The 471,672-nt window shown below is 41.6% G+C and overlaps 2 protein-coding genes across 8 annotated transcripts; one reads left to right on the top strand and one right to left on the bottom strand.

Annotated features, from left to right (window-relative positions):
• Positions 1–306: 306 nt before the first annotated feature.
• Positions 307–110,913, top strand: Cep83 (centrosomal protein 83). Of its 6 annotated transcripts, XM_074084128.1 has the most exons (17): positions 308–758; positions 26,279–26,355; positions 26,632–26,901; positions 27,605–27,755; positions 39,226–39,318; positions 41,134–41,265; positions 61,117–61,368; positions 63,947–64,078; positions 72,770–72,884; positions 74,599–74,743; positions 74,857–75,006; positions 87,144–87,219; positions 89,196–89,353; positions 91,052–91,181; positions 106,394–106,497; positions 109,168–109,357; positions 110,218–110,913. In XM_074084128.1, the coding sequence occupies exons 3-17, from the start codon at positions 26,732–26,734 to the stop codon at positions 110,320–110,322; spliced, it is 2,103 nt and encodes a 700-aa protein (XP_073940229.1). In that variant the 5' UTR covers positions 308–758; positions 26,279–26,355; positions 26,632–26,731; the 3' UTR covers positions 110,323–110,913. The 6 variants fall into 6 exon arrangements, 5 of the variants coding, with proteins under 5 accessions (XP_073940230.1, XP_073940232.1, XP_073940233.1 ...); XM_074084129.1 differs by lacking the exons at positions 26,279–26,355; positions 110,218–110,913 and adding an exon at positions 109,964–110,195 and having other exon boundaries at positions 307–758; XM_074084127.1 differs by lacking the exon at positions 26,279–26,355.
• Positions 110,914–111,494: 581 nt separating this feature from the next.
• On the bottom strand, positions 111,495–254,083 carry Plxnc1 (plexin C1). 2 transcript variants are annotated; one of them, XM_074084126.1, is made up of 32 exons: positions 253,022–254,083; positions 234,849–234,989; positions 223,153–223,287; positions 219,873–219,973; positions 199,039–199,153; positions 190,701–190,845; positions 186,845–186,932; positions 184,729–184,831; positions 184,498–184,587; positions 173,902–174,041; positions 171,021–171,200; positions 168,366–168,453; positions 164,945–165,148; positions 164,653–164,838; positions 162,441–162,543; positions 159,535–159,636; positions 159,135–159,238; positions 155,746–155,784; positions 155,384–155,508; positions 154,456–154,654; positions 149,783–149,929; positions 135,867–136,044; positions 133,364–133,467; positions 123,681–123,735; positions 121,308–121,339; positions 121,103–121,210; positions 119,736–119,899; positions 117,975–118,122; positions 115,308–115,448; positions 115,151–115,225; positions 114,540–114,624; positions 111,495–114,022 (listed from the first exon to the last, which is right to left on the bottom strand). In XM_074084126.1, exons 1-31 carry the CDS (start codon positions 254,081–254,083, stop codon positions 114,541–114,543), a joined length of 4,686 nt encoding a protein of 1,561 aa, XP_073940227.1. In that variant the 3' UTR covers positions 111,495–114,022; position 114,540. The 2 variants fall into 2 exon arrangements, with proteins under 2 accessions (XP_073940227.1, XP_073940226.1); XM_074084125.1 differs by lacking the exon at positions 114,540–114,624.
• Between the last annotated feature and the right edge of the window lie 217,589 nt (positions 254,084–471,672).

The raw sequence follows: 471,672 nt of genomic DNA, 5'->3' as shown, positions 1-471,672 counted from the left end.
AAGGGGCGCAGAGGCATGAGAAGCGGAAACCCCCCGGAGACTGCTTCCCGCGCTCCGACGCGCGGCACTACCGCTCCTTGAGACGAGTGCCCGTGCTCCACTTTCCATTTTTTCGGACTCGGGAAATTGCTATAGCCCCAGGACCCTCGGGGAACAGAGCGCCATAGGGTCCAGCGACTGCGGCTGGGATGCCACCCGCCCCCGCAACGGTTTGCACGCCTGCTTCTTCCAACCGCTCTAGGCGCGTCCGGTGCGCGCGGCGTTGGTGACGTCACGGCGGGGGCGGGACTTCCTGCTTGGCGCGCCGCGCACGCTCGGGACCTAGTTGGCTCCTCAGTGTTCTGGAGAGCGGTGGGCGGTCAGGTCTGCGGCTAAGGTGGCGTGTGTGCTGCAAGTCCGCGACGGGGCTGGCCCGGCACCCCTGAGAAGGCCGGTCCACCGAGGAGGAGTGCGGCTTGCCGCCGTGCTCCACCCCGGGACTTTCCTGGGACGCCTCAGATTCCCCTAGGCTTGGGAGCCTGAGGGTCCCGCTCGGCCCTCCTCTGCATCCTGCGGCGAGAGCGGCCGCGGGGACGTCGCTAGGCGTGGCGGGCCGGCCTGACACCACCGCGGCGGGACGGCCTCCCCGGCTCCAATGCCTCCGCGAGCCGCGTGGAGCAGGAGCCGGCGGTCACAGCTGTGCAGGAGTCCCCTGGGTCAGAACACCCGTCACTGCCGAGCGTCCTGGGCGCGCGTTGTACGGGCCGGGTGTGCGTGGGGTAAGTAACCTCGCTTTCCGGGGACAGTGTCGAGTTCGAATGGTGGAATCCTCGGTTCCTCCTCCCCCCCGCATCCTGCTCTTGAAGCCTTTCTAGCTTTTTCCTTGTATAGCACTCGGAGCGCGTGTTAGAAACACGGGCTGGGGGCCGAGTGCCGCAGCCGTTGAGGTAGACGCACGTGAAGCTCCGGGCTCAGCTTTTTGGTGCACCGGGCATGGTAGCTGTGTAGCCAAGTGAGCGATCGGATTGACGTGTAGCAATGTACCTCGGGTTTCTCAGGTGACGGAAAAGCTGTGCTCCCATCCCTCTAGGCCTGGAGCAAGTTGAGCAGTGATTATTACTGAGGTCCAGTTTAAACTATGTTAGAGTGGTTTGAGCTTGAATGGATGCTTTGGTAAATCCTGAGTGTCCACCTTTTGACCATGATAATCACTTTGCTCTTGACAGTGCCCTCTGCTGCGTATTTTAAAAGTCTTTGGGTCATGTACCTTGTAATGATGAAACTACCTCAAATCTCAGAGATGTCTAGGGTCAGGAGAACCTTGTTCTGAATTTTTTATGTATGATCCGATCATATATAAAATATAGAATACTTGAGTAGGTCTAGAACTGAGTATGTGTTGAAGCAGTGCTTCTGTTACTAAGCAACATCACGGTAAACAAGTGTAGTATTCAACTAGAACATAATGAAATGGAGTGTAGGAAACTACATAATTAAGTGTAGGATGCTACACTTATGTGGGCTCAGAATTCTCTAAATTCCCGAGTTTAGCCTGTGGGTGGGTAGAGTTAATAACTCACCTTTATAGTCACGTTTGATTCCCAACACACTTTGTTTAGAATTACCAGAATGCTTTAAGTTTCATTGTCAAACAGGACTCTCCTGAGAGCTGCAAATGGATTTGAATTGTTCTTTCATTATTTAGGACAGAGTGTGCTGGGTGTTTCTCTTTGAGTAGTTTCTTTTCTAACCAGGTGACATATGCAGACTATATTAGGAGTATTCTCAGCTAACAGCAAAATAGCAGTTAGAGGTACATGCAGCATTTGAGAGAGTGAAACACTGATTATTTACAAGTTTTTAAGCCTTGGTCTAGGAGTAACCTCACTCTCCATTCATTAAACCCTGGCAAGTTAAGTTTTCAAAGCACCTTTAAAAGGATTTTTGTGTGTGTTTGTGTGGTGCTGGGGTTTGAACTCAGGGCCTCACTTGCTAGGCAGGTGCTTTAGCACTTGAGCCACTCCATCAGCCCTAAGACGATTTTTTGAATGCAATAGCCTTTCAAGTATGTGAAAAGATTTTAGACATAGCGAGACAGCTGACCTCTTTGAAATCAAACTATTAGTAATGGGAATTGGAACCTCAAGTTTACATTATATCCTTACTGTATTGCTAAAATCCGTATACTTTATTTTAACCATTCCCCTCATATGCTGATGTTGAAATAATGAAATATTCAGAAATTGGGCAAGACAAAGAAGGAAAAAAAAATGGTTCATATTGTATAATAAAAGTCCTAAGTAATTAGAAACTAGTGTTGTCATGGAAAGTTGTAATTCAAGAAGCTTAGAATAATGATTTCTTAACAGAAAGATTAGTGAATTGTCAAAACTCCCCCCCCACTAATTTTTTGCCTAAAGTAAATAAATTTGATTTTAATTTTGTTATACATATTAGTCTGTTTTGGTGATACTTGGTTTGAACTCCGGGCCTCCTGCCTGCTGGGCTCTCTACCTACCACTTGAGCCGCATCCTTTATTCCTTTAGTTATTTTTTGGATAGGCTCTTGCATTTTTGCCTGGGACCAGCCTGTGATTTCAGTTCTACTTCTGACTTTTTGTGTAACTGGGACCCCCAGGAGCTCACCATTACTTCTGGCTTTTTGGTTGCAATGGGATCTCTAACTTTTTGCCTAGGCTGGCTTTGAACTGTTAACCTTTTGATATCTACCTCGCAAGTAGCTGAGATTACAAGTGGAAGTCACTGTACTACACCCTTCAGTAAATAATTTTTTTACATTGTTTAGCCTGTGTGTACGTCTAGGAAATGTTTGTATATAGTTGTGTAAAAAATGCCCTCCCAACTGAAGTTCTTGACACCAGTCATAATCTTTTCCTGCTTTTTCAGACTCATTTTCTTTATTGAAAAGATACCTTTGCCCAGACTGGTTTCTTCATTGTGTTCTAAACCTGCCATGTGCTTTTTCTTCCTGTATCACTCTTAATGTCTTCTAAAGGCTAGCAGAGTGGCTCAAGTGGTAGAGCGCTTGCTTTGCAAGTGTAAGGCCCTGAGTTCACACCCTTAATACCACCAAAAAAAATTTTTTAAAGTGTGTTAAAATTTTGCACTGGCAGAGTGGCTTAAGTGGTAGGGTGCCTGTTCAGCAAACATGAGGCCCTGAGTTCAAACCCGAATATGGCAAAAAAAAAAAAAAAAAAGAAAGAGAAAGAACTGGAAGTATGGTTCAAGTGGTAGAACACCTGTTTTGCAAGTGTGAAGCTCTGAGTTCAAACACTAGTCTCACCAAAAAAAAGCCTTCTTAATGTCTTCTACCTATCTGATCTGATTTCTTCCCTTCATTTTTAAAACCCAAATTGTACTTTTCCTGTAAGGTTGAACTCCTTATAGGAAGTTCTCTGAAATCCTATAGTATGTATTTGTATCTATAATACTTGGGCTTTATGTTATATTGTTAATTTATTTATTTTTTGGTCTTTACTATATTGTAAGCTCTTTAAGAGCATAACACCAGCTCTTAAAGGATACATAACTGCTTAAAGATAACAAATACGCAATTCTACTTTTCTCCTCACCTCTGTAGTATAGTAAAAGTAATTAGAAAGGGGAGTGACTGATGTGGCAAGGGCAACAGTAAACCATAAGAAAGGGGAATAAAGAGTGGGGGTTCATTGGAATCAAAAGGAAAGCTGCTGTTCCTTGAAAGTGTGAATATTTGAGAATTTCCCATGATAACACCAGCAGTTAGAACTCCCTCAGGAATCCTGGCACTATTCCCATGAGGACTTGGAGAGTTTGGTCAATTTCCTGATTCTTCTTAGAAGAATCTTAGTTTTAAAAATGTGTCTCTCCAGACTTTTCCTCCTCCCCTACTTTACGCCTTCCTTCCATCCCTTTCTCCCTATCTCATTTTACTCCTTTCCATCTTACTTGTCCTGATCAAGACTTAATTTATGAAATTATGTAAATATTTTCATCCGGTCCTCATAAATTGGCAATTTTCTGAAGCTTATTAACATGTATTTGCTATCATGACTACCCTGTGAATCATGAAGAGATCACTGTTGGGTCTAGTACTGTTTCTTTGGAATTTGAGCTGTAATCCAGGAGGAAAGAAACTAGGAAAGTCAGAAAGTACCCAGTTATTTGCTTTCTATAGATTGTGACTTCAAAATGCTTTTGAATTAAAAGTTTACAGTTAAGAGGAACCAACTCTATTCATTCTCTTTTGGAAAGCATTATCATTCTCAAAATGGGTTTGAAATTTCCAGGTAATTTTTGTAATCTTGCCATAAATCCTATATCTGTTGTTTATGACACATAGTTTCTTCAGTTGCAGGAATAAAAAGGTGAAGTTGAGTCTTGGAGTACTTTCATAAATCTTGGTTTGATTCAATTGTTTCTTGAGTGAGCTTGGCAGCCTGGCTTCTGAGTTGTTGCCCAGTAACACAGTTGCAGTATAACATAGCAACCATTGAAAACGGTAGCATTGGGACTATGGGGATTTTCCTGATAAATTGCAGTGCCTATATCTACTGTTTGCATTTAATCTCTCTCACTTCAATTACATTTTGGTTTAAGGCATATATTTCAGATACTGTTAAGTAGCATTTTTTGGAGTGCTGACAAATTATAACTTCTTGCATATTATTTTTCACAAATATATGATAAATAGATATTAAATTACAGTGTTTGTGAAGGACATGTGAAAAGACTGGTTCAACTAAAAGTTATTCTGTGCAGAAAAGCTGTTAAGTAATAATTCACATTAGAGTTCGCTACAGCTGACAAAGCCAGCCAGAGCTGGAGTGGATGAAGTTGAAATGAATTTCTTTGTGTTACTTCTGGAGCTTCTTGGAAAACTTAGATCAGTAAACATAATTTAGTAGACACTGATTTTTGTGGGAAGAAAATTGTGATTCAGGAGACCAATCCTTGACTAGGTGAGTCACTTAGCCTTTCTTGGCCCATTTGAAAAACAAAAAGTCTCTGGAGACCTTTTTCAGAAATTGTATTTTCTGAACTGGGGGACTAAGTTGAGGAAAAGTTTCTTGGAGTGAGAAACAGAATAAGGAGTCATGAGCAATAGTGGTAGTTGAGGTCCTGGATGTAGATGGCATTCATAAAGAGAATGGAGACTTAGGAAAAGGTGAATATCAGAATGTAATGGTTGGAAGAAGAGTAGGGAGAAAACCAGAGAAGGATGATGTCTTAGAAGCCATGAGAACTGTGTATATCACATTTAGTTTGTTGATTGAAATTGTTGCTCAAGGAACTTTGACACTGTAGCACTATCACTGTAAAACCATCTATAGAAAGATGTCTTTTACAAAGATGTGAAATTGTAAATGGCAGATAAAGCATTTGGTTAGCAGGAAAACAGAGGAAAGAGTTTGGAGCCTGAAAGCTGAGTCAAAGATTAAAATCTTGGCTGTAAAAATTTACTAGCTACTTGACTTTTCAGTTACTTAATTTTTTGTTCATCATTATCTTTGTATGTGAAATACTTTTCTTTTCACTAGAGTTGCATAGAGTCAAAGTTTAAATGCCTGACTCAGTCATAGTGGACATTCTTTAAATGATTTTCATCCATTCAGTTGTTACAGATTCTTCTACTGAACTGCATACCTTTCTTTTCCTCCCCTTCTCTCCCCCTACTTACATATTTATGTACATAATTTGGTGGTACTGGGGATTAAAATCATCCTCTTGTGCTCTTCTTAAAGACTTCTTTAAGACCCACCATAACTCCTGCCTTTGATACTTCCTACATGAATGATATTCCAAATTTTCTACAATAAAAACATGTTCTTGTATTCCTCAGAATTGTTGATACTTTTTTTATGAGGATAGTGTGTGTGTGTGTGTGTGTGTGTGTGTGAGTGTGAGTGTGTGTGTGTGTGTGTGTGTGTGTGTGTGTGTGATGTTGGGAATGGAATCTAGGCCCTTGTACATACTAAGCTGTGTCCTTGGCCCAGGACATTTTTATGAAGTCCTGCACTTAATACCTAGCACCTCTGCAAATAAGTAAATAAATAAAATTTCCTGGTTATTTATTTATCATTTCACCCACAGGTAGTTTGGAAATAGGTGGTTCTAGGATTGTCAATTCAGTTGGCTCAGTAACATCATCTTTTAGAGCATTGATCCTTTTTTTTGTTTGGTTGGTGTTTTTTGGTGGTACTAAGGTTTGAGCTCATGACTTTGCACTTGAGGGGCAGGAGCTCTATTGCTTGAGTCTTTGGCCGTTTTTCTCTAGTTATTTTGGAGATAGGGTTTTGCTTTTTGCCCAGGGTGGCCTGGACCTCTGTCCTCCTATTTTAAGCTTCCCACTGTAACTGGGATGAGCTTGCTTGCACCACCACACCCAGCTGTTTGTTGAGATAAGGTCACATGAACTTATTACCTGGCTGGCCTTGAACTCTGATCCCCCTGATCTCAGTCTCCCAAAACTAGGATTACAGGTATAAACCACCAGTGCCTGCCTGGCTAAGAGCCTAGATTCTTGTTGCTTGCCCATCACTTGAACTCTGCCTTAATTACAGTAATCTAATCACATTTCAGTAGCTTTATTTAGTTATAATTTACATATTATAAAATCACTCATTGTAATTGAGTGGTTATTAGTAAATTTATAGAGTTACACATTCCTTATAAAACAGTTTCAGAACATTTTTGTTAACTCCCACTGGTCTGTTTTCTGTCGTAAATGTGTCATTTCTAGACATTTCATGTAAGTGGAATCAGACATCATAGTAGTCTTACATCTGACTTCCACATAATGATTTTTAGGCTTATCCATGCAGTATGTATCCGTTTTTTGTTCTATATACATATGACACATTTTTGTTTTAGTGTTCATCAGATGATAGGCGTTTATATTGTTTCCAGTTTTTGTCTGTTACGAGTAATGCTGCAATAAAGATTTGTCAGGCTGGAAGTGTGACTCAAGCAGTAAAGTGCCTGTCCACAAGCACAAAGCCTTGAGTTCAAACCCCAGTACCACCACCACCAAAAAAAAGATTTGCCTAATAAGTCTTTGTATGAACATATGTATTCGTTTTTCTTGCATGGATTCCCAGGAGTGGAATTTTGAGTTGTATGGTAATATTGAACTTTTTTATTTTAGAAGTGCTAGTGGTTTGAACTCAGGGCCTCACACTTGCTAGATGCAGGTGTTCTACTACTTGGATCATTCCACCAGCCCTTTGTGTGTTGGTTATTTTTTAGATACGGTCTTGCTTTATGCTGGGGCTAGCCTGGTCTGTAATCCTCCTATTTGTGCTTACCCATGTAGCAAGGATGACAGGTGCCTGCCACTGTGCATAGCCAGGGCTGGCCTCAAGCTGCTGTCTTTCTTTCTTTCTTTCTTTTAAAAAAAATTTTTTTTATTAGGATATATTCATTATGGAGGGGAATTCATAGTGACAGTTAAGCTGCAATCTTTCTGATCGCTACCTCTCAACGAACTAGGATTATAGGCATGATCCTACCATGCCAGACTGCTAAAGTGTTTCAAAAGGGAATTCTTTATATGTCTGGATAAAAGTTTACTTTTGTTTTTTTACGTCAGATACATAATTTGCAGATTTCTCTCCTAGTTTGTGACCTGACTTTCTGTATTTTTTGTAGTGTTTTTGAAGTACAAAAATTTTTGATGAAGTCTGTTTGCTTTTGTTTTTTTGAGACTTATGCTTTTGATATTACACGTAAGAACTTTTTGCCTAATCCAAGGTCACCATAATTCCTTTGTGTGTGTGTGTGGTTAGTTCTAGATCCAGGATCTGTATTGAATTAACTCTGTGTGTGTAAACTAAGGGTCTAAATTTATTTTTAAATATGCTGCCGAATTGTCCAAACACTTTGTTGAAAGACTCTTGCCTTGAATTATATTGGTATCTTTGTAAAAAATTTGTTGACTGTAGCAGTGTATAAGTTTATTTTCAGACTTTTAATTCTGTTTCATACATCTGTATGTTTATTATCCCTATGTCATATGTCTTGATTATTTCTGTTTTATAACGAATTTCAAAATGGATAATATAAATTGTCCACTTTTTCTTTTTAAAAATCAATTTTAGGTACTTTACATTTCCATATAGAACTTAAGGATCCACCTGTCAATTTTTACAAAAAATCCTTAGATTTATTAAGATTTGGGGGAGAAATTGGTTCCAACTATGAACAGCGTTTCTACATTTATTTAGATATTTGATTTCTCACAGTGTTTCCTAGTTTTCAGCATACAAATCTTGCACTTTTATTAAAGATTAAATTTATTCCAATTAAATTAAATTAAATTTATTCCAAAAGAATTTTATAATTGTTGATGCTGTTGGCAATTGAGTTTTCATAATAACTTATTTCAAGTCGTTCATTGCTCATATAAAAATGTTGCAGACTTTTACATAATACATATAGATGGACCATGTCTCTAAATAAAAGAATTCTACTTCCTTCTTTCTATTCCTTTACTCGTTCACTCATTTTTGCCATAATTTGTGACCTACACTCTCTAGTAAGATGTTGCATAGACATGCTGTGCATTGTTCCCCATCGGAGGAAAGCGTGTAGGTTTTCACCTTCAGTATGGTAACTATAGCTCCATAGGTGCCCTTTATTAGATTACAGAAATTTTCTTCTGTTCTTAGTTGGTTGAGAGTCTGTAATCATGAGTGGGTGTTAAATTTTGACAATTTTTTTCTATATCTAATGAGATGATCACATAGATTATTTATTTTAGGTTCTGGGGATCAAACCTAGGACCTTGAGCATGCTAGGCAGGTGCTCTACCACTGAGCTACATCTCTGTCCAGCTTTTTATTCTATTAATACGGTATATTAATTAACTTTGGAACTTAAACCATTATTTCTGAGATAAATTTAATTTGGTGATGTATAATCTATTTGTTGTTGAATATAGTTTGCTTACATTTTGTTAGGGGATTTTGCATCTGTGTATGTCTGTTGGTTTCTTTGCTCGAGATGCTTTTATTTGTCTTTAATATCATAGCAATATTGCCCTTAGAGAATGAAATGCATACTTTTTCTTCCTTTACTATTTTTCTGAAATAGTTTCCAAAGGAGTACTAGTACTTCTTTAACTATTTGAATTCATTTATCAGTGAAGCTATGTGGGCTTTTCTTTGTGGGAAGGTTTAAAATTACTAATTTAATTTCTTTGCTTGATTTAGGTCTAAGCAGAGTTTCTATTTTTGAGTTTTGATAATTCTGCTTTAAGAATTAGTTCATTTCATTTTTCACTTAAGTTCTCTAATTCGTTGATTTATGTAATGTTAAGTTCTTTTTCTTTATGGCAGTACTGGGGTTTGAATTCAGGGCCTTGTCCTTGCTAGGCAGATCCTTTACCACTTGAGCTATTCTGTCAGTCCAATGCTTTTTATATATATGTCTTTTAAAGTACTGTAAGGTTGGTATAATAGTTCTTTTTTGATTTTTAAATTGATACATTTTATTGGGTATTCTAGTTAAGGCTATGTCAATTTTGTTGCTCTTTCAAAGAACCAACTTTTTATTTCACTTTTTACTACTTTTTCTGTTTTCTAATTCATTGATTTTTATTGATAGTATTTTTTCTTTCTGAGCTGTACTTGTATCCGTGGCTTTGGTTTAATGTGATCTTTTCATTTACTTTCCTAAGCTTAGATTTATCTTATACAAAAGTTTAAAGCTACAAATTTCTTTCTAAGCACTGTAGGCTGTGTTCTATACATTTTGAAATATGTTATGCTTTGTATTAATTCAAAATATATTTAGCAGTTTTCTATGTGACTTTTTAAAATTTGATCATGGATTACTTGGAAATGTGGGGTTTACCAGCAATTGATGTGTTTCCGGATTTCTTTCTCTTGCAGAACACTGAATCCATTGTGATCAGACAGCGTACTTTTTATAGTTTCAAACTTCTTTTGTGGCCCAGGGTGTGGTATAACCTGGAGACAGACTGGGAGGATTACGTTTTGAGAGCAGCCTGGGCAAAAAGTTCTTAAGAACCCATCTCAACCAATAAAAGCTGAGTGTGGTGGTGTGTCAACCCAGTTATGTAAATAGGAAGGATCTCCCTAGGAAGTGTAAATAGGAGGATCTCCAGGCCGACTAGAGGGTAAATGCAAGACCCTGTTTGAAAAATAAGTAAAGCAAAAGGTACTGAAGGAGGCCCTGACTTCAAACCTCAGCACCACTACCAATGAATGAATGAATAAATGAACAATGTACTCAGTAAGCACTTACTGAATAATAAAGAAGATCCATGCTGAACATAATTGTGTGTATCTCTGATTAGTCTCTTAGGATTTATTCCTAATAATGAAATTTCTATGTTGAAGGATGCGTTCATTTTGGAAGTTTTTGATTTTCAGACTGTTGCCTAGAATTTTTTATATCTAGGAAGACATTTTTTGATGACTATTATAAAGCACGTGTAATTGGTTGCCAAACAGTGTTCTTGGTGACATCCTCTTCCAGACTTTCTCAGGAATTATATTATAAACCTTTGGGAAAGTAGAACTCATATCACAGAGATTTTTTTGGGTAACTTTTCTGTTATTAACAAGATTTACAGGAGTTTGGAAGATAAAGAGTTGACTACAAAAGTGGGATTGTAGGTTTTCCTTTGAGAAACTCATGGTTTCTTGGAAAGATAGCTTATATTAGCTCTACAGCAGTTAGAGGAGAAAAGTGATAGAATGCAGGATAAATATCTTCTCACTATTAGCCCAGGCTAGCCTCAAACTCATGATCCTCCTGTCTCTGCCTCCCTAGGATAAATAAGTATGTTGAAGTAAACACAAGGAGGGCAAAAATCTGTGAAGTACAAAGGCAAAAGTTGTTCTTTACTGAGACTTTTAGAGTAACTAAAACTCTGAATATAGTTTCATGATTCTTCAGACTGTAGGATTTTAGGGTTGACTCTCATCTCGATCTGAGGATTAATTGAAAAGATTTGAGAAATTATTTCATTTTGGCATAACTATAAAGTCATAAAAATAAACAAAAATGAGTGTGAGGGACTATAAAAGTAAATAAACACAGCTGATTCCAGCAAAGGGGCCATGTGGGGCAGCAAAGTGAAATGTTTGCATTTGTGTAGGTTAATTTGTGTATTTGACCTAGAAATTTAAATGTGACGAAATAGAGGAGAGGGTTGTTAAGAGATTTTGTACACAAAGCATGGGGATAGGTAGTCTCTTTGGTTATCTTTCTGCATCATGCTAAAAAGTACTAGTGATGTCATTTGTACCATAATCCACTAAAAATAATTTTTGTAAATATGTTTCAAAATTTAAAAAAACTTAATGTTGTAAGAGTCTTAAAAAAGGATACGCAGAGAAAATGCTTTTTACAACATATATGGGATTCTGTCTCTAAAAAAAAAAAAATGAAAACCCCAAACTAACAAAGGTTAGTCTCACATCGAAGGTTCTAAAACGTGTCACAAAGGCAATTCTTAGAATATTACCTTCATCTTACTGGAAGACTGCTCCCTTAAATCCAACAACCATTTCCATTTTTTAATAAGCACTTTTTGAATACATTGCCACTCAACAAAAAATAGTCGTACTACCGTGTTTTCTGCTAGGTACTGGGAGGGTGACCATAAAAATTATTCAACTGAAGAGACCTCTGGGAAGTGAAAGGGAGTGCTAATAAATAAAAATTTATATATATTTAAAAAATTTTGACCATAAGTGGTTTAATTATATTAAATACTATAAAAATCCATTTAAAAACTATTGTTAATAAAATTCTAATAACACTGTTAGAAAATAAAGTAACGAGGACACAAGCTAAGAGGGGCAGGATGCCAGTCTCACCATCATAAGTGAGAACAATGGTTACCCCAGAATTCTTTTTGGCAGCTTGCATAAGACAGAGGTGGCATCTAACTTCTTTTTTTATTTTGGTGGTACTAGGGTTTAAACTCAGGGTCTTGCTAGGCAGACACTGTACCACTTGTGCCACTCCATCAGCCCTGTTTGTGCATTGGGTTTTTCTGAGATAGGGTCTCTTGAACTATTTGCCTGGGCTGGCTTTGATGGGTGATCTTCCTGATCTTTGCCTCCTAAATAGTTAAGATTACAGATGTGAGCCACTGGTGCCCAGCTTTTATTTCAAACAGAATCTTTGGTCAACTGAGCTTCATTCCTACCTCTTACATAGGTGTACCTTCCTATGAGGCTGGTTTGTTTTTTAGGAACTAGAACACAGAGGTTAAAAGCACCAGCTCTGGGCTGGGCTGCCTGGCTCCATTTCCTATCTGTGTGACGTTAGTCAGGTTACCTAACATCTCAGAGTTTCACTTCCTGCATATGGAAACAAAGGGTGGTAATACCTGTCTCCCATGGTTGCCGTGAGGATTAAAAGCATTAATGCATGTAATGTGTCTGGAACAGTGCTTGGCATACAGGGCTGCTTGTACAACTTTATTGCTATTAGTACTTAACAGGTACCAGACTTGTGAGCTGGATACAGATCAGGGATTTGTGGTGTTCCTATAAAAATCCAGATTGTCTGGCTTTCCTAGATAAATCAGAGTGCATAGGAGATAATCAGCTGTTCATAGCAGCCTTCAGCTGGTCAGTCCCAATCACTCCCTACTGCTTCAGTTGCCAACTGCTTTCGTTTTTCCACCCAGTAACTTCATTGGCTTATGGTTTTTAGCTGCCTGTACATATCTGAGCTTGCTGTCTTGGTATTCAGTGACTAATGAAATAGACATGGCCGGTCCCTGACCTCATAGGGCTTATAGGCTACCATATGTTAAGAATTTTTATGGTGAAAATAGTATGTGAGAAGACTGCACTATTGAGTATTTGCAGGCCATCTAGGAATGAGCAAAGACTGAAATCTGGGAAAACCTTGTGGTTTGGCACTAGAGCATGATGGCTCTAGATATGGAAAAGTTTGATTCAAATCAACAGATGAGGGAGAATCAGCAGGATAATTTATTGCAAATAAATCGGGATGAATGTGTACTAAAAAATAAGGGAAATAGTGGTAACTGACTTTTTTTTTTTAAAGGAAACATAGAAAATTTGAAGCTATTGAGTTTATTATGTTGAGTTGGGGGAGAAAAAGTATCTTTTCCTCATCCATCCTAGATTTATGGCTGAAACCCTCTTATAACAACAAAAAAGTCATCAAGAGAAAAGCATACAAATTTATTTAATCAATTTACATCATCTGGAACCTTCAGAAATGAAAGTCAGATAATTCTTTTATCAGGAGAATGATCAGAGCGATCTTGCTTCTACTGTTTCTCAATTGCCAAGATACCACATTGTAGGGTCCTGTGTCATTGAGGTTCCCATCATTGAGCTTCCATTGTAGATAGGATATGTGAACACAGCTGAAGTTATGAGGTAGGAGAGAAGTTAGGAACAAGGGTTTAATATTTGTGTGTCATTCAGGAAGAAGAGAAAACAGAAGCTGTGAGAGGAGCAGTGTGACTTTTTTTTTTTTTTTTACAGGCCTTCTCATGGTGAATAGGGGAAATGGAACAGGTAAAGGAGAGTAAGAAGGGTCAGAGAGATGGCAAGGATTATGATATTGTAGCTGTTGAGAAGAATATTTCAAAAAGATTCATAAGATGATTGTATACAAAAATTAAAACATTAACTTTTGTTTCTTAGTATTTAGCAAATCATAATAAATCCTGGATGAAAGATCATTATAAATTACTCTCTGAATTATTAGTTTAATCAAGATTGAAATGTTTACAGTCATTTTATTAATTGGCTAGAAAGGAATGATGACATAGTTATTTTCACAGTTTATAAACCATGTGTTAGTAGTCTCATGTGAAGGAATCAACAATGTAAAATTTGCCTGGGTTACACGTGATTTCTTTTTGTCTCATTTACAGTTTATAAGGTATTTTTACTTACATAATATTATGACTTTTTTAAGGTTTGAATTTTTGCCTTTAAGTTTCCAAATGGATTATTGTATATCTTCATATCTCCCCAGTATTGTGGTCTTGATCTTTCCTATTTTGAAACCAGTTTTCTTGTGTCTCTGCTGTAAAAATATGTTTCAAGGTAGTTTGTATAATTGAAAAGTGTTGCCACAAGGTGTCATTGCAATCTATAAAAAGAATTTCCATGTAAACACATGAACCCTAAGTTGTACAATTTTTACATTTCCTTGATGTTTCAAATCTTTTTTTTTCAGTTGTCTTTTAAGATATATTATGTCTTTTGTATTAAAGTGAAAAATAAAGTAGTTCATGTTCTTGAATTCTCATATTTTTACACAAACATATGCTTTCTACACATAAATTTCTTGACTGTGTTGCTATAGAAATGAGTTGTTTGAAGAAAAGAATAAGGAGGAGAAGCAGCAGGTGGACATTTAAGGAATAAAATCCTCGTTTTATGTCTTTGTTCCTTACAGAGCAATTTTTAGATTTACCTTCTGCTTATGAAATCCCTGTGGAAGAAAGATGGATATTCTGAATATTTTACCATGATGGTGTTTACAATTTACTAAGATGCTTTTCCAAAAGTTGTTCTTGATTTTTCATTCTTGTAGAGGGTTAGTTCTTGAAGTAATTGTAATCTTTGAAAGAGTCTTTTCCACTTTAATTGCATTACATTTTTGTGTTTTGTTTTTTAAGTGTCCTGATTTCCTGTTTAGCTTTTTAACTAAAGACATTTAGCTGATTTGTTTTTTGGGGAGCATGGGGAATCAATAGCTGTTAACTCTTCCCTTCTGCCTCCCAATTCAAGACTATTTCTTCCTTTGAATACCCGTTGCCACTGTCTTAGTTCAGGTCCTCATTGCTCCCCCCGCCCCCCGCTCTTCCCCCGCAACGCCTCTCTTTTTCTTGCAGTTCTGGGGATAGAATCCAGGGTCTTGCATCCTTTACTCTTTCTCACTGTCTTAGTCTTTCTTCCCCCCAAATCTTTTATCCATATCTTGGATTAACCAGTTATTTTTCTGAAGTACAAATTTGACACTGCACCCTGGTCTGTCCTCCACTCGCAGTTTTAAAATCTTTGATCAGGTTTCTTACTTCCAAAAATAAACTCTGTTCTTCAAGGCCCTGCTTTACCTCTTTAGGCTGCACTCCTAATCTTCTGAACTTCTGTCTCCATGCCCTTGTACTCAATGTTTCTTCCCTGTATTTCCTCCTTAGTTTTATTTTAGGATTACCTTCATTGTGAAGTCTTTGACAACTTCTCTAATAGAATTAGGGCTTTCTTCTTTCTGCTTCCATAACCTTTTGCAATGTTTATTAAACTTTCTGAATTTTTTTTATCATTTTGAAAAGGTAAGCATATGCAAGTGATAGAAATTATAACAGTCCAAAAATGATTTAATAGTACATTTTCTCTCATCCTTGTTCAGTCAGCAGTTGTTGGTTGATATGTGTATTTGTTAGCTTTCCAGCATAACTTATTATTTTGGTTCCCAGTTTTGGAGGTTCTAGACTATGATTGGGTAGATCTGTTGCTTTGGGACTTTGTTGGATAGTGTGTGATGTAGCAAACTGGTCTCCTCATGCCCAAGAAACCAAAGAAAGAAAAGAAAGGTTCCGAGGGGAGTCCCACATTCCCCCTTGGGGGCATGCCCTTAATGACCTAAGGCAACTCCTAGTAGTGACATCCTAGGAACCAATCCTTTAACATACGGACCTTTGGATGATATTCACCATCCAAACTATAGCAATATATATGTTCCATGGACCATTATTAACTCCTTGAGGACAAAGATTTTCTTATTCTTATCTCTATCCCTGTACCTAACAAAATGTCTGGCATGTAATAGGCTTTTTGAAAATATCCGTATTACTGTGAATATGTGCAAGCTGTTTCTTGATGAGAAATCTGCTTGACTTGATTGTGTGTCTATTTCTTTATATCCATGATGCCCTCTTGTTATAGAGGACCATTCAGTAAATATGGTTAGTAGCTGCTTGGTAAGTACTAGTTTAATCAGTTTTTTAGAAAGATATATTTAAAAAATTACCTGTGTGTCTTGGGAGTCACTTTTATTTATCTATTTCTGGCTATGAAAAATTTTAGTTTCTTTCAACAAATTCTTTTTTTGTTGGTGGAGTAGTTCTGGATTTTGAACTCGCGGCCTCATACTTAGTAGGCTGGCGCTTTACCACTTGAGTCATACCAGCAGCCCTTTTCTGACAGATGTAAGGGTCACCTACAGTAAAAATACTTAATTTTCCTTATGATGTTTTCAGACTGAGGTTTATAGCTCATGGGGATAAAATTAAGTGAGGATTTATTTAAAAATTTTTCAGGATATATGGTTGGATCAGTAGATTTTCTAATGTATTATACATGTGTATGGGACTGAATAAAACATTTAGCGCATCTCATACAGTGCATGTTGAATGTCCTCCAGAGGTGCTCAGTGCTCATGTTTTATGTACTAGAGCCTACGCTAAGAAACGCTGAAATGAAGTTAAAGTCATTTTCACCTTTCAGATCACAACTTTTCAAAGACTTTCATAATTTATTGCAACTAAGCATTTGAAGTTGACTGATTACTGTATATTACTTTCCAGAATTCTTTTGTGAGAATTAAGCTGTATAGAGGCAGACATTATATTTATAACATTTTATAGAATAACAATTTAATTCAGAGTGCTTGGTGGTTGATTGCTAACCACTCTAATACATATCTTCTTCTGTTTTCTTTCTTTCTTCTTCTTTTGCCCCCCCCCCACCCTCTTTTTTCCCCCTAAATCACAATTATGGGGCCTGGCAAATTACCAGAGCTTTGAAGGGTCTACTCCCAGCTACACTTCAGGTTCTGGCAGAGTGTCAAGATGTGACTTGTTTTTGTACACAAGATATCCTGGAAAGACCATGGAAAATCCTGTTGGATGATGAGTGTAGGATTTTCTCTGTGTTTTGAAGCAGTTAATTTCTAATGTTTATAAGTGAAGTAAATGCCTGATGCAGGTTATCACTAGATTTTTTTATTTTTTATTTTTTTAAAGAAACTGCACTCATTTTGGGGGGGATGTAGCATTTAAAGCATTGTTTTGAAATGCTCAAAGGCATAACATGAGCTTTTTGATGAAATGTGTTTTGGAAGCTTTCCATGAGTTCAGCAGCTGTGCTTTTTTAGTATTTTGAATTACCATACTTTTTGGGCAGACATTGTGCCATTCAGTGCTCAAGAAATTCAGTGCCTATACAGAAGAAAATGTCATATGTAGAACTGGTATTGGTCAAAAGTGGTAGGAAGGACATGTGGGTGTGACTGTTGGATCCGAATAGTTGCAAAGAAGGGAAGAGAAAGAATTTGAATTAGGGTTGTGCTGGTGCTTTTAAAGTTGCTTTTCAGAGGCACTCTGCTTACTGATAAAGAAGCTGACCAAGATAATGTTTCACTTTTTTTTCTTCTTATGGTTTGAATTATGTGCTTAATTTAAAAAAATTGCATTATAAATATGTTTATTTGGTAAACTCTGCATAATAGGATTTTTAAAATATTGTGTATTTCATGTGTCCAGTATATGTTTAGGTATCTATCTGATTAACTGATAGCTATATATTGACTGATACTGATTTTAAATTGTAGTACAGATTTTGAATTTGGGTAAAATTCATTATCAGTAATAAATAGGAGAGAAACTCCAGTGTATTAATGACCTTGACTGCTCTAACAAATTATGTACTTAAAAAAAAGCAAACACCCAAATTTTACTCCCTCACAGTTTTAGAGATTAGAAGTCTGAGATCAAGTTGTTGGCATTGCCACATTCCGTCCAAAAGGCTCTAGGGGAGAAATCCTTTCCTTGCGTCCTCTAGCTTCTTGTGACTCCAGGCATTTCTTGTTTTATGGTTACGTTTCCACACTCTGCCTCCTCTTCAGTCTCAAAACTCTCTCTTCCTCCTCACTTACAAAGATATATGTGATTGCATTTAGGGCTCACCCTTAACAATCCAGGGTGTCTCCTCTTAGGATTCTTAATCACATCTTTTATTGTATAAGGTAATATTCATAGCATCCAGGGATTAGAAAGTGGTACATATTTTGGTGGGTGGCATTTAGCTCACAATAGTCTGGAAACCTCATTTTCTGAATACAGATAGATAGGAAAAAAATTGAGACCAAAATGGCATTAAATGGTGACCCATATCTCTGCATTCTGGTCTAGTGAGTTCCTGTTCAGCCCTGAAAGCACTGTTCAAGTCTGCAGTAGTGTGCATCTGTAATCCTTGCACTCAGCAGCTGAGATGGGAGGATCAGTTGAGTCCAGGAGTTCAGAGACCAGTCTGGACAACATAGTGAGACTTTGTCTCACAAAAAAACCAAAACAGCTAAATAATACATTACTTCCTCTGTGAAGTACTGATTCTCCCAAACACATAATTAATTTTCTTTTTTGTCTTACATTGTAGTGCATGTAACACATGTAGAGTAACTTTCTCCATGGCAAGAAATATACCTTATATCTTTATAACATCCACACCTTAAACAGCCATGAACACATATTAGGAGCTCAGAAATATGAAGTGAACAGATATGATATGACCAAAGACATAAATGGTCTAAAAGCCTAAAGTATTTACTTTCTTTTTAATTCTTTATAATAAAAGTCTCCAAAATCCTTCTCTAGGAAGGATTTAACTTCTCTAGGAAGTTTTAGACTCTAGTTAAATTGATTAAAAAGTACTGAGGGTTCCCATATATTCTGTCTCTGTACACACATAACTTCCCCTATTATCAGTATCCCATACCAGAGTGGTACATTGGTTACAACTGATGGGTCTGCATTACACATTATTATTAACCAAAGTCTGCAATTTACATTTAGTTTCACTGTTGATGTTATACATGCTGTAGGGTTTGACAGTTGCTTATAGGTATATATCTACCATTATAATGTTATATGGAATAGTTTCACTCCTCTAAAAATCCTCTGTTGTCTCCAGTTCACTGATCTTTTTATTGTCTTCTTAGTTTTATTTTTGTCCTGAATGTCATATAGTTGGAATCTTTTCAGTCTTTTCAGGCTGGCTTCACTTAGCATGTATGTAAGGTTCCTTCATGTCTTTTCATGGCTCTAAAACTTATTACTTTTCCTCCATATCTTTCATGGCTTGATAGCTTATTCCTTTTTAATGCTGAATATTCTGCTATATGGGCATACTATGGAGAGTATTCTCATTCACTTTTGGAGAGAATCCTCATTTGCTTCCAAATTTTGGCAATTAGGAATAAAGGTGGTATAAACGTTAGTGCAGCTTTTTATGTGGATGTAAGTTTTCAGCTCATTTGGCTAAAGACCAGTGAGTGTGATTGCTAGATCTTTACAGTAAGAGTATGTTTAATTTTTGTAAGAAATCGCCAAACTATTTGCCAAAGTGATTATACCATTTTGCATTCCCACCAGTAATGAGAGTTCATTTTGCCCCACATCCTTACCAGCACTTCTTGTTGTCAGTGTTTTAGATTTTCCTCCTTCTAATACATGTACTGGTTTGCAGTTCGCTAGTGACATGATGTTGAGCATCTTCTCATATGCTTATTTGCCACCTATGCATGGCCAAGTGTCTGTTCAGGTCTTTTGCCCATTTTAATTGGGCTTTTGTTATTACTGCATATTTGAGGTGGTACTGGGATTTAACCTCAGGGCTTCATGCTTGCTAGACAGGCACTCTACTACTTGAACCATACCCCCAGCCCTTTTTTCTGTAGTTAATTTTTGAATAGGGTATCATGTTTTTGCCTGGTGCCATCTTCAGACTGTGATCCTCATATATGCCTCCCAAATAGCACACATCACCACACTTGGCTTATTGGTTGAGTTGGGGCAGGAGGAGTGCTTGTTAACCCACCCCTCAACCTGGGTTGTCCTCAATCTGCTCATCCTGATCTCTGCCTCCTGAGTAGCTGGAATTATAGTCACATACCACCATGCGTGGCCCTTATTGGTGAATTTGAAGAGTTCTTTATTTTGGATGGTAGACCTATATCAGATGTGTCTTTTTCAAATATTTTCCCATAGTCTATGACTCACCTTCCCGTTCTCTTACCTATCTTTCACAGAACTTTTCACTTTAATGAAATCCAGTTTATTTATTTCTTCCTGGATCATACTTTTGTTGTATGTGAAGAGTTATTACCATATCTAAGGCTGTCTAGATTTTTTTCCTGTGTTATCATCTAGGAGTTTTATATTCATAGTTTTACATTTAGATTTTTAGATGTGCATGTTCATTGGTTCTAGCACCATTTGTTAACGTCTTCTTGGAGATTTGACTTTTTTTTATAATTTAGTGTCACTTTTATCCCCAAGACTTTACCTTGCTCAGAAGTACGCTCTGTTCAAAATTGTCTTAATCCAGTGAGCGTTGTAGCAGCTTAGATTAGTCAGCCTAAAAGGAATTGGAAGATGGGTTACAGGAAAATATCCAAGATAAAGTAGAAAGAGAACAAGGACAAAGAAAAGAAAAGGCAATTCAGAGAATAAAGTAAACATGCCATTCTAACAGACATGCAATTGGAGTCCCAGAAGGAAAGAGAGAATACAGCAAATACAGCAGAATATCTGAATGAAAAAAAAAGTCAGTATTTCCAAACTGATAAAAGATATTGAATCTCAGATTTAAAGTTCTGCAAACCTTAAACAAATAAAAAGAAATCCACATCTAAGCACCTCACATTATGACGGCTATAAAACAAAAACAAAGAAAGATGTTAAAAATCAACCAATAGAAGAGAAAGTATCTTCAAATAAGTACAAAATGACAGAGAACTGGTATAAACAAAGCTAGAACACATTATAATACTATCCTTAAAGTGATGAAAGAAAGTAACAGAAAAAAAATTTTAAGAGTGATGGTAAAATAAAACCTACTTCATTCCAGAAGACACACACTTTGTACATAAGAGTTTTGCAAACACAAAGACATAAATGATTGATTGATTGTGGTGCTGGGCAACAAATCCAGTCTTGTGCCTGCTCAGCAAGTGTTCTACTACCGCACTAGATCCTCAACCCAAACTCTTAATTGTGATTATTTTGTTTTAGAATTTCCTTTCTTCTTACTTTTTTTTTCTTTCTTCCTATTTTTGATGGTAGTGGGGTTTAAACTCAGACCTCATGCTTGCTAAGCAAGCGCTCTACTACTTGAGCCATACCCCCAGCCCTTTTTTTGCTTTTAGTTATTTTTTGGATAGGGTCTTTTTTTTTTTTCGCTCAGGGTTGGCCTCAAACTGCAGTTCTCCTACCTATGTCTCCCATGTAGCTGGTATTACAGACATGAGTCACAATGCCTGACTTATTGGTTGAGATGGGGGGGTCTTGCTAACTTTTTGCCCAGGCTGGCTTTCAACCTCAGTTTCTGCCTGTTGAGTAGCCGGAATTACAGGCGTGCACCTTCATGTCCGGCCTTGTTTTGGGGTTTCTATTTCTTTCTTTCTGTGGTTTCAGAATTCTCAACCTTGCTTAATATTTCCATGAGCAAATATCAAAACATTTCTTTTAGAATATCCAGACTTTTGTATGTCTGTTGTTACTTGATGTTAATTCGTATTGTTTTATCTTCTCATGGACCTGATTATTTTTTATTTTCGTACACACTTACATATATTTACATATATATGCATACTTTTTTTAGTGCTGGCTATTAAACTTTGGGTCTTGTGCATGCCAGACAAATGCTGTACTGCTGAACTACCTGCCAGATCATTAAAAACTGTTTTTTTTTTTTAATAGCAATTTGAGGCCTAGTCAAATATCTTTCCTCTGAATTGCCCTTATTCCTAAGAGGTAGTCCTTAAAGTCTCTACTAAAAATAAAGGATGCTCACCAGGGTGGTTCTACTCCTTGCTGAAGTAGTCTGTCTTTGAATTTGAAGGCTGTCAGAAGGCATTCAATCTCCCAGTTACTGCTCTGGCCTGGTAGGTGCCTCCAGGGGAAGTGGTCCCAAATGCCAGTCTCATCTTCCTGTATCTCTATCCTTGCCTGAAACCCTCTCAGTAAATATTTACTGTCTAGTTAATTTTCCACTACCTTCAAGGTGATGTTTAAAATATGTATCTGGCTTTTTTTTTTTGTCCTCACCAAGAGGCGTGATCCAAGTTACCTAATCCTCCATTGTTGGAAATAGAAAACTGTCTCTAGAGTTCTTGGTAGAAAGGATTGGTAGTCCATTTTCCTTAGTATTTAAGTTAATTTAGTTAAGGTTCTGCTTTCATGGGAAAATCCCATATAATTGGTATAAGAAGCGGTTCTTTGTAACCCTTAATATGTGATGGTAGAACTGCTTGTGAAGGCCAGAGAAAGGATTGTGTTTATGAGGCCTGTTTGTTTATGACACTGGATATTTGGAGGACTACTGTAACTACTTTCTTAGATTATCATTGATAAATATGAAACTGGAGAACTGAATATATCATATGTAGTTTATTTTGCATAATATTACATATCAGTTACAAAATTCATTCTGACCATGATAAGATTTGCACAAATAGACAAATGGTTTCTGTGATTCTTAAATCCCATAGAGGAGGAAGTTCCGGAAAAGGATATTGGCAAATGCAACCCAGGGGCTCATAATTTGAGTTAGAAAGTTCTTTCAGTATCTAATACATTATATTTAAGCCTATTCATATTCAGTCATCCTAGAAATAGAAAACAGTTAATGGGTCATAGTATGGTTTCATTACAGTGTAGGATTCAGCAAAGGTGATTTGTGTATTTGTTCAGTAGGTAGTGAGTAGGCCCTATTGGCAGGATATTCTTGATATCTGGTAGGAAATGAGACTAAACAAGGTAGATTGGAGCTGATTGTGTAACACCTTAATAAGTTGGAATGTTTTGACTTTGTCTTGTATAGGAGCTTTTGAGTGAGAGTGAGAAGTCACATTTAAAAAAAAATTTATCTGGTAATAACTTTGTGAGCTGGCCAAGAGAGAAAAAATATTGGAAGCAGGGGTAGGAAAAGCTCTAATAATTTTCTATTTAGAGGTGGTAAAAGCCTGACTTTTTATGGTGAGTAGGAATGAAGAGAATGGGTAGGTTTTAAAGGAATGGTATTGATGTTTATAAATAGGAACTTGAGAGAGAGACCAGAGAAGGCTTTGAGGTTCTTAGTATGGATGAATGGCATTATGATACTGGTATTAATTCTGGAAGCTGGAAAGTCAAAATGTTGAAAACAAAGATGAGGGGCTGGAGGTGTGGCTCAAACAGTAACGCTCCTGCTGTTCAAGTGTGAAGTCCTGAGTTCAAACCCTGATCACCCCCACCTCCGAAAAACCAGAACAAAACCCTAGGATGATGAATTTGTTTTAAGATAATTTGAATATAGGTTGATGATAGACCTGTTTAATATAATGACAGATAAGGGGCTAGAAAATGAGAACTGAATTATTTTAGGAATGTGCTGATTTGATTATCTAAACAATTTTTTGTATTTTTTTAAAAGAAAATTTAACAATAAGGTATATGTTGTCCTGTGGTTGGGACTACATATTGCTTCTCCAGAATTTATACTACTTATAGTTTATTTTTTGACTCTAGGCATATGTAAACATATCTGTGTAATATATTATTCATTTTGCAAGGGGAGTGGACTTACTTTATCCTTTCTGGTTTATATTAGAGAGTTTACTCATGGATGTTTAGCCTAGTTCTGATTTTTTCACTTTTTATTAAAGATGATGTTATGTAGTTATGTTTGGATATATGATAAACATTTTTGGTGGAATAAATTCCTATAATTGGGTAAGGGAATAAGCAGATTTATTGTTTTAATATGAATAACTTTCCAAAAAGAGTAGTATTGAGTTTTATGTGCAAATTATCAATGTGATTGTTTTTTTTTTCAAATTCAGATTTGAATTTGGGGCCTTGTGCTTGCTAGGCAAGTGCTCTTATCACTTGAGCCGTAATCCCAGTTCTACAATGTGATTTTTTTTTTTTAGGAGAAAGTATATCATGTACTTTGAGTGTGGTATCTGTTAGTAGTGTATAATAAGCTAGCTTTATTAGTTACCCAGATTAACATACAAAAAGGCAGTGAAATTGTAGTTGTTGTCTCTGAACTGGAAAAATTCTCTTAGCTTGGGAAAATATAAAATCTGTCTTAGTCCTTTTGGGAGGTCATAACCAGATACTGTAGAGTAGGTGGCTTAAAGAACAGAAATATGTTTCTCACAGTTCTGAAGGCTATGAAGTCTAAGATCAGGATACCAGCAAATTGGTGTCTGGTGAGGCACCACTTCTGGGTTGCAGACAGTTGTTTTGTATCTTCACATGGTAAAGAGGGCAAGCTCTAGTTTCTTGCTCTTAGGGACACTAACTCTGTTATGGGGGCTCTACCCTCTAGACACCATCAGAGGCCCTAGCTCCTGATAACCATCCTGTCGGGGCCTTAGGGCTTTAACATTTGAATTTTAGGGAGGACTATGTATGTGTGCAATTCATAAGAACTAGAATTGAAGATGAGGTTGGTGTTTGAGAAAGGGATATTTTGAAATTGGCTAAAGTTCTGGAGAGTACTTCTAGTAGATTTCAGTGCCAAAAGGGAAAGAAAGCATTCTAATTTTACTTTCCAGAAATATTCAGGTCTTACTAAATTTCATTTCCAAAGGGACTAATTCTCATTTTAAAGTGGGAATCAATGGGAAAATTTACTTCACTGTATACTTAACTGAATGAAAAAAAAATTCAGTTCTGAAATCTTCTTTTACTGTAGTAGAATTTAAAGGGTAATTTTTTACTATCCTAAATAAAAACCCGTGCTTCAGGCTTTCAGCAAATTAAAACCAAAACCATATAATACTTTTTGTTGCTGTTATTGAAAAGTATGAGATAGGTTTATTGTATGTTTCTATCTTAGAAGTTAATTTGAGTCAAGGAGCAGAATGAAAAGTACATGGCAGTTTTATGATCCAGTTCTTAATTCTGTTGTAAATTTTCTTATTGTGCTGGGGTACATTGTAGAATTTACAGAGTTCTTACAATGTATCAAATATATCATACTTGAATTTACCCCCTCCATTATTCTCCTTTAACTCCCCTCCTCCCATTCTTGGAATAGTTTCAACAGGTCTCATTTTTCCATCTACATTCAGGTATACACAGTATTTGCACCATGTTCACCCTCCTACACCCTTTCCTCACATCATCCCCCTCCCACTGGTACCAGCCCCTAAGACAGGACCTGTTCTGCCCTCCTGATTTCCAGTTTTGTGAAAGAAAAAGATTTTTCTTTACTTAAGGTAGCTAGCTATACAGGCAGTTTCCTTGTGACATTTCCATGTATATATGTATTATAATCCACATTAGTTCATCTCCTCTATTTTTCTTCTACTTTAGTCCTCTTCTTATGGGAATATGGACCTAATACAAATATAACAATATTATGAAAAAGCTTACACTAAGGGGAAGTCACTAGGAGAGGGGGAGGGTAAAAGAAGGAAATTAAGGTGAATATCATTAATGTACTCTCTATACAAGAATGAATTTTTAAACCTGTAAACGTATATCTTAACAGATATTTTGCCCTCTGTACTTACAGATGTTGAATCCTAGTGCATGTTTAAAATGAGAGTAAGGAATGAAGTTTCCTTGAAGGACTTTCCTCTTCCTTAGAGTATAATTTCACAGGAAGCCAAAGCAATCCCAAGTTTAGCTTAAAGGTCTTCTTATGTAATATGTAGACATTTTTCATTTATCAGAGATGATATATTTCAAGCAAGACTGGTTAATTTAATGAATGCTTTGCATAGGCCAAAGATCTTCTTATAAGAGAATGTAGTTAATGATACCCTATGACTAAGCAAGAATGCTATGAGTGGGGATATAGCGGTAAAAATAGAGAAGATACCCATCTGTCTATCTGTGTCTATAGTTATGGTGGTCTAGAGAAAGGTAAGGGATGTTAAAGGCAATAGAACTGTTTTTGTTAAGATGTTTGTTTTTATAATGTCATGTTTTCATAATTTTTTGCTTCTAGAAGCAATAAACATTTAGTTAACATAATATGGGGTCAGTGCTTTGAGGGATGGGTGAGGTAATTTAGTTTCCTGTTCTTAGCTCCTATGTGCATAACACATAGGAGGTGATCAATATTTATGTGTTGATTGATTCCTCATCTGCATCTGCCACCTGAGTGCAGTTTGCCTTATGTCAGATAAAAGACCTTTCATAGCATTAATCACTGTAGCATTAATCACAGACTTAGTAGTTCCCGAAGGTCATCTTTGTGAAGACTGTGATTCTCTTTATCCACTTAGCAAGTTTCAAATGCCTTTTCCTTTGATTTAGGAGTATGCATTTGACCAGTCCACCCTTGAAGTTTCACACAGTAGCTTCAGAAAACGTGCCTGGTTTATGAATCCAAGGTAACTAAACTGGAAAACTCTAGACTTATCATGTAGTAAGGTTAGTACTAGAAGATGTGATTGATGGTCGTAGCATCTCTGCATGGTAGTAAAGAAAAAATCTGAAGCTATGATTACTACCTTCGTTCTTGCATTTTGTTTTATGAACAATTAGAAATTAAAAACAGGACTTTGTAATAAAAATGCTGAGGAGAATAATAAATGATTAAAAATTTCGGTAACACCAAAAGAAACTTCAGTTTACTGTTCATTAATTATGTGTATTTTTCTATGCAGGTATAATTTGGCATCCTGAGAGTCTGCCTTAGCAAGAAAGACGTGGGAAATAATCCTGAAAAGAAAACTGAAACAATAAGAAAGACACAACTTATTTTTTATGGTTGTCAGCTTCCTTACAAATATGGACACTTTTCCCAACATTTTTCCACCTGGTGGAGACAGTATGTTAAATGCTGAATCTGAACTGCAGCAAGTGTTAATTGATGAAAGGGTACGATGTGAACATCATAAAACGAATTATCAGACTCTGAAAATTGAACATACAAGGTAATTGCTTAAATTTAAAAACAAGGCAAGAGGTTGGGTGATTTAAAGAGTTATTGGATCTGTCTTGACTGTTTGCTCTAAAACATACTAGAACTGTTACTTTGCAGTAATTCATTTAACACTTTTCTTCTTTTTTAAGTTGTACTGGAGTTTGAAATCAGGACCTTGAGTTTACTAGGCAGGCAGCTTATTATTTGAGCCACGCCTTTAGGTATTTTTCAAATAGACTCTGGCATATATTCCCTGCTGGCCTGACTGTGATCCTATTTTCACTTTGTCGTAGCTGGGATGACAGACTCATGCCACCATGCCCAGCTTTTTCATTGTTTGAGATGGTCTCTTTTTGCTTGAGTTTGGCATCAACCCAGAATCCTCCCAATTAGCACTTTTAATACATTAAATTTTTTGCTTTAAAATTACTTTGTCTATTAAATCAAGTAGATTGTGAATTTATAAGGTCTTATATTAAAAATGGCAAGGTATATAATATTAAATATATTCAAGTGGCTAAGTGTGTTTTTTCCCTTAAAGTAAAATATCATTTAGGAACTACTGTGCTAATAATTAAATGGAATTTTCTAGAGAAAAGATATTTACAAGTTTAATGGAATTTCTAATGTTAGTCTTGTTTTTCTGTAATATTGCAATTAGAAAGCAAAGGATACACTTAAAATTAAATTTTTCTTTTTTAAAAAAAAATTAGGTTGCAGGAGGAGTACAAAAAATCACAAAATGAACTTAAACAACTGTTAAATGAAAGGCAAAGTAACCAGGAAAACTTCCAGTTGCTATTGGAAGACATAAGAAGGGACTTAGTAGAAAAAACTAAAGACTTGGAAGAAGCGAAATTGCAGGTGAGAAAATATGTTTGAGTTTGTATAAAAATAGTCAGATGGCTAGTACAAATAAGTAGCTTTGATAAATATGTTGAATTCTTTCTGTATGCTTACTGATTATTTTACTGTATTTCTAGTTGATATAATCAAATCTTTTGTATATTTTAGAACATTTGCTATCATGTAAGGTGGGCATGTAACCACTTTATGTAAATTGATATTATATTACCTACTCTGAAATATTTCACCATTCAGAATAGTAAAGGAAAAGGCCAGTTTGAATTGATTAAAATTCAAGATTAAAGAATTTTAAAAAAATGTTCTAATACTGGTATATGTATTGCCACTTAAACTATTAGAAAAGGTTGATAGCTATTTTTTAAGGAGCTTCTTGAAGGAGACTGAAACCAATATGAACACATACTTTATGTGCACATTGTAAATGAGTTTCTAAAGCAAAAGTCAGTTGCTATGAAAGAGGTAAACTGCTGTTTCTTTAGATGCCTTTCAGTGTTCATTTGCTGAAAAGTAGAGAAAGGCTAAACTTCAGCTTGTCAAATTTTATATAAATTTCAAATTTCTTTTTTTTTTTCTGGTACTGGGATTTGAACTCAGGGCCTACACCTTGAGCCGCTCCACCATCCTTTTTTGTGTTAGCTATTTTTAAGATAGGGTCTTGTGGAATTAATTGCCCGGGGCTGGCTTCAAACCGCGATCCTCCTTATCTGTGCCTCCTGAGTAGCTAGGATCACAGGCTTGAGTCACTGGCGCCCGGCTTGCTTCGTATTAATGAATAATGTTTTTAATGTTCCTTTGTACTCTCAGTAGCATCAGATACAGAATGTGCTTAGTGCAAATAATAAGGTATTTAAGTCTAAGTTCATAGAGTAAGAAGGCATTTTTCAAGTTATGTAGTTAGGCATGTCACGTAACTTACAGATTTCCTTTGACTGGCAGCCTGAGAAGCTTGTCACGTACATATCTTCCTGAAGTCTTTCATTGTTCTAAGCCTGTGTTGGAACTTCCACTATGCTTATTGTTTCATCCCTCGGTAGATTTTAGACATTTAAGCAAATGAGAAAACTTAAGAACTATTACTTGTAGAGGGAAATGTAAACTTAATCTTATAGAATCAGTGGATTAATTTGTTTTATAAAAATTGAGAGGACTATATGAATGGAAGCAGTGCTAAACCAGAGGCATTTGAGACGTTCTTTAGGCATTTAATTTTTCTTATCTCTTGAGAGTAACATCTAAACATGTTTAATTGTTCCAAGCACATACAGAAATAAGCTTAAGAAGTCTGAAATGGCTGTGTTAGTATCAGATAAAATAGATTTTCAAAACAGAGTTTATCACTAATTGTAAAAGGAGATTGTTAATGAAAAAGGATCAATTTATCAAGAAGATGATGACCTTCAACAAGTGACCTACTCTCTATGCCTTAGGTTTCTCATGTGGTAAAGATCACAGTGTTTCTACCTAACTGGTTGTTGTGAGAACTAGTGATCACATGCACATTTTTACACTTGTACCTTGCATATAGTAGATGCTCATAAATGATGTCATCTTATTTCTACTTGAATGCAGGCTCCATAAGGGCAGGTACTTGTTTTCAGTGTGACTGCAGTGTTTAGGACAGTGCCTAGAAAATACATATTTGTTGAATGAACAAATAAATGGAATAAATAATGAAATTGATTTTGATATGCTATCTTTATATAATATAATATTGGACTCACTGTTTCATACATGCCTAGAGCCTCAGGATCTTAGTGATGATAGCCGTCTAGTTTTCTTTCATAGCTCTTTGGGGTTGAGTTGTGCCCAGAAGGATATGTTGAAGTTCTAACTCCTAGGGCCTCAGAATGTGATTATATTCGGAAGTAGGGTCATTTCAGATATAATTAGCTGTTGATGAAGTCATATTGGAATATGGTGAACCTTTAGCTTAATATGACTGGTGTTCTTACATGAGAAGAAATGAGACATGTAGAAAGACACAAGAGCTTCCAGGGAATGCTGTGATGTGTGGAGGCAGCTGCTTGCCAGCGTACCTCCTAAGAAGTGGCAAGGAAGGATCTTCTAGGTTTCAAAGGGAGAAAGGCCTTGCCTAGTACCTTGATGTCAGACTTTGAGCTTCCAGAACTCTGTGAGACAATAAATTTTTTCTTGGTTTTAGTCACTTAGTTTTTCTAGTTTTCTTCTGGCAGCCTGAGAAAACTAATACACTGTCCATCATTTTCAACCCAAGACTCTTCATTTGCTGTCTTCAGTGCTAGAGAATTTAGTTAAATTTTTTTCTTTGTTTTGAGAAGGGACCTAAAGAGGTGGGGCAGGGGGGCCTTGAGGATCACTGTGTTGCCCTAGCTGAACTTGAACTAGATTTCATTCTGCCTCCACCTCCAGAGTAGCCAGGATTATAGGTGTGAACCACCACACCTGGCTATCTAGTGAACTTTTAAAAGTAACACATTTCCATTTATGGATTGGAGTATGTTAAATATTTTCTCTGTTATATTGAGATGAAATAACATCTACCCTTTTTCCTCTGTGTTCTTACACTGTTTCTAAAAGAACTTTGGATGTTCCTGCGTGTTATAACCTCCCAAATGTTCACTGACAAATGTATTATATATAGTAAAGTTTTTGGGTTTTGATATAAACATATCTGGTTTCCGATATTTTTTTGGTGGTGCTGGGGTTTGAACTCAGGCCCTTGTGCTTACAAGGCAGGTGCTCTGCCACTTGAGCCACTTTGCCAGCCCTTCTATCTGAAATTTATCTGGCAAGAAATGTGCTAAAGAAACATCATGTATACACAAAGCAATTTAGCTGTTTGCTTAATGGATGGTTGCAATTTGTACAAATTGTAAGTTAAGAAAACTTCAGTAAATTTAACAGTAAGATCAAATATTTCAGTGGAGGTTTATGAAAGATGCTTATTTTTAAAGTACAAAAGACATTTGCGTAAGGAATATTTTTGCATCAATACTGAGTGAGTAGGAATAATAGTATGCTAGCTCATAGGATTATTATAAAGATATAATGAGATCTTGCATAGACAGTGTTAGTATAATACTTTGACATACTAGTGAACAGTTCACATTAGCTATTATTATTACAGATCGAGAATTCCTTATCAGAAGTGCTTGGAACCAGAAGTGTTCAGATTTTGGAGTTCATTGATTGAGCATACCTAATCTGAAAATCTGAAATCTGGGGCTGGATGTGATTGTGCATGCCTATAATCTCAGCTATTTGGAGGCAGAGATGGGGAAGATTGAGGTTCAAGGCCAGCCTGGGCAAAAAATGAGGTATTTCCCATCTCTGCAAACAAGTTGGATATGATTGTGTGCACCACTTGTTTTAGCATCTTGAGGTATAGGTGTGACGATCATGAGGCCCTTGGCAAAAATATGAGACCCTATCTGAAAAATAACTGAAGCAAGAAAGGGCTGCGGGCATGCTTTGAGTGGTAGAGTACCTGTCTACCCAAGTGTGAGGCCCTGAGTTCAAACCCTAATACCACCACATAAGTAAGTAAGTAAGTAAATAAGTAAATAAATGAAAATTTGAAATCCAATATGCTCTAAAGTATGAAGCTTTCTCAGCATCATGATACTCAAAAGTTTTGGATATTTGAGCATTTCAGATTTCAGATTATTTAATTGGTTTTAACCTAATAAAAAATGTGTCTGATCAAATAAACCCTTTAAAAGTCTCTAGGAATAAGAAATAAGCAGCAAAGAAGCTCTTGACCTTGAAGAAGCAAACTACCATGTGAAGTCAGCCATGTGACAGATTGATGGACAGTTTGTAAGAGCTGAAGGCCTCAGTCCTAATGTAAAGAACTGAATTCTGCTAACAACCAGTAAGCTAGGAAAAGTTGCAGATGAGATTAATGTTTTAGGTGCGTTCCTATGACATTGAACAGAGAACATAGCTAAACTGTGCTCCGTATCCTAACCCATAGATTCTATGAGATAATAAATGTGTATTGTTTTAAGCTTCTAAATGTAGGCCATTATGTTACTTAGATTCTGGTACTTGAAAGTAGGCCACAAATATCTAAAGTGGTGGAGCAGTTTTGGAACTGGAAAGTGAAGAGATAGAAAGAATGTTGAGGATCATGTAAAGTCTAAAGCACTTTCGGAAGGTCTAAGTCATCTTCATCAGATGACGAGTCATTACCTAGACTCTTAAGGATGCTGTCACTGAAGGTTTAGAAGGAAGTAAGGAGTGTTATTGGAAGCTGGAAGAAAAGATTTACTTGTTATATAGTACAGAAAGCTTAGTGAAGTATCTTGCAGTTATGTAGAAAGCAGAATTTGTTAAGTGAGGAACCTGGTTATATAGCTAATGAGATTTACAAGTATGACAGTGAAAGTGCCACCTGTTTTCTTCTTGCTATTTATATTAAAATGTGAGACAGAAGAGATAAATTGAAGGAAGAACTATTAAACAAAATGGATGCGGACTGGATAATTTTGAAAGTTCTCTAACTCTTCAAATGATAAAAATGTTAAACACCAGAAATGCCTATCAAAATTGTAGTATAAAGGACTGAATATGTGACTATGATCTTCTCTTAAAACTTTAATCAAAAAAAAAAAAAAAAACCAAAACAAGATAGTCATGGAAAGGGAAGTTTTCAAGAGATTGTGTACTTCAGAGATCTATTTACTCAAGCCAGTAGGATGCTTGAGAGTATTGTCCCTCAGCTATTTCAGCCAAAGCCCAAGATATAGGCAGGATTATCTCAAAAAAAAAGTCAGCATATGTGGCTTTGTCTAATAGAGTGAAACCCATGGAAACACCCACAAGAGCCACAAAGATTTTGAGAAATTTATTTCAGCAGAAACGCTGCTGAATTGGACTGAAATAAACTAAGCAAGTACAAAATAATAGATGCTTTTGGACCTACAGAAACTACTGACAGGAAGAAGGCTGATAAAAGTACTGAGATGTAAATATCTACTACCTTTTATGAAAAAGGAAGGATGACTCAGAGGGCACAGCCAAGAGCCCAGAAAATTGAGCCAAAAGCCACAGTTACCAGGCATTGAAATTTAATCAAGGGGGAAGCCAACACTTGTCCACTAGATTTCAGAACTGTTTTGGACCAGTGACTTCTTACTTACTTCCCTTATGGAGTGAAATATCTGTAACTGCTATCCACCTTTCTCCTTATTGTTGGGAGGTTTGGGATCAGATCATTTGGAAGGGATAGATAGAGGGAGAGCACCAGATTTTTAGATTAAGGACGTTCAACCTGTATATTGTTATTATGAAACATGGGCGAACCTTATTATTTTTTTTAAATAATGAGAGGTCATTGATACATTTTTTGATAAAATTTAAAAAAATTATTAAGAAAATGTGATATCTATACACAATGGAATTTTATGCAGCCATGAAGAAGAATGAAATGTTATCATTCGCTGGTAAATGGATGGAATTGGAGAACATCATTCTGAGTGAGGTTAGCCTGGCCCAAAAGACCAAATATCGTATGTTCTCTCTCATATGTGGACATTAGATCAAGGGCAAACACAACAAGGGGATTGGACTTTGAGCACATGATAAAAGGAAGAGCACACAAGGGAGGGGTGAGGGTAGGTAAGACACCTAAAAAACTAGCTAGCATTTGTTGCCCTCAACGCAGAGAAACTAAAGCAGATACCTTAAAAGCAACTGAGGCCAATAGGAAAAGGAGACCAGGAACTAGAGGAAAGGTTAGATCAAAAAGAATTAACCTAGAAGGTAACACACACGCACAGGAAATTAAAGTGAGCCAACTCCCTGTATAGCTATCCTTATCTCAACCAGGAACACTGTTCCTTCCTATTATTGCCTATACTCTCTCTTCAACAAAATTAGAGATAAGGGCAAAATAGTTTATGCTGGGTATTGAGGGGGTGGGGGAAGAGGGAAGGGGTGGAGTAGGTGGTACGGGAGGGGGTGGAGGCAAGGGGGAGAAATGACCCAAGCATTGTATGTACATATGAATAATAAAACAATTAAAAAATTGCCAATTTTTGTGCTAGGCAATAATTTGTATTTTATTTTGGCTGCTAGAAAGATCATGTCAAAAATTATTACCTAGTGTCACTAATTAATTAAGTGACACTATTGGCACGATATTTGTTCTCGAGGATTTTCTTGAAAAAGATTGGCCTATTTTAATTATTGAGACTAAGTATAACATTTACAGTACATACAACTACAGATGTAGAAGACACAGGCAATTGTAATGCATCTTTAACTTTTAGAACATGCCCTATTGATAATATAAAAAAATCAATTATGTGAGCTTAATTAAAAATTATTTTGTGCATCTGGATTATTCATTGATCTGATGTTCTAAATAGTTGAGTTTGATACCAAAGTATGCCTGTAGATCTTTAATTTATTAATTTTTAGTTTTACTTTTAGTGTTTTAGTTGTACTTGTTTTTGAACTTTAGAGCGTTGTGTTTGCTAGGCAGGTGCTCTACCATTTGTGCCATGCCTCTAGCTCTTTTTGCTTTAGTTATTCTTTGGGTGGAGTCTTGTGTTTTTGCCTTGGACCACGATCCTCCTACCTAAGGCAGGGCCTCCTGCACGGTTGTGACCACAGATGTGTACCAACCACACTCAGCTTACTGAGACGGAGTGTTACTAACTTTTGGCCTGATGTGGCTTCACACTGTGATCCTCCCAATAATCTCCAGAGTAGCTGAGATTATACTCACACCTGGCCTTGATTTTTATTTAATTTTTAGTTTTTGCTCAGGACTTATGGAAGCAATAATTTATTGTCAGCTTATAGACATTAAGTTTACTTTAATATTTAAAAAAACAGATTGTATATATACTTTAATATTTTAAAACAACAGATTGTATATTTTCTGCCATTTATTCTAGCAATTTATGCCTTTTAGTTGGTTTGTTTAGGCCTTTTTCCATTTACTGTGGTTATTGATGTAGTTAGATTTGAAACTACCATCTCACTATTTGCTTTGTTTGGTCCATGTATTCTTTGTCTCCCTTTTCATTTTTCCTTAGTCTTTTTTGATGGTTTTATGACTCCAGTTTATCCCCTTTGTTGGCTTATTAGCTTAGTTCTTTGTGTTACTTTGAATATTGTGGTGGGCTTTATCATCTACATCTTTTACTTTAGGATTTAAATTTCTCTCTGCACACCCCAGCCATAAATTCCACACTAGATGATCATTATTATGTTTAAGATGTTAGAAGAATCTTGTACATTTACTCATGTAGTTAACAGTTTCCAGTTTCAGTGCTCGCCCATATTTCTATTTCCAGCTGGTTCTTTTTGAATTTTCCTCTGCCTAATGACTTCTTTTGACATTTCTTATAGCATGAGTTTGCTGGTCAGAAATTTTTTTTCAGCGTTCATATGTCTGAAAATGTTTTTATAAAGATATTTTCACTGAATATTAAATTCCTAGTTGACAGTTTTTCCTCAGTACCTTAAAGATGTTGCTCTATGGTCTCATCTGTGTTGTTTCATGTAAGAAATGGGGCGTCATCCTTATATTTGTTTTGTGTATGCAGTATGGCTTTTTTTCTTGGCTACTTGTAATATTTCCTTTTTTGCTGGCTTTGAGCAATTTGACACATCTTTGCAGTTTTCTTCATGTTTCTGGTGCTTTGGATTTATAGAGCTTCATAGATGTGTGTGTAGTTTTTATCAAACAGAAAGTTTTGGGGCATTATGGTAGGGTTTTTTTTCCCTCCTCTTTTATCTCTTTTGAAGATTCCATTTACACTCTAATATTAGCCACTTAAAGTTCTCCCATAGCTTACTGAGGTTTTGTCTGTTAACTTACTTTTCATCCTTTTTTCCTCTGTGTTATATTTTAGATAATTTCTGTGACTACGTTTCCAAGTTCATTGATATTTTTTCTGCAGTGTCTGATCTGAAATTAGTCCTATGCAGTGTGTTTTTTTCTCAGAAATTGCAGTTTTCATATCTAGAGGTTCAGTTTTGGTCTTTTTATATCTTTATTTCTACTAACATGTTTAGTCTTTCCTCTAGGTTTTTGAACATTTGGGAGTTAGTTATGGTAGCTTTATAATAACTGCTTTAATGTTTTCCCCAGCTAATTCTAACATTTGTATTGACTCTTGGGAGTGTTTTAGGTTGATTTTTTTTTTTAAACCCTCTTATTTAGCATAGGTAGCATTTTCCTGCATCTTTTCATGTGTGGTAAATTTTTATTGGATTCTAGACATTGTGAATTTTTCCTTGTTGAATGCTAGATATTTTTGTATTCCTATAAATATTCTTGAGTTTCATTCTGTGACACAGTCAGGTTACTTAGAAACATTTTCATCTCTCTGGGCTTCGATTTTTAGATTTGTTAAATGAGAGCAGTGTAGCATTTGGTAGTGCTAATGATTTCCTACTGCTGAGGCAGGACACACCTGATTACCCACTTCTCTGTGAAATGAGGTTTTTCATTCTGGCTTTTAGAAATAAATTGCTTGTTTGAGCTTTGGGTACTCATCCCTCTAACTTTCAGATGGTTCTTTTCTTGGCCTTAGGTAGTTTCCTTAACACATGTGCTAATTAACCAGTACGCTGCAGAATAAATCAAGACCTTTTGCAGATCTTCATTATTGTTTTTCTGTGTGCTCTACTCTCTGCTACCTTGTCTCATGGCTAACCACTCTGGTCTCCTCTCAGTTCTGTCTTCTCAAGTCAAGGAGTTCATTAGAAGACTCTGCTTGGGTAGCCCTTCTGGTACCAAATCCTGGACCCTGTCAAATCTCACCTTTCTTTTCCCTCTGTTGGGAATCTGTTTTTTGCTTTCTTGTATCTACTGTGTCTTCCTGTATCTTGAAAACCATTGTTTAATTTTTGTCAGTATATTGTGTCTCATATTTGATCTTAGCTAAAAGTGGAGGCCCTTTTATTTTTAATTAGCTTTCAATTATGGAAATCTCAAATATATACAGAAATACAGAGAGTGGTGTAATGCATCCTCATGCATTCATCATCCAGCATTGATAATTATTGTCTCTGAGCCTGTCTTGTTTCTACCTCTCCTTTCAGTCGTTGTGAATTAATTTAAATGGAATTGTATTATTTCAGTCCTATTTATGTAGTCTGTGTCTCTATTACATACCAAGGCTACCCTTCTTTTAAAAGAAAAACCATTTCCTTTACCATATTAAAGTGCTTAGGCCATAATATCTTTTAATAGTTAAGATTTCATTAATTTTCCAATTTTGCTTGCTTATTTTATTGTTTGATTTTAAGTCTACTTGTTTGAAATAGGATCTCATGAATTTCTTCCTTTTAATTACCATATCTTCTTAGTTGGATTCTTACTGTCACCCAGAGTTGACCATAAACCAGATTATGACATGAGCTTTCTGTCTGGTTCTCTAACCTGTTTATTGCCTCCCTTCCCATAGCTACCACTTTCTCACCAAGCTTTTGTTTCATCTTGAAGATGAAATACAGATATAGTAGTGTCATTTTTTAAACTTAAAATCTTCAGTGAGTAAGCAGTGCACAGAAAAATGTGTATAATATGCCCTTCTTATTTGGTTTGGTTTTGGTGTTGGTTTTTTTGAGATGCGGTCTTATTGTGTGGTCCAGGCTGACTTCCAACTCACAATCCCCCTGAATGCTGGGATTATAGGTATGACCACCATACCTAGCTAATATGCCTTTCTTGATGTAAAAAATAAAACCTGGTTTATATGAACACAAACACACACACATACCATATATATAATATGCTTGAATAACTATAGATTGTCTTAGAAGTATGTGTGAGAAATTACTAAAAATAATGATTGCTTCTATAGAGGGAAGCTGTATGACTAAAGTGAGAAGACTTAAGTTTTGTATTTTGTTTGAATTATTGATGTAGTTGCATTAATTTCAAATATAATAATTTTAATGTAAATACTTTTGAATACTGAATACATTATAGAAGTCTAACCTAGTTATTCAGGAACCATCTACTCTTTGGCTTCAGCTTTTTTCTCTTTTATTCTCAGCTAGTTTTTAGCCCTTCTGAACTAGTCAATATGGTGTTGGTTGTCCTAGTGTCTATAGATTCCTACTAGCATTAATGTGGAATCGCCCAGGGTTTTAACTTTCCTCTAGTGTTTAGTGTGGTCCCATACAAAATGTCTTTAACTCACCTTTAAGTGTCACTTTTCTCCCATATTCCTGCCACCACATTAAAATTAATATTTTATCTGTTGTTTGGGTTTGAGTTTGTACCTAAGCTTTTGCTTTCCCATTCCTTGACTTTTCTCTTTGTCTTTACCTGTTGGTATGCTTTTACTGCATGTGTGAGTTATTTTTCATGCCAGAGATTAACTCCTCATGGAAAGTTAGGTGCTTCTTGTGAGTCTGTGACCTTTAAAAAAATGTTAAACTCTTTATATGCCTCAGTCTGACTGACTTGTGGGATTGTTGAAGGGATTAGCTAAATTAACGCATAGAAGATGCTTAGAACAGTATGGTATATAGATTGTAGTACTTTACACAATGCTTTATATTTAGTAAACTTTCAGTAAAATGTAGTATTTTGGATATCATACAGAATATTGATGAATAAATTAATTAAACTGAACATTCTTATTTTCATAGAAATTCTTATAAACTAGATTCTTTTTACAACCAATTATTTGTTCATTTGTTGATTCATTGATACATGAAGTAAGAATTGAGTGGTTCCTGTGTGTTAGGCAGTGGTAGAAGGTGTTAAGAAAACAATGAGTGAATAAAGACAAACTGTGTCTGCCCATACATAAACACTTAATTATTAATATATGAGCTCTATAAGAGAGTAATGACAGGGAGGAGCTGAAATTAGTTTTGGTGGTTACATTTTGATTCTTCATATAAGTGTGTACAATTCTCCTTGGTATAACAAATCATTACACCTTTATTTTGTTTGTTTTAGAAAATAACTAGGCCATCAGGCATTATGTCCAACATGATAAGGTTATCATAGCTAAAAACATAATCAAGCTTAGATCTTAATTATGCTGAGGTCTGGGAGTGTGACTCAAGTAGTAGAGTGCCTGCTTACGAAGCATGAGGCTCCCAATTCAAACCCCAGTTCCAAAAGAAAAAATCACACTAGTAATTAATGATTGTCTTTATTTTCATTAATGGAATTTTTAACATCTCTGAAAGCTTGAAGTTGAGATTCTTAAAATATTGCTTGAAATGATGGGTTCTATTTATATTACTTTTAGTATAATTAGGTATATTGTAAAAATTATTCTCTGAATTAGGCTATGAAACTTGGAGGTTTTTGTTGCTTTTGTTTTCTGAGGCAGGGTCTTGCTATGTAGCCTAGACTGTCCTCAAATTTATGGTCCTCCAGCCTCCTGAGTGCTGGAATTGCAGGTATCTGTAACTAGACCTGGCACATTCGGAAAATACTTGATTTTAGTATTTGTGATTTCATATTTCAAATTGTTTGTATTTCTCTACATGTTAGCTAATAACTCCACAAAGAATGGAATTATTAAGAGCTGAAATTCGACAAGAATTAGAAACTCCAATGCAAGAACGTTTTCGGAATCTGGATGAAGTAAGTAATTATGTAGAACAGCTATGCATTTAGCCTTATGTAACTATAAAAGTCTTGATGAAAAGCATCCTTCCTTTACTGGAAAGCTCTGCAGTGGCTTCCCTTTTTAACCCAGAGTCCTTAGAGTGGACTGTAAGACTTCACAGGATGGGACTCCATTACGTCTCTGACCTCTTTTTCTCCATCCTCGTTAGTCTCTTGATGTTTCTTTTGACACTCAAGAAATGATATAGTTCAGGGGCCTTTGCTTTAACTTTATTTCTGCCTTAAATATTCTTCCTCCTGGTATCTCTGGACTAACTTTTTAATGCCTTACAAATCTTTGCCTAAAACGTTAATTTCTCATTGAGCCCTGCTTTGGTCTCTAGCCTCTACTCCCATTTCCCCATTTAATAGTTCAACCTGCTTTTTCCATCACTGCTTAAACCTTTACATCCCACTTACCTTGTAGTTTTAATTTTTTTCTCTAGTATATCGTTTTCTAATTGCTAGTTTATCTACTGTGTTTATTTTCTGTTTTAGCACTTCTAGAGTAGAAGTTTGCATGAGGGGAAGAACCTTCCCTGTTTTGTTCACTGTTATATTCCAAGTTCCTAGGACATTTCTTAGACATACAGTAAATGTTCTGTTAATATTTGTTGAATGAAAAAGTGAATTTCATGCTATATCAGAAAGAAAATATTTGTTAGTTTTTCTTCAGGTTAACACCAGTCTTCTTTTATGAAGCATTGGTTCATATGAATAAATGTTAAATAAAGGGAAAGGGAAAGACTGCAGAGAAGTATATTAGGTACTGTGCTAAATAGACACTTACTTTTTCAAAGAAATATTCCAGACCTTCCACATGCAAGTTATTGTTGTCCCCTTCAGAATGGATCCCTTTGGGAAGTTGTAGTCTACTGGTACTGTCATTGCACAAAACACGCATGTAATCCTTTTATAATGGTTTATGACTTGATACTATGATCTTTCAAACATTATTACTCCTGGTGGTAAAGTGTTGTGATTTGTGAGTAGATTTGATTTTTGGAAATAAAATCACTCAGACCTTTGATTAAGTAAAAGCAGGCTTTTAAAAATCAAAGTATATCTCTGGTAACATCATAAAACATACTTTCTTTTTTTGTAAACTAAAGCAAGAAATAGTCAGCTAAAGATTACTAAGCTTAGTAATCTTAGTACTTAGTTTTTAAGTACTTGTTAAAATAGTCTCCTGCATCCTTCTGCTCCATTGCCTGTTTCTTGTTGATTATTTAAAATGCTAGCAGCCGTTGGAGGTTGTTAGGACACAATTCCCTAGGGAATTCGGGTGAGCCAGGGAGATGGCACTACTTATATTCTTCAGGTTTATAAGTAGAACTATCATGTGATTGAACTTCATATTACTATACTAAATAAAATAATCTTTTATCTACTTGAACTCATTCTGTCTGACATTTAGGGGGTATTTTAGTCTTCATTATGCTTTTAAAAATCTAGCTATATTTTGAAAGGTGCATTCCAAAATATTATTTATTAAGTCTAGAGGTAAAATCTTTTGAAATGCTATACATGTTTATTATAGTGAGAATCAGTGAAGAAATAACATTAATTGAATGGTAATTTGCTTTAGTGGTACCTTCTCAGGAGTACTAATTTTGTGTATAGGGTACTTAGGGTACAAATTTCATTTGTATTTCTGTTAAATTTATTTTTTACTTTTATAATGACCCTCAAAATGTTATAACTAAAAATTACATTTTCAAAAGTGAATATTTGGAGTGAATACAAATTCCATTTATATTTGTCAGAAATTGCAATCTCCTTTTAATTTAGGAAGTGGAAAAGTATAGAGCAGAATATAATAAACTTCGCTATGAGCATACATTTCTGAAGTCAGAATTTGAACACCAGAAAGAAGAGTTTGCACGTATTTCAGAAGAAGAAAAACTGAAGCATGAATCAGAGGTAAGTGATTAGTTATACTAGTTTATTCACATTGTTCTAGTGGTAAAATTTTATGGTAATATGTTTATAATTTTATGATTATATAGTTTTGTAAATCTCAAATTTGAGTTGATTGAATAATTATGCTTTATTAATTAATGGCAAAGTAATTGTCATGATTTTCACTTTTTCTGTATCAATACTTTTCTTGTGAATGTTCCATTTTAGTTTCTTTTCTCTTTTATTTTCACTAGCCAGTGGAGATAGATACTTGAGGGATTGCCACCATGCAAAGTGGCTTGTTTCCCATAGCCCTGGAGATAGATTTCTCTATATAAATATAGTTATGTGAGTCCTTATTTAATGCTCTACCCTCTGTGCTTGGAACCAAACCAGTTCCTGGTAGCCCTCACTGTCAGCCCTCTACCTTGTTTCTATTGACATAAACAACAGGCTTACCCTTTGATGTGTGCCCATCATGTTCAGGAGGTGTCCTTTGTTTTTACTGACATTTATAGCTGCAGCATTCTCTTTCTGCTACCTGCAGTGTGCACTCCTATTCCATTTCCATTGCTTTTCGCAGCCTTTCTACTCAGTTTATGGTTTGTCTCCTAGTTTTATTAAAAATGGGGTTTCTGTTTTTTATTCTTCATGTTAGGCTTTTAGATAATTTTTCAGGATGGAAGGAAAGAAGTACCAATTTTATTCTGAACCACATTCATCAAAAATATCTTGGTATAGTAATATGATAAATTCTGTGTAGAAACACATCTGTCTTATTTCATTGTCTTTATTTGGAATTAAGTGTTAAAATATTCTTACCTTTCTTTACCGTTACTAAATATTTATAGTGTTCCAGGTGTCTAATAAAAACCAAAACTACTATTTGGAGCAGACTGACTCTTGTCAGTAAGCAAACTGTTCCATGAAGGTATCTGAACTTTAGATTATTTGTGTCAGTTAACATTATACTACTTGAACACTACATTTTTTTTAAATTTTTTTATTTTATTATTCATATGTGCATACAAGGCTTGGGTCATTTCTCCCCCCTGCCCCCACCCACTCCCTTACCACCCACTCCACCCCTTCCCTCTCCCCCCCACCACCTCAATACCCAGCAGAAACTATTTTGCCCTTATCTCTAATTTTGTTGAAGAGAGAGTATAAGCCATAATAGGAAGGAACAAGGGTTTTTGCTGGTTGAGATAAGGATAGCTATACAGGGAGTTGACTCACATTAATTTCCTGTGCATGTGTGTTACCTTCTAGGTTAATTCTTTTTTTTTTTTTTTTTTATTTATCAAGGATCAAGCCTTTATTAATTGTAGTATTTGTTTTATCAGCCTTTATTACTCATATCCCCAACACTAAGAATAAATATCACATTGCTTCATCTTTTCCCATTCAAATTTTTCCTATTCCTTTTTTTTTTTTAATTTTATTATTCATATGTGCATACAAGGCTTGGGTCATTTCTCCACTCTGCCCCCACCCCCTCCCTTACCACCCACTCCGCCCCCTCCCTCTCCCCCCCACCCCCTCAATACCCAGCAGAAACTATTTTGCCCTTATTTCTAATTTTGTTGAAGAGAGATTATAAACAATCATAGGAAGGAACAAGGGTTTTTGCTGGTTGAGATAAGGATAGCTATACAGGGCATTGACTCACATTGATTTCCTGTGCGTGTGTGTTATCTTGTAGGTTAATTCTTTTTGATCTAACCTTTTCTCTAGTTCCTGGTCCCCTTTTCCTGTTGGCCTCAGTTGCTTTTAAGGTATCTGCTTTAGTTTCTCTGCGTTAAGGGCAACAAATGCTAGCTAATTTTTTAGGTGTCTTACCTATCCTCACCCCTCCCTTGTGTGCTCTCGCTTTTATCATGTGCTCATAGTCCAATCCCATTGTTGTGTTTGCCCTTGATCTGATGTCCACATATGAGGGAGAACGTACGATTTTTGGTCTTTTGGGCCAGGCTAACCTCACTCAGAATGATGTTCTCCAATTCCATCCATTTACCAGCGAATGATAACATTTCGTTCTTCTTCATGGCTGCATAAAATTCCATTGTGTATAGATACCACATTTTCTTAATCCATTCGTCGGTGGTGGGGCATCTTGGCTGTTTCCACAACTTGGCTATTGTGAATAGTGCCGCAATAAACATGGGTGTGCAGGTGCCTCTGGAGTAACCTGTGTCATAGTCTTTTGGGTATATCCCCAAGAGTGGTATTGCTGGATCAAATGGTAGATCAATGTCTAGCTTTTTAAGTAGCCTCCAAATTTTTTTCCAGAGTGGTTGTACTAGTTTACATTCCCACCAACAGTGTAAGAGGGTTCCCTTTTCCCCACATCCTCGCCAACACCTGTCGTTGGTGGTGTTTCTAATGATGGCTATTCTAACAGGGGTGAGGTGGAATCTTGGCGTGGTTTTAATTTGCATTTCTTTTATTGCTAGAAATGGTGAGCATTTTTTCATGTTTTTTGGCCATTTGAACTTCTTTTGAGAAAATTCTGTTTAGTTCACTTGCCCATTTCTTTATTGGTTCATTAGTTTTGGGAGAATTTAGTTTTTAAAGTTCCCTGTATATTCTGGTTATCAGTCCTTTGTCTGATGTGTAGCTGGCAAATATTTTCTCCCACTCTGTGGATGTTCTCTTCAGTTTAGAGACCATTTCTTTTGTTGAGCAGGAGCTTTTTAGTTTTATGAAGTCCCATTTATCTATGCTATGTCTTAGTTGCTGTGCTGCTGGGGTTCCATTGAGAAAGTTCTTACCTATACCTACTAATTTCAGAGTATTTCCTACTCTTTCCTGTACCAACTTTAGAGTTTGGGGTCTGATATTAAGATCCTTATCCATTTTGAGTTAATATTGGTATAGGGTGATATACATAGATCTAGTTTCAGTTTTTTGCAGACTGCTAACCAGTTTTCCCAGCAGCTTTTGTTGAAGTGGCTGCTATTTCTCCATTGTATATTTTTAGCTCTTTTGTCAAAGACAAGTTGGTTATAGTTGTGTGGCTTCATACCTGGATCCTCTGTTCTGTTCCACTGGTTCATGTCTGTTTTTGTGCCAGTACCTTGCTGTTTTTATTGTTATTGCTTTGTAATATAGTTTGAAGTCAGGTATTGTGATACCTCCTGCATTGTTCTTTTGACTGAGTATTGCCTTGGCTATTCGTGGCCTCTTGTGTTTCCATATAAATTTCACAGTAGATTTTTCAATCTCTTTAATGAATGTCATTGGAATTTTGATGGGAATTGCATTAAACATGTAGATTACTTTTGGGAGTATAGACATTTTTACTGTGTTGATTCTACCAATCCATGAGCATGGGAGATCTCTCCACTTTCTATAGTCTTCCTCAATCTCTTCAGAAGTTTATAGTTTTCCTTGTAGAGGTCTTTCACATCTTTTGTTAGGTTTACACCTAGGTATTTGATTTTTTTTGAGGCTATTGTAAATGGAATTGTTTTCATATATTCTTTCTTAGTGTGCTCATTATTAGTGTATAGAAATGCTAATGATTTTTCTATGTTGATTTTATATCCTGCTACCTTGCTATAGCTATTGATGATGTCTAGAAGCTTCTGAGTAGAGTTTTTTGGGTCTTTAAGGTACAGAATAATAGTTTTTTTTTTTTTGCTTTAAAAGTTATTTTTATAGTTGTAAGCATTTTATTCACTTCTGTTATAATAGTGGGATTGGGCAGGGCTCTCTGCATTTTAAAATGGGACACTATGGCACAGGATAAGTGAATTATCCAAAGTCTTACAGAAAATCAGCAGCCAGCTTAACAGTAGAATGTAACCCATCTTGGGTATCTCATCTCCCAACCCAGAATCTTAATTTTGAAATTACCAGTGCTTTGAAGTTGCAATTCTGATTAGTAGCCATCTAACAACTGCAATTTTGAGAGGTCAGTTGATTTATACTGTGTGGGATCTATTATAAAAAGTTTTGAATCAATAAGTATGACACAGTTAAAAGAACTGCATGAAAATAGTGTCAAAGCCTCAGTTGGCCAGGCGCCAGTGGCTGTAATCCTAGCTATTTGGGAGGCTGAGATTGGGAGGATTGTGTTTTGGGGTCATCCTGAGCAAATGGTTGGTGAGATCCCCATCTCCAAAATAACCAGGGCAAAATGGAGGTATGGCTCAAGCTGTAGAGCACCTGCTTTGTAAACATGAAGAGGGGCTGGCAGAGTGGCTCAGGTGGTAGAGTGCCTGTCTAGCAAGCATGAGGCTCTGAGTTCAAACCTCAGTGCTGCAAAAAAAAAAAAAAAAAAACCCAAAACCCAAAAAAAAAAGTCCATATCTCACACTGTAAATGCAAAGGCCTGAGTTCAAATGCCAATCTCACACACACAAAAAAAAGTTGGAGAGGGGGCTTTGAAGTGACCCCTACCCTTCCCAGCTCCCATTTATAATTTAAATTAGCCTAAAATATATCAGTTTATATAATAAAAGTTCAGGCATATCTTATTTTATTGTGCTTCACTTTATTGAATTTTGTAGTTATTACATGTTTTACAAATTGATGATTTGTGGTAACCTTGCATTAAACAAGACTATTGGTACCATTTTCCCAGTGGCATGTGCTTACTTCATGTTTCTGTAACTGGTAATATTGTCATAATTCTCAGCAAATTTCAAACCTTTTCACTATTATTATATCTGCCATTGTGATCTGTAATCAGTCACCCTTAATATTACTATATAATTGTTTTGGAGTGCCATGAATTTTGCCCATGTCAGGCAGTGAACTTGAGAATATACCCCTGAGTGGCTGTTCCTTGCATCTCTATCTCTATCTGTCAGTCTCTCCCCACACCCTTGGGTCTTCTGATTTCCTGAGATACAAAAACAATAAAATTAGGCCATTTAATAACCTTATAGTGTCCTCTGAGTGTTCAAGTAAAAGAGTCACACATCTTCATTTTAAACCAAAAGCTAAAAATGATCAAGTTTAGTGAGGAAGGCATATTGAAAGCCAAGATGGTCCTAAAGCTAGGCCTCTTGTGCCAAATGGTTAGCTAGGTTGTGAATGCAAAGGAAAAGGGGTTTTTGGTGGTGGGGTGTAAATGGGGGGTTGAATTCTGAGCCTCAAACTTGCTATGCAAGTGCTCTGCCACTTGTGACACGGCCCTATTCCCCAAGAAGGTTCTTGAAGGAAATGAAAAGTGCTGTCCAGTGACTACACAAATGATAAAAAAGCAAAATAGTTGATGGAGAGAAAGTTTTAGTGGTCTGGATAGGAGTTCAAAATGACCACAACATTCTCATAAGCCAAAGCCTAATTCAGAGTGAGACCCTAACTCTCTTCAGTTGTGCGAAGGCTGAGAAAGGTATCTGTGAGTTAGTTTTCCATTACTGTAATAAATACCTGAGATAAACAACTTATAAAGAGAAATGATTTATTTTGGCTCACAGTTTTAGAAGTTTCATTTCATAATGAGTTGACCCCAATTGCTTTGGGCCTGTGACTGTTCATTATTGTGGGGGCGCTTGGCAGACCAACCAGGTCATCTTATGGTTGGGAATGGAAAAGAGAGAAAAGGAGGGACTGAGGTCCCACTCTCCCTTTCAATGGTAAACTCCCATTCACTGGCCCTATCTCTTAAAGTTTCTGCTCTCTCCCAGTAGCAACAAGGTGGGGAATACACCTTTAATACTTTGCACTTTTGGGGGACATTCTGTTCTAAAAGATAATAATGAGAAAGCTGCAGAAGAAAAGTTTGAAGCAGAAGTTCATTCATGAGGTTTAAGGAAAGAAACTGTCTTCGTAACCTAAAAGTACAAGGTGAAGCAGCAGGTGCTGATGAAGAAGTCACTGCAAGTTATCCAGACGCTCTAGCTAATATAATGATGGAGATGATTACACTAAATAACAGGTTTTCAATGTTGATGATAAAGCCTTCTCTTGGAAGACAATTCCACTTAGGACTTGAATAGCTAGAGAGAAGAAGGACAAAGAACAAGCCAACTCTCTAGTTACAGGTTATTGCAGCTGGTATATTTACGTTAAAGCAAATGCTCATTTGCCATTCTGAAAATCCATAGGGCCCTTAAGAATCTACTTGCCTATATTCTGTAAATGGAACAACAATGCCTGGATAAAATGTGTCATTGCAGCATAGTTTACATGTTGAGAGTGACTTCTCAGATGAAAGGATTCCTTTCCAAATATTACTGTTCTTTGACAATGAACCTCATCACCCAATAAGCCTCATCACCTAATAGATATAGATGTACAGTGAAATTAATGTTGTTTTCATCCATTCTGTAGCCCATGGATCAAGGAGTGATTTTTAGCTTTTAAGATTCATTATTTAAGAAAAACATTTTCTAAGACTTATAGCTATGATAGGTAATAATTCCTCTGATGGATCTGGGCAGAATAAATTGGAAACCTGGGAAGGAGTCATTATTTAAGTGCCATTAAGAATATTTGTGATTCGTGGGAGGAGGTCAAAATAAGAACATTTACAAAAGTTTGGGGGAAATTGATTCCAACCCTCATAAATGACTGAGTGATTCATGACTTCAGTGGAGGTAGTAACTGCAGATTTGGTGGAACTAGCAAAAGTACTAGAAGAAGAAGTAGAGCCTGAAAATGTGACTTCCCTTTCCTCTTCCTTTCCCTTCTCCTTTCCCTTTCTCTTTCTTTTTCATAGTGGTTGTTGAACCCAGGGTTTCATGTATGCTAGGCAAGTACTCGCCACTTAGCCACACCCTCATGAGGTGGAATCTACTACTCTTGGTGAAGATGCTGTGAACATTATTGAAATGACAACAAAGGATTTACAATATTCTGTCAGCTCAGTTGATGAAGCAGTGGCAGAGTTTTAGAGGATTGACTCCAATTTTGAAAGAAGTTCTACCATGGGTGAGATGTTAGCCAACAGCACAACATGCTACAAAGAAGCTTTTCATGAAAGGAAGAGCCAAATGATGCAGCAAACTTCATTATTGTCTTATTTTAAGAAATTGCCATAGCCCCTGTCTTTTAGCAACCACCACCCTAATCAGCCAATAGCCAGTAACATTGAAGCAAGACCCTCCATCTGAAGGCTCAGATGGTTGTTAGTAATTTTTAGCAATAAACTTTTTTTTTTTATATACTGGGGTTTGAACTCAGTAGGTAGCTAGGCAGGTGCTCTCTCGTTTGAACCACCCCCCAGCCCAACAATAAAGTATTTTTTTAATTAAAAAATGTGCATTTTAAAATGATATGCTATTAAACATTTTATAGACAGTACTATAATGGAAACATAACTTTTATATGCATTGAGAAACAAAAAAATTCATGTGACTCACTTTAATGGGATAATTTGACTTACTGTGGTGGTCTGGACTGAATTCCTAATATTTCCAAGATTTGCCTGTAATTGGATTTTCTTGCATTAATTAAAGCTGCTATGCAATACTTGTGTAATATACAAACATAAGTAACTGAATATTCATGTGTTAGTTCTTTGAAGAATTCTTCAGGAAGTTTTAAAAAGTTTTTGAGAAGGACTTCAGGAATTCACGTCTCTCATGATGCTCTAAACTAAGAAGAGCATATGAAGTATATGAAAGAATATAACTTCATTTTATGAAAAGATGTTATGCTTTCTCAATGCATTTGTCTGTAAGAATGTATTAAATCTGAGACTTCATACAAATGAAATGTTGAAGTTGCATATGCAATACAAGGTTGTCGGTACAGGTGATTATACTAGTAGATTGAGTGAAACAACCAAAAATAATTTAGAGGGAAAATACTAAAATCTCAGGAGAGAGGGGCAGGGAGTACTACATCATATGAATAACCAGTACAGTGACAATACATAGTGACAAGTTACAGATTCTTCCATCATTCTCTTTTTTAAACTAGCTGAGTTCTTGGATCTGTGGGTCAGATGAGAAGCCCAAGTTCCTGTGACAAAAAGAAATACCTTCTTGGATTCTGAGAATGCTGTTTTTTCCCCGTATAGTACTAGTAGCACAAAACTGATAATGTATTTCTGGTTCTTGTCTTTATCCTGATCATCATGAAATCTTTCAAAATGCTTCATTTTTGTTGCAGTAAGTTCTGAAGTTCTCAGTGGGAGTCCTGCTTTAGTACCATATAGCTCCTTTTTCTAAAATATTTGATATTCTTGGACTTCTCAGATTACTCTGAATCACACCAAACTAGACAGAAGTCTCCCAAATTTAAATGAAATTATCTAACGGTGGACATTCTGAGGGATTGATTTTCATAGCCTTTTGGAAGGGCTTTGTGGAATTTAACAAAGACTTTTTGTTCTAAAATGAAGTTTAGAATACCTTAAAACCCCAATTTTTTCCATGTAAAATTTTCAAATGTTTTAAATATTAGTGTGACGTTGTTAACTGACTTGGTGTCTGTGTTCATCAGGGTTCTCATCTATAAAATGCTGTCAGTACCTATCTCATAAAGGTTTGATGATTTAATAAATTAAAATGAAATGGTACATAAACATTTTGTACCTAGCACATTGTAGATACTCTCAGGAGTTTAAACGCATCCCATGACCGTGTCTTCCCAGCTCCATCTTGCTCCCAGCATTTGGATTGCTTGACTTCAGCTCTGTTTCCCTGGCTTTTTAAAAACGAGTCATAGTTGACTTTCTTTTATCACCTGTACAATGAAGGGTACTTCTTGTAGCCTGAGGAAGGAATTTGTTTTATTATCTTTATTCTCTTTTGTTCAGTCTGAGTAAAATTCTTTTGAAGACACCGAATATCATCTTATTTCCCAACAATTCTTGTATCCCATCTCCTCATCTTTCTGTAACTATTCTGGGAGCAGACATTTAGTTCTAAGAAGGCTTTTTGCCCATAACTATCTTTTCCTTACTAGGAGAAATGGAGAGAGAGAAGGAAAGGAAATGGCATTTTCCAAAATTAGATTAAAATATAAACTTTAAATATATAATTTAAGTGATATCTTGTCAGTATAAATAAATGATAAAATGTTTTTAATTCTGGGGTGGACACTGTTGTGCATGCCTGTACTCCTATCCACTTGGGAGGCAGAGGTAGGAGGATGTCAGGCCAGCCTGGGCAAAGTTAGCTAAAGTTCCTATCTCAAAAACAAACTAGAAACAGAAAGGACTGGGGGTTGGTTCAAGTGGTAGAGAGGCCCCCGAGTTCATTCTGCAGTACTGCAAAATGAAATAAAACAGAAAACAACCAAAACCCCCAAACATATCTGCCATTAATTTAGGTAAAGGCAGTTTTAGTATATAAAAGGGGAGAAACAGTTTAATGGTGGTCATGTTGCTTTTTTAGGACTATAAAAAGTTAGTATAAGGCTAGACATTGCGGTGCATATCCATAATGCCAGCACTCAGGAGGTGGAGGCAGGAGGAGCAAAAGTTTAAGGCCAATCTGGGCTGTATAGCAAGACCCTGTCTCAAAAAAATAAAATAAAAAATTAATCTAGTAATTTTTAAAACCCTAAAATCTGGGAACTTAAAACTACAGTGTTTGCCATAATGCCTGACACATAGCAAGTGCTCAGTTAATGGTATCACTACCATTGGTGCCTGATAGTATTAATAATAGTACTAATTTATGTACTATCTTGAATCCTTTTAACAACCCTAAGGGTTAGATAATCATTCCCACTTTATAAATTTGAAAGTGGAAGCACTGAGAGACTGGTCAAGATCACGCAGTTAGTAGGTGGTAGAACCAGAATTCAAATGTAGGTAGTCTGGATTTCTTCTCTGGCCATAATTGAGTAATAGGGACTGGATTTAAGTCCCCAGTTAAAAATTGAAATAAAATTTAGGAAACAGTGGTTTTCAGGTATTGGAAGATACCTGCACGGAGCAGTGATCTTTGAAAGAAGGAAAACAAAAGAGGTGAGCTCTCTACATTTGTCTCATCTTTTGTTCTAGAGAGAATTTCCAGATGACTGCAGAGAGTAAAAGCTCAAATTCAGCCTCCCTGTGATCACTGAATTGAGTTGGAGAATTGGAGTTTAGAATTCAAGAGGCCAGGGGACCTAGAATTTGAAGGACAGAATGTTGGAAATTTTTGGAGTTGTGTAGGGAGTAACTCCCGAGTTTTCAATTGAGTAGTAATGTATATATGTATGAGGAAACTATACAAAGGCCTAAGAAAAAAATGGGTCAGACCTGACAATCCTTAGAACTCACATAGGACTAGGCAAAATTTATGTTTTCATCAGCCAGAGTAGAAAGACAGTATAATGATTTCAACATCAAATTAGCTTTAGACTAAAGGCTTCTGATTCTAACAAGTATACAAGCAAGATTTGAAAGGGTCAGAATGTTTCAGAGTATCTTAACTATATCGCAGAACAAAGATTCAAAAGTATGTAAAGGAAAACAAAGAAACTAGCACTAAAAATTAACATCTTGCAGCCAATCATTGGGTTCATTGGTAAATTCTATCATATATTTAAGGAGGATACCAGTTCCCTATGATATTTTCTAGAAAATAGAAGGAATACTTCCTAACCATTCTTGGAGGCTAGCATTATCTTAATACCAAAATTAAACAAACACATCTGGGGATTAACAAATGCCATAATGGTACTGGAGATAATGCGGGGAGCTTGGGTTTCCTCCCTCATCTGGCAATAATGAGGTGTCCTGCCTCTGCCCTGCATGGGTTATGCTAGAGGAGGCCTACTATAATGTCAGGACATTGATCAAATTTCAAACCTGTGGTGTCAATAGAAGCCATGTGAGGAACAGTGAGAAGCCATGTGAGGAACAGTGAGAAGTCATTTCTGTTCCTTCTATGCAGAGCATTATTCCAGGTAACTGGAATTCCTACCTCTGTTCAGCATGGGGGTCATAAGGAACCTCCCTACCTTGAGTGTACACAAAAGTAGAATGAGGAATTTGGGTTGCTGCCTTCATCTGATAGTAGTGAGGTAGCAACAGTATCCCTTGCAATAGTGGTATCATAAAAAGTCAGCTAAAACAAATTTTATGTAAGATCCAGTTTCACATAATTTCTAAAATATCCCAAGTTTTAATTGAAAATTAGTTGTCATAACCAAAACAAAGGAAGATCTGAAACTAAATGTAAAAGACACCAGTAGATGCCAACACTGAGATGACAGAGATGTTAGAAGTTTCTGACAAAGATCTTAAGGTAGCCATGTGAGGATGCTTCAGTGAGCAATCACAAATAGGGTTGAAGCACTAAAAAAGAAAAAAATTGACTCAGCAATAAAGGAGTAGTAAATTGGAAATTTTAGAATCAAGAAATACAATGATTAGTATGAAAAAATTCTTTGTTGCTGCAGAATGAAAATGATAGAAGAGAAAAAAACAGTGAAGATAAAATACTAGAAATTACTCAGTCTGAGAGAACCAGAGAAAATACATTTTTGGGAAGAAGCATTACTGGGGTTTGAACTCAGGGCCTCATGCTTATTAGACAGTAAAGTACTGCCTGAACCACTCCACTCACCTGAGAAAATACATTTGAAAAGTAAACAGTGAAACTCATTGACCTATGGAACTATAACAAAAGATCTATGATTTCTGTTCTTGAGAAAGAGGGCAGGACTGGAAAAATACTGAAATAATGTCTGAAAACTTCCTGAATTCCATAAAGGCACAGACATTCAGGTTTAAGAAGCTGACACCATCCCAATCAAGGTAAGTTCAAAGAAATCCACACTAAGAGACGCTGTAGTGAGGCTTTAAAAACAAACTAGAGGGAAAAAGTTCAGAAGCAGCAAGGTAAATAGTACCTTACCTGTGAGGGTGACAGTTGGAAAACTTGCAGATTTTTCATCAGAATTCAGAAGGAAGTAGCATGACATTATCAAGGGCTATTAGAAAATAATTGCTAACTCATAATCCTATATCCAGCAAAAAATTGAAGGGGAGGATGTGAGTATGATCTGGCTGTGTCATCTGTCACCACACTGATCTCCAGTGTTGATTCAGCTGATCTAGTTGGCTAGATGCATGTCACCTTCCTCCCTCAACTGCTCCATGTGCATCCCTCCCAAGACTGCATGCTTGTTCAAAGAGGACAACTTTCCCTGATAGAGGAGGACCATTCTTAAGCCAGACTTTCAAGAATGAAAGGGAAATTAAGAGAATTGTTTTCAGTAGAACTATCCAAAAGAGTGTCTAAGAGAAGTCTAAATAGAAAATAGTAAAAGAAGGAACCTCAAGAACATGGTAAACAAAACTATGGGTATATGTAAAAGACTTTACTTAATTCATGAATTTTGTAAATTGTGTTTGATGAATTGAAGTACAAATTAGTCTAATGTTCTAAACATATATAGAGGGAATATTTAAGACAATTATAAACAAGAAAGGGCAAAAGGATATAAAGGGGGGTAAGGTTTCTACACATTGCTCACACTGGCAGTTAGCCACTAAACTGTGATTAATTATGTGTTCCTAATGTAATACTTAGAGCAACCACTGAGAAAGCTATAAACATTCAAAACATACATTGAAATGAAATACTGAAAAATGTTCAAGTAACCACAGGAAGGCCGGAAAAAGAAAGCAGAGAAACCACAAAACATAATTTAAAAAGGGGCAGACATACCATAGTAATAGTATGTGTAAGTGGCTTATATAATAAAACTATATAGGTGGTTTGTTAGCACAAGAATGAAAAAAATTTATCTGTAACAATTAACTAAAAGAAAGGAGGTACTTAATTAACATGAAATAGAGTAGACTTCACAACAAAGAAAAATATTTAATTATTATGTATTAAGAGAGGACAGAGAGAGGTAAACAGAGATGAAAATTTGTACACATCACTCAGACTGGTAAAGTGAACCCGATCACTGTGGGTTCCTTTATTTCCACTTTAAATACATATGTAATGACAAGGTTAATCTGCATAGGAATATTAGGTAAGTATGCATCAAATAAACTGCAAAATATGGAAGCTAAAATTGAAAGAAATGCTAGGTGCTAGTGGCTCACACATGTAATCTTAGCTACTTAGGAGGCAGAGATCAGGAGGATCATGATTCAAAGCCAGCCCAGGTATGTAGTTTACAAGACCCTATCTTGAAACAAACCCATCACAAAAAAGGGCTGGTGGAGTGGCTCAAGATGTAGGCTCGAGTTCAAACCTCAGTACTACAAAAAGAAAAAAAGAGAACTATAAAGAGAAATAGATACCTATAATTATAGTTGGTAGCTTCACACTACTGTCTCAACAGTTTATAGGACAATTAGAAAATCAGCATGGATATGGAAGAATTAAACACTACTATCAATTAATAGAATCTAACTAGCATTTATAGAATGTTCCACCTAATGAGCATGCAGACACATTCTTTGAAAGTGCCTGCTGAACATATACAAGATAGACCATATCCTGGACTGTAAAATAAACCTAAACAAAATTATGAAACTTGAAACCCTACAGAATGAGTTTTCCAACTACAGTAGAATCAAACTTGAAATTAGTAGGAGAAGGGGAATAGAAATCTTCAAACACTCGGAAATAACATGATACATTCAAATAAGTAGTGAGTCAAGGAGTTTTCAATGCATAAAATTTGATGATACCACATTTCAAGATATAGATTGATTGAATAAAAATGAAAGTGCAACATAATACAGGACACAACTAAGGCCATGCTCCAAGGAAAATTTATAGCACTAAAATAGCAACAATAAACTAAACTCCTACTTAATCAGCCTAGAAAAAGATAATCAGAATAAAACCAAAGCAAGTAGAAGGAAGGAAGTAATAAAGATTTGAACAGGAGTCAGTAAAATTGAAAACAGAAAAACAATAGAGAAAATCAGTGAAACAAAAAGCTGGTTCTTTGTAAAGATTAATAAAATTGACAAACCTTTAGGAAGACTGACATAATAAGATGGGAGGCATAAATTATATCAGGAATGTAATAGGAAGTATCATTCATGACCATGCATACATTGAAAGGGTAATAAGATACTCCTGTGAAGAACTGTACTCATAAAAATTCAACAGTGTTTTGCAGACTGCTAACCAGTTTTCCCAGCAGTTTTTGTTGAAGAGGCTGCTATTTCTCCATCGTATATTTTTAGCTCCTTTGTCAAAGATAAGTTGCTCATAGTTGTGTGGCTTCATATCTGGATCCTCTATTCTGTTCCACTGGTCTTCATGTCTGTTTTTGTGCCAGTACAATGCTGTTTTTATTGTTATTGCTTTGTAATATAGTTTGAAGTCAGGTATTGTGATACCTCCTGCATTGTTCTTTTGACTGAGTATTGCCTTGGCTATTCGTGGCCTCTTGTGTTTCCATATAAATTTCACAGTAGATTTTTCAATCTCTTTAATGAATGTCTTTGGAATTTTGATGGGAATTGCATTAAACATGTAGATTACTTTGGGGAGTATGGACATTTTTACTATGTTGATTCTACCAATCCATGAGCATGGGAGATCTCTCCACTTTCTATAGTCTTCCTCAATCTCTTTCTTCAGAAGTGTATAGTTTTCCTTGTAGAGGTCTTTCACATCTTTTGTTAGGTTTACACCTAGGTATTTGATTTTTTTTGAGGCTATTGTAAATGGAATTGTTTTCATACATTCTTTTTCCGTTTGCTCATTGTTAGTGTATAGAAATGCTAATGATTTTTCTATGTTGATTTTATATCCTGCTACCTTGCTATAGCTATTGATGATGTCTAGAAGCTTCTGAGTAGAGTTTTTTGGGTCTTTAAGGTATAGGATCATGTCGTCTGCAAATAGGGATATTTTGACAGTTTCTTTACCTATTTGTATTCCTTTTATTCCTTCTTCTTGCCTAACTGCAAAAAACTGAAACTAGATCCATGTATATCACCCTATACCAAGATTAACTCAAAATGGATCAAGGATCTTAATATCAGACCCCAAACTCTTAAGTTGATACAAGAAAGAGTAGGAAATACTCTGGAGTTAGTAGGTATAGGTAAGAACTTTCTCAATGAAACCCCAGCAGCACAGCAACTAAGAGATAGCATAGATAAATGGGACCTCATAAAACTAAAAAGCTTCTGTTCATCAAAAGAAATGGTCTCTAAACTGAAGAGAACACCCACAGAGTGGGAGAAAATATTTGCCAACTATACATCAGACAAAGGACTGATAACCAGAATATACAGGGAACTTAAAAAACTAAATTCTCCCAAAACTAATGAACCAATAAAGAAATGGGCATGTGAACTAAACAGAACTTTCTCAAAAGAAGAAATTCAAATGGCCAGAAAACACATGAAAAAATGCTCACCATCTCTAGCAATAAAGGAAATGCAAATTAAAACCACACTAAGATTCCACCTCACCCCTGTTAGAATAGCCATCATCAGCAACACCACCAACAACAGGTGTTGGCGAGGATGCGGGGAAAAAGGAACCCTCTTACACTGTTGGTGGGAATGTAGACTAGTACAACCACTCTGGAAAAAAATTTGGAGGCTACTTAAAAAGCTGGACATCGATCTACCATTTGATCCAGCAATACCACTCTTGGGGATATACCCAAAAGACTGTTACTCCAGAGGCACCTGCACATCCATGTTTATTGCAGCACTATTCACAATAGCCAAGTTATGGAAACAGCCAAGATGCCCCAGCACTGACGAATGGATTAAGAAAATGTGGTATCTATACACAATGGAATTTTATGCAGCCATGAAGAAGAACGAAATGTTATCATTCGCTGGTAAATGGATGGAATTGGAGAACATCATTCTGAGTGAGGTTAGCCTGGCTCAAAAGACCAAAAATCGTATGTTCTCCCTCATATGTGGACATTAGATCAAGGGCAAACACAACAAGGGGATTGGACTATGAGCACATGATAAAAGCGAGAGCACACAAGGGAGGGGTGAGGATAGGTAAGACACCTAAAAAACTAGCTAGCATTTGTTGCCCTTAATGCAGAGAAACTAAAGCAGATACCTTAAAAGCAACTGAGGCCAATAGGAAAAGGGGACCAGGAACTAGAGAAAAGGTTAGATCAAAAAGAATTAACCTAGAAGGTAACACCCACGCACAGGAAATCAATGTGAGTCAATGCCCTGTATAGCTATCCTTATCTCAACCAGCAAAACCCCTTGTTCCTTCCTATTATTGCTTATACTCTCTCTACAACAAAATTAGAGATAAGGGCAAAATACTTTCTGCTGGGTATTGAGGTGGGGAGCGGGAGGGGGTGGAGTGGGTGGTAAGGGAGGGGGTGGGGGCAGGGGGGAGAAATGAACCAATCCTTGTATGCACATATGAATAATAAAAGAAAAATGAAAAAAAAAATAAAAAAAAAATAAAAATTCAACAGTGTAGATGAATTGGATCAAGTCCTTAAAAGACAAAGTACCCCAACTCACCCATTATGAAGTAAGTAACTTGAATAGGCCTATCTCTCTTTCTCTCTCTCTCGCTCTCTCTCTCTCTCTCTCTCTCTCTCTCTCACACACACACACACACACACACACACACACACACACACACACACACACACACACACACACGATTGAACCCAGGGCGTTTTGCATGCTAGCCGTGTTGTTTACCACTGAACTATACCCTCAACATCTTGAACTTATAATTTAAAAATTTCCAGAATGGCATCATTAGAGAGTTCTACCAAGTGGTTAAAGAAAAAATAAGACCAAGTCTATACGATGTCTTTTAAAAACTTGAAGAGGGTTGTTACCATTGGAGGAAATTGAATCAAGGGGACACAGGATCTCTGTAATGATAGCAATAATAACAATAATAGGGTCTCATAATAATTTCTTGCATGTGAACCTGTTGTTATCTGAAGATAAAAGTTTAGATAAAAAATAAGTGATCAAGCCAGGCATTTTGGTGGATACCTATAATACCAGCATTTAGGAGGCTTAGGCAGGTGGGAAGAGCAAAGATGAGAACAATACAAGCCAGAAGAAACGTACAGCATTATATTTAAAATACTTAAAGAAAAGACTAGGCAGTTTTATTCCAGATCCTATTTGCTTATCCATTTCTCTGTGCTGCGTCATAAGGGCAATAAGACCAAAGATGGATGGAGCACTTAGATCTACCTTTCCCTTGGAGTGTCTTGGGGAACTGCATTGGTACTATCATCCTTTAAAAAGGAAATCAACCACTCTTTCTAATCTCTGGTCTGTTTCTGTCCATTTCCTCTGCTTCAACAACTTTTGGGAAGGTAAAATTGGTTAATACATTGTTTTTTCTGCCAAGCAAGTTTTTATTCTAGAAGAGAATAAAGTAAATGTACAGGTAACTGCAATGCAGGTAGATTTGGATAAATGTCATAAAAGAGAAATTCAGAGGAAAAATCGAGAATAAAACAAACGGAGGACATCGAAGAAAATGACGTGAATCTGATTAAGAGTGGGGAAAAAAGAAAGAGCCGAGGATGTGTCTAAGGTCTGTGCCCAAATGAATGAGACAAGAGTGGTGGGATGGCAGTGATTGAATATAATAGGACCCTTAACTGCAGAGGCTTTGTGTTTACTTGCCTGCTGGGTTGCATGCAGCCTTACTACCTAAAACAGTCCAAGTACATAGTAGGTACACAATAAATGTTTATTGTGAGTGAGTGAAATTAGAAAGCATTGATTATCAGTTTTGGTAAGAGTGATTTGATAGTAATTTCTGGTTTAGGAATTATAAATGTGGAGACTTTGCTGTCAGGTGGCTGCCACTACTTCAGCTATCACTTTGTCACACAGATGCCTCTTAATACTGTGAAGAAAACAATAATATAGGAAGCATTCTGGTGGAGAGCATTAACTGTGTAACCCTATCTGTAAAATGGGAATTGCAAGAGAAGTTGTTGTTACTATTGATTTTATATGTAGAGCACCTATCTTAGCACTTACCGATAATACCTACTCCTGACATAGATGAGCTGCCATAACTCTAACAGTTTCACATTTAAGTATGGAGGCCAGCCTGGGCTATTGTTCAGTGACAGAGAGTTAACCTAGATGTGGAAGACCCTGAATCCAATCCCTACCACTGCCAAACAACAAAACAAAAGCTGTTTTTGAGTTGCCTCATGTAAAAACTAAACAGTATCTTAAAGATCTTCTGACCCAAGTCCTTCTTTTAAACTGAGGCCGGCGGTGGATGCTAGTGGCTCATGTTTATAATCCTAGCTACTTGGGAGGTGAGATCGAAAGGATCATGGTTCGAGGCCAGCCCAGGCAAATAGTTCTCAAGACCCCATCTCCAAAATGGACTGGAGCCAGGGCTTCATGCAGTAAAGCTCCTGCTTTGAAAACATGAAGCCCTGAGTTCAAATCCTGGTCTCAAAAAATGAAATAAATAAGATAAGCTGGGCCAGAATGAAAATGTGACTTGCACAATATCATACAAGTAGCTGAAGGATAAAAGTAGTAAGGACCAAACCTAAGGGTAATGGTTCTGTGTAAAGTGTGGGAGGAAAAATAGGAGAGAGATACCAATTAGTTGGACTTTCTGTTTTTGGGGAAGGATGCTGGGGATTAGACCCAGGGTTTTGTGTATGCTAGACAGTCATTCTCCCACTGAGCTACATCCCAGCCCTTAGTTGGGCTTGTGAGGACTTAGCTGTGAGTGCTCCAGGTACCGTCTTCTGAAGAAAATGTATTTGCCTGCTGTATAGCTCTGCTTATATTTTCTGTTGACACCTTGAACTTACCATGTCAAAACAAACTTGGAATCACTACATTGTAAGACTAAGTAAGTTCTCAGAGTGCCTCCAGTTCAGTCTGCTAGTCTGCAGATGAGGAGAACATACCGCCCTGGGATGGAGGTCTCACCTTAGGCTCATTGATAGTTCTGCTAGCAATCAGTTATATCTTGGACCACATTTGCACAGGTCCCAGAACATTTTGTGAGGGTCCTTTTGGCTTTGAGTGAGCCTTCAAAGTTCATCCTGGCTACAAACAGCCACTGGTCTTGTTTAGAGCAGTGGTTTCCTTAAAAAACAAAAACAAAACAGTAATACACAGAACAACCAGCTGAATCCTCCGCTTATGTTGAAGAGAGCTAATGGAACCAGGGGTGTAGCTCAGTGGTGGAGTGCTTGCCAAGCATGTGCAAGACCCTGGGTTCCATCCCCAGCACTACAAAACAAAAACAAACAAAACGGAGCTAATGAGTAACAATAGAGATGAGAGGTGATGAGAGACAAGGAGCCTCACAAGTGCCTCAGACATTATGAAGCCATTTGAAACCTACTGATTTAGGGGCCCCTGGTGTCTGGCAGTGACAATTGTCTTGAAGGACAAGATCACTGGCACCTCAGCACTGCAAGCCCCAGTGACTTTAACATATACCCTGGAGCAGAGTATGTAAGAACCAAGAACCAGGCCATTATTTCAACTAAGACTTTAATCAACTCAGCTATCATTTAAAAACTTTCATTGGTTACATTTGTATTTTCTTGCACAAAAAGCAGCTTTTGTGTGAATTAGTTGACTCAAAATTGATAATTTTATTATTACTAGACACAGCCCTTACTGTCATGTGAGGAAAAGCTTAGGAGTAGTCAGTGTATTGCATAAATCTCTGTCTTGTTCCAGTGAATCTTAAAATACTTGGTGTATTTTTAATAATTATTTTTGTAGTATTATTTATAATTTTGAATTTTGGTCAGCAGATAATTAACCCCCGTACTAGACACCATGGGGAGAGAGGAAAAATCGGACAGAGTCCTTGCCCTCATGTTTGAGTCGTGCTGAGTACAGAATGAAAAACGTGACATTTTAGAATTTTTCTTTTTTACTTCATTTCTCCACCAGAGCTTTCAGGTTGTGCAATTTTTTATTTTAATTTACTGATTTGTAAAGCATGTTCATGACTGGAAATTCAATAATTTAAGCTTGTGTGCTTTATTTCAAATTATTATTAGGTTGCAAGACTGGAGAATGAGAAAGAAGAACTACATAAGCAGCTGCTTGGTATTGATCCCACAAGAGACAGCAAACGAGTGGATCAGCTTGTTCGAGAAAAAGCCCATTTGTGTCAGAAATTAAAAGGTTTAGAGGCTGAAGTAGCAGAATTAAGAGCTGAAAAAGAGAATTCTGGTGCTCAGGTAGAAAATGTCCAAAGAATACAGGTGCGACAATTGGCTGAGATGCAGGCTACAGTCAGATCCCTGGAGGTAAGGTTTTAATTGTTTCCCAATTGTTTAAAAAATGCAGTTGACAAACCTTTGATTTTTAGAGCGTAAATGTATGCTCACCAATCTAGTGCTGATGCATTTGTGGAATCCCAAGAGTATGTATTCTTTCTGTAAAGAAGAAAGGTATTGATTCATAAACAGTAGCTATGCAACCACATTTATAAAGGGATGTTTATTCTTCGGGAGTCAAGTCACTTATATGAGATAACTTCACTCTTATAATGTCACAGACTAGGATATGTAACATCCCTCCAAATTAATTTGAATTTCTCAAGACTAAGGCCATCTCAAACCAGAAATAACTTATTTTAAGATTGTAAATTCCTTACACTGGAATTTAAAATCTTAAAATCATAAGCCCTATTTGAATAGAAATAATATGCTTAACATTTAGGGTGGCTTCTTGCCAGGGTAATAAAATTAAGCTTGACTGTTAATGCATACAAGCCTTTACTGAATTGTTTCCCTGAGTTCATTAGAGAAAGATAATTGTTGGCAGAGCCATGCTGGGACTTAGAGGTATTACTTTTTGAAAACTGTTGGTTTCCTTCTTATTCAGATATATTTATGCCTACTAGTACTAGGTACCTACCATGTAGCAAATGTACCACTTTAATTTTTTTTGTTTATTCTGTTCAGTTAAAAGTGTTTCTCCCCTTCCCCCCTTTTGTAACATTTGTAAAACAGTTTGGTTTGGGCAGAAATTATTGGGCACCTACTTCATAGTTAAAATCCAATATCCAAATCCAACATGATTTTTTTTTTTCTAGCCAGCAAGCTGACACAGGAGTACATTGCTATGTTTTGAAGAATAGAAGTCCCTTTTTTAATTTTTTGGTTGAAGCCTTTGTCAGTATTGGCTGATTTCCTGAATTAAACTTGTCATTGGATTTTAGACATGAGGTAGTTCAGAGTGAGATTGTTTCTGTGCCATTCTTCTGTCCTTAATGTATTTGCACAGTGACAGAGTAAGTGGGATGATTGCAGTTGAATGTAGTATATGGTCCCAGTATGAAACTCTTCATTGGGGTCATCTGGAGTCATTATTTTCAGGGCAAGTTGGATAATGACAAAAGATGGATGGTTCATTTGTGACATTTTCAAAATCGTCTGTATTTAATCTTATCATTTGTCAGATGAAATGAAAATAAGCACATGACAGCAAATGCTTATTTTTTTAACTTTCTTGGTTGTCCTTGTTTCCAGAGAATATTATATTTGACAAAAAATAGTTTTTGTTTTCTGAATTATTCTTTTAATACTATCCTTAATATATTTAACATACATAGGAAACGAGATATTCTAAAACTGAGATTTATCCTTTAAATGCCAAAACATTTTCATTTTAATTATCTTGAATAGAAATATTTTTCAAAAGTTTTCAGTTTTCCCTCCCTAAAATGAAAGACTACCTTGAGTATTACCAATGAGAAAAATTTTGACAACTTACAGACTTCATTAAAAATCTCAATTATGGCTGGAGGCATAGCTCAGGTGTAGAACACTTGCCCAGCAAATGCAGGGCTCTGAGTTCAAATTTGAGTACCATAAAAAAAAATTATGTGAGCACATGATAAAAGCGAGAGCACACAGGGAGGGGTGAGGATAGGTAAGACACCTAAAAAACTAGCTAGCATTTGTTGCCCTTAATGCAGAGAAACTAAAGCAGATACCTTAAAGCAACTGAGGCCAATAGGAAAAGGGGACCAGGAACTAGAGAAAAGGTTAGATTAAAAAGAATTAACCTAGAAGGTAACACCCATGCACAGGAAATCAATGTGAGTCAATGCCCTGTATAGCTATCCTTATCTCAACCAGCAAAACCCCTTGTTCCTTCCTATTATTGCTTATACTCTCTCTACAACAAAATTAGAGATAAGGGCAAAATAGTTTCTGCTGGGTATTGAGGTGGGGAGCGGGAGGGGGTGGAGTGGGTGGTAAGGGAGGGGGTGGGGGCAGGGGGGAGAAATAAACCAAGCCTTGTATGCACATATGAATAATAAAAGAAAAATGAAAAAAAAAAAATTAAAAGAACATGTGATGAGGTCAAGAACGTCTCTGCCCATACTTCAACATGCTTCAAATTAGTTGAGAAGTTTGAATTTTTGTCTCTATCTCTCCCTTTCAAAAAAAAAAAAAAGCATTGATTTTATATTTTCAACTTTACTTCTGTTAGCGGGCCTTCTCATATGCTTTTTCATAATTGCTATGGCCTGAAAATTCCCAAATATTAGTTTGAATTATGTCAGAATAAGTAGATATCAAATACTGAATACTTTCTCTCAAGAAAGAAGTGTATGAGCTTTATTTTGTTGGTGACTGTTGATAGATTGTCCAGATACTTTTGTTGTATATTTCATGGAATAAATATCTTTCATTTGAATTCTACCAGTTGTTTTGAGAAATCTCTTGTTTCTTTGGTACATGTTAATGTTGTTATTGAGGTTTTGAATGATTTTTTGTATAGTTACAGTTGAGTTATAAATAATGGTTATTTTATTTTGATGTAATGTGAAAAATTATGGACAAATTTTAAAATACTTTCTTTTAATGAAAGGCTGAAAAACAGTCGGCTAAGCTACAGGCTGAACGCTTAGAAAAAGAACTGCAATCAAGCAATGAACAAAATACCTGTTTAATCAGTAAATTGCATAAAGCTGACCGAGAAATAAATACATTGACTAGTAAAGTAAGTTCTTTTTTGCTTTTGTTTCATTCTTTAGAAAGCTTGATACTGTACAATGACAAAGAAATTTTGTGTTTAATTTCTTCTCTTTTGGGATCTTTTTATTCTATCATCCAAACACATGCCGAATCTGAACAGTGCTTACCACCTCCATTGTGACCACTCTAGTCCAAGCCATGCTTTCTCTCAGCTCAGTTTTTATAAGCCATTTAATCTCTGCGCATTCAGAGCTCTGTATGATCTGGTTCCTGCAGTCTTTCCACAGCCGTCAGCATCCATTTCCTGTTCACTTTGCTCCTGCTTTACTGGGCTTTTCACTCTTCTTTAAAAAAGCTCACTTCTACTTCAGAGCCCTTGTGCTTTTTTGCCTGGCCTGGTCTTCCTTCACATATCTGCAGACCTTGCTTCCTTCACATCTTCGGATGTCACCTAATTTGTAAGCATCCTCCTCCTTCTGCCCTATTCTGTGTCTGCCTAACCTACTTTGTTTCTTCATAGCTGTTAATGCCATCTGATATATTTATTTAGGGAGATACATATTTGAAAATAGTGAGTTTGAACTCGGCCTCGCTCTTGCTAGCCAGTGCTCATTACTGCGTGAGCCATGTCCCCAGCCCATTTTTGCTTTAGTTATTTTTCAGATAGGGTCTTGGCATTTTTGCCTAGGCCTGGCCTCAGACCATGATCCTCTTGATCTCTGCCTCCTGAGTTGCTGGAATTACAGGTGTGAGCCATTGTGCCCAGTTGTTTGGGGTTTTCTGTTTGTTTTTGAGACAGAATGTCACTATGTAGCTCAGACTGGCCTGGAATTCGCTAAGTAGGCCAGGCTGCTCTCTAACTCAGAATTCTCCTGCCATTGTCTCCTGAGTGCTGGGATTTAAAGCCATGTATTACCATACCTGACTGTTACTTGTTTATTTTTTATTTCTTCTTTTCCACCACCCCTTCAACCACATGTCCCTGCTTCAAGACAGCAGGGACATTGTTTTTATCACTTCTGTATCTCCAGTTCGTAGGACAGTGCTGGCACATAGTAGGTACTCAATACATAAATATTTCTTTAGTGAGTAAATTAATTTTAGCAAGTGATGCGCACTTATATTGTCTTTGAAGAATATAGCTATTTGGATATTTTCCCCAAAACGTCTTTTAGATATAAAGATCTCTCTCAGTAACTTAAAATTTCCCCCCTCAAATATAGTACATATAAAGAATTTATACCTATAAATAAGATCACAATGATAAAAGTATTTTATAGACTGTTAGCTCTAGAGTCAGACAAAGTTTAAATTTGAATTTTTCCCCTTAGTAGTTGTTACTTTGAGAAATTTACTTTTTCCTCTGCAACTTTGATATCATCCTCTATAAAATGGAATACTTACCATAAAAAGCTGTGTTAAAAATTAAATGAGATATTATGCATAAAGTACTTAGCATAATCAAATAATCATTATTTTCAGGTCTTGGGGCATTTTTAAGAAGTTGTAAATAAGATTGGTTTTTGCATCAGTGAAATAATTTTATTTTCTATTAGGGCAGAGTTAATATAAAATCACGTTAGAAAGCAAGATGGCTCCCAGGCCAAAAGGCATTTACTGTAGCATGGCAGACATATATAAATTTAACGAATGGGATAATATATTCATAAACTCTTTGGTCGTGAATTTCTCAAGAGGGGCATGTATATAACTGAGGGGAGAAAGAATTTTAGTCAGCAGAATTTGAATATTCTGGTCCCATTGAAAAAAAAAATCATTCTTATTGGGGAGATAAATAAAGCATTCTGCTCCAACCTGTAGCCGTGAAGCAAACCGTTCACCTCAGTCTCTTTTTCTAATCACCAAGCAACTATTACTTGACTGCCCATGTAATTTTGTCTATAGAGGAAAAATGTGCTAGCCCCTTAGACTTAGAATCTTCTAGTGTAGTTTTTCTTATAATTAAACTGGCATTCTGATTACCATTTATATACTGTATTAATATAAGTTTAACCTTAAGAACCTTTTTTTTTCTTTGGGGGGTAGGACTGGGGTTTGAACTTGGGGCTTCATGCTTGCAAAGCAGGTGCTCTAAGAGTCTTTTCTAAGTGTGGTGACACAGTTGCATTTCTGTGTCTGAGAGACTTAAAACATAATTTTAGATGTATTAGATGCCAGTCTTGGAATATAAAACACAAAGAAGTAAATTGAATTCTCATGTTTTTCTTCCAGTTCTTATATAAATTATTTTCAGTTCTGAAAACTAATATTGAGTAGCCAGACTGGGCTGTTCTGGAACCATAAATGTAGCAACAGGACATCAGATATGCTGGGCTTCTCTGGTGCCTTCTAACTCTCTTTGGGGGCACCTTTCATGCAGCACAATTGACCTGAGCTGGCTCACCTGGGAGCTGACCCTGATTTCTTTTCTTTTTTTCTGTACATACATCCTTCTCTTTTGCTCTTTTCATTTTATAGTTAGAACAGATGATTTAGCCTACTCTACTGAAGGGAAGCAGCAGTTTAGTGTTACCTCTTTCTCTCTGCTTGTTTATTAACACATATTGCTAAGAGTTCTCTGTCTTTTTTAAAGGCACATTTGCATTATTTTGCATATAAATGGAGTATTAAGTACATCCTCCAACTTTAGGCAAAGCAACTTTCATTTGAAATTTTATATGTAAAAAGATCCCATGGAAGGACAAATTTTAAAATGTTATTTAAAACAGGACTGTCACAGTTTTCTTTGCAACTTGAAGTTTTCATCAACATTTTACACTTCTAGCAAATGGTTGTTTGCAATGCAAAGGAACACCTGGGATGTGTTTCTCTAAATTATTCAAATTTGTAAATGTTTGTTAGGTTTTAAAACAAAGTTATGTCGGTATCGGTGGCTTAGATTGAAAGGTATTTCCATAGATGGCCTGAAAATTATGGCCGTCAGGATATTTCACATTCATTGAGATAACATTCTTCTAGTTACCTCAAGAGGTTTTTAATCTTTGACTATAATAAGATACCCTTGGAAAGCCATCCTACAGAGTTATGCTTATTAGCTAAGTTAAGGAGGTCATAACGTCTTAGAACTTTGAAAAAAAATCACAATTTAAGTACCATCTCTTTGGAATTTGTATCCAAAGCTTCTTGGGTAATTTACTTTTTTATTCATTCTCATTCTCTCTCTCTCTGTCTCTCTCTCTCTCTCTCGACAAGGTCTCACATTAGCCCAGGTTGGCCTTGAATTTATGATTCTCCTGCCTTAGCCTCCCAAGTGCTGGGATTATAAATGTGTACCACCACACCAGGCACATTTTTTACAACTCACAGAGTATCTTCTTGTGTGTATTATTTTGTAAGTATATGTACTTAACAGATTCTGATCCCCTATAAATGGTCTAGTACTGCCATTTTTAACATTCATTACAGTTTTATTAGTAGTTGTTTCTCATGTCAGAAGCATAAAGCAAATCACAATGTAAAGGCCGGACTCTACCTAGGAAACATTTGTGAAAAACAGAGTGGCTTGGACCAGCAGAAATTCAGGAGACCATAAATCTCTCTAAAATTATGCACAATTTTAAAAACTTTTATGCAACTTTAAAATTTTAATATTGTGCATTTCCATTTTATGAAGCCAGTATTAACTTATCCCAAAACCAGGCAAAGACACCTCCAAAAAGAACTATAGGCCAATCTCTTTAATGAACATTGATGCAAAAATCCTCAACAAAATAATGCAAACCGAATTCAACAACACATCAAAAAGATCATTCACAACGACCAAGTAGGTTTCATCCCAGGAATTCAGGGGTGGTTCAACATATGAAAATCAATAAATGTAATACACCACATTAACAGAAACAAAGACAAAACCACTTGGTCATCTCAATAGATGCAGAAAAAGCCTTTGATAAGATCCAACACCATTTCATGATAAAAGCTCTAAGAAAACTAGGAATAGAAGGAAAGTACCTCAGCATTATAAAAGCTATATATGACAAACCTACAGCCAGCATTATACTTAATGGTAAGACACTGAAACCATTCCCTCTAAAATCAGGAATGAGACAAGGATGCCCACTATCCCCACTCCTATGCAACATAGTACTGGAATTCCTAGCAGGAGCAATTAGGCAAGAAGGAATAAAAGGAATACAAATAGGTAAAGAAACTGTCTATTTGCAGATGATATTATCCTGTACCTTAAAGACTCAAAAAACTCTACTCAGAAGCTTCTAGACACCATCAACAGCTATAGCAAGGTAGCAGGATATAAAATCAACCTAGAAAAATCATTAGCATTTCTATATACTAATCATGAACAAACTGAGAAAGAATATATGAAAATAATTCCATTTACAATAGCCTCAAAAAAAATCAAATACCTAGGAGTAAACTTAACAAAGAATGTGAATGACCTCTACAGGAAAACTATAAACTTCTGAAGAAAGAGATTGAGGAAGACTATAGAAAGTGGAGAGCTTTCCTATGCTCATGGATTGGTAGAATCAACATAGTAAAAATGGCTGTACTCCCAAAAGTAATCTACATATTTAAGCAATTCCCATCAAAATCCCAATGACATTAATCAAAGAGGTTGAAAAATCTACCGTTAAATGTATTTGGAAACACACGAGACCATGAATAGCCAAGGCAGTGCTCAGCAAAAAGAACAATGCTGGAGGTATCACGATACCTGACTTCAAACTATATTACAAAGCAATAGCAATAAAAACAGCATGGTACTGGCACAAAAACAGACATGAAAACCAGTGGAACAGAGTAGAGGACCCGAATATGAAGCCACACAACTATAACTATAACTATAATGGGACTTCATAAAACTAAAACACTTCTGCTGCATGAAAGAAATGGTCTCTAAACTGAAGAGAACACCCACAGAGTGGGAGAAAATATTTGCCAGCTACACATAGACAAAGGACTGATAACCAGAATATATAGGGAACTCAAAAAACTAAACTTGCCCAAAATTAATGAACCAATAAAGAAATGGGCAAGTGAACTAAACAGAAATTTCTCAAAAGAAGTTCAAATGGCCAAAAAACACATGAAAAAATGCTCACCATCTCTAGCAATAAAGGAAATGCAAATCAAAACCACACTAAGATTCTACCTCACCCCTGTTAGAATAGCCATCATTAGCAACACCACCAACGACAGGTGTTGGCGAGGATGTGGGGAAAAAGGAACCCTCTTACACTGTTGGTGGGAATGTAAACTAGTACAACCACTCTGGAAAAAAATTTGGAGGCTACTTAAAAAGCTAGACATTGATCTACCATTTGATCCAGCAGTACCACTCTTGGGGATATACCCAAAAGACTGTGACACAGGTTACTCCAGAGGCACCTACCTGCACACCCATGTTTATTGCAGCACTATTCACAATAGCCAAGTTATGGAAACAGCCAAGATGCCCCACCACCGACGAATGGATCAAGAAAATGTGGTATCTATACACAATGGAATTTTATGCAGCCATGAAGAAGAACGAAATGTTATCATTTGCAGGTAAATGGATGGAATTGGAGAACATCATTCTGAGGGAGGTTAGCCTGGCCCAAAAGACCAAATATCATATGTTCGCCCTCATATGTGGACTTTAGATCAAGGGCAAACACAACAAGGGGATTGGACTTTGATCACATGATGAGGCGAGAGCATACAAGGGAGGTATGAGGATAGGCAAGAAACCCAAAAAAAAAAAAGTATTTGATGTCCTCAGTGGAAAGGAACTGATGCAGAAACTTTAAAGTGACGGAGGCCAATAGGATAAGGGGACCAGGAACTAAAGAAAAGGTTAGTTCAAGAAGAATTAATTTAGAAGGTAACACATACGTGCAGGAAAGCAATGTGAGTCAACTCCCTGTATAGCTCTCCTTATCTCAAGCAGCAGAAACCCTTGGTCCTTCCTATTATTGCTTATACTGTCTCTTCAACAAAATTAGAGAGAAGGGCAAAATAGTTTCTGCCTGGTAGCAAGGGGGTAGGGAGGGAGAGGGAGGGGGCGGAGGAAGGGGGGAGAAATGACTCAAACACTATGCACATATGAATAAAAAAAAATAAAGTGAAAAAAATAAAAATTTAATATTGTGCACTTCATTTAGAAAAGTTTGCTAGCTATCTTAGGATTTGGGGGGCCTGATCACAAGGGAGATAAAGAGCCAGGGGTCTAGAAGCAGATATGGCTATTTGGGATTTGGTTCAAGTTAATGAAAAGCAGTACAACTTGTCATTATTGGACAATAAATTTTCATGAGTTACTTATTTTTAATAAACAATATAGTTCCCTTTAATAGATATCTTAGGAAGTTAACAATTACTGGTAATATAAGTACATAGGATTATAGAAATATGGGACTAAAGAAAAACTTAAAATCCAAAAATGTGTAAATTTGCATGCAGAGAGGACAAGTATCTGGCTGGAGCATGTGACATATACCATCGTATAGTTGAAAATGTTTCCTTTTTTCTGTAAATCTCAAGGTGAACTAGATTTTCATTTCATAGTTCTTCTTGAAGTTTCTATGAAATGAATCAATGTTCTACTAAATAAGAAGGCTCTAGTTTTCCATCCCATGTTAAAAGCAGCTTTGGTGTGGTTTGTTAGTGAACTGCTGTGTCGTTCTCAACCTTTTACAGTTAGTATATAATAGCTGGTTATAATTTTATTTGTCATATGGTTGTATTTTCATTTTTCAAATTTAAAGCATTTATAATGTAAATTGTCCATGAAAATGTTAACATATAAAACCTAATTTTTACAAAGTTTAAGAATTAAATATAATTTTTTAGCTGTTTTCACATAATTACGAGACTTGCTTTTATAGAATAGAACTTCAGAAAGGAGATTTAAAAATGCAAAAGTGATGTCAGCACAAGGTAGTCATTTTATGTAGAGTCATTGAAAAGTATACAGATTAGTTTGAAGGGATATGTTATTGTGATTAGCAGCATAAAGATAGTATACTACTTGCTATATGGATTTTACATGAAAACATTCCTTGAAATGTTCTCAGGACCTTTTGTAGATAGTCTCTGAGACTATTTCTTGTCTTTGTCCTCTTTAGCTCTAGGATCTCCTCTTGATTTGTATGTCATTCCCAACTCCAGTTGTTACTGGGTTTTATTGGGCTCTAAGTAAATTATCTTTTTCCTAACATGTCATCCTCCTCCTCCTTGCCTCCTGTGAGACTGGGGTTTGAACTCAGTGCTTTGGTCTTGCAAAGCAGTTGCTCTACTGCTTGAGCCATACCTCCAGTCCATTTTGCTTTGGTTATTTTGGAGGTGGGGGGGGGGTCTCAGGATCTATTTGCTTGGGCTGGTGTTGAACTGTGATCCCCTCTCCCTAATTCTCAGCCTCCCAAGTAGCTGGGATTACAGTCATGAGCCACCAACACCTAGTGCCTGGCCCATCTCACATTTTATGTATTTGTAGTTTTCTACTCTTGATTTCTTAGCTTTTAAACATTACTTTGTCCAAATACAGATTTATCTGTATTGGTTAAATTCTTGTACCACTATACCTAATTTTACAAGTAATTTACCAAAGGGAAAGACTATGCAAAATGTTAATAGCGCTGATGATTGGAGAGACAAAACTTTATTTGCTGCTTTATTCCAGCTCCTAAAATACTGCCAGGCACATAATAGATGCTCAATAAGTATTCACTGAATGGGTGACAGAATACATATGGACTAGAATTATTCAGCCTTCAAAAGGAATATGCAAGGGCTGATGGAGTGACTCAACTGGTACGGCACCTGCCTAGCAAACGTGAGGCCCTGAGTTCAAACCTTAGTACAGCCAAAAAAAAAAAAAAAGAATATCTAGTGAAGACTGAAAAATGGTATGAGATGGATTAATTATATGGAAAAAATTAGGTTTTGGCCAAAAAGGATTCAAAAATTTATATGATTTATACTTTTTCCTCCCCTGCCCTCAAACACACACACACACACACACACACACACACACACACACACACACACACACACACACACACAAACACAAAAACATATATTACTTAGTCAACAAATTCAGTTGATTCTTTCTTGCCCCCTTTATTAGTTCCTTGCCTCTTAATTGATTTCTTTACCTCCAATTTCTTAATTTAACACATTTGCAATTAGAGTTAACTTTCTAAAACAAAGTCTAATTATGTTTCCTTCAATAGCTAAGAGGATAAACAACTATTTTGTCTGGCATATAAAGTTTATTTCTTGCCATTCCTCCACAGATGCCATGCCTTCTCCTGCTCTGCCTGTAAAGCATAGCTTATTATTTACAGGGCAGAACATGAGATGTTATACCTATTTAGGCATTCTACCTAGAATGCCTTTTTTGCCCCTAACATCTTTTTTAAAAGGAAAGTGCCAATGTTTTTCCTTGAAGTAGTCTCAATATTGACTATTGGACTTTATATACATGAAGTTAAGACTTTTAAGACATGATTGAGTCCAACACCTGGACTTAATCATACTTGTGGAGGCAGTGTCTGAGGTCCATTAGAAGACAATATTAGCTTGGTGTCATCTTATGGCACGTACTACTCCAGGCACTGGAATAGCTTCCTTTCTGAAAGACACTTGCACTGTTAGATCAAAGCATTTTCTCATGTCCACTCATGTTGTGGGTAAGTACTGAATGTCAGGAAAATGACCAATAATAATTTCAATTTTTAATTACCAACAGGTAAAAGAGCTTAAACATTCAAACAAACTAGAAATAACAGACATCAAACTGGAGGCAGCAAGAGCTAAAAGTGAGCTAGAAAGAGAAAGGAATAAGATTCAAAGTGAACTGGATGGTAATATGATTTCCCATGCTTTTTAAAAATTATTATTTTCAGGTATAAATAAATTATTAAAATAGATAAATCTGAATTTTTATTTCTAGATTCTCACCTTAAGTTAAATTTTAATCTTGGAGTTTATGTGGAATGTTTTTGTTCGTGTGTTGAATGTTTTGTTCAATCTGGTTTTCTTTTTTAAAAAATCAATCTTATGCTTATGTAATAGTTATTTGATTAATATGCAAATTAAATGAAACCTTAAAAGTGGGATTCCATCCTTCCTGTGTTTATAATTTTAAATCTATTTAGATCTGTGGTTATTGTTCTAGGACATTTTAAATACAAAAAAATATGAAGGGGATAGGTGGATTCCAGGTCTAAAATTCTAGGCTAGATAATGGAGCCTAGTTTGGTATAGGTTTTTTAAAGCTCCATTTTAGTCCTAGGATATCTGATTAAGACACCTTAGATTTTTTTTTTCTTTATATTGACAGTGCTGGGATTTGAACTCAGGGCTTCATACTTGCTAGTCAGGTGCTCCACTAATTGAACTACATTTCAAACTTTTTGCTCTGGTTATTTTGGAGATAGGGTGTTTTTGCCCAGGCAGGCCTGGACTGAAATCTACTATTTTAATGCTTCCTGCCATAGTTAGGATGACAGGCGTGCTCCACTATGCCCAACTTTTTTCCATGGAGTCGGGGAGGGAGGGAAGGGTCTGGCAAATATTTTTACCTGGGCTGATCTGAAACCACAATCCTTTCGATCTCAGCCTTCTGTGTACTTTGGGATGACAGGCTCGTCCAGCTATCAGTTGAGATGAGTCTCACAAACTTTTTGCATAGGCTGGTTTCAAACTGTGATTCTTCAGGTCTCAGCATCGCAAGTAGCTAGAATTACAGGTATGAGCCACCAGTGCCTGATTTAGAATTTATTTTCTTTCTAACTTTCTTAAGTACTTAATAAGCTGCCCTTGGGCTACAACTGTGATTGAGTTGTTCTATCTTTGATCTGGCCTTTGCAGTTGCAGATAGAACTTGTGTTGAATGATTGTTTGCATTATTAATTTCTGCTTAATATTGATTCATGAATTTCCACAGAGTTAAGGAGTAAATTTTCTTAGAAACTCAAAGATTTTGGATTTATTGCTGCATTGTGTTTTTACTTTGAATTAGATACAGATTGGCTTTAGTTATTCAATATGCAAAAGCACTTGTCACCTCATCACAAGAAAGATTTGGGGATTCGTTGGACAAACTTGAAAATTTCCTTGTATTTGTGCTGGACATGTAGCAGTTCTGCTAAAATCACAGGTTTTGAAGGATTTTGTTTTTATTCACTCTTTTACCAGCCAGTTTTGTTATGATGCTGTCTTGGGATGTAGGCCACAGAACCCTTTTGGAGGTGAAGTAATAGGCAGACCTCTTGTATGACCATCCAGATGGATTTCTACCTCTTGAGAGGCAAATGAATAAATGTGTATATCTTTTGGAAAGTTTTTGTCTATGTATATGATAAAAATTATTATAGAGAAATTAACTGAGTTTTAGCCTATTTCATTTTCATTTTAAGAAAGCGTATCAATGTATGGATCTTTAAAAATACATATCCAAAGAGACTTGTACATTCTTTTAATTATCTTGTTGGCTTATGAGTGCTTGCTGTTAGTTGTGACTTTTCACCCTAATATATTAAATATAGTACATTTTTCTCCTTAAAAATACACTAGGATTACAGTCAGACAATGAAATTCTCAAATCAGCTGTTGAACACCACAAAGTGCTCTTAGTGGAAAAGGATCGTGAGTTAATACGTAAAGTACAAGCTGCCAAGGAAGAAGGTTATCAAAAACTTGTGGTATTACAAGATGAGAAGTAAGTACTTAATTACGTTAACTTGTGTTGAATCTCTTTGCACATGAAAACATTTTACTGTCATATCATCTTTATTGTAGTTCTTGTAACATAATTATCATCTGTTGTTTTAGGCTAGAACTTGAGAACAGATTAGCAGACTTAGAGAAAATGAAAGTGGAACATGATGTCTGGAGGCAGTCTGAAAAGGATCAGTGTGAAGAGAAATTGCGGGCTGCACAGATGGCGGAAGAGTCAGCCAGAAGGGAACTTCAGAGTATTAGGTTATATAAGCATATATACTTCTAATTTTTTATTTTGAAACAGCTTCAGAGGTAACAAAATAATACAAAACTAGCAAATGGCATTTCCATATACTGTACACCCTGATTCCTCAAGTATTATCTTCTTACATAACCACATTACACTAATCAAGGTTAAGAAATTAACAATATGCAATTCCAGTTATTCAGGAATTAGAGATCATCTCGAATCAAGGCCAGCCCAGGCAAAAAAGTTAGACCGCATCTCAACCAATAAGCTGGGTGTAGTGGCAAGAACTTGGGGTGACAGTAGGATTGTGGTATGAGACCACCCCAGGCAAAAACTCAAGACCCTATGGGAGAGAGGGGCATAACAAGCAAAAAGGACTGGCAGAGTGGCTCAAGTGGAAGAGCACCTGCCTAGCAAGTATGAGGCCCTGAGTTCAAACCCCAGTACCACCAAAAATCTACAACAAAAAAGAAATTAACAATAAAGAAATATTACTGTTATCAAACCTATTAACTTCATTCAAATTTTGCCAGCTTTTCCACCTAGATCCTTTTTCTGGTCTGAGATCTAATCACATAATTTGCTTTTATGTAGTTCCCTTTAATCTGGAACATGTTAATCCTTGAAGAGTGCTGGTTAGTTTTTTTGTAAAATACCTCACAATTTGGATTCCTAATACATTGAATAAATTCAGGCTATGCATATTTAGCAAAAATAACCCCAGAGTCCTGTGTGCTCAAATGCCTCACATCAGGAAACTCATCATTTATCCCCTTGACTGGTTATGTTAACCATGATTACTTGATTAAGATATTGTCTGCCAGATTTTTCCACTATAAAACTACTATAGTATAGAAATACTCTTAAGGCTTCCCACATGATACCTGAGATTATGTCAATATTCTCAACAGATATTCTTCTAATTTTAGCATCCATTGACAGTTCTTGCCTAAAACTAGTGTTTGCCAAATTGTAATTTTCTTATCTTTTCCTTATTCCTTCTACATGTACTAGTTACAATTCTGAAGAGCTTTCTTTTCTCCTGTAATTATATTTATATCAGTGTAACTAACTGATTATTATTTTCTTACGTGGGTTATAATATTGTAATTTGCTGCTTGAACTATCTCATTTAGCCATTGGAAGCTCTCTTTTCTTTTTGGTGGCACTAGGTTTGAACTCAGTGCCTCACGCTTGCCAGGCAGGTGCTCTTACTGCTTGAGCCACTCCACCAGCCCTAGCTATTAAAAGCTCTTTGAAGTTTAATCCTGTATGTTTTTATGGCTGTTTGTTTTACATAATCCCTCCATTTTTTAATTTTCTGGTATCACACTAAGTTTTAAGCTTCCTTTTTACTTTTCTTGCTCCAGCCATGTAAATAGCTATTTCTCTATGGTGCTTTGGATTCTTTTTAATTGGAGAATCATATAAGAAAATAAAAATCTCAGGTCTAGGAGTGTTGATGGCACTAGGGGGACATCGCTTTTAGGCCCTCCCCTGAGCTGGGCAAGCAACTATAAATATATACAAATATCCATTTAGATTTGTTTCTTTATCCTGCTCCTGTTTCCTTTTGTTCATATTTAAAAAATTTTTTTTTCTCTGGCAGCACTGGGGTTTGAACTCAGGGCCTCATGCTTGCTAGACCGGTGCTTTTACAGCTAGAACCCTTTGTGCATATTTTATAGCTAGTTTCTTTTTTTTTTGCAATACTAGGATTTGAACTCAGGGCCTTCTACTTGCTAGGCTTTACCACTTGAACCATACTCCCAGTCCTTTTTTCTTCATTTATTTTTCTGCCTGGTGCCATCCTCCAATTGCTATCCTCCTTTCTACAGAGCCTCCCAGAACACAGGCACAACCATGGTGCCCAGTTGTTGGTGAGATAGGATCTCCCTTATGTTTTGCCTAGTGTGTCCTCAAACTAGGGTGGCCTGATCTCTGTCTCCAGTAGCTAGGATTACAGGTGCCAAGCTATAGCTGTTTTCCTTGTGGTTACCAAGCGGATTACATTTCACATCATACAGTTATAACACTTTAATTTGAATTTATGTCACTTTAACTTCAAAGACATACAAAAATTCTGTTCCTTTTCAGCTCTGTCCCTACCTCTCTTTCTGTTGTCACACACAAAAAAATCATGCCCCCATGCAAATTAATCATTTGGTGGGGCTGGGGTTTGAACTCAGATCTTCATGATTCACAAAGCAGGCACTTTGCTGCTTGAGCCATACCTGTGGTCCATTTTGCTCTGGTTATTTTGGATATGGGGTCTCATGAACTGGTCTCAAACCTCAATCTTCCTGATCTCAGCCTCTCAAGTAGCTAGGATTACAGGCATGAGCTGTCTGTGCCCAGCTATAAATTAATCATTTTTTTCAATTAAATACATTCCTAAATTATGTAGAAAGCAAAATGTGGAGTTATAAATTAAAGTTACAATACCACTAGTTTTTGGAATGTTTTTAAATACATTGGTCTTCTAAATCAGGTAGAAAACAATCATTGGAGTTTTAAACTGTTGTTAGCTTTTTTTTGTAGTACTGAGGTTTGAACTCAGGGTCTCACAGTTGCTAGGCAGATGGTGTACCACTTGAGCTATTCTACCATCCCTAACATTTAGCTTTTATAATTGCCCTTGTATCTACTTTCACTGAGATCTGTGTTTTGTCATACGGATTTGAGTTACTGTCTAGCATCCTTTCATTTTACCCCTTGGACGCCTTTGGCATTTCTTGTAGCATAAGTGTAGTGCATACAAACTTTCTTAGCTTTTGTGTATCTGGAGTGTTTTCTCACTTTATTTTAAAGCATGGTTTTGTCAGATACTGATGGGGTTGAAAATTTCTTTTTGCACTTTGAATTATCTACCTGTTGCCTTAATGTCTCTAAAGTTTTTGATTAGAAACCTTATCCCTTGAATGTAGTAAGCTACTTGTCTTTATCTGCTTTCAAGATTGTCGTTTTTGGCTTTGGTTTGATTATAATGTCTCCCAGTGTAGATCTTTCACTAAACTTCTATATGTTTATTCAGATCTTGTAGCCAGTTTGCAAAGTATTTAGCTATTATTTCTTCAGCTTTTCCCTTTGCCTCTTTCTCTGTTTCTCCACAGTGTATATGTTGGCCTGCCTAATGGTGACTCTCAAGTCCCTCAGCTCTGTTTACTTTAGTCTTTTTTATCTTTGTTCTTCAAACTTGATACTTTCCATCGTCTTGTCTCCAAGTTTGCTGATTCTTCTGCCTGTTCAAACTTCCTTTGAATCCTTCTAGTGAAATTTTTATGTCAGTTATTATACTTTTCAACTCCAGAATTGATTTTTAGTTTTTTTAGACTTTCTTTCACTTTATTCATTTATCATTTTCTTGACTTTGACATCTTTTTTTCCATCCTTTGATCATCCTTGTGAAAGTTGTTTTAATATCTTTGTCTAGTAGTGCTGCCAGTTGTTCTTTTTCCTGGACAGTTTTTGTTTATTATTTTTCTCTTTGAATGGGACATACTTTCTTACTTCTTTGTGTACCTGAGCATTTGGATCTAATAATGTGTTAACTAGTAATCAGATTCTTCCCCCTTCTCCCGGGATTGCTATTTTGGGGATTTTTATTTTTTGTTTTTTGGCTTTTTTGAGACAGGGTCTTACTATGTAGCCCAGGTTGGCCTCAACCTCACAATCCTCCTGTCTCAGTGTCTGAATTCTGGAATTAAAGGTGTGTACCACCATGCCTGGGGGCTCTATATTTACTTTTGAATGTCCTAGTCTTTGATGTCTGGCTCCCAAAATAGAAAAACAGTGAAATGAACAGGTGGAAGGGAAGGGCACTGTTCCTTAAAATCCAATTGAAGTTGCTTCAGCCAGAGGGGAAGGAATTTGTAGCAGCTGGGGGAGGTGCAACAGCACCTCCTTTTTGTCTGCTTCTTTTGGATCACAGGAGCAGTCAGGGTGTAGATCCCCAATGTTTGGAGGACAAAGTGCTTTTTACCCATCCTGGCTCCCACCTTGTATGCAAGCTACTCTTGGGACAATGTACAAAGGTGCCTGCCTCGAGACAGGGGGTGTGGAATGAACAGCTGCTACTGTCGTAAAAGCTCCAGTTTAATGAAATTAGCCACTATTTCCAGTCTAAACCTTGCCCTGGAAGCTGCAAGCCTTCAGTAAACTCCAGATTTACAAGTAATTATATCATCAGACAGACACTGTACAGTGCTGTTGTTGCCTAGGTGGGGAGACAGATTCTTGGTGGGTTCCTACTCCCACCATCTTCCTAGAATCCTCTGTGCTAAATAGTGATGACAGTCATTATAATTATAAGTAAAATTATTATTTTGGTGGTATTGAGAAGTTGAACTCAGGACTTTGCACTTGCTAAGCAGATGCTTTACTACTTGAGCCACTTCTCTAGCCCTTTTTGCTCTGGTTACTTTGAGATCGCGTGTCACTTTTTGCCCAAGGTAGCCTGGACCTCAGTTGTCCTTTATGCTTCCTGCTGATTCTCCTGTTTTATGCTTCCCACTGCATCTGGTATGGCAGGCATACCCAGCTCTTGATTGAGATTGCCCAAGCCAGGCTGGACCATGCCTCCTGGTTTGGGATGCCTCCTATGTAACTGGGATGATGGGGGTATACCACCATGCCGATTATTGGTTGACATGGAGTGTCATTAACTTTTTGCCTGAACTGGCCTTGAACCATGAGTCTCCTGACCTTGACCTCCAAAGTAGCTGGGATTATAGGCGTGAACCATTGTACCCACCTCTGTCACTTCTGATGGCTGTGTAGTAATATTGTTGTGTTCTTAGTTTGATTTTTTCTGATGACTAGTGATGTTGAACTTGTTTTCATGTAGGCTACTTCACTTTTGTGAAGTGTCTGTTCAAATATTTTGCCCTATTTTTCTATGGGAAGTTATCTTAATGAGTTATAACAGTTTTTTATGTCTTCTGCCTATAAGCCCTTTGTTGATAGTTTACAGATATTTGATATTTTCTCCCAGTCTATGTTTACTTAATTGTATCTATTGAAACAGACTTGTTTTTTTTTTTTTTTTTATAAGCACTGGGGTTTGAACTTGGGCTGGTGCTTACTAGGCAGGTTGAGCCATGCTCCCTGCCCAAAAGTTGTTTTATTTTGATGGAATCCCATGTTATCAATTTCTTCTTTCATAGTTTGGATCCCCACCCACCGTGGTACTGAGGTTTGTACTCGGGACTTAGTGCTTGCTAGGCAGGTGCTCTGCTGCTTGAGCCTCATCTCCAGCTCTTTTTGCTCTGGTTATTTTAGAGATAGGGCTTCACTCTCTAACCTGGACTGGTCTCAAATCACAATCCTCCTGATCTCAGCCTCCCAAGTAACTAGGATTACAGGTGTGAGCTATTAGCATTGACTTTATGTTCTTTTGTCTAATCTACCTTATAAATATATCTCTTATATTTTCTTCTGAAACATTTATATTTAGGGGCCATGCATGGTGGCACATGTCTGTAATCCCAGCTGCTCCTGAGGTAGAAATTGGGAGGACTGCAGTTCAAGGCTAGCTCTGGGAAAAAGAGACCCTCATGTCAATCAGCAAGCTTAGTGTAGTGGCTATAATCTAAGCTGCACAGTAGGCATAGGTACATGGTTGGAGACCTGTCCCAGGCAAAAGAGGAATGGGGGTATTACTCACGTGGCAGAGTGCTTTCTTAGGAAGATTGAGGCCTTGAGGTTCTTGCATTTGGGTTTTAGACCCTTTTCGTGTTAATTTTTACATGGCATAAAGTAATTATAGATAGCAGTTTTAATTTTCATGTAGATATGTAGTTGTTCTAGCACCATTTCTCGACCACTGTCTTTTCTTCCTTGAATTACCTTGGTACGTTTGTTGCAAATGAATAGGCCACAGAAGTGTGGATCTGACTGTGGACTGCGTTCTGTCCCATTGATATGTATGTCTTGGTTATCATAGCTTTATAGTACATTTGATTCAGATAGTGCAAGTCTTCTGTCTTTATTTTTTGTCAAGATTCTTTTGGTCTTGTAAGTCTTGTGGGTTTTCCATATAAATTTCAAAATCATCTTGTCAATTTTTGTTAAAAACCAAAATGATCTTGGTTGGGATTGCATTGAATTCATAGGTTAATTTGAGAATTGTTATCCTAACAATACTATCTTCCAATCTATGAATATCACACATCACTCCTAAATAGATGGAGATTTATTTAGGTCACCTTTCATTTCTGTCATTATAGTTTTGTGTTCTCACTGTATATATTGAATTTTATTCCTAAAATTGCTAATACCAGTAAAGGTATTTTTAAATTTGTGTTTTTCAATCACTGCTAGCAGTGGAAGCACAGTCAGTTGACTTATATATTGACCTTGAATTCTGTGCTTTTCTAAAAGTCACATATATTCTAATATATATTCGAATACATTAGTCATATATTCTAATAATTCCTTTGTTGGTTTCTTAGCATTTTCTAAGATCATGTTGTATGTATTGTGTTTTTACTTTGTTCATTTTGTTGCTTTTGAGTTGAGAATTTTATTCTTTTGTTTTTGTTGTTGATTTAGTGCTGAGAATTTTCTTTTCATCAGTGCTTTGACTGTATCTAATAGAGTATGGTAGTGTTTTATTCATCATATATTTTAGAGAATTCTCTAGCTTCAATTTATGTTTTCCTTTTGATCCAAAAAAGTTGTTTAGCAGGAGAAATACTAGTTTTCTAAGTGTGCTCTAACAGATTACCACATAATAATAATTAATAATTTAATAATTTAAACAACAGAATTTTATTTTCTCACAATCCTGGAGGCTAGCGGTCTAAGATAAAATCTGTGTGGCAGATTGGCTAGCTCATTATGCCCTCATGTGGCCCTTGAGTCATATTGAGCTAGGATCCAATAGCACCTTAGTGAATCTTAATTACTTCTTTTATAGCCTTGTTCTACAATATTGGGGGTTAGAACTTCAACATGAAAATTTCAGAGGATCATGCGTCTCTGTAACACAAGTTAAATTTTCTTGATGGGAGAGAATCTTTTAGTTTTTGTTATTAATTTCTAATTTCATTACATTGTGGTTAGAGAGTATTGCTTGTATTATTCCTACTTGATGGAATATACACTTTTTTTTTTGGCAGTACTGGGGTTTGAACTCAAGGCCTTAGACTTGGTAGGCAGATGCTCTTCCACTTGAGTCAGTCCACCAGCCCTGCAGATTATATTTTGAGAGAAGGTTCTTAATCCACATTACTTAGGAAAGAACTGATTTAGACAGGTACAGGTATTGCTTACTGTGTCAGGATTTATGAACTATTAAATTGTTAGTGACTATAATTCTAAAATCATAAGCTGTAATGGATTTTAAGAGCCAGTATTGTTCATCTTTTTAACTTTTAGGTGGTTATATTTAAGTATTCAATACAGGTAGATTTTTAATCTTTATCTTCCTTAGCTATCCTACTCTATTATTTCACCTGTCATGGTCCTACAGTTTGCCCAGTTAGAATCTTTTCTGTTGAAATTTAAGCCTGTTTCTCCTGTTGGAGTTCTGTTGCCATAGTGATAAAATGTTCAGCAATCTGAAATTACTTAGAGACAACAATGAAATTGACACAGCGTTTTTATTGTTCGGCTTTTTGAAAAATACATAAACAATTTTGATTCCTTAACTTTTCCTTAATATAAATCATTTCCTATACCAGTAGTCACTTTGACAATTTATCTTTGATTCCTCTTCAGTTTCTCTAGATCATTTATAATGTATAATCAACCGCAACTTATTTTAAAAGACACAGTAACCATTATGAAATCTTACAGAAAGAGCAAGTCACATGATTTGCATGAATCTTTTTTGAGTAGTCTACAATTATGGCATTTTTTCCATGGCATTTCTGATTTACTGATTTATGAATCCAGCTATATTAGTCAGGTCTATTTTTGTCATTCACTAAAATAATAATTGGAACTTCTCTTATTTAGAGACTGTGATAGGTCAGAGACTATCTGTGGAAGAAAGGTCTTAGTAAAATGAAAAGTGTAAACTAGAAAAAGCAGAAAGTATCTTTATTTAAAACAATATAGTAGGTATTAATCTGCTGGATATACATCTCTACTTTGGAGGTGCTTTAAATTATTTATTATCTGCTAGTTTTTTCTTTTCCTTAAAGTAGTTTCTTCACCACTAGCCTGTCAAAGTGCCACCAGTAAGGAGATTATTTTTATAAAAGCATAACTATTTAAATCTAAATTTAAATTAGTTAAAATTTTAAGAAATTAAAAATTCAGTCCCTTAATCATACTAACCACATTTCAAATGCTCAATAGCAACATATAGCTAGTGTCAATCATATTAAACTACAGATTACAGAACATTTTTATCTTCAGAGAGCTCTGTCATGCAGCATAGCTGGACTGTTCAGGGGAGGAATTCTCTTTGTTATTTCCCAATGTGTCCACAACACTTGGAGCAGGACCAGTGTTTACAGGCACTCAGCAAAATACCTGCTCAATGTTGAAATAGCACATATGAGCTGTGTGCCATAGGAAATCTACACTGCAGGTGTCAGAGTTGGCTAACCTATACTTTGAAAGGAACTTGGAACAAGTCCATCTGAATATTATTCCAAAATTCTCATTTAAACTTTCCATAGCTATATTCTCTGGTATACCCTGACCTTCCATTTTATCTTTTATTTCTACTTCCACAGTTACTTTTATTATTTCTTAACTTACTCATGATTTCTCCTTATCACCTACTCATTAAAGCTCCCCTCCCCTTCCTGTTCTCCCGCTCTCTCCCTCTTTCTCTCTAGATGCTGCGAATCAAACCCAAGGCCTTGTACATGATGATAGGCAGGCATTCCATCACCACTGAGCTACACCCCCAGAAAAGATCTCCTTTTAACAACAATCTCTACTGTTGTAGCCTTCAGAATCTCTGTTCCTATTTTATTACCAAGAAATGTTTTGCAGTTCCACATTTAAAAAAAATTCTGTGTGAAACCTGACTTTTCTGTTTTCCTATAACCTAGCAAAATTATTTTTCCTCTTTTCCTGCGATAAGAGCCCAAAAAGAAAATCAGCATTTCTAAATTCTACTCTTGCTTTCTGACTATTGTTTCACCAACTTTGGCAAAAATTATTTTTTTCCTTTGGTAGTTACTGCATCCAGTTTATCACTATCTCTTTTTTTTCAGTTGTTGATTCATAGATTCCTAAGCAGTCACTGAGGTCTTTGATATCCAGTTGAACTTTTCTCAATTTTTTATCCTGTGTCATTACTCTTAGGAACCACCCATCCATATTGTTGAATTGTTCGATGCTTTTAGCCTTACACTTAATCATATCTTCACTTTGGCATTCTTTATCTTTCTTCTACTTTATTATCCCATACACCTAGCCACATCCAGGACCTTGTCATCTCCTGGAAGGATTTATTTCTAAATAAATATCTTCTCTTTCTCTTAGCCACTCTGCTCTCACTGAAGATACTAAACCTGGTAGTTCTTACATTTCTTTGCCACCTTTTTAGCTTAGAAACTTTGCTGCTCAGCTGTGTTCTCACTTGTACGTAAGCAGACACTATTGGATATGAATTCTTTTATCCTCTTGGTGTCTAAGAATGAATTTCTCTATTTTCATCCTATTTTATTCTTACCTCCCTTTGTATTATAGTGAAAATATTCTTTCCTTCTTCTAAAATGAACAATGCTGTTAATTCTGTTTAATTCTCTTTGTTTCTTCTAACAAATTGTTTCATCATTCACACTTTTCTTCACTTACAGTGTATCTTTAATTTCTCTTATCTCAGACCTCTATTTTGCCTTCAGGGTCTAGTTCAAATTTCATCTCTTTAACATAGTCTTTAAAACTGATCCACTAATGAAAATGAATTGCGTTTTTTTCTGCACATCATACTACTATTATGAGGCTTATTTTCTTTGACTTGTTTTGTTGTGATATACCCTAAGTATCTTTTGAAAGAATGTCTACTTTCTTGAGCTCTTGATTCTAGGATTTAAAACCATTGGTGTTGTGTTGTTCCTAAAATGTGTGTGTGTGTGTGTGTGTGTGTATGTTTTATTTATGTTAAAGTCCATTATCTCTTAAAATCTTGCATGTAATGATCTTAAATCATGGACTTATTCTTCTGAAAATACCTCATACCAGTTTTAGATTCTAACCCAGTATTGCTTCTGCAAAGTGAACTAAAGAAGGGTCTATTGTATATAGCATCTCCTGTAATCTACCAAATGGTATTCTTATTCTTTTCATGTTTTATGTTTCATGTTTTTGGATACTCTTTATCATTGGTTTCTTTGACTTCAACTTCTGTATGTAGGGCACTGTTGTTTGTCTTTGTATCTATGTAATTTAGGTATAAAGCATTTAGGCCTTTACCTCACAGATTTTGTTTCTTATTGATTGCCCAAGTATATCTGAATTCTTGACCTTAACCAGGATATACTGAACGTCAAAGTTTTCTAAGGCTAACCCTAGACCAGGACCCATAGTATTTTAAACGCCTGTAGAAAGAAACTCTTATATACTCAGTAACAAAAACACCAGCTTAATAACATCCATAAACATTTAGTGGAAGAAATGCACAAAAAGCTTGAGAAAGTAATAATGTAGGTAGAATTATGAACACATGACTGGACCTTACAAAGGAACAAGAGGGGAAGCAGGGCTGATCCTCTGTCTTTACATCATTGTTTCTGGCATTTATAGGTAAACATCTCAGAAGCAATGGATCATATCTTCAGGTTTCTTCCATGTCATAAAATGTGTTCATCTTACACACTTAATGTCTAACTCAGGATTTTGGTTGGTTCAGTCTTATCAACAAATACTGAAATCTTTTTGTATTTATAATTGTAGGCTCTTGAGAATAAACATATTCTAATTGGGAAGATAAAATATGCTACTACTGGCAAGCTATAATAGCAAGTGTCAAATGAATTGCATCTGAGATAAGAGTTTGAAGAATTTTAAAAGAAGGAGGTTGAAGGGCCCATGCTATCATAAAGTGTTCTTATGAGATTAGTCATTTGGTCACTAGACCTGCTCTGCATTTTAAGGCTGTGGCTGAGCATGTATCATTCCTTCAGAAGAGAATGCAAATTGTATATTCAAATGTTCAATTAGCACATGGATAAAAAGTTAATGTGGTACTTTATAGGGCAGGATATGGTGATGCATGCCCGTATTCCTAGCTACTAAGGAAGTGGAGATAGGAGGATCTCAGCTTGGGACCAGCTGGGAAAAAAATAGTTAGTGAGAACCATTTCAACAAAACAGCTGGGTGTGGTTTATGCCTTATCATTCCAGCTTTGTGGGAGATATATGGGGAGGATCAAGTCCATGGCAGGCCTGGGCTAAAACTGTGATCCCCTACTTTAAAAATAATTGGAATATGTCTCAAGTAGTAAAGCACCTGCCTAGCAAAAGTGAGACCTGAGTTCAAACTCTATTACCGCACCCCCCAAATTTTTTACATAGTACAGTGTGGCACTTTGCATTATTTTCTTTTAAAATTTTAACCATATTGAGTGAAAACAAAGTAGCGTTGTGTCTGATAGCATTTTACAAGTTGTAAAATTTGTAAGATATATAGGCTCAGGTGGTTTCTCCTAAATTGAACTACTTTCTGACGCCTTAACAGTACATTATTCTTGTTGGGCGTGGTGGTATACACCTGTAATCCTATAGCACTTGGGAGGTGGAGGCAGGAGGATTCCAAGTTCAATGCCAGCCTGGGCTGCATAGTGAGACCCTATCTCAAAAAAACAAAAAAATAGACAAAACCAAACAGTACATTCTATACTTTCCCACTGAAGGTCAGTCGGTTCATGCTGTTCCCTACATTTATTAAAATTTTACTTATCAAATTTTTGTTGCTACGTAGTAGTCTCTGGTACCCCTGGATAGAATTGACATTTCATCCTTTGTATACTCACAGTTATCTGTTACAAAAGAAGTAATTGGTGGTGTTTTAGTTACATGTGACTGCAACTCAGATGCCTAAAGTGTAAATCTTTATAATTGTACCTACCACTTTGCATTGTACAGTGACTGGTGTCAAAAAGGTTTTCAGTAGAATGACTGTCTAATTCAGAAATGAACTGTGGGTCTGTAATGTCTTTTGTTGGCTTGTGGTTCTTAGGTTAAAACTTCAACAACAAATTGTAAATAGTGAAAATGCAGAGAAAGAAAAAAATGAAAATTCTGATCTGAAGCAGGTAAGACTAGTAAACATTTTGCTTTTTTTTTTAAATGCTTATTTACATTTGTGTTTTGTGTAGTTATTGGAATGTCTCATCAGATTCTGGTAACTTAATCACCACAGTTAATAACATAATGAGGAGGCTGATAGGTAAAGATAAAATGTTTCAACTTCTTTGCTATAATATAGTAAACTTGTTTAGCTAACTGCTGTTTATATTAATATATTTATATTCTGTAGTCCATGACAAATTTGATAATAATTATAGTTAAAAGGACAGTATTTTGATATTCTGAATTTTAAATTTAAATTTTAATCAGTTTGTAAATTGATTAAATGTCCATGTTTTATTGAGTAAATTGGCTTATGACTTTATAAAATCTAATAGTTATGCTTGTGGAAAGAAGTTTTTATTTTAATTAAAGAAAAAATTTATCTAAGGTCAGGCACAGTACAGAGATTTTTCTTTTCTGAACTTTTTTGTTTAAAAGTTTTTCCTGTGGATTATGAAGTAGTAAGGATTCCATTTTTAGGATTTTAGGTTGCATGTCAGCTGGTGCTGCTTTGCATGTGGAGTTCTGGTTTCTAAGTATGAGCTAGGAGGGCAGAATGTTTGGGTCTCTGAGAGGAATTATCTAGTATGTTTGGCATTGGAGTTTCTGTCATCCTGTGGGTACAGAGAGGCATTAAACTCTTTGAAGACTGCTTACTCAGGAAACTATAATACAAATTTAATGCTTGCTCTTCCAGTTTAAGATGAAGAATAGTTCTACATGAAGAAATTCATTCCAAAATAAAAATCTGAAATAAACCATTTTACTTGATTCTGCTAACAGTTCTTCTATGGACATACATAGTCCCATCTTCTTTGACTTTGGTAACATCAGGAAGTAATGGTATTATTTCCCATTTACTTAATTTATTACATCAAGAATCTTGTTTCTTGCTAGGTATAGTGCTATATGCCTGTAGTCCCAGCAGTTGGGAGACTCAGGCAGAAGGATTGTGAGTTTAAGGCCAGGCTGGGCTACTTAGTGAAACCCTGTCTCCAAAAAAAAAAAGAGAGAAAGAATATTTCTTTTGACGCTTGAATCTCAGGATGACTTCCTTTGATCCCTTTTAGCTCTGTTTGTTCTGAAATGTCTCAGAGAATGGCTAAAGAGAAGTAAAAGAAACATGGGGACTTTTATTGCTTGTTAGTTGATAAAATGACTTAGAGGGTATGAGGAAACAACTGTACCCAATGAAGATATTTAGATATAACTCAGAGGTAGTGTGACTCTTTATAGCCTGTCAGTATATAACTTCATAATTACTCACTTTTTTATGAGAAAGAGCTCCCATTAGGATGAAGTTAAAGCTCTGAGTGACATGTGGTTTAATAAATGGCTCTAGAAGCCAAGGAATCCCTAGCATACATTAGATTTCTCAGAACACCTTTCTTCTGGCCAACACTGGATATGTAGAATGCTTGGAATCCTTTTAAAAACAAGATGAGAGTAATCCTTCCTGTATTTATCCCCAACAATTCCTGACTGCTCAGAGAACAGACCTGGAAAGATAGCTTATTGCAACTATGTGGGAGAAGGAACAGGTTTCTAAAGCTGTTCTCACATCTGACTTGCTTTTAAAACCCCTTCTTTCCTAGAAGGCTGAGGGAAAGCCTGAGTGATGAGAGACTCGCCCTAGTTGTAAGGTTCTTTTTCATCTCCGCGTTCTCCTAATAACTCTTTTTTCCATTCCCAGTACTTCTTTTGCCATACTTATTTGGGGAAGAAAAAGTGGGACTCTGTGACTGAGGCATGTGCTTGTCCACAGTCTCTGGCTAGTATAAGAAAGGATCCCAGCTGCTGCTATGTACAATTTTATTTAAGGGGCATCCTCAGGGCACACCAGCTGGGTGGGGCACTTGGGAGGGACGGTGGCTAGTGTCCTTGTTACTCACATACCTTACTGCATGTGCTTAGTGGCCTTATGTTTCTCTCTTTTAAGCAAATCAGTCGTTTGCAGATCCAAGTGACCTCACTGACACAGTCAGAGAATGACCTGTTGAATTCCAACGAAATGCTGAAGGAAATGGCAGAGAGATTAAAACAAGAATGCCGAAGTTTAAGAAGCCAAGCTGAAAAAGTGCAACTGGAAGTTGAAAAGTAGAGTTTGCTCTTTTTATGTGCAAACTGTGGTGGTTTTTTTTTTTGGTTACCTAATGTGTAAATGTAATTGTTTTAGTGATGATTCTAAAAATGAACGTGCTTGTGTTTGTTACAAAACCCTTTGATAATATGCAGTACTTAGGTAATGCACTTTCTATTTCCATAAAATGAGCTTTATGGACTCTTGAATTGCTTTTTTTTAGAATTTAGACATGTAGGAAAGAAGGCCTTTTAAAATTCTATCTGAGCACAGTATTCTGAAAACTCTCAAAGTAAAACTCTTCATTAAGCAAGCCAAAACATTTGTTCAGAAATCCTTTTTTCTGAATACCAGAGAACAGAATGATTTTAGTGTGGGGCTGCTTTTTGGGGTGTGTGTGTGTGTGTGTTTGTGTAACTTCTTAGAATTAGAACTAGCCTTTGAGATTTTTCCTTTGAAAAGGTAATTTATTTGTTTATATTCTTTTGGTCTGGAAATTTGTTAGTGATAGACAACAACAATATAGTAAGCTGGTAGGGAAACATTTGTATTTTGGTTACATTCACAATCTTATGTTCTTTGAGAAATTTTGTTTAGATACAGTAGAATGGGAATGACAGTGCAGTTCAGTGATAACACAGCATGCATGAGGCCCTGAAATTGCTCCACATAGATAAATAAGTAAATAAATTAATATGGTAGAACATATTGCTATTTTGTATTTGCTTTGTCTTTATAGCATGTTGTTAAAAGTTTTATTTCTACCTATGTTTTTCTTCCCAGGTTTGTTCCTAAATCGGTCATAAAACTTTTTTCCTTCAGTTTTTTCTGTTAATTTCTTATTTTAAGGCTTGTCCATGGTTTCATATATTTGTTGGGTTGAATTTCATGAAAAGGCAGTAAGAAAGGTGTATATTTATGTGTTGTGACATTTCAGAGGGTTTATGGGTTTTTTTTCCAAAATAATAGAAATTTGTAGTTTGTAATCCTCAAGTATTTGATTAAAATGACACCATACATAACAAATTTACCTAATTGTTAGTTTATGAATATTATTCATAGGGTTAAATAGAAGAAAAAAACTGGGCTAGAAGTAAACAATATAACATATACTTTAACATATACTTTAAATTTGTATGACCTTACACAAATAACCTTACTTATCAGGGTTTGTTATTTTCACTTGTACTGCTCATAGCAAGGATATTAAAAATCACATAAAGTATAGCTTTAATATTAAATTATAATGTCACCTTAAAAATTGAATTTATAAATTTTACTTTTGCCAGAAAATATACTGCATTAAGACTTGATACCTGACTTGATTCTTTTAGCCACCTTTATTAGGCCCAATTTTCAGAACTTGATGGTTATCATAGTTTAGACATACTTATCAAGTGTTTGTCCTGCCGTTAACTGACCGTGAGTCCTAATCCACTTAGCTAAGTGTTCTAAGCCTCAGTTTCCTCATTCATAAAAAAAAGAAGTGACAGTAGTACCTAATTCAGAGGGCTTTTGTGAGAACAGTACACATACTGTTCTGAGTTCAGCATCTGATTCACAAAAGATCCTCTGCACTAGTAGTGATAGCAGATATGTGGCCGTATGAGAGTGTCTACAGTTGGAAAAGTAAGGATATGTGAACTTGTGATCGTATCTGTTTGATCCCAAGAATTTACATTAGCTTCCACATTTTGCATATATTCTTCTGACAGGACATTGGAAGAAAAACAGATACAGTGGTTGGAAGAAAAGCATAAGCTTCATGAGCGTATCACAGACAGAGAAGAAAAGTATAATCAAGCTAAAGAGAAGCTACAGCGAGCTGCAGTTGCTCAGAAAAAGGCAAGTGGTTCTTAGTAAACTGATTTCTGCAGGGTAAAACAATTATTTTAGGAGAATAAAATGCATAATTGAATCTGAAATTTTGGTGATATGTTTAATTTGATATTTGAACATTACATTTACTGTCAACCTTGCAAGATAAATTTGGAAAATCTAAACAACTATATGTGTAAATTTTGTTTAGGGCTGATAGCATTTTTCAGAGTGATAAAGTTTCCAGACCAACCTATACAGGTCTTATTTAACTCATTCTTCACTTGAGTTATAGTGTGATTAGGCCTGTTTCAACTATACCTACCATCTATAAGGTTACATTTATGGTTAAAAGGCTTTTTTGTTTCCAACTCAGATATACAGGAGCAAGTAAGTATCTCCTTGACCCAACAGTAGGGTCTGGGACTCTTCGTGGCTTCTGAAACAACCAAGCCAGTTTCTGCCTTGATTGTATTTTAAAGTTTTACTTCTATAGATATACCTCTGGAACCTAAGTGCTTTGGTTTCTTGAAAATAATCCAAGGCATCATGGAAATTATGTAGTCAGATGATTCATTTTAGTGGTTTGCAACTTTTTTTCTAATTTAACAAATCCAAGGAATATAGTAGGGCCTATCAGTGACAATGACTCACTGTGGCAGTGATTTAGCAGTTCTATTCAGCAGAATTGGAGGGTAGTGTGTGTGTATTTGATATGTGTCTCCATTTGATAAGTTCTCTTCATAGTGGCATTGGCTGTGAGGAGCAGAGAAGAGCTGAGATGAGAGAAGCATGCACCTAGAAACAGGCACCAGTGTCTTAATAGCTGTATGTTTATTGGAAAGGTGACTTGTTCACATTTGTGTAAGAGAAAATAACTTTTAAATTATTCACATGTTCTGAATTTGTAAGCCTGGGATGCTGTTCCTAGCCATTATTTTATGTTATTGGATATAACTGCTGAATGTGATTTACATGGAGTGACATGAGTTGTCTAAAAATTAGAACTTCCTGGCTTCTGAATATTTTCTTTTCAGAATGCTAAAAATAATATAATAATTGAGATTAGAAAATAACATTTATTATATGGGAAGGGAATATTATATGGGAATACCCTAATATAAGCACTCGTTTAGTTCCCCACCCCCTTGTGTATGCTACTTTTCTTCCTTTCTATCCTTTCACTGAAAAGTATATAGGTATTGATGGGATTTCAGTGAATTTTTTTATGGCTTGTGATGATCTCAGAAATTGTACTTATGCTTCCTCGAACTGTGTTTGAAGCCTAGAAGCATGTGAAACTAGATTTCAGGTAGGAAGTATAAGAGCTTATTTTTTTTTTTCACAAGTGAACTTTTATGTTGAGATTTTAGGGTTAAATTCTTAGAGATCAGATACTAATTGTTGAAGTTAGTTTGGGTTGACTTCTTTTTGAGCAAAAGTGACATCCAGTGGTGAGAGAGATTATCATCTAATCATAGATATATCAGAAAGAGGGAAGACAATGATATTTTGAAAACCTGTAAAGTAACATTTCATCAGTATTGTGACCTAGGATGGATTTTTTTCCCTACTAAAATACCTACCAAATGATGGATGATAACATAGTAAGTAGTCATCTCACTTTAATATGTAGTCTGTGGATTATGATTTGAGTCATAGGGAATGGCTAAGTTCAAGTCAGTGAATAGTAGCAAGCTAGAGCTATTATTGCACCATATGGGACATTGCCTTAGGAGCTTGCAATTTTATATCAATTAAAGTAGAAAAACACTGTAGGTGACATACAGATACTACTAAAAAGTATTTAAGTATATGTAATTTTAGGACTGAAAGGAACCTGGCATTCAAATAGCTTTTACAAATTAGGAAACTGAAGTTGTAGGTACCCAAAGATCACTCGATTACTAAGAATCAAAACTTTGACTAAAATCCTACTCTTACTCCAGTGCTCTTTCCACTGCATTGTCACTCATTTCCATTTTATTTGATTCCAGGTATTTTGTCGCTTCTCTGTTTAGAGTCATGGTCCATATAATCCTTATCAGAATAATTAGTGTAAATAAATTTAATGCATTCTTTCCCTCACTTGAGTTAAAAGCATTACTTTTGTATAACATTTTGGGCTGTAAGATTACATAAATATAGTCTGTAAGAGTGCAACAGACTTCTTAGGTTCTTTATTTAAATGATAGATACCACAACTTTCTTATGCAGTAAGATTTAAAACAAATCACAAAATAGAAACTCTAGAGCAGAAATGATAATCCTTTAGAATTTCTTTGCTGTGAATAGTTCTTATTACTCACAAAAATAGCAAGCAACTTTAGTTTTTTCCTCAGACTAGATAAGATGGCTCATTGCCATCTATCTGAATATGTTTATTTAGAACTCTAAGCTTCTAAGCACAAGGCGTATGTTATTTCTGATAAGTGTTTTTAGATAGGGTCTTTGGTGTAAATGATATTTTGATGTGTTGATTTGTTTAGAAAAGCTTGACCAGGGATCTTGAGTTGGGATACCCTTCTATGATTGATGCCTTCTCTACTTATCCTGCACTCTCCTTCCTCATTGTTGAAGTGTGAGTATGAAGAGAGATCTCTTGGAGTGAGCACAATGAATTGTTTGCTCTTTTGAGGTACTTGAAATGACAACTTGTTATTTTTGTTCTAGTATTTATCTCTGTGAAATAATTCTTGCTTAGATACTGTTGTAGCAATAGGCTACATATACTGGGGGGGGGTAAGGAAGAATAGAAGTCATCATTACACCCTGTGCTAGATGACTATATAATGTAGTTAAATGAGATAAGATGTAAGAAATATCTGAATAATACTCACGGGTGATTTATACAGACTCTATAAAGTTCAAGAACCACTGTACCTGTCTCAAAAAAAAAAAAATTGAAGACAGAGATGCCAGATATGGAACAGTTAACAGTAAACTTTAAGTAAGATAAGATCTTGGAGCCTAGGAATGAAAGTGAAGGGTAACTCCCAAAGGTATTCTGAAGGGGAGAAAAGAATTACAGAATGTAGCCATGTGCAGTCCCAGCTGTTCCGGAGGATTGCTTGTGCCCAGGAACTTGTGACAAGCTTGGCACCATAGCAAGACCATGTCACAAAACAAATAAATATGCAAGCAAGCAAAGAAAAAAAGAACATAGTGGTAAATAAGAAAGAAAAATATAAAGTATTTTAGCTACAAGAAGATATAAGAGGAATTATTATAATGGAATGAAGAATGTGTATCAGTTGAGGAGTAGAAAGAATAGATTTGATCAAACACATGTCAGATATATAATGTGATGGCCATGCTTCCATGTAGACATGACCTAGACTCTTAAGTGCAGCCATTGTGTAGATAACTGGAAATAATAGAATGAAAGATGTGAGGATGAGTAAATCCAAATGGAGAACAACTTGCTTACTGTAATCTCAAAAAGAAACAAACCTAGTAAAAACCTAACCAAACAGGTGAAAGACCTCTATGATGAAAACTATAAAATACTGAAGAAAGAAACTGAAGAAGGAAAGACTCCCATGTTCATGGATCAGCAGAATTAATACTGTGAAAATGGCACAAAGTCCTTAGTTTTAGTTTAAACCCCAGTGCTGGAAAAAAAAAAATTCAAAGTAACTGTATTCCTGGAAGTGATTGACAGATTCAATACAATCCCTATCAAAATTGCAGACAGTCTTTACAGAAAAAAGAAAAAAACTACCCTAAAATTCATATGAAAGCACAAAATCCCTGAATGAGCAATGTTGGAGATTTCAAATTACACTACAGAGTCATACTAACAAAAACAGCATGGTACTGGCACAAAAACAAACATGTAGGCCAATGAAATAGAGTAGAGGACCCAGAAATAAGCCCATATAGCTATAGCCATTTGAGTCTGCACAGAAGAACCCAAAATATATATTGCAGAAATGGTTTTGAGAAAGCTGGGAATACCCATGTAGAGGAGTGAAACTAGATCCCTGTCTCTCACCCTGTACAAAAATCAATACAAAATGGATCCAAGGCCTTAATGTAAGACCTGAAATTTTGAAACTACTATAGGAAAAGCACTTGAAGATACAGACATAGGCAACAACTTTCTGAATAGGACTCCATTAAGTTAGGAAATAAAAGCAAGAATTGGCAAATGGGTTTGCATCATATTAGGAAAGCTTTTGAATACCAAAGGAAGCAATTGCCAGAGTGAAGAAAAAGCCTGCCTGCAGAATAGGAGACAGTCTTTGTCACCTATTCATCTGACAAGGAATTAATATCCAGACTATGAAAAGCATTCGAAAAACTAAACACCAAAAGAATGAACAATCCAGTTAATAAATGAGGAAATGAAATTCTCCAAAGTGCACATGCCAGTATATACTGATGTTATCAGCATCATGTGGAACTGCATGCTAAGAAGAAAAATAACAGGAATAGGAAGTGAGTACTGTTTGATATAAGTAGTCAGGTAAGGCTTCTCTGATAAGGAAACATTTGAAGAGAGACTTGATGGAAAGAGGATGCCTTGTTACACAGGAGAAGAGTGTTCTACACAGGGAATAGCAAGTACGAGAGTGTTCAGGAATCTGCTTGATATGTTGAAAAAGCACGGGTGGCTAGGATGGAAAAAGGTAGTAAGAAGCCAGATGATGTAGAAATGTTGACTTTTATTCTGAACGAGATAGGAGCATATTGTACATTTTTTAATTGAGAGACTATATAATCTGAATTACATTTTAGAAGAATCTGGTTATTGTGTAGGGGAGCAAAAGGAAACAACTTTTTATTCATTTAAATTCATGATAACTTAGATTAGAGATCTGATAGAGTTCCAGTGGTCACAGTCTGTGTATATACAGATATATTTTTATTGATGTGTATTAAATTATACACAATATGAGCCTTCATCAGGTTATTTCCATACATGCATATAATGTGCTTTGCTCATATTAACCCCCTCTAGTATTGTTATCCCCCTTCTCTGCACTTTTCCCTTCCACTTCTTCACCCTATTAGTACCCCTTTTACTTTCATGGCTTTGATTTTTTTTCTCCCCCCGACTTCCACAAATGAGAGAAAACTTGTGATACTTGTCTTTTGGGGACTAGCTTATTTTATTTAATGTGATGATCTCTAGTTCCATCCATTTTCCACTTCATTATTCTTAATGGCTCAGTAAGCTCCATTGTGTATATGTATATTTTCTTTATCCATTCATCCATTGATGGGCACCTAGGCTGATTACGTAACTTTGTGGCGATTGTGAATAGTGCCACAATAAATGAGGGTGAGTAGGTATCTCTATAGTAAGCTGACTTTGTTTCTTTTGAGTATGTGCCCAGAAATGGTATGACTGGATCATTTAATTTTTTGAAGAGCGTCCATACTGATTTCCATAGTGGCGGGACTAATTTATATTTTCCCCTCCACACACCCTCCATGGAGAGAGATTCATACACATAAACATGCACACACAGAGTAGATCCTTGGTATCCATGGGTTCCAAGGAGACTAACGTTTAGGAAAAACTGCAAATGCTTAGGATGCATAGAATTCAATACTGTATTACGAATATTTGATTCATTTTTTCCTCATAATGCTGCCCAGCTTTCATTAAAGACATGTCGCCTTTCAGCACATCTTAAATTTCCCCTTTATCATTTAAATTAAGTACATTCACTTTTACCTTGATTTTTAGGCACCATTTGCTTTTTAGGAGGCATATTTTCACAAAATTAAGAGCAGGGAAACATTCAACAGATCACGCAACAATTTAAATACAGCTGACAGTAACATGGGCCTGATAAAGATCTCTGTATCAACTGAACTGAGTAATGTATGCATGGGAATTAAAAAAATTTTTTTGAAATTTCTTTTGATTTTTAAAATTAATTTCTTTGACCACACTTGGTCAAAACTGCGTGTAATAAATCTGCATGTAAGGTGGGCTTACTGTATATGTATTTTTAACGATATAACATTGCAATGGTTTTAGGGTCTGAAAAAGAGATGAACCCAAGAAGATTAAGATTTTGGACTTGGGCAAACGGTAAAACAGCATTGTCATTTACTGACATGAGAAAGACCATGGAAGGAACAGGATTTAGGGTAAAAAATAAAGATGCATTTTTGAACATGCTCGCTTTTTGAGATCCTGTTCTTGTTGGATAGTGTCCTGCAAAAGTCCCTATGTGTTAAAAGCAAGCTCTCCAGGGTAGCAAGTTGGGAGGTGTTATGGACCTTTAAAAGGCTAAACCTAGTGAAAGATCCTTGGTCGTTGTGGGTATGACTTTGAAGGGGATTATGGGACCCTAGTCTCTCAGTTTCTCTCTGCTTCCTAGTTTGAGATGTAAGTGGTTTGTTTGCTCCACTTCATGCTCTTGCCACCGTGTGCCACCCTCACCAGAGGCCCAAAGTAATGGGCTTGCCTCATGTTAGACTGAAAGCTTCAGAACTATGATCAAAATAGTTCTTTTCTCTAAGTTAATTGCCTCAAGTATTTTCTTAGAGTAATATAAAGTTGACTAGTACGGATGCTCACTAGACTTCCATGTGGAGATGTTAAATAGTCAGCTACATGAATCTGAAATTCAGGGGAGAGGACTGGGCTAGAGATAGAGTTGGGAATCAGAATACAAATGGTATTTATAGCCGTAGGATTAGGTGAGAAAAGAAAAAATCTGAGTATTAAACTTTAAAAGAATTCTTAAGTTTAGCAGTTGAGAAAGAAGAGACAGAGAAGTATCCAGTATGGATAAGAGGAGGACCAAGAAAGTGCTGGGTGGTAGATGAAAAAGAAAATGCCCCCCAAAAGATTGCCTTTAGGTCAATTGCCATTGACAGGTAAAATGGCAAGACAGTATATGAAGACCAAGAATAGAGTTGGCAAGTGGTGATTGTAGGTGACCTTTGCAAAGGTTGTTTCCATGGAGTAGTGAGTACACAGCTTGATTAAAGTAGAACCAAGGGGAACTAGTTATGTGGAGAAATTTTTCTTTTGTTTCAAAAGAGTGCAGAGAAGTGGGATTGGTAGCTAGGAAGGGTTGTGGGAATCAAATTATTTAAAAAAAAAAAGGAAAAATTACCAGACACTGGTGGTAATTACCAGACACCTGTAACCCTAGCTACTCAGGAGGCAGAGATCAGGAGGATTGTAGTTCCAAGCCAGCCCTGGGCAGATAGTTTGTGAGACCCTATCTCGAGGAAACCCAACATGGAAAAAAGGCTGGTGGAGTAGCTCACATGGTCAAAGTACCTGCCTAGCAAGCATGAAGCCCTGAGTTCAAATTCCAGTTCTGCCCAAAAACGGGGGCAAGAGAGGATTTTAGAATGGTTCTGTAGCACAGGGAAAATGATGGAGAAGAGGGGACACATGCAGGAATGATAGCCTTCAGTAGATGATGTGCATGAGATTGAGTTTAGAAGTAGAAGGGATTAGTGGCTTAGTCTGTTAGGTCTGCTATAATAAAATAGTAAAATATAGGTAGCTCATGCACAACAGAAACTTACTATTTTTTTTTAATTTTATTATACATATGTGCATACAAGGCTTGGGTCATTTCTCCACCCTGCCCCCACCCCCTCCCTTACCACCCACTCCGCCCCCTCCCTCTCCCCGCTACCCCCTCAATACCCAGCAGAAACTATTTTGCCCTTATTTCTAATTTTGTTGTAGAGAGAGTATAAGCAATCATAGGAAGGAACAAGGGTTTTTGCTGGTTGAGATAAGGATAGCTATACAGGGCATTGACTCACATTGATTTCCTGTGCGTGTGTGTTACCTTCTAGGTTAATTCTTTTTGATCTAACCTTTTCTGTAGTTCCTGGTCCCCTTTTCCTATTGGCCTCAGTTGCTTTTAAGGTATCTGCTTTAGTTTCTCTGCGTTAAGGGCAACAAATGCTACCTAGTTTTTTAGGTGTCTTGCCTATCCTCACCCCTCCCTTGTGTGCTCTCACTTTTATCATGTGCTCATAGTCCAATATCCTTGTTGTGTTTGCCCTTGATCGAATGTCCACATATGAGGGAGAACATACGATTTTTGGTCTTTTGGGCCAGGCTAACCTCACTCAGAATGATGTTCTCCAATTCCATCCATTTACCAGCGAATGATAACATTTCGTTCTTCTTCATAGCTACATAAAATTCCATTGTGTATAGATACCACATTTTCTTAATCCATTTGTCAGTGGTGGGGCATCTTGGCTGAGAAACTTACTATTGTTCAGTGTTGTGGAAATGATCTATTTTTTATAACTGAAAGAAGATAATCTGTGATTATGAATTTCTGGTAAATCAATAGATAGAGTGGAGATGTGAAGAAATTTACTGATTGCTATATAATTTTAATACAGAAAGGATTATCTTTTCATAGTGTGAATATTGAAAGTATTAAAGATTTGAGGAGACAGAGAAGGTATTAAGAAATAAAGTAGGAGTTTGGGAGATGAACAGATTAGGGAAATTTAGTAGGGTTGCTAGGGAATCACTAGGGCCCATTTAAGTTATTCACTTAAGGTGAGATTAATCAGCACAGTTCTGTTTGCCACCTGTGTTCAGTGGGGCCAGGCATACAGTATTGTGAGACAATTGCACTTAACCAAGGTCAGAGTTTTTCAGGCAAGTTTGAAGAATTAAGAGTTGTGTTAAGGTAAAGTGTCTGCAAAAATAAGATCATAATGATGGAGTCTAAACATTCATTGGTTCAACTAACTAATATATATTGAGTTTTTATTCTAGCTCAGTTCCTAATAAATTTAGTAAATAGTTGTTTGCTTTTATAATGGTGGATGTAGACACCACTGTCATGAATCTCCTCTTCAGGAAGTTCACTTCCAGCTTTGTGTCTCAGGATCGATCCTGTACACTGATAATATGATGCTATATTTAAGCTATATATTGCCTAAACCAATGGTTTTTACTCCCCAATCCCCTGCTGGAAAACCTTCAGATGGATGCATACCCCTATTCAATTACAGAGTAATGAAGCCTAATTCTTACCTTATACTCCATAGAACGACTTTTTGCATGATTTTTTGCTTATAGACTGCAATTTCCTACAGAAATCCCTGTATCTATGTATTACCTATAGTTAATATAGGGCCCAGTTAAGTCTATATGGTGTGTGTGTGTGTGTGTGTGTGTGTGTGCGCGCGCGCGTGTGCGCGTGTGTGTAACAAACATGCTTAATTAAGATTTGATGATGATGTAAAAATTTTTATAGTTTACTGCAGTTTAAATGACTGATACATATAGAGAAATGCCACTAGGTTTTAAGATTGCATTTTTATATGATCATACAATAATGAAGTTAAATATTTCTTTCAAATATCTACTATTAGTTGAACTAAAATATCTAGAAGAAGCATATGCTTTTGGTAATGACTAATTAGAAAATAATGTGGACCATCTCTATGCATGTGCTATGGCTTGAATGTTTTTGTTCCCTCAAAATTCACATGAATTTCTGACCTGCCAGGTAATAGTGTTAGGAGGTGCAACTTGTGGTATGGTTTGGTCACAAGGACAGAGCCTTCACGATTAACCTTGTTTCTCTTTGAAAGGAACTAGCAAGAAGGCACCATCTGAGTATGCAGGCCCTCACCAGACACCACCATCAGGGAAACCACAGGGCTTGGAAAACAAAAATTGGAATTCAAAATCTGCCACCGTTGGGTGCTGGTGACTCACTTCTCAATCCTAGCTACTTGGGAGGCTGAGATTGGGAGAATCATGATTTGAGACCAGCTGGACAAATAGAGAGACTCCTATCCCCAAAATAACCAGAGCAAAATGGACTGGAGGTCTGGTTCAAGTGGTAGAGTACCTGCTTTGCAGGTGCAAAGCCCTGAGTTCAAACCTCAGTACCATCAAAAAAAAAAAAAAACAGAATCTCACAAAGCAGGAGGTTTGATAACTCTACTAGTCTTTGGGTTGGGATCTTGAAGAGATTCACCTGTAGACTAAGATGAACTGAAAAAAAACATGGCCCTTAGAAGTATTAAAGCATAATTCCAGGTGTCAGTCCTCACAACTGGATTAAATTTACCCATATTGTTAGTGTTCCTAACTGCCTGCCAGAAACAAATGTAAATCTACTATAAAGGAAGATAACAACATAGGTTTGAAGTTATTTCTTCAAATTTTAATAGATAATGCCCAGTTATCAGTGGAAATGCAAAATGGTACTACAACTTGAGAAGACACTTCTTTTAAAGTAGTTTCTTACAAAGCAAAATATATGCTTACCATATGATCCAGCTGTCATGTTCTAAGGCATTTAAATGAGTTGAAAACTTATGTCTACACAAAGAAACTACATATGGATAAAACTGTGGTATATCCACATCCACACAAGTTAATACTCATCAAAACACATAAAGACATGAAAGAACCTTAAATGTATATTGTGAGATGAGAGAAGCTGGTCTCAAAAAGACTACATACTATGATTTCAAGTATATGGTGTTCTAGATAAGGCAAAACTGTGGAGGTAGTGAAAAGATCAGTAGTTGATAGGGGTTGGGGGTGAAAGAGGATAGGAAAAGCATAGGGAATTTTTAGAGGGCAATCAAAACATGATGTGTTTGGCAAAAACCCAGAGAAACATACACTACCGAGAATGAGCCCTAACACAAACTACAGACTTTAGTTAGTAAAATGCACCAGTCTTGGTCCATCAACTTTAATAAACGTACCACAATAATACAAGATGTTAATAGTGTAAACTGGATGGATGAGGCAATGTGTGGGAATCTACTTTCTCTTCAGTTCTGTAAGCCTAAAAGTTTTCTAAAAATAGTCCATTAATTAAAAAAAATACAAAAACAGGCACATGAGGAAATAACAAACTAAAAAAATACAAAAACCAAACTGTTAACTCAATGGATAGATTTACCAACAGACATCATCAGCATCTTCAGGATAAGAGCAGAAATCGATGAAACAGCAAATGTGGTAAACTGAAAATGCCAAAGGCTGGCTTTTTAAAAGATTGATAAAATCAATAAAACCTAGTGGGACCGATTCTCATCAGACAATCCAGAAGATTAGATAAACACAAGTGAATGATATCATTAATGGAAAAGGGGATATTAATGCATAGTGTATAGATAGCAAAATAAAAAGGTATTATAAAAATAATTGTGCTAATTAATTATGCAATTTAGATTAAACAAATACATTCCTTGAAGAACAAAACAAATACAAGAATAATTAAGAAATCTGAAGAGTCTTATATCTATTAAGAAAATGGGATCTTTAATTAAAAACCCTCCACAAAGAAAATGCCTCATTTGGCTTCATTGGTAAATTCTCCAAATACTTAAGGAAGAAATAATACCAATCTTAACACAAGCTCTCCAAGATAATACAAAAGTAGGGAAAACATCCCCATTTATTTTATGAGGTTCAAAGCTGATACAATCATTATAAGAAAAGAAAAATTAACCAGATGCTGATGGCTCATGCCTGTAAATCCTAGCTACTCAGGAGGCAGAGATCTGGAGGATCACAGTTTGAAGCCAGCCCAGGCAAATAGAACTCGAGATCCTATCTTGAAAAAACCCAACATAAAAACAGGACTGGCAGAGTGGCTCAAGTGGTTGAACACCTGCCTAGCAAGTTCAAACCCCAGTACCATAAACAAAAAGAAAGAAAAATAATAAACACAGATGTAAAAATCTTAAAGATTAGCAAATGAATCAAGTGATACTTTAAAATAATATCATGAACATGTAGGGTTCGTTCTATGAATAAAGGTGGGTTTAACATGCAAAATTGATCAGGCTATATGTAATTGATCAGTATAATTCAACACCCTACAGAAAAAGAGAAAACTATTGTGATCATCTTAATAGATGCAGAAAAATGATTTGACAAAACTCAAAACTTCGTGATAAAAACTTTAATCAAATTTGGAATAAAAGGAAATTTTCAATAAATCCTGTAGTTAGCATCCTGTTTACTATCCTGAAATATCAAATATTTTCCTCCATTCACCCAAATTCAGGAACAAGGCGAGTAAGCCCATTACCACCATTTTGTTCACTGTATTGTTAGAGGTTCTAGTTTATATAATTAGCTAGAAATATCTAGCAAGAAAAAAGAAATGAATAGCAGTTGAAGAGGAGGAAGTAAAAGTGTTGTTCAAAGACATGATTGTATATACATCAAATATAAGCAAATCTATAAAGTATTAAAATATGTGGGTTTTGAAAGTTGCTGGATACAAAAATCAACCAACAAACATTAGTTGTCTGCACAATTAGAAAATAAAATACTTAAATGCCATTTACAGTAGTATAAAACCATGTTACCTAGGAATAAATCTAATGATCTATGTGCAAAATTTCTGTATTAGAAAATGCAGATATGCTTAGAAAAATTAAAGAATGCTTAAAGGATAAAACTATACTATGTTCATGAATTGCAAAGTTTGATATTATTAAGAAGTATTAAGAAGTCAGTTCTTCCCAAATTGATCTGTAAATTTAATACAGTCTTATTGAAAATCTTAGCATGTTTTTTTTGTGGAAACTGGAAAGTAGATTCTAAAATTTGTGTGAGACTGTAAAATAAGGCAATCTTGAAGAACAATAAGGTTACAGGAGTTATAGTATGAGATACTAGTATTTTGTGTAAGCTATAGTAGTTCAAACAGTGTGGTATTGGCATAAGAGCAGATAAATAGACAAGTGGAACAGAATAGAGTCTACAAGTAGACCCTTAATGTATATGAACACCTGACTTTCTACAACGGTACACTGCATTTCAATAAGAAAATGAGAATCTTTTAAGTAAAAGGTACTTTACCAATTGATTATCCTTAACCCAACATTGCAGCATAAAAACACCTAATCATTAAAGGTAAATGCAAATAAAGCTTTTAGAAGAAAACTTGGGAGAAAACCTTAGTATCAATACTTATCCTAAAGCAAAGATTTCTTAAATAGGACACAGAAAGCACTGACTATAAAAGATGAGATTGGGGCGGTAGGCATGGCTCAAATGGTAGAACACCTGTCTAGCAAGTGCTAAACCCTAAATGCAAACTCCAGTACTGCTCTGTGTGTGTGTGTGTGTGTGTGTGTGTGTGTGTGTGTATGATTGGTCATTTGGATTTTATTAAAACTAAGAACTTTTTATCAAAGGGCACAACACTTAAGAGAAAAATACCACCGTAGGTTGGGAGAAGATCAATCTGCAATATATACGAATATATATATATATATATATATATATATATATATATATATATATATATATATTTTACATATATAATCTACAAAGGGTTCATATCCTGAATATATAAAGAACTACAAATCAGTTTAAAAAAAAAGAAAAAAGATTACCGAAAAACATTTTCTTTAAGTAGAGTAAAATACTAGGATCAGCTCTTCACAGAAAAGGACATGCAGATGTCTAAGGAAAGGTACTCAACATCTTTAGCTAAGTATCAGAAAAATACAAGTGAAAGCTACAGTGAAATACCACCATACTCCACCAGAATAGTGGAACTTTAAAAGACTGACCATACCAAGTATTACCAAGGATGCAGAACAAGTAGAACCCTCCTGTCTTACTGATGGGCATGTAACTGGAAGAATCACATTAAAAAAAAACAAACAAACTGGGATCCTATGTAAGAAGTTGAAACATGACTATCCCAATGACCTAGTCCTAGGCGAATGAGGACATACACCCATCAAAAATGTTTTGATTAAAAGTTTATTTGTAAAATGTCTCCAAACTGGATGCAGTTCAAATTTTCATCAGCAGAAAAATGAATAAAATGTTTTACATTTGTACAGTGGATGTCATGACAATGAAAAAGAACTACTGTGGCATATAATAACATGACTTGGTCATATACATAAAATGTTGAGGAAAAAAATCCCTGATGCAAAGAAGTGTATTCTGTATGATTTCTTTTATATGGTGGATAGAACAGGTGGGTGCCTTAATTACCCAGACTATACATAAATAAGTACTACTTGTGGTGATAAAGGTCAGAACAGTGGTTCTTTTGCTAGCGTAGACAGGTGGAAAATGAGGAGGCCTTTTGGAGAACTGGGGGATGTTGAGCAATGGGAAGGATGAAGAAGAATGCCCATAGCATTGATAGTAATAGGAGTTCCAACTGGAAACAATCCAGATGACCCTTAGTAGTGGGTCAGGTGATTATAATCATGAACCATGTAATAGTTGTAAGTGGAGAATAATAGTATGTGGCAGTGAGTGAACTATACCTGCAAGTAGTAACATGAATAAATCTCACAAACAAATACAATGTTGGGTAAAGAAGTCATTTGCAAAAGAATGCACTTTATAACTCCCTTCACGTGAAGTTGAAAAATAGAACTGTGCGCTTTGGAAATAAACAAGTGGAGGGGCTCATGATCAGAAGGGGGAAAGGTAAGGACATTTCTGTCATGGTAACGCTCTTGACAAGTGAGGTAGTCTTGCCGGCATTTGCTTTGTAGTCTTTCAATGAATTTTACATTTATGTTCTGTTTTTTGGGTTTTTTTTCCCCCATAAGCTTGTTACACTTCAATAAAATGAATTGGGAAACGTATTTAAAAGGTTTGCAGCTAGCTACCAAATGAGTTCTGACATTATAGATGTCATTCTATTTTAAAAACCTGCCTATAAAAGCAAAAAATACTACTTTTGTTCATAGGATTCTTTTTGCATTGTACTAGGCCTTTTCCATTTAATTTAATGAAATCATAGAATGGTTACTTTTAAAAAACTTTTTTTCCTTTTAATACTTTTTTGTTAATACTTAACACTTCCTTTAATACATACATGTGTGTGTGCATATATACATATAAATATGTTTCTTTTTTCTTGGTTTTGCATTCCTGGGGTTTTGAACTTTGGGCCTCATGCTTGTTAGGCAGATGCTTTACCACTTGAGCATTTTTTGTTCAGAGCCATTCTTACTCAGACAGTGCTTCTGCCTACAGCCTCTCACATAGCTGGGATCACAGACACATCTCACCACTTGTAGCTTATTGGTTGAGATAGAATTTTGTTACATTGAGGACATGAGGTAGATTTGTGATTTATTATCTTTGCAGTTTTCAGTAAGAGTCATATTTACTAGTCTTTTTTCCTGATATTCACTGAAAACAATCATTTATAAATTAAAGTGCTGTGTAAAATATTCACCATATAGTTTTATTCAAGTAGAAATTATGTATTAACATACTTGTTCTTATTAATCTTCTCTAGAGAAAATCTCTTCATGAAAACAAATTGAAGAGACTACAGGAGAAAGTAGAAGTCTTGGAGGCAAAGATAGAAGAATTGGAAACAGAAAATCAGGTGTTGAATAGGTAATGTGTTTGTGTGTGTGTGTATATATATATACAGATGTATACGGAATATATATAATCAGGATGTATATATTCCATGATTATTTTGATGTAAAGTTTTGTTTCTTAATATAATGTACTTTATGTTTTCTTTTAAAATACATATTTAAAAGCTTCCTAAAAGTATTTGATAGCCTCCTAATGCATTATCTTTTTTCTTTCTAACTGTGTTTTATCACCTGTCAGGTATTTATGTTATGGTTGAGATTGACAACAAAGGTCAGTCACTGCCTTTGGTATCTAGGGGTAGTATGAATTCTTGATGTTAAGGTAACAAAGTTGTGGCTATTGCATAGTTCTGGAAATTGTGGCAGATCTTTGAATTAGTGGTTCGTTTTTGGTTTCCTGGTGTGGAAAAATTACTGGGCTACAGTTTTTCGTTTTGCTGTATGCTCTATCTTTAGCATTTTTGAGCAGAGAAGATTTACCATATTAAGCTGGTGGTGATGGCATTGTATAACCCATTTCATTCAAGTTAACGAAAGTCTTTTTAAATTCAGCTAATAAGTGGTAGCCTTTAGTACTTTAATCAAGTATTAAGCTTTTCTATAATGGAAATTGTTTACAGTATCAGGCAATGATGTTTTATGATGTTCAGTGGTATTCTTGGTTGTATTTCTTACCAGAATGTAAACAGTGTTTTTAGAATACCCAAGAGGTTTCTGGACTGCGGAATTCATGCTTACTTTACAATACTGTATCTCAAAGTAGTAGACCACTAATTTCAATCTAAAACCAAATTCAACTTACTACCTTTTCTATACCCATTAATACTGAAATATGATCAAGTCAAGATTGGGCAGGTGGGGCACATATCACATATAACTTCAGGTGGCTTTGAAACTATATTTGATTACTGGTGTGACTGATGATCAGGAAAGTCATGTCCAAAAAGATGATGGTCTATGAAGAGATGAAAGTTAGATTCCTTGTCTTTTTTTACTTTAAAGTTTGGGTAGCTTCACCTTTGTGATTGACTACTATAAGAGATAAGAAAAAGCAAAGTAGTTTTCCTCTTCTCACAAAGTCAACACAACACCCTGACCCCAGATGTGTGGAGATTTTCCCCATACATCGAGAAATCAGTTCTCCAAGAGATACCACCTGGGTGTCCTATATAATTCAGTTCTGACACTACCATGGATTGAGGACTCAATTCTGTAAGACTACCTCCACTTTAGGTTGGGCATGGTAGCTCACATCTCTAATCCCTCAGAAGTCATTGGTCATAGAGCTGGAGGTGTGACTTGCTGCCTAGCAAGTGCAAAGCCCAGTACTACCAAAAAAAAGTTTCCATTTTAAATGCCAATCACATAGCCCCCACATTGTGACCTTTACGTCCTACCAACGACATAATTCCAGGGCCTTGTACATGCTAGGGAAGTGCTCTACCATTGAGCTCCAGCCCTAGCTCTGTGACCAACACATGTAAATTGGGGTTCCCAAGCCCTTCTCATTGGGTTCCATTAATTTATTTGAGTGGCTCTCAGAACTCAGGGAAACGCCTTATACTTGCAGTTTATTATACCAGATATTACCTGTTCAGATGCGTCACCCTCCTGGCACCTCCATGTATTCAGCAACCCAAAAGCTTCCAAACCCTGTCCTTTTGGATTTGACAGTAATCTCATTACACTGGCAGGATTGATTATATTATTGGTCATTGGTGATCACCTAAACTTCCAGTTCCTCTCCCCTCCCCCAGAAGTGGAGGTTAGTTGTGGCTGAAGAGTTTCAGCCTTCTAATCATGTCTTCGTCTTTCTGATGACCCCTTTCTGAAGCTTTCTAGGGTTCCCCCACCACAAATTATGTCATTCCCATATAAAAAAAAGTTCTGTTCAGGCTGGTGGAGTGGCTTAAGCAGAACACCTGTCTAACAATCATGAGACCCTAAGTTCAAATGCCAGTACTGAAGTGGGGAAGAAAAAAACGAAATCCATTCTTTTCACTCCCAAGATTTCAAGGGTTTGGAGGTATGTGCCAGGAACCAGGTACGCACAATGAATATGTACATTTATCAGGTATCATACCTACATTTTAAAAATTAGGTTGAACAGTATGAAATTCTTTATATTTGAAGGACTGGCAGAATGGCTCAAAGTGCTAGAGTGCCTACCTAGCAAATGTGAGGCCTTGAGTTCAAGCCCCAGTACTGCCAAAAAAAATAAAATAAAATAAAAACCAAGGAAAGAAAAGTGAAATTCTTTATATTTTATCACATTTTGCCTACAAAAATGGTAATTGGTAATTTCATAGTATTCAACCCAGCATATTCTCAGTTTTATTTGATTACTTTTGTAAGATAAGGGAGTCTTGTGGTTTAAAGAGTTTCCCTTTAATTTCAGGATTCGTGAACAGTGGAAATGAAAGTAATGTTTAACCATTGATTAATTGGCAAATAAAACTTTATAATGAGTTGATAGTCTGCAATGCTAGTAATCACGTGATTAAGCTATAATATGTTTCTTTTTATCTTTCTAGGCAATTATATTTTTTTAGATTTTTATTCATATATTATATATAACCTTATAATTTAGAAATCCTCTTCCAATTTAAAATTATATTCTGTGAATCATAACTTCTTCAATAGGGTATAACTATTAAAGAACAGAAATATTTTTCTTTTTAAGACAAAATGTTCCATTTGAAGAATATACAAGACTTCAAAAAAGACTAAAGGATATACAGAGAAGACATAATGAATTTCGAAGTCTAATTTTGGTTCCTAGCATGCCTCCAACAGCATGTATCAATCCTGCTAGCTTTCAGTCACCAGCCATGGTTTCAGGCGTGGAGCTGTCTTTTCCTCCTCAAATGCAGGTATGAGCATTTATCTTAGGGAAAAAAAGCCAAAACATTTCTGTAGGCTTTTACCAACTTAAATAGAAAGTTAAAACTCAAATTGTAAATGTAATAACCTTAGCCACAGGGAGTAGATTCTATTGGGCAATAGATTATTATGCCCATTATTATGGGCAATTATTATGAAGCATTAACTAATTCAGTGCACTGTATATTTTCCATACAGTATTTTGTTTAATAGTAATTAAAAATGTGTTGAGGGCAGGTTTTATTATTCCCAATTCATAGATGAGGGAACCAAGTCAGAGTAGTGAAGTGACTGGCCTAAGTTTAATAAAAGACAGAGCTAACTTTTAAACCTAAATCTGTCTCATTCCAAAACCTGGGCTCTTTCTGCTATATCAGGCCCCTGAGATATTAAAGGAATCAAATTGAATGGTTTTCAGAAGGTAGACTATTAATAAGTCATTATGTTTTATAATATAAGCACAGAAGATTTGAGTCACTGAAGTGAATCTCAGACCAAGTGCTTCTTTATAGTAAATGCTGTTAGACTCCAGTCTTGAAAGTTACCATGTAAGTATACCTGTGCCCTGCCTTAGCATTTTCTGATTTACTCCCTAGTGAATTTTATACCTATGGAAGAACAGACTGCGTTTTGCTTAAGGCTAGAGCCTGAGGCAGGAGAGAAGCAGGACTACTTAGTAGCTTCACCATGCTACTCTGCTTTTAGACTGCTACCATGGACATCATTTCCCTGCCAGATTATTGCAGGTCTGTGTAAGAAAGAAAGACAGGGGCTGCTACCTGGCAGTCACATTTTTAGTTTTTCTAACAGTTTTGTTTTTTCTTCTGGGCTTTCTTACATCATTTTTAAGGAAGAACAGCATCAAAGGGAACTCTCTCTACTTCGCAAAAGACTAGAAGAACTAGAAACAACACAAAGAAAACAACTAGAGGAACTTGGATCTCCTGGGGAGTGATATTCTTGGAGAAAAGGCAGATAGATCAAAAGGGGTGAAATCAGAGACCCAATAAAGCATGAAGTTTAACATATGTGGCATTGAGATACTTTATTACTGTTTGCCAAAATGCATGAGTGTGCCTCAAGAAAAGGTACCAGCTACATGTTACATTCATGAGTATCAGGATTTTAGGATTATACTAATGACCAGTGATACTGGTCATTTCTTTTAATGTTAAAAGAAACATTTAGAAACTATATTGACAACCCTTGAGAATATAAAAATAAAAGGAACGAATTAAGGAATCAAGTTTTGGAATTATTAATTTTACTTTGTTGAATTTTTTTGGGCCTGAAATATGCCCATCTCAGATTCCCTTTTCCTCATCTTTGGGATGCTTAAACATAAAAGTAAACATCTTTTGGTTTGCTATACACAAGAATTACAAACCTCTAGTTTTTGGGAAAAAGATGATTTGAAAGACAGCATAAAAAAATTTAAAGATATATATAACTTAAAGATATATATATGTTCATTACAAAAGGCTACCTTTTAAAAAAGCTGTATACATAATTTATTAAAGAGCTTAATAAATATTTTTTTATCTAACTATTGTTTTGTGCTTGATTTCATTTTGACCACAGAGTGTATATTTAATAATTTAACAGATTTCACTAATTTTGGCTTTAAGTTGGAATTTGTAAAAAATTTAATCCTGTGGCTGTTTTTTTTAAAAAGAACCCAGTGGGTTCCCTCTAGAAGTATTGTTGATATTTAACCTTGTTTCTCACTATTGGCATCTAACCAAATACTTGCTTCATTTATGTGTGTCCCTAAGAATGCCATTGTTTGCTTTTGCACTGTGCACCCTTTGGAAGCTTCTTAATGTAGCAACTTTTAGAGGAATTCTGCTGGAATAACCTCATGTCAACAAAACGAAGCTAGGTGGATTGTTCGTTATCCAGAAGTCTTCACAGTCAAAAGCCCAAGTTGATAATGACAACAAAAATATAATTGAGCAGCCCTTAGCAGCAAGAAACTGGGTTTACTTAATGGAGTTGCTTAGTCTCAAAGAGTGTACAGTGATACCTTGTTTCTGAAAATTAATTTCCAGAGCCACTTAGAATAAAAAGCCTATTATAACTACATAATGGAGGAGGGGGGAAGAAAAGACAAAAACAGTCCACAGGTACATCAAAATGTTTATTTTTGGATATAGACATTTAAAACATTCATCTCCAAGAACAGCTTCAATCAGGTATACAATAAGAAATAGACTTCAAATCCTAATACAGAAAAGGTAACAGAACTATGTTTTTAAATGCTGCTGTAGACACTAGTGTTAGAAAAAAAGTTTATAAATGAATTGTTTGCACCAAAAAATATGCGAAGAAACTTGAAAATAGATACTGTTTGCCATTTGTTTCTCTAGTTGCTGTTTAATGTAGACCCAGTGACTGATTGTCTTCAGCACACATCTAATTTGGCCATTTACTGCTTTTGGCTAATGTGATCCAAAATGTGATCTAGACAGTGCTTCTCACTGGAGGATTGACAAACACGCTACATACATTAGTGAATATTCATACCACCTCAGTGAGGTAGGTTAGAAATATACAGAAATTGAGGCACAAAGAGGTAAGTGACTTGCCCAAAGTTCCTAACAGCACAGTCCCTGGAAGAGGAGGTAACTCTCCACACAGGACTCGTGTCAGAGAGCTGGACAGGGACACCCTCATGTAGCATTGAGTAAATACTTAGATAAAGCTGTAACTGATCCTTTGAGTTTTATGTACCCCACAAGAAGGGGAAGTCTTTTGGGCAACTCTCCTACCCTTGGCTCTCAACTGTCCTACAACTCTTCTTTAATGAATGCCTTCACTTCTTTGAAGACTGTAGCAGCTTTAGATGGGGACCAGATCTCTCACCTCTACACTTAAAAGTAACCTATTTGGTAGTATTTTTGAGATGTGTCCATTGAACAGACAATGGTCAAAAGCAACAGAATTGGGAAGGTGCCTACCAGGGCAGTAACTGTTTATTACTCTGAACCGTTAAGATGTCACCTCTCTCACACTTTACCAGATATTAAGGAGCAAAAAAGAATTGTATTTTCCTAAGACAAATTCACATTTCAATCCTGATGTTCCATACAGTGTTGGTAAATGGGGTTTTTTTTAATGTTATATTTTCATTATCATTTAATTCTTTAATAGTTTTGGGAAATGGTAAATGGTTTTAAGGAATCTGTGATCAGTGTTTTATTTGAAAAATTTCCTTCCTTGATTGGGGATTTGAAGCACCAAGGATAAAAGGTGCCTCACAAAAGGAAGGCTTAGAGTCGCCAATCACTTCTGGTTTAATAGAAGGAAAACACAGTGGTATTAAAAGTGGTCATGAGCAGCAAAAATTCAGGAATAAAAAATCAGCAATAAAAAGACTACAGTATAACGATAGGGTCTTCTTTAAAAAGAAAGGTATGAATAAAATGGGTATTTTAAATTCTCCTGTAAGGAATACTTTCAAAAAGTACATAATAAGACTAAGATACCAAGTTGTATACTAATATTTTTTAGGCCTTGGGCCTCAAATATATATATTTATATATAATACTCCAGTGTGAACAACAATTTGATGAAATGTAAAATGTACTTTTTTTTAAAATCACACACAAGTATTTATAACCACAGGGTTCACCAGAAATCTAAAGCAAGGAGACACTAGTATAGAAATGTAGAATTACAGGAGTGACTTACACTTCACAGATAGTTCTGATCAAGGATTTTTAAACAGAAAGAAAACAATGATTTTTTTTTTTTCTTTTTACAATACCCAATGCGTCCACTACCAAATACATTTAGAATGAAAAGATAAATAAAGGGAACACACATTAGGACAAAGTGGGTAAAACGCTGTTGCATTTCAGTAAAGCTCACTCACTCTCCTTGCTTTAGAGCTCCTTGATGAAATGGAGGTGAGTTTGATGAGTGCAGTTGGAGACCACTGAAAAACACGAGCCCTTTCAACAATGTTGCAACACTGTTAGTTTTTGGTTTAAACACACACACTCACAAATGCTAAGTGTACACACTACCAAATTCTGCGGTCAGCTTTTCCAAGAACTACTGGGGAAAGTTTCATTGCTGCAGATCCTCGAGGTTGCCCTAACGCCCCCACCTTGTTTCCGAATGACTCATTTCACATTTTGTTTTGAGCATTGGCAATATTCCTTTTCTGCAGAGGTGCAGTGTAGTCACAAGTGCTTTTGCTGTAGTTTTCCAACAAAACCACTTAGATATCATTGTGCTTAAGTGGAGACTAGTAACAATACTGACACTTGCTTACTGGCCCTGTATTCTCTGTAAACAAGGAGGCTGTTTGCAACAACCACTTCAACTCTATTTACAGAAGGGTTCCCATGGTATACACACAGGCACAGTGGTTGATACGCTTTTTAAAAAGCTGTGCATGTGCCCTGGTCTCTTAAAAGACAGTGCTCAAAGTGAAACCCATGTGCAAACTTAAAAATTAACGACACAGAGTAGCTCAAGCAGCCATTTTGCTCCCAAGTCGTCTGAAGAACTTTGCCAGATTAAGCCAGGCCCCAGAGTGCTTACATCCACTTGCATTTCTTCTTTTCATCAAATAAGACTTTTACATGCAAGAGTTGTTTCTGAGCTTCTTCCAGCCCTCGTTCTCTTTCTAGTTTATTTAGAATCTGTTGACAATTAGAACAGTTATTTTAGATATTGTGGTTTTAGCATTACAATTCTGGGGGCTTTTTGCATTCCTGATGCTGTGAGTGGTAAAGTCTGTATGAAACAGATGCCATCCTTTTATTCGATCATTTACATACTCACTTTGCAAGTTGTTTTGCTAAGTCATTATCACAGGATCAACAACACTTTGGCTTAAAATAGAAGCCCACAAGAAATACCAACTATTTGCTTACAAATACGGGGCCAGACTTCCAAGGCCCTGATTTATGCATTATGTCACAGCCATTCCAAGCACAGCAAGCATTCCTGGGCAGCCAACATGCAGGCAAGTATTTCTCCTTAAATGCAGCAGGCAAGGGCATCCTGGTCAAAGATGAATTCGTCCCTCCCTTTCCCTCCCCTTCTGGGCAGTGTAGACCCCTCCTCTCCCCTCCCCAGTGCTTCCCTTCTCACCCCTGGCCCCTGGACAGAGAGGGATGCTTATCATGTTTAAGGAGCTCATTGCCTCTACCCTACCTTAGCGCTTCACTTGATCTTCAAGTAGCAAATGGAATTGGTGAGCTATTCTCACCATTGACATGGATAGCCTGTCCCAGCATGACTGAGTGGGGGGAATCAGGGAAGGGGGAATTAACATATATTTGGAAACAATGCATCCAGACTAAGGAGAATTAATCATAAAGGAGAATGGTAGTTCGTTAATAATGGTCGTTAAAAATGTCTGAATTAAAACGTTTGTTACTGAAATAGTTGCTAGGTTAGAAATACGTCATAATTTCATATAACGAATACAGAATCTAGGTGATTTAACAGGCTTAGCTTTTATTTCTAGCACACTGTCAAGCGTAAGCTGGCCCCATTTAACAGGGCCACAACATACTTATCAAAGTTGACTTGAGTCAGTATGGTCGTAGGTCCCATAAATTCAGATGTAAATTGAGGCTGGTCCAAGGTGGGCAGCCATGTGCAGGGTCTGGCCCAGGGCCAGGATTCCCCATCCCACACAGGCTTCCTGGCCTCCTTTTCTGCCTGTTTGGGATGCCTGAACTGTCCTGAGACCTACAGAATGCTGTAACCAAATCCTTGTGACTGACTCAAGGTTCAAAAGATGTTACATAAAATCTTACCTCATCGAAATATTTTACGATGTATTTGTAGATTTCTGTCAAGGCCACTTCTTCATTAAATTCATTTTCGTGTTTCTAAAAGAAGAAAGGTTTATTGAGAGGCTCTGACATGACTTTTTTTTAAGTAGCAAATATTATTTCTGCTTTTTAATGATACCTTAGATTCCTGAGTTAAGAATTCTTCCATTTCTAAAGATGACAATGGAGGCAAATCCCTGATTGCTTTGTAATAAGATTTTACTTCCTCTTTGTAGGTTGGTATATCCTTGGCATAGAGAAGTTTATTAGTTGGTGCTTCCTGAAAAAAAGCAACCACCACCAAGAGTAAAAAAACATGGGGAATTTATAAAAGTACAATGTAGCTGGACCTCCACCACCAGTATTACCTCCTGCTCACAAAGGCTTCTGTGCAACAGGCCTCAATAAATGTTGACTGAATGACTGACTGACTGCCATCTAGATAGTTCTGGTGAGTCACTGTTATTTTCAGGCAGATTAAATGCTAATATATTCAGCCTTCCTCTCATAAAAGGACTAAAATTATTATTTTTGCATGATTTTGAGTTACTATAACAATGGAACTTATTTCAATCATCGTTCATTACTAATGGCCGCAAAAAGCCTGAATTAAAACATTTGCTCTCATCCTCACCCACCAGTGAATTTTGGCATTTATAAAAGACTTGATTGTAGGTCTGATTGAGCCCTTTATATAACTATGAAAGTGGTAAGTAATTGGCAGCGTCAGATTTTCCAGCTTGTCCCCCCTCATTTCATTAGATTATGACGACCTTCCAGCCTCTTCAGGAAAGCACATGGTCATTGCTACAGGCCGTGCTGAGGTCCAGCTTCGCAAAGGCTCCCTGGCAGTTTGAATGGTTTTTATGTAATTATAATAGTGATAATATTTAAAAATCAAATAAGTGAAGATTTTATTGTAAAAAGTCATTTCTCACAAAAGATGGGAAGATGAGCAAGTTAATGATAGAGCTAATGTCCCAGTACATTTTATACAGTCCAAAGGCTGAATCAACGGCTTGATGAATTACTACAAAGTCTGCTTTCATTGAGGTATTACTGAGGTTTGCTTTATCATATTTAAGTAGAACCCATAAGTCACATGATCACTCATTCATTCAATATTTAGCCAGCCACTGCTGGCTAAATCTTTGTACATCTTTGATGTACAAAGATGAAGATGACTGTATCTGCCCTTGGGAAGCTTTCAATGTAATTTGAAAGACAAATTTACAGTGGTAACTGTGATATAAATAATTAGTAGCAGAGTAAAGGACTATGGAGTTGGACAAGTCAGAGTTTATAATTCTGCTACTTGTAACCTCTCAGAACATAAGTTTCTTCATCTATACCATTAGGGTCACAGTAACTACCCAGGAGGATGTACCAAGAATCAGCTGGTTTTACTATGGATCAGCATTTGAAGTCTTTCAGCATGCTAAGATGAACTTTATTAGTTGAATGAAGAAAGCCTTGTAGGAAATGTGTTGGCAAGTTCATATAGGAGGTTTTAGTAAGGCTGATCAGAATTTCTGATCAGACTCTGGGATGCATTGGAAATCATGCTTGTGTAATGAATGAAAATGTTGGTGAATGAGTGAAGAAGTAAGATTTTACTAAACACGGGTGGTGAGACAGGAAATATGTGAGCAAAGCAATGTGGGAATGATTTCTGATGTTTAGGGAAAGAAAGCCTGGAGTATGGGAAAAAACAAAAGAGGACAGAAGAGAGGTCTGAGGCCAGTGAGTGAGGGCCATACTGCACTGTGAAGATTTCAGCTACTTGGATGTTAGAAATAATTTCCATTTTTTAAGCAGGAGACTAAAGAGATCAAATTTATGTTTTAGACAGATAACCTGAGACAGTGAAAAGGAAGAGTTTAGAGGAATTGGTGGGCAGCACAGGCATGGGGTTGAAGGGATAACAAATGAAAAGGGACAGGGACATTTTAGGGAGAGAGGGAGGTTAGAAGGAGGAAGAAGTAAGGGTCAAAGATAATGAAATCAGGCACCATGGAGGGAGGACAAAAGAAAAAATGGATGTTTTTGCAGGAAGAACGGTGACAGAGAGTTGAAGTTATGACTAGGGCTCTGAACCTTCCATCACTGTTCATTCGAGGTACTCTGAAAATTTTCCTACCAAAGAGCCATTTACCAGTGTTCAAAGATTTTCTGAAATCCATTAGGCTCAGATATTGCTTAGTTTAGTATGTTTTGGAGTGCTCAGAAAAGACCAACATATTTCTGTCAAAGTTTGCTCTGTATTTTCATCTTCCTTTGCTTTCTTGGGGCTTTTGATCAGCAAAGAAAACCAGAGGAAAGCAAATATAATCAAAGCAATATTCATGCTTTGATTATAAATTGGCGAACTGGTATTATTATAAGTCTCGGGAAAGATTTTCTTCCCTATAAGCAATTTGTTCTATGCAAATAAGATTTTTTATATATTCAGATGGAATTAACTTGGGGCAACTATTAATAGTTTCATACTTTGGGTTAATAGTTTATCAGTGTCCACTGAATGTTTTACTAGGAAACAAAGAAAATGTATACTTTGTGGTAAAGTTTTTAGAGAGGCAAAATTCTGTAATAGGGTGGAGCTAATTCGTTTGGTTTTCACCTTAAGAACAACTAGATTAAAAATAAAAGCAAATGAGATATATTTTAAAGAAAAGCAAATTTACAGTGACCTGATTATTTCTTTTCAGCTGGTGTGGTTTAGACTACCTGTTCATTATTTGAATGCTTACACGAGTGCTTTAGGGCCATTGCAGTATGTATAAGAAATAGAAAAACTGGGCCTTACCTTCCCAAGTTGCTGCTCTGTGAGAGAAAAGGCATCCATGAATGCCTGAGCAATCACTGACAAACAGCCATCTATGTGTGGAGTCTTCTTAATGTCAAAGACAAACTGGGGGTTCTTCAGGATGTTTACCCAGAAGCGAAGAGGAAGGCTGTTCAAAGAGAATAATCTCTTCTCAAACAGGACCATTCATACCAGGGTTGGTCTGTTTATTACAGTTTGTAAACGGATGCTTATGCCCTTGTTATTGAAGTACACAAATCTGCTTAGCCAAACTACCAAGCAACAAGTACACAAGAAAGGGTTAAATTGATAGCTACTAAAATTCCAGCTAGAGGAGAACAAGTCAAGAATTTTCTCCAGATAGTGCTAGGTTATATGAGATGATGGTCACCAGTGAGAACACCTAACTCAGATCTCCTGGACCTCACCTCTTCCCACCCCCTCTAAGTGTGGTACTCTGGTCTAAGCTACCACCCTCTCTCACCCAGGTTATTTGCCCCCATCCTGACTGTTTGTTCTTACTCAACTACAGATGATCCTCTTAAAGAAGAACCAGATCTTATCACTCCTGTACTCAAACCCTCTGTGGCCCTTGGTATCCTTGGATTAGCTTGTGCCACCATTCTTCACCTCATCATTCCACTTCCACTGGACTCCTTGCTGTTCTTCACTATCCCAGCTTCCCACTTTCTCCACTGCACTCACCACCTTCTAGTGTACTTCAGTGGACACATTCCACCTTCTGTTAGTACCTATTAGAATTCAAGCTCTGTGAAGACCCAGGTTCATGTCTGATTTGTTCATTACTGTACTCCAGCACCCAACAGTGCTGTCATGTCATAGATACTCAAATATTCGATATGAACTTGGGAATCATTCACAGTCCTTCCATTATGTCTTTTCCAAACTCTGGCGTAGCTTACTACCCTGCATCCAGCACATAGCTGCTCGGCTCTCAATGGCTCTACTGTTGTAGTTGGCGACCTACATCACCTGTGTTGGGTGTGTGAGTCTCGGGTTAGGGCCATGAAGTTGGGACACAGGACAGAAGGAGACCAGGAATAGACCCAGATGAATGGAAGAGGACCTGACCTGAGCTCTGAAACTTCAGCTTTTAACACTTATTTAAAATGGCTTGACTGACCTAGGGCTTAAATGTGCATGAGAAATTCCATTATATCATAAATGACTCTTCTTTCAGCTCTGGCTCAAAGTAATTCAAATAGAGGTAATGAGCTATGTTTCTCATCTGAGGACACATTTAGAATAAATCTGGATGTCTTGCTTTTTCTTAAAGTAAAATGTTAAAAATGCAAAAACAACACAAATCTTTGGCTAATTTGCATGGTGTCTGAGTACTATGTTTCATAATAAAAGCATGAATTTCTATACAGAATTGGTACATATAGACACATAGCTTGAAAATTGCAAAGTAATTGATTATTTTGTCTTATGGTATGATAAAAATCACAAAATATTAATTTCTCATCTTTTGCTGATCTAACATTCTAGACAAAGTCTTTTTATGCATTAAATATAACAGTTTGTTTATTTTATCCTAAAGAATAAGATTCTTGGCAAAGGAATGGTTTCATGTATTGTTTAAAAATATAAACAGCAAGAAACTACTTTGGCATGATAGTTTACTAAACCCAAATATTCTGACAGATAAATGGATACTGTAACTACCTTTGCCCTCTTTTTTAGTTAATATTCTGTCCCAGATTCTTGAAAACAGTCAATAATCACCTACATTCCCACCTGTTTGTTTTCCAAATATGTACGACATCAGGATCTGTGATTTTTTTGTTTTCAGCCTGGGCATCCAAGAAATCAAAGAAGTATTTTATAGCAAATGGGGCTCTGCTGTTGGGTAAACTCCAAATACTTCTGAAAAGTTTTTCAAGCACAGAGTGAATTGCCACCTGAAAGACAAAAAGCATGCGATTTAGGAGACAAAAAATTGTTGTGGTTTTAAAAACATAACAGAAAATCAAATCTAAATTCAGAGGAAATGCTGTGCCAACCAGAGAAAAAACAAGCTGAAGAAGAACATGTGAAAATCGTCACACGAGGCCAACACTCACAGTATGGGACAAAGGTCTTGAAAATCTATGCCCAGGTACAGATCTGGTTCAGAAGCTTCTTGCTGATAACAATGTTGTTTAGTCAACAGGGAGGATATCTTAAGAAATCTCTAGCAGTTGGAACATCAGTTGCAGGGTTGTATACATAAACCAAGATGCTCAGATGTTTGGCTTTTGGTTATGTTCAGCCTGGAAAACCTTAAGCAACACTGCTCTGTTCCCAGAATTTTTTCTGTTGCCTGCATTTCTGTCATAGGGTTTCACTGTGCACTCTCCAAAGCACTTGAGTATTGTACAGAAAGCAAATAGGCTGAGCTCTCTGGGAAAGCTGAGAAAATCAAGAGGCTCTGGCTGTCCTCCCTCCACTAAACAAATCTCCTAATCTCTAAGCAGATTCTCTGCCATCCGTGACCTGAAGGATTGTGCCCATCAAGTTACTAGAGTCATGTATAGATAGTCGCATTTACATTGCTAGCCATTTCAGGGGGCAAAAATCACCACAGACTTCTGCTAATCCCACTAAAAGCCAGATAAAGTAAAATTTGTTCCTGATTTGGTATTCTACTGGCTTTTACATCTGACACTTTTATATGTGGACAGAATTCCTAATTTCAAAATGGAAAAAAAATCAACAAGATTTACTATGTTTATAGTCACTGACCCACCTCTCCTTCATTTTATTTGCAATTCAAAGAAGGAATTTTATTGCTTATCTATAATAAGAAGTAAACATAAAGGAGTAATTATGCTGTCAACCTAAAAAAATAACAATAGTGAAATGGTGGGTAAAGGAATAAGAAACAATATTAAAATCCCTGACTGAAGATGCACAGTAGAAATCTGTAAAGTGCTGTTATCTTTCCAGTTTCTATATAAAAAGAAAACGGGCATAGGATGTGTTTATGATTTAAACTTTCATTTTGCTTTGCTAGAAGGCACAAGGGATTTGTAACATTTTCACACTTCATCGGAAATTAAGTCAAACACATCATATACCCCCCCAAGGTAGCCGTAAAAGCTTTCCCAGAACAGTAAGTGTACCTTGGTCGACAGCAGCTTTGTCAGATACATTTCTTTTACTTTGAACTTGTGTTTCCCTCGATGTCTCTTTCCTTGCACATCTTGGAATGCTTCCGAATCTGGTAAAATCTAAAGAGAAGACAGAGCAGAAGTGTTACCCAAAGAGACCATTCATGCCACTGAAGGCATGCAATTCAGCAGCGAACACAAGAGAGCCTGAACTCACCAAATGGCAGTGGTCATCCGAGTATTCCACATCTGAACACCAGAGGAAGAAGGAGAGAAGACAGTGCATTAAAAAACCAACCACGGCTAACTGGTATTTTCATAAAAAGCCCCATTTGTGCTGTAAACCCAAGAGCTCTTCTCCTTGAGCTCTTCGTTGCTATTTTCCCCTACTGCACCTTAAGAGCAGTGTGAAAGCAGGATGGGCTGAGTACTGGAGGGAGAAGCAGCTTCCCCTCCCTAGAAGTGTTAAAAAGGAGGCTGAGTGGCCTTTTGCCGGGGACATGGTAGGAGGGCTCGAGCCTGATGTTTAACAAACAGACCTGAAACACTTCCCATGTGCCAGGTGCCGCTGGGCATTGAGCGAGGAGTGAGCCAATGAGGATTCTGGCGTAAGTAAGACATCAAGCACAATTAATTACTTAGTTACTTAATCGTGGGAAGGAACACAAGGGAGAACTACGTGGGAAGAAGCATCTCACAAGGTATCAATCCAAGTCTAGGAGGTTTCTTTGAGGAAGGGATCTTAAAGATGAACCTAAATGAATAGTTAGGAAAATGGCAGAGGCTTCAAGGTGGGAAGAAGTGCCATCCCTTGTAGGATCTGAAAAAAGGGCAATGAGGTGGAGCTCACAGAGCAAGCCAATAGTGGCACTGAGTGAGGGACTACTTGGAGAAAAATGGAAGAGGGGAAACAGGAGATTAAGTAAGTCTCTTGGATTTTCGTTGTGAAGTTGAAAGAGACTTCTTGAAATGCTAATGGGGAAAAATGCAGGAAGAGGGGAAGAAGAACAGTCCATTAAAGAACAACCACAGGTTACTTGGTGCCAGAAGAGACTGCTTGTGGTGTGAGGATGCTCAGAAGGTCAGAAAGCCCAGGGGACCTGAAGCATGGATGAGAGACTGGCCTTGGAGGGAAGGGGAAGGACAGAGGTAGATACAGTAGGTCGGTAGCATCTTTGGTGCTGGATGTTGAGGAAGTTCTAATTTCAGCTTTCTCTGGGAAGCACAGGGTGAAGCCATCTGCTGACAGTGGGGAGCACTGTGTGGTCAGAGCTTTGAGGAGAGAGGGTGGACCTTCTGAACACAGTGTTGAGTTCCTGAAGAAACCCAGTAACAGTAAGCTGTATTGAGGATTGGGCACCATTAACTTACAGTGAACCCAACTGTGCTGTTAAGTGCCTTTCTCCTGTGGCTGCCTGACTGTAGGTTCAGAAAAAGCTACTAGCCAGGTTCATCCAGGGCTAGGATCTTGACAAAGGGGCTGATGATAGGACAGAGGGACAGGGGATTTGGAGTACAACCAGGATAGTAATCAAGGTGATGATTCTCAGCCTCATTGGACAGAGAGGAAGCACAGGTATGGATTAACTAGAGTCCTATGAAGAGATCCAACCCTTAGACTCTACTAGTCAGTCCTCAAACAGCAGGCTTTTCTGAAGGCCCAATCTCTGAAATTATAACTCTTCTTTCTATAACACAAGGACATCATCCCCTCTGAGCCACAATGACAGTCACTCTGCAAGATTGATTCACCATAGCTTAATATAGTAATAGAAGGTGGGGGTCCCCAAAGCAATGTCCTGAAAGCTACCAAATTATCTTGCCTATTTCATCAGGAACTGTGCAATTGCCTTGTTTACAACAACCAGCTGCTGGGACCTCCTAAACTCCTACTACTGAATCCAGGAATCAGGAAGCCCTACCTGGCGTGGTGTGTGTTTCTGTGAGGATCCTGCTGGTGAGAGTGCCAGAGCCTTCTGGGGCTGAGGCCTGAGCATCTTGACTAGGGTGTAATTTCTCAGAAGACAAACATGGAACAGGACCTAGGGATTTCCTCAAGTCATTACCATAGTGCTTTTCTCTGAGGGCGTCAGGGAGATGGAAGATTTGACTATGGACTTTCCCATCAGAGCTCCCTCTGGTTTCTCTCTGCTTCCTGGGAAGTTTTTGCAAAGGCGATCACACTGATATCTGAACTTTCTAAATGGATTGTCTTGCTTTCAGCATGTGGAAAGCTGTGTGATTATCTGTAAGCTTCCCTCTCAGTTTGCCAGGGGGATCTCTGTACTCATGAGGAGTTGGAAAAGAGCTGGGAGGGCTGGGATTCTACCCTGAGTTTAGAACTGTCAAGAGGCAGGAACTTCCTTTGTGTTGGGCGATCTGGGCCAACCACAGTTTACAGTTTCCTTTCCTTCTCGCAGGCTCATATTCTTAGTACTAGAAACAGATCGAAACAGCTTTTCTCAGCTTTCAGAGAATTACATAGCAACAACTCAATCTCACCTTTGTGACAATACTTCTGAAAGAAACATAAAGCAACACTTGATACAGCTGGTTGGAAACAAAAGGTTAACAATATTATATTGGTTACCTGAAGTAAAATTTGCTATCTTCTTAAAGACTTTTATAGTGGATCCATTTGATATCTGAAAGCAAAGATAAAAAATATATGAGTTTTCAAAATTTAATGTATTTCTCAACTTCACCCAGGAATTAGATGGCTGGATGGATCTTATGTTCTTTCACTTATTGGATTAAATATTTATCAAGAACCGTTAGGTTCTGGGCACTGTGCTGTAGCCTGGGGCTAGCTACATTGCGATCAGGACATTGTCTGTGCCCTCAAGGGGCACATGGTCCTGTGAAGAATCAATGAGATGAGGTAAGGTAAATGCTGAGAAGGTGGTGATCAGGACCCTGTGGTACAGACAGGATGGGGGCCCAGTCGTGGGAGAAGGACAGACTAAGCCAGGTTAGGCCACTCCCCTACCTTTCAGAAGTCAGGAGAGAACTGGGCCAATTTCATCTTTTAAGGTTCCTCCTTTTTTATGGGCTGAATGTTTGCATCCCCTCCAAATCTACATGCTGAAATCCTAATCCCAATATGGTGGTATTGGAGGTGGGGCCTTTGGGAGGTATTGAAATTCTGCCGGTGGCACCCACATGAATTTCTAACAAAATTTACCACAGCTTGCGCTCTCTCTCTCTCTCTCTCTCTCTGTCTCTCTCTGTCTCTTTCTCTCTCTCTCTCCCTGCTGTCTACCAGATGAGGTACAGAGGTACAGAGATCCTCTGTAACCAGGAAAAGGGCCTTCACCAGACTCCAGATCTACAGGTACCATGACCTTGACTTCCAGGTCCCAGAATTGTGAGAAATAAATGCTTGTGGCATAAGCCACCTAGTTAATGGTATTCCATTATGGCAATCCAAACTGATGAAATCATTAGTATACTAGGAAACAGAAAAATGCTAAGGCAGGTTTTCAAAACCTGGTATGTAAAGCTGGTATCTATATCTGTCCTATGACAGAGCAGTTTTGTATTTAGTTCTATATCCAACATAAGTAAGTACAAACCTTCACAATAAGCTATCTGTAACTGCTCCATATTAGACAACCATGTTAGAAAGAGTAAATAATGTAGTGTCTGTTCACGCAACAAATTACGAAACAACGGAAATGAGCGAACTACTACTACATGCCATGTGAATGCGAACTACTACTACATGCCATGTGGATGAGTCTTTTCATACTGAGCAAATTGACGTGAAAGAGAGCTTGCCATATGATTCTGGTTATACAAAGCTAACAACAACAAAAACAAAAAGCCCATGATCAAAACCAGTATCAACTATTTGGAGAACAAAGTGGGTTTTGCGATAAGGAGGGAACAGAAAGGAGCTTCTATTCCTTGACGTGGGTGCTATCTACAGGATATGCTCACTTGGTGATAACTAGTCCAGAAGAACTCTTAGGGTGTGTTCTTTTTTCTGTAGGTGGTAGTATTTTTTAAAAAAAGGTTAAAAAGCATAAAAATTGTGAATGCTTTTAACAAAAATGTTTGAATGTAAGTACAGCACACAGGTGAGTGCTCAATGAACACCCATGGAAGTTCTCTGTGTCTGTGTAGGCACCACCCACATCATGGTATGAAACATTTCCAGATCTAAGAACTGCTGCATCCCATCTTCATGCAGAGGTAATCACTTCTCTGACTTCTTCAGACTGACTAGTTTTACCTGTTCTGGAGCTTCATGTAAATGGAATAATACAGTATGGACTCTTGCCTCTGGCTTCCTAGGGTCTGCCATGTTAATTCATGTTGTGCTTCACAGTAGTCCATCCTTTTTTATTGCTGTGTATTAATCCATTTTATGAATATGCTACAAAAATTATCATACAATAAAGGAAGTGTCAATACATGCTATGATGTGGATGAACTTCAAAACCATCATGCTAAGTGAAAGAAGCCTGTCACAAAAGACTAATGTTGTATGATCTCACATACATGCAATGCCCAGGCTACAAAACATTGTTGAGATAGAAAGTAGACTGCTAGGTGCCTAAAGCAGGGATGGGGAAAAGGAGTGAATGCTAATGAGTCAAGGTTTCTTTGAGGGGGTGATGAAAATATTCTAAAATTAGATTGTGGTGATGGTTGCATACCTACCTAAAGCCACTGAATTCTATACTTTACACAGGTGAGCTTTAAAGTTTATAAATTGCATCTCAGTAGAGCTATTTAAAAATTGCTACAGATTTCAGGGCTGGAGGTATGGTTCAAGCAGTAGTGCAACTGCCTAGAAGGCATGAGTTTCTGAGTTCAAAACCCCAGTACTGCCAAAGGAAAAAAAACTGCAGCAGATTTTAAATGTGTACATTAACAAATAAGTACTTTCACCTCAGGGACCTGGTAATGCCATGCCTAAGAATCGCCTCTTCTGGAGATTAAGTCAAGGGATCTCACCTGAGGACAGTGTTGCCCAGGGCCAAATGGCCCTGCATTCTCTCTCTCCCTCTCCCTGATGGGCCCTGGGAAATAACCAGGTGCAGAACCTGGTGACCTTCAGGCAGAGGGAAACAGAGGTGCTAAGATGAGAGGGCAGGCCTGGCTCCTGGGGAGAAGTAAATGGTTCTGAGCAAGTGTCTGGTCCACAACAGAAGACAAAGAGGCCTCCCAGGCAGAGGAGGCAGGTCAGGGATACACAAAGCCCCACCTCTCTTGGAGATTGTGGCTGGAAGATTACCTCTTCAATCTTCTCAGCTAAGTGGGTTTCCCTGCCACTCAATAGCTCCAAGGCTGTTCTGAATTTTAATACTAATTTGGACCTGGCCTTCCCCAGCTTGGTAAAAAGGAGAGACTTTAAGAATTTCTCTTCTGGCCTGCTACACTCAGTTATCAAAATGTAAGAGGCTACTCAGCAAGCACCACAGGATTAAAACCTAATCTCCTTCAGGCCGCACCCACACAGGGAAGAGCACAGAGCAAGAGCCAGCTCTCAAGAGGCCCCTAACACAGCTGTCCAGCCAGCTGTGTCCAGCCAGCTGCTAAGTTTAAGCCAGGGGCCTCCCACTGCCAGTGTTCAGAACATCTTGTGGGACGAGGGGACAAGGCCATCGGGCCTCTGCAAAGTGTCTCCATTGAGGATGCTTACTAACTCTTACTGAGCTCTTTGACTCTGCTGTTATTACCAAACATCCTCTTCTTTCCCTTGAGCCATTTGTTGTTTTCTGGCTGAATTTTTTCAATTCTCCTCCATATTTGATGCAATTAAAGTAACTGCTGTGGGCAGACACCCCCCTTGGCAATACTCAGACACCACTCTTATGAGAATGTTTGAACATAGTTACAAAATTCCTCCCCACCAAGAGCTGGATGTGCTGTTTCTAGGCCAATAAATATCTTTTTATAAAAGGAAGCTGGTGATTCATTCTGGGTAATTGTCAAAGAATGAATCCCAAATGGGTCCTGTTGAGTGTTGAGCCAATACTCCGCTACTGTCAGACGTTTTGTTTTGCCAAAAGCGAGCACCCTTCCTCTGTAATCACAAACACCACGGATGGGCCTTCCGATAAGGAGTGCTGCCAAAAGTTCAAATGTCTTTTCAAGAGCTGGCAGCGACTTGCTGCTGGCACCGTGCACAGGCATTAAGATAGCGTAGACGCAGCTCGTACCAAGGAAATTTTACTCTGAAATTATCTTCCAAGAGCCAGTGGTAAAAGCATTTTATTAGTGGATGAGCTGTGTGTGTGAGAGCATATTTCTAGCTTTCACAGCTGCTCTAGGGCTGGAACATTTCTACCCCATGGGTCGCTTGAACACTATGATAAGGACAGAAAAATAATTTACAGATGTTTGGGGCGGGGGGTGGGGGAAGGGAAAAAATTTCTGCTGTCTCTTTTGCACAAGTCAGCTGCTATCGAGTTAAGGACAGAAATGCTTTGTTGAAAAGTACCACCAAATCCAAAGGGTTAAACATAGGATGTTGTTTGTTCCATCTGAGGCACTCCAACTGCTTCCCTAAGAGTGACTCAGTCATCGTCCCATCCTCCAGTGAGGCAGGGAGCATCCTCTGGGCCCATACTTTAGGGATAAGAACGAAATTAAATCAAGGAGAATTAATGTCACAAATGGATATGCAGCAAGAATGCTTCTCCAGCTCAGAGCACAATGTTGCACAAGGCAATTTTAGATCAACCTGTTTGCAGGCTCACAGCCTTCAAAGCTTGCTGAGATGACAAGATGGTACCCTCCAATGACGCCAGCCCAGCCAAGAATATGCTAGAGACGACTGTAAACTTTCTCATCACCAGAACCTAAGTGGTGACCACACAGGGAAGAAATGAACCTGGGTCAACGATTTAAAGTCACCTCTAAGATAAATCTGCACGTGAGAGTGAGATATCTTGATGGCAAGCCACTGTCTTCATGGCATAAATTGGAGATTACCCTATAAAAGTAGATTTTCTAGAATACAGGTTAAACTCAGATTCAACCTTATAAAGCTATTATTTCTGTAGGTAAAAATGATAAACAACTGACAATTTCATATGGTTCAGCCTAAGAGAACTAATGAAATTTTAGCTACGAGTTTTATGGAAAATGATGACTATGGTTTGAATATTATGACACTTTTTCCTTATTTGAGCGAAAAAATAGCTGAAAACATAGTAATCAATAGAAATTACCACGGGGAAGCCCTTGTTGATTCTCTCCTTCCTGAAAGTGACTTTCTGTTAAAATGGTATTACATGAAAACAGAATTCCATCCAGCAGCATTGTCTGGAAGCCACCTGCCAATATTGCTCTCCTTCTGTCAACACCATCTTCTTCCTCCCCTCCCCCTCCCCCTCCCTTCCCCCTTCCTCTCCCTTTCTCCTGGATGCTTTCCCTGAGGAAAGCAAAAAGGGCATCTGTTTGGCAGAGCCAAGGGGATAACCTTACTCAATGCTTCAGCAAAGAGGGCTCAGGGCTCCACAGACACACAACTCTCCCAGATCAGACCTCTAATGGACTCCTGAAACTATAGGAAAGGCTCAGAGGGCTCCCAGTTTGCCACTGTTTACTTAAAACTAACCCTGGGGCCAGAAGCCAACTCCCTGTGAGGACTGTTAGAGCTAAACCTGAGGTAGTCTTCCTTCCTGCGGGAGTTGGCCTCTGGGAGCGTATGTGAAATTAGGAATCTAAGTTTTCTGGGTGCCCTGTGGGCTGACATTGTTGATTCTAGGATGCCTGAAAGAGGTCTCACTCTGGTTAAGGTAACTGCCATCTTCAAGGATGGCTGGCCACAAAGAATGTCAAAATAGGATTAGAAGCAGGAAAGCATTCTGATAACTCACAGCCACAAGATTCACCATGGGATTGAATTTGACATCAGAGGCCATTAACTACCAGGATATTTATTTCAGAAATTAAACCCAGCTCCCAACCAGGCTGCTTGGAGGTTAGCATGAGCTGAAAGTCTGGCTCTTAGCAAGCTTATCCCTCTGGCGTGAGCACAGCCACAGTTAAGGTGAGTTCTATTTCACCTGTTTCCAGCGTGGGTTGGCAGTGAGAGTCATTGTATGACCATGGCTGAGTTTCTGAGCCTTTTTAGGCCCTGGAATGGGAATAATGACAGTATTCACCTCATGGGATGCTAAGGAGGACCAAAGGAGTTGCTATAGGAGAAGGACCTGTGTTGGTTAAATAAATGAGCATTTAAGACATTTAGGATGCAAGAGACCTTCAGAGATGATGTAGTCCTTTCATTTTAGGATCAGAGATGACACCTGACTAGTACTGTTGACCTTACCAACAGACTCTTTGGGACATTCCTAGCAGCTTTAAATGTCCTTTGAATGGCAAATTTGGTGTTGGCAGTGAGCCTCTTCTGCATGAACATACCCCAGTGATGTGCAATAGTCTTTAATCACATGGCAATTCACTATTTTTTTTTTAATGCTTCCCCAAACTTCACAGCCCAAAATGAGAGGTGCGATCTATGGAGAAAATTTCCTGCCCCCAAACACCTGTCCTGCACCCTCAGTGCCACCCCAAGGTGTGGGTGGGATAACATAGTCCAGCAAAAGGTCACACAGGGTACAAGGGAAAGAAAGGAAGCCTGGACCGCAGAGCAACCAGCCAGTCACTAGGACAAGGGGCCACTGCCCTGACATACTCTTATCCTATGGACTCTAAGACATAAGTGTGATCCCCTCCAGAGAAATGCCCAGAGCCACAGCCAATTAAGGAGGCTTAATTATAGGAAGAAAGATGCTTCTGGCTCAATGTGTTTGTAAAAAATCGGCTCACTTAACCCTTGTCTGTACAAGACAGAATTAGACTGGAGCAGAAAGTCACCCTCCTCTGCATTCATCTGATGGGAAGTGGGAGGAATAATAGCAGCAGCCTAAAAGAACAGGGATGTGGTGAGCATTAATGGAGCCAGTGCACAGGAAAGATGCCAGATGCCCACTGTTACCATCTTGGAAAGCATTCATACAATGCTGATGCCATTCAGGAGCTGACAGGGCACTGCCAGCAGTTTAGGGCTTAGGGGGCCATGTCTGGTCCATGAGATGCTATATCTTTGCTGTGTCCCCAGATCCTTCTAGAAACCAGTTTCAAATATCTAGAGAATAAATCGGCCAGCAGAGAAACCTTCTCCCCTCTATTAGCCTTAAGGACAGAAGACAAGAAGACACAGGCTCACACTCCAGCACTAGGGACTATGTTTAGACAGGAGGAGGAACTGGCCGTCACTAAAGATTAACTTGAAAACCTAACTAATTTGGACTAATTGGAGGGAGGTAAGTCTGAATCACTTAGAACTCTGAATTAGACCCTATTTTTAAATGAAATAGTTTTTTGCTTTCAAGCGCATACAGTGACTCAAACTAGGGCACTTTAGTAAATGAATAAGAGTGATAATTAGCATCTTGTCTCTTTGGAGGGAAAAGCAAGTGCTTGAGGAGAACCTTTTTTATTTAAAGAAAGGGCAAACGCAAACTTCAGCCCAGCCCGCTCACATTAGTCCCCATTTTGAATCTACAGTAAATCAAGTGCAAGTTCAGGCGGCTACGAGGGTTGGGGGAATGCTTTTCTTCCATTGGTCTTCAGGAAACAGGGCATTGGGTAAGGTCCAGACTTAGAGGGCTCAGCCCAATGACCTCCCTGGTTCCCTTCAAGCTCTCTGCACTTATTTGCCTCACAGCTTAGCTTTTTAAACATAAGGAGAAACCTTTAAGCCCTGGTGTCCTCGTCTTGTCATTTATTTTACCATCATGCAGCTACAATGGGGTATGAGGCCAATAAATCATTGGGACAGGAAGTGACTGCAGGCCAGATTAATTTCATTATCATCCCTACACAGATAGGTGTCTAGCACAGTGATGTCTCTGTGAAGAGTGATGTTCTCTCTCCCAACAGACCTCGTGTGCCTCTGTTTTCCCTGCTGGTGTAACCTATTCTAACTGTTCCAATTAATGACAGTGACTGGCCTCCCCTGTCCTTAAGGGCCCACTCCATACCACATGGTTGTGTGGGGGAGAAGTAGGGGTGCAGCAATGGGACAGGAGGCTCAGTTGAGCTAGGCAGACATTCCAGCCAAGAGCACCAAAAGGAGGTGTTGGTGGCTGGGTCCCTTCTGAATGCCAGATGAGTTTGAGCCCCCCAGGAGTTAGCTTGCAGGTCTGGCACCCTGGAGCACACAGTGACACCCTCTTAAGCCCCTTGAAGCACTTCTGACCAGCAAGGCAGCCCCTCCCACTCGGCGGCCTTCCTCCCTTTTGGTCTCCTAGGAGCAGCCTATCAACATCCAAGCTCACTTGCTGTGGCATGATGATTCCAATAGGGGAAGTCTGAGCTGTGGCGGGGGGCTGAGCACAGGCAGGAACAGGTTATGGCTCTGCAGCCCTCTGCAAGGTCTCCCCCACCAAAAGCCCAGGGACAGCATCCACTGAGGTCACCAAAATGGTTCTGAAACCCACTCAGCCAAAGGGCCCAAGGATAGGCTGCTTTCTGGTCCCAGCCATTGTCCGGGCTCAGTAACAGCTTCAGCTTCTTGCTGGCTGAGGGCAGACCTGTCTCCCGGGGGGCTTTGAACCATGAAAGACAGTTGCTCCTTCCTCCAGTTTTCTCCATCTCTGGAAAAGCACCTTCCACTCCCAAGTGCCACCTCACCCCCCTCACCCACCATGTGCCATGCAGGCGGCCCAAGCCCCTCAGTGTCCACTCGCATGTCTCCACCTCTAGAGATGTGGCATTGCTCCTCATCTGAAATTCTTCAACAGCTTCCAGTGGGTCTCCTCAGGTCCAGGCCCCATGCCCACCACTTCTTTTTTTGGTTTTGGTGGTAATGGATTTTGAACTCAGGGCCTCAAGCTTTCTAGGCAGGCACTCTAACACTGGAGTCACACTTCTTTTTGTTTTAGGTTATTTTTCAGATAGTGTTTTAAGCTTTTGCCCATGCCAGCCTCAGACCACAATCCATCTCCACCTCCTGCCTAGCTGGGATTACACACCTGGCCTTACAATCATTTTTTTGAAACACAAATCTCCCTCACTTAATACCCTCTAGTAGCTTCCCATGACCTTGGAATAAAATGCAAACACCTAAGAAGCTGACCAGGCCCCGTGGGATCTGCATTTCCCTTTCTTGCCTCCTTCTTCCCAGTTCTAGACCCCTAGCCTCATCTATAAAGTGGGAGGAACAATAGCTCCTACCTCACAGGACTGCCTTGGGATGGAATGATCCAAAGTAAAGGGAATGCTGACATTAGCACCTGGCCCAGAGTAAGTGCTCCCCCTGCTTTGGCTGGCATTTGTTCTCACTGCCATCTGAGCTCTTCCTCAAGTTGTGGCCAGTCTGAAAGTCCTCTGTTGCACACATACATTCTCCCTTCTCACCCAGCCCCAGCCTAAGTCCTTATTCTTTAGTCTCAGTACAGCCATAGCTTCCTCCAGGGAGCATTCTCAGCTGCTCCAAGCCCTATCACCATTGGGTCATAAAAGCTTCATTGCTTGTCTCTATCCCTCCATCCCCTCTCAGGGTTCCATGAAGCAGAGGCCTAGTCTTTGCTTCTCTCCCACGCAGCCCCAGCTCTTAGCACAAAACAGACATTCAACGAAGATTTGGACAGTGCTGCTGGGTGAATCCCAGTATCCCCATGTGTTCAGAAACCTCCCCTGATTCCTGCTTTGTCAAGTGCAGGCCTTTCTGGCACACATGTCTCTGAGAGATCATGTGCACCCTTCACTGACCTCAGCATTCACCCAGCATGCAGGTCTAAAGGGTTAGAGGAAGTACCCCCAACACTGCAAATACACAGGAAGTTTAGAATGTCTTTAGCACAATAACCCCGCACAAAGGTTTCAAGGTCCACTGTGGACACTGGAGCGAGGTGAGGCATAGGACGTTTACAGACTTTGTTCGGCATCGATGCACTTGGCGCACAGCAGTCCTGTGGATTTCCTAGGAACACACATTGTGCAAGGCCAGACTCTCTGGTCAAGGTGAAACTTCCAATCTGAACTGTGGATGGAGTGTTCAGGCAGCATAAAACCTGAAACCTTCTAAAAGGGAACATGTGACAAGTACACCACAAGAGACAGTAATTCCCCAGCTCTTCTGAGGAAGAAAAACTGCCCTGGCAACAAGCCATCTGCAGACTGCCAGAAAATAAGAGGGAGTCTTGGGTTCTTTTTGAAGACTTTACCTAGTACTGGAGATTATCTGATCCAGTTAGGACTGGGGATGAGGAAGGAGATGTTGAAGTCAAGTCTTGGTCTTACCTCATAGTGGCCGATGGTATTTAGCTTGGTTATTCCATCTTCAAGAATCACAGAGGAACTGTCAATATCCAGAAGTTCTTTTTGTCGTGTGCCTACTTGAAGCTCTGGAAAAAAAAAAAAAAAAAAAAAAAAGAGGAGGAGGCATTTTGTTCCCTGCTAAAATCACAAAGAAAAAATTTTAAGTGCAATGCTGTTACTTTCACAAATATTACTGGTAAATAAATAAAACTTGAGTAAAGGGGAAAGGCATTGTTTGAAGGTGTGCAGAGCCATTGGCCAGATGAGAACCTTAGTGTTGCTTTGGTTTGTATTTAGACATTGACATTTTAGATCGCTTTTCCCAGAAGCTTTCAGGGTGAGGCTAGGCCTAGAAGTAACGACACTGCATTCTCTGAGGGACTTCAAAAATATCCCCACTGCTTACATGCACGGGTACAAGTGTTCACCACTATGAATGCCTCTGAACTCCATTGAGAAGCGAGGCACCGTACTAATGTTCCAGCAGAACAGGAAGCAAATTCGCCACAGAGGTGATCACCTTGTGCCCTTGGGTCAGAAAATGGCCACAAATGTCTGTTTTCTTTCTTTTTTTGGACAGCGCTAAGGTTTGAACTCAGGGCTTCACACTTGGTCGGCTGGAGCGCTAACACTTGAGCCACATGTCCAGATCTTTTTGCTTTTTTTAAGTTACTTTTCAGATAGGGTCTTGTGTTTTTTTCAGGGCTTGCTGTGGATTGTGATTCTCCTAACTATGCATCCCAAGTAGCTGGGATTACAGCCACAAACCACCACACCCTGCTCAGTTTGTTGAGATGTTGTCTTGGTAACTTTTTGCCCAGGCTGGCCTCAAACTATAATCTTTCAGATCTCTGCTTCCTGTTTTCTTAAACCTTGATGTTTTATGGAATTATGTTAATATCAACTCAATACCAACAATTTAAAGATTAAGAGATCACAAAAAAAAAATTGGACTTTTGATTTTCTCTTTTTAAAAGTCTGGTAATACCAACCCTGTAGCCTGCACAGAATCCTGTGCTGAAGCCAAGTGGCTCTGACCCCCTAGCTGGCAAGGGCCCCAACATTTCCTGTTGGCCTAGGCACTGATACTATGTACTTTCTGCCCCTTTGGACATCTGAGTTACAAGCCTCTGCTGTAAGAGGTTGGACACGGTTGTTTAGGGTTAGATTTCAGTACAGTTTATGGCTGGTTTCAAAGGCTTTGCTGTTTCCTGAGATCAGCAGGCACACAGAACTGTGACATGGTTGAAAGACTGTGTCCCATTTACTCCCGCCTTCCAGCTTTAGGAGCTGAGGGACGCCTGATGGGCACACACCCAGGAAGCACATGAAGACACATCTATCAGCTCATCAGTGGCAGAGCTGAGGCTGCCAGGCTCTTTTCGCTGTGGTTGCTTTCTGGGCCTGCCATGTCCTTTGTGGTCAGAACCACACACTGCAAGACAAAGTTCAAGGCAAGGAAGCTGGTAATCTGGGTCAGGTCCTGGTTTCCTGGCTAGGGCTGCCCCTCTGACCCTGCATCTAACCAAATGAGTTAAACCTTCTTCCAGCTGCCCAGTGGAAGGAAACAGAACAGAGGTGGCGAGAGGCCCCTAAGTACCTGTTTTCTTTGAAGCAAGTTAGGAAGCTGCTCCACATCTGCCTGGCCTCCCTCGGGCCTCCCAGGCCTTGCCTTGAGGCTTTTCTCAATGGCATTAGCAGAAGGTTTGATTGGAGGAGGAGGATTTTAATTGCCTACTTAGTGGAGGCCTACAACTGTACACGGGAAGGGAGATGAACCTTGTTACGCTGTCTGTCACTGCGCGATTTTCCTCTTCTTTCCTGTCCCATTATCTGCTCTAAAATCCCACAGCAGTCTCCTGGGAGGGCTGCGCAGAGCTCAACTTTAAAATGTTGATGAACATTTGAGTGCAGCGGGGCCCCGTTAGGCTGCTCACGCATATGCTCTCCTTTGCAGGGTAGCAGTAGAGCCCGCAAATGAATTCACAGCAGATGCTGCTTTGCGCTGAGGGAGGACGGAGGGTACACTTAATGCAGGATGTGATGAGCACAGGGGAACATGACCTTTCCAGCATGCTGGAGTTAACACTTGGCGGCCGAGCCACCCACTAATGACACGCTCGATATCACAACAAACAAATCAAATGCCAATGTGAAAGGCAACACACATGGAGGGCACCGGTTTGCACCTTTTTGTACTTCTCAACGCAAGGTGATTCCATACGGTCTCAGGGTCGCCAATCTCATGAATCTGATTTACAAATATAATATTTTTTAAAATGACATCTTTGAAGGATGATGCTTCAAGGAGCATCATGATGCTTGTGAGGGAGCAAAGCAGTCCCTTGGCCTCTAGACATGCCCTCTGGGGACAGCTCAGGCCATGTAAGTGTCACCAAGCAGAAGCTGCTGGACAGGGAGGGAAGAAAAACAGGGAGGGTGCTCATTAGGGGACTGAGACAAAGTAGCTCCCGCCTTGTCTTACCAAGACCAATTTCATTGAGCTGAAGTCCATAAGGAGAGCCGTTTTTGCTTAAGAATGCTTGGAAAATCTTTTCTTTGGCTTGGCCTATGGTATCACAGTCGAGAACATTGACTGAAATATTCCGACAGACATCTGCACTCTCGTTTTCTGGGATTTTTTCAAAGATGACGTTTAATGCCTGCAAGAATACAAACAGGTTTCCAGGTCTGTTAGGTAATTGCAATCCAAAAGGCATTCGTAAAAGAGACAAACTTGTCGAGTTCCACTAATAACCCGACAGCACATTAGCAAACACAGATTACATACTATTTTAGTCTTTTCTCCATAATCCATTCTTTTAAGGGATAATGGAAAAGAAAACAGAAAGTTAAAACTCTCATTATAGGGCAAACATTGAACACATATATCAGAGAGGAAATATATATATACACGTAAATATTCTAAAATGGGGATATCTAATTTCATCCTCATAGGAAGACCTGGAAAGCTTCCCCAGTAAATGAGGGCAGACTGGTAATTATCTTTTTTGTTAACAGATCCACAGAGTCCCAGAAGTGAGTTCCAGGTGACAAGAAAGGTTACAAGGTCCCTGTATTGATCACACCAAAGAGGGGTCACTCTTTAGTATGCAGCATTCATTACAGTAACATTCACCTCCCCTTCCACTGTCAACATCCTCAGTCAGATGTTTCTGAGCCCTCATTAAAATACCGAGATCCCCGCCCTGTACGATTATTCTTCCATTAATTACATTTTGCTGCCATTACTTAACGTTTTGTCAGTTAACATTCCTGCATGTGGCAGAACCTCAGGATCAGCAACGGGAAGCCAGGTCTTTGTGTATGTGTGAAAACACAGAGTGACAGAATATTATAAAATGAGTCTGAAAGCAATTTCAGGTTTACTTTAAGAACAAATACACAGCTCTACAAGAACAAAGTTTTACCTACTACAGATGGGGGAAGGAGGGGAAGACTGATCCAGGGAAGAGCCGAGAACATTCTATAAATAGCAATTTTCAGGTACCTTGGCTACCCACCGAGTCAGAAGGACTTGGGTATGGTGTGAGAAGCATAGTTATTTCAAGTTTTTAAACCTGGCTAAATAAGGGAACAAAAAATGATCAAGGAGTGAGAATGTTAAGAAATGAAAACAAATTATATGGAAACTGGGATTCTTACCATTACCTCAAGTTTAAGATGCATAAGGAGTGGGGGTGTAGCTCAGCTCAGTGGGAGAGTGCTTGCCTGGATGCATGAGGTGCTGGGTTTCATCCCCAGCATGGCAAAAAAATTAAAAAATAAAAAATATAATAACACCTGCCTCCCAGCATTGTTATGGAGGTTAAGTGAGCTAAGACTCAATGATGATAATAATAGTAAGTCGATACAATCATTACCGTTGTGCTGTATTAGGACCAGCCTTCATTCGGAAGCAGACTCAGCCCACCACTAACCAGCTGTGTCTCAATTTCTCACCTGCAAAGTGGGAATAATACCTGACTCCTGAGTCTCCTATAATGATGAACCAAACTGGCCGCAAAGCACTTAGCATCGTGTCCGGGTAAGGAGCGCTTAGGACGCACGGCTTACAGACCCCTACCATGTTCATGAGGCCTCTGGAATTCTCGACAGTTTCTCAAGGCCTTGTCTCTTGGCAGCTCTGACCCTGGGGAAAGTTACTTAGTTCCTCTCGGCCTCATTATAGGGCACAGCAGCTCTCTGAGGCCTCTTTAGTAAGGGCACCAATCCCACTATTGAGGCCTCAGTGCTTACCACCTTGTCACCTCCCCCCAAATCCTAATTCTCTTACCATCACCTTCAGGGTTAGGATATCAACACAGGCATTTGGAGGGGACACAAACATTCAGACCATGGCACCATAAAAGAGAAGACGTGGTCCTGGGAACTGGCCCACAGTTCTAGGGACCGTGTCTGTGTGGTAGAATATAAGCCATATGTCCTGAGTGCTCATCAGCCAGACAGTTTCAAATGCTACTTTCTCAACTCAGTTCAGGGTCACAGGAGCCTTAGGAGTTAGTAACTGTGCTGTAGCTACTTCACAGGGACTTCCAAAGACACAGAATAAAGGCGCCGTCTGTGTGAGAGCGACCCTCACCTGACACTGAATCTGAAAGGGATCCAGACATTTCTGTGGTTGATAAGCCACCCAGTTTATGGTAGTTTGCTGTAACAGACCGAAAGGACTAATCTTGCCCTATGATCCCATCATCAACCAAATAAGTAAGCAGTGGCATCTGAGCAGGGGTTGACCAGTGATCTCGGTCTGGCCCAGTAAGTCTCCATCCTGGAACAGAGGCTCTCAGAGAACATCTGTGTTCTGGGCCAGTCAACTCCTAGGCAAGGGACTCAAAAGCCTCTCTGCTCACAAACAAAAACAATACAACACCAGACAGAAGAAGGTGGAAGTGCTCAGCAGGAAGAAATGCTCCATGGACCATCTAGAAGGATCTGGCATGGTTAAGACCTCACACCCAGGTCCTTTCCCTCATTTGTCTTTTTTTACTGACACTTACTGAGGGCTCTGAGGCCAGTCATGCTGGATGTGTATCTGTGTGGTGACAGGGATCATGCCTGTGTGCTTAGCGTGTGCTCTACGACTGAGCTACACCACCAGCCCCAAGACACACCTCTTTGAATCCTTCCAACATCCTGGCAAAGGAGGTTGTATTATTATTACCATCCGGTTTCAGAGTAAGAAAACTGAGGCACAGAGGGGCTAAGCAACTTGCTCCGGAACACAGGTAAGCGGCAGAGCTAGGAGACAAGGCCCGGTTTGCCTAACTGTGGAGTTGGCGCCATGACAGACTAAGCTACAGTGTCTCCTCCTGGTGCTCACCCATCCTGAAAGGCCCAGCTTCAGCTCAGCACCCACAGTACTGCAGGCGGGACATGAGGGTAAATGCTGTGTCTGGATCTCCCCATTTCTCCACCTGCAGGTCCCTCATGGGGGAAGGGACTGCAGTGAAGCCACTTCACAAGGGCTTCCAGGTAAAGATGAATAGGAAGTGCCTTAATCAGCACCCCAGCCACCCCAGCTGTGTAATCGTTTTATAGGTATTTGTGAAATAACATTCTGTTACTACCTAAAGGGCACTATTGTCTTTAACAAAACACTTCTTTATAGGCAATAAATGTTCTTAAAAACATAACCAAAAGGAAAAAAAAAATCTTAACTGCATGTAAAATAGTGTAAATCTGCTATGCCTCTACAGCTAGCCGGGTAGAAAAGAGGTAAAATGGCATTTTACAGAGTCCACGGGGAATTCCGAGAGTAAATTCAGACACAAATTGATTTGAGCTCATTTTTTATGCTGCTAACACTTAGTGCTCAAACAGCAGTTTCCTACAGCACGAGCATCATGGGGCTCCCAAGTGTCTCCTGCCTCTTAACACTCCCCACTCCAGCTTCCCACCCAGGCCTGGGGACACCCCTGGACCTTCCTCTGTGTGGGGAGCAGAAATCCATGCCACCTTGGAGCGCGGACATCTTTGGGACTGTCTTCAGCCACTGCCCCATGGGGAAGATCCCCCATGCAAGCACCACCTCTGCAGCTTCCCTGCCCATCAAAGGCCACAAACCCAGGCCTCTGTGCCCTGCTTAGTGTCTGCAGTGCAGGAGGACACAGTCTCTGTTCACAGATCATCCACAGTATATTTGGGAGACACCCGTGAAACTGCACATCTCTAGCACCTCGATAAATGTTCACAGTGACAAATGAGTAGGCAGGACAAAAGGGCTGAGGGCTGAGCACCAGCCACCACCCCCTCCCATCAGTCCCATGTGCCCTCAGCAGCCTCAGGAGTTTAGGAATGACATTCGAATTCTCTGAGCCTTCACATTTTCATTGTTCCCATCCCAAAGGAGTGACAGGATCACTGAATGATAACAGCAAACTAAGCAGTGCGTTGTGCGAGCCACGCTGTTTTCAATGGTGCATATTACTATGCATAAATTAATCTCAGGAAAAGCCCCAGGAGGCAGATTCCAGTATTGTTCTCATTTTACAGATGAGAGACTAGTGCACAGAGAGGTTAAATCAGTCATACAAGGTTGTCCAGCAAGAGAACCAGGCACTGTAGCTCCATGTTCTCAAACACTCAGTGATTCTGCTTTTCAGAATATGCAAATGTGCTGGCAGAGTGGCTTGAGTGGTAAGAGCACCTGCTTAGCAAGCATGAGGCCCTGAGTTCAAACCCCAGTGCTTCCAAACCAAACCAAACAAAATATGCAAACGTTTTATGAAAATAAGCGTGGTCCCAATCTATAGGATGGCAATTCATTTGTGATACTCACAAAAGGCTAAGTGCTCCAGCTGGGCTCGGTGGCTTAAGCCTGTAATCCTAGCTACTTGGGAGGATCACAGTTCCAAACCAGCCCCAGCAAAAAAAAGTTTTCAAGAGACCCATCTCAACCAATAGCTGCATATGGTGGGACGTGCCTGTCATCCCAGCTACCTCAGGAGGCACAAAATAGAAAGCTCTCACAGTCCAGGATGACCCACGCAAAAAGCGAGACCCTGTCTCCAAAACAATCAGGGCAAAAAGCACTGGAGGCGTGGCTCAAGCAGTAGAGCCACCTTCCTAGCAAGTGCAAAGCCCCAAGTTCAAACCCCAGTACCTCAAAAAAAAAAAAAAGCTAAGTGCTCTAAAACGTACACTAGTCTCTTCCCCAGAAGCGTGTCTCTGTGATGGGAGAAACTGCCCTGGACCTCCCTAGTTCCCTGGCATCAAAGTGTTAGCAAAGCTAAGGTGACACAGGGTTGGTGTCCAACCCACAGCCACCCCTCCTCTTTTGCTAACAAACAGCAGTGGGCCCAACTACATCAGGAAGCATCTTTGGTGGCAGCCTTTCTCCTTTTCCTCCACCAAGGACTGGCCATGCATGTGACCGAGTTCTGGCCAATGACAAGGAAAAGGAAAGGTTTTTCTACCCCCACAATGGGGGCAGTAGTGCTTGGGGCTGTGGCTGCCATTCTGTGAGTAGGAGGGCAGGATCAAGAAGAGCACAGAGATGGTGACCCAGAACTCAGACCATGCACAGCTGAGTTTCTGGCCACAGAGCTGCTTACCTGCAGACTGCTCTAAGATGTAATACTGTGCTTTTACAGTTTTAAGCACCATTAGCTGGATCTTCTCTTACAACAGAGCTCACTTTATTGATGCTGAGGTAGCGAAATTCATTCACTGACACTCGTTTATTTTGTGCTGACTGTGTGCAGAACATTACAGGTGACACCAAGTACATCCTGGCACTAATCCTGCTAAGAAGTACTGGCAGACCAGTAGAACTGTGGGACAAACAAGACAAGTCTTAAGACCAGGCTGAGGATGGTATGGGTGAAGGGGTATTTTAGGGGTTCCGAGAGATAGCACCTCTAGCTTGGAGGGAGAGAATTCAAGGAAAGCTGCATGGAGGAGGGGGGCACTTGGATTGGAGCTAGAAAGGAGCTACAGGGCCTGAGGGAGGCCTCAGGACATGGAGACACTTGGATACCAGTCCTAATTAGACTGCTGAGAAACAAGCTTCAGTCTTTCACTCTGGTTACCAGGTCAGGAAGTCTAGAGAAAGAATTCCACTTCCTTAGGGTAGAATGAAGAATGGAACACTTGTAGTCCTCACTTGGCCTCCCCAAAACACTACCTGGTATCCAAGGGAGAAGCCTTGTGCTGTTTCCAGGAGGAAAGGATGGATGGTGAAGAAGAGAAGGCAGATCTAGGTTTCTAATGACAATGACCAGCACTTATTGAACTTTTATCATGTTCTCCAAATGAATCTGCTGATTTCATCGACTCATTATTATTAGCCTCATTTAACAGATGGAGAAATTGACACACAGAGAGGTTTAAAAACATGTCCAAGTTCACAGAGCTGGTGGGAGTCACACCAAAGGACATGTCTAGACTCTTAACTGAAAAGTCAGAAAGCCAGGCAAGACCTTGCCAAGGGCAGTCAGCCCCACTCTGCTGAGGTTCTGGGTCAATGCCACCAGAGGAGACAGTAGGACACAGACAACAGGGTAGAGGACGCTCAATCTCATGAGCCTGGCCTGCCATTGAAACTCACAGAACCCACTGATCTGGAGACCCTGAGGCTCAGGTACCACCACCGATAAGTTTGCAGAATGCATGCTCATTTCCCTGTCTGGTCTTTGCTTCTGGCTGTGATCACATGATAAAGTTCTGGCCAATGACATTAAGCAGATGTATTCTGTGGTAGCCCCTGGGAAATTTCCTTCAAAGACAGTTGGTGACCATCTGTCCCTTTCTTATATCTCTGCTGACGCCCTGCTGTGGGAATAAGGAAAGAACAGTGGGTAAGGGGAGTTTGGATAGGCACCTTAAACCAAGAGAAGACCTGAGATCACAAGAGAGAAAGAGCCTGGGGCTGTGAGGGCATCCTAGAGCAGAGGTACCTGCCGGCCCTGGGATGCCCATCCCAGAACCTCACGCAGGAGAGAAATTGGCCCCTCTGTTGCCTGAGCCTCAGGCCTCTCAGCCTCTGCCCTGTGCAGCTGCATTGCATCTTAATGACTGGGAATTAGGCCTGTAGCTCAGAGGGCCGTGAGGAGGGCAAAGCCATCTGGAGATGCCAGGTCAGCGTGCACAGGGCAAGGCCCAGATGGGAAGGGCCTGGTACTTTTGCAGCATGTCCCAAACTAGCCTCTTTTGGATAATTGTTCAGGCTTATTATTGTCATCTATCCACACCTGTCCATGGGATATTACCTGTCACTGTATGTCTACACCCAGATATAGGAGTTATATGTATCATTTTAAGTAATAGCACAAACATACAGAGGTTTAAGAAATGCTTTCCAAGACAGTGGAACCAACCAGCTCCCCTGCATCTCCACCATCAAACTTCCTGCTTTGCAGACCTTAACAGCTCTGGCCAGAAAAACTGTTATGAAGAATGAGTATGGCCCATCACTGGTGGCTCACCCCTGTAAACCTTAACTGTTTGGGAGGTAGAGATCAGGAGGATTGCAGTTCGAGGCCAATCCAGGCAAGTAATTTTCAAGACCCCCATCTCCAAAATAACCAGAGCAAAATGCACTGGAGGTATGGCTAAAGTGATAGAGCACCTGCTTTGCAAGTGTGAAACCCTGAGTTCAAACCCTAGTCCCACCACAAAAAAAAAAAAAAAAAAAAAAAGAGTGTTTCCTCTTGTGCCAGGCAAGGTGGATAGATGTGTTATATAACAGATGAACAAGAGTCTTTACCACTGACATTTATGGATGAAGAAATGAGAGAGTGACTTGTCTAAGGTCACACAGCCAGTCAGTAAAGCGGCTGAGTCCAGACTGAAATCCCGGACTGTCACAATACATGGAACCACATTCTGGCTTCACACAATTTGGCAGCCTCTGGTACTGAGGAGGCAGAGAAAATGATGCTTCTGGGCCAGGAGGATGAACTCAAGGTGGGGGTGGGGGAGGGGTGAGTCCCCAGGAGAGCCGATGGATCACTTCATTGACTCTTTTACTACATTCTTGGCTAATGAGAGCAGGGATGCTGCTGCATCCTGGCTGGACACCTTCTAATGCCTAGAAAGTAATTGTAAAGGAATTTATTATGAACCAGCAACTCCATCGTAAAAGGCCTCACAGCAATAATTGCTTTCATTAAATAAAACCTATAAAATATATTTCTAATTTCATTTCAGGGCCAAATGAAAGTCAAGAGAAAAGTCTGGTTCTTATACCAAACTCAGAAAAGCTTCTAGGTTTTCCCAAGCTGGAGTTGGTGACCCTGGGCATCCTTGCAGCTGTTCCCTGGGTACTGTGCTCACTCCCCTCCTTTCTTTACTGCCCACAAAAACTGGACTGTCCCAAACTTCCTGGATCTAGGGACTCTGCTCCCTTAAAAGCACAACAGGGACAGAGGAGAGTGTAAAGGACCCTTTTCCATTAGGAAGAGGCATTGATGGAATTTCCTCAAACTTAAGTTGCTCTCATCAATTCTTTTATGCTTGGTAGGTTTGCTAACATTTGTCCATCCTAGAGAGCTTGTTGGATTTAGTTCAAAAAATTGATTTCAGTATTTTCATTTATTTTTTGTTTATTTTTTGGGCAAAGAGCCCATGGGTTTCAGAATTGTGGACAGTGACAAGGCTTTGCCATTGCTGTGTCACCAGGAAAGTAGAGACCAAGTCTTTTGGGGTTGCTGGGAGGGAGGATTCTAGTTCTTTTTCTCTGTTATGGCAAGCACTATATTAAGGGCTGGCAAACTTTCTATGAAGAGCCAGGTAGTCATATTTAAGGGTTTGAGGCTCATAATGGTCTCTTTTGCAACCACTCAACTCTACCACGATAGCAGGAAAGCAACTGGAGATAATAAGGAAATGAGTGGGCTTGCTGTGTTCCAATAAAACTTTATTTATAAAAATAGTCAGGGGCCACAATTTACCCATCAATTGTTGTTTGCTGCTCCACACTGTAAATAAAGGAACTTGAAATAGAAGGCTGACTTTGACAATGCCAAAAAGCAAAATCTAGAAAATGTTATCTCCACCCCAATTTACGATAAAAGTTACCAGCATTCTCTGAAAAGTACTAATATAAATAAGGATCCTAACAATGAGATAATAAGTTACATTTCAGCCACAGAGAAGAAAATTAAATACTTTTGTACTTAGATAAGTAAATTATTTTCTAATTCCAAGATTATAGGCCTAAGAAGAAAGAATATGAAGAGGAAAGCCATTTTTAAGCACTCATTTAAAGTTAATTTTTCATTTTCTACAGGTTGCCATCAACAAGGGAATGACTTACTTAACTTGATTATAGAAAATGGTCTCACTCTGTGATCAGGAAACTCAGAACACTAACTATGAAGTCAGTAATGGTTTGAGGATTATTGCAAGTCATAATGGAAATAATTTGCACTATAGTTGAAAGGAAAAGGGGGAAAAAAGAGCTCAAGAATTGTTAATTAACTTCACTGTTTCTCCACAAATGCTCCAAGTATTAAAAACAGGATTGCTGAAGTGCAAACACCAAGATTTAATGAACAATGGGATGTAAATGAAGTAACAGAGAATGACTTAATCAGGACAGTGGGTTGTTTAATTGTGGGAATAATGGATCTTTGGCAAGGACAAACTAAATGGAACCAAAGGATTTGGGAGAGGTACCGTGCTGAAGAACACGGACTGAGAAACTCCTGCTAAGGGTATCCAGCACTGTATTATATATGCAATATTTTATTAAACATGAATGTCCCCAAATGGTAACCTCTGGGGAAAAAGACAGACTAGTGTAGGCTGGCATATATCTTGAATAAATCATAATGAAGGCATTAAAATTTCTGCAGGCACGTCCCTGTGCTTTTTCAGGAATTTCCTGAGCTGCTGGGCAACAATGGCTCACACCTGTAATCCTAGCTACTCAGGAGGCAGAGATCAGGAGGGTTGTGATTTGAAACAGGCCCGGGCAAATAGTTTGTGAGACCCTATCTTGAAAAAAAAAAAAAATCACAAAAAATGTTCGGTGGAGGGACTCAAGGAGCGGCCCTGAGTTCAAACCCCACTATCACAAAAAAAAAAAAAAAGAAAAATTCTAATAAGCTTCAAGACTTGCTTATTGGTAGGTGAATGAATGCAGTACTGGGTTTGTCAGAACATTGTTTCCCTGGGTACCAAGATGCTCGTTCTCTCAGAGACAGCGGGCTGGCAAGCTCATTTCCTGGATTTAAGAGTTCAGAAAACCATTTCTCACTTCACTTTGATTACAAGTCAACCTTCTCTTGCTAATTCAGCATGCTTGCTACGAGTTATTGGTTTTTCTCATCTCCTCTTGAAAGTGAGGCAAATGTCCTTTCTCCCATGTGGCACATGTTCCTGGAACTGAAATCCTCAAGCCTTCACGAGTTCCTCTGAAGCTTGCCTACTCTGCTTGAAACACAGAGCAAGGTGAGTGAGGGCCTGAGATGCACCAGCAACAAAATCCAGCACACCTACAGTTTTGCAGTAGGGAGGAAAACAGCAGAACCATGCGTCTTCTTCCCCTCCTGGCTGTCAAATCTGAATTCCTGGATGTTAAAGGAAGCCTAGGTGCTGTGTGTAGACAAGACCTCCCCTGAGGGAGCTGATATTAGGGCGTTTGACTTGCTGAGTGCCCGTCTGGAGTGCTGGACAACTGGTGGCTTATGAATGAGAGGTGGTATGAGAGGGAGGGAGGGAGGCAGGGGTTTTAGATTTTGCTTAGACTGTGGAAGTCAGAGGAATTGTCCTCTGCATGGAACAGAGTATGAACTGCACAGGGCTAATTGTTACTACAATGATTTCATGTATCGGAAATTGGCAGGGTGTCTTTATGTTCTAGAAAACACCCCATACCTCAGGGACACATTCTAATCTTAGAGGTGTGAAACCTAACTTTTCGGTTGTTATACAAGGTGCTGTGTTTCTGAGCATGCAGCTAAACAGGGGGTTGGGGGGGCTTTTCTCAAATGTGTCCTTCTTGCCACCACGGGACTGAGCTCGGTCACTTCAAGTTGCTCCTGTGGCTGCTCTAGATACTTTCTGACTTGCCGTTCCTTGAAAGAATTTACACAGACAGAAGACAGACATACACAGAAGGGAGAAAGAGAGAGAGAGAGAGAAAGAGAGAGAGAGAGAGTGAGAGAGAGAGAGGGAGAAAGAGAGGGAGAGGGAGAGAAAGAGAGGGAAAGGGAGAGAGAGAGAGAGAGAGAGAGAGAGAGAGAGAGAGAGAGAGAGACCTGTGTTTGCTCCCCACACCTTGTTTTTCAATTATATAAACCACCTCAGGCAAATTTTAGCAAAGCAAGACTCTAAACCGGCTGAGTGTACAGCCTGGGAGGGTGGGGGGCAGTGAAGTGGGAAAGGGGGAGAAGGGAGGGGAGGAAGGGAGAAAATTAGAAAGGCAGGTTGGAGGAACTTGCCAGCAAGGGAATGAAAAACCTTAAATTTTTTATATTGACCTTCTGCTAACATTTTGTCACACAAGCTTAGACGGGATCATGTGCCTTCTCTCTGAGCTTCTAGTATAATCAGACACCATGAAAGAGAATTTGGGACAGGTCCAATAAGAGGCATTAAAAAATCATTCTTAAAGGCCAGGGCCCTAGAAACAAAGTGCCCCACCCTTTACCGGTCTCAACTCTGTCCACCCGCAAAGCCCATTTTGAAAAGAAAGACAGAGTTAATTTTCCATTTGCCTTTTCCCCAGGGTTAGAAAGGGCAAAAAAATTTTCAAGAGTTGACAGGAATTTCTTCAACATCAAGTAACATTTTGATGATGAGTGGAGTGCTAACAAATCAGAAACACATGGTCTTAATTGACTGTGAAATAAATGTTTCAAAATGAAAGGGAGAAAACGCATTAGGATGTAAAGCATCAAAAAGGACTCAGCCCTCAGATGTTGCCTGAGGCAGGTGCCTCTCCCCTCATCCCACCTCCTCTCCTCTCCTCTCCTTCCTGTCTAGGGGCTGTGCTGTCACAAAGCTGCAATGCTGCCTGCTCCCCGACCTACATCACTGGCCAGCATTGCTCTTTGGGGACTGTCTGAGGCTGTCTTCTGTTGTTAAACAAAGTACCAGCCTCACCTGTGGCTGGGTGATTGCTAAAGGAAAGAGGTGGACTGAGTTCTCAGTTCTGGAAGTCAAGAGCTCTCACCTCATGCTGCCCTGTGCAGAGTAAGCAAGCCAGGGAAAAGGCAGTGTGGGAGAGACCACAGGAAAGAGAGGAACAGGGGGAAAGCCAGGGAAGCCCACTGAGGAAAATGAATTCCTATAACCTAATTAATTCTTTTTTTCTTTTGAAGCAGTACTAGATTTTGAACTCAGGGCTTTGTACTTGCTAGGCAGGCACTCTACCACTTGAGCCAGGCCTCCAGCCCTTTTTTGCTTTATTTTTCAGGTAGGGTCTCGTATTTTTGCCCAAGGCCAGTGTTAGACTGAGATCCTCCTACTTATGCCTCTCATTGAAGCTGGGATTACAGGCTCTGCCACCATGTCCTCCTCTCCCAATTAATTCTTAAAGGCCCCACCAACTCACAGTAAGGTTACACTGATAATTAAATTTCACCATGACTTTGGTGGGGACAAGTCATATGCAAACCATAGCAGAGACTTTTGGGGAATCTAAAGGGCTTCAAAAGTAACAGCAATGGTGTTCTCCGTGGTGGATACGCATCAGAACAACCTGGAAAGTTGAAAAGTACAACCATGCCAGGGCTCCGCCCCAAGATCCTGATTTAATCAGTCCCACGCGAAGGCCTCCTGTGGGTCCATCTACAACTACATCTGCACCTCTAACAAGTGTTCCATGAGATCTGAATTAAGCTGAGACAAGTTTTACCTAGCACTCAAGAGCCTGGCAATGTGCTAAGTGCTTTATGTAATAAGGGCTCTTTTCATCTTTGTAATGTCCCATGAGATGGGCGGGTGCCAGGCCCACCATCCTCATGTTACATGTGGGCAGAGGCACAGAGAGGTATAGAGTGTTGCCCAGCATCACATGGTTAGCCTGTGGCAGAGGCAGGATTCGAACCTGCCTGGCTCCAGAGCTCAGGTTCTTAACCCTTATACTAGCAGTTCTCAAGCAGCCTCCAGGAAATGTGTTAGAAATGCAAAATCTTGGATTGCACCCCAGGTTCACCGAAGCAGAAACTGGGGTGCCAGCTGGCGATTGATGTCTAAGAAGCTCTCTGGGAAATTGGGATGCATGGTGAAGTTTGAGAACCCTGGCCCGGTCTCTCAGCCGCAGAAGGGTGTGTGCGCAGAAGTCAGGACTGTGAGAAAGCTGACTTTCAGCTCAGTTCCTGCCTCTTAGCTGGCTGCTGAGCCCAGACCACTTTAATGGAGGGGTGGGCTATGTCTGCATGGCAGAGAGCTGAAACAGCTGATCTACGGACTATTCCTCACCAGTGGACAAACCCCAACATGGCCCCCGGCAATGCGGTGCCTTGTGCAATTAGGGACTGAATTCTTCCAGGATGACACCGCAGGACTCGCCATCCACAGCGAAGCCACAGGAGCCTGAGGTCCTTAGTGAGCAATACCCAAACCCCTCTGGAATCCTTCCCCCCCACTTCCCTAGTGAGATTGTGAATCAGAGACTCTGAAGAGCTAAGGATCAAATCAAAACACAGCAATCTCTTCCCCAAGCGGAAGTCACAGAAAAGCTTAGAACACTCCTAAGTGATTCTGAGATACTTTCCATGCAGGGGTACCTCTCTGAAATTCCTGAGCTGGTCCTAAATTGGTTTATTTAGAGGGGGCCGTGGGTGGGTGGAGTGGGAAAGGGTTAAAAGGAAGTTCTCCAGTGAGCGAAACCTTCTAGCAGCAGGGCAGTCATCTTCCTGTAGTGATTTAGAGCGTTTCTCTAAAAATATCTATGAGATCACAGTACATTAAGTGCATGACACCAACATTTGTAACTAATCCATGAAAATAAAGTAAGGGCGTCATGTTGCATGGGGAAACGCGGTGGAATTTGTCTTGTGTTACCGTTCTAAAAAAAGACGGCCTCAATTTGGTTGAAATATATCTTCACACATTGTCTTCCCAGAGCAGAGCCATTTGAGAAATTCTGATTGCAATTATAAGCACTGAATAGGGAGTACTTTGCATTTCCTTTGACGATGCTGAAAGCTATAAGCAATCCTGATATTAAAATCTTTGGAAATTGATGAGCACCCCAGGCATCATTACAATGCTTTCTCCCCCAATCGGAGTAATTAAAATCTATTATGTGAACACGTGTTAATATTTTATCAGCCACTGCTTTTAATTAACTAAATGTATGTGGTGCCTCCCACAGGAGGAAGGATGCCAGTTCACTTGAAGTGACCTACCCTTACCCTCACCCTCTAATCCCCAGCCAGACGTCTCTCTGGGTCTGGATAGGATGCTTTAGAGCGAACATACCACGGTACTGAATTCAGGAACCTGCCACAGTAGCCAGTCTTCATTAAGGGTGTACAGCGCTTTGCAGGTGATTACGTCTACAGGACCCTTATTTATTTTCTGGTTCAAAGTTGTCACCAGTAAGTAGAACGGCTCTCCAACAGTCTCCTTGGAAAAGATGCAAAAGCGACAGTTAGCTTTCAGCAGAAGCCATTGCACTTTCTAAAGAATTCAAGTTTCAGTTTATGGCAGGATGACAGGAGACAGGAGGCAGTGTTTTCTAACAATCAGCATGCAATTCCCAAGAAGATACATACTGCTCCACTTGGGATTGGGAGCAAAACCCAGGAACTACTTTCTTTCTTGAGCGCACGTGCACGCACACAGGCACGTGGCACAATCACAGTGCTCCATAGGGTACACACGGTAGTGCGCTGTCATTTCACATTCAAGTTCTTTGATGACAGCCCAAGGCTCACCGCTGGGCTATGCTTATGAACTGTTCATAGAAATGGAGATTGAAACTTTGTTTACATTCCTATTTCATTGCTTTTAGCAAACCAAAAATAAATGACATTTTTTAAAAAAATGTGTAACAATTAGCTTTGGTAGCAGGGATGAATGTAAGCATACTTGAAACATCTGTCAACAAGGATGCTTTTTGGTGTTTGCAGCTTTTCAAGAGGGAAGTAGTTATTTGCAGCTTCTCTCCTCCCCCATGTGCCAGGCCTGTCCCTTGTCTTTCTCCTAGTTTCTTCCTAGTCTGGACCAGAGCTAGTTCCATGTCCACTAAGGCTCTGCCCAAACACTCAGGCCCATACTGCTGGCTTCTATCTCCAAACCTGCCACGTGCACCTTTCCCTGGGTGCAGGGTAGGATGGGCTGTCTCCATTGCTGTTACTGAAATGCCTCAAAGGACGTAAGCGGGCAGCTGTGTGTTCTGCTTTTGCTGCATCTTGCAAGGCACGTAGCTCTGGGCCGGCTTTAGAGCACTGGCTAAATAATAAGCTTCTTATGGTCCACAGACATTAGTCCCACAGGTGGGGGGAGGAAGACCTGCAACCAGGATTGGGGAGTCCAAATGCCTTCGTGAGGATGAAGAGCAGCCCCATGGCATGGGCTGGAAGCAGCAGTTATGAAGTCAAGCTTCCCATCCAAAGTGTCTAGCTTTCAAAGGAGTCCTCTGGCTCTCTTGCCTTCTTTCCCCAGAACAGGTAAATTACCGACAAGCTGTGTTTCGTCTCTCACCCCCACCTTGTCCCTTCCTTTGTACTTACTGTAAGCACATTTGGTCTCCCCAGTCTGATGGCTTCCTCAGAAGGGGTATGACCCCTTCTGTCATCCCTCACCACACATGTTCCACCTTCCCCTTCATTGAGTCTCTTCTTTGGTGCTGGACAGAGGGGGATGTTCAAATTTTTCCAAGGAGGGGAGGCCAAGGGGACCGTCCATGACATTTAATTCTCAGAAGAAACTTCCTTTATTTGGTGGTCATAAGCTCACCACTCTCTGCTCTTTCCCTCCACCCACTTGGGTAATGTCCTGACCACTAACCTAGAGCCACTTTGTCTTCCTTCCTCCAGCACAGATCAGATACTCTGCTGAGTGCCTTTGTGTGGGGGCTGAATGTGCCTGAAGAGGTTGAATTGGGGGCAAGTGGACTCTCCTGGGCTGTGTGGAGGGACAGCCACTGACTCAAGGGCCTTCTAGTCAGGATTCTCCAGAACTCCTCAATGTAGGGCCTGACTGAGATGGTGACCATCTGGCCTTATACCCCCACCTGTGCCCATCGTTCTAATCACCCCAGAATCCTTCAGGACTCTCCTTAAAACTTCCCATGCCTAGGCCCTTCTGGGTCCCCCAGTGTACCTACCCGACTGGAATCTCTGGAGAACAGGCCTAGGCATGACAGTTTTGAAACCTTCCCAAAGGCATTCTGGACCACAGGGGTATTAAGTTTCTTTATCACCACTGAACACAAGGTGTAGGTGAGCACACCTGCTGAGGACGTGCCTCCCCTCCCCCAGGGGCTGGACTTAGGCACTTGGTAGCAGACGACGGCTGATTCTATCTTCTTAGCACACAGAGAGGTGGCTAAGAGCAATCAGAGCAAGTTCTATCTATTCTATATGCCTTGATTACCCTAAATACAAAATGGCCAGCCCTCAGGACTATTAAGGGGATTGAATGAGATAGGTAAGCAAAGATCTTGGCATAATGTCTGGAACATCCTAGAAGAGGCAGGCCTCAATGAATGGCAGTTATTATTATTTTCCCACCAGGCCTGGGAGTCTTGACCTGGAGGTCATGGAGCTAATGTCACCCACTCATCATCCGTGGGACAGGGCAAGAGGACTGGGGCAGTCAGCATCTCCATCATGGGGCACCTGGGTGAGGGTGCCAGGCCCTCCCTCCACTGCAGAGGGAATTATTCCCCTAAAAGTGAAAGTATTGCCAGCTGGCTGGATGTCACTTCCTCCTGGGTGCTGCGCCGCCCCCTCGCCCCCCGAGTGCTCAACACACTCTTGAATCAGCACTGAGAAATCCTGACCCAGAATGCATTGCTCAAGGAGGCTGCTTGGGCTTGGAGCCCAGATTTTCTGAATACCTCACCCCTCTCATGCCCAAGAAAGCCCTTGAGAGCTCAGAGGCAGAATCACAAGATCCTGGTAGAAAGAGCTAGAAAGGAATTTAAAACTAACGGCCACACCCCTCATTTGATGGATGGAAATCAGATGCTCAGCGGGGAAGGGCCATGGCCAGAGACACGCAGTCAGCTGAGTTGACCTTGGAGCCCGATCTTTTTTTTCTTTTTTTTTCATTTTTCTTTTATTATTCATCTGTGCATACAAGGCTTGGTTCATTTCTCCCCCCTGCCCCCACCCCCTCCCTTACCACCCACTCCGCCCCCTCCCTCTCCCCCCCCTCAATACCCAGCAGAAACTATTTTGCCCTTATTTCTAATTTTGTTGTAGAGAGAGTATAAGCAATAATAGGAAGGAACAAGGGGTTTTGCTGGTTGAGATAAGGATAGCTATACAGGGCATTGACTCACATTAGTTTCCTGTGCATGGGTGTTACCTTCTAGGTTAATTCTTTTTGATCTAACCTTTTCTCTAGTACCTGTTCCCCTTTTCCTATTGGCCTCAGTTGCTTTTAAGGTATCTGCTTTAGTTTCTCTGCGTTAAGGGCAACAAATGCTAGCTAGTTTTTTAGGTGTCTTACCTATCCTCACCCCTCCCTTGTGTGCTCTCGCTTTTATCATGTTAGAGCCCGATCTTGTAAGACTCCTGGGCCACACTCTTTCTGCTGCCTCCAGAGCTGGCAAATTTTAGGCTTACCAGACTCCTCCCAAGAAAAGCAGGTGATAAACACTGTCTCAGCAGGACCTGAATGGGGCAGGAGTCAGCCATTGAGGGCCAAGACCTGGGACCTGGGTGAGAATCTTGCCATTTCTGCTTAGCATCAGTTGTGGCTGAGATTGCAACTGTGGGAAAAAAAGATGCTTGCCCCAGAAATAACCACTCCCTTCCTCCCCAAAGCCTAGCATGATGGATACCAAATAAACAGAAAAGCAGGCAGATTTCATTAATCTTAATAAACAGGCATTGCCTTGGGAGAGGAGAGAGTCAGTAAAATTTTTTAAAAAAAATTATTGTGCATCTACTTGTAACATTGCATTAAACATTAAGCCCAGCCTATTTAAAGTGCTGTGTTTGAATCTCAACTTAAGTAATGCTGTTAAAACCTGTGGCAGAGCAGTGTATCTTATTCAGAGTTTAATTAGATTTTGAAACTAGCTGCAAATACACAATTATGCTGTTTTGCTACAATCTGGATGGCTGGTGAAATTAAAGAAGGAAAAGAACCTTCTGTACCGAGGGCCGCATGGGGCCAAACAAAAACTGTGTTCCAGAGAACACCCTTATTCTCATATTAATATTTTATCATAATGGCCAACATTTATGGAGTGCTTACTGAATGTTAAGCAATCGCATACATTTTCTCATCTGTGCCTTAAAACAGTCCTAAAATATTCTTCTTTTGTTGATTTTACAGGTTAGACACTTTAGTAAGTGGCCAAGTCTACGCTGGGACCAAGCTGTGGGTGCCAAAGGTAGCTCTGTTAATTGTGGAATCAGCAAAACTTGCATTTGAAAGATTGTAAGGTTTAATTAAATTATACCCACACTCATTACAATCACCCCAAGAAAGTGAAATCGGAGGACAGGAGGCTCTTTGGGGATTTGCTTTCACATGGAACGGCTGGTAAGAATCGACTGCTGTTAGCTTTTAGCATACTGGTGGGTAATGGGTATTCATTTCTAAAATGTTTCAGAAGACTTGAAAACAGTTTGTTCTGGTTGGTGTTTGAAATATTCCCTCATCTCACTACATTTTCTTAAATGGACTGCTGAGGCCCTGGGCCTTAAGTAATGGCAAGGGTGATGAGGTAGGCTCACTCGAAAAATCTTACCTGAGGAAATTCTAAATGGGTGACCCTTGCATAGGCCAGTTCCCATCAAGACAGTTATTATTTCCCCTCTGTCTGCTCCCAGTAAGACCAGGATCAAATGTAGTTAAATGCTGACACCATTGAGCATTCTGGACTTATCTGGCAAAGACACCAGTGTCTGCTAAAAATAACCCCCTATTGTCTTACCTCTGACACTGCCCAGGCATTCAACACCTACCCGAAGAAAACCAGACAGGCAGACGGACATCCAGTTTGTGAGCAGTTTTTCGACCACAGACTCAGTACGCCTTAGCATGAGTTTGGGCTGCATATTGCTGGACTGTTCCATCAGGTCCCTGGTCAGCACCTCCAGGATGCTGGTCAGGTAGACCAGCTTGGTTTGCAGTGCGATGGTCAAGAAGGAGGCAAACAGACACCTGTTTGAAAATAGAGCCTCAGTTAAGCATTGGCTCTGGGAATGTCCTAGAGAAGCTCACTGGGAAAGGGGCTGCTGTCTTTTACTTTGTTTGCTTTTTGTTTAGATTCTAATCTCTTCTTTCCTTAAGTCATCATAACACACACCAACGTTTTTAACTTCAGGACATTTTCTGGTTTACAGTGCTTAAACTAGAGTGATAACAAGAAGTGAGTCTTTTCCCCAAAATTTTTAGGGTGTTTTAAAAATTAAAAATAACACTTCTGCTTTTTTTGATTAAGAATTTGTTTTTTCTTGGTGTCGGGGTTTTTCAGGGGTTTTGGAAGGGGTTGTTGTATGCATGTGTGTCTTCAAGACAGAGTTTGTGTTGGGGTCATTTGATCTGACGTGCAAATGGCCTGTCCTTAAAGAAACCTCATCAAGCCAGGCTGGGCCTGTGGCTCATACCTGTAACCCCAACTACTTGGGAGAAAGAGATCAGGAGGACTGCATGCAGTTTGAAGCCAGCATGGGACAACAGTTTGTGAGACCCTATATTAAGAATACCCAACACAAAAAAGGGCTAGTGGAGTGACTCAAATGATAGAGAGGCTGCCTAGCAAGCATGAGGCTATGAATCCCAACTCCAATACTGCAGGAAAAAAAAAAAGAAACCTAGTCAAATACCTCTGGGAAAATGCGTGCTCTGTGTCTGCTTAGGACTTTCAAAGTATAAAAGCATCAAGAATACCTGTCCTTCACAGAGAAGTTCTTTTGTTTTTCAAGGGTATGGATGACAGTAACCAGGAAACTTTTATTGCAGATTAGGGCATCCAAAGCTGTGAGACTTTCATTCTTGTCATTGGCATCTCTGTTCTAGAAAAAAACAAATGAACATAACATAACATAGCATAATAAATATAATATAAAAGTTTTAAGTTAGAAAGATCCACAATGGGTTTTCCAAGACAATGAATTATTTAATATTGAATTCATGATCCAAAAAACCCACAATAACAATTCCAAGTAATCATAATGGCGATGATAATGATGGTGATAACACTATGAAAATCAGGCAGTCACTGAGCTAAAAATGAAAACGTAGAGACTTACATGCATATCTTCAGTGAAGATGTGTGTGAAGCCACCTGACTGAGAGGAAGGAGACACTTTTATTATTCATAACATCCAAAGGAAATGAATAGTGTATTTTTGTTATAAAACCCAAGTCTGTTTTAATAAAGTAGAGACACTATTTGCTAATCTGAAGAGCCCCTGGGCTGTGCTTGCTGCATATCCTCCAATACATAATAAATAATTATTCAGCGCTCAAAAAACACCAGCGAATTCTGAAAGCCTCTAAGAATAATTATCATCACACATCAGTCCCATTTTTGATAGGTGAAGGTATCACTGTGCACTTTAAAAAGAACTGACTCAAAAGTTAAAGGAGTGGTGGTTGAAGATTACGCAAATGTCAAACCACTCCTGGAGCAACTTGCCTTGTAAGGATAAACCCTAAACTGTGCTGATACATCTTCACAAATCTGAGCCAAGCAGCATCTGCTGTCTCAATATGCACGTTAAAAAAGGGTAGAATGGGGTGCAGGCCTGGTTTTTTCACAGACTGGACACATGACTTTGGACAAGTGATTTAACCTCTCTGTGAGTAAAATAGGAGCAATAATAATTCTGACTTCAGAGGCTTAGGGTGAAAATGAAAGGAAGGCATGCTGAGTGCATCGTAAGTGCTCCACATCACGATTACTTTTTAAAATTCCTAACTTGTGGCAACTAAACCCCAATGCTATTACCCCCACTGGTTTTGAAAAATATTTTTATGCATTATGCTATGTGGCTCCTAAACATAAACTTTGAAATTTGAGTTTTTAAAAATGCATCATAACTCTTATTGGAACTAATGAGTACATTTTAAAAGCATATTGGGTAATGCTTTGAATCAACTTGAATGAAAACATAGACTCAAATATTCAGGGCTTTTTTTCTCTCTTTTTTACAGTAATTGAAACTTTGGGCTATTTTTATAACATAATAAATTTCTTCTGCAGAAATCTTGTTTCATACTTTCTAATTTGTTAGCCCAAACAGAAGATCTCAAACTATTTTGGTCATACTCTCCCCCAGAGAAAAAGTAAAAAACAAGAACCTGGGTTTGCATGTTCTAGTCCTTAATATTTTCCTACTGAATCAACTTCATATAAATGACCAGTCTAACACTGTTGATTCTTGATTTTAAACAGTGAGGTGCTTCTCTGCCTTCTGTATTCTAAGACTTTTTTCCTCCTTTCATTCAAAATTTCCTGTTCCAGGAGCTTAGATTCTCTGCTTGCCCTTAGTTTTTTATTTTCTTCTCTTACTTTCAGAAAAAAAAAAAAAAAAAAGGAGCCAATCTAATGAAAAGCAAAGCTTTAAAAGCCAAAACCATCAGGCAGGGCAGAGAACCAGGTTGCTGGTGATCCCTTGGTCGCCTTTGAGAACCTACAACCCCTCTGCGTTCTGCCTACTGCTGTCTGGTAGGGGCTGATCAGAGAAACCCTCCTCCAACACCCAGGTTCCAGGTCCAAAGACTTGGCTCCTGATCAATAAGTAAAGCGCTTAATTAATACGAGGACTTATCTGCATCCTGTCACGCATTTTAAATGGAATTGTCCTAACGGAAAGTTGCTGTTCTCTCTTTTCCTAATTATTACAAATTCAATTTTGACTTAGCTTTTCTTGATAGGGTTCTGACAAATTTACACTTGTTTCTCCTTAGGGCCTCTCTTTTAATGGCTCCTTCTGATTTCAATTTTTATGACTTTCCAGTTGCCTTTCAAGATTACATGTAACTCTGAGTTAAATCAGTTTGATTCCTTACAACTTTTTCTCTTTTCCTAAAAAATGCAACATTGTTGCTGGCTTCTTTTTTTTTTTTTTTTTGAGACATTCAACTTGCGACAGTGTTTCTTGACACTCATCAGTCTGTCTTGCTCTTGATTACTGAATTTAGAAGATAGGAAATTTTCTTTTTTTAGGCCACAGATTACTCCATTCAGCTCTCAAGGGTAATCATGAACTGTAAAAGCCTACACAGTACTCATGTTGATGGCTGAAATTTCTGTTATTTTATTGCCACTAAATTCTTAATGGGAATGTCAGAGAGAGCTGGGAACTAGCACTCATGACGTAATGCTTGTGGAGGCCCTGTGTCATCCTGACCTAGGGATTTGAACTCCCTTCTCCAGGCAGAGCTGCCATAGAAATGGATGAGGCAAATCTTAGTGTCTGGTATTCTTGGAGGATAAGTTAAAAAAAATACAAGAACAAAAAGTTGAAGTCTTATTTACAGCCTTCTTGATTTACAATACCAGGGCTTATACTTGGTCCAAGATATATGGCAGGTGTTTTTGGAGGTATCCCAACCTCTAGACACAGCCTCACATATCATGGTGACCACTTCTAGAATTGTGAGAAGCTAAAAATTGCTTATTGCATGTGTCTGGGTTTCTGAACTTTAGGCTTCTGGCCAAATGTAGCTGAGAAGCTTCTGGTAAGATGATACAAACTCTCTCCCTTGGCCTGGAAAGATTTCAGGCTTTGCTTAAAAGTCTAGATTTAAATGTAGCATTCAGTGTTGATATATTCCAGAGGTTGGGATCTCTCTGTGGTCATAAGTTCAGGACCAAAAAAAGAAAAAAATCAATATGGTGGAGCTGGGATATCGGGATGTGGAGGTGATGGGACAGAGAATGAGTGAGTGAGTACCTCACCAAAAGGCTTGGGAGGGTAAATGAAGAAGGCTGAGTGAGTGAGAGGGTGGGTGAGAAAATGGAGGTGTCAGAACAGAGGCAAGACCCCAACCCAAAGGGCTCCGTAAACTACTCCTCAGAGTGCTAGAACAATTAGTCAACCATTTTGTACAGCTATTTCTACTAAATGAGGCCAATACAAACTGACCAGCTAAAGAAAAACTGTCAAACGGAACCATAAAATCTCTATATTGCCAAAACTGCCCGTTACCAACTCAAATTCCATGTCTGTACATGGAAAGCAGTAAAGGTCTACTTTCCTCCCTTTCAGCTGGTCCTACTTTTCATTTCCAATTGAGAAGTAATAGTGAATAATCTAGAAGCTACAATGTAAGTCAGGCAGATAAACACAACAAATTGGCCAGCCCACAATTTATTGATTTTTAAATGAATTAGCTCACTTCCCAGCTACAAATTCAGTTCTACCCTGGTAGTAAAATAAAGCAAAAAATCATCACTCTGAACTTCTGTCCCTCTTAGGTTTTTGTTACTGGACAAAGAGTAATCACCAGAGACCCTTTGATGGTTTATACCCTAATCAATGCAATTAATAATTATCCTCCTCCCTGTTCAGCTCAACCTTAAGGCTGTGTTTTGTACCAAGTGTATTATCTGCCATCCCTTTAGAAGTAAACACCTTCATTATTATTCAAGACTCAACCTTACGAAAATGATCAATGAACGCTCTTTTACCTCAGGGAAGAAAGTTCTCAGAGCAAAATGTTTATAGTCCAGGAAGGGAATGGTTCCAAAACTATCAACCACATCCAATTTATCCATCTGCAGCTCGGCAAAGCCTGAAAAACAGAATCCCAAGAGCAATATTTTAACTCCACAAACAATGGATAAGATCTGCTGCTGTTTTGTCTAACGTGGAGTATGACCTTGGTTTTCATTAAAGAAGAAACAATAGATAATTACTTGGCTGGCTGCAGAGAAGAGCTGAAATAAAACACAGCCAGGCCAGGTCCTGCTGTTCAGTTGTCTTTTGTTACACAAACAGCTCTCATTACATGGTCCTCTCTAAGTAAGGGTGAAAATTTTAAAAAGTGAAATAGGCTTGTTTTTCTACAAATAAGATTTTAGAGCCTACCATCACGTATCTCCTTCCTGAGTTCACTCTCCAGAAGCTCCAACTGTTGGCTCTGTTTGCGACTTAGCTCCTTCGATTTATGCCTGGTCACCCCCACGGCCGCTAGGGAGACAGAGATGCTGGGTCAGATAGATGCATTAACTTAAAAACAAAAATGAAAAGGAGGAAAAGAAGCAGAGGTAGAGAGACTGAGGGAGCATGAGAACAGAAAATACCATTTAAGAGCTGGATTTTATAAAAGGAAAATTTCCCAGTGAGCATCATTCTAAGGTGAAGCATACTAAAAGGCAACAGAAAAAAAAAATTAGCTCATCTTCAAAGTGAAAACTAAATCAAATAACCTTTGCTTGTAACCAAAGATCCCAGTTGACCAGAAAGCAATGAAAGAAGTCGTTTCCCTACAGCCACAGGCCACTTATGTTATTGTTTCATTCTTTTTTCAATGTTTCTAAATATCCCTGAAGAAATCAAGTTGTGTGGCAAATGCAGAAGGAAACCACAGGTGCAGGGCTGGCTACACCAGCCAAACTTGCAGAGTCTTAACAGGTGACATAATGGGTGAGCCACAAGGAGCCCCATCATGGGGACATTGCTTCCTTTTCTACCTCATCTTACTTCAAATCATGCTGTCAGGGAAGTAAACTCAATGGATTCTATAGCATGGGCTTAGGTCCCTGCTTTGTCATTTACTAGCTATGTGACCTTGGCTAACTTCCTTAGCATCTCTGTGTCTGCCTATTCTATGATGGTGAAAGGATTGTGAGAAGTAGCTAGCAGCCAGGTGCCGGTGGCTCATGCCTGTAATCCTAGCTACTCAGGAGGCAGAGGTCAGGAGGACTGAGGTTTGAAGTCAGCCGGGCAAATAGTTTGAGCCTCAGTACTGCAAAAAAAAAAAAAAAAAAAAAGCTCACAGAAAACATATAGAACTTAATCTTTAAAAAGAATAAGTACTCAACAACTGTCAACTATCATTATTATTCTAGAAAGTCACTCTTTTTTAAATATAAATTACCCAATAGAAGGGCTCCACTCCCAGTAGATGTAAATGATGCTGCAGGAAAAAAATTAAATACAGTCCCTTACTGGACTTACTTAACAAGTCAACGGTCCTAACCATGATATGCATTGCACATCTCCAAGAAGGACTGAATGGACAGTGACTACCCAATTTACTTGACTAGGAAATCCCTTCTCCAGGCCTAATCACTGGGACCATGGTTTCCCTGGCTGCACTGTGAACAACACTGGGGGAGGCGTGTACAGGGAGCTGGCAGGCCCCGTCTACACAGCAAAAGCTTTTCCTGGCAGAAGGTAGCAGGCTTAGGCCAGGTGTGGGTAGTGTTTTCCCTGATCGATGGACTAAAGCATATATTTAACCTACTGATGACACATGCCTTCTGGAATGTGTAAGAAGGGGATGAGAATTTTTAAAGAGCTCTGCAGATACAAACAAAGCAATGTGTCACATTTAGCCCAGTTTACTTAAGGTAAAGTAACAAGCTACCAAACAAAGTGAAGGGAGAGCCATACATCAGTCAGGAAAAGACCAGAGCTTTCTAGTCAGTTATAAAGAGGTGAAGCTGTGGTTTGTGACACAGATTACACTTCACAGTGGATTCTCGAAACAGGGCCCAACATTTGTACTTTATATAGAACTTTCTTAGATGAAGCCAAATTCAGGCAGGACTTTATGAAACTATCAAGCCCAATTTTTAGATCCCAAATACAAGAGGGTGGGAGGGGAGGGCAGCAACTTAGGGAGAACATAAAAAGTACCTAAGTAATCACCAACAGGGCAAAAGAGGATCCTGGAAAAGTGACTATACTTCATAGGGTCAGTTATTCACTCATACAAATCTTTCCCTTACTGGATTGGGAATTACCCCACAGAAAGAACCAGACCTTAAGTTATCTCTCAATCCAGAGATTTTCCCAGTCATCAGCACCATGATGGATGCTCAATAAAAATGAGGTAAATGGACAGAGATGAATGAATGAATGTGGGAGGGAGAGAGCAAGGAGATGGAAGGAGACACTGGCACCTGCCTCTGTTAGCCTAGAATGTTAGAATGTATTAACTCAACAAGTAAAAGGGCTCCATTAGTTGGTGAAGAAGAGCTCTTTGTCAAAGGAGGAGAGGAAATAGAATAAAAAGCAGCTCAGAACCAGAGGTCACAAACTAGATGGCTTCATAGATACACAGGGGGGTTGAGAAGTCTAGATGGAGACAACAGGGAGTGGTAGAGAGTTTGGTAAAAACCCAGAGGAGCACAGGTCCTCTCTCAAGGGGATAGCTGTTACAAAGCTCTATCTAGTAAATGAACACTATGGAAAGACTGGGCTGCAATAATTCAGGTCTTTCAAACTTTCTGAAAAAAAAATTAAACCATGAGCTACTTAATTTTTAAGTGTTGTCAATCTCTTCAAAGTTTAAAAAAGTGCTGTGGGGATCAACAACACCCACTGATGTCCACACTACCAAAGTCCAGTTCTGCCAAGAAATGCAGGGCCAGGAAGGAGTGGGAAGTGGAGTTCAGTGGGGTTAGGAGGAAGGATGAGGTGACCAAATGTAGGACTTGAATCCTAGAAGAATTCAAGTTCCAATCCTAGAAGGATTCTAGGGTAGAAGGTGATGGATAATTCACCACTATTCAAAGAACTAGGGAGCAGTGGATGACATTTCTAAAATGCCAACACATCTTCTTTGTAATCTGACCTTTTATTGATGAGACATCCTAAAAAATCTTCAGAAAGTCCTCAACATGCAGCTATTATTCCTTTCCCAAAGTTATGACCTGGGTTTTAACCCATTAATACTTAATGGAAGCAAATGGCCCCGAAAGCTGCCTGCCTAAGGAGAGGCTCCAGGGAATAATTTCTCGGACCAAATTAAACAGGGCACTTACCAAAAATGACAACCGCTAGCAAGACAGGAAGCACAATCAGAAAATACCAAGTAGAAGGAACCGATTCCTGCTCAACATAGAGCTCCAAGTTTCCCAGTTTGACCTGATGGGACAAAGGCACCATTAGACCCAGTGGTGCTGAGTATCAGATTTATGTTGTAAAGTACTCCTAAAGGGTTTCCTCCAACAATAGAAAAAGAAGTGATGGGCTAGGTAGGACACCTGAGTTCAAATCCCATCTCTGGAGCAGATGAGCTCTGTATCCTTGGGCAGAGGAAGAGGAGTCATTGTGCCTTAGTTTCTTGATGTCTGTTGAGGTGTGCTGGACTGGACCTGGACATTGAAAATGTTGGCTCTCGTTGTCCTGAGGTTTTAAATTACAGGAGTGGGCCAATAAAGAGATAGAAGTCTTCTTCCTTTTATTCTATGGGGGCAATTAGACTTTTAGCTCTTCTATAGCTTGTGCTTTGCTGTCCTGAGCAAAGCATTCAGAGGTGAAGGCCAGTTTGGCAATGCTCACCAGATAATCTCAAGGGTCTTTTCCAGTTTTAGCATTTTTTTAAACCTATTTCTTATTAGCATACATTAATAATACTCCAAAGTTTCATTGAGATAATGCCATAGAGGTGCACAGTGTACTTTGAACAAGTTCACCCCTCTATTATAACCCCTCTAGCTCCCCTCCTTTTTCAAACAGTATTTGGTGGATTGCATTATGCTTATTTCATCCTCTTCACATTTTTTTTTTTTGCTACTAGAAATTTCATAAAACTTGAAAAGGGAAAAACTGTACAGCTGGCCTTCTTTTCCCATTGATGTGCATACAATCATTCAGGCGTGTATGCATCTTGGAACCACGGCTGCCCAGGGAGGAATGCAGCAACGTGGCTGGGGCAGATGGTGGACCCAGGCAGCCCAGGCTCTCACCCTATACTGCTGCCTGTGCTCCTCACCAGTGCAGGATTTTGACTTAGCTCACCATTCCATCCTCATTCCCCCATCTCTGAAATGGGATGTGAAGGGTTGGTGGACCCACCTAATGCATCACCCCCCCCCCAAACCACCTGCTTCATTTTCCTCTCAAAAGATTGGCCCATCTATCATCTTGTTCTCTTATTTTCTTAGGTAAGCTGCATGCAGACAGATATTTGTGCTTGTTTTCTTCTGTGCTGTGTCCTAGCCTAGCAGAGGTGCTCAGGACTATGTAGTGAATGATGAAGAGCGCTAGCATGAAAGGTGGAACACTGGCGTGTCCAGTTGCTATTTTTGATTTCATTATATTATTACAGTTATTATTATTACCTCTTTTACCATACAGGTGAACAAAAGGAGACTCAAGGAAGTCAAGTAACTTACTTAAGGCCACACACCTATTAACCAATGCAGTTGGGACATGAATACATACGTGTTTTCCCTTCCAATCTGATATGCTCTTTTTTCTTGCTGTTTTTTTTATCCAATTATTAATGACTATCAATCATACAAGCTTTTTTTTTTTTGTGGTGCTGAGAAATGAACCTTGGGCCCTATGAATGCTAGGCAAGTGCTCTACCACTGAGCTACACTGCAGGCCCACAAAACATTTTTTATATGGACTGTGCAGAGTCTCATACACCACAAACACTAGTAAGGGTGAGTCCTAATATGTTTTCCTTCTGGTGGGCGGGTCTCACATGTTTATTGTGGGATATAAATACACCAGTGATGGGTCTGCCAAACATGTCTGGGAAAAGATGAATTGCAGAAAGGGTGACTTCATAGTGAAGAAAGCAGCTGTGACCCATTGATTATTTGGTCTCCATAAGACTAAAGTGCTACCCTGGTTGTGCCAAAGAGACCTCTGTTTTGGGTCTCTGCTAAGATATGTCACCTTTCTATTTGGGAAAAAGAATGACAGCTCCATCATTAATGGGTCTGGATGCTGCTTTGCAGATGCTACAGTCTAAATGTATGTCTAGAACAAAAGCTATCAAGACTCATTAGGCGTATAGACAATGGTGTGTTCAACGCTTTGACATTCAAACAGGCACATGGATGGATTCCGCTGCTATTTTGGAAGAATTGTGCTTCGGCTTGCAGTACCAGCTTTGTTTATCTTCTATTTAAAGTGAAGAGCTAAAGATCCACGAAAGGTTCCATTCTGGTCTCAGGGTGAGCTGGGAACTAGCAAAATTCAGGTAAAGATAGCAGATGGGACTCCCAGATGACTTACTCGAACTTTCTTGGAAGAGGCTGCAATGCTGTTTGCATTCTTGATGCCTTTAATTTTGCAAAGGATGGTGGTGAGATCTTGGTTTCTAGTAATATTTTCAAAACTGCAATTTAATTGCTTATTTTCTCCATGGAAGAGAGTAATTTCAATGTCTTTCTTAGAAATGTTGAAGTTGTCATTTTCTTTCTGTGAAGAATAAAATGAAGAAGAACAAATCAGGGCACATGTGCATAAGAACACCTTTCCAGCCCAGGGGTGGGGAACATCCTACCCAGAAAAAAAGCTAACATACTTGAATTTTCACTTCCAATTCGGTGTCACCCTCGGGTTCTACTCGATACCCGGTAAATCTGGGGTCCTCAAGATACTTCAGGGTTCCACAATCCAAGTAGGTATCTTGTACTTTTAGCTTCACAGCAACATTCGTGCGTACCTTCGGACTCTTTAAATTGGGGGCTAAAAACCCACAGAAAGTTGCCATACAATATACAGAGACCTGTGAGAGAAGAACAGAGCATTTTAATAACTGAAGGATTTCAGTTCTGGTCTCTAAGAGCTAAACAGCCCAGACAACTAAGCTGCTTGGTAGTTCTGTTTTCCCATCTGTAAAATAGGGTAGCAACACTACCAACCTCACAGGATTAAATTAACTCTAAATTAAATTAAATGAGATAAAGGCTCATTTAACTAAATGAGGGCCACACTGAATGAGATTATACCTGTAAAAGTGCTAAGAACATTGTCTGGTGGACAATAAGCAAGATTCCACATGTGCCCTGATGTGTTTATCTTGTTATTAATATTATTAGTAAAAATGAAAGCTGTTAAAAGTTTAGGCAATGGGAAAAAAGGCTATGCAGAGAGCAGCAGGCTAGAGAAAGGGGAAGACATTGACCCCTAGGGCTTACGTGTCCCCTAAGTCAGCCCAGTGGACTCCCAGGAGACTTCAGGAAGGGACAAAAGAGCCCTGCAGCTCCTGACCTGCTTGCGGCTGCTGAGCTGAGTCACTCTGTGTTGGGGAACCTCCTGCACAGCGTTAGCAGAAGTCCCGAACCACAACAAGGAAAAGGCTTTTCAGGTGGAACAGAACATAGGAGAAAACAAAAGTCAGAGGGCCAGTAAGTCCTCCATCAAATGAAGAGCATGGAAATGGGAAACAATGCAAAAAACATGGCCCAACGTATAGGTTTATTGACCAAAAAAAAAAAAACCAAACCATAAATATATTGTCGTTTTCAGGTACAGCCAGACACAGAGAAAGCTTCTGAGTAAGTAGAGGCTGATTGACAGTGTTTAAAGAAGAGTGGGCTGGCAGTGTTGCTTAGTAGTAGAGCACTTGCCTAGCATGCACGAGACCTGAATTTGATCCCCAAACTGCAGGGAGAATAAAAGAAAGAATAGCAATTAAAACTCATGAAAAGAAATTTTTCAGGTGGAAGAACTGTTCCTTCTTTTTGTTTTCTCTCATACCAGAGTATAAGAAAGAGGGAAGGAAGGGACACAGGTGGGAAAACCTGATACAGACGGGTGACATTTGGACAAGTCCACCCTCCCTCACACCTGAGTACTCTTCCAAACTCCAGCCCTGTATCTTGCTTTTGCCTTTTTGTGATTGGATGAAAACCACCATCGCTACTGCCTATGCCTCCTCAGCAGCTATAACTCCAAGCAGGTTGGCTTTTTACTGCCTTCAGAAAGATAACCAGAAACAGGGTGATCCCAACTCCTTACCCCAAGACCCCACATCCCCATGTTAGGTACCAACTCCCACAATTCCAAATGCTTCTTTTCTCTGATGTTCAAGCAACTTCTCAGCCACCTTCCCGGACCATCCTGTTTTCTTTCACTCCTAAGGGTGAAGCTGTCCTACCAGATTCTATCCTAGATGCTCTTTACCTCATCCTTAGGCTCTTGTCACTTCCATGAGCCTGTCCCCACCCTCCCTTTAACAAGATGCTACAAAGTGAACCTGTTCATCTCTGCTTTACCACTTCTGGACCTGTCCTGCTGATAACAACCTGATGGAGAGCTTGACTGGGGTCTGTTGACATCTCAGCCACACCTGGATATTGGCATGAGCATCCTCATTGCCCCCCTCCCTTTGTCCAGTCACTGCCTCTCCAAACACCACTGCCCAAACAATATCCATACTCATGGCATTCCCTGATCAAAGACCTTTACAGAAGTAGTTCTGTAGGGTGATGGGGAGCTATTGCAGAATTAAAGGCAAAGTTTTCAATAGGACACTCTCTTGCATGGCCCCAATGTAGTTTTCTCCCATCCTTTTTGTATTTTCCTGACCCATTCTCTAGGTTCCAGTTGAGCAGGACTAAGTGACTGAGGACAGGGAGGAACCTGTCCTGTATACCTGCAAGGACCTTCCTCCCCCACCCCAGTCCTGCCCATCCTGCTCTTCTATGCACAGCCTCAATTCCATTCATATGTTATTTGTTTTTCACATGATAACACATAGTACCTTCTTGGATTCATGGGGCTTCTGAGCTGGAAAGGACCAGAGGATCCAGTACTTGATGTCACTCTGTGCTTCCAACTTTCAATTCCAGTGTAGACATGTCATCTCCCTCCCACCAGGGCAGTGCAGTTATCTCACTTATCTTTTGTCTTTGCACAGAGCAAAATATTTTGCCCACACTAGGTGTTCAATCACCTGTACTTGATTTGAGAACAGTATTTGGGAAGAAAGCAAGTCCACTGATGCGTTGAGGCCATGCCTCCAGTCAGAGGGTTAATTACATAACTGGATGTGTTTGTATCATGGAGACATGGCCTGGAATCAGACAGTGTGAGGCTGAGAACTGGCTCTGAAGTGTGTCAGTGGTGGATGTGTGTTTGACAGACTGTAAGGATGACAGATCTGGAGGCCTCCTGCATCTAGGCCTGAACCCACACTGTTCTCAAGTGGGACAAAGTCTGAGGTCACCCTTAAATTTGCCAGCCTTAGTAGGAAGTGGTCAGGTGGGACCCAGACAGGCTGCTCCCTTCATATCTCTCATTGAGGAAAGGGAAAAAGGGGAAGAGAGAAGGGGAAGAACATTCAGGAAGCACTTAGCAGTGTACTCGGAGGCACCAAGCTGTATCTGAAGTCCCTTGTTGCCCCCCTTAATCCTGGCACCAGCAGCTTCAACCTGCAGGCTCTCAAAAGAATCACAAGCTCCTTCAAGAGAATTAAGCAATGGGTGAGGACGAGACCCTTCTTACTGCTCACTGTGGAGAGATGGAAAGTGAGAGCCAGTGGAAGACACCAAATGGGCCCCAAGAGACAATGGCAAGAGGAGGAGCATATGACAGGAACTTTGGGACTTCAGTAAGTCACCTCATCTCTCTGCATCTACCACCTCCGCTTCATAGCAGTGCTGTTCTTTGCATCACATCTCAGCCATCCAGGAAGCATTTTCACACATATTCATAAGCATTGTCTCATTAAAGTGACTTGCCACAAATCACACAAGGAGAAAATGGCAGGTCTTGTTATACCAAGTTCATTCCTCTTCCCTCTGTGTGGCAACGTGAAATATTCAACCATGGGTGTGAGGTCTTATTATTTCTGCTAGAGCACAGTGTATCTCATGCAATACATCAAAGCTTGTAATACCAAAGTCATTGAGACAAAACCTAGCCACCCAACACAGTTTAGTGTGAGAAAGACAAAATTATTGAAAATAACTATTATTCCCAAGGAGCTGAAGACTCACATTTATGTTTCCTTTCAATTCATGTGAAATGATTAAGTTATCAATCACGTCGAAATTTCTGCCCATGACGGTTATATTTTGCCCACCGCTGCAAGGAGAAAAGTCATGGTGAGGGTTAAATGCACAGGTGTTTTACATCTACGAACAACACTGTCAATTCCCATTTACTATTAAACCCAGTAATAGTTGGAGAAAATTAATTAATTTCAAATGCAACACAATTTCAGAAACCTTTCAAGGATCCTGGTCACAAATTCATGGCTTTAAAGACACACAAACATAAAAATTCAGGTCAGATTCTATTTTAATTGTGGGAAAATGTCCAAATTTTACAGAAAAAAAAGAATTTGAGTTTTATCGTACTATTTTGCTACATATAATCAAATTGTCAGCTGTAGCTTGAAAAAGTTTCACGGGACAGAATTTTGTTTGATTGTTGTTAAATCTATATGAGGATTCTTCAATCAATCTAACAATTTTCAAATCAAACGTCCAACCTTCCGATTATATTTTATTTAGGGAGACAGGTTGCATTTTGGACAAGGTAAAATTATAAATGACATTAGAAGTACAAATTCCTATTTGGAAAACCAAATCTCAGTGTGAGGGGAGGCTACAGTTATTACCACGTCAACTGACTTCACCTATTCTTGTGCATTATCAGCTATAAGCAAAGTGTTCGTTGGGTATGAAATAAATAGCTCTCCATACTCTGGCTGTCCCGGTGTCTCACAGGTCACCAAACACTTGCTCTAGAAGACAGGAGCCTGGGTATGACAGGTCCAACAGCTGGCTGAGCCCCTGATGATAAGACCAGGAAGTGGGAGTTCCTCCAACTTTTGCCTTTGTCTCCTGCGTCCCATCTGGCTCTCACTTTCCATCTCTCCACAGTGGGAGCAGTAAGAAGGGTCTCGTCCTCACCCACTGCCTAGTTCTCCTGAAGGAGCTTGTGATTCTTGGCTAGGGCAGAGAGAAGACACTGGGCCCTGAACGCCCCAGTCACAAGGCTACAGGACCCAAGTTCCACCAACCTATTGCAATTACTAGAAAACCAAACCAAGATGTTCTGCTGAGCCCAAGTTACAGTGCCCCCTTCTTGCTCAAAGCTCAAAGAACAGGAGCAAGGAAGATACACAGACTCAACATGTCTCCGTGACAGGACAACAAGGAGCCTTACATCACAGCAAAGCAGAACACTGTGGTGGAGCAGTATGACATCCTGGGTCCAACCATGGGGAAGCTGGTCATGTCATCTGAACTCTCTCTATACCTTAGTTTGCTTTTTGCCTAAAGGACAACTCATGTAGGTCTGTCACGCTTGTCCTCAGGATCAACACACTAGGCACATGGTGAGTGCCACATGCCTGTCTGCTTTTATACCTAGGACAGAATTAGTCCTGGAGTGGGGGAGTGCCATGCAAAAGCCTCGCTTTGGAAATTTTAATTTTTCTTATGTCACTCTAATGGGCTGCAAATGTTGAAGCCCAAACTGCTAGTCACTAAGAATGAGGCTGTATATGGAGAAAATTTTTCTTTTTCTTTTTCTTTTTTTTTCGGTAGTGCTGGGATTGAACCCAGACCCTTGGGCATTCTAGGCAGGTCCTGTACAACTGAGCCTCATCCCCTGAGTCTTTAAAGATGTAATTAAGGCTAAATGAAGTCCTGGGGTGGGCCCAAATCCAGCATGTCTGCTGTCCTTACAAAAAAGAGAAAATCAGGAGACGGAGACAGGTGGAAGGAAGGCCATGTAAAGGCATAGGGAAAAGATGACCGTCTACAAGCCAAGGGAAGAGGTCTCAGAAGAGACCAACACCCTGACTTCAGACTTCAGTTCTGCCTCCAGAACTAGGAGGAAAAAGATTTCTGTTGCCTAAGCCATGTAGCCTGTGGTGTTTGTTGTATCAGCCCTAGCAAACTAACCCAGCCACCTCTCGCTTAACCTAAAATAAGAATTTCAGAGGTGAGCTCTTTTTTATTTTCTTTTTTTCCCTCCAAAACTTTGTTCATAGTTTTATCTAGATAGTACTTTGAAAATTAACTTCATGCTGTGTTAAATGAAGAAAATCTCTTTAGGGTAATATTCCCAAATCTGAACGTGAATTTAAATTTGATTGGGGCTGGGGTGGGGAGACCCTTTTCCCCTATATATTGGATTCATCTTGCAGAGGTTATTTTGGAATTTCCATCTCTCACTTTAGGGTATTTTTGAAATGTAGATACTGCTTTTCCTCCCCATAGCTCCCAATATTCCTCCTAAAGCATTCAAAAACAGCTGATTCTAAAAGCTTTTATAAAATGACAGATATGAGACAGGAGCCTTTTATCATGAGTAAGAGTGATGCATCAGGAAAAAGGTCATAGATCTGTAGCAGAAACCTGGGCTAAGAATAGTTATCTGTGGTTGAACAAACATTTCAGCTGTGAGTTTCCTGGCAGCCATGGCTAAGAGAAAAACAGGATGTGCTCCGGTGCTCATGTGACAACGGGAAAGACCAGCTTGTCAGGTATGCATTTTTCTAGGAATAAATCCTAAGCTCTACATGAGGAATTTAGGTATGGCTACCATGTCTGAATTGATTTACATGAAACCCAGGATCTTCATGCATATGACGCTTAACCACAAGGAAGGAAACACAAGATGATTCTAGAAGGTACCTGATCCAGGTGGTCCCAGGAACAGTGAGGGAACACTGTGGCAGAGCAATGTAGGATAAGGCTCCTGCAGAAGAGCAGGCCCTGTCATCAAACTGGATACACACATCCTTCATTTCTTTTCGGCTTGATGGAAGAGAGAACTTCATATGGGTGTCGTTGAGTACATGGCTAACCTGTATCCTAGAAGAGGAAGAAGAGGGACTCTTACGTGACACAGACACTTAGCCCAGCTGGTTGCTCATGACGACAGTGTATTCACTTCATTTCAACTACACCACCATCAGGACAGCTGATCAATCAAGGGCTGCCTACCCAGTTGGGGTATGAATCTGGGTTTGGGCTCCTGTTTCTTTTGGGCATTTTTCTTTTTGTTTGCATTTCCCTTAGAAGTGGGGAAGGAAGAAGTAACCATTGTTGTTCAGAAGCTCTAACAGAAAGTGGACATGGAGTGGGTAATAACTTGTATAAAGAAATTATGGTAAATTTTGTGGAGTATGATAATGATACTACTCTTATCTGTCACCAAAGCATTCATGAATGAAGGGACATAGTGTCTGGGATATGCTTTTAAGAAACTCCAGATGCTACACTGGAATTTTTTGTGCCCCCCCCCCCAATCTCCCCTAGCAAATAGCAGATGAGGTAGATGAAACCAGATTAGAAAAATGTTGATGAATTTTGAAACGTTGTAAAAAGATTCATTATATTCATCCCTCTTTTATATGTTTGGCCATCTTCATAATACAAAGCTTTCAAAGAAAGAAAGAAGTCCCAGTCAAGCATAGGGAGGGTAGAACCCAACACTGGAAGACAGGGGAACTCTGTCATCCAAGAGCAGAGAGCCCATGCTAGGAACCCAGGACCTCAGAATCAATGGGCATCAGGACTGAGCTGCCTCCTTTGCAATGTCCAGCCTGGGAACTGACTGGGACTGTCCTGGGTGCCCCTGGTGTTCTTCAGGAGTCAAACCTTCTACAAGGTTTGCTCTGTAACCTTCAGCATCGTATGCATGTGTGGGATGACCTCTACAGTACACCTCATCAAGACTGGGTTGTGTCTCAGTCATGTTCAAAGCTACAGAGACTCTATTGTTACCACTGAAGAGGGTGTATGCATGGTTACTAACCTTAATACTACGTCTAAATCTTATTAAAAGGAAAACTGGAAAAACACTTGAGTCAGTTTGTACTTACCCTACCACAGATAGACATTTTAAGGGTTTCTGTTAAGAGCAAAGCTCTAGTAAGTTTATTGTGGAATGAACATTAAAATCCAGGCTCGTTTATAAATTTTGGAAGAAGACAGGTGGAAATGTAGGTTATTCTGCTACTATACTTGTACTCTCTTCTCTTCAAAACAATTACTCACTTTTAAAAACACCATATTAAAAGAGTTTAGGATTATTGCATGGGATTAGGGCTCAGGTACAGGTTTAACTGGGTATTACGTCGACTGCTCGTGAACTTGGGTTGGCTACACAGATGGGTTACTGAAATGCTACATGCAAAAAAGGTCTCTTAGTCATTTAATTTAATAACGGTGGTATCTAAGACACATTCAGAATGGAAATGAGAGCATAAAGAGTCAGAAACAGGGTAATGCTCTGAAAACGACTTATTTTCCAGTCAAGCTGATTGCCTTTCAGTGAACACACAGGTGTCTAACATCATAGATTTCACCATACAAAATGAAGGATTTTTGCGATAAGGTATTTAGCCAGGATAAATGGCACAAAAAATATCTAGGCTGCATAGATACAGCCTCTAATCTGTACTGGGTAATTCTGGTACAGAGTGGAACAGAGGAAAGTCACTGACGGGTGCTTTTCTCATCAAGATCATAGATTTTCCAGATTTACTGCTAGAAGGGGAAGGGAATGGCAGTGATGTGAAGCAAGTGAATTAAAACAGACTATTCAGTAAATAAGCATGGCAGATGAGAATGCTGTACTAATCTGTTTTAGTAGTTAAAAACCAAAACATCACACTTCAGCAGATTGTCTTAAATGTATTTCCATGATGAATATGAGCACGGTATTATACTTCCTATAGCCTGTAACATCTTTTACTTCAAATTATCCTGACTTATAAAAGTTAACAAGCAGAAAACTCAAATTATCTGTTATGTTGTAATTATTACATCTCTGCTTTTTGGGGGTCTTTGGGGTGACAACTTACCCTGGGACATGAGTGAGAAACTGGATTTTTTTCCTCAAAGTTTTATTGCTAGTATGAGTCAGGGGGAAAGAAGTCAAATAAATCATGACGTTCTAGAAGTATGATGACAGATATTTATATCTGGGGTATTCTGTTCTTTTTTTTTTTTTTTACTATGAATGTATGTACTAGTAATTTAATTATTTAAGATGAAAACCAAATCAGTAAAGGGAAGAAGGCTACAAGGTATGAAATTTCCATATGCAATGGGTCCAAAATCTTTGTTTTCCAACTTTGTGTAGCATATTGGAAGAGTTACTACACAAAATTCTCCATAAAATTCCAAGGTATGCAACTATTTTTCTAAGTGGATCATCATAATAATGTTTGCTACTCTCTATGCTTGATTAGGTTTTGAGTATGAATCAAGACCCCAAATAGGCAACACCCTGAAATGATTGTATACTGAGATATTTTTTTTGAGGGGGGGAACAGAGTAACATGGGACACAATCTTCCACAATGAACTTCAAATTCACTGCTAAAATTATTTTACCTACTGGAATTATATTATATCAAATACTCAGACTAGGGTCCACTGTGCAGTGTGTGACCACTATTTGACTATAGAAATGTTCTAATCACACTGATATTCTTCTGGCATAGGTTTTAGCTTCCATTACGAAGGATCAATTATTAGCAGTAATTATTATTATTTCAACTCACACATCCTTATCACAAGTACTGGTTCCTTTCAGGATCATTGTGATGTTTGATGCCTGGGTGAAGTTTGCTCCCGTAACTATCACATTCCTTTTCCCTAAGGTCGATATTTTCTGTGGTTCAATGGCCTTAATGTGGAAGATCTATTGGAAGTAAAAGATTAAAACACGAGATCAAAGCTCAGAAATGGCATTGTTCCAAAAAAAATCTGTTGATGCACTGTGGTTTGAAGAAATCACTGGGAAATTACAACATTTTGCAAACACAAGCAGACAGTGTTTAATGAAATCAATGAATTCAAGGAAGAGGGCTGAAGATTCGTGCCCCTCCACATGTGACAGCATGAGGTCAAACCAATTAGTCTTTGTCTCACAAGACAGTTGAAAATGCAGTTGAAGAGTCTGACATTCCGTCTGAGGAGTGAGGTATCACTCGAGTTTAGGAAATGCTTGCTGCCTTACAGCTTCCCGAGGTTCACAATGTAAGCAAAACGAAGAAAAAAAGGAGTCCATTGACTGTAGCCAACAACAGACTCATCATTAAGTTGACATAAATGTCATTCCAGATTAATCTGATTCCCTAGAAAGTAGTTTGTATTTTTTGTTTGTCTTAGTTAAGCTACTTGAATAAAGGAATATATTAGAAGGAAAAGACTCAAGCAATCCACCAGTTCTGTCACCCAATATCAAGTAGTTAATGCCTCAACCATGGTTGTGGGTAACCATGTCTTCTCTGTGATTTACAGATATCATGATCACCTGGCTATTCAGTCATGGGCTTTGTCAGACCTATAATCAAGGATGTGTGCCTTGCAGTCACCTGATACCTAAATTCCTGTCTGTAGGCACAGGCACCTTACTTCTCCTTTTGAAATGTCTCATCAAATTCCCCTAAAATATAAAACAAAAACAAAGCCCTTTATTTGGTGGCAAAAATCCTTTTCCCTTTCCAAGACAATTCAGTTGTGAAGCTTTCACTTCTCTCCTATAGGTGCTACCATCTTCCATTTTGAATGGTTTGCTGTTCTTTTGCAGGCCATTTCCAGAAAGTCTATATTCTTCTACAGTGTAGTGACCAAAATAGAACAGAAGATGCTAAGATTCTAGCCAATATGAAATACAGTAGATCTTCCCATGAGTGAACTTCACGTATACACTTTTGGTATTTGAAAATGACCCCAAGGTCCAAAGATGCATAATCACGTGATCTGTGGCTAAGCCATAAATGCTGAGAGCATTCACTTGGAGGATATAAAGTCAGTCAGAAGATACTAAGCCACCAGGAGAGCTTTCATAATGTCCAGCACATGTCTGACACCTGCCTAACACTGACTTCTTGAGGCAACTGAGCGTGCCCTGCTGCTTTGTGTGTCTAACACTCATCAGGATGGCCTCATGGACTGCTGGGGCTGCCCATCCTGCTGAAACGAACATTCTCGTTTCACTCTTTGGCAAACACAGGTGCTGTATGGTATCTCGATCACCATCACTCATTATCACTATGGATTGGCTTTGTAGATTGCAGTAAATTTATCATTAATGTCATCACAGCAATGATGTAATGTGACAGAGAATTGATTTTGGTGGCAGAATTTATTTTAATCACTTTGTAAAGGACTTTAGCCCTGATTTATTGACTCATTAAGGGCCTGAAAGGGTCACTTTAATTATTCTGTTATACTTGATTGCATTTTATGGGGGAAATTATCACCTAGAGTGGTACTTGGAATGGAGGGATTAGTAACCACTTCGAGATAAATCCCTTGCAAATGTCTGGTGTGTAGTATAGCAAAAGGCTTACTCTGTACTCTTGCATGGTGACAGCAAAGTGAACAAGTATTTATTGAGCACCTACTGGGTTCTCAGGACAGCACTAGATGTTGTCAGGGACACAGGATATACATGTGTACATACACAATGACAGCCTGTGTGGCAATTCCTGTCTACTACCTGTTTTTGTATGGCCTGTGAAACAATGTCAAAAAGAGAATAATACTTCACGGTAGATGAAAACACATGCAAGTTCAAATGTCAGTGTCCATATTACTTGTTTGTCTGTGGTCTTTCACGCCAGTGCTAGAGGCAAGTAGCTTCAACAGAGACTCTACAGCCTGCAAAGCCTGAAGTATTTACTCCCTGATTCTTTGTAGAAAAAAATTATAACCTTTGCTCTAGAGAAGTTCACTGTCTTCTTAGAGGGACAAGATAGGAATTTTTTAATGTCAACTTTATTTCAGATTGCATTTGTATCTAAGTCAACTATGATTCTCAGGTTTCTTTTCTTTCTAGATGGTTTTCTATGCTTCTCATATTTCTACTGTGGATTCTATGGAAGCAAAAATTGTAAACACATCAGGTACATACTACTTCCATGCTCTCTGCAGAGGATAAAGAGACCCTTATAACTAATGAAAAAAAGATTTTAAGGGAGTTCTATTTTGCCCTTTTAATGGCTCTACAAACACCATCAGAAGACTTGCCACGTTGTCTTATTACCTTTTTTTTCCTCTTGAGTGGAGACAGACTTGCTACTTCAAAAGGATTTCTTTTTAAAACCTTATTGTTTAGAGAAGTTTCCCTTGGCTGTCTAGGACAGAATCTAGCCCTGGCCTATCTTGTTAAAGCAGATGCTGCAGTCTGCCTTCAAAGGCAGTCAGATTAGCTGTCCTTTGTTTGCTGTGAGAACTCGTAATCTGAATGAGTGGGCTCCAAGAGCTGTTATCAGGAGGGTTCCCTAACCTAACTAAACAGTGCAGGTATACAAGAAGATGTAAAAAAAAAAAAAGATTGTACAGCTATATGGCTGTACTTTATGGCTACAATTCCTAGAAATAAGAAATTTTCTATATTTTCTGATGAAGATTTAAAAAAATCCTGTAAACACAAAAAGGCAAAGAATGACCACCCTGTAAATGTTCCACTAAGCTCAATAGTTTAGTTTTATTTATTTATTTAGACCAGGTCTCTTTATGTAGATCAGGCTGGCTTCAAATTTGCAATCCTCCAGTTTAGACTTCTGGAGTGCTGGGATTACAGGCATGAGTCAAATCTGGCTTCTGTTTCTGTATTTTAATCAAACAGTGAATTTACAACCTGACACGAAGTGGTCAGCTCTATGTTTACTCATAGATGGGTCACCCATAAGTGCACTGGATCCAAAGAGAATTTCTTAGAGCTTCACAGTGAGAGCCCTCCTCCCTTGCCCTAGGTCCAAGAATTTCCATACATCAAATCAAAACATCATTGACTATAACCATCACAGCCCTATGTTTTCCAGCAGTTAACCTCAGAAAAGCTTGTTTCCTGTCAGAAGTTCCATTTTAAAAACAAGAGTTACTTTTAGGTAGAGACACAATTTTAAATTACTTACTGAAATACTATGAGTTATGGTATCTTGTGAGTTGAAATTATTCCCTGTTTTATAAAAGAAGGCACATCGGAAACTGGTTAATTAGATGATTTATAAAATATCCACTTATTTTTATTTTTTAAAAAAAACTAAGTCATTGTAAGATCTTGAAAATAGCACAACCTCTAAGAAACAGTTATCTTTGAAAAGGTCTGAGAGAATTACTCCTGGCAGCAAGAATACCTTTTGTGAAGTCTGACGTCAACACAATTCAAGTTACCATGACATTAATGGAGAAAATGCCTCTAGGATTGAAAAGAATACTAGAAAGAGGTGCGTTAGGAAGGCTTGGTTTATTAAGACCAAATTTTACTCTATTAATCTGCTTTACAAAAAAATCTGAATACCGTAAAGCTCTCTGTAGGCCTGGCCCTGTATCAACACTTGGTAAAATGTCTCTCAGATTTTCACTCATGAAATTAGTTCAAACAGGACTGGATAAAAAGTCACTTGGATTCAAAACCAGCTGGAAATCTGAAACCAAAGGACATAAGAGAGATGAAAGGTAGCACAACTAATTAAAAGAAAGTGTCCTGTAGGGCCCTACAGGGGTGAGTATTCAGTTCAGAATTATTTAACATCTTTATTAATGACAGAAAAGAGGATGGAAGTAATATGTTAATGAAATGTATAAACTGGGCAGAGTGGTAACCAACAGAGGAGATGGGTAAAAGGAGGTAGAATATGGAGAGCTCAATGGAACCAAAAGGTGATATATTTGATACTCAACCCCCCTGGGCAAATGCCTTCATAGAACCCTGGTACAGACCCCAGGGAATTTCAGATGTAACCTCTAGTTGGTTCTGGGAACTCTCAACAGTCATCACCGCATTGGGACATAGAGCTGGAGACTTCCGAGAGGGTGACAGCTCCATGCTCTATGCTGAGAGATGGAAACTCACCTCTCTGACTCTAAGGCAAGGGTTGACATAGCCCGGGGCGGGGGGGGGGCTACCAAAATCATGCTCTAAATTACTCTTGGTCATTGATCCTGAGTGTGGCTACACAGAACTCATGTGGGTGACCAGAATGACAGGACTAGTTAGGGAAATTCTTGTTCTGATTCCAACTTATCACCAGCTGCTCAAAATGTACCCTTCTGTAAGGATTCAACTTGAACAGGAGATTTCTGCTGCTCCACTCTCTTTAGGGTCATTTTTCCCCATCTCAGATCTCTTCTGCTCTCCGTGTCTTGGAGAAGAAGCCTAGCCTTGCTTGGGTCTCACTCCTTCCCTCCTACCACACCACAACCTGCTCCTCTCCTCCTGTGCCCTCAGTGCTCATAAATTCCTCTCCCAGCCTGGTCAGGAGTATCTCTGGCAGAAATGGGAAAGACTGTAACAACCTAATGCCTTCTGTCTTCCAGATGGACCTTTAGCATCAATATTATGTGGTTTAACTTGTATCATGTAATGTAGGGGAGTAATTAAAACTGCAAATCCTTGAATTGGACTGCCCGGGTTCAAATCTCCTGCCTACCATTTAGTACTTTCTTCTTCCTTCTGAGCCAAAATTTCTGTCTATAAAGTGGGGAATGTAGTTGTTTTTGAAGCTTAAATAAAGAAACCCAGGATGCAGCAAGGACTCAACAAATACTAGCCACCGCTATTCAAATTAGAGTACTCTGGCATTCTTTCTAGTATCTTTTTTGGTTGTGCACATTCAACTTTTTCATGAAAAGGAATCTCACTTCCTCCATTTTATTCTAGGTTCTGCAACATAAGTTTCCTGAGGGCACACATTCTGCCTGCATATCTAGTGCCTACTAGTTGCTCAACAAATACATTTTTGAATGAGTGAATAGATGAAAAACTGAAAGTGAATCCTACGGCCCTCAGCACAGTGCTAGGCCTATAGAAGCTACTCAAAAAGATGTTTGTTCAATTAAATTTCCCTTCTGAACGTGAGGTTCCTGAAAGAGTCTATTGGGATTGTTGGTAAAAAATTAAAATGCACACTCAAAAGTGATGGAGAGAGATGGAGGCAATAACTCAAGAGTAGAGCACTTGCCTAGCACGGGCAAGGCCCTGGTTCAATTCCCAGTACTGGGAAGGAAGGAGGGAAGGAAGGATAAAGAAGAGAGACTGGTCTTTACAGCTGACAGTAGTCCTCATCCTAAGGTAAGATATGATTTTGAACTCCCTTCCCTATTTTGGTCATGTTTTTTCTTAATGCAGTCTTCCCTGTGCCCCATAAATGACAGGTTTCTGGTCAGGGTACAGAGCTGGGCCTTATGGTCATGATTGTAAGGGCAACTGGCCCAGCTGGATTGAACCAGGAGCCCTACCTCAACAAAACCACATCCTGGATAAGCAAATTCACACATTAAAAACAATCTTGAAGCCAGACAAAATGATTCTGCCTGTAATCTTAGCTACTCTGGAGGTGAAGTCCAGGAGGATCAAAGTTTGAGGCCAGTCCAGGCACAAAGTTAGCGAGACTCATCTCCACTTATTAAAGCTGGGCATGGTCTGATATCCAAGCTATGTGGGAAGCTTACATAGAAGGAACACGCCGAGGCTAGAACCAGCATAAGCATGAAACCGTATTTAACAAACAACTAAATAAAAAAGGGCTGGGGGAGTGACTCAAGTGGTAAAGTGCCTGCCTTAAAGCATGAGGCCCTGAGTTCAAACCCCAGTACTAACAAAAAATAAAAATCTTGACTAGAATTCCATTGCCACTGAACAATCAAGTCAAAACTTCCAGATAGCCTGCACGTGAGGCCCATACAAGTGGGCTCCAGGGCCGTTTCAACCATGACTGCCATCCTCTGTTCCACCCAAATTGAATTACTGAAGGTTTTCAGTAAGGGATGGTCTGGAGTTTTCTGTCTCCTCCCATACTTTTGCTTATGCTGGTCCCTCTGCTTCGAGTACCTGCTCTTCTGAGTCCACAGGTCTGGATACTTCTAGCCCATCAAAGGTGAGTGGAAATGCCATCTCTACCAATTGATCCATCCATCAATCAAAGACTTAAACAACCACACTGATTAAGTGTGTTTAACTGCCCGACACTGTGCTTAAACACACAGGAAGGACTAAGACAAGGCCCTAGGCATGGCTAGGCTCTCTAGGTTTATAACCTTTATTGATATTTTTATTTTATAATATTACATATGTCCTCATGGATAATATTCTTGAGACTTATGGCCAGAGAGGTGCCTGTGTCATTTGTGTCTTCCACACAGTATCTGTGGAGCTCATTATAATGAAAGAGAACAGATGCTTGATAAATGCCTGCAGGAAGAATCAAGCCAAGTTCGGGATGAAGGGGCCTAGGATGGGGCCTGCATCCTTCCCAGTGCCTGGTGCACAGGAAGCACTCGGTACCCATGTGATGTGGGCAGATGTATAGAAGGAAAGCTCTCAACAGCTTCTCGGCTAGGAAGAGTTGCAAAGAGGCTGGGTGTTCTGTTCAGGGCAACCTGAGGACCCACAGTTGAAACCAGAATGTTACACAGTCCATGTGTTAATGAAAGATAGTAGTGTTTCACAAAGCATGAGAAATTTCTCCTGTGATGAGTGGCACTCTACTCCCTATCAACCCAAATTGAGATTCTGTTCTGAGTCATGTATTTAAAGAAAACATTTCAGTATCAACAAAATGTCTTTTTCCAAACTTAGAAGGGTAATCTACAGAGAAACTGAAGACAGATCTGGGCTTTGGCTCATCTTCAGCCTCTTCCTTCTGTCTTGGTGACCCTGCTGTTAACCACCCAGTGTCAGAGTTCAAAAGGTACAGGAAGCACAGTACAGGAAGCCAGGATGCAACGACTGCATTAATTCTTTTTTCTCTCAAATAAGAGATGCAGAAAAAGCTACCGCCTGGACCATTACTCAGCAATAAAAAGGAATGAATTATTGATCCCTAAAAAAACTTGGATGAATTTCCAGAGAATTACACATTAATACGTACAAGTTTCATGTCTTAAAGTACCAGTTAGAAATAAATTTAATTTTTAAAAAAGGCAATCCCCTAAAAGGTACATCTGGATGATTCTATCTACATAAAATTCTTGAAATGACAAAACTATAGATATAAAGAAGAAATCAATAGTTGCCAGGTGCCAGAGCTGGGGAGTTGGAGGGAGAAGGAAGTAGGTGGGGCTATAAAAAGGAAACACAGACAGCCCTGTGGTAATGGGCTGTTCTGTGCTGTGGGATGAACTCAGGGTTTCCACCCCTTGAGCCGCTCTCCTAGTCTGATGTGTATCTTGACTACTGACAATGTTAATAAGCTGACTGTGATCCTGTGCTATCATTTTGCAAGATGTTAGTATTAGAGAAACTAGGCAAAAGCTTTATGTGTTATTTTCTTATAACTACATGTAAATCTATAATTATTTCAAAATTAAAAGTTTAAATTTTTCTCTAAAACAACCTTAAAAAACAGGATCAAAGTTGTAGGATTCACACTTCCTGATTTCAAAACTTATTACAAACCTGCAAGAATCAAATAATGCAGTACTAACACAAAGACACCATACAGAGCAAAGGAACAGTACAGAGCACCCAGAAATAAAACCTCATATATGGTCAAGTGAATCTCAGCAAGGGTGTCTTCATCATTGGATGGGGAAAAGGGCATTCTTTTCCACAAATGGTGCTGGAAAAGTTGGATGTGCATGTGCAACAGAAGGAACAGGATCTTACTGTACTCTGAATACAAAAGTTAACTCGCAATGGATCAAAGACCTATGCAAACAAGTTAAAACTGTAAAAGTCAAAGATGAAAACATAACCTTTGAAAAGCTCCATGATAATGGATTTGACAATGATTTCTTGGGCCTGACCTCCAAAGCACAGGAAACAAAATAAAAAATGGATAAATTGGTTTTCATCAAAATTAAAATTTTCTGTGCATCTAAGTACACAACTAGGTTGGGGGTATAGCTCAGTGGCGTTTGCCTAGCATGGGCAAAGCCTTGAGTTTGATCTCCAGCACCACCCCCCTCAAAAAAAAAAGATATAGTCAACAGAGTGAAAAGGCAACCTGTGGAATGGGAGGAAAAATATTTGCAAATGACATATCTGAGGAAAAACTAAAACCCAGAATATAACTCAATGACAAAAATCAAACCACCCAATTAAAACTTGAATTAACAGGCTGGGGTGTGTGTGGCTCCAGAGGTTGAGTCCTGAATTCAAACCCCAGTACCACCAAGAAAAACTGAGCAAAGGACTTGAATAGACATTTCTCCAAAGAAGATAAACAAAAGGTCCGCAAGCATATTAGAGATCCTCTGTATCACTAGTCATTGGCAACAGCAAATTGAAATCACGTGAGGTATGATCTCATCCCTGTTAGGACAGCTACTATTCAAAAACAAAACAAAACAAATGAAATCAAAACAAAAATGTTGGTGAAGATGTGAGAAACCAGTGTGCTGTTGGTGGGAGTGTAACGCAGTAAACTACCATGGAAAACATAAGTATTAGTTCCTTAGGAAAATTAAAAATAGAATTACGGTATGATCCCACAATTTATCTTTTGGGTTTAGTACAAAAGACTTGAAAAAAGCATATAAAAAAGGTAACTGTACACCTGTGCTCATAGCAGTATTATTCATGATAGCTAAAATGCCAAAGCAACGCAAGCACCCATGAGTGGATGAATGGAAAAACAAAATGAAATATATATACACGGTGGAGTATAATTTAGCCTTAAAAAGAAAAAATTCTGACCGATGCTGCATGAGTGAGCCTTATGGACACTACACTAAACTAAGTGAAACAAGCCAGTCACAAAAAGACAAATATGTGTGTGATTCCACTTATAGAAGGTACCTTTTGTAGGCAAGTCATGGAGACAGAAAATGGAATGGTGGTTACCAGGGGCCGGGGAAAGAAGTCTGATGAGTTTTTTTAATGAGTATAGAGTTTTAGTTTTGCAAGATACAAAGTGTTGGGGAGACTGGGTGTACAACAGTGTGAAAGTACTCAGCACTGCTCAGCTGTACACTAAAAATAGTAGCAATAGTACATTTTATGTTTGTGCATTTTACCGAAATTAAAAACAACAAAGTTTAATGATAAGAAAAAAAGCCACCATCTCCTTACTCCAAGTCCCTGTCACTACATCTTACTTTTACAAACCAATGAGAAGAGAAAAGTAGCCCAATCACTTAATTAAACTTCAAAGACTTTCAAAGTCCAGAGATATTGGCACGCTGAGCTTTTCTGATGCTTTAATTAACTGTATAATCCATTTGGATTCACATTCCCTTCGCTGTTACTTAATTCACCTAAAGTTACTATCAACTTCTCAGTAATGATTAGCAATCTGCTTCTTATTTATATTGGCACTTGACCTTAAATAGCTGCAAATTGATACGTGAAAGCCACCGATTCTTCATGAAATAGAAAACTGAGCCTTTTGTTTCTTTTCAGTGCTGTTGTTTTTCACGCGTTTGCTCCTGCCAGCCTCCAAGGTTAATGAGAGCAGGAACTTGTCCTCTTTTTGTTTGGTGTGCACCTCCAATAGCTGCTCCATAAGCTTGTGTGGACTGAGTAAAGTGAGCACTTAGCTGTGCTCTAAGCCGAGCAATGTAAGTGCTGCCAGAAAAGGTTCACGTGGTCAAGGCCCCTCTTACCACACACGACACACATGCTAAGCCTGACGATCAACCATGAAGAAAGTAAGAATTTCTAAGAAACTTCCTGAGAAAAATCACCCCTTTGAGAAGAGGCGAGACATCTACAGTCTATAACAACTCTATTTGGGCACCATTAACTACTAATTCAATTATCTCTACAAAGTGAAAAAAAACAACCAAAAAACCCAAAACAATCAAGGTTAGTTTTCATACTTTGCATAGGCCCCAAGCTGCACACATACTTCCAGAAATGCAATGACAGCATCTGGTTGGAATTGAAGTACCCTCTGGCTGTGTGCTATATACTTCCTTCTCACTCTCCTCAAGTGAGCCACAAAGTCACCTTTTACAATTTTTACTCCTCCTGGAACAGCATCATTTTTCATAATTATGGAGTTTTAATTTCCTGTACGTGAGTGTGCAGTCTTTGATGTATTGAGCCAATTAAGTGAAAGTTGCTTAAAAAACAAAGAAAAAAGGGAAGTTTTGGCAGTAAGCAAAATAGGGAATTTTTTTAAAGGAACCCAAAGTAGTAGGAGTCATTGTCATCAAAGGGGGATTTTCCCATCATCAACATGAAAGTAGGGTCTGACCTGGCCGCCCTTGTTGGTCCTGTTGTTTTTATTCTCTTTCAGTCTTCCCCCTCCTGAGGCCTTGGGTGATTTCTCAACTTGACAGAGTTCCTGAAATGGAGAACATTCCCTCAACATCCAAGTGGGCAGGAAACTCCAAGTATGGAACAAACACAGAAGATGGTGTGGGACTGGGTAGGTACAAACCTTTATTTCTAGTTAAACCTTATAATACCAAAAATGTCACTTTACCTGGTTTCTCTCATAATCAGAAGGGTCACAAGAGGTGAAGGGGTGGATACACTTTCTCTCACGTTTACACCATGCACAGCCAGGTCCAATACATGCCAAGCATCTGCCAACATGGAAAACCAACTTAATTCCTACAATTTTTAGGAAAAATGTTTGTACCCTAGAATTTCCCTCAGTGAGGTGGCATGCAAGCATTTAAAATAATCACGATCTAATAATAAATCCCTGGGCAGACTGAGATGGGGGGGAGGGGGAGAGGACAGTCCTCTGAGGGTGGGCACAGAGTACAACTTAGTGCCCTTCTCTGTGAAGCCCTTGGAGTTGATGAATTGTCATCACACTTGCACAGCTGTTGCCATGGAAACCTGAAGCTGGGGTCACCTGCTGGTCTGTAGATAACAGGAAACCACTGAATCTGTCTCAGAATTCAGTTCTGCTATTTGTCTACCCTCAGGTAAATCCCCCTGAGGCAGCTCCCTCTCTTCCTGCTGCCACCTCCTTGCAGATCAGCAAAACCCACTCACTAGAGCAGCCAGTTGCCTGGAAGATGTGAGACACCCAATGTTACCTGGCAGGAAGAGGGAACGGGGTGCCAGTGTTTGCTTTATAATCAAATTAAGGAAGAACTGTGTCTACTAATCAAATAATCTACCATGCATGGATACCCATGGAGGACTTGAAAAGCATGTCTTAGAATGATCTGAGTTAGAGAAGTAATGGTTTTTTAAAAAAATGGAGCTGGTCTGGAAACATGGCCAAGGGAACCAGAGGAGGACTTGGCAGAGGACAGTATGGGGGACTAGGGCAGAGGGAAGACACATAGGCTGTGGTTTACACTTTCCAAGGAATCCTGAAGTATTCTTAGATTCTGATCTGCAGAAACTACCATTTCCTGGAGGTTGGGGGAGGGGTCAGAGACATCTCTTCATCAAAGAGCAGGTTTATGACTTGCAACCTTCTGCCACCTCAGGCAGGTTTCCTAGCAGGAAGCAGCTACCTATAGAAAGGGCTCTCACCTCTGGGCGACCTGGGTCTTGTTCCTGGGACCTGGGGCAAGTCACTTCCCTTAACCTGGCCTCTTAATCTGTGGACCAGCAGAACTGTCTTGTCTTTTAACTCACCTTGAGCTCTGAAATTCTTCCTTCTTTTTCCTATTTTCTGGACTTCTGAGGCTTTTGTGTTTTTCTTCCCTAAATTCATTCTGTTTCTTAGAAACCATTGACCCTGGCCTGGTGCTGTCTCCTTTCCAAAGTGTCTCAGCAGGAAAGATGAGTTTTAGAACAGCCTTCACCCCTGTGTCAGTGTAAATTCACTCTCCCCACAGTGGGTCCCAGGCCAGGCTGAAAGCAGCTCACATTTTCTGCTCACAGAGTTGGTCAATCACCCCATGCAGAACAAACTACAGAATCCCTAATGATACACGTCCCACTGTTCCCATGGGAACCTCATCCCAACTTCCAACTGGAAGGTCAAGATTCTGAGGTGCATATTTTCTCTGTCTTCTCTGCTTTAGAAGCCAGGAGAGGGGTGTGGCCATACTTCAGGGGGAGGACATAGCTGAATAGGGCCAACAAGTGGTAAAAAGAGGGCAGAGGACAGGGATGTAGCTCAGTGGTAGGGCACTTGCATGGCATGCTCAAGGCCCTGGGTTCGATCCCCAGCATGCCATTAAAAAAAAAAAAAGGAGGGAAAGAAAATTGAACATGTTCTTTGGCAAAGAAGACTTTAGCTCATCTGACTCCCTTTATCTGATACTCAGGCCTTCTAAGGCTATCTAAATTCCCAAAGCCATTCTCATCATGGGGTGCCTGGCAATGCCCCCTCTTCCGTCCTTATTTCAAGGTTCCTCTCCCCACGTCTGGAGAAAACACATTTCCCTGTCAATAGTGATCCTTGGGTGCATGCTCCCTCCTCAGCTGCTCCGGTTTACTTGTTAGGGCTTGAATGAGTGAGCTGAGTTTATTAGCTCAGGGGTTCTCTTAGCTCCTGTTAGGCCACGCTCCAAAAGGCACTTTGGAAAGTTCGACTCAACAAAAGAGTTCTTTAGGAAATTGAGGAGTAAAACAAATAAATTAAAACCAATGAGAGAATATTTAAATTTCAAATAAAATCTTACTCTCTTAATGATGCACAGTTGGTAAAGTTGAATCTTTCTGATAAATTCCAAGAAGGGAAGGAGAACGTCACATTGACAACTAAGACATCTGGAGGAAAGAAGGGAGAAAAGTCATTTACAGTGGATTCCTGCCATTGTCAAGCATAGCTGTACATGCAAAAATAAATAAAGAAATGGTTCGCCTTCTCTGCATAGAGGGCATGGGTGTGCCAGCTGTTCCCAACATTTCAATCAGTATGGGGCTCCTTCCCCACGGGCCGTTCACAACAGGCAACCACAGTGCACAGCACAAGCCTCCAAACAGACTGAGCCCAACACTAGCTCCAAGACTCCCATGGATAATCACCAGGAAAAGCCATTTTACAGCCCATTTACATCTCATCTCTCCCTGGGATCACTATCTTAGCTTGTAATTGGCTAAGGCGTGAGAATAAAACAAGTCACCGAGCAAGAAGTGCCTAGAATATGAAAACTCGCACTTTGGAAAGAAATCCTGTACCTTCCAAAAAATCCATACTCTGCCAATATTTACCCAGCAAACCCTTATGTGTGGCTTGAGCAGTTGTCAAATCTATGGGTAAAAGTTTTCTTCCTTGCTTTGGAAAACCTATCCATTGGTTAAGAAACCCCAAAAGAATGAAATAAAGATGAAAACTGTGCTGAGTCAGCATTAGAGGAACATGCTGTTATCTTTATCTCCTTAAACACTGAAACTCTATCAAGGCAGTGATGACTAACCCATCTGTTTACCAGAATCACTTGAGAAGAGTAGAATATAGATTCTAGGGCAGTGCACTAGATATCATGATTTGAGTGTATTCAGGAATCTGTGGGTCACATAGAACCAGGTTTGGGTGCTGTGGTCCACAGCAGTGTCACCTTTCAAATCCTATACTGTCCCAGGGACCAGTGCTAATGAGGTTTTAATATCTATTTACTTATATGATTTAATGAAGATAGTAGATGGTACTTTTTTTTTTTGTCTTCATGGTACTGAAGCTTGAACTCAGGGCCTGGCACTTGCTAGGCAAGCACTCTACCACTTAAGCCACATCTCCAGCCCTGGATGGCACTTTTCAAATTAAAGTCTTGATAAGAAATTAGTCTGACTTTGTTGGCACCCCTAATTTTCTTACTGAAATTTTATTAGGGTGTGGTTTCCAAAGTCTAAGAGTCCTTATGGTCAGGACTGTCTTCCCAGCAGTCCTGATGGCCAGAATTTCACATCACATTCTGCTCACACAAAGTGGGCTTCTGTGAAATGATATTCTTCTGTTCTATAGACAAGGAGGCTTGGAGGGCTGACACGACTTCCCGTCAGGAGCATTTGAACGGACATTTGATGAGTGTCAGTGGAATGGACATATGGACGCTAAGCATCGAGGGACTCCATTGAAAATACATTTCCATTGAATTGATGAGAGTCCAGTCCAAATGATGATGCCTGCAGAAGTCATTCTTTGATGAGCATCAACTATGCACAAAACACTGGAAATATCACAAGACAATGAATATTCATGATCTTTGCTTTGAGAACATTTATAGTTATTCTGGAAGAGAAAAAATACTGTAGGTGAGGAAAATATAACCTTAACAGCAGAGTCAAGTGAACACTATAATAACACCTGGGTAGGAGATAGGTGTGCCTGGGCAGGGCCATGAGTGTGACAGAAAGATCAGGACAGTGAGAGCTGAATCTGGCAAGGCTATATGGGAGAGGTGACTTTCCCCCATTGTTTCAAAGCATAAGAGAAACAGGACTTGGTGGAAGAGGTGAGGCCACTCCAGGAAGATCAGGGGCAAAGTTTTGGCAATGGTCTCTGGCTGGCTGAGTACAACAGGTGGGAGCAGAACTTGTCTGCTTTCTTAAGAATATGCAGGATATTTGGCAAAGGACAGGCAAAGAGTTGTGAGTAACTGATGGAGGCTCTAAAGGCAACCAATTAGATTTAAAAGTCAGTCTCAAATCTTTAGAATCATATAGGCAAGCAAGTTCTGCATTTTAATTATCCAAACTAACCAGAATTGCATTATAAAGGCTGCATAGTGTGGACAAAGTGGGAAACTGAGGTAATTTTCCAAGCAATTTTGAGCCACACAGCCACCATGAGCCCAGTGGCTGGGAGGCATTTTAAAGCTCGGGTGCATTACGTTCCCTTTGAGGGGTGAAGTGTCAGCTGAGTGCGATGGTCTGAGTACTGGTGTCTCCTCAAAATTTGTATGTTAGAACCTAATACCCTATTTCATCATCTGGGATTTGTGTCCTTAGAAGAGAGGCTAGAGGGAGCTTCCTTGCCCCTTCTGTCCTGCAGTAACAAGGTGCCATCTATGAAGCAGAGGGTGCCCCTAACCAGATGCTGAATCTGCTGGTAGCTTAATCTTGGATTCCTCAGCCTCCAGATCTGTAAACAATAATTTCCTACTGTCTACAAATCACCCAGTCTATGACATTTTGTTATAGCAGCTGGCATGACTAAGGCATTGGGTGACTCCAGCTCTCACCCCACAACTAACTCAGCTCCATTCTTGATCACCACCCATTCTAGAAGGCCCCCACCATAAACTTAACTATACTAGTCTTTCTCATCAGAAGTGACATGAATCCTCTGTCAAGCCTCCTAACCACCTCTTAAATCCACTTGCTTCTCTCCAACCCCATCTTCCCCTACTCCAGCTCTCACACTCTGTCACCTGGACCACCACCATAGCTTTCCTGCTAACTGATCCTAAGGGACTCTCTTTCCCTCCTCTGGTCCATTATTTATCTACATTCATCCACCCACCCATCCATTCATTCACTCACCCAAACTTATTGATTATAAATAACTACTTTGTACCAGACACTGCTCTAAGCACAATAGGGAAAATGTCTTCCCAAAGTTCTTGCCTCCATGGGCTTACATTCCAGTAGGAAAGACAGATAATACACAGTTGTACCTTTCCACAATATAAATCTGATTGTGCCAATATCCAGCTTAGACCTTTCAGAGTCTCATCATAGCTCTTGGGATGATGCCTGGGGTTGACCTGGTCTTCTACAGTCTTCTTTGGTATATATTTTCCTCCCATCCCTATAATACTTGCCTTACCCCTAAAGAACCTTTGTGGTTCTTCAAACATAACTTTTTCTCTTTTGTCCATCACACTAGTTGGCCCTGACTGGAATAGTCTTCTCATCCTGGCTCAACTCTGCTCATCCTCCAGTCTTAGTTAGCGTGATACCACTTCCTTCAGGAAGCTTTCCTTGACACCTCCCCTAACCCCCCATCTAGTTTGGTGTCTTTGTCATGTGTTTCCCATAGCGCACTTGGGTTCATTCACTTACACACTGCATTGTAATAAGCTGCTTGCCTATCTCCACCCTAATAGGCTATAAATAACTCTGACCAAGGGTCAGCTCAGTCTTTTTTTTTTTTTTGTCTCTGTATCCCTAGCACCTAGCATAATTCCTGCACATAGCACATGTTCAACAAATACTTCCTGCATGAATGGAGGAATGCAATGAACTTAAACAGACAGAGGACTGGCTGTAATGTCTCCCACCTCATGTAGGCCATTCCCTGGTTTTCAGATTTCTGAATTATCTGAGCCATTTGGGTAGATAGTGTCTGGCTTTACTGTCATCTCCTATCCTATGCACCTGCCTCTGTCACTCTCCAGTCACATCTGATGGTGGGGGTGCTAAAGTCAAAGAATGAGGTAGAGTAGAGGTGGAGACCCAGGTGGGAACCAGCAGGCAGAGAGAGAGTGAATACAGCTGGGAAACGATTCAGATTCCCAGGTGCTTAAAACTTGCTTCCTTAGGCAATCGGAATGTTTCTTGACCTTATAAGCAAACCCAGAGGCACCCACGTACTGTAGCTTGGCCTGGTTGGAATGCTGCAGGCGCAGGTCCGGTTCTGCTGAGATTTCCCCTGGCAGAGCACCTTGCCGGTGTCCACATTCCTCACCACGCACTCTGAGTCTGCAGGAGAGAAGCTGCCCGCAATGGTCACTGTGGTCTGTGCAAGTGAAAAGACACAGGAATGCATGACTAGTTTTGCACCATTGCCATCCCTCCTAGAGCCCTTATGTACTCACCCTTTGTACTGCAAGGGGAAGGAGAGCTTCTCAGAAGAGCTGAGGAAAGGACAGAGGTTTCACCGGCTATTTGATCTGATTGCTTGTAAATCACATATTCTATTCTTTGACCACATTTCTGCTCTGTGTGTTTTTCTTATCAATTTTTAAGAGCCCTCTGCATAGTATAGATATTAATCCTTATCTGTCATATTTCTGACACATATTCTCTCCTAATCTACTGTTTGTCTCATAACTTTTGTTTGTGGAATTTCTTACCCTTACACAATGTCTTTTTATGCAATCAAATACAGGATTTCTTATCTTGACTATGAAGTGCTTCCCAAACTCTAGCTTATAAACAAACATAAAATTATTCCATTATCTTTATTGTTTCTTTTGAAAACATGTATCTTCGATCCATCTGGAATTTATTTGTATATATAGTGTAAGATAAGAGTCCAATTGTATTTTTTATCCAGATGGTTAATCAACTATGTCATAGCCACTTACTTAAAAAACAAAAACCCTCCTTTTTCCCTCTGGACCAAGACACTACCTTTGCCATATATTACCATATATTTGGAATCCATTTCTAAATGCTGCTCTCTTCCAAAATCTATTGATCTACTTCTATTTCATTGTCACCAAGTTTTTATTACTGTGGCTTTGAATACATTTAACATCTGATAAGATAAATCTTTATTTATCCTTATTTTCATAATCATAGGATTTCCTAGACATTATTCATCCATATGCATTTTAAAATCATTTTATCCAATGGGGAGACTGAGTCTAACTGGAATTGTTCTAAATATATGTGTTCATTTAAGAAACAGCTATATGTTTATGATATTAAGTATTCCCATCCAAACACAAGATTCACTTTCATTTATTTCTCTTTGATCCAGGGTTTATTTAAGAGGGTATTCCTTGATCTCCCAGGTATTAAGAGACATTTGCCACCTCTTTATTACTTACTGTGAATGTGATTAGATAATAGTTAAAGAAGGTGGCCTGTGAAATCTACTTTTAAAATTGGTTACAGTTTGGTGTATAGGAAAATCATGGTGAGATTTGAAAGAAGGGTTTCGTGTGTGTGTGTGTGCGCGCGCGCGCGCATGCATATAGGTATCCAGGTATATGTGTGTGTGCACAAGCATGAGTCAGTGTATACAGAAGGGACACGGAAAGAAAATCTTGAAACCTCAAATTCATAAAGCAAATTTTCCCAAATAAGTTATTTAAACAGAACAAGGCAGCCAGTTTTCCTTCTCAGATGGAATAGTAAAGGGATTATAAGTATGCCAGTGGTGGATGCGTTGGTATCAGAAAGGAGCTCTGGTGGGAAGATGGTGGAAAGCTAGAGTGGAGAAGAGGTGATCCTGTCACCTGAGATGGACAGTGATGGTCTCAACAACCTGAGCTATGTCTCTCTCTTGTTATACTTGACCTCTGTGCAGACTTTCTGCACTGCCCACCTAAGCCTCTGCTAGTACCCTTGTAAACTTGTCGAGTTTATTCCTGTCCCTGGGGCTCATCTCCATCTTTCCATTTTTCAAAACAATTTCATTTCTGGGCCATAAAACATGCTGGAAGAAGGCAAGTTCTTTCAGTCCAACTTCATCTGGGCTGACCTTCAACCATCTCTAAGAGGCTTAATCATAGGAAATGACCCCAGACCACTCCTACTGACTCATCTTCACAGGTGGCTGAACTCTCATTCATGCTGACTTCTTCAACCGACATTTTTGTTTTAGTGGCACTGGGGTTTGAACTCAGGGACTCATGCTTGCTAGGCAGGTGCTTTTATCGCTTGAGCCACTCTGCCAGTCCTCAACCTGTATTTACATCTGCATTCCTAGCCCACAACTTCACATTATCTCACCTATGTATAGATCATAAACTGAATTCGTTGCTTGCACATTTTAACAAGATATCAGAAAGTTTTCAAAAATCTTTTCCCCAACTCTTGATTTTTCCTCATTTTCTTCCAGTTCTCACAGTTATAGTTTAATATAACTGTAATTATTCAATTTATTTATTTCATAATAAGCTCCTAACAAGGCCAAGGGCTACACAAGGTACTAATTAATCATTGAGCCAAACCACTACAATCCTTGCCCTTAAAGAGCATAGACTAGTAGAAATATAGATACTAGAACTAGAGGCCACATGATCCCTCTAGGTATCAAATGATCATCAAGAGATGACAAAATCTGGGCACAGTGGCAATAGAAAGCCCTGGACAGATTCAAGGAAACTTTTAGAGGGAGCATGGGCAAGATTAGCAGTGGAATGTGGATATGGAGCATTCTGGCGGGCAGATGGATGGATGGAGGTACTCCAGGCACCATATACTGAGATGGGACACACTTCAGGAATATGGGTCTAGAGCTCAGAGGAACAATGTGGACTGGAGAGATAGGAGATATGAACATACAAAGGATATATAAAGTCATGGGAGTGGGTAAGATAGACTGTGGGCAGAGTAAAAAGAAAGGAAGAGCCTAAACTGGGCCTTACAAAGCTCCACTACTTAGAGTCAAGGACAGAAAGAGACAGAAAGGGATGCTGAGGCATGACCAGAGAGGAGCAAGAGAGCATGGAGAAGGGTGTAAGGAAGGCAATGGAAGAGCCAGCTTCAAGAACACTACTAATCAACCCAATTAAATAAGGCCTTTCCATATCTGCTGACATGGCTATATGGAGCTTACCAGTGACTTTAGCAAGAACAGGTTCAAGGGAAAAGTGAAGCAGAAGCCAGGCTGGAGTTAGTCTGAAAATAGGAGACAGTATATTGACTCTATCAGTACCTATTTTACTTAACCTTTTTGCTTATTGCCGACAGTTTGGTGATTTTCAGGTTTCTAATTCTATAGATGCTACTGCAATAACATCTTCATGCTTAGGGTTTTTTCTTCTTTCAAGTTACTTCCTTAATTTCTATGCCTGGAACTAGTGCTTCAAACAGAATGAATATATTTATGACTTTTGAAGCACGCTGCCAAATTGCTTTCCAAAAAGGTTGTGCTAATTGGCGTCACCAATACTGGGTGTTAGCATAACTTATTATTGCTTTAATTTGTATTTATTTCATAACTAGTGAGGAGTGAGGTTGAACAGATTTCCATATTTATATCTACTTTTCTGAATATCCTCCTGTGAAAATATATGCTTTTGCCCACTTACTTTTTGGTCTCTTGATACTTTTCTCTTTTTTTTCTAGCTTAATTATCTATAATTAATATTTTGTCTGTGGAAAGTATTTTCCTGAAGTATATGCTTTAATTAACTTATTTTTTCTTGCATAGATTTTTTTTTAAAAAAGGAAGTCAACAACTGAGGGCATAGCTCAAGTGGTAGAGCTCTTGCCTAGTATGCATGAGACCCTAGGCTCAATCCCCAGTATGATACATACACACACACACACACGCACATGCACAAATGTGCACACACACAAAGGAAGTCAACTACATGACTTCTTTTATTATTAAATACTATATTGCATCAGAGCTAAAAAAATTACCATATTTTCAAATTATCTGATGTTCATTTCCATTTTCTGTGAGTTATCTTTTCCTATAAGTTCCTTAATTAGCCTAAATTTTATTTTTATATTTAATGTGAAACATGAATTGAATTATGTTTGCATGAGATAAGCCAGTTATCTCAACACTTTTTATACAATAATTCTTTTGTTTCTTCTTATTTTATAATATCTGATCTTGAAAATACTTACATTTACTTCTGAACTACCTTCTAGGGGTCGTTATTAGCATTTGAAAATCAGAACATGGACTGAATTGCTGTTGACATATATTATCAACAATGTGTACACACACAACATAGGATATACACTTAAAACATATATGTTTACAATGCAATAGGAGTATTGCATTTGTTCAAAATGTGTTTTGGATATTCTCAATCAGTTCACATTATTTTAATTTTAAGAAAATGCCTATCAAAGTTCATTGGAATTACATGGAATCTAGGGAATAAGTTGGGAAAGAAGTGACATTTTAATGGTGTTTTTTTCACCAAGAAATGTGGAATGTTTCTGGCTGTATTCAAGACATTTTCCATATCTTCCAAGAAAATATGTTGTATATATTTATTTACTTATGCTTACATTTTAATTGATAAGGTTCCACTATGACAAATTATAAATAGCTTCAAAAGACTACTTTTCTGCTTTCTAATCATATTAAAAAGAATGGTTTAATGTAAGCTATTGCAAAATCCAAATCACTATTTTTGTAGCTGTCTCCAACAAACATCTCCCAGTAAAAATCACCTTGAAACATAGGATGTATACATTGGAATATATACATTGTTCTTTAAATTTGTGTGTGAATATTAGTTTTGGGGGGATTTAGTTTTGTTTTTTGGATTTTTGAGGGGGGCAATACTGGAGTTTGAACTCAGGGCCTCACACTTGCTAGGCAGGAGCTCTACTACTTGAGCCACTTCACCAGCCCTGGTATGTGTGTGTTTTCGAGATAGGGTCTCATGAACTATTTGCCTGAGCTGGCTTTGAACTGAGATCCTCCTGATCTCTGCCTCCTGAGTAGCTAGGATTATAGGCACGAGCCACCAGTGCCCAACTCTGTTGTTTTTATGAATGGTATTTTTTTATGAATTTAAGTTAAAAGTTTTACCCAACACATAGTATGGTTATTGATATTTGTGTATTTATTGAATTCAGCACTTCACTTAAATTTATTCATTTGGATAGCTTTTATTCTTATTTTTCATTTTTTGAAGTGTTGAAAATCAAACCAAAGGTCCGTGCATGTTGTGCTCTACCGCTGACTTACGGCTCTCAACCCTATAATAGTTTTTAAAGTGACTACATGCAGGTTTTACAAATACACAGTTTAATATTACTATATGACATTTTTCTATATTTTATCCCAATAGTTATTTTTGTTGTTTCTTGTAATTATTTCACTGGACTGAACTTTAAAAACAGTTCCTTCAAGAGCATTAGAAGGCAAAAAGGTCCTGGCTGGGGTGCTGGTAGCAGCGGGAGGGCGGAGGATACAAGGAAAGGGTGTAGGAGGTGAATATGGTGAAATACTATGCACTCATGTACGAAAATGGAAAAATGAGACCAGTTGAAACTCTTCCAGGAATAGGGGGAGGAGGGATAGAGGAGAATGATGGAGGGGTGAATTCAACTATGATATATTGTAAGAACTTTTGTAAACATCACAATGTACCCCAGTACAACAACAATAAAAAAAAAAAGAGAAAGAAGTGGGATGAATGGTTAAAAAAAAATTCTTTCAGCTCTGACTTGTAAAAGTGTGTTTCTAGTGTCTCTCCTTTAGTGAACACATTGTTTTGTGATAAATGCTTTTATTCGTTTATCTTTTATATATTTATTGTTATGAACCATTTTTACTTAATGTTAAAAGCTCTTTATAATTACACAAACATGTATAATACAAAAATGGAATCATGTCAACCCGATGACACACGTTAGGCTGTCACTTGTATTCTTTTTTCACTCGTCTCTGCCCTCCACCCCTTCCACCATATCAGTCACTCCACCAGGAGACCCTATGCTCACACCGTGGTCTGAATCCCTCCCTACTATTCTCCTTGCTCGAGTAATGATATAGAAACACAGGTGCACAAACATACCTAGAGGCATTCTTGATCAGTATCAGATCAGGCTCTGCATACTTTTCTGCTTTTTTTTTTTTTTTTTCTGATAGCACTGGAGTTTGAACTCAGGGCCTCACACTTGCTAGGCAGGCTCTATTACCATTTAAGTCACTCCACCTGGCCTTTTTTTGACAGGTTTTTTTCAAGATAGGGTCTTGAGAACTATTTGCCTGGGGCTGGCTTTGAACTGCAATCCTCCTGATTTCTGCCTCCTGAGAAGCTAGGATTACAGACTGAGCCACCAGTGCCTGGCACTTTCCTGCTTCTTGCTGTTTCTACTCAACAAACCTTCAGAGAAATTCCTCCTAGACTAAGTGGAATTGCTCTAATTATCTCTTTTTATTGTGGATTCCATAGTGAGAATGAAGATATATGGTTTTGTACTTGTTCTATGGAAAGTAACAAAGCTTCTGGTGAACAGAGATTCTGTGTTATATGGCAGAGGGAGGTTTGTGAAGCTACTTGGTTGTTACTTGGCACATGATGGGCAGTAGGAGATACTCTGGAACTTGACCAAGATGGAAGTAGGGACAACCACGGACTGTCATCTCTGTAGGTCAGGGTCAGGTATTATTTAAACAAATTCCTGAGACTTCCAGGTAAGTCATAGGGTGACCATAAAGATATAAAGTATTTTGAAATAATATGATCAAAATAGACTAAGATAAGACTAATATAACATTATTAAAAGAACCAGTCTAGAGCTGGGGATGTAGCTCCATGGAAGAGCCTAGTGTGAATGAGGCCCTGGGTTCAATCCCCAGCACCACCACCAAAAAAAAAAAAAATCAATCCAATGTTGGTGTCAAAGAAGAGCTTCCATCAAACTACTAAGTTCCTCTCTCCTTCACCTTGATGGTGGTGGTGAGCTGGAGAGAGTGAGGTAACAGCTGTGTGGGAAGGCTCTGAGAGGTCTAGCGTCCCAGCCACAGTGGGACTCCTGTTGGAAAGAAAGCATAAGTGATGTTTGGGTGGTGAGCATTTGCTGAAATATTGCAGACAAGATTTAGATGGTGATTAAGTGACAGTATGAACCCAGAGATAGGAGAGCAAATTACATAAAAAGTACTTCCTAGCTATGTCCTCCCACTGCACTGCGCTCAAGTACTGCCCTTAAGCTTTTTTTATGACAAAGGAAAAAAAAAAATCTTGTGTAATCTTAACGACCTCTCAGAGTCTTGAGTATATTCAAGGATCATGACACTTTCAACGATTCTCTCTTAGCACCAAAGACAGCTGTTCTTCAAACTAATAAATGAAATAAAAATTTGACCATGGACAGCTAAGCATCTTTTACACCCAATCTGATCCTTGTGATATGGCACTAAGATGGTTTCTGTAGGGATTTTTGGAATCCTGCCCGCCAACACCAGGAAGATAACAGAAAATGGCAACCATCAATACCTTTAAATCCATGAGTTCTGACCAGTTCTGACTTGAAAGCTGGCTTCCTTTATTATTTATCAGTCATTAAATGTTCTGACTCTCCTTTATTAAATGTTAAATCATCTTAAGTGGTATGGTTCTTGCTATTTGAAATGGCAAAGTGTAAGGGAAAAGAAAAAGTGGCCCATTTCCTTCTTAATTTGACATTCAAATAAAATACAGGGAGCACAACAGACAGGTCAACTGGCTGCTGACGGGGACTCTGTACAATTATTCATAATACAAGAGCTGTAATTAGGGAGAAATGTCTCCTTACAGCACCACTGAGATTTTCCGGTAGAGAGAATATTCTCTTGCTGTGTAGGTGAGAAGATGCTGGAATGTGCTCATTGCTTCCTTTCTCTCATCCAATGGCAAGAGTCCACTTGTAATAGTCACTATCCCAGCAGTCATCTCTCCCTCTCTACAACGTTGCTTGAAGTTATGCTCATAGGATAGGTGTTAGAACAAACAACCATAAAACTAAACATAATTATATAACTCAGTCACATTCAAGGATTGTGACTAGATTTGAACTCTGGGCCTTATGCTTGCTAGGCAAGTGCTCTACCACTTGAGTCACACTCCCAGCTGTTTTTTTTTGCTGTATTTTTTGGATAGGGCCTTATACATTTTACCTAGTCTGGAGTCAGGCTGTGATCTTCCCAATCTGTGCCTCTCAAGTAGCTGGGATTACAGATATGAGCCACCACACCTGGCCTCATTTAGGAATATTGTTGATCAAAAGTTTGAACCTATTTTTTTCCTTTTTTTTTAAATTGAGATGTATTTCTACTATATGGAAAGTCCACCTTCTCTTTAAATTCAACTACTTAGCTCATTACAATGACAAACTTCATGATGTGACTTGGTTTCTACAGCCTCCCCCATACCTTACTAACAAAACAAATGAATACCCAGAACTAAGCCTATTTCATTTCTGAAAGACATTATCCATCCAGAACGAAGTTAACATCAGTCGTGCCAAAGGGGACAATACCATAGAGACAAACAAAGATCTTTTTTCTTACCTTATCTCTGCTGTTTCGAATTATCTGAATTTTAGGGCACTTTTTTGCTCCAGATGAAATATCCAGCCAGTTTTCTAATTTCTTTCCTTGCCCACACGTTCCTTGAAAAGTGCACCTAAAAAAACAAACAAACAAACAACAACAACAACAATAAAACAAAGGCAACAGATGAACAGTCCCACACCGGAATTATCAACAACTTTGTCATATTTGGCTGAAGTACAAAATTCTTTGTAGAGTGGATTATTGATTTAGAGCAAGGATCAGAGCTTGATGCTAAAACCATGAAAAGCAACGAGAAGACAGCAAGGTTTTCTTCCCTCATCATGTATAGAAGCAGAGAACAAATGTTGACAACATGTTGAACTTGGACTCCTGAACCATCTCTCAAAATAATGTCAAGAAACACATGGAAAGTACATTCTCTCATGGATTCCAAAATAAAGAACTCCTTTGTAGAAACACCTATCAGAGAACAGTCCATGAGTAGTTTACACATTGTATAAATCTGAATTCATTCGTAGAATATCAACTTCTTGTATAATTTGTTTTGTGTTTAAAAAAATAATAAAACTATTATTTTGTGCTTTGCAGTGTGATGATTAAATAGAAATATTTCAAGGGCAGAGTCTGCTCAAGAATTTGATAAGCCATTCCATAACCATCTGCTACAGAATATTTATTTAGACAGATTCCAAATTGTATCAAAAGACAAAGGTGAAAGAGTTTTCAGGGCCACTTTCCCAGGTCAGCCAGCTCAGAGGATGCCCCAAATAAGTTTTAAGTTGTGGTCAGGGGTCAATTACTTTGATAAACAGATGCACCGAAGCTGAGAAATTGAGATCCCTGGCTTTCTTCATGTGTCGGTCGCTCTAGGTCACACTAAGTGGGGAACCTTTGTCTAACCAGATGGGCCACCAACCCAACAGGAAGAATGAACACCAAGTACCACATTATCTTCAAATGGCATAGGACTCCATTGACATTCTTCTGAATAGTATCAAGGGAAGCCCCAAATAAATCTGGTACTTATGCCTCCTCAAGGGCAAAGGTTAAAATGGAGGAGTGGTGAACCAGTGACAGCAAGTTTTAAAAGAAACTAAAAACACGTGAATGATGACATGGAACAGCCACCAAATGGTGACCACAGTCAACTGTGGGATGTCCCTGGCTGGATCCCAGTGGAATGAGGCATGGATGGGCCCAAAGAGTGTATTTGACTTCAAAAAGATTTTATTTCTTCTTCCTCTTCTCTCTCTTTTTGATTCTGAAGAACTTTGTGGCTTCGTCTTTTAGCTCTATGCTAATTTGAATATGACAAAAATAGAACAGGAAGTCATTGAGTTTCACTAAACATCATCTCCAAGCACATACTCTTAGCATGTCATTCACTGGAGAACCCCACTCCCCGTGAGCACATCTGTGTCTCGACTCCCCGTACATCTGTGTTAGTTCCTTCCCCAATATAACCAAAAGGATTTTCATTAACAATTTTCCAAAGCCATAAATTGATCTGACCCTTGATGGCTTGCTCGCTCGTCATGGACATTAAATTCAAATTAAACCGTGTCTCAATGTCAGGGAGAGTTTGCAATGGAAGGACAAGTGCTACTGCACTGAACACAGAGAATGATATGGGCAGGTTCCTGGTTTCTATCTGAAAGAGATCATGACTGGTGAAACTGCCTCTCCTGGACACTCTGGTTTGGATAAGGCACTTCCTCTGCCTATAAGAAAGAAAAAAAAAATTCAGGCAATTCTAGGGAGATGGGAGTACAAATATTTTTGTAGGCTCTTAATGCTGCCTGCGAGTCAAGGCCTAAGGCTGCCAAAAAAACAAGTGTAAAATATTTCATACAAATAGTGCGAGGACTTGCCAATTTGTAGGCAGAAAACAGGAGTGCCACTGAGTTATCACTCCCCTTGCTGAACTCCTATAGCATGTCTTGTCAGAACCACACGTTTCAGTATTTAATCTTATGCTGCCTTGAATTACAACTCAACTGTTCCATACGTCTCTGTCATTCCCCCCAAGTAAGTGTTAAGCTTCTCGGAGGATTGGAGAACATCTTTAATATTTCTTTAGCAAATCCCTTAGTGTCTGGCAGCATGAGATGCGAATACTAGGGTTTCAATAAATATTTTTGAATGAATGGATGAAATATGAAATCTCTATAGGTCCTTTCTATTGGTGATTTTTCTTCCTAGAGTTTTGATTTATGTCTGACTCCTTTGGATGGTAAAAAGACTATTTTTAAACATAAGCTAAAAGTTTGAATCTGAAGATCAAATGAGGTGTTGTGGTTAGTTTATTTTTTGAAAAAAGACAATATATATGACTCCTTCATTTCTTATTCTGCATAAAAACAAAAATCTAACTATGTTAAGTGCTGGCACATAAATTCTCTTGTTTTTTAAAAAGCCATCTCTGAAATCTCTAAACAAATCTTCCTTGCTGCTCACCAGTTTAAAAAAATTTTTTAAAAATAAAAAGCAAACTGTGACACCAAGAATGTATAACCAGATGGTCAACCAACAACAGTATCTTATTACTTCTCAAATATTACAGATTGTAAAATCTTCACGACAGCATACTACCCACACATTCAAGTTTCTCAAGGAGGGGGAAGATCTTGGAGCATCCACATTTTAGTAAACAAAACTAGTTGCTTTGAGATAATTCTTTTTGTAAGCTGTCACTCTTACTCCTGTGTATTCATAAAAACCATGGTCAAGTACAGAAATACCTAAGCCAACGCCCAGATGACATTCAAATCTCATTTTCAGACATGGGTCTTGGTGAGGCTGAGCCCTCCAGTGAGCCACTCTCAGATGGGTGGACTTCTTAACTGGCTTCATTTCAATTTCTTTAGGCCACACATACGAGGGAAATTGGAGTCGGATTAACATGGGTGTTTTCTGGAGAAAATGGCAGAGATATATTTGTTTTCTTTGCTTCTGCTATTGCTTTTGACCCATCCCCTTCTGAGGATTTCTCTTAGTCCATTTGTCCTGTTGTCACAGAATACCTATGACTGTATAATTTATAAAGAATAGAGATCTAATTCTTACAGTTCTGGAAGCTGGGAGATCCAAGATAAAGGACCTGGTGCAAGCCTTCAGGCTGTGTCATCCCAAGGCGGAGGATGGAAGGGCAGAAGATAATGAGAGCCAGACACTGAATTTTAGTCTCAAGTCCTTTCCTTTCCTAACTGTCCTGAATCTATTCATGAGAGTGGAGCCCTCACTTCCCCCTAGGCCTCACCTTTCAACGTTATTACCCTGGGGTAAGTTGCTAACATGCTTTTGGGGGAACACATTCAAACCTTAGCATTCCACCTCTAGCCCAAAAAATTCATGTCCCTCTCACATGAAATATACATTGATCCCATGTCAATATCCTCAAAATCTTAACTGCTCCAATGCTAACTCAAAGGTCCAAAGTCCCAAGTCTGTGGGTGAAACCCAAGGCATGATTCATCCTGAGGCAAACTTCCCTCTGTTATAAGATCATGAAATTGAATAAGCTATGTGCTTCCAAATTATTCCCAAATACAATGGTGAGACAGATAGATATAAGATAGATGCTCCCATTGTAAAACAGAGAAATAGGCAAGAGGAAAGAGATGACTGATCCTATGTAAGTCCAAAACCCAACAATGTACACAACACACTAAATCTTCAGGCCCCAGAATAATTTCCTTTGACTCCATGTGTCACAGCCACATCCTGGGCACACTGGGGTGGGGCTGGGCCCCCAACGCGTTAGGCAGCTCTGCCCCCGTGGCTCTGATAGGCTCAGTCCACTCAGCAGCAGTCACGCGTTAGTCTCATGCCCACAGCTTTCTAGGCTGAAGTTGCATAGTGGTGGTTCTACAAGTCTAAGGTCTCAGAAGCTGCCCCATTCCCATGGCTTCCCTAGGTACTGCCCTAGTAGGGACTCTCTGGGAACTCTCCTTGTCCCTGTGGAAAGTCTCTGCATGGACCACCAGCTGTCTGTGGTAGCCTTTGAAATCTCGGTGGAAGCCACCACGGCCCCCCAGTTCATGAACTCTGTGTGCCTACACAATTAGTACCAAGTGGGATGGCCCACTACTCATACTCTCCAGAATGGTGGCCCAAGCTGTACCTAGGTCTGCATGAACCATAGCAGGGGTGGCTAGGAAGCACTAAGTCAGAATGCAATGAGCAGGGTCCTGAGGTGGATACCTATATGCATGCGCGCGCGCGCGCACACACACACGAAACCCTTCTTTCAAATCTCACCATGATTTTCCTTTCTAGAAACCTTGCCTAACCTCCCAGCTGATCTTGAAGACCTCTCAAATGCCTTTGAGGTCATCTTGAAGCCTAAAACTTCAAGTAATCTGTTTAGCGAGTAGTCCTTGGTCACACCTCTGATTTGATCTCCTAAAAATGTCTTTTCTCTTTTTTTGTGTCCAGGCTGCATATTTTCCAAAATTTATCCCTCTGCTTCCCTTTTAATTATAAACTCTGTCTTTAAATTATTTTCCACATCTTACATTTTATTATATGCAATTAAGAGGAACCACACAACTCCTTCAATATTTTGATTAGAAAAGTCTTCCACCATCCTCTTAACGTCAGCCTTCCACAAAGTCCTATGACATGGACACAGTTCCACCAAGTTATTTGCATCCGACAAGGATGGCATTATTCTCATTTTCAAAACCATGTTCCTCGTTTCCTTTAGAGACCTCATCAGAATGGCCTTTGCTATCCATACTTCTACCAATATTTGGATCAGAACCACTTAAGTAATCTCTAAGACATTTCGGACTTTCCCTGCATTTCTGATCTTCTGAGCCCTCCCCAGAATCACCCTCACCACCCCATTCACAGCAACGGAGGCTTTTTCTAGCATATTTCCAAATTCTTCCAGCTTCTACCCATTACCAGTTCCAAAGCCACTTCATGTTTTCAAGTGTTTGTTATAGCAACAGTATCAATTTTCTTAGTCCACTTTGTGCTGCCATGACAGAATATGGGAGACTTTGCCTTCAAGTTCCCACCTTGTAATTTATGAAGAACAGAGATTTATGTATTACAGTTCTGGAGGCTAGGAGGTCCAAGGTTGAAGGACCCACACCTGGCAAAGGTTTTCTTCCTGAGTCATCCATGGTGGATGGTAGAGAGCAAGAGAGGGGAGCGGGGAGAGATTGAACTCCCTTATAATTGAATTCATCCATTCATGAGTGCAGAGCCTTCCTAGCCTAAACACCTCCCATTAGACCCCGCCTCCCAACACTGCTGCATTGAATTAAGTTTCCAACACATGCTTTGTGGGGGGAACATTCAAATCACAGCAGAACATATCCAAAAGTCCTAAGATTCCAGTCATTATTCTATTTTCTACTTATTTCCAGTTATTCCTCATGCCCACATGATAAAGTTGATAAGTAGACATAAGCCTATTCACAAGTTAGAAAATAAAATCTGCCCAAATGCAAAGAAAAGATCACCTGGAAAAAAAATAACCAAAATTTAATAAAAAATACTTTCCAGCTGGGGCTGTGGCACAAAGTGGTAGACTGCCTGACTAGCAAGCATGAGATCCTGAATACAAATTCCAGTGCTGCCAAAAAAAGCCAAAACTTTCTTTTGGTGAAAAACACTATATATAGAAACAATTAAGTGCACAAAATTATTTAAGAAGGGTTGTTCTTATTAGTTTACTATAAATATGCTATAGAGCTTAATTTATTCAAAATAGTAATAGAGTTTGATAGTGTCACTCAACTATATAAAGACATGGACCACCCCTCCCCCACCCCCAACTCAGGAAAAGTATGTTCCAAATATATCACAGTGGATAGACAGGAGCCTCCAAACACTTGTAAGTTTGCTGTTTGATATTTGGACAGTGTTTTCATACAGTGAGTTTGCTTCCTGAGTAAGTGCAAATCCGTGTATCTCATGATGTCCCCAAATAGCTACCCCAACAAACAGTGACATGGAGGGAACATTACTCTGTGCCAGGTGCAGATCTGAGTGTTGACAGTTAGTTCTCACAACCACCTCACACTATAGGGCTGAAACAGAGGCTCAAGGGTGTGCAGTGCCGTGCCCAGACCACACAGCTGCCAAGAAGCAGAAGGCTGTCTTCTACATATAGCAACCTAGCTGTATGGCTTCCTGTGGATCCTAGCCACCACTTAATAAAGTCCACAGGAATTAAGACTCCGAATTCCTCAACAGTGATGAGAGGGTGGGGCTGGAACTGGACAGGGCAGGGATGGGGAATCTGGGACCAGAAAAGGCAAGGAGGAAGAGCCTCTAGGACAAAGAGAATAGCAAGGATTTGGGAGGGAGGAACAGAGGAAGGAATTCTAAGAGACCTCAAATTTTCAGTTATCAGTAGTAAATGCAAAGTATCCAGCTAGAGATTAAAATTTCAGATGGCCCCAGATGTACAAATCTACTGTGCTCCAAAAAATTGCTTGCAAACCATCTGTTTGTTATATGGAATGCATTTCCCCCATAGAAATTATGCTATAAACAGTGATAAGGTTTCTGGTTAGGCCACAAAACCTATTTATCCATAAAGTAACTTCAATACTATATATTTGCAATAAAAGAGTAGCAGAAAACAAGGAAATTTCAGCCATTTGCATTATGTGGCAGTTTTTCTTCTTCTTTACATATTTGTGTTTCTGCTCAGCTGGTAGTCTGGGAACAGTGCCCAGCTGGATCTACTTTTAAATTTATTATTAAGTATTGTATTTGTACAGCATTTCTATTTTTTAAAATGGGCATGGCTTAAATTATTAATTGTTTTCATGCCAACATAAAGGGTAGGGAGACCCACCTCTGAAAAGGGGGCTGAGGTTTCTCAAGCAGGTGAAATATCCGCAAGCTGGGGACCTTGAGGATCTGACTCTATTAGCCTACAATCTCAGTAAAAATTTACCACTTACTCAACCTTGAAATAGAAACTCTGAACTCAGAAATTTGACTTCTACTTCCTGCCACCAGAACTTCATCAGCATCCTCTAATTTAATTGTTCACGAAAAGCAGACAGTCTCTGAAGGAATCTGATAACTAAATATCAGGTAATTGGCTAGAATGTCGGGTGAGTGTGACCTGTTCCAAAGATTCTACACTGATATAATATCAGAAAACTTTTAACAAGCAAATGATCCAGCTTTTCTCTTTCTCTTCTCTTTCTCTCTCTCTCTCTCTCTCTCTCTCTCACACACACACACACACATACACACACAGGGAACTGCATCCATGCTTGGGATGTTTTTGCTCCAAGAGCATCTCAAGGTCTTTTGCTAAGTGATTTGAAACAGATGTCTGCATCTTTAGGAAAGGCACAGAGCCCAAAGAAGGAACCAGGTGGTCTCCAGAATCAGGGAACTTTCATTACAATGAGTAGTCTATGAGCTGTAGAAACCAAACCCCACTAAATGAAAGAGAGTAGGATGTCACTCTGACAAACTAAACTCTGAATTAAAGACTCCCAGAGTCAGGAAAGGGGAATGCCAAAATACAAGACCAAAATAACTTGTTAAGAAAGCTGAAAAATTGGATCTTCATCACTGGAGCTGCAAGTCAGTCTACACGATGAAACTATGCTAATAACAGAGACAGTTTAGGATATTTTTTTAAAGCAAAAACATCTAATATGCTAGGCAACCTCTTCACATTATTTGATTTATTTATTCTTCACAACAAACCTATGAAGTAGCTACAATAAATTGTCCCTGCTTTACAAACAAGGGAAACTAAAACACAGAAAACTATATAAGGCTTTCTTAAGGTCAAAGTTAGCAAATGGTAAAGCTGAGATCCAAAACCAGCTAGTGTAGCTTCAAAGTCCATCTTCTCATTGACTTACTTGATATTTCCTCTCTGAGTAGGTAACACTGACTAACCCTTTCATCTAGTCCATTTTGTGCCACTGGACAGAATTCCATAAACTGGAAAAGAAATTTATTTCTTTAGCTCTAGAGGTTAAGAAGCCCGACGTCAAAGGACGGGAATTTGGTGAGGGTCATCTTGTTGCATCATCCCATGGTAGAAGGCAGAAAGGCGAGAAAGGGCACATGTGTATGAGAAAACAAAGAAATCAGAACTGCAACCTGAATTCCCTTTATAATTGACATTAATCCATTAGTGAAGATAGAGTCCTTATGATCTCAACACCTCCCATTAGACGCCACCTCCCAACACTGTTGTATTGGGAATTAGGTTTCCAACAGATGCTTTTTTGAGGGGAGGTGGGCAACGCACTCAAATGGTAGTACCTTCTTAGTGCCGAGGGTCTGACAATATTCCTGGAGCTTTCTGGAAAAACTCATTAACCTTCCCAGTCTCTTCAAGAAATATGCCTCATTGTTATGCACTCCATGTCAGAGACAGGACATAATAGCACAGAGAGGTTGGGGGCCTCCTCTGGTCTCCACGCCTACTACATCACACTGTGCAAAAAGCTTATAGACTTCCAGGGCAGCAACATCGCAAATGCCAAGGGGGCAGTCAGTAAGTTCTCCCAGGACACAGCCATATAGGAAAATAGAGATTCCTCTGTGTTTCTCAAAGTGTGTTTCTTGAATTGTTTTGGGTATTTATGTTAGAGTAGGGTTCCATTGCCAAGAAGTTTGGGAAACACAAAAATTACGCAACTTTCTAGATCTTCTGAGAGCCTAGAATATGCCACTGTGCTGGGTAACTTTCCAAGACAAGAATAATGAGGTATCATCTTTGAACTTTTTGCTGATGGTTGTCCTGGGGGATTAGAAATTCTAGTCACACACCTTAGGAAGCAGTACTACCCAACCTGTTTAATAAGCAATAGTCCACATGGCAGAAAAAGTTAGAAAACTTTGTGCCTTTTGGGCTACATTGGGTAACTCTCATATCCATCTGACCAACCCAATCAATAGCCTCCTTCTAAGCCATCCTCTGCATTCCGTCCCACTCATCACCTCTCACTAGGGGACAGTGTTTCTTCTGCCTGAGGTCTCCCCCCATGCCCCTAGAGTCTCAAGCACTAGAGTATCTCAAGCACACAGTTGATCATATCACCCCATGCTCAGTGATCTCCAAAGCACACTTTCACTTGCCCCTCCCCCACCCCAGTGCCTTCCACGACTCAGAGCCTACAGCATGCACTTCCGTGTGCATCCCACTAGGCTTGGGCTCTGGCCTCCATCTCCAAACTCAACCCACCGATGCTCCCACTGCCAGGAAGGCTCTAGGGCCTGCAATACTTGGGAGAAATAGCTCAGTGTCACCTCCCCAGTGATGTCTTCCCAGTCTCCAGGCAAAGCAGCTGCTCCCTCCTCTGGTCTCTACAGCACTTCACAAGTCCTCCTAGGTAAATGCAGCACACTGCACTAGCAGAGCATTGTTTGTGCCTTCCACTAGACTGTAAGTCCTCCAGAGAAAGGCCCAAGTTATTCACCGTGGCACCCAGAGGCCCAGCACCTTACTTCTCCTTCATTCTGCAAATATTTACTGAGTGCCTGATGCTGTATCAGGCACTGGGAATACATACAGAAGCAGTGAAGGCTTATGAGCTTCCATTCCAGCGTGGCACACAGACAAAACCTAATAAGCAACATTTACAATAATTTCAAATTAAGCTCACTCTTTATCAGAAACCAAAGATATAGTAAGAAGGAGCCTACTTTAGACAGCTTGGTCAAGAAAGACATCATTTCATCTTAGAGTTCAAGGGTGAGAGTCATGTAATCACATCAAGAGTAGTGGGAAGGGCATTCCACACAGAAGGAACTGCATGCACAAAGCCTCTGAACTCCTTTATGTATGGGCTCTGCAAGGAACTGACTAAATAGGCCAGCCTGGATAGAGCTTCATGAAGGCAGGAGAGAGTGATCCTGCCACTTAAAAGCTGGTGACCTAGAGCAAGCCACATGCTCTGCCTAGGTTTCAGGCTCTCCATCTGTAGAAATGTAAATAACGGTCTCCTACTTATGGAGTTGTTATAGTAATGCCTCAATAAATATTACTACTTGTTATAATATGGGCAAGTGAAAGAGAATTTAGACAATTATTTAGTATATACATACATATATACACTAAACATATATAATGTGTATTAAACATATATATATAATGTGTATTAAATATATATATATAATGTGTATTAAATATATATATATATATATATATATATATATATATATATATATATATATATATAATGGTAGTAACAAGAAAGGGATTTGGGCAATAAGGTTGACCAGATGTCCACTTGTGCTGCTAAGACATACACATAACAGCAACAACCAATATGTTTTTCTATGTGAAAGGCAGGCATGGCTCAAGACTTCTTAGCCACACTCTCCTTCCTCCTAAGACTAAAGGGCTCTCAGGGGTCTCCTCAAGCTTGAATAGCCAGCTATTAGAACATGTATTTGTTGGCTGCCTACCTCCCACACTAACCTCTGAGCTTCTCCAGGGGAGAGCCTCATTCATCTCTGTTTCCCCCAGGGCCCAGCACAGAGCCTGGCCCATAGCTGGTTTGCAACAAAGGTTAGCTGAATTGGATTAAGAATTAAATTTTAAAGTGGCTAAATTCGTGTCTACGTCTTCATGATACCAGCATAAGTTGTTTCATTGATTTTTGTGCTCTAGCTTGGCCTGTTAACTGGCATGGTGGAAAATCAGACTTTGTCTTGAATCTTGGAGCTATTTAGCACACATAAAACACATCTGCATACCGAAACACTCACACAAAAGGGATTTGTGGCCTTTGCCCCATGTGGTTCTTTAGTGGGTGATGAAGGTACTAAAAGTTGGCATTTTAATTTCCAAATGCAGACCATTTACTGAAAAATTTAGGGAAGGCATTAAAAAAAAATACTTTGGGAAAATGAAGCCTCTTGAATCAAGAAGGTCTGGGCTCCATTACTCTCCCACATGTTCCCTGTGTCACTGGTGCACATATCTGAGTCCTTGTGGGCCTCAGTTTCCCCAAAATGAACAGGTGGCAGTGATAACATAATCCACCCTCTTGAGAGCAGTATAGAATCCACCCTTAGCCTACCAGAAATGTGCTCTATATAGAACAATAAAAATACGGAAAGATGACGAAATGTTACAATAGCAAAAAACAAGACCGCGGGTGGCCCCAGGATGCTAATCTGAACAATTGTGTTTGAAAATGAGAAGTTGCTGGGAAGAGGACAAATACTAGGTCACAAAGACAAGCAAAAACATTTGAGGAATTTTAAAAAGCCAATCAATACATACTTATGAAAGTGCATGCTGCCTGAGATAAGGTCATTTCAAAAAAATCTATTCCATTAAAATATATATTTACTAAAAGGGGTGTCCTTAATGGGGCTTGTTGGAAGTCAGTCAGCATCATTAAAGAAATGATGCAAGTAAGTACTAGAGTTGGGATGTTGAGGTCTGAAAGCCTCATTTGCCAGCTCTACGAAACCAAGATGGCCTGAAGCAAGGTGAGCATCCCTGCCTCCGTGCCAACCATTACCAAGTGTGTGGGATGCCAATGGTGGAGCTGTACCCCTTAATAGTTTTATCTCCTCCTCACCTCTGCTTTGCAATAACATAGCATTAAGTCACAGCTCCTGTATTAGCTGATGAAGTCCCTGGGGGACTCAGTGTGACCCCAAACCTCTTTACAGTGTTAGGAGGTTCCCCAAGTCCCTTCCAGCATTCGCAATAACCTGGATGCACAGGTTTGGCCTGCATGGGGTAATTCAGTAACGCCCCAAGGCCCCATAACACATTCCTCTCTGCTCCCCACTGCTTCCACCCCACAGACACTTGTCCTATTTGCTTCTACACAATTAGTTGGCACAATGGGGTCCTCACACAAGAAGGAGGGGCCGCCCCCAAATCCCATTATTGTCATTATCTCTGTCATTAGAGCTGCATTGGACCATAAAGAAGTGTCACCACACCGACTTCAAGCCCGAGATCTGCACAAGGACGCCTCCTGGATTGGAAAGAAAGAGGACTGATCTTCTGTCCCTATCTGTCTTCATGTCCACTCTGCTAAACACTGCTGTAGACTTTGAAAGGGAAAATTCCCACAGCTGAAAGGGACCAGAATGAAGTCTTGGCTCAGATGTCCCCTTCCCAGTGAGACCTTCCAGGACCCCCAGTTTAAAATTATAACCTCCTTAGTTTCCAAACGGCACTCTTTCTTGACTTTATTTTCTTTGTAACACCCACTGCCATCAGACACTCTCTCTGCTTCCTTATTGATTTTTACCCAGTCTACCTTCCCTCAGACAGTGTTCCCCCAAATATATGCCTGCCTAAAATCTCAGAATGTCACCCTATTTGGAAATAGGTCTTTACAGATGCAATTAGTTAAGAATCACAAGGTGAAATCATCCTGGACTTGGAGTGGACCATGACTATGGTCTTTCTAAATGGAAGGAGAGAAAGATTTGGACACACACAGGGAAGGAGGTCTCATGGGACTGAGGCAGAGATAGCATTACCCTGCCACAGGCATCAACATAGTGGCCACCAGAAGCCGGGACAGGTAAGGACAGATCCTCCCCTGGAGCCTTCAGAGGGAGCCTGGCCCTGTTAATACCTTGATTTCAGCCCTCTGACCTCCAGAACGGTGAGATCAGAACGGTGAGATACATTTGTGTTGTTCTAAGTAACCAACTTTGTGGCCATTTGTTATGGCAGCCCCCAGAAACTAAAATACTTCACTACAAGGACCTCCATGGAGGCAAGGAGTTGTCTGCACTGTTCACTGTGAGTGCTGAGAATCCTAGAACTCACGACAGTGTCTGACCCGTCGTAGGTACCCAATAAATACCCAAAAATGAATGTGCAGATGTTTAAGCTTTCAAGGAGAGGGTTTCTGTTCCATGGTCTATCTTACATATATCGGTTCTTACGAAAGGTCCATTTAGGCTGTTGGATCCAGGCCATGTGGGATAATATCTGTCCTATCTCTCTTCTCCTTCTCTGCAATAGTAGATAAAGGAATAGCTTGGGAATTAGAGCTAAGCGCAGATTTCAGCATTAGTTCCTCTACTTGCCTAATCTGTGGTAGGTGAATAATGGCTCCCAAAACGTCTACATCCCAATCCCTGGGGCCTGTGACGATGTTACCTTACATGGAAAAGGCACTTGGCAGATATGAATAAATTAAGGATCTTAGGTGGGGATTGGGGACGATCTCTGTGGCCCAGTGTAATCACAGGGGCCCTCAGAAGAGCAAGCAGCCAAGTCTGAGTCAGAGATGGAAGGACAGAACTGGAGTTCAGAGTCAGAAGTATTTGGAGATGCCAAACTACTGGCTTTGAGGCTGCAGGAAAGTGCTACAAGCCAAGGAATGCAGGCTGCCTCTGGAAGCTGGAAAAGGCAAGGAAATGATTCTCTCTACAGCTCCCAGATGAAACACAGCTTCTGTCAACACCTCAATTTTAGCCCAGCAGCGAAACCCATTTCAGACTCGTAACCTCCAGAACTGTAAGATAATAAATTCATGCTCTTTGAAGCACGTGATAATTTGTTACAGCAGCAATAGGAAGTCAGGCACAGGCTACACCAGCCAGTCTTCTCATCTATAAGGAGGGGAAGTTACAGTGCTGCCATCGGCCTGATATTAGGCCAATAGCAGCTGAACACCTCAGACAGCTGCCTGTCTCCCATAGTCACCATGGAAGAAACACTTAGAAGAATAAAGACTGAATATTAAAATTACACAAATAATTGAGGGGAGCATCCTGACACCCCATAGTTAGTACGCCTGGGAGCTTTGTCTCCACCTAGGGTGCGGGGTAGAACGTTAAGGGATGGGTAGAAGAAGAGCGTGGGCTTTTCTGTGCGACTCATGTTCTGAAGAGGAGCCGGCCCTCATTCCTTTACATCACTGAGACCCATGTGGAATTTGTGGAGTCCCACGGTGGTGGTGTGAGGAGTGGAGAAGATGAAATTTGGAGAAAGGGCCACCAAGAAGACGACTCATCCTTTACAAAACACACCTGAGGGAAGCGATGTGCAAGAGCACAGCTGACGCTTAAATGAATGTGGTTCATCTTCTCCGTGGCCATTGGGATAATCTTTTTAAGACACAAATCTTTTAAAGACACATCCCTTTCCTTTACTCCCTGTAATGAGTTCCCAGAACACATTAATTAAGTCTAAACTCAGAGCCCTTCACATCCTGGACCCACCCAGCAGCCTTATCTCCTTCCTGCCTTCTAGAGCCTGTGTCCTAAGGACAAAAGCCAACCTGCCGCTCCCTAACCAGACCTCACACTGTGCTTCTTCTGCCTGAAATTCTCCCCACCCTCTCAGCCCTTGGTGAAAATCTACTCTGTGACGCCTTTCCCAACCTCAGGGGCAATCCAAGGGCTCCTTCATTGGCTGTCACTGTTGGCTAACACTACTTCAGTGATTCCTTTGACCCAGGTCCTGCACCTGGGGACTTCTCTGACAGTATTTGATTTGATCCTCTCTGCAACCCTGCAGGATAGGTATCACTTTACAGACAGGGGATTTGGCACAGAGATGGTAAGAAACTTGCAGGTCCCACAGATGCCTGAACTCCATCCGAAGAAAGCTGCCTTCAGGACCATTATTTTGTCCACCTCTGCTGTACCACTCAAGCTGCCAGTGTCCCAAACAAGCCTCTCCTCCCACATCACAGTCAGTAAAGGACACCTCTATCCATTTGGTCACCAAGCCAGATACCTGCACTAGCTCACCTGTAATCTCAACATGGAAATTCCTGTATTGCTGGTCAAACAGCGATAACTCTTCCATGGCAAATTCTGAGACTCAGCTCTGGAACCTCTCCGCAGCCCTTCCCTATCTCACCTGGGCTTCAACCTAGCACCTGGCCCAGTGCCCGGCCACAGGAAGAATCCGGTATATGCTTGGGTGTCACTTCTTTATTGTCTTTGTGTCTTTGTGAGGTCTTGGATCAAGGAAGAAAGAATACATCTTCCAGAAAGACAGTGGCCACCTTGATATTTTATTTTTCATTTTTATGGTCCTATTTTTAGTGTGTCAGACTCAAGGGGGAATCCAATTACTCACCAAGTCCTGTCAATGCTAGCTTCCAAACAGCTCTCAGATCTACCTACTCCTTCTCACTCTTGCTCTAATGCAGCCCCCAGTCTCTTGTACATCTACAGCCACCTGCCGACTGATCTGTCGGCATTCATTGGCACCTCCCCAAGTTTGTCTTGCACTGCAGAGTGCTGGCTCGAAACCATGCCTCACCTTTTAATGCAAGCTCTGCAATAGCTCCTCAAGGTCCTTCCAACAAAGTCCAAGTTCTTTTTTTCTTTTTTGGAGGCACTGGGGTTTGAACTCAGGGCCTCATGATTGCTAGGCAGGCACTCTTACCATTTGAGGCACTCTACCAGCCTTTTTTTGTGATGGATTTTTCAAGATAGGGTCTCGTGAATTATTTGCTTCTAACCTCGATTCTCCTGATCTTTGCCTCCAGAGTAGCCAGGATTAGGGGTGTGAACCACCAGGGGCCCAGCAAGGGAGGCTTACAACACCCTCCCTCATCTGCCTCTGTTGACCACGCCTGGCTTCATCTCCCACCACGCCCCTCTATACTGTGTGCTTATCCATACAGAGTTTTGGGCCAGGCTCCTCCAGAGCCTGTCCCCAGGCATTACCGCTTTACCCAGATAGTATGTGTCAATGCTTCAGGCTCAGCTGAGGTAGCCCTTCCTCCAGGAAGCCTTCCTGACCTTTAGGTTTGGGTAGAAGTTCTTTATGTGCCTGCACAGATTCTACATCTCCTCTGTGCTCTTGGCTATACTCTATTTCGTCCACGTCCTTTACTCACTGATTTATTAGATCACTATTCCCAATGAAGCCCCTCCTGTACTAGGACTATGCATCCACATTGCCCTTCGCCACGCCACTGCATGTCTCCTACTGGGACAGGGCTAGTGGATTTCCCGATCCCACTGATGTTGGGCTCAGCTAGGTGGTGTGGTTTAGCAAGGACATTGCACTAAACATGGTGCACTAAACACCATGCATGACATTGCACTAAACATAGAGGCTTAGTGCTTTTGCTATGTCTTAACAAGAGTAGGTACAGAAGGGGAGACATGTAAACAGACCTGAATTCAACCTGCAGCTTGACACAGTCCCCGTGCAGCGTGACTGAAGCAGAAACTGATTGATAAACTTATCTACATCTTTTACTCGACTGTTAACTACTTACAGACAAGAAAGAACTGTCTCTCTAGCTCTGAGCATCAGGCCTAGCACACTGTAGGTGCTTCACAAATACTGGTGATTGGGTGCACAATTGAATGTCGGCCATTGACAGGTCTGCCTCCCTTGTTAGCATGTGAATACCTTACAGCCAAGAATGGCATCAGGTTGCTCTCTCACTTGGGCTCTTGGTACTTTTCAACAAATATTTGTTGAAATTAAATAAACTGAATTTTGTGGGCTGGCTGGGGAATCAATCCTTAATTTATGACATTGTTTCTATGGGAAAATGCACTCTGCGTGCCAAACAAACTTGCAAATGAACTTTTGGAACCTCACCCTTATTGGTTCAGGATTGCCAGTTTTGTGGAAATCCACAACTGAACACATGTGCTAAGCTTTGCAATATGGGAGAAACTGAGAAACAGCTTCCAAACCCAAGAAATTCAGCCTATAAAAATTCACTTTCCACCCACACAGATGAATTCAGCACAGGTTGGATTTGAGGTTCCGACAATAAAATACTAGACTTTTTAGAGCTCATTGTTTATCTAATTGCTTTTTATCTGCTTAGCCTGATGCCTATTCTTAACATCTGATCAAAAGGAAAGGAAGAGAGTTTTCTCATTCCCCCCTCACCCCAAATCCACTTGCTAGACACGTATACAAGAAAGTTCAACCTTCTCAACAGAAAAAATAAAATTATTTTTCTAAATAAATCTGTGACATTTAAAATAAACACAGTGGGATGCTCTAGTTATAAGAAAACACCCACCTTTAGAATTCCTGATTTTGAATGGTACCGGTAGCTTAACATGAGTCACAGATCTGAGGCTCAGCTTCATTGCATCTTAGGCCACAGCCAAACCATCTGGAAGCCAAGTGACATGACCTGGCTGTGAAGGGCCATCTCTTACGACTTCAGAATGTCTGCTAATACTTAAGGCACAAGTGTCAACCTGTCATTGGTACAACCTACCAATCGCTCAACCGACCTCACTCATTTGACATGTGTCTTTTGAGTATACTACTTATCTTCCTATAACTGAGCATAAAGGGAAAAGTAGAGAAATACATTTCAATAAAGGGAGAGGAAGAGAAATAAGGGCATCATGATGGGTCATGAAGAAAACAAAACAGTAATGTATCGTACAAAAGGACACAAGGATAGGATATGTAAGACTGGGTAGTTAGATGGGGACAGGACCAGATGGTGAAGAAAAGCCAGCTTTGAAAAGATCTGGCTTTTCAATATTCTGGGAGGAATATGCTAGAACAAGGAAATAGCAAATGCAAAGGCCCTGGGGCTGGAAGATGCTTTGAAGAGAATGGCATGAGAGGTCCGAGAAGCAGTGAAGGACCAGATAAAGTCTTGTCTGCAGTAAGGGAGTCAGGCTGAGTTCTAAGATGGAAAGCTGATGGAGGTTATTAAACTTGGGAATGATAAAATCATGATTTTTAAAGGCTTGCTGTTCTTGGAGAGTAGTGGAGGGGTGAGAGAGCAAGAGCAGAAGGAGGAAAAGCAAGTTGCAGGCTTTTATAGAAACTGGAACTCACAGCCCACCAGCCAGTCTTGAAGAACAGCCCACAGCCTGAGGTCCTCATTGTTCATCTAATTGCCCCTTTCACCTGGATCTGACTGAAAGCCACTCTCCCCTGGGGACACAGCTTCCCCATGTCCTACTTAAGGGCTGGCTGCTACCTCTCCCTAGTCATAAGTGGCCTACTTGGGCCCTACTGCTTGTTCTAGACAGTTCTTCTCTCTCTTTAACCACCCCTGGCTTTGAGGCCATCAGTACACACTACCTCACTCCTTGCTGTGACCATCTATAGAACACCCTCTGTCACTGGCCACTTCCCTTCATTTCTCGATCATTTCCCTCCTCGCTCTAACATTGGGCCTAACTTTGTTCTTGGTGACTGCAATTTCCACAAGCTGGCGGATCTATACAACACCCTGGTGACCACCTCAATTCCTTGATCCTTCTCTGCTGCTGATCTTGCCCTCCATCCCTCCCCCCACTTCAGTGACATAATTATCCCCCACACCTTGTCATTACCAGTAATCCCACTCTTCCATGACCTCAACTTTGAGCCCCTCACCGTCCAACCACCACTCCCTTCCCAAGTCTCCAACTACAACCTCCAATGCACAGATCCTATGGCCTTCCCACAGTCCTCACTCCCAGTGGGTCCTTACAGCCCTCCTTCACACCCTGGGGTCCTCCATCATGTCAGCCAGCACCATCATCCATCCCATAGGTGCCCTCAGCTCCCTGGCCCCTGATCTTCCTCATTCACTTACCCAACTCTGGCTAACTTGAACTCTCCCCAGCTCTCCAACTATACCTCCAGAGCTGGATGTGGCTTGAGTAAAGCAAAACCATGCTTTCTGTGCTGCTGCAAAGACAAGACCACCTGCCTCAAGCGGGGTTGATGCTGCTTGGCAACCATGCATTTTCCTGCTCTGTGCTCTGCCCCATCCCGTTTTGCTCCTGCTTTCTCTTCTCTCCTCAGATCTCCAGGGCTTCCTACCCTGCCCCACTCCTCTCACTGGTCTAAGGGCATGGGGATGATGGATGTGATATGAAAAGGTACTATACAAGCTTCCGCCTCTATCTGCCCAGACTCCTCACCTTCCCCCCATTGCTAGGTAGGAACTGCCTGTGTCCTGTCTGAGGCTGGCCTCCTCACTGGTGCACTAAGTCGTATTTTCTGTCAACACCCCCAGCACTGTCTCTTTTCTCCCTGCATCATCAGTTTCTCTCTACTGGAATTTTCCCAACAGCACCAAAATGCCCTGCTGTTTAGTGCATCTTCAAAACCAAAGCTCTTTGGACTCTACTTTCTTCTCTGGTGGCTACTCCATTTTTCTGCTGCCTTTTTCAAGAAAGCTCCTCTAAGGAGGTATACCCACTCACTGTCCTCTTCTCTCCCTTTTATATTTTTCAGCTTTAATATCACTCCCAATACACAGCTCTGTCACAGTCCCCAATCATCACTAGCAGGAGCTGGCACAGCGGACTGCTCCCTCCTTCCTCTCTGTGGCTTACAGGAGACCACCCCCCTTGGAGTTTTTCCTCTTCCCTTTCTTTTCCCTCCTCATCTCTTTTTCTGTTTCTCTTCCTTCTCCCTGACCCCTTAACCCTCCAGTACCTCCACACTCAGCTCTCAAACTTCTCTCCTCAACCCACACTCCCTCCCTGATCTGATCTTCAGGCTTCTGTGAAGACCATCTCTATACAATCAAGTCCCAAATTCCTATCACCAGCTTGGGCATCTCCTGTCAACTCCAGACCTGGGTTTGTTGAATGAGTAGTGACTAAGCTACATGTGGTCATTTAATCACAACCACCCTCACCACCATCATGGAATCAACTCCCCCATCTAGCTCCCAATACAGAAAGAGAAGCTCACTGAATAGAATAAATCTCAAAGATTACTGAAAGGCTGCTTAGTGGGTGTGAACCAATGAAATGCTGGCCACGATCAGTTAATTTCTTAAACTCTAGTCTTGAGCAAACGACAAGAAGAAAAGGTTCCTACCCAATTACAATTATTCATGAGAATTTTCCCGGGCCTGCTTCTTTTGTCTGCCGGGGACGCTGTCAGAAACAGCCCAGTAAGGAGGTACAGCAAGAGTCGAGGACAGTCACTCGTCTTGCAACAGCTTAGATTGTGACTTCCTCCACGAACTCTTAATTAATTCCATCCCCATATTTTTAGTTTGTTTCTCAAACCTCTTACTTATATTATATTCCCCCTCATACCCTTCATTTCTCTTGGCATCCTCCCCCAGAAGCCCCAGTCTGTTTCCTGGTCCTCTTTTCTTTCCCTGACTGCCCCCTTGCTCAGCCCTCTCCCGCTTCCCTCTTCCCTCTTCACCTTTAAAAACTGAAAGCACTAAACTGACAGACACTGTTATGTGGTTTATTTTTTTCCTGTTCCTGCCTGAGCTGCAGGAAGGCTCTCTCCTCCTTGCTTCTATAGCAAGAGCCTGAGTACTGGGTTGCCATGGCAACAGCGAATCCAACCAGGCCGGTCCCAGCGATGCTAAGAACTGCCATGGTGAGGAAGCTGCTACAAGTCGCCCCTGAGTCTAGATGGGTCGGGTACATCGTAATTCAAGACCAGGCTGGGCAGAATCTGCCTGGAGCCCAAGATGGGACATGAGGCCCACGGCTGCATGGCGCGCGGGGAGACAGCACCATCAATAACAAGGCTTCTGCAGAGCGAGCAGAATTCCCACCATGATGTGGATTCATTTGAAAATTTTCAAACATCCCTATTCCTTTATCTTCTCCAAGGGAGAACCTTTTGCCTCTTTTTCGAGTCTTGGAGAACTCTGAAGAAAGTAAGAACCAATCTACCTGTTCTGGCCTCTCCCCTGTAATGTCACCTATCTGCCCATTCCTGTCCCAGACTGGGTGGCCCTGTGTGGTCCAGGTAAAAAGATCTGGCAGTTCTGACATGGCTGGAAACACCTTTGAGAGTTAATTAGTGGTATACCAAGGTATTTCAGCCGTGGAAGATATCTAGGCCCCCCTGGCTGTTGGAATGGATCGTTCAAGTAGGGCAACAGGTGCTATGTTGCATGACACTTTCTCGAAAATGTGAGTTGGTGAGAAAAAAATTCAGGAAATACCTTTGTAGCGAGAGGCACCATCCGCAGTGGGGATCTGCTGCTGCTAAGCACTCCGAACAGGATTTGTGTTTACTGCAGTTTGCAACACGAATTCTCCTCACCTAAAAATAAAGACACCAGTGGTTCAGATTGAATTATAAGCAACACCAGAAGGAAGAAAAAAAACCCCACTCTAACACCTTATCTGATGAAGGGCCACAAGGAGTGTATTTGTCAACTTGAACTCCAACTGTCTCCACAATGGCAGCAGGCAGCAGGTTTCAAGTTCTAGGATATGACGTGGTCGTATAAGAATCACCTGGGGAGCTGTGGAAACCACACAAGGTCGGCCCTGCCCCTCCCCCACCTCAGGCTGTGCAGCCACAAATCTGACCAAATGCACATCCAAAATAGTCGGAAAAAAACTGTAGCTGTGCTTGAGCAGTACTTTTTTTTTCTCGTCAGTATTCCCTACATGATACAGAATAACGACGACTTAGTTCTTTAAATATAGCACTGACATTGTATCAGACATTCTAAGTGATCTGAAGATGATTTAAAGTATATGGGGCTGTGCAAATTTCATATGAGGGACTTAAGCGTCATGAATTTTGGTATCCCAGGGGGTTCCTGAAACCATCCCAGCAGACACTGAAGGTCCACTGTATTCCCAGACCCCTCTGCCCCTGCGACTGTTGCAGAGTCTGGGGGTGGGACCCAGGATCTCAGGTGACTCTGACCTGTAGCTGGGATAGTGATCTTCGAATAATGATTTCCACAGGGATCAAAGAATCAGGTCACCTGATTTTCATACAGGAACCTCAGTGTGGTTGGTAGCACGTTGGAAATGAATTTTTGGGAACAGCAAATGGCTCTGCCCCCTGGGAGGGTCCTGGTAAGGCTGGCACTGAACATGAAACTCCAGAGGCAGGACTAGGTCTCCCGCTGCCTGTCAGGGCAGCTCCTGTGTTGCTTGCTCAGGTCCCCTCTGCTGGAGTTGGAAATAAAAGAAACAAGGAGTATTCAAATCACTGCCCTGCCCCTAGAGCTGCATCTGCCAGTGTCAGGAAACAAGAGCTCACAGAGCAGCCATGCTGGGCAGAGCCTGGCGGCAACTGAGGCGACTGTCAGAGTCTTGGAGTCACTAAGGGTAGTATGGCACATTTTCTGAAGGAAAGGTAGTAAGGAAACTTGTGGAACTCATTATGCTGGAAGATGTACACACTAGAAAGTATAAGCAGAGAAATGAAGAGTTCTACAAGGCGTTTTCAAGGTACACAGGGAATATCCTGAGGAGGACTCCTGAGTTCTAGGTTGACTTCATGAAGAATAATTGCGTCCTTCCATTTCTCAGCCTTCCATGCTGCCGACAGATGCAGCTGGCAGACCACGAGTCAGAGTCAGAATTAACCAGAATGTGGATATTTATTTCCTTGTAGCTCACAAAACATCTTTGATTCTGAGGGATTTTAATAAGTGTCATGTAATCTCTCTAACTTTGTTTCCTAATCTATGAATGGCACTGGTACCACTGACTTCATGAGGTTATTATGAACACTAACACATACTAAATAATATGTATCATAAATATCAGACTGTGGAAAAGGCTTCCACTAGAAAATTCTTCCCGGGACTTCAGGCTTTGAGTGACCAGAGACTAGAACTCTTTTGTTTCAGAAAGGGAGGACCTGTCAACTACCGGGGGGCTTTCATTGTGGTTTTTAGCCTCGAGTCCTGGGTTTTGGGGTTCTGCAGCTATCCATGAGGTAAGTAATGGGAACTCATGAACTAGTTGCAATATTTCAAAAAGCCAAATGGAAAAACACACACAGATTAAGCCAGACTTCAGTATCTTTGCTTTGAGAGTTGGAATTTTCTCAGCTCTGTGTGGTAGCACAGTCAGTACTCTAGCTGGCAGTTTTGAGATGTCCTTGATAAATAAAACCTGGAGATGGGAACGGTTACTTAATACACAGTTTTTCTGAGAAGACAAAAGTCTTTCAAATATGGGATGCCAGGGAGGAAATGTGATAAAAAGTGTTTGAACAGTGCTGCAAGCCAGCGTAGAAGATTCTGTGTGTTGAAAAACTGGTTTACAGAGCTGTGGGAGTGACAGATCTGACCATCTCAATGTGGTTATTTTGATATAACTGACTTTTCAACACGCAAAGAGCAACCTGGCCTTTTTAAGAATACCAGAAACTCTGAAGTGCTGGCACCCTTACCCTGTGACTCAAAAAGTACCTGTAGACCAGTCATTGCATCCTCCTTTCAATGACCGAAAGGAAAAAAATGGAAAATGTGGGTGGGCTGAGGGCATCTGTGACACCCATTATGTAATGATCTAAGTAAGCTCCAGTTACCTCCTCTGCACTCGGTGTGTTCAAACGGCCATAGGTAAACAGCACTAGACAAGAACATTTCCTTTAGTCTTCATAAATTTGGAACTTGATCACATTTAGGATCAGGGCTGAGTTTCAGTCCTAGATCTTCAACGATTAATACACACACACACACACACACATCCTTGATATAATCATTTAACCTCTCCAAGTCTTAGATTCTTCATATATAAAACAAGGGTAACTTTATATCATTCAGTTACTAACACACCTCATTAGCATTCTTTGTGTGTGTGTGTGTGTGTGTGTGTGTGTGTGTGTGTGTGTACAACTCTATACATCCAGAGAGACCATACAGTGATGAGCACATTCTCAGTTGGGACTCCATAAAAATTAGTTTTCTCTCTTCTTCCCTTGGTGAAAGCATTTTGCAAAAATGAAGAAAATGTTTAAAAGGTATTATTTTTATTTCAGTAAGCGGGAGAAGAAAAACTAAAACACCCAGATAACTAAGAGAAGGAGGGTAGGTGATGTATATTTCCTGACTCATGAATGTGTATGAGGCTGTGGCCTGATCTTAACCTCAAATTCCAAAGTCATTCCCATTGGGTATACTCATAAATGCACGTACGCGTTCGGTGCCCACACAATAAATGCATAAATTCAGTTACCTGCTGATTATACGTCCATTTGCAAGCACACACAACCTCCTCTGAAAAACTTGGCACTGGAAATATAGCCAATAATAAAATTGTCTAAATAGGTAATATTTTTTGCTTACTTACTGACGATCAGGATGCTTTTTAATTCCAGGCCTGTGACCCACTGCAGGTCTTCTCAAAGCTTGCAGCAGTTTTTAAACTCAGTAGTTCAAAGTAAAAGCTTTGCCACTAGATAACGACACCAATTAAGTAATTTTTATTCATAAGTCAGAACCAATAATTGGTATTTCTACCTACCTCTTTTCCAGCTGTCAGATAGATGTAGATATCCATCAGAGGATGAGGAACCAGCTTGTAGAAAACAGGTGTTTCTTCTTTAATTTCATAGATAACCTCTGGACAATTTGAAGTCAAATTCTCCCCAAGAATAACCTATTTTTTTTTTTCAAAAAGAGAAGTACAATTTCTATTAGGTGTTTTGAATGGCATGGTGGCAAACCTTGGGGCTTAGTCCTGAAGTGACATCCTTTCTTGGTTACTACATAGACTGGCTAAGGTAGGTCATCCCTTAATCCTCCTAGCCATGTCTTGGTCTTCGATATCAAGTACAGCACATCTGTGTTTGCAGGAGACAAAGTCACTAAAAACTGACAAACAGTAAAGCCACTCCTCAGTGCTGGGGCACTGTTCTCATGTGTGGAAGCTTGTTGTCTACAACGTCTCATCACATTTGGCCCTCTCAGAAGCCCAAGTGACAGCTTCATTAGTATTGTCCAAGAGTGATCTTGAGCCTCAAGGCAGAAGCTCCTCAATATACATTTGCCTGGGTTACTCGGGTGTCCCTACCTGATTCTACAGTCATGTGTTTTAAAGTAACCCCGATGACTGTCGTAATAGACAAGTAGGTATGTATTTGCATATAAAACATAAGCAGGTGTGAATCAGTACTCAGTGTCTTTGAAATTGGACACCTGAGCATCACACTCCTTCAGTCAACAAACATCTACTAAACACCCAGTGTGTATCAGGCACTATTCTCATTGTTTCGAAAATGGCACAGAAAAAAAAAATAGGGCAGGGGGAGAGAGCCTGCCCTCAAAGAACATATATTCATGTGTGTGTGGGGTGTGGGGACGGAGTAGTGGCCGACAACCGTGAACGAGTAGATTATGAAATGTCACAGAAGGTGTTAAGTGAAATAGTTTAAAATCAAGTGGATAAAGAACAGGAGAAACGAGCTCAGGTTAAGTCTCATGGAGAAGGTGACATTTATTTAGAAAGTTGAAGGAGATAAGTCATTTAGACTTCTGGATGAAACGTTTTTCAAAGGGACCCTGCCATGAGAGGAGGCTGATCTGGCTCGAGTGGAGTGAGGTGGGAGGAGTGGCAATGAGGCAGTGAGGAAACAGGTGGGTAATGTAGATTCTGGTAGGCCTATGTAAAATCTTCCCTTTTACTCTCACAGGAGAGAGGAAGCCATGGACCTGAACAGAGAAGGGTGTGGCACAGGGGCTGAACATGGTCTAAAGGCCATTTGGAAGCGATGACCGTAATCCTGGATGGACATGATAGCTTGGGGTCAGACTTGCGTCCTGACTCTACCTTTGAGTAGCTGTGCTAGGTTGAACTAGTAATTTACTTACCCTCCCTGGGCCTCAGTTTCCTCATCTCAAAAATGGGACTAAGGATGCTTTCTTTATTAGGCTCTACAACAATCAATTAAGAGCCATGAAAGCTGCTCAACACATAACCTACACTTAATAACCTATGCGTGGATTGCAGGCTCCTCTTGGGTACAGACCATATCTTCATTATCCTTATACTTTTCCCTTCACCCAGTACAATGCATTTTGGCAGCTGGAACACATTCAGATTGTTGGTAGTCACATTTCCACCATTGTGGGCATCAGTTACATGGGGCATGTAACTTGGAAAGAAAAACTTGGTACCTGGGATGCTTTTTTGGGCAAAACAACTTTTTACACATCTACTGATCAATAATATGCCTATCCCTACATATCCTGGTGGCAACTAGGCACGTGCTATTTAATCACAGGCTTCTTACCAATCGGGCACATGGCACATACCCTGCACCCCACCCGCTTCCAGCCTCTGCACCTGAGCCTGGTTTGCTCTGTGATCCATGACTTTGTTCCATGCGCTTGGGTCAAGCCCAGGTGGATTGGGTACAGCTAATCCCCTGGACTGCTCACCAAATTCAGTAGCAGCTCTGCAAAAGTCAATCTCACTAACCAAATATATTAAATATGGCTTTAAAAAAATCTCTTTTTTAAACAGAAGCAGTTGGTCTAAAGGGAGGTGAGAGGTCTGTCCTGTTTTTAAATGACTTCATAGCTGTGCCGTACAATGTGGCAGCACTAACCACAGAGGACCATTTAAATTAAACATTCAGTCCCTCAGGCACACCAGTCATAGTTCAAGTGCTCACTTGCCACTCATAACTAGTGGCTACCATATTGGAGAGTATGGATAAGAAACAGAAGGTCCTGATGGACACTGCTACTCTACAAAAAACTTTAAATAGCAGGAGCAAAGGGCAGGCAGGCACTGACCAGGGTGTGGGCTTGCCAGGATTTGCCACCTTGATTTCAGTAAACTCTTACTTAACTCAGACTCAGATGGCTCACCTGGTTCCAGAAAGTGATGGTTTAGGGGAGAAACTGGAAGCCAGGTTAAAAGAAAAATTCACTGGAAATATTGTCAAGTGAGACTCAGCGGAAGAAAGGCTGCTGCCCTGGTACCTCTTCAGGAAGTATCACCTCCAAAGTCTCACTCGGCAGCACAGCCTGAGCCAAATTGTCACCAATAAACTTGAGCCTGCATTCAATAGGGTCTTCAGTGCTCACTTCCACTTAGCATTAGGAAAGCAGAAAGAGTGGAGGAACAAGCTAAATGACACTAGGAGGAAGCAAAGCCTCAAACCACACTCTATAGGACAAAGAACCTGGTTTTTTTTTTAGGAAATCAAGGTAGGGAATAAAAACGAGGGTGGAGATTGTTCTAAATAAGAGAGAGATGGAACAAACAAGGTGGTTCTGAGCAAGAACAACTGATTTTTAATCAATTGGGAAATTTTAGTTGTATGGATGGACAGAAGCTCCTCCTCAGTAATTGTAGGTGGCTTGGTTAGTTGTGACAATAGCATTGTTGTTGCAGTTATTTAAGACCATTTTTGTCATTTTTTTAGACAGGTGAATGATACAGTGTCTGAGAACGTAAAGAAAGTAAAAACAGAATTTAGGAACCACCACCACCTGTCCATTGTGAGTGAATTAGGGGTTCCCTGCAGTTTTATTGGGGGCTCATGTTATTTACATGAGCATAGCTGATGGAGATGGTGGGGGCGGTTGAGAGGTCTAGTTTGATGTAAATGATCTACTTAATTCACAGCTTGGAGAGGGAAGCCTTTCTTTCTTACATTCTTTTGGTACCAGGTACACCGTGTGCCAGTTTGTTTAACAAGCCTGGCCTGCACTGAAGCTTGCCTCACTAGATACGGATGCTGGGTGTGAATGGCGGGTTTTATGGATGAGGAAGTCAAAGCCATCTGGAAAGCAATCTGGCATTATCTATAAAATTATAAGGTACATGTCCTTGGGCCCTGCAGCCCCTCGTATATCTATAAAATGACCCATGCTCATTGAAGCACCATATCTTATAAATGAAAGATTGAAACAACCTAAATGTCCAATAAGGAATAGGTTAGTAAACTGTAAACAATGGAATACTATTCAGTCATAAAAATAACTAGAAACTTCTTTATGTATCACATACATATGCTCAACATGTTATATTAAATATACACATATAAATATAAAATATTTATATGTAGGTATATGTAATATATGTCTATTTAATATGTTAGATGTTTATTAAAAGTGGGAGAGAGGAAATAATATCTCCTCCCCTTTCAGATATGGACATATATACACTCATGCTGGAAAGATCCCCACAAAACTGCTCTACCCGGTTGCTGGGAAGTCAGGAATGGGTGATTTTCAATGGACATTTTTTTGGTTCTTTTGAGTTTTGAACAGTGCTAATGTATTACCTTCAAAAAACAAAGAAGTAAAATTAAAATTTAAAAAATGTTTGCGAGTGCATGGTTAAAAGTGCTTTTCTTTTTGCTAGGCAATGCAAAGAATCATCTCCATAATCCAGAGGATAGAACAAGAGGAAGTTTTCATTTTCCTCCCAAGGGTCCCCTAGGCATGGGGGCCTCTACTTTTGTGATGCTCAGTCTCATGTCTCAAGTGAGTAGGACAGGGTTCTACTAACATCATCTCCCACCCCATCCAGCCCAGCCCAGCCCAACCCAGGGGCACCAACACTACAAAACACCCAAGGACATCCACACAGAGAAGAAGGCTCACAAGACTAGAGTGAGAGAAACGGTTCCTTCCTCAGTTGGATTTAGCTGGGCGACCTCAGAAACAGAATAGGATCAGTGAAGCAGTGCAGGAAGGAACCATGAGTCACAGAAACCCAAAATGGGCTGAATTTTGCATAAGAGAAATCTTGTCCAATTCACACACTGCTTGGGCATGAAGTGGATTTTTATTCCTTCCAGCATTCAACCCTAATATAGATCTATTCTGAAGTCACTTCGAGCCTCCTCTGTGTATGTTTTTATTTATTTACTTACTTATTTATCTATGTATCTATTTATTTATTTGTGGTACTGGAGTTTGAACTCAGGACCTCACACTTATTAGGTAGGCACTCTACCTCTTGAGCCGTGCCTCCAGCCCTTTTTTGCTTTTTTAGTTATTTTTGGTTTTTTTATTGTTTTTGTTCTTTTGTTTTGGTGGTACTGGGGTTTGAACTCAGGGCCTCATGCTTGCCAGGCAAGCAAATGAGGCTCTACCAAGTGAGTAGTTCTACCACTTGAGCCACTTCGCCTGCTCTTTTTTAGTTATTTTTCAAGCAGGGTCTCGTGCTTTTGCCTGGATCTCAATCTTCCTACCTCAGATCTCAATCTTCCTACCTATGCTTCCCGAGTAGCTGGGATCCTAGATGCCCACCCACCATGCCTGGCTTCAAGATGGGTGGGTCTTGCTAACATTTTATTGGGGCTAGCTTTGAACCTTGATCTTCCAGAAGTCCACTTCCTGAATAGCTGGGATTACAGGCATGAGTCAGCACACTTGGCTCCAGGTAGATTCTTACATCTTCCTTCATCCTTCCAACATCATCTCCCCTCAGCTTTCCCTGGCTGCCTCTCCAGTACACCAGTGTCCCTCTCTTCCCACCACTCTGCATTCTCCCATCACCATCTGAAATGATGTTATCACTGGATAATTAATTGACTTATTTTCCATCCTTTTCTCCCCGGCCCCAGGAGGGAGAGCTTGCCTATTTTGTTCGCCTTTGTATCTTCAGTACCCAGAACAGTGTCTGGTACAGAAAAGGTGCTCAATAAATATTTATTAAATGAGAAACCACTCAATTAGCATTCAAGATTTTAGAAGGCTCTTTACATTCTTCCAGCTGGAGCCTGTGTAGAAAACAAATTTTCCCCGGTGGAGAATTTCAGTTCATGTCAACATATTGTTTCTGTTGACATCTTTCTGAAGCCTCATGGAAGGCTATTAACTAGCCTTGGGATTTGGATTGCATACAAAAATCTCCCAAGTCTGCCACTGAAATTAAGCAAGTGAAGACTTCCACGCCATGAGGTCGCTGAACAGCCCTGCACGACACGTGGAAAGAAACCCACAGCGAGAAAGATGGGGGAAAAAATTAGACAAATCACGGTTTCTTTCTTTATGACCACCATGACATAGAAACGCTATGGGTGTAAAAAAGCTAAAACATCTTAGGGCAAATTTCTTTTCTTATGCCTTATTTTGTGGAGCTGATCAGTGGAAGGGCAAACAAGCCAATCCTCATTTATTTTTCCATAAACAGTTTCTGAGAAATGCTGGGAATGGGACTTCACACACACACACACACACACACACACACACACACGAAAAAGTAATTATCTAATAGTGTTTTATATGCCTTAGTAGTAAAGAATAATAAGGATAAAATGCAAAGATAAAGGCGAATTTTTCTTTTGTTTTCCAATCTATTTATTTCTGACTAAGTAATAAGAGAAGCATACAGCCTGACCCACGAATTCTAGATTTGTGGGTAACATGGGAGTAAATGTTCCAAACCGGAGAGTCCCCAAACTCACAAGTCGGAATGACTGAGTGGACTAAATATGCAATAAGCTCCATATGACATTCAAAACAGCCAACCATGAAACCCACTTCCAAGTTTTGACACTTCCTGCTGTTCCCACTTTTTGGTCCATTACTGCCCCTCAGTTATCCCCACCACCCCCACTTCCAAGTCCAGGTTTTGTCTGAGTCCCCCAAAACTTCCTTTCCCTTATTTTTACATTCTGTAGGAGTACCATACAATATTTCATTTTTGTATTTTCCCTTATGTTCACTTGAAAACTTCAAAAACTTGAAGTTAGACTCCAGGTGTTTTGTAGTTTGGCTTTGAGTTGGAATTCAGGAAGAAATTTCTAGAACTGGTTTAATTTCACTCCATAGTTTGGGAAAATAAAGTCCATTCACAGAAGTAGAGTTTTGATGGCCACACAGGTAGGTGACTCTAAGCACATGAGAAGTTCCCCTCTGTGGGACGGGCTCTGCTGAGCCCTACTTCACCAAGATACTGGGAAAACACTAGCCTCCTATCACTGGGGCCATTCAAAAAATTCAGCCTGATCACAGAATTCATACCTTTCTCAAAAGGGCATTCTGAGAAAAAGTTGGGCCTGAGTGGGGGTTCAGAGGCCTGCCTGAGAAGAGGGAGCTCAGCCCTCTATCTGCTGCTAGAAGGCCATCCCGAAATAGGAGCAAGCTAAAACCACAGAAGCCATGCCCCATCTCAGGAAACTTTAAACAACTGCATCTTGGGAATCAATTCAGCTATCCCAATCTTAGAAAGAAAACTTTTAAAACCAATTCTAGGAACTTTTTAGCATGTTCTCCAGATTACATCCCCACCTCCCCCAGCTGGGGTTTAAATTCAGGACCTCACACCCTCAGGACAGGTGCTCTATCATTTGAGCCACTCTGCCAGCCCACCAGACTGCATTTTAACTGTTCATGCTGTTCCATTGGGGGATAAAAAGTTGGGCTCTGGGGACAGATCATTTCAGTTCAAATCACCTTGAGCCAAAGGCCCAAGCTCCCTAAGCGTCAGGATTTTTCCTTGATAAAGTAGGGGTGGTAACAGTGTAGACTCGTGAGGATTAAATCAGTTAACCCGTGCAGATGCTGGTTCTCATGCCTGGCACATCCTCAGAGCTCAGTTCTGTTACCTATTATCATTCTTCACCTGCTGCCTTCTTATCTTTTATGCTTACAAGAAAGGTTAATGGGCCTGCATAAAGTTACAAATTTCAAATTTCATGCATATTCCCTTATTACTTATCTTACCACCTGGAAAAGCTCAAAAATATTGCACTCTGCCCTTGGGTTAAGGACAATGTTCTATATACAACAGAGTCAGGTCAAAGGAATCCAAACCACACCATCAGCCGTACCACAATCTGGAGAAAGATACAGCAGTGTGTGTTCCTAAAACGGCATGCCCTGGGTGACACGTGCAATGTGCATTTCCAAAAGCTGAGCTGAAAGCGGGCATACTTTTCAGCTGATCTCGGTGGAGATGCTGACAACTGAAAAAAATTATTGCATGCAACCACCTTCAGAAAGGAAGTAAAATGGGGAAATGACTGGGGTTGGTGGGGTGGGGGAGAGAAGTGATATGCCTTATGACCACAAGGACCACCTACTGGTAAATTTAGGAGGCAGGGCCCTTTGGGTCCTAAATTTCTTCGATTTCCTCAAAATCTTATAAAGGGACTTAAGAAAAAAGGGCAGAAGGAGGCAGCAAAGGTATTAGCATGCCAGAAAAGTCAAATTTTTCTGTGGACTATCACTAAACTCTTACCTTTGGAGGCAGTGTTGTCTTCCTTGGAAAAAGTGCATTTTTACCAACACTTTAAACGTGATCCACTAGCTCAGCTCAAGTTCAAAGTGATTTTCCCACATAACAGAACACGATACAGCTTTTTAAAAATACTGTTTACAAAGCATTTGCAGTGGCATTTTAATATAAGCCTCTTCCCTCATTAGCTGAAGAAAAGAAGGAGGCGAAATTGGATAGAGTCTGACCTCAACTATGTAAAAAAAGAATCCAAAATGCTGACAGCGGTTGCCTCTACATGACGCAATTAGGATCATTTTTTTTCTGTGCCTTCCTCTCATCCCCCGCCACTCTGCAACTCTCCACGTGAGCCTACAGTACTTTCACAAGCAGGAAAAATTATTTCAATAGCGTGAAGTTTAAAATGGCAGCAAATTATATTAAAACTCCATGAGCTTTGCAGAGACTTAAGAATTTCAGGCTTTCATTTGGTGATGATAAAAACAAAAACAAAAAACCAAAACCCAGCAACCAGCTTCCAGTCACTGTCTCCTGCCTCTCATTCAGCCAGGCACATACTACAGTGCCTGGTGCATGTCAAAATGCTGTCGCCTCTTGATCACTGGGAAACTGATGAGTCAGGCTGTGGGTGATCCAAGCCCTCTTTTCTTCTCCTCCTCCCACTGTCTGCATCAGGCTGGGTTTTGTTTTGTGCCGCTCATTAGTACCTCCACGCTGCAGCTTAGAAGCCAAGCTTGTGTCTATCAATGTTCGTCTTTTCTAACAGTTCTGGTGACAAGTCTGGCAAGGGAGAAGCGTGGAGTTTTTGAATAAAGGGATTTGGGGATTATCTGTGGATTCCAAGCCTTCTGGGCAATCCTGAGTCTTCAGGTCTCCGGGGAATTTCAGGCAAATCTGCACATGGGATACAGGAGGAATCTGTGGAGTTACTGGGCTGTCCTGGGGAACCTAGGGGTCAAGCCTGCACACTTTCGTCCCTTACCACCTCCTACTGTAGGAGTGAACCACCTAAAGGAAGCTGTCTCTTGGGGGAGGAGGTTAGATAGTTCCCATGAAGTGATCATGCCAGTATGGGGTTCCCTTAGTCACACTGTCTGCCTCCTCTCCAAACGTGATTCTTCCCTGAGCCTCTAGAAACCCTGATCCACCCCAGGAGCCCTGGGACGCCTGTCAGCATAGCCTCCCACCTTCCCCCCAGATCCCTCAGGGGGAGGCAGTTGGGCTCTGGAGCAGAGGTTACAAAGTCCAGGAAGCATGGGGACATTAGTCCAGACTCAGGTTTTCCCAGGTTCAAATCCCTGCTCCGTCCCTGTGTGACCTTGAGCCAATCACCCAACATCTCTGGACCCTGATTCCCTCATCTGTGAAATGGGAATGGCAGACCTCCCTCATGGAGGGTGTGGAGAGGGCTGAATTAATGAGTAATTGTGGTGTTAGTGCCCTATAGCAAGCACTATATAAAGTCAGTCACAAAACAAATGGACAGCAAGTCAACAAGTCAACCTGCCTTGTGATTTTTTTTTTCTGCCTTGTGATTTAAACCCTAAAAATGAGGCCATAGTCCTGGCTTCTGAAGGGGTGCCCTATCCAGATCTCCACAGCAAGACCACTCAGCCACCAACTTGCAGCAGTGTGTGGTCAAAGCTTGGTCCCACCCTCTGGTTCCCTGACATGGCTGAAACCTGGCCAGCTGCACATGAATGACTGGGGTGAACCCACAGGACAGGGAAACCAGGCTGTCCCATGGGGACCTATTTATAGCCAAGTGTTCTTTCACCTCTAATTCACCATGTAACAGTCTGGTTGGCTCAGCTTGAGGGAAACAGTGTTCTTGTCAAAACACCCTCAACGCAGAGAAACTAAAGCAGATACCTTAAAAGCAACTGAGGCCAATAGGAGAAGGGGACCAGGAACTAGAGAAAAGGTTAGATCAAAAAGAATTAACCTAGAAGGTAACACACACGCACAGGAAATCAATGTGAGTCAACTCCCTGTATAGCTATCCTTATCTCAACCAGCAAAAACCCTTGTTCCTTCCTATTATTGCTTATACTCTCTCTTCAACAAAATTAGAGATAAGGGCAAAATAGTTTCTGCTGGGTATTGAGGGGGGGGAGAGGGAGGGGGTGGAGTGGGTGGTAAGGGAGGGGGTGGGGGCAGGGAGGAGAAATGAACCAAGCCTTGTATGCACATATGAATAATAAAAGAAAAAGGAAAAAAAATAGTAACCAAAAGTCTGAATAAATGAATGATATAAAACACTTTTATAAAGTCAGTAAAACAATAGAAATTTTATCAATTGCCTTTCTTTACCCATGATGAGCTTTAGACAATAACCTCTGTGTTTTTTTTTAATCTTAACATCTTTCTTTCTAAAGTAACCAGAAATTAAATAAAGACACATGAGATACTCAAAAAAAAAAAAAAATCCCAAATCTGAAGAGATAATTGGTGAGGAGGCCCAGGAAGGATGGATGGAAGCTTCTTCTGCCAGGCTAATGGATCCAATCAGCCTGACCACGTTCACGTGGCTGTAGGTGTCACTGAGGGATGAATGTGGAATGACTGATGAGTATTTACCTTTCCCCAGGAAATGAAACTAGCACAACATAAAAGATGATCAATGTATATTTTAAAAGAATGCACACACAAACAAACTCCCACCCATATGTTACTGGGTTTCCTCCAAAGGAAACTGATTAAATCAAATGCCTACCAGGCACTCAGCTATGGGAATTCATGGCCCCTTCTCAGAAAGCTTAAGTTCAAGTTGAGAAAGATAAGGCAAGCATGAGGGAAGAGGGCAGGGATCAAAGGAAGACATTTGCAATGAGGGGAGAAAATAAGGCAGGCCCTGAGCATGTCAGGAGATGAGGGGCAGCAAGATGACTTTGGACTTAGACATCAACCAAGAGGAGGTGGGGTTTAAGCTGAGGCAAAACACAAATACAGAGGATGCAGGAGAGCAAAGGAAAAAAAAAAAAAGGAAACATTCCAGGCTGGGAATAGTTTGTCTAGAGCGGGGATGTGTGTGCAGGAAACAGAACTGGAGAGTGAGGGAAGAGGAAAGGTGTTTTCTAGGTTGTCAAGCATAGCATCACCTCTTTTTACTGAAGAGAAAACGGAGCCTCAGAGAGGTTAAGTGAGTCCACCTGCTAGTTGTTAGTGGGAAATCAGTCAGGAAAACAGAATCTGTCAGTATTCAATTAAGAATCTGAGCTGAGAGTTGACTGACTGGCTGCAGGAGGCCAAGGACTGTCATTAATCTAAGAGGACCAAAATAGAGCAGTTTCCAGCCATGAATGTTATTGGAGGACATGGGAGATGTGACACTGAGAACGTGACCATCAGATAATTTCACATGAGGTACTTGGCAGCTCTGATTTTAGTTTTTTTCTCCTCCCCGCCATCCCTCCCCCAAAGTGAATAAAAATCTCAACTTGACCAGGGTATATCCAGACAGTAGGGAAAAAATAGTCCTGTGAGATAAAAGTCAGGGGGAGTCTCAAAGCACGTCAGATCTCTAACCTCTCCGTGGTGCATGTGGATACAAAGGGCAGAAAACAAGCCCCCTCTGTGGGTGGCGAGTGGGCTGGAGGGAAGGAACACCTGTTTCTTCTTCTTTTTAAGCCCTATAATCTCTTGCCTCTTTGAAGCTGTGGGAAATCAGGTGCTTTGTACATTTCCAGTGTAAAGGAGAGCGAACTGAAAGGTTAAATGTCTCAGGAAGGTGAGTCAGGGATGGGGTGGGGCCAGACCCCTGTTCACCTCACCCAGAAGCCATGAGTAAGGAAAGGGTCATATCGTGACACATTCCCAGAGAGCAAGGTGGCTGGTGCTTCATGACATGCTGGGGGGCAAAAGGTCACTGTCACATACAAGATTTCCAAAATTCCTTCCAGGCCACTTCTGGGAGTCTCTAAGGTATTCACAGAGCAAATGGTAGAACTCAGGAGCATCAGAAACAACAACTATTACACAGGCACAAAATGGGTCACCCACAGAAAACCAACCTTAAGTAACTGGCCATCTCCAGTCCCCAAGAACAAAACAGTCCTGTTCATTACCACGGTGCCATAAACTGACGTCAGGTCGGAATGGATCAAGGTAGATGATGCAATTGGCTGCACTCTTTCAGGTTGATCTCCTTCTTTCTGAACATGTACACAAACGCACAAATAAAAAAAAAGATACTTTTTAGCAGTGATACTTCTCATACTGATAAAATATCACTCCATGACCTCTTAGGAGGGTCCCCACTTCCAGACACCAACTACATTTTCAAGGTCCCCATGAGCAACTCTCATTGCCTTTACCATGCCAGATCACCCAACCCACAGAAAGCGATGTGTTTACTATGCATTAGCTTGAATTGATCGCCAGCAGCGAGATGACCATCCACTTAACACTCCCCATGGCTGATATATGAAGCCGAGTTCCACTTTATTGCCAAGACAGAGCCCACTACTGATTTGGGAGGGAGACAATTGTACACTTGGCTTGTTTGCAGAATCATCTGAGTTAAGCATTGGCTTTTGTGACGTTCCACACAAACCTTTCCCAAGATGTGACTCAGACGATCCTATTGGGTGGGAGGGCAGAGAGGAGGGACTCTGGAATGACAAGAACTCTCTGTGAAGCCCAAAGGCAGGGTAACTGATTCAGAAGGCAAAGAGGATGGTGGGTAAGACACAGCGACCCAGCTAAAGAGGAACCAAGCAGAAAAGCTGGTGCTTTATAAAGAGGAAACGAAAAAGCCCCACTCCCCACCCAAATGCATTCAAGTTGTCTGGAGCTTTGAGTACATGTAATCACACGCTTGCTTCTGATCACTAAGTAAAGCCCCTCTTTAAATCCAGAGCGGAGAGAGTGCCGACCAAAATGTCTTTTTCCTTTTTGTTTAAAAGGAATGAAGTGCCTCATGCTGCTTCCTGCCTCCAACGACAGGAAACTGAGTTTGTTACACAAATCTAGGAAGATATGGAGCTAGAAAGAGCCGTTGCCGTCTGTAGCTACTGAACACAGTGTGATAGCACACTTTATCTGCCAGAGCTGCCTTCCCAACTGCACTGAGGTTTGTAAAGGCACATTTAAGTTTCAGCCAATAGGAGAGCAGGCCAGCCCCACCAAGCATCATAGCAACTCCTGAAATCGTCCTGTTTGGGGAATAGGGGTGGGTGGGCAGGGGGAGGCCAAGACTTACTAACTTCATTTTATTATTGCCAACAGTGTTTATGTCTTTCAATTTATGTCTTATTAAGTATTCATTATTTTTGAACCCACCAAGTTTCATTAACAGTTAAACTAAATGGATTCATGGACTAAATTGATTTCTGAAGCCTTTAAAATGCCATCAATATTTCTTTGTTGAAGTTGCACTGTGAGGAAAAGATAAGCTAGCAAGGTTTCCCCTGGTCACTTTTCAAGGGAAAGATGTCAGAACCTAAGAAAAAGTGACTCATTTGCATAAAATATTCTATAGTAAACACGCTTTAAGAATTTTTGGAAAGCCCATTAGAGATTTTCTTTGCTTTGCAAAGATAGTACTTCTTGTGCCACTGGAAAAGATGAGGGACTGTCCTGTTAACATTGAAGCTAAGGAAAAAAATCTCTGTGGGTCTAAGAATTGGAACAATAGATCACTGTTTAGATAAGGAAGCCTCATGACTATGAGCAAAATCGGATGACCTTTAAATAAAAAAAGAAAATCACACATCTTGCTTTAAAGTAAAACCAGAATTGTTCAAACGTAAGCCTGGCTGACCATGCCTATTATTTTTATTAAATATTTGAGTATCACAGAGAGGCTAACTCAAGGAAATAGGCATCATCTCTGGGCTTCTAGAATGTTCTCAAGCCACTAGGTTTGGCCAGGGAACACCATTTCCTGTCAACTCACAACACAGAAACGGTAAAGGCTGCAGGTTGTGGATTGATTACCTACAAGTCCCAAATGGGACTGTACTCCCAGGTCCGGTACACAAGAGGTACTTAAACACTGTACCTATGCTAGTTAGCCAAGAAAAATAATGCCATGGATGGTCTTTGCTGAGGTGAGATATCCTGTTTGTGAAAGACTGGCTCCAAATCACAGAGGCAGCTCAAAAGCTAAAAGGGAGCATGGATAAAAATTGTTCCAAAATTACCATCTGCCCCATTCCTAACATCCTCCCTCAACTTCTGACTTCTGCTTGCCAACTGTGGTTTTCCAAATTGGGTCCTAGGCCAATAGCAGGGGTAAGCAGTACAGCCACTCCGTGTTCTCACACTTGAGAGACTGGTGTAACAGGACTACTTAATCTTTGACCTTGGGTCTCCACCACTGGGTGACCTGGGTGACTTATTTAACCCCTAGTGGGAGTTGGCCTTCTCATTGTGTGGTGACAAACTACTGTATTTTATGGGTAACTAGGTATGAAGAGAAGATAATCGTTCAAGTGCTAGTAGTAATAATCCCAGTTAACATGTATTGCTGCTCACAGTGCACTACTTGGAATGTATTTCTCATCTTACCTGGGAGAGGCAGTATAGGGCAGTGAGCCCGACACCTACATTTGAACCCTGGCCCTGTCACTTTCCACCTAAGTAAGTTTGAGCACATTAGCTACCTCTCTGTTGCTCAGTTTCCTCTTGTATACTGAGGAGGGTTGATAATGCATTTCTTCCAAATGCTGTTATGACAGCTGGATGAGTGAGCACACGAACCTCGATAACGCTTAGGAGAATGGCACATGGTAACATGCAATTCACGCTTGCTATCACTACCTTATTTAAAAACATCAAACAGTTGCTGCCACACCCCTGGCATGGCAGTTGTTTCTTCTTTGCCAAAAGAACCCTAATTTTCTTCAGATAGCTATAAACCCAAGCCTAGTGGAAACCATGTTGACCCAAGTCAAACAGCAACTCCACTCCCCACTGCCAGAGACTGACCTTCCTACCCCACACAGCTGAGGGTGGCCCTGTGACCCAGTAAGATGTCAGATGTTCACTGGACGAATTTCTTGGAATAAGCTTCCTTCTTGATCAGAAAAGGCTTTTGAGGACAGCCCATTGTCTCTTCCCTCACTTGCTCCCTTGGAATACAGTTGTGTGAGGCCATCAGGTACAGACTGGTTGCAGCCATTTTGGGTCCATAAAATTCAAGATGGAGGATGAAAATCAACAAGCTAAGACTGATACAGGGGAGAGCCAAGAGATCCTAGGTTCTTGAGGACTAGAATACAGTTGTGTGAGGCCATCAGGTTGGAATACAGTTGTGTGAGGCCATCAGGTACAGACTGGTTGCAGCCATTTTGGGTCCATAAAATTCAAGATGGAGGATGAAAATCAACAAGCTAAGACTGATACAGGGGAGAGCCAAGAGATCCTAGGTTCTTGAGGACACCAATGAGCCACAGGTCTCCAACCTTTACATATTTTTTTTCTAAGTTAACAGTAGATGGCATGGTTTAGGCCATGGTTGATTGGGTTTTCTGTCACTTTTTGGAACCAAAAGTGAGTCATTATTTAAGAAATGAGAATCATGAGTTGTTGGACCAGGCACTGCCCAGGCTGGTTCACCCTAGCCACAGTCAGGATTCCACAGTCAGTTATGAGGGAACCTGGAAGAAAACAGGAATGAGGAGGCTTGGCCCTTGGGAAAACTCTGGGGGGCTGCTCTGGCTGAATGGAAATGGATTCTTTTGTGTTGGAAACACATAGAAATGGACAGGTCCCTGTGAATGGGAAAAAAAAAAAAAAAGCCCTCTGAATGGCCTTCTGTTCATTTCAGCAAATGAAAACAAAAGGACAGGCTCCAGAGAAACCTCCTCACCAAAATGAAGTTAGTACCTAGGGAGCCTAGCAGGAAAAAGGGGGAAATTGTGCAGTCGGCCCCCTGTGTCCAGAAATTATTCTTCCTTTTTTCCCCCCATCCTGGCCTATTTTCTATCTTGCCCTTCTCTCCCCTTAGGCCATAATCGCTAATGTTGCTCTCAGCCTATTCTGTCTAGTTTATTAGGTGTAATTTATTTCTGAATCCCAGCCTCTGCTTGTTCGTCTGTGTGTAACAAGGTTAATACCTTGTAATGATGCTTTTGCCAGTTCTGCCTTTCATGACAAAATCCAATCTTGATTTAGCTCTAAACCTTGTCTCCCCTTTGGGCTTTCTTGGTGCCCTCAGAGTTGTCATTCTGCTTCTCCTTCCTGCCATATCTCACCACAGTGGCACGCCTACACTTCAACCACCCAGAGAGAAACTGTTCTCAGCTGGGGAAAAAAGTGCCCTTGTCTTAATGATGCTGAGGCTGAAGCAAAAGCTTTGAGCCAAACAGAGCAAACTGGCCCCAAGGCTACTGAGAGGGCATATGGAAGGGACGTACATGCATGTGTGTGTGTGCGTGTATGTACACATATGTGCATGTGTGTGTCTCTGTGTGCGTATACACAAGTAGTGGGGTTCAGTTTATCACAGGGGAAACAGCTTAACATCCTTATAGTTCCTTCACACTGTTCTTCACTAACAATAAACAGTCCCCTGTTGTATCCCACATGTTGTGCACTGCACAACTCAAGGGGGCACCAGCCATGATTTCTGGGGTGTGAAAAGCGCCCTCTGGCATTGAGCAGCACCACAGCCCTGCCCCACCTTGTTAATGGCTCAACTCAGGGAAGTTCAGACAAGGGTGTTCATGGCCAGTTGCAGCTGTGTAGCAAGACCCACAGGAAATGTGCACAAAGCAGGGCCTCCAGTGCTGGGGACTTGGGGAAGGTACAGCCTCTAGTCTGCCTGGTGCTAGAAGGACTTCTGTATGTTGGGTTTCCTTAAGACAAGAGCAAATACCAGCTGGGTGCGTATCAATTTCTTACACCTTCATAAAATGTCCTTCTTGGGCACTAATTTTGTGCTCTGTTCCCACAGGATGCACTTGTTTTGAAGTGGTTTCTGCATCATTCACTATTTATTACTCACCCAGTAAGGAAAACTCTGCAGCCAAGTTCTGGTCCCCACTCTTGTCCCTTACAGGTTGCATGGTTTTGGCAAGGTTAGTCCCTGAATGAACCTCAATGACCATCTGAGAGAAGAACTTACATGGGGGACTCATGATCGAGAGGAAAAGTCCAAAGTGTGCAGAGGCAGGCGGCAAGGGACAGAGCAGGTGGCCTCTTACCAGCCCGTGTGACAGGTGAAGGGGGTGTGCCCTTCATCCCCACCCGCCTCTTCCCCCTCCTGCCTCTTAGCCCTAAAGTTCACTCCCAAGATCTCCCAAGATCCTAGACCCTCCTCCTTCCTGCTACTGTCTGAAGCTCCCTCCCCTCCCTTGGCTCCTTTCGTCAATTACTTACAAAATGTTAACTTCACTCAAGTCACAAAAAACTATGAACAGTGGACACTGTGAAAGCCACACAATCCTAGATTCTTAGAATGGAGAGAGCCTCAGTGCACCAGGGTCTGTTCACGAGGAAGCTATTGGTGTCCCCGAGGGATGGTTCCATTGTGGGGTGTCTATGGCATGCAGGACATCTAGCATCCCTGACTCTGTCCTCCAAATGCTAGTAGAGCCCCCCCCACCCACAGCACTCTAGCTACTGTCAAATCCCCTCCCACCTTTCCCAATGCCCTCTAGTGTCACCCTTGCCATGTAAGAACCCCTGGGATCCACTACGTGGCTTCTGAATTGCTGAAAACACTGATGCCCTCTTCCTATCACGGCCCCTGTCCAGTACATGAAAAATTGCAGCCAAATTTCCCAACAACCTCAACTTCATCTTCTCCATCTCAATGGGCTCTACCCAGTCCAGGCCTCCATCATCAGTCTTCTGATCTACTGCCTTATAACCATTAGCCTACTTTCACCCTACAGTCAAGGGTGGCCTTTAAAACATAAAGCAAGAAATCCAAGCAATTTTCCCTTGCATAAAATTCTTCAGGGCTTCCCACTGCACTTAGAATGAAATCCACAGGCCTCCCCAGACACCACCTGAGCTACTTCTTCAAACTCTTTCCTTGCCATTCTTTTCCTCCTTCACTCTGCTTCTTTTCCCATGGTGGTTTCTTTCAGAACCATATTTCATTAACATATTGCCATCTTTCCGCTCAGGGCCTTTGCACATACTACTTCTTCAATCCTTTGTGGGTTGGCTGTCTTTAATCTTTCAAGTTTCAAGTTAATTTTTACCTCTACATAGCACAGTTCTCCCCATTCCTACCATGGTTGTCTTTTTGAATCAGAGCACTCCATTTATTTCCTTTAGAATACTTATTATAAATATTGTTTAAATTTTTTATTTATTTTCTGTCTCCCAGTAGACTCCAAGCTCTGCAGATAGTTTATCTTATAATATACTTTGAAGGCAGCATTCACCTCAGCATCTAGAATGTAGTAGATTGTCAATAAATGTTTATTGAATAAATAAATAATACATGGATCGATGTTTGAATACTTTCAAATCAATATCTCATCAGGCAACTATGGTACATTGTTAAATAGGCTTAGTCATTATAGAGTCTGTCAACTGAGCCAAGGTCTGTTCCTTGTAAACACTGGGCCTGTCACCACAGATCTTGGCCTCCCTAAATTTCATATCTATAGTTCATTGACAGCTTGAAAGAGTCAGCTTCTGGATCTTTCACCTCCTCAGTCCATAGGCAATCTACAGATTCAGTATGTTAAAATGTGGCTCTAAAAAGTAAATAAGGCTCTTGACATGTGCTCTGACTACAGCAAAGACTAGGACTGTTCTTTCCCATGGCTAGAATAAAATAAGTTTATGAAAATGCTCTAGCATTATTTTAACTCTTTAAAGTAAAAACTGCTGTTTTTATGCATGGTGGGCATAGTAGAACATACCTATAATCCCGGCTACTGGAGGGGCAAAGATAGGAGGGTCATCGTTCCAGGCCAGCTGGGCAAGAGTTAGCAAGAACCTGTCTCAAAAATAAGGGGGCATGGTGGTCACAGCTACTCAGGAGACAGAGGTAGGAGGATCGTGGTCCAAGGCTGACCCAAGCCAAAGCCCAATACCCTATCTGAAAAACAAACTGAAAGCAAAAGGGCTGAGGGCTTGGTGTAAGTGGCAGAGCACCTGCCTGGCAAGTACAAGGCTCTGACTTCATCCACTTCAATTCCTAAATCCCCAGTACTGAAAAACAACAACAAAAACAACTGCATTCATAGCATGGAAAGAAGAAAGAGCAAAAGACTTAGAGGAAAAATGCTGTGGATTCAAGTTCAAGTTCTATTACTGATGACTTGTAAGTCATCAGTTATTTGTACTGTCTGAGTTTTCTTTATCCATCTGTCCATCCATCCATCCATCCATCCACCCACTATCCATGAAGCACTCACTGTTGACCAAACACTTAATCTATAAAACACACATGGGAATAAACCCTCTATTGTCAAAATAAACAAATCAAGTGAGTTTTGAAATAAAATGAAACACTTTACACTTCAGCTGTGGTAACTAAAATGAATGGTCAGAGCAGGGGTCGGGGGGCTCCATTCATATTCACAGTTCAGGAACAGAATTCAGGGATTCCATGACTTAGGATGAAGGAAAAAAAAAAACCCACAGGTGCACATCTTTATTTTAGCAAGCTCTAACTGAAACTTAGCATTTCCCTTCATTTCAGATTCAGGCCACCGTGCCATTAACTGAACCTGTGACTTTGTCACGAAGGAAATCAGATATTTCCCTATCATTTTATAGCTGTTGTACATATCTCCAAATATCATTTGTGTTCATCTCTACTTTGAAATTGCGGTAGTTCCCGTGGCTAGAATGTGTTAGGATATATTACTATATCTCAAGTTGAAAAAAAAAAGATATATTTGGATGTCAGCATAATTTGTTTATTTTGCGGGCCTGTGGGTTTTTTAAAATTTTATTTACTGTATTAAAAATATGGCCAGTTTCATCAGAGGCCCCCAGCACAAGAGCTCTGTTGGGGTTAGGAAAAGAAAGACTGTGAAGACAGGAGGTTGACTTTAGAAGACACCATGGCTGCCAGCTGCCCTGGGCTCCCTCTCCCATTGCCTCTGAGAAGCCAGGGTCAGCACTCAGAATCCAATTTTTGAAAGGGGTCAGTGATGGAGAAAGAAGTCTCAAGAGGAGGCCAACAAGCAATGATCAGGAACAGCTGGCGTGTTAGAGAACACGCTTCTTCAACCAGGTTGGTGAGGGGTTGGGGGGTGGGCGAGGAATCCCTGGGAAGGGAGTCCCAGGAAACATTCTGGCTTTTACTCTTCCTATAAGCCCAGTTCCAGGGCATTGCCTCTTAGAAGCTCTTATCTCACTGTGCTGTAACCACTGTCTCCTCCACTGGAGGAAGGGAGCCTCTTCTCACTTCCACAATCGCACACTGCATGTTACACAGCCTTGTGAATGCCTGGGAAACAGAAATGAGCCCACCTGGCCACTTCCCTTGCTGTGGCTGAACGTGTCTTCATCCCCTCATTCATGTATTAATGGACTTAAAGGTGGGACCTTTGGGAGGTAATTAGTATTAGATGAGGTCAAAGGGGTGGGGGCCCCTTCATGGAATTAGTGGCTTCATAAGAAGAGGAAAAGAGACTTGAATTAACACACTTGTTCTGTCTTCCCATGTCATGCCCTCTGCCATGTTAGGACAGAAGAAGGCCCTTACCAGGTGCCAGTTACATAAACTTAGACTTCCCAGCTTCTAGAACCATGAGCCAAATAAACTTCTATTCCTTATAAATTACCTAGTTTCAGGTACTTTATCATAGCAGCAGAAAACTAAGATTCCCTTCCAAGCACATATAGCCCAGCAAAGGGCTGGGTGGACTCAACATAGAGCCTGACCCACTCCAATCCTTATGAAGTAACTCCCTACTTCCTGCCTGTATTGCCACCTGCCTACTCAGTAGTTCTTTCTGGGTGTCCCAAAGTCATCCAAGCACTAATCACAATTAAACTCGTCTTCTAATGGGTTTACCAGCACTTCTCAATGCTATGTCTTAAAAAGCTGTTGCATTCCACACACTGCCACGACCTCAGTTTGGGTCTTCAGTATCCCTCAGTTGGATGACGGCAATAAGCAGAATCTATGTGCGTCCCTCTTTGTCACTACTTTCAACCAAGGCAACATTATTTCTTGCCTGGATGACTGCAAGAGCCTCCTGCAGGCTTTCCTGCTTCCACTGGGGCCAGCCTCATCCATTTCCCACGGCGGCCATTACTTAGGAATTCAAATCCAATTATTTCACTTTCCTTCAAAAGCTCTATGCTTTGAGAACAAAATCTAATCTCCTTGCCAAAGCCTAGGGGGCCTGTACGATCCTGCTGCTGCCTCCCCTTCTCCAGCTTCCTCCACTAATTCTCTGCCCACTGCCTCCCTAGCCCCAACCACACTGACCATCAGCCCCCGTGAGCCCTTGTGCTTGCCCTGCAGCCTGCTAGGAGCTGACTCCCAAGACTCCACGGGGGCCTACACCCATCCCCTCTCATCTCCCTGGTATGAGAGGACTCTCCCCAACACCCCATCTAAAAGCACTTTCTCCTCACCTGTTTAGTGATGTGCCTCAGTTTTTTCATTTGTAAAACAGGAGCAGTAACAGTCCTCACCTTGTAAAGTTACAGTGAGAACTAAATGAGTTAATATCGGGAAAAATGTTTAGAATAATGCGCTTTAAGTTTTTGCTATCATTTTAATATGAAATTAACTCTTTGCTAAATGTTTATTGTCTACCCCATTTACTGTTGATATAAATATTTTCCCACACTGCTGGACACAGAATAGAAAGTCCAGGCGCTATGGGTTTGAACCAATGGTTGTCCTTCCCATCAGCTGCATTGCATCTAGTTTTGCCTCACCCACTTTATCTTCTGAATGATCTTTCTAGAACACATTCACTCAGGTTGTCTATGCTGTATAACTGCTGGAACCCCTAACAGTAATAGCCATGGTTTTCACACCCTGCTCAGAAGTTCCTTTGAGGTGATCCAGGGACAAGCCAGGGTGGGGGTGGCATGGGGTTGGAAATCTTTTGCTCTGCTTCCCCCTGGGTCCCTGCACTTGGAACTGTTCTCATCCAGAGCAGCAGGTCAGATGATTTGCTGTTCTTTTGCACATATGGAGTTTCTGGTTCTGTGTTAATTTTAAAGGCAAGACTTGGAAAGCCTGAAAGTACCCAGCCATCAGGATCCAATCTTACCACCTTTGCCCGTCTCATTACACCCTCACCATCTGGACCAAACACACCTTTCTGGACACTCCCCAGCTAGGGTGAGTGACCATCCTACCCCATGCACACACTGGAGCACTTTCCAGAACTCTCTTCTCTACCTTTTACGCTCAGTCTCAACACACAGCTCATGTGCTGCTCTGGAGCCTCTCATGTTCTCCCGGGTGAAGGCGAGGCCTGTCCGGGTGGTGGGGGGGTGGGAGGGGTGGGTGTTGCAATGTTAGATCCTCCTCCTGCATGGTGAAGTTTGTTTTCTTCTCACTTTTCCCACGAGAACAGGAGTCAGCAAGCCACCACCTGTGGGTCACATCTGGCCTGCTGTCTTTGCTTTGAGTGGTCCATGAACTAGGAATAGTTTTTACATTTTTAAATGATTGGGAAAAAATTTAAAAAGAAAAAGAAATTTGGGCCAGGCATATTGATTTATGCCTGGAATCCCAGCTACCAGAGAGTCTGGCCTGGGCAAAAAGTTGGCAAGACCCCCTATTTCAACCAATAAGTTGGAGGGGGTGGTTCACATCTATAATCCCAGCTGTGTGAGAGGCACAGATAGGAAGATCATAATCCAGACTGGCTTGAGATGTTATTTGAAAAATAACTAAATCAAAAGTCATGGCTCAAGGGGTAGACCATCTGCCTAGCAAAAGGGATGAGGCCCTTTGAGCTCAAATCCCAGTTCTGCCAAAACCATAAATAAATAAAAGAAAATAATTCATGTCAAGTGAAAGTTATCAGGAATATGGGTTTCAGTGTCCACAAAGTTTTCTTGGAATTTTTGGAATTACTGGAACCCTACAGGGTCATTTACCTCTGGTGTAATGGCTCTGTTCAGAGGTAAATGCAGAGTTCTGTAACTTTGACAAGGTTGCACACGGTTCGCAAACACCAAAATACTGATGATCTGGCTCTGTCCAGAAAAGTTTGAGGAACTCTACGTAACAGCCTTGGTTAGGATGTTGGCACAGGAATGGAGCCAAAGTCCCCAAACAACTTCTCTGAAGAAAACATCACATGGACCCATTGAGTGGACAGTCAAGCCAGTATGAGAACCAACTATAGGAACTCTGAAACATAGGTCACAGTTCTATTTATTTTGGTGACCATATACAAATTGGTATTTCTGCCAGAGAGAAAGATAAAACTAATAAAAACCATGAGCACATTTACTTTTTTTTTTTAAAACCCAACCAATGTCCCTAGCTGCCACTCTCATGTCCCTGCTCTGATGAACAGGTAGCCCCATGATGCTAACAAACTGTCCTCATGGTGACTTCAAGGCTGCTCAGTCTTCATCACCTATGTGCCAACACATGTTCCAGGAAGGAGTGGTCATCAGGAAACTTCCAGAGAGGCAGAGACACCACTATGCTATTGTAGTCAAGGTCACAGTTTGGCTCTTCTTGCTCTCATAGTGCCTGCTGGGGCTGTCATGTGTTGGACCCCTTCTGATTGGAGCAAAAGTTAGTACCTGCCCCAAGGGCAGCAACCCTCTACATTGAACAAGGGCTCAAAAAGGTGAAATGGAACCATTTCCATCTCTTTCCTGGTAATTTGGACTAAAAAAAAAAAAAAGCCATTACCCCATGAGTAGTTGAAGCTGAAGACAGGGGACCAAGGCAGGCTGAGGCCTACTGAAATGGAGGCAGAAGGGGCAGATGTTTGAGGGAGCAGAAAAAGTATCAGAACAGAGACAGGCTAAGTTGTGAAAATAACAAAATCTTGGACTGATTATCAATCATTTCCTGATCAGACCTCCTTTGAGCTGTCTTGAACTCAAAACTACCCACCAATTCCTTATCACAGAGCCCAACCTGTAACTATTATGATTCACTATGGTAGCAACTGTCAACACAAACTTAGCATTTACTCTGGTCCAGTAGTGCTCACTCTCTTCATGTGAACTCATGAATCCAGATAATAATCCTATGCAGCAAATAAGATCCTTATGTATAGATGAGGAAACTGAGGCACAGAACGGTTCAATAATTTGTCCAAGGTTACACAACTGGTGAGGAGCAGCTTTAGTCGCAGTTGACCTGGTTGTAGGGACTGTGCATGTAAGCATTACACACAGTACTGCTCCTATTCCTAGATTACCAAGTAACTCCATATGTTTCTGTCCACAAAATTTCCTCATTTCCTTCTTCAAGTTTATTCAAAGTAGAGCTTTGCAACTGTGCCTGACTACGATGGAAACTGGTATCAGGACTGATACTATAAGGAATAAACTCTTAGAGAAAGTGTCTGGGAGAATTGGTCTTGGTGTACAGCAGAGTAGAAGACTCTAGAAATTGCAGAGTAGAAGACTCTAGAAATTGCCTCACATCCTAAAAGCAAATGCAAATAAACTCTTGCAAATGCAAGAGTGAAAGAGCTAGCTAAACTATGACCTACAGGGTTTTTTGGTGTTTTTTTTTTTTTGAGACTCAGACTACATACCAAGAATGGTAAGGCTTTAGAAATCTTTGTAGGTACTTCCTTTGAGCAATTCAGAGGGAACAAGGGTAATGGAATGAGTGGGTTACTTTTTATGGCACTTTATGATAAAATACAATGGAAAACTGCAACAAGTACCCATTCCAGGTGTCTCAAAATACAAGGAAAATTGTTTTATGCTACTTGAGCATGAATTCGAATCACTTTGAGGCCTTGCTATACACAGATTTCAGTGCCGCCTGCACCTTCAGAGTTTCTGATTTAGGAAGTCTGATGTGAGGCCCAAGAATTTACATTTTTAGCAAGTTCCTCAGCAATGTTAACGGTGCTGGTCCAGACACCACATTTAAGAACCACTGTCCTACAGCATAAAGGCCTTTCCTCTCGTATTTGAAAGACAAGATGGTACACATTACTAAATTAACCATAGAAATTCCAATCCTACCATTCTGGCTATATATGGTCCAAGTTAACTCCTAGACTGGCAACACCAGAAGCCTGGCTATTCCAGTGAACAGAAATATCTGGGAAGAGCCATATAACCTAGGGCTAGGGGAGAAAGGGATCCTGGAACATCAGATGTTAAGGAAGAAAAAAATAAAAGAAGGATTAAGGGTATATAAGGTGAGTAGGCTCAGGAAAGGGTTGCTGCTAAGTACAGAAAACATTATTTCTAACATGATTCTCCAAAGTCCTTTATTTTTACATTCAACAGGTATTTCTTCAGCCCCAACTACTAGATACTATTCTAAGTATTGGAGGTTCAACAGAGAACATCCTATTAGGTCATTTGTAGGCCTAAGGGCAAAAAACACCTACACTGTCAGAACTTCACCAGAACTTCACATGGTCACAAGTGCAACCCTAGGAACTCTGTTCACAGCCAAGTTTTCTCTCAGCATGTCACATGTCCACAAACAGCTGGTCCTAGCATAGCAGTTTCAGGGGCTTAGCTTACTTCATGCAGGAGAAGATGGACTCCAGAACTCGATGTCTGTGCAGACATACTGTTCATGGTGGTGATTAAAAGCTCAGGTCATAGAATTGGACCACCCCTGTTCTCAATCCTTTGCTATTTACCAGCTAGGAACCTAACCGAATCTCTTTGGGTTTCAATTTTTCTCATCTACAATCATCATAATAACTGCAGTCCTTGCCTCATAGGATGAATGAGATCAACAGAAAAGAAGGCAGGTAAATTGCTTTGCACAAACTCTGACCATAATAACTACTCAGTAGATAGTAACTGTGATTGCTTTTTCCCTCTTTTTAAGTGGGTACTGTCATCACACTTGTCCCTTCTGAATCTACCCTTGCATGTCAGACATGTGTGTGAAGGCAAAATCCATCATCTACTCTACCTACAGATGCCAAAATGGCTTGACGAAATCATAACAGAAACTAGAAGACGATTAAACACCGCAGGAAGACTGCATTTTTAGGTCAGCAGGTCACATTGCCAAGTGGAACCAGATACCATTTCCACACACACTTGCTCCATGCGCCTTGAGCTGCTGTTGGTGGAAAGCATGTGAGCGTTTCCTGGTTGTCTGAGGGACAGTTAAATTGCATCAGGCTTTTGAATTAGGTGAGTGTGGAAAAACAGGTGTGTCCTCCTGGAAGGGGTAGAATGAACTAGAAGAGTGAGTTCAGTGGGCCAGAGTCAGTTATGTGGAACAAACTCCAAGAAAACACACAACCTGCAGAAGCTACACAGTGGGTAGCTACCATATTTAAACCACTGGCAACCCCAAGGCCCAATTATGGCAGCCAAACAAGTCTGGAACAATCCAAATTCACAACTCAAACACAAGTGTGTTTCTCCACCCTGTACAGCTATCTTAAATAAACAAAAAATGCCTTTCATTCAAAAATGGAAAACAGCAAAGTAAAACAGGTCCTGTCTAGGAGGTTGTATGGGGGAGAGGGGATATAGGAAAAGGTGAAGGAGGACGAATACGGTGGGAATATTATGTACTCATGTATGGAGACCTGTTGAAACTATTCCAGGAATGGAGCTGGGAGGGTAAAGGAGAATGATGGAGGGGTGAATTCAACTACGATACATTGTAAGAACTTTTGTAAATGTCACAATGTACCCCCAGTACAATGATAATATGATTTTTAAAAACCATACAAGTGTATTTCTCTGGGTTATGTTGGTGTGCCAGGGATAGTGGGAGGAAGTTAAATTAATGTGTACATAATTTAAAACATTCATTTTTATATTCATCCAAGCCCAGGCACGTATGTAATGGAACAGAATGAAAAAAAGACAACAAACCATATGAAACCCAAAGTTTTAAAACACAACTGGAAATTGGAGGCATTACCTTCAGGGGGCACCCTCTACCCTCAACACCACCTCCTAGGAGACATTCTGTGCTGCCTTTTTCGTTAGGGGACCTTTAAGAGAAAGTTCGAGAAGCATCAAACTGACAAAAAAGAATACAGAAGGAGACACTGGAAGACCTGGGTTTAAGCTCAAGGGCTCTGGAACTAACTTTGTTATCGTGAACAAGTTGCTTCACCAAACTTGAGTTTCCTCATCTGAAAAAGTGGGTGCAACTGACAGAATCAGCATCAGACTGGATGGAAGACTCTAAGAAATGGTATCTGAGGAAGTGTCCCACAAATCATCAGGAGGGTCTGCGTAGATAGGCTGCCTTGGCACACTAGGGGGCTGCAGTTCACCTGCTTTAGCTATGAAACTATATGCAAAGAAGGTGGCAAGGCAGAAAAGGTGAGAGCCCAGTGTGTAAATGGCGCAGAACACACTCACTGCACACACTCCTCAGAAAAGCAGGACACACTAAGGAAGGAAAATCAGCTGATGGGAGATAACAAGAGAACCAAGCGATGGGAAAACATAGCTCCGCCAGTTCTGTCACTACCCGTGACTGATTGAAGCGGGAGTAGGAGGAGAGGGAAGCAAGTCCAGCCACTTGCACCTGGCTGCCTGTGGATTAAGGTAAAATGACCGTGTTTGCTCAGAAGGAATTGCTGTTAGGAACTATTGAGGCTCTCCCTCCAGTGTTTCAGGTCTGACGCCTGTTTTAGGCACCTATAATTCAGCATGCCTTTCAAAAACCCATTCAAAACCTGAAAAGAAAATGCAGAACAAATGCAACCAAATGGCATCATTCTTCTGAGCGACAACCGAGGGCACACTGATCCCATGACCCCATTAAACAGGGTTGCAACCTGCTATTGTCCCTTCTGTGGCAAAATTGGTGGCACCCTGCACAGAGCATAGCTTACACTAGCAGGCATCCAACCAAGATTTGTTGAATTTAGTATCTTATCTGCCTATTTAATAGCTTAGAAAATTGTCAGCTTTTTCATCAAAACTACCACCTCTCTTTTTTTTCATTCAAACTCCTCTTAAAATTCAATTCCATTAAGGCTTTTTAATGCATACTAGCAGCAAGGAATTTACTTAAATGAAAAAAAAAAAAAAACCACGCAAAACTCCCTGTTCCCACCTGTGTAGCCATGGCAAGCTATTGTTTGAACCAGAGTATATTATTTAACTTGGATGACAAAAGCTCAGGGGGGTAGTGACCCCATCTTTCAGAAACACAGCTCTGAGCTCACTGGGAGTTCCCCATAAATAACAGCAGCAAGAAATGCTGTTCAGGGACTCAATTTAATTATTAATTTTTCCCATTCCAGATTTTGACTGTATGGGTTTATCACTTGCTTGATTTCCAAGGGGCATCTCTCTCCCAGAAGCTCTGGTGAAGATGATTAAACAGCTCTTCGACTTCCCCTGTCCCCTCCCCATCCTAGCCCAAGTAGGAACACCTGATTGAGCCAAAACGTAGATTCTGAGTGCAGTCAGGATGTCTGCTGGGTTTGGAAGGGAACTGAGTCCTCCAGGGCCCAAGAGTTAGATGCAGTCAAGAGAAATGTTTTGGCTCTACACATCAACACAGCTGTCAGACAGCAAAGCTTGGACCTCCACCATTATTACCTGCTGTGGGCCTCCTAACTGTCTTGTCATTAACCCCAGAAACCAAGTGTGACTAAAGCTTGACACAAAGTAATATTTGGAGGATACTTTCAAGTCTTTCAGCAGAAAAGCAGAACACAGTGATCTCCCAAACTTGAACCCTTTGATCATAAAGATGTATAAAGATAGATGTTAAACATGAAATTATATGTGTACAGCAAAACTAAGTCATTTATGGGGCAATGTCTGTTATTTATATATTTTTAAAAATTATACCAGTAATGAAATGAAGATGTTATGTGCTTTCCCTAGCACACAGCTGACAGGCAGAGGAAGAAGTGACCATTCTTTTTCCTAATACTTGGTAAGAAGTGCTTTGCAGAGAAAGAAGTGGGTGGGGGTGCCGTTTACCTACATATTAATGTGCCTTACAGCCAGTACTTCAGAGACCTTGGTACACAACTGGACAAACACAACCCATTTTCCAAGTGGAGACTTTTCCCCTTCCTCTCTGACTCATTTTATACCAAAACAATGGCAACACCTGTAGCAGTTAATTTCTGCTCTTTGATTTCTGCCCAGTTATAAAGGAGGCTCTCAGCAGGCTCTCCTCTCAGGAGCCATATGTGGAGCTGATGTGCCAACAGCCTTGGAAGGGAACCGGCCTCCGGAGAAGTGCACAATGGCTCCATAATCCCCATCAACTGGACCCTCTTGAACTGACGCTTTATTTGCCACTCAAAGAGCTGCCAGTCTCAAGATTCAAGCCGTGGCTGCCCAGCGCGCCCAGGGGAAACCTGTGTCCTTTGCCTGGTTCAGCCACAGCCCAAGGGTGGTGCCAATGACCCCGCGATCTAGAACAGTAACCAGGAGTCCAGAAACTGCCTAGAGCACCCCAACACTGTCCCTTGCTCTCCCCTCCAGGGTGACGCTTTCCATCCACAAAGCCACCTCGCTCCTGGCAGTCTCTTCCCTGGGTTAGAGACCACAGCAACCCTTAGCTGAGCCACAGCCCCGCCCCCCTGTGCTGGGTCTCGCTGGGGTTTCTGTGAGCGGCTTTTGCAGGCTGGCATTGATTTACCCATGTTGAGCAGGCTACCAACTCTTCAGACAACATCACATGTGTTGCCGCTGGGGGTAGGGGTGGGGGCACAAAGGCTGGGGTGTGGCAGTGCGCCCTTTAGGTTCAATGGCTTCTCTGCCAAAGGCACTGTTTGAGAACTGTGTTGACCAAGAGGGTCCAACCCGCACGCCCACTGATAGCATACGAAGCGAGGAGTCTGGAGAAGCGATTAGGGACACAGGGGCTATGTAGGGAGACTCAGCCCCAAACAAGCGTCCACATTTGCACAGAAAACGATGCCACTGGGAGGCAGCCACTAGAGTTTTGAGCCTACCTCCAATCCTGCCCGCCGCCCTCCCTTTACACTCTCCCTTTGGGGGCAGCAGACTGTGCCCGAGGTCTCAGATGACCAGTGGCTATGTGAACCTGAGACTTGGTAAATGTCACCCGCGTCCCCCTCCCCCTCCCTCTGCCTTCTCTGCCTCGGCTGCGACATCCTGGTGGCAGCGCTCTCCGAGGGGCCCAGGGGACAGGACTTACGCAGTTGTGCTGGGTCGTCTCGAAGTCCCAGCTGCAGCTCTTGGCGCGCGCCTGGATCTCACTCATCCTGAAGAGGCAGAGCGCGGTGGTGGCGGGGGAGCGTTTCTCCTGGCCCTCTCCCGTGGCCGCGCTGAACACGCCGGCCCAGATGTCCAGGGCCTCCACCAGGCTGGAGGAAAGGAGCAGGCGGCGACCGTCGGGGTGGCCGTGGCCGCAGTCGAGGGCCGCCTGGCCCTGGAACAGCACCTCGGTGCTCTGTGCGATGCGCGCCATGCTGGGCCAGCCGGTGGCGGCGCCGCTCGTGTAGTTGTAGGGGTAGTAGGGGAAGTAGACGCTGCCGTTCCAGAGAAAGGCGTCCACGAAGTGCAGGCTGCCCGCACCATAGCGCAGTTTAAGGCGGCCCAGCTCCTGCGTGGGCAGGCTGCGCGACTCGGTGTTCTTGAGTGCGATGGCAGTGCCGCGATCGGATGCCGCAGGGTTGCAGCGGCTCGCGGTCTCGGGCTCGGGCAACACGTACGTGGCGGCCACGGCCAGGTACCAGAGGTGGTTGTCGCCCGCACGGTACACTACGCCGGCCGTCGAGCCTTGCGGGTGACAAGACACCACCTCGGTGCCGTTGCGCAGGGAGCCGCGGCTCAGGTTGCCCAGGGGCCGCACCTCGCAAGCGCCCCGATCGAAGGTCCAACCCGTGAGCAGCAGCCCCTCGAGGCCGGCCGCCCCCTCGCGGTAGGGCAACAGCAGCTTGCTGAAGCTGCTCCCGGGCCGGGGCCGCGCGGGGGGCGCCAACGAGACGGGCTCCGTGCAGTTGCCGGCTTGGTCCCGGTACAGGCGGGAGAGCCTGTGCTTCAGGCTGTAGTCCAGCTGGTCCAGGCAGCTGCCGCTGGCCACGAACACGCCGTTCTCCCGGCTCGCCGCGATGGCTCCGATGGCTTGCTCCGATCGCCACACCGGCTCGTCCGCGCCCCGGGCGGGCGCCGCCAGCGCCAACAGATAGGCGAGCAGGGGCAGCGGCGCGGCGGGGCGCGGGGGGCGCGGCGGCGCCTTCCTCCCGGAGACCTCCATGGGGCTGGGGGGGCCGCCCCCGGGTAGGGCGCGCGGCGGCGACGGCGGCTCAGGCGCGCGGCGACGGAGACGCGGGCGGCGGCAGCGGCGGCGGCTCCTGCGCGCGCTCGGGCTCCCGCGGCCGCCTCATCCCCGCGGCTCGCCCGGGAAGGAGAGCAGGGAGGACGGCGCGCGGCGGGCTCGCTCCGGCAGCCTGTGCAGCAGCAGCAGCAGCGGCGGCGACAAGCCCTGCGCGCTCCGGCACCGCTTCCTCCTCGCCCTCCTTCGCCTGAGAGTTCCTCTGTGCCGCGCGGGCGCTCGCGGGGAGGCGCGGAGGGGAAGGGAGGGGACGGGCGGAGGGGAGCGCGGCGGGCGGGGAGGGCTGGAGAGGTTGGGTGCGCTTGTGCGTTTCACTTTCCCATTGTGAAAGTGGGATGCAACTGGCCCCCTTCCTCATCCTCTTCCTCCCCCGCCCTCCGCCTCCTGCCCGCCCGCCCAGCCTCCCTCCACGCCCAAGTCCCCTCCCCTCTTGATTCGGTGAGATCGGGAGGAGGGAGGTCTCGTAATTTGGGTTACTGTGTAGGTGGCCTCTTTCATCTATTCATAACAAAGCTGAGCCGCCTGCCACTGCCGCCGCGGCCGCCACCCTAGCCCCTTGGCTCGTCCTGGGTTCCTGGGGCGCGCTAACGGTGCACAGAGCGGGCTCCCGCGCTCGCCTGCCTGCGGGGCTGCTCCAACGCCCGGGTTTTGTTTACGAGAGTAGCTGGCGGGGGGGGGGGGGGTACGCCAGGCGCGAGGATGGAGGAGCCAGGGTCGAAGAGGTTGCAGCGGAGGCCCAGGGCTGCGAGGGCGGCTGACAGGTGTGGAAGCCGCGGGAGGGAGGCTCCAGGGAAGCGGGCGGGAGACGCGGCCAAGCAGGAGGCTCTGGGGACTCAAGGCGCCCCTGTGACAGGAGGTGGGTTTCCCCGGGTCAGAGTGAGATGGAGGAAAGACAGGCGCCACACTCTCGTTCTGGACAATCCCCGGGGCTCGGCGGCCCGAAGCTCCCATATTTGTAAAGGTTCTCTAATCTCCCTTGGCAACGGAGTCCCAGGCTCTCCAATCTAGCTCTTAGAAAGTTCTGCCCACTATCCAACCCTAATGATCACGGCTAGCATTTTTTGTGCACTTACTACCTGCCGGGAGCTGTTCTAAGAACATCATATAGATTAAATTCATTTAATACTCAAAACAACCGTATTAATTAGCGACAATTACCATCCCTTCTTAGCCATCAGGAAGAATGACCAGGGAGAGGCTATGGTATGGAACTTGCCAGGGTTCTACAGCTGGTTAACAGCAGAGATTGGAATCCATATCTAGTTCCAGGTCCTCTTTCACGTGCCATGCAAGTCAAGTGCCACCTGTGGCCATTACAACAGTCTCCAGAGATCATTCTTTGAGGCGGAACTGGAAAGTTCCCCAAATTAAATGCACCAACCTGCCCCCACCCTGCACAGCCAGCCTCGCTATTTTAGAACTAGGTACTTATGTCCCTACAGGCTCTCCCTCTGTCTCATCATTTCCCACTTCTTTCCTTTGGACCCCCGTGAGATCTCACCACCTTCCCCAGCCAGCAACTATCAGCTGGGTTGCCCCCAAGCCACCAAGAATTTCCGGAACACAGCAAATCATGGAGCACTGGGGAGCGGATGATTTCTCAGAAGGGGGCGTCCCAGAGGCACACCCAGGAAGTATGGCAGATGGGGAGGGGACTGAGGACCCCTCCCATAGATCCTTGGGAAATGATCGTTTTTTCTCAGGCTTTCTTCCAGGCCAGAGTGGTGGGGGGAGAGGGGACTGGTTGCTGTCCTCTTCCTTCCTTCCCCAGAGCCCCCCCCCAGCTCTTGGTGGGAGCTTAGGAAATGGCAGAGGCCGAGCTCTGAGGAAGGAGGCACCTGTTGAGGTTTCACACTTCTACAGCAGTGATTCGGATTCTCCCCAGAGCTGAGGTTTGAGGCAGGGATTCTGGAAGGCAGAGGAAGGAAAGTGAGGTGGAGAGACAGCATGAGTGTGCAGTTGAAGGATCACACATGACTGGGGGTGTAGAGAGCTTGCCTAGCATGAGCAAGGCCCTTGGTTCGATCCCCAGAGTGCGCACACACACACACACACACACACACACACACACACACACGGATAATATCACTTTAGCAGTGAATGTGGAATACTGAGTTCAGAGTGGTCATCTTACAATTCCTAAATCCTCCTTTGAACCTGGATAACATTGTCATTGCTTGCCTGCCGGAAGGAAGCAAATACTGTCCCCAAGATACAAGGTGGCCCCTTTTGCTGTGGCGATGTCAGTTGGAGAAGAGTGGAGAAAGGGGGGAAAAACTGGGGTTCGGGTTGATGCTAATCAAGAGATCTTAGGCAAGGCAAATTAGATGCTTTCTTTGCTCCAAAATAATCAGGACTTAACTCCCCCTCCCCCCCAATTTCCTACCCACTAGGAAAGTCTTAAGAATTTTTGCACTGCTGAAAACAGAAAAATAGTATCTAAAAGTCCTGTAGCAAACCTCACAAACCCCCGCCCCCTCCCCCCGCACAGCCAAATGGGGAATTTATGCACTGGCCTTTTGACAGTTTTCCCTGTGAGCTATGGAGAGCACCGTGGTCTTCAGCGGCTCTATGAACGGTCTGTGGCCGTGCTGTTATGATAGCACCGAGAAGCAGCATTCAATTCCATTTCAGAGATAGTTTTACTTCACCGGTAACCAAGTCATTTCTCTAAGTCCCAGAGAGTTCGTACAATCAGACACAGACCATCTTGGGAGCTATTTGGATTAAACATACTCCATGATGCGGCATTTTGATCACTACTCAATTCATTGCTGCCTCGTTTGGAAAAAGAAACATCTTAAAAATACTACCAAGCCAGAAGTATAACTGGCTGTGATGGCTACAGTTTCTCTTCATTCTACTGAGACCATAAGCCCTACTCTTGCAAGCAGGCTTCTTTTTGCTCCCATTTAATCATATGCAGAGATTTCTTCCTACAGTGGAAGAAATCAGAATCCGTGCTAACTTTTTGGCATGAAAAATGTAGGCAAGTAAGAAGCAAGGAAACAAACGCATTCTTTCCTGATTCTATCCCATTTTGAACTAATGCCTTTGCCCCTTCCCAGTTTTCTTGTGTACTGAAGCTCCACCTTCAGGATACAAGTTCACATTTGAAAAGTGTGGGAAATTGGAACGATGCAAAGAAATATTTGGGCATGTGGGTCCCATATCTCTTTGATTGCTTTTTCTTGGACACTGCCGTCTGGCCCCAGGGTCCACATCCCATCTGTGACAAAGCTTTCCTCTCCAACTGGCCAATCCCATCTTGTTAGGTGTCACAGCACATTTCAGGACTCCTTGTAACACAACTGGCTGAAACCCAAACAAAAGATCATGTGGATCTGTCCTCCAGACAGGCCTGCTACCACGGAAACAGGCACTTCCCACTGATCCTCTTCATGGAGTGTGCCACGTGCACTCCATGGGGGAGTCTTCAAATGAGAAAATATCCCCTCCCTGAGGCACCAAAGGCAATCTGGGTTAACCAGGCCATCCACAATCAGACTCATTTCTGCTGGACAGGACTTTATAGATTCAGTGGTTTCCTGCTGAGGCTCAAGACATTAAGAAGTATTCAGTAGGCAATTGGTCACAGTCACAAGATGGTTATCATTGGTGCTTTACTTTTCTGACCTTTTTTTTAAATCTCACCATGGTTGGTAGGGCTGACTGGGCTGGCAGAGACTGAAAGCAACTAAGAATATTAGTTGCTGTGTATACACCTTGTCTGTGGAGCTACAACCCCACCACCTCCGGGGGGCAGAATTTGGGAAATGTCACCCAGTAGGTTGATCAGTATCTATGTTGTCCTTCTAGGATTTAAGACAGGCCACTTTCCCCTCTGCAGCTTTGTTCATATCTATGTGATCTTCCACATTGAGGACCTTATCATAGCTCCCAGCCCCTTTTGGTGACTGACAGGAAAAAGAAATGAGCCAGCCTCCCCGCTAGTCTGCTGATAAGTAGATAGTACAAAATAGATTAGAGGAAGCTCTGTTTAATAATCTTGAATTGATGCTCAGAGAGAAGTTGAAGCCAGTTCTGTCAACAGAAAAGTCAGCTAAATCCAATGTAGTTAAGACGTAGCTGAGGGAGCCCAGGGCCTCATCCTCTTAGCCCATCCAGCATAGCCCCTGATAGGCCATGAGCACCCTTGTCTTTGGTGATGGGGCCCCGTGCCTTGGGTAACAGGAAGGAAGGCTTGGTGGTGTCCCTTCAGTTGGAGCAACTTGGGTTCACCTCCAACATTGCATTTGTCATCTTTGCCTGCATCATGACTTAGCAGTTCATGGTCATTCACTGGCAGAGTTGCAATTATAAATGACAGAATGGGGTGTCACATACCAGGAAACAATTCTTCACTCTAGGTTCCACCAATGGCTTTCCTTAAGCTACATCAGGGCCTTCATTTGGATTTAGGGATGGAAAAGCTGTTGCCTATGGAAAAAATGTAAAATGTCAGATGCTTTTCAGAGACTATGGAGTCCAAGACATCAACCTGGCTCTCAGTACCCCACTTCTCAAGTAGCAAACTCAGGGTCGTAAAGCTTCCCTTGAGTCCTTCCCCAGAACATTCACTAAAACCATCAGTGGTTAAGAATCTGAGACCTATCAGCAAAATACAGTAAGTCAGCCATCACAGTGCTTTCCAGACTGGCTGGAGCTCAACCCTGCAGGAAGTAGGCAAACTCATCAGGTAATTACTTCTTCAGATTTGGGGAGTCTCTGTAACTTGAGCAGTCTCTTGAAAAATCAAGCTTTTCTCTGATTTTGACAAGATTAGAGTCTCTCCTTGCTCACATTTTTTCTTGTTGCTCCTATGAAATAAGGAGCCAAAAGGGCATCAGAGACAAGACACATAATGCTGATCCCTCCTTCATCTGCTGTCATTTTCCATCCCTTCTCTGAGACTCCCCGTCAGCGTAATCCTAGGCCTGAGTCCCTTGATAACTGGCAGCTTGGCACAAACCCATTCAAAGAGAAGAGCTGCCAGAATGCAGGCCTTCACATTAATAATAACTCAAACTCTTAAAATGAATAGCAGAAGATAAGATTAACATGGAGATAACTCCACAGTCACTTGTACTTCTGCTTCCTTGAGATTCTGGTGGGGAGATGCTCTCAGCTGCCAATGAACTCGCTGGACTTCACAGCGAGCAGTCTAGTACTCTCTGACGATCTGTCACTGCTCCTTATTCTGACACCCTTGTCCTCCCTAGAAAACATTTCCACCAAGGTGGGCAGGAAGCAAATTCTGAGCATGGGCAGCTCAGCCTGTAGTCTCAGCAAGAGGATAACCGCTCCACTCACCCAAACTGGGGAGGGGGCTGAGAACCCAGTGGTCCCACCAGCATCTCTCAGCCCAGAGTCCCACATGCAAAGCCCACAAAAGGCAGCATTTGCCTCACATTTTTTGATGTATCAAAAGTTGTACCTATTTGATGTACACAACTTGATGAGTTTGCAGATAAGTATGCATCCATAAGGCATCAGGACAGCTTATTCTTCCCCTTTTCCAACCCTTCCTACTTATTTCTTCTTCCCCATCTGTGCTGAATACTCCCCATTTTTTATGCAGACATTTTTTTTTTTTACTCTTCCCATCCTGCTCTACACTTAGAAGATCGACATTTGTGGACATAATTCTTGCTTTTTGACTTCTTGTTGGCTTTGGCCAATGGGAGGCCCAACAGGAGATCCAGGGGTGGATAGATAGGACGAGGTTCAGATGTTTATTTCCCTTTCTCCCTCCATGCTAGTCTGTGTGTTGGCTGTGGCTGTGTCTCTCCCAAAGGCCACAAGTCCTATGAGGCAGTCTTCTCTAATAGCTACAGCTACAGCTAGAAGTACAGCCACAGCCTGTTCTGAGTTTAATCGCCACTCCCTTGCCCCACTCCTCAGGTCTGTGGCATTCAGTGGTTCCTGTTGTCACTAGCCTTAGCAGGTCTCCCGTCATCTTTCCCACACCTCAGCTGTGGCTCCTTCATTGACGTTTCTGTTTTGTGTGTCCCTTGTTTTCTGCCAGAATCATAACTAATAAACCAATCTGCCTCCAAACATGGATCCAGACATGATGCAAGATGACAGTTAAACCTGTACCCTTGCTTTGTCCATTATGGAAAGCATGAGAGATTATTAGACAAAATGAACTCTTTTATTTCCACATGGTTGGCTTCCCAGATCTGGCAGAGGAAAGGCTACATTTTTATTCACTTTGTACAGGCTTTTCTAAACTAAATTCAGCCCGTTGATAGAAACAAATGGAAACCCTACTGGGTAAGATTATTTTTTTGCCAGTTAAAGCATAAAACTAAAAGGACTTTAAAAGTAAACCAGAACTACTGGGGGCTGAGGGTTCATAAGGTGGTGTGGCATAGGGTGGTTATGTCTCTAAAAAACTGCTAAACGTTTGAAGTATATTTTCAAACAAGATACAAACTGAACAGACTGTCTTTTCTTTTTTAGACATTTCTCCTTAAGTTGGAGCACCAGCAGTCACCTCTATAAAGTCTAGAAATTCCACTTTTATTCATTATTACCAAAGCAGGATTATGAAGTGATTGTTACACCTCCTCACCTCCAGGACTCACCCTGTCCCACCCCTCACTAATGTTTAAAAAATAAATTGGGTATTCTTGGTTCCTTCCTTGCTCAAGGGAGACTTCCATGGTAGAACTAAAAACCATCTCAAGTCCTAAAGATGGAACTTCTTAAGAAGACACTGTGTTTCACCCTGCTATGGCTTCTGTACTTTAATCATCTGAGCTGGCCAATCTGAAATGCAACTCCCCTCCTTTATTGGACATCTTAATGGAGATTAAATATTTATGCTGTCAGAGACCTTTTCATCTCCATCAGGAAGCCTGCAAATTTGGAACATTCAGGAGGTCCAATTGTGAGGAAAGGCACACTTAGGTTCATATTCAGATAGTCAGAGATGGGTGGCTTAGGGTTTGTTTGTTTTTTTTATTTAGTAGGGGGTAGGGTAGAGGAAAGGACGGGGTTGATGGCTGAAGGACAGATGGACCATCCAAGGAGTATGATTCTGAAGTTGCTGACTAGACTGGAGAGGTCACAGCTGTGCTGAGGCTAGTGAGCTAGGCTGAATAAGGACCTCCCTTGGTCCCCCTATAAGAACATCTGGGACTTAGATGGCTCCTGCATGCCTTGTCCCCAACTGTGCACTAGGTGACCACCTGCCCCAACCTTGGTGCTACTACTTCCAGACACTTCGCCCCCTGGGCAGTGCTGTATAGTGATTAAGGACCTAGGCTACTGTGAAGGGTGGGGCTTGCCCAAGGGAACAAGTTGTAAGCAGCAAGTGAGACTAAAGACCAGCCAACCCTCTGCCCAGTAGGCCCTGCACCCTGGCATGGGGCTGGCTGTGCCCAAAGGAAGAAGCACCTTTTTCCTTGTTTCCAAGATTCTGTACAACAGCAGTGGCCCTAGTCAGGCCCAAGTTCCAGTCTTAATGCTGGATAACCAGGTAGCCTTGGGCTCTCTGTGCCTCAGCATCCTTATTGTAGATGGGAAACACTGACGACGTGCATCTCACAGGGTGTTCATGCATATTAAATGAGGTAGCATGTGTGAAGTATTTAGCACAAGTCTGACACACAAAACCTGGTCAATAAATAATAGCATTATTATTATTACCATTATTTGATGCCAGGACTCTCATTCTGTGTTAAGTCACTCTATTAGTTTGCTAGAACTTCCATAACAAAGTACCACAGCCTGGGTGGCAGAGACAATAGGAATTTATTTCCTCCCTGCTCCAGAGACTAACAACTCCACAATCACATTGTAGTTGGGGTTAGTTTCTTTTGAGGACTCTTAGCTCTTTTTTTTTGTACCTTGCCATGGTATTATTTATCTTTTCAGGAATGTGTATTATCATTTCAACTGGACTGTAAGCCTCTGGAAGCAGACTCTGTGTTATTAACAATATTAGGACCATGAGCTCACTTGATTAAGAATGGAGGGTTTTCAAAGATATCACTGGCTATGTGTGAATGAGAGTGATTGAGCTAAACTGAGACCTAAACCACAAAACCTACTTGATGAAACCACATCTTAACCAGTCCCAGGGAACTCAAATGACTGCAGGAGAGGTTTGCTTAGCCTCAAGGCATGGGAAGCGGGGGTCTCAATGAAATAAGATAGTATAATAATAAACAGATGGTAATGACCCTGAGCACAACACTTTCCAAGTTGTTTTGCCATTAAATAGACTGTGTAGGAGCTAGCAGAGTGGCTTACCTACTCAGGACCTCATGAGTTCAAACCCCAGGACCACCACCATCATCATAAAAAAAAAATAGACTGTGTAGATGAAATAAACAGCCCATGGCAACGTGCTGGAGGTAGAGGGCCATCGAGCTGGTAGGAAGGAGTCCGTGGCCTCTGCGCACAAAACCCAAGAGGTTGACTATACCTGACCCCAATGAACGGATTCTTTCTCAGATAACTCCTGCAGCTTCAGACGTGCCAGCACTTAAGACTTATGCTCATCTGACCACCATTATTATTGAAAACAACAAATATATTGGAAGGGCCTTCCATATGTAGGGCTAAGAGCTCTTAGGAAGGAGCTATGGATACCGTTGGTTCTGTCTTCCATTTCAGCAGAGGGATGTTCACATCTCCTCAAACAAGCAAGATCCCTTCACATCTCTGTGCGCTTACATTTGCTGTATTTTTCACCTAAGACACCCTTCCTTCTTCTCCACTTTACAAACTCCTTTTCATCTGTCAAGGATGAAAATCCCAGTTTAAAACCCACTTTCTCCTGGGATACTTTCTTGAAATTGTACCAGAAGTTCCCTACTAAACTATAAGCTCCTTTAAAAAATAAATAAATCAAGATAAAAGTAGCTTAGTGGTAGAGCATTTTCCTAGCATGTGTGAGACCTTGAGTTTGATCCCTAGGACTGCAGAAATAAATATAAATAAATAAATAAATAGCTATATAGATAGACAAATAGTTAAAAAGTACAGGTGCTTTTCCATCGTACCGTTAATTTCTTTGCATTTATCCCTATCATTCCCTGTATGCCTCAATCTGTTTGCTCATTTGCTTGCTGATAACTTTAGCAAGTGTTCCCTACCATGTGCTAGGCAGGTGCTGAGGGCTGAGGATATGACAAGGAGCAATGATGACATCATCCCTGTGCAGCTCATTGGGCCTTGCACAGGATCGATGTTGAACAGACATTGTTTGAATTGTTCCACAGATTGGTCACTCCCCAGGGGCAGGTGTCATTCTTTCAGGTACCCACAGCTCCAAATACAATGACTCGGCATATGCACAATACCTGTTTCCAGTTCGTGAGTTGACTGTCTTGGCAGAGAGAGAATATAAAAGGGAAAAGGCAACACTCAGCCACAACACACAAAAAAATAGTCAGGACAACATGGAGGCGTAACCACTGAATGCAAGTCTGAGTGTAGCATTTGGATTATTTGTTAATTTACGGCACCTTTCAAACTTTGTTTGAGAATGGCTTTGTGTTGAAAAGGGAAGAGCCTTATACTGTAATTATGTTAGACAAGCTTATAATAATTACAATAATTATCAACTGAGTGCCAATAATACTTTAAGAACTCCGCTGAGCATAAGATCATACTAGTGTCTAACAGGTATTTAAAATTAAGCTCTTTAAAATTGAAAGGGCACAGATTCAACATTTTTTATTTTTTAATAAGCAAAGATTCTGACAATTAATTACCCTCCTTTTTCCTGGTAGAAGCTTCCATTTGCAATAAAAACTTTCATTAAGATGGGTAGTGGATCCCCCTTTTAAGTCCCCTGAGAATTTAAGTAATTTATTTGCCTTAACATACCCTCAATGATGCTCTCTCATCAGCTTGAAAAATATCGCATCCTGCCAAATTGTTGAGCCCTTACAGAGTAGAGCACATACCCAACCAGCAACGCAAGCAAGTTTTCATGGTTTATCACTGTATTACACACAGAAAAAGCCAAGCTTTGGCTCACACTAGGATTCCCCCTAGTGGATGTGAAAGGGACTTGATAAGAAAAACACTCCCTACCTGAGGGGAGTTAGTGGGTACTGTGGTTTACAAGACTTCATTCCTCCTTAGCATCTGTTCCTGAAAGTTGGAAGTATGTCACCGATTAATGAAGGTTTGATTAGCATTCCTCTTTCTATCTGGCATCCGTAGTAATTAAGGTGTCTCCCTGCAGGCTTGCAAATGCAGCATGAAATTATAGTCAGCCATAGAACAGAGAAACGAACACTCTTTAAAAAACACCACTACTTAATTTTCGTAAGACGCTGCCCAAATCACATTCTCATCTGGAACTATTTTGACCCAAACTGCTATGGTGCCTTCATCCAAATCCTGAAAAAGATGGGCTTTTTTTAGAGAATCTATTAATACCTGTGTCAGTGGTGGCCAGCTACTGAAAAATGTGCTTTTGTATATTGTCCAAATCAGATTTCTGGACGTTAGTCTTTGCTATATCTTTTGACAAATCTCACTTCTTACCATGTCTAGTGTCTATGAGTTCATCTCACACACTTGTTGATTACAGGCACAGCACCAGCTATTAGCTGGTGGAAGATGGAGGAAACACAGGAACACAACACAGATCCTAGCTTCCAAATAGCTGATATTCTACTCTGACATGTCAACTTTCTGTCTTTTAAAATGTTGATGTGGGGTTCACGGTAACTCTTTTTCTCTGCCCAGAAAGCTTTACCATCATCTCTTTCTTCTGCTAATAGAACCTGCACCCAACCGGATATGAGCAGGTGACCCAGGCCTGGTCAAACCATCTGCCCCAGATCTGGTAACAGTTGGTTTGTTTAAGTATAGATCGTGTGAGCCAAACCACATCAATCTGAGTTTTACCCAGGAATTGTTGTATGAGTAGTAGGGGAAATAAAGTCTTTTACTGAGCTGGGTGTGACAGTATACATTTATTTTTTCCTTTTTTGTTTTCGGTGCTGGGGACCGAACTCAGGGCCTTGCACTTGCCAGGCAAGCGCTCTTCCATTGAGCTAAATCCCCAACCCCAGTGTATATCTATGTTCTCAGCACTCGGGAGGCTGAGCCTGGAAGACTGAGAGTTCAAGGGAACTAAATGGCGGTTACTGGTGACATTGCCCTCTGCTTAGTACAAAAGTTGTGTCTAATATAGGCAACAATGAGGCAAATGCTCAAAAAGCAGCAGAGATAGACAGATAGACAGATATATCTACACACACCCAGCCTGGTTAAAGCCCACCAGGACTGAGTCCTTAGTCCTGATCCATTGACTTGACTTGCTTACTCTGTCTTTGACACCTTCTTGTTACTGCTATATTCTACCTGGCTAATATCACCAATGCCTATCATCACTGCCTACCGATGTCTCTAAAACCTCCCCACCAAAGTTTCCTTTACTAGATCTATATAACTAAATGCATCCTGGTTATTTCCCTTAGTCATTCCACAGGCACCTCAACTCAATTTTCTTCCATGCCTTTTCCCCGTGTGTTCCCAGCCTCCTTGGATTATTACCATGTTATTCCCAGGGTCTAAAATCAGAAGGTGGAAGAAGTCATCCCAATGTCTAACCAACGACAAGCCCATTGATTTGTATCTTGGTCCCTGTCTGGCTCTCTTTGCCATGTTTTGTTCTTCCTTCCTGTAGGTATGTGTGCATGTACTCAGAGAGTAGGTGCATTGGGGCAGCAAACCTGAACTCTAAGGAATCTGTTAGCATGGGGTGACAGGCCTGGGAGCTTTGGTTGCTATTTTGTTGTTCTCTTTAAGGGAGGAGGTTGGTGCTGGGCTTCTATGGAAAAATCACAAAGAAAACTAGATAAAAGTAGTGGAGGAAGTGAGGAGGTAGCATGTGTACTTTAACCAAACACGTGACAGTCAAGAAATTTGTGCCATCCTGGGGGCTGATGACAGCAAAACACAGTCAAGAGAAGGCCTTTTCCCCTATCTTTACATCAAAAGGGAAGAGAGAGAGAGAGAGAGAGAGAGAGAGAGAGAGAGAGAGAGAGAGAGAGAGAGAGAGAGAATGTGTATTCTCAAAGACATTCCCCTAGGAACTTCCCAGGATAACTGGAGAAATTGAGGAAAGAGGGTTGACACTCTTGGGGATATACCCAAAAGACTGTTACTCCAGAGGCACCTGCACATCCATGTTTATTGCGGCACTATTCACAATAGCCAAGTTATGGAAACAGCCAAGATGCCCCACCACTGACGAATGGATTAAGAAAATGTGGTATCTATACACAATGGAATTTTATGCAGCCATGAAGAAGAACGAAATGTTATCATTCGCTGGTAAATGGATGGAATTGGAGAACATCATTCTGAGTGAGGTTAGCCTGGCCCAAAAGACCAAAAATCATATGTCCTCCCTCATATGTGGACATTAGATCAAGGGCAAACACAAAAAGGGGATTGGACTTTGAGCACATGATAAAAGCGAGAGCACACAAGGGAGGGGTGAGGATAGGTAAGACACCTAAAAAATTAGCTAGCATTTGTTGCCCTCAATGCAGAGAAACTAAATAAGATACCTTAAAAGCAACTGAGGCCAATAGGAAAAGGGGAACAGGTACTAGAGAAAAGGTTAGTTCAAGAAGAATTAACCTAGAAGGTAACACCCATGCACAGGAAATCAATGTGAGTCAATGCCCTGTATAGCTATCCTTATCTCAACCAGCAAAAACCCTTGTTCCTTCCTATTATTGCTTATACTCTCTCTACAACAAAATTAGAAATAAGGGAAAAATAGTTTCTGCTGGGTATTGAGGGGGTGGGGGGAGAAGGAGGGGGCGGAGTGGGTGGTAAGGGAGGGGGTGGGGGCAGGGGGGAGAAATGAACCAAGCCTTGTATGCACATATGAATAATAAAAGAAAAAGGAAAAAAAAAAAAGAAAGAGGGTTGAGTCCTAGAGTTATTGGGGGGTGGGGAGGCTGAGGATAATCAAACAGTAAAATTCAGGGGTGTTAGTTGTGATCTCATTGGTACCCACTGGAATAATAGTTTTCGGGACACTACAGAAGTCAATTACGATGTGTTAGCTATTAGGAAGGAAATCTAAGTGCTTATAGGCAAGTAGAGGTTAATATTTTTCTTGTACAAGGAGTCCAGTTGCCAGTATGGGTTGCTATTCAGTGTTACTATCCAAGAGCCCCCCAGGCTCTTATTATCTTTCTGCTGTCACAAGATAGCTGCCACAGCTGCAAGCATCATATGAATTTTCAGACAAGAAGGGGAAGGCTAGCTTTCTCCTAGCAAGATTCTGTCTTTTTATGTTTGAAAGGAAGTCTTGGTGTAGACTTCCCCTTATATGTCATCCACCAGAACATGGTCACATGCCCACCTGGCGTCATTAACTGGCAAAGAATAAAGGACTGACCATAATTGGCTCCTAAGCCTGGGTTTAGGGGAAGAGCCTGCATTCCTTGGCATCAACCCAGATATAATACTAGGGTTCTCTTAGCAGGCAAGAAGGAAAGAAGGGGGAGAAACAAGTGTTGGGTACGTAAAGAACCCTGCGTACTGCTCTAATGCTGACAGATTTGAGGCTCTCTGGTTCTAGAAGGTTTCTACGTCCCTCTTCCTAATTGGCTAAGTCCTGCTCATTCTTTGGTACCCTCTTCTAGCATCTTCCCTGAAACTCATCTTCATGTGTTGACCAATCCTTCTTTGGAGTCTCCAGCATAGTTTGCTTTTATTATATTCCATTGCAATATTTACTTGTCTGGTGTTCCTGTGACCTGAGGACTCCTTGAAGGAAATGATTATATACTTAATCTCTAATGGCTAACACGATGCTTGGCTCACGGTAAGTGGTCAGTATTGTGGAATAGATGTTGCATAAGCAAATCCAAGATGGAAAATGATGTGTTTCACTGGTATCTTCAAGCACAAAGGCCCATCAAATATGCATGGTACAGAGCTATTCGGTTCAGCCCCACCTGTTTATAGAGGAGGTATTATCTGCCAGGCACCAGGGGCAACACAAGAGAAGGACAATTCAGGTTCAGTGGGAAGAACAGACATTTGCACCACAAAGATAACTAACAATACAAAATAGCATCTGATAAGTGTCTCCTCAGAGCAATGGGAGTGCGGCAGCAGGGAGGAGTCAGAGGACTTTGGGACCCAGATGGAATGACAATTGAAAGCCATAGGTAATGCAGATCTTAATTTAATCAACGCTTTCAACCTCTACCCATCCCTAACTTGTCAGTGATGTAGGAAAATGATCAGATTTGAGTCTGATCCATTTCCTCAGGATGCCCTGCCTACCTGTCAGTGCACCTGTGGCCCGGTAGTAAAAGAGTCACATGGTAGACAGCCAAAGAGAACCCAGGAAGAAAAAGGGACCCTGATAATTCACAGCTCAGATATTCAGCTCTTGCAGAGCTGAAAGCTGATGCCATATTAACCAGCCAGCTGAAGATCAAGTGACTCCATATTTCACAACTGAATGGCATTTAAGGTTTTTGTTAAGGTGTGGTACTGGAAAAGAGGTGTTTGAAGTCACAGGAGGGACACAGTGAAATGCACGAAATGAACAAGTGTTCAGGCTCTTCGCTGCACACCGGGGACAGCCCCGAGAGTCTCCTAAGGACTACCCAGCATTCAGAGTGGTGTGTAGACCCCTTTGACATTCTGCAGAATTCTGTGTTCTTCTCATAAGGTTTCATTTATTTTTTTATTTCCATAGATGCACAATGTACTTTGATCAAATTCACTCCCTCTATTCCACTCCCTGAACCTTCCTCTGTCCTCTCCCCGAATTTACTGAGTTTCACTAGGGTATCTTTGTGTATTTATAAAATCATGCTCATCCCCAGCACCCTCTTTTCTCCCTCCCCCTTCAGCAAGTTCCCCTGCCAGGAAGTCTCCCTCTTACACTCATGTCCCATCATTGTGATTACTCATGTTTTAAAATGTGCAAAATAAAATATATAAGATTGCAAAGGAAACCTGCGATGTTGAAACACAGTTACAAAAGGAATTTGAGTAACTACATGGTAACATACGGGCTCCTTTTGTAACAGTGGAAATAACAAGAAGCACTGGCTAGTGTTAAACCCAATCTGAAGTAGCACCAGGTATCCATCAAGACATCTGCAACAAGTGTCATATGACATGAAAGGATCTGTGGTTTCTCTTGGTGACAAAGTCACAGACGCTACCATTACTATTCCAGTTCATTGCTTATATTTGTAATCTTAAGAAATGCTAAATTTCAGTTAGAGGTTAGAGAGAATGAAGATTTAATTTCCTTTTACCATCCAGGTTCCCAGAGCCACTGCTGTTCTGAGGTTCTGCTAGCACACAATAACCTGGGTTAGCCTGGGTTTCAGGCCACTGATTGGCACAGACCCAGGATGTCATATCCCACTGATTCAAGTAATTATATCACAACTTATATTCTGCTCCTTAAAACAAACAAATGTGTTCTGTGTGGTATATCCCTGTAATCCCAGCACTGGGGAGGTGGAGGTAGGAGGACCACGAGTTTGAGGCCAGCCTGGGATATGTAGTGAGACGCTTCCTATCTCAAAAGCAAAACAAAACAAAAACATATCTCAAAGAAGTGTTCTAAGATAAATATGTTCAACCCTACCAGGCTGTGGTCGGAAAGCCCTTTATTGGATTAAGCCCCATGCACTCAGTTTGGCATGTGGTTCTCTGACACCAGCAGGATCAGGATTGCCACTGAATTACCAGTTGCTGTATCCTTCACTTCCTCTGGGGTCTTACCTCCTCAGATGTGAAGTTCACAGAGAAGAAATGACTCAGGAAAAAGAATTCAAACTCTGTACCTGGAGGTTCTGTTGGCTAGTTGCATGAAGTGCTCCCTGGCAATACATGAGGGACACAGACCAATTCTCTCCAAGGGGAATTTGTTTCCAATCGAATTCAAATAAGAAACCTGGCATGGTGGTACGTACCTGTACTCTCAGGAGAGGGAGGAGAGAAGGCAGGAAGACTGTGAGTTCAAGGCCAGCCTGGACTGCATAGCTAGACCCTGTCTCAAAACACCAAAAAAAAAAAAAAAATCACATAAGGAACTCCTATAATTTCTCTTTTTAAAAAAAAAAAAAGAAAGAAACAAGATGGGTACCAGTGGCTCACGCCTGTAATCCTACTCAGCTAGTCACTCAGGAGGCAGAGGTCAGGAGGATCAAGGTTTTAACCCAACCCCAGGCAAATAGTTCGCAAGACCCTATTTTGAAAAAACCCATCACAAGAAAGGCCTGGTGGAGTGGCTCAAGAGTTAAGAGCACTTGCAAGTGTGAGACTCTGAGTTCAAACTCCTGTGCCGCCAAAACCAAATGAATAAAAAATAGAGTGCTTGCCTAGCAAGTGCAAGGCCCTGAGTTCAAACCCAGTACTGCCAAAAAAACCACAAAACTGTAATTGCAAGGAGCCTAGGGGACACTGCATTGCACATATCTCTCCTTTCTTGTTTATTTTAGTGTCTCCCTAAATGAGAAGGGGAGGACGGGACAAGGGGAAGTGTCCTGTTGGGGCAAGTGCAGGTCACTATTTCACTACTGCAAAAACTCAGTTCCTTTTCAATTAAGAATGAAGCACACCAGGCACTAATTCCTTCTGTTACTATTCTATTTCTTAGGCATATCTAATAAACATTTAAAACATTTTTTATTTTTTGTGGTACTGGGACTTGAACTCAGGGCCTACACCTTGAGCCACTCTATCAGCCCTTTTTTTGTGTTAAGTATTTTCGAGATAGGGTCTCACAAAGTTATTTTCCTGGGCTGGCTTCGAACTGTGATCCTCCTGATCTCTGCCTCTTGAGTAGCTTAGGATTACAGGTATAAGCCACTGGCGCCCAGCTCATTTAAAACATTTCTAAAAGGTAAAAACCTATTGGGCAATCGAAAAATCTACATCTAAACACTAGGAAATTAGGAACAAAGTTATTTGGGAAAAAAAATCTCAGACAAATAAGATTCATAAGAGCCAGAAATAAAAAAACTATGGAGTTGTAACATCTCCATGATGCAAAGGTTTTTGAGCAGTTATACATTTAATACTTCAAAAAACAAAAAGTGACCTAAAATTAAGAACATACATTCTGGGTAGTTGTTTGCTTGACTAAAGATCTTATTTTTCTAATCAGCGTTTGTTACTTGATTTTTTATCAAATTTCCCCACATATTTGTATTTTAGCTATAGCAGAGTGTATATTTGATCACAGCTGTTTGTGTGTTTATTTTCCCTGTTTTTGTTTTGTTCTTGTTGTTTGGTGGTACTGGGGTTTGAACTCAGGCCCTCACTGTTTCAAGGCAGGTGCTCTACCACTTCAGCCATGCCACCAGCCCTTCCCTTGATTTTGAAATTCTGGAGTTTGGCATCGCTAGGCTCAGCTGGGCCATTAGTAAGGCCTCAATAAACACTCACTGAATGAATTCAAAGAAGTGTTGCTGGCTAGCAAAGACAGCAATTGATTTTGCTGTACGATCTGATCAGTGGTGTTAGAAGTTTTTTCTTTTCCCGTTCAATAATATAAACAACAGATTAAACAACTAACCTTTAAACTTTACAAATTTTACAAAAGAGGGTCTAGCAAGAAGGCTCTAAATGGTTGGAAATGAACAAAAGCAAGTGTGCCAGAAACCTGAAAATGCTCAAGATGCTGTTTTTGAATAAATGGCTAATTTTACTGGTCATGATAACTCACCCCTCACATCCAGCTACTCTGGAAGCAGAGATCAGGAGAATGGCAGTTCAAGGCCAGCTTGGGCAAAAAGTTAGCATGACCCCATCTCAACAAACAAGCTGGGTGGGGTGGTTTGTGCCTATTATCTCAGCTATATAGGAAGCATAGGTAGGAGGATTGTGGTCCCAGGCTGGTCCAGGCAAAAATGTGAGACCCTATTAGAAAAATAACAAAGCAAAAAACTGCTGTGGGCATGGCTCAAAGAGCACCTGCCAAGCAAGCAATAAGGCCCTGAGTTCAGACTCTAGAAATGCCAAAAACAAAATAGCTAATTTCAATAACAAGACTGACCATGGTTGAATACTGGCGTGGGTGGTTTCCTCATCTGCAGAATGGTAATGTGAACAGTGTAAATACAAGATGGAGAAGCACTTTCAGTGTTTATGCTGATCTGCAGTAGCACTCTGCAGCTGTCAAGACATCTACAATAACTGTCATGCGATCTGGTTATGTGGATTACATGAACCAACACAGAGAAAAAACACACTTAACCAACATCCTAGCCAGGTGTCATGCTCACATTTTGCCAGTGGACATGACAAGACAGGATGAAGAGAAACCTTACAAGGTGGGAAAAAGGAGAAGGGTAGAAAGTTATATTCTAGAGTTTTCAGCTCCCAGGCTTTGTATAACTTTCTGATTCCCCCACCCAGGTGGAAATGTCACCAAGGTACAGAATCCCAGTTATATAGGTGACTTTTCAATGTTGTTTTACACACACTGTCATGCTTAAAACTCATAAAAGTTGGATAGGCCTCAGCTCTTGCTTTTTTTTTTCTTTTTTAAGTAGGAGGGGCTCAGGGAGTCCCCTCGTGGGAAAAGTCTATAAGCTAGCACCAACTTATGGTGTTGGGGGCAGAGACTACTAGCCTACCCTGGAGGATGGAGGGGCTCCTGGGCGGTGCCAACCTTGGATACTCACTCAATTATTTCTCCACGAGAGACTTTTCCCCAGGCCAGGAGTAATCAGAGAAGAGATCGGTGGACAGGAACCAGAACAGAGCTACAGCTAGCCCAAACTGCACTTGTGAGTGAAATACAAAAGGGCACTCTCACCCCTTCTTCAAGATGCTTTGCTTACATCTTTTGGAAAATCATTGTCATGGGTTGATTTGTTGGAATATGACACATTTCTGCCATCTGCCAGAAAACTGTCATAATAAATACACAAATAGACTGTGTTTATTCTAAACGATGGATCTCTCGAGAAGTGATATCTTTACACAGTGCTCAACTCACACAGCTGTACTGGGCGGGCCAGCCAGAAACCCAAAGTTCTAATGTGCTTCAATGTCATCCAACCTATAACCTATCAGGAAGACAAAGAAATGATCTCTGGATCCTCTTCAAGATTTTTTTTATGCATAAAGAGTTTCATTGGTATTTATGGTGGCAATTACAGTTTTCATGGCTGGTTCACTCAACTGCACTCTGATATTCTGACCAGCTCCCCACAGGCACCCACTTCTTAGGACATTTAAAATGCAGATGAGCCTGCATCACCCAAGGTTTCTAGTTCTCCAGTCCTGGGACAAGACTCTTTTGCTGACTTCAGATGATAATTTTAGAAGGAGCTACAGTTTGAGATTGTTTTAGGGGGAGAAATTTGAATTGCTGCATAAGAAGATTGAAATAGTTGGATCAGAGCCATCAAAAGCTTAACTCACTTGCTCCTGCATCCTCATACATATCTTGCAATGATCCTTCATGCATTTTTTTTTCCTGCTGTGGCCAATTTGTGACACATCGGATGGACAAAGTGTAATGAACAGCAATGAAACAGATCTGTTTGTCAGAGACGAAACCATTGTATTTTAGAAGAAAGATTTGTCTGCATATCTTGGAGGATTTAGGTAAATCTGTAATTTGTATATAACAAGGGTTTCATAGTAGACAAATTCTAGGTACTTAACTGGTGTGAGTGTGTGCATGCGTGCATGTATGTGCATACATGTGTTTTACTTAAAATTAAAAGTAAGATAGTACCTTTCCTGCATTTGATCTCCCAATTAAAATATTCTAATATCAAGTGACTGTCAGTTTATCCCAATATTATCTCTGAGGTTAGAAAAAATAACTTGGGTACTTTCATCTCCTGATTCCAGCCTGGGGTTTTGTGATCCCATGGCCTAAAGACCTCAAAACAGGTAAAACTAAAAATGTGTGCTCTACATTTTCTGGAGGATCTCACCAGTTATTTTGGAAATAAATATAGCTGCTTGCAGACAAGCTTCTCTTTGTCCAGAATTACCTAGCTAAGTGGAGGCTGCCCACACCATTACACTGGAGTTGAAGTATTTTGAGCTCCGCCCACTCTCTTCCCCTTTTTAGCGCACTGGGACGCAGGCGAGCTGGCCATGTGCACCCATGTGGAAGTGTCACCGAAGCCTGTTTGCAGGTGGGGCTTGACTCCCTCCTGCCGTAAATACACGGTTACTTTTCAAAATTCCTTCACAATGCTCTACTGCTTAAAACTCACGAAAGTAGGGCAGGCCTCATGTTTCTCCGTCTTACAGGATGGGGAACAGACCAGGGAGTCCAGTAAGTGAGAAAGTCAGGAAGGAGAATATGCGTGGGTGGGTTTCTTGATCCTGCGAATCTCAACTCTGAATGTTGCAACCATCTGGGGGTGGGGATGGGACTGGTAACACTGCAGGTGCTCAGCCCAGCTTCTCAAAGCATTGAACCTGGAATGCATACTTTTTTTTATGTGTCACTAATTTAGATAAACGGCCACGGTTGAGAACTCCTAGCTGATGTGTAACTTATCAGCAAATCCCCCAAAATAATATGAAAACAAATTTAAAGCATAATGGAAGAAACCTAACTTGTTCAACTAATAAATGAGGTCTGTTACAGTGATACCACTGTGTCACATGTTGTATAAGAAAGGGCCTTTGGAGCTGTAAGATCCCAGGTAGAATGCAAGAAGGGTCAGAATGGGCCATACGCAAAAAACACATGAAAAAATGCTCACCATCTCTAGCCATTAAGGAAATGCAAATCAAAACCACACTAAGATTCCACCTCACTACTGTCAGAATACCATCATTAGAAATACCACCAACAACAGGTGTTGGCAAGGTTGTGGGGGAAAAAGGAACCCTTATACACTGCTGGTATTTATTGCAGCACTATTCACAATAGCCAAGTTATGGAAACAGCCAAGATGCCCCACTATCGATGAATGGATTAAGAAAATGTGGTATTTATTCACAATGGAATTTTATGCAGCCATGAAGAAGAACGAAAGGTTATCATTTGCAGGTGAATGGACAGAACTGGAGAACATCATCCTGAGCGAGGTTAGCCAGGCCCAGAAGAGCAAAAATCATATGTTCTCCCTCATATGCGGACATTAAATCAAGGGCAAACACAACAAGGGGATTGAACTTTGATCACATGATGAGGTGAGAGCACACAACGGAGGTATGGGGATAGGTAAGACACCTAAAGAACTAGATAGCATTTGTTGCCCTTAATGCAGAGAAACTAATGCAGACACTTTAAAGTGACAGAGGACAATAGGAGAAGGGGACCAGGAACTACAGAAAAAGTTAGTTGGAGAAGAATTAATTTAGAAGGTAACACATGTACAGGAAAGCAATGCAAGTCAACTCCCTGTATAGCTATCCTTATCTCAACCAGCAAAAACCCTTGGTCCTTCCTATTATTGCTTATACTCTCTCTACAACAAAATTAGAGATAAGGGCAAAATGGTTTCTGCCTGGTAGTGAGGGGGTGGGGGGGAGAGGATAGGGGGGAAGGGGGGAGAAATGACCCAAACATTGTGTGCACATATGAATAAAAGAAATTTAAAAAAAAAGAATGGGCCATACATGCTCTGGAAGGTCAATATTATCTAAACTCTCTTACCCCATCTCTACAACAACAGAGAGTGAAAGGGTACGATATATCCAGGTGGCTCTTTGCAGGTCTGAAAGAAGAGACTCATTAAAGTCCTGGTCAATCTGCTGGGGTTGTCATGGTCCCTCTCTTCTCCTGTCAGTTTACCTCTCTAATCAGGGCTGAGCAGATATTCCAGAGATGAGGAGTTGGGGGTCAGAACACCTGGTTCTGGTCTCAGTGCTGTCCTTACCTGCTGTGTGATTCTATCAGCTAAACTGACCTTTGATTTTCTTATCTTTGGAATGGGGTGTTTAGCCAGGTGTGGTAGTCTATGCCTATAATCTCAGCACTTGAGAGGATGAAGAAGGAGGATTGCAAATTTGAGGCCAGCTTGGGCTACACACATGACCCTGTCCCAAAATAAATTAGAATAATAAGGTAAAATAAAGTGAAATATAAAATGAGGGGTCTAATTCTTGTTCTACTTCCTTTCCATGCAGGATGTGTTGTGATACTGTGTCTATTACCATTGCTGGATTACATTAGTTCCAAAGGCTTTTTCCATATTAGTCTCTAATTCTGAGTCCATATATTGTTAAATACCCCTTTTCCTGGTGGCCTAAGCTCTTGCCCTTCCCTGCTGGGGGAATGGTTGAGCAACCCTGCTTCCCCTTCCCTTTGCCTTAGCTAGAACATTCTACAGAGTTGAAGAAAGGAGAGTGAACCAGGTGACTCAGGTCAGAGAGGCGGGAGGAGAGACAGGCTCACAATAAATCAAAGAGCTTCAGAATCAAGAGCTGGTCCTGAGGGACAGAGGGAGAGGCCAGGCTGCAGGCCTGTGCTGTTTCAGACACTAATCATTAAACACTTGTGGCTACTTAGATTAATTAAAATGAAATTCAATGTAAAATTCAGCTCCTCCTTCACGTGTCACATTTCAAAGGAATGATAGCCACGTGTGGCAGGTGGCTACCATATTGGTCATCGCCAGAAGAGAACATGTCTGTCATTGCAGAAAGTTCTTCTGCACAGACCTTCTTGGGGGTGGGCAGGTTGGTTTTTCCCAAGATACTTCCAAGTTGCCATCAAAGAACGCCTGTGATGTCAGCGTCCCTCGGGGCTAGGCGAGCCAGGCTACTTTCGTCTTGTTTCAGGCCTGTTATCCACCGCAGGCCCAGCTCTTCCTTCTCACTCAGCCCAAGGTAGGCTGGGAGGCTTAGGATGGGAGGGAAAGCTGGGCTGTGGAAGTCTGATGAGAATTTTTGGTGGTAATTAGGATAGTGAGGACTTCCTTGGACCCTTGGGAACTGCCAGGGTCAAAAGGAAAACATTTCAAAACCAACTTAAAACCAAGGAGAGCTTTCCTTCATATCCCAGCCCTCAGGCACCAGCCAGCCTCTGCCACCTGCTGTCATATCTGAGATGCCCATTAGGATCTGCCCATTATGGCTAAGTGGGAAGAGAGGTATCTGAGAATCAGGCCAGACCCTGGAGCCAGGAAGTCCTGCCCCTCCTTGGGACCCAACCTAGGATGAGTTGATCATGCACTATCCCATTTGGGTTCCTTTTTGGAGAGCATCAGCAACCAGTAGAAAGTCTGAAGGAGTGAGAGTTCTCTCTGCCCCCAACCTCAAGTTCAAGCCAAACTCTGCCACAATTTCTAGCTGTAGGTAGAAATTCCTTAGCCACATGGCATAAATCAGCAGTGTACACTCACTGGAGGCAAGTGTTGTGAGCCAGGGTTTCAGGCACCCCCCCTGGCACCATGCAAGTAAAAATCTCCTGAGCCAATGGCTAGAAACTGATGAGGGATCAAGTGTCAGGTGCCACCCCCCAGGTGCTTGGCTTGATTCTTAAACCTTGTTCGTTCTAGGGGTGTGTGAGTGTGTGTGTGTGTGTGTGTGTGTTGGGGACAGGGTATCACTGAACCATTTTAGACATTCCACGCATCTTGACTATCTTTTAATGAGAGTCATTTTCTAACATGTGGCATGCTAATTGACAAGTCATTAATTTCAGGAATAAAAAACAAACGTTGATGCTTATTTGAGAGTTAAGAAACCATTGGTTATTGATTGACCTATCCATAGCAGAAGGACCTGCAGCCTGGAGTTGGCCCTCTGACAGAGTGCTGGCTGACCTTTTTCCAATGCACCTTCCTCATGGTGACCACACATCAGCCTGAGTTTGCTAAAGTACTCAAGAGGAAGTTACAGAAGTAGAATGTGTATTAGGAAGACATAGCTAGAATGAGCACAGTGACTTAATGTGTTGGGGTCCAAGGTTGACCACGCCTCAGAGGAACAAAAAGACACTCACGATAATGTAAGCCACAAATCGAGGTTTATTTCCAGCCAGCTGGGGTCCGGGTATCCGCCCGACGCAGTGGGTTTCAACACGGACCCCGAATACAAAATTCAGGCTGCTTTTATATTTTTTTAGACATTAGTCACGGTCACACAGCAATTTTTATGGTCCCTGGGGGTCACATATTTCTGATATCACCCACATCTTGGTGGTGGGGCAAGATTACTTGAAGATTATTTATCAGGAATTTGGTAAACACCAGGTGTCTCAACTCATTGACTCACATACCGTTCTAGCAAGATTAACCAGAAACAGTCCCTGTTCCCAGAAACCGTCCCACTTCCCTTAGTTCCAGTAAGTGGTGGCTTGGGTCATGTTAGCCATGGCCGGTTTTAGGCTGAGTGGGCTGCAAGCCTCAAAGGTACCCTAACATTTGTACCCTAGCATTCCCCCCTTTAGATGTCCATAATGAGGAATCATGCTCATCTGGGCGACGAGCGTAACCATCCTCAGGGCTAGGTAACTGTTCGTATTGCTGCCTCAGGACCATTAGTTGGACTGTACTAACTCGATCTTTCACGAAGGTCACTAGCTTATTCAGAATACAAGGACCGAAGGTTAAGATAAGCAGTAGTATGACCAGAGGGCCCACCAGGGTAGACCAAGGTAGTGAACCAGGAGGACCTATTGAACCAAGCTTCGAACCAATTTTCTTGGGCTTCCCTTTCCCGTTTCCTTTTTGCCAGTCCTTCCCTCACTTTAGACATAGACTCCCTAACTACCCCTGAATGGTCAGCATAAAAACAACATTCCTCCCCTAAGGCGGCACATATTCCCCCCTGCTGAAGGAACAATAAGTCTAGGCCCGTCGGTTCTGAAGCACTACCTTAGCTAGAGAGGTAAGGGATTTTTTCCAGGTGACTAATGGAGGCTTCTATCCTCTCTATATCCTCATCTATGGCCGCGCGCAGCGAGGACATCCCTTTATGTTGAGTAGCCAGGGAGGCTATGCCAGTTCCTGCCCCAGCCACCCCTAGGCTAAGTAGGGTAGCAATCGTTAATGCAGAAATAGGCTCTCTCTTCTTTCTCTCACCTGTTCCTGTATTCCACTATGAATATAGGCTCTCCTCAGAATGATAGATGATGCGGGGCAGCACAGCCACTAGAACACAGAATTCTTTAGAGCCATTAAACACATTAGTTGATAGGCAAGGGGTGAGCCCGGACTGTGAGCATATCCACCATCCATTGCCTTTTGGAATTACCCACTTAATACCATCGCCCCAGGTGGGGTTGTTTTTTACAACAGCACATAGGTCCTGTTTTCCCACTGGCACCTTCCCTAAGCAGGTTCCTTGGCTGCTCACTTGTTGTATGGTCAGACCTCTCTTACGGTCTCCCCAGGAACACTGGGTGGGGTTTTCACTAGTCGAGATATCGTAGGTGACATTTAGCCCTATTGCCTCATAGAATGGGGGCCTCACATCATAGCACAGCCAGCAGGAGGTAGTCATATTAGGGTTGGTGTGGTTCAATGTTAGGAATGCAGCATTTACCAGATTCCAGAGGGGGTCTGTGGACCCGGTCATGAGACTGGGCTTCACCAAGGGAGGGCCAGTGCCTAATGGTCCTGGAGTTTTAATACTAGCCTTTGTGTGAGGCCGGGTAGGGACTGGGGTTGTGCGAGGTCGGAGAGGTGGCTGTACATAGGGCGGCTTAAGTACTTTGTTGGGGCCTACCATTTTGGACGGTGGCCCCATGGGCTCAACTTTTAATCTGATTACTACGGTGGAACCAGAATGTCCACCATATTTATAAAACACAAGTCCCCACACCTTACCTTGTATCCACCCGGGGGTGTCCTCTTTGCCACTGTCGGTGAAGGTGACCTTGATTCTATCTGCATCTGTGGGCTGGCATTTATGGGTGGGTGACAGAATTCTGCGCCCCCAGGATACCCCATTTGCAAAGGCAAATTTGACTAGGTCTGGTTTTGATACCCCCCACTTCCATTCACCATGATTGGATGTGACATATGCCCATGACTTACAGAAGGAGTGTTGTATCCCCCCACAGTCCTTGTTCTTTTTGTGGCCGGGGCAAGCATAAAAACCATAACGTCGGGCTGACTCCGGGGCAGTAGACTTGTAGGCAGGATTGATGTCTCTGAAGCAGAATTGAAGCTCCGGCCACCAAGTTCCTATGGGGGCAGTGCGAGTAGTCTCGTTAAGGGTGGTATGAGTCTCCCCATCGGTGAGTATCCAGGTTTGCTTATAGGGCTGGTGAGGGTTGGTTTCTGCGAGGCTCCTGCTCTGGGCATTGAGCAAGATCAGAGCGACCAGCCAACCCATCCGTGGCTGCTCCTGAAGACTCTGCATGTTCCCAGGGTCGCAAAAGCTTCAGCTCCACTGGGTTATCTGGGTGCCGCCATGTGGTCCACTCTCTAGCCTCTTTCTGTTCCTGATGATTGGCTTGACACACGTGGGAGTGATGGACCCAAGGCCCGATGCCGTCAACCTTAAGAGCAGTGGGGGTAACCAGAATGACCAGGTAAGGGCCTTTCCATCTTTCTTCCAGAGTGCGGGCTCTGTGCCTCTTTACCCATCCCCAATCCCCTGGGACAATGCCATGTTCCGGGTTCGATGTGTCCTTTGTCTCATACAAGGCGCGCACTATGGGCCAGATTTCACGTTGGACCTCCTGTAGGGCTTTTAAGCTGGCCAAGTAATTTGGGGCCGTACTGGGGTCTTGGTCCGGTAGGGTTCGGACAATAATGGGGGGGGGGCGAAGCCCCGTATAGAATTTCAAAAGGTGTCAATCCATGTACATATGGTGAATTTCGAACCTGGAAGATGGCATAGGGTAGGAGGGCCACCCAGTCACCCCCAGTCTCGATGGCTAATTTAGATAAGGTCTCCTTTAGGGTCCGATTCATTCTTTCTACCTGCCCTGAGCTCTGGGGGTTATATTCACAATGCAGTTTCCAATTAGTCCCCACTGCCTGGGCCAGCCCTTGTAGGATGTTACTGATGAAAGCTGGACCGTTATCAGAGCCTAGAGTTTCGGGGATACCATATCTGGGTATGATTTCCTCCAGCAAAACCTTAGCTACAACCTGAGCAGTCTCTCGTTTTGTAGGAAAGGCTTCCACCCAGCCTGAGAAAGTGTCTATCAGAACCAAGAAATACCTATACCCATACCTTCCTGGCTTCACCTCAGTGAAATCCACTTCCCAGCTCCGTCCTGGTGCCCTCCCCCGTACCCGTGTACCTGTATGTAGGAGTCCCCTTTTGCTGGGTTTCATAGCCTGGCACCCAGCACATTGGTCCACAATCTTTTGAATCTGGGCTGTTTGATGCGGGAACCGGAGGCGGGCCAACTCAAGAAGGGCGAGTAGTTTCTTCTTGCCTAAATGGTTGGCTCGATGTAAATTGGAGAGAAGAAACAGTCCTAACTTTTCAGGAAGGGTCAGCCGCCCTTCGATATCATGATACCAGCCTTGCTGATTGGGCTCTGGGCATTGGTGATCTTGGATCCACTGTTTGTCTTCCAGGGTGTACTCGGGTCATGGTGGCAAGCGTGGAAGCTTGGGCACGGGTAAGGTCAGCACTAGGGTCGTGGAGGCCAAAGCAGCATTTCGGGCCGCTATGTCCGCATGCCGGTTCCCCGTAGCTTCTGGAGTCTGGGCAGATTGGTGACCAGGAACATGTACTACCGCCACAGCTTGGGGCTTCTGCACCGCAGTCAGTAGTCTCTGGATCTCCGGGAGGTTACGTAACTCCTTTCCTTCCGCTGTAATGAAACCCCTTTCCCTCCGCTGTAATGAAACCCCTTTCCCGGTAGATGGTGCCATGTACATGGACGGTGCCGAAAGCATAACGGCTGTCGGTATAAACAGTCACTCATTTTCCCTCAGCCCGCTTGAGTGCCTCTGCCAGTGTGATCAGTTCGGCCTTCTGGGCTGAGGTCCCCGGGGGCAGCAGGGCACTCCAAATTATGTTCCCACCTTGGTCCACCACCGCTGCGCCTGCCTTACGCACCCCATCTGAGACGCCATACCAGCTCACTGTTGGGTAGGGTTGAGTCCTGGAGATCGGGGCACACTTGGGTGATTTCAGCTATAATCTCCTGACAGTCATATAGAGGGGCTTCCAGGTCCGGATTTGGCAGCAAGGTGGCCGGATTTAGAGAAACCGGGTCAGAGAAGAGGATTCGGGGAGCATCCAGCAAGAGCCCTTGGTAATGAGTCAGTCGGACGTTGGTCATCCATCTACCTGGAGGGTGCTTTAGGACTCCCTCTATTGCATGGGGGTTTACCACCTTCAGATGTTGCCCAAAAGGGAGCTTATCTGCGTCCTTTACCATTAGGGCAACTGCTGCTATGATCCGCAGGCATGGGGGCCAGCCTGCTGCAACTGGGTCTAACCTTTTGGATAGATAAGCAACTGGCCACTTCCAGGGCCCTAGGCGCTGCATTAGTACCCCTTTCGCTATCCCCCTTCTTTCCTCTACAAAGAGGGTGAAGGGCTTTAGAGGGTCTGGCAGGGCCAGGGCCAGGGCTCTCAAGAGGGCGGTCTTGAGCTCCTCAAAGGCCTTTTGTTGATCTGGCCCCCAGGCCCAAGGGGTCTTGTCCTTAGTTGCCTTGTATAAGGGTTTTGCCAGTTCAGCATATCCCAATATCCACAGCCGGCAGTAGCCCGCCGTCCCCAGGAACTCACGGACTTCTCGAGCCGAGGTGGGGACGGGGAGTCTGAGAATAGTTTCTTTCATAGCATTTGTTAACCATCTGGTTCCCTCTTTTAGCTCATACCCCAGGTAGGTGACTGTTTGTCTACAAATCTGAGCCTTCTTTGCACTGGCCCGATAGCCCAACTTCCCCAGCTCCTGGAGGAGGTCTCCAGTGGCTTGCCGGCACTCAGCTTCAGATGCAGCTGCTAGAAGCAAGTCATCTACATACTGCAAAAGTGTGACAGAACTGTGGCTCTGGCGATATGAGTCCAGATCCTGATTAAGAGCCTCATTGAACAGAATAGGGGAGTTTTTGAAACCTTGTGGAAGTCTAGTCCATGTTAACTGTCCGGGGGTTCCCGTATTTTCATCATGCCATTTGAAGGCAAAAATGTGTTGACTATTGGGTGCCAGGGCTATGCTAAAAAAAGCATCTTTCAAGTCCAAAGTGGTATACCAAACATGGGAGGGGGGAAAATGGCTCAGCAAGGTATAGGGGTTGGGGACTGTGGGGTGGATGTCCTCAACCCTCTTGTTTACTTCCCTTAAATCTTGGAGTGGCCTATAGTCTTTTCCCCCAGGTTTCTTAACAGGGAGAAGTGGAGTGTTCCAAGCAGAACGGCAGGGCCGTAATATTCCAGCCTCCAGGAGACGGTTTATGTGAGGGGCAATCCCCCTCCGTGCCTCGGAAGACATGGGATACTGACGGACTCGGATGGGCTGAGCCGAAGCCTTGATCTCTACTATTACTGGGGCTTGATGTTCCGCCAGCCCCATACCTGCTATTTCTGCTCAAGCCTGGGGGTAGGTTTGAATCCAATAAGCCATTTCAGGGGACCACTCAATAGGTTTCAGGGGAGGGTCCCGCAAGGAGAACAAGCAATGTTCATCCTCGAGAGACATGGTCAAGACTGGAGCGGCTGTCCTTGTCCATCTGTCACTTTGATACCATCCGGTTCAAAGTGAATGTGAGCCCTCACCTTAGTTAGCAGATCGCATCCCAAAATGGGGGCAGGGCACTCAGGAATGACCAGAAAGGAATGGGTCACCTGATGTCGGCCCAAATCCACCTGACGTTTGCTAGTCCATTGATATGCCTTGGATCCAGTGGCTCCCTGCACAAGGCTAATTCTCTGGGACAGTGGCTCAGTAGGTTTATTAAGGACTGAATATTGGGCCCCTGTGTCCACCATGCATCTCACGGGCTTCCCCTCCACATATATGGTTACCCAAGACTTGGGGAGGGGGTCCGAGTCCCATGCCCTCTGTCACTGTCCATTCCAGCTAACAGGACTCGGGCATCATTATTAGGGCTGCTATTTGGTCCCAGGCGACCCTGGAGTTTGGGACATTCCTTCTTCCAGTGTCCATATTCCTTACAATAGGCACATTGTCCCTGGTCTAGCCTGGGTCGATCTCTTCGGGGACGTGTGGGGCCGGTCCATCCAGAACTCGGTCCAGCCAGACCCTGGACTCCTGCTAGCAATATCTTAGCCATCTCTTTTTGCTGTTTCTTGTTTTCCTTACTCTGGTGTTCCCTGTCCTCCTTCCGAATCCTTTCTTGTAGTTCCTGATTCTCCTTCCTGATTCTATCCTCTCGTTCTTCCGGGGTTTCTCGGGTGTTAAAAACCCTTTCAGCTACTTTCATCAGATCCTGGGTAGTCATCTCCCCAAGCCCTTCTTGCTTATATAGTTTCTTCCTAATATCAGGGGCAGCCTGGTTTATGAAGGACATTATCACAGCTGACTGATTCACCTCCGCTAGTGGGTCTAGGGGGGTATACTGTCTGTATGCATTGTAAAGACGCTCAAGGAACGCGGCCGGGCTTCCATTTTCCCCCTGCATTATTGCCTTTACCTTAGCCAAATTGGTAGGGCAGCGGGCTGCCGCCCGGAGGCCTGCCATAAGAGTCTGGCGGTAGACCCAGAGATGCTCCCTACCTTCTGCGGTCCCATAGTCCCAGTTGGGTCTGTTTAAAGGAAAACGATCATCAATCAGGTTTGGCAGGGTGGTCCGTCGCCCACTGTCGCCAGGGACATTCTTTCTGGCTTCAGTGAGAATCCGCTCCCGTTCCTCGGTGGTGAATAGGGTCCTAAGGAGCTGCTGACAGTCATCCCATGTGGGACTGTGAGTATGCAAAATGGACTTGAACAGATCAGTCAGGCCTCTAGGGTCCTCAGAAAAAGGAGGATTCTGGGCTTTCCAGTTGTACAGGTCACTACTTGAAAAAGGCCAATACTGATAGGTGCATCCCCCATCGGGACCAGCACCACCCAGGGCCCGCACCGGGAGGATGGGGGGCCCGGTGGAAGTGGAGGAGGGCTCCTCCTCTGGGGTTTCTTCTTGCTGCCTACGGGGCCTGAGTCCCCTCGCCGGTCCGGAGACCAGGGCAGGGGGTGAAGACGGGGAGGCTGATGAGTAGGGAGGCTCAGAGGAGCCATCTGCCTCTGGCTGGAGTGGCGCGGCAGTGGCATATGGCGGGGGATTTACTTCACAATCTAAGTCTATCAAGGATGGATGGAGAGTTGGGTCTTCCTGCAGAATAGGCTTCTTAGGGGAATTAACGGGAGTGGGGGTGTTCCCCGACACGGCCAGTATTGCGGGCCGGTCTGTAGGTGCTCCATGGATAAATGGCCACAGCCAGGAAGGGGGGTCTTCTACTAAAGTCTGCCACATAAGGACGTAGGGATATTGATCAGGGTGGACATGAAGACCGGGTCTACTAATGACATCTCGGACCTTCTTAATCGTGTCCAAGGAGAAGGTACCTTGAGGAGGCCAGCCTACATTAAAGGTTGGCCATTCCGCTGAGCAAAGGGTGTCGAACTTACCTTTCTTAATTTTCATGCCATAATTGTGTCCCTTAGCATGGATTTCTGAAAAATGACTCAGAAGAAGGGTCTTAGGAGTTACCTGAGCCTGTCCCATGATGATCAGGAGAGATGGACAGAGGAGACAGCAAAGAACAAGAGACAATTCCAGCAGACAAACAAATTCGCACAGGACTCTCTAACATACACAAGTACCGGCCGGTCAACCAGACTACTCTCACAGGCGCAATTCCATTCACACCAGATTTAGGATCCTTACCCAAAGACCGCCCAAACGGCGTCCACTGAGGATGCCGGCGCGGCTCCTGACCGTCGGGGATGTCTCCCACGACTTCCAATAGTGGAGCCTCCAGGGCTGTAACCCCTTCCTTCCACTCAATGAAAATTCTCAACCAAATTCAGACGGGGACTCTAAGTCCCTCCAAACGGAGGTAGCCAATCCTCCTTCCGCGGTCTTTCCCAATTAAACCTCGGTATCAGAGGCCGTTTGTTCCTCTCAGGGAGGGGCTGAGATCTCGGTGGGACCTCCAGATGTTGGGGTCCAAGGTTGACCACCCCTCAGAGGAACAAAAAGACACTCACGATAATGTAAGCCACAAAGCGAGGTTTATTTCCAGCCAGCTGGGGTCCGGGTATCCGCCCGATGCAGTGGGTTTCAACACGGACCCTGAATACAAAATTCAGGCTGCTTTTATATTTTTTTAGACATTAGTCACGGTCACACAGCAATTTTTGTGGTCCCTGGGGTCACATATTTCTGATATCACCCACATCTTGGTGGTGGGGCCAGATTACTTGAAGATTATTTATCAGGAATTTGGTAAACACCAGGTGTCTCAACTCATTGACTCACATACCGTTCTAGCAAGATTAACCAGAAACAGTCCCTGTTCCCAGAAACCGTCCCACCCCCTTAGTTCCAGTAAGTGGTGGCTTGGGTCATGTTAGCCATGGCCGGTTTCAGGCTGAGTGGGCTGCAAGCCTCAAAGGTACCCTAACATTTGTACCCTAACAAATGTTACACAGAGAGAGCCAAACAGACTCTACCTGTGTGTTCTGAAGCCTAGAGTGATTTTCCTAGTCCCATCTATGGTGTGTGTGTGTGTGTGTGTGTGCACGTGTGTGTATCTCCCATGCCCTTGGTCATTTCCTCCTGAGAGCTTCCTCCAGCTCCTCTGGCTTCCCTTCTTCTGGTTTAAGTTCAGACACCTGTGCCTCACTGGGGCTTCTTTCCAAATCTCAGTTGTCTCTGACTGGGACACTGAAGTTGGTACACTGAATCTGGAATTATTCTAATTCTTTGTTCTCCATAAGGCTCTTATTTTTTTCAATAATTCTCTTACAGGTTTTGCTTCATTTAACCTTATCTTTATTTAAAGAATTGTCATATGGTGTTTGCTTAATTTTACTTCAAATTTCAAATCAACTAAGAATAGGAAACTTCTTTCTAGTTTTTTCACAGTGTTGGGCCTGGAACCTAGAGTCTTGCTTATGCTAGGCAAGGGGTCTACCACTGAACTACAAACCCGAGTTCTTGAAGAGAAAAGACATTTTATTTATTTATTTATTGTATTTCCAGAACTTAATGCAATGCCTGGCACTTATTTGTGAGCATTAAATGGTTGCTAGATAAAAGAAATATGGCTACTTTAGTCATGTCTGGGTGCAGAGTTTTTTTAATTCCAGTGGTGAAGACTATTGTCATGCATTAAGTCAAAATTTTACAACCTTTACTAAGGGCCAGAGTCTACTGAGAGCACTTTATATAAATGCATTAAATTTTTTCTGACAATTCTACACAACAGATATTACAATCCCCACTTTACAGATGAAGCTGAAGTACAGAAAAGTTAAATGACTTGTCTAAGTCATTAACCCGGGAAAGGAGGATTTAATCTCAAACATTCTGGCTCTAAAATATGTGTGTCTTCCCTCCACAGTATGCTATGCCCTTATGATGTGCCAAGTAGGCGGAAATGGAATCTTCATCCCTACCTCACACCCTACACAAAAATCACTCATTAAGTGACTTCAAATGATCTTCTGCCAGTAAAATGGCTAGAAGGCAAAAAATAGTGAACCTAGTAATTGTCAGTGAATTTGGACCACCTCTCAGGCATGGAGAGCCACTGGAAGCAATAGGAAGGACAGAACTTTGACTCTCTCAGTGACCTCCCAGTGCTATTTACAAGTTTATGAGGGTGTAGGTATGTGTGTGGGAGGTGAGGGGTTGCCAAGGAAGATAGAAGAAAAAGAAGATTGATAAGGAGAGAAAGAAGTGAGGGAAGAGGAACCTTCCTTCCACCCCAGTTACAGAAGTGCCTGAGTAGAGTCTGTGTCAGAGAAGAGCAACTCCAGGCCCTGAGGTCACCTGAGGATGTAGACCCAGTCTACCAGAATGCCCAGTTTTCAAAGGGAACAAGAAACTGCATTTTTGTATGAAATTTCCTGACTTTTAGAACAAAACACTTCTCCCTGCTGGAGGCAAAGTCTATGAGACTTTGAGAACTCAGATCTAAGAAGGTTCCAGAATTCAGAATTGCAATGATTTATTGATGATCCAGAATTAAAGTCTACATCCAAGTTGCTGCAATGAACCAACTGATTTTTCTGGCCCTTCCCCAGGAGCTGAGTTGGATTTGTTGTAGAATTTTTACTTATGTTTTCCAAACATGGTATATGCATCCACCACTTTTCAGTTTTAAAATCACATTTACATACCAAGCATAGCGGGGCTTACTTAATATTTTTCTCTTTTTTGGCTCTACATAAACTCACATTTACATTGCAGGCTGCTGTGGCCAATAATAAAAATCATGGCTTGGCGATGCACTCTATAAGCCTATTCAGAATTGTCACAATGAGTCCCCCTGTACAACGAATATATCCGAATTTTTAAAAAAATGTAAAGAAATCATGGTTTGGATGAGGTAGACTTTGCTTCCTCTAAGTACATTAAAATAGACAGCTATAGAATTAGTATTGTTCATTCTGTCCACCACTTAAAATCATCCTCAGGTTAAAACTCTTTTCATCTGCAGAACAGAAACAGACATTGATTGTGCTGGGCTGGCAGAGGAGGAGGAGGGGCCTCAGTGCAGATAAATTCTATTCCACTTGATAAGAAATATGGGAATTTTGTAGTTTTCCTGTTAAAGACATGCTGAGGTTTTATTAAAGAGCTCCCCGCCCCCACCATTGGTTTAGAAAAATCTCTGCCTATCTCCCATATTTCATTTACCTGTTATCTCCCTACTACTAAAAACAATTTGCGTGAAAACAATCACTTTTGGCTCACAGGAGGCCTTGGCTCCTGCTGCTTTCTGGCTGGCTCAGGCTGAGGCTTTGTCTGCGGTTTAATCTCAAATCCCCGTGTAGGGTGCAGTTAGGAACTGACAAGCCAGGCTTCAGGTGTGGGGAGGTGGTGTTTCCAACTGGAATCCTTGAGGGTGGATTCCCAGGAAAGAAACTCCTTGGAAATGTACCCACAGGAGGGCTGCAAATGAAAGAAACAGGCAGGGAGAATTGGATTTATGAAGTGAATGGTACAAGAGATTTCCGCTCCAGAGCAATAGAGGCTGGGAGTTTTGGGTAGCTGACAGCAAATGAGTTCTTGTTCTGAGCATCTTGCCTTGGGCAGAAATGACAAATGGACTTTCACCATGGTCCATGGTTCAGTCTTTGGCATCCTTAGGTGGGTGCTATTTAGATGCTGCTGGATGGATGCTGACAGGAGAGAGCATTTTTGGAATTATTTTCCAGGAGTGATGATAGCTGTTTCCCTGCCCCCCATCTTATTTTATTGTGTTTTTTTGGTTGTTGTTGTTTGCAGTACTGGAGCTTGAACTCAAGGCCTCCTGCTGGCCAAGTAAATGCTCCACCACACGAACCACACCCTCAGTCCTTTTGCTTTTGTTTTCCAGATAATATGGTCTCATACTTTTGCCCAGGTCTGCCTCAGACTAAGATCCTCCTACCTCTGCCTCCCAAGTAGCTGGAACCACAGGTAGCCACCACCCCTAGTCTCTATCTTGTTTTTTAAAACAAGATAACGTTAAAAAAATTATAAAAGCATTTCAGAACGGAGACCCAAGTTTGTATTCTGCCCACCATTGAGTGGCCTGAATATAAGTTCAAATAAATCAACTCATTTAAATAATTAATTAATCCAATTAGTTAACACATTTGAGGGAAAGTGAAGTAGGATGAAGATGGAAATAAAAATTTCCAATAATGTCACCATCAAGGATAGCTTGTTAATATTTTGATGAATTTGCTTTTAGTCTTTTTCTTTGCATATACATTTTCCACATGAAATTGAAATCGTGCCTTATGATGAATTTTGTATTCGGCTTTTAAAAATGAATACTATGCCATGAGAAATTTTTTGAAAAACATCACTTTTAACGACACTCCCAATATGTGCACACACCATGGCTTTTTAACCACTCCATACCTGGCATTCAGCACAATTTCATGTTCCTAACCGGGACTCTAAACAGTAAATACTCATTGCTTCATGGTGCTCCTCGGTGGCAGCCTCTGTATCTGACACGAGGGCACACAGAGAGAAGCCAGCTCTAGGTCACTGCCATAGTGAAAGGGCAGCAGTGGAGGAGCCTGGGACAGTAGAAACCTTTGGGAGGTGGAGGAGGGCCAGCCCTGAGCAGGTCTCAGACTCCAAAGGACGGTAGAATGTCAGAAAGGAGAATGAGGGCAGATGTCAAAGGGGACAGAGAAGCTCTGAGTCTCGTTTGTATACCGTGCTGGGGCCCTCAACTTTCTTCTAGGTTCTCTACCAGGGGGCCTGCTCTGTACTGCTGTGGACCAACTTCACTGTGTTGCCAACCTCCTTTTATTATTCACTCTCAAAATTGCTGCTTTTCTTTGTAAGCACGTTATAGTTCTAAATTCTTAATTGCTGTAAGCCTCTGGCACTAGAAGCCTCACAAATAATAAAGATATGTTGAATGGATGAGTGAAGGTATGGGGCTGAAAGATTTTTTTTTCTTTTGCTTTTTTGTTGATTTATTAAAAAAAAAATCAAGCTACAATAGATGTGAACACAAAGAAGAAAAAGAGCAGGTAGAGCCTTTGCACAGTTTCCCCTCCACTTTTAGCCTATGCCCAAGGAACAGCATTTTTCTGGGCAGGCATTTGGGAACAGAGCATGGCTGACTGGCCTTGGGGAGGGGAGGGCAGTCATGAACTTGCCATTGACAGCCCAGGAGCCACAGTACTACTCCTCTGACACAGGCAAAAATTAAAAGGAAGGAAGGGAGAGAGCACCTCTTCTTCTACCCAGCATCTTACCATCAAGGAAGAAGCAGGGATGGGATGTCTTTAGGTTTTTTGCACATGGCAGACAGCCAGAGCTCATCAGGAGAGGCGGGAGAACTGTTCGAGCTGCACATGAATGATGGGTGAGGATTGGTGGACTTGTCTGGTGGCGAGATCGCCAGCCATGGAAGAATACATTTCTAATAGCTCCTTCTTATACACTAGTCAGGAAACCAGGAAGATATAGATGGTAACATCAGAACGATGTTGCTCTCCAGCAAACTCAATGACTGTAGCATGGAAAAAAATTACTTTTGTCAATTTGAGGTCCAGAAGGGTTAGAAAGTAAACTGACATTCAAAAGAGCTGGTGGGAGTTTCCTTTGGAAGAAGATGTGGCCTTCCAGCAATGACATCTTTTGTGCGGCGTCTGGTCCTCCCACCCTCTCTCTCATGTCTTAGCATCTAAAGGAGGAGCTCATGCTGCTCTCATTAAACAGCTGTAGATTTTCAAATCAGTCTCTATTTTCATACCTGTCAGTCAAAAGGCAGGACAGGAAATAGGACTTTGTGGATTTCAATATAAATTATTAGCTTCTAATCTCTTCTAGCCTAAGGAACAAGTGCTTTTTAAACAGCAGCTTGTTTGCTGCAGCTGAAATCTGATGTTTTTCCTCCAATTTCTGATTCATTACAACTGCAAGATTCATTCCACCCTGAGCCCACTTCCAAAATGCCATCAAAAAAACAAGGAGGTTAGTTTGTGGAAGAGGGGAGAGAAACCAGGAGGAGAGGCTGTGCCACTTATCCCAGGGGCAGAGGTGGGAAGAGGGAGAAGGCAACTCTGGTCTGAACTTGCTATTTTGTTTTCAATTTTTTTTTTCTTTTGAGACAGGATCTTACTATGTAGCCCAGGCTGGCCTGGAACTCACCATTCTCCTGCCTCAGCCTCCCGAGTGCTGGGATTACAGGCATGCACTACTGCAATTCTCCATTTGCTATTTTCTGTCCTTCCTGTAGAATGTCTGGCTGCTTAAACATCAGTTGACACTTTCAGCCCACAGTTATGGAAGGCGGATAGCTTGTGAAGATGCTTATAAACTGCTTAAAAACTGTTAAAAAAACTGTTTAAAAACCAGGTGTTGCTGTCTGCCCTCGGGCAGCTTACAACCTGTGTGGGTAGATGGACGCACAGTGAAGACATGCCTATGACAGGGTTTCCACAGGTGTGATGGGAGAGGAAACAATGGAGGGGGTGTCCTCGGATAACCAGGTTTTATTTAAATAGTGATATATCTGATTTTCATCTGTACTATATAACTAGTCCTTCCAGTCTGTAAATGAGAGTGCCCAGGAGACTGGTAAAGTTGATTTAGAGAAAATGTTAATAATAGAGCAAGTGGTGTGAGATGGGGCAAAAATCATAAATCTGATAAATAAGAATTAAAATAATAGCCAGCACTTATAGAGTGTTTTGCATGGGCCAGGTCCTTTTTCAGTGCTTTTTATACATTTGCAGAATCTTTACAGCTACCTAGGATACTATAATTATTCCTGTTTTGCCAATAAAGAAACTGAGCCCAGAGTTAAAGTAACTTGCTCAAGGTCACGCAGGGACTGGATTTGAATCTAGGAAGCTGTCTTACATGTGTATCAAAGGACAAGGTTTGGGATCACAGGAAGCTAGGGGCCAGGCAGCAGTTGGGGGTAAGAATCAGAAAGGGTTCAAGGCAGAGGTGATGTTCAAAGTAGCTCCAGAGAGACAGGAAGGTGTTCACTGGATGGACAGGGTGGGGGTGTTTCAGATGTAGGGACGGAGGTCCATGGTGTGTTTGGGGCTGTAAGTGGTTTGTGGGGGCTTCAGGGTAGGAGGTAGAATGTGGGGTGGCAAGGGGTATATGACATGGGAGATGAAACAAGACCTGTGTCACGAAAGGCCTTGTGTGTCTGGCTGGACTTTCCCCCGGGGGACATGGATTAAGTGTCTACTTTGGAAAGATACCTTGATGGCCATCTGGAGGGCTAATCATTGGGGCCTGGATGACACTGGAGGAGCTGGATGGTACCTTTCCTCTATCATTTGCATTGAGTCAGAAGGAGCATCTGTCCAGTGACCACCTCCACTGAGTTGGTGGGACTGAGGGCACATAGCCTGCTCCCTCCTTCCTCCCACATTATGCAAAGCTCTGACCTCCTAGAGGAACCTGGGCTGCCTGCCTCAGCTGAGGCTCCTCTCCTCTCCTAATTCAGGGGCCCCAGAGGCCCATCTCATCCTGTCACCAATGTGGAAGCTAGCCCCCCCCTGAGGCTGCCTGAGTGTTGGTCTGCAGATCCAGCCCTAGGCCTGGCTGGGGTGCTGGTGGCGGCTCTAGGCCAGGGGAAGGTACACACAGGAAGCCCCATTCTAGCCTAGGTCCCTACTCACCAATCCTGCTTATTCACCAACCCAGCTGTGCCAGTTACTGTACTTCAATCTCCATCCAGTCAGTTCTTGATCTAGTTGGGGCTGCAAGGTGGAAGGGAAGCAGGCAATCAACTCACAACAGCAGTCATTCATCTCCCCACATCCCCATTTGGACTTGGTGCAGATCTCAGCTAGGGAATAACAAAGCCAGCCTTCTCTTACATTAAAAAAAAAAAAAAAAAAGGATTTCAGGTAGCTTGGCTGGCCTTCAAAAATCTCTAGTATGCTAGTATAATATAACTGTTAGAAATCACAAAGTTTAATGATAAGACTTTAAAGTCTTACAAATGAAACAATTGTGTGAATGATTAAGTTATAATTATGACAGAGGGGTGGCTGCCTATTTGGATAGACTTAAACATTTTCTAGAACGCAGTGCTAACATTGGCCAATTTTTTCTCCCTTGTTTCTTTTCTGAATTTCAATGAATTTTTTCATCAGCTTATTAATTAGTACAAATCTTGGCTTGCCCTTTGTAATTAAGGTCTTATGTGTTCCTCCAGATCTTACATTTGAGTTAAATGTTAATTTTTCTAAGAGAAAAATTAGGAATTTGACAACAGCCTTCCTTCCTGGCAATAGAATACACATGCAGCCTGTCAACAAAGATTGAGTGGCTGAATTTCTAAGATATGGGGTGATAGATTATTCATCATGAAATTGCACACTCATTTGCCCAATATTATAATCGACTGCTGACAGCAGTTCTTCTGGAAACCCATTTGTGAAACACACTTGGTAGTCTAGTCACTGAACAGTAACTCAAATTCCTTGACTTGCCATTAGTCTTTGTAACTTCTCTTTAGGCCACGTTCTGATTTCTAGCAATTTCAGAGTCACTCAAAGAAATGTTCCATAGGTCCATTTTTTCCACAGTAGTGATAATGTTCTTCCCATGAGCTGTTGGGATTCAGTTCTCCCTGGATCTCTTGATTTCAGCACATCTTATAAGCAGGGTTATGGACTATCTGTCTTCTAGATTTTCAAAGAAGTTTCTTAGTGAACATCCTTAAAAGAGGGAGACAGCGCTTCTTTCTGGGGAACAGGGAAAGCTTACTGCCCATTATAAAAGATGTGGGTTTCTTATGTTCTGGGTTTCTCCTGTAACACAGTCCCCTATATGTGCAGGTGATATCCTTATGTCACTCTGTGGGGACTGAGCTCAGGAAACTGACACAAACTACCGACACTCTGGCTACTGCTCCCGCTGTGTGTAATAAAATCTTTTGCCTCCACCAGCAGCTGGCTGACTGGTGAGCTTCCGTGTAAGGTAAAAATCTCAGACCTTTCACAGTTTTGGACATATGGTGGGCACCACTACAGACATCTAGACACACGCCTCTCCTCCTAACAGTCCTATCAGGTAGATATTCCTACCGCCGTCATTGTATAGGTGAGGAAGCTCAGCACAGAGGCCTCATCCCAGTAGGTATTGGAGGCAGGGTTTAGAACAGGCAGTGTGCTTCTGGCATCCATCTGTTTCCTCCCTCTCCTGAGCAGAGGGCTCCAGACCTTGCCTTGGCTACTGAATTTCACTTACAAATGAGGAACTACCATACACATCCAGGAATACACCGAACAGATGTGTAGGCCTCCCAAAGTCCCAGGAGGTTCCTATAGATTCACCACACAAGCACCGACTGCAAGAAAAGTCCCTGTGTCTGCCTGTGTGTAGTCCACAGGTGCTTTTGGTGTCTGGTCCAGGCTGGGAGTAGGAGGAGGTAATTATTCTTGTTCCCTCTTGTAGCTTCCACTGGGCAATCCATTTAGGATTACTCTCCACTTTCTGCAGAACAACTGCTGCCCCTCTGTGTTCTAATACCACAATAACTAGAAATAGTAAGTAATGATGATGACACAGTCACTCAACAAATAGGCATCATGTGCCCCTCTTATACCTGGTGTCATTATAGGCACTTGGGAGACACCAGTGAACTAAGTGGAGCCCTTGCTGTCTTTTATCTTGGTAGACAAAATTAGCAAAAAGGCAAATATATAATCCATGGTATAGATAAGTTCTATGAGTAAAAGCAGAGCAGAGTGAGAGCAGAGAGAGTGATGGGGGGCTACTTTAGGAAGACTGACAAGTGGGGCTCTCTGATGAGGTGACATTTGAGCGTGCTAGATTGGCTAAGTGCCAACTATATGCACTGTCAGAGCTCTGGGAATGATGCAAGGAGAGATTAGACAAATAAACCCAGAGTCCAATTACTGTGGGAGATGCTGAGGAAAGAATAAAGCAGACAGGAGCTGTGGGGGTGGGGCAAGGGCAGGGCCAGCTGCAATGGGAGAAATGAAGGCAAGTCTCCCTAGAAGCTGACACTGGAGCAATGTCCTGAAGGAGGGAGGGAATGAACCACGAGGCTGACCAGGGTTAAGAGTACTGCAGGCTGGGTGTGGAGGCTCAAGCCTGTCACCCTAGCTACTGGGGAGGTAGAGATTGGGAGGATCATGTTTCCAGGCTAGCCCAGGCAAAATGTTCAGGAGACCTCATCTCGCTCAATGGCAACCTGCAGTGGCATGTGCCTGTCTTCCCCAGCTACACTAGCTGGGGAAGCACAAATGAGAGGATCTCAGGCAGGCCAGCCTAGGCACAAAGCAAGACCCTCTTTCAAAAATAACCAACCCCAAATGGGCTGAGGAAGTGGCTCAAGTGGTAGGGTGCCTGTCTAGGAAGTGTGAGGCCCTGTGTTCAAACCCCAGGACTGCCTCAGCTGCAGATCAAGGTAAGTAAGGGCAAAGCCTGGCATGTTTGATGAGCTGCACCAGGACGGGACAGGTGTGGCTGCTGCAGTGCCAACCTAGGGAGAGCGAGGTAAGGTCAGGACAAGTTATTTATGACCTCATGTCACAGGGGAGGACTCTGGCTTTCTTGGTATATGAGATGGGAAGCAATCAGAGGGCTATGAACAGAGATGTGCCATTATCTGACTTATAAAATAATAATCCTCATGTCAGCTGTCACTTATCAGCACTTTCTGTGCACCAGTCACTGTGGGTGCCATCTCAGGGAATGTTCTTTGGTAGGCATGACTGTTACTCCCACGATATAGATAAGCTACTGAGGTGAAGACTAACCAAGGAACTTCCCCCAAAATTTACAATTTGTGTTCTTTAATCCCTGCTGAGTCCTCTACACAGCTCAACCCTGCTTTTGGCCTGCTAGCCTCAGCATTTTCATGACTAGGTCCTTACAGATCACAGAGATGAGCCCTTGCCTCCCCCATCCCTGTCCATCTTCTTTCTTGCCTTACGAGTCCAGCTACACACTTTCTTTTTGGTTGTGCTGGGCCTTGAACCTAGAGCCTCACATTTGCTAGACAGGTATTCTGCTGCTTGGGCCACACCTCTTTTTGATTATTTTTGAGCTAGAGTCTTGTATTTGCCCAGGGCAGCCTGGAGTGGGATCCTCCTATTTTATGCTTCCTATTGAAGCTGGGATGATAGGCACCACCACACACAGCTTTTTTCCATTGGGATGGAAACTTTTTTGCCCGGACTGGCCTGAAACCATGATCCTCCCTATCACAGCCTCTCAAATAGCCAGGGTTATAGTTATGGCCACAGGTGCCCGGCTTCAGCCATACAGTTTTGAATGTACCTGCTCCCTTGCCCTGGCATCCAAGTTCCCCTTATTTCTTTGAGAACTTCACCTCTGTCCCCTTCCCCTACATAGTCCAGGGTTGGCAGGCACTTGGTGCCCAGTCAAGGCCATATGTTTCAGTTGTGTGTCTAGGTTCACACCGGTCTTGTTTAGCCCAGTTTCTCTCCTCTACAGAGTCATGTTTCTGAAAAATGATCCTCAATTTCCACCTCCCATTCCTTCTCAAGCTGCATTCCAGCCTGTTTCTTCACCCACTGGACAAGCCCTGCTGATCCCTTCACTCATCAGCTAGGTCTCGGGCTGTGTTCAGACTTTCTCCATTTGGATTGCTCCCAGGCTGGGGACACTGATGATGGTCACCTCCTTGGACCCCTCTCTATCCATCACCCAGCACATTTTTCTGATGGCTCTTTCTCAGTTTCCTATACTTCCCAACCCCAGCACTGGGACATTGTAAATTCTGTTCTTAACATCATCCCGTGACTTCACGTACTCATGGACAGTCAAAATTGTTTTGCCAGCCCCAGTATAGCTCCTGAATTTTAGCCTTTCTGTTTATATGGCTTTCCAGATGGATGCCCCACAGGTGCCTGGACACTCAGGACCCAGCCTGAGTCAATGCACCCATCCCCACCCACCTCCTCAAAATGACCCCAGCCCATCCTCTGACCCCTCCTCATCACCATCCTTGTCTGATAGCTGTTCCCACCTATAGATTCGTACCCCAGTCTGCCATACCTCCTCCTTGTTCTCATTGTCCCTGCCCTGGTTTATCCCAACAGCCACTCTAGCCTGACCACTACGGGTGACCCAGTTTTAGCCTTCTCCCCTTGTACTTGGGGGTTCTCATAAAGACCACAGTGGAAACTTCTTCCACAGTGCAGATTCTCTGGCCCTCACACAGTGTAATTTGCCAGGCCTGGGAGTTGAGGCTTCATCCTTTTAAATAAACTTCTCAGGTGATAGCAGAGCAGGTGATCCCCAGGCTACTCTGCAAAACCACATCCCTGGGCTGGGGGCGTGGCTCCAAATCGGAGTGTGATTGCCTAGCAAGTGTGGGGCCCTAGGTTCATTCCCCAGTACTGCAAACAAACCAAAACAAAGCCCACACCACCGAGCCTCTCCTTTTGCCATTTCAGTCTCTGTGTGGGTAATTGGAACAGTTATTATCGTCTAACAATTTAGATCACAACCTGCCCCCAAACTCTGTAGAATCCTTTCTATATCCCATTAACCCAGCTCTGTGCTTCATTTGCCCCATTTTACCCTAGAGAAAACCAAGGTACAGAGAGCCATCAACTAGCCCACGTGCACAGTCTCTCCCGTCCAAAGCCAAGTCCTCAACATTGTATTTTACCATCTCATTTGCTCCTGTGTCCAGCTGTACTGAATGGCTTAGTTCTCTAAATGTGCCTTGCTTCTATTTTATATGACTCCGAGTCTTTGTTGTCCAGGTCCCCTCTTTCAAATGACTGTCTGTATCAGTTTTCTATGGCTTCTTAACAAATTACAAAGGTAGCAGCTTAAATCAACACCAATTTTTTTTTTTTTGTGATACTACTAGGGTTTGAGCATCCATTTATTAATCACAGTTTTGTAGGTCAGAATCTGGGCAGAGTGTTACTGGGTCCTTTATTCATAGTCCACAAAGCTAAAATCAGCTGTCAGCTTGTACCGTTCTCATACAGAGCTCTTCCGAGCTCACTGGTTCTTGGCACAATTCAGTTTTCTTGCATTTGCAGGGATGAAGTCCTGCTTCCTTACTGCTGTCCCCCAGGGTTGTTCTCAGAGGTTACTGGCTGCCCACTTTCCTTGCCATATGGCTCCCTTCATCTCTAAAGCTAGCAGAGAGAAAAATCTCACCTGTGATGAGTCCTTTGCACTCTCCAAATACCACTTGCCAGGAAAAGTCCAGAACCTTTTAAATGTACATCAGATTAGGTGAGTCCCACCTAGGATAATCTCCAGATTCTAAGGTCAACTGGCCTGGAAATTTTAACTACACCTGCAGATACTCTTCACAGCACCACCTAAATTCATTGTTTGATTGGCTAACTGGGAGGTGTGTGCACACGGAGAGTTGAGAATCTTGAGGGTCAATTTATTATTCTGTTCACCACACCATCTGATTTTCAGTACCCAGCTCAAGGGTGACCGCATGCCTCTGGGCAGCACCCCACAGCACGGAAAACACACGCTTAACCTTTTTCCAGTGCAGTACAATAGTTTGTACTTGTCCCATTCCCCCAACTGGGCTGTGGGTTTCTTGAGAGGAGGAGCCGTACCTGGGTCATTTTTGTGTCCCCAGCGCCCAGCTCAATACGTATTTGCTGGCAGAGTGAGTGCACACTTCCATTACGGTTACACACACCTCACGGAAAGAGCCGCCCACAGGTGACCAGCACGTCCTCCCCGAAGTCCCCGAAAATGTGGGCGGTACCCTGGGTTCCCAGGGCTTCCACTGGAGGGTAAGTACCAAGGGCCGGAAAGGGACTTCTGGAAACCCCAGTGCGCCCCAGCATCGCCGTGAAGGTGAGGCGGACGGGCCACTAGGTGTCACTCAAGATTCAGTAAAGAGACCCGGGACCTTGGAAAGCTGGTACCGCCTTTCTTGGGGGGAAGTCCCCACCCATTGTTTCCTAATGGCACCCTCCCTGCGCTGACACAACCGGGTCTAAAGCACGATCGCAGAGTCAAGGGTTGGACCTTGGAATTCAGTCTCGGGATTTCCTAGACAAGCAACCCGAATGGGAGGCTCCGGCTCCCTCCCTACAGCCCGGCAGCCGCGGGGTGGGGTGCGGCTAGGTCCCGACTCCAGGGGCGTCTTGGGCCTTCGGGGAGGGGCTGCTCCGCAGGGAGGCACTAGGACCTGCAGGCCCTTTCCTATGCTCCAGAGCTTAGCCCAGGGAAGGTGACATGGTCAACGGACTCAAACTCTTTCTTTGAACTTAGGGATGGGAAGTGGGGGGCGCACCCGTCTTCCTGGTAGATCAGCCTCTGCTGGCCTGCCCCTAGTGCCACGGGCAAGTCCGGGACTGCAGGGAAGGAGATCAGAAAGTGCGTGTGAGGAACACCTCCTTGGTGGGACAGTCGGTTTTCCTGCCCCGCCACCTTCCCCCTGCAGGAAGTGGACGTCTAGGTTCAAGGTTCTTCGAGGACTGCAGGGCAGATGCGGCGCGCGGGCGCAAGCGTTTTCCGTCACTGCCGGCAGAGGGCGCCCTTCCCACGCGCCAGCTCCCCGCGGGGCGAACTCGGGGCCTCGCAGCCCAGCCCTGGGCCCGGCCTCCTGCAAGGCTGGGCCTCCAGCGCCTCCTGCAGTCTGGGCCTCCTGAGCCCTACACTGGGATAATTCCAAACTAACCTCTGTCTGACCTTGGGCACAGATTTTGATTGTCCTGTTTCCTTTGCACCCAGCTGATTTACCTCTCATTTTATTTTCTTAAGTGAATATTGAATGTATTTACATTTCTTGGCGCTCCTGGTAAGACAGCTTATCTGGAGGAATGAGACTCTAGCTATAGAGCTGACTCAGGTATAGAGTCCTGCCAGGCCTCATCTACAAAGTGAAGAATGGAATGTATCAATGGAACAATTTCCTCCCAAACTTGCAGAGGGTTTGTTTGTTTGTTTGTTCCATGCAAAACATGCCAAATTCTATTTGTTAATCTTTTTCCTCCTTAGAGGAAAAGGTTGATTCCCTTCAGTTATTTTTCCAGGCTGCATTTTATGGAGCACTTTCTGTTTGCCGGGTACCAGGTGATAAAAGCAGGCATGGTTGCTGTTTTGGTGGAGTTAACAGTCCAGTAAGGAAGATACATTGAATAAACATGGTGAGTTTATTACACAAAGGAACCACAGAGGTTTCCGGGGGAGGGTGTGACAGGGAACCAGTGAAGCTCTCACCTGGATTTGCTCCCTGATTCTTTTGTTCTCTTGTGCTGTTGCAAACTGATGGACTCCATGGCCTCCCAGAAGCCTGGGTCAGTGCTTTTATGGCTGCACATCCCCAGGTGAGGCAACCAGAGGCAGAGTCTGCTGGGACTCACCTCCCTACCCCTTCACACACCAGGGCTGAGGGTCACTTGGCGAGGCATTGGCCATTTTGTCTGATGAAATTCACATCACCAATTGTTTCTGAGGCCTGATGACCAACAAGGTCTGAGAACAAGAAGACAGCTCTGGGTATTGAACCCTCCTCTCCTCCTCAGTGTTTACTGAGCACCTATGGGGGATGGGGCCTGGTGTTCACGGTCAAGGACACAAGGAAGACATTGTAGACAAAAGACCAAAGGCCAAAGTGTGGAGCAGACTGACGGCTGCCAGTGTCTGGGATTTTTATGAACAGTTGAAAATGTTTATTAGCTGAGATTAGGTCCAGTGAATTAGGTAAAAGGATAAAAGAGGTCTAATACACCATTAGCCTAAACAAGATAGAACAGCCAGGTGTGCTGGCACATGCCAGCAATCCTAGCACTCAGGAGGCAGAGGTAGGAGGTAGGGTAGGAGGCTCATAAGTTCAAAGCCAGCCTGGGATATACAGCAAAACCCTGTCTAGAAAAAAGAGGAGAGACAATAGAAGTTTATCTCCACTATATGCAGTTCCGCAGAATAAGGGACAGGTGACCCAAAGACAGAAGGGAGGAGGACACTCACATAACCCACTTTTCGCTCCACGCCTGCGCTGCAGCCTGAGTGCTCTTTGAAATATGTAATTCAGATCATTGATCCCACTTGTCATTTCCCTGTGGCACCCTTCCCATGGCCTGCACCACTACTCTGCTCTCCTCAGCCATCTGCTCCCTGCTCAATCCACGCCGACTACTGCCTCCTGCCTTCTCTGTGCTCCTGGATCACACCACAGATGTAAATCTGCCTCTCTGCACCCTGACAGGGTCTCTCTGCAGCTCTTCCATTGCCTGCTCATCTCTGCCGAAGGCCCCAGCTCAAGCCTCACCTCCTCAGAAGCATTGCTCCCTCCCTCAGGTCCTCATGGGTAATGGCTCTCCCACCCTGTTCCTGTGGCCACGCTGCTCTACATCTCCCTGGATATGCCCTCAAGCAGACTTATCACACCCGAACTGAATCAGTCTGTGAATAACCCTGTGAATTCCATGGCCTTCTCTGTCTGCTCACCTCAGGAGCCCCAGGAACTGGAAAGATGTCTGGAACTCGCATGGTAGAAGTTTCACAAATTTGCCATGAGTGAAGTGAGTGGGAATGAGCCAGAAACTCATCCGAACTTGAGAGGTGCTATTCACCGACCCAGTGGTTGTTTGGGTCGTGAAAGCCTTTCTCAGACTTAGCTAAGTCTAGGATGGTTGTAAGGTGACCTGGTGTGACACAGATCAGCCACAGTTCAAGGTATTTGTGTTGCCGCTTGTAGCTCACATGCACCATCTTTTCCAGTGTGAAAAGAAGGTTTTTCCTCCCCGAGTAAGAAGCTCAGAACCTCCCCTGCCTGAGTCAGCTTCACTGCAAACCTGGATTTGGGGCTTGTTTTGGTGACGCAGGAATGATCTCCGGGAATGTAGGGTCTGGATACGAAACTTCCACATCTATGTCTTTTTCATGAGGCTAGTGTTCCCACTGGTTGTGTAGGTGCCAGACATTAAGAGATGTCACTTAATAAATCCAGGGTTAACCAAAGATGTACCTATGGAGAGGCCATCCTTCCCACCTCCTTCCTGTGGCGTTCTCCTGTGATCACAAAAGACCCCCAGGGCTGTGCAGGAAAGAGAGGCCACTGGAGTGCTGGTGCTGAGAGAAATTAGCTCCCATATCGAAAAGACGTCATGTTGCTGGGTACCAGTGGCTCACGCCTGTAATCCTAGTTATTTGGGAGGCAGAGATCAGGAGGATCTCTGTTCGAAGCCAGCCTGGGCAAATAGTTCGCAAGACCCTACCTCAAAAAAACTCAATACAAACGGCTGGTGGAGTGGCTCAAGTGGTAGAGTGCCAGCTTTGTGAGGCCCTAAGTTGAAACACTAGTAATGCCCCTTCCTCCAAAAAAGACTTCATGTTGTATATTGTAAAGTTGAAAACTCCCAGAGAAAACTGTGTGTCCCTATCGTTAATATGTATGGAGTTAAGTATAGTGGTGCACGTCTGTAATGCCAGCACTCAGGAGGTAGAGACAAGAGGATCTCACATTCAAATCTAGCCTGAGCTACATAGTGAGAGACCTTTCTCAAAAAACCGTGTGTGTGTGTGTGTGTGTGTGTGTGTGTGTGTGTGTGCGCGTGTGTGTGTATGAAACAACACAAATGTCTATCAAGAATTTGTGGTTAAACAGAACGTGCTGTACACATACAGTGGACTATTATTCAGTCTTAAAAAGAAATGAAATCTGGGAAGTGTGCATGCATTTGAATACGTAATGCTAGGTGAAACAAGGTGGACACAAAAGGACAATATTTCACTTATGCGTGACACCTGGAACAGTCAACTTTGTTGGGACAGAAAGTAAAATGGTGGATCCCCAGGGTGGGAAGGAGAGAGCAGCAGGGTGTTACTGGTTAGCGGGTACAGGTTTTATTTGGGGATGATGGAAAGTTCTGAACATGGTGATGTTGCTCTCAGCATCTCATACAAATGGGACCATATGGTATTTGTCCTTGTGTGACTTATTTCATGTAACACACTGTCCTCTAGGTTTGCCTGTATCATGGCGTGTGTCAGACATTCCTTCCTTTCTAAGGCTGAGTAATGATCCATTGTACTCCACAGCACAGGGAAATTTCCCCTCTGCCCTCTGAAGGTTTGAGGGAATGAACTGACAAAGATTAAACAAGAGAAAAGGCACAGCAATGTGTTAATGAGCAAAAGGGGGAAATCACCAGGAGAGGGGACATCACAGGTGTGTGATTTCCGCAGCCTGCCATCACTCAGAAGTGTAGATACCCCTGCTACTGGAGGAGAGGGGGAGCTGGGGAATGTTGATAATTATGGGGGTGGGAAATAATTGGGGGGGTGGTAAATGGTCTCTGGAGACAGATTAGCTTATACAAAGAACCTTTGGGAATTTGAATGAGCTCAAGGGACAGACACCATCTTGCAAGGGATGTCTGCCCAGGTGTGGTCACAGCTCTCAGTCTTCTTTTCTGAGATGGATAATGGGGTATCAGGGTGGGTTTGGGGCTTTGTGGTCTGGTCTTAATGCAGATAAGGAATTCCAAAGAATCTCTCCCCACCCTTGGATGGGCAGACGCTGTACAAACTTGTCTTTTCGGTGAAAGGCTTAAAAATTATCCTATTTTTTTTCTGGCACTCTTCTTGAAGCCCCAACTGTAAGGATATGCCAGTTTGATTATCCGTTCATCCCTTGATGGACACTTGGCACGTGGTTGCTTCTGCCTTTCGTCTGTTGTGAGGAGTATTGCTATGAGCACAGGTGTACAGAGGTCTCTCTGTGTCTCTGCTTTCAATTTTTTGCGTATCTACCCAGAAGTGGAATTGCTGGATCAAATGGTGGTTCTGTTTTTAGCTTTTTGAAGGATGCTCCATGTTCCTTTCCATGGTGGCTGCACCATTCTACATTCTCACCAGCCATGCACAGCGGTTCAACCTTCCCACAGCCTCAATACCATGTGTCGCTTTCTGCTGTCCTGTGATGGTAGCTTGCTCATTTATCTGACATGATATCTCATCATGGTTTTATTTGCATTTCTCTAATGACTTAGTGATGTTGAGAATTCTTTCCCGAGCACGTGGCTACCTGTACAGCCTCTTTGGAGAAAGAGCTATTCTAGTAAAATGGTAAATTAAATATGAGCTATATGTTTACCACAGTAAAAAAGATCCTGAATCTCTTTTTAAATGTTTCTTTTACTTATCTACTGTTACTTCACCATTTTTTTCAGAAATTGTGCTTGAATTGCTTTTTTAATAACTCACAGCTTTGGCAGCACAGAGTGAGATTTCATGACATCACTCAGAATGGAGCACAATTTAAAACATTAATTGCTTATTTCTGAAATTTTCCATTTAAGATTTTTGACTTTTGCTTGACCTCAGGTAACCAAAACCACCGAAAGAGAAACCAAGAGTAAGGAGGCACAACCAACCGTACCACTTCTCCCTGATTACAGTGAATCTCACTTACCCTTTAACGTATATATTGAACGTCTGTCTAAAGCACTGTTCAACAAATGTCCTTGTGTGCTAATCTCCTCATTCAATCAAATTGCAATCTTGCCATACTCAATTTTTGGATCCCCAACTCTGTGACATGCCCCTTTCCTCCATAATATGCTGGGTCATACAGGTTTTTAACACACACTTATGAAAAGCTTAGCCTTTGATTGTGAAGTGAAAGGTTTATAGGGTAAGGTGATGATGGAGACAGATTTTCTCTGGGAAGATGATAATGAGAACTATAACTTATCTACTATGTGCGAGGCCCTGAAGTAGGTGCTAATTTAATGCTCATAACTGAATTTGTAAGACAGTTGGGTTTGTTTCCATCACATAGGTAGCCAGGGATGGAACAGGTTCTCAAACCCAATTCCAAAGCCTTTGAAGTATTCCTAGGTTGCTAGGCCCTGGCCTATCCCTACTTCCTACAGACCGCTACAAGTTTTCTATCTTGATGCCATTTTGGAAGAGGCATATTTTGGAAGAAAAATATTCGGGAATGTAGTATTTCAGTGTGCACAGCAAGAAAGGCACCTTCTTTAACTGCCAAATCAAGGCAATAGAAATTTATTGAGCAACTACTAAGTGTGTGGCACTGTGCCAGATGTTGTGAGCGTTACAGATGGACAGAGATGTGGTCCTCAAAGAGAAGGACGAGGTAAGAACACACGTGGGCAAGGAGCAGAATAGGAAACAGTGTTCAGAGAGACAAGACCAGAGGGTCAGGAGAGACTTCTGCAGGGAGGTAGTGTTTAGGGTTGGCTTTGAGTGATGGCAAGATTCTGGTAGGAGAAGGAACTCAAGGCTGTCCATGCAAGAGCAAGGAGAGGCAGCATGGTGTATATTTAGAGAAAGATAAGTGCGAGAGAGTCCCCAAATGCTGGAAGTGCAAATCAGGTCTACTTCATGGCAGACCTTGGACCAAGACGGGGACAGTTGTTCTCGAGGCAGTCAGAAGAGCTTCCAACAGGTTTTAACTGGAGACAAACATGATTAAAACTGGGCCCTAGGAAATTGAAGCTGGCAGCCCTTGGGAGGGATGGCTGGAGCTTGGAGATGAGAGGGAAGATGTGAAGTCAATCCAGGTGAGACGCTGTGACAGCTTGAACTTGGGTGGGCTGAGGGGATGTTTTACAGACCTTTCAAAACATGTTTTCGCATTAAAAAAAATTCAGTGAAGGGGAGATCACATATATGTAAAGTAACCCTTTGTTCTATGGCGTTTTGCAACTCTTTTGTTTCTTTTTTAGCAGCACTGTGGTTTGAACTCAGGGCCTTCTTACACTTGCAAGGCTCTACCACTTGAGCCACTTCACCAGCCTTCTATGGTGTTTTTGGAAGTGAGACAATTTCAAGATTTTCATGGCTATTATTTAGCCCAAGGACATTTACCTACAATTCTTGCAGGCTCCTGTTGGACCTGGGTCTCCTTAGCTCAACAGCCCTTGCACAACAAGTCAAAATCCACCACATTAAGCCTCTGCACCTGTCTGTTTTTTTCTGGAATGTTCCATCTTGGTTCAGCAACCAGAAAGTTTGAACCCTGCAGTTAAGAGATCACTTACAGTGGAGAGAAGACAGGTTACCCAACCCACAAGTCAAGTTCCTTTGGAAATCATTGACTCTTCAGGCACCCAAACAAGGCCACCAGGGTAGCACTAAACTAGGACCTTAATCCTAAGAAGGTCTTGGAAGAAGGTGCTTAAAGCCAGGTCATTTGAAGAAGACACTGCAGTGATTCTGCACAGGGGTTTTGGATCAGAGGAGAAAGGATGGGATAAAACCTAACCCATAGGTATAGCCCCAAGCAATGGAAACAGTGTTTTGTTTGTGAAATGCTAGCAGTGGGAAAACATCACTGACCAGGAAAGCATGTGATTACACAAGGCATTTTGACCTTGCCAAATCTAACACATTCTGGAGTGTGGGGACGACGGAGCAGTGTCTACAGCGAAGAACAGAAAGTACATCTGGGATACACAGGTTTTCAAACATCAGCCTGAGCTTCAGGCTCCACAGTGCTTTCAGGAGAGTAGACACGGGCACTGGCTGGCAAAGACTGCAGAGGAAGTTTGAATTTGCAAGCATTGATGTGTCTCTGCTATTCAGTCAAGAGAGACAAAGCTGGTCATGTTCTGGATGCAAAAGAGGAGGCCAAGGTTGTAGGACAGAGCCAGGGTGGTTGATGCAGGTTTCTAAACTGCCTCTAAAATTAGAGGATTTGTTTTCTCCTTGCCTTTCGAGGTCTGTCGGGAGTGGAGTTTGTTTGTTCATGATCTCTGAAGGAGGGACTCCTCCTCACACTCTCCCCCAAGGGAGATCATGGGAGAAACAGCTGTAGCCATTCTTTCTTGGGAAATGGAGAAGGGGGATGCCAAGGCCACCTGGCCTGGCCCTTCCTGCCTGCCCACAGGTGGTACCCATTCTCTCCCCTCCACTTTCAGCTTGCCCGTTACTGCTCAACCTGTGACTTCTATTCAGGGACCACCAGAAAATGCTTCTCTTGGCCTTAGATCCAAGCCATGTGTTCAGCCCAACCTTCCTGGCCATAACGACACTTGTGCCACCTTTGGTCCATATGTGGGATTTCTCAGTTGATTCAGAATCCAGATGGGAGGAGAAATAGAATTCACGGCCACTCTCAGATCATGCTGTGGAGAAACCATGAAGCAAATGTCAACTGTAAGTGGCTGTTTCCTTTGCCTTGAGTTGTGATGAAAGGACAGGATCAGAATTTGTCACTGACAGCATACCGATTGTTGACAAAAACAAAATTCTACAGTACAGCAGTAGGGAAGGAATAAACGGGGAGAATGATAGGACAGGCAGGCCCTGGTGAACGTAAGCCAGGTCCAGTCTGGCTACCCCATAATAAGGCACTTGTGTCTGAGAAAAACTTCCCCTTTCCTGAGGTGACATGGAGCATCTGTACAGGTTTATTTTCACTGGAGTGGCTGAGTTGGCCCTGGAGGGGGAGGTGAGACGGTAATGGCAGAGCCCCTAGCTCTCACAGGACATGTGAAAATCACAGAATACCCAGAACTCATGGTGCAGACCAGAGGGAATCTCAGAGGATGGCATCTCCAATCAGGGGACAAAATCACTAACTACTTCTCTCTCTCCCCTTACAAGGTTTGTGGACCTTTCCTTCTGTGATGCAACAATTAAGGAGGAGATGAGGAAATTAAGAAAAGATTGAAATATCATAGCTAAATCATAGCTTCAAAGGAAAACAAAATATAAAAACCCTTTCCTTGAGGATTGCCTGCTTTCTGCATGGCCTATTGATTTCAAGGGAAGATGAAAATTTAGCAAGGGACACTGGCTATGGCTCTATGTTGACTAAAGTTTCCCCCAGTGACTGGGGCCCTTGGGCTCTGAGGGAGGATCCTGGAACCTAGTGACACAGCAGAGAGGAAAAGACACAGGCTTTAGGGCCTGTGTCTTCTTCTAGTTACTTCTACTCCTTTCTTCTACTTACTAACTCAGCAACATAGCACTTACTAACTTAACCTTCCTGAGCCTCTGTTCCCTCATCTGTAAAATGAGCGTAATAAAAGCTACACCTCAAATGGTTTATGATTAGAATTGTATGAATAACATACCTAAGTCCTAGTACAGTGTCTAATATACAATCATATTCAGTAATTGTTGAATTTCTTATGGTTTCCATAAAATATTCTATCAATTTTCTTTGCTAATATGCATATCTAACAAGTTTAAGTGCTTATTATCTGCTGGGCACTGTGCCAAGGAATAGTGATGCCAGAATTTCTATATGTCAGATTTTAAGGAGAGGCTGGGGGTTTGTCTAACAGCTGCCTTTGCCTATTGCATTTATACAGACTCTATGTTCTTTTTTTAGGTACTTTTCCAGGAAAGTTCATAGATATTAAGAGACCTAAAACGACTAGTCTCTCAATGTCATGACAATGTTAAGGAAATTTCTGGTCATAGGAGTTAGGGTAACACCAGTTGTTACCACCTCCCCAGAGCTTGGTGCTTTCTCATAAGAGAGTTTATTTCTCATTCCAGTCTGTTGTGCATCGCCCTGGGTGGGACCCAGGCTCCACCTCCAGGTCTTCAGAATCCTCTCTTTTCAGCTGTAGGCTGGGGAATTGATGAGAGGGGAGATACAGACACTGCTTAGCCTTTGCATCAGAGACAAATGGCTTCTACTTATATTCCGTCGGTGAGAAAAAGTCCCATAGCCTACCAGCGGCCTGAGCCACGCCCACCATGTGGACCAGTGGTCAGCCATGTGTTCTTCACAGCTGGAGAAAGTGAGTTTGGAGAGCTTGACTAACTAGTCCAGGGGCAGGGTTGACTAGACCTTGCATTCTTAATGAATATTCCAGACTTTCTCAAACAGTGGTCATTGATTCTGGGAGAAAGAAGAATAAGGAAATAGGAGAAAGTCCAGGGAATCTCCCTTCTCTGACTCGGTGTATGCACTGCCAGACTGGAGCTCTTGGTCCCCTCCATTCTTATTTCTGCCAGGTTTGCAGCTGAATCTCCAGGAGGCAGGATGCAGAACCACAGAGCCCCATGGTCCATGGGAAGGTGTCTCATCCATGCATCTCTTCATGACACACCTATCTATTATGACTGTGCCAGATAGGTGACTTGGCTCTATTTTTAAAGGTCCTAGAGAAGTGCTTCAAACTCCCTCCATACCCTCTAGTGTTTTTAGTGTTCTGTTCCCATAGTAGATGCCAGGGTGCATCCCGAGCTCCCCCCGCCCCACCAACCCACACACACACTTTTTGGTCCAGTGACTTATTGCACTACTACAATGAGTGTTGGCTGCTGTTGAACCTCAGTAGCAACCTTTCTGGATAATTGTCCTTGCCCAAAGGGAGCCATAGACTCTTCCCCATAGACTCTGCTCCCATTCCCCTGACAGGGATGGTCTGCACTGGAGGCTGTAAGGAGGTATAAGGGCCTGGCTCCTCGCCTTGAGGTCGGACATGTGCTCTAGAGCCTGATGGAGTCAGCTGAACTCACCTCTATCTATCCTCATCCCCTGCATCCTTACATCCTTCTAAAATCTCTCCCACAAGAATATCAACCTCACAGGTTCTATTCCTAGGAAACCAGCTCTAAGACAGAAGCCAGCTAGGAAATTCTTCTTTTCCTACTCACCATCCTCCATCCTTGGAAGATACAAGAGACAGAGGTCACCTTCTACGAGTACCTCTTCATTGGCAAATGTTTTAAATGCTGGCTTCTTTATCACCTTCTGTTCTCCAGCTGAATAACTGTAGCTCCATTAACTGTGGTTTATGATTTAATTTTTAATGTCAACACCACTGCCCAGAACACGGGAGTCTAGAATTGAACTCATTTAACAGGAACAGGATAGTGGAAGGATTATCTTTCTGTGCACCCTAACAAAGATAAATGTTTTGTCATTTCTAAGTACTTTGGCATTTTTATGTCATTACCCATCATAACTCGGTGGAGGAAGCTCTACTTATTACTTTTTTATGAGGGACTTGAATAAATCAGCTAACCTATGTTTCTTAAGCTCACGAAGCAATCTAAAGGCAGAAATCGCATAGCAAAGACTGGATTGCTTTTGACCTACAGACCTGGGCTGGCTTATGACCTTCATGCCCACCCTGACCTATGACCTTGAACAGATCATTTTTATGATGCTGTATCAATGATGAGCTACATTTGACTGACATTGAGAGAGACCCCAGATGGGGGTCTGAACACCCCGGGCTTTATTCTGTCACACATAAAGGAAGTCAGGGAAGAAAGCAGCCTGGTCTTGATAGGCAGCCTCACATCACCAGAAACTCAGTCATTAGACTTCTTTTCTTGCCATCTAGGCTATGACTCTCATTTTCTTGCCCCAACATGGTTAATGGATCTCTAGACATTACAGATGAGTTCCAGACAGTGTGATGAAGGAAGCAAAGAAGAGAAGCCAGTTCCTTCCTTGTAAGACTTCCTGGTTGCCTCATGAATGCTTCTATTCATTTCTCATTGGCCACATTTATGGGCTGATGAAGTTTAAACCTCAGAGCTATTCACTTGCTAGTGTCTCCCCCTATCCCCTAAATGATTATGCCTAATTTTGTATTCTTAATTTTATATTCTTTTTAGGAACAATCTGTCAAGCCATTGCACATGATCTGTGTGCAAGTCATTCTCCTGGGCACAGAAAGATGGCTAAAAGCAAGGGTAGGCATAGGTTAGAATCAAAAGGGACCCACAGCATAGCCCTGAGGGAGTCTGATGTCCTTCTATGCAGATGTGTCTTGTTTCATCAGCCCTACTCCCTTGCCCTGATCCAGCGGGGTCATGAGATGGTATGGTTAGGAGGTGGTGAGAATCACTGATCCAGGAGAGCAAGTTATCCACAGCTTGGGGAAAGTTCAGAAAACATGCACATCCATATATTTGTTTAGTTGTTCCTCATTTATTTCTAAAAAGAAAAAAAATATCCCCATTGCCATCATTACAATGAGGGTAGAAGTGAAAATTCAAAAGTTAGGCACTGGTTGAAGAAGGACGCTGTCACTTAATACATGATTTAACACTGAGGTTCTTAGCCATCTTAGTTAAAAAGTTACAAGGGATGATTCCTGTGGTTATCCAGGAAGAGAGACATAGCAGGAGATGGGAGAGACAGTCATTTCCCTAGCATGGAACCCTGTGAGATTGATTGTGGCTGTTTTATTTCAGGGGCATTAAACCACAAAACACATGATGCATAATAATATTTTGCAGAAATACTTTTTTCACCTATCAGTCCTGGAAGAGTCTAGAATCAAAATTTTAAACACCATAGTTTGCTGCATTTAAAATACCATTGATAATAGATACACCATTATTTTATTTATCACTGAGAAAGGGGAAACACTGCCAAATAAATTATGACTTCCCATAGACTGTAAGCTGCATTCTAACTTAAAAGATATCAAAATGCAAAAAAGTGCATCAGTGATGTATGGTAAGCATTGGGTGAATACATTTCTGCAGGGAGATAAAGCAGAATATTATAAAAGAAAGGTCTTTAGTAACTTAGGGATGGAATTTAAGGAGCACTCATTTGAGATGGTGGCTAGCTAGGAAGAGATATTTAGCAGCACAGGAGAAAAACTCTGGAATCTCATATGCAGTTATATAACTTTGCAGATGTATTTAGTTAAGATGGGGTTGGATTAGTCAGGTGATAGAGTACATAGATGCCATGAGTTAATGTAGGTTTGCCTACAAGTTTAGGAAAAGTTGAAGAGGGTTTAGAGTGGAACAAAGAATCAGAGAAGCCACATCTGTGTTATTCCTACTACATAAATTAGGAATTGCCTCATGTGATTCTGGAGCTCAAGCGGTGCCATGAGCTTCCAGCTGGAAGCTGGAGAACCAGGATGTAGAAGTCCAAGTCCAAGACTGAGGGCCTGAGAATGGGAGTGTCAGGAGGCTATCGTGTAAGTTCCCATCTGAGTCTAAAGGCCCAAGAACCAGGAATGCTGGTGTCCAAGGCAGAAGAAGATGAATGTCTCAGTCAGTCAGAGAGTGAATTCACCCTTCCTCCACTTTTGATTCTATTCAAACCTTGTATGATGCCCTGCTGCATTGGGGAGGGTCATCAGCTTTACTCAGTCCACCAACTTGGAAGCTAATAATCTCTTCTGGAAATACCTCCACAGTCACACCCAGAGCAATGTACCAGCTACCTGGGCATCCCTTAGCCCAGTCAAGTTGCCACACACAAATAATCATCACAGAGGTCATATTGGATTAGAGTGAGCCTTGAATCCAATGACTGGTGTCCATAAGACAGAGGAGTAAGATTCAGAGACAGAGACAGAAGGAATCAGAGGCTCTGTGAAGATAGAGCCTAGAACAGGGTGAGGCAGCTGCAGGAAAAGGAACACTGAGGATTGCCAGGAGCCACCAGAAGCTAAGGAGAGGCAAGGAAGGAGTCTCCCTGAGAGACTTCAAAAGTATCATGGCCTTGCTGACACCTCAATTTCAGAACTCCAGCCCCCAGTACGGAAAGAAAATACATTTCAGTTGTCTAAGACACCAGGTTTGCAGCACAGACATGGGCTGGAGAGCAATGTTTTAGTCAATGATCACATATGATGATGATCCCTTCAGACTGTAACAGAGATGAAAAATTCTATCATCTAGTATGTTTGTGGTAGCTTTTCTTTGTGTAGATATGTTGAGATACATAAGTACTTACATTACATATGATTGCCAACAGTCTTTAGTACAGTAACACACGGGGAGCAATAGGCTGTACTTTCTAGATTTGTGTAAGTACACTCTGTGATATTTGCACAAATCCACAACAAACTCACCCAATGATGGGTTTCTCAGAACAAGTCCTGTCAAGCAACACATGGCTCTATGTGGTACAACAGCCCAGGAAACAAACACAGGGCTCAGAAGACAGTCTCCATGGTAATCAGAGTTCAGAAAATCAGCTCTCTGACAGTGTAAAGCCCACAACAGGAGAAAAACACTTTCTGCCTTGTGTCCAAGACTACGGTGTTTCTCATAAAGGAAAAGAGCAACTGTTTCCTATGCCTACCCTGGAGAGAACAAGAAGGGGCTGCCTGGAGGCTTCCCACTAAGACCTTAGCTGTGGTTTCTGGTAGCCATTGGGCTTCAAGTGACAATCTTCACCATCTAGTACTTTTGTCGCCTCAGATGATTGAGCCACATGAGCTCTAAGATATTATCTAGCTATAAAATTGTATTTTTATTGGATTCTTTGTGGTGTGAGGAAAATTTCCTGGGTAGGCTAGAGAGATTTTAATTTTGGAATAGACCATCCAATGATAGTGTGGATATTCTTGTTCAGAACTGTGTGTGGCCAGGATCAATCTGACAGCTGCAGATTAAGGAGCTGACTACATTGCTGGATTTAAATGCCTTTGGGAACCAGACAGAAAAACAAATGAGTCAAAAAGACTGGGTGTCATAAAACAGGGAGTGGTGGGGACCATAGCAAACTGGAGAGCTCCTGTGCTCTTCCAAGGAGGCCAGTGTCACTCAGCTCTAGCCAGTTGTCATCAAACAGCCCCGTGGGCCTACAATGTCAACTTCTGGGATTTTTCAAGGGAAGCCAAATTTTAATGTAAATTCTTCCAAATTGTAAACATTTTAGCATCTGAATTAAAATGTAAAAATTAACACCTCTGGACAAACAAAACACTTCTATTGATTCAACCTTTGCATTAAGGCCTTGACTCAATGCTTACTAATGTTGTAAACAGCTTAATGACATGCTCAAGCATTTGATCTGCCATCATTTGCTCATATATGTGGAAAGAATCATTTAGGAGTCCTGAGAACACATCATACTATCCTTACACGTGCTGAAGGAACCCAAAGGAAAGCCAGCTTCTATTACTTCAGAGAGCAGCAGGCAGAGCTCAGATACCTGGCTCCTTTCAGGTATTCCTTCCATCAGCTTTTTGCCCATTGCCATAAATAAGTAGACACACAGCGAACCCACGTGTATCAACTGTCCACAAGCATGGTAGAGGATGTAAGAAGCTGCTGTGACAGAATACCTGAGACAAACAACTTAGAGGAGGAAGGATTTGTTTTGGCTCATGGTTTCCAAGGGTTCAGTTCATCATGGCAGGGAGGGCATAGCATAATAGAACAGCTCACATCATGGAGGCCAGAAAGTAGAGGAAAGGGGCATCCAGGAAGAAGCCAGGGCAAGACCTCAAGGGCTGGGTGCATTGGCCTGTGCCTGTAATTCCAGCTACATGGGAAGAAGAGATCACGAGGATCACTGCTCATGCCTGTGATTCCAGCTTCTTGGGAGGCAGAAATCACAAGGATCACTGTTTGAGACCAGGCTGGGCAAAAAATGCTAGACCGTCTATGAAAATAACTAGAGCAAAAAAGGGCTAGGATTGTGGCTCATGGTTTCAGAGATGTCTGTCTGTCATGGCATGGAGAAGCTCACATCACGGTGACCAGGAAGTAGAGAAAGGGGCATACAGGAAGGAGCTATGGAAAGATACAGCTCCGAAGACACGTCGCCAGTGAGGTTCCACCTCCTACTTTTCCCCATCTCCCAATGATGCCATTGCGTGACAACTCCATAAGGGATTAATCAGATCAGAGTCCTCACGATCCAATCATCTCTGGAAATGCTCTCACAGACACACCCAGAGGGGTGCTTTACCAGTCTCCTAGGTATTTCTCAACCCAACCAAGTTGACAACGAAGCTGACCACCACACTGCCAAGCACTGGGCCAAGTGCCTATTTCTGTGGCGATGTAGCACCGTGCATCTCACCCCTCTGTTAGAAATGCAAGTCTGCATTTGAGCAGGACATGGGCCAAGAACGGCATCTTAAAAATTAGCACTGGCATAACTGGAAGAAGTAAGAAGGCCTGGTTTCTTATCCTGTCTTTGCTATCAATAGCTACGTGAACTTTGGCCCTGGCACCTGCCTCTTTCAACCTCGGTGTCTTTTCTTTCAGAGTCTCAGCCTATATTTCAGGACTGTTAGGATGAAATAATGCATGTGACCTGCAATTCCTCTACAAATGATAAGCTTATTATTATGATCTCAATGCTTCTAAAATATTTTGAAAGTATATTTTGTAGGCAGAGTGAATCCTAATGTAAACTGTGAATTATATTTAATAATAATAATATGTCAATATTGGTTCATCAATTAAGACAAATGTACTATATTTGCATATGCAAAATGTAAATAATAGGGGAAGTTATGTATGTGAGTGGGGAAGAGAAATATAATTTTCTACTTTCTGCTCAATTTTTATGTAAACTTTTTTTTTTAATGTGCATACAATGTTTGGGTCATTTCCCCCCCTTATGTAAACGTAAAACTACTCTTGAAACATAAAGTCTACTAATTTTTTAAAAATGATGAAAAAGTTTTTCTAGTATCACCAACCTTAAATTCATACCCTGCAAAAAGGTATCTTTTGTTAAATAACTTGAATTTGTTACTTTGTCAGTCTTCTAAGAACAGCTTTTATTCAAAATAGAACAAAACCGAGCTTTGGCCCAGCCCTCTCTGATAACCATAACTTACCTTTCAGTGAGGTCAAAATTGAGACCAGTGTGTTTCCTAACCTTGACAACAGAGAGTGCCGCCTTTTGTGACCTAACATGGGAATACAATGGGTGCCAGTAGCACCCTCTACCCCCCCATCTGGACTTCATGGTAACTTCACCTAGCCTGGTGTGAGGATGGTCGATATTTGAAAGCTTCTTTTTCTCCTGTCTGGAGCCTTGCTCTGATTTCCAAATGTGCACCACACCTTTTAAAACAGAGGAGTTATTTCTCTCTTTTGCACTTGCTTTGGGAGTAGCGAAACCTTGCTCTTTTATATAGGATAGGCTGGGTCAGGAGAGACAGAGTATCCTTACATTTTTCCTCAGGATAGAAACTCACTTACAATAGGTTTTTTTTTTGCAGTATGTTTTTGGGGGATGTTGTAATTCTTTCTTTCCTTCCTTCCCTTTCTTCCTTTTCTTCCTCTCTTCCTTCCTTTCTTCCTTTTAAAATTTTTTCTTTCTTCCTTCCTTCCTTCTTTTTTCCTGAGGATCAAACCTAGGTCCTCGTGCACACCAAGTGTGTGCTACCACAGGGCTATGCCCTCAGCTCCTGGCACCTCTTTCTGGCCTCCTGTCTCTTGTATAGTTGATTCTCATTATTTGCAGGAGTTATGTTCTATAAAGTCACTGTGAACATTGAAGTAGTGTTCAATTCACAATAGTGAATTATTATTCCCAGCGGGAAATACAAGGGTAAGTTCCTGTGAACCTCTGGTCACAACATTTTCACTAACCAACCAATATAAATCTTTGTTGGATGTATATTTCTGCTTAAAGACATTTTCTTTAATATATATTTTTGATTCATTAACATTGAACTCACAGTCAGCAGCACTGTAACTGAAGCTTGCATGAAGCTTACGTAACACATGCATGTTCTCTGTAAGACACAACGCAGCATAGGAACACCAGACAGCAGTTCAACTCTACACTTGGGGTCAATTTTAAGTAGTGATTGAGCAACAAAAATCACAATAATGCAAAAAAAAATGTAGCACTAAGTTTTCTAAAAAGATCACTTGTTCACAGCATGAGAGCTGAAACAAGATGGCAGAACAATGTCTTGTTCTACCTTAGCTGGAGATGTGTGCGCTGGGAGACTGAAATTTACCACTCTGAGCATGCGTATGTCTGGAATGACTGAGTCTATTGATCTGGGTGGGGGCTCCAATTAAGCTTCAGTGAGGGGGGGAGTTTGCAAATACAGCATCTATGAATAGTGAGGATCGGCCATATGTTCAAACCTTCCTTCTCATATTTTCTCACAAGCAACATTTCAACATTTGCAAGTCTTTTCTATGTTTAAAGTAAAAACATTCTCCCTTCAATTACCGTATCTCTCTACTTTCCTCTGACAATTTTATGATTGGAGAAGGTCATGTCTTCATCTTGAAAGAACAGGTTGCATTTGCTATTTTCAAACACTCATCTTCTACTTGCCCAGTACCCATCAAGCCTTTTAATCACTGTTATGGTTTGGATTTGAAATGTTCCCCAAAGGGTCATGTGTGGAGGCTTGGTCCCCAGTGTGGCTCTTGGGAGGTGACTGGGTCATGAGGATTCTGACTGCATTCACAAATTAATCTGTTTATGGGTTCATAATATGCTGGACGGTTAGGAGATGATGGAAACTTAGCAGGTGGGGCCTACTTGAAGGGAGTGGGTCTTTGGTAGCTATCTTGTCCTCAGCTCCTTCCTCTCTCTCTTTCTCTGCTTCCTGTCTGCCATGAAGTGAACAGTTTTCTGCCATGCCCTCCTGCCATGATGTTTTTGCCTTTTCACAGGCCTAAAAGCAATGGAGCCATCCAACCATGGACTGAAATGTGAAACTGTGAGCCAAAAATAAACCGTTCTTCCTTTCTGTTGTCCATGTCAGGCATTTTGTCACAGTAACAGAAAGCTGACTAACACAACTTCCATCGCTCCATTGAAAGTGAGTTGCTAACAGCCACTATGTGTCAAGTCCAAAGGCTGAGGTCTTGTCTCCTTTTGAGACATTGACCTTCTTTGTCTTGTTTCCTTTGACCTCAGAGATGCATTCAGCACCGTGGACCCCTCATTCATTTGAGGAACTCACCTCCAGGCCATCTGGAACCCCACATTCCCCTGGTCCTTCTTTTGGGGTGTTAGCCTCAGTGTCCTTTTTTGGACTGTCCAATATCCTCTGTCTGACCTTAGGCCCTTAGGAATCTTCTCTTCCCTCTCTTCATTCTTTCTGGGTGGTCTCATCAACTCCCATTAGATCAAACATAGGCCAGTGACTATTCAGGTCTCCATGTTGAACTCTAGACTCATACCTACCTGCCAATTGCACGTTACCACTGGGAGGTTCCACAGGCCTCACTGTGTCTATAGCAATGCATAGTAAGTTGAACTGCTATCTGCTGTTTCCTATACTTCCTGATTTAATGGATGGCACCCATCCACTCAAGCTAGAACCCTGGAAATGAGGATTTTGTTTTCCATCCCTTCATAGTTATTTTCATTGTTCCAAAAAATAATGGCATATTTACAGAGCACTTAACCATGGTCCAGACACTTTACTGTAGAAATCTACACTTTGCATGTAGAAATCACTTAGTCTTCATAACAACCCCATAGGTAGGCATTATTCTTGTCCTCATTTTATCACCAAGGAAGCTGAAGTACAGATAATTTGCCCAAGGTCATTGAGACTCATAAGTGGTAGGCTGCATATTAACATTCATAATCCAAGTCAGACTAAATAGATTTTTAAAACCCTGTTTTATTCTTGGGAGACTTTAAGAGTCTGAAATTGTCCATAAGCTCAGAAAATGACTTACTAGCTATATTTGGACTCTAGATGAAATTCAGGGGAATTTCTATTTCTGGGCCCTTTAGGCAGCTTGCCAATTCTCATTCTTTTTCTCTGTTTCTGTATAAATTCTTTTAATCAAGTGCTGTGTTTCTGAGGAATGGACCCAAAAGTGCTGGGACATTCAAACCGGGCAGATGCAACCATCCTGAAAATACACTGGGAAGAAATCCTGCTGCTCTGCCTCTGGCACCAGTCTTTGCCACCATACTTTCCTGAATTCACCGCAATCGCTTGTCCTGTAGAAATGAATCTGAGCACAGCTGGAAGTCTCTCTCTTCTTCATTTTCCCATTTTTTCTCCCCTACCTCCTGATCCACAGTAGTCACGTGGCAAATCCAGGATTCCCAGGAGAACTTTAGCTGTGATCACAAGACCAGGCCTCATTTATTGAGCACTTATTATGTGACAGCCACAATAACTGCTTATAGATATTGCAATTAGTCCTCAAAACTATATTCTTAAATTAGGTATAAGCATCCCATTTTACAGATGAGAAAACCAAGCCTCAGTCAAGTGGAATGAGTTACACATCTGTATTAGTTCTTATAGCTACTGTAACAAATCGCCACAAACTTAGTGGCTTACCACAATTTATTCTTATAGATCCAGAGGTCAAAAGTCCTATGTCAGTCTCCCTGAGCTAATGCCAAGACGTCACCAGGGCTGTTCTTTTCAGAGCACCTGGGAGAGGATCATTTCTTTTGCCTTCTTCAACACCCATAGGTCACTACATTCCTTGGTTCCCTTCCTCACCCCCTTCCAGCCTCTACTTCCACCATCACTTCCCATCTAACTCTCACTCTTCTGCCTCCCTTACAAAGACCTTTGTGATGACCTATATAACCCCCCATCTCCTTAACACACATCTAAAAAGGTCAAGTATTTACAGGTCCCTGGGATTAGGACATGAAACTCTTTGAGGGCCATTATTGAGTCTACTGTAACACAAAGTATAACTGTAACAGTCTCTATAAAGCCTACACCCTTCAAAAGTGATTTTGATTTAGAGAAGTGCTCCAGCTTTACTCTCTGTTAAATATAAATCCCAGGTTCGTTGAGGGATCTATTTTTACCTCCATTTTTTCTGCAGCTAGAGCAGGAATTCTCAATGCTGGCTACACATTAGAATCACTTGGAGGAACTTTAAAAACATACCTAAGTCATGATATACCTAGGATAAATTAAGGTCAGAATGTCTGGAGGTGGGGTTTTAATACTGATAGGTTAGAACACATGTAGGTCAGCTCTCTGTTAGTGTAACATATACCTAAGAGAATCAATTTAATAAGAGAGAAAATTTACTTTGGCTCACAGTTTGGGAGGTTTCAGCCCATGGTCAGTTGACCTTGTTGCTTTTGGGGCCTGTGGTGAGGCAGTATATCCATGCTGGAGCATGTGACAAGAGGAAGTTGCTCACCTCATGGCAGCCAGGAAGCAAAGAAAGAGGAAGAGATCATCACTCACAATCGCCTTTGAGGGCACACCCCAGTGACCAAATTTCCTTCCTCTAGGCCCCACCTCTTAAAGGTTCCACTAAATCCCAGGGGCAGTGTGGGTTGGGGACCAAGCTTTAACAGGAACCTTTTTTTTTGGGGGGGGATCACTTATTCAAACCATAGAAGAACATGTCTCCAGTTTGTTCTATAGTATGCAACTAGCTTTGAGACCAACTATGCTAGAGAGAACTGGCAGGCAAACCTTATAGCACAATTAGATTCAGCTGTCTGAATCTAATAAGGAGAGATTAACCATAAAGATGAATGACAAGAAAGTGAACTCTGAAAGCCATTCATCCCTGGGTGGCGATCCTTGCTGGTGCCATTTCCTGGTTGCATGACCTTGAACAAGTTACTTGACTTCTCCAGTCTCAGGTTTTTCTCAGATGATCAGAGTTCCCAAAGGTGGTGTCCCATCTAATTGAGATCATGAGTGAAAAGCCCTACACAGAAGGCTGTAGGCCCCCAGCAGAGGGCAGTGTAGCCTTCTTCGCAGCCCACCCTCACCCCCACCCCTGGAGAACAGAGGCGAGGAGCCTCTTCTAATGACAGAACTCCCTTGGCTTTAGTTTTCCAGCCCAGCAAGTCTGAATTCACCTACATGTCTGCTGTGTCTGACTTCTCTCCTTCCTCAGATCCTGCTCTCTTTTCCCAGTTTTCATCGTACTGAGTCCAGGAGGCTGGTGGGAAGGCTTCTGATCTTCCAGCCTGCTTCCAGAGGGTCAGGATGTGACTGGGGTTCTTTGGTTGACACCAAGAAATCAAGTTGCAAGCTGAAAAAAAAAGGTATTTTCCTTCCTTAGAAGGAAAGGGTTTATGTTATGTGGTTGGAGGTGGAGAGCTGACTTTTTTTTCTTTAGGCTGAGGCTGCCACAAGAAGTCTAAAATGTGGATGTGGTAGAGAAACATCTCTTATGGAAAGCGCTCCAGGGATGGAAGGCAAAGGAAGGAACCGGAGGAGAGTATTCCTGCTATCCATTTGCAGTTGTTGATGGTGCTTCTCTCCCTTCTTTCTTTGCTTTTTCTAACTCTTGAAGGTGTTAGGAAGGGCACAAAAGATAGAGATGATTCAGCAATTGGAACGGAGTGTGGTTGGCCCCTCCAGCTCTGCCCCCCTGCCTGCTGGAAAGTGTTTCATTGAACGAGCAAGCAGGCCTCTGGCAAGGTCACTTTCCATCAGAGACTGCCAAAGCTGATGTCACCAGGAACTTCCATTTTGCTTCCTTCCTCTCATTTTTTCTAGGTGCAGAATGATGGAGTAATCCTGTCTTGCTTTGCCAATGCTTGTATCTCATCGTTCATTCAGGTGGTATCTTATTTTCCACTGCACATATTGCATTACCCAATTCTGTTGTTAAGGATTATTTGCATGTCCTGGCTTATGCTAATGAATCAGCAGGCATTTCGTAGGCTCCCCCACTGGCTCACTCCCCCCCAACACTAGGTAGTGTGATGGATGAACTAAGGCATGGTACCTGCCACGGGAGGGGATTTCGAGCATTAAGAATCTCGTGTGCAGAATAACGTGAGGAGGAGGATAAAGAGGAGCTCTCAGAGCAGTGGGAGGTTAGTCTGGGAAGACAGCATGGAGATCGCAAGCCATGAGCAGGATGGATAGGCTTAGCTAGGAAGAGGAAGGACATTCCAGATAGGGAGAAGACATGGGAAGGAGTCCACAGTGAATCCAGGGAAATTATGAAAACAAAAACAGTAACAGCAAAAATGCTCATGTATACAGGCTGTCTGTTGGGGTGCCTGGCTCCCAGATAGCTAGCTAACCTTGGTAGGAGCACATGTTCTACACCTTCCTCAAGTTTTTTTCTCCCGGGTGGGGGGATGTTGCTTTCCTAAGGTCACACAGATTCAAGGTTCTGCATGCAGCCTCTGTTCCAACTCATTTCTATGCGCCAATGAAATGGGCAGGGATGGGCAGCTGAGTGCTGCCTCTTTGCACCGTAGCTCTTGACTGAGCGTGTGTGTTTCCTTGGAGAGAAGTAACAAACCCACAAATGCTGCACACTTAGGTTTCCCCCTGCTCTCTTCAACTTATTTCAAATGCTCTCTGGAGCACCTGTGTGTTCATAAGGCTTATTTTCTTCCTGTCGGATAGAAAACACACAGCTGAAAACTTTGGAATTGAGCAGCCAGCTGGTGGGCCTATGATCTAGGTTAAATAGATGGCAGGTTCAGGGTTAAGAAACTCCGAATTCCTGGGCTGGGAATTGTAGTGCATATCTGTAATCCCAGCTACTCGGGAGGTAGAAATCTGGAGAGGAAAATCATGGTCTAAGGCTGGCCTGAGCAAAAAAATGAGACCCTATCTGAAAAATAACTAAAGCAAAAAAAAAAAAAAAAAAAAAAAAAAGCTGGAGGTATGGCTCAAGTAGTAGAGTACCTGCCTAACAAGCACAAACCTCTCAGTGGAGTGGGGAGGGGAAGGGAAAAGGGAGGAGGGAAGGAAAAGGGAAGAAAAATGATTCCCATTTGGCATGTGGAAACACCTGACTTCTGCTGAGTCACAAGAACCTCAGCATCTGCTTTCAACCAGCACAGGCTGTCCTCTGGGCCTGTGCCCAATATTGACAAGATCAGCATCCCAGGTGTGATCGCTAATTTGGCCTTAGTGATGGAATGGCCACAGGAGGGATGTCCAGGTTGAGATGCTGGCATAAAAGCAGTGAGTTCTTCGTTTGTGGCACTTGGTAAAATACCAAGGAAGGCCGAGGCTGGGTGTTCTGGGGGTACAGGAATTACATGGAAGGAACGTTGGGAATTCATCTTCAGGAAGAAGACTCTGGGTTGCAAATGTCCCTTCCGAAGGGTGACTCATGTCACCTACTCAAAATTGTAAGGGGCCTTGCCCAGCTGTTTTTGATGGAATTCTGTGTACAACTCACTGGAGAGATTGAAACGTGATAGTGATTGGTGATTAAGTGTCCATCATTTATAATATAGACTAGCATCTATCTGAGTGTCAAGAATCCAGGGACACTGAAGTGACTATCCTTTAACCCGTTTTTTATCTCATGAAACTTAGTTCTTAGACAGTGGCTCCCAGCTTTGTTGTTCTTAAGAATTTCGATTCCAAGATGGTGGCTAGAGGTAGGAAGCAGAAAGCGACCCTCCTATAGTGAAATCTTGGAGAGACGCTGGAGACACACTTTGCAGGCATAATCACCGAGAAAAGGCATAACTTTGACCCCTCCACATCTCCAGCCAGTGCAGAGAATCTCCACTTCACGTTAAACGGAGAAACGAGGAGGGCCCCTGGGGCCGCCAGTGGCCGGCGCCCATACGGCGTGGGAAGACGCGGACCAGGTGAGCTTTGCGGTACCGCGGTAGCCCCACAGACAAGCCTGGGCCAGAGCAGCATAGCCCCCTGGACAGACTGACCTCCACCTGGAAAAAAAGAGAAACTGAGTAATAAGCAACAAGAACAGTTAAGACATGCTGGAAAGAGGGTGGGGCGCCCTGAGCGCTGAAGATTGGGGGAAGGGAATCCTTCCCGGGACTGTAAATAAACGAGCCGGGCAGGCCGGAGAGGCTCTGGCGGGAGCGGGGCGCGCCCAGCAACCAGGAGCGGGGACGCTTGTGAGAGGAGGGAAGACCCACTTCCCACGTGAACTGTAAATAAACACGCAGGCCTGACAACGCGGGGCAGTGTCACCTTTCCCAGTGCTTGGAAAGGGGAAAGCCTGTAGCAGAGGCTCATGCACAGGAGAAATCTGAGCAACAAAGCCTGTGGGACCAGGTGAGTGCTAAGCTCACCCCAGAGATCTGCATAAATAACGCCGCCAGCTACAGGCTGAGAGCAGCAGGCAGGCGAGCCACAGTTGCAGATACCACCCTCAGAACTGTCTCCAGACGCTTTTTTTTTCTTTTTCTCCCTACCTTTGATGAGAGAACAACCAAATTACACCTGCAAGCCGAAAAACTTACTGAAACTGTATTGCATTTGAACTGGGGACACTTGGTGGGGCTTTTTTGTTTGTTTGTTTGTTTTGTTTGTGTGTGTGTGTGTGTGTGTGTGTGTGTGAGTGTGTAGTTTTGTTCTACTTTATGCATACCCTTTGATGAGACAACTACAGAACAACATCTGAGGCACCAACTCCAGGACTGGAGATTGAGACAGACACCCAAATTATTAAGAATGAAACTGCATTGCATATAAACTTGGAAGTTTTTTGGTTTGTTTTTTTTTTAATTTTCTATTTTCCACTTTATTTTAATTCATTTTTATATATAGATATTACTTTCATTTACTTATTTTTTATTTTTTTTATCTTTGATTTTCAATCCCCTCTCTGTCTCTCTAATGTCTGTTCAGCTTACTGTCGATTAGTACACTAACACTCCCTGTTTATACCTTTGAAACTCTCTTGTCTGATACCTTGTTCTGCTTTCTCCCTCTTGTCTGTATATTTGTTTTCCCCTTTTCTTTAACTTCTTGCTTTCCATCTCAGCTCACTCTTCCATTCTAAATATCACCATTGTTATTATTACAAGCTAGAAAATACTTAATTACACACAGTACAGGGACAGTAACAACACCAAGGACAATGACGGGAAGACAGAAAAAACAGGGAAACCAGTTTCCCCACAGCAAAAAATTAGTACAGGAACCAGAGGGGAATGAAGAGAACAGAAACTCAGATCCAGACTCCAACAAAATGAAGATAAACTATGCCAAAGGACCCAATGAAGCCCACAAGAATAATTTAAAAGAAGACATACTACACGTACTCAATGAGAATTTTATAGAGATGATACTGGATAGGGTCAAGCAAAATGTACAGGAGAAACTCAAGAAATTCCAAGACAACAAAAATAGAGAATTTGAAAAAGCAAAAGAAGAAATAAAGGAAACCATAGAAGCACTGTATAAACACCAAAGTGAAAGAGAGAACACAATGAATAAATGGATAAATGAACTCAGGACAAAAATAGACAACAATAAAGAAGAAAACTGCCAGGATATGGAAAACCTCAGAAAAAAGAACGAAACAGAACTGCAAAACAAAATGGAAGGCCAATCCAGCAGAATAGAACAAACAGAAGACAGAATCTCAGAACTTGAAGATGAAATGGTAATTAAAGGAAAAACCGAAGAACTATTAATTAAACAACTCAAGACCTGTGAAAAGAAAATGCAAGAACTCACTGACTCCATCAAAAGACCAAACTTGAGAATCATGGGCATCGAAGAAGGAGAAGAGGTGCAAGCGAAGGGAATGCGTAATATATTCAACAAAATAATAACGGAAAATTTCCCAAATCTAGAGAAAGATATTCCCATACAGATGCAAGAGGCCTCCAGGACACCAAACAGACCAGATCAAAATAGAACTACCCCATGACATATCATCATTAAAACAACAAGTTCAGAAACTAAGGAAAGAATATTGAAGGCTGTAAGAGAGAAAAAACAAGTAACATACAAAGGTAAACCCATCAAAATCACAGCAGACTTCTCAACAGAAACATTAAAAGCAAGAAGAGCGTGGGGTGAGATCTTCCGGGCACTGAATGAAAATAACTTCAACCCCAGGATACTCTACCCAGCAAAGCTATCATTCAAAATAGATGGAGCAATAAAAGTCTTCCATGATAAGCAGAAACTAAAACAATATGTGACCACAAAGCCACCATTACAAAAGATTCTGCAAGGGATCCTGCACACAGAAAGTGACACCAAACTTAACCATGAAAAGGCAGGCAGCACCAAACCACAGGATAAGAAAAAGCAAGACAGTAGAGAGTAACATCAAGTTAGGTACACACAATCAAACCTTCAAACAACTAAGATAACTAAATGGCAGGAATCACCACATACCTATCAGTACTAACGCTTAATGTTAATGGACTTAATTCACCCATCAAAAGACACCGTTTGACAAAATGGATTAAAAAAGAAGATCCAACAATTTGTTGCTTACAGGAGACTCATCTCACCGACAGAAATAAGCATATGCTTAGGATGAAAGGCTGGAAGAAGATTTACCAAGCCAATGGCCCCCAAAAACAGGCAGGAGTAGCAATACTTATCTCTGACAAAGTAGACTTCAAACCTACATTGATCAAACGAGATAAAGAAGGACATTCCATACTAATAAAAGGGGAAATAGACCAAAAGGAAATAATAATCATCAATCTGTATGCACCCAATGTCAACGCACCCAATTTCATCAAACATACCCTGAAAGACCTAAAAGCATATATAAATGCCAACACAGTGGTTGTGGGAGACTTTAACACCCCATTATCATCAATAGATAGGTCATCCAAACAAAAACTCAATAAAGAAACCCAAGATCTAAAATATGCAATAGATCAAGTGGACCTAGTAGATGTCTACAGAAAATTTCATCCAACCTCTACACAATATACATTCTTCTCAGCAGCCCATGGAACCTTCTCCAAAATAGATCATATCCTAGGGCACAAAGCAAGCCTCAGCAAATATAAGAAAATAGAAATAATACCGTGCATACTATCTGACCACAATGCAGTAAAAATAGAACTCAACAACAAAAGTAAAGACAAAAAACATGCAAACAGCTGGAAACTAAATAACTCATTACTTAATGAAGAGTGGATCATCGATGCAATAAAAGAGGAAATTAAAAAGTTCCTGGAAGTCAATGAAAATGAAAACACAACCTACTGGAACCTATGGGACACAGCTAAGGCAGTCTTGAGAGGAAAGTTTATAGCCATGAGTGCATATATTAAAAAGATTGAAAGATCCCAAATCAATGACCTAATGATACATCTCAAACTCCTAGAAAAACAAGAACAAGCAATTCCCAAAACAAATAGGAGAGAAATAATAAAAATAAGAGCTGAAATCAACGAAATAGAAACCAAAAAAACCTTACAAAGAATTAATGAAACAAAAAGTTGGTTCTTTGAAAAAATAAACAAGATCGATAGACCCCTGGCAAACCTGACTAAAATGAGGAGAGAAAAAACCCAAATTAGTAGAATTAGGAATGCAAAAGGGGAGATAACAACAAACACCATGGAAGTCCAGGAAATCATCAAAGACTACTTTGAGAACCTATATTCAAATAAATTTGAAAATCTTAAAGAAATGGACAGATTTCTAGATACATATGATCATCCAAAACTGAACCAAGAGGAAATTAATCACCTGAATAGACCTATAACACAAAATGAAATTGAAGCAGCAATCAAGAGTCTCCCCAAAAAGAAAAGTCCAGGACCTGATGGATTCTCTGCTGAATTCTATCAGACCTTTAAAGAAGAACTGATATCAACCCTCCTTAAACTGTTCCACGAAATAGAAAGGGAAGGAAAACTGCCAAACACATTTTATGAAGCCAGTATTACACTTATCCCAAAACCAGGCAAGACACCTCCAAAAAGGAGAACTATAGGCCAATTTCCTTAATGAACATTGATGCAAAAATCCTCAACAAAATAATGGCAAACCGAATTTAGCAACACATCAAAAAGATTATTCACCACGACCAAGTAGGATTCATCCCAGGGATGCAGGGGTGGTTCAACATACGAAAATCAATAAACGTAATAAACCACATTAACAGAAGCAAAGACAAAAACCACTTGATCATCTCAATAGATGCAGAAAAAGCCTTCGATAAGATCCAACATCATTTCATGATAAAAGCTCTAAGAAAACTAGGAATAGAAGGAAAGTTCCTCAACATTATAAAAGCTATATATGACAAACCTACAGCCAGCATTATACTTAATGGAGAAAAATTAAAACCATTCCCTCTAAAATCAGGAACCAGACAAGGATGCCCACTATCTCCACTCCTATTCAATATAGTACTGGAATTCCTAGCCAGAGCAATTAGGCAAGAAGAAGGAATAAAAGGAATACAAATAGGTAAAGAAACTGTCAAAATATCCCTATTTGCAGACGACATGATCCTATACCTTAAAGACCCAAAAAACTCTACTCAGAAGCTTCTAGACATCATCAATAGCTATAGCAAGGTAGCAGGATATAAAATCAACACAGAAAAATCATTAGCATTTCTATACACTAATAATGAACAAACTGAAAAAGAATATATGAAAACAATTCCATTTACAATAGCCTCAAAAAAAATCAAATACCTAGGTGTAAACCTAACAAAAGATGTGAAAGACCTCTACAAGGAAAACTATACACTTCTGAAGAAAGAGATTGAGGAAGACTATAGAAAGTGGAGAGATCTCCCATGCTCATGGATTGGTAGAATCAACATAGTAAAAATGTCGATACTCCCCAAAGTAATCTACATGTTTAATGCAATTCCCATCAAAATTCCAATGACATTCATTAAAGAGATTGAAAAATCTACTGTTAAATTTATATGGAAACACAAGAGGCCACGAATAGCCAAGGCAATACTCAGTCAAAAGAACAATGCAGGAGGTATCACAATACCTGACTTCAAACTATATTACAAAGCAGTAGCAATAAAAACAACATGGTACTGGCACAAAAACAGACATGAAGACCAGTGGAACAGAATAGAGGACCCAGATATGAAGCCACACAACTATAAGCAACTTATCTTTGACAAAGGAGCTAAAAATATACGATGGAGAAATAGCAGCCTCTTCAACAAAAACTGCTGGGAAAACTGGTTAGCAGTCTGCAAAAAACTGAAACTAGATCCATGTATATCACCCTATACCAAGATTAACTCAAAATGGATCAAGGATCTTAATATCAGACCCCAAACTCTTAAGTTGATACAAGAAAGAGTAGGAAATACTCTGGAGTTAGTAGGTATAGGTAAGAACTTTCTCAATGAAACCCCAGCAGCACAGCAACTAAGAGATAGCATAGATAAATGGGACCTCATAAAACTAAAAAGCTTCTGTTCATCAAAAGAAATGGTCTCTAAACTGAAGACAACACCCACAGAGTGGGAGAAAATATTTGCCAACTATACATCAGACAAAGGACTGATAACCAGAATATACAGGGAACTTAAAAAACTAAATTCTCCCAAAACTAATGAACCAATAAAGAAATGGGCATGTGAACTAAACAGAACTTTCTCAAAAGAAGAAATTCAAATGGCCAGAAAACACATGAAAAAATGCTCACCATCTCTAGCAATAAAGGAAATGCAAATTAAAACCATGCTAAGATTCCACCTCACCCCTGTTAGAATAGCCATCATCAGCAACACCACCAACAACAGGTGTTGGCTAGGATGCGGGGAAAAAGGAACCCTCTTACACTGTTGGTGGGAATGTAGACTAGTACAACCACTCTGGAAAAAAATTTGGAGGCTACTTAAAAAGCTGGACATCGATCTACCATTTGATCCAGCAATACCACTCTTGGGGATATACCCAAAAGACTGTTACTCCAGAGGCACCTGCACATCCATGTTTATTGCGGCACTATTCACAATAGCCAAGTTATGGAAACAGCCAAGATGCCCCACCACTGACGAATGGATTAAGAAAATGTGGTATCTATACACAATGGAATTTTATGCAGCCATGAAGAAGAACGAAATGTTATCATTCACTGGTAAATGGATGGAATTGGAGAACATCATTCTGAGTGAGGTTAGCCTGGCTCAAAAAACCAAAAATCGTATGTTCTCCCTCATATGTGGACATTAGATCAAGGGCAAACACAACAAGGGGATTGGACTTTGAGCACATGATAAAAGCGAGAGCACACAAGGGAGGGGTGAGGATAGGTAAGACACCTAAAAAACTAGCTAGCATTTGTTGCCTTTAATGCAGAGAAACTAAAACAGATACCTTAAAAGCAACTGAGGCCAATAGGAAAAGGGGACCAGGAACTAGAGAAAAGGTTAGATCAAAAAGAATTAACCTAGAAGGTAACACCCACGCACAGGAAATCAATGTGAGTCAATGCCCTGTATAGCTATCCTTATCTCAACCAGCAAAAACCCTTGGTCCTTCCTATTATTGCTTATACTCTCTCTACAACAAAATTAGAAATAAGGGCAAAATAGTTTCTGCTGGGTATTGGGGGGGGGTAGGGGGTGGAGTGGGTGGTAAGGGAGGGGGTGGGGGCAGTGGGGAGAAATGAACCAATCCTTGTATGCACATATGAATAATAAAAGAAAAATGAAAGAAAAAAAAAAGAATTTCTTGGTGGGTGGGGGTGGGTGGGAGGAGATTGGGCTGGGTTGGGCCCAGACTCGGTTTTATTAAGCAACCCCAGGAGTCCCCAGTGAAGGAGGTCCACGGACCAGACTTTGGGATGCAGTGGAAGATGCGTGGGATGGTGGCCTATGTATTTGAATTTAATAAATAGTGTAATTCATGATCTATTGTACATTATATCCACATTCTTTCTCTCATTTGATCATCCTGATAACTCTACTCAATGTCTACATGAGTAGACATTGCAAGGCATTATTTTATGGTCAAAGACTATGTTCAGAGAGGCTGATGTTTGTGATTCACAGCCTGTAAACACCCAAGTGTTCAAACTCCCACTGCAGTGCTCTTTCTGGGAGGCTCTGCGCAATTGTCCCCCTCTTCTTCCATCTGTGATCTGAGCTCCCCATCACTTGCTCTGTTCCAGCCCAATAATACTCCAGACTCAATAATACTTCAAACTCAGGGCCTTTGCACTTACCTCACCTGCCTCCCATCTCCAGGTCTTCGCTCAAATGTCTCCTCAGGGAGGCTTTCACCTGAGTTAAAGCTGTGTCCTCCTCAGCACATCCCTACTTCCCATTTTATTCGTCTATGTCTGACATATATTTCTGATATATATCTGCATCCATATATAGGTATTTGTGTCTATGTCTATTTCTATATATCCTACAAAGTTTTAAAAATTGCAGTAAAATATACCTAACATATAATTTACCATCTTAGCCTCTTAAGTGTACAGCTCAGTGGTATTCCATTGCTGTACAACCATTATCATCATCTCCGGATCTCTCGTTATCTTGCAGAAGTGAAACTCTGCACCCATGAAAAGGAACTCCAACCCTTCCCCCCACCCCCAGCCTCTGGGAGCCACCATCTACTTTCTGTCACTGTGAATTTGACTATTTGTGCCAGTGGAATCATACCATTTTTATGACTGGCTTATCTCACTTAGCACAGTGTCCCTCGCTGCACCCATGTTGTAGCATGGGTCGGAATTTCTTTTCTTCTTAAGGCTAATAAAATTGCGTTGTATGTACACACATTTTGTTCATCATCCATCCATTGAAGGATACTTGGGTTGCTTCCATCTTTGGGCTATTGTGAGAAATGCTGCTATGAACAGATATGAACAGATATCTTAAGACCCTGTTTTCAGTTCTTTGGGTTTGGAATTCCACCCAGAAGTGGAATGCTGGAACATGTGATATTCTAGTTTTAGTTTTTTGAGGAACTTTGACAGTGGCTGAAACATTTTACACTCCCACCAACATTACACAAGGGTTCTGATTCCTCCACATCCTCATCAATACTTGACATGTTGTTTGTTTCAGTAGCAGTCGGTGAGGGTATTCAGCATTGTGACTTTAACTTGCTTTTTCCTAATCATTTAATGACTTGAGTATGTTTTTGTGTGATTGTAGGAAATTGGATATATTCTTTGGTGAATTGTCTAAGTTCTTTGCCCAGTTTTAATTCACTTATTTGTAGTGCTGGGGATCAAACCCAGGTCCTCACACATGCCAGGCAAGTGCTCTACCACTAAACCACATCCCCATCCTTTGCCTCTTTTTAAACCAGGTTGTATGAGTCATTCTGTTACTATTATTGAGTTATGGGAGCTCTTTATATACTTTGTATCAGGCATATTTTTAAAAAAACTTGTAATTGTTTCTCTTCTAGACTATCAATGGTTTAAAGTTGGAGGTATTTGCTTATCTTGTTCTCAGCTGTAAGCCCAGCACCCCGTATTGTGCTGGGTGCATAGTGGGTGCTTATTATATTTGTTGAGTGAATGATGGAATGAAGGTACTGTGATGTAAGTGATTAAGAACAATGTGAAGAAGCAACTTTATTCTTATTACATGAATGAAGTAGGCCAGTACAAGAGAAGTATAAGAAAAAAATGCACTGAAAAAGAATATTTGGCAATACTTAATAAAAGTGAAGATACACACTCTCTATGACCACAATTCCACTCCTAGGTCTTATGAAAAGCTGGCTTATAGCAAAGGCTGTGATTTAAAATGCTCGCAGGAGCACTGTTTGTAATTGCCCCAACATGGAAACAACCCAAACATCATCAATGAACAACTGGGTGTTCCTCCCCAGCAATCAAAATAAATCAGTCCAGCATCATGTCATGACACGTTAGCGTCTTAAAGACCTGGAGGTAAACAAGAAGATCAAGCACATGAAACGACACATTGCTCAGTTCTGCTCCTGTAAACTGCAGGAACAGACGGCATTTAGACATGTCTGAGTACACATAATTAGGCAATAACACTCTTTTTAAAAAGTGGCCATGGCATTGAGGACATAGGTGACTACTAGGATGGAGAGAGGCTGTTATGACCAGGAAGGGACCTGAGGGCACATAGAGACTGGAGAATTCAACACATTTCCTTTACTGTAAGTTCATGCTTTGCATGTTTCTGTGTGTTTCTTACGCTTTATAAGCACAAATACAGAAAATACAAAATAAACCCACTTTCATCTGACTTTAAGCACAAAAGCTACAGAAGATACAAGCTGCCCTCTCAGTGAGGGTCATGGGTTGAATTTTGACAAGCCCTGGGGTAGGATATGACTGCCTTGATTTGGGATTATGAAAACACATCTCAGGCACCCACAATTGAAGGTGCTAGAGGGCAAGAATGAGGAGAGAGGGCACAGAACAGCTGAAGCTACAGGGCACTGGCTGTGACACTTGCCTTCTCACACCTCCTCTTGAAGTCTCCTTTCCAGTCCTCCTCCACAGACTGCCTCCTGGGCACTACAGTCTCCACTGCAGACATTCCCCCAGCCTCTGCGTTCAGAGAGGAGCTGCTGTGATAAACAGGGTTGTGTCATGGTATTGGTGAGGTGCCAGGTAGCCCCGTCTCCTCCAGCTAACAGGTTTGTACTGTAACAGGGGACTTGAAGATTTTGTATTGTGTGGCAAGAGTACTTATCATGGTAGACAGTTATGCCTTTGTCAGTTTGGAGAAGGGGCATTAGGACTCCCCTTCAATCTGTGCTATTCCCCCAAGTCTTCCCCTGCAAGGACTTAACCCTAACCTTAACATTGAAGTGACTTTTCAAAGAGAAAGTAGCAACTTTATTTTTATTTATTTATTTATTTTTAATTATTCATATGTGCATACAATGTTTGGGTCATTTCTCCCCCCTCCCCCTCCCCCTCCCTATCACCCACCCCGCCCCCTCCCTCTCCCCCCCACCCCCTCAATACCCGGCAGAAACTATTTTGCCCTTATTTCTAATTTTGTTGTAGAGAGAGTATAAGCAATAATAGGAAGGACCAAGGGTTTTTGCTGGTTGAGATAAGGATAGCTATACAGGGCATTGACTCACATTGATTTCCTGTGCGTGGGTGTTACCTTCTAGGTTAATTCTTTTTGATCTAACCTTTTCTCTAGTTCCTGGTCCCCTTTTCCTATTGGCCTCAGTTGCTTTTAAGGTATCTGTTTTAGTTTCTCTGCATTAAAGGCAACAAATGCTAGCTAATTTTTTAGGTGTCTTACCTATCCTCACCCCTCCCTTGTGTGCTCTCGCTTTTATCATGTGCTCATAGTCCAGTCCCCTTGTTGTGTTTGCCCTTGATCTAATGTCCGCATATGAGGGAGAACATATGATTTTTGGTCTTTTGGGCCAGGCTGACCTCACTCAGAATGATGTTCTCCAATTCCATCCATTTACCAGCGAATGATAACATTTTGTTCTTCTTCATGGCTGCATAAAATTCCATTGTGTATGGATACCACATTGTCTTGATCCATTCGTCAGTAGTGGGGCATCTTGGCTGTTTCCATAACTTGGCTATTGTGAATAGTGCTGCAATAAACATGGGTGTGCAGGTGCCTCTGGAGTAACCTGTGTCACAGTCTTTTGGGTATATCCCCAAGAGTGGTATTGCTGGATCAAATGGTAGATCGATGTTTAGCTTTTTAAGTAGCCTCCAAATTTTTTTCCAGAGTGGTTGTACTAGTTTACATTCCCACCAACAGTGTAAGAGGGTTCCTTTTTCCCCACATCCTCGCCAACACCTGTTGTTTGTGGTGTTTCTAATGATGGCTATTCCACAGGGGTGAGGGGGAATCTTAGTGTGGTTTTAATTTGCATTTCCTTTATTGCTAGAGATGGTGAGCATTTTTTCATGTGTTTTTTGGCCATTTGAATTTCTTCTTTTGAGAAAGTTCTGTTTAGTTCACTTGCCCATTTCTTTATTGGTTCATTAGTTTTGGGAGAATTTAGTTTTTTTGAGTTCCCTATATATTCTGGTTATCAGTCCTTTGTCTGATGTGTAGCTGGCAAATATTTTCTCCCACTCTGGGGGTGTTCTCTTCAGTTTAGAGACCATTTCTTTTGATGAACAGAAGCTTTTTAGTTTTATGAGGTCCCATTTATCTATGCTATCTCTTAGTTGCTGAGCTGCTGGGGTTCCATTGAGAACGTTCTTACCTATACCTACTAATTCCAGAGTATTTCCTACTCAGAAAGTAGCAACTTTAAAACAGACTCTATGGCAATTCAGGAACTAGTGACACAAGCCACCATTCAAGGACTTAGTGTTCTATGTAACCTGAGTGCATGCTCAGAGATAAAGTATTCAGTTGACAAGCCTGCCATATATGGGTGGTGGATTCTCACATTAAAGGCAACGAGACTGAGGCTTTGAGTGCTTAGTTTACTTGTCCTCGGTCATACAGGTGGCAGTGGCAAAGCCAGGGTTCAGGTCTCAGTGGTCTAAGACGGGGGTCAGCAAATTACAGCTGTGGGTCAAATGTGCCCAGTTTTGGATAGTCTTTGAATTGATAATAGTTTTCACACTTTTAAAGGGTTGTTAAAAAATACAAAGCATAAAAAGAATGTACACAAAGACCACATGTGGACTGCTAAATCTAGAAATATTTATTTGTCCCTTTTCTGAATACAATTTGCCCATCGCCTACCTACTCTTTGTTAGAGAGGGAAGCCCCCCTTGGATCTCTGGTTCTAAATATTCCTAATAGTTCTAAAGCCCATGTGATCTCTTGACAGCACTCAAGTGGTGACAATGGATTTCCTCCAGAGACTGTGAGCAACTTCCATGCCCTGGCTGAGGATGAAGACCGTGGAATCTCCTGCCTTTCTCCCCACTCTATTCTAATTGGTTTTCAGGGGTCATGGAGAATGTTCAGATGCTGGAGTTTTCTAGAAGGCTAATCACTTAAGGAGAGAGAGGTTTATAAAATTAAGTCTTATGATTTAACTATTTGTCATACTTTTGCCAAATAGTGAAGTAGAGAGGCAGTGAAATCATGCCCTTCTCCAGGATCATGTTTCTAGGCATGCCAACTATCCAGACCCCAGAACATAACTTTAAAGTCAAACAGAACAGCCCTAGGGCCATAATGTACTTTACTCGAAGGAGGGATGGGCAAGGACTCATTCTTGGACCATCCTCTAAGCAACTGAGTATTCAATAGGGAGCAGGTTAGCAGCAGTGACAACAGAAGTGACAGCAGAGGGAAAAGAACACTTTACAAGAGAGAGATAGGCCGACTCATGGCACAGTAGTTCAAGGCCACAAATGTCCTCACACATCCTAGGGGTACACTACAGACAAAATCACATTAATAACTGATGCTTTACACGAACTAGGGAGCATCAATAAAAAGATCAATTCATGTTTTATGTCCTCTGTGATAAGAAGGCAAAGTTACAATAAAAACACACTTGTCGTTCTCAGTGGAGTGCCACCCTAAAAATGGAACCATTATTAATTCATTATGCCTTTCATGGAAGCAGGCAAACCATTCAGGTGCTTTGATTTTCATAAGGGAATGTGAACTCCACCACCTACCCACGTAGCTTCTCTCTCCTTCCCCCTTCTCACTGCCTCCCTCTCTGTGCTCATCCAGGAGTATGCTACAATTAGTGACTGCTGACATTACCCAGTGCTGACCATGTGCCATGTATTATATTAGGAGCTTCACCTGCATTGTTTGATTTAATCTTCACATGCCTACAAAATAGGCTGCAGCAGATGGAGTCAGGCCCAGAGGGACAGGTCAGGGCAGAGAAGGAGGGGACCAGAGGATGTAAGTCCATAAGCACTGTTGTAGAAGTTTGGTTTTTCATCTAAATGAGAAGGAAGATTTCTGGCAGGTCTTGAACAGACTAACCTAATGCTTTTAAAGCCCCTCTCTGGATACATGAGAAGAAAGGGGACCAGAGAACAAGATGGAGTGTGAAGGTGAGGAGTGGTCAGTATTAGCTGACTGGGGGACAACAGAAAAAGAGTCATCAAGGATGACTGCAAGACCAGATAGAAAGGGAACAGATAGGTAAAGACTGGATACTGGTGTGACCGGCTGGAGAGATGGGCACCATTTTGGTCTAGTGAAGAGGTCTATGAGACAGATGGCTTGTGGGGGAGCAGAGGGTCAGGGAGTCAGAAGCCTAACCTTGGACATGGTAACTTTGAGAAACCTCTAGACATCCAGATGGAGATGTCTTCATGTGACCAAGGGTAGGCTTGGATCTTCCTGGATCTTAGACCTGCCCTTTGCTGGATCTTATTCTGTAAGTAGTGACATTCCCTAGTCCTGAGGTCAGTCCTCAGGAGCTTGCCTGCAAGAGGAATGAAGCTTTTCAGAGACTCCTGGAGAACAGAAGCTTGAAGATCTGGGTCAAGATTCTAGTTCAGTCTGGGCTCTTACCCTAACCAGCAGATTGCCCCTGGACAGGCTGGAGAACTCTCCAAAAACCATTTCCTCCTCTCTGTGTTGGGGCTAACACCTACCCTGCCACCCTACAGATAGATATTTATTGTGTACTTTGTGCCAGGCTTTGTACTGGCTTAAAATCCAGTGAGAAAACCATGCATACCACATGTAAACAGATATATGTATAATTAAAACTAGTAATTAGGGACAGATGAAGAACACGGTGGGTACACCTATTTACATAGGGTGATGGATTCTAAGATGGTGACCAAGATTCTGGACCCTGGTGTTATGCCCTGCATGGTCTCTTCCCCTTGAACGTGGACAGGACCATGATTTTGATGGGTTCTTGATTAAGTTATATTATAAAATCCCATCTTCTCCGACTGGAGCAGCAGTTTTCTGCTTGTCTTGAAGAAGCAAATAGCCATGCTGTGAACTGCCTATGGAAAGAGCCATGTGGCAATGACTCAAGTCCATTCACTAGTTGCTGAAAGAGGCCCTTGGCTGACAGCCAGCAAAGAAGCAGGGGCCTTAGTCATAGGGCCAGAAGGAAATGAATCCCACCAACACCTGAGGCAATTTAGATGTGAATTTTTTCCCATGTGGAACCTCCATAGATAAGGACATGACCAACTGACACCTTTATAGCTGCCTGTGGAACCCTGAGCAGAAAACCCAGATAACAGACCTCTTCCCACACAGATTGTGAGATGAGGAATTTGTGCTGTTTCAGGTTACCAAGTTTTTAGTAATTGGTTATGCATCACAGAAAACCAATGTATATCTTTAAAGTAGTCAAGCCTCTCCAAGGGTGTGAATTTATTGTTTTTTGTTTTTCTTAGGGGTACTCAGGTTTGAATGCAGGGCCTCACACTTGCTAGGCAAGTGCTCTACCATTTGAGCCATGCCCCAGCCTTATTTATTTATTTATTTATTTATTTTGCTTTAGTTACTTTTCAGATAGGGTCTATAGGTTTTTTTTTTTTTTTGCTGTTGTTGTTGTTTGGATCACTAGCCTCAAACTGTGATCCTTTCAATCTCTGCCTCCCAAGTAGCTGAGATTATAGGCATGGGTTACCATGCCCAGGAGAGGGTGTGATTTTAAACTAAAACCTGAGGTCAGTCCTGGGAAGAGCAATCTGGGACAAGGACAAGGGATGGGAAAGAAGAGAATGAGAATGAGAAACCAAAACGTGGCTAGAGTTGGTTCACCTACAACCCCGTGGGAGGGGATGGAAGTAGAGTGAGCAAGAGCAAGGTGACATGGATACACTTCTAACCTAAGACAGCTCTCTCTCTTTGATGTTGCCAAGGCTGGCTTCAAGCTTGCTATGAATCCCAGGCCGACCACAAACTCATAATCCTCCTTGGCTTCCTGACTAATGGGATTACAGGTGTGTGCCTCCATGCTCAGCTGGTAGCAGCACTCTCTTACTAGAGTCCAGAGCCAAGGCCTATGAGTGTGATATGGGATAAGCCACTATGAGAAAGTTCCCCTCCTCCAAATAAAAAAAAAAAAAAAGACAAAATAAAATTAAAAAGAAAGGGATCCTCAAATAGAGTGGCTTGGAAGGATCAAAGTTTTTCCTCCATCCAGTGGAGCCGAAGAGGCTCAGAGGTTGAAAGGTGTAGAGTCAGATGCTGATAGAAAGATCTACCATTTCCCACATGTGGAGGATTCCTTCCCCAGCTACCACCACTTCCTGGCCCATGGGAGGGGAAGAGAAAGCCTGGGAGGTAGGAAGCATCCATATTTAAAATCAACATAACAACACCCCCTGATCTGGAAGTGACATGCAGTTTCTCTTATCCCATTGGCCAGAGTGGAGTCACGTGAGCACACAGGGCCTGAGGCCTGGGGCCTGGGGCCTGCTCTAGGCAGCACTGGGGAGTCCTATTTACAAGAGCTTCCTGCTGACTTGCAGAGCTGTTTCTACAAGAAGAATGGCCTCTGGGGTCTCATGGCCAGTGTGAGTAGGTCCCTTGACCTGACACAAAGACGGACATGGAGAAGCTGGGATTGGGTGACCCTGACACTCCTGATGAGAGATCCTGGCAACTCCTTCCACTTCCAAGTGCATTTGTTTATACAACATGTATAGGAAAGCGGGGTGAAATGCAGATGGAGTCCTCATGGGTCCAGTTGCATGGGCAGCAGGAACAGAGCAGCTGTGGTATGTTATTATTTAGTACAGACTATCCTGACCAAGTCAGCGTGTCCTGTTGTTCTTGCAAGGCAGCCTTGCCGAGCCTTGCTTACTTCTTTGTGCCAGGGCCTTGCCTTCTCAGCACAAAGGGCCTTGACATGGCCATGCTCACGTCAACGTTTCTTCTCAGTCGATTTAGTTACTGGTCTCCACACTGGGGAGCAATGATCACTCTCTGTCCCAGCCCACCCTTCTTACCCAAAGGGCTGGGCACATCTTTAGCCTTTCCCCCAAGGCTCCAGGATGGCAGAGGTGACACTGGAAGTGGACTGTCACTTGTCTTCCATCATCTCTCTGATGACGGATGCATAGCCAGATATTGGATGCAGAATCTTGTCTCTCTGGAAGCCCTGGAAGACCTCCTGTGCTCACCTACAGCAGCTGCTCCCATCCATGCAGTGCAGTCATTTGGACCTCACCATGGACCCTTGAGGCCCCGAGTCACTCTGTAACCCCCCAGCCCTGGAACCTTGACCACATTCCAGAGCATTTATCAGGATTGCTACTAATAATAGTACCTGGCAGGGCAGGGCCAGCACCAACAGGTAAGAGGATCCCCTTCGTTGTGCCTTCATTGTTCCCTGGAGCACAGGGGACAATAGCGGTTCAGACTGGCCTTCTTAATTCTTTTACTCAGGATACCCATCCCCTGCATTAGTCACTTTGCATTGCTGTGACAAAATACTGAAGAAAACCAGCTTAAAAGAGAAAGCGTTTTGCCTCACAGCTTCAGGGATTTCAGTCCATGGTCAGTTGCTTCCATTGAAATGGATCTGCGGTGATACAGATCATCGTGTGACAGAAGAGGTGACGAGGAAGCAGAGGGGAGACAGGAAGAGATATATAATCCACTGGGGAAGGTAGTACCCTCACAACCCAGTAGGACCATGGCCCTCTCAATAGGGCCACTGGCTGGGGACCAAACCTTCCACACATAGCCAAGCCACAAGCTCCCATCCATGGACACATGCCACCAGACTGGGAGGTGTTCTCACGCTCCATTTACATGGGCAGCACTGGAAAACTCTGGCGTCTGTGAAAAACACAACTTCCAGCTTTGTAGCCCAAAGTGGTTTTGAAATGAGGCGGTCCTAGATGTTGAGTACATGCTGAATCTTGTCTGATTTCTTGGTTGTAAAACAGAAAAGGACAAGCAGAGAATGAAACTTGCCTTCCTTTCAGCTCTGGACCCCTATCTCTCATTACTTAAAAAAATTCTGCCTAGGCTTGAGGGGACTAGTTCTTTATTGCCCTTTCACCTCCCACTGTGAAAGAATATTGCAATAAAGAACCATCCTGGAAGCACAGAACAGCCCTCACCAGACATGGAATCTTCTGGCCTCTTCACCTTGGACTTCCCAGCTTCCAGAGTGGTGAGAAAGTCAATTTCTCTTCTTTATAAATGATCCTGTCTCAACTATTTTGTTACAGCAGCACAAATAGACTAAGACAGGACCCTACTCATGTGTGATTTCCTGTAGTTTTGCTATGAAAAACTGAGTCTACAAAAACTCAGTTTACTATGACATTGTAAAACTGATGTGTTGAGGGGACTGCATCATTGCAGTAAGGGAGTTACTCACAACAGAAAATGGTGGAACCAAGTGTGGTCTGCTGTATGTGAGCCTTCCTCACTTCATGTAAGCATCACAATCACTCTGAGTCAGTCTCTTATCAATAGCTTATAAATGAAGAAACTGAGGCTAGGTAGCTTCACCAGGCTATTTGGGTTGGAAACGGGGCCTTCAGTCTCCAATTCTAGTGTTCCTTCTTAACTCTGGTACTACTTTGATTTATAGTCCCAGGGTGGGGGCATCTCTTCGACTTCTTTTCATGTCTTTAAAATGAGGGGGGTTAGGTTAGACCACTGTTTCCTAATTTATGTTAATGGTTACAGCCATTGGCTTTGGAGCTACCTAAACTCACATTTGGGTCTCAGATGTTAAAACCATCTAAGCATTCAACTAATTTATTGAGCACCTAATCGTGTTGGGCATCGGTCTAACCAAAAAGTGATAAATCAAGAAGGAAGTCCCTGATCTCAGAAAGGCTGGGCCAAGGTGAGAGATAAACAAGCAAATAACATGATATCAATGATAACTGATAAAGGAAATAAATAGGGTGCTGTTCCAGAAAATAAGGGGATATTGCTTTGGGGAAGCTAGGGAAAGCCTCTATGAGTTAAGACCCAAAGGAAAAATGGTTCTGGTGAAGATCGTTCCAGTCAGAGGGACCAGAAAGCCAGAACAGAGCTTGGGACAATCAGGAAGTAAAACTAAGGCCTTTGTCACCCATGCTTAGTAAGCAAGGGAAAGAAAGAGGACATTGCACAGGACCAATAAGGAGCTGGGAGTAATAACATCGGTAGTAATTGCTAATAATAAATTTACTAATAAAATTGCCGACAACTTTCTAGGCCAGTACGGTTCCCTTCATTTGCTTTAAGTAAGGAGTTGGAGACTCAGTGGCCTTGATCAAGTTTCTGAAACTGGCTAAAACTCAGTTTCCTCATCGTTAACAATACCCACTTCCCAGGGATGCTGGGACAGTGAACAGGGTAAGCTCCAATTATGGTTCAGTCAGCTCTCTGGGAATGGTGACTCTCCCCTCCTGGGTAGTGAGGGTGTCGTCTCCGGGTCCGGCCAACGCTTTCCCAAGGTGATTTGTCTTGTGCACTGGGCTTCATGTGAAGAAAGGGTTGGTGGCTAACAACTGTTTAGAATCTAGTCAGGTTTAAATCCTTGGTCAGGCTTTTAAGCTCTATCCAATTCTATCCCTTGAGTCCCAAGTGCTCATGTTAAGTAGTGCTCACCCCTGTCCCTGCCAGCCTGTCCTCTGTCACATTTGAGTCCACATTTGGAGACCTCTGTTTCTTGTCTGTCTAGAACAACAGCACCCAGCTAAGGGTGTAGGAACTAGGGCAGCTAAAGTCAACCAGAAATGAAGATTTCATGGGAGCGATCTGTGTCTCTTACTGGGAGACACTTAAGATTATATTCTAGGCAAGACTAGCATGGTTTAGTTTAGTTCTGCTCCCTCTTACCTCTGCCTCCCTTTATATTCCCCCCTTGGAAGTACTCAGAGCCTTCTTTCCACCTGGTCAGTAAAGCCCACAGTTCCTTAAAAAAGAGGCACAACCTTCCATTTCTGGGTGACCTCAGATTCAGTTTATCCAGGGCCCTCCTGGAACAGCTCTGATATATTCCTTTTGTTCTGAAGTATTTTTAAGAGAACTGAAAAGTGTTCTTGGATGGACGATCAATTATTTGGCTGCCTTATGTTTCTCCTTTTTCAGAGAGAAAAAGCTCAAGTGTGAATGCACTGGAAGAGAGAGAAAAAAATACTGATTTCAAATTTACAACAAGAAGGTAAGTGGCAGGGATGGGCATGGTGGTGCATGCCTGTAATTCTAGCTACTTTGGAGGCAGAGCTTGGAGGATCATGGTTGAGGCTGGCCCTGGCAAAAGGAGGAGACCCTATCTAAAACAAACAAGCAAAAAGGGCTGGCAGAGTGGCTCAAGTGGTAAAGCATTTGCCTAGCAAACCCAAGTTTAAATCCCACTACCAGCAAAGAGGGTAAGTGGCTAATACCAGGGCTTGGTGGACAGAGTGGGTGTAACGGACGAGAACATGTGAGGTCAAAGGGCATCCACAGGGGAGAGAGAAGACCCAGGAATAAGAAACAGGGGAGCTCACTGGCAAACTGCACCCACTTCTAAGATTTCCCAGCTGTCTCCTGTTCTAAGAACTCACCAAGGCTTTGCTGGTATGTTTTTGTCTTTCTCACACAGCCTTGGTTCACCTGCTACCAGTGTCCCAGGGTGACAGGGCCTTACCACTTTGTCAAGAAGTCTGCAACTCTTTCCTTGGGTTTTGTCTGAACCCAGATAACTCCTTGTGTTTCAGAATTCTTCTGAGTTCCGCACAAGATTGGCAGTGGCCTTATGCCCAGCAGTAATGTCACTCTCACCCATGGTCGCTCTGCTTCTTCCTGAGCTTTTCTGACCCGTCATAACTTGAAGGCATTTGCATTGCACCCCAATCACAGCCCCTCTGCTTTATTTACCTTCTGTGCTAACAAAAACAAGTCGCAAACAGGCTCACATGCTTTTAAGTGCATAAATTAATCTTGATGTAAATTAGCCAGGCTCATTATCTGTGAGAAAAGCTGGCTGCCATAGACTATTAGAATAATGAGCAACGTGCCTGGAGCGCCAAGAGCTGTCCCCAGGGAACTGAATCCAGGAATAGAATGAGCCCTGCACTCCCAGAAGTGGCACAAAGGCCTCTGGCAGCCAGCCAGGCAGGGCTGGGTTCTGGCCTATCTGCTGGGACAGGGGCTAGGCAGGGCCATGGCTGAGAAGGACCTGATTCTTCCTGATTCTTGTCTGGGGCAGTACAGAAGACAAACTCCTTCTTGTCTTCCAGGCCCGGTCATCAGGTAACAGCTAGAGCTTGTGCAACCAGGAGATAGGTGAGGGCTGAGAGGTCACAGGGGACACTTGGTGGGGGGTGGAAAGGGATACCTGGATCCATGAGTAATTGATAATTTCCTCAGAGGAGGTACCTCAGTGCCCAAAGAGAAAAGCCTTGAAATTCATTCAACAGCATTATATGTGTGCTTACTGTATACAGGCCAGAGGTAGGGTCTGAGGTTGTAAGGGGAGACAAAATATATCCAGTCTCTAGGTGCTTTCTGTTTACTTGGAAGTAGGGGCAAGATAGCAACAGAGTATTAATGTGACAGGTTAAAAGATGACTATCTGTCCTTTGAAATTATTTTAAAGCCGTGTCTCCAAGATCAGCCCAGGAGACATCTGACATCTTCACTTGGCTTGTCGCTACCAGTTAGGATCGTGACTCTGCAAAGTTAGACCTTAATTTGCAGGAAATTGATAAGTTGCAAATTATTTTTGTCTGGCAGAGATGTAAATGATTTCTGTCCATTGAAAAAGCCCCCAAGGGCTTTTATGTGATTTTATGTGATTTTATGGCTCCTGGGACATTATTCATCGATGTCTAAGTCAGCAATCTTACTTCATTCAGCATCTTCCTTGAGCTTCTCGGAGGCTGGTGTGACCCAACTTTATCACCATGCTGATTTACTCGTCAATGATATCAATAGATATTCGGCATACAGAATAGCTATTGGGCTGTCACTAAGGACTTGCTAAACAGACTGGACAGGGATGGATTTGGTCTGATTCACTGTTTTATAAGCCAGGTGGGAATCTCCTTCATCTATAGTCTAGTTGTAGCCTGGTGTGATTGCTTCTAAAATCTCTACACCATTCTGGTTTGCTCCAGTTTGCTCTACAACTACAATTAAAAGACTTACTGGTGAATGAATTTATGGAGCAAATTTCTATATTTTAGCTGGAATACCTGATAAAGGATATTCACTACTTATAAGGTTTTCATTTTCTTTTCTTGTCAAAAGTAAAAATAGAAAAAGCAAGTGTGCAACAAAAAGCAAAGCTGACGTGTTGCAAAGTGGGCTGTCAGTGGTGGGCAGATCCGAGCCACAGGGGGAGGCTCGGGACAGCAGTTGTGAGATGAACTTGCTTCAGTCAGAAAGGTGGCAGCTTCCTCAGTCAGATGTTTCCATTTCAGAAAGAACTTGTAAAATAATTTTGCATTTTGGGCACAAGGGAATGGTTATTTGGTTAGGAGGCAGCCTGCAGGACTTTTTGGCAATCATAGCACTTTAGTTTCTTGTTTCAGTCCATCTTCACCTGAGCCTCTCAGGCAGAGGAGGTGGCATTCCATCACACCCATTTCAAAGGTGGACAACCCAAGGTCCAGAATGGATCTGTGATGTGCCCAGTTATTAGTGCCAATGTCAGAGCCTGGGAAAGGAAGTACAGTCTTTGTCTGATATTACCACGGGAATTTTGTGCATTTAATAAAGGCACTCAAGGAAAGATTCTGTTCTTAGTGTGTATCAGCTATGCAATTATACATCTATATGGTTACTTGCTTTTAAAATTAAAGTCACTATCTTGTAAGTTCCATTAGGGCAGTTGTCAGTTTTCTGTTGTATACCAAACAGCCTTAAAATTTCACTGCTGGAAACCAATGATCTGTTATTTTTCATGATTTTCTGAGGCAGGAATTTGGGCACAGTTCAGCTGCATGGTTCTTCTGTTCCATGTGTATTTCACTGGTATTTGGGGTCGACCAAATGGTGGAAAATTTTATGTGTTAACTGGCTGGACTTTAGCACCCAAATACTTGGTCACACATTATTCTGATGTTTCTGTGAGGGTGGTTTTGGATGAAATTAACATTTAAATGGATTAACTTTGAACAAAGCCATTGCCTTCCATAATATGAGTTGGCTTTGTCCAGATGAAGGCCTGAGTAGAATAAAAGACCAATGGTCATTGAACAAGAAGGAATTCTCCAAGATTTGGTCTTTGGAATTGATCTGTAACATTGGCTCTTCTCTGAGTTTCCAGCCGATGGCCACCTGCAGATTTTGGGCTTACTAGCCTCCATAACTGCATGAGGCAATTCCTCCAATCTCAATCTCTCTCCCTAAATATATATCTATATATGTCTATATCTATCTATCTATGTATATATATATAGAAATATAAATGTAGAGATTTTCAAATCTACCTATCTATTATCTACCTATGATCTTCTACTATTGGCTATTGGCCACAGCAATCAGCTCAGAGTCAAGATGAGGACCCATAGATTCCATATCTTAATGACAGGATTGGTAAAGTCACATTACAATAGAGAGATGATACTGGATAACAATTTTTGGAAACAATCTGCCATAGGCAGGGACCATGATTTATTTGTCATGCATTCTCCAAACCCCTTGAGCTGTTAAATGCAATAGTGTATACAAAGAGCAGAGTATAATAAACAGTCCTTGAATAAATGGTGTATGAATATATGTATTCATAGATGGATGGAGAACATGCCCAGCATCTATATGGCTGTGACTTCAAAGACCCTTTTTGGAAAGCTAGACATTGATCTACCATTTGATCCAGCAATACCACTCTTGCGGATATACCCAAAAGACTGTGATACAGGTTACTCCAGAGGCATCTGCACACCTATGTTTATTGCGGCACTATTCACAATAGCCAAGTTATGGAAACAGCCAAGATGCCCCACCACTGACGAATGGATTAAGAAAATGTGGTATCTATACACAATGGAATTTTATGCAGCTATGAAGAAGAACGAAATGTTATCATTCGCTGGTAAATGGATGGAATTGGAGAACATCATTCTGAGTGAGGTTAACCTGGCCCAAAAGACCAAAAATCGTATGTTCTCCCTCATATGTGGACATTCGATCAAGGGCAAACACAACAATGGGATTGGACTATGAGCACATGATAAAAGCGAGAGCACACAAGGAAGGGGTGAGGATAGGTAAGACACCTAAAAAACTAGCTAGCATTTGTTGCCCTTAACGCAGAGAAACTAAAGCAGATACCTTAAAAGCAACTGAGGCCAATAGGAAAAGGGGACCAGGAACTAGAGAAAAGGTTAGATCAAAAAGAATTAACCTAGAAGGTAACACCCACGCACAGGAAATCAATGTGAGTCAATGCCCTGTATAGCTATCCTTATCTCAACCAGCAAAAACCCTTGTTCCTTCCTATTATTGCTTATACTCTCTCTACAACAAAATTAGAAATAAGGGCAAAATAGTTTCTGCTGGGTATTGAGGGGGTGGGGGAGAGAGGGAGGGGGCGGAGTGGGTGGTAAGGGAGGGGGTGGGGGCAGGGGGAGAAATGAACCAAGCCTTGTATGCACATATGAATAATAAAAGAAAAAAAAAAGACCCTTTTTGGCTTCACATCCCTACCCATAGGTGATCCAGTATCATTTCTACCCTCATCTTTACTTATGAACAGTCTTTTGAGAAGTAAAATTGTCTGTCTTATGACTGGAGTCAAAAGCTTGAGCTCTGGAGCTGTCTGCAGGGCTCCAGACCTGGACACCACTTCCTGCAAGCTGAGGGCTCTTGAGTAAGTTACTTCATGTCTCTATGCTCCAGTGTCCTAATCTCTCAGCTCTTAGGATTGTTGTGCTGCCTAGCAATGCGAGTGAGATAATATTCTCAAAGGGCACAGAACAGCCTCAGCAACTCCGCAATTTTATCCATAATTTATTATAAGTAGCAATTACTAATATAATTACACTTGTGTTGTGTCTGTATACTGCCTGTCACAGTATGTTCCCCTTTGTCTCTGTCCATGCTTAGTCCTTTACTCTTTCCCAATACTGCTTTTCTATCTGTGACCACAGTCCCACAGTAAGCCACCATGTGTCACATCATTTGAGGCCATATGACAGTTGACTTGGGTGTTCAAGGAAGACAAATAAGAGCTGGTGCCCTTTCATACCATCACGTGCCTGGCAGCTGTGCAGGTGCCTCCTGCAGCTCCCCTACCCACACTACTCCCATGCCTGCTCCTGTAGCTGCTTTCAGACAGACATTATGAGGTGGTGACCAGACCTCAATAGGACTGCTTCACAAAGTCTGTGTCACAGGTGGCTTTGTCAATTGCCCATGAAGCAGGATGTGTTGCTGGAAGTTGGTCTGGCTCCATGATGAGCCAGTTGTCTGCAGACTTTCAGTTCTTCTTCTCCTCCTCTTCCTCCTCCTCCTCCTCTCCCTCGTCCTCCTTCTTCTTTTTGTGGTACTGGGGACTGAACCCAGAGTTTTGCATTGGCTTGGTAAGTGCTCTACCACTTGAGCCATGCCCCCAGCACTTCAATTCTTCTTGCTGCTGTTTTCTATCTCAGGACTTCAGGGGCATCCTGCCTTTCTGAACTGGGCACTGCAATCAAGATGAACATGTCTGGTTTTGAGCTGGGGCTTTGGCTTGTTCCCAGGCTGACTTGGCTTCTGAATCCCCTTGTGCCAGATAAAGTGCAAGGAGGTTTTGGTAAGTGTCTCCCTAATTGTCAAGACTTGTATCATCACCAGGGTTTGAACTAGTCAATAATACACTTACCTACTCTCTGGCATGCAGGATGACGGCAGCAGGGATACCATATACATTTGTTCACATTGAGGACTACACAAGGGTTCATAGTCAAGCAGGCTGGTGTGTGTTGAAATCCAGGCCCTACTCTGTTCACCAAGTCATCTACCCTAGCTCAGAGGGATGACTCACTTTACATAGAGTCAAAGGCATGCAGAAGCCCTGTTGGGAGGACATGTTGAAGGATTTACCTTGTACCCTGTAGAAAATGATGTTGGCAATTAGAAGTTGATCTTCACCAGGCTGACTCTCAAGACAAGATTTTTTATATGAAATAGCTCAATCAATCCAGAGCTCTCAAGGCTTCTTTCTCCCTTCAGCCTGGCTGCCAATGTATCCCACAAAGGCCCGGCAAGCACACCCTCATCTCAGTCTGCAGCAGAATGAGTCTCTGTTTCCATTTTCCATCATAAATACATCTTAATGAGTGTGGGAGTTCAGGATTAGTGTCTCTGATTTGAAAAACCCCAAGTCCATGGAACTTTCTACATCTTGCATCAGAAATCGGGGTTTTGTCAGTTGTTACTCACAGGAGCAGGCAGCTCAAATTCCTTGTTCTGTTCTTCCTGAAAGATGGCTGCTCAGTTTTGTTCTTTTTTTCTGGCAGTATTGGGGTTTGAACTCAGGGCCTCACACTTGCTAAGTAGGTTGTCTACCTCTTGAGCCATGCCTCCAGCCCAGAGTTTTGAATTCATTCATTTACTTACTAGATCTTCATTGTAGAAGGCAGCCTAGTCTGGCCCAAAGCAAATATGAGCTTGACCTCTCACTGTCTATGTAACCCTGAGTATGCTATTTAACTTTCCTGTGCCTCAGTTTCTTCACCTGCAAAATAGTGGTAGTGACAGCCCCTACCTTGTAGGGTCGTGATGACTGATGAGTTCATTTGTGTAACCTGTGCTTATACAGTGCATGCCTTCTCAGATGGGGTGCTCCTGTAAGTGTTCTGGGCACTGTGTAGTCATTGAGAGGATCTAAGAAGCCACATGGTGTCTTCTAGGTCTTCTGGGAGCTGACTAGCTAGACAGGGTGACTCAGACTGGGGGTGTGGCTTGAGAGGTAGAGCACTTGCCTAGCAAGTGTGAGATTATGAGGTCAATCCCCAGTACTGCCCCCGCCCCCCAAAAAAGTAGGCAGACATGATGACACATCTGTAATCCCAGCACTCTGAGAGGCAGGAACAGGATGGCTGAGGTGGATCATGGCAAAAGCACAAGACCCAGTCTAAAAACAAACTAACAGGCAAAAAACAGGGCTACGAGTGTGACTCAAGTGATAGAGCACTTGCCTAGCAAGCACAGGGCCCTGAGTTCAAACCCCAGTACTGCCCCCCCAAAAAACACCAGATACCTCCATACTGTCCTAAAGGGCACATACCAAGGGTTTTCAAACTCCAGAGAGTTTTAAAAGTGCCTACATTAACCATCAGAGAACTGCAGATCCAAAGCACAATAAAATGCCACTTTCATATCCACTGAGATGGTTAGAATAAAAAGACAGTTAATAACAATGGCAAGAAACCAGGGTTCTTCTACACTGCCACTGGGTAGTGCCACAGTGGAAAATAGTCCAGCAGTTTCTCCAAAAGTTAGCTACCATCTGACCAGTAATTACATTCCTAGGCACACAGCCAAGAGAAACAAAAGCATATGTGCACACAAAAGCTTGTGCATGAATATTCATAATAGCTTTATTCACAATAGCCAGCAGTGGGAACAACCCAATGGTACCAACTAATGAGTGGGAAGATAAATCTTGGCAGATCTACACGATGGAATATTATGTGGGCAAAAGAAGAAATGAAGTACTGACCACATAGGTGATAGGAGACAATCAGAAAGGATCACATTGCATGATTCCATTTATATGAAATGTCCCAAGTAGGCAAATCCATAGAAACAGAAGCAGATTTGTGATTGCTTAGGGCTGGGATAGGGAAGGGAGGAAGGCTCAGGAAATGAAATTTATATCTGGGGTTATAACAGTGTTCTAAAATTGTCGTGATGATTACACAAACCTGTGAATATACTAAAAGGCATTGTATTGTGTACTTTAAGTGAGAGAATTGTATGGTAGATGATTTATAGCTCGATAATTATTTTAGAAAAAGAAGAACCTGGAATATATATGTGTGTGTGTGTATACATATATATATGTGTGTGTATATGTATATATGCATGTATTCAGATTGTTCCTTCCAGGATTTTGATTCAAATCCTGGGTGGGATTAAATAAAATGTCTTCATTTTTTAAATATTCTGTCAGATTGCCAAGATAAATCAGAAGTGGTTTTCTGGAGGAGGCTGTACTCTCATTGGATCCTACAGGGTAAGATTCATGGAGGAGAAAGACATTCCAGGAGCAGGGAACAGCAGGAATCCCATTTGTGACCAAAGAGCCCCTGCTATGGTAGCCAGTAGCCATGAATCTCACTGATGACAAAAGAACATTTGTCCCTTCTGGAATGGCTCATTTTCTCTTTCTTAGCCATCTGAGCAGCTGCTATCATGGTATTTTTAGGTGGTTCACACACACTAATAAGCCAGGGCAGGAAAATGTCAGGGACAGGTGCGAGGGGACCAACAGCAGTCAACGGGGGGGATGGCAGTAGTTCATGGCAGTCCTTCTCTACAACAGCTTTTGTGTTGAAATTGGCACTAAGTCAGTTAGAAATGGGCCAAAAGGTAGCAATTAACAACCCACTGAAGGTCTTAGTTCAGTGCAACTAAGGGGTTCCGTGCAACTAGCTCTCACTGTTTCATGCCCCCTGGCTCTCCATCTGACCTCAGGACGAATAGTTTTCCCTTCAAAGGAGGGTGAAATATCAGACATTTAAACAGTTCCCCTGCTGAGGGGGAGAAGGGAAAGGTGACATGAAGATGGACACATATTAAATACTAGGTAGAGCCAATTGAAATTTATGGAAGTCATAGGATTAGGAGAGAGGGGCATGGATACGTGGGGTTTAGGAAATTTCTAGAAAGACAAGAAGAAATGTAATATTCAAGTCTAACTTAAGAGGTTAAAATATGCTTCTCATTAAAATAATATTGGCTACAGAAGTGAGATGAATTTTAAAGCATAAAAATGGGTATTTCCACCCCCTGGTCATTGGCGACCTATAGATAGGGTGACCAACTTGTCCCAATAGTCCAGGACTTTCCTAGTTTTCAAACAGTTAAGATCCATGCCCCACAAATCCTCTTAGTCTTGGCAAACTAGAATGGTTGGTTATTCTGTTGGTAGTGAAGGCATTCCTCAGTGTTTCTGATAGGTCAGCAGACACAGACACCCAAATTGCCACTTCTTGACCCAGATGTGAGTCAGGATGTGTGTAAGATTAGAAGACCATGTGAGAGAAAGGTTCAGCCAGATGTCAGATTAGGATTCTGAGGTGAGAATAAGGGGAAGGCCAGACAAGGAAGAGATCGTAGATCAGTGCTATCTAATAGAACTTTCTGGAATGATGGAAATGTTCTATGATTAAAAAAACAAAAACAAAAAACCCTAGTGTCTAGAATGGTAGTCACTACACACATGGCTACTGAGCACTTGGAATGTAGCCAGCATAACTTAATTAACATACTTTTACTTAATTGAAATTTGAATGGCTACATGTGGTCACTGGCTAAGGTCTTGGAAAGCATAGTGTTAGATGCTATGCAGACCCTTCTGTAGAGTCCTAGAAGGAAGGAAGGTGTTGGTTGATGCTGAATGATGGAACCTTCATTGCTGAGGGATGGAAAGACCCTGGAGTCCAGTCCCTGAGCCAATAAAGTTATTCAGTTTAATGGAATAGAGGTATTTCTGGTAAATAAGTCATAGGGCAAAGGCTGCCTCACAGATGTTCCCTGCTTGACCTGAGCTAGAGAGTGTTTCCTGTGTACTGTGGAGTCACCCAGACATGACCCAGGGAGTTGGCAGATCTGTAGATTCTTGGTGGTGGAGACAAGGGAGGGCACACAAACCAGAGACCTAATGACAGACAAGGCACTAAGATTGTTGGTCATCAGAATGAATGAGGGTTTTACACAGATGTTAAGTTCAGATGCAGGAAAATAAAGTTAAACATCTTGTACAACTGAGTTTTGGGGCTCAGCCTTCTATTTATTGTCCATGCATGGTATATGACACCTCCTCTTCTATGCTATCATGCCAGGTACTTGACAAACATTGTCTAATAGGACTTTATGACAATCTGTGAAGGAAATACTGTTATTACAGTGGAAGGCACCGAAGCCCAGAGAATTCTTACAACTTTGCCATAGGTACACAAGGCTAGAAAAAGGTGATGTCTAGATTTCATTCTAGGTTTGTCTGCTCCCCGTACCCCAGGGCCCCCACCCACAATCTCTATTTGGTTGGAATCTACTGGATTGTCTATTTCAGGTCTTATTTTCTTCTGGAAACAACATCCACCTTTTATTTTTAGAGATCCCTTACCTCACTCCAAACATGTGCTTTTTAGTGGATGTTTTCAATCAGGATAAAAGATAAAAGCCCCATTTCTTTTTCCTTTTGGGTACACAGCCTTCATTGCAGTTAAATGGGCCATGTGAATGCTGTTCTGGCCAATGGAATGTGGGAAGGTGGTGATGTGTGCCATTTGTTAAGGAGATGGGGGAGAGAGGGAGGGAGAGAGAAGGCTGGAGGGGGAGGGAGAGAGAAGGCTGGAGGGGGAGCAAGAGAGGGAGGAAGGGAGAAGACTTCAGGGGGCGGGGTGGGGGGCGGTGGTGGGGAGAGAAGTATAAGGAAGCAAAAACAAAAGTCAGGTTTGAGAATTCTGTCTTGGAATGGATGGGGATGTAGAGTCTGCCATAATACTAAATGCAAACAGAGCAGAAGAGACATTTTATTTAAGCCAAAGAAGCCACAGGAAAAAATACTTAGTTGAAAAAAAATTTTTTTCTTGTTGAAATTGTAAAACAACTTTAGATCTATAAATGTGCCCCGGGTAGAATCAGGGTTCCAAAGGTGTGGAGTTCCCAAGAGTCCTTGGCAGCATCTGGTTCAGATGTGCAAAGAAAGGGAGAGAAGACAGCTTCCCAGAGACCAGTATTAGATCAAAGCAAGGAACTTCTCACATGGCCAGGATTTTCAGGACTGCTCTTCCATTACTCCATTGATTGAATGGGAGTTTTAATTTTGGGTACCCTTGTCCTACTCTCCCAATGTGTGTGGGTTGGGATGGGCAGATGACTTATCTTCACCAGACCACAGGGAGCCAATCTGTACCCAATGGTGAGGACTGTCTTTCGCTGAGATCCTAGATTTGAGCTGGTTGTAGTTACTAGAGGGTATTTGGGTTGTCTCACTTGAGATGAGGGTGTTCTGGGTGAAGAACAAAGAGTGAAATGGATGTTTGATGAACAGATGAGTAGATGGCCAGAGACAAGGCTATGTGGTGAACAAACCCACTTTCCTCTTTTTCCTGGTTGCCCAGCAACGCTACACTCCCCAGTTTTCTAATTTGAGGTACCACGTGATTCACCACTGAAGCCTTTAGGACTAGTCAATAGACTGTGTATGGGTAGTTAAGAGAGGTACAACAGAGATGCCACAGGTGGGGTTGAGAAGACCTTTAGGCAAATGGAAGGGACAAGCTGGTAGACAGAATGCGGATGGCCTCTCTGTTCCTACAGACTCAGGTGAGAACTCGTGGGTTTTCTAGACAGGGATGCCCCAGTGCAGACTATGTGCTATGCAAAGGTGTGTGACTGACAGGGTTAAGGGAAGGTTAAATTCTACCCCAGGCTATTCTCCCCTGACTGTAAGCCCTGGCACTAGGCTTCATCTAGCAGGATAAGGGGCACCTACAGGGCTGTAAGAAGCATCCTTCTCTCACAAGCCACATAACCTGTGGGGAGGCTTCCTCCTCTGCCAGGAAGCACCTTTTTCTAACTTGCACAGAGGAACCATGCAGCGCTCTCTCTTTCTCTCTCTCCCTCTGAAGGTTTTTGGCATCAGCTGGAGGCTGCCACATCAGATTTTTGATGTGTCCTGCAGTGACCTTGCTTTTACAGGTGGTAGAAACAGGAGACTTTGGATCCTTGAAAGAAACTCTTCTGGTTTGAAACAGAAAGAATAGCCTTGCTTTCAAGAAAGTCTTGAGTGAGATAGCATAGATAAATGGGACCTCATAAAGCTAAAAAGCTTCTGTTCATCAAAAGAAATGGTCTCTAAACTGAAGAGAACACCCACAGAGTGGGAGAAAATATTTGCCAGCTACACATCAGACAAAGGACTGATAACCAGAATATATAGGGAACTCAAAAAAACTAAATTCTCCCAAAACTAATGAACCAATAAAGAAATGGGCACGTGAACTAAACAGAACTTTCTCAAAAGAAGAAATTCAAATGGCCAGAAAACACATGAAAAAATGCTCACCATCTCTAGCAATAAAGGAAATGCAAATTAAAACCACGCTAAGATTCCACCTCACCCCTGTTAGAATAGCCATCATCAGCAACACCACCAACAACAGGTGTTGTCGAGGATGCAGGGAAAAAGGAACCCTCTTACACTGCTGGTGGGAATGTAGACTAGTACAACCACTCTGGAAAAAAATTTGGAGGCTACTTAAAAAGCTGGACATCGATCTACCATTTGATCCAGCAATACCACTCTTGGGGATATACCCAAAACACTGTTACTCCAGAGGCACCTGCACATCCATGTTTATTGCGGCACTATTCACAATAGCCAAGTTATGGAAACAGCCAAGATGCCCCACCACTGACGAATGGATTAAGAAAATGTGGTATCTATACACAATGGAATTTTATGCAGCCATGAAGAAGAACGAAATGTTATCATTCGCTGGTAAATGGATGGAACTGGAGAACATCATTCTGAGTGAGGTTAACCTGGCCCAAAAGACCAAAAATCGTATGTTCTCCCTCATATGTGGACATTAGATCAAGGGCAAACACAACAATGGGATTGGACCATGAGCACATGATAAAAGCGAGAGCACACAAGGAAGGGGTGAGGATAGGTAAGACACCTAAAAAACTAGCTAGCATTTGTTGGCCTTAACGCAGAGAAACTAAAGCAGATACCTTAAAAGCAACTGAGGCCAATAGGAAAAGGGGAACAGGTACTAGAGAAAAGGTTAGATCAAAAAGAATTAACCTAGAAGGTAACACCTACGCACAGGAAATCAATGTGAGTCAACTCCCTGTATAGCTATCCTTATCTCAACCAGCAAAAACCCTTGTTCCTTCCTATTATTGCTTATACTCTCTCTACAACAAAATTAGAAATAAGGGCAAAATAGTTTCTGCTGGGTATTGAGGGGGGGAGGGGGAGGGGGTGGAGTGGGTGGTAAGGGAGGGGGCGGGGGCAGGGGGGAGAAATGAACCAAGCCTTGTATGCACACATGAATAATAAAACAGAAAGGAAAAAATAAATAAATAAAAATAAAAACCCTGAAAAAAAAAAAAAAGAAAGTCTTGAGTGATACTGTCTACTTTCTTCCCCAGCTTTGTCCTACCATTTATGGGAGGTTAATGAGAAATCTGAGTTCTGAATGACAGCTCTCAGAACCACCAAGAACTGCTGAAAACTTAGGCTTATCGTTGTTATGATCATTTTTCTTCTTGCCTCCTTCATTTGATATTTCTAGTAAACCTCCTCATTAAAGCAATACTAAGCTAACTCATAAATATGTATATAGTCTTCTTAATTATCTGTTGATGGATATGGGCTCTGGTACATTTACATAATGAGTGTTTAAAACATGCAGATGCATTTTACAATTAAACAGAGGTGGGGGCTGGGGAGGCAGAAAACTCAGGAGGAAAAACAATTTTGCTTTTGACAACCTCAAAGTCCTTGTTTTAGAGAAAGTCATAGTTTGAGGGAACAAACCTGACCTTTTGAGGAACTTAGTTTTCAGATGATATTAGGGATACTGACAAATTAAAAGAGAGGCTAAGGGAAATGGAGTTACATCATGTTCCAAACACTGACAGCAAGTCTAAAGAATCAGAACAAAGGTAACAGAGCGGGACAGATTGGTTGACATCGCCACGTTTACTTTCTCTGATACTCAGCTCCCTTTCACTCTGAGAACATGGAAGGAGCCATAGGAGGGGCACACTGTCCGTCACTAAGAAGTGAAGTGTGGCCATGACGTGTGCTCCAGCCAATGAAAGGTGAGCAGAGTGGGGTTGGTCACTTTGGGGCAAAAGCATTCAAGAGGTGCTTTGCAATTTCCCATGGCCTCTTTCTGTTGCTGCCAGGATGCAAACATCAGCCCAACTCCTAGGGTGGGGATGCTACAGGGAAGAGATCACTGCTATACCTATTGTACCCATGGCTTCAGCTAGAAATAAGCCTGTGTTGGGTTAAAGCATGGAGATTTGGGGAGGCTGCTTGTTATGGCAACAAAACCAAGGCCATCCTGACAGAAAGTATTGAGACTTGGGCCTTGGAATGTTATTTTTCCATTCTGAAGTGTTGTGGTCCCAGAGCAGACTGAGAAAGCTAAGACAAACTCACTTTCCAGCTGCTGATCATGGTGGTCATGTCTGTGGTCACAGCTACTTGGGAAAGAAGTAGAAAGAGCTGAAAAACAAACTAACAGCAAAAGGTCTTGTGCTGTTAGTGACTCAAGTGGTAGAACACTTGCCCAGCAAGTGTGAGGTCCTGAGTTCAATCCCCAGGACCACAAACAAACAAACCACAAAAGAATAAACAAACAAAAAGCCTTTCCAAGTCCCAAAAAAAGATGAGGACCACTCATCTGGGATTCCCTCATTCTTCTACCTAAAAGACAGCATGGTCTTTCCAGTTTTCCTTGGCCACCTGATGTTTTTTCATAGCTTGAGTGGAGGTTCCTGAATGCTGTTACAATTTGATGTTCAGAACAGTCAACACAGTAAATGCATCCAGCCCATCGGAAGGGTTATTATGATGGCAAGTGGTGATTTGATATATTCATTCTGTTAAAAAAAATTGAGCTCCCTCAGATGAAAATTGCTATATAAATCATTGTTTGATGGTAATATCCTGACAGAGGAGGAAATTAGCAGGGAGTGATACCCAAAGAGTCCTAAATTAGAAATTGGTTTTCATTCTCAGAAGCAGGATGTGGTCTGGGGACTCGCAAGAAGCAGCAGGTCCCATTATCTCTGTCCTTGCCACCTGACGGGTGCAATGCTAGCAGACTTTTCTCTATGTTCCACGTGTGTTTCTAAATGTTTTTCTTGTGTAATTCATTTATTCATCACAAAATCCAGTGAGATACCCTCAATTTACATATGAGGAAACTAAGGCACAGAACTGCCAAGGAACGTGTCTAAGATTCTGGGAGTTTTAGCTAAGGCAGCCTGGTTCCCAAGTCCATTGAAATTTTATGTGCTTCATCAATTCTAAATGTGGACAATATGAAAGAAGTACAGATGAAAAGCTCAAAAGATTGATGGAAAAAATAGGTGAATTACAAGGACAACTGGTGTTAAAAGGTAACTATTTAAAGGTACAATTGTGACTCTCAACTCACATAAAAACGAAAATGTGTCAACAGTTTTATTTACTAATTAACAAGGGGAACAGGAAGATATTACATTCAGTTCAAAGGAGAATTCAAAGTATCACACATATGCAGGCATAAAAAATGGGGAAAATGAATTTGTGAATAGATGTCATCTTCTACCAGAGCTGTGCAATATTCAGAGGTCAATAATCAATTGAAGTTCACTGGTCACAACCTGCATTTCTGAGCAAGTGTTATTTGCATTACTGCCCATTTTCTGCAAGTTGCCTTCTACAGAGTTTTAAATAGCTTAGTCAATGACAAAGGCATAAGCCCTTACAGAATTTAATGATCCCTGTATTGCTCTAGCAAAAGGCTATCCTGTAATCCTTTTTGCCCATTTCAAAATCTGTCACAATTTTATGTCCAATATTCTTTTGTCTTTGTACATATGTTGCTGGGTAAGTCTTGGTTTTCCTTCTGTAAGCAGAGATCTGGATAAAACGAGATGGGGTCTTTATGTCTGCTGTCATCTGAGAAGGTCATTTATAGCCTGTTTTTCCTTTTGATAAATCTTTTTAAAAGGAAAAGCCCTCATATTCTCCTATATAATTTTAGTTTTCAAATAAAACGTCCTCAGTAATAACAAAGCTAAACAGTGCCTTGGCCTTAGTCCACTTTCTGATGCTAAAATGGAATACCTAAGACTGGGTAATTTATAACGAAAAGAGGTTTATTTTGGCTCATAGTTCTGGAGGTTGCAAAGTCCAAGAGCACGCTCAGGCTCCTGGAAGTGCCTAATGCTGGTTGCCTTCACAGCAGAGAAGGAAGAGAGAAGCGGGTGGGGCAGGTATACTCCCATAGCAGGCGACCCATCTCCAGGAGAAAAGCATTCATCCATTCATGAAGTCCCTTCTCCCATGACCCAACACTACTACACTGAGGAATTAGGGTTCAAACCCATGAACTTTTGGGGGATACACTCGAGCCATGCTAGCCCCCTTCTCAATTCCAATACACCCCCCTTAGGTCATACCTTCCTCGCCTATATTAAAAAGCCCAGTTCTAGAAGATACACTTGGGAGGAAGTTAAAGACATGGTAGCTGTTTTGAAATAGTTTACAGTGGTGCTTCTGTACAAGAGAGATTTCCCTTGGAGCTCCAAAGCCTGCCCTTCATAATGAGGCAGAAACTACAGAGATGAGGCTTTGCTCAGCAGAGGAATGCAGTTTGCTTCAGTGCTCTTTCCAGCAACGAGTCGGGTTGACTTTTCAGATAACGACATTCTTTCCAACCACTTGAGAGGCAAATGAGGCTGTACATCTTCTGCAGGGATGCTGCTGGACCCCTAGTACTCTCAGAACCTTAAAGGGACAAGATGGACTCTGCCCTGGGCCCCAACCTTTAAACCAGTGGCTCTCAAATTTTACCATGCATAGGATCATGGGAGAGCTTGTACTTGCCACCACCCCACTTCCAAAGTTTCAGCTGCAGTTGGTCTGGGGTGGAGCCTAGGATTCTGCATTTCTAAAGAGCTCCCTGGTAATCCTGGTGCAGCCTTCCCAGGTCCATATCTTGGGTGGCCTTGCTTCCTAGGGTCCTGTGCAGCCCCTTCCTGAGAAGGTGTGGTACCTATGGTCTAAGAGGATGTGCCTATCCAGAATCTAAACTCTTTCCCTTCTAGACCACTCTCAGGATTCCTTGATGGAAGACCTCAAGCTTCCCTCCCTGGTTTGTGTGGGCTTCTCCTCTTGATTCAACCTCACCAGGAGGTGTATTTGATTTTAATTTACTTCAGAGGTGGAGATGGGGCCTATTCTAGACGGGATCACGTCCTCCCAAATACAGGTTGGATTTCTAAGTTCTGGGAGCTGTGAATGGCACTTTATTTGGAAATAGGCTCTGGAGATATAATCAAGTAAAAATGTATTAGGGTGGGCCCTAATCCAATATGACTGGTGTCCTTTTAAGTAGAGGGAAGTTTGGGCCGTCACATACATACAGGAAAATGCCACGTGAAAACAGACACACAGAACACTCTTTGATGACAGAAGCTGAGATCCCAGCTACAAGCTAAGGGATGCCAAGAACTGACAGTAACAACTGGAGCTGGAAGGGACCAGGAAGGTTCTCCTTACAGGTTTTATGGGGAGCGTGGCCCTGCTGACATCTTTATTCTGGAGTGTTACTCCCTAGAACCTCGGGATGATAGGTTTCTATATTTGTTTATGTTTCTTTTTTCCTTTGTACTCAGGGCATTGTGCTTGCCAGGCAAGTTTTCTACCACTTGATCCATGCCCCAGTCCTTTTACTTTTAGTTTGTTTTTCACATGGGGTCTTGCACTGGCACTGCTTGAACTAGTGATCCTCCTGTCTCTGCCTCCTGAGTAGCTGCAATTACAGACATGTGCCACCACACCCAGCAAGATTCTGTTGTTTTTAAGCCACTTAGTATGTGGAATTTTGTAACAGCAGCCAAGGGATCCCAGTCCAGGGACTCTGCTCCCACAGAGCAGCTTTTTTAAAAGGTGGAGCCAGCTGACTGAAGCAGAGAGCACTCCCTTTAGAGATGATGACAGGGGAGGGAGGAAAGAAAGGTTGCATCATTCCCCAAAAAGTGATTAAAAAAAAGAACAGAGGGTTAGAAGAAGTCAGGGAAAAGTATGGTTGAGAAGTGGGCAGGAAAGTTTGAACTTTTAGATTCTCAAACGCTTTCTCTCCAAATAGGTGGTGATGATGGGAAATAGTCTAGAAGGAAACTTGGTGGGCCGACAGCATGGCATAAGTGGTAGAGCACCTGCCTGGCAAGCATGAGACCCCAGTTCAACTACCCCCTCCAGTACCATGTGAGAGGGTGAAGCCTCCATACTTCAAACCTTTTGTCTATCCAGTAGCATCTCCATTAGTCAAGACTTCTCCCATACCCGAGGTTGTGCCTGACTGAGGGCTTGCAAAGTGCTGAATACTGATGGAAAGTCACAAGAGGAGAAGTGGCTGGTCCTTAATCCCCATTTGCCTATCCTGGCACTAGTAATATGGCCTCCATCCTATCCAGCCTCCCATTGAGGTCTACTCGGGTGGCCACTATCTTCCCAGGTACCCACTCAGCTGGGCTCAACTGCTCACAGCTGAGACCGGGTGCCAGGGACTCCCGCCAGCTTACCATGTGTTTGCTTCCTTGCCCTAGCCCTGGAAATCAAGTGTAGAGGTCTCTCTATTCTCTAATTCCCCTCAACCTACCTGGGGTTTCTGTCATTCTTCTCCCCAGAACTGGGATGGAAGCTTCTAGCCAGGCAGCAAAACCCTTGCTCAGAGACGGATATCTAGGTCTCATGCATAACATGCATCCCTCGTGTGCCCCCGGAAACAGAATCTTGATGTAGTCTCAGGTGGGAAAAATTAACTGTCAGTGATCACATATCCTTCAAAAATCACATAGCATAAAATATATGCCCTGAATCCTTCAAGGTTTTTTCTCATATTTATAGGATATAGAAGCCATGATTTCCTGATTCTATCTCAACAGCAGTAAATGGAACAACCTGTCAAGGACCTGGATAGAGGGAGGGCTCTGGAGGTCATGGGAAGTCTGGACCAAATATCAAATCACAATGTTATACCAAGGTGCAATGGAGTGTAGATTCATTCTGGAAGCAATGTGAGAGACAGTGATAGGTTTGAAGATAGATTGGAGGGGAGCAAGTCTGGGCTCAGGAAGACAGGAGCCATGGAAGTGGTCTAAGTAGAGATGACTAAGGTCTGACTTAAACAGTAGAATTGGAAAGGAGACGATGGCAACTTGAGATACGTGAGATCTAGGGTTCACAATATTTGGTGACTCTTTATCACCAAGAATGAAGGCGTGTATGGTATCTAGGATGACTCTCAAGTTTCTGTCCCAGAAGAGTGGCTATATAGGATGTCACCAACCAAACAAGGAATGTAAGATGGAGAACAAGTGGGTGGTACACTGTTCACAAAGAAGCTAACTCATGCAGAGGAAAAAGCACAGGCTTTGCAGTCAGTGTATCACCTGTGTCTGTGTAACAAATTACCACAAATTAGTACTTTAAAACAACACACATTTGTGATTTCACAGTTTCTGTGCGTTAGGAGCCTGGGCATGGTTTAGATTGGTCCTCTCCTTCAGGGTCTTTCATGAGGCACAAACAAGGTGTGAACAGGACTTAGGTCTCATCTGAAAGCCAGACTGGTGAGGGGTCAGCTTCTAACCTGAGAAATATCGTTGTTGGCAGCATTCATTTCCTTTAGGGAAGGAAACAGGTTTCCTTCAGTTCCTGAACATGGAGGCTTATCCATCAATGGTAACTTTCTTCATCAATATGACCAATTAGCAGAACGGAAGTTATTATCTTTTGTAACCTAACCTCAGAAGCAAAATTTCATCTCCTTTGCCATATGCCACTAATTACAAGAAAGTTACTAGGTCCAGGACACACTCAGAGGGAGGGCTTACACAAAAACATGAATATCAGGATTATTCTGGTCCATTTTGCCGCCACATCCAGACAAATCAAGAGTTGAATTCTCCCTTTGTCACTCTAGGTGGTAACTATGAATAAATTCTTGAACTACTCTAAACTTCTTCCTTATCTATAAAATACAGATGCTACCTATCCCATTGGGTGTCTAAAAGGTTGACTAGATGGTATATGTAGTAAATCTAGCACATTCTCTTGCCTCTCAGCCATGATGATTAACAACTTTCCAGATGATTCCTCCTCTGTTAAACTGAGGCTCAGGGTGGTAACCAGACTGGGCTTATTCCCACCCCAAGCGACAGCATGAGTGAGAAATGAGCCTTTGTGATTACAGGGACCACGATAAGTGGACAATACTGCTTCCAAGCCTTGCCTGTCTTGGTCAACAGTCTCCCAAATGGGTCCACAGTCTACTGATTTCCTGTCAATTCCCATACCTTGAATGGTACGCTGTACTTCGAGAACCCTGCAGCTAGTTTTCATACTGGCTTCCTTTCCTACTACTGTCATTTGGGTGCCATAAAAACAAAACAGACCTTTTTTTTGCGTTGCTGTTTGCATAAAGTTCCAATTCGGATTGTGGTACAAGAGGATGTCTCAGACAAAGGCTATCATTTCTGAGGCACTGAGGCCTCCTACTCCAGCATGCTGAATAATTTGTTAAAGACTCAAAGGTTGGGGAAGGGATGAAATTGTGCACACTTAGCAAGCAGAAAACATGCTTACATGGTTTCTTCTTGTGTGTCTGGCAAGATTTTTAATTGTTTCTAAAGAAACCACCAGACTGATGTTAACCATATGGAAATGTTAAAACATGGGATAACAGAATAATACAGTTGGATCATGTTCCTTTAGTTGTCTGTAAAATGGCATGTAATTTGTAAACCAAAAATGGTGCTTAAAGCAACAATTACAGCAAGATTCTTCATTTGAAATTCCTCTAAAACCATTCCAAATTGATGGCATTCTTTAAAATATTTCATCTTAATGGCCTTCCTTAAAGGATCAGGACCATTGCACTTGTAGTTATTTTTTTCTGAGCCTAATCCTTTGCTTAGTACTATTGACTAGGCTGTCCCACAAGCTACACACACACACACACACACACACACACACACACACACACCCCTCCATACCGTGTAATTTTTTTCTCTTACTAGCTCTAGGGGCCCCTGTTTGGCCACCTGGTCACCATTTGAATAGATGTGCCATGTTCCTGCTCTGGGCAATGGGATTGAGATTCTGGTGTTCCCATATAAAATTTCCAGAAGGTTTTGTTGTTTGTTTGTCAGTCGTTGCAATGCTGGGGATCAGACCCAGGGCCTTGTGCACACTTGGCAAGAACTCTACCACTGAGTAGAGTTCTCTTGCCCCAGAAGGTATTTGCTTAACTTGAGTTTTATAAAGACTTAATTTAGGGGTGAGAATCATACCCACAAAATGGGAGAGAATGTACATAATTAATGGTTAAATGAAAGATGCTATGTACAATAGCAAGTAGCACATGGTTTAGACTGTGTGATTCTGGCATTAATGGCAACCTCTTCTTGACTTGCAACTGGTAAAGATTCTTTCCAGGAAGACCTGGAAAGAAGTTTCAGTTCTGTTCTAGCTCCAGAAACTCTTCTTTTATGGTCCTGTATCTATTTCTCTGACTCTTTAGGCACTACTGCATCCTCTGTGGCCAAGTGTGAAGTCATGGGAGTCTAGATATGCACATACTTGGTTCAAGGCTGCTGAACCAACTACAGAGGGCTCTTTGTCTGTCTGCCTGTCTATCTCTGTCTGTCTGTCATGGCTCAAAGTTTGGGGTTCAATGCAACAGGATCCTAGAGATTTCCAATCTCAAGCGCTGAAACGGAGCTTTTGTTTCTTTTTTAGTCCTACTGCACAAATCAGTGGGGCTCCTGAAATTATGGTAGCAGACTCTTCAAATAAAAATATACACGAGAGCTTCCCTACTTCAGTGTACTTAAGAGTCACCAGGAGGGCTTGTTAAAAAAATGGAGATTTTTCAGATCCCACCTCTGAGGACTGAATCAGACAATCTGGATGTAGAACTCCAAAATTTGCTTTTTAAAACATGTCTTAGAAATTATTGTAAAGCTCCTAGCCAGACAAGTCATCTGTAAAAGACTATATTTATCAGATGCTCTCCCTAATGATATGTGGGCTCAATGGGAGTCCCTAACTTTGGTTGGTAAATTAATATAGCCTTGTCTGAGTGATATTTGAAAGTCTCTCTATTATCCCAACACCTTCTTCTCTTAGATGGTTTTCTTGCTTCAACATTTTTGATGTTCAATTTGGTTTTGATGATGTTCAATTTAGTTCAAGGAACAGTAACAGTGCTCACATCTGTAATACTGGGATACAGAGGAACAATAAAACTCATCGTATCTGTCCAAATTGAGCCATATCCAGAAGAGTCAAAATTTAAAAGACATTTCTTTATATCTTCCTAAAGATATTTTCAAATGAATGCTCCAAAAGATTGTACACGATTCAAAGCAATAATTTAAAAAAACCCCTATAGTTCTCTGATAATATTATCAACCTCTATTAACTGCAATATGGTTGTTGAAAATCTTTCCACTAAAACACACTTGGAAAAGTTGGGTAAGATATAATAAACATATCCTCAAATACAAAGGTAGAAGTGAAAAGAAAAAAAGTAAGAGTGATCATTGGGTACCCAAAATAAAGAGGTTAAAAAAAATCTCATGTTCTGAAGCTATTTGCCAATATTGTAATCAAGAAACATGGCTTCAGTGGCTTTGTGGGGAAAAAGATAAGATCTGAGCCCTGCAAAAAGCTGGAGGTGATGTGCAACTGAGAGAACTGGGGCCTTAAAAGCACACACTCAGTGAAAAAGTGGGATAGAAACATTTGATCCATGATAGAAAATGAGAAATAAATGTATATAAGTGAGTAAAAAAATCCTTTCAAAATTAGTGACCATATGGCCTCCTAGCCAAATAGATTTGGCTTTCATTTATATGGTTTGTATGTCCTGGAAATTACAAAGTAAAAACAAAATCAAGTCATCCCAGGTTTGTAATACTCCAACAAATATATCAAAAGAGAAAAAAAAATCCATCTAGAAGATAGAAACTTTTGATCCAAACTTCAGAGCATTCCCATAGATAAAGCTCACTTTATCTACAAACTTGTGCTCACAATCCAAAATTGTAAACATGTGTATGCAAGTTACTATTAGAAGGAAGAAGAAGCAGAAGACCATATCCCTTCTCTAAGAAATTCAGGTAATGGAATTATAAGATATAGGATATAGAAATTAACTATATTGGACATATTTTTTAAAAATACAAGATGGATTTGAAAACATGAGAAAGCAAAACAACACTATCATAGAAGACTAGAAAGATTTAGAAAAGACCCAAATAGAATTTCTAGAATAGGAAAAACAAAATTGCTAAAAAAATAAACTCTCAATGAAGGGTAAAGAGCAGACTAGATACAGCTGGAATGAGAATTAGTAAATTAGTGGATAGAGCTGAAATGATTACTCAGAATATGACACAGAGAAAAAAGAGGGAGAAAGTATGGATGAGAGCCAGTTCTTCACTGATGGTTCCATGCCTCCATCTTTCTAATCTTAGTTGACATTGAGAGGAGTGAGAGTACCTGCCCTCAGGACTCCATAGCTTGTCAGAAGGAGACAGAAAAAAACCAAGTAGTTATGACTTAATGTAAGAAGGACTATAATAAGATATGTATAAAGCACCAAGTAAGAAATATGAATGGGGTAAGAATTGTGTGATGATTAATTGGATTGAGAGACACCTAGGAGATTACCAAAGCACACTTATGGCTGTGTCCAGGAGGGTATTTCCAGAGAGGGTGAAGGAGGGAGGATCCACCCTACATGTGGGCAGCAAGATCCAATAGGCTGGGAGCTCAGATGGAGTAAAAGGAGGAGGAGGAAATCTAGCAGAGGAATTCTCTTTCTCTGCTTCCTGGCTTTCAGATGTAAGCCATTTCACCACACTCTTCTCACCATGAGAGACTGAAACCTCTGAAATTGTGAGCCAAAATAAATCTTTCTTCCTTTTAGTGGTTTTTCTCAGGTATTTATCATAGCAACATAACACTGACTACCACCGAAAATTGGCACGCGTGGGGTTGTTGCTATGACTATTCCTGACCTCATAGTTCTTAAGTCTTTGGAACTATTGTGTGGGAAGAATTTGGGGAACTTTGGCAATGTGGGCTAGAGAAGCCCTGGAATACTGTTAGCAAGGCTTTATGGGTGATTCTGGTGGGAGCCCAGAAGACCAGATGCTGACAGGAACACAGACAGAAAAGATTGCTCATGAGATTTCAGATGGGGACAAGGACTCTATTGGGAACTGAACCAGAGGTCATTTATGTGAGTGGCATAGAATTTATCTACATTGCCTGAGTCTTTGTGGGAGGCTGAGTTTAAAGGTGATGTACTAATTAATCTGGTGGAGGAAATTTCAAGTTAATCCAGCATTCAGGCTGTGGCATGGTTATTGCTGGATGCTTTTAGCTAAATTTATAGTGAGGAGTTTGAACAAATATTAGAGTGGAAAGATTTGTAAAAACCTGTAGTTTTCCCAGAAAGAAGCATATATAATTTTGGGGCCAAGGAAAGTGTGGCTGTTGATAAGATTAGGGCCGTTAAAAAGAAGCCAAGTTCTTCGCATTGGGAAAAATAGGAAAGATGCCTTGAGAGCATCTCAGGAATTAGCGGGGCCACCAGTCTTGCAGGCTCAAGAGTGTAAAGGTTTTAACTCATTTGAAAGACTTTGTTTTGAGAAGAGAGCTCCAATCCCACAGGGCTGCCTAGGGAAGTATTTCTCCATACTTGACCATCCAGTCACTACAGCAGTGTTCCAAGGGGGCCTACCTACTGCTTGAACAGGAGACAGACTTTATATGATGCTGGTTTTCTAGTAACACAGAATATAAGTGTTTACAGGGTTGTGGAAGATTCCACCCAGATTTCAAAGAAAGGTCTATGAGGCCAGGCAATGTGTAGTAGGGCCAGGTTCCCTTCAGGTAATCCCTGAGAGAGTGATGTATGAAGATGTGAGAGTGAAGTCAAAGACACAAAGGAGACTCCAGGAAGTTGCAGATGCCAGGAACATGGAACATCTGCAAGGAAACCTGAAGGTAGCAAGCACAACCTGTCCAGAGAAGAAGCCATGTGGGTTGCAAGGGATAAGGCCATAGAGGTAGGGATATTCAAGTTCTTTGGACCTTACTTCATGTCACTACCTGCTCTGTATGGCTGTCACAGAGTTGTAGGACTTAATGTTTGCACTGCTGACTTTCAGTCTTTCTTGGTTTCCCTCCCTCCTTTCCATGCTCCAATTTCTTCCTTTCAGAATGGGAATGTTTACTTTGTGCACTGTATATTGTATCTTGTTTTTTTTTTTTTTTTGCAGGGGCTCATAGCTAAGAGTTTGCCTTGAATCTTAGAGGAAAATTTGGATTTGAACTTTTCGTTGTTTTTATAAATTTTGCTCAGGCTAACTCTGAACTCACTATGTAGCCCAGACAGAATGAAGCTATATGATAGAGTAATGTGTTAATTTAACAAGTGATAACTGAAGTATTATTTCAGTTTTGGTCATGACAGTTGCTGAGAGTGTGGCTATAGAGCACTGGTAAATCTGTTTTGTAGCCACGTGAGTAGCATGAGCGAGAAGTGTGTACCTCCATTTTTCTAAAGCTGAATCCTAATTTTGATTGTGATATAGAAAATGAGGAGCAAACTTGGGTATAAATCAGGACAATAGAACAAAAGAGAGTAGCAGGGTGGGTGTGCTTGTGACATGGGATAATAACGACTAGCACTTATGTGTTATGAGCCTGGTCCCAGGCTAAGAGCCAACATAACGAGTAGCATATGATCTACAACTGCTTTATGTAGTAGAAATTTATATCTTCCCTATTTTGTGATGAAAACACCGAAACTAAATTTCCCAAGGTCACATGACATGTAAGTAGTAGCAACAAACTACAAACCCAAAGGATTTGACACCATTCTGCTCCCCACACCTGCATGTGTGAGTCCCTCAACACACTTGTAAGGACTGGCGCTCATTGGGAAACATGACCCAGTCACTGTCATGAAACTGTAGACAGATTCCTCTCCTGTCACCATGGAAAAGATGAGAGAGATGTAGGCCAAGGGAAGAAAATTATCCCTCTTACCTGGGAAAGAGCAGCTTAAGCTGATGTGTCATCAACATTTCTAAGTTTGGCTTCTGACTTTTTCTCAGCTATATTCACTCCTCTCCATCTCCAGTATCAACACTAAGCATGTGGAAGTGACCATCATTTCATACATCGACCATAACAGCTGTCTGCTAACTGGTCTCCCTCCAACCCCCTTCCAGTTGTAATCTGTATTTTCTTAGCTTTGTGATCTTCTATACACCACTGCTGCTTTGGTTCTATGTAAATGAAACAAATGTACATCCCTCAAGGTACTTGGGGAAATATTAGAGCTTTTAAATAGTTAAGTATTTTTGATGTATAAAAATTTTATAATAAATATACTTGTACTCCATAACTGGCTTAATAATTAATGTATTAGATATAAAAGATGGTAGCAGGAGTGCAGTGGCTATTTGTTGGATAAATGAATGACTTTACCACCTATTTTTCATATTTAGGTATTTAGGATGATGGACATCTTTTGTCTTTTGTGGCTTCATGAGAGCCTTTTCATTTGTTTGACTGAAGAGTTAGACAGTGTCCATTCCTATCCTTATGAAAGAAAGTCCCAGTGCTTTTGGGCCATCTAACAATGGAAAGCCATTTCTCCAGAAACTGCAGCTCTTCTAATTCTCAGCTTTTTTTTTCAAACCAAGCCCTGTAACATCTACACATGCATACGCTCTCTCTCGTCTCCCAATGCTTCTGATTGGTATGTTCCACATATTTAAAAAGATCTTGATAAAAGTTGCATTTTTACCATTTAAAGGCCCAATTCAGTGGTATTATTTACATTTGCATTGCTGGACAACCATCACCATGCTGTATCATGAAAGCTTGGTGTATTTTATATTTTACAGTTAGTTTGGCCACAATCAACAGCAGAGCCTTGGTCAGACAGAAGATTACATTTCACCAACAGCTTTAGTGGAGGCTTAGAGCTGAGTCTGTAGTTGCATTTTGGAGTGGGGGGAGCGGAGAGGGTAATACAAATTTGTGGCCATGTTTTTGGAAAAAAGAGAATTTTGCAATAAATCTTAGAATTCTTCAGAAAAAGCCAATAATAGGAATCAATCCCTGGTACCTTGCTTAAAAGGTGTTTGGAAGGAAGACTTTGTATGAGTCAGTGACTGTATTAACCTTGCAGGTGCTACAGAAGTGGATAGGAAAGCAGGAGAAATGATGGCTATAGAAGAGAAATGTAAAGAACCTTATGAGAGAGTTTGAGGGTAACAGGTGACAGGCAAGAACTGTCAAATTCTTTACACTCAATGTAAGGCAGGTCTATCAGACCTGAAAAGAAGTTAAGGAAGTGTGTCAAGGTTGAGGACTGCAAACATTTTTCAGTGACAAGAAAATTGGGGTTAAATCGAAGCCTTCCTTGCCCCAGGCTCTGTTCCAACTGGCTTGCTGTTGGAGCTCTGAGGCTCATGTGGAATCAAATGTAATCACGCCGACTCACCTCAGAGAGGAAGATGCCATCTGTCACTCCTGAAGGGCACTATCTAGGTTTGAAGTTCAAGCAACGCTCAGAAAGTCTGTTTTCTTTTGAAATGCATGGAAGGCTTTTTCTTCCCCCAATAGTTACACTTTTTGAGTGCAAAAGAAATGTAATTGGAATTTGTCAAAATTGTAAAAACAATTACCCCTGTGGAGCGAATGACTCATCAAGCTTATGAAGTCTTTAACGATCAGTTTTTTTTAGATTAACTCATCCTAGCAAAGCTCTAGGAACAGAAGACCCAGCTGTCACTGTCATATTAGAACAGTAGTAGGCAATGGTCTCTGAAGATTTTGGTTTAGAAGTGACAGAGGACTCTGTGTTACGGTATGGTAGCTGTACAAAAAGTTACCTTTTAAACTGAGACATTTTTGAAAGTGAAAGAAGACACTTAATAATAATGATAAATTATTAATATGATAATAGTCCCCCTTATCTATAGTTTTACTTCCCACGGTTTCAGTGACCCCCTAATCAACATTATACTGAAAATGTTAAAAGGAAAATTCCCTAAATAAACAATCCATAAGTTTTAAGTTGCACTGTTCTGAGTAACATGTTGAAATCTCGTGCTGTCTAGCTCTGTTCTGCGTGGGACATGAATCGTCCCTTTGTTCAGGGTATCCATGTTGTATACACTACTCACTTGTTATTCATTAGCAGTTGTCTCACTTATCAGATTCACTGTCATGATAGTTCAGAGATAGTGTTCAAGTAGCCCTTGTTTTACTTAATAATGGTTCCCAAATGCAAGAGTAATGAGGCAAAGCAACCACCGTGGCATAAAATGTGAAAGGACAGATTAACCTTGGTGTTATGTAGCCACACAGCAGGGCGTATAGGGAAAAGGCCAGTATAGACAGGGTTCAGTACTATCCAAAGCTTCAGATATCCACTGGGGTCTTGGCACATAGTCCTCCAGGATAAGGGGGGACAACTATGTGTGGGGACAACATTCATAGTGTGGAATTGTCCAGAGTAAACTGTGATGTCTAAGCATAAAGGAAAAACGTCTAGTGGTACATTCAAATAGAGTTCATACCTGTTTAATGACATGTGCATTCAGTATTCAATTAGACATCAAGGTAAGAAATTCGCACATGTGATTGTCATTAGTATGACTCTTATGCTTTGTCACTGAGGAGGAGCCCTCCATCGGCATGCTGAGCTACTAAACACTGTGCAGCCAATGGCACCGGACCTGGCCACACAGTGTCTGCTGGGGTTAGATCTGAGAGTCCATTGACTGCAGTCAAATGGACTCCGACCGTACAGCCTCGCAGGAGGGGGATTCTGGCTCCTGTCTCAGCAGTATTTTAAATTGCTGTACGTCACGGGCTTTTAGGTGACTCTTCCAGACCCCGATTCATGAACCATAAATCTCCCAGTGCTAAGGACATACTGAGTCTGCCAAACATAGCTTGGGATTTTCAAGTGTTCAAAACCAGTGATTTATACTGAAATGTAGTTTGTGAGAACAGAAAATCACATCACTCTGTGGCATTTACTCTGTTTCTGCTTGTGGTTGTATACAGTATGGTGCTCTGAAGCTGAACTGCCTGGGTTCAAATCCTGGCTTTGCCATTTACTAGCTGTGTATTCTTGGATAAGCTGTGTAATTTTTCTGTGCCTCAGTTTTCCTTCTGTACAGGAAAATAATGTATCTTATGACCACATACCTACCTGAGATAAGGTACCTAAAGCACGCAGCACAGAGTCAGGTCCATAGTGCATACTCAATGAATGTCAACCTCGTGTGGAAGATGCAGAGCCAGCCACAGAATTCCAGGGATAGTTCAGCCAGGCCAGCTCCCCCACTGGAGCCTCACATCCCTCCCATCATCCCACATTGCCCCCCAATTCAAAGGCATCAAACATCGGGTGTTGCACACCTCATTAGCCACCCTTCCTCCTCAGCTTTCCCATGTAAAGAGGAAAAAAATCTTTTCTCCCTTACCCTCCTGGGTTCTCTGTCTGAAGGAACTAGAATGACAAAAGACAGAAAAAAGAAAAACAGAAGCATATTAAACATGCAGTGAGCATGCACGTGGGTGACATTCAGTAATGAGCAACGAAAAGGGGAGGGTAACTTTGGGTCATGTAGCATCCTTACAAAGAGCAATAAATTTGTAGGAAGGTGACAAGACAAAGGGTGTAGGCTGTTATGGGTGGCGTATATGCGGGAGTAATGGAAGAATAGGGTTGTTTTAGTAATGTCTGCTGTGTGGCTTCTTCTGGGGCTGTGTCTGGATTAACTAGAGATCAGCAAGGGGGAGGCCAGAGCTGTTTGCTTCTTCCCCCTTGCATTGAGCTCAGAATAATCCTTATGTCAGAGTGGTATGTTTTATGGCGGCATACTCCCAACCCCTTCAACCTCTTATTTTTATTTATAGGGCTTTTTATTTATAACACTTTAAGATTTACAGGAAAATTAAGCACCTAAAGTATAGAGAGTTGCCACAAACAACCCCTTGATCCACACAGAGTTTCCCCAATTATTAACATCTTACGTTCGTATGGTATATTTGTTACAATTAGTGAACCAATATCAGTACAGTATTATTGACTGAAATCTATAGTTTAATCAGATCTTCTTTGTTTTAACTCAATGTCCCTTCTCTGTCTAGGATCCCATTTGGGTTACTACATTACATTTAGTTATCCTATCTCTTGGCTGTGACAGTTTCCAGACTTTTCCTGGTTTTGATGACCTTGATAGTTGAGGAGTGCCAGTCACCCATGGATGTTCCACTATGGGATTTAATCTGATCTGTTTCTCATGAGTAGATTGGAGTTGTAGATTTAGGGGGAGATGATCAGAGATAAAGTCCTATTTTTATCCCATCATATCAAAGATGCATACTCAACATGATTTATGACTGCTGGTGTTGACTTTGATTACCAGGCTGAGGTAGGAGGTGTTAGATGTCTCCACTGCTAAGTTACTCGTTTGTCCTCTTTCCATACTGTATTCTTTGGGAGGAAGTCACTAGGAACAGCTCACATGTAAGGAATCGAGCTTCCCCCACCACCTTTTTAAGGGAGCAAGAGACACTACCTTCTACTCTACTTATCTGACACTTGGTCAAAGTTGGAGATTTTGTGACTAATAAGCAGTGACTGGTAGATAGAAAGTAATTACTACAGAAGGCTGAGCCATGGCACGAGGACAAAATGTCTGTGTGGAGATAGTCTGGTTTCTCCCCAAGAGGTCAAAACAGTCTGGTGAGGTAAAGCAACAGGATGAAAAGGAGGCAGAGATGGTTGTTGATGGTGGGTGACATTGGTAGATGGCCTTGTAGTGAGTACAGTACTCCTCACTGTGATTTAAAATCTTCTCTTAAACCAAGGCCAGTGATAAGAGTTCTGATTAATTATCATGCATTCACTAAGTAAGGGAATTCTTTTTCAAACTATCAGTTAAGTTGAGGAGCATTACAAAAAAAGAGAAGCAAGAACAGTTTTAGACACTGTTAAAGAACTTATTTAGCTGCCTCCTAATTAATCAGTCTGCTTTCTGAGAGCAAACTGCTGTACAATTTCCAAGGGGAAATTAGTCTTGAAGAGATGTCCCAAAGTGTCTATAGGAAAATCAGACTTTCTCACTGGTATCCAGAAAGACTTAACCTGCTTAACATGGATGAACTATTTTATTGACAAATCAGTTTCCCAACATCTGGTCATTCAGGGTGAATCCTATTTTAGAGCTGCCTCTTTTTTGGACATGTTGATGAGGGAAGAGGAAGAATCAAGCTGATAAGCACTGATCTGAAGTCCTGAGACACCAACAGGACTCCTCCTTCTTGCTATATACTCTTTCTCCCCATTTTGAGCACTGCAGTGCTCCCTGGTAGTTAACCTAGTGTGTTTCAAGATAAAACCTCCCATGTGATAAATGTCAAGTTTTATTTAACAAGCAAGCAAGTCAGCATCTGGAAACAAGTCTGCAAGCAGATCTTTAACTTCCAGGAATTCGGCTGGGGATTTAGTTTCTATAGCAACAGTTATTGCAGAATATGAAGAATGCTACAGGGCTTGCTTCTGTAACATTGTATTCATCTTTGCATCATACATTACAGAGCATCTCAAGATTATGCATTAATATACTTTACCTACCAAACAACCATAGCACGGTCACATAGGACACAGCAGATTGTCAGCTGTCCATCCTTGTGATTGCATGTCTAATGATGGGTCATTTCTGCTACCCAGAATCCTGAGACAGTCTCTTTCCATGCATATCACTAGCCAAGGAAAAAGTCAAAATTTAAAATCTGAAATATGGTTTCTACCAAATGCGTTTCACTTTCAGACCACTGTAAAATCAGGAAGTCTTAAATTGAACCATTATAGGTCAGGGACTATCTGTACTACTTTGTATAAATAATACTGTATTGTGTACTGGATTCACCTGTTCTAATTGCATTTTCTACATCTTTCTCATCTGGAGATTTGTGTAACAGCAGAAACTCAAGTCTTCAAAGTTCAAATGCTTTTGGGTAAGGCAATGGCTATCTCCTGTTTGAAACTGAAAGTTTCTCAGCAAAATGTTTTATTTCTCTAGTAGTAATATGCTTCCATCACAGGCAAATTGACTAAGTTCAAAAGAGAAATGAGGACATCATTAAAACCATTAGTGAGGCTGGAAACAATAGCGTGATTTTTGTCTAATGTTTTTCAGAGTGGCATGAGTGTTCTTGATTATCTGGTCTTTGATGATGGATGCAGGTCTTTTTAGTCCTGTTTTAATGGATAAGATTGGTTTGCTTCAAAAGGAAAAGATTTGAGATTTTAAAAAAATTCCCCATTTACACGTTTTAGAGACTGCTTTTTGTAACCTTGCTTGTTAAGTTGCCTGTGGCTTCATTTCTATAGAAAACGCGTTTCCACCGTAGAACTGAAAATTATTGCCAGGGAACAAGGACTGCCAGTGGGGTTAGAATTAGTACACATTTTATGCTTTTACTGAATATCTATATATGCTTTCTTCATGTCTTATGACCCCAAATCACAATTTTTCCATTGTAATGTCACAAACATCACACAGTAGCTAATAAAAGGTTTAGATTCTTTCACAGCAACAAAAAAAATGGACAATTGTCCTGTGGATTTTCATTTATTAAATCAAGGATGAAAGAAACTTAAGTTACAAAGTCTCATAGGCATATTTTGTTCCCTTAGAAATACTCCATTGAAATGAACCCACTTCTAAGGTGGTTATTTAAATTTTTTTCTTTGATGTGTTAGAGGAGGCTTAACCATCTTTCCCAAGTTAAAAACTGTTCGTTAGAGGTTAGGATGATTGTGTCTAAAACCTTATTCCCAACTAAACGATTAAATTTGGCAAGGATTTCCAACTGGGGATCTAGAAGGTCAGAGAAAACATGTGGTTGAATGTGGTTTCTTTTTAAGTACTATACTTCAGAGCCAATCTGCGACATCTTTAGCATGGCCCCTAATGTTTCAGTTTACAAAAGGTGCACAGTTTACATGTGACTTCATCAAAGAGGCAGAAGGGTGATTTTAGCTTTAGAACATCCTAGGTGATCCAATATCTGAGAGCATATTGTTGTGGGATTTCAGGGAAACCAGCAGGTGCCAAGAAATGGACCTCCAGGCTGGGTACTGGTGGCTCACACCTGTAATCCTAGCTACTCAGGAGGCAGAGTTCAGGAGGATTACAGTTTGAAGCCAACCCCAGGCAAATAGTTCGAGAGACCCCCATCATGAAAAACCCCATCACAAAAATGGGCTGATGGAATGGCTCAAGGTGAAGGTCCCGAGTTCAAGCCCCAATACCACAACAAAAAAAAAAGAAAGAAAGAAAGAAAGAAACCTCCAGCATGTATAAATATCTGAAATTCAACTGTTAGAGAATGTGGAGAAACTACAGAGACGTGAACTTTGGAAACAACTCAAAGCATAATCTAAGCTCCACCAGTTAGTTGCCAGCTGTAGGACTGTGAGCAGCACTGACCTCATCTATAAGCTGAAGACCACAGTGCTTGTGTCTCTATCCTGGGCCCTCTACTAGCCCCTCCGTTCCCCACAGAGGCTGGAAACCCTAAGTTCTTGCTCTCTCATCAACCTTGCAGACAGGAGCAGTCAGGTGACCCAGTCTGGCCAATGAAATGTAAATGGAGACCTGCTGGGGATTTCTGGGAGACTTTTTTTTTTCATGTACCAGACTCAGAAGGAAAACTCACTGAGATCACCTCTTTTCCCTTTAACCTGTGAAAAGCTGGAGCTTCATTAGTCAGCTTGCTTTCATGATGAAATAAGCATAAGGTTGAAAATCCAATCTGCTAAGTACAGCAAAATGGAAAAATAGAGCCTGGGAGCCTTTCATCATTGAGCTAGAAACATCAACTTTTAGGCATGAGAGAATTCATTGTGTTTGTGGTTTATGCCATTATCAATGAGGTGCTCGATACTTGCAGCTGAAAGCATTCCCAACGTCTCGCAAGCGTACTATAGTGATTAAGTGAGAGAAAATGATGAATCCTAGCACTTGAGTAAACTCGAGTCCTTTTCTCTGCCTGATGTCTTCCACATCTTTTTAAGTGAAAGGCACATCATAAAATAACTCATTGAATTGCTCGTTCATGTTGTTTGCTGTATTTCTCTTCAGGAGAGAATATAAAACACCTTGCAGGTTATGTAGATTTGTGTTGGAAGTGGAGAGCATTCAAGGGCTTTTCATATGGTGAGATTTGCATCTTAGATAAATTAATGTAGATGTTTTGTGGGACATATTTGGGGCTAGGATGGGGCTGGGGACAGAGAGAAGGAGAGAATGTCTTGCACCTTTGAAATAATTTGAATGGATCATTGGTACTAAAACTGAGACAGCCAGACCAGAGATGGAGAAGGTAAACTTTATGCAGAAGGTGAAATGATCAGGATTTGGTGTGTGAGTGGCTATGTGATAGTAGTGGTGATAGATGAATCCTGACTTTCTACTGGGAGTGATTAGGTGGACAGTGGTACAAATAAAAGAAAATATTTATTGTTGATTTAGAGACACGTTGACAAGGTTGAGTCTTCCGAGCTGGTTATATGTGTGAGGTAAGGTGGCACCTCTGCCCACAGCTTCTGGGAAACCTGGAGATGAGTTTAAACCAGAGGAAACTGGCTACAGAGGATCTGTCGTGTATCTGGAGATAAGTCACGTGGGCACGGACAGGATTTGATTATTGGTGGAAAGCAAGAGAAAGGAAAGTGAATCTATTCCACAAGGAATGAAATAACTGCTAAAGAAAACTTACAGTTGCAATTTTCTCTGCTATTTAAGGAGAACAAAAGTTTTTGAAAAGGTAGTACTTTCCCTGAGAAACGAGGAAATGAACAAGAAGGTAAACAAATGCTGAGGGTCTGCATTATTGATAGAGTGCTTATCTAGCCTGGGTGAGGCCCTGGGTTCGATCCCCAGCACCAAAAAGAAGAAGGAGGAGGAGGAGGAGGGGAAGGAGGAGGAGGTGGATAGAAAGAAAGAAAACTGAAACTGACATTTATTAAGATAAAAACTGAAAGCAATGAACCAGGAAAAATAATAATAACAGGAGAAATAAATTCATATACTACTTAACAGAATAGATGTATAAATCATATGCATGATTATGAAAAAGTACAAAATGTTACAAGTTTGGGATGAATAAAGAGACATCATCACAGATTCAAAATAAATAAAAAAGCTGGTGTGGTACATGCCTGAAATCCCAGCACTTAAGAGGCTGAGCAGGAGGATGGTGAGTTTGAGGCCAGCTAGGGCTACATAGCAGGACTCTGTTTCAAACAAACAAACAAAAAAATAAACAGAATTATAATAAAATATGCATGCAACTTTTGGGCAAGAAATTTAAAAACCTACAGTAAGCACAGGGTTTTCTTATAAATTTTAAATTCTCACCTAAGAAGAAGAAAAAACATTAATAGATCATTTACCACAGAACTATTGGGATAGTTAACATTAAAAAGAATCAGAATCAGATCATATAGATCTGAGTTCTAGTAGTATTTTAGTGAATTAATTTCAGTGAATTATTTGAATTCATAAAAAGAAAAGCTAAACACTTCCCAATTTACAAAATCTGCACAATCTAAAAGCCAAACTTGAATATAGATCAGAAAAGAACATTATCAACTAATTACACTGATGCTAGTAGAGGCAAAAATTCTACATCTTATTAAATAGAATTAATTGGCCTATCAAGAGAATAGTCCACAGTTTCTGAGCACAGTTATTCTAGAAATTTAAGAATGGTTAGGTGCAGGGAAATGATCAGTATTGCATCGACAAAAGAAAGGTGGAAAACCACTCTATTACACCAGGAGATACTGCAGGGCTTGGATTAATTTGGCAACCATTTCTCAAAACACACATACACATACACACAGAAAAGGTAAAATAGGCATAGAAGACAAGTGTTCAGTTCAGGATAGAGAGTATGCATGAACAAGCAATGGCAAATGTGATTATTAATGGTGACAAGTAATCAGCCCAGGTGCCCATCTGTTGGAGACAAGGCTCCCTTTGTGAGCCATTCTGTCTTGACCTTGCCCTGGAACATTTTGCGGTTGTTTGTCCCAACTTCTCCATCTCCAGCACAAGATGGCGCCGCCCCTGCTTCTCTTCCGGGAGTTTACCTTGCCGCGGGTGCGAACGTGCACCCTATCAGAAGTCCTATAGCAGAACCAGCCAACCAGCCTGCACCTCGTCGTACCCCTCACTCCCTCAGCACATAAATACCCCTGTGTGAACAATGAAATTTTGCAGCTTGATCAGAACTCCTGTCTTGCTGTCATCCTTCGTGTCTCTTGTCCCTTCATTCTTCCCCTTCTAGGTTCGCTACCCACGCTGATGTGTCCTGCAGAACGGGACACCCATCAATGGATGAATGGTTAATGGGGTCTATACAAAATGGGGTTTTCCTGGGCCATTAAGAAGAATGAAATTATGTTGCTTGCTGGGAATAGCTGGAACTGGAAATCATGTTAAGTGAAATAAGTCAGTCCCATGGAAGCAAATATGTATTTTTCTGGCATTTGTGGAAGCTAGGGGGAAACAAGAACGAGCTCATGAAAATAAAAAGGGGACCATTGAGGAGTGGAAGGGGTTGAGAAAGGGGGAAGGAGGGTAAGAAAGTGTTAGAGGGGGTGAGTATGATCCGAGTGCATTATATGTATGCATTGAATTAGCATAATGAAGCCCCTTACCCTGTACAATTACTAAATCATACAAAAAAACAATGCCACCCCCTCCCCAGGAGCTTCTGTAGAGAAGTCATGAAATAGTCCTTTTTTCCCGAGCCATGTTTTCTAACTCACTGAGGGCCACTGTGACTGACTCAGAGGCTTCAGCACACTTGATGCCTGCCCCCCCCCACCCCCCCACACAAAGCTGGCTAAGGTGGCTGTGTTGGAGCTGGAAAGCAGTTCCATTTTCCAATCGTGTTTACAAATCAGCCAATTTCTTCTGAGTTTATTTCCTTCTAATAACTTGTCAGATTTAGACAAAAGCAAGTAAGACATACTAGTGACATTTTTGTTTCCAGTTTCTTCATATAAAGCTGTAAGTTCATTTGGTACATTACCGGCCTTTTGAGATACTGTCGGCAATAATTCTGAGAGTTTCACCATTAGCTAATGTGGGCTGCCATCTTTCCAGCATCTAATAATGATTTCCTTGCCATTCACTGCCTGACCTTTTGAGAGCCAATGTTTTGTATTTTGTTCTTGTTTTTCTGTGGTTGTTGTTGTAGTACTGGGGTTTGAACTTGGGGCCCCAATGATATTTATATATTTTTGGTGGTATTGGGGTTTGAACACTGGGTCTCACACTTGCTAGGCAGGTGTTCTACCTCTTAAGCTCTTGAGCCACTCCAGCGGCCCCTCGATGTTATTTTAATTGGGTAAAAAGTTCTTAATGAGTAAAGAATGGTGTTATTAAAACTTAAAATCAAGATAATAAAAATCACAACATTGATACAAGACTACTACTACTACAAAATACAAAAACAGTAAAAATCCTAGAAAACTCAGAATTTGTTTTCTGTACATGTATATGTGTATGTATATGTATAGCACCTGATAAAAGCAGTATTTTATTGTGAAATTTAATGAGTAGTCTCATTAAATTTAATGAAGCAAACTTTTTTAAATTCCAAAAATAGGTTCTTGATGGAGTAAAGACTTAAAAGTAATAATAAATAAATAATCATTTTAGAAAAATATAGGATACTTGCTCTACACCTAGGAATTGGAGAAATCTTTTTAACTGAGACCAGAATATGTGGTGCATGTGTGCATATGTGTGTACGTATGTGTGGTATTATTTGTAGCTCAAGAGCTACTGCAAACAAAATTGCTAGGCAAATAAGTTGGGAAAAATAGTTTAAATTCAAATGAGAAATAAAAAATTAGTATCCATTATATACAAAAAGCTCTTTTATAATTTTATAAGATAAAGACAGTCAACCCAATAGCAAAATGGGTTGGAGAGATGAGTATGTGATTGTCAGAAGAGCCAGGAAGATGAAATGTTCAGAGAAATGGAAATAAAAATTACCATAATGATACCCACTGCGGTGGCAAACAGAATAGTGTAATAGACCTCCTATTACCAGGGCTGGGAGTCAGGCAAGGGCACTCCCATGTGTCACTGGCGGGAATATGAAAGAGCTATTCATGTTCTCTTAAAAATTAACATGCACACACAATTCAACCAGAATTCCACTCCTGGGATTCCGTACTGTAGAAATGAAAGCCCCAGTGTATAAGTATATACGTTCATGGATGATTATTGCAATATTAGCTTTAATAATAAAAAACTGGTAGCAAATCAAAAGACCAATAATAAAAGAATATCTGAATGAATTATGATAGTCCTTATGCAAGAATATTATGCGAGAATTAAAAATTAATGACCTATGCTACTTGAACCGGAGGAATTTCCATTTCATATTGTTAAGATAAAGAGAGATATACTTCACCAATTTCTTTTAAAATGTGCCCTTAAACTGTGTGTGTTCATGTGCACACACATATGTTGTACATACATATACAATTCCACCTATGTGTATACAACATGCAGAGTTACATGACAGGGTGCTTACTTCATTGTTCTCTCACAGAGGTGGATTTCAGGTGACTTTTACTCTTTTCCTTAGAGCATGGATTCTTTGCGGTTCTATCAGGAGTATTTTAGTCAGATACTACAACAGAATTCCACACACTAGGTAGCTTACAAACAACCCAAGTTCATTTCTCACTATTCTAGAGAACAACACATCTGAGGTCTAAGTGCAAGCACAGTCTGGTAAGGACCCACATTCTTGTTTACAGGCAGCCATCTTTTCTGCCTCTCCTTTGGTGTCATCTTTTTGCTGTATCCTTACATGTCACAAGAGCAAACTTTTTTTTTGGGGGGGGGTGGTCCCTTTTATAAGGGCACTAATCCCAAGTCAGAGGCTTCATGTTCCTGACCAAAGAACACCCCAAAAGCCTCACCTCCCAATACCATTCCTTTGGATGTTAGGATTCTAACATATAAATTGTGGAGGACATAAACTTTTAGATTATAGCAAGGGAAAAAAGCAATACATCTTTCTTCATTCTAGGGAAGGAGAAATTGGAGAAATGAGCAAAGCTGTAAACCTAAGTAGGGCTCAGTATCATCATAAACTGTAAAAACCTGTAGAAATTGCAAATATCTCAAACTAGGCTTCAGTTAAATAAATTATGATCTGTCATAGTTTCTGATAACTTACTAATCAAGTGTGATAATTTGCTGTTAAGTAGTCACTTAAAGTTACAAAATATATAGGCACTGAAATATAAAATATTCCTTTATTGTTAACAGGAACAAAATTACTTAACAGTAGATACAGTGTACCATTTGGAAATACATTTTATGAGTACGTACCTGCTATATGTCACCTATAAACATATATTTATATGAATTACCTATCAACATTTTGAAAGGGATACACCAAACTACATTAACAAGGCATAGCTCTCTCTCTTTCTCTCAGTACCAGGCTTACAGGAGGTTTTATTTTCTTGTCTTTTATTTTCTAATTTTCCTGTATCATACATGTACCTTATGTGAACAAAGGAAGTGGGAGATCTTTCTGGCTCAGTTCCTTTCCCTAGACTTTTTGGATTGTCCTGAAGCTTAGCTCTCATTAGAGGAGATGAATTTATTCCTTACCTTCATTTTTCCCTTGTTAAAATTTAAAGCCAAACTTGGAAAGGGCCGTGTCAACGTTCCGAGCTCTAATCACGGCTGCCTGGTGAGTTATTCTCCTTTCCTCTCACACCATTTTCTGTGAATCTTGAACGGATGAATTCCTCCCGTAGGGATTGTTTGTGGGCTACACAAGAAAGACAGACTTGTCACTTCAAAGTCACAGCTCGTGTTGACACATTTGAACCAATAAACCAGATCTGACAACTGACTTCTGGCTATTTCCTAAAATATAGAGGTTGGCCACCTCTAATAAAGTCCCCAGCAATGGCCACAAGCCCCAGAGGAGCTCACAAAGGAGGAGTTCCAAAAATGCTTTTGAGGAAGGGCTGGGAAGGAAATTTCTCAGTTTATTCAATATTTAGGTTCCTATAAGTGATAATAAAAATTTAAGTGCCTGTATAAAGATCCATTTTCTCTTAAATCAATGAGAAGCAAGGGATATATTTCAGAAGCTTCAATTTTTTGTTTCATATTAATAGGGAGAATAAATAGTTAATGGAAAAAAGTCAATTATGTAATACTGACCAAAAAGGAATTGAATTGCAGACCACAGGAGAGTTTACAAACAGTAGCTGTATTTTAAATGCCATTATTTCATGCCATTATGGGAATTTTCTTTTTCAATGCTAGGAATCAAACCCAGGGCTTCGCACATGCTAGGCAAGTGCTTTTCCACTGAGCTACACCCCAGCCACCATTACGGGAATTCCTGCATGTGAAGACTTTGTCCTCTGAGCGATGCCCAGGTTCTACACTTTCTTTAACCTTGAGAGAATTTTAATGAATTATTCTGAATCTGCTAATGTCCAGATTTCACTCACCATTTATAAGACAGGCTGATGACCTCTATTTTTACTCATTGATTCTTTGATTTCTTTTTCTTCTAGGAGCCTCCCTGTGATGTTAACCTATGATGTCAGGTCACTATTTTACCCAGAAGAGGAAAGCGATTTAGAAAACACACAAGCTCATGTAGCTTGGGGAGTGCAGTCATCAGAAGGGGAGGGGTGAGGGCTGGTACCCATTGCCATCTTGCTTCATGCTACTTGCACTTGGCCCTAGGTTATGTTGCCAGAGAAGAATTACCTCTCAAAGTTTTGGCAAGCATTTTACTCCCATGTTATTCTGAAATTTGCATGTAAACATTTTAAGACTATGCTAATTTGATTAGACTTAATACTTGTCACTGGCTACATTTAAGTATAAGTGAGGCTAGAGCTTTCTTTCACAGCTCCTTTAACCCGTTCCTATCTGAGAAAGAGTTCCTGGTTTAGGGTCTACTCTCTCCCGACTCTTTTTTTAAATTAAAGTGCGTTTTATTTGTTTAAATGGACATATAATACTTGTACATATTTATGGAGTACAGCATTTGATACATGTATATAATATGTGGGGTTATTATCATTTTACCACCTCTATCTCTAGTTATTCTGAAATATAAACTGTAGACTGCCATTACCCTTCTGTACTCTAGAACACCAGAAGTGATCCCTCCTAACTGGTGCTTGTCATCTAGCTCCTCTCCTCCCTCCCCTTCCCACCCCTTCTGGGCCTCTAGTAGCCACTCTATTCCACTCTCTTTTTCCATGAGATCAAATCTTTTTAGCTTCTACAAATGCATGGTAACAAGTAGCATTTGTCCCCTTTGCCTGGCTTATTTCATTTAACACGATGTCCTCCGTGTTGCCACAAATGATAGGATTTCATTCTATTTTTATGACTGAAAAATATTCATTGTGTATACCATGATTTCTTTCCTTTGTTTTTTTTTGGGGGGGAGGTTCTCATATTATTACATGCCACATTTCCTTCATTCATCTGTTGATGGAAATCTTAGAAAATTTCCTATGTTGGCTTTTGTGGATGGTGTTGGACGTCTCTTTTTGACATACTGATGTCACATCCTTTGGAGATATACCCAATAGTGGGGTTTCTGGACCATGATGGTAGTTCTATTTTTCATTCTTTGAGGAGCCCCCATACTGTTTTCCATAATGACTTTACTAATTTACATTCTCACCAACAGTACACAAGGGTTCTCCTTCCTCCTTCCTCTCACCAGCATTTGCTATTTTCTGTCTTTTTGATAATGGGATGAGATGATACCTCATTGTGGTTTTGATTTGTGTTTCCCTGATGATTGGTAACATTGAGCATTTTTTTTCCTATTCTTGCAGCTCATTTGTATATCTTCTTTTGAAAAAGGTCTATTCAGATCATTTACCCACCTTTTTAATTGGATTTTTTTTCCATTGAGTTCCTCATATATTCTGGCTATTGATCCTTTGTTGGATAAATAGCTTGCTAATATTTTTTCCCTTTCTGCAGGCTGCCTCTTCACTGTTAATTCTTTGCTATGCAGAAGCTTTTTAGGTTGACACAATCCCATTCACATATTTTTACTTTTATTACCTGTGATTATTTTATTTTTTTATTTTAAAAACTGCCCATCCCAATGCCTTTGCCTATACTAATGTTGGGTTAACGCGTTTCCCTATGTTTTCTTCTAATAGTTTCATAGTCTTGATCCAGTGGTCTTTGATCCATTGTGAGTTGGTTTTTGTATATGAGAGAGAAAGAAATCTAGTTTTGTCCTTTTGCACATCAGTGTCCAGTTTTCCCAGTACTGAAGAGATTTTCTTTTCCATGGTGTATGTTCTCGGTGCCTTTGTTGAAAATCAATTGGCTGTGTGTGCATAGATTAATTTCTGGGTTCTCTATTTTGTTCCATTGGTCTACCTGTCAGTTTTTATGCCAGTCCCCAACTTGTGCCTTCTTCAACTGTAATCAACATCCAAGGTGTCTATGATGCCTCAACAGTCTAGATGGCTGTGAAGGTCGTGGTGTGACCCTGAAGGGGACATGTGCTCTCGCAGGTGCATGATTACAGGCCCTGAAGATGTAAGTGGTTGTGGTGGCAGTAACAACTATGACACCAGGGGCTCAGGGCATTGATGGGGATATCCTTAATTCCCACACCATCAAACTGTATGAGCTATGGTGTGGTAACAGCTGCAGAGGGGCAGATTCTTGGGTCCTGTAGAGATGAGTGCTAGTGGCAAGGGTGATAGCCATGACTCTGGGGTACTGGCCACATATAGACATGTCAGACTGAAGCTATGGCTGAGATACCAGAGTTGTGCACTGAGGCAGGGTCTGTTCTCAGGCTGGATAAGGTGGACACCAGTGGCAGCAGGACCTCTGGTAGTGGTAGTTCTGACCATGGAGCTATGGGATACAAAGAACCCTGCCCAGGCTCCACCGCACCTACTGTGAAGGGGCTGCCCACTGACTAGCCTCCAGAACAGGATGGATTCTGGCAATGGTTCTGTCTACTTAAAATGGCACTGTGCTGTAGCAGCTTGGGCTCTGGGGGATTGGCAAGAGACAAGGTGAGTTCCTTCCCTGGAACAAAGCAGTTGCACAGACACAGACTGAGTTTAAAGCCTATGAAGACAGTGGATTCTCCTATAGTGAGGACTACCAAGGCACAGTGGCAAGGGATCCTGGGCTCCCCTTGCTTACCTTTTCCTGAAAACGTAGACCCCCTCACTCTCTTGCTGAGTTCCAGAGTTCTCCCTTAGTCACTCTATTCAAAGTGTAGTCATCCCTTCATTGCCCTGGTTCTTTATTGCAGAGGCAAGCATGGGACTTGCATTCAGCTATCTTAGATCCTCTTCCCACCCAACTTTTTTTTTGTGTGTGGCACTGGGGCTTGAACTCAGGGCCTTCTCCTTGAACCACTCCACCAGCCCTATTTTTTGTGAAGGGTATTTTCAAGATAGGGTCTCGTGAACATTTGCCCAAGCTGGCTTCAAACTGTGATCCTCCTGATCTCTGCCTCTTAAGTAGCTAGAATTACAGGCATGAGCCACCAGTGCCCGGCTCCCACCCAACTCTTGATGCGAGTGTCAAATCAAGCTGTCCACACCGATCCCAACAAGGACTGAGTTGATTATTACTACTGTGGAGTGTGAATTACACATTTCTTTGTCATTTGTATTCAATAACACAAAAAAACACAACAGACGACAGTGCAGCTTCCTGAGGTGACCAGGCACTGGAGATCTATAAAAATTGACCCTATTTCACATCTGGAAGGATTTGAAAGGGAAGGACAGGAATTGGGTCTAAGGTACAGCAACTGTGCCAAGGAGAGGCACAGTCAGTCCTAGGCTAGGGCAGTTTTGAGGGCATTGGGTGGGGGGCATGGAGATAGTTTCTCAAAGGCAAAACACAGAAAAGGTGAGAATTTTATAGGGGCTTCAAGGTATGTTAGCATCCCTGAGTGCTTTCAGAAAACTAGTCAGCAGGGGCTCCTTGCTCAGTAATATAAAAGACATTACTTTAAATTTATATTGTACATGTATTTCTTAGCTAAGGCCTACTCTCTTCTTTTCTTGGGACCCCAGTAGCTTTCAAACTGAGACTCACAGAGAGAGATACATTGTACATTACTACCCACGATCCACATCTACACACTCCTCACTGAAGTTCAAGCTCCATAAAACAATGTTGATTACTATTACAGTGATATCCAGGGATGCCTGCTTGGCCTCCCTTGTGTTCACTGACTTCCTTCTCTACTTCCACATTGCTACAGGTTGTGACCCACTGAATTGACCTCGTAACTTACTAAGGATTGCAACCTGCAGATTGAAATCACCTTGGAATTCCGGTTTGGAATTTGGCCTCCATTTGGTGGGGCATAACTCCTTCAAACTGCTCTGGTGACCCCCAGCATAAGTCTCTTGCTATTCCCACCAGTATAAACAAACCCTGTACCCCAACGCAGCTCCAGACTCATTGCCCCACCTTCCCCTTCTATCAGCTTTTTCTCCTATTTCATTTTATGTGTTCTCCAGGCTTTGAAGAGATAGAGCAAAAAGCATTTCCCAAAATATCTATCCTCGTGTTGAGGTCATTTTAGGGACATACAGATAAACACTCTGTTGGCTGGTTACAGCCTTCTGTTTTTTCAGTTGCTCCCTCTTTATAACAAGTGAAGGTTTTCTCTTTATAATAAGTAAAGTTAATCATAGCTAAATTTCAATGGACACTTGCCATATATCAGACAGTATTTTAAGACCTCTATATGTGTAACCTTGTTTAATCCCCATTATAATCCTATGAATTAGTTGCCATTATTATTATTATTATTATTATTATTATTACTACTACTACTACTGTTACCATTGACAAATGAAGCTGAAGCAGAGGTAGGTTAAGGCCTGCCTGAGGTCACACAGCTAGTAAATAGGGGAACACGGTTGCAAGCCTAGTAAGTCTTTGTATAAAATAATGGATTTCATTATCAAACCCACTGAGTCTTGCTCCTTATAAGAAAGTCGATTCTAGAAACAAACTAGGATTTGCATTCAAATCCTACTTCCACCACTATCTTTGTGGGTGACCTTGGGCCTCCTTTTCTATATGTCTGCCTCAGTTTCCTCACTGAATCTAACACACCTTCAATTAACATGCCACTAAAAGCACGACATTCAGCATGTAATTGCCTCCCTGTTAATTACGTGATGCTTCCTGATAACAGAAAAGGTGAAAATATGAAAAAATGAACATCTTAGAATCCATGAAATAGACCAGTAGAGTTGCCAAGAAGATCAAATGCATCAAGGGTTCTTAGGTGACTGGTACCTGGAAGTCCTCAACAGATGTTAGCAATTCCGACCGTGCCTGTCGCACAGAAGAAGGAGCTGAGGCACAGGCTCAGGCTGCTGTAGTAGGACATTGGTGGCATTCAGATCTAGCTGAGGTCTTTAACTCTCCTGCTGGCTCATGCTGCCTATCCTAGGGTGGGCGAGGCCTGGCACGAGTCCGAACACCAGATCAGTGCACTTTTGCCTTGTTTCAGATGCCCAGATGGAAAACCACTGAGCCCATTCATTTCAGGACTTCCAGACGGTCTCTTCCTTTCCTGTTACAAAAGAGTCCTGAAGGTCACAGAAACAGCACTTGCCTCACATTCCCAGAGGAGTGTCTAGACTTTCTGACTCAAGGCAAATTACTAAATGCATAAATGCCCATTCTACTTAATGACTTTACTTCCACTTTTCACAGACACTCCTAAACAGCCAGAAATAGCCCAAACCCTGTAATCATTCACAGAGCTGAGATAAGTTAAGTGGGGATTGTTTTTCCATAATCCCTTTCCCAAGCACTTAACTGTGATGTTTATCCCGCCCCCCTTTTGCTCACAGAACAGATGTTTGAAAAAAAAATGTCATTTGACTGGGAAGCATGGGGAAAAAAAAAACATTGCTAAAACGTGGATTTTGCTCCCATCCCCACACAAAAGACCCCCAGGCCACTGCTGAGGCTGTCTTGTATGACTTTTCTCCTACACACATGCACACGCATGCTTTATGTACACAGTATAACTGCGCACCCTCACCATGCACTTGAACGCTGCATTGGCATAGATTTCTAACTTGCGTTTTGAATATTTTTGTTCTACAGCTACAGCTGAGGGAATGAGTTTGCATTTTCTTCATAAACAGCAGAAGTAGCATTTGCATCTCGACTTGGCGGTAAGGTGCCTTGGGAGGCAATCCAGAAGGGGCTGATTTGGTAAGAGCTACATGACTGAACCACAGACCCCTGCTTCATTTTTAGTGTCATTGGCCAGCTGCCCTGGAAGGAGCCCTGTCCTTTGGGAACCCAGGCGTTGGATGTAGTAAATGCTGACTTTCACACTGAAGGACAAAAGCGTGTTGCAGTGGATCCTGGGTGGTGACTTAGTGTGTTGAATTCTCACAGTGGAACAAAGGTTAAACCTGACCCTAATGACTGTAGCCTTTGTTTCTTCTTTACTCTATGGGGACATTTGGTTGTAGTCTCCTAGAATTACTGCCTCAGGCTGGCTGTTCTTACTTGTCACCTTCCCCTATCTTGAAGGAGAGCAGGAAAGTGAGGTGTGGTGCCACTGGGTCCTCTGTCTCTTGCCTTTTCACCAGGACATATGGAAGACACGTGACCCTCTGGAGGGAAGAATGAGGACACACACACAGGATGTTGTGTGTGCTCTTGGGAATTCTGAATTTTAATGCTTTGAAGGAAGAAGCTGTGACCCTTGCTGGGGGCTTCCAGTTTTCCTGTGGGCTGACACCCTTCTCAGTGGCTCTGTTGCAGTGAGCCATCTTTTGCCAGAGAGACAGCGCTCATGTGCCTATGGGGAAAACCCCAAGGGACACACTCTTTCCCTTAAACTGAAACCCAAGCCCTCCAACTTCAATATGAAGTAGCTTTGCTCAGACTCACAGGTTAAGATGGCTCTCACTTGGACACCAGCAGCCCTCTCAGAGACCAAGGTGAACTTAGTCCTCAACACCCAGAATCCTTAGGCGTCTCCATTTCTTGGAGGAAAGGCCAATGTCTTCTCTAAGCCCAGAAGAAGGGCAGGTTGAGTATTCAGGTACCTTACAGATGCAGGACTAAAAGGGTCCCCAAGAGGACAGTTCAACCCAAGGGGTGACTTTTAGTCTCTCTCCACAAAGGCAACTTTTTTCCCTCCATTTTTTTTAATCTTGGCAAAATACTCTTAATACAACACTTACCATCTTAGCCATTTTTGTGTATGCAGTTTTCAGCAGTGTTACAAACATTGATAATGTGTGCCCACCACCACCATCCATCTCCCTACATATTCTCATGTTGTAAACTGAAACTTTATACTCTTAGACAATTCCCCATCACCCCTCTCCCAGCCCCTGGCAACCACAGTTCTACCTCCTGTTTCTATGGTTTTGACTATTCTAGGTAACTCCACTACCCTCTAAGGGGAATTACACAGTATTTACATTTTTGTGACGGGCTCATTTCACATAGCATAATATCCTCATATGTTGTAGCATATGTCTTTTCTTTTTAAGGCTGAATAATATTCCATGGTATGAATATAAGTACATTTTGCTTATTCACTCATCAGTAGTTACATGTCAAATATATCTTTTTCATTGATCTTTTTTTCAGATTCAAAATTCCAGAGATCCACTGTACCCCACACAACCCTATTTCTTATTTGGCAATGATTAAACAATACTTTTTTTAAAATTTGCATTTCTAGCAGGTGGAGTGGCTCAAGTGATAGAGTGCCTGCCTAGCAAGCATGAAGCCCTGAGTTCAAACCCCAATACTGAAAAAAAAGAGAAAAAAACCTTTGCATTTTTTAACTTAGTATGTTATATGTTTGTTTTCTTATTACCTATTTTTTCTACCATATGATTTTCATGGATTATTAGTGTTCCCTTGTGTTGTAGCAGAATAGGATGAGGGAAACTGTAAAAACAAACACTTCCAAACCTGTGTGACATCACACAATTTTAATTTCTTGCTCACTCTGTGGAAAATTATAAACTTGTTTTTAAAGTTTCTGTCTGGGAGCCTGTATTTCCTTCCACATTTCCTAGTCAGAGCCAGTCATACAGCCTCACATAAAGTGGGAAGACAGGAAATCCTACCACAGACAGCACTAGTGGCTACCACATTTTGGTATAAGAAGTCAATACCTTAGTTTTGGACACATTTTTTCCAGCTTTACTACAAGTTGATTATCTTTTTGGATGCCTATTTATTTTTGTATATGGGCTTTTTTTCATTTTTATTATGATATATTCATTGCACAGGGGGAGTTCATTATACATTCATCCAAATAGACTTACATTGTGCTTTTTTTTTTTACTTTAAGGATTGACCCAAAACTAAGAATGAACACCTCAGTATAAATAGGCAAGGTTACATTTTGAATATTGATTTCATAAACGAAAAACATCAGGGCAATATTTGCTCACACAATTTTAGTCATTGCTTTGATGAAAGCATAAATGTATCAGTTCAAATAAAAGCTTTAATAATTCCACTTCGAATTTACATGAAGCCTAAACCATCTGTTCAGCTAAGTATGGCTATTTCCTGTATTTACATAGGATACCCCAGTTAGCCTGTTAGGATTAAATTAATACATGGGAAACACTAGAACAGAACCTATCATTTAGCTAGAGCTCCATAGCTTCTGTTATCATTTTTATTATCAATTTTTCACATACTTTTTTGCAGTCTCTTTTTTTTTTCATTTTTCTTTTATTATTCATATGTGCATACAAGGCTTGGTTCATTTCTCCCCCTTGCCCCCACCCCTCCCTGCAGTATCTCTGAAGTTGGAATGGTATCTCAGTTCGTCTGGGCTACTATAACAAAATACCATAAGCTGAATGGATATACACAACAGAAAGTTGTATCCCACAGCTCTGGAGACTGAGAAGTCAAGTTCAAGGCACCAGCAGATTCAGCGTGAGGTCCCGCCTCCCATAGGTAGCCTTCTTCTCGTTGCAACCTCACATGGTAGAAGGAGCAAAAATGACACATGATGGCTTTTGTAAGATACCAATGTCATAAAGATTCTGTGCCCTCAAGACCTAATCACATTTCCCCTCATATTTTTGATATTTAACTTTTTTTGGTTTGTTTTTTTGAGGTAGGATCTTGCTATATTGCTCAGGCTAGCCTTGAACTCACTATGTAGCCTAGGCTGACCTTAAACTTGGAGTCCTCCTGCCTCTGTCTCTTGAGTGCTGGGATTATAGGTGTGAAAAACCAAGCCCCACTTTACTATGTTGTTGTAGTTCACAAATTATTACATTTCTTTTTACATGCTGATCGTTAAATACATATACCTCATGTATCATTAAAACAATAAAGTAGCACCCCCCACACTCCCTATGAGACCTGTCAGAGTGAAAGATACTCGGAGATAACTAAGGTTTCAGATAACACATCATCCATTTATTATACATTGGTAGTATTTGATAAAAGAGTCAAAATAAGCAACAAATTAATCAGAAGAGAGACCAAGGCAGGGAAAGATCAGAAAGGCATGCATGGTTTTGGGTAATGGCCTTGTAACAGCAGTTTTCCTAACTAACGTTTATATGATCGGCTTATTGGATTTACTAATTATTTCTACTCCTTCGAACATCTCAGAAGAAACTTTGAACACATGAGGATTTATCCAATAGAATTCTTTGGTTGCAAGTAGCAGAAACAAACTCTTGGCAACTTCAACAGAAAGGGAGATTTTTGGAAGAATTGGGACAGCCGGAAGAATAGACTCAGAGATCAAACTCTGAGGAGAACGGAGAGCCCAGCCTGGCACCAGGACAACTGCGTGAGTCCTAATGGTGTTGGGACACTCAGCTTTCTTTCCTGGGAGCTACTTCTGGACAAAATGAGTTTGCTATTTTTCAAACTATCTCTCTTGCCAAGACTGAAGGGAGCCCATGACAACCTGGGCCATGTGCCTGCCCCTTGTCTAAGGGAGAACAGGGAATTTGATTAAAGTCTTATCAGACCATCTCCAAAAGGAGAGGCAAATTCTCCAAAGGAAGCAGACACTATGAGTAAGTGTCTGCCATACATACTGGCCAAAACCCATCAGATGCCCTCCACCGGTGTGGGTATCAACCAGGAGAAGGTCGTGCTAGTATGCTAAATTCCACAACCAATGTGGAAGTCTATTCTAAAATGGACAGACTGTAGCATACCCTATAAGGCTTGTGTTCCAGAAGACACAAGCCTGGCCTGGAGGGCAGATAGGTGGAGCACACCGCTCCACTCAGGTTACAGTAATGTCCACTCCCTATACGTAACACCACAAGGGTGAACCTGAAAATCATAAAGAAAAGCACTGTGTGAGGGCGCCCCCAGATTTCTCTTTTGTTGCCAATGCACTTCCCCAGCTATCAGATCAATTTCATTATCACCTGTTCAAAATACTCAAGTCTGTTTTAATGCACAAGAGCCTTTGGAACTGGGGCTTGCCTTACACAAGATGACCCACTGTGTGCATTCAAACAACCCTCACAGTTCCCTGGCCTTGTTTTCAACACCTTTGGGTTGTTTTTTTTTTTTTTCCTTTTGTTCTGCTTCCTGACTCACCTTTATCTCCCTGCTTTTGCCTTGCCTTTCCAATCCTACTGACTCCACAGACAAAATGCCTCATAGTAAGGTGCATGCGCCTATCATGAAAAAAAAAAAAAAAACCAAAGGTGACAGCTGCTGAGCTTGTCACCTGCTTTCTTGGCAAGAGCAAGATGGTAATTTTTGCAGCTGGGGCAAGAAGCCCGTCCCTCAGACTTGGCAGGAACAGAGAGGGAACCAAGGATTTGTGTGGATCTAATTTGCAGAATTCCCCAGGTGGGATCTTTCTCGCTTCCATCTGCCACATTTTTAAGGTGTGGTTTATTATTAGTACACATAGCAAGGGCTATCTTTTCCTCTCAAATATAAGATTAAGGACACCTAGAGAGACCCCAGTAACGTAAGGAAAAGTTGCCACGCCAATATTTTTGTGGAAAGCTGGGTATAGGAAACTGAGGAAACTTAGGCATTTCTTGTTAATATGACATTTCAACAGAGGATTAGGCAGCATTTCTTTGATTTAGGTTTTTGCTTATTCATGCATTAATGTGTAGTACATGCATAACTGTTTTAATGGTTGATCCTGTGCAGAGGCAAGTCTGACAGCTCCAAGAAGCGTTTCTACAATCTTGGCTCTGAGCAATTCGCCTTGTCCCAATTTGCACTCTGCAACCTGATCGTCCTGCTGGATCCTGAGCGCTGTCATTTGTGACCTGGCCTTGCTCCTTGGACCTCACACCTGGCACCAGTTTTCTGATTATAACCTTTTGCCTCAGGCTTTGCTTCCTTCTGCCACCAGCTCAGCCCCAGCACCTTGGACATCTCCTCTTTGACCTGAGGACAGCCTACAATGTCTGTTGACTCCACATAGAAGTCAGTCATTAAGGAAAGACAAAACACAGGCAAGAACAGAACAAGGAACTTCTGATCTATTTCAGGAGATAGGGCCTGCAGATTTGGGGCACAAGAATGTTGAGAGAGAGAAGACCATTAAAGCCCACCTTTTGAAGATAATTTTGTAGGATAAGGGAAATAAACAAGACTCTGATCAGTTGGTTGTGCCAACAGTGGGAAAGGACTCTGAAGCCTCATCCGATGGGATGGGATAGAGTTTTGTGATCACTTAGGGAGAACAGCCTTGAACAGGGCAGCATGCATTTGCTATCTCTGCTGTAACAAATGGCCTGCCATTTAGAGAGCTTTAAGTAGAAGAGTTTTTTTTTAAATGAGATTGTTATTTTTAAGGAGATTAATTTGGTTCTGCATGGAATGGATTAGAGAAGAAAAGGATGCTTTCAGAGAAATAAGTCAAAACGCTCTTGCAATCTTCTTAAATGAAGAAAAAAAATGGCAAAAAACCCCCCCAAAAAAAACATAGCTCCCAGGGGAGAAGAAAGGGAATGGCACAAACTGAAGGAGCAATGAGAGAGAGTGGGACTGAGCCAAGGTCAGTGGGAATGAGCTCAGAGGCAGATGTCACTGTAGCAGAAGCAGTGAGTCCTTTTTCCTCCTGAGGATGGATCAAGAAATCAGAATGCCAGTCCCCATCACTAGTCCAACTCCAAACAGGTATTAATATTGAGGGCAGCAGAAAACTATGTCCAATGCCACTTGCCATTGGCGAGACTTCTAGATCATTTCCTACCAAGCAGGCAGCAGATGGCAGGTGATCAATTTGGACCTCTGGGATGGGGCTGGGACCCAAGGACAGATGAGACTACATTTAGATGGTAGCAAAAATAGAAAGGCATACATAAAAAATGCTTTAAGAAGTAAAATAGAACTGAGGAAAAGAATAAAATGAGTAGGATGTCTTTTCTTTCTTTCTTTTTCGGCAGTACTAGGGATTGAACTCAGTGCCTCAGCCTTGCTAGGCAAGCTCTTTACCACTTGAGCCACTCCCTCAGCCCTTTTGCCTTTAGTCTGATTTTCAGATAGGGTCTAATACTTTTGTCCAGGCTGGTCTTGAACCTCAGTCCTCTTACCTCTACCTCCTGATGGTTGGTACTGCAGATATGCGCCATCTCTCCTGGCTTGATTTTGAGATTGGGGTCTCACTAATTTTTGTGCAGGCTGGCCTTGAGCCACAATCCTCCTATCTCTGCCTTCTAAGTAGCTGAGAGTACAGATGTGAATTCCAACACTTGGCCCTGCTCTTTCTTATGGAAGTGCAGACTTTCACCTGGGCATATGACAGCCCAGTGTAAAGATTACAGTTCTAATCTTCTTTTGCAGCCCAGTGCCTCTTCATAAATTTTTGCCTATGAGGTAAGACAAAACAACCCAGCAGCCCCAGTACTCATGCTCCATAGATAGAAAGCCAGAGTGCATAGCAAGCAGAGGACTGTACCGATCTTCCTGCACTGGAACCCCATGTTCCTCTCAAGGTGCCTTAAAATAGGCATTGGTGGATTGCCACTCATCCAGAGCAGGGCAACAAAGGCAGACAAAGTAAGAGGCAGATAAACAGTGGAAGATGTTCAACCCTAGTAACTGAAGAATTAGGAGGAGGGTTGTGTTATGGCAACTATCCCCAAATATTTTAAGAATTGTCCCTTTAGAATGGTCTATGTATTTCCATTGGCTGAGTGGTTTTTCCCAAGGGTTTAGTATGATTCAGTGGTAGACTGGAGCTGGAATTGAGGTTTCCTAAGTGTTAGCTTTTGTAACTACCCAACGACAGGCCACTTGATTATGGTATTCTTCATTCAGGTCTTTGAGTCATTTGCACGTCAGTGTTCATACATTGATCAGGCTGTGTGCAGAAGGAAAAGAGAATCAGAAGAGGCTAAGGCTTAGGGATACAGTTCCCGCTCTCCACTTCCTCTTCCTTTTCCTCCTCTTCCCTTCTGTGCATCACTCCCCCACAATGAAACTTCCCTCTCCCTGCCTATTAGCTCAGCATCCATTAAGAAGAAATGAAGCAGCCTAAACTATTAAGAGGTGGCTTGTAGTGGGTAAAAGAGCTCTGTAGTCTATACTTAGGATGGATCAGGGAATCTGGGTGTACAGTCTCTCTTGTCAACTGACTCAGTGACTTTGGTCAAAATATTTTTTCTGAGTTCCAGTTTGTTCAAACAAGGGGATTTAAAATTCCTTTATGGCTCTACAGTTCTATGATAAAATATCAATTAAAATGAATTTGCATTTTTTTCAAGAAAAAATTTCCAAATCCTACAAGACCCTCCCTAAGACCTACATGCTCCCCTCAGCCCTCTCCTTTCTCCCCATTATCCGGATCATCTTTTCTTTCCTATTCTGCCTAAATGTTATCCATCCTCCAAGTTCAATGTACAGTCTTCTCCTTTGAAGTCCAATAGCTCTTGCAGTCTATACCTTGACGAAATGGACAAGGAGCAGGAGGTACGTCTCCTATTGCACTATCAGAATGTTTTCTACTTAGTATAATTAATTGCTGACATGAAAGAATCAATCTGTAATGGCAGGATTTGAGCAACATTACAGGCTAGTGAAGGAGTACTGAGAGACTAGCAGACTCCTACAGCTTCCTCAATCATGTATACAAGCTTGGCCTTGACAGTCTCCTGTCTGGGCAGTATATTATAGTATTTTGTAGCCCTTCCAGAGCAGTGGGAGAGACTCAGCTCTGCTTATCATATCACCATTCATTCCATGAATACTCATTTAGCACCGACTCAGAGCCAGGCACTGTGCTAAGTCACCTCATTTAACCCTCCCAATAACCCTGTGAAATAGTTACTTTTAGGCTCCTACTTAAAGATGAGGAAACAGAAGTCCAGGACACTTAAATAACTTGTCCAAGATCACAAGCTATAAGCAATGAAACCAAGACCCCAATCCAGACTGCCTGATGCTAGAACCTGAGCTCTGACCCAGGACACCAGACAGTTCCTCATAGTGGGCACAGGCTTCTTCCCCTTGGATCCTGGAAACCAGGAGGAGATAGGCCAGTAAGCAAGTCATCTGAATATAGCCAGAAGCCATGAGGACAAGCACAAGGTGTCATGGAGCCACAGCAGGGCAATGGGAAGGCTTCTGACAAGGGACATCTGTATGGTATTTCCTAAGATGAGCTGAGTAAGTCAGAGGAACCAGCAGGCAAATGAAATCAGGGAGAACATGACTGTATAAATGCAAGCCATTTAGTTCAATGACTGCAGGATGGAGGAAAGGCAGAGAATGAGGCTGGGGAGGTAGTCTGGGGTTATAGCATAAAGGGCCTGTGTGCTTATATAAAAGTACTGGTAGCCTTTGAAGGATTTTAAGCAGAAAAAAATGGTTATGATCAGACTTGTGCATTGGAAAGACCATACAATTTGCTGTGTAGGAAAATAGAGGTAGTGAGCTGGATATGGTGGTACATGACTGTAACCCTAGCACCTAGAAGACTAAGGCAGGAGAATCATGAGTTCAAGGACAGCATGGGCTCCATAGTGAGACCCCATCTCAAAATAAATAAGTAAATAGGAGAAGAATAAAAGAAAACAAGTGTGGGGGTATGTGGGAGATGTTGGGGGGAGTTGGCCCAAACAATGTATACACATATGAGTAAATGTAAAGATGATTAAAAAAAAAAGAAAGAAAGAAAAAGAAAACAGATGTAGCAGCAGCTCCCTTCTTCTTTCCTAATAGAATCCCCAGCTTGCTTAGGGATCCCCCTCTTCTGATGGCCATGTGCCTTAGGGGAATCTTGTGGGGGTTTCTAGAAAGCTTCCTCGCACCTAAGTGAAACAAAGGAGAAGAGATGGCTCTTTTGCCTTAGCATGTCACAGAGGCTGAGTCTCACACCAGGAACAGATCTGGTTATGTCTACTAGCCTGAGGATGGAGCTACCACTTGGGGGAGTTTGAGACTAAGAGATGCAGAGAGAGTGGAGCCAGATCCTAGCTCTTCTGCCTCCTGAGCAGGCCTCACAAGGAACCTGTCCTTAGGTGGGAGAGGAAGCTCATTTTAGTCACTTTCTCATTGCCAAGAGCATCCTAACGGACAAGTGACATAGGCCAGGAGCAAAGAGGTAAAGTGGCCATGGTGGTAATCTAAGTAAATATGGCACTAGGCAGAGTGACGAAAAGAAGTGGGCAGATCCAGGAGTAGTCAGGGAAGACTTCATTGAGCTTGTGAAGACACGGGATGACAGAGACATGGTGGAGTGAAGGAATTCTGTCACATTTTCTGTGGAGAATCAGAGCATGGCTTTTTTGTCAGAGACAATCTCTCCTCAATGTACAGATTCAGGTGAGACACAAGAAACTCTTCTACTCACACCAAGAGTAGTCTCCAGCCCAGATTCTAACACCAGAGGGAACCAGACGCCCAAGGGGAGTGGTAAAAAGAGCCAGGAGTCAGCATCATGCTCTCCCTCCAGAAGCATTAAGTTCCTTTCTTTTCCGTGTTTATGACTAGTCATGGCAGTTTAGTTCAGAATTTACTTTTTTAGCCTCTCACTGACCCTACTAAGGTCTGCTTCCTAAATTCAGTCCTGAAGAAAACACTATGTTCTGTGGCCTGAAAACCAATGGCCTCCTCCCACTAGCCCTGGTTTGACTGAATGCAAAGCTGAGCTAGACCTTGTCCTGGGCCAGACTTCCTATCATAGTCTTTGCTAACTCTCCAACTTTCCACCAACACTACCTTCCATGGAGTCTGAGTCTTTCACTCCCAATTTGGGAATCTCCTTTGGCATTATTGATGTAAGGAGCCTCAAGGGAAAGCTTGCTGCCACTGCACAAATGCTCACTACTGTCCTTTGGCTGGAGATGTCCCACTTGCCTTTCCATACTGGCCGGCCATCATTTTCCTGCCCAGGTGGGACTCAAGAGGCTGACACATGAGGTATCAATAGGCTGGCACTTCCTGAAGCTTCCAGCAAGAGGTCATGGGGCAGGAGGCAGTGAGGCAACAGTGTTGAGTCCTTTAGCTCTATGGTTGGGGACCCTGCAGATGACTGCATTCCTTTTACAAAGATTTCAGTTCCCATAAAGCATCCTCTATGTCTCTGGATTCCAGTGGTTGCTCGTCCCCTCACTCCTTCAGGCCTGGCATGGGAGAGCTCTAGGCCTCACTCGCTCGCTCACTTACTCTGAGCAATTCCACTCTCCCTGTGGCTTCTCTATATCCTGCCCGTACCATTGAAAAGAAATCCTTTAAGTGTGGCCTCTCTTAGCTGCTGGGACCCTGATGGTGCATGTTCTTCACCGTGGTGTATTTGGGCCACTTGAGAAGCAGATGTCAGGACAAGACTAACTACTAGGGGGCTTGATGTCAATCTGACCCCAAGAAAGAAAGCAGGAGGGAAGAATGGAAGGCAGCCACACAATCTAGAAGAGATTCGGCCATGCTGCTGGGGAGATCTCAGACCAAAGTCAGTCACCAAAGGATTCCCGTGTCTCCTTGGAAGGGCAGCCTCATTCCTGCTGGGCTTGGTCACTGACTGGAAGCTGCCATGGGAAGTGTGACTTCTGTGCAAATCCGGTAATAGATTTCAGAGTTGGTGGGTAGTAAGTACTCTGTGAGGCACATTCTCATAGCCGCCACATTCATCCCATTTTTTGGCACAACCCCAAACCTTTACTATGAGACTGTTTTTGCCTTGCTGTGGTTATTTGCCCCTCAAAGAGGAAAATATGAAAGTTTATGATGTGTTCTCAGTCAAATGGCGATGCCAGGATAACTTCCTTTGAAAACACTGGCTGGCAATCTCCCAAATGAACTGAGAGGTAGAATTTATTACCTTACAAATTTACAACCGTCAGCAGAATGATAATTAGTCCAGGAAGGCCCACACCTGATTTTGTCAGCACACTACACAGTTCATCTCCCAGGCAGGTTCCAGGGAATCATGTACAAGAGGCTGATGTAAAAAAAAATCAGGTGACTCACTTTTCATGAGAAAACACCTTTAGAAGGACAAGAATTTTGAGGTCTTTAGGATCAATACTCTGTTTCCCTGTGGAAAGAAGATAATAAGCAGGAGATTGCTAGTTGACTGTGATGTCAGATCAAGAAGAATTAGACCAGGCGAAGGTTTATAGCTGCAGAGTGGCTACCGAATGCATCATTTTTGCCTCATGTGGATGACAGAACGTGAATACTCAGACTCGAAGGCTAGGACCTACTAGATTCATCTATTCATTAGGGAAGCATTGCACACTCAAATCCATGGGCTGGTTAAAGGCATGGCTCACATGGTAGAGCACCTACCTAGCAAGCAGGAGGTCCTGAGTTCAAATCCCAGTACCATCAAAATTAATAAATACTAGGAAATATATTTTGTTAATCCTTTGGCTAAGATTCCTTCCCCCCCTGGCCAGAGGTGAACAGTACTCTCACCACTTGTCTCTGTGTCTGGCTTCTTCTGTTTCCATAGTTGACAGTGGTAACCACCACTTCCCTTTGCACTACACTTCTCTCAGCCCTGGCAAGTCTAAGGCCTTTGGAAACCACCCTGTCTTTTCCCATTGACCTTTCACATCTAACCTAGCAGTATTGTTATTGCAGCACAGCACTCAAAGACTCAGTCTTGTTTCCCCCATTTTCAAATCTTGAGGGCTCTTGACTTTCAACAGTAGTGAATACTATCATCAACATTTCTTACTGCTTCAGGACTCTGTACTGGGAAGAGGAGCCTCAGAGTATATTCCTAGGTCTACTTGGGTTTCATCTCTGGCAAAAGGCGCCCTCCAAATACATTTCCTTTCCCCACTAGTGGAATCTCCATGGTTCTTTTTCCCAGGTTTGTGACTGAGAAGAGCAGAATCATCTGGAAATCCCAGCCATCTCTCTGATTCCTCATCTGTTGAAAGGAGGAAGGTAGTTGACCACATTGAGCTACCCAGTCAAGTAATTCTGCAGGCAAACTTTTGCATCCAGAGAGCCTGCCCAGCCCTCTTGAAAGAAATCCCCTCTCTGGATTTGGAAAACACTCCCAGCTACCATACCAACCTCTCCTGAGGCAAACATTGCTGTAGAAATTCACTTTTGGATTTTCCTCTGGTTAGAATGTCCTCTGTGGCCTTCGCCCACACTTCTCTTGTAATATCCTTAATAAATGTCACCAGACTCTGCTACTAATTCCCATTCTGTTTTATGAGAAGGCAGCACATGAGTCTTGCCACCATGTCCCATCAGGAGCTCAGCCAAAGGGGCATCTCCCAGCTCCTAGTCTCTGCTTCCAGAAAAGCCACAGAACACATTTGGTTTTGGTTGAATGTGGGTAGAGCAGTCATCAGGTCCTGAATATCAGGAAATCCAATTTTCAGGCTGGTTTTGTCCTGAACTCACTCTGGAGCTTGAACAAAACACTTTCGTCTTTTATTTGGCCCCACCTGTCTCCAAGAGTTCTCAAGAGGTAAAATGTCATAATGGTCGACAAAGTGCTTCAGCAGACAGGAAGATACAAGGAGCTCTGCCAAGGCCAAGTCTCATGTGATATAGGTGTTTTAAAACAACAAAACAAAATTCAGTCGCCCAAAGGAATGTGTTTAACCCAAGAAGGAGCATCCAGCAGACCTCAGCAAACTGATCAAGAGAGAACATTCCTGTTCTCTGGTTGTCTCTGACCTCACGTAGCACAGCAGAATCTTAAAGACTTTGTGATTTCATTCCTATGAGTCACCCAAGCCCGGGACATTTCCTAAGAAGCTTAGGACTTGACTGAGAATGCTTTTAGTAACAACCGAAAAGGGGTGAGAAGGTGTGTATTAGTTAAGACTGTTCACTTCCAGAGGCAAAATCTCATCTGTAAGTCACTTAGTTATGCAATGGGAGTTTATTGGAGATAGATCGTCACAACTGTGGGAAGTTGTAGCAGGTAGACCATGGGGATAACTGAACTGGGGACTCCTGCCCTGCCAATAGGTTTTTCTCTCCACCTTTCACCTGCCACTCCACACTTGATCCTCTTAAAAGGCTCTTTCTAAAGAGGTGGAGCCACATGGCCACATTCAGATGTCAGGCCTCATATCCCACATTGTCACCTCCAAAATTAAATCAACTCTCTTAGTTCTAGTTTGAAAGGTTCTGGGGAATGACTCTTGATTGGTCTGATTTGGCTCAGAGGGCCACCCCTGGATCAACCAACCATTCCCAGAAAGACAAATTATTGCCATTGGCCAAACTGAATCAGGTCTCACCCCTAAATCAAAGGCTAGAGGTAAAGTAGGAGGCGGGGGTCAATAGCTCAGATGTTCCCATAGGCAACAATTCCCTCATTTAGGTCATTCCGGAAAATGGGGAGTCATTAGAAGTCAGGCATCCAACCTAATTGTAGGGAAGGAAGGTTCCTGCTAGAAATGGCTGGAGAAACCAGGCATGGTGGTACATGCCCATAATCTCAGCACTTGGGAGGCTGAGGTATGAGAGTTGTGAGTTTGAGGCCAGCCAGGGCTACAAGCCTGGAGTCCTTGTAGTTGAGCTCCAAGGGAGCTGCTGAGAATGCCTGCAGTCACACTTACCCAAGAAGTGAGGATGGGATGTTGAAGGTACCCAATACCACACTTGGCTATGCTGTGCTCAAAGGGGGTGGAAGCTTTTGGAGCTTCATCTGATTCTGCTAGATCAGTGTAGGCTCAACGCAGGAATACAGTAAGCCTACCTTACCTGTGGATTTATTACACATGGTTTTGACCAAGTGCAATAAAAAATAATAACTTTTAAAAAATCAAGAGAAATTTCAAAACCCAAATTTTTAAAATCCCGTACTCATTCTGCAGCTCAGTGGATGTGGAGAAGCTCTCAGTCAGTCCTGCATTATTGTCACTTGTGTTTAAGTTGCTGTGTGATCTGCTCAGTGTTTTCCTGCCTTTCATTTTGTGGAAATCTGCCTCCCCCAAAAGAGCAAATGGTGCCCCCAAAACAAGGTAAAGTTATGGTAACCCTCCCAAGTCAAAAGGGACAGACACCGTGCTTAATTTAAGTGGAAATGTTTGATCTGTTGTAGCATTAGGAGAAAAATGACTCAAGCATCTGCAGGATTCACGACAAAGAGCATGAAGTAACATCTAGTATTTGGTGAGCACTATTTGTGTGTGCCACAGTCGTTTTTGTGACAGCAATGTAGCCCACTCCATGTGGTTTCAAGTTACGGGTGCTCAGATCTACTGTGTAGGTAAATTTGAGCACTTTTAAAGCATAAACTCTGCATCCTGAGCATTCATGGTTTTTCCTCAGTGGTGGTCTCCTTGGAACCATAACCTCATGGATACCAAGGGTATCCAGAAAGAGCGTGCGCGAACAAAATCCTGCCCAGCCGTCTGCAAGCATTTCTCTGAGGATTTGGGCTTCATGATGATATAAATGTATCGTCGCTCCTCCTCCCCCTTCCCGAGCATCTCAAGTCATAGCTCAAACCAGCAGTTTTGTATTAACTCATCTCCATGACAACAAATTACTACTCTTTCTTTTTGCCTGTCCTTCATCACTTACACGTGATATGAAAGGAACAGCAAATACCAATGTATTTTCTCTCCAAGAGTAGTGACTTGTGTTAAAAGAGAGGATGTGCCTCACTAACTTCTATCAAACGCTGGGGGAAAGAACAAGTATGAGCATGAATACTCTGACATGTCCCCTCAGATATCAAATTACATTTATTTATTTATTGTTTTATTATTCATATGTGCATACAAGGCTTGGGTCATTTCTCCCCCCTGCCCCCACCCCCTCCCTTACCACCCACTCCGCCCCCTCCCTCTCCCCCCCACCCCCTCAATACCCAGCAGAAACTATTTTGCCCTTATTTCTAATTTTGTTGAAGAGAGAGTATAAGCAATAATAGGAAGGAACAAGGGTTTTTGCTGGTTGAGATAAGGAAAGCTATACAGGGCATTGACTCACATTAATTTCCTGTGCGTGTGTGTTACCTTCTAGGTTAATTCTTTTTGATCTAACCTTTTCTCTAGTTCCTGGTCCCCTTCTCCTATTGGCCTCAGTTGCTTTTCAGGTGTCTGCTTTAGTTTCTCTGCATTGAGGGCAACAAATGCTAGCTAATTTTTTAGGTGTCTTACCTATCCTCACCCCTCCCTTGTGTGCTCTCGCTTTTATCATGTGCTCAAAGTCCAATCCCCTTGTTGTGTTTGCCCTTGATCTAATGTCCACATATGAGGGAGAACATATGATTTTTGGTCTTTTGGGTCAGGCTAACCTCACTCAGAATGATGTTCTCCAATTCCATCCATTTACCAGCGAATGATAACATTTCGTTCTTCTTCATAGCTGCATAAAATTCCATTGTGTATAGATACCACATTTTCTTAATCCATTCGTCAGTGCTGGGGCATCTTGGCTGTTTCCATAACTTGGCTATTGTGAATAGTGCCGCAATAAACATGGGTGTGCAGGTGCCTCTGGAGTAACAGTGTTTTGGGTATATCCCCAAGAGTGGTATTGCTGGATCAAATGGTAGATCAATGTTTAGCTTTTTAAGTAGCCTCCAAATTTTTTTCCAGAGTGGTTGTACTAGTTTACATTCCCACCAACAGTGTAAGAGGGTTCCTTTTTCCCCACATCCTCGCCAACACCTGTTGTTGGTGGTGTTGCTGATGATGGCTATTCTAACAGGGGTGAGGTGGAACCTTAGTGTGGTTTTAATTTGCATTTGCTTTATTGCTAGAGATGGTGAGCATTTTTTCATGTGTTTTTTGGCCATTTGAATTTCTTCTTTTGAGAAAGTTCTGTTTAGTTCCCTTGCCCATTTCTTTATTGGTTCATTAGTTTTGGGAGAATTTAGTTTTTTGAGTTCCCTATATATTCTGGTTATCAGTCCTTTGTCTGATGTGTAGCTGGCAAATATTTTCTCCCACTCTGTGGGTGTTCTCTTCAGTTTAGAGACCATTTCTTTTGATGAACAGAAGCTTTTTAGTTTTATGAGGTCCCACTTATCTATGCTATCTCTTAGTTGCTGTGCTGCTGGGGTTTTCTTGAGAAAGTTCTTACCTATACCTACTAACTCCAGAGTATTTCCTAGTCTTTCCTGTATCAACTTTAGAGTTTGGGGTCTGATATTAAGATCCTTGATCCATTTTGAGTTAATATTGGTATAGGGTGATATACATGGATCTAGTTTCAGTTTTTTGCAGACTGCTAACCAGTTTTCCCAGCAGTTTTTGTTGAAGAGGCTGCTTTTTCTCCATCATATATTTTTAGCTCCTTTGTCAAAGACAAGTTGGTTATAGTTGTGTGGCTTCATATCTGGGTCCTCTATTCTGTTCCACTGGTCTTCATGTCTGTTTTTGTGCCAGTACCATGCTGTTTTTATCATTATTGCTTTGTAATATAGTTTGAAGTCAAGTATCGTGATACCTCCAGCATTGTTCTTTTGACTGAGTATTGCCTTGGCTATTCGTGGCCTCTTGTGTTTCCATATAAATTTAACGGTAGATTTTTCAATCTCTTTAATGAATGTCATTGGGATTTTGATGGGAATTGCATTAAACATGTAGATTACTTTTGGGAGTATAGACATTTTTACTATGTTGATTCTACCAATCCATGAGCGTGGGAGATCTCTCCACTTTCTATAGTCTTCCTCAATCTCTTTCTTCAGAAGTTTATAGTTTTCCTTATAGAGGTCATTCACATCTTTTGTTAGGTTTACACCTAGGTATTTGATTTTGTTTGAGGCTATTGTAAATGGAATTGTTTTCATACATTCTTTTACAGTTTGCTCATTGTTAATGTTAATTCTTCTAAAAAACAGCAAAGCAAGTGTAACTTATTTTAAAATACAGTTAATCATAGGCCAACTTCTTTGAAATGAAAATGGTTTTTCTTATCATAGGGACATCTTCATAATGATGTTGTGTTTCAGGTATAGACTGCACCAGAGAATTTCCTAGAATGCCTTAGTCAATCTAGAATTATGTGAAAATAATTACATTTTTTGTCAAATGTGAAAAATCTGACTTTATTTTACATGTATAAACTCTAGAAACATCAACATAGTTTATAAGAGCAACTACAAAGTGTTAAACTTGATCAATTCCAGAAAAAAAATTATTTATACATCTCCCATTGGGCATTTTCTCATTAATGAACAGGGCTATACTGGCCCCAGAATGTCTCCACTTATTTCTGGGTTTCGGTAAGACACTTGATCACTGAAAAGAAAAAACTTATATGTGAAGTCAACCTCATTCTAGAAACTGGGCTGGATCTTTGAAATGCTGAGCACTTGGCTACTCACTTGGTAACTACAGTGAGTTGAGTGCTGCCCCTCAAAGATATGCCTCTGTCCTAATTCCCAGAACCTGAGAATGTGACCTTATGTTGAAGAAGGGCCTTCGAAGATGCAAGTAAATTAAGGATCTTTTCTAAAGGATCATTTCAGATTGTCTGGGTTTGCCCTAAATCCTTTGACAAGTGTCCTTATAAAAAACACCTGGAGGAAACACAAAGACAAGAAGGCATCATTGTGACCACAGAGGCAGAGGTTGGAGTGATGTGGCCAATAGTCAAAAAATTCAGGCAGGGCTGGGGGAGTGGCTCAAGTGGTAAAGTGCCTGCCTAGTAAGCATGAGGCCCTGAGTTCAAATCCCAGTACCACCTCCTCCCCACAAAAAGGGAGAATCATTTATTCCTCACAATTACACATTTAACCCTCACAAAAATCTGGGTGTTATGTTTCTTAACTAGTAACCTCTTTTTGAAAAAACTTGTAAATGATAATCTAAATAAGCATCCATTTAACCATTATTTGTCAAGAGATGGTATTATTGGCCAGGTATTGTGCTAAGTCCTTAGTATATAGAGGGCAACAAAGCATAGTCTCTCCCCCAAGAAGCTTTTAGTCTGGTAGAGAGAGAGCTTATAAACAAGTAAAGCTTACGGACAAGTATACTGACATACTGACAACTGGTGCTGCATTGGATGATGGGAAGTAAATACTAGAATTGGAGAACAGATGATGCAGATGTAGGAAAGTTGAGGTAGGCCTAGAGGACAGTATGGATGTAATCATGCAGACAATAGTTCAAGGATGTGTGTTAGGTGGTGATAGGAAGAGGGAGAGTCCTTCCAGCCAAGAGCTGGCGGCCCATACAAAGGTCCTAAGGAATGAAAGTCCCTGGGATCTCCAGGCCTGAGGTCTGAGTGTGGTTGTAACGCAGTGCATGAAGGCTGAAGCAGCACACAACCTACAGGACCTTAGGGACCCTGGCAATGATCTTGACTTATTCATAATGAATGAAATAGTAACTGAATATGTTTAAAGAGAGAAATGCTCTTTTATTTATAGTGTGTACAAACATCTCATTAAGTTGTTCAAAGTATACTGTGGCTGCTTTGGGCAGAACAGAGTTGGAGAGAAGTAAAAATATAACAGGAAGATCTATCAGAAAATTATTGTGATCCTCCTGGTGGATGATCGTGATGGCCTAAAACACAAGATGGCAGGGAAGAGGAAGAGGAGTGGATGAATTCCAAGCATATGTAAGGAGGTTGGTGTGGTTGGACAGAGGAGAGGCTTAATGAAGGAGTTGGAAACCAAGAATGCAGTCCTTCAATTCTAAGAAATATATGTGGCACTCATATCTGCATCCTGAGAGCTAATTTGGTGGCTCAAAACTTATAAAAGGACCTAATAAACAGTAAACTTAACTAAACCAGACATGTTCCTATGAATCCCAGAGTCATTTCTCAATCCTCACCCAACTTCTTGTTACGACAATTTCCTTTTGTTTGATTCATCCCACAAACAAGCACCTCAGGCATAGTTTCTGGAGGTGTTTAATGGCCCCACTGTTCTCTGAACTGGACAGACTATGCCTGGGGCATTAAATGCCACACAGTTAGAGGGACTTCAATCAGAGTGTGGCTGGAAAAATGCCACCAAATGAAGAATTTGAATGTTGCGTTAATGTTCTTCCATTCATAGACTTAGCCCTATTCCTTCTGTATGTCAGTTATAATCTGATCTGTGTCCTAATTCTAATAATGATAATTCTAGACCCATAAACTCCCTGTGATTTCAAAGGGAAAAGTTTCCTCATCCATCCTTCACTGTGAAGGCCAGACTGCTTACTTGACTACTTCTTGAATTGCATCTGGGTGACTGGGGTTCTGATCCCAGAGCCATTTTCTGTAAGTGTCTTGGCCAGGATCTTTACTACCTGAGAGAGCCTGTGCCAGAACTACCCAGCTAAACTGCTCCAAAATTCCTGGCTCACACACACTGTGAGATAACAAATGCTCATTGTTTTAGGACACTAAAATGTTAGAGTAATTTGTTCCATAGCAAGAGTAAGTGATACAGAGTTTGGTACATAGAAGCGGGGTGCTGTGTAATAAGTAACTCAAATCTAGGAGTAGCTTTGAAGCCAGAAAATGAGCAAAGACTATAAGGACTTTGAAGTATTTGAGGAATATGGGAGAACCTTGGAATAATTGTCTAGAGAGGTATTAGTACCCTTTGGAGAGATTTGTGGCAATTGTCCAAAGAAAAGTGAAGTCTAGTGCATCCTGGAGGAAAGGGTATCTTTGTTACACAATGGTAGAAAGGTCAATAACAATAACATTGTCACCGGCAGTTATGTGAAAGTAGAAAATGTACTCAATTAACTGAATGATCTAGTTAAGATTTCCAACAGAGGTGTTGAAGTTGCCACCTGGTTTCTTTTTGCTATGTATGTAAAAATGCTGACATTGGAGAAAAAAAAATACAGGGCTATTAAACATGAGTTGCTGGAACTTGATGGTTTAAAAATTCCCAGTCTCCAATGATGGCACATGACATTAAAATTTTTAAGCTGGACACCATGGCTCAAGGTTGAAATCCTAGCTACTTGGGAGACTGACATGCGGAGGATTGTGGTTCAATGCAAGTCTGGGCAGAAAGTTTGGAAGACCTCATCTCAACAGAAAAAAATGGACACGGTAGTATCCCAGTTGTCATCCCAGCTATGGCGGAAAGCATAAAAAAACCAGGCCAAGCCAGTCCTGACAAAAAGTGAGACCCTATCTCAAAAAGGACCAGAGCAAAATTTTTAAATGATTTCTAAGATAAAACCCAGGGCACTATCTGAAAAGTTTGTTCTAAAGGCGAAGCCAAGCTACGACTCTAAAATCCTTTTTTTAAGATCCCAGAAAGACCAAAGGTCTATCTCAAGTTTTGTTCAATCAGACAAAAGGTCTTCTACAGAGTTTAAGGCTGAGTCCCACAAATGCTATGAATTAAATAATAGTACTTAAGAGCACCGATGCATGTCCTACTCACCAGAAACCCCAAGTAGAGAAGAGTTTATTTTCAAATGGATTCTGAGCATGACTTGCCAAGCAGTTCAATTGAAATCAATTTAAAAATGATCATCTTTATAGAAATAATACCAGCTTGGACAGAAGGGGACAGAGACAGCATAAAATGAAGTTTGGGCCCTCAAGTTTCTGTAAGACTTCTATAAGCAGGCTAACTGCTCAGCTACAAAAATGTGCTAGCTTTCATGGAAAAGGAGAGATGACTAAAAAGGCAGAACTAAGAACCCAAAGAACAGAGCTGATTATGAGGAATTATTCTCTTACTTTGAGTCCTATCATCTACTTCTAACTTTTCCCAATTGAACTGGGAACTTCCAATATTTCCTGATTGGAATTCAGAATTGCTAAGGACCAGTGACCTTAGGACAGTGCTTCTTGCTGTCCTTTTTTAAGTAGCAACACCTGTTTTAATTATCCTTCATCTTTCTCGCCATGTAGGGTGTGTAAAGAAGACATCTTTTTCTTTAACAGATCTTTGAACGGAGGACTATACTTAAGGAGACACAAGCAAATAACCTCATAGGCACCTAGTCCTGATTTAGATGACAATCCTATAAATTCAGCTAATTAATGTATAATAGGATGTCACTTTGGGGAACCTAAAGAAGAGGGTGCATATATTCAGCAAGTGTGCAAAATAAGTTATTTTTGGGCAGAATGTGGTGGTTAATGTCCTAGGTCTTCATGAAGTAGAGCCTGACTCCCTCTCTTGCAGTGTGGGCTAAACTTAGCGACCAGTTTCTAACAAAGAGAATGAAGGAGTAATGGTGAATATTGGAAAACTGTGACTATTCCCATGTTTCTGTGTGGTCAGAGCTTTTTGAGCACTGAAAATAGACATGCTGTTAAAGATGGAGAATATCTCCTTTTTCTTCAGTCATCTGCTTATCACATTCTCAAAGAGATGACTAAGGTCACTTGTCTCTTTTTTGAGACAATCGCCTCCCATTCAAAGGATAACGAAACCTTTCTTAACTTCCCCAGAGCAGAGTGTGTGCATTCCTGAGTAGAGTCCTTCCTTTTTTTCTCCCGAAAGAAGACTAGATTATACTGTAGGTCCTCTCTCCCTTTCTCTGGAGGGGAGGTAGACCAGATGTCCAGTTCCCATACAAGCTTTGGAATTAATAACTTCAGAATTTTTCTCCTATTATACAGACCCTATCCCCAAATGAACAGAATCTACCTGTGACCGTGTCATTCCAAGGATACAGTGGAGCTGCCACTAAGATATTTTGTAACTAAGTAACCAGTCTATCTTTGACCCAAAAGCCTTGTGTTTACTGTCAGAATAAAATACAGATATCAAAAATTTATCAACAGGTCTATGGTTGTAGCTTAGTGGTAGAATACCTGCTTAACATGCCTGAGGCCCTGGTTTGTTCCCTAACACTGCAAAAACAAAACAAAACAAAAACACATTAGTGAGTTCAATCATAAAAGGCACTTACACCAGGTCAGTTACCATATTGGAGTGCAGTATTGTGAGGTCTCTGTGGGAAAGAACTGACAGTTGTGGCCAATGGTTAGTAAGAAACTAAGACCTATTGCTACAGCACTGCAAGGGACATTTGAAGTGATCCTTATCCTCAATCATATCTTTAGATCACTGTGACCCTGGCCGACATCTTGACTGAAGACTTATCAGAAACCTTGATCCAGAATCACCCATTAAGTTGCTTTTGAATTCTTGTTCTACAGAAACTATGAGATAAGTGGTTGTTTTTTAAAAGCCACCCAGTTTTGTAGTCATTTATTATGCAGCAAAAGATAGCTGCATAATAATTAGCCAGTGTTGGTTTCTACTGCTTATGTTAAAGAACCCTAATTAATACAGCACTTAAGGCATTTGGTATAGAAACTAGCAAGCACTCAATATATGACAGCAATTTCTACGGTCTTATTAAGAAATTAAATCTACTTATTCTGTATCCCTCAAGAGGGCAGACCTACAACTAAAGTTGTAGGGAAGTAAAATTCAGTTCAATGAAAGGGAACAAAAGTAATTCCAATAATTAGAATTGGAAACAGGGAATCATTTACCCAGTCAACTAATAAACTCTCTGTGCTTGGAAGCATTCCAGAAGAGAAGGGAATAATGGATGCTATAGAACAAATTCTTTTGTTTGGAGGGAAATTAAACTACCCTAAGTCTTGGTACCCTCCCAGCTCTGAGAGTCTGTCATTCCACAATTCAGCATGGCCTAGGGGATACTTGCTTAGTGCTATCATATCCAACCTCTCCCATTTCTTTGGGCAACCAGCCCAAAGATGACATAGCTGAGAAGGTCACTGAGGGAAGAGGAAATAGAGCAGGAGAATTTATGAGAAATAGAACACAGCACCACACTAAAATTTGATTTCTACATCAAATGTGAGGGCCTGAGAGCTTACCCTAAGTAGTGACTTAAAAATAGCAATCTTCAGGTAAAGAGAAGCAATGAAGCTGATCAAATAATAGATTAATAAGAAACTTACAGAGAAGCTAGAAAAAAAAACAAAAAAACTTGAAATAGGCCACAGAGTTTTGGCAAGTCAATCCTTGCAGATGAATGGGAAGAGCAGCCAGGAGTCTTACAATGGTACAGTCAGGGAATGACTAAAGGATGACCCAGAACGTTGGCGAGTGCTACAGTTAAATATATTAGAATTCCGCAGAGGTTAAATAAATAATTATGGCAAGATTTCATAAGGGTTACAGCTGAGAATAGATCAACTCATATTTGGGGAGCACCCTAATTATGCTTTCTAAAAGAAACATGATTTCTTTTGGAAAACATGAGGGTGATGACTGCCAGGATCTCTTTATCAAAAATCAAAAGATGAGAGCAAAGAAACAGAGCCAACGACTAGAACCAGTAAGGAATCATAATTCCAATGTTCAAACTAACAGGATGGGAAGTACCTACTATGTGATCCACAAAAAGAAAAAAGTAATTATTGTGGAGACTTAAAAAAAAAATGAAACTTGTCCAATGGAAACGGAGCAAGCTTAAAGAGGTGAGGTCTGTAACCAACCTAACTTGGTATGTATGTATTTGCCTTCCCTTAGCTCCCCTGCTGGATGCTTTATCATTCTTTAGGGAACCCAATTCCCTTCCAGCTAAAACATTTTATAGTTTCCAGTTGCAGTTGTACTGTGGTTTCAGGAACACAGCTGGAGTGATTAAAGTTTATGTAATTTTGAAGTGGCTCAATGTTGAAGACCCAATGTCCAGATGTCCAGCCAAGACATCTGGAGCTTCAGGACCCATTGGTGGTTTCCCCAGTGTCATGACCTGAGGATGTGTGTGGGAGAGGCTAAGAAAACTTTGGAAGATAAGATTGCTGGGTGAGGCCTGCCCAGCGTGGACAAACATTTCCAAACTGGGACAGAAGTTCATTGTCAACCTTGTTCAGACATCTCTACTGGTGATGTCCTCCCTGCTCACCATGGGGTATAAGTTATTAAGATGGTCAGGAGGAGTCTATATTGAAGGGAAAATTATGAAAAGATACTTTAATGTGAAGAAGAGGTTTAACCTATAAAATTGTAACACTTTACACCTTTAATTTATGTTTGTGATAGCACATATTCTACTGTGACATAGTCTCCATGGTCTGTTATAAATCACACATTCTGCCAAAATCACACAATTTACAAGGCTGCCATTACACAGTCAATTAAATCATCCAGGACTTTGCTACACACTATCTTCTCTGGCATGTGCCAGAAAGACAGTTGATCTCAAGTGGGAAAGTCCTGGCTGGCAGAGTGGCTTAAGTGGTAGAGCACCTGCCTAGCAAGTATGAGGCCCTGAGTTCAAACCCCAGTGCCACAAAATAAATAAATAAAATTATATAAAAAAAGAGGGAAAGTCCTTAGTATTAATTTAAAATATCTAGACCCAAAGAGATCAAAGATCCAAAGCACCCTCAAGAACTGCAATTTTAAACGAGAAGCAATTGCTCCACACTTCAGGAAAAAAAAAAAAAAACTCCCAAGAGTCCCACAGGCTATGGAATAACACAGGATTAGGTGGGATTCCTATTTTCACATCTTCAGTATGTCACTCAAGCATGTGAGGTAACTGAGTCTCAGTCTCCTACCCTATAAAACAAGGAAATATACTGCTTCAAAGGCTACCATGAAGATTAAATGAATAAAAGTAAAGAACACAGTACTTTCCAGACAGTGGTGGTTCTTTAAGCAATAGTTAAAATTATCATTCTAACTCTGAAGTGTGTGGACAGACCTATAACCCATCTCCTGGGGAGTCAGGCCAACTCTTCCTGCAGGTCCCGCTCGGTGCTGAGCATCCAGGGTTGAGAAGTAGACATCAGTTTAAAAATGATAGTTAATAAGATGAGGGCGTGATTCAAGTGGTAGAGCACTTGCCTAGCAAAGCCCTAAATTTGACCCCCAGTACCACAATCAATCAATCAATCAATAAGTAAGTAACATTTTTCCAACTCTCCATTTCCTTTGCTCTTCCTGACAGAGAAGAAAATAAATAATATTCTGGGTTATAATTAGTATAGAATAATAATTTTCCATCTCTAGGAAAACTCTCTGTGGATCTCTCGATAGGAGCTATTGATTAAAGCCAGTTCTGTGCTATGGTAACAGTTTTGCAGAATGTACAAACCAACTGTTCTCACTTTGGTTTTCCAACACCAACTAAAGTTAGTTTAATATTCATTCATTCATAATAAATATTAATGTGTACTTTCTACAGTGGCACCCCCTTATCTGAGGGACACAGTTCAAGGACCCCAGTGAATTCCTGAAACCACAGATGGAACTAGACCCTATATATGCTATGTTTTTTATACATGCATACCTATGAGAAAGTTTAATTTACAAATCAGGCATAGTAAGAGATTAATAATATAACTAGCAATAAGAGAATAGTGACAACAATACACTATAACAAAAATTATTAAAAACCTCTGAATTACTTATTTCTAAGCTAGAGTACCTCTACTAACATTTGGTCATTATTGCTGTGGATTTTTGGTAAGGTCTGTACCTTCTGGTCTGTCATAGCTGAAATATCTCTCATTGAGCTCATGCTCTGTTAGTCACCATTCTCTGTCAGAGTGCTTGGAGTCCCACCCCAAACATGTAGCCAAAGACTCAAGGAGACCTCATGCAGAATTTGTAGTTCCTCTCCTCTCGGGTACCCAATCCTGAAAATTCCAAGCAGTCTCACCATTCTCAAACCATGAGCTATTATTTCTCTAACAGGAAAACCACTGCATTCTCTTTGGGCTCCACTTTCCTGCACCCCAGGAATTTTTTTTCTCTTATATTGATTTTTTTTCAGAGAGGGCTGAGAACTTACCTCCTGTGTTTTCCTTCTTTCAAGGATTGTATCCTTCTGTGTTAGTTACTTTTGTGTCACTGTAACCAAATACCTGACACAAACAACTTGGAGGAAGGAATATTTATTTTGGCTCATGGTTTCAGAGATGTCAGTCCATCATGGCATGGTAGAGAAGAGAAGCTGACATCATGGTGGCCTTGAAGCACAGAACAGGAACACAAAAAGAGGCCGGGACAAGGACATGCGCTTAGTGACCCACTTCCCCCACACCCTGCCTCCTGCCTTTTACCATCTCCCAATAACGTCATTGTGCTATGACTCCATCAAAGGACCAATCCATTGATTAAGTCAGAGTCCTCAGGCATCTCTGGAAACACCCTCAGACACACCCTGCAATGTGCTTTACTAATCTCCTGGCATTTCTCAATCCAATCAATTTAACAATTAAGATTAACCATCACACCCACTGTTGCCTGCTGTATATTGCCTGCCCACCTTTCCTTCATACATTTTGGCCAACATTATAGGCGAGAAAGGCAAGTCTGATCTTTTTCTATTGTGGTTGGAATTGGAAGTTGCAGCCAGTAAATTTTTGCTTTGCTGTTTGCTTATACCCCAGGATTTTATAAGTCCCTAGGGGAGGAAGGGATGGGAGGACAAGAGAAGGAAGAAACCCAACTGTTTAGACTCCAAAAATTCAACACTGGAAGATCTTTAAGAGCTGGAGGTGTAGCTCAGAGGTACAGCACTTGCTTAGCATGCTTGTGAGGCCCTGGATTCAATCCCCAGCACCACCACACACACACACAAAAAGAGCAATAATCAGGTTATCAAAGAAGAAGAATTATCGGTGATAATAGGGATGAGGCCTGGCAACTTTAAGCCCCTTCACCATATACCAGGGCATGACTACTAGACACATTTTTTTTTTATCAATATGGTGGGCTGGAATTTGAAGTAAAATTTCTATTAAAGAAAACAAAGCAATGTGATCTTTCTTGCACAGAGTTTGAGAAGTAAGTTTCAAAACCTCTATAGAAGTTCTCCTAAGGGCAATAGTCAAGTGAGTTTTCTAGTTTTTTGTTGTTGTTTTTGGTTTTTGCTGGGGTCATTTACCTCATGAGGTACTTAGCTTTACCTTTCCTAAGACAATTAAAGGAATTACTAAAACTGCAGAAACCTGTGAATGCTTGCAGCTCGCACTAGCCATGATTCCCCCACTATAAAACCGCGAGACACTAAACACTGAAGGAGATGCACTTTCTAGTGGACTCAGGGTGATGAAGAAGATAAATGTGAGAATAACCTCTTCACAACACGTATTTATCCATCAGCAATAATTAGCCTGCTGATAATTGTAATAAAATACATTTTGGGAGCCATTAGCTAAGTACCCTCTTCATAATTTATAAAAGAGTATTAATTTTTTATCATTAAAGGAGAAAAAAGGGTCTTTCTGAAAGCACTCCACCCTGATCACACCCTGAGCTCATGGAGGGCAAAGAAATCCACTGTGGCTCATGTTAGCAGCAAGAGGATTGGATTTTTTTTTTTTGGGTGGGGCTGGGGTTTGAACTCAGGGCTTCACACTTGCAAAGCAGGCAGTCTATCACTTGGGCCACACCTCCAATCTATTTTGCTCTGATTACTTTGGAGATGGGGTCTTGAGAACTATTTGCCCATGCTGGCCTTAAACCATGATCCTTCCAATCTCAGCCTCCCAAGTAGCAAGGATTGCAGGCATGAGCCACTGGCACGCAGCTACAGGACTGTGTTTTAAGAACTGAACAGCCAAAGGGCTCGCAGAGATGAAGGACCAGAGGCTGCCATCAGGAACAATGCCCCACTGTGTTACAGAGCTACCCCGTATAGTCATCACATCCCCCACTGAGGACAGTCACCACAGCTGGGCACTGTCAGTGAAATCAGATGAGGCGTGGACACGTCTGGACACAAGTCCCTTGACTTTAAGTGGTCTTGCAGGAAAAGCCTCTAGACCTTTCACTAATGACTCATGGCTTGGGATTGGCTTTTCAGTGGTGGACCTAAGAAGCCAGGGTGTGCAATCAATGATGTCACAAGTTCAAAATCACCTGTGCAGGACATAGTTCCTTCCTCCTCACCCCAAAAAGAAACACGAGCCCCCTACCTGGCATTCAACCACCTAGTAACGTCTCCCTTCTCCCTTCTCCCTTCCCATAAATTCCTCTACTCCCAAGTGACTGGGCAGGTAGATTGGAGCTTGTAGCTCCCAGCTTCCTTGCTGGCTGGCTGTACAATATAGTTTCTTTTTGCAGAAGTCCATTGCCAGAGCACTGGCTTCCATGCAAGCCAGGTAGAGCCCTGCTTGATAACATCAGCACTGCTCCAACCAACAGAAAACCTCTGCCTTCATTCTCGCCAAATAGGCCCTGCACAGGTGCAGAGGAGGTGAGAGTCAGCTTTTCTTTACTGTGACAAAATGCCTGAAAGAAACAGCTTAAAAAGAGGAAAGGTTTCTTTTTTCTCATGGTTTCAGAGGTTTTGCTCATAGGCATTGATGACTCTAACCAGACATCTTGGTTCTTGAGACTGACAGGAAGACTCTAAGCAAAACACAAGAGTGTTGTGAGGATAATAATGGAATTTTATTACAGGACAGGGGAAAGGAGATTATAGGTGGGGTCTCTGCCAGGTGGAACGAAGACACCACGTGAGGGGAAAAAAGGGAGGGATTTTATTTTAGGTCATTTTTATATCACCCTTAACTTGAAGGTGGGGAGAAAATCTGTGTTACTCCCTGTCTCCAACAGCCTTCAGGCCAGAGGGAGGATCTGGGCAAACTCATGCATTCACCTGTGCTAATTCTCGAGTACCCTAAGTCCATGAGGGAGGAAATTTCCACTCTAGTTTGACATAGGATATACAATTGAAATGGAGCTCTCTGGGCTCAGAAGAGACGGGGTTAGGGTGTGGGGAGCAAAGTTCTGTAAGTCAGGCCATAAGGTTCTTAAAAGTCCCGAACTTTCCCTAAGTCTAGCCTGCCTCAATTTCAGGCCACTGTCACTTGGCTGCTGCTTTAGGCCTGTGGTGAGGCCAATACTGTGGGGCAGTATGGGGTAAAGCAAAGCTGCTCAGCTCATGGCAACCAGGAAGCAGAGAGAGAGACAGGAAGGGGCCAGGGGTCCCAACATCCCCTTCAAGGACACACCCCCAGTGACCTAACTTCCTTCCCACTGGGCCCCACCTCTTAAAGTTTCCACTATCTCCCAATACCACCATCACCTGGGTACCAAGTTTTGACACATAACCTGTGAGGAACATTTAAAATGCAAACCAACAAGGAGCAAATAAGGCACGTTCCCCTACCTTTTCTGAGTTCTTGTTGGGGTAAGGCCCTGCAACAGAAGACAGATTAATAAGAATAAAACGGGCAAGAGTTTAATAAATACATACCTCATGTATGGATAGGAGAGAGTCAGGAACTATCTCAAGATTTTGTATAAATCTCAAAAGCAGTGGCTTTGATTTCAGGCTTACCTATCAAGTTCCCTGAAACAGAGGAACAAAGGTATGGGAAAGACCCTGTGAGGGGGAGGTGGCAGGAAAAGCACCTTGAGCAGGGTTAAGTTTTGAACAGGTTGAAGTTATTGCCTTCTCTGTTGGTGTGAGTTTCTAGGAATTTTGAGGCATCCTTCTCTTCCCAGGACAATGAGGAGGCCCCCTTGCAAATGGAGATCTCCCTCCCGGATGTAAATTTCTCCTTCCAACAGTGTCATTTCTCTGTTTCTAGAGCTTCTCCTGTGTCTGCTGTCAACTCAAAATAATTCTTAGGCCAGAGAAGCATATTTGGGATTGCAAATTCTGGTCTCCTATAGTCATATTTTGGGGTGAGATATTCTGGCCTCCTACACTAGCTTCCAAAGAAATTCAAAACAGATGTTTTGGATTGGTGGACTTACTTCCCATAACTGCACTCTGCTACGTAGGAGGCTAAGAAAATGAGGTCTGGCTTCTGTACTAGACAAAATTGTACTCACAAGTGGAAAATCACCAAACACAAGGACATATAAAAGAATGGGTAAATAAATAAAGGAAGGAAGAAAAACATCTTATAAATTATTTGGATCAACTCCCTCATTTTAAAATTTAAGGGAATAAAGGCACATATACTAGAAGTGATTTGCTCCACATCTATTCCTCACTCTCAACAAGGCCCTTTTCATCTTGCAAGGGTGACAAATACTTCGGTCATTCCTGTCTTCCACTTCCATGGAAAATGTCTTTGATTGGCTGTGATACTGATTCTCATGGAGTCCAGATTTGAACTTATAATCTTTCTCAGCATAGCTCACTGAGAAACGACAACCATGGCACAAGAAATGAAACCCGTTCTCCAACTGCACTATACCTGACTGACTTCTCAACAAATTCTGGAATGAATTAATGAATAGAATAGGCGTAACACAATGAACAAGCTTGGAGTCCACGAAGGACCTTTTAGGTAAGTTGTTAGGCGAGCTCTTTGAGAATTAATAATTATTATGCAGTATCTCTATTTTGATTACTGGCACACACTTGTGATTTGTTTACAATAGTTAATCAACACCACTCTTCACTGTTTTTCTGCCAATAATATCGCCACATCCTCACTCTGTCAGATGAAAATGTTCCTCTCCTTGCCATTGTCAGTGTCAAAGTATGTGGGACTGGAGCTTGGGCGAGGTGGTTTCTTCCTGGCATGGGAGATGTTAGGGCTCAGAAAATGAAATCCCAAAGTGTGGCACTTGGTCATGTTGAGCTAAGGACACAGTCTCTGATCAACGTCTCCGAACTTCTACCTCATTTCTTTGGAAATTTCTTCCAAAAAGAAAATGTGATTATTTTAAAGTTCCTCCTAATAAAGTTCATTAAATAACCAAGAAAGGTTATCAGTAGGAAAGAGAAGAGGCTAAAGTTGTCAGCAGGACTGGCAGAGTGGCTTAAGTGGTAGAGCACCTGCCTATCAAGCATGAGGTCCTGAGTTCAAACCCCAATGAGGCAAATAAAAAAAAAATCAGACTAAGTGTCACCACATTTAATCTTTTCATTTTCAGAGATACTCTGAGATTTTCCTGGGAAAATTTTATTTATTTCTTTCTTTTATTTTTGCGGTACTAGGGCTTGACCTCAGGATCTATATCTTGAGGCACTCCACCAGCCCTTTTTTTGTGAAGGTTTTTTTTTTTTTTGAGATAGGATCTCATGAACTATTTGCCTGGGCTGGCTTCGAACTTTGATCCTCCTGATCTGTACTTACTGGGTAGCTAGGATTACAGTTGTAAGCCACTGGCACCTGGCTTTTTATTTTATTACTGTTATTTTTAGATAGGGTCTCACTACAGTCCAGGTTGCCCTCAAATCATTTTTGTTGTTGTTGTTGTTATTGTTAAAAAGGAGAAAATGTTTTTTAAATTTTCCTTAATGGGTGTCATTTATACCAGTTTTCCATCAAATAAAATTCTATTGATTGCTTATAATCTAAAAATTAACATTTACATAATTTAAAAATTAGCTAAGAGTGGGGTAAAAAATAGCTTTTCAGGCTTAGTTAGATAACATGTGACTCAAAGATATAAGAAATACCTTTCCCACACCCCCCTCCAAACCTCTGTGATATCTCATTCCTCCTGGGGTAAGGACACATCACTCCATGGTTATCTTGGCTTACACAGTGTGGTCATGCTGACCTTTATAACCTCTCAGTGGGTTCCAGTTATTATAACTCATTTGAATTCTTTTAACGTATCCCTCCCAGCACAGAGCCCTTACCTTTACTAGTTTCCCCTGTAAGGAGTCCCAAACCCTATCCTTTTTCATAGCTTTGTAACGTCCATCAGCTGGTTCATGCAATTGTGGGCATGGTAGTAGGTTTAAAATTCGTGGGGCAGGTGGGTGGGACTTAATGCTGCATTCTTGAGGTCAAATTTCTGTGGGGAACCTTGGTTTTGGCTGGTAAGGTCTTTGACTACCCAGACGAGGCCCATTCATATTATGGAGGTGTTAACTATGTCTACAGAATGCCTTGCAGCAACACCTAGACTAGTGTTTGATTGACTAACTGGGTTCTAGGGCTGGAAGCACTGGGGGAAAAAAAAAAAAGACAAAAAAAAATAAATAAATAGCTGGGTTCTACAGCCTAACTAAGTGGTTGGTAACCAGGACACAGAACTGTTATGAGCAGGAATAGGTGGTAGGATAGAGAGTGGGAGTCACAGGGTACCTTTACACAGAGTAGTCAAGAGAGAGAATATTTGAATGCCTATAATCTCAGCTACTTGAGAGGTGGAGCAAGGCTGGCTCATGCAAAAGACAGCAAAACAAAATACAAACAAAAAGATGGGGGCATGGCCCAAATGGCAGAGTGCCTGCCTAGAATTTGAGAGGCCCTCAATGGGTTCAATCCCCATTACTGAGAGAAAAAGAGAGAGTGAGAGAGTGAGAGAGAGTGCCTTTGAGTTAAAATATGAAACACTATAAGTGATGAGAAGGAATCAGTTTTATAGCCATGCTTTGCATTTCTACAATTTCCCAGATGATATTGGGGCAGTGGCTCTGGGGACCTACTTGGAGGCCCACTGATAAATGGTATACTTCTTTCATTATACAAAGACTCCTCAGTAGGCCCATTAGCATCTCAGCACCCCCTGCAAAGGCTCTGAGGGGTTTCAGATTTTGGGGAAGGAAAATCTCAAGAGGAAGATGAGGGCTGTTGATCCACCTGCCTCAACCTGCCGAGAGCTGGGATTACAGACCTGCAGCTACCATCACACCAGACCTGGGTTCATCTGTAAGATTTTATCTCTAAATAACATACCCTTTGTGAGAGAGACTTTCTCTCAGGCTGTTGTCTGCTCTTTGTGCCAATTCATTTATCATAAAAATCATTTACTACCACTCTAAAATTTCCTACAACACCCCCTCATTGCCCTCTCCCCTACGGAGAGAGGATTTAAGCTTCAACCTTCTGATACTTTTTCTTAGCGTCACTATTTTGTATGGATTCTGAGCTTAAATATGTAAGTAAACTTGAATGAGGGCTGGGTATGGTGGTACATGCCTGTAACTCCAGCTATGTGAGAGGTAGAGATTGGAGGATCTCAGTTTGAAACCAGCCTGGGCGAAAAAGTTGGCAAGAATCTATCTCAAAAAGCAAGCTGCCCAGCTATGCCAAGGGCAGAGGTAGGAGGATCACAGTCCAAGGCCAGCCCAGACAAAAACTCAAGATCCTATCTAAAAAATAAACTACAGCAAAAAGGGTTGGAGACATGGCTCAAGTTCAAATCTCAGTGCTGCCAAAATAAATAAATAAAAATAAATACACTTGCATGCATTTTCCCTGTTAACCTATTTATTGTCAATTAACTTCAGCAAACCTTTAAGAGAGTAGAGGATAAATTTCCCCTGTCCCTACAAGGCTCTAACTGCAAAGATTCTACTGAAGTCCTGCTATTTTCATTTAAAAATGGGAAGACCAATTCTTGGGCTTATATCTCCGGATTTAACTATACTGTATTAGTGTGTGTTTACCCCAAAAAGATGACATAGGACTGTGTGATGGGTTGAATGTGTCTCCCAAGGGTCCTTGGTGTGGCAATGCTGGAAAGTTGTGGAATTTTCAAGAGATGGTGATTAGTGTAAGATAATTATGTCATTTGAGGCACTGCCCCAACATAGCTCTCATGGGACCCCAGCTAGATCCCACAAGAGTGGGTTGTTTTAAAAGAGCAAGACCAGCCCCTCCTTGCTCTCTGGCTCCTTGTCCTTTTTTGTGGTCTCTCTTTCCAGCACATACACACCATGATGGCATCCACCATGAAGTGATGCAGCCAAAGAGCCCTTACCAGAGGCCAAACGTGGCCACCTGATCTCAGACTTTCAATCTGCAAAACTGTGAGGTAAGTAAACCTCTTTTCCTTATTTATTACCCATCCTCGGGTATTCTTTTTATAGCAACTTAAAATTCAGATTAGTTTCCTGCATAGAAAAATCCAGTGAGTATAATGAAATTTGTGTAAAGTTGTTATATTGTTTTTTTTTTAAATAAGTTTTGCTTTGGATGCAAGAGACAGAAACTTCAACTCAAACTGGCTTTAGTTTTTGTAATCTTTAAATTCATACTGTGCTAGGCTCAGGTCTAGGGGATTAGACAGCATTTCTTGGTAGCTTCTATGGAAATAATGGTATTTACCTCCAATTGGAATGACTTGGTTCATGTGAATATTCTAGAACCAGTTACTATGGATTGAGTGATTCAGTGCTCATGTCTAGGTCACATGTCCTATTCTCTATCTGAGATTGGAATTGCTACTGTGACATTTAAAAAAGTGAATTGCCACTACAAGGGTAATATCTCACACAGAAAGATGCCACCCTCGAGCAACTGAAGACTTAACGAGGGACCCACAATGAGGTATGGGCAATGCTAAGGGAACAAGGGTGGAGAAGCACCAAACACTAGGAACAGTGGGAAACTCACTCCACCCCTCAGCTGAAGGCAGAAGTGAGGGAGTTGTCACCAGATCTGGGCTCACCCAGTTCTAATGGGCACAAGCCACCCATCAGAGCTGAGGTTTTATGTCGGAGGAACATCACTGTTACCAAATTACAGTCCAGGACCCAGTAGAGATGACATTCTCCCACTCCACTCTCCTCTCATCTCAACTCTGATCTCTTTCCAGGGCCTCCGATGGGTTAAATCTGTGAGAATCCACAAGGCAAGGAAAATGGATGACCCAGCCTGCAGAGGTCGGCCCCTTGAGATAGAGAGAGAGCAGGGTGGGAAAGGGCCATGGGGTGGTTCGGAAAATAACTAGTTCTCTAAACCAGAGCCTGGAAAACAAGGGCCCACAAGTCAGACATGGCTCACCACCTGTTTCTAGAAATCTTTTATTGGTCCACATCCAAATGAACCAACATTTACTGACTCTGGTCTATGGCTGCTTTTGCTAACAACAGAGTTGCATCAGAAAGTATGTGGCCCACAAAGCAAAATATTTACTCTCTGGCCCTGTACAGAAAAGGTTCTCTTGCTTCTGACCCAGGCTAACACGCTCACTGTGCCTGATACATAGGCAGTATGCAAACAAGTTTTTACCGAATGAAGCAATAAATGAATGACTGAAAGTATTGATGAGTCCCATCCTTCACGTACGAATTCATCCATCCATGGTGATGCCTTCCAGGAACCCATCACACTTCCTTTAACGTGTGCCTGAGAGCCATCTTCAATATCCCATAGGTTTTGAGATGGGATGCAGATTGGCCTGTATGCTCTGACTCCGACCCTTGCCCTGGACTGTGCTGAAAGCTGTTTGAAAGGAGCCAGGCTAGACAGGCAGCAACATGAACCCAGTGTGGTGACCGATTAACTTAAACCCAAATTAATCCAACACAGTTAATGATGTGCACGGTCAACATTATCATACGATATAGCAGTCAGGAATACTGTAATTGCTTGGTTTTGTTTTTAGCAGTGGTGAGAATTGAACTCAGGGCCTTGAGCTACCTCCCCAGCCCCTGTAACTGCTATCTTTGACCCAACCCTAATGGGGGTCAACAGAAGAGAAAAGGGCAACTACAAGGAACTGAAAATAAATTCTCCAAGCCATCTTTGGTGAAGATTTCTTATAGTGGACACACCTGTAATCCCACTCAGGCAGCTGAAGTAGGAGAATCATGCGTTTGAGACCAGTCTGGGCCTATAATAGCAAGACCCTGCCTCAAAATAAAAGAAACAAGATTTCTGATAGAGCCGGGCACTGGTGGTCCATCCCTGTGATCCTAGCTACTCAGGAGGCAGAGATCGGGAGGAAGTGGTTCAACGTCAGCCCAGGCAAATAGTTCACGAGACCCTATCTTGAAAAAAACAATCACCCAAAAAGGGCTGGTGGAGTGGCTCAAGGTGTAGTCCCTGAGTTCAAGCCCCAGTACCACAAAAAACCAAAAAGATTTGTGATAGAGGGTCTGGGGTTGCTTAGCATGTGTAAAGACCTGTGGTAGTGTTTAGAGACAGGGACCAGTGGGGTGGCCGGAGAGGCAAGAGCACTACAGAAGCAGGAAAGCAAGGCAGAGCAAGAGAGGAGGCTGGGCCCCTTCACCAGTGTCATCCATGCTGCTCCCTGCCAAGAGCTGGTGAACTCACCAGATCTGGATGGGAAGAAGAAGAGTAGAAAAGGATCAGCTGTCCTCCGAAGAGATGTCCCAGGAGACAGATAGCTGGCAGTGCACGGGAGGCAGTTTTGACAAAACATCTGCGTGAACACAGCTTCCCAAAAGTACACTGCTACTGACCATCGTCTCGAAAAATCTCCTGAAATGGTCATCAGCCGCTGATTAGCAGGAAGCCTCTACTTGTTCCTCTTATCCAAACAAAGAGCCCAGTTTAATTCCGCAGCTGAAAGGAATCACGTCTGTGGCTGGAGAGTGAAAAGTGTGACTTTGCAGAGAGATTCTATTTATCAGCACACACGAGCATGTGCAGGTACCTGTGCACACCTGTGCACTCTCGCACACACACTCACACACACACTCATATACACACCACCCACACCTCACACACCCACATCTCACTCACTCATCTCACACACACTCACATACCTCACACACTCATATACACACACTCACACTCACCTCACACACACACCTCGCATACACACACTCACACACACACACACTTTTACCAGTCTTCTGGGTCTCTTCAGAACCACAGATTGAAAGGCTGGTGGAGTGACTCAAGTGGTAGAGCACCTACCTTAGCAAGCGTGAGGCCCTGAGTTCAAACCCTAGTACTGCCAAATAAATAAACAAACAAAACCACAGATCCACTATTGTGAATCTGCTACTTAAGATTCCAATGGTTTCCCATGGTTCCTCCACAAACGTATGTGGCTTACCAGGCTTACCATCCCTGTGAGGTGTGACTGCTGCCTCTCCATCTTTGTGTATCAGCAATGTCATCCTCCATCCTGTGGTCCAGATACGCTGAATGGCCACTCACTTCCTGCTTGGAGCCACAACCTCCCTTAGCTCCTTACTGCACACTGTTTCACTGCCATGCCTTTCTCATTAACTCCTGCTAGTTCCCAGGTGTTCGTCACAGAGGTCTTCCTGCAGGATCAGGGTCCTTCCATGTGCCTCTCGCTCTGTATCTACATCCCTGGTTATAACACTCACTACAGTTTAAAGTAATTACACAGCTGCCTGCCTTCCCGGCCAGTCTCTGCGAGAGCAGGGACCTGGTCTGTTTTCACCCACCCCTACATCTGCAGCATTTAACACACATCTGACACAACATGAACTGGTTGACCAGTGCCTGAAACTGACTAGAGAGCAAAAGAAAGATCACAGCCGCCATTACTCATCCCATTTTGTGGCACAAGCATGGGTTGATAGCTGGGTAACTTATTTTCTCAGAAGCCAGAAAGCATTTTTATGATAAATGCATGGATTCCAAAGGTCTATGGTTGTTTAAAGTCACACCCTATAGGACAGGAAATAAAGATTTCCTTTGATCTACTTGTCCTGGCTCTGATAGGCTTTGATCCTCACCATTCTCTGACAAGTGACTCTGAATCTGAATTAAGCAGCCACTAAACCCATCATAATTTCCTATGCCCAGAACAGTAAGCTGACAGATGTTTGGAAAAAGAGATTTAGAGGAAATGAAAATTGACTTATAGGAATACAATTGAGCCAATAGTTTAGTGTCCCCAAAACAACCATCTTCAAGCACTTAAAAATAATTGCTTCCTACTACAAAAAAGCTTAAATGCCACCACCCCTCAACTCCCCAACGGGTCACATCTTTTCTGGGGACAGATGTAATGCCAAAGCATCTAGGGTCCTGGGCTGGTCCTCATCTCCCAGCTGGTCATCTCCCTAGTCCTCAACCTGGGGCAGAATATGTAGCTTCCCCTTTTCCAGGGTTCTACAAAAGTCATGTCCTTATGATCCTCCCACCTTTTTCTCCCCCCTCTGCCTGAGATGGATCAAGAGAACCAAACCTTCCCTATGGGTATTAAGCACTGTTTTTTAAAAGTTCCCTGACATAAATGTTAATTCTTTGTAACAAACACCCCCCCCTTTTTTTTTTTTCCTTTTAAGTGACTGAAGCTGTCAGGCATGAGAATTGGGCTGCTTGATTGACACCATCAGACCCTTCCCCATGCCAGGGTGCAGGAGCAGCTGCCCTGGGACCCAGGCCCAGCAGGGTCAAAGACTAAATCAGCTAGGCTCCCCAGCATGTGACAATAGACCGCCACCTCAGTTCTTTGTTTTTGCACACACATGCTTTGTATTAGTTGATACATGGAACCAAAGACTAAGGGAGGGTGTTACAAGGTCACTACAGGTTCTGGGTTCTGTAAATGTAAAGAAAGAGTTAGCAGTTAACAGTTTAACCATGTAGGTGGGGCTCACAGATTTTAGATTCTGGGCAAAGGGAGGGAGGTGAGGATTAGGAAGGGCAGAAGGCCAAAGGGAGGGGAAAGCCAAGGACAACTGGGGAGGAGCGGCCGTTATAAAACCTACTCTCATCTTAGCCGGAAGAAGAAGCTTCCCAAGAAGAGTAGAGGGTGGGGGCTGGCACTTCCTTCTCCCTGGGTCCTGCGGCTCAAGCTTTTGTCCATCTGGGTGCAAACACAGGTGTTTCCCTGCATCTAGACTTTGACCTCTGGAGCCCAGAACAAAGTGTCCATCCACAAAGAATGAAGTTTTCTTCTATCACCTCTCACCCTTGCCGTGGGGAAGGAGGAGGAAAGGAGAGGCTTTGAGGACCATGACCACCGGGAGAGAAATTCACTGTCTAACAACAATGTAAATATGGTCTATGCAACAGTCCGCAGCTAGGCTTCTTTTATTTCCCTCCAACTCTGAAACCCCAGCCTGAGATTCTAACTTATCTTCCATCCCAGAAGGCGATTCTGATAGGTGGAAGAGGGTTTGGTACTGCTCCAGGATCTGAAGTAAAAACCACAGCCTTGAGACTCTGCCAAGCCAGCCAATTAAGCAGGTGTTGACGACACTTCCCAGGAACATTTTTCTCGATATTTCACTTTGACGGAAAGTTTACGCTCCTAACAACCCCCAGGAACCTCACATTTTCCAGGGAGTAGTGCCTGGGCTCCTAAGGACTTCCAAGAAACTCAGATTCTCAGAAGACTTTGTAACCGTCAGGCTCACTGGCCCCTTCAAGAGCTTTGTGGAAAACAAAATTGGGCTTTCTCACATACCCTGGGAGATTTAAATAACTAAAGTCAGATAAGAAGTCTGACACCAATTAGGCTGCTGCACTGGCTTTGGGAAATGAGTCCTGTTCTGTTCTTCCCACCTTTGGCTGCTGGGTGTGACTGGGTTGGCCAGCAGCAATGTCTGTCAGCCCAAGTGGCAGACTAGTGCTTGCTTCATCTGGATTTTCTCAGAATCCTGGTTCAGCTTAATGTTTTCTTCAAAATTATCACAACCTACTTACTAAAATCTAAATTTTATGTGCCTATCGACCCAGTGATCTTAGTGTGGGCCTTGAAATGTAGGCATCCATGTCTGTCTTACAGATGAGAAAAATAAGACCCAGAAACTACGAGATTCTCCCCAAAGTTCAGTAGCAAGCATGAATCAGAGACAGACTTGAACTTGGGTGTTTTGTGCCACACTTGGGAATTCCTAGAGTAGGTGAGAGCAACAGATCTTGGCCAGGCTGCTAAGCAAATGAATGCAGCTCCTAGCATTAATCCTCCAGCTACTGAATTTTGGTGTTGCTGGAGTTTCAGGCTAGATGCTTTTACTTGGGATCACAGCAAATCAAGTCCAGCTGAGGCAGGCTAGAATTAGGGAAAGTTCTGGACTCTTAGAAAATACATGACCTAATATTGTATTCCAGGTTGCACATTCCTCTCTTTCCCTGAGCCTTCTTTTCAATTGCAAATGTATTTAGGTTATTCACACCCTAGCTCAGCTCCCTAACTTTTAACAAACTCCATTTACACCCATGTGTCCTGCCATGGATTCTTCCATGTGGAGCACAAAGAATTTGGAAATCTTCAGACCAGAGACTGCACCATTGCTGTTAACGCAGCCACTCACCCAAAAACCAAATGGAAAAAATAATAATGAAAAGCAAGAAAGGACCTTTATCAGTACAGCTAAACTGGGAAGACAGAGGGGACCAGAGTCCTCAGCTCTGTCTTTGGGGTACTGACATGATCTTCCACGTGCTATAAGGAAGGGACCGAGGGGTGGACAAGAAGCACACATAGCTAATCAGTCTCATTCAAACTAAGGTCTGGTTGACCACCTCAGGATTGTCAGGTGGGGTCTTGTTATAAGAAAATCATTGGTGGCAGAGGGGTAGATTCAACTCTTGTCACAAGATGTTTGTCCAAGTGACTTCAGAAGAGAATGACTCAGCAAAGGAGACAGATAGAAAATGGGGGCAGAGATGCTGTTTTGATTCTGCTTTTAGTGACTCTGTTGGATATTTGTGGACTCAAGTGAAGAGTCAGTGCTTTTAGCAAAAGCAGCCTATAATTCCTTGTTACCCTGGGGAGATCTGGAATCAAGTAGGGTGGGAGCAGGAGAAAGGAGGTGAAATGGGAGATTTGTGTAGGTCCAAATCCAAAAGCCTCTACTCAACCTTGCTGGCTTAGGAGTTTAGCTAAAGGGAGGGTCAGAGTTCAGGGTTCTCGTCTTGCGAAACTGGAGAATGCACCTCATAGGCAAAGAGAACAAGTACAGTGAGAGAGTTTATTGAGATAGAAAAGTGTAAAGTGGGAGAATTGAGCCCCCAGAGTTGGGGGGGGGTCCCAAGAGAAGGTGCCCAAGAAGTGACATGATCGGACGTTTTTAGTCCATTTTCTCTAGGGCATTGCTCAATCTCTATGCTAATCAGATGTGCAGAAAGCAGCATTTTGGTTGGCTGTGATGCAACATTCTGATTGGTTGTGTCCTAGGCCTCACACCATCCTTATTCTGGTCTGTCCTGCTTTTCCTTCTTTCCACTCTTTAAGGTCACAAGAAGGTCAAAATGGAGGTTTCTAGGGTCCCTTCTTGTCTCAAAGGCTTGTGGAGGCCATGGGACAACAGCTTTTTATCAGCCTGTACAGAAGTATTTCAATAATTTTTACAACCAGTGCAAGTAACCTGGTGCTTAACAGTTGAAGATAAGCCCTAGTCCTAAATATACGGAGATACAGAATTGCTGGATAAAGAGGGAGCAGTCAACTCTGCTTGGGTGCATTAACAAGATAGCTCATCAGATCACCAGAACCATGGGGGTGGAAAGGGGTATTGCAGAGAGAAGAGAGAAGGAAGAGAATGAAAAGGTGGAAGGCAACAGGGCCTACCACCCATTGAGACCTAAGATTAGGCATTAGGAGGAGGGGCGAGAGACCCTAACAGAAGGGACTGGAGGGACACACAGAGACTTGGCACAGGAGGCACGTAGACTGGGAAATTCTGATAAAACCATCTTAACACTTTGGACATCATGTAGATATTCAGAGGTGTTTTTATTTTGCATTCTAAAGTACAAATGATTAGCTGGGTGTAATGGCCCATGCCTGTAATCCCAGCTACTTGAGGTAAAGATGGGGAGGGTTGCAGTTCAAGGCCAGCCTGGGCAAAATGTTATAATCTCAACCAACAAGCTAGGTGTAGTGGTGCATGCCCATGGTCCCAGCTATGTGGGAGTCCATAGGTAAGAGAATCATGGTCTGACACCTGCCCTTGTGCAAAAATTCAAGGCCCTATTAAAAAAAAAAAAAAACTAAAGCAAAAAGGACAGAGGATGTAGCTCAAGTGACAGGGTGTTTATCTAGCAAACATGAGGCCGAGTTCAAATTCCTGTATCCACCCCCCCGATAAAATAAAATAAAAATTATTAAACTTTCAAATAAAAATTTTAGCCAAGTATGTGAATAACAGACATTTTCAGCCCTCCGACACCTCCATCAAGTCCTTGGTGCTTCATATGCACAGGGTTTCCTTGCCTACTCCCTGGCCCCTGCTGGCCTTGCCTTACCCCTGCAGCCTTGCTGGAACTGGATCTCTTCAAAACCCCAGAGTGCCTAGGTGACCCCCTGACTTCTGTCCACACATTCCAGGGGTCTTTCCCTTCCTCGACAAGAGGCTACGGATGCACTGTCAGTGAAGTCGTCACTGAGTCTTGCTACATTGCCATCTGTCCTGAGTACCTCCCTTCTCAGTTGATCTGAAGACTGTTATAACAATAGGGAAAAACTGAAGTCACACCTTTCTATACTAAATGTCCATCTCTCAACACAAAAATGTGGACTCACGAATTTGATTGCTTTTGGAGGAGAAAGCCAAGTAGAGACACCTTCCAGTGCAGGCAGGGATCTGATTATGTCCCTGTGTTTTCAGGGGTGTGTGTGTGTGAGTGTGTTTTCCTACTCACTTTTAACTGTGGTGACCTAGGTTTATAAATTCAGACAGAAACTCAGACTCAGGTACAGTGGAAAAAGCATTTGACTGGGTGTCATGAAATTTAAATTCCAATCTTTTTTTTTTTTGGCAGCACTAGAGTTTGAACTCAGGCCTCATGGTTGCTAGGCAAGCGCTCTACCTCTTGAACTACTCCACCAGTCCTCGAATTCCAGTCTTTAAGGATCTGTTCCCTGAGCAAGCTGTGTTCTCAGTCTCCACTCCCTTCTCTTCCTAAACTTTAATTTCCATAGCCTGAAGTAGGGAGGTAGGGGCTCAATGACCTGTCAAACAGTGGTTCTCATTATTTGTGTCTGTAGCATGTTTTTAAATAACAAAATGTGGAGTAGTAAGTAGCACAATTTAAAACTTTCAAAGACTCAAAACCACACTAGAAATGTCGGCGATCATTAAGCACAATCCCACCCATAATAAAATAGTATCTCCCAGTTTCTATAAAATCACCCACCCATATTTGGTCAATCCGAGTTCTTTCAGTGCAACTGTTACCACCTGGTTATTTTCTCACGTACCCCAGAGTCAGAGCTGTTCTGTGTTCTGGAAGCTCTGTGACTTTTTGTTGCCAGTGCATGGCCTGACATCCCACACTTACCTCATAGACTATGTTTGTTGCAAGTCATGTGATCTGTACAGCTCAGTGCTTCATCTGACACAAGCTACAGTGATATGAGAAGTAAGAGATAAGTCAAACTAGTTTTTAAGTGATGGAGAATGACTGTTCCAAGGCTCATGCTAGCTGAAAAGTTCTATAAACTATAAATTCAAGCAAAACAAAACAACACATGAAGAAAGATCTAGTTGAGGTGATGCCAAGGTTTGGGTGTGTCCCCCAAGGTTTCGTGTGTTGGAGGAATGGCCTCAGTGTGTTTGTGTTGAAGTGGTACAAGCATTAGGAGGTGGTAATCATTGGGAGGTACTACCCTGGGAAGAGATTAACATAGTTCTTCTGGGACCTCAGTGAGCTCCCTCAACAGTGAGCTATTATAAAAGGGTTAGCCTGACCCTTCCCTGGTCTCCAACTTCCTGTTTCACCTTGTGATCGCTCCTTGTACGTGCTCCTATCATGATGCCATCTGCCATGACATGCAGCCAAGGGGACTCCCAACAGAGGCTGAACAAAGGAGGCTGCCTATCTTGAATGTCCAACCTCCAAAACTGTCATCTAAATAAACCTCTTCTCTTTAAAAATACACCACCTCAGGTATTTTGCTATAGCAACTAAAAATGGACTAATACAGGTAGAGTGCTGAATTAAAGAACTGAGTCTGTGTGGTTGAAGAAAGACATCTTATTGATGAGAAAGTGAGCTCAGAAGAATGAATGTGGCTCCTGTGAGCCTGCGGTCTGAGGGCCATTGTCATAAAAATGAGTGATAACCACTACTCAGAATCTGAGTAGCAATGAGATAGAAGCTGGTTTATCTCAATTTCTAACAGGTATAATTTTTAGAAGGTGGCATTTAAGCTTTTTGTAGTAGGAAGCAATTATTTTAAAGTTCTTAAAGATGGTTGTTTTGGGGTTCCCCAGGTTGAGGACAAGAAGGATGAGAAGATGATCAGCTGGGAGATGGGGACCAGCCTAGGACCCTAAATACTCTGCATTATATCTGGCTCCAGAAAAGAAGATGTGACCCGTTGGGGAGTTGAGGTGGTGGGGGCAGGGAGACTCTGTACTAAGATTACTTTTCACCCTGTGAGAAAACGGATGCTTAGAATATAAATTAAGTTTCCTAAGGGAGAAGGCTGATATTCTTATATCCTATTGAAATTAGGATTCCACATTTGGAAAGTTAATGGAATAATCCATGAATCTATTAAAATCCTGAAAAGCTATATACCTAACATTCAGATTCTACTGATTCTTTGATTCGAGCCATTGGCCCCTTTATTTCTTCACAGAGCTATGGTATCCTACACCCCATGGAATAGGACAGGGTAGGAAACAGGCCATCTCTCACCATGAAGAAGTGCTCAGTTTCCAAGAAGCAGGCATTAATATTAAACAGGAGGGAGCCAGTTAAGTGAATAGACATTGCCATGCAAACTATGAAGAGGCTGGAGAATGAAGCACGATTTGTGCTAAGGAACATTGTCACAGCCCCTGGGTGTTTACCAAAAAAGAAAGCCACCATCTGCAGAGGGCTTAGCAACAAATTTATCCTACATTCATGTGTTCCTAATGCAAGGCAATTTAATCAGGAAGAGTGTCATCACTGAAATCCAGAAAACCATTCTGGTCTTTTCCAGATTTCGAAAGATCAAATTCCAGCTGAATTTCTGTGATATACCATTTAAATATCTTGGAAATATTATGTGTTTTTGAAAAGTTAAATATCTTGGATATATATTTCCAAATTATATATTTTATATGTGTTTATATTTAATATTTTATATTAAATATTAAGTTAATAATATTTACAATATACAATAGCAATACCAGTAGGAAATCACTGAACATCATAAGATACCTTGCAACATGATGGCATGTTGGAGAGGATAAATTCACAATTTTCAAGAGCCAATCACTTTTTTCTTTCATTTATTGAGTTAAAATCCAGCTGGGCACTGGTGGCTCACATCTCTAATCCTAGCTACTTGGGAGGCTGAGATCGGTAGAATCTCAGTTCGAGAGAAGCCCAGGCAAATAATTCTAGAGACCCCATTTCCAAAATAACCAAAGCAAAATGGACTGGAGGCATGGTTCTAGTGGTAGAGCACCTGCCACTAGACAGCTCCCCTGTCCTGGTTTTCTATAGTCCCAACCCATGTCATCTTTGACGCTTAGCCTGTTCCCCTTACTCAGAAAAGGACAGTCATTTTCACATGGAAGCCTGGGGCTTCCTCATCACTACAGTACTCACTTGTAGGAAGGCAGGTAGGAGAGTGAATTCATTTTCATCTCCCAGAAGGCCTGTACTTAAGATAAATAGAACTTCAATGATAGTTTTTCTCCCTTTGGCAATACTGAGGTTTGAACTCAGGGCCCTGTGTTCATAGGCAGGTGCTCTACACTCCAGCTACTTTGCCAGCTGACCAAGGACAGTGTTTTGAATTACAAAAGCTACCTGTGAACTGAAAATAGTGATGTAAGTTTGAGAAGGGGAACGGGATCATAGGAGGAAATGAGCAAAGCTCACTTACCTCAACAGGAAGTCAACATATGAAGACTGAAGTTGACTGACTAATCACGAAAGTCAGCAAAGCAGATTATTTACCCATATGGAAGAAACCACCAGAAGATTCAAAACTCTAAAATTTAAAAAGAGAAATGGTTTCTGGAGAAAAGAGATCTGGGGCTAGGGAGAAGTGAGGCAGGAGACTATTTCTTCTGTTATAAACGCATCTTAACTTCTTAACACTTCCCCATGTGTATGTCTTTATTGTTACATTTTTAATGAGGGGGAGCCATTTTTAGCGTTTAATTTTTAATGGTGAAGAAGATAGTGGGGCTGGGCTGTAGCCTTGGGTTTGGTCTCCAGCATGGAGAGGGGAAAAGATATTGATCTACACAGTATGCAAAGCGTTCAGAATTTCAAAGCCTTGTCAAATAGCTTGGTAGCTCTGTCATGTCCAGGAAACCGGCAAATGGGGACACACATGCCTTCCCTGTCTCAGACTCCAGAGGGGGAGCTGGGGTTGGCGATCAGCACGCAGTCCGTTGTCTCTTCTGGGCACCCTCACAGGGACCCCCCTCTGCAGACCACCTTAACTGTGTCTTTGTGTTTCTAGGCATGTCCTTGCCATACTTGGAGTCGTTGGCACAGGGCTCAGAAGCTCTGGCTTTTCCTCTTTCCATCTTCTTACCTAACCTTCACCCACTTTCCTGGGAAATAAGGATGAATTAGTCTTATCTGTACCTCCAGGGATACAGGAAGCTGCATCCCCTGATCCCTTTCACACTGTGAGATCGATTTCCGCCTGAGTCATCGTTTTCACTGTTTTACGATGGCATTTTTCTGATAAGACAACAAGAGACCTTGACATGAAGGCGTGTGCATGGCACTTTTCCCAGGATTGAATTAGGAGATGTCAGAAACTGCAGGGTGAGGTGATTTTTCTCTGCCATGTGACGCACTGGAGGTGATTAAGCCAGGCATGGAAGCTGTTTGGCAGGACAAGCTCTGTGGAGGTAAACAGAGAGAGCAAAAGGATCCCACAATTCCCCGGCTAACCTTCCATCAGGTAGGTTGTTGACACTGCATTAACACTCAGCTCAACTGTCAACTAAACCCAAGTTCATAGAGCCAAAAGGTGTCACAGGCACCCTTTTCCCATCTCCACGGCCTTGAACCCCCTGGGATGAGGGTGACTATCTCTCCTGTTCTGTGTTGCTCGCTCAGCCATGCCTCATCTTAGATCTGAAAGATGGGGCGCTGGTGATTCAAACAAGTGAATGACGGAATCAAAGGCCTGAAGATGTGAGGGAGGAGGCAGATCAGTTGGAACTTTCCAGGCTGGAGGCATATTAAAGCCACATTTAAAAAGCCATACTATCACTCGGTCAGATTGTGACTTTCTCAGAGTATGTCTTATAGATGCTCATGACTGTCACCACCCCCCATCAAGATGTTTGCTTCCTAAGTTTGATGAATAAAATATAGGTGATAATTCTACTCCACACGAAAGCCTGTCAGGGAAAATACGCTCTGTAAAACCAAGATATTACATCATTACCACAATGTAGTGCCTTGGAAGTGCTGAAACCAAGCTGGGCATGGTAGCTCATGTCTATAATCCCAGCTACTCCAAAGTCTGAGATCAGGAGTATCATGGTTCAAGGCCAGGCAGGAGAAAAGGTTAGTGAGATCCCATTTCAACAAATAAGACAGATGTGGTGGTAGATACCTGTAATCCCAGCTATACAGGAGGCATAGGTAGGAGGATCATGGTCCAAAGCTGGCCCAGGCAAAAAGTGTGAGACCCTATCTGAAGAATAACTAAAGCAAAAAGGGATGGGGGCATGACACAAGGAGTAGAGCAGGTGCTAGCAAGTTCAAGGCCTGAGAGCAAATGCTGACACTGGCAAAAAAAAAAAAAAAAAAAAGAGGAAGTACTGATACCATCTATTGCTCTTGTAAAATATGTCCAGCTGTCTGTAGGCACATCTCTGGGAGAGTCCAGTCTCGACGTTTGGTGCCACCAGCACTATTTTATTGAATTTGCTCTGGTGTGGTCTCTTTTTTGTTCATTTTATAGTGGGTTTATCACATGTTCACACACCATATCATGTAAGTTGGTCATATCCCCCCATTACCCACTTTGTCCCTGCTCCCCCTCCTGCTGGCCCCCTTCCCCTACCCCCTTGTACTGTCATGGCTTTTTTTTTAACTCTAGATTCTGCATATGGAGAAAATATATGGCATTTGTCTTTCTGAGCCTGCCTTATTTCACTTAACTTGATGCTCTCCAGCTCCATCCATTTTCCTGCAAATGACATAATTTTGTTCTTCCTTATGCCTGAGTAACACTCCCTGTGTGCAATGTTACATTTTCCTTATCCATTCATTTGATGAGCACCAAGCATAATTCCATGACTTGGCTATTATAAATAATGCTGCAATAATAATGGGTGATTTAAATTCCAATGAATTTAAATTAAACGCAATTGAAATCTCAAGTGATTTGTGTTAAATTTTGGCTCTAATAATTAGCATCTGTGTGAGTTATAAGGGCCAGATCCAGATTTTGTATGGCCTGCAGCTGATAAAGGGGGTGGGGGCACTTTAAGGAAAAGAATATAAATGTACAGATTCAAATTTATACAGGGCCTTGAAAGAGTTTCATGTAAATGAGGAGCCTGAGCTTAAATTTTATTAGCTTCACAGTAGATCTGAATCTAGGTACCCAGGAAGCTGTGACCATTCTGAATCGTTTACTCATTTATAAAATCAGAATAGTCATCATTATTTTGTAGAATTAAGGATTACATACAGTACCTTATAGTGTCAGCATTCTAGAATTCAAAAAATGGGAATTTGTTATGAATATTCAAATGAAAACAGTCATCTAATATAATGATGAGGTAAAAACTTTTCTGAATTCTGATTAGCTGTGTGTGCATGTGGACAGATTCCAGTCCTGATGACAATTGGCCAACGACAAACTCTCAGAACTGACAATAAAGCAGGGTGATCGGCAGCAGTTGTCAGACGGAAGGAATCTGTGGATGGGCTGGGGCAGGTGCTCCCCCAGCGTGGCAGGGAGTCCTGCCGGGGTGTCAGGCCTCCTCACCTGAGTGCAGCCAGGAGCCTGGCCTAGGGACGGGCACAAGGATGGTCCAGAAACAGCCCGTCTTGCCAGAGGTAGAGGAGCAGAGAGGGAGGAGGCAGAATCCAGATTTGAGAGAAAAGAGGAAAAAGCAATAAATGAAAACTTGCAGCTCGCAGGGAATGGAACCTATTACTCAGATATTAAAATGTCGGGGGAACACACATCAGCTTCAGGCCTTACGAAAGGTTTTTCCATAGTGATCAGTCCTTGTCACCCACACAGAAGACTGTTTCCACTCCTAGTGAGGAGCCTGCTCCACTTGGTGTCCTTCTAAACTTCCACAGGCCTTACATTTATTCATAGTATTAACAATGGCCAGCACCAGGGAGCATGTACTACGTGGGAGCTACTCACAACCCGCCGATCTTTTGATGAGCTTGTGGATGGGTGCTTTTCAATCACTCCATATTACAGATGAGGAAACTGAGGCACAGAGATGTTGGGTAACACACTCAACCTCACATGGTTGTTAAAAGAATTGGGATTTGAACTCACTCATCTGTTTAGGATCCTCATAGCCGATTCCATTCATGGCACTGTGGAAACAAGGGCTCCCAGAAATACCCTTGAAAGTCTTCCCTGTTTTCTTTCACTTTGAAGCATAGTATAAGCCAAAAATATGAAGCATGGAGGTTGGACCAAGAAATGTCAGATCAAACCCTGTCTAGGACTAGTTAACTGAATAATTATGATTCACATCCAGCAGGACATTTGCTAACTAACCTTTAAAAATGTCAGCGAAAAATATTAAGTAGAATCATACACTAAGAATAGTGTGATCTCCATTAAAATAAAAAGTTTACACACACACACACATACACACACACACACACCAGTCCTTCCATCTGACTAGCAAGACTAAGTATAAACTCATTCATCTGCTATCTCACACTGCCACCTCCGCCACCCTCCATTTCCACTCAGGTCTCTACAGCAGTCTTCAAAGAGGCAGATTAAGTTCAAGTTCAAGAAAAACCTGAGGCTGATGCCTGGGACCACTGAGTACAAACTCATAGTAACCATTGCTTTCTTGCCAACAAACAGGGCACTGCTTCCTTCCTTCTTTCTTTTTAATTTTAAATTTTTGAAACAAAATTATGCTTTTTGAACAGTGAGAGAGCACATGAAAAATTTTTTCCCCTAAACTGTTGGATAGTAAGTTGCTGATAGGATGCCCGTCACCTGCCTCCTTCAGTGTTAACCCCTACAAACAAGGGCACAGTTCAGCCATCAACATCACATCAACATTGCTGTGCTCCCACTCTCCACTCCTCAGGTCCTGTGTCAGCTCTGCCAGTTGTCCCAGTAATGTCTTCCCAGCCAAAGGCTCCAACCCAGAACTGACTCACACTTGGTTGATTACCTTTTTTGTGTCCTTCATATGGAACAGTCTTTCTGTCTTTTGTCTTTTGTGACCCTGACACTTGAAGATGTCAAGGTAGAATGTCTTTCTATGGTGTAGAATGTCCCTTGGTTTGCATTTGTCTGTATCTCCTGACTAGAGTCAGGCGAGGTGGGGTTGTTCTTGCTGCATTCTGCTAAGTGGCCCAGGAGATTGGCTCATCCCATGACTGGTCGTGGTCACTTTGATCTCTTGCATAAGGTCTTTCCAGCGCTTTCCATTGTGAAGTTACTCTTAGGAATTATTAAGTATGTTGGGGGATGTAGTTAAAAATATATAAATATCCTATTCTTCATTAAACTTTCAATGTAGCCATTGACTCCTATGGTCCTGGGACTTCCTACTAGATCTGTAGGTTTTGAAGTGCTTTCATCATTATTTATTCAATGCTTATACTGTCCCAATTTCACCAGCAGGAGATCCTTCAACTAGCTTTCTGCAGACACCATTTCCTATCAGCAACCCACTTTTGGTAAGATCATCTCCTACCAAACAGAAATGCTTATCTCTCTAGGAAAATATCAGAGAAGTGGGACTGGACTCTTGTCTCTGCCCCACCCAGGTTCCTGCCCCGCCCCGGGAGTTCTACAGGCGGTATGAGGGGCATGACCTGGTTGTCTTCAAACACCATTCACAGGAAAGGGCAGATTCCAAGGGGTTCTCAGGGAGCAGATGCAAAGGCCAGCAGATTGGAGGTGGCCATGGGAAAGGACTTTGTTCTGATTTTTTGGTGCTGTAGAAGAATTTGACCAACACTTATCACTGAGGAAAGGATTTTTGTGTGTAATAAAGAGCAGCCCCAGGTGAAGCTGAGACACAAGAGAAAAAGTCATTCAAAGAAAACCATTCTTATACTTGGAAATCATGTTCTACTTTCTTTTCTTTCTTGGCAGTTCTGGTGTTTGAACTCAGGGCCTCGAACATGTGAGGCAGGTGCTACATGTTCTCCTCAGTCGTCATTATTGACAAAGGCAGCAATCGTTGTGCCTGTGTTTTGATGCCAACATTCAAAAGCAGGTGGGGCCAGAACAATTTTCATCGAGAGACAGGCGAACGTGCTGGTGTCCTGACAGAAAAGAAAGGCAGTAGGCCTTCTGCACCCCTGACTCTTGCTTCCCCTTCCCAATTCTTCTCTCTTCCTCCAACTCTTTCCTCCCTCTCTCCCGTGTTAGTCAGCTTTCTGTTGCTGTGAGAAAACACCCAAGATAAACTATTTAAAAAGAGAAAAGGTTTCTTTGAGCTGTCAGTCCACAGTTGTGGTTGGCATGTAGCAGCACAAGACATGATGGTGGGAGCGTGTGTGGAACAAGTTACTCACCTCATGGTACTAGGAAGTGAAAGAGAAGGAGGAAGTGTGTCCTTCTTGCCGTGTCCTCACACGGTCCTTCGTCCTTCAGCACCCATCCCTGGTGTTCTAAGTCCTCTTCTTATGAGGACATCCATCAGACTGGCCTACCCTAAAGACCTCATTTTCATTTAATCCCTTCTTCAAAGACCCCGTCTCCAAATATAGTCCCATTCTGAGGTACTGGGGGTCAGGTATTCAACATATGAATTGGGGAGGGGGGCACAAAATTAAGGCCCTAACAGCAACTTTCCTGAGAAGGAAATTCCACTGTGTAAAAGTCATTCTGGCATCTCTAGGATGGAGGTTCAGTAACACACATGACGTACTCAGCACAGATCAGCAATCACCATTGCTCTGTTTCCCCATATCCTAGTAGGGGTCCTTCCAGCACATACCGGTGCTCACCAAACGCTTGTTACAAGCGTTCTTTCTTTCATCTTGGTTGGGTGGGGTTGAGTAGCTAGAGGAAAGGCAGACTCAGATAACATCACTGGTGGGAAAGGGAAAATGAAGAGGCAAACGCACACTTCACCACTAACCTCTCCTGTCTCCACCAACCTGGGCTCACAAAGCACCCTGATTTTAATCATGAATAATCTTAACAGTCCCATCTGCCTGAGTATGTGCCAGGCATTGAACCAACCACTCTAGAGATGCTGTTTATTTAGTCCTCATGTAGGTACTGTTACCATCTTAAGTTCTCTCTGAAGCCCAGAGAGTTTAACGCCAGTTCACACAGATGCCAGGGGCTGGAATCAGTAGTCAGACCCAGAAGGTCTGAGTGACTTCTCCCAACAATTACGTCAGCAATGAATATGCATGAGAATTATAAAAGTACTTATAACATAAGGAGGATAGAGTACTGGCTACTTGTCTTTCATTTGAAATTGTCCACTTTAATAAAATTTATTATCATTTTAATTTAGATTAATCTAAGACTTTAAGTACTGGGGTGTGCACATTCTACCTCTTGAGTAGAGCTGCCTAAAGAGTTCTCCAGTTTTTCCTCCCCGGGGATATTAATAGCAAGCATCCACCTGTCCCTTGGAATCCCATCTGTCTCCATCAACAGTACATTTTATAAATACTAGCTTTAGCATTCTTTTGACTTCTCTCCTTTTTTTTTTTTCTCTCTCTCTTCATTTCTAAAGAAGCTCACACCACTGAGTATGTATCAATTTATCCTAGGAGTATGTGTGTCACAGCTCTAGGGCCCTCCAATCCCAGTGGGTGTGATGGATGTCCCGGCTACGAGGAGTTCTGGGAAGAATGACTGAGGGCTGGCTGTTTTGTCTCTTTTCCTGAGCTGTAGAATATTTTACTCTGAAAGCAGTAAGGAAACTGGAGCCTCACCACACCCACCCTTTCAAGGCCAACTGCAACTGTTCTAAGAAATTAGTGAAGTCCCCATAAAGCTCGGTAATAAAATCCTTCCATCTGCAAATCATCCAACTTTCTTGGTCCTGTTGAAACACTCATTTTCATTAACAATCTTTGCCCTAAAATCTTGGACAGACTTTGATCTTATATAATAAATCAATTCCTATGAAAGTTATAACATTGGAAGGCATTAGATCTTCTGGCTGCTTTCCCAACCTCAACCGAATCTTAGCATTTTAGCTTCATGGAGACCCCACTGGAGTCTCCAGCTCACACGCTTACAGCAGACTGGCCATCGAACCCACTGGTACAAAGTCCTCCAGGGAATGGTGGCCTTGCCACTTTACATCAGGTGACTCTGCTATGCAGGCCACACCTGCTAAAAGAAGCTGAAGCGTGAGGCTTAGGGAAACTGTCAGGTGGCCTGACCTGAGGTCATGCGTGACCCCACCGGGAAGCTTCCCTTGGGGTGGCTAATATCCAATCCAGTCATCCTGAGTGCAAGACACGGCTAATACACCTGCAGAAACAGGGGCAGGAAGGGGAAACCACGAAGAGGGAGACATGGAAACAGGAGGAGCTTTAGGAAGGAATTGCTAGGTAAAGAACAATTTCTCCCCATTGGAAGACACCACATTTCAATAACTGGGATTTGCTGTGGTTTTCCTGGGTAGTTTGACAAAATTCTCCCTAAGGTCTTAATGCATAGCTGTTGAGATGATTTTCTTGGCTAACTCCCTGAAGATACATCTGTCTCTACTGAAATCTCCTGAGGGTGTCAGTGTGCTTTACTGTTGTTGCTGGATCTGGAAAGATCCCAACACCACTGGGTACAAATGAATTCATATTTCTCCCACGGCTGGTCTTTCTCATGTCCTGACTACGTGTATTTTGGGGGCTCACCATCCCCACTTTTTTATTTCTTCTAATTCCTTACTAGTTTGCCATCCATTTTGCCAGCTTTTGTCAATTCTGTTTCTATGATACAGCTTCAGTATGTCAGGCCTGGTGACATTCGCTCACAGAACTCTCTCTTCCCACCCTCCACCCTTAGCAGGTATCACCCTGCTTTTTCCCACTTATCTGAGCAAGGCTACAAGCCATGGTAGCTCTATTGCTTTTCCACAGTTTTCCCCACTGCACAAGTGAGAAAACTGAGGCTCAGGGGAAGAAGAGATGCACTCTGGCTTTTCCCTTCTTCAGCCCTCTGTGGCCTCTCATGGACAGAGCCTCCATGGAGCCAGGGGCAGGGCCACAAGGGAAAGCATCATCTTGCAGTACAGAGCAAAGCAGTAGGGGGCATGGATCAGAGACCAAACAGGGACTGGAGGACTGGAGGTGTGGCTCAAGCAGTAGAACTCCTGCTTTGCAAGCATAAAGCCCTAAGTCCAAATCCCAGTCACTGCCCCCCCAAAAAAAACCAGACTGAAAGTGACTGGAAAGAAGCCTTTCCACATTCCGCGGCCAATTTGAGTCTGCCCTGCTCTGACAGCCTGTAACCTTTTTAGTCACAGAGTTGTGTGCCTGTAGTTGTTTGTGTTAGATATCTGAGTTTTTTTGCCTTTGGTCTTTGGGCTCTGGAAGTCTGTTGGGTTAGACACAGTAAGTAGAACCATTGTCCTCTCTGTCATTAAACCTGGCCCATGCTTTGCTCAATAAATCTTTATTGAGTGATGAATGACATGCGTTCGATGCCGTGCCTCGTCTGGGGTGTGTGGCAGGGTGCCAGAGGGCATCCCAAGCCAAAGATGAACACCTGACACATTCCTGGAGAGTTAGTTTTGCAGTATGGTAAGCAAGCCAAAAAAATAATGATTAATCATGGTATTACAATAACATAAAGAGTTATTAGCTATTGTGTTAGACAAAATTATGACATCAAAAATATTTCTTTCCCGGCATCAGAGGCCCACGCCTACAATCCCAGCTACTTGGAAGGCTGAGATCAGGAGGATTGCGGTTTGAGGACAGCCTGGGAAAACAGTTCACAAAACCCCATCTCCAAAACGACCAGAGCAAAATGGACTGGAGGTGTGGCTCAAGCTGTAAAGTGCTCGCCCAGCTTGTGCAAGACCCTGGGTTTGATCCCCAGCACCACAAAACCAAAATAAACCCGAGCAGTGACTCTCACAGTGTGGTCCCCAACCCAGCAGCATCTGTGTCACCTGATGTCTTAGTTAGCTCAGGCTGTAGCAAAATACCCCAAACTGGGCGGCTGAAACAACGACTTATTTCCCACAGTTCTAAAGGCTGGGAAGGCCAGGCCAGGAGCTGTCACATTCAGTGTCTGGCGAGAGCTCCCTTCCTGGTCCACAGAGGGTGCCTTCTCACTGCATCCTCACACGATGAAGGGCCAGGCCCCTCTGGGGGCCTCTGTGTCAGGGCACTACTTCCACTCATGAGGGCTCTGCTCTCATGACCTAATCATGACCCAAATAGCTTCAGATTGTAATGAGATGTGAACATATGAATTTGGTGCATGGGGATGGGGGGGTAAAACATTCAGGCTATAGCACTTGGAGTCCTGTTAGAATTGCAGATTCTCAGGCCTTCCTTCCCACACACTCTGGGCACGAACTACAGAAGTTTGAGAACCACTGCTTTGGGGGACTTAGGGGAAGCAAAGTCTTGTAACCTCAGTTACAAGATCCTGCAGGGCCACCTCCCTGACCTCATTTCCTTCCACTCGCTTCTGAAGCCACACTGATGTCAACATGCGGGGCACGCTCCTGCCTCAGGGCCTTTGCACTGGCGTCTTGCTCTTCTCAGATCTTTCGCTGAGAGCTCTCCTGAACTCTTGGGGTGTCCACTCAATGTGAATTTTTCAGGAAGCTTCCTTAGTCATCACGCCCTCAACACACACGTGTGTACTCACAGCTTGATTTCCTTTCTCTTTTATTTTTCACCATTGCACATATCAACACCGAAGATATTATATTGCTTTGTTATTTTTTTAGGTTAATTGTTATCTTCCTCCATTTCCCACTGGAGTGCTGTCTCTATGAAGTAGTGGTTTTGCTCTGTTACATTTACTGACATATCCCCAGGGGCTAAAAGTGCCTGACAGAGAGGGAGCATTCAAGAATATTTATTGAATAAAGACAGAAATGAAAGAGGCTTCAATCAAATAAATACCTGACCATAATTAACAGGAAACAGTTTCTTTTCACCGGATTAATAAAGTCACTAACAGTCATTCTTTGGCAGTTCTGGGATTTGAACTCCAAGCCTCACACTTGCTAGGTGGATGCTCTACCACTTGAGCCTTGCTTAATTTGAGCCTTGTGCTAAATCACTGAGTTTTGGGGCTTGTTTGTTACTGCCCCGTTGTCTAGCCTCCCTCACAGAGCATGGGTAATAGAGTCATTATCAACAAGCAGAGAGAGAGAACAAGTTCAGAAAAATAGGGTCTTCTGAGTCACTGTTGATGAAGGAAACGTAGTGGCGTATTTAGGAAGTGCTAGCGCCTTGATCACAAGTGTAAGGATATACACAGCTGCCTGGACCATGCCCCACACGGAAACCCCCACCACTGTGAAATGAGCACGCGGAGGGTAGAGAGTGTACTGGACGGGCTGTGGCGTCAGTCTGTTGGGGTTTGAGTCTCAGCCCTCCTGCCGACGGCCCTTAGCATCTTGGGGCCACAGGTCCTCAGCTTTTCTCAAGGACAAGAGTGTCAGCTACCTTAGGGGGGTGGTTGGAGGTTCTGATGAGGTGAGTGAGGGAGCGTGCCAGGCCAGTGTCTGTACCTACTGCTGGATCAGTAGATGTTAGCTGTTACTATTGTTTTATTTTTATCATCGTTGTTATTGTTGAAAGATGTACTTCAGTGAACAGAGCCTGGAGGGTGTGAGGAAAGTATACACGCCCTGGTCAGGGCACCATGTATGACCCTCCTGGCCAGGGATACCCAAGTCCTGGGGTGTCTACTTAAGAGCCAAATAGGGCAGGGCTATTTACTTACGAATGGGAGGCAGGATCAGGAGGAGGCAAAACCAGTCTCTTCCTTGGTGCCTCCCATCCTCAGTGCTGACGGCCCATCTGATACACTGAAAATAACAAAGCAATGATAACAGTAGCCCTCTCAGTGAGTGCTCTCTGTGCCAGGCGGTCCGGACTCACGCTTATCAACTCACCAGTTCTTCACAATGCCATGAGCTAGGCACTATTTTCATTCCCACACGATGCAACAGATGCACAGAGAAATAAGGTAACTAGTGCAAGCTCACACAGCTCGTGAGAGATGGAGCTGGGATTTGAACTCTGCCATTTAACTTGGAGGGGCGGGGATGAGCCCTGAGCTGGGAGTTAGTAAGGCCTGAGACAGAATGTCCACCCAAACACTGACTCATCAACTGACTTCGCGATGAGAACTGAACTTTTGCAGTCATGATTTCTCTGTCTCTGAAATTAGGATGACAGGAATACAAATAATAATTCCTAGCACATGACTGAGGTGTTGAAGAGCAGCTGGGGTCTTATTCATGAAGTGCCTTCTGCATGCACGGACAGAGAAGATGCCCAGTGATTGTCCACTGTAGTGTGGTAGTGTCCTAAACGGACTCACCTGAACTTCCTCAGGTGTCTGGAATAGGGTCTTGGCATGGTGGCACATTTGGTGTGCTCCCCACTGGAGTTTATGGGGAAACCTACTCCCCAGCCCAGCGTGTTGGTCAGTTTTGTCACTAGAACACAATGCCTAGGTTATTAACTTATTAAGAAAAAAGGTTTCCTTTAGCTCACAGTTTTAGAAGTTCCAGTCCGTGATCAGTTAGGCCCATTAGGCTGCAGATGGAGGGTGCCAGGTAACAATAGAGGGAGCACATGGTAGGAAAACCATTTACCTCATGGCCAGGAAGTCAAGACATGAGAACAGCTGGAGGTGTGACTGAAGTGGTACAGTGCCTGCCTAGCAAGCATGAGGCCCTGAGTTCAAACCCCAGCATGCCAAACAAAATGATAATAATAAAGAAATGAGAAAGACGAAGAGACGGGGGGGGGGTCCCCCAGTCTCCTTTGAGGACATGCTGTCAAGGACCTCCCCCAAAGCCCCTTCTTCTAAAGGTTCCATTACCTTCCGACAGCACCTCCTTGGGACCTAGCCTTTAATATCCAGGCCTTTGAGGGACACTCAACATCTGTTAGCCAAAGGCAGCCCCTTTCCAGGACACAGGGTGACAGCAGGCTCACCCCTCCCTCTAGACTTCTTGTCAGGAAGCCTCCTCCATCCCCAGAAGCATGCCAAGCTTTCCTGTCTGGCTGAGGCCACCCTGACCTCCATCTGTGGGAAGAGTGAGGGTGCCTAGAAGTCAAGAAGCCTCTGTCGTCTGTTCATGTGTCCTGCCCTGACTCCTGCTCCTCCGCACGTTGACCCTAAGGCAAAAGGAGCCACTGAAGGGTTTCTGAATCATTCTCAACAACAAAAAAGTTCCACGGAATTGGGGCTACTGAGTTCATGTTATTATTTAGATTCTGATTCTTTGAAAATCCACCAAGTCCAAACGACAGCAACACGCGGGGGGAAGCCAGGGGTGGGGGAAGAGGCGGGGGAAGGCGGGGGAATCGTTCAGTCCTGTAGCTCCCATGGCCTTAGATTTGGCTTCACCCTGTCCAAGAACAGAACTTGGACAAATGGAGTTTAAAATCAAATAGGCTTTTATCAGAGATTCATGAACCAGGCCTCATCCCAGCTATAAAACTGAAAAGTCTCCAGTGTGCAGAGCAGAGGAGAGGGGCATCCCAGAAGGGGGCTGTCATTCAAAGTTACTCTCCTCACAGGGAGACTTATCATGGGGGACTTGTCACGGAGCTCAGATGGACTGAACCCACTCTATTAGTTGCTGTAAATCTCCTGATTTTTTTTTCGAAAACTGGCTTGTTTCAAAGTTCGGTTTGACCAAGGGCTTCTAGCGTGAGTGACTTCATTCTGGTTTGGTCTGATTTGCTCTGTCCTAGTGCAGCTCAAACAATGGGCTCCAATGAATTTGATTTAGCAACCCTGATCCTGGGGTAATATTGATTTAGACAATGCTGTCATAGCTCAGAGATGCATTTCTCCCTGGTGGCCACTGTGGGTTTTTACCAGACACAACAAAGAGCAGCAGAAGGTTTAGGAACAGGGTTTGGCCAATTAACCAGCATTTCCGTGGAAATGGTGCTTTGTGTGGAACCTGTCGTAATTCAGCAAACATTTTGGATCTCTAAGATCAGTCTCGTTTTCATCTCGCTCCTCAGCACTTCCTGCTTTTCTTTGACTTAAACCTCCCATTCCTCTTTCATTAGGCTTGTCTCCCTTTCTTCCTGGCCTTTCTCTTCCTTCTCCTCTCTTAGCTAGCATGGTCATAATTTAACAACTAGGTCAATTTATACCCCAAATGGAGTGACCAGATTTAACAAAAGAAGACAATGCCCAGTTAATTTGAATTTCAAACACTAAGTGTTTGGGATATACATAAAAAATTATTAGTTGTTTACCTGAAATTTAAATCTATGTGGGTGTTGTGAGTTAATTGTAGCTCAGTGTGGGCCTCAAATGTTTGTCCCAAGCTATCAGTGGCTCTTGGAAATAAAAGGATGCCCCATAGAAGCTCTGTGAGAGACTTGGTAACTTTTCTGAGTGTGTGGTAGTACTGGGGTTTGAACTCAGGGCCTCATGCTTGCTAGGAAGGCATTCTACCACTTGAGCGACTCCACCAGTCTGCACACTGGTTAGTTTTGGAACAGGGTCTTGTATTTATGCCCAGGCCAGCCTGGCCTATGATCTTCCTATTTACACTACCAAGTACCTGGGTGAAAGGTGTGTGCCTCCGTGCCCAGCTCTTTTTTTGTTGTTGTTGTAATGGGATCTCAAGAACATTTTCCCAGGGCTGGCCTTGAACCTTGATCCTCCCAATCTCTGCCTCCCCAGTAGCTGGCATTATAGGCTTGAGTTACTGTACCCAGTTGGTAACTTGGTAACTCTCTTATAATTTAAAAACTGTGATTAACCAACATTTCCTGAATACCTCAGAGACAAAAAAGATTTTGGCCTCTTGCTCCTGCACAATGCCTGTGACTTCAGAAAGCTTTTTTTTTTGAAGGCAGCTGGCCACCTTAGGTTTTGGTGCAGAGACTACTGCAGAGAGCCACACACCAACCGGACCGCCAGGCCTCTGTGACAGAAAAGGCTGATTTTGTGAGTAGTAGAAAAGAGGAGGATAAGTTGTAAGATTTTCTTCATGATTATATCTTTGTCCTGACTGGAGGATGAGGGGAAAGAAGCCTCCTCCTTTCTGGGGCTCCTTCAGTTCTCTTTGGGACTGAAACTTATAAGAAGGAGGTGATGTTGTGAGCAGGAAGGGGTGTCTCACTGCAGACAATAGAACCTTGCCTCCCAGCCTGTCACCTTCCTTTCTGCTGGTGTCTAAAGGACACAGCATGTGAAGGCCACCACATTGCCTGGCAGGGCCAAGGGCCTTCTGCAGGGTGTGCCCACCTCCTTCCACACTGAGTGGTTCCAGAAGCTGCTGGGCCTAGAGGTCCCATAGAACAGTACTCCTTCCCCAAGGCCCTGAGGTGGCCTGCAATGCTACCCCGTTTCTCAGTGGCATGGTCCAGGCCGGGCTTTCTGCTCTCCCTGCTGGAGGACAGCCATCCTTACTGAGTGTATTTCCAAGAAAGCAGTCGACAGGCTTGGCAGTGCTATTCCTGGAAGTGTTCAATAGGCCATCCTCTGGCAGGGGCCGCTGCTGACGGATGGGTCTGAAGGGGGACTGTGTGCCCGGGGCCATCTTGCCCCAGCCTTATTCCCAGGTGCCTCTGAACAGCAGCCACCCCCAAATACCACAGGCTGTCAGTGGGCAGGGGCCACAGGCCTCATTGGAGCTGCTTCCTCCTGGCAGGGCACTGCCAGTGGGCCTGCTGCTAAATGAAGACAGGCGCCCTGTGACTATAAAATTATAACACACATCAGCTCAAGCTATGTACTGCATGTCCTGCAGTAAACTCTGCAGGGGACACTTGGCCACAGCCAGAGGGCATTCTAGACAGTGGCTTTAACTCTTGCAGCAGTCATGGGAGAGACGCCAAGTCTGCTGCCTGACACAGCAGCTCTTGGCAACACCCAAGGTTTGGAACTGTGTGTTGAGTAGTGTGGGGCAGTATGAATAGTTCCAGGGTGTGTGTGGGGGGCAGCATCTGTGTGTTGGGGGGTCATCTGAGCACTGTAGGATGTTTAACAGTATTCCTGGCCTCCACTCACAAGATGCAAGCAGCATCCCACACACATACACACACACAGTTGTGACGAGTGAAAATGCCTCCAGATGTTACTGAATGTCCCCTGGAAGGCAAAGTCGCCTCGGTTGAGAACCACTGGTGTAGCAGGAAGAAGATGGGGCCCAAGAGTGATGCCAGAGAGAGGGAGGCACCAGCTCAGAAACTGGTCTCCAGGTGAGTTGATGCCAGGTAGGCCATGGAATCTGTGGGCCTCAGTTTCCTCATCTCTAAAATGGGAAGAAAGAGCAGGTTGACTCAAGAGGGGTGTAGATCAGTTGAGATGAAGCACATGATGTACTTCAAGAGGCATTTCATTTCCAGATAAAACAAATGCCTAAATGAAAGGCAGGGCTCCCTTCTCTAGTAAGGAAATGCCAACTGGCTATTTGTAAAATTCCCCCAAGACTCCTAAATGAAAACAAATGCATACTTTAGAGAAAGCATTTTTTTCTCTTTATGTTTTTTCCTTCTGAATTCAAACAAGGATATGCTGTGGCTGCCTGAGGTTAATGAACGTGATTTTCCCCTTTGTCTTCTTTGAGAGAGGCTTGGGAAAGCTTTAAAAAAAAAAAAATCAGCACCTTGCAAATGATATTTTTCTGATGAAAGAACAGAAGGTAATGGGGGGGTCCTTCGTATTTTCTTCACAAAATTAGTATGTTTTCCTTTAGTTAGTAACCGAAACTGATGGTGAGATACCAAAGCCCTGCAGGAAGACGCAGTCATTGCTTTAACTGTGCTCTGCTCTTATATAATTCTCTGCTGGCTCCAACCCTCCAGTTTTCAAGGAACTGTAAAGAAATCTTGAAAGGCTAATGTTTCTCCTGTTCCCACCAGCAGAAAAATACAAAGGAAATGAGTGACGTGAGCCCCCCCATCCACAGAAGGTAGCATCTGAAAAGCCAGTCCTTGAGGACAGGGCTGCCTGGGTCTTGGGGACCCTGTCCGGCTCTTTCCCTCACAGCACATTCTGTGCTCTTTTGAAGATCCAAGGCCACATTTGCTTTGGGAAGCAGACACTGTGATTAATCAAGGGAAACAAAACCAGCTTTGTTTCCCTTAACAGGCCCATCAAGGGCTTTTCTAGGAAAACCCTTGATCAAGCTGTTCCTTCTATCTCCCTAAAGGCCAACAAGGAGGTATCCATGGAAGTTTATGCCCCAAAAGTGCCTTCCCAGAAAGCGCTTCATTGTGCTAACCTGCTCAAAACAGCCCAGCAACAGCCAGCCAACAGCAAAGGCCCCCTGGAAGACAGCAGATTCCTCTTGACCCTGTACCCACCCTAAGTGCTCGCCTGTTCTCACTGGATCATTCTGACCAGACAGGCTTCCTGGAAGGAGACATGGAGGAGAGGGGCTGAACCAAGCAACAAGGCAAGGGAGACCGAGAAGGCAGGCCCACGGCTCGCTGGCCTCGTTAGAAGAAATCCCTGTGCAATGCTGGTGCTAGGTACAGACAGAGGCAGGGCTGGGATAGGATGAAGTCAATGATGTGTGGGGTACAAAATTTAAGGGCATCGAATCAACTCAATAATTGAAAATATGATTTTGATGCAATATTTTAAAAAAATGAAAATGAATTAAAAAATCCATGATGACTCAAATATCAAAATTGAAAATCAGGACCCATTTTCACAGGCTTTGTGTGTCCTCAGTGAATGGCGTATTCTTGGCTTTGGCTTCACAGAGTCTCCACAAAGGAGCTTGGGGAAACAGATTGACCAGAGCAAGGCAGAAAATTCAGGGAAAATCCCTAAGCCAGGTCATGGGGAACAGGTGGCCTCCTTGCAGATTGTCTCGTGGGGAAGCAGGTTGGGTCTCACTCCATCCCAAACCACCCCCAAATGCTCCCCCCTCCTTTAAACAAATATTCTTTATGCTTCACACTTGCTCAGCAGGCACGCTACTGCTTACGCCACACCTCCAGCCAAATGTCCCTTTTGAAATAGCACTTTCATCTGGACCCAAGTTGGGGCATGCACACAGGGCCCCTAATTATAGCCTAATGAATATGGACTGCATCTCATTATAATAAAGTGACCTCACATGCACAGTTAATTAATCTGTCAATCACCAAAAGCCATTCCCAACTACCACCCAACACCCCTTGTAGTATATAAAGACCCAACCTAGCCAAGGCCCCACTGCTCTTGCGCTACCTTGCCAAAGCCTGCTCTCCCCTCTCCTTGCGGCGTGTACTTCCTTACCTTCAGTAAAACTTTGCTGCTGCCTTGTAATCTGTGGGTCTCCACTCAGTTCTTTGTTGGGGATGCTAAGGACCTGAGTTTCTCAACTAGGGTCTTCTGAGCTGGGGTTCAGAAAGAGAAGAGTAGCTCATGCCATGTAACCTGAACACATCTCCAGCCTTCCTGAGCTCTGTTCCCCTTTGCAAAGACAGACCTTGTTCGTGAGCACACATGGTAAACCATAACTCAAGGCGTCCATGATGTGTGTGCTAGAAGGTATGATGATGATGCTGGCACTCATAGTAGCGTGCATTCTTGGGGAGGGAAGGGGAGGAGAGGCAGGAGAGAGAAAAGGGCAGGGGTGTGAGGTACAGGCGTGGCAAAGCCTGGATTCTGAAATCTGACTGCATCCAACTCTTGGCTCAGTTATTACAGCTGGCTGAGCCTCCACCCATTTTCCAAACTCTCTGAGCCTCAGTTTTCCCAGTCTTAAAATGGGATAACAATGGAATGACCATGCAGTACTGTGTGCACACACTAGTGGGGCTCACCACACACACACACAGCCCTTCCCACCTTGAGCTTCTGCAGGGAAGAAGAGGGGGAGAAACAAGGGGGGGGCAGGGGAGGAGGCACAGCAGTATTGGAGGAAGAAAGAGAAGAGGGAAAGAAGGCTTCAGAGGAAAAGGACAGAGAGAAGGAAGAGGAAAGTCTGGCACTCAGATCCTATCCTAAAGTAAGAACTCTCCGACAGCAAGTCGGTTCAAGTTTCTCTGGAAACACCCTTGGAAAGACTCAAGGTCAACAATGTGTTTTAGGTTTATCTGTGCTGACACGGTGTTCTAGAACATGCTCTCTGTATCCATTCTCCCCAGACATTCACATTGCTGGAGGCTTCCATTGTGTAGGTTATTTCTTCAGCTGGGTGGAGGGAACATTGGAGTTCAATCCGCAGGGCTCTGTTTCCTACTTCTACTTATCCTGCTTAACTTTCCGGGCCTTGTCTGCCACCTCAAGGGTGAGCATGATTCCAGGAGTGGATGGGCGCATTCACATGGAGGTGGTAGCAGGCAGGTGCCCCATCCTGCAGCCAACCTGCCCAACAGAGAGGACCGTGACTAGTGGCTTTCTCTGCCTCCGGGGTTGAGCAGAGGTCCTGCCCTTGCTTGGGCTCTGCTGATACCCGCAAAGATCCTGCCCTGGCCTGGAAGACCCACGACTAGGCCCCACGGGCAGTTCCAGACCCAGTGTTGGAAATACATGGAAGTCTCAGATGAAAAGTGTTTCAGGGAAAATGGTTTCTCCTCCAGCCTTTGTAATGGAACAAAGCAGGGAAACTGTAAGTAGAGGGGGAGTTCTAGGGACAATACCTCCTGGAAGCCAATCTGTGCATTTAAAGAATAGAGAAAGAAGTGCCAAGAACCCAAAAGCATAAATATTCTGCAAATAAGTCCCATTTGCCCTCTTGCCTTCTCTCCTACTAGATTTATTTTTTTATTTTTATTTTTTTTGTGGTACTGGGGTTTGAACTCAGGGCCTCACACTTACTAGGCATGCACTCTACCACCCGAGCTACTCCACCAGCCCTAGATTTATTTCTTATAGGCTGTTGCTGTGCCTACCAAAATCAGCCTGCCTTCTTCAGCACCCATCTGCTCTGAGAAGGTGGCTGGCACCCTTCTTCTGCTGCTGTGTGTGTGTGTGGCAGTGGGGGCTCACCCGACAGCCTACTGTAAGGATCACCCACTCATCCTTGGCCCAGGGCTGGAATTTAGGGCATAAATTTGAGGGGATAGGAAAAAACTCAGTAATCAAGTCAAGCAATATTATAATGCAACACTTTAAAAAATAAATAGTTCCTCAAATCCAGAATGAACAAAACATCAACTTGTAAAGAGGCTGCAGGCAGAAGCCCGAGTTCAGTGCAACTAGGAAGTGCTAGGATCAGAGGTCTTTAGTTGTGGAAATCCCAGTGTGATCAGCAGCTCAGGGAAGAAAATGTAACCACCATTCCAGAAATATGCATCTGTCCCACAGCCAGAGGACAGGGGGTCCCCCACCAACTATCAAAGCCATAGGCCCCGGTGCAGGGACCCAAGCACAGCCCCCAGCTTCTTCCTTTGAAACTGTACAGCCCCCTTCTATCCCCCTCTAGGACAATCTGGCCTCATCCCTCCACAGACCCACTCCCAAGGTCCCAAACTGACTGCAGGAGGTGCTTATCTGACTCATACAAATTGGGGTCTTTTTTAAAGTGTTGTTTACTTGACAACACTTAAAACTTGGGAGATTCTCAAACAATCCATATTTTAGCCTATTTTAACAATAGTTATCCAATTTGTTGGGTTTGCTGAACACAGTGTGCAATCAGTTCAGTATTTTGTCTGTTTAAACTTTCATAGGGATTCTTCACTCTCTGGCCCCACTATACACATGATAAAGCTGAGGCTCAGAAGACTTAAATCACTCATCTGAAATCACATGTCTAATGAATAACCCAGCCAGATGCCAAAGTGCAGGCTTCCCATCCTGGGAAGTGTGGGCGAGATTACTTGTTTTCACAAGAGGCCCAAGAAGCCTAGATGGCCCTGGATGAGCATGCTTGGGATGAGGCGGGAAAACCTGCCTGCCCCAGGCTGGGCTCCTGTTTCTGTCAAACAGCTCCATTTTCTTTTAAAACTGTTTTATATGCAGATGCTCCTGCCTTATGATTCACTGAAAATATCATAAGTCAGCAGTGCACACAACCCAACCAGCCTAGGGAGCATCATGGCTTGGTAACACAAGACATTGCAGGGGATCATGGATTTCCAGACTGCGAGCTGTGGCTCACTGTCACTGCCTGGCATCAATAGAGTATCATACATAGTTTATCACCAGCCAAGGAAAAGACACACACTAAAAACATAAAGTTCAGTTTCTACTGCATGCTTACCACTTTCCCATCACTGTAAAGTTGAAAAATGGTTAAGTCTAACCAAGGTTAAGTTTGTTTTAGAGTCCCATTAAAGATTACTTTTGGAAAAAGAATCACTGCTCAGAAACAAGAGCAACACAAAGTCCAAGCCCAGTGACCTACCTTTTCTTTCCACTGTGCCATGATTTCCTGCATCAGCAGAACATCCTGGTCCTTCGATCCCTGACTCACCAGACACCTATCCATATAATTTCATCACTTCCGGTTGTGAGCAATTGGACCCTGGTTGGGTTCACAGCTTATAACTCACAAATGGCCAAGTGTCCAGAGCCTTGGGAGTCACAGAGGCATGGGCCTCTCTAAGACTTGTTGAGTGTAAATGGGTCAATGCCATCTTTTTAACACCCCCACCTGGTTGTCCCACACGTTTCACTGGTAACATTTCCGGAATGGTATTCCCAACACCTCTCTGAGACCTCCTTCTGCAGTGCTCTGTAGTGGCAGAGAATGAAGGTGGCAGACGCTCCAAGCCACTGTGCATGGTGGGAAGGATGTTGCTTTGGCTTTTCAAAGATGAAGTCTCTCATTGGTTGTCCAGAACCTCAGTCTCATGATGGCCATCTGTGAGGTGAGTGGATTCTTTAGGGTGGCCTCAGGCAGGACAGTGGGGGTGTAAATAGCATGTAGAGGAGTTTGAGCTGAGTGTGTCATTGCTTGACATGCATGACCTTGACCACTGCCATCCATGTCTTAATGACTTCCACATCCACAACTGACCCAGATCTCTCTCCTGAAATTCTACCCCACGGCTGTTACTGAACAGCTATGCATGGCTGTCCCACACACCTCTCTGGCAACATTTCCAGAGCTGAATACCCCATCCCCTTTGGAACTACACCTTCTGCAGTGCTTATAGCTCAGGAGCAAGCATTTGTATCCTAGAAAACTGGGTGCCATCCTCAGTGGTTCCTTCCTCGTCCTTCATAAGCTTCTGCTGACTCAGTCTACCCCTTAAGGATCTCTTAAACCTATCTCCTCCTCTCCAGCTCTGTGGTGTGATTTGGACTAGACTATCCCCATTGTCTGGCCTGCCAGAACTGCTTCCAGTCTTTCCCTGCCCTGTGTCTCACGCTCCACATCACCAAACAGATCTTTCTGAAATTCATATACCTAGAGGGATGACCTTTCTAAACTGGGTGATCAAATTATCCTTATGCTTTAATGCTTTCCATGATTAATTAGGATAAAATCCTAATATCTAACATGGCAAGGTGGGTCCCTCCTTGTCTATCCAGCCATCTCCACTCTTTTTTTTTTATAGGTAATACTGGGGTTTGATTTCAGGGCATCGTGCTTGCTAGGCAGATGCTCTACAACTTGAGCCACGCCCCCAGTCCTTTTTTGCTTTAGCTATTTTTCAGGTAGGGTCTCATGCATTTGTCCAGAGCTATCCTTGACTGCAATCCTCTTACCTATCCCTTCCACAAGCTAGAATCACAGGCACGCATCACCATGCCTGGCTTATTGACTGAGATAGGGGGATCTCACTGGTTTTTGTTTTTTTGGGTTTTTTTGCCCATAGCTGGCCTTGAACTGAAATCTTCCCTATCTCTGCCTCCTGGGCAACTGGGGTTACAGGCCAGTCATCTCTACTCTTAATACTCTAGCCAGAGGAATCTCTTTCCGTTCCCAATATACACTCCATCCTCTGTCTGTCTCTCTGCACATGTTCCTCCTATGCTGAGAATTTACACCATTAACTCCTCCTCAGTCTTTGGGACTCAGCTTAGAGGGAACTTGAATCAGGAAGCTTTCACTGACCTTCCAAGATGGAGTTAGATAACCTCAGATGCACGGGCACCTTGACCTACCTTCATTTCAGCTCTTCCCCTAATACACAAGCCATATTTCCTTGTTTACTTGGCTGCTTTTCCCACAAACCCTGTGAGAGTAACATGTAATTACATTTGTATCCTTTGTACCTTTGCCATAGCTGGGAGCATAGTATGTGCTCAATAAATTTAATTTTTCCAACTAAAGGGCTCAGACCACCACAAATGAGTCACCTTTTAGCAGAAATATTAAGAATCACTACCAGGAAAAATTACGCTTGCTTAGGAAAGTACTCCAGTCAGACACACAAGTCAGCGCTCTAACAATACCAAAAACTGATTATTAACGCCTGGGCAATTTGCTAAATTCTTGGCTTCCTAGAAGTCTACATATTTTGGAATTTGTTTGTAAACATTATAAAACAAAATCTCTTTCAGCTGGGCATGGGGATGCTTGTCCGTAATCCAAGCACTTAGGAGGCAGGAGGATTTTGAGTTCGAGGTCACCCTGATCTACATAGGGAGACCCTGTGTCAAAAAATAAAAAGTCCCTTTCTACGCATTTGAGAACATTCTGAGTTTCTCTTAATTTCCTCTTGCCAGACTGACGTGGTTTTCAATCTTTATTTTAGGACCTCTGTATTTCCTTGTAACCTTCCTTACTCCCTGCTCATTGATGGCTTCTGGCAGTGAAATCTCCTTCTAAGGGGATGTCTGAAAAGGGGCTATCATTAAAAGTATACCTTGCCTAGTATTAACAGGGTAAGCATAAGAATTTTATTTTTCAATTTGTATCAACGGTCCTCCTTTTGACCAAAGTTCCCAAATTTTAGGACTTTGTAGTCTCTGGGTAATTGGTTAAGCTAGTTTAATTGTATTTCCCTGTGCGTTGTCTCTCATCTTCAAAACGTAAGTAAGTGACCAGATTCAGGATGCATCGGACCCTCCCTGATGTGAGATTACAGAGTGTAAAGATCTGGATTCAGGTCTTTACTGTTATAAGCTTGTGACCTTGGGCAACTCCCCTGGCCTCTTTGAACTTCAGCGTTTTCCTCTGCAAAGTAGAGCCACCAGCCTCACACCTTACTCTCCGCCTTGAGCATGATAGCACTGAATAATGTTAATGACCTTCCCAAACAGTTCTGCTATTAATTATACCCATGACCATATAATGGTCCCTGTGGAACCTCTGCGGATTGAAATGATTTTCTATGATAATAAATCTCCTCTGTTAGCAGAAGCAGTTGCCAGCCAGGCTCAGTGTCCACACTCATTTGCACAGCTAAAGCTTTTAAGATTCCCAGGAAATGATGGGTTTGCTTTCTTTCCTCCAAAGCAGTATGCAGGTAATGTCCTCATTCTTGAGGGCATGGGGAGGGAGAAACCTCATCCCCCATAGAAAATGGGGTCAGAATTCATCTGGACCACCATCAGGGGAAACAAAGTCATAGGAAAGGAGGTCAAGGGCAAGGAGCTGATGAGCTCCGAGACAATGTAAAGAGCAAGGGAAATGGCCATCTTGGATTGGTAGTTGGGTATCCTACAGGTTTACATTTCCTAAGACTGGCTCCTTACCTTGCCTAATAACTTGGGTCTTATGGAAATCTTTGAGAGCTAGTATCTCCTTTAACCTTAATGTTATTATACCAATTTCTAGAAGAAGACACTGAGGAACATGTGACTGGATCACCCAAGCCGATACAGGATGGAGCCAGAATTTAACTTGAGGCCTTGGCTCTAAGTAAGTCCATACTCTCCCACCTCTCCCACAGCTGGAGAAGCAAGATTCCAATCAACCTCAGAAGGGACATATACTCAGGACCCTTTGCCAATGCTCCAGGGTCGGGAGAAGCACCAAAGTAGGGAGAAAACAAAAGCCTCCAGCCCACTGCCAATCATTAACCCTTGGTATGTCAGCCTTTCTACCTCTGCAGAGAACAGGCAGCAATGCATGATTTCAAGGTCCCTCTGTGTTTCTGTTTCTTGGTTGTAGATCTTCAGTTATTTCGTGCATAACCCAAATACCTGTGACATAGAAGAAATGCCTAAAAGATAAATTTGGAATTCATCACATGTTCACCTGCTGTATGACTACTGCGGCTAATATAAAGGCTGGGTTTCATTCATGGCTTCTCAGAAACAGGCCTCACTAAACTTCAGTTAATTCTTCCATATTTCCATTAACTTATGAGAAACAAGGATGGCAACACCTTCTGGAAAGGAAGAGGAATTTGTAACTCCTTCTCATCTCTTCCTAGCTTTCCTTCCCCCGTCCCAAGGGAAGAGGCATTGCTAATCTAGTTGGTCTTAGTCTGGGAGCAGGGATAGAACCTGGGCAGGATTGTCATACCTAGGACTGGTGTTCTATCTTCCTTGCTCTGTGCACTTGGGTAGCTAAGTGGACTCGCCCTCTCTCTTACTCTCCACCTACTCCATGCAAAAGTCTAGGAAGATAAATCATCTTATTTTCTTAGTCATTTTGTCACCTTTTCTCCATGCATCTCTTCTAGAAAGAACCACTATCCAAGAGCTGGATTTGGAAATCGGGGAGTAGGAGGCCCTTCTTAGGCCTTCTGCTTCAATTCATTTTCAATTAAAACTTGAAATGGCAGACCAATGAATTAAATGCAGTGCTTCTTTTATTTAACTCATGTCTTCTGCCTGTCTTGAGGGAGATATGTTAGCCAGTCTCTTGGAAGGTCCCCAATGAGCACCTCACTCTTTATTCAGACTCCTTTGTATCAGGGTCAAGCTGTGTGACCAACAGAATGAGGTGTAAGTGATGGCTTGCCACTTCTGAGTCAAGTGGTAAAAGAACCTGTGGCTACCATCTTGAGTGATCTCCCGTGGGTCACTCTCTGGGGAAAGCCAGCTTCCATAACTTGAGAAGACCCATGGAGGATACCACATGACTCCTTTCCTGGAACTTACCCTTCCTTGTCCTTATGCAAAGCCTTTCCTTTGTGTCTTGAGGCCAGTGACAGACTATTTCTTACTTGTCTTTGAATCTTTGGAGCCTAGCACAGTACCTGGTACCTATCTGGAAATGCACTTTAAGTAAAAAAAAAAAAAAATGTAGCATTGTATGTAGTTTATATTCATACTTCCTATTTTAAATGTCAAAAGTGTAGGGTTTGAAGCAACTAAGAGATAGCATAGATAAATGGGACCTCATAAAACTAAAAAGCTTCTGTTCATCAAAAGAAATGGTCTCTAAACTGAAGAGAACACCCACAGAGTGGGAGAAAATATTTGCCAATTATACATCAGACAAAGGACTGATAACCAGAATATACAGGGAACTTAAAAAACTAAATTCTCCCAAAACTAATGAACCAATAAAGAAATGGGCAAGTGAACTAAACAGAACTTTCTCAAAAGAAGAAATTCAAATGGCCAGAAAACACATGAAAAAATGCTCACCATCTCTAGCAATAAAGGAAATGCAAATTAAAACCACACTAAGATTCCACCTCACCCCTGTTAGAATAGCCATCATCAGCAACACCACCAACAACAGGTGTTGGCGAGGATGCGGGGAAAAAGGAACCCTCTTACACTGTTGGTGGGAATGTAGACTAGTACAACCACTCTGGAAAAAAATTTGGAGGCTACTTAAAAAGCTGGACATCGATCTACCATTTGATCCAGCAATACCACTCTTGGGGATATACCCAAAAGACTGTTACTCCAGAGGCACTTGCACATCCATGTTTATTGCAGCACTATTCACAATAGCCAAGTTATGGAAACAGCCAAGATGCCCCACCACTGACGAATGGATTAAGAAAATGTGGTATCTATACACAATGGAATTTTATGCAGCCATGAAGAAGAACGAAATGTTATCATTCACTGGTAAATGGATGGAATTGGAGAACATCATTCTGAGTGAGGTTAGCCTGGCTCAAAAGACCAAAAATCGTATGTTCTCCCTCATATGTGGACATTAGATCAAGGGCAAACACAACAATGGGATTGGACTATGAGCACATGATAAAAGCGAGAGCACACAAGGGAGGGGTGAGGATAGGTAAGACACCTAAAAAACTAGCTAGCATTCGTTGCCCTTAATGCAGAGAAACTAAAGCAGATACCTTAAAGCAACTGAGGCCAATAGGAAAAGGGGACCAGGAACTAGAGAAAAGGTTAGATCAAAAAGAATTAACCTAGAAGGTAACACCCACGCACAGGAAATCAATGTGAGTCAATGCCCTGTATAGCTATCCTTATCTCAACCAGCAAAACCCCTTGTTCCTTCCTATTATGGCTTATACTCTCTCTACAACAAAATTAGAGATAAGGGCAAAATAGTTTCTGCTGGGTATTGAGGGGGGGAGCGGGAGGGGGTGGAGTGGGTGGTAAGGGAGGGGGTGGGGGCAGGGGGGAGAAATGAACCAAGCCTTGTATGCACATATGAATAATAAAAGAAAAATGAAAAAAAAAAAAAAAAGTGTAGGGTTTGAGGTTTTCAATAGAAAGCCAAATGTAGCAATGTATATTAAATTCCATTTTAGATTGCTGAATACGTCTGTGCAGAAATAAAAGCCAAATCTAAGACAGCTCCTGGCCTGACAGAATGGTCTCCACATTGTCTCTAAATTTGCCCTCTGGAGTTGACTACCAGAGAGTGTTTCTTTCTTTACAATGGAAAACCTTATGTTTTTCCTTTTCTGTTCAGATGCCTAGTTAAATTACATTCAAGGTTAATCACATTTTGCTTAATTAAGCTGAATATTTTGGTCCCAAAGATATAATCATTCCAAGTCTCCTACTGCTGCCACTTTGGGTCTGTTTTCACTCATCTCTATAGTTGGCTGAGACTGGCAGATGTTAACTCCAAAGACTGAGATGACTTCTAAGAAGCAAGAGAATGAAAGAAACCGCAGAGGCCAGTCTGACATTGTATTTGTCTCCGAACTCTGAATTCTTAGAATTGAGCTAACATTGGGCCGTGGGCCCAGGAATCTGCTCCCATCTCTCTGTGCATTCCTTCTCCTTCCCTTAGAGAGGAAGCTGTCTTCAGAAGTTGACCCACCCACTCATGTTTAGGTCCTGAGAAGTTAAAAAACTAACTCAGGAAGGAGTCAGATTTATTTTAAAGATGATTACAAAGAGCCAGGAATGGGTAGCTCATGCCTGTTATCCTAGCAACTTGAGAGGAGAGATTAAGAGGATCCAGGTTTGAAGTCAAATAGTTTGTGAGAGCTTATCTCCAAAAATAACCAGTGAAAAGGGGGACTTGGAGGTACAGCTCAAGCCCAGAGTGCCTGCTTTACAAGCATGAAGCCCTGAGTTCAAACCCCAGTACCTTAAAAAGAAAGAAAGAAAGATGGTTAAGAAGAAGAAAACAAAGGGCTGGCAGAGTGGCTTAAGCAGTGAGAGCACCTGAGCACCTGCCTAGTGAGTGTGAGGCCCTGAGTTCAAACTCCAGTACCACCAAGAAAGACAAAAGGAGGAGAAGAAAACAAGTCACACAGACAAGAAGGAAGAGTTATAAATAGATGTTATATTCATGAGCTACCTGAACTCAGGGCCTTCTACTTGCTAGGCAAGCACTCTACCACTTGAGCCATGTGCCCTTTTTGTTTTAGGTTATTTTTCAAATAGGGTCTCATATTTTTGCCTTGGGCTCACCTTGGACTGTGATCTTCCTGCCTATGCCTCTTCATACCTGGCCCCATAGTACACACTTTTATTGCTCCTGAGCTACAAGCTATACAGCATGGTACCATACTGAAGACTGTAGAAAATTACACAATCATAAGTATTTGTGCAACTAAATGTATCTAAATATAGAAAAATGTACACTTAAAATATGGTATAAAAGATTAAAAAAAAATGGTTCCCTTGCATGGTGGATCTTGCAGGACTGGCAGTTGCTCTGGGTGAGTCAGTGAGTGAATGGGGAGGGAATGCGAGGCCTAGGAGGTTACTGTCCACTACTGCAGACTTACACACACTGTACCCTTTGGCTACCCTACTAAACATTTCTTCAATAACACATCACCTCAAATGGCTGTAACTTCTTCCTTCTATAAACTTATAAATGTTTGACTCTTGCAGTATCACTTAGTTTAAAACAAACACATTGTATAGCTGCAAAAAATATTTTCTGTTTATATCTTTATCCTAAGCTTTTATTTCTTTTCTTCTTCTTCTTTTTTTTTTTTTTTTACTTCTTCAACTTTTGGGTTAAAAACTAAGATAGGAACACACACACTAGCCTAGCCTCACAGGGTCAGGACCATTGGCGTCACTCCTCCACCTCCACATCCTGTCCCACTGGAAGGTCCTTATGGAGACTTCTGCCATGACAAGGCCTTCTTCCCCCACATCTTGAAGGGCTGGCCTGAAGCTGTTTTACTGTTAACTTTCTTTTTATGATACGTAGAAAGAGTACATGCTAAAATAATGATTAAAAGTATAGTAAAAAAAATAATAAGCCAGTAACACAGTCCCATATTATCATCATCAGATATTATGTAGTGTACTTAATTGTACTGCTATGCTTTTATATGACTCATGGTGTAGTAGGTTGTTGACACCAGTGTCACCTCAAACATTTGACACATTGCAATATAATGTCACAGGGTCACTGGATGATAGGAACTTTCTCGGTTCCATTATAGTCTTATGGGACCACCTGTCACATATGCGGTCTGTCACTGAATGACAGTTCATTATGTGGTACATGGCTGTCCGTGTGTATGCACACACATACATATGCATATGTACACGTGTACGTGTGTATACGTATCTGCTTTGAAGTCACCCCACATGCTATAGGATATAGTGTTTTCACGGGATTGTCTCTAAGGGAGCCATTTTGGCAGCCCACACAGATACACAGCTCTATTGATGGATTGTTGAGGATTAGTGTCTGGGGTAGCTTTATGTAACACACATTGGCTACAGCACAGGCTTCTCTACTTAACTCTAAAGCCCACACTGTGATGCAGTAAGACCAACAGTGCTTTCTCTTGTGTATCTGCAGAGGTGGGACGAGGGAGCCAATTCTTTTGAAAGCCTCATCCCTACTCTCTCTACAACAAAATTAGAGATAAGGGCAAAATAGTTTCTGCTGGGTATTAAGGGGGGGAGCGGGAGGGGGTGGAGTGGGTGGTAAGGGAGGGGGTGGGGTCAGGGGGGAGAAATAAACCAAGCCTTGTATGCACATATGAATAATAAAAGAAAAATGAAAAAAAAAAAAAAAACTTCCAAACTGAAAAAAAAAAAAAAAAAAAAGAAAAAGAAAACAGGTACCAAAATGCAGAAAAAAAAAAAAAAAAAAGAAATTGAAAGCCTCATCCCTTTCCTCTTCCTAGATGATTCTTGGATTTAGATGTGTGACAAACAGAAAGAAGAAAAGAAAAGCCCTTTTCTCAGAAGCCACAAAAGATTGCTTTCCTTTTCTTGAGTGCAGCTGAACACACATTAAATGGCATATTTCTAAAAGGCCCTGACATAATCTATCAGCCACAATCTTTTCATGTGAAAAGAGACCAGCCACAGAAATACTGCTGTTGCCAAAGGGAAGTGCTTTCTGAACCTCTTTAACTTCCTCCTCAGATAACTGGCGCTTCCTAACTTACCACCACAAGACAAGATCGTTCTTGCTTTGGGGCAGATAGTCCAAGGGAGGTTTGAGTGACTTTGTCACCTCACTGTGGTCAGATATTAGAGGTTGACCATGCAACTACTTAAAGTGATAATCATCTCCTAACTGAACACATTTATTGGATCTAGTGTGATGTTTTAACACAAGTATACATTGCGTAATGATAAAATTAGGGTAATTAACATACCAATTAAAATAAATTACCTTTTTTCCTTGGGGGTGTGGCTCAAGTGATAGAGCACCTGCCTAGCAAGTACAGGGCCCTGAGTTCAAAAGCCAGTACTGCCAATAGAAATAAATAAATATGCTTTTATAAGAAGAAATCTATAAACTTCTACCACAATGGAAAATCTCCTGCCACGATTCTGTTAAGCACCTGCTCCTGAAAAACAAGCACTATCCTGATTTTAATCTATACATTTGTTTCATGAACTGCATATACCTGGAATTATATGGTTATAAAAAAAGACGATCATTTAAACAAAAGTGCATAAGTCATGCATATACATTCTTTTTCTTTTGTTTTTTGGGGGCATTGGGAATTGAACTCTCTGGGCCTTGTGCTTGCTAGGCAAGCACTCTATCACTTGACTCACCGAAAAGACCCAGCCCTTTTGTTAGTCCTTGTTATTAGCTTGTTTTTCAGACAGGGTCTCATGCTTTGCCTGAGCAGGCCTCGAACTTCAATCCTTCTACCTCTCTTCCTCCTGAGTAGATGGGATTACAGGTGTGAACCATTATGCCCACCCTTGTGTCCATAATTGGCCTTTGGACCCTTCCTCTGCTCTCCAGAATTATTACTCAATTTTGTGTTTGCCTAAGTGTAACTGACAAAAATCACCTACTGAGGAGTTTGTCTTTATTTCTGGTTCTCATAAAACAAGTCTACTGAAACCAGGGGAGGCAAAAGGATTTATCAACACAGGTTAACTAAAATAGGCTTCCATTCTGTAAATAAGGTTTTCTGTCAAAGCTGTGGGAGCAATTAAAAGACATAAAAGGATCTTTGGGGTTCCAAAGGAGATCTGAAGACTCCATCTGCCTGACTGGTCTCCAGACATCTGAGAGTGAAAAAAAGAATTGTGCAGACTGTCAGCAAAATCTCCTCCTTTAGAGCACAGCTTGGGTAATGGGGTTGGAACAGATAGGGACAGTGAAGGGAGCAGACGGTTCTCTGTTCCTAGGCGCTAAAAGTGGCACCTTCCCAACTATATTCTTAAAATCACATTGGTAAGATCACAAAAGATGTTAGAAGCAGCAAAATGAGAAAGCACGATGGTGGCCTGCACAGTCCCACCCATGGCTTGCTCCCTACTATTAGAATTTAACTAGAATTCTGTGATGTCTTCCTTCAGTCTCAAAGAAACATACAGTTCTAGAGTCAGAACTAAGAAATATTGTATTAAAAGTCTTCCTTTGGAGTGTAGAAAGTACCTATTTGGATCATAGAGTCACAAACTACATCTGAACTCCTTTAGCTTTCTGTCTCCCACTTGAAGGAAAAAAAGGTAGTTGGGTTCTGGTGGCCCATACCTGTAATCCTAGCTATTCAGGAGGGTCACAGTGTGAAGCCAGCCCAGGCAAATAGTTTGCAAGACCCTATCTAGAAAATACCCAAAACAAAAAAACAGGGCTGGTGGAGTGGCTCAAGTGGTAGAGCACCTGCCTAGCAAGTGTGAGGCCCAGAGTTTAGAGATGGTTTGCTGAACCAACACAGCTACTTCTCTTTCCAAAGCCCAGTGAAATGTGATACAGGAAAGAAGATTAAATCCTAGGCATTACTTTGAAAATGGCAATTGAGTAGAAGCTGGAGGACTTCTAGGTGATGGCAGGCTGAAAAGAATATCAGAGGCTTGAAAAACACACAGCTAGCACGTAAAGGGATGAGCTACTGATGAATAATTCAGCTTGTCAAGGACAAGTCATTGACCATCTTATTCATTTACTGAATCTTCAGACCCACTCTGGGCAAAAAAAGAATGTGGAAAGAGAGATCCACAGATGAGTTCCACCAATTTTTCTGAATTTCTGGTTTGACCGTCATTATGTGTATAATGCATCTTTTGCAGACAGCATGTAGTTGATTCTTATCTTTTTATGTAGTATGAAAATTTCTGTGCTGCCATTTTTCTTGTATCAGACCTATCAGCCTCTTCTTAACTGCTGCAAGCTGTCATTTCTCTTGTCTTCACAATGCCTGTAGACATGATATTCTCTGTTCAAATAGAATTGGTGCCTTCATGCAAAGACATGAAGGTCTTCATCCTGTGGCCTTTCTCTCTGGGAAGAACTCCTGAACCACTAAACAAGAGTTTGGAGCTAGGATCTGTTTTTTCCAGAGTGGCCTCCCTTCTCCTGTAAGTGGGCTTCAAGGAGAGGGTGTAAGCCCTGGTTTTCTTGGCTTATCCCTCTCAGTGTGGAAACTCCATCCATGGGTTAGCTGCAGTAGCAGAGGTAGGAACTCCAGAACATGGCCTGCTATACTTGGGGCAGAGCTTCTGCCCTACTGTCGGTGGGGCCCAATGGGGGAAGTGAGACCTGGTCCTCTTGACCATGTCTATGTGGGTGGGATATAGCTCCTGTGACATGAGTGTGGGATAGATGAAAAATGTCAGCAATCTGCCCCTCCAAGGATGAAATGGTAGCCCGAGCTGGGAGCTTAGAGAAGAAGTTTCCCTCTCCATTTTCTTGATTACACAGGCTCAGGATAAAGCTGAGGAGAGGTGTGAAAATGGGGCGACTCATGGCTCAAGTGTGAGAGATGTACACTATTCTTACCAAGCTGTAGGTGGAGGGGAATTTCATGAGTTGTATGCTGTATGTCTTTAGCATAATTTCCAGAGACTTCATATGACTTTTTAAAACATATTTTTAGCTGTACATGGTGGCATATACCTGTAATCTCAGCACTCAGGTGGTTGAGGTTGGAAGATGGCAAGTTCAAGGCCAGCCTGTCTTAAAAACAAAACAAAACAAAATAGTACAACAGTTAAACTGTTTTGCTGGAAATAGTCTGAGAAGTCTTGTCTTCACTTGTACACCGTTTATATATTATTTCTGATGAACAACCTAGTTATTCTTATCTTTAATCTCATGTATACAGTGAGTCTTTAACTGTATTAAAGACTTTTTTCATTATCTTTTTAATCTATCTTTCACTATCTTTCATTATCTTTTTTCAGCCATTTGACCTTGAAATTCCTAAATTCCTAGACATAGATTTCTTTCTGAGAGTTTTTTATGGTACTGGGGTTTGAATTTAGGGCCTCATGCTTGTGAGGCAGGGACTCTTACCACTTGAGCCACTCCACCAGTCCAAGTTTTAGATTTTAAAATTGATATTTTTACTCATATTTGAAAAGTTATTCAGCCAAAACTATTTAGTAAAATGTCCTTTCATATTTTTGCCCATTAATTCTGAATAATGCACGTTATGTTGCTCGATATTTTCCTTTAGGTAATTAAGGTCCTGTTCATTTCTTTTCATATATTTCTCTCTCTTTAGTTTTAAGTGATTTTTTGTTGAGTTTTCTTCAACTGTCTTGATCTTTTCTCATACCACTTTCAAACTGACATTAATCCTATCCAACATGTTTCAGTTATTGTATTTTTTATTTCAGCTATTTATTTTTCAGTTCTAAAATTTTCATTTTTTTTTTTTTAGTTTTCACTTTTTTCCCCTGGAATCTCAGTATGTTCCACACACTATACTCTTCTTTTCCTATAAATCCTGCAACATATTCATAATGACAATTTTAAAGTCCCATGCCAATTCCAGCATAGGCTTTGTTTGTGGGTATCCCTTTATTTTCTGTGGGAGGGGTTCTTTTTTTTTTTTTTGTCACTCTAGTTACTTTTTTCTGCTTCTTTGTGCATTTGGTAATTTTTATTGCATGTTGGACATTGTAGAAACACTAAATTCTGTTACCTTCCTCTAATGAGTATTTTGTTCTATTCAGTGGCTTAACTCCTTGTGGATAATCTACTTGCCTTTTTCTAGGTTTTGTTAAGCTAGTTATATTTTATGGTTTCCCTCAGCACTACAGTATAGGACATAGTCCTGGGATGTGGTCCTTACAGCTAAGGCATGGTGCTTCTGCTATATGGATGGAATGCAAGAGAAGTTTATCAAGTCTCTCAAATTCTGTCACCTCAGAACCAGACAGATGCTGACATCTCCGCTCATCCTTTTCAGTCTTCCAGCTGCTGCTTTCTGCTATGCTCTTTGGAGGCTTGCCCTGCACATTTACAGTTAAATATTCAGCCAAGATTTTGTACCTAAATCTGGGCCTCCCACTCTATTATTCCTAACCCTCTGGATTCCCTCCTTCAGCTTCCAGTTGTTTTGCCAATCTGTATTCCATCCTCTAAATTTTCAACTGAATAAGTCTACGTTCTCCAACCTGTGCAGGGGAAAACCAGTTAAGGATGGATTATATCTCCTCCAGTTTGTGCCTGCTTGCCTTTGGTCTGTTTTTATGTCAGTGGAACATTCAGTTTGATACATACAAGCTACTCTGTAATTACTTGAGGATGGAAGCCTTTATATATTTTAAAACATAAATGAGTTTGTGCTGAGTATTCTATTTTATGACTTTTAGAAAATAAACAACACATTTTAGTATCATTTTGTGTTGATATATATTAATTGACTTATATCTTTTTCCTGACTTAATGGTGCGTCAAGTTTCAACAATAAGGCTGCAAAACAAAAGTAAGTTAAGTGGAGACATAGGTTATGAATTAAGCCTCTTTTGATGTTCTTTGAAAGATACTAAATTGCTTTCTTTTGGATGCATCTCCTTCCAGATAATGAACCACAAGGGACCAGTAAGCATCATGCATTTAACTCCTCCTCCAATGCATAGTTTTTATTGTTTCCAGTTCTATTAAAAGCAATGATGAAATGAACATTTTTGTGTATCACTTTTCAGTCTTTCCTATAGAATTATTTGCAGAAGTTAAATTGCTGAGCCAAAGTACATGCACATTTAAAAATTTAAATTTAATATATCCATTCATCCCTGTAATCCACAGGGAACTGATTTCAGGACTCCCGCATGGATACCAAAATCCAAATGCAGCTCCTTATGGGAAATGATTACTGGTATTTTCATATAACCTGTGCACATACTTCTAAACACTCAAATTATCTCAAGATTACTTATAACCTAATACAATGGGAATATTATGCAAAGAGTTGTTATACTGCTTTGTTTAGGGAATAACATCAAGAAAACAAAATCTGCATATGTATAATACAGGTGCAACTTTTTTCCAAATGCTTTCTATCCATGGTTAGTTGAATCCATGGATGTAAAACTCAGGGATATGGACGACTGCCTGTAATTACCAATTACTTTTTATTAAAGCTATATAAATACATGCTCCCTAAGAAATTATGAAACAACTTTAACATGGGATATTATTATTTTAAATCTTTTCTGTAAGTGTAAATCATGTACATAGTATTTCATAAAAAGGTGGATTAGCTAGCCTTCTTTTGCTGTTCTCAGTCTTAATTCTGAACACTCCTAAATTGCCTTTCTAAGTTCTCAACTTTATAGCTCAGTCTTTGAATAGGATGATGACTTCTGTGTCTGGGCTCCTCTGGGCTCTGTATCCAGGAGTGCACCCCTTATCTATGCATAGAACACCACTCCCACTTCATGCCGCCCACACCTTTGTTCCCTAGTGTTCCTCCACCACGGTTACTCACAACTTACCTTACCCTCCACGCTCCCTCAGTGGCATTCCAAGGGATGGGATGTGGCATAGTAATTATGCACTGCAACATTTGAGGAGGAAGAGGCAAATTCACCTTAAAGACAGAGGATCAAGTAAATGTATTTTCCTGTACTTTCTCTGGATCCCCACTAAATGATATAAAGGGTGTTTGTTTGTTTAGCCACGAGCTCCAGAGGGAAAAAGGAATTGGGTTGACAACAGTAAAGTGTTCTGAGCTAGAAAGACAAATGGCCTAGCAGATGCAGGGCCTAAGTGAGCAATCATCTCCCCTGAGGCAGGCCCTGGGGAGGTGACGGGGGACACAAGGCCCTACCTGAAAAATAACTAAAATTCAACAAGGGCTGGGTACTGCTAAAAATAATAATAAAATAAATAAATAAAAAAAATAGAGTGTAGGTACAACAAAAAAATCTTGGAAATTAAAAATATTATGGTACAAATTTAAAATACAATATAAACATTGGAAGAAAAATTTGATTAAAACTTCCAAAGAACATAAATCTTTACAATATTAATCCTAGATACTAGAACAAATTCTGCAGAAAAAAAATAATTTTATGGGTTTTAAACCTAGCTATGCTTTCAAATAATGTAAAGACTATCAGACAAGTAAGGTCTCAAAAACCATACCCTCACCTTTGTCAGGATGTAGCTGGGGAGTTACTCCACCAAACCAAGGAGGTAAAACGAGAAGGAGGAAGAAACTGGGATCTGATCTGGACATGGCGGCTGCAACACGAGAGAGAAGCAGGTGAAGGAAGGCCACGGGATGCCCAAGGGAAATCTCCAGGACCTGAAGGATAATGTCTAGCGTGCAGCAAATCAAAAGACTGCCAAGGACCTGAGATGATGAAACCGATCTAATGCCTAATGTGTGTGAATCTTTTTGAGAGGGGTCTGAGGACGAACTAATAATAAATATAGACAAAATGTACAAACAAACACCATGAATAACTGTGCTAGTTAAAACCAAAAACTGTTCAAGAGGGCTGGTGAAGTTGCTCAAGAGGTAGAGTGCCTGCCTAGCAGGCATGAGAGCCTGAGTTCAAACCCCACTACTACAAAAATAAACAATAAATAAACTGAGAAAAAAGTGATCATAGTTAAACATTGATATTGTCATATTAATAGCTTTCCAACCAAAATTATAGCATAAGTATTGGGATAATGAAAGATAAGTGTGTGTGTGTGGGGGGGT

The sequence above is a fragment of the Castor canadensis genome, chromosome 8 (genome assembly GCF_047511655.1).
Source record: "Castor canadensis chromosome 8, mCasCan1.hap1v2, whole genome shotgun sequence".
Taxonomy (NCBI): Eukaryota; Metazoa; Chordata; class Mammalia; order Rodentia; family Castoridae; genus Castor; species Castor canadensis.
The sequence above is the reverse complement of the archived record's forward strand: the minus strand, read 5'-3'. Positions and strand labels throughout refer to the sequence as shown.

What these genes read in the sequence shown, in the direction of transcription:
- Cep83 (XM_074084127.1), top strand. Translation starts at nt 26,732, where the DNA reads ATGGTTGTCAGCTTCCTTACAAATATGGACACTTTTCCCAACATTTTT. An exon ending in AACTGAAGCATGAATCAGAG is followed by an intron (nt 41,266 to 61,116) that starts GTAAGTGATTAG and finishes AATTATTATTAG; the next exon opens with GTTGCAAGACTGGAGAATGA. An exon ending in CTTTTCCTCCTCAAATGCAG is followed by an intron (nt 109,358 to 110,217) that starts GTATGAGCATTT and finishes ATCATTTTTAAG; the next exon opens with GAAGAACAGCATCAAAGGGA.
- Plxnc1 (XM_074084125.1), bottom strand. Translation starts at nt 254,083, where the DNA reads ATGGAGGTCTCCGGGAGGAAGGCGCCGCCGCGCCCCCCGCGCCCCGCC. An exon ending in AGACGACCCAGCACAACTGC is followed by an intron (nt 234,990 to 253,021) that starts GTAAGTCCTGTC and finishes GTACATGTTCAG; the next exon opens with AAAGAAGGAGATCAACCTGA. An exon ending in TCCAACCAGGCCAAGCTACA is followed by an intron (nt 186,933 to 190,700) that starts GTACGTGGGTGC and finishes TCTTTCCTCCAG; the next exon opens with ATGTCTTAGTTGTCAATGTG.